This window comes from Strix aluco, chromosome 3, assembly GCF_031877795.1.
Source record: "Strix aluco isolate bStrAlu1 chromosome 3, bStrAlu1.hap1, whole genome shotgun sequence".
NCBI classification, from domain to species: domain Eukaryota; kingdom Metazoa; phylum Chordata; class Aves; order Strigiformes; family Strigidae; genus Strix; species Strix aluco.
This window is the reverse complement of record NC_133933.1, coordinates 35,535,287-36,090,348: the sequence shown is the minus strand read 5'-3', so window position 1 is coordinate 36,090,348 and position 555,062 is coordinate 35,535,287. Positions and strand designations below refer to the sequence as shown.

The window sequence follows — 555,062 nt, the reverse complement described above, 5'->3', positions numbered from 1 at the left end:
CATCAGTTTTCCTTTCCCCTCCTTCTTCATCCCATGGGGCATCTGGCACTAACTCCATGGCAAAAATGTAATTTGGGCCGTGTGCCCAGTTTCCTGCATGTGTCCCATCTTGTAGAAGAGAGCCCTGCCCTGCGTCTGGGGTTTTGACCACAGGCATGGAGCGCTGCCTCTGGCTTACGTTACAGGTCTGCTCATGGCACAGACCGCGCTTCCAGCCTCTATGTTTGAGATGCTTTTTCACATAGATCTTGCACTTTTTCATGTAAAATCAAGAGCCAAACAATCTGCGTTCCCCAGACCTGTGCAGCAGTCTGCAACTGGGGCACCTTCTTCTTGTGGCAGTGTTAAGTGCACAATCACACAGCAAGCAGAGCCAGCAATAATATTTACAGCTGTGGGTGTGATTATAGCGTGTATGGCAAAGCTCACAAAGGTTTCTCACCCCAGATACCTTTCCTGACCTCCTTAACACCCTAATGATGTTCACTGTGTCAGAGGAGGAAAGGGGCCTTGGGATATCTAGGACTGTTGTTTGGTTTAAGAAAGCATTTTTTTCCACTCAGGTGGGAGGACGATGAGTATATTACAGTGCAGCAGCTTCTTGAACAAGGGGATCCCGCTCAGCCCAACCTTCCTGTGCACAGACCACTCTGGTTTTTCGTGGAGCTCTCTTGCTCTGCTCAGCAGTTCTGCATCAGTCAGACCCCTTGCTGCTGCAAGTGCTGAGAGATCTCCAGCAAAACAGAGAAAACCATCACTGGTGGGTTTTAGCTCAATCGTACAGCACCACCTTTTGTCTGCAACGTTAGAACAGAGATGGGCTGCAGGGTCCTGCATACCCCACGCCCAACAGCTTTTACTGTAAGAGTAGCCAGGCATAAAGTCTGATCACATCTCAGCTCACTGACTTTGTACAAGCATACTGACCCAGTCTGAAACTTTTTTTTTCTGAATTCATAGTGCTTCAATTATCAGTAGACTAGTTGAAGTTGTGCATGCAGACAGCTTCAAGACAGAGCCGAACAAAATCACCAGGATCGAACATCAGACATAAGTCATCAGAAACTTGCTCTACACCCCAAACAAGCGCTTTGTGAGCTTCATGCAGCAATGCCTCATCCAAATTAACAAACCCGTACGTTTCCGTGTACTGCCTAGCCCTGAACCTCTGGAATGGCCATTCCCACTGCTGTGTGTGCTCTGTGGAAGCCACAGGTTGGGCTGACATCCCCTCCATCACCCCCCTTACATTTAAGGGTGGGGGTAAAGACAGACTTCCAAATACACACCCTTGGGACTTGGGAGGGCAGCTGCTTCTGCCATAAGCAGTCTAACAGGACGATCTTGACTGTATGCCGGGTTTTCTGCCTCTTCTTTGCTGCATTGACCAATGGATAAAAAAGCACACAGCAAAGGCTGCATCTCGGGTGTAGCTGTAAGGTCCCCCACACCATGGGCAAATGGAGCTCATCCCACCACCTGCCATTCTCTGTGTGACACCTCCACACCAGCCAGCTCTACTGGTTTGCAAGGCCAGGTTTTTCCAGACGCCCCCGGGGCTTGGTGATTTTGACCCAGCACTGTTGCATTTTCTCTCCACTTCTTTCAAAACCACAGATCAGAGCAAACAACCTCCAGATGGAGCTCATGATGCACAGACCTCACCGTACCTTAGGTCTCCTCAACTGCGAGGGAATCCTGGCTGCATCTGTGGGTATGGTCCCCTGAAGAATGCTTCCTCTTGCTTATCTAAGGAAAACTTAAGCTACGTGTAACACTCCACTTTCTGGAATGGAAAGAAGCATTCATAAGGTCCTTCAAAGCATTCAAAGGAGCGTAACACCTATTTGGTTACCTACTTGTCGAACTGGGTTTACAGCACTGTAAAAAGCTACAGGATGCAAAGAGATGTCATTAACAAGTAGACCATCCTGTAGCCAGCTCACAGGCCTTGCTCCAGCATTCAAGAAGTGATTGTTTAAAGCTGCTATTTCCTGCACAGAGCACACGATTAGCTGGTATTTTCTTTGCAACATGTGTTTACCTCATTATCATACTTACTTTCCACTGCTACAAAACTTCCAGTTCTGTATTCACCTAATAAATACTCCTAAATTTATGGGGCATCAATGCCCTAAGGCCCATGAGCACCTAATATTTGGGCAGCTGGCTGCAAGATATTTTGGTTTGCAGTTCTATGCGTAAAGCAATATATATGTTGATATCTGTATAGCAACACATTCTGCTGTTCTGGGACACAGAATTATACATACACATTCAGCATAGCTGTAGACATGATATGGAGGTTTTCTTAGGTTTATTTTTTACATTCTGAAAATTAAGTGCTGTCTTAGGAGCTCGCAGTTTCATTTTCAAAGTGAATGTGAGGTAAGATGTGAAAAACACTCTTTAAGTTAAAGGAAAGGTCTATATATCAGCCTGATTTGCTTAATTATGCTTTTAAATTGTGGAAGTGTTTTGTTGATTGTGCAGCTGTGTGGATGTATATGCAGGTGTATGCACACTTTCGACCATGAATATATTGCTTTGTTTCTCTGCTTTGACCTGTTAAAGCACTTGAAACTCAAGTTTATGCTTTTACTGGATGCAGTCTGCTGAAACTGCAGGCTTAGGGCATTTTGAGTGACTCGCCTGTTTATGCTGAGTACCTGTTTCAAATCCAGTTTCTTGTAACACCTAGAAATGAGATATGCAGGCTAAGAATAGCATATGATATGAATCCACCTGCAGGTGGTTGCTCAAGGGAAGTCTAATTGAGATTAGGCTCATGGAACAGCAGATCAAATCTCACCTGTGCTGGCCCAAGCAATGAGGGCACTTGGATGCACCGTAGAAGGCTCACCAGCTCCCCCAGACTCGAGGCAAAGGCATCGAGCCTCCTTTTTTGTAGGGATCATGTTTATACCCCTGAATATACAGATAGACATGCTGAAGTCTTGACCATATGGTCAGCATGCAATGTGTGCTGTACTTTGGTTTAAATGCAACAAATGGACTCTGACAAAAAATCGATGTTCACGTGAACTGCAAAAATCTTCCTACATAAGGAAATTTTTAAGAGCTGTTGTATGTAATACAAGCAGAGCAGAGGCTGCTCCAAAAAGGCAGTTACAAAAGGGAAAGATTTACCCAACAGCTACTTACACTTTCTTCTGTTTGGCAATCAATTATTTTCTTTTAATGCAGAAGCCAGGGACTAGCAGACACCTTTTGAAGTCATCCCTTGACAATAGCTTTTCCTGATTTAATTTGATCTTGTATCTTTTCTCCCATCAGACTTGGTTGGGTCTGTTTTGTTGCTGCTGGTGCTCCTCTGTTCTGCCATTGCTTCTCTACGTTGAGTCCAGTTCAAGCTTCATTGTTCCCAGCAGGGGAGAAACATGCTGTGCTGAGCCACTTCCTTTGTTCATCTTCACCCTCAAGCCCACCTCCACCTTACCCATGCCCTGAAACATCCTCTTCATACTTTTGTCCCACTCCTGAGTTGCACAAGTGGTTTTGCTGGGAGTTGAATTTGACCAGAAACCAACCTGAACCATGATTTTCTCCCTCTCCCAAGCAGAAACTGAATCTGTATTTCAACATTTTAAGTGGGACCTCCAGTCCCAGCGGAACCTAAACTAAATATTTTTTGCTGGGTGCCCCTTTTCTTTGGGGGTCCATCTGGTGCAGAACAAAGTGAGCAGTATCTCTGACTAAGTCCGGTGTTGCCAGGTTTAGCTCCAGCCCCAGCCTGAGTCTGTTAGGCTGTGTGTTTACCTGTGCCAGGAGTGAACCAAAGGGTTGGCTCCCAAACTGACAGCTGTCCTGGGCAGGAGGTATGTTCATCATTCGAGCAGAGCTGAGCAGGCTGCTCGGTTATGAGCTGGCAGTATGAAGCAGCACAACACAAGGCAGCCAGATAGACAAATCTCCCCCTTCTTGTCCTCCCTAATCAGAGTGGAGTCAGGGAAGGTCTGAGATTTACTCTTAGAAATTTCTTGAGGAGGGAGTATGGCAGAGCTGTCAGCTCGTGATAGGGTGGGATGACATTTCTTTACAAAAAGCCACAGGAATACTGATGTGAAATCTCATAACTTACTCATTCATCTCCTTATTTCCCAACCATAAATAACTACCCGATTCCCATTCCACTTCTTCAAGAAACAGCAATCCAGACTGCTTCATAACAGCAAGGCAGTAACATCCTAATTGCTCTTACATGCTAGGGTAATTATAATGGGGTCTGTGGTGAAAAAATGATTTATTTCCCAGTGTTGAAATCACAGCTGTAAGTACACAGACCTTCTCTGTGCTTCCTCTTGAAACAGTTCTCTTGGCTTCTCAGGTGTCTCACTGCAAAACAGATGAAACCGTTTTCTCTCCCCAAATTAGCAGATTTGCCTGAGAACTGTCATCTGCCCTTGTGAAGCAGTCAGACAAGGAGACATGCCGTGAAATGCTGATGCTCTGCAGATTCTCTTCTGCTGCTCAAAACACATAGACAAGTATTAAACACTTTAGGCTCAGACCCAAGCAGAATCAACTACTGAGATTACAATCCTGACTCACTCCCAACCTCTTTCCCGTGGCATTTACCTCTTGCTGCCCAATGTGCCCAGCAGTAAAATGTGGCTAGTTTCACAGAAATGCATAGGTACTCAACGACTGAAACCTTCATCTGCCTGAAAGACACTGGCACTAGGTCAAGGACTTTTGTGAAGAGCTTTGTTAGCTGGGATTGAAAGATGACATAAAGTATCTCCTCCCCCTGAAGCTGGGGATGGTGTTTGGGGTGGGAGAGAGAGAGGGGAGGATGAGAGGATCTCTCTTGTGTAGGAAAAGGCAGAATTCAAGTTATGCTTGAAATGACTACAGAAAAGCTTTCTAAATAGTCGGATGGGCTGCTGAGAGATAGCAAATGGGCAGGAGATAGATACAATTTTATTATGCCAAAAAAATTACCCTGGTTAGCTGTTGGGGCACCTGGGTAATTAAAATCCTGTCTCAGATTAGGCCCAGGTTGTTCCCCAAAGACAAATGTGAAGATGTGCTCTTTTTAGAGTACGGAGTAATGGTTGGAGATTACAGCTCTGACTGTATGATTGCTTTCATCTTATAAAATGAGAAAAGCATGAATGAAAAAAAAAAATCCATTACAGAGAGAATTGTCTGGGTGGTCCACAGGTACAGATAGTTTAATCTCTTTTATTCTCTATCAGAAATAGATTCCGTGCCTGTGAACACTGGCCATATATTTCTCTCTAATCATCCTTTCACAGGCTAGATCACACCAGCTACGGGCTGTTCGGGGACAGAATGACTATGAAATCTGGAGTGGCTTCCCCAGCTTTACAATCAAGCAGCTTCCTCATTTTTGCCCCTGTGCTGGGAGATAATTGGGCTTCATTCTTCTTATGGCTGTAAGCCCAAGATATATGCAGCTGTGCCCAAGGAAGTCCTGTATCCAGCAGCATTTTATGATAGCTCTTCTCCAGTCCCATAGAGCTGATCTGTGGTGGCTATGTACAGCAAGAGATGCAGAGTATCTACAAACAATACTGTCATCTTGTTTAAAGCCAGTACAAAATCTACAGCAAATCAGACTTCATTGCTATATCTGCCCCCCCTCTATCTGGAATTCGCTGAAATGTGTCATGACTGTAGGGTTAACTCAAACCAGTTAAACTGTTTTAATAATGACTTGTCTTTGTCTCTACTAGCTACAAAGACTTGCTTAATGTTCTGTTGTGTTTTTTAACAAGCATCCAGTGTCAGTGGGACTTCATTAGAAGAGGTTTTTTTAACTACAGTTCTTGCTCCAATTTGTATTTTGTAATAATCATGTTTAAAGAGGAAAGAAATGTCATGTCCCAAGCCATGAGGGGGGCATGTGTCTAAATAGTACAAAGGAACTGGAGCTGTGCAACAGCAGGAGAAGGAACAAAGTGCCAGATCCTCTCCGCAGCCGCTCAGAGTTTACTAGAATAGCTGCACTGGTCCAGACCAAGGATCTGCTTAGCTTGTTATCTCTTGGATGCACAGAGGAAGAACCATAAGAAACCGTGTGTGTGTGTATGCTTATATGCATATATATGTGTGTATGTACACATACATGTATATGTCAGACTGTCCTCATAGGTGCACAGTGGTAGGACAGAGGCAACAATCACAAACTGCAGGAAAGAAAATTCCAAATAGATATTAGGAAAAATTCTTCACGCCTTGGGAGGGCTCAGCACTCAGCTGAAGAACGGCCTGAGCAATCTGATCTAGATTGGGCTGGCTTTCTGGGGATTAAACATGATCACCTCCAGAGGTGTTTTCCAGCCTGAATTATTCTAATTTATATATACTTATGTACATACACATGCCCATACACATATAGATTTTAAAAAATATGAAGATACATATATGTATGTATGTGGTACACTCCCTCTTCATATTCTGTATGGAAAAGGGTGACTTAACCTGTTGCACTGTTGGCCAGTCTTTTTAGTGAAAAGAGAGGAGACCTTTTGGACGTGATCCTTCAGACACACTTTTTCAGAAGTATTATTCATGCAAATTTCAATTAAGAGATCATTCCTCCTTGTCATGGTGAGTAGGGTTCCTAGCATGGGCCGTTCTCATGAAAGAATTTGCAAAATCTGACCTAGAACTATAATTTAAAGTCAAACTAGAGACAACATCCTATGAAACAGATTTCCATGACCAGCTAAACTGCTGGATCTTTCTTTTGTGAGTCTGAGTAAGTGTTTGGCCAACAGATGAGGATGATTGTTACGGAACTGGAAGGTCAGATATTGGGGAAAATTATGCCCTTTTTTCTGTAAGGAATGATAGTGTGAAATGAGTACTGTGCACGAGGGAGCAAACAGGCTGTTGCCTCTTAAACTCTGGTTTTAGTTCTTGCTTTGGATCCTATTACCTTTTGCACAGAAACTTAGTTTATTTCTACATTCCCTTCAGCCTAAAGCAATTTATAGCTCTTGTTCTTCCCCTTGTGAGTGGGTGGGAAGCTCTTATTTCAGAATCCTTTAAATAACCAGACTCAATTTGGCCCTCATAAATTTGATCTCCAACACACATCTCCTTACTAAATAAGCAAATATTTTTCCTAAAACCAGTTTGGCTTATTCCTAGGCTGACCTTTTGTCAACAGAACATGAAGATATTATCGTGATTGGAAACACTTCTCTCAGGCCCATAAACCAGGCAAACAAAAAGGGGAGAGAAGAGGGGGGAAAGGCTGGGGCTTAAAAAACCTCATTTTGGAAATGTCAACTGGGCAACCAAACAGCATGAATCATAAAAAACAGTGAAAGAGGCAGAGAAACAATGTGTGAACAGTTATTGCAGTCAAAGAGCTGGTAATTCATTGTATACATAACAAATCTGTCTGTTAAGCTGGGAAGCAGTATTTCACTTAGTCCCATGGCACAGCCAGGGGTTTTCCACGCGTCAGGCTGGGTTCAGATGGCACGGCCTCCTTGGGTGAGCTGGGGTGGGGGGAAGCTGCCAGAGTGCCTTGCAGAGGTCCTCAGCTCATGCACCACCACAAACAGCTCATGCCGGCTTTGCCAGGAGGGACACCAGGGATGCACAGGGTCCCTCCTCCAACCCAACTGTGGTTCCCAGCCTGGTGGGCACTCTTCATGCACCGCAGGTGAGGGAGCAGCTTTTCCAAGGTGCCTGTCACCTTCCTTTGCCAGTGAAATTAAAGGTAAGGAGTGTTTGCTCTTCATTCCCCCGACAGTAATTATCCTGGCCAGGGATGTCAGTGCCTCCTCCAGAGGTCCTCCAGACCTCTCCTGCCTCTGCTGGTCCCCAGAAGTCCAAGCACATGGGTTTGACCCGTGCAGTGGCAGGATGCCCCAAAGCAGCCAAGTGTAGTTGGCAGGCACAAGCTGGTCTCTGTTTTTCCTCTCCCAGTCCAAGCCCAGGCAGGTGTCAAGGGAGGTGAGTGTTTAGGCACAGCCTGTTCAAACAAACCGCTTCATAAACCTAAGAAAAGACCTTTCCAGAAGCTGAGAAACACAGTTCCCATGACTTTGGCAGTTTTAGTGTCATTAAGAGGAAAGGCCTGGGGTAAACTCAGGAGAAATGGCTCAGTAAACTCTAGAGTGTCATAATTTCTGCTAGGGAAAGTTTGTTACTCATCATACAGGTCTTCAGCAGGAAGGGATGGCTTATCTCAGTGACCTCTCTTGGACATGTTCTGTCACAGATTATTCAAACCCCTCTCATCACAGCAGTACAGCTGAGCCAAGAGGCAATGTGGATTGGTAACTATGTGGTGCTGGGGAACCAGGAAAGACATTATCCACCACCAAAGACTGGGAGACAGTTGGACACTGGTAGAGCTTTTCCTCACCAACCGCCAACACACCAACCTTCTGGATCAACCAGCAGCTATTGATCCCTCCTTTTTCCTGTGATCCTGACTGAGTTGGGTAAACCAAACAAGGTTTGGTGAAGAGGAGAATCCAGTCTGGGCTGTGACTTACTGGAGCAATCTGGATGTCACGTCTGTTCAGGGAACCATCTTCTCCTGACCTTTGCTTGTGACTTGTCCTCTCCATTCAGGTGGCACATGCTTGCTCTGAAATATGCACACATGAGGCATCATCGGCCAGAGCACGGCAAGTGAAGGAGAAGGAATGTGCTGAAGTCCGTTGTGGAGTCAGGATCGGTGTTCTCCACCAGCAGAAGCTGCTCACTTGTAGCGGAGCATCACAAGGAAGAGAGAGCTGGGCAGCCATAGGGGCAGGCAGACCAGCAGCTGTTTGAGCTGACCAGTCACGTAGCTACTCCATCCTGCTTCCATCTTTTCTTCCTTGCCTTACACAAGCTGCATCCTGGGCTAGCCCCTGTGCATCACCACCAGTGCTGTCATCAACTCCAAAATGTCATAGACAATTTCATGGACAAACCAAATGGTGAGTATACAATGCTGCACTTAGAGGATCAAGATATCACAAAAAATATATCCAGGATCAGGCGCAGGGCAGATAATGCCCATTATCTGCCATGGTCAGTGGAGTGACGGGGGTCTGTCTCTGATTTGGTGTCCACATTACAGCTTGCTATGCTTTTACTGCATGTCTCCCTGCCCTCACAGAGGGTAGAGAGGAGGGGGAGATGAAAACACAGTTCTTAACAGATTTAGAGAAAGGCTGAAGCTGTAAATCAAGATCTTCAATGCATTTCATCTCCTTTCCTTTCAGTATTTAGCAAGAAAACAAATGCATAGACAGGAAATAAGGAACAGATGCACAAGCACATCTTGGGACAAATAAATTAACATGCAAGTAAGCAGACAGGCAAGAGTAGCAATAAAGGGTAATTAGACCACACAGGCACCATCAACATGGGACTGTATCTCCAAATATTGCCAACACCCAAGAGGGCCACAGCAAAGTGTACTCTTCCATTTTTAGCAGTGATGGTCACAAGCCAGGACTTTGGCTATGAGTACTGGCTGCTTTGATGACTGGATGGGTAGTGGTGCTCCCCAAGAATAAACATTCACTGAGGGATATGGAAGAGAACCAGAGAGAACCCCCCCCCGTTCCCTCCTTTTGGGGCAAATTCCTTTTCCACAGCAACTAAGCAAACCAGATGATAGAACTTAGGGCAGGGACTGAAAAGTCATCATATCCTGTAGCTGCTCTTGGGTTTGAATGTGGGCAGTCCCTTTCGTCTCCCACTCTGTATACAGAAAGGTATTTTCTTTCTACTGGATCTATTGAGTTTGAGACATTCTTCCCTTGCCCCCAGTGCTCCATAGATCCTTACCCAGCAGTGTCCCAGGGTACCAGCCTGCAATGCTGTGCAGAACACGATCCTGCAACACTCACAGAAATGCAGCACAGCCTTGATGAACTCCTCAAAGGCCAACAGCAGCCCTTAGGCACTGTAGAGTCTTAGATGGCAGGGCAGGGTTTGGCTCTGAGCGCCTCAGGACCATATGCTTACCATGCTCCCACACTGCTCTCCTAGTTTCTGCCTTGTATACATTAGACCAGCATTTCTGTATGTGTTTTATTCAAAAGTCTGCCCAGCTTTTCTGAGTAAACTGAAGGCATCACATGGCATGGTCACCACAGTGATTTGTCCTTAGGTCCAAGTAAAAATTAAGCTCAGCTTTGAGTGTCTGTTTATTCCTTTGCATTCCCCCCAGTTTTTATTGCATGCAAGGGACTGCAAATGCAGTACAGTTTGTACTGTATTTTGCAGCATTCGCTAAGCACCTTTGGATGCTTTAAGAACTGCATGGACTGCAGTACTGGCAAGTACTGTGCTGCATGACTACCCTGCCATAAGGACACCTCAGAAGGTGCTACAGCTGTCAGGAAAAAGGGAAAAGCAGTGACACAAACACAACAGTACCTGCATGGCACTTGTGTGCCCAGCTGTTGGAAGGACAGCTCCGCTTATCAAGCGCTGTGGAAAAGCTGACCCTCTCAGGGCAGCTGAGCCCACCACAGCTCCCAAAATGTCCTCACTGCTCCACCATCGGGTCATGCCCACCCCTCCACACACAGCCCTGCAGGCAGCTCTTTTCCAGCTATGCCTGAGGACTGAGATGGCATTTCTTTATCCAGGTCTATTTGCGAAGTTTCCCTAAGGTGGTGTTTGCCCGGGTCTTTCACCCAAGGCCTGGGATGTCCCTGCTTCTGCTCCCCACTGCCACCTGAGGTGCCTCTGGGGATTCAGGGAGGCCAGAAAGCAATGTCCCCTGAGCCCAGTGAATTAGAGAACTAGCAAAAAATATTAATGTCATCCCTGTGACCAGCCCACCTTCTACTGCAGAAGGGAAGGGGGGGTCTGTTCCTTCTGCCTCACTTGCTCCAGATAACTGCACTCATCTTTCCAGGTAGACCAAAGCATTTGGTTAATATCCGAGTTAATTCCTATATTCCTCAGATAGGGCAAAGATCGGACACTTGGAATAAAATATCTGCACGAGGCTTCCCTCCCAAGTTACAAATGACAGAAGCATGCTCTTTCTTTCTTTTAATCCTTCCCTCCAACCATAACACATATTGTTCCTCCTCTGCCTCCTTTATCTGTCATCTACCAACCCTGGACCTTGCTTTTCAAGTCCTGGCGGCATTGTCTTTTCTCCTTATCCTCCCTCCTCTCCTCTCTCACCATACATTGAACAGATCACTCAACCATGCACTTGACAGGAGCTGGGCTTCATTAGGTCTCTTTAGTTATCATGCTCTTTCACTAGCTGCCCAGAGACATGCTGGAAGTACATTACAGGCTGTCTTTCAGTGGTCAAGCACTTTGGTGGGGTGTTGGCATGAAGGTCTTCACGAGTCAACAGGAGCAGTCTGAAAAATAAGTAGCACCAAATGCTGGCCATCTTAAGCACAGCTCAGTGTGCAGGGAGGAGGGAGATGGTAATTTCTGTTGTCAGAAGGGCATTTTCCTCCATGTCTTCCAGCTTTTTGATGGGAAAAAATATTTATTTTTTCCTCCATGTCTCCAGATCAAAAGGACTATGCCCCTTCCTGCCAAACAGACCATCTCAATGAATATGCACGTGGTCTCACAAGTCATTTCTCCACAACAACCACCATTGAAGCTTTCTGCTGCTGTATGAAGGATTCCCTCAGCAGCCTGCTCCGGTGAATCTCACTCTTTAATCACAGGACAACATGAGTGGAAGGGACCTGCTGGGCTGTATCTAGTCCTTTGCTATCACAGGCCACTAGGTCATAAAATTCTCTGCACAGACCTATCCTTAGCTCCATGGAGCTATTACAGGGAATGTTTGGTTAACAAGAGTAATATTTATGTTAAGCATGAATGAGAATCAAACCTCAAGCACTGGTTTCAGTTCTGGTTTGGCATTTCCTGAGCCCAATCCCAACAACATATGAAATCTCTAAACCTTCAGGTTTGCATTTCACACTCTATTTTAGGTGAGTGTGTGTCTCCAACCAGGCTATCTTGGTATTCTGCAGTGTAGAAATAACAAGATTGCATTTAGCTGAAAGACCCTGCCCAGGACTCCCATGTAACACCCACTGAGTGGGTCCCAAAGTGCATGACAGGCTACAGAAAGGTTTCTAGAAACCACTTGGGGTCCTGCTGAGAAGCAGCCACCTCTGAACACATTGCAGATCTCACTGAATGCCTTCCAACAATGTGAGAGCTTCATTTGTGAGACTCCTAAGGAAATTGCATCCAGTTGTCATTGCAAAAGAGGGAATTTAAGGCATGCACAATGTAATTATTCCCACCGGGAACTGCCAGAAACAACAAGGGTGGCACCCCATTGCTGTGAAGAAAAAAAAAAGCTGTAGAATATCTACTGCTGTGTGTGGCCAGGACTTTGATGTCCCATCTCTTCCGAGCACAGCCTTTCCCCACAGCTCACCCTTCACCAGCCTCCCAGGCCCTCCAAATGCCACATGAGAGCACCAACCAGGCTGGAGGCAGAGGCAAGTCCTGCCAAGCAGCCACAAGCTCTTTAGCTACCTGGTGTGGGAGAACAGATCTGTACTCTGGCAGAAAAAGATGCCTCAGTGCTAGCCACCAGCTAAATGTTTCATGTAATCATAAAATGGTTTGTGTTGGAAGGGATCTTAAAGATCAGCTAGTTCCAACCCCCCTGCTATGGGCAGACACACCTTCCACTAGACCAGGTTGCTCAAAGCCCCGTCCAACCTGGCCTTGAACACTTCCAGGGAGGGAGCAGCCACAACCTCTCCGAGCACCCTGTTCCAGTGTGTCACCACACTAACAGTAAAGAATTTCTTCCTTGTATCTAACGTAAATCCCTCTTTCAGTTTAAAGCCATTACCGCTCATCCTATCACTACATGCCCTTGTAAAAAGTCCCTCCCCATCTTTCCTGTAGCCCCCTTTAAGTACTGTAAGGCCGCTATAATGTCTCTCCAGAGGCTTCTCTTCTCCAGGCTGAACAACCCCAACTCTCTCAGCCTGCCCTCATACGGGAGGTGCTCCAGCCCCTTGACCATCTTCGTGGCCTCCTCTGGACCTGCTCCAGCAGGTCCATGTCCTTCTTATGTTGGGGGCCCCAGAGCTGAATGCAATACTCCAGGGTGGGTCTCACAAGAGCAGAGTAGAGGGGGAGAATCACCTCCCTCGACCTGCTGGTCACACTTCTTTTGATGTAGCCCATGATATGGTTGGCTGTCGGGGCTGCAAGCGCACATTGTGGGCTCATAGTCAGTTTTCTATCCACTACTCTTCCCAAGTCCTTCTCTGCAGGGCTGCTCTCAATCCACTCATCGCCCAGTCTGTGTTTGTGTTTGGGATTGCAGGACCTTGCACTTGGCCTTGTTGAACTTCATGAGGTTCACAGGGGCCCACCTCTCAAGCCTGTTCAGGTCCCTCTGGATGGCACATCCCTTCCCTCCAGTGTGTCAACCTCACCACACATCTTGGTGTCGTCAGCAAACTTGCTGAGGGTGCACTTTGGAAGGTCAAAATTTCATTTACAACATGTTATCAGCAAATCACTTAGATCCAGATAGGCATTGAGGTACTGAGTTCTTTTGGATTTAATTGGGAGTTTGATGTCTAAATACTTTTGAGGCTCTGTCTGTAAAAGGAGGATAACAGCACCTCAATTTTTCACAGAGTGTTTGTGAGGAGACAGAAAGTCCACCTGGTGTGGTGGGCAGCACCGGCAGACACAGAAAGGTATGTCTTAGGGGCATTGCCCTTCTTCACCAGGAACTCAAAGCCAGGACCAGAGCAGGAGGCTCAGTGCCACCACGCTGCTGCTGCCCTGCTGACCCGAGGACTTCCCGTCAACGTCCATATGCCACAAGGTTTCCTACTCAGGTAGCTCGTTGCTTTTGCAGAAATCTTGCTGCAGTTAACCAAAGACAGCCATCACTGGGCTGGCGGGCTGGAAAGGCCAGTGAAATCATTCATCTATAAGCTGTTCCAGGCTTCCCCACCACCTTCTGGGCTCTGAAGAATGTCTTCTGGTGTTGCCAGAGTTTGAAAAGACCTAGGAAGCAACACCTGGATCAGATCTAGGCTTCATTAATCTGTAAAATGTCCTCTTTTTTCTCTAACTAAGCTCTTCTTCTCCCAGTGTACAAAGCAAAACATAGCAAAGAGCTCTGGGGGAGGCTGGGCCTGGAAGAGGCTCAAAAGAACCTAATCTTGTTCTGTGTATGTTTTTGCTTTGTATAGTCTTTTGTATATGCTTTTGCTCCAGATGTCGGCAGCAGAACTCAGCAGCCAAGCTGCGGGTGACAAGAGCAGCCGGGGAGGCGGTAGGGCTGTCACAAGATGCTGGCCAGGCCAGGTGGGCATCCCACACAAAGGTGGCATGGCCCTCACTCTCCCCCATGGCAGCACCTGGGCTTCGCTGGCGTTTGCAAGGCTACTCCCAGCACTGACTCTGTCAGTACAAAAGACAGCCCGGCCCCAGTTTTTAAGAGGCGATATGTCTCATCTGATCTCTCATGAGGAGGACAGCTCAAGTGAAACCACTGGGTGGGTCAGACCCATGGTTGGATGTCACGGGCATGGCACAGTCCTGCCAGCTGCCAAAACTCAGGAAGCGTCGCACTGATAGTTGTGCAATGAAATGGCCAAAGCCCACATTGATTAATCTCCAGCATCAGCTCTAGATTTCAGTAGTTGTTTTGATCTGTGTGTTAAGTAATACCAGCGCCTTACTGAAAGTACATTTGGAGAGGTTTAACAGCAATTAAACTCATATGTATCTCTCGCATGGGAGCTCAGCTTCAGTGAATATGGTTTCAATAATCAAGTGGTATTTTGTTTACATGCCGTAATTATGATATTAAAATCTATACACAAACCTCACTGGAGACAACGATCTTTTAGTATATGGTGGTCTTTGCAACTGACAGCAGGATGCAGAGGTAAAAGGTGACAAGATGGATGTGGTTTGAGCACCCATAAGATTAACCAACACTACAAACACAGCTGAGTGGGGTCACTGGTGTCTGGAAAGACATGCATGGCTTCCAGCTCTTTAGCTGAAAACTGCTAAATGGCTAGCTGAAATCCCTGAAAGATAAGCACTAGCAGGAAATCAATTTGGGATGCTCTGTCACCCGACAGCGTCACAGCATGGATGAAGTATTTATCCTCATAGCTGTGGCTGTAAGCTTCACACAGCTAGGGCTCACATTTAGCATGAAGATGACTCTCCCCTCAAGCAACAGGATGTAGGATCCTAAACCTTAGCCCTTTAAAATTGCCTAGGGCTGCCAGAAAGGGCTCAGAGTTGCACAGGGAAATTTACCTTGTGGAGCGAAGCTTTTTGTAGAACCAGAAAGAATTTCAGAGGACTGACAAAGACAGTATGATTCATCATCAACTGTCATAAAACAAACATGAGTGGCTCAGTATCAGTTCTGGTTCAAAAGCCTCCAGCACCTCACTTTTCCTCTCTGGATTTGTATCTCCCACCTCGTGGCTGTCTTCTCAACCTGCAGTGTGAACTTTTGGAGAAAGAAGCTCTGTTGATACTGAATGCTTGGCCCAGAGATTTTGCCTGGCAAGTCACAGTCAGTTCCCCAGTGAGGACTTAGCCAGCACATTTAGCCTAGGAGATAATCAGTAAGAGGTGGTGAGGAGAAGTATCTTGAGATCTTATGTCTTCCCTCAATTCTGAATGTTGACAACCCTGCCCCGTTCCAGGGCAAAGTCAGATCACAATGGAGTGAATAAACCTCTGTCTTTCCACTGGAACTGGGGGAAAGAGACCAATGCAGGCAAGTAAAAGTGAAAAAAATGCATATTTTTGTGCTTCATCTCTCTATATCACGGTCCATGCTTTTCCGTGCCACGCCTATCATCATCCCAGCCACACTGCAGAAAGGAGTGACCAGACTGCCCAGTTAGGGTGTCCTCCTCCAGCCTCAGCCTAGGGTTTTGTTGGGGAGGTCACTGTACAAAGTCTAAGTGAGGGCTGAAGCTCTGGGCAAATGCCCTGCAAAACTCAGGCATAGTGGGTGCAATGCTGTGCCTGCCCATGGGCACCATCACAGCCAGTGCCTGGGGACATCCCACCAGGGACACGTCAACCTCGCCATGCCAGTCAGCTGGACACCACTGCTCAGGCTCTCTGGGCTGCATTGCATGGCCAGCTGAGCAAGATCCAAATGACTGCTCCTCTCTTTAAAAACTGTGGCCACAATGGGGAGTTAATTTCTTTGTCATGTGCTGATTCAATGACTTTATTCCAAGTAGAGAGCTGTGGGGAGAAAAACAGTCAGGGGCTGAGATTAAACGGTACCTCCAGTAATAAAAGAAAAGCAGATTTGCCTGCAGTGAGTTTTCCTTTCTGAGAGCCATGCCTGGATAATCTCAGTTTCTACCTAAGAGATAGCAGAACTGTCAGGACATACTCCATGTGGCCACACAAGAAAACACAGACATGACTCTTTGGCTCTTAGGAACGAATGTAAGGGGGAGGGGGAAAAAGCACTAGCAGAGGAAAAGAAAACAACAAAACCCAAATTCATACAGCAAACAAATGTGAGAAGTCCTATTTTCACTCAGTAATTTACATGCCTGGCCCCCTTCCTATTCCTTCCATTTTTAATCTACAATGAATATCTCTGAACTGTGCTGAGATAATAAATTCGGGTCCCTTTGAAGACTTTGGGCGGCAGTGCAACAACAATACACTTTATAAACTCAACATTTTAGAGATTCATTTTCCCTTTGATCTGCAGCATGGTACCCCCACTGCATACGTATGTACACACCGACGCACATACACATCCTGCTGAACCCACCGTGCTGAGGTCTATTGTTCCCCTGCCGCTGGCGATGGACATCAGAGAGGTCATCACTGGACATAATACACAATATACACCCTCACAGAGACACACATGTGAGCAAAGCCTTTTTGGTAAAAGAACACCATAAAAGATGTGACCACTCCAAAACTGGTAAACAATAGAATTTAAGGTCACAGTGGAAGAATTAATTGTTCAGTGGTAGGGGCAGGAAGTGGTTGTAAGCAATTTTAGAGTTTGTTTATTTTTAAAGCACAGTGAGAGAAAAGGAAAGAAACTTTATTGCATGATATCTTTCTTGTACCCCCAGGGACCATCAGCAGGGTCACGTCCATGAGATCTACTATGCAGACTTCAGCCCCTGAACTAGCAGAGTAAGTGAGGGCAATAGCTATTTGTCATCCTTTGTGTAAGCCTGCTGTGGACACTTTGCCTGTGGGTTTCACAGACAATTGTTGACAGTGAAAAAATAACAAGGCACCGATCACTTCATCACTCTAGTAGCTGTACATCTCAGTCCACGTGCCTCCCACAGACATCGAGCTGAAGGGTTGCAAAGCATTTATGAACTGCACTTTACTCACTGGTGCATCACCCACCTACTTTCCAAATACAGCTCCAAACACAGGGCCAGCAACATGGCAGTAGATTAGCAAGCAAGCATGATCTCTAAGCACAGTAATTTGAGGCAAGAAGTAAAAAATCCAGAGCTGAAAGAAAGAAAGTGAAATCTGGTGTAAGAGGAATGCATGGTCTACTCTCATATTTCCCAGTCACAGTGGTGAGAAGTTCCTGCTTCATCAGATCTGTCTCCAGGAGTCAATATTCATAGAGCCCTGTAGCAGTAGGCTAGGATGATCGATTCTACTGAGCCAGAAAAGAGGTTGTCATGTCTGGTGATATCCTGGCCTCTCTTCTGAGGACTGTCAACCAAGAACTGACCTGGATCAAACCTCTTTGACTTACATGAACTGACAGGATCACAGTAGAAGCAAGGAGATCTGTGAGCATATCACCTAAGCTGCAAATAGATCAGGTACAGCACTTGCTGTGTGATGTGTATGTTGGAGATCAAAGCATGGTGTTAAATTCTGGGAAACAGACAGAAGGTCATTGCCTCTCATTCTTATTCATTTTCTTGATAATCCAGCCTCTTGTTATCCTGTCGTGCTGCAAGAAATGATTCAAACTCCAGAATACCAACTTCTACTGTAGGTGAAGAGTTCAGCTCTCGTGACTGTAGGAAAGCACACTCAAAGTGTGAGATGAGGTTAATTAAAGCAATTGTCCTCCTGAGTCTGTGAAGAGAGCCTGAAACAATGACTCTGAGAGGTGGAAAAGCCTTTATTCCACATTAAGTTCCTAATTCTGGGACAATTGGTTTAAGTATCACTGTTTGACTTACTAGCATTTTAGCAGAAATATCCAGCCTAGATGCCCATGACGGGTCTTAAATAATCTCCTACACTTTCCCTGATGCCATATTGCCTTTTGTTCAATTGCCTGCTCAATTGCCTTTTGCTCAGTAACAAGATCATCGGTTTCTTCTCTGCAATTTTTAATGGAGATACGGTTTGCTAGAGCATCAATCTGGTAGTGTGTCAAAACATGGATCCAGCCAAAAGGCTTGAAGGAGGCCAGGGAGGAGAGAGAGAGAGGATGCCCAAACCTCATTCCAGATCAAGATGCTTTTTGGGCTCATTCCTGCCACCTATGTCCCAAATGGTTGGGTTGTCAATCATCTGACACAAATTAATTTCCTGGAAAGACTGCAGAGAGTTAAGAGCACACATGAGTGTACACATGCAGAGCCCAAACCCTGAAACCTAACCCGGAACAAGCTGCAGCGAGCAAGCCTGACACCGGGGAATCCAGAAAGCTCTCCGTCCCCACAGGAGATCAATGCAAACAGTGCTGCACCCTCGTTGGTTCTAGTCAGCAAGTGGAGGGAAGTGCTGGTGTTTGGACAGGTGCAGGTCTGTGTCACCGGCAGAAGTACTGAACTAAATGCTGAGTCCCCCATTGCCCATTATGGGTCCCTCCATAATAATTTTCCAGGTTCCTTTTAGCCATCTCAAAAGGGTTTGCTCTCCAGCTGCTTCTCAGGTCCCACTCACACTTGCCCTGTCCTGGTGTAACACAACAGATGTCAGCGAGGACACTCCTGATGCCAGCAAGGACACCCACAGAAGAGGAGACACAGACAGCAAAGTCTTAAAGAGATACATTTCAGGCTTTTCCATCTTGCTTTCAAGGTCCAGAGAAGTGACAGTCTTCAGGGCCCAAACCCTGAATTTTGCATCCCAGGTGTACCCCAATAGTGAACTACCCCTGAGAAACTGCAGAGAAAGTCCAGACTGTGATCTAGGTCTGTTAATCATCAGTAATGTCAAAGCCAAGCTTCAAGCAACTCTCCCAACCAAAATCAGAAGATCCTTCCTAAAATGTGAGATTTTTTTTAAAGGGTTGAGTTCCCTGTTTTGCTTTCTTGCTTTGAAGGCTTTCTTGCTTCCTTTCCCCTCAGGAGCCCCATTGTCACTGCTTTTCGGACATGAGAGATGAGAGCCATGTGTAATCACAGTGCTCCAAGAGCTGGAGCTTCAAGAGAATTCGAGCAAACCCTGGGGGCTAGGAAAGGGGTGTAAGCTTGTTTCTGGTGACTCAGGTCACATACTGGGGCTGGATGTGCCTGGGAGTGGTTGGGAGTGGCCAGTACCATCCCCCAAACAATTAATTCTGCTTTCAGACAGTTGACATGGAGAGTAAGTATGGGACTAAACACTGGCTACATCCTCTGTGCAGCACAAAATTTAGGGGGATGTCACTTTTGACCCTCCCTGCCCACAGTTTGCCCCCCAGATGTCACCTCAGCACACCAAGCCATTGCACAGAGGTGACTGGATGTTGCACAGCAAGGTTATGATGCCCATGAGCACAAAGCAGAAGTCAAAGTATGGTGGGCTTCTGCCACTGAAAACACCTAAGGGCATTCCCAGGTCCTGGCTGTCATGCTCCCTGTTGAGGATCAGAGGAGCTCAGAAATTAGGGCTGAAAAAGACCTCAGGAAGTTATTTAGTCCAACACTGGTCCCAAGACAGTATCAGCTATTCCTACACTGCTCCTGCCATGTGTTTGTCCAACCTCTTCTTTAAGACACCTCCACTAATGGATTTTCATCACTCCTTTATGTGATTCATTAGCAGGGATGACCTAGGTCATGCTTAACAGCTCGGGCAGGAAACAGAGAAAGTAAACACTGGAGCGATTTTATTTTCCAGGCTGAGAGAAGTAAGTCAAACAGAAGTAAGGAGAAGGATGGGAAAGCTGAGAGAAGCAGCAAAAAGTCTGCAAAGGTTTTGATTCGTGTCTCCTTCAAACCTCCAAGAGCTACACAAAGCCCAATCCTCCTCTCATCACATCTGGAGGCCCAAGAGGCTTCCAGATGGTCTACAAATGAAGAGTCAGAGCCATGTCAGCACTCCATGAGGTCACATCACCACTGGGAGGTGATACGTGAGAGCGTGACTGTAAAACCTCAGTCTTTGTCACAACTCAGCACTGACCCCAGGAGTAAGATCGTGTTGGGGAAGATATCACTGGCGTGTGGCATTGCTCCCTCTCATTAAAACATCCCCTTCAGGTTGTCAGATGTTGGTGGTGCCAATGCCAGGGGCTCGATGCTGCAGCAGCTCTCTAGCAGTTGGCTTATTTCAGGCCAAGGTTTCCAAGCGGTTACAGCTCTGACTCCTCTCAGTACACTTCGACATTACCACTACTGTTGATCTTGGCATATTATTTATCCATCTTCCCAGCCATAAATTTCCTTCCTGGACTCCGTGACTTGCTTTATAACCGCACTCTTTGCGCTGAGACTGCAAAGCCCTGAGGACGAGACCTTTGCCTCCGCACTTTCTATTTAGGGCTATGCAGCTTTATGACACTAACAGAAAGAGTAACTTCCCAGATGACTTTGCAGCCAGCGCAGAAGTTTTTTGAAATGCTACTTTTTGGCTACTTAGAAGGTCACCAATAAGAGCAGGGATAAATCTCAAGCCCAAGCTGCTACCACATGGGGAGGAGGAGATCCTGATAGCTTGCTTGCAAATACAACTTACAAAAAACCATCAAGTCTTTCCCCTGTTCTCCCAAACAGATTGGCATGAAAGCCCACCCCAGACTCTCATTACTTGGCCTCTGTTTCCCAAGTTTAAAGCCTTGAAGGAGGTGAGTAGCCCCACTGTATTATCACCAGAGGCTCAGCTGCCTTCACAGATTTTTGCTTTGGGAGCTCAAGCAAGACCAGGGTTTGCACTGCAGGCATTAACACCTGTCTCACAGAGAGGCCCAGAGCTTGCCAGCCTTCTGGCTCGCACCGATGACCTCAGAAGACATCTGATGACAGCACAGGCCAGCATCAGTTGGCTCGTGCTCCAGTCCCCCTCCCAACGTCAATCCTTCCTACCAGCCTTCTTGCTCTGGACCTCTGCGAGCAGTCTGCTGTGGGTCTCTTTTCTTTGGGGTGAGTAAATTTGAACAATGCTTTCCATTCCTGCCTGCCTCGGCTCGGAGGGTTCCCTTGAGTGCGCCATGAAAGGAGAGGCACATCTGGGCTGGATTACAGGGTGGTGCAGTGGCTTTTATAGCTACAGATTCCTGCATATGTTTCTGAGCAGGACATATATACTCGTACATCAAAATGCACAGAGCCCCCAGGGCTGAGGGCCCTCATTTATATGAGTCGTTCTTGGTTGCCCCCTCTTTGGAGGGCTCAGCTACGGATACTTTGGAGGGCCAGGGTTGGTGAGATGAGATGCTGTGGGCTGCTGATAACCAGCCCTCCCACTGGGCACAGAGAATTGCTTTCTTTTGAGAACAGAGGCCAAACGGAGGGAATCATTTACACCGTTGAAAAGTGGGTGTAACACTGTGATTTACTGGCATATTACAGCCACATAGGCACTGACTTCCCATGGATAAGGACAACTGTGAAGAAAACAAGGGAGGAGGCAATGAGACTCAGAGTAAATCCACAGAGATCAATAACATTACATCAGATTTACGCCAATTAGTAAACCAAAGGTTGCAGTCTGGTCTCCACAGCATTGGTTTATCACAGCTCCAGATTTTACACCATGATCACTGAAACCAGGATCTGTCCCCTGAGGTTTTAGAAATAACCTCTTTCTCTCAAAAATCTCTTCTTTAGTTATCCATGGGTTGAGAAAAAGAGGCAATGATGTGTGGATTGGGAAAGCAACAAAAAAGAACTAAATTAAAATTAAAACGCAGCAAGGCTCCAAAGAATTTACAGATGTCTCTCCTCTCCTTCCCCCCCCTGCTTCTCCGTGGTCAGCTGTAAATATTTATCTGGCAGGCTGCAGTGAAAGGCATGGCCCAAAACACTTAATCACAATTTCAGCGTGGCTGCCCTCCAGAGTGCCCCAAACTTGGGGGACGGTGGGTTTTTTCCTGCAGCTTTGTTAAAGGAAGGAACCTTCGCCCTTATGCAGGCAAACGAGTACTTTCAAAAGCAATTCATAATATCTCCAACATGGGCTGCTGGATGCTTTGTTTTTCTTCTTTTTAGGATTTGTTTTCTCTCTAAAGGGTCTGATTTTCTTTTTTAACCCCAAGTGAGGGAGGAGAGTAAGTCCTGCCACCCGACCACTAGCAGCCAGGGGTTGATTGTCAGAAGTGGCAAAGGGAAAAATGTGAAGTTGGACTGGATCAGTCAGGAGCTTTGGGAAATCTTCCCCAGAGGCAAAGGAATCATTATATTTTGATAATTCACCCCAAAGTGTTTCACATGTGTTGATGAGACATGACCCCATGTCCCCTGGCAAGGGTGGCTGTCTGTATGGGGTGCTCGGCTCTGCCTGGCAGAAATTTGGGACAAATGGAAGCACTGCCAGAGGCTAGCAATTGTAGGGTCTTCGGTTTTGACGATCATTGGCCCTGGGTTCCTGTGCAACAATAGGCTGCCTGCAAAATCAGGAGCAAATCCCGTGGGACCAGGGACCTGCGCACCTCGCTCCCTGCTTTTCACTCCAGCGCTGAGCCTGGCCTTCTGAACTCTGATCTCCTCGCAAGGACCTTGGGAACATTTCCCCAACTTCAACTGCACCGTCCCTCCCTGCACATGACAAAGCATTCTTCAGAGCCCTAAAACCCTTATATTTATATTTCTCTGTACTGCTGCTTATGCTTGTTTCTGCCATGGCAATGGACCGCTGCAGAAATTTCCTTTCTGGTTGTTCTCTAGATGGAACCACTCACATCCCCACAACATCACACTGCCAGTAGCCAAAGCTGAGGATTACTATGCTTAGGGTCATGTTCAGAAACAAAGTCAAAATACTTCCAGCAAGTGCACTTAGCATGGCTCCGTTTGCCAAGAGCAGCTGCCTCCTCCTATGGTTGTGATTAATGGAATGCATTTTGTGTTTAAAGGGGAAAAAAATTAACAGCTTCCTCTGAATCTCTCATCAAACACTTGCACGCCTGGACATGGAGATGCAACCCCGGAGAAGACAGGGACTAGCTCAGCTGTAGTCCCTTAACTGAACCTCCAGGGCTGTTGGTGTTTAGAGGCACCAACACAGGATATGGATCACTGCCTTCAGCTAGCACCAACGTGACATGCAGGCTGCTCCTATTTGGTCCCGTCCAAACTATTCATCCTTTTGCTCTTTTAAATTCTTCCTGCACCTTCCTCTCCATTCAAATCCAGAGCAGTATCCAGGGCCCATAAACACCCAGCAAAATGCAACTCTTGAATTCCCTCAAAGGAGACATTGTGCTGAGCTTCCCCCGATGGCTCACTCTCCACTTTGATATGGATGAGCTGGGAGAGAAGAAAGGACAGGATCATAACACACAAAGCTGTGGACCCTGTGGGACCACCCTCAGGGTCTCCTTCTCGGTTTGCTCCAGTCCCACAGCAGATCAGAGGCTGGAGCACGTGAAGAGGCGGCCAATGTTCCCTTTGTGTCCTAGCTTCCAGCCTCCCCAGCCAATGTGTGTCACAGTCTTCCTTAGGAGAGGAACTGAGATGTCCAACCAAGAGCTCTGCTGCTACTTCACCATAATGATTATTGCCTCAGTCTCCAGCTGAAGCACGAATGAATTTTGTTTTTATAGTTCTTTGCAATTTTCTGCAGGGAGCGGCACACTTTGGCAAAGCAGACCCGTGCATGACATCATATTTTCTTATTGGCCTTCATTGCACTGCAATTGCCTCACCACTTATTGCCAAGTAGTTGGTTCACCACCTGATTATTTATCAGTCTGCCTTTATGCCTTCCTGGGCAATGAGATTCATTTCACTTTTTCCCTCTTTGCCAACACTTCCAGTGAAAATGATGCTTTGTCGGCACATCTGCAAACATGCAGCGTTCCTTGAAAAGGAAAGTCCACTTCTTGCAATGAGCTCATTTCGAGCAGGTGATCAGTAACCACACACATAAATTAGTAAGAGGTTAATCTATTATTATCTTATCAGTGGCCCTTGCAATTTTTAACAGACTCTCAGAGACTAGAGAACTGTTAAAGCCCCCTCCCTGTAAATGTAAATATATGAGAATCTCATCTTCCTTCAAAAAATAAACAGCCCTGTCACTCCCTTCTCTGTAATCATTGTGACCTTGCAATTGCAATGCAAAAGGAAGCTGAAATGTGGCCCAGCTCTATCCAAAAGTTTTGAAAACCCAAATAGAGGATAAGTAATCAGACTCCAAACTGCACAGTTTTGAATCTGTTTTTCTAAGCCAGTGCTGTGAGATTTGAGGCCTTATTCAGGATTTTGAAATCTCTGGGACTGGTATCACTGTAGTGGTTAACTGCGTGGACTGACACCGACTACAGTGTTATTACCTGGGGGCCATAGGATGCTCTGGGAGCAGCATCTCCTCTTAGGGCAGGCTTTTCCAAAAGGCTTTGTTTGCTTTGAACAAAATGGGCTCCTGGCTTTTTCTGGCACGTAGGGCACTGTACCATGAGCGATTTCCAGTGTCCCTAGTCCTGCTGCCCTCTGAGCCCATCCCAGTGACTGCCCAGCATCGCACCCCGAAATCCCTGAAAAGTGTCAGGCTCACCTTCTCCCCTTGTAATGTAATAAATGGCAACAGACAGGGGCACGTGGGGAAAGGCTCCTTTTATGGTGGGGTGCCCAGTGCCTGGGAAGAGCCAGGGTGAAGTTGAGGGAAGGCTTTGCGTTATCACCCCACCAGTGCCATGGGGACAGCCCCGACAGTGCCAGGCACCATCTTCGGGGAGGACAGAGCAGAGCTGGCGCTTTGTGTGCCCATGTGGCTGGGACCCTGCTTGCACCCCACAGGGTTAATGTGATGTTGAGTGTACCCAGCTGTAATTTCCATCATCTGGTCCATAGTCAGTCCCCATGTCCAGGCTGGCAGGCACTCAGGGGAGCTGGCTCATCCATCAGTCCCCGGTCCATCGGGGCAGCCAGTTACTGCTGCCTTAATACCACCGAGGCAGACCATGGCAGGGGTGGGGAGGGCATGGAAGGGGGGGGGCAGAAATATTTTTTATACTGTGACTGCCACCGAGCTGACAGCAGCCAGCCAGAGATGGGTTTTCCCACGGTCCCTTCACCCTCCCATCAGCACCGGGGGTGAGGTGCCAGTTTGGCCCCTGGCTGCTGGCCAGCTCTCAAGGGGTGGGGAGGCGGAAGGGGCTGCCCAGGCCCAGCTGGAGCTTCTCTGACCCAGACATCAAGCGTGATGCCATTTCAGCAACGCACTTTGTCCTCCTACTTTGCGAGCCAAGAGTTTATAAACCCACAGGGAGAAGCGCCTCCTCTTCCTCCCAGCACCGCTGGCCCTGATTTCAGCTGCGGGCGCTGCTTTGCAACAAGCCTCTGAGCTGCAGATGGATCTCTGCCGCTCACTCTTCCCTCTTGTCTTATTAAAGGGAAAAAAGGAAAGAGAAATCAAGCAGCTGTTTGCTGTTTGCTTCTTCTCTCAGGGAACTGATTACACAGTGGGAACAGCAGTTTGTCGCCCTGGCCAGTGCCATGCTCCTGCCCTCCCTTTTTTGCCCCAGACTCAGCAAAGCAGCTGCTCCAGGCAAGTCCCTGAGGAGCAGGAGGCTCATGCGGGCACCACAGGGACCTGCCTGCGGGGGTGGGGGCTCCACATGCTCTGTACACCATCTTCAAGGGACATCCTGGGTTCGAGGCCACATCAGCTCAGGCACATCCCCATCTGCCTCGTGTTGGTCTCAGGGTCTTTCTGTCTGTCACAGACCCAGGGGCAAGTCCTCTTTGGTGGCTGTGGTGGGACTCCTGGACACAGACAGCATCAAGCAGAGGGATGGGATCCATCCTTCTGTCCCCACCATAGGTACTGCCACATGTCCCTAACAGCCTGGCCCAGCCAAGCTCATGACGTGAAAGGATGACTTGAGATACACCCTATATATTTCCATCTCTGCTTTTCCTGGCCCAAGCCCAGGAAGCCCAGATTATTTACCCAGTACAGAGGGAGGCAACAGAGTGATTCAGAGATCAACACACTTTTTCAGAGGGAAGAAATACTACCCCACTCTTTTGCAGTACATAAACTGTCCAGCTATGCCAGCAGCAAAACAAAATGTGTTGTTCTCTCAGGTTATGGAGGAGTGTCGAGGCCAGGCCACCAATAGGCTCTGCATAGGAGGCACAGCCATCAGCCAGAGGCAATACTGGCATATCCAAAGCGTGATGGGGGCTTCCAACCTGTACTAATCTTAAAAGATGGGATTTCTGTGCAGCTATTGCAAAGTAAGGGTTACAGCTTTGCCGGGCAGCTGCAAGATGCCATAGGAAGGTGCGATGAGGAGTTATCCAGTCTGTGGTACCCAGCATCTTGCAATTTCAAGCAACCATGAAGCAGGTGGCCCCAGTTGAGAGGACTGAAGTCTACGGCATATGGCCAGTGCATTTCCCAGCATCCTGCAAAGAGCCCAAGAGCCTTGGTCAGCCTCACTTGCACAGAGCAGCAGCATCACTCATAGAGCAAAGGCCTGGTTGTGCAAGAAACCCTTAGCAGCAACCCCAGACCAGCACCAGGAGGTGCCTTTGGTGGGCTACCCCAGAGTCCTGGGTCCCCTTGATTATCCCAGATGGGAAGACCCAGATGGAGCAGCTCTTGCTCCCTCCTGGCCTGCGTTCCTGAGTTTGCTCTCAGTCATGAGTGGGGATGAAGAGGTACAGAGGGACTCTCGGGTCTCATCCTGTGCACCCTGGATGAGGCTGCAGTCCAGGCTCCTATAGCTCAACGCAGTGCTGGGCAAAGCTCTTCAACTGCCCCAGCTCCCTGCTCTGCAGAAGAGCAGCTATAACACACTTTAGCTCACAGACAAAGCTCCTCGAAGGAGCAGTGCAAAGTCTGTCTAAATACCTTGTTCATGGTCATGCCCTCAGACAGCACTGTCTGTGGGCAGAGGCACAGGGAGATTGGATTCCCATGACCCACAAATTATAGGACATGTTCTTCTTTTAACTGGTGCTTCAGATGATCCAAGTCACCTGGGATCAATCTGGGTGGTTAATCACTCTGCAGTACCTACCTCAAGCACCCCGGGTAGTGCAGACACTTCAGCCACCCACTTCCCTTTTGATTTTAGCCACAGCTATAAAGCCCAAGTCAGCCCTGGGTGGAAACTCAGCCTGAAGATGTCAGCCTGGAGTCTCCTGGGCTTGGCCCCCTGTGCCCCACATGCAGCCAGTACTGTGGCTCCTCAGGAAACATTTCTTTCGGGCGTCAGGAGAAACGTGATTCCCCTTCCAGCCGTTCAAGAGCCTTGTTGCTGCATGCAGTCTGCAAGCAGCCACGGGGAGCACGGGGCAGCATCCACCTCTGAAGGAAAGTGATGCTCCTGGGGTGGGCAAGTGATGCGAGTCCTGCCCAGCACCCGCTGCTAGTGGTCTGCAGGGACCTCGTGTCAAGGTGAGCACCCAAGGCGCTCTGCAGCGTGGGGAAGAGCAGTGCCACGGCATTGCCCAGGCAGGGGAGCAGCTTGGTGACAAGCAGAAGATGGCAAGGAAACGTGAGAGGGAATAGGGACTCTGGGCAAAAACCCACGCACAGAGTTAGACAGAGGTCGACTGGCACATTGCTCTGTCTGAGCTGCCGGCTGAGCTGCACCGCAGCCAAGCCTGGACAGTCAGAGCCGCCTTATCCCCAGCACCAAGGGAATCTGAGAGTTGGGAAATTTGGTAGCAAATACCTCATTTATGGACAAACAACCTTGGGAGTTAGGGAAATGCACCCTACACTTCAGAGGGACGATGTTCCTGGCAGTGAGACCATCAAGACAGACTCCAGAGATGCAGAGCAAAGCCTTTGTGCAACCAACGGTTTCTCTAAGGACCTAAATGATGTGCTTACTCTGCTCTGTGTTTCAGCTCCAAAAGGAGGATCTTTCCTCTGTGTGGTACCACTGCAGTTCAAAAATAGCAGGAAAATTCAGTATTTTTGTGTGCACAAGAAGCAAAATCTTATCTACCTTGAACATTGCGCTGTCTCCCAGAGGCAATCACAAGGCTAGTTTGTAGAGCCCCACAATAATGAAAGCCCCAGAAATACCACTGGAGATAGAAAGGTTAGGTGATTTAATATGAACCATACGTGCTGCTCAGAGTTTTCTGAGTAATACAGCTTCTCCATGTCCTTGTTGCATTACAGAAATGATGCACCATCTCCCCTTGGCTTCATTACGGGGAATGAAATTCCCCTGAGACTCTAATTGCTTCAAATGCTCTCTGCTCTATTTATGTTTGAATTTACCCAGTGGTTTCAAGCAATACTGATCCTGAATGACTGTTGATCTAGGGCTGTACCCTGGCTAACATCTGCTTTGAAGGAGCTGTGTGCGGGTCTGTTTGTATAACATTACACAGGGCAGAGAGGACTTGGCTTTTCAATTAAAGGCTCTATAATGATCCAGTCAATACAGTGTTTTTCTTCACAGAGCCATGTGACCATGATGGTTTTCATATCTGTGGATGCAATTTCAGGCTAACGTGTATCTTTCCACTATCTTTGTGTCGGGTCCTTGCCTTAGCCACTCCCTGCCTCAGTTTCCCCCTCTCAAACTGGCAGTAGCTCCCTTTGCTTGGGCCCGGGTGCAGCCGAAGCCTTGATAAACCACTGTGCCCTACCTAAAAAGGGATCTTTCCTTCCCTGCCTGGTGGAAATATCTGCAGCAGACACCACTGCTGGCAGCCCTGGCATGCAGAGGTCAGCAGAGAGGGGAGGCATCACTTGCTGTTTCTGGAAAGAGCAGGGGGGGGAACATTTGTACCCTTCTCTGAGCACATGGAGACCCGCTTCGTGGCTGGGGCGAAGCAATGCCTCCTCTCTCTGCTGTCGCAAGGACAGAGACACGGCTCGGTCTGTGTGGCGGTGGAGGGTGGGAGGCAGGAGGAACACGTAAAGCAGACAGATGGCTACACAGCCAGCCCGGTTATTACAGGAATAAATTGGGTAAATCACAGGCTAAGCAGTTGCTCTCCCTGTGGTAGAAGAGGATCTGACACCGTGATTGAAAATTAGCAGCATCTCAGAGGCAGTCATGGCTGGGAAGCTTGCTGTGCTGGGAAGCTCCGCTCAACTGGGTGTTGCACTTGGACTATGTTATTACTGCACTTTAAACCACAAGAACAAAATGTTTGGGACATGCTAATGACACCAGGAGAAACAGAAGCATTTTGATTTGGTAGTAATTGTTGTAATTATTTGCTACCAGAGCAGACACGAATATAATATAATGGGTCTGATTATTTATCAGCATTCAACACAAGAAAGAAAACAATGCTGGTAAATAGCAGAGGGTTTATTTTGGGGAACTGTTTAAAGCCAGGAAAGGACAAAACATCTCTTTTCAAAACAGGGCCTGTGGAGGCTCTGCACTGAAGATCTGACAAAGGCTTTCAGGATTCAGAAGAGCTGTATATGATCAAGGTTTTGCCCTGATGTATTTGGTTTGGTTGCACCGCCAAGACCAGGCTTGCCAAGCAGCCTTCCTTTGGGCAAGACCCTTGCCAACGTCTTGCCAAATGTCACCCGTTGGCAATGAAATCATTCAGGTTGGAACATTCTGGCTACCCTTTTTGGAAAAGTTTGGCAAAGATGCTTCAACTATTTCCAGGAGTGGCACGTAGTTTTGTCTACATTAAAACTTTCTTCTGCTGAGACTGAAAGCTGAAACAAGGTGGCCAAGGAAGGAAACGAGGACAAGAAAATTTGTGAGGGAAAAGAAACTGCATAAAGACCCCAGCACCAAAGCCTCTGGGCTGGCTCACTGCACAGCCTTAGAGGAACCTGAAACCAGGAGAGGGGGTGAAGGAAACAGGGGAGGCCTGGAAAAAGATACGGTCAGGCAGAGACATTCATGGAGGCCAACGGGAAAGAGGATTAGGCCCAGGTGGACAAAAAGGAGAGCTGTGGGCACACAAGGACAGTTCTCACACCAGTAATACAGGGCACCAAAGTCTCACCATCCCTCAGTGGGGAGCAAACACCTGTGAGACCCACAAGTGTAGCATGCCAGTGTGCTCCAAGGCCCCTGCACTGAGGACAGATGCTGGCTAGCCCACCTCGGGGTGTCTGCAGGACATGCCAGGGTGAGGAGAGCAGAGCTCCCAGGGAACCCTTTGGTAGAAAGCAATTTTTTCCCTTTGCAGATGGTGACCACCTTCCTCGTCAAAGGGGCTTTGTTGTGTCCGCTTGCCTCCCCACTTGGCACCCTGCTCTTATGCCACTTTCGGTTCCTCCACTCATCTGACCTTGGAGCTACTATGCTATGAACATGTCAGACGGGAACATGCAATCAGTGTTGGCCAACCCACTAACAGACCAGGCTATTATTACAGCAGGCACTGATGTGAGCAGCCACAAAAAGGAAAACAGATTTTTGGGCTCCTCGTGTGTCCGGAGCTATCTGCACATCCTGTCTCGGGTTAACTGAAAACATGTGGTCAAGTCCTGCCAGGCTGGCAGGCAGCTACAGCCAGAGCTAGCTCTCAAAGCATCTACATCTTCTATTTCCTCACCCCTTTTCTTGAATAAGCCCGCTAAAATCTAGCTCAGGAAATGGTGAGATACCAACATCCTTAAACGTCCTCCTCATCACTGATGTTACTTCTGCAGAGCCTTGCTGTTTCAGCTGCATCCTCTTTGGCTTGCTCACTCCCATGTGAGGGTTACCAATCACTGCAGGACACCTGTCCTTGCTTTCCTAATGTGTTCCTACACCCCAAAAGTATATTACATGTATAATATAAAGTGCTCAAACCAAACTCACTTGTACCTGTGATACATGGACACCGGCCTGCCACCTGGTACAGGCCTGACCCACTCTGGAAACCTGAGCCTGAGCGACCAGCCTCTGCACATAGCGACCACGGACACTTCAGGCTCAGCCTGGCTGTGGCGAGGGACGTGACAGATGGCAGGCAGCCCTGATGACCTGGGGTCCTCCTAGCAGGGCCCCAGCACCCACACACTGAGGGCAGAGGGGATCTGTAGGACGCCCATCTGGAGCCATGCAGATAGATCAGCGAGCCGGCCCAGGTTTCAAGCTGCTCCCTGATGCCAGCAGCTCAGTGGGTGCACCGGGTCACCCTCAACCTCACCATCAAAAACATGAGGGCTGAGCCACCATCAAGGCCTCGTATCATGGAGGAAGTCTTGAAGGCACAAAGGCAATGGGCATGCATGCCAGGAACCGCTGGCGTGGCAGGGTGGTTGCTGGCGCACGTGCCTGTTTGGAGCCACTAACCCACCTTGAACGCTGGCAGGAGCAGACTCTGCCACAGAGAAGGGTGAAGCAAGGCTGGCATAGAGCAACCTAACCCAGAAAATCCTCCAACCTCACCACCTTCCTCAACCGGAGGTGGCATTTGTGCATGTAGTTTTCCTGGGGAGTTTTTTCTTTCTTTTCAAATCTGCAGCCATGTGAATACCGAGCAGCCACAGCATCCTGTGGCTCAGGGTTCCCCAGTGCAACACCATGCTCTGTGCATTTCTGCCTCCACTTGTTTGCTTTGAACTTGCCACCTGCTACTTTTATTTGATGTCCCTAAAGTTCTTGTCTGAGAATGAGCAGTGTACAATCACTTTCTATTCTGTAATGAGGTCGCTTTGTCTTGAGTCACTGTTGTCCAGGTGCCCACTTCTTTTTAATTCAACGGTGAAAGCTCTGAAGTGCCTCAAGGAGACAGATCAGGCATTTGTAATTCTTTCTTCACTTTTCCTAAACATTACTGGCACGATGCATTGCAAAAGTCTGCCAGTTGTTACCACAAATGGCTGAGACTGCACACAGCAAAGAAATACTCACCACCATTGCCTAGGCATATGTAACCTATCTGTACAACCTGCGTGCATCACTATCTGCAGACACCTGCAAACACACGGCCTCATTCATGCCCCTCCACAGCACAAGCTCTCCTGCCCTTGCCCCAGGTGCACGTCCACCAGCATCCATTCTGCCAGGCCCATGCCTGCTTGCATGCGTGCCCATTGCCTTTGCTCCTCCCAAGGCTTCCTTAAACTTAAAATACAAATAACATGTCTTAAATATAAATGCCACAACCATATAAATGCCATTGTAAATGCACTCTGTGTCCATACACCCACACTGTATCAGCACATACCCCATCCAACCCTAACCTGATACACACCCTTGAATGCATTCTTCCACCCCACGCCTTGCCACAACACACTATGCAGCTTCACAAACAGCAAGGGAAAGCCCTAAGTTTTTTGAAGGAGACAGTCTGTCCAGCTGGAAATTCTGCCTCTTAGTTGTTTCTGTGCCAAGCCGTGTTTCAGTGGCCTCCATCTAGCCTGGGGTGAGAACCCTGGCCCTAGCAGCGCTGCTGATTTTGCTCGTTTTCCTAGTCAATCTGGTAGTTAGGCAGATAGGTCAACACTCAGCACGCAGCTGGAAACGGCTGGTAGGTGTGTTTTCCAAGCATCATCATGCTTTGTAGCACACAGATGGTGAGTGTGCCACAGGTGGGCTTTGAACCCTGTCAAACACAGACCCAGGTGAGCACAGGACACCCTGCTTGTGGGTGACTGTAGGGGTACAGAGATTTCTGCACAAATGAAACAAACAAACAGAGATGTAAATATATACATCATGCGTGTGCATGTGTGTACATACATACGTGTAAGACAATGTTTGGACAAGACAAGAAGAGCCAACCTTGTGTGCTGGCTGCAAAGGGACTCACCGAGTCTCAGGGCACCCATAGAACAACTTGCTTTGCTGCTGCTGTGAGCCTGGTTCCCCTCTGTTATTTTTATAAGGCCATAGCATTAACCTAATTAATTTAATTTAATTGGAGAACAGTATTAGCCTAAACGGTCCCACTTAAATCACAGAGAAGCCGTGGCCAAGCTCTTCAAACAGCCGCCTGTCCCCATTCACCCTCCTGCAGATGGTGAGTTCAGCACGCCCAGGCTGCACCTTGGCACAACAGTCCTCTCTTCGCAGGGTTTGTTTTCTGCTCTGAAGGGAAACACCTGCACATCTCCGAGCGAGATCAGCTCAGAGCAGAGAAAGATCTCAGCTTAGAAGTTACGGCTCCCCCACTGAGCCACAACCCAAACCTGGTGGGAGGACTAACTCTGGAGCCAGGAGCTCCAGCAAAACAGAGATCCTGAGGGACCTACACCAAGCTGCCCACTCTTGCAAAGTGCTTCGCTCTGCCCCAGCCGACGCATGTGCCCGCTCCAGCAGTGGAGGGAGCGTTTGCACAAGGTGTTTTGGAAGCCACAGAGGTGAGCTGTCCCACACTGATGTATGCCAGAGGCAGCAACAGGGCACAGTGGCTACAGCAAGGAACAACAGCCTTCAGAAGACCACAGCTCAGCTCTCGCTTCCCTGGTTTCTGCTGATAGCTTCTCCAGTGGTCTTTGGCAAACCCTTCCCCCATGCCAGGGTCTGCCATCCAAATGAGGCCAACGTCCTTTAGCCTCCTTTGTCAGCTACACTGGTAACTACAGCTGAAAGGTACCCCATTAAGATCTTCGTGAATACCACTAACCTGCTTTCTTTTAGCTTCAGAGTTGTCGCCATACCAAGGTTTATCATCATGTTTTACCACAAAAGCTGCCCTGTTTTGTCGTTAACTTGCAAGTCCAGCTTGCAGGGAGAGATGAGGGGTGGGCACGATTGAGCTTAACCCAAACACATGCCAGGGACCCAGACTACAGCCCTGGGAGCAGCAGAAGCCGCCCTACACCCCAGCAAACCCCGGCCAATTAGCTGATCACACACTGCAAGCTTTATGCCAGCCTTCTGCCGTTCTGCCTGCTGTACTCTGGCTTCAGCACAATAGGTGTCCGTACCTCCAGCCCAGCCAATATAAGGTTGGCACATCCCTCTCTGTGCATTTATATACTTATAAACAAGCTTGACCTGGCAGAAGCTTACAGATGATCAGGCTTTGTGAAGCCATAGCGGACACTGCGTTTCTGAACGGCATGTAGGGCCCCAAAGGTGGGTGCACTGAGCAATCAGGCTGGTTTGGAAGAAATATCACAGAGAAGGGCAATTCTGTACAGGAGGTAAGAGAGCAAAGGGCTTGGGGGAGCCAGCAAGTCCACCTTACAACCCTTGCAAAATGGGCCAAGGCCAATTAACAATGAGCTGCAGCTGTCAGAGGGGAGGATTTCAAGATAAGAGAGATGGCAGGAAGCCTAGAGGAGATCAGAGCTTGGAAGGAAAAGTAGAAAAGGCCTCCTGGGAATGAGTCTAAGTAGGACTGCTAAGGGAATTTAGGCTAGTATCTCTCAGGGGGCCTTGGAAAAAGGGACATAGATAATAGCTTTGTGAGATGCTGGTTAAGATAGAGAGCTAGGAGTGCAGGGGAGAGACAGGAATTAGCTCAAGGAGATAACAAGGGGTGGGGAACACACATGACAAGTACCTGAGATGGAGTTTTTAGAGCAAGATCCAGAGGAAGGGGTGAGCTACAGATATGCTACAGAGGAGCATGAGTGCTCTGGCTGTAAGCAAAAGGGCTGCTGAGAATCTCGGGATAGAGATGTAAGACTTACTGAGGCTAAAATGATAAGACAAAGACCAGCTGTGTGGTCACCCACCCTCCTGTTCTGGGGGGTTAGAGATCTCCAGCCAGGTCACATTCAACACCCCCAGCAATAGGCAGGTCACTCAAAAGCCAAAGCACCTTCTTGGTGAGAGAAGCACCACTGAGGTCCAATATACCATATCAGGGCTAGAGTCAAAGGAAGCAGCTGCCCAGGGAGCTCCTCTTATATGCAAAGAGCCCAGCATTCATTTTAGAAAAGCTCTTGCTAGTTTGTTTTCAAAACCATTCTCTTGAAGACATGGCCTGGGATTTGGGAGTGTTGTGTCACAGTTGGCTCTACTCCATCCCCTTCTATACCCCTGCCCACAACCACCCAGAAGATGGCAAACGCATGAGACCCACTAGAGGTGTGAATAGAGCAGCTGATACACTTTATTTCATTGTTGGTTTTTTTGGGGGTTTTTTTTTGTTGTTTTTTTTTTTTTTTTTAATTTTTCCTTCTGATTGAAAAATAAAAGACAGAGAAAAGTTACAAAAGTACTAAAAGGCAACAATACCGGCAGGACATCCCTGTTCCCCACTCCCACCCAGGGGAAGGCAGCCTGCCGCACCTGTGGGCTGGCAGCAACACGTCTCTGGGGCCAAGCACCTTGGCAGCTCTCACTGAGCAAAGCCTGGGGGCGTGGGGCCACGTGGGGGCTGCCGCCCCAGCCACCTGAATGGGGAACATGCCTCCTTCAGACAGGTACCAGGCTATGGCCATCCCTTCTCCTGAGCACAGGGATTTGGTCCAAAGGGGCAATGGTTCCTGTCCTGCACTGGTCAGCTTGATCTGGCAGCAGTTAAAAAGCTGAGGTGTGCCATCAAAACAAGATAAGTAGAGTCTCTACAGGGGCAGGAGGAATCGGCGGAAACACAATGCTCTGCCAGAGGTACCTCACCAGCAAACACAAGCAACCCCTTGGAGGTGACACAGGTGCAAGGGGTGGCCCCGCTGTGACGGTCTGGAGCCAAAGAGCAGGCAGAGCTGGGACAGCATCAGGACAGATGTCCCCTCACCGCCTTGCCCAGCTGCTCTGCCTGCCTGAGTGAGAGGTGGTTGGGGAGGGAGGAGGGTAGGGGTGGGGGATTGAGGTCCCCAGGCCTACACAGCCTCTGGGCCTTCCCCAAGGGTCTCAGTGAAGGGCTCAGAAAGCACCAGTGAAAGCTCATTCACTGTGTGGCCGCCTCCTGGCAGCTGGACTGACCATTGGTCTCATCCAAAGAGTGGCATCAAAAACCTCCACACTGGAGCAGATTTAAAAACAAAAATTATTTTATATTACTCACAGTTGCTCCTCTTGATCCAGACAAGAAGTAAACTACTCACTCCCCCTTGCACTTAGTCAAATACAGGCTCAAGGTGGGGAACACCTAGACAAAGAGGTTACTCTCTCCAGCAGGTGCAGCAAGGGGAAATGCCTTGTTCCTCTGCCTCACCAAGAGGTGAGAGCTTGTTCTATTAGCTGTTGCCTTGTGACACAAAACACATACATGCCTCAAGGCCAGATCCCAGTCAAACTCCAGTGGTAGCAAGGCTTAGCATGGTCCTAACTATCTTAGGACTATTTATGGAGAAATGTCCCACAGCTTTACCCAAACTCCCCTCCTGTTTCTTCCACCAACAGGTGGCCACAACACAGAGACCTCTCTCACTCCATGCTACATTTGGGAATACCTGTTCCACTGATACAAGAAGAGTCCACCTGAATTTAACAGCCAGCATAACAGGGGAGTGGAAAGTTTGCTGGAGACATTAGATTTGATGGAGTTTGGTGATACCAGTTACCTTCAGCATCACGTTAGGGCAGCAGGGTTTGGGGACAACACTATGGAGAGGTGCTGCATATCCTAGAACACAGACAGCCTCAGCAGAGAGGAGACCCAAGAGCACACAGTCACCCTCAGGTACTTCTCTGATGATGCTGAGAGAACTGAGGGTGAGCGCTGTGCTTTCTTGGATGGCTGAACACAGACATTCCATTCTAGATTTTAATTCTAACCCCCAGTCTACAAGTGGGAGGCTCATGCCTCCCATTTCAATCCCATTTTAGATGATATCACTGAGTTGCCAGCAGACCAGCTGGAACACACATCTAGATGTGCCAGTTAACCCCTCCCACCTCCCTCTCCTAGGGTCTTCCACGCAAGAGAACTTGAAGTGAATGCAATTATAACAATCTCAGAAAGGGATCTTCTTGCTTTGCAGCCAGCCCTGTATAGTTCCTGTCTCCAATCCTAAACTCAGTTCTGAGTAGGAGAAGGGTCAGGTCTATAGCAAAGCACTGTAGACCTAGGTACTCTTGGAAAACTGACTGGACTTGGTTTCACATCCTGGTCACTCATCCCTGCTGCCATGTAGGCCAAACCAGCCCCTGAACCCCTCAGGGATATCTTCAACTACCACCATACCTGTGTTTGACACTGCCTTGGTGGCTGCCCTTGCAGTTTGTGGACCTGACTGGTTTGTTCTGCCCTGAAAGACAAAAATCTCTCCCTTTGCCACTATTCAGATATGGCAATGGTATGAAAACGGGCACTGCTGCAAAGCCACATGCTTCCTGCTGCCAGAGAGGCTGTATTGCAAAGATGCGTCATTGTCCCCTTCTCCCACCCATTCCCTTGGGTATCACCACCTCCCCTTCTCCCTGCCAGGCAGGTGGTTGGTTGATAGTTCCTGAGGTTTTTGGAGAAACTCCTTCAGTAGGCACATGACGGTTCTTCTACTGGAGCTATTGGGCTCAGCGGCTTCAAGGTGCTGAGGGAACGGAAGGCAAAGGTGGATGGATCATACACAAAGTGGGGCGGTGGGCGGCCTCCATTGATGCTCTGCAGGGGAATAAGAAGAGGGACAAAGTCAGCACTCATATAAGCTGCAAACAGTGACGTTCTTGCCTCAAGTGCTTTGTCACATCCCTCTCTGGTACAATTACCTCCTTGAATGGGTGGTCATGCTTATACTTGCAGCAAATAGCACTAACATAAGCAGTGAAATGCTTTTCTCATGTCCTTGCTCCTACCCCTCAAGAAAAAAGCATGCACCACACTGTCCTGCCCCTGCCTCCAGGACTGAGGTCCCAGGGACCCACATGACCAGGACCCATGGCACCTGTAGCCACTAAGTGAAACAGGATATCCACGATGCATTTAGAGTCCCAGAGTCAGAACAGCATCACTGCCAGAAGGTATCACATGAAAAAGCTAAATTCAGATTCACTTGGCCTTGAAGGAGGACCTACTACACTTTCAAAGCAGGGAGATAAACCAAGTCATCTCTGAAGACTCATTCTTCAGTCTTATTTTTCAACAGATCTCCAGTAAGGATTTACAAATCACTCCTCCTTAATCTGTAAAGTTTCAAACACACTGAAACTCTCCAGAGTTTTGGCTCCAGTCTCCATAGTTCAGTGAGGAATAACTGAGAGATGCTCAGAGGAAAAGATCCTACCTGAAAGCCTTACAGCCTGGTTTGTACCATGGCCACCGAAGACCATTCTCTCCCCTTTTGCTCCTGGTGTTCAGAGCATAGTCAGAGTAGATCTGGAGTTAGGAGGCCAGCAATACCCATGCACTCCCTGCACTGAGTGACAGGCCAGAAATGCTGTTCCCCACTAGGCTGTGCTGGGACCTGTGGATCCCAGATGGATTATGATGCCAAAGTGATTCCACTCTATTAAATAGGAAGGGTTTTCCTTTCACTTCTTGGGAACTTTGTTGCATTTCTTTCCTTATGCAAGCAGAAGCACCAGTGGGGCAGCTGCTTCACAGACACTCTTTGGCCAGGAGTGGAGGTCTCACTGCTCTATGGGCCAGCAGAGTATTTAATCATGATCCTGAAGAGTTCATTCCCCAGGAATAGGTGTGAGCTACTAAGTGTCACAGTCTGGGAAGTTCAGCAGCTCAGAAACTCATGCAAATGTCCCCTACCCTCATCTCACTTCCACCACTGCTGGGAAGGGCTTTTCTAACCTCCATGAAAACAATGATAAAACCCCAGTGAGAGGAGATCTGGCCTGAACTCTGGTATTATATGCCACTCTGCTGTCTCTTCTAGGCCTTTCCTAGCAAGACCCATGGTTTCCATTGCTCAGCCTATACTAAGGGACTGCTCCTCAAAAAATTAGGCTTTTTAGAAACAATTACCAACTCTGCTGTCTCCTTCAAGACAGAGGTTCATTTTAGCACTTCAAAGTCAGGTCTATCAGACAACAGCATGGCAAGGTGATGTTTTGACACTACCTGCCTCTATCCTGGTTGGGTTTTAACTTGTCAAAGGACAAACACATGCAACTTTTCCCAGAAAGCTGCTCAAATGGTCAGGCTCACCCAAACAGTCATACCAAATTAGAGAGTGCTACAGCAGTGTCCAAGCCCTGCAGCAGGATCTGGAAGCCTCTGCCTCCAGGATCTTGGTCCCAGCTCAGCTCCATGGGGCAGCCTTCATATCAGAAAAGGCCTCTTTAAAAGCCAGTGTGGGCAGCGTGGTCCCTAGTTGGTACCTCCTCTGCAAATTAAGATGGGCACATGAGAATGGAAAATGCCATCATGGTGCTTGGCATCAGCTGTGCCTGGAGTTTCAGCCAGCAAATCATGCCCTGCTACATCCCCCCCGACACCTTGGCCAGCAGCATAAGAAACAAGAGAGGCAGATTTAAGGGCCTTTACTCAATAGCCACCTGCTGTGGGGTTATATATGGTGTGTGCTCTGGCAAGCCTCAGAGCTGGAGGGTAACATAGCAACCCCTATTCAAAGCTAAGGGGCAGAATAAATCAGCACATTTGTCCTTCTCCAGAGCAGAGAAGGTCCCCTGCCAGTGCCAAGAGGGAATGGGAACAAAGAACCTGGCAGTCCCCTCCATTTTGAAATGCCAGACAGGATTAGGGAAGGCATCTGAATCAGTTCATTTCTGGCGTACGGCAGATGAAGAAAAGGCTGGGGAAAGACGGGTCCAGAGGACAGACGAAAGTCATCTACAAAACTCACCAGGCTTTGGGCGGGAAGCACCCTGGGGTTTCTCTCTGAGTCTTCTTCTGGTGCCAATGTGTGGGGCAGAGTGCCTTCCCAGGGCACCGTAAGGGAGATAAGCACAGAACAAGGGCTGAGGTGAAGGACAGGGACATGAAAAGACATGAGAATGCAGAGATTCACAGGTGGTCAGGCAGCTGCAAGTAAAGCTCAAAGTACACCCAATCCTGCCTCTTCATTGTGGCACCTCTTAAGTGGCCATAAGACAACGGCTGGCTTTCAACAGCGCAGCCACCACAACAGCAGGCGAGGGCAGGGTGAGAAGGGCCCTGTGTCCAACTGTAGGCAGTAACAGGAGAAGCAATAACGCAACTGCGCTCATTCATGGCAACATCCTGACCAACCTGCAGTCATTTATAACCCTGAGCAGTGTGGGTCTGCCTTGCACCTACCCCACAACTGACAGGGCAGCACCTCTGCTGGGGACCTTGCTGGAGAGAAGAGCAAGCATTGGCACCAAATCACTCCACTCTTTTCTTGCAGAAGAGCATGTTTTCTTCAGAGCTTGTATCCTGCTCTAGAGATGACCAGGCCTGATCTGGCTTAGTCCACGACACCATTTGGGATCACAGCATGTGGTGGTCTGGCTCTGATGAGTAGCACAAGGCAAAGCTCTGTAGATGTATTCCCAGAAAAAAGACGGATAGGGCCGGCTGCCAGAGACGAGAACACGTTCCTCCCACCCCATTGCTTGGGCCAGCTGCCTCCCTTCAATCTGGGCAAGTGTCCTAGCCAGCCCGCCCTTCCTCTTGGGCGCCCAGCACCAGCCTGTGATGCCTGGGACATCACTTTGACTACAGAAGGCTGTTAGAGTTGCTGCTGCTGCAGCAGGCCTGCGGGGAGCTTCCCATAAACCTGCCTGACAGCCCCAGCTGAGCAACCCCAGGCCAGCTCCTGCAGAGGCTCCTCAGAGCACAAACACTCCACGCTTGACATTAAAGGCCAGTGCGTTCACTCTAATGGCATTCAGGCAGCTGGGTAACTCACACAAAATGGAGCCTAATATGGGCCCTGCGCTAATGGCAATCATTAACCAGAGCCCTCAATTTGTTAAGCAAGGTATTTACACAGCTGGAGAACAGTCTGAGATACAAGCACTCGGCTGCCGGCAGGAGGGCGCACACACTCAGATGCAGCTCTGACACACACACACACACACACACACACTCACTTGCACATGCTCACCTGCTCTCACACGCCTCAGGTCTTCCCCAGTACCCATGCACTTCCCTGGGCACTTGTCCACATCCCTCTGTGCACACACCAACCTCCTTCTAACTTGGAAATCACAAGGAGGTCTGTTCCCACTCAAACAAATCTTGTCCACTCACATTGTTCAAGACAAGCAGTGCCCGAACTCCACCAGCATCCAGGGGACAGTCCGAGGGAGCACAGCTCATCACTTGCTTGTACAACTGCCTGGAGCAGAAGGTAGTTTCAGTACCTGCAGACACCCATGTCGCCTCATTGCATGCCTCTTTTGAGTTAGATGGGCTCCTAAGGGAGCTAGCTTGTGTTACACAGGTTTCAAGCAACTATGCATAGACCACCTCAGTCACACGTGCTTGTCAGCATGCACCCAGACACACACTTCTTCCCTCATATATGCATACCTATGTATTCACTCTTGCAAACCTGTACTGTAGTCACCAATTGCATTATCACCATTAAATACAGGTGGTAAATAAACAGCCAGGCTTGAAACATATCTGAAGCACATAACAAAGAAGCACACCTAAAGATAGTACAGACAGTGAGTGGATGCAAGTGTCTTAAGACCAGTGAGATTGAAATTCTGCATTTCTTGTGGTGTTTAATCATATTAGCAGCCCTTAGAAAACAGAGAAATGGGCATCCATCTGTAACAACTGTATGTTTTGGCAAGGAAAAAGTACATAAGAAGATAAACAGGTAAAGGATAAATCTACTAATACAAACCCACATTCTTCCCAGAAACCTGTCTCTTACCCCTATGAAGTCTGGGAAAATATCCCAAACGCAGATTGTGAAACACCTTAATTTTAGACTCATGATTCCACAGAAGTCGGGTTCTCTTCTTCGTACAAAGCAAAAGCAAGCACAACTCCAAGCGTGCTTTCAGCTGTGGGAATGACAATCCCCACAGGAGGAGGGAAATGAAGTTACCTAAACACAACCATGTCTTAGAAGGGCGCAGTGTGCTAGGGGTGATACAAAACTAGGCCCTGCTTAATACTCTTTGGTCCTCTTTCATAACAGCTCTAGCATCCTGTCGGGATTCAAAATCGGATCAGCTTGTGCACTCTGCCAACCCGTCCCCTACTGAGGGCCAATCCAGCACAGGACTCCCTTCTTTCCTACCCTTGGGCCCTGGCGGTTGAGAAATGCCACTGAGCTCCATTTAAAGGATGCTGCCTTCCAGTGGTGGATGCCTCTCAGTGGTGGGTGAATGATCCTTTTGCAGTCTGTAGACTCACTTGTTAAAAGTCCTTTGGGATAAAAGGCACCATGTAATTGCAAGTTGTAAAGGCGCATCCGATTCCCACCACCACCCTGTGTGGAAAGGAATAAATCCCCAGAAGAGCCTTGGCAAGGACAGCTGCCTGCCTGAAATGCTGCCTGTTTGCGAGACAGCTGCCTTGCCCAGAAGTGGACAGAGCCAGAGGTAGTACTGATATTCAGGCAGGCAGAGAGAGTAAAGGCTGTCAGACTCCAGTGGAGTACCTACAGGTACACTGCTTTTAATTCCACTTTGTCCTCCTTACTCTCACCCCTGCCAGGTGGCTAGAAAAAACTGGTGACACTTCAACTTTGATGTGTGAAACCATCATCTGTGAGCAAGGGATGGGGACCCTCATGCCTGCTCCTTAGCTACATCCATAATTCCGGACACAGTCCTGATCAAGCCACTTCCCATCATCTGTGCCTCAGTTCTTCCTGTGCGTAACATGTACGCCCTAGTCAGGCAGCCAAGATGAACTAATTAACATTTAGGTGTTGCGACCTTCTGATGAGAGGCGATTTCCTTTCAATTACAGTCTTGCTTCAGGCAGTTTTCAAGAAATAGTCGCTGACAAGCAGGACCAGCTCCTCCAGTGGAGCAGCAATTCACATTTAACTGCTTCTTCATTAACTCCAGTAGGGCCTCTGACAATTTATTCCAGTCACAGACCTGGAGCAGCTCAAAGAATAACTTTTCAAAGACAAATCCCTTCCCTCCTGAAAGTCTCTCCTTCACCCCCAGGTTCATAGGCAGTTTAATTTCAGGGGATAGCTAAGAGATAGACTGTGACAGAACTTCATTTTAAAACTACTCTCTCCCCTTCTCTTCCAAGACAAGGAAAGGTCAACTCCAAACACTGTTCTGACAAGGAAAACAAGACTTTACAGTTAGCACTGTTCTCCTGTGTTCTCCGTTACCCTTCCCTAAAAGGCTGAAAGGCCTGTCTTCCCGCACCAACACAAGGCTGCCTAACACCTACTTCCTTCTAAGCAACCACATTGCAAAGAGCAGTTCAATAATTTACAAACACACCACTGTTCCTCTTAAAAAGGAAAAAAAAAATTAAAAAATCTATCAAACATTTGTAAATGTGTGCACAGAGTTGTCAGATGGCAACTACCAGACTACCAGAGAGGTGCCACCAGACAGACAACACTGAACTTTTTTGGAAGGTACTTCAAAGGGCCTAGCAGATGCTTGCTGGTCACTTGCCCAAAAGCAGAAACAGGCCAGTTCCAGCTATGGGTCCTTGCTGGCACCAGCGTGATAAGCCTTTCTTCTCCTCTCTCACACATCTTTGAGATGTGTCTTTGAGAAAACTGACTGCAAGCTTTGATTTTGCCTGCCTGACAGTCTGAAGGAAGGAGGCTGCACAACAAAAAGGGACAGATGGGTCATTCAGAGGGGCAGGCTGTCAGTGCTCTCTGGCCAGCTTGGGGAACTCGCTCCTCCAGGGTACCAGTGAAGATCGTGCTCTGAAGGCCACACAAATCTCACAGGAACAAGTGAATGAACCGACATCCCCCTACTAGTGAGCTGTGTCTTGTCCCCACTTTATCTCCTTCTGATATGAAATGGCCCATGCTTCCCTGCACACACCTGCAGCAGTTCCTGCACACACCACAGGCCTGTGTGTGTCTGAGCAGATGGAGGAGCAGACACTAGAAGAGCTCCAAGCAAGCACAGACACACAGGCAAGGCACAATCTGACCCTAAATCAGCTACATCCAAGTAGAGTGCTCGGCAGTTTTGGTCTGTACACAGGTGACACTACCTTGTCCTCTCCTTCCTCCCCACCTTCCCCTTTCCAGCGCTCCCTGTGTGGCAGGAACATCCTCCCTCCAGAGGGATCACAGCCAGCTGCCCTCGCCATCCTCCTCCCTTGGGGCCAGGAACCCCAGGTACCATGCTTCTCACAGAGCTGGCGCGTGGTACATACTTGGGCATGGGCAGCTTCCAGTTTGCATGAGCCCAGGGCAACCTGATTCCCTCTGCCCAGGCAGGCTGGCACCGAGCAGCATGCCACTTTCAACTTAAAGGGAACCCAAATTAAAACTGCAAAGTGAGTATTAATTACCCTGGCATGAGCAGGCTGTGAACACATGCTGACACAGTGTGCTTGCCTCTGGACAAACCGCCCCAGCCGTGGAAGCCAAGAGCAGGAAGCGGGTGTATTATGGGAGAGGTGTGTGGGAAAAGAGGATTACAGCTCTGGGGACTGGGATTGGGAACGGGTGCCAGGTTCCCACAGCCACGCGAACAAAGGGGAGCAGGGAGCAACTGCAGTGGGCCTGGATGTGGTGGTAAAAGATGTGTCTGATCTGCCATCTTGGACTTGACGCTCTGCCCAGAAAACAGTGGCAGAGCCGCTGTGATCCTCTGCCATCCCCTATCACTCCCTCTCTGCTCCATCACCCAGGTGTGACCCAGAAGTCACCAAATCTGTCCCCTTCTCTGGGAAACATGCCTTGTCACTTTCCAGCCCCCTGAACCACTGTGCCACTAGCCACAGCCAACACAGGACTGTCCCAGGAGCAGCCAGTCACTGGGCTGCACCTCAGTCCTAACCTCCTTTCTACCCTTCCGACCCCTGCCATTCTTAAACCAGACCCACAACCCACATCAGACCACAAAGCAAGGACAGCACTGAAAATAGGATGTCAGCCTCCTGACTCACCAGCCACTCACTACTGTCATGGTGCTGTCTGGATTACTGACTTCTTGGTTATCCCACAAGGTCTACTCTGCAAGCACTTACATGATTTAATGGGTGCAAAGGCATACATGGCAGGAATTTATGAAAAGCAGGCAGCAATAAAAATTCTTTTAAGGAAGCAGAAGAGAGACATGACAGTCCCTCTTCTGGCTGCTATGGACAGGCTGAAGGCTGCTTAGCCTTTGTCATGAAATCCAGTAAAAGCAATGCTAAATAAAACAATGACTGCAGCCAGATGTTTGGGATAGTTTTAACACAAAGGCATTCTCACCTTGGCTACACTGGATCCTTCCCCACAGTGAGGAAACTCCAGACAAAGTCTTGTCAGGAATTATTCAGACCAAGGGCTGGAATTCTCCAGGGCCAGTTATCACTACACAGAGACCTTCAGCAGGCAGTTCGGTGGCTGAATTGGGAGGAGCTGGTTTCCCCAATAAGCAAATGGATATTCATGCTCTCACTTAGCAAAGGACCTTCTCCATTTTGCTCAGCAGAGATGTGTCTGTCAACAGGAGACAAGAGCCTGCCTAGGGAACTGGAGTGCTAAAACGTCCATGAGGGGCCTCTGCCCAGCAAGTAACCCAAGGACGTGACTGGCCAGGCAGATGAGTCTCTCTTGTTGCTTCTAAAGGGCAGGTTCAGGTTTAGACACTCAGTCACATACTAAAGACAAGCAGAAGGGTTTGACAAACTGTTAGCAAGCTGCACTTTGGGATCTCTGCTGCCTGATATGTCAGAGCTGTTTAGACTGCATGATATGGTATGAGTAAGGACACAGCTCAAGGAATGTGGTTTGAAATTCAAAGCCCAGACTTCAGTTCTCCTCACACTATCTCTCTTCAGGCAAGTCACATTCTCTGCTAGTTTCTCAGTTTAACTCACTCTGATATTGCAATCATGATATTTATCTGTCTCTGAGATGCTATATTTAGCAATGCTTGCAAAGCACCTTGGGAGCCTGTGATGAAAGGGGCAACATATATGTGTGTGTATATTATGTATACACACACAAAGAGTCTTCTGATTTTTTAAGAAATCCTTACTTCACACTGTGCAGTGTGCAAACCAGAGGTTTGCACCAATACTGCTCTGTCACCTAGTATGCCTCGCATTTGTGAATAGCTCAGGCATCTGCCAAGAAGGCTCAGGCCAGCATATCTCCTGCTCAGCTCCAAGCTAAAAAGGTCCCTTGTTTTAGGAGAGGAAAACCCAGCATGTTTCTGCAGTGGCCTTTTAGGATGCAGACACAAGAGATAAGAGACAGCGAAGTCATTCCAGGGATCTGGCCCCTGTCCAAGCAGAGGGCGTTTCTCAACATTGATAAGATCAAGGCAAGAGCACAAGGGGTTTATGTTCTGATTTAAAATTCTTATTTTAATTTTACATAGCAGAAAACATCTCTCTGATCAGCCAGGTTATCAGATTGGCCTTACCCCCTCTCTGCCTGCCCCAACAAGAGCTCTTGAGATACCCAAGGGGCTTGCCAGTTGTGTCTTCTACCCACCTACTACTGCTGAGATAATCCCAGCTCCACCAATCCCACTCAGAGACTGCATGTAGGAGTTTGTGAATGAAGAACAAGAATAGGACTAGATGACAGACTTGTAACCCTCATCCCAAGAGGGCCTGGAGAACTGAAGACTTTTGGTATTAAAGACAGACTCTGGAAGATGGGTCTCTGCATTCAGAGCTGGCTAAAGCTGACCAAGCCTGGTCCAGGGCAGAGGCAGTCACATCCTGAGAGCACATGCGCATACAGTCATCCTCCTAGCACTAAGGAAGTGTCTCCATGTAACACCCAGCTGCACCACGCAAGCATGCTCTGGATGCTAAAATACCCATGCACATGTGTGTACCCCTCACCCACACCAGTCCCTTGCTTCCAGTTACAGATGTTACACTGGCTGACACTTTGGGCCTTCAGTGACCAGGTCTTCACACACACACTGCCCACCTCACTGCACAACATCCACATAGCACCCACATCTACCCTTCACCTTGCACGGACATGTTCTATGCTACACGTATCTGTTACGTACAAATCTGTACTTCATACATACACTGTCACCTCCAGTTTATACCTGCTCGCCTGCCCATAGCGGCTGATTCTCCTGTTCCATTATCCTTGGGGGGGGGGGGGGGGGGGGGAAGGGGGGACGGGGACGGGACACGACAGAAGAGATTTTTTTTTTAAATATTATTTTCCCTTCAGTGTAGGTCCTGACCTCTCACAGCTGCTATTCCTGAAAACATTTCAAACACGACCAAGCTGCTGCATATTTGGGAAGTTTATTAATCTCTCTGCCTTAATCTGTCTAGGTTCTTAGACTGGTCACATCATTGTCCCATCATCCTGCTTAAGAAGAACTGCTGAGCAAGTGGAAAGGCTGTAGCCTAACACCACCTGAGCTGGCCCATGGGAAGCTGAAGTACAGGGAACAACAAGGTGACACCTTAGCGTTAAAAGAGCACACCGAGAAGCAAAACTTAGGTCACCTGCTTGAGAAAGACTCCCAAGGACTATGAACATTTCCAAGGGTTGAAACTGTGTTTCAGTGCCAGAGGGCAAAGTCACTGCCCCTCCATCTCACCCTCCCACGGAAGACTCTTCCAGCAGAAGCAGGAGGAAGAGCATAGCTGGGATGATGCATGAGCGCAACACCTTGCATCCTGACATGCCAGCAAAGCCATGAGATGTCAAGGCAAACAAAATATCAGCCAGCAGGAGGATATTTTTAAAAGCACATGTTGTCTCACAACCACATGAGACACTGTCCTCAGCAAGAACAGGATGAAAATGCTTCACTGATGTTACTAGCAGGTCACTGTCATCATTGTCCTTGCACAGGAGGGAATAAGTGTAATCCTTTCTCCTTCAAGCTATCCAGCAGCAGGAGAACTGAGGGGAGAAAGCAGGAATCCTTGCTTCAAATCCCTGGCATAAACCATTAGGTAGCCTGCCTGCTCCTCAGATCAGTTCACTCACTGCATCTCCATCCAGTTGTATGCTGTCTGGACATCACTGCCCACCTCAGTTCAGAAAGACTGCATGCTCTTTATCTATGCTGAAACAGGGGCACGTGTGCATCAGGGTTTCTCAGGGCTACAGCGACAGAAGCAAACTGGTTCACATGGTGATGTTTCCTGTCCAGACATGCAGACAGTTGCCTGGTTCCTCCTGTAACAGCTCATCAACACATTTGCTATGAGAGATCTGTCTTCATTTCTTCCACCCTCACCACAATAGCAAAGTCCAAACACTGAACCTGTGTCACCAGACTCTCAGCAACAGACACCCAAGCCTCTCACCTTGCCTCCTGCTATCATCCTTTACAAAAGGCCTCAGAATAGCCCTCCCAAGGGAGCTAAGGTCCCTAGTGTGCTCTGACTCCATTACTAAATGCTAGGCAAGAGCCAGAGATCACAGAATGGTTGAGGTTGGCAGGCACCTCTAGAGATAGTAGAGTTCACCCTCCCCTCCTCAGTCCAGGGTCAGTAAGAACACATTGCCTAAGACCATGTCCTGGCATGCTTTGACTGTCTCCATAGACAGATACTCTGAAATTCTCCGGGCAACCTGAATTTCCTGTGTTTCAACTTGTGCCCATTACCTCTTTGTCCTGCTGCTGGGCAACATTGAGAAGGAACCCTGTGCCAAGCATGTCTCACTGACTGGATTGATATTTCCCTTTGTATGATAAGAGCACAGCATCATCCTCCAGGAGGTATGGACCTCTCTCAGCTGCTTCCAGAGCTGAGGTACCTCAGCAAGGTATTTTGCCAAGGACCTGCTGCCTCCTTTCTAAGCTGGGTACACAAAAGTGGACACTTGCAATCACTTGAAAAACAGAAGCAAAAATGCTCTTTTACCTAACAGTTCTGCCACCATAACAGACCAACAAGAGACTGTGAAGCATCATATGCTATTGTCATGGAAACCACATGAGCACCTCAGGTAGAGATGCACTGTCCCAGCTTGGCAAGGTTGGCCAAAGAAGCATGGATTCTGTGCCATCTGTTAGAACGGTGTGCTCCCAGTTTCTGCTGTTTATTTTAGTGCAAGCTGACATGGGCTCAGTATGGAGCAAGGGGACAATTCTGCCTCTCAGATTCTCCAAAGGCACAAGAGTAAGCAATAATAAGCTCAAGGTGTCAGAGGAAACCACCCCACTGAAGCATCGCTGAAACCACAGGGACTGGGAGACTGCCACCAAGCAGCACTAGAAATAGCCGCAGTCCAGGGACACCCATTAAAAACAGTAAAAGCACGTGGGGCAGGCATAAAGAAAGGTGATAAACAAGTTGTGCTAAAACACTGCAGCAGGATTAGGCTGTTGGTAGGTCTGAAGGACAGGCACAGTCTGGGGAAAGCTCACAGGGGCACAGGAGACAGCTCTACTGAAAACAACCCAGGCAGGAGCACAAGAGAATACGTAACAGATCAGGATTAACTGTGCGATCAGAAGTACTGGGTCATTGTGGAGCTGCTGGAAGACAAGACTGAAGTGCCCTGGCAGAAGGCATATGAGCAGTTGGAAAAATACCATCCAGCTCTGCACAAGGCTCTAGCCAGCCCTACCTGCTCCTCTTTCTCTCAAACACAAAATTCAGCCACAAAGCAGTGATGGGCAAGGGCACCCAACAGCATGCCCATAAACAGTGGCACTTCTGGGTACACAAAGGCATCAGTCCCATTTCCTGCTGGGCAAGGTGTAAATCCGGCAGGATCCTGGTCTGTCATTCATCCCTCTTGCAAGGCTATAATTACTGCAGTGAAAGCAGCAGTTTTATCACAAAAGATATCTGTTTTCTTCACCCTGACTTGGTTTTGCCTGTGTTATCACAAACGTGTGGAGGATCATGTGGGGCTCAGTGGACTGAGGCACTTGTTTCAGCTGCAATGTGCAAGGTCATGCACACGTCTCCCACAGCATTATACAGCACTGACCAAAAGAAAGCCAAGTACCCACAAAGGAGACAGGGGTTGGCTGAAGAGTCAGGGGATGGAGTACTAAAGACAAAGACTCTGAGGGCAGGCAGCCCAAGCTACTAGCAGGAGAGTTGAGCAAACCTAGCCCTGCTAGGTGTGTGTGCGCTCAAGAACAGGAGGTGCTCAGACACCGCAGTGTCATCCCAGCTACAAAGCCACCAAGCAATATAGTTCTCCCATCTGCCATGATCCAGTCCCACATCCCATACAGTTCTGCAGGCACCTGTGCCCCGTGCAGGCATAGTCCCTTTTCCACAGCTATCTACCAGCTAGCTCACCCCTACTGAACACCACTTGTTACCTCAGATCAGCACTTCCCTTGGTCAAGAAGGATCCAAATGACACCCTACAGGACAGCTATGCGTAACTGTTTGAGCTCACAGCAGGGAATGTGGACTTTCACTCCAAGGAAGCTTTGAACCCCTAGTCTTCAAAATGGAAAAGCCAATGTATTATTAGTCTCATCAGCACCTAACCTAAATTGCAACTACAGTCTATATTCCAGGCTAGCAACTTTTGTTAAGAAGCTGATCAAGCCACAGGAAACCTCCAGAAATAAACTTCTAGGCGTAGATGTTCAAAGAGAATCACCACATTTAGATATATGTGGAAAGATGAAGGAACTGCACCAGAAAAGGGGAACTTACACGAATTTTAATAACTCTAGTCTTCGCTCCACAATTCTTCTTGAGCAGCATCTTCTGAAAGAGAAGTAGAATCCAGGGATTAGTAGCAGTAGCACGAGGGAAGAGAAAAGACGTGGTTGTAGAGAGTCTCTTTTCATCAACATTTAATTAGCAAACAAGATGGATGGATGGTTAAGCGAGATATGAAAGATTAAGAATTACCAAAGGTGGCCATCAAGTAATCAGCCTGATCTGAGACTGTCTCACCCAACCTGCACAGAGTCCTTTGGCAGTGGCTGATACCCTGGGTTTCAAAAGAACATACAAGAAATTCCACAGAAAGAGATGGAACAACTGCCTAAAAGGAAGTTTCTTCCTAATTTCTGTCAATTAGTGGTTAGACTTTGCCCTGAAGCGGGTGAATTTATCTTCCTTTTATGAAGAAATAACAGTCTATTTAATGTAAATGTGGATGTACCCATTATTTAACAGTTATTTTCATTATGTTTATTTATTTAGAATTAAAAAACAAGGTAAAAAGTACCTGCCCACAGTCCTAAATCCCTTTGCCATATACTATAAGAGCCATTATAGTTGTCATAACATATGAACCGCACAACTTAGCAAACAGGATGTACTTAAAACAGCAATTACTCTGTGTAAATACAGAAATAAACAGGTGAGCTGCAGCTCTATCCCAGTTCTGAGGCAATGCTCTGAAAGTTGGCAAGTGAATAAAATCATTCTTTCCCCTCAAAAAATTTCCAAAAAACGACTGAAAGTAGAAAAAGAAGACTTCAAGAGAGAACAGCTTTTCCGTAAAAAATACTTCAACTATATTTTTCATAGTGAAAAACTTGGTGATGGAGGCATGTCAGGAAGAAGCTTCTCCATCAGCTTTTGAAAGAAACAGATTTTCCTAGCTTCTGACTGTTTTCTACCCTTTTCCAGTTGGAAAGCTGTGTGAAGTGTGGGAAAACACGCCACCACTACCACTTTAACAGAGCAACCAAAGTGCTTTTCAGATTAAGTTCTTAATACAGAAGACCTGTGGAAAGACATCCCACCATTTTACCAGTGTGGATGGTAAATAGTGAGACGTTTCTACTTCCTCTCTCCTTTTGTTCATTGTCTTCCTGCTTTTTCCAGTAGAAGACAAGATAAAAGCAACACAGTAAAGGGAACCTTGGAAACTCAAAAAACTTTAAAAAAAAAATACATGAACAACCCCCCCAAAAAAACCTCAGAAGAAAAAAAACCCTACAAAACTGAAGACAGTGCTCAGGTGACAGTATATATTATTTTTCCAGTAGAAAGTACTGCTGGGTGATGGGAAGAGAACTCCCAGTCCTCCACCACCTTCTGTCATTCTACACCCCATGAGCACATCTTTGCAGTTCAAATCCACACAGCTGCTCAAAACTTGGAGAGACCTGGAGACCCACCTACCATTTCTACACACATCAGCTTCTTGGATCTAAGATCCAGCCCTCAGCACACTCACGGCCCGCTTACATGCCTGGAAAAAGAGATGGGCACTGCAGCAAGTCCTGAAACTTGTACGTGGGTAGTTCAAGGCCTGAGGAAAGTGCATACTGTCCAAGCATGTATGGGGGAGAAGGGAGTGCTGCAAGAATTTTGAGCTTTTTCTCAGTCCTTTAGCAGGTGAATCCTAATACTGTCTTTGTTATTCATCAAAGGGCTCAGCAGCAGCCATGCCTGATGCCTCTGCCCTCAGGTCTGACCTTGGCAGCACAGGCTGCCCGGTCAGCACAGCACAGCACCAAGGTTTCTGACCTAAAAGGACCCAACAGGTCTTTGCACAAACCAGGTAGAAGGACACAAAGAGAACTAAACCGACCTGAGCCTGTGCTCTCTGACTAAGCAAGTAATTCTCCAGGAATTCCTATAAAACACCACAGGGCTCTATTCCCAGCCAGGCTGCAAGACAGTTATTTTAAGGTTGGTATTTACTGTGAGGTTACTGCCTTTAAGACCCCCCACAACCACAAAGTCAAAAAGGCTGAGAAGGGGAACTTGGTGGGGCTGACAAACCCTAGGGGTGCAGGGAAGGGCAAAGTGAGGAGTTGTGAGGTCTTGCAAAGTTTTGGTCTCTCCATAAGCTTTTCTTCTAAACTGCTGGGAAATGTTGGCTGGTGGGGATGAGGAAAGGTAAACCGGATTGCTTAAGCCACAAGCCCACCGGTGGGATAGAATATGCAAGACAAGGTAGGGTCAAGCAATGAAAGTGAAAAATCAGGACTCTGGATATTTAAGCCCCATCCTTTAGGTGAAGAGTGCTGTTACAGCAGGACGTACGCTGCCACATCCCATTTGACTACAAGTTGAGTGGCTTTGGGCAAGACTCTCAGCTTCGCTAGGCTGCTGTAAAGCTGAGCTTTGCAGTGGTGCTTGGTTGAACCCCCAAGGATGGACAGAGGCTGAGACACCAAATTCCACAGTGCATCAGTAGCACCACCGGATCCTCTGCTGAAAGGGGAAAAGTATCTTTAAACACAATTCTGTCAGCCAGGGAGCAAGTACACCACCTTCCAGTACAGTCCACTGGGGTCCAATGCCTAGCGAGGTAGTGCCCACAGATCCCCTGACGACTCCATTGGGGTGCAATAAAAGACATTATTTCCCAACTACAAATTAGTAGAGGCAGAAAGACCTTGAATTTACTCATCCTGGCCTTCTATTAAAATGCACAGGGAGGAACAACAGAGACAGCAATTACAAGACGACAAAGACTGACTGAAAAGTTTGAACTAGTTTGTGGGTGGATGGACAACCAGCCAGACTCTACCAAGAGGAATTCAAGTGCTCAGCTGTATCTTAAGTCCTACGCTTCTGGCAGAAAACAGAGGTGCTCTTTTAGCGACACTGTTGTGATGAGCTTTAATCATACGAGGATCTTACCACTATTTGCACTATTCTTATGGTTCAAAGAGGTTGCATTGTGCAGCAAGAGCAGGATGCCTTACATAACAGTTTTTGTTAGTTAATAACGATCTCTAGTGTGCCTCTCTCGATGAACTTCATAGTACAATGAAAACATGACATCCCCTCATCCACAGGCTGTAAAACTGGAGCATAAACCTCAGAGGAAGTTCTCTGGAACTTCTGGGTTTTCCTACTTCCACTTAGACTGGAAGTAGAGCAAGATTGCTTGTGCTGTACTCTTCCAGCTTCACTGCAAGGGTCCAAGATCATCAAGAGAGACAAAATAGAGGGAGGGAGAGAAAGAGCACAAGCCAGCCACATGATCCTGCAGCTGAGAGTGAATAAACAGAAGACCAGTTATCAAATGTTATTCTATTTAATCAAATTGCTTCCACCTCACTTGCAGCCACACTCTCTCTGCATCCAGCACAGTAAAGCCATGCTTTACACAAAGTCAGTCAAGCATCTTTGTATGGTTTTCCATCCCTCAGTTCTCCCTCTCCTTGCCAAACCTGAGCAGACTTTCGGACAGGGAAGCTAAAAAGCAGTGCTGCCTAGCAACAGCCAGGGACTTTCCATGGCAGCCTCTCCTCATCCTCCCTCTGGAGACCTCCACGTCACAAGCCAGCCATGAGATGCAGGAACTCATTAACTCCTATTTACACAGATACAAGGCAGAGCTGAAATAACATTTATTTGGCTATATGACTTGCAGTAGCCTAAAGCCAGAGGGAATGGCCTACAAGAAAGGTGACACGTTCAGTTTAGTAACACCAGGATTATTCCTAACTACTAGGCCAATCTGGAAGTGCAGTTTTATTTCCTCGCGTTATTTTTGGGGAGTTATGACAGGGAGAGGAGCAGAGATTTGCTGAAGGTCATGGAGAATGTTAGTAGGAGAGCTGAGAATAAACCATAGGGTTTGGTTTCTGAGACTCTTTCTTCCACCTGCAGAAAAGGAAATGGAAGAAAGAGGCAGCGTCTGTGCTCAGCCTCCCTATTTCAATTAAAAAGTCCCTTCTGTTGGTCTCCAACAGAACTGCTGGCATTGGAGCTAAAACCTACAGCTTGGGAGCACTTACTTGCATGAAGGAAAGTTTATTTTATGATCTGCTGTGGCTTCTACTTGAAAGGAGGAAATGACATGACTAAGGGAATGTGGAAAGTCTTTTGGAGGGCACAAGAGTTATGCCTCACTAAAAATAAGACTGAATTGGAACATTTTAGGGTTAAACTCCCAGAAAACAACAGAATCAGTTCAGTGTAAGAACCCTCCCACCAATTTTACCTCCTGTTATACAAATACTCCCTGCTCATAACCCAGGGACTCTGTCCTGGATTCAAAAGAAAGTTGCAGGGACTGGAAACGATCGCTTAGAAGTTACATATTTACTGAGCAACATGCGGTAATGAACCCCTGATCTTGCACGTGTGGCTTTGCTGCACATCACTGCCACATCAAAATACCACATTAAGAGCAGAGATGAACAACCACCCTTGCTTCTCTCGGAGCACAGCTCTGTAGTCCAGCCTTGCTTCATGAGACATTTCCAACTAAGCAGTAGTGCTTTGAGTCCTCTAACACTGACTCGAGCAGTTCTGAACTAACCCAGACGGTAAGTGGTACACGCATGTACTTGCTTACACACACAAGTTACTGTATTCAGAACTACTGTATACAAACTGCATCATCCAGATGATTGTAATATATATTATCAAACAAAATATAGGTGTTCTTAAGGCAAGGTCATTCTATGAATAGTGAAATTCTCAAGAAAGATGAATTTATGTCACACTACTGAAGTTGAAAAAATATTTAACACTCTGGCAATAAGCAGTTTGAAGGTGGGCATCAGAGCTTAACCTGTAAATATTTAAGAGTTTGAACAATGTCTTAAAACAGTGCACAATGCAAAATACCAGCTTGTATATTAATAAACATCTTTCATTTACATCTGCTTTTTATATACACATTTCTAATTTTAGAATGGTTTCATTTTCACTACCTCCATAGGACAAAGCAACAACTCTTTTGTCTACTGGTGGGGTTTTTTAAATAATTATTATTATTTATTTAATTTTATTTTCTAGTTGTAATTTTAAACCTAAGAGCCTGTCTAGAGCTGGATGCAGTTTCACTACTATCTTTTTTTCAAACCAATTTAGTCTATCTCATGCAAGACAGCACAGGAACTCTCACTTCAAGTTAACTCATCATTTAATTTACAATAAATCGGCACACTTCATCAAATGCTACATACTGATACACAATCAGCTTGCTACGACTTAAGAATTCTGCAGGGATTTTCACTTGATTAATGAAAGAGACTTCAAAATTTTAAAAAAGTCTATTCAGTAACTGTGCTGTAACTTGACTCAAAGACCAGACTTCTAGAACATCAAGCAGTCCAGAAGTCTGCCTTTTATTAGTTTTGCTGAGGACCCTCAACAGAAGGGCTGGTGCACTTTGACTGAAGGTATGGATGTGTCCGTCCTTGTTGACATCCTAAAGCTCTTCACAGGATACAAAGTTTTAAGCAAACTTAAGTTTTAAGAAAAAGTCTCCTCAGCTCTATAACTCGTTTTACTTCCATGCTGTTAACCCTACCAGTCAGTTTGCCAGTTGTTCAGAGTCTTCCAGGGACAACAAGACAGACCAAGACTGACTGTTCATCACAGAAAACAGACTGATGATGTTGCTTGATTTGTTCAGAAAAAGAACTGAAAGAAGAAATATCACAATGTGAGGAGAAGCTGCACTTCAAGTCATAGCAGAAGGCTGATATGAAGGGAGAAACCATGCCACGTGATCAATGTCCATAAAGAGAAAATGTGACAGCAAGGCATTGAAGCAGCTCCATGGCCCAGTAAGCTGAGGGCTGAAGGGGCCTCAACAAGATGCTTCTTGTGATGGGGAGGTGAAGCAGATGCCGGTGCAGAAGCCACGCTGATGTGTGAGCTCCAGCCCAACGCCACTGCCTGTGCACACACCGATGTGGCCGGGGGAATACGGCCCCATGGCCCTTCTCTCCTGGAAAGGTGTTTGAGAGCAAGGAGCCTGCCTGACCTCCCTCTCTACCAGCCCTCAGAGTCAGGTTTGGGCCAGGAGCAGCAGACTTCCTCACCAGCCGGCTGCCGAACAAAGTCTGTCCCCTGTCTCACCACTGCTCAGGCGTGGAGAGCGTGCAGAGGGTTAAGGCGCAGGGCAGGGGTGCAGCTGCAGCGCAGTGGGCAGATGAGGTCAGGGCACTGCACAAAGTGGCTATTGTGCAGCACGATGTGGCTGCAGCCTTCTGCTTGACCAAGTCCCACCTCCGTCCCACCGCGTGGCAGAGGGCGGATGGCCAGGGGACTGCAGGGGCAGGAGGCCCACAGCTGCTAGCCACCAGAGTGGGTACACACGCAAGCAGGTGAACCAGCAGCAGCCTCGCGCTACCAACAAAGCGGGGGATTTCAGCAGGGATCTTTTTACAGCACAGGCTGAATTAAAAGAAGGGGATCAGCTACCCCCAAAGGCAGTGCTCCCACAAGCCCAGCGTGAAAACCCACAGGGCCCAAGCCAGAACTCAGCAGCAAGGCTGAAGCTTTCAGTGTCTCCCTGACCTGAGCGCTCCAGGCACCTTGGGGCTAAAGCAGCAAAGCCCAGTGCCCTCTGCTTCTGCAGACCTCTCCCACCCAGGCAAGCAGTGCTCCGTGCCCATGTGGCAGGGAGCAAAGGAGCCAGGCCATGGCTCCTGTCCTTTCACCAACATGGTGATGGGTACTCTGCAAGGGCCAAAGCCAGATCTGCCCTCCCAATCGGTTTAGGAGGATAACAAGCAAAAAAACCTTTTAAAGCTACTTTGTAGGTTGATTTTGGACTGGATTTTTAAATTTCTTGGCACTGAGCCATGCTGCTAGGGTATGCTCATCACCTCTTATCTTTGCAGTACAAAAACCGTAAGAAAGAGTAGGTTACAGTCTCCTTACTGCTGTAAAGCTGAAGCAACCCCAGCTGACTTTACCCTCAGCCATGCTCAGGCATACATGACTTTAATCTGCAGAGAAACAAGGGGGCCAGGCCTTCCTAGCTGCCACCTGAGGGTACTCTGCATTTGCATCGTTGGGGGTACCTTGTGCCAGGGAAGCACCCACTGTCTGGGCCCAGGGGTGTGAAGCCACTACCAAGCATATCCATATGCTAGACACGGACATGAGCTCCCAGCCCAGCCCCTGCAGCAGCACAGCACCAGGAGGGTTGTATTTCAGCCACAGCCTTAAATCACAATTATCATCCATCACAGTCTGCAGACTGCTCCACCAGCCTCACAGCACTTTAAAATAAAGGCTAATTCAAGTGGTTTGGCCAACAGTCCCCTCCTACAAGAACAAGCCCCAGTAAGCTGTGGTGATACTGTGGAATATCCTGAAAAGACTCTGAACTCTTTAGAAAGTTATTTCTATTTCATATTCAGTTGAATTAGTCATTAATGCTTTTTTTGCCACATTTATCCTCAATCTGTCTGAAACCCCTTCAAAACATCAACATATTAACATATATAATGACTTGATGTCCAAGTAGAGAGCAGTGACAAGTGGGATTCCTCAGGGGTTGGTGCTGGGACCAGCGCTGTTTAACATCTTTGTTAGTGACATGGACAGTGGGATTGAGTGCACCCGCAGCAAGTTCACTGACTATACCAAGCTGTGTGGTGTGGTCAACAGGCTGGAGGGAAGGGATGTGCCATCCAGAGGGACCTGGACAGGCTTGAGAGGTGGGCCCGTGAAAACCTCAAAGTTCAACAAGGCCAAGTTCAAGGTCCCACACATGGGTCTGGGCAATTCCAAGCACAAACACAGGCTGGGCAATGAGTGGACTGAGAGCAGTCCTGCGGAGAAGGACTTGGGAGGAGTAGTGGATGGAAAATTGACTATGAACCAGCAGTGTGCACTCACAGCCCAGAAAGCGAACTGTATCCCGGGCTGCATCAAGAGAAGTGTGGCCAGCAGGTCAAGGGAGGTGATTCTCCACCCCCTCTACTCTGCTCGTGTGAGACCCCACCTGGAGTACTGTGTCCAGCTGTGGGGCCTCCAACATAAGAAAGACATGGACCTGCTTGAGCAAGTCCAGAGGAGGCCATGAAGATGATCAGGGGGCTGACCTGCCTTATGAGGATAGGCTGAGAGAGTTGGAGTTGTTCAGCCTAGAGAAGAGAAGAGAAGGCTCCAGGGAGACCTTATAGCAGCCTTCCAGTACTTAAAGGGGGCCTACAGTAAAGATGCGGGTGACTCTTTATCAGGGAGTATAGTAATAGAACAAGGGGTAACAACTTTAAACTGAAAGCAGGTAGATTCAGATTAGATATAAGGAAGAAATTCTTCACTGCAAGGGTGGTGACACACTGGAACAGGTTGCCCAGAGAAGCTGTGGATGCCCCCTCCTTGGAAGTGTTCAAGGCCAGGCTGGACGGGGCTTTGAGCAACCTGGTCTAGTGGAAGGTGTCCCTGCCCATGGCAGGGAGGCTGGAACTAAGATGATCATTAAGGTCACTTCCAACCCAAACCACTCTATAATTCTAGGATATTTGGTCCCTCATTACTGTCATAAAGGGCCCCCCATCTCTATCAGACAGGAGAGCCCCAGTTTTCCAGGCAGGACCTCTGCTATCAAGTGCCACAAATCCATGGCCTCCATATAGTGCAAACACTGACTGCTTAGCACCTCTGGACAGAGCAGCAGATGAAATGCTGATCATGGAGAACAAATTCAAATTATTAAAAAAAACAGAAAAGGCCTTACAAAAAAGTGTACTGCAGGGACTTGTCTCAGATCACACACTCAGCAAGTGGTGGACCATGAAAACCACAACAAAATAACTTCTGCAGTCACCAAAATCCTCCCCAACACAGTGTCATTAGTCACCTCATTGTGTACTACTGGGAGGGGCTCAGCTGCCACTGCTGAAGAGAAACAGCTGAGAGCCTACAGCAAATACAAAATGGCCCTGAACCAGAGGTGAGTCAACTGGCAGAACAGCAACTCAATCCCACAAGTGGTTGCTCTCTAAATAAGCACAAGCCAGTTGCATCTCAATCCAGAAAGATGCACAGGTGATCACCACAGAGTGGCACCAGGCTGTTGGGCCCACTCAATGCCCACTACAGGAGAGTGTGAGCTGAAGCCTGGCCAGCAAGGTCTGCCACCTGGCAGAGCATCTGAATTCCCACTGCTCCCAAGGCCCAGAGAGCAGATAAAATTATTCAAAATACAGGCTGCTTTTTGAAGTTCTCCCCAAATACATTAGAGCCACAGCTAATGCAAACACAGCTACCTACTTACACAGTTACGGTCTAAGCAAATGGACTCTGTGCCTGTCTGCAGATGAGTCTGGTTTTCTACTGCTCCTGTCACCTTTGTGGCATACGGTCTCCAAATATGCTCTGGATCTGTACAGAAACCCCGTCCCCCTAGGCACAGATAAAACAAGCCAGATTTGCCCTGGCACTTTTACCACTAGCCCTTTGATTTGAATTTGGGGATGGAGGAACTCTGTATGGAGCATCTCTGGCTCAGCAGCTGCTTCCCCTGCTGGTCTGGCAGAGTCTGAGTCTGCTGATCTGCAGGGTACATCAGATGGTCCATCTATTCACTCCTCGCCAATCCCAAATCCCTCGCTGAGTTTTCTTTGAGGCCTGGAAAAAATGCAACACTCCATTTGTGCAGGAAACAGACCTGACTGAAAACTCCAGCACCTGTGGAGTAACAAAAACATAAAGAAGGGGCAGAATTCATTAATTCTGTATCACTCATCTGCACATGCCAAAGTTACCAAAGTTCAAATGCTGAGCTTGCCCCTCCTGCTCACTAGAGCCTGGGAAGGGAGGAGGGGTGTGAAGGGACAGGGGAGTCTAGTTTCACAGCTGGCAGGCATGGTAGCAGCTCCTGAGAAAAAAGCTTACAAGGCTTTTAATTCAGGGTTGCCAACGTGACTGTTTCCTCCCTTCATTCCTGGCCTTGGCTCCAAAGCTGTCCACAGGGAACGTCCAGTCTAGTCTAACATATCATCTGATGTCTCTATAGTTTGTCTCGCTTCTGCAGTCCCAGCTTGCAACTGTGAAGCGAAGCCTTGGCTCAGACGTGACTCCAAAGCTCTCCCTCCCCACAGACTTCTGCCGTAGGCAGAGCTAGGGCATGAGGCACACTGCCTCCTGTGACTTTATCCCAATCCCCTCAGCTCTGCTGCTGCAGCACACAGGCGATGGCAGTGCTGGGGGCTTGAAACAAGCAGCCCCAGATGCTTCCACCATTTGCTGTTTAAATGCTGTCCCTGAGTGCACCAAGAAGGGGTTAAGACATTAGCACAAGTCAGGCAATAGAATAAACAGTTTCCTCTAAGCAGGGAGACACAGAGAGGGCTCTGAAAGTCACACAGCTGTATACCCTGGGAAAGAAGAAAAAAAAATTGAAATCAGTGAAAGGTACAGACTCTTGTCAGCTGTGACATTACAGGGACACAAAGAGAAAGAGAATCCACAGATGGCTGCTCCAAACCCAAAGGACACAGGCACTACCAGAGTACGTGCCAGATTACCTTTACACCATTCTCAGCTAACTGAAAGCTGAAAGTGAACAACTACAAGACACTCCAAAGGCTCTGTGCAAGCCACAGGACCTCATGCATATCAGCCAGAAAGTGAACAGCCTTAACATCCGGGACAGCAGATTTCCAGAAGAGACTGCATGCTTGCAGAGGTTCACCTGGCAGAGGAAAGGATAGCTATACACATGGAAGGCAAAAGAAAAAAGCTCAAAATTGTTTCAAGTCTAGATTTAAGCCAAATTCTTCATGTTTTTGAACCAATCTGAATGTTTTAGATGTTATCAAGTATTTATGTTTAAAAGTATAAAGTCTTGGCCCTGATTTCCTGTTTGTCAGCCCAAAAACCTGCCCTAAAGGGTACAGTTAGCACAAGGGACTTTTCAGGAGGTACAAAACCCACACTGTCTCTATCTAATCCATCACAGAAAACGTCCAATGGAGATCAATGAGTTTGTCTTGGCAGAACCTGGAATATGCACCTTCTCAGCACATTCTTAGCCAGACAGTTGGTCTTAGCGAAGTTTCTCAAAAATTTGGCAACATGGGGTATACTCATTGCACTAAATGAGGAAAGGATTTTTCAGTGGCACGGAAGACAGGCATGGACTATTTTTCACAATAGGCCTTGGGTCCAGCTGGTGCTGCTGGGCGCACTCACAAAAGCAACTTTAAGCAGAAAACACTAAGGTCACATCTTCAGATAAGAAGTTAGGATCTGTGGGCAGTGGAGAAACTTTGAAAAAGCCAAATGCAGGCTGACTGTGTAAACAGCTCTAGGAAATCAAAACAAGTCTGTCTCAAACAAACAAGCAAACAAGCAAACACCCCAAACCATGGGGCTTGCTTGGGTTCCACAGAGTCTGAATGCAGGGTACAAGAGTCCTGCTCCTTCTCCTCCCAAGACACACATGTACATGTCATGTCTGCACAGCCCCGCAGCGTACTTCAGCATCTTCTCCTTTCACATGACTATGCCTATTTGTGAGATCCCATTTGTTTACAAGAGCGCATGAAAATAATTTTACATAAAGAAGTACTATATTAGAAACTACAGGCCAAAAGATGATTAACAAACCAGAGTGACCATTTTTTGCCTTCAAATAGACATCCATGAAGTGGAAATAGTAGAACATTAATAATCACAGAGACAACTGATGTTGTAACCCACCTGTTCCCACATTCCCCACCTACTTGTCCCCCTACTCCCCTGCCCTGCTGAACCTCACATACACCTTAGTGACAAGGGAACATGCTGAAGTGGCTAGTTAGCTAATAGGATAAAGGCCTCTTACTGCAAGGAGCTAATCTGTTTATGCAGCACATAACTAACCACCGCACTTGGAGAATGTTCTCCCATGCCTGCATGCAGCAGTGCCTGCCCACAACTGCCTCACAGCACAACGCTACACAGCGCACAGGACCTGGGGTGGCGTTTGCAGGTTGGAGCTCAGTGCTTAAGATGGGTTTGACCTACCAACTTTGAAAGGGCTGGCCTAGGCCAGTACCCTGTGAACAGCTTGCAAGGATTTCAGAGGAGCCAGTATACTCCTCCTGGTGCTCTGTCCTTCCTCTTAAGTGGGTATATGGTTACCTTCAGCACTGGTGATCAGCACTTGGGGATTCCAATACCATGCTGCATACTCTTTGTTCACATCCTCATGACTGCACATGGCTCAGGGTGGCACAGAAGCTGGTCCAGAGAAGCCTCCCCAATGTAAGAAGCAATACAACCGATCTGGCAAACAGTGCTTTTCCCTGGACACTCCAATGCACTGAGCTTCAGCATCTCCGCTTGTTTATGGGTGCCACCACAGGATACACATTACTCCTGCCAACCTTTTGAACCTCCCCTATGCAAGGGCAATGATGTGCCAGCTCAGAGCCAGAAGCAGGCCACTACCCTTCTAAACAGGTGTTAGCAGAGCAAAGCAACCCTTACAGCTGTGCCTGAATCTGTGCACAAAGAACTAGCTAGAGAACTGCTGACCTCACGCATGCCACTCCATTGTCTGTATCAAGATCTACTTTCCAAATAGTTGGAAATAAACCTTCAACTCAATAGCCTGTAAGATCCATATTAGAGCCTGTATAACACGTGCCAGTGCTCATAACACATGCATCAATTTTAACCCAAAAATCATTTCAGCATTTCCTTTTTTCAGTTCAGGATTTTGGCCCATCTCATGCTTACGAAATGGCCATGTCCTAGGACCAAGAGGGCTCATTCATGCACCACACTGGAGAAGGGCAAAAGTTCAGATCATCTCATTAAAAGAAGAAAGAGCAGAGTACAAAGGCAGGCCTGAATGTCTCAAGGCCAAGTTCATTAAGATCCTCTGTGCAGAGAACAGTTGATAATAAAACAAAAAATTTATACCACATTTATATGAATAGTTTTGAGGGCAAGTGATTGCATCTGGAAAGCAAATGAACCAGTGTCTCAACTCAGTACAGAGTTTTATACAGTGGACCAAGCAACATAGGCAAGTCTCACAGTTGCAGCACTAGTTACTAGTTACTTTATACCTCTAACCCTACCAGCAGCCACACCATGAGATAGCAATCTGGTATTTTTTTCAGCTTCTTGTGGTTTACCGATTCACTCCTCTCTAGGGTCTTTCCATAGGCTGTTTAGCATAACTGCCCATAGTAGAAGAGTCTGCAAAATGCAGACGGGAAGAATTTCACACTTTCACACTTCTTATAGCAGTCAGACTTGAAAAAGAACATTAGGTGTATGATGAAAGATACAGGAATACTAAAAAGATGTCATACTAGAAGTCTCTGCTCAAAAAAAACATTTTCCAAGAGCACCACTTCCACTGCTCATAATTACACTCATTCCTCTAACAACACTTAGAAACTAAGAGAGCTGGCCATGTTATTCAGAGGATGACAGGAAATTATACTAAGTTGAAAACAAGTTAAGAGCTTGATTTGATAGCACACCAAATTCAGAACCACAATGAAAATACACGTATCATGAACTCACTGTGCTGTTTCAATCAGAGCTCTGAAGAAAGCACTACAGCTTAGGTTTCAAGACTTACATTAAGGTATGCTCAATATACACTCTTATCTAGCCAGGTACACCATGTTCTTGTGTGAGGTTTGTCTGTCTTCCCTGCACATACAGCAAACAATAGCACTAACAGACTTTCCTGAACAAACCCAGAGCATTCCCTGACCTATGGTGGTTTCCCCAGCTGCAAACCACATCGCCTTTAGTGTAACAAGTAACAGGTTTACAGCAGTGAGAACTCCAGACATTTGACTGGCTCCATTTTAAGGATATCTGTACTTATACTAGACACTGCACAGAACCACTAGCTTTACAACTCCGAAAATTTGTTAAACTGTTGCTTATTTCTTAATTATATTATGCCCACACACCATCATGCTAGAACTTATAGGAGTGTCTGATGAGCCTCTGAAGCAATATGCAAGACAGGGAGTTCCTGAAGTCTCCACAGGTAGGCAAAAGACTTGTCTATAGTGTCAAAAATGAGCATGCTTACAATAAGATTGCAAAGTAACTTGCAAAGCAATTCAGGGTTTCATACTTTGTATAACTGCTCAACCTATTTTTTTCCATAACCAGACACAAGAAGGTGAAATTATAGCTTGCAAGGATATGCCAGGATTTTAACACAAGCACATTTAGAATTAAAAATATAGTTTGCCCTAGCATAGACATGACCAGAGACTTCTCATTTACATTAAGTTCCTAACACTTTAGATGATCCTCAGTTTTGCAACTGAGGATCATCTACATTTTCTATGGAAATTGCTTTGCATAAGCAAGCCAAGTCCAAGCAGAGATTGTAAAGATTATTTCCAATAAGGAAAACCAGCAAACTTAATAGGGTTTCTCTTAAGTATCTTTATTTGTGCTTTTTTTAATTTACCTGTGGCCCCCATGATACCTATCCTGTTGAAACATTGATTTTTAGAAAAAATGTAATTATGTTTTTGGCTTGGAGAGGGAAGGTTCATCTCTGACTTGTTGGGGAAATGATGACCAGTTGCAACTCAGCAAGAAACGTGCATCTGGGAACACAGCTCTGGTGAAGGGCAGGGAGTTTTAGAAGTGAATCCGCTCTGGTTTAATTCGGTCTCCAACTACATGAGAAGTAGATGCCTCTATTGAGTGCCTCCTCCTGTGAGATGAGATGTGGACCAATGCCCAAAACTCCCATTGACATCAACAAGCTGAAAGAAAGCGAGAGCAGAGCCCAGCAGTGCGTTTCTCATGTGAGCCAACAATGGAGAGGCTATTCAGAGCTAAGGCAGAAAATCAGTGCTAAACCCCAGCCCACGCCAAGGACAGCTGTGCTGTTGACAGCCAGGCTGGCTATTCTACCACACCAAAGCTTGTCTCAAAACCAGTATTTCCTAGAGTGTTTACTCTAGTCATGGGCTTGGCCTTAAAAGCTCAGCCAGCTTTTGCCTACTGAACAGTAACGGCTGCTGCATTTTCAAACCTCAGACATGCTATGGGACAAGCTGCTTGCTTTCAGTCTGTGGTGGCAAAACTGGAGCACAAACGCCCAGCATTAACAGTTAATCTGCTCCGTCACATGACCACCCTGTTTCTGCCGTTTCCAAATCTGCACTACCACCTCCCTTCCTTCCTTCTCACTCCCCAGGCAGTGCCCTGTGGGGGGAATGCAGGGTGCAAAGCATACCTGTGCCACCAGTTGAACACCAGTGCCAAGCCGTGCTAGACAAGGAAGGTGTCCTGCTTCAGAGATACGGGGCTAAGCAGTGTCGGTGGAAAGAAAAGGGAAAAACAAGCTCTTGCTTTCCACTCCTTACTACCATCACTTCTGTGTAATGCTTTGAATAAGTCTCTTACTGTCTGATTTTTAAGCAGTAGCCCCTGTTATCTTGTGGGTGCTGACTTCTAAGACTGGTCACTTGTGTAAGTGCTTAAGCTGGGATTCAACACTTAGTGGTGGTGGTAGGGTAGAAACAAAAGAAAAAGCCCATCTCTTCTGTTCATTTCAGCTTCTTAATCTATAAAGTCAGAAAAAAAAGCAGAAAACTGCCACCATCATGAGACACTCTCTGGACCACATGAGGAATAACCAGCTTGGTTCTAAACAGCCATTTACCCTTTCCAGTCTCCTCAAGCTCACCTCACCTATCCTCCAAAAAAGTAAACTGTAAGGCTTTCTCCTTTTCAGAGGTTGCTACCATAAGCAATAGATGTAACTTACCACGCCTGAAGAGAGATCCATTCATCCGTAGACCAAATACAACATGGGCAGTGACAGCATATGGTGAAGCCGCCTGCAAACTCCTATTTCTCCCCAGGCAACGATGAGATATTTCTATCACAATGAGCCACATGCTGAGGGAGGAGTGGGAAGGGAGAGGTATCTGGCCAACTCAACAGCCACATCAGGACCCAACCCAGGCAGTCCTTCTAGTCCAGACACACCAAGGCTGGGGGAGGCGAGGACAATTCAGCCCTACTCCAGAGTAGAGACTGTAGCAAAGGTCCTGACCTTCAGTTCCAAGCAACATCTACTAACTGGTCTTGCTGGAAAGTATAAACAGGTTGCAGCAAAACTTCTTAATCTGCCAGGCCCTCAAGGCTACTTGGGCTGAATTCAGAGAGTGGGAAAGAGAACATGCCAGCATTATCCTTCTGCATTGTACTGAGTCAAAACAAGACACAAAACTCCTTTGGAAAACCTTCTTCAAAAAGGACCTGCAACAGCCAACACACAAGAGACAGAACAGGGATATCCTGCATGATGGCCACCCTTGGGTATCCAACCCAGTACCCACTCCGTGACTGCCATTCACCCCATCTCAAATCGCTTTTTAACCAGTTGTGTTGTTGCTGCAGTTCGGATCTCTAGGATTTGCCGAGTGATGTTTTTTTGTGGCTTGCTGGCAGCCCTACCATAAACGCCTGCCAGTAGATATGGGAGACTGGGCTTTTCCCTCTACTAGTTCCATATGAATTATTCTCTGTGGTGCTTTCAGAGAAAAATTAGAGGTCAAGACCCCAACTTCATCCATTCACATGCAAAGATTCTGGCAACCAGTTTCAGGTGGAGACAGTTCACCCCCCCGCCCCCGCAAATTTTCTCCCTCTGGTCCTACCTACCCCTACCTACCTACCTGGAGTTCAAGCCTCACACAGTTTCACCAGCATCACTCAGGACTTCTCCTTAAGTCACATCCCAGGGACACATGCCAGTGGTGCCCATATGCCCATTTGATCTCCTCTCTCTGCTCTGCAGCCAAAGAATCAGCTTTAGTCCAATACCTTCTTACCAGGCTTTAGAGCTTAGAGAAAAAAAAGAAAGACAGCAGGGTTGGGAAGATAGCCAGCAAGCCTGCCAATCTAAATGATAAGCCATTGGCTTTAACCCGAGGCTCATAATTTACTGCCACTGGTGCCAGGTGCTATTATTGTCCCTTTGGGAACCTTAATACAAGAAAATTACTCTCTCTCTAGCTGCCTCCACCCATTCTTACCCTCCTCTTCCCCTTCCTATCCCACAGATCTCTTGTCTTCAACACATACTCTCTCAAACTTCAGCCACATCTAATTTCCTTCCTTCATCTTCCTTTTCCTCAACCAAGCCCTCTGGTGCATTCTAAATCATCCTGACCAGCCTAATCCACACTCTTTCATGATTCAAAGCAGCACCTCAAGGAACAAGGTTTCAGATGTTTCAGCATATGTTCTAGCTACCGGCTCATGCTTGGAGACAGCCCAGATGATATTTAGGTCCCACTGCAGTCCAAACAGCTATTCACCAACATGCAAGCTCCCAGGAAAAGAAGGTAAAGTTACATGGCCAGATACCCAGGGAAAAAGATAGTTAAATATTTCCAGAAGCACTCATAGTGGCTCACTTGTCCATCTCCCCATCAAACCATTGCCCCTTTGTATGAGTTACAAAGCTAGATAAAAAATGCACTCAGGCAAAACAAGGAAGGAAGGGATTAAGGGAGAACAGCAGAAGTGTCATTAATGAGATGATGGGGTAGAGCGTACCCTCAGCACGTTTGCTGATGACACAAACCTGGGAGGAGCAGTTGATACACCAGAGCACTGTGCTGCCATCCAGAGAGACCTTGACAGACTGGAGAAATGGGCTGACAGGAACCACATGAAGTTCAACAAGGGGAAGTGCGAAGTCCTGCACCTGGGAGGAACAATCCCAAGCACAAGTATATGCTGGGGGTCACCCATCTGGAAAGCAGCTTTGCAGAAGAGGATCTGAGGGTTCTGGTGGACACCGGATTGAACATAAGTCAGCAATCCGCCCTTGCTGTGAAGAAAGTGAATAGTACTCTTGGCTGCATTAGGAAGGGTGTTGCCAGCTGGTTGAGGGAGGTGATCCTTCCCTTCTACTCTGCGCTTGTGAGGCTGCACCTGGAGTACTGTGTCCACTTCTGGGCTCCCCAGTACAAGAGCAACATGGAGGGAGTCCAAAAGAGGTCCACAAAGATGATTAAGGGACTGAAGCATCTCTCCTATGAGGAGAGGCTGAGATAGCTGGGACTGTTCAGCCTGGAGACGAGAAGGCTCAGGGGGGAATCTTACTGCATACAGGTATGTAAAAGGAGGACGGAGCCTGGTGCTTTTCAGTGGTGCCCAATGCCAGGACCAGGGGCAATGGGCAGAGACTTGAAACACATAAGGATGTTCCCTTTGAACATCAAGAAACACTTCTACTGTGAGGGTGACTGAGCACTGGCACAAATTGCCCAAGGATGTTGTGGAGTCTTCATCCTTGGAGACATTCAAAAGCTGTCTGGACACAATCCTAGGCAACTGGCTCCAGGTGACCCTGCTTGACCAGAGGGGTTGGACAAGATGACCTTCAAAAGGTCCCTTCCAACCTCAACCATTCTATAAGAATGCTCTAACCTCTGTCATACGACTGATGCTGAAAGCCTTCCTGGAAGTGTTCAAGGCCAGGCTGGATGGGGTTTAAGCAGCCTGGTCTAGTGGAAGGTCTCCCTGCCCATGGCAGGGGGCTTGGAACTAGATCATCTTTAAGGTCCCTCCCAATCCAAACCATTCTGTGATTCTATGATTATCCTACCTGCCTTGCCCTTGGCATTTACAAGCTGGCACCATGGCTGCAGGTGAACCTTACTGTCAGTGAAGACATAGTCAGCTCACTTGCCTCCTTCAGGAAAGGAGAGGAAATCACTACCCTTTCTAGAAAGCAGCTAGGCAAAGTTCTACATGAGTTACTGCTCTCTTACGCTTCAATTCATCCAGCCCCAGCAGCCCACAGGCACTTCCATTACAGCATGTTTTTGCATGGATTAGATAACCATGCAGGGAACACTTAGGGAGCACAGTGAAAGAGACAGAGGTATCTCCTGCCTGGCAGAATCACAATCGCCTTGTAGGGACAGGGTGGGGTTCCTCATGCCTTCCCTTGCTATTGACTCTCTCTACCTCCCAGACAGCACTCTACCTTCCCACCCTCTCTCTCTCCACCACTGCCAGACTACAAATGCCTTAATCAGCAAACTAGACATCAGCTGGGTGGCACTGAGCCAGAGTCTTTACAACAAACATCAAACCAGAAGAGAACATCTCCTCAGCTCCTCCAAAGGCACAAATAAGACACCTTTACCATGCCCCATCGCCCCCTCATGTGGTACACACGTCCAGTCACAGAGCCTCCTGCCACAGAACTACATCCTTGCAGGCAAGTAGACTGGACAATCTAAACAATCATTTTCAGCCCCAAACTTTTTCATGCTAGGATTGCCTTGCAGCAGCCAGGCATAGCATTTGTTTTGCTGGCTACTTCAGTGCCAAATGCTGGCAGGGATGAGATAGACAGGGGCTTCTGTGCTGGAGAAACAGCTGCTGTAGAATATTTCTGGGGGTGAAAAATAAAAGAAAAATTGCAGGAGGTTACCAGAAGCAGGATTTCTCATTCTGTGATGGCGCAATAAGTTTCTGCAACAGTTTCCTTGTTATATTGCTTCAACAAGCACTCTATGGCACCCAGGGACAAAGAACTGCTATGGCCTAACTTTTCACACCTGGAAGAGACAAGTTCTGGCACTGGGCCCCTTAGGAAATGGTGTAAGCCATTACACTCAGCACAGGCCCCTGAACTCCACTCAGTCACTCTGGAGAGCAAGGCCCAGGGCAGAGACAATGATGAAACCACCACCAGCACCAGCAGCAGGTTTTCCAGCACCCCCTCAGCACAGAGGCAAGCTCAGACAGGCAGACAGATGATAACAATTTGCAGGAACTGACAAGGTCTGGATTCAAATGGCAGGCCAAGAGGTGAAAAGGACTCACAAGCTCACACATTCTCTATCTGGAAGCTATTTGTCAAGTCTGGAGAGACAGGCAAGGGCAAAGCCCAGCTGTGCTAAGGATATCAAAATCTCACCCTGGAGCCATTAGCAGCCCAAAGCTCAGACCCCAACATACCAGGGGTCACGTATTGGTCCTTGGTCACGTGTGGTAAGTCCATCCTGCAGCCTCTGTGCAACCAGTATCGGCCCAAAGAAAGCTTTCAGTGCCAATTGCCCTACCAGGCCCAGTCCAACCAAAATGCCAGTATTCAAATATTGAAGATAAGGACTGTTGGGCTTGATATTACACAGCTAAACCCAGACCAGGGCTCACACTGTACCCAGGCCACTTTCAGTGTCAAGCCAAGACCAAGTTCCACTTACTTGTCATGCACTGAAACTACTTGCCCACCAAAGAGGTGCAGTGTCCGCAGTGAGAAATCCAAATGTTAGCACAGGATCTGTTTTTCTCTTCTGTACTGGCCTTTTTCATCCTAGCATCTCAAAGCATTTCAAACAATGTATTAAGCCTCCATAAGACAACAGTATTGATATTATCTACTCATACATGCAGGTAAACCATGACAGAATGGTTTCACAACTTGCTCAGAACTACCTAGTGACTTCAGAGCATAACTGGAAATACACCCATGTACCCAAACTCTCTGCCTTGTACTTTAAAATGATGCTTTCCTTACCAACCACCTACCCACATGTAAATGAGGACAATTTGGATTGCTTATCACACCAGCCCAAAGCCGCTCTCCTCCAAGACAGATCTCTTACAATCTCCCCCTGCAAATGCTACACTGACTTCTCAAGCTGCTGAACATAGATTTTAAAGGAGCTCCAGGCAGTCGCACTAAAGAAGCACAGGAGGATGGAACCTTTACTTCCTATCAGTTTACACAATGTGCCAAGACAAGTTAGTCTTATCCCCTGGGAATGAGCTCAACAGCTCCAAGGAGTCTTTGTGACACCCTGGACTTCCTTACACCTCAGCTGACGCTTGCGTCCCTGGTGCCTTCACCTCGAGCCAAAGGATGTCCCTGCTCGCCGCAACCTCGTGGTCTCAGCATTGCCAAAAAGAGCCAGATCTGCTGAAGTTAATAAGCTGGCAGCAAACACAGTCTTTCTAGGGCGTGCATAGCCTTCATTAAATATCAACTGGCTGGCAGCAGGGCCTGCATGTAATAACGCTGTCCAAGGACCATCACAGAATCATCTAGGTTGGAAAAGACCTTGAAGATCATCTAGTCCAACCATTAACCTCACACTGACTGTTCTCAACTACACCATATCCCTCAGCGCTATGTCGACCCGACTCTTAAACACCTCCAGGGATGGGGACTCCACCACTGCCGTGGGCAGCCCATTCCAATGCCTAACAACCTGTTCTGTAAAGAAATACTTCCTAATATCCAGTCTAAACCTTCCCTGGTGCAGCTTGAGGCCATTCCCTCTTGTCCTATCGTTTGTTACTTCATTAAAGAGACTCATCTCCACCTTCTCTGCAACCTCCTTTCAGGTAGTTGTAGAGGGCGATGAGGTCTCCCCTCAGCGTCCTCTTCTCCAGACTAAACAACCCCAGTTCCCTCAGCCGCTCCTCGTACGACATGTGCTCCAGACCCTTCACCAGCTTCGTTGCCCTTCTCTGGACACGCTCGAGTAATTCAATGTCCTTTTTGTAGTGAGGGGCCCAAAACTGAACACAGTAATCGAGGGATCAAGGGGTGGCTGGGAGAGGGCATTCACTGCAGCAACGCAGGTATTTGGATGAGCCAGGGTATTTCTGCTCAATTAGATGAAAGAAAGGAAGAAGTGTTCTGTGCTAATTTTCTAGCCCTTTGGAGGAGTGAAGAAAAGTGTGCATTGAATCGCCCTCACTCAGCCTCAATAGTGAAGAGGCTGGGTGGCCAGCTGACCAGACAGCCAGAGTGGGAAATATACTTGCCAACTGTCCAAACTCATGGCTGGGGCACAAAAGAGCAGAATCATACTGCCCCATGAAGCTGGAAAGGCACGGCCTGGCACCTAACCAGAAGGGACTTTTTAAACCTTCTCCCGTGCAGCCTTTCCTGCTAAGGGAGGCTGAACTGAAAGGCCCAGGTGATAGAGATTTCCATTTAGCCACAGGCCATGAAGGTAGAAGCACAGCAATTCCCTAACCCCTTAAAAGCACTCAGATTGCCCCCAACCCACTTGTGTCTCCAAAATTTGCTCCCCTTCTTTACCAAAAGGCATCAAATCACTGGAACACAGGAAGACATTTGGATACCACATACCACTGATCCACAGCCTTCCTACAAAAGCTGCCTTGTCTGTTCAATGCAAGGAACAGCTTAAGCATCCCAACACAGCACCACTCCACACCACAACTCTTTGGACCAATTTTTGATCACCATCTAACATGAACAGGATTTGATGCAAAGACAAAGCACTCCACATCTCTTCATCCACCACTGAGTATCCCATAACACATCATGCACCCAAAAGTGTCGTCTTGTCTCAGAACACATTTGCTTCTGGCACAAATTAATCTTGCCTGATACTCTTTGTCATCTGCCAGTTCCACAGAGCTGCAGGAATGGAAACTAAGGCTCAGGGACAAGAGTGAAAGCCACATCTGCTGCTCAAAAAACTTTCCATCTGATCAAGCTTTCAGCTGTGTTCTCACAAGCACATGATAGTAAGGCTAAGAATTGCAAAGCAAGAATAGCTTGACGTTCAGAGCCCAGATGAAGCCTTAGAGTAGCCAGTTTAATATTATCATTCCTCATTTGCATTGTTTATCTGACTAAAACACACATGATGCCAAGTGCTGCCCAGGTGGTTAATAAGAGGCATTTTTGTTGGAGAATGAAAACAGAACAAGAAACACACACCCTGGTCCCATTTTACAGGTGGGGAATGGAGGTACTGGATGAGACTTGCCCAGCTTCATACAAGGATTTTGTGGCAGAACTCAAAACAAAACTCAGATTTCAGATAAATGAGATCGCCGATTTTAGCTAAACTGATGAGAATCCAAATGTCAGCAGAAGACTGAATCTGCAACACTACTGTTATTTCTATTGTGATTTTTGCAGCAGAAACAAGTACAAGTAGCAAGCAAGAAGTCATCATAAAGCTGCAAGATGTTACTGGTCAAAAATTAACCAACTATAAAAATAATACAAATGACCAAACACTGTTACAGTATTCAGACTGCACCTCACTTTGCATGTTCCCCACCTCACCAAAAAAAGTACACTTTTAAATTAAAACCACTAGCTGAATATCCTTTATAACACAGATTCCACAACCTGGAAGTGTTAATGACATCTACAGTAAAACATTTTAAAAACACAGGCCCACCATCACTCCAGATCTCAACTTTTTGCAAAAATTTTTGCCACAATTAATCTAGAAGTGTAGAGAACAAACGGACCAGGAAGCAAATCATTCTCACAAGGTTTCCCAGAAAAACCACAACAGTTTGGAAAGCTTATTTAGATTAGCCCCTAATCTTCACCAACACACTCCCAAACACTGCTGAAAGGAACTTAAGGCAGAGCAGGTGGATGCTGTGCCTGGGATCCAAATCAGAGAAAGCACCTGGGCCAAAAGGAACATTTCTCCATTTACTCACATGCACTCCGGGAAAAAAAAGAAGGCTGGGTACAGGCCTACCAGCTTTCTCCTCTCATTAGGATGTGGGACTAATTAAAGTCTGTCAGCATCAGTAGAAGATTTGGGTGATGTGAAATGCAAGACTGGGCCTTTTGAATGTTCTGTGAGCAGAAACTTGGCTAGAAGGGCGAAGAGGAGGTGAGTAAAACTGTACTGAAACCAGAAGTCTCTGCATTATGTATTCATGGGATGTATGCTGCCAGCAGGACTGAGAACAAGGAACAATGTAATGGGGAAATGGAGGGGTCTCACTTTTATAAATCTTGGAAAATAAAATACATAGTCTTTTCTTTTAGTGGGTCCACCTTGTAGGCTTAAAGGGGGCGGTGGTAGTGAGATTAAAACTAGTACATCCAACCAACCAGAGGCAGTGAAATTCTTCCCTAATGAGAGGAAATTCAGAACTGAAAACAAATGTCTTTTAATTTAATGCAATTTACCAGGGTCAGCAGATGTCTGCAGATACTCTTTCAAACTGACACTACACCAGTGCAAGAGGAAAAACAAATAATGAAGAGAAAGCTGAAATACTAACTCTACAGCAACGCCTTCTGAAAGAGAGGCACCAGATGGGCACTGCGCAAGGCAGCCCACCCCACCAGTACCAGGCATGCCCCATTTCCCAGCCCCTGCAGAGATGAGGCAAACTCCTAGCATTTACACATCTCAATCCCCAGCACCTACAAAAGTCCTGCAAAATCAAGACTAACTGGATTTAGAGCAAACTGTAAAGACCTTAACACTTTACAAGAAGGCAGAAAGCACTGTTTCACATTGCTGGAAAACTCCAAGGAGGCATAAAGAGAGTCTTGGGCTCAAGGAGGTCAAGAAGTGTGGAGATATCTATCATCAAGTCTACAACCACTTTTATCACAATTTCTTTATACACCCCTAAGAAATTAATTTTGGAGTAAATGGTATGGGTCAGATCATGGCAGCAGGGGTAACCTAACAAAAGTGAACTCCAGTGACTTTGTTCCTGTGTCATGCAATGAACCCAACAGTACAGATGCTGCCTTCCTAATGGGGGTAGCAATAGAACAGCCCAGCTGTAGCAAGAGACACTCAAGTAGCAGCAGCTTTACCTCTCAAGAGAGGTATCTACACTTAGGCCTAGTTTACTCTAGACAGCAGAAATACCAGTTATGCCCCTGAAGACATGATCACAAAAAGCAACCCTATTAATTTACTGAACCCTGCCTCAATAACCCTCTTCTGTCTTTGCCTACAACACCTTCTCTCAAGTGATGCTGCTTTCCTCATATGAAGTTCTGCCTTACCTGCTGCATTTTTTCCAGGTCAAGGCTGGGCCTGCTGACCTTATCCCCGTATCCTTGTCGATGTCTCTTACAAGGCATGACTTGCTCAAGGCCCGCCCCAACACTTTTTAAGATTAAAGGTCTGGAGGCTGGGCTCCGCACTAGGGGCTGGAGTCTCTTGGGAGGGGAGGCACTGAACAGCACAGGGCTTGGGCTGGCGTGCAGGCCATCAGCCTGCTCTGCCACAGGCCGGAAGGACATCGCACACAAGTTCTTCACTTCTTCGTCACTGGAGGAGGTGTTGTTGCTGTCGCTGCAGCAGGCAAGCCTGCTGACCTGGGACCACTTCCGCTTCTCAGCGGCGAACTCTCGGTTGATGCGCTCCAGCTCCTCTTCTGAGCTGTGGCGGTCAAGGCTGGCATGGAAGAGGGCCCGAACCTTGCAGCATTGGTTCTCCTGGTTCTGGAGCTGGTTGGTGGCCAGAGGGGTCAAGGTACAATTCCGTCTTCTCTCTGGTGGGAGGAGGAGATACAGGAGTGGCAGAGCAGATCTGTGTCCCATGCCCTAATAAACAGGGCTGCTTTCTCCTGACCTGTTGGTGTGTTGTTTTTTTTTTTTTTTTATCTCCTCCCAGGTAAGTTTCTGTGAGCTGTTCTCCCATCTTTTCCTCCCAAGAAGAAACACCACCCAGCTGAATGCTTCCCTTTGGAAGTTTCCAGACCTTTGTTTAGACCAGACTGCTAGACATTCCCTCGCAAACTGCCACCTGGAAGTCTAGTTGCAGAGCAAGAACATGGACCTGCCACCCACCTCAACCCCTGAAAATGGAGAAGACATGATCTTACAAACGTGTGTTAGACACCTGCTTCCAGCTAAAAACATTATGTTTTAGTGACCAGTCCTCAGGGCAGAGGAGGCAAGTAAGTTGCATTATTCTATTGCAGCATGTCTGTGGCTCAAATTAATAGAGATCTGGTTTCTGGAGGTAAAAGTCCTCTTTCTATTACACGGCTTGTCATAAAAGAGAGCCTTGCCTTCAGCCATAAGCTGGGCATGCTTTACCTGTTCTGCTGAGCTACTATGTTAAGCACATGGAACAGGGATTTGAATTTTGACACGACATGACCTATGGGTCAGCAATTTAACAACTTCAGCCTTTGCATAAGAATCCACTTGAATTTGGCTAAACAACGATAAAACACAGGACATGCACAAATGGCAAAGGCAGCATAGCTCAACAGTTGCATTTACTACAGGTTTCACCTGCAACTCTAAGCTGCCTCATACCAGGTCCAAAACCAATAGCAGAGCATCTGTCTCTCCTCTAACAAAGACCCTCCTCTAGATTCAAGAATAGGGCTGCCCAATACCAACAGTACAGGAGGAAGGGAGCAAGGTAATCAATGAGTCCAGGTGAATTAGGGAAGTGAAGATTAAAACTCAAAATGGCAAGGAAGTGGAAACCTAAAACAAAGGTGACACAGGTACACAAGCATGGAATAGGAGATAAGTTTTTAGTCCCAGCTCTGCTGCTGGCCCAATTGTAGACTTTCTCTACCCCATGTATGTAGCACTGGGGCCTTATGTGGTTAACATCTGTCTCTGGTAAGAAAAGTGCAACTGCAGCATCTGATAACACCAGCTTCTCCCTGTGAGGTCTCAAAGCCTTCAAGGTGACTGATGTAATGCATCTGGTTGTAGTACATCGGGGATGAAGGAGGTACTTCCAAGAGCAAAAGTGAAAAGCAAAATGGACTTCAGCTGTAGCATCCCAGGACCCTTGTATCTCATCCCTTTACCTCTGTCGATCTGAGCAAGTTCCTGGTTCTCTCCCTCAGAGTCGTCGCTGTCCTCATCACTTGGGGGGTAGGAGATCTAGGGGACAAGGAGAAAGAAAAGGCTTCATCATGAACACTGAACATTGCCCTGCTGCTGCCCAAGCCACTTCCCCCACACTCCCCCTCTCATATCCTGCAGGCATCCACCCCACCTAACCACACACACGTGGCCATAGCACCTCCCTGCATACACATCCTCATCTCCCAACCTCAAACTCCTGTCGTATCTCTTACTTGCAGCAACACAAAATACACAGCCTACCACTATTTCCACCTTACTACACCGCCAACTCTCTCCCAAGCACAACGAACATATCCTGCCCTTAGCCTCCTAAACACACAGCTTATAACCATCATGGCCTACCACATCCACATGTGGACAACTGAATCTCCAAAACCCACCGCCAAAATAAAGACACATCCTGTAAACAGCACTATCATCTTGCAAGGCACCCACAAATGGAAGTGGCATGTTAACTTTAGCCATCCTATGTATGTACCCACACTTTCCCCTTGAAGGCACACACACACAAGCCACCAAAGTACAGACTCATCTTGCTGAAGAATGTAATAGAAAGAAACAAGATTTAGCAGAAATGCAAACAACAACATTATGCTGTCCCTGCCAGCACAAAATCTTACAGTACCACTGAACACCCTTAAATGTGCCAAGACTAACGACAATTCACATATTTTGTCTACCAGGAATTTTCAGGAACATTTGCTCTGGATCAGCCAATGGACTTCACCAAACCACTTGCTGTATACCTAAATACCCACTTACTCAAAACACGTTTTAACACTGAACAAACTTGTTAGTTGCCCCTTGAGAGGGGTTGAGATCTGTAACCAAGTTTTTGTGGGTCAGATCCCACTGCTGCTGAGTTTCCCACTTTGAGGAAACCCTACCTACCTTGTTCCTAAAGTGACTTGTTCTGCTGCACAGAGCATACCTGAAAGTTGTGAGATCAAACCTCTGAGCTACGCAGCTTAATATGTGTCTCTGGCAATGGACAAACCCAAATAAGTCAAAGGAAAATGCAATACTTTAAAAGAAACTTTTGTAAGACAGTTCTGGAATAATGCAATCACGGGCAAGATGAGCTTTATTATTCCTTAAACCTTTTTATTCAGAACAACAAACACTCCCATCATTCTTAGATGAGTCTCACAAGCTACTTGCCCACAACAGAATCCAGTGTCAATATGTTTCAAAAGGTTACATGGAGTGTTTCCATTTTAAAAGTGTCTGATGTGCTCTACTTGACTTTTATAGATGAGGCAGCATGCAACCATTACACTGATATGGACCCATTTCACCTCCACCACTGTTCCTAGGAAAATGTCCTTGGAGTGTTTCAGCCTCCCAGAGACCCAGAACAGCAACTAAACTTAACTAGGTGCCTATGAAAGACACATACAGCTGATGCAGAGAAACAGAAATAGTGGAAAAATTCTGACTGATACTGAATTTGATAGCTCTTAAGGCAACAGACCTCTTTTGTGACCATCCTCCAGGATTTTGTTTGAGGGTTTTGTTCCCCCAAAAGCCTGTTGACACCTTTTTTCTCCTCCTTTTTTAAAGCTACTTTTTGCCTTTCTATATTTACATTGCCCTTTAAGAAAACAGAAAATATTTTCATTCCTTGATAGTTTTTAAATTACTTTCCCAACTGTCAAATGATGAATGGGAAAAGTGGCACAGATTTACCCCCATTGCTGATATTCTTGAAGTAAATGCAGGGGGTTGTTTTTCCCACTGCAACTACAATTTTCTTGTACGTACTCACACACACATGCATCATTTAATAAAGGCAGCTGGCACTGAGGAACTCTGCCAAATTAACAGACTTCTAGCTGTCCCCAGAACAGGTATAATACCTTGTTTGTGCCATGGTAGTTCATAGAGGGGACAGCTGACACTGAGGTGCCATTGTGCTAGCTGCTGTACAGACAGACAGAGGTCCTGTCTTCATTACAAAAGCTAAGGCTCCAATTCTAACTCGAGAGGTACTGACCTTAGTCTGTGGCTCATTCCCACATAAAAACCTTTCATTTGGATGTGGCAGGGTTTTCAGTGAGGTTTAACAGCTCTGCGTGGGAAATCTATCAGCTCCAGTTTTTGTACTATGTAAATGTTAATACATGGCATGGCACTACTTCCAAAAAAAAGGCAATGACATCTAGCACATGCAGGTCAAAGAGATACTGTACAATGTCACTGGCTTTAGATGCTTAAGATAGAAGTTGGATTTCAGTCAATGATTGACATTTTGAAGGTCTTCATGCCTAACATTCTGGGGCTTCCAAAATATTCACTCCTCCCTATACAATTTTGCTAGGCCCTAGTCTCATATTGGTAACTCTCCTCTGCTAAGTCCTCCCCAGTCCCACAAGCAGCCCAAGACTAATCCCCTGTGAGTTGCCTCAAACACTTCTCTAGAGGCTTTGTTCAAAGCACCTGAGAGAGATATCTCTTTCAAACAAGAAAGATACCGAGTCTGTAGATTTGATCCCATACTATATACCAAAGAAATTAAAGTGGTAGGACAAGACAAAAGGCTTCATGGAAAAAAGGGGCTCCTACACTCTTGTTAATCATCCTCCTGATGCTCGCCATGGAAAAGTAAGCACCCGCTCTTTAAGCAACTATGATTTTTACAAGCAACATACCAAATGCTTTTCAGGATCAAGACAATTAGAGACACCTATTGAACCACTCTTCCTGACACCCACCTTTTCTTTTGGAAGAACACACCAGCTCAACATTCAGACTTGGTTTCTCCCATTATTCCCCCTGTTCTAGACAATACCCTCAGAAATTAGAATATTTTCATAATATACATCACAGGCTAACCATAAAAGAAGTCTTAAAATCCAGCAACTGTGCATTTTGTGCATGAACGAAGTAAACAGATAAGACCCAGAAGTCTCATTGCCTCTGATGTCCCATGACCTGCACTGTCTTTCAGAAGTCCTCTCATCTCTGATCTTGTATGGGTTACATACATGCAAACATCCTCCTGTTTGGTCTTCAGAGGCATCATTTTCCTCGTATTTGTCATTTAGCATGGTCTTCTATTTTAGCAATGTTACATTCTCTTTTTATTAGTAAATCTTCCACAAATTATATCCTTGCTGTGGGAACTGAAGTCTCCCAAGCTCCTGTGTATGAGACCCTAGCTCCCATGTTCCCTAACAGAGAATCATCATTCATAACAGACTAATCCTTAATCTTGCAGAGTTGAAATTTTACACATGAAACTCCTTGCTATAGTACACCACACAGGCAAAGATTAATGGAAGATGAAAAAAGGATTGTCTGTCTGTATGGATAACAAGAATTTCCAGAAACTATAAAGATATAGGGAATCAAAGACTAATGCTCTGACCAGTTGGGAGATAAATGCTCTCTCCCTTGACTCTTCCCAGGCTTAAACAGCAACACTTTTCTCTCTTCAAAAGCATTCCACTAAACACAGCAGTCTCAGGTGTCCAGCCTCCCTTGCACAGTCCCTGTCTTATATTAGCCACAGATTTATTTTTGTCTGAGGCAGTACAGCCTCGTTTTCCTCACAAACTCAGAATTGTGGCACTGCTATAGCAGAAAACTTGACCTCCATGTCAAAGATCCCACTAGATCATGGCTTCATCTACAGCATACAAATCACAGAACTGTTTAGATTGGAAGACACCTCTTGATATCATCTAGTCTAAGCCCGTGCTCAAGCTGTGTCAATTAGAACAGGTCACCCAGCACTGTGCTCCATACACTCGGTACCCTAATACGCAAAATTAAAGAGAAGAAAAACTCCAATTCACATAGATGTTTAGAAGCCGTGGCACAAATCAAGCCAGAAAAAGGACAGGCACCCATCCACCCTCCAGTCTTTCTTCAGGAAATGCATCAGATCTGAAGTTCAAAGACAGCAGCCTCCTGTTGATGAGGATCTCAGTCTTACACCTCAGTCCTTCAGCTCCAGCACCAGACATGCCTTCTGTCAGGCTAAGGACTCCTACCGTGCCAGATGGAAACATGGACAAAACTTCCCCATGCATTTGATTCTGCATAAATATCCAGTAAGGAAAGATGGGTTTGTGTAGAATAACCAGATGGTATTTAAGAAGAACTGAGTGTAAAGCTTACACCTTCAAGGAAGTTTTAACATGAAAGACAAACTAGCAGATATAAAAAACAGGAAAAAAAAAAAAAAAAAATCTTTCTCATCACACTACTGCTTATCAATTGCTGCAGCCAGAATTGCCCGGGTCCTAAAGGGTTCCATCACCCTTAGAGTCCAAAGTCCTGAAATACACAGACACTATACAACCCCCACCCTATTAAAGTGGAGTTCCTCTCAGTTTTGCTTACAGAAGAGAATTAGCCTGCTATCATATGATCAAAAGTAGTTACATTAAGAGTCATCTGGGAGCTTACAAAAGAAGGGAATATCACTCCTAAGGCAGAAAAAAATCTCTCCCAACAGGCTTCACTTAATGGCTGTATTGTCCTAAAAAAACTAAAACACCAACAGGGTGGTTTGGTGCAGTGGAGGGTGTGTGCGTGAGAAGCAGACAAGACAAAGATACAAGTGACCACAGGCAACCCCTTCATTCCCAGCTTGAACAGAGAATGCACACAGGCCACAGAGCATCATTCCCAATCGCCCTCTGGGAGGGAGCGAGCTTACCTCCAGGGAGGTGGCTTCCTAGCAGAGGCCAGTGCTGCCACATATAAGGCTGTTTGCAACACAGGCTCATTCACTTGAGTCCTGGCACCCAAGGGAATCTCAGCAACTAAGTAAACCCCCTTGCAAGTGCTTTGGAAAGAGACTTTGTTGAGTTGGTCTCACTCACTGGTTCCTGGCACAAAAGCAGAAAGGGATGATGAGCTCACCAATGACTACTGATATCTCTGCTATGGGGAATCAAATTTCATTTCTTCAGACTTCAGATTGGAGAAATTAAACCAGTGCTCGCTTACCTTCTCCCTGCCACACTGCCTACAGAGCTGCTGCTGAAGACATGGGCATCTTACAGCACAGGGCTCCGCTGCCAGCTCTTCTTGGTCCTAAGTGGGTGGCTTCAGTAAAAACATTTTACTAAATTTCCCCAGTGTTATTTTTCCAGGTCAACAATTGCTGCAGTTGCCATGGGACACTGCCGGATCTAGAATGAGGGAGTGCCATCCTCCCAGTTATAAGAAACTCCCAATTAGGAAGAGGGGGAAAACAAGGGAGATTATGAGACATTGAAAGGTACTTTTGAGCTATGGAACAACATGAGGAAAAAGGAAGGAATGAGTCAAACAGACCTTCAAATTAGAATCTAACTTCTTTCCCAAGTTCTCCTTTAAATTTTTTTCAGACATATTCACCATTACAGCAACAATTTATGCTAGTAAAACAGGCTGTAATGCTTGCTCTCTTCTCAAGAAAAGCAGCAGAGTTAAAGACTAAGTTCAGTTTAGTCTTCAAATATTGGAAAGTGAGATATGACTGCCCAGACTAGATCTAGGTTTTACAGTTGGGGCCCTTCAACAACTAAACTTCCAGCCAGAACAGTCCTAGTTTGGAAAAGCTTTCTAAAGTACTTTTTCTCCTGTTATTATTATCATTTTCCTTTTTAATTTTAATAACAGCTCTGCCTTCAAACTCCTTTCTCCATTTCCTTGCAAATAGCTACAGTTCAAACCCAGGGTTCATAACCCTTGAACATTGTCCTGCTTGACAGAGCAGCTGTCTGGCTGAGTCAGTGAAAGCACTGATGGGACGGTGGGACATGGCACTACTTGAAGCCCTTGCTGAAGACAGCAAAATTCGTATTTTTGTAGGAATGCCGCAGATTTAGTCAGACATGTCATCTTCTGCAGAGGCCCAGAGTCTACTTAATCGTCTGTGGTTTCATGGATTTGAGGGAAGCAGAGAGTCACTCTAGGTAGCCAAGTCTGCAATGTTTTAACAACGCAGATGTCATTTTTGTTGAACGTCTACCTTACACAAGCACAAGCAAACATGGTGACTGGCAACTGCCAGGGTGAAGTGGTGGGACTCATTAACCAGAGAACATGGAAACTGAGCTTCTGTTATGAGGAACAATGACTGAACTTGATTTCCAGAAGCATGGGGCTTAAGTTGGGTTACACAGAACAGTAAGGACCCAAGTGGTGGGTGGGCTGGGAAGAGGTGCATGTGTAGTCTTCTTACTGTTTTAAATCTTCTCCCTCATGCTTCTGTAATTCCATAGACAAATTAATACATGTGTTTTGAACATACTGTTTGCATGGCAAAATTATGTTTATCTACTGTCTACAGCTCCTGGAAAGAAGTTCAACTGTGACCAAACGTGACTAGAAATACAGAGATGACAGGGCACTGCCCTAGGCTTGAGGATCCTCTTTCAAAAGTGAAGTGAATCAGAGGACTCTAATGCAGAGAAAAGTACAGTGGGGCTGGCTTCAGCACTGGGAAGGGGCACGAAGAGGCTGATCAAAACACCATTCAGGCTCTGTACTCTCTCATCTGTCCCACATCAGTTCTCTTGCAGCAGTCTGCATCAAACCTCCTTTTCTAAATCTCCCCCTGCTCTTCCCAAGGCCAAGCGAGATGATTTTTCAGGGGAAGACTAAAGATAGAAACACTGAGGGCTTTCACAAAACAAAAAAACCAGCAAGTCCTGATGCTTCACCACTGCTCTAGGGAAGTCTGGTATACAACACCAACAAGCCTATGGTACATGAACACATGGACTCCATAGTCACCAGAAACAACAGCCATCTAGATGTTCTCCAATAGCCAGGAACTGAATGCAGCTGATGCCTACAATTGAAACTATGGGTCTGTTCTCAAAAGCTCTGGGCAAATATTGTTAGAAGAGCAAAACCAAGATCATTCTTTTAAAATCCATTCAAGATAAACCTCCAAAAGGCAGTACATGCAAAGAGACTAGAACAGACTCAGTTCTACCCAGCAGAGACCAATGGTATAGGCACCCACATATATGCATACATTCCTCCCACCAGCCAAACTTCTGTGACAACAGAAGACACAAAAGGAATGCTACCAGCTTAACAAAAAAAAAAAAAAAAAGAGAAAGAAAGAGACTTTAAAAAGCCTCCTAGGCACAAAACACCCAGACTCTGGTCCTTAGTACCCAAAATACTCCAAATCTGAGAGAACTCCATTCAGTTAATTTATCCTCAAAGCCACTATGAGAACCAGAATCTCTTTGTATAACCATAGCCACAGTCATGCTTGGGGCCACGATTTCACAGGGTATGATGTTAGAAATCACAGATAGAACAAAGTCACCACAGCCCTCACTCAGCAGGTGGCTGGGGGCTGGTAACAAAGGTGATACCACTGAAGTAGAGCCTTTAATCCTCCAATTTCCTCCTTGCCTTCTCAGACCACTATATGTTACAAAATAAGACTGCTTCTGCAGTATGGGAGCCAGAGGAATGCTGCAGCTCCATGCTGCGATATGTATAATCCTTTCTGGTAGCAAGAATTTTTACAAAATTCTCAAACTATCCCTATGTTGTTAGCTTAAGAGGCTGGTTAAGGTTTATAGCTCTTACTATAGTGACAGAAACCATACACTCCTCCAACTTCACTTCTACCTGCAAGTGAAGTTTCAGGATGTGCCACTTCCTAGTAAGTCTCCAGCAAATCTCCTACTCTTCTTCCACCACTCAGTTTCTGCCCCCTACAAATACCCAGCACAGCCTGGCCTCAGCTGGCAGTCACCTGCATGTGATGGACCCACACAACAAGTTTCTCACCAGCTCTGTTATTCTACTCATGGCTTTGCTGATGTGATAACAGGTTATGGCTAACTCATATCCAAGTTTCAAGGATTCTCTTGGAAAACTAGCATTCACCTGTTAACTTTCTCATCCTATGCAGGGAGATAGTATTTTACACACATAGTTCAGAAGGGAATTAGCAAAGAAAAAAAGTGGTTAAAGTATCAAGAAGCACCCATCAGAAAGAAGCAGCAATCTACAAAACAGTTGTGCTGCAAAGAGATCCCTTTGCAAAGAATGTCAGCTCCTCTGACAACTCACAGCATGGAGCCCTGGCATTCCCCTGGCTTGTACCCTGCAGGAGAAGTGTTATTCAGCAGTACTGACACCACAAAGCACAGCAGTCCAGAAAGACAAGAAGGAGTCTGAAGGATTAAAGACCTTCAGACCTTCATTATGGGGCCTCATCCACCCTGCATTAAGATACAGTGACTTCACTCCATCTGTAACTTAGAGCCCATTTGCTGCTGAACCTCAGCTCCAAACAAAGTCAGATTAAAAGCAGCACTGTTTATCACAGGCTGACAACCCTCTCAGACACAAGGGGAAAACAATACAAGGGACACCTAGAACTGGAGAGGCACCTATAGCATAGCTAATCTTATCTGTAATGCATATACTGGGAGAGAGGAGGATGGGAGATGGCTGCTCACACCAGCATCAACCATTCCTGCTTTGGCCACAAGGATTTAAATACACCCCTCCTCACTCACACCCCATCTCCACTGGCCTAGCTCAGTTATTACATTGCTGTGATGAGAAGAGGTCCCTTTACACTGGCCAGCTTCTCTGACAGTTTACAGCAACCCCAGCGTTGCATGGGTCCCCTCCACCAGGGAAGTACAGCTGACAGCAGCTGACATAAACAACACATCTGGTAACAGTTTTTCCATTCCCTCCTCAAAAGACCCAAAGAGAGCAACTGTCATTGCCCGGAGATACTTCATTAGCCAAGGAGAAGCTGCCTGTGTTGGGAGACCTCACTCAACACTCACCTCTGTTCAGCCATAAAGAACTACGTTAGCCAGATTTGCAAACACAGGGAACAATGCCTTACAGTCAGGCTGGAAAATGCATTTGGAGCACATGAGACATTTCAGGCTTCTCCTCCTCTAAAAATCCCACATTAACCCTTCCAAGTGCAAGCAAACACAAGCTGTTTCATCTCTGTGGATTTATACCAAACTTCTTGTGTTTTGTCACGAAGCAAGCCAGTAATATAGGATAATCCTTCAAGACCAGCTCTTTGATCCATCTGGTCAGGCATCTTTAAAGAGGACCGTGTAAAAACCTGCAATGGCTCTCACTGCACCAAATCCTTTCCTGGTAGGCATTGTGTGATTCCAAGTGGTTCCTAATTGGGAGAATCTGGCCAAAGGGGTGGCCTCTTCACCCTACACATGGAGGGATGGGCTAGAGATAAGTGGCATAAAGACAGAATTTGAATGTTTACTCTCTCCTCCAATACACAAGACAAAGTACAGAATTAAATTAGTAAGAGGCAGGTTCTAAACAAACAACAGTGACCCTTCAGCAACATGTAGCTAAGGTGTGAAACAGGATGTTCTGGATGCAAAGACCTAACAGATTTGGTGGGTGGTGGAAGTGGAGGGGTTTAGGTGAAAGAAGTCCATTAGGCTACTAATGCACACACAGCAGTTCTGTCTCAAGAAGTTCAAGACCAAAATATGTGCTGTTCTTAGTCTCCCCTAGATGCCCACCTCTGGTGCCTACAGGAGACAGGATACTGGGGAAAACAGACTGTAGGTCTAACAGAATGGGTGCTCTTAAGCCCCATTCATGGAAGCAAGCCCCACAGCACATGCATTTACTTGCAATGTCACAACACAAGGGGATGCACAGAACAAAACCCAACAGTGTTCTTGCAGATCCAACTCACCTCACTACTGAGCTACTGATAGCTACTGAGACAGCATCCAAGCCCCACATACTAAATTGGCACCCCCATGTACCATTTCAGGAGCAAGACAGGGGAAAAGTTGCATTGCACTGCAGTCTTCTGCAAAATACCACTGAGGGGTTTCCCAAGACTTGTTCTGTCCAAGCCAGAATAAAGGGCTTTCTATGAACAAAAATATATACAGGGAAGCTGATGATTTTTTAAGCCTCTAAATTATTTCACTTCATATGCTCCACACCAAATACCACTGGTCTCTTCTGTTAATTAGTCTTTGGCCAAAGAACTTTTATTTCTTCAGAATAATCAACTCCTAGGAATAAAGAAAAAATTATAAAAAAATAAACCCACACACAAAAACAGTCTGGCTGCAGACAACTGTCTGGAACAACCACTTGGCTTTCTGTGTAATAACTGGGTGACAGGATATGGAAGGATTATTTTATATTTTCCCAGCTTACATCCAGACACACTCTCAGCAAACTGGGAGATCTAGCTGCCTGTCTGGCACCTTTCCTCAAGATGGGAAACTCCCCATTCAACCAAAGGAAATTTTCTTCTCATCTTATGCCCATATAGAGCTTGGCAGATTGTGGCCTCTGATGCCAAGTAAGAACACCAGTTAAATAAAAAATAGCCTGCAACATGGAAACAATGTGACCCCATTAGGAAAGAGTAAGAGGAGAGAGATTTCTGAACAAAATGATGTGAGGGGATAGGATCTTTATGCCATCAGCAACTTGAATTCTGTGATCTCCTTGAAATCAGTGGCTCAAAACCAGGTTTGTAGACCAGTCAAATCAATTAATCAGCTACCCAAGGCCAATCAATAGTTCATTCCCTAGAAGTGTCAGAAACCAAGGCCTGCCTACTCTCACTGTGGACATTAATGAACACTGAGGTATCCGGGAGTACTTTATCCAGGCATCTCCTGTCCTTTCATAAATCTAAATTCAGATAAGGACCGTCTACCTTGCAGTCAGGCAACAAGCCTCAGGACAATCCATCTCTGAAATGGGAGACATGACTAACAAAATCCTCCTCAGGACACCTAGGCTCAGGCATTGGTTTCCTCTTTTTCTCAGAAGATGTTTCTAGCCCGAACTCTTAGGTCTTCTCATACGGGCTGATGCTGGAACAAGGGTTGGGAGGGGATCCCAGTCAAAGCTGTAAAGGGCTTCTCTCAGGTGTGTTTGCTGGGTACAACGACCAACCATCCCAGTCATGCCAGTCCCACGTGATGGCAGCTCATTTGAGGAAGACAGTCCATAGCCTCACAGTCTACCATGCCTGAAGAACACCTCCCCACCACGTCTCCTCACTGCCAACACTCATTTAGAAGGTGCATGCCAGTGAGGCACAGGCATCGATCTCTGTTCCCAGCACCACAGCTCAAGCCTTGGCAAGCTGAAAGAGCTCTGCAGCAGGACTTTGTTTCTACAGGGAGCCTGGATGGTGGGCTGACTGGCTAAGAGTGCTGGAGGAGGAGAGGGCTGGAAACAGACTCACCCACACCAGCTGCTTGCAAAGCTGATGGTCACTCACATAAACGTCTTTGGGCTTTTAGCTCCTGCCACCCCCAGATGACATTCTGCCATGCTAATCCAGGACAACTAGGAAGACCCAAATATTTGGATTACTGAACATGCAGCTATGTGGCAGGTTGGTGAAAATCTTCCAAGCAAGATACTTTCTTACATCCAGGTCCATCAGGAAGTTTTCATAAAAGTCCACAGTACTTCACCCTCCATGAAGCCATCAAGGCTGGACGAGAGAAGCAACCATGTGAGCTCTTCACATGATTTACCCACACAAGGGTACTCTGTTGCAGCATCTCCATTATGCTAGGGCTGTCTCAAAGAGAGAACAGCAGAAGTTCACCTGGTCAAGCACTTGGTGTGCTGCAGTAATTACAGAGGAGGAAGAGAGACTACTCACCATGTAAGATCCATTCCCTCTGCCTCAGCCAGCTCCTGAGATGCCTCAGCCTCAAAATGCCTGTCCTACAACTGAACAATGCAGTATGATTTATATACAGAGATACACATGGAGGCCAGGTCAATGTCCAAACAGACCAGACCACAGCAGGGAGGTGGTTATAATGGGTCTGAAAAGCAAGAAGGACATAGCAAGAGAGGGAAGAAATGCCCAGCAGCACCCTGAGCTGTCCACCCCCAAGGAGTGACCAAGCTGGTCCAGAAGAAGCTTTCTTTGAACCATGCTTCGCCTGTGTACCGTGTCCCCACAGCTTGGATAGGCCTGTGCCCAGACTGGCACAGAGACAGCTCTGCAAAGGGTACACTGGGCCATATGTCCTTTACATCCACTTTTAGGCCTGGGTCCCAGCAGAGTTCGTACTGCACAGAGAATGCCTTCTGTGCAGATAAAGGTCACAATTAATTGGCTTTTCTCTAAATCTTTGCCTGGGTGTTCACACTGAGTAGTTGTGGGTGGTGCTGCTGCAAGAACAGCTTAGCTGGCTGACTCTGCTGGTCAACGGTGGCAACAGGACAAACAGGCTCTGCCCACAGCCACGCACAACAGTTACTGCAGCAGAAAACAGCCCTGAGTGCACACATACCTGGGATGCTGGTTGCTAGGAAGAGTTGGGTCACCTAACAACCCAAATCCACTGAACCAGAGAAGAGGGGCTACAGATAAATGCATGTGGGTAGGTGGTGTTGGTGCTGCCTACACTGCAGGTGGGAGTGCATTTCCCACTGAAAAGAGAATACAGTCCTTGGTTCCCATAATAAGGCATCCCAAAACCACTTCTGTGACCCCAGGCATACCCCAGGAACAGTCAGAGAAGCTGGCCAGACTGGCACGCCACAACAGAGCAGTGCCCTGCCACACCACTCCAGAGAGATGTCCTAAGTGGATGCTTTTTACTTTAAAAAAAAAGGTGAATGCACTGTTTTGCAAGAGCCATACTTAAAATAAATTATGACCTGGGTCTCCTTTCTATTTTTACTTCAAATATAAGCTATTTTCCTGCTCAGAAAAACTTTCAGCATCCCAAACAGTGCAACATAAATTCAAGAGCTGTAAGATGGTGCATGACTGCAGGAAATGAAGTAGAACTGCACTGTCCAGCAAAGCAAAATGGATTAATCTTTTTTCACTGAAATGCAAAAGTTAAATACATAGTATTACATTTTCAAACTTCAATTTTTCATTCAAATAAAAATAAAGAATTGGGAAATACAAGGAAGAGTAATGAGATTTCTTCATGACACTAGAGGGTTGATTTTATTTATTTTTTTTTTAATCTAGCCCATATTTTCCTGTCAGTCATAAAGAAGGCCAGTTGAAAAGATGTCTTGCTGAACTATCCCACTGTCAACGAACTTCATGCTGTATTTGCAGTATCTGCAATTTGTCTGAAGTCACACTCTCTGGAATTAAGTCATTACAAGAGATTATGAGTGCTGGATGTCTGCACAGGAAACATGACAATTCTTGAAGATTCAGACCTTAGAAGCCAAGTAGAAAGAATTGCAAACCTATTATTTTACAGCGCCTCAGGCAGAAGTCTCAAAAACTTCAGGCTCCTGAGTGGCTGGGATTGCCTGTTCTATTCTTTGCCTTGCTAAGTATCTATCACAGCATTTCTAACCCACTAAGTAGGTTTACTCCAAATTATCACAAGCCTAACTTCAGGCATATTCATAGATTCTCCAATAGCCAAAATTGTGCTTACACACTTACATTTATGCAGATGCTTGTGCCCCTCCTAAGTGAGATTAAGACAAACCAGAAGCATCTATTAACAGGTGTTAATAGGAGGAAAAGCAAAGCTTCAATGTAAAAAAACCAGCTGTATTCCAGAAAGCCAACTGTACCCTGGGCTGCATCAAAAGAAGCGTGACCAGCAGGTCAAGGGACGTGATTCTTCTCCTCTACTCCCCTCTCGTGAGACCCCACCTGGAGTAAGTACTGTGTCTAGCTCTGGGGCTCCCAACATAGAAAGGACATGGACCTGTTGGAACAAGTCCAGAGGAGGCCATGAAGATGGTCAGTGGGCTGGAGCACCTCCCTTATGAGGACAGGCTGAGAGAGTGGGGTTGTTCAGCCTAGAGAAGAGAAGGCTCTAGGGAGACCTTTTAAATGGCCTTCCAGTACCTAAAGGGGGCTACAGGAAAGATGGGGAGGGACTCTTATCAGGGAGTGTAGTGATAGGACAAGGGGTAATGGCTTTAAACTGAAGGAGAGTAGATTCAGATTAGATGTAAGGAAGGAGAGTGGTAAGACACTGGAACAGGTTGCCCAGAGAAGCTGTGGATGACCCCTTGCTGGAAGTGTTCAAGGCCAGGTTGGACAAGGCTTTGAGCAATCTGATCTAGTGGAAGGTGTCCCTGCCCATGGCAGGGGGGTTGGAACTAGATCATCTTTAAGATCCCTTCCAAATCAAACCAGTCGATGACTCTATGAAAACAGAGTCCTCCAGTCCTAGAGGAATGAACCTGTTTGGTGGGATGTGCTGAAAAAAACATGGAGAGAAAACCTTCATAGACCACAGGAGACTAATGAAGATAAATTTTCACTGTGTGAAGTTGTCTTCAGCCAGCCTGGAGACCTGTGGCTGGCTGAGCACATGATAAGAAGTCAACCCAAAGAAAGAAGGAAATTAATCTCATCATTCATACAAAGCATGAGCCCTTACATAGATCTTTGAAAGCACACCCACTGTGCATCAATAATAACAATGCTACTTCACTCTTTATTGGTTTGAGGAGAAAAAAAATTTAAATAACACACTCCTGGCTCTGCACAATAACCAGCTACTGCTGGGACAGTGACTCAGAAGTCACTTCCTGCAAGCCCGAGGTTCACTTTGCACAGCCTACTGAATCCCCTTCATATAGGAAGGACCAGGATGATTCCTGGTTGCTCATCAGGGCCGGCCAGCCAGACTGGAGTCTCATAGCTGATTCCAGATGCAGATGCCAGTAGAAAATAACTGACATGACTTGCTGGTCCCCAGCGCTATGTATGCACACGTACAACCCGCAAGGGTACATGAAGAGAGCTGACATGGTGGCTTTGTTAGTGCCTAGTCCACAGTTCCCTTATAAGCAAGCATAAGGCTAAAATTACATAGCAGAGAAATGCAGTTCTCTGTCACCAGAACAGCTCACATATGACTTCATTTTGTTGATCGACATTAAGGAAACTACAAACATATCTTAATTATCTCTACCCAGGACAAAAAGGAATATGCCAAGTAAGTAATTTAACAACTTTTGTGGATCAGAACATCAATTGTATCACCTCCAAAGTTGTTTGTGTCAACAGCAAAGTAGGAATGGAATTGCCACCCTTAAAGCGCTCAGTTTTCTTCAGCTACGTGTTCCAGCCAGTTAATTTTTTAACACACCACAATCCAACTGTTTCATTCTGATAACACCTAGGGCCACTAATTAAGGACTTAGTTTGACTGGCAATGCACAGACTTGTTCCAACCAGATGCTCCCTGCCCCAAGGAGCTTGCTTGCAAGCAAAGCTTAGAAAATAGACACCTACACTTTAGCCACTACACAAATATGCAAGGGCACAGAAGTTGAAGAGGGATTTGGAAGAAATGCATTTGTGTGAGAAACCTCTACCCCAGGTTGCAGGGATGAACAAGACATTTAATTTGTAGAAAGCTCACTGCATCAGTTGGAGAGTACTTCTAAGGGCTCAGTATCAGTACTTCATCACATAAACCCACATGCAATCCCAGGATATGCATTTTAAAAGCTCCTTGAACAATTTGACTTACAGTTCAGGAACAGCTTCTCAGGGCTAGCAGTCCAAAACTATGAAAGAAAATAATAAAAAACTGTACTAGACCAATACTGGACAACCAACAAACTCAGGCCTTGAATTACAGGCCTCTCTCACTTTCCTTATCTGAAGCATTTCACTGCAGTATGGGACACTTCTCACTCTTCTCTCCTGTCCCACAAAGTCTGCTCTGGAACAGACCCAGTTGCCAGCTGTTATCAAAGATGAGCCCTAACCTGTAAAGTCAGATCTGCTTTTGGCTCTCAATTTCTAACAGCCAGCCAAAAACTGGAGGTTCCTGAATCTGACCTAATCTCTAGCAAATAACAGCAGACCATTGAAGCAAGAGGTGGAACAGGCTGAGACACAAGGCTCCAATTCACAATCCTTTCTTGGATTTAGCTGCAGCGGCTAAAGGACTCTAAGCCAATGCACTGGACTATGAACCACAACAGCTCAGGAGCAGACATGCTGCCACTTAGCTGCCCTCGCTACAGGGGCACAAGTGTCCTGTGCGGAGACAGTAAGGTCAGCAGGACCAGTCTTCCAGGGCTAAGGGTTGAAATTTGAACCCTAACCACCACACTTTGCAGCCCAGCTACCCTTACTAGAAACTGCTGGCAGCACACACTAACCCAACAGCAGGTGAAATGGCCGTCAGTCAATCCCTCCCTCCCCATTATGGTGACTTCTGGTGAAAGGGCAATAAAGGAACACCAACTTCCTCAACACCACCAGCACAGACCAGCAGGCCTCTTGAGTCAAAACCCTCTGAGCAGCCTTAACTATCAGCTGCCTGAAGACCAATTTTAGTAAGGAAAAAGAAAAGTCCATTACATCAACACCCAAAGCTTGCATATCTCCTGGTTTCACTTAACAGGAGGCAATGGCAGCCTCTCAGCTTCCCCAAGTAGGGGAAGACCTATCACAGCCACACTAAACCAATTCAGAACACATGGTACCAAAATGAGATCTTTACAGTGGGCAGAAATTTAATCCTGAAAAGATTCCCAGAGCTTGGATGACAATCCAAGGTTGGTCAAATCTCCCAAGTTTACAAAAATGAGTTGACAATTTACTCAAGGACAGTCTCCCAGGACTTCATCTAATGATAATAATGTTGCAAGCTAGAAACGTAACAGCAACTTGCTTTCCCTTGAATTTGGGAACTTCCAACAAAGGCGATAAAGTGCAAAAGCAAGTGGGTAATGAAGGAAAAGAGCAGCTAAGCACACTGTTTAAAACTCAGAAGGCTCTTCGTTTGGGCAACAGATGCAGATGGTTCTTATTCTATCCAAATTAGTTGCTCATTCTCCACTTACACTACTACAGACCTGATTTTATGCTCACACCTAACTTTTCACAAGGTTTCAGCGACAGCAGCCTGGACCTTTTAAATAATGCATGTACCATATATGCCAGAATAGGTACAGACCTGCACAGACACAGACCAACGTGAGGAAGTTGAGAAGGCAGAAGTCCGGTCCGCGCCTGGCAGCCCCACATAATCTGAGGGCAGTAGAGGGAGATGGTACAGGACACTTGGCTTCGTCACAGGGCCCATGCACAGTGAAGCCATGGGAAGCTCCCACACCGCTCACCACTTGGGACACCTATCTCCTGTCCACACCTGTGAGGAGCTCTGGCGCAACACCTAAGACAGAGCACTGCATGCTCAGTTAAGCAATTAGTATGCTGGTACAAGGCTCAACCAAGACCAGGCAGCTGCACATGGTCCCCAAAGGCCTACAAAATATATATAAACCCAGAGTTTAAAAGTCTGGCTTTCTGCCCATACACATGTATAACCAGTCATTGTACCACTCCCCACAGTAGGCTGCAGCAATACCTCTGACTGTCTATGCATTAGCCTTGCAAGAAACAGTGCAAGCTTAAGTCACTCTTCTATGTTGAGCCTGCAAAAATGCAGACCACCTGTTTGCAGCATGAAACCTTGGCACTAATATGAACAAAATGGCTGCAGATACCCACTCCTGCAGGTTTTCCTGCATGCCCCCAAGCATCCTGAAGGCTGTATACACCCCTGAGAGCTCTTTCCAAAGATTCTCACCATTTCACAACCTGAGGCTCCAAGAGACAAACAATAAAGCTAAAAGAGGCTAATCACAGCCACAAGGCCCCAAAACAGTGTTCAAAAGAAATCCCTCACTGCCTCTGCAGAGAGATTCTGCACTGAATCAGTCCACTACAACCTAAAGCACTGTCCTTATTTTATTTCCAAAAATAAAATCTAAGCCTGCCTGTCCCAAGAACCACAGAATGTGCAATCCCCGCAGGAAGAAGTACACGGACACAGCAAACTTTGAGGAAACATCAGCACTGCTTCTTAACAAAGTTGCCATTAGCCTGTCCAGAGTGACTGCGCAGAAGTGCAGCCACACGGCAATCCGCCTCTGTGTAACACATACAAAAGACTCCGCTAGAGTCTGGTATACAGATCCCCAGCCCCCAACTTGGGCAATGAGGGCTGCTACTTTTCCCAGATCCCTTCTTTGATTTTGGGCCAGGCACTATACTTCCTGCACTACTGATGCCAATCCAGAGTAACTCTGCTGATTTCAGGGGGTATCCCTTGGTTCACAACACTTTCACCAAATCAGGATCTGGTAATTTTTTGTAACTCACTCATCACGACTCCATTTTTATCCCATTGCATATGGCTCAAATATTCTTTCTTGCATTTGGTAAGAAGGGCTTAGATATTCCTTCCTTATCCGGAATTGGTGGTCCTCATTTTTCTTTTGAACACTAAGAAAGGATGTAAGCAGTGTCTGGAAAGCCATGGGTCAATACAGTGAGACAGACTGCAAACTTCAGCTCAGATTCTGGCCTTCAGGACCAGAAGGGAGAGAAATGCAAATAACAAGCTGAAAGGCATTTTAGGCAAATCATGTTTGTACAGTACCTAGCACAGTGGGGTTCTAGCCTGGCAAGGGCTGGGAGACTACAGATTGCACACATCCAAAGGTAACTACACAGACAAGCAAATGCCTATGTATTTAAATGTGAACCCCGTTAAAAGCAAATATTTCTAAGTAACAGACAGCTACATCTGCCTTTATCCACCTCTCCACACTACCTGTTGAATTGTGCAGGGTAACTCCAAGAGCAAAGGAACAGGACTTCAGTAACAAGAATACTGCCTAGGCCAGTTCCTACTGAGCACACTGGCTGAGAGGAAGCTGGCCCAGCATAATAAACACTCCAAGTTACTCGCTTCCCAAGGCCCCGTTATTAGCCACCTGAAGGGTGTAAAAAAACAAACGAAACAAAACCGGTCGTTCTTACCTTTAGCTGGAAAGGCTGAATTTCGTTCAAACTCTGGTTCCTGAGCTTTTTGGTGAGGATCTTCAGCATGGTACAAATCCGAGGAGCCAAGAAAGGGTTAAGCATACACACACGCACGCATCTACATCTGCCGAGCCGCCGCTGCTACGCTTGGAGGAGCTCCGCAGAGCTTGCATGCAGCACCCCCAGGTACGCCGCGGCGGGGGGCGGGGGGGAGGCTCCGGACAGCCCGCCTCCAGCTGTGCCCCTCTCTCCTCCGCACTCCGTGCTACAGCCCTCCGTGGAGAGAGGGAGAGGGACTCCCCTTCCAAAGCCTAAAGGGAAAAATAAATACCAAACTTCCTTTGCTTTCCGCCCCCTCCCCGGTTACGCTTCAGAAAGGAGGGAGGTACCAGCTGGCAGCGTGCTGCGAGGGACAAGAGACGTTCAGCGCAGAGTGTTTATTAAGGGACGGCAGAGCTCCCTAGCCGAGGCCCCGGGCTCCGCTCATGGCAGCGCTCCCGCTGCCCCCGTCAGCCCCAGGCGGGCATCACGCCCCGGGCCCCCGCACCGCACCGCACCACCCCACTCCGCACCGGGGCCCCGCACCCGGGCCCGCGACGGGAAACTTGTAACAAACGGCGCGGCCGCCGCGGCGCCCATTGGCCGGACGGGGCGGGACGGGGCGGGGCGGGGCGGGGCCGCCGCTTAAAGGGGCCGCGCCGGCGTGAGTGCTGCTGCTGCTCCTCCGGCCCAGAGCCTGCCCCGGGGAGCGGTAGCTGACCCCAGCCCGCCATGGTGTCGCCGGTGGCCCCTTCTTCCCCGGGTCCCCGGCCTGGGCGGGCTCTGCTGGGGACGCGGCAGGCTGAGAGCTGCCTGTGCTGTACCTCGTGCTGGCTCCCAGCCTGGCCAGGAGGGCCAGGGGATGCCGTGACCTGCCTGTGCCGTCCCCCGGTTCGGCACCCGGATCCCTGGGGCGGGCCGGCGTGCCCCATGGCGAGTCCCCTGAGCCGCCCAGGGAGCTGGCCAAGGGTTTACAGCGGCGGGGAAGCTTCCCCCCCGCCTTGCCTCACGGCAGACGGCACCGGGTCCCGCTGCGCCAGCTGCCCGCAGGCACAAGCACGGTGCTCCGGCCCCACGGCCCGGCCTCCAGCCCCTCCCCGGCCAAACGGCCCCTAAAGTTACCAGGGACCGGGCGGTTCGCTCCGAGCCCGCGGGAAGCCACCGGCACGTTTGCCAGCAGCGACAACAAAGGGCTTTCAGCCACTGCCAACTCCATGCCAGTGCTAAACTCCCTGTGTCTAGGTGAAAGGTCCCTTTTGCCCGTTACCAGTCCCCTGGGGCCAGCAGAGCCTTTTGTCCCAACCTTCCTCCTGGGGCAAGCTCGGAAGCCTTGAGGAGGTCTCCGCTTGTGTACAAATTCCAGAGGAGCAGGGGCTGGTTAACGTGCCTGTTCCCCGTTCTCAGCCAGCACTCCTGTAACGAGATAAGGAAGGCGCACTCGTAAAATGCTGACTGCGGGAAAGCGAGAGAACATCTTCGCTGCCGGGAAAAGGGCCTCAGTTCGGCCGCAGTTAGCAAAGTGTTTTTTCTTGAAGGAATATAACAGGCACAGAGTCTGAGCCAGAAAACGACGGTTCTGGGCCTCAGATAGTGCCTTCTTAGAAGATGCCTGCAGTAGGAAACTATCTCATCTATTAAACCATACATGCTCTGTGAGTTCTGTGTTCACACTTTGGACTTCACCTATTTTTCCCCTAGTTCACATCAAATTGAAATCACTATCCAGTTTTACGACTCCAAGCTACCATACATTGTTATAGGTACTTCTGGTTCCCTTACTGCATGAATACAGAAAACCAGGGAGTAATGCACGTTAGCAGATCACGTCTAGCATCCTGCCTCCAGCAGGAAAGAGTCAAATGCCAGACGAAAGCAGAAATCCTCCATATAGATATGCAATAATATATCTAATGTTAGCTAAGAATTACTCCTGATTCCTAACTGATAATCAAGGTATATCCCAAAGCCCAACAACTGAGAATCTCTTATCATTTTCTTACCATAGTGAATGTCACTTAAGAAGAGGTGGGGCTTTTTTCCATATAAAGCCAAATTCCCCAGGCCTTTATTCATTCCTCACTCCAGCACTGGCTTTCCTTGTAATGCTCTGTAAGATATGATCCATAAACCACAGTCAGCTTAAATGAATGGGTATGATCGCTTTCCCATATTTGAGCTCTCCGGGTTCAAGGGCCCAGCTGTGTGTCTCAGGACAGATGTAGCTGAAAAGGCTCCCTGAAACAGAGAAGAGCAGCACCTGCAACACCTCACAGCCTCTCCCTGGACTCGCCCCACCAAGGCACAGAACAGCAGTGGTGGCCACAGCCTGGTGGTGGGTTCCTGCCAGGCTGCCAAACCTGCGCCGGGGCCGGTGCCGCTCATGACAAGCGGCAAAAGCAAGTGCCAATGAGGCTTTGTCATGGCACTTGGGATGTGAGAGAAACTAATGCTGTAATTCTTTGTATTAACTCTGCTTCTGCAGCCTTTGCCTACATGTGTTTCAGCAGACACCTGCAGAGCAGCTGTTTATTCCTTGCTTTGTATTTCATACAACCAGAATAGCCAGGAACACCAACTTCAGGTACACCCAGGTCTTTTTGGGGTCACGTTAAACACACCTGCTCCCAGTGTTTTCTCAGACTGCGTAGCCATGAGCATCTCCATGTTCCAGCAGGCTCAGGAGAAACTCACTCTCAAGTTCCCCCCCAGCTAACCTTGCTCCTCGCACAGGTAAAGTACCATGGCCTCCCTCTCACGCACAGCCGCAATACCAGGAGCAACTGACTGACAACTCCCCAGCATCCAGCATCTCCTCTGAATGAGGCATGGTGACACACTGCTGCAACCAGCGACAAGCAATTTAGCAGGCCCCCAGAGGAAAAGAAACCCTTGCAGAAAGCAGAGCTGCAACCTACTGCTGCAGCTGTTGTCTTATGCGATCCCTGCCCTGAGGATGAGGCTTGACATGCTAGATGGGTTCCCAGTAGATGACAAGTCATGCTGCTGCATCGTATACTGGAAAGAAAGCTCCCTGAGAGGTCTGGAGGTGTTGCTCCTCCACATGCATACAGGTTGCAGAACACTACCAAGTAACTTCTATCCAAGGACAGCAAAATATTTTCCAGAGGTAAGTAATAGCATTATTCCCAAAGGAGAAAACTAAGACAGAGGAAGGTTACTTGACTTTCTGAAGGTCACTGAGGAAAGCTGGGGAAGATCCAAGAATAGAAGTGGTATCTCCTGGCCCCTAGCTGTATGCTCCCAGAATGTAATCTAGCCTGTTACTAGGTCGCACTGCTGGAGCTATGCAAAATTCAGTGGTTTCACTTCCCAAGCATCTCATGTGATCACTTTGCTTTGGTTTTGGTTCCTGTGGGTTTCTCGCCCTTGGAGTTTTGATCTGCCTACTGGGTTCAAACCAAATCTCAAACCTAGTCCAAGTTTCCTCTGGTTACATGATAAAAACATGAAAAATGCATTGCATAACATGTAGGGTAAGCCCACACATCTGCTCCAGCATTGCTCGAAGATCTCTTTAAATTCCTCCTGGCCAGAACAGGAGCAGAAGGGAGGCAAGTGGCAAATTTCCCCTGCAAGAGCACATGGCGTTGTGGTGACAGGGAGAGGGCAGGGGGGCGTTAGCTGAGCCAGAATCCTGGTTCACTTCCACAATACCCACATGTTCCTGCCTGCTGCTGCCATGGGGAAGGCATCCCTGGAGAACTGCCTTAGCTGCTGGTGTGCCACATCTTAACTTCTCTCAGAGACATTCCTCTGTGGGAATCCCGGCCAAAGAGTACAATAGGAGAGACAGGCAGGAGGGGTGAAGACAATGCAGTGAGGGTTAGTTTAATGCACAGATTACCTCTGAGCTGTGTTTCCTGTTGTGCTCTGAGGACAGTCTAATACCTTCTGCAGTTTTTCCTGCCCAGGGTGTACCACTGACACTGCGAGATGCAAGAACAGGAATGTGCGTGGGTGCAGAAGGTCCCATTAGGCAGGCCTGGCCAAGCCTTCTCAGAAGGAAAGAGATGCTATTTTCACCCTTTGAAGTCACCTGGGGATTTGCTCGGCCCACCTTGCACAATGAACTGCTCTTCAGCCTCCCTTTCCCGCACACTGTGCCATGGCAGGATCATGCTGCATCTGTGCGGATGCTGGTATGAACATCCCGATGTTGAAGGCAAAAAAAAAAAACCCAAAACAGCCAGGGAAGAGGTTCAAGTGCCATCTGTTGGGGATCTCTCCTCATTACACCAAGGGAGACGGATGAGCTGGAAAAAACCCATCCGCCCCCTCTTGCTTATGACCCTGACTGGGTGATGCCCGAGACGGACACTAGAGCTACAGCCAGTACCAGGCACAGAAGGAACATCTGTCTGCCAAGGGCAATGCTAAAAGAGACTAGCAAGGCAGAAGCAGAATGAAAGCTGAGCCTAGAACTTGCTTGGAGGGAGATGTGGGCCCAAAGCCAGGCATATTTTGAATGGTGCCACAGAGCAGGGCCATCCACCTACTGTCTCAGCCACAGGCCAGTGTATGTAGATAAAAGCAGAGGAGAAGGACAGTCCACAAAAATAATGAGAATTGGTCCCAGAACAGTATGACTGACAAAACAGGCAAAGGGCACCAAGCTCTATCCCCGAGCCAGCCACCAATCACTTATGGCAGGTACCACGGGCATTTTTCCTTCCAGTGTGTTAGTTGCTGAGCCTGTAGGCCCCTCCCAAAGGGATCATCTCTGACTTTGCCTCTGTGCGATGTCTGCCCTAACACAGGCCAACCTAAGCCAAGTCTCCACCATACAAACCATAAACAACCCATGACCCAGCTGCAGGGGTGAAGTTACAAGGCACACAGGTGCTCTCCTAGCTCTGGCCATGTGGTCTTTATAGCAGGAGTGTGGGGCAGGCAGCTGGGAAACATCCCACATGAGATCACAAAGGAGCCCTTCACTAAGGCTATAGGTGAGAACTGGCCACCATTACCTAAAGGGCTACAGAACTGAGCAGATACCAGAACTGAGCGAGCTGCTGTCATGCAAGACTTTGGACATTCAAGGAGCATGAGGAAGGACTGGTCAGAGATGGCTGAGACTGAGAGCTATCTGTTCTCTTTTAGATATGTCTCTTTTAGGCATATCTGAGTGGTGAACTACCTAGGATATATGCTTTTGCAGATGCAGTTTTTGACTGCCACAAAACCAGTAAAAGAAGCAGAAAAGAAATTGAAGAGAAAGGTGTTCAGAAACTACTGATCCCTGCTATTTGATAGAGAAACAATGACCATGCCAGCATAGGCCATGTGACAGCAGTAAAGAAAAGAGATGATCCTCTTAACAGCACTGCTGGGCAGCCCCATCTCTGTTATAACTCCCTTGCTGCCCGTTCTCTCACTGAAAATTGCTGGAAAGTCAGCATGTGGCTGATACACCGAGAACCAGGAAGAGCAGGATAACCATGGCCATTCATATAGTGCTTCTCTAGCTGGTACTGCAGACATTTGTTCCTCTGCAAATGGGCCTGGAAGGGGCCCCACAACACCCACTTGCTAATGGGCCTCTTGGACAGCACACACAGGGACAGCAGTTCAGCTGGGCCAGCCAGAAGCTCCAGGGTAGCAGGGCAGCCTGGCCCCTCAGAAACTCAAGCAAAGAGAAGTGATGATTTCTGCTTTAAAGGGCTTCTTCCCTCTAACCCCTGGAGAATAAGTATCATCTCATCTGGCTAAAGGATCTCTGACCTTCTTTCCTTCAAATACAGTGACTGCAAGTCACTCACGTCTCTTCTGTGTCAAACACTTTCATGAGAACAGTCCTCAGCTGGGGTCACACAGTGGTTGTGAGCCCTGCCATATAGCTAGCCAGGAGCAGTCAGTCCAAAGATGAAAGAAACATCCAGTCTATACATCCTACCCCCACAGAGAGGGCCAACAAACTCATCAGCTGCCTCAGACTTGAGGTCTTCAGGTCAAAGACAAGAAACCTCAAACTACAATGCTTAGAAGAACAGCATCAGAGAGAAAGGGCCCAGGTTTCTGCAAAAGTGGGAAACTTCTTAAGCAAAAGTACTAGGAAATGAGCACACTCAGTCTCTGCCGAGGAAGGGAGAAAATATTGTTGTGGTTGCTAGTTTGATGGGGGGAAATTCCTTTCTGGAACTTCCTGGCTGCCCAGACAGCCTCTGGGCTTATCCCGAGTGTATAAATAAAATACAGCTTTCAACATGAAAGAGGTTTCCCAGTTCCTCTAGCTGCGCACCCCATCTAGATCTGTATTTGTGAGCAGTTTCAGTGCTTCTAAGGAAAGTGAAAAAAGAGACAGGTTAGAATCACCAGGGAAAGAAATCCCAGGAAGAATTTCCAGGAGGTGCAAGTTTGAACTTGCTGCCTTGCAGCTCATCCCTACTGTGGGCACGGTGCATGGATGAGGAGAGCAACAGCCAGGCTGCACCCACACTGTACCCTGGTTGGGCCAGCCTGGGGGACTCCTGGCCACAGGGCCTCACTGTGAGCCTGGCCAGACCTCTCAGTTTGCCATCAGATGATCAGAAAACACCAGCCAGGCACTGGTGTTGTTTCACAGAACTACTAGAACTCCCTTCAGCCTATCTGCATCCCATCTCCAGCTGCTGCCAGGCTTCAGTTCATCAGTGGGGAGGGAAGACAGTTCTGGGTCTGCTGAAGTCAGTGTGTAAACCTGTACTACTGAGCTGCCCTTAGCACAGCAGGGAAGGCTGGGGAGAGGAGCATGAGTACTGCCTGAGGCCTCTGCAGGAGTGACAGCACAGCAGAATCTTCAGAGAAAGGCTTGGAGGTAAAATATACAGCTCTTAAAATAACTGTAGAACTGAAAAGGACTGAGGATTTGTGGCCACAAACCAGCTGGAAACGAAGCGAGGGGGTCCAAGCACCCAGTAAAGCTGCACTTTGAGGAACAGAACAAGATAACCTGTCTTCACAAGCCCCTGCCTCAAAAGCCCAGATTGCTAGACTGGCCAAGGAAGGAGCAACCTAAGATTTTGTAATGAGAATAAATCACAAGCATGTCATTTACTCCTTGCTTTCTGAACTCTGTACATTCCCTCCCAGGTCTTCTAGAGGCCAGGGCCAAATGCTGAACCTTCATCAGTTTCTCACAACTAAGGACGGTTATTTGCAAGCTATCCACCAGAAATCCCAGTTGGAACAGCTCTCTAGGCAGCATGGCTGTGTAAACAAGGATGAAAATGGCCTTGGGAGGGAGGAAATGACTTTGGCATCAGAAACCGTGAGCTCTGCATGCAGGCATGCTAGCACTAAAAATGGTCAAAAAGGGGGCAAGAGAAGATGGGATAAAGACAAAGGGCAGATAAAGGGTGGGGATGAGGTATTTTCATGGAAATCTTATCATACATCACTCCCTCATGTTTCTTTATTTCCAGGGTAAAACCTTTCAGCTAAGAGGTGCTGTCAGAACAGAAGCAGGATCTGGCAGATCCATGGAGACACGACAGCCGTGGCCTACTCCTGTCCTACAAACCTCCCCTGGGAGGTGCTGGCGAAAAGAAACTTTGTGAAAAGCCCTAAATTGTATCTGACACTTTCCATTGGCTGTATTATATACCTGCGGTCTCCAGGGGGCACAAGAGACCACCACTTTGCCTCTGCACCGGCTCTCCCTTTCCAACCGAGAGGGAGAGCGGATTGGAGAGGTTCTCGGTTTCTCCCAATTCTGCCCCTGTGTTCCTCCACGTGGGCTCAGGGCAGAGCCGGGATTACCACGTAGCAGCAACGAGCTGCTTTATGCTGACGAGCACACGCACGAGCAGGAAGTTGCGCTTTATTAGCCAAAGGTCTGGGTGTCTCACGCACGGCCAGCCGGGTTGCTGATCCCAGGCTCTGCACACTCCCTTGTCAGTGCTTAAGCCCAAGGACAGTGCAAAAGGCCACAGTGAAAGGATCAGGCCAGCCTCAGAATCCCACCCTAGGATGACCTCTCCTTGTCCGAGTGCACGAGAGGTGGGCACTAGAGCCTGATGCAAGTTACACCCCACCACCAGTCTCCTAGCCCTTAAAGGAGAACAAAAGTATGGCCCACACAACCTGACTGCATTCAGAGGAGGCAATGCAGAAACAAATTCTTTCGTTCTTAGTTTCCACACCACAGCCAGCATTCCTAGAGGTATTAATGAGTAATTTTCTGGAGCCTGTTTTCAAAAAACCACTCCCCTTTCTCAGCCAGATTTACTCAGCTGTATTCTGGCTCCCCTCTAGATGGGTAATGGGCCCAGATACGTACCATCAAATCCCCCAGATTAACCTGTTCACGCATCACAAAGAAGCACATATAGCAGGTGCATGGGATTCCACCTCTGCAAGACCTGTGAAGCTGTGTAGCAAATTGCAAGAAAAATAGGACAGACAGATTCAGTCTAAAGGATCAGATGTTAATCTCATCACTCCTCAGACCTCCCCTTTTCTCCCTTGTAAACCCAAAGGACGACTTCTGAAGATCCAGCCAAATTTGCTATAAATATGGCAGAAACTCATCATATCAGCAGATAAATGGGCTTTCAATATACCTCTGTCCAGTTCCTTGCTGCTATCACCACACTGTATCATCATCACAGTATCAGAGCTGTCCCACCACCTGTTTGCACATCACGCAGGCTGTGGTTGGGATGGTTGGATACTGAAGTCACACATTGCACAGTGGAGTGGCTGCCCCACCAGATCGACCACACTCGCACAGATGAGACACTCGTTACGTCAGTGTTCATCTCGGCTCTGGCCTACGTGTTCTGATGGTAATGTGGTGGCTGCTTTGGCAGAAATGAAGCTCCAGTCATGGTAAGAGTCAGGCTAAGAGGATAACAGCCAGAAAGAGTTAGGAGAAAGAGCTATGATTAGACCAGACAGATGGGTCAGGAAAAGTATGCGACTTGAAGCACTGTAATTAGCATCCTGACCAAAGAAGTGTTGTTCTTTCATATCAGTGCAGGTTTGCTGCTATCAGTCAGACACCTTTCTGTACCGTTCTTCAGAGGACATAGAAAAGCTCAAAGTTCAAGTACGTTCATGTAGCGGAAACTCCATAGCACCATTCCCAAGAGATATTATACTGCAAGGATCAGTATAACTGAATACACTTGCAGGAGTGTTCCCTTGCAAAACCTAATCAGTCCCTCCATAATTTCCTAGAGCAAAATTAGTGTAATATTAAAATCTCCACATTTTACCTGAAGGCAAAGGAAGCTATTTTCCACAAACTCTGATGAAAATTAGCCAGGCTTTGAAAAATTACCATTTTGTATGTTGTTTCATTTTCCTCTTATGCTTTACTTGACTTTCTTCCTGAAACTATAAAAAATGTTAATTAAACAGAGTTCACTGTTGTTATATGCCACTGTCATGAGGGCAGCAATAATAAAACTGTGTAATTACAACCCACTTTACCTTCCACCAGGTGTCTGCTATATAGGGAAAACACTAAAGAGTCATTAACACCAGAAGGCAAGCTAAGGTGATAGAAGATTTAAAGGATCAAGGCCCATGTCCACAAAAAACTCAAGGTCCCATAAAATGGATCTTGGGAGAAATCAAGTTTCTAAGTCCAGGCATGCAACCCTTAAAACCCTGCCTAATCCCTTGGGCTCCTAGACTATGTCTATACCAGTAAATTAAACGTGCCCAGGACTGTTCTCTGGCACTGAGGGCCCTGGCACAGGATGGCTTGCACCCATAACATTAAACTCTTTCATCCTTCAAGCAAGGCATTTGGATCCAAGTGGTTGTTGGTAGCGGCCCCTGGCCCACACTAACTCCCTCAGTCATGCCTGGGAATTGTTTGGAAGAATGTTAACTGGCACAGGCCAAACCATGGCAAGAATAAATTAACAGGAATCAGCTATTAATTTCGTTGACAATGGAGTTGTAGTGCCCCAGAACATTTGCTGATACAGACGTAACCCTAAAATCCTATCATGTGCACATATATTATCTATATATACATATATACTATCTATATACATACATTTATGTAGAATATTATACACTTATACCATATACTTACAAATATCAAGCTTGATCTGCATGGGAAAGATTTCTTGGCAAAAGTGTGGTAGATAGGTGTTAATGTTGCTGGTTGACTAGCCATCAGTAGTCCTTATTTTCAAGTGTCTTCATTCCTCCCTTCCAGGATAGCCTTGAATTCCTACCTTCTCAGACACTGCAATTTTATTCTGAATAATTTGAAACAGTTGGGGGTAATTTTCACATTCATTTTCACAACCAGAGTGTGTATTCATCCATGTGTGGAAGTGTTTGTCTGGCGATTGCCTTCGCTTTTGAGATTTGTTATAAATCTCTAACATTGTGTTATGTGTTACGTCTTATGGCAGATCCCAGGAACAGTGTAAAGCCCAGGACTCTCCTGTGACTAAGCACCTTGTGTTCACCTTGCCGGAAAGGAGCCTGAACCAGCAGCTCTACCTGCTCCTCATGCAGCTCTTTGGAGCTGGAAGCCATTGCTCTGTCCTGTCTGCCTGACGTCAGTCACACAACGTCATCTTGCAGAGGCAGACAGGACACACTGGGAGGAAGGGATTGGCACAGCAATTGTGGGCCCATTCCTGTGGCACATATAGGACCTTTGAGCGTGTCCCAAGTTACAAAGTACACTTTGACTTCCCCTGGTAGTAATAGCTGGTTTTCCCTAAAACTACTCCAGGAAAATCATATGGAGACATATTTATTTACAGGGTTAGCCTTCAGACGACTCCTGTTTATCCATGGATAGGATAGCATCCTCCATCCATCCAGTCATCTTGCCTCAGCGGTGGAACATGAGCAGTAGCTGGTCTTGACTTTTACAGGAAAGAGCCTGAGCTACAAAGTCAAAATCCCATGCTGTAGAAAAAGAAACCTTTCGTTCATATAAATTAGTCCATATAAATTGCATCATATACTTGTTCATACAAAACGATATACTGTGCACATCTTAGGTGTGGGGGACAGCCTCTAGAGAGTCTGGACAACATCTGGCTTTAGGTTATGTTTCACTGTACCAGAGACGTCTGAATCAGCATGAGCTAAAACTTGCTGTCTTGAGACCTGCCTCCACATGGTGTGCAATGCTGGGATGCTCACAGAAGCCTGTCGCTCAGCGCAGCGGATCTTCCATGCTAGCAGGGCAGTCTGAGCTTGGAAAGCCTGCTCGGTGGGACCCTGAAGCTGCCTTGCCTGGCCCACGAGCCATGCTGACACCTTTAAATCAGAAGGGGATTATATAACGGCCACCGAGAAGGCTGGGGAATAACACCCTGCCAGCCGCAGTTCGTGCCTGATGGGTGCTAAGGAGCCCGCAAAACAAAAGCCCAAGGCTTGTCGCCAAGCTGGCCATAGCCCGTGTGTGAGCAGGAGAGTCTGTCTTCACAGCTGAAAACCTGAGCCAAAAGCCAGAGCAATATACTCTGTGATTGATGTCGCTGAGTCAAAAGGAAATGACCCACTCCTAGATAGCGCTGCAGGAACTGCTGCAGGGATAGAGTCATACACATGCACGATCAGGCAAGGCGCCCTGTAACTGAAAGCATCTGCAAACCCGCTCCGCAGCAGGGGCTCGGCCAAGCCATGTCCCGCCCGGGCAGCACGGAGGCCTCGGAGAGCCGAGGGCTCAGCCAGCAAGGAGGGCGCAGCCTGCCCTGACAGCAGCTCTCTGCCGGCAGCCGGCGAGGGAGGCCTTGCTCCCCCCTTAACGCAGGCAGGAAGACACATCCCCCCGTCCAAAAAAAAGCCCTCCCGGGGCCTCTACCGCGCTCCCCCCCGCCCCTGCAGGCCGAGGGCCGCCGCCCCGGCCCCGCCGCGGGCCCTTCCCCTCCGCGGGGCTCCTCGGCCGCGCTCCCGAGGCGGTGCCGGCCCGCGCCCGGCAGGGGGCAGCAGCGGCGCGCGCACCAACGGCCGGCCGGGCCCGCGCAACGGCCCTAACGGCCGCCGGGGCGCGGCCTCCCGCCCGGCCTCTGCCCGCCCCGGGCCCGGGCACCGGCACCCCCTCGGGCAGCCGCCGTCCCGCTTGGCGGCGGGGCGAGGCGGCGTCGGCCTGGCGCGGCGAGGAGCGGGGCTGTGCCCTGAGGCGGCCCGGGGCAGAGGCAGCTGCCCAGCCTCAGCCGGGTGTCCGCAGGGGGCTGTGGAGCCCGCCGGCCCTCACCCCCCGCCCAGCACCGGCACCTCCAGACAGGGCCACCTGAAGGAACTCTGCGCGGCTGCAACAGCACCGGTACCCGTTTGAGGGCATGCAGCGACCAAGACCATCTCAGTGCCCTTCTCCCTTGGTGGGGAAGGAGTATCTCCAGGTTCCCTGTCACTGCAACAGTAGGGCAGTGGCACTGAGCCTAAGGGGAGCGTGGCCTCGGCCGCCTCCTCGCTTCGAGGACTCAGCCAAACACACCGATCCAGGGTTCGGGTTCATAGTTGCCTTCACACGCCCTTTTCTGAGCTTTCCTCACTTTGGTGCAATCCCTTCTTGTAATAGTTGGGACATTGAGGCCAGTTGCAAGACTGCGTGCGCAAGTCCCTGCCAAGATTTTCCCATTGTCACGGCTCACTGAGTTCCTTCCCATTCCTCCACCCACCAAATCCTGCTGGGTTACTGGAAACACTGCAGTCCTAATGTACCAGTGTCTTCAGGCCACCTATAGTAGAAAGGGATTTTTCCAGGAAAGGCACTTAGGACAATCACAGCCATTCCCGACATCTTTGCCAGTTGCAACTGCTTCTTCTTCCTTACTGAAAAGGGGGTGATAACCTATTTTGACATTATATGCTACTAGAGAGGGGAGAAAGAGAGACAAAAAGAGAGAGAAAGAGGCGGGGTAAGAGAGAGAAAGAGGAAGAAAGAGAGAGAGAACGAAAGAGAGAAACAGAAAGAGGGAAAGAGAGAAAGAAAGAGAGAAAGAAAGCAAAAGAAAGCGAGAAAGCAAGCAAGAAAGTAAAGAAAGCAAGAAAAAGCAAGAAAGAAAGAAAGAAAGAGGAAGAAAGAGAGGAAAAAGTTAGGTGAAAATGTATTCTCCAGGACACAGCCAAGCTGGCCACCCTGGGCCATATAAAACCCACTCCAGTCACTAACTCCATCACTCCATGGTGACCAGCCAGCAGGTGTGCAGATTGCCTAGAGGGTGTCTGCTCCCCCCTGCAAACCTGAGGAAATTGGGGGGGGGGGGGGGCAGACAAAACACCAACCAAAAAAAACCCCAAAACCCCTAGGGAAACAATGTTGTCTAAGACTGAGAACAAGTCCATAAGAATCAAAATTTCTGTATTACAGGGTGAGCTTTCATTTTCCAAATCCTTGGTCACATTTCTTAATCTCTCTGAGCCTTGTAATTTTCAATATAGCAGCATCCTACCCACCTGTGCAGTGGCTGGAGCATTCTGATGAAGGTCACTATGTAGGCAGGCACTTTAATTATATGTGTTTAAAGTGACAGTTGGATATTTTTATGATTGTGACCTGAAGGAAAATCAGACAGCCGATTAACCAGAGGTGGAGAACACTCCATTAACGAAGGCAATGAAGGCAGGACTATAAGGTTCTCTTAAAGCCAGATTATTCTGTAGTTCTGCAAAATCCAATTTGCTTTTAAATTCCTTGGCTCCCCAAACTACAAAATGGAGGAAAATGCCTATTACACCAGAGCAATGTGAGATTTATTTATATAAATAAAACTGGCAAGGTTCTTGGAAGTTGCCAGATAAAGCATGCCACATAAGAACAGAGAACAAAGTAAATATGGCCGATAGCTTTATCATGAAGGAAGTAGCAAATATCTTTGTTTTTATGATGCTGAGAAATACAAGGAATGAACGGCCTCTTTTTACATTGTACCTTGCATTTGCTTGCTGAACATTCCCTGCTAGATACCTAATTTGCTGCTGAGTAGAACTCAGAAAGACTCACGTGTTATTGTCTCAGCACACCAGACAGAACCTTTCAGAGAGTGAAATACAATTAGAGGAACAACCAGAAGCTTTCTTGTACCATCAGAGATGTAGGAAAAGGAGCAAGGAAAGGTGGCAAACCACAAAGTTTGCCCAACAGAGAGGCCAAAACAGGGAAGAGAAGCATCAAAAGCAGCCACAGGCATCTGAGAGGAAAGCACAAGTGAGTGGGAGGAAGACAATGCAGTAATACAGAAATAAAGCCCCTGGCCTATTTGGGCACATTCAGATTAAAGGGCAGGGTCCAGCCGGACTGACAGCTATCTTGGAGCTCTTCCCCAGGCAGCAAGGCATTGGGTGCTTTTTGTACATAATAAAAAGGCTTTAGGCACTTCTCTTCATGCCAGCTCCCTTTATTACTTGCTCCTCAGCGAACTAGCATCTTCCCCCCATGATGACTTCCCCCAGCAGCCTTACCTGAACCCTTAAGACAAGTTCTGCCTTCTTCTGCCCACAACAGCAGCAGAAGACAACATCCACCACACACACACATACACCCCCCCATTGCCTGCCCCACCGGACCTACCAAGCTGGAGCAACTTGCTAAAGACTTCCTTGTTTTGGCCATTCCAAGAACAAAAGTCACAGGGTTTTAGTCACATCTCAGGTGCTTTCTTTACCCAGCAGACCCCCACTGACCTAATGCATAAGAACCATTAAGCGATGCTGGCCAGCTGCACTGTATCTTCACAACCATAAGAGCACACAGCAAACCAGCTCAGTATAGAACTGTGGTAGTGCAAACTGGAAAGGCAGCTAGGAAATCTCCCTTCTCTCCGTAGCTCCAGTGAAGATATACACATGAGAATACCCTGACGTGATTTTTAATGGCTTCTAAAACATTCAGTTCTTGCCCCACAGTTCAGAGCCCTCTGTGTCCCAGTAACATAGCACACTGTAACACAGCCCAGCAAAACCTGGGCGCAATGTAGGTAGACTCAAAGCCCCTACTCCTATCTAAAGCTTTTCTACAAGAAGTCATCCTCACAGCCCCACTTATCACCCCTAAGTAAATTCTGCTCCAGTTTCAGCATCCTCCCTGCACTGCTGGAACCTCAGGACTCTTCCTTGTCTGAGAAGACCTCACAGTGTAAGAGCAGGGCCTGTAGTTGCGCTTTTCTCCACCATATTTGTGAGCTATGAATACCTGGACTCGTGAGAGCCCCTGGACACCACACTCTTGATGGCTGGGAGAAGTACAGCAACCCAGGAAACATGAGAAAAGCTGATAGCACTTCAGGCTTTTTGTTGCCTCCGGGTAGTTAGGGTGTGATCCAGCCCCATCCTACTTGAGGAATCTCCAGCCAAGCTGCCCGCTATTCTTTAATGAGATGCACAAGGCAGAAAGGACGCAGCCTGGTTTCCCCCAGAAGCTTGGCTCACCAGGGTGATGGCAGAATCCTTTTGGTGTAAAATGACGGGAAGAGCCTGAGTATCAGAGCTGCTGTTTCTCGTGGCTCAGAGATTCACTAGTGAAACCTGGTCCCTTTGCTTTCCTAGATCTGAAGAGCTTGGCTTGACTCCAGAGAGATTAAAGGTGCTGAACTGGGAGGGAGGGGAGGGTCCTGCCATTAATAAAGGACTGGTTGCTAGTCTGAGGAAGGAGTCTATTCCATTATTAAGATATCTCCCTTCCCTTTGGGAAGCCTTTGACCTGGAGTAAGGGTCTGAGTTCATTGTCATTCTTCAGGCAGGTAATTAAGCAGGAGGCTGGTGGAAGAAACAATCTCTTCAATCTCTCCTTCTTGCTTCTGTCTCCATAGACTTCTTGCACCATGAAACAGAAGTCCTTAACTATACACAACCCTTACCTATCGCCAAGTGTTGGGAGAGCTGTGACTTCAGGAACTATGAAAAGGTCACTGAACTGCTAAAATCTGATGGCATCTCCAGCATATCTAAACTCTGGCAGCCAGTTTGCTCTCTGCACCTCCTTCCACAGCTACAGTAAAAAGTGGGCAGCCCAGCAATTAATGCTTGCAACTCAAAGTAATTGAAATTGCACAGGGCCCAATTCCAACCCTGCTATTGTGCAAGTCTGGGAAAGGCACCAATTCTCCCTGTGCTCTCCCCCAAGCCCCCCGAGTGAAACAAAACACCCATCAAGCAGTAGGCTGGCTTGTCTGAATGAATTAATAGCTGTAAAACAACCTGACTTCCACACAGGTTCATCAAAGCCATTATCAGGAGTCTGACACTATCACCCCCTCCTTCAGAAACAAAGGGCAAAAAGAGGCCACACTGGGCAACTGCAGAATGACCAGGCCTCAGAGATTTGACATCATGCAGATACCTGACAGTAACATTTATCCATCAGGACTGACATAGGCTAGACTTGAATCAGGCAATCTGGAGTTTCGTAGCCACCCTCTCAGCTCCTAAGGCTCAGAGCCTTAAAAGATTTAAGCATCTAAATAACATAAGCTGCCTGAAACCTAAATACCTTTGAAGAGCAGGGCCCCAGGATTAGCCTGCTAACCAGAAGAGCCTAACTTCATGCCACTGGAAACACCAGCCCTGATGTCTCACCTGATACTTGCGAAGAGGCAATTGAGGATTGAGAACCCACCTAGTTAATTAAAGCAGCGTAGTATCTTGCTTCTTAATAGGGAGATATAATCAATGTTAATCTTTTGGGCGTGCTACTAAATATCCAAAGGGGATGTTTGTTTTGCAATTTCCCTCTTCCTTAATGGCAGCTTTTCCCTACCCTGCACAATCAGCCACCCTGCAGTTCACAGCTATAAATATTTTGGCTTGTTTGATAGCTGTAGCATTTCAGTGTCTTTTACCTCAAGCTTCACCTCATCCATTATCCACTGCTCCTTTATGGCAGAGTTTCTGAGCCCATCTCCTCCTGTTAAGCTACACAGGTTGTGAGCTCTGTGTAGACTTTTCCTCAAGCTCTGGATGCCAAGCTGATCCATACCAGGTACCTGCAGGAGTAGTATCAGAGGAGAGCAAGCTCCTGCCTTGGGCAACTCAGAGAAGATGCAAGCTGTTTGCCTGAACCACCAGAGACAGAAGAGATGTCCACCTCTGAAGATGATGGATTAGACTGGGAGGCAGGGTAGATTCAGAAGGGGAATAAAGAAGGAACTGGACAGGATGGGTAGTCGGGAGAAGGGCAGGGGGAAGCGTAAGGCAGGGGAAAGCTGAAGCAACAGAGGCAGTGGGGGAGAGGCAGGATGTCTTGGGGGAAACGGGGTTTGAAATAAAGGAGTGGGGTGACTGGCGGAGTGGGGATGGCCTAGAGTCAGAGATTAATTTTAGCTGAGGAGCTATGTATGTGCAAGAGCGGAGATCATGTGGAAGAAGGAAGTTGTGGGTATGGATGGAAAAATCTAGTTATGGATATACTTAGATTCCTACCTGCCAAGTCCTAGCTATGGAAGCAGTTTTGGAGTTTCTATACAGTGGCCTTAGCAAGGGCCAAAAAAAATCAGCAGCTTTTTACAATAGGGCTTGAGACATAATGTCTGGAGAGGACATGTCTAACATGTGACCAGAGAGGATGAAACTTTGTAACCTGGAGACTCTTCCTAGGCACGAAGTTTGGGAGGCTTGGCGATAGTTGGTGAGTAAACAGCAGCAGAAGGTGGCATTAGTATTTCTGGCAGAAGAAGAGCAGAAAGATTGTGCAGAGAACATGAACGGATTGAAGGAAAAGCAATGCTGGTACCGTTGTTCCTAGCCTCTTAGGCAACCATGTGCAAGTGCCCTAGATGAAGCTGGCTTTGCTGCAGGCTTTACAGCTAATGCCATTTTAATTTCTGACATGTCACTAATGGAGAAAGATTTACCATGTATTTATTCAATGTCACTAAAAATGTTCCAGTAGTTGCGGGGGAAGGAGGAAAGAGCTGATCAATGGGGGAGGGTGGCGAATGACCTGCACTTTTGTAAGGACTGAAATGTGATGCTTACAAGCAGGATTCGGAAAGGTTCTCTCCCAGTAACTGCTGAGTATCTTCTGCCATGAAAACCTGCTGTCAAATGTCATGTCAAATCAGGGAGACTATGGACAGAGGCTGAGAGAGACCCTTCTCAGTGCAGCCTGATGGATGGAAGGTAATCGCACTGCCATGGCATTGCCTCAACCTGGCAGGGTCTCCCTAGAAACAAATACTGTTTCCCTGGTAGTGAAGGAAAGGTTTAATCTGATTTCACTCCAGGTGAGTATGTTCAGTACAGCGAGTCCCTTTGCCACTGTTAACACTTGCTGTGTTAGCTGTGAGTGGTCATCTGGCAGGTTTTAATCTGTTTCACAAAGTCTGCAGAAAGTGTGGGGCAGTAGGTCAGCTGAGAGGACAGCTGGGTGCATCATTTTCTTCCCTCTTCTCCTGCATGGTGCAAAGCCAGGTCACTGGCTTCTATCGTGTGTTCTCCCTTGCCTCTGCATGGGAAGGCTTGGATCTGCAGCTGGGGGTGGCAGCGGGCCTTCTCTCTTCTTAACCCAGAGCTGGATGCAGCCTTGATGCACAGACTGTGCAGGCCGTACAGATCTGCCCCTAGTTCCACATTGTGTGGAAGGTAGACAACACACGGGCCAGGGGCCCACGGCTCCCTGCACTCCCTTGGTAAACATGCCCTGCTTCCTCTGGAATAACGGAAAGAGAATTTAATGCTTCCTGGGCCAGGAGTGGCCATCACGTCCTGACTCCTCCAACCCAACTGGGCTTTTGGTCAGTAAATCATAAAGCAATAGGAGGCTTCTCTGCTCACAGTATGCATCTCTGTCCCTGTGCTTGCTAATTAGAGATGGGCTCACATAAAATGGTAAGATTCCAGCCTCTGTGAGCACCAAGGGAACTCGGATCCAGATTAGACAGTGCTTGGATGCTTTGGTGATTGGCACCTTAGAAATTACATAGATAGACAGAGCACAGTGGAAATAGATGGGACTTTGCAGCTTTGGCTCTTCTCTGCTAGTTATAATTATTTAAGATGATGTTTCACATCACACTCAAGCCCCTGTGCAGATAGCAGCAGCAGAGAACAAGAGATCTCAGCCACCTAGGAGAGGATTATGTGCATATGAGAATGTTCAAACCCACTGGGCTCTGCCACGCTGCATTATTTAAGCCCAGTAACCAAATTTAGTAACCAGCCCCTGAGGCGCTGAGAGAAAAACACAGCTTCCAGAGCTCCTTCCCTGCAGTCCTGTCAGCTTCTTCCCTTAAAGGAACCACCGGCTTTTCTCTTCCTCTCTCTCGGCCCCACCAGCCAGGCCTGACCTCCCGCAGGAGCAGTGAAGTCCTTTGCACAGGTGTAATGCGTGACCCAGGTACAAGCCATCACACACAAGTACGGAGCTGTGGGAGTCCAGTGCAGAATTTCCCGCACGGGGAAAACAAGAGCCGTCCCAGCTCCAGGCCTTCAGGACGCAAGGCACAGAGGTTGCATCTGTGCAGTGAGGCATGCGCTAAGGTATAGACAGGCCGACCCTACAGCCAACGCACAGCCTGTCTGGGCTACTGCTGCTTCCCAGCTGTAGCTCTCTCCTAGATATCCACGTGTGCTCAGGCTGCTCATGCTGCCCGCTCTGCCTGGACCCGGCTCTCACCTTTCTAGGAGCTTTGCCACTCCAGCCGGATCAATGCATGAATGTGCCTGCAGATAAAGCGTGTGGACAGAAGCAATTCTGGACATACGGACAGGCTCAAACTTGTGCTTGGGTGAAAGTCTCTCCCTGCTTCACTTGCCCACCAAGCACTGCAGCTGGTGGGAAGAGGTGGGCCTGGCTCTATCTCTCAGCAGCTCACAGCAGGCCCTTGTCTCCCCGGTAGGACAGGAGTGCCCAAGTCCATGTGCATGGCCAAGCTCTCTGGAGCGATCTGTGGGAAGGGGAGGTTGAACAGAGTGAATATTTAACCAGCACTGTGTCAAATGCAAACACATGTCCACTGTGGTGTTTGTCATCACAGGGCACTGATCTTGTACATACATTTGAGGCAATGCAGCTTAACTCCCCACTGATTCTGGCAGAGCTGGCTTGAGAGCCCCAGAATTTACCTTGGCATGTGAAGAGGTCATTTCAGTAAAATCCAAGCTCAGCCTGAGGGAGCCATGAAATAGTGCTGAGACCTGCTGGTACTGTAGGTGACTCCTGCCACCACGGCTATTAACTGCAAGGCGTGTCCTCTCCACAGCGGCGATCAGACGCCACAGCCTCTTAAAACTGTCTGATGTCTCTTAGATCCCTCCCTGGCTTCCACCCAGAGCCCCGGAGGCAGCGAGTCGGAGACTGGTGTTTACAAACACAGCCTTTTAAACCGTGTGTGGAATGAGAAAAAGGAGCAAGCCCAGCTGAAGGGCCCTGGGAGGAGCAGATCGCATCAGAGCTCACAGGGAACATCTTCCTGAGCTGCCTCGCTTGACCTAGATGAGCTACGGCTGAGCTGCCAGGACAAGGAACACTGGCAGGACAGCAGCAAGGGGGCTCTCCAGGCAGTCAGGGCTCCTGCCAGATCTGCCTTGCATGAGCTGGGCCTCTCTGGTTGCTACCATGCCAGGGAGCATGCAGCAAGACTGATCATAAAGGCCAGCTCTGCAAGGAAAGAAAGACCTCAGGGTTGCATGGACAGTACCAGCTAGTCCCCAGGCCATGAAATCTCTGCCATCTTGTGCCATTCCCACATGTCAAACTGTGGGTATTCAGGATTGATCGGGCTTTTTAACTTCTTTGTTGTTGTTGTTGTTTTTGCAATACTCAGCCTGACCAAACTCAAAAATGGGTTATTTATCACATACCTCGAATGCCATGACACGTATGGCCTATTGCACCAGTGCCCCTACGCTACCCCTACCCCACAGACATTTTATCTGTAAACCACAGGCTCCTTCCCGGTACTCCTATTGTTCCAGTGACCACCAGAGCCGATACCAGCATTGGCCTCTGGTGGATGGTCCCGGCAAGCAGGCGACACTCAGCATAAACTGAATTCTTCTCCCCCGAGTCCCTCTGCCCAGTCAGCTCTTCCCTCCACTGCACGGACCCCCACCAAGGTGCTGCGAGTCTGTGCCAGAGAGGATGGCAGTAGTGGCTGTCATATGGACATTGGTCCTTGGAGAGCTGTCCTCATCCAGCGCACTTCCCCCGGGACACCAAAACGCCTGTCAGCTGCTGCCTGGCTCCTGCTGTGCAGTGCTGGGTGTGACACCCGAGAGCGGGGTGATTTTCTGTGAAGCCAATTTACTCAAGTCCTTTCTGAGGTCTTGTCTCAGGGGGGAAATTCTCCAGTGTTGCTGTTGTGGGAGAAGTTATTCTGCAGTAACTTTAAAAATAGCTGCCCATGGGGACACAGTATGTTGGAAAAACAGTCATTTCATTCTGGTGTGATCACTCCAGTTCGTGAGTCTAGCTCTTTCCCCTCCCTCCCATCCACTGGAAATTAGCTTGCTCGATTCAGCTGCAAGTTCTTTGCAGGCAAGGATCTGAGGCTGTGGTTTGGCCTGCGATAGGACAGCCACCCAGCTCTATGGGCTGGTGTGCTCTCCTCACTGCTTCAAAACAAACAGCAAAGTGCGCAAACGTGCAAAGCAAATGTGTAGCCCACTCTTGGGAAGGGATGTGACTCCTCAGCCTTCTCTGGGGACCCGCATGGAAACTGAGCTGTGAAAATAAAGTAACGGTCCTGGTGAAAGCACAGCAAAGACTTCCAGCAGCTGTGACTAACATTAAACCACTTGGCAAAGGGCTTCTCGCTCTCGCTCTCTCTGCCTCTCCCACTCTCCGGGAACCTCAGAAAGGGCATAACTGGAATCCCTCTCTGGGGAAGGAGAGGATGAAGAACACGTAGACGCCCAGCCTGGGATTTCCTACAGCTATTGCTCGTACCAGGCAGACAAGAGCCACGTGCAGCAGCTCCGAAAGCAACTCACAGGAAGGGAAAGGCGTGAGATTGTTTGTGTGAAATATATACACCAGAGCTGGCTGAAGGCAGCCCAGACCTCTGTTTCCTTGGATGTAGAAGCAAGGCCCAGGTTTTTGCCAGCAGCCTGCCGCCACACAGCCTGCTCTCTTATGCTAGCAGGGATGCATCTGCAGCAGCAAACATCCAGGCAGAGGAGATCTTCAGGACGGGGTGCCTGGCAGGGAGGGAAGGGGCGAGTGGGTGTGGAAGAGGATAAACCTGTAACGTCCCTCAATTGTGGTGTAGAAGCAGGCCTCAGATTTCCTCCTAGGGCTCAAACTTACCTTGGCAGAGCTCTTATCAGTACTCAGCCACATACTCACACAGGAAAAGAGCCACCACTGCCTGGTGCACTGGACCCTTCCTGGGACTGCAGGCTCCGGTCTTCTGCCCTTGACTGACACAGTTACAGCCTTCCTCAGGGCTGACCCGGTTGCAGCCGAAAGCCACAGGAGACACGTGGATGGAGCAGAATCAGACAGACATAAGCTGCACTCTGACACAGGCAGGAGGAGGCAGTTGCTTGTGCGGGAAACTACTTGTGGGCTAGAAATCTGCTGATTGCCTTTACACAGAAGCAGGCTCAGGAGAGAGACCCCTTGTAGAGTAGTTGAGCTCCAGCCTGTCTCCCCTATGCCACAAAGCACGCGCCGCTGGTGTAACACCCTTCTCATCAGATGAATACACCGGCCATGGCCCATCATTATCTGCTGAGCAGCAGCCCTCCTTCCCAACCAGGCCATCCTCTCCACAGAGTTAATCTCCCTGAGGAGGTGGGAGCACAAGAATAGCACTTTTAAAACAGTCTGCCCTGCAAACCATGGCCCCAATATTGTTTGCACTGAAGTCCAAAAGCAGGAAGAAGATCAGCGTTTTTGCTTTTTTCCAGGCAGTCAATAACTAACCTCTGGGACCCGGCTGCTTACGAGACATGGAGAGAAAATTTCTAAAAGGCAGCAATAAAGAGGACGTGGGTGCAGGGGGAGGAGGAAGGCGGGAAGGGGGAGAGGAGGGATACGTATGTCACAGCTTACCTCAGAGCCAGAATTAGAAGCTGGGTAAAAAAAATAAAATCACAGCAGGAAATAATGTGTGGCTTAAAATAGCAACATCAAATGGGAGCGAGAATGGGGAGTGGGTGGCATTTGAGGTTGCTGCTCTGTTCCTCCCTCAATGGCAGGGTGATTAATATGTCTACGCTACTTGTGTTTATGTAACAAAGGGCACTAAAGGCCAAAGCTGCATTTTCACTAACACTGCAGGGGAGTCTGTGAATCTTTTCTTCCCCCCATAGCATTAAGTGGGAGGATCTGCACTTGTACTTCCTGCCCCAGAAACAAAACCAAAAAAAAATTTTTGAAAAATCCATGCTTCAGCACTGCACACTCAGTTACATTTCCATGGCCTGGCAGGGCGGCACAGAGACCCTTAAGGCTTTGAAGGCATTCTCTGTCTTTCATGGCTCCTCACAGAAAAAGCCTGTTCCCAGAGCACACCTGTAAACACGGTTGCGTTGCCTGGCTGGAGGCTGCGCTGTAATAGCAGGCAAGGTACCACTGCATGTTACTACACATTTTTGTGCTCGTTCTCTGTATTTGCAGTGAATCATAGATCTGAGACAGGTCATGCAGTCCATTTCCTTGCCAGCGCAGGATTGTTCCCAGCCATATATTTAATCCCTCACGTTTCTCTTGGGAGACAATGATTCAGACTGATCAGTCTTTTCCCTACACACCTTGTATCCTGAGAACTGCATTAAAGACTGGCAAGCATTCATGTGTTTTGGTAAGTAAAGATTATTTCTCTTGGGTGCATCAAGCAATACTCAGCCCACCGCAACACTGTTCACTGATGACGCTGAAGTTACCTAGCAAAGCAGCCAAGGGAGGTATGGCACTTGTTTTTGACATTGCTATGATCTCCTCTGGACTAATGAGCAGAACAGGCCTGCTCTGAACTTGCGAGAGAAAGGTGGGAAAGCATCCCAAGCCAGCCCCAAGGGGTGTGGGAAGCTTGCATCTCCGTTGGTCACACTCAGTACCTCCCACTCACCTGAAAGGTGGTGCGCTGCTACAGCTCACCCCTCTCAATGTTTGGTCTCCTCAGAGAGCAAAGGAAGGAACAAAGACCTTCCTTCACCCGCACACACAGCATAAGCCTTCACCCCCTCACGGTCACTCCTCCTATCAAAATACCCGTTTGCAAATATCCATACATGCAAATAGCATAAGACCAAGACTGTAGTGTGATAAAAACCTGCTGCACAGGCCTGATTCTGATACTCTCTGACATCAGCAAATAATCTTTGACATAAGTCAGGCTGTGCTGCTGTCAGAGGAAGAAGAATCTGGCCCAAATCTGATGCAAATCTTCCCACAGGCAGGCAGAGCAGCACGATTTGTTTAAACATGGCATGCTGGTGGCTGTAGACAGAGATCACTCCCAGCAACTCCATCAACATGTATAATATCCTGCTAGTTAAATCCAGCCGAGGTAAATATCTCCACCATGTTATCCCTCTAAGCAAATATAGTACCTGCATGGAAGAAATTCCTCAGAACGTTTCCTGTCTGGAGCTGAAGCTTGCCAGGGACTGAATTTCCTGTGAGGCTACAGTTGGGAATGCAAAGCATAGAAGCTAACAAGAAAATAAGATAATACATATTTGAACCTGCTCTACACAGATCCTCCTCAGCAAGCACATTTCCCTCCCTGTTTAAATAAAAATGAAGCACTTGGATTTTCAAATATCGGCTGGGTTATTTTTCATCAGTAATTCTTATTTTTATCCCACTGCCTCCCTTTCTGCCTATTTTTTTCCAGCTGCAATTCTGTGACTTACACATCCTGAAAATGAAAGAGGTTGTTTTTGCCAATAGCAAAGTGCTATGCATCCTTTCAACCATCTGGAAATGGATTTTTTATTCTTCCTCTCTCCCAACCACACACGCACGTGCACACACACAACCGAGTCTTTGTCTCTTGGAATCATTTCCCGCACCAAAGCTGATGGCCATGAAAAGAATTCAATAAAAAAGTTCCACAGGCATTAAGAGGCTGAGACAGAATAAACAGGGCGACTTCCTGGGCACTTGTTCTCATCCAAACTGCCACCTCACGAGGAAGTGATGAATGTAATGGAGCGTATGGTTCAGTGGTTAGAGATTAAGAGAGGTAGTTAAAGCTCCTGTGTTTTTGTCCTGGCTCTCCTACAAATCTCCTTTGTCACTAAAAGCAAGTTGCCTACCTGCTTAGTGCCTCAGCCCCCCCAGCTATAAATAGGGATACAAATACTATTTAACCCTGTGTGATGATCCATGTGTTCGTGTTGGTAACGTGAGCTGATCTCCAGAGATGAAAGAAGTAATCTAAAGTGAAAATTGCCATGATAGCTCTATGCTGAGACTAATAGAGTCAAGCAGGATAGACTGGGAGCCAGAGACTAGACTTGATCATCTCTTGCCCAGAGGCAAATGTTAAGCGAGCTGTGTCACCATGCTACCCAGATGACTGCAGGTCTGCAAGAGGAGACAAAGAAGAGCCAGAGCCACACTGACTGGTACAAACACGCTTACGGTGTCCAGCTGAGAATGAGTAACAGCTGCTTGCTCATCATCCTGATTTCTGTCACTACTAGTATTTCTGAATGCTGAAGTGTCCCAATGCTGTGACTCAGGGCTGTGAGTCATGGGCTGTATGTCTCTACCGCATGGAATCACTCACTTGCTCTCTCCGATGAGATTGCAGAAATCACAGATCATCTTGGGTCTCCTGCAGTGGTAAGTCTTAAAAATATAGACAGATATTTACAAACACATCCAGAACAAAGTAATTCTGTCTCCAATGACTGTCTATTGGAGATCTGTATTAGAGATCAATTTCACATACACAGCCCCATCCAATAAATCTAGAAAAAGTAGAAGTCTTTTTTTTCCTTCTGTGGACATTTAATTCCTATATCCCCAGAGCTCTAGTAAATCAGGACTAAACAGGATGCAGCGCAGGTAGCATTCAACCTTTTGCCTCCCCCACTTTTGCCAGTCACATATTTAGACCTAAAATGCTGACAGCAGGGTGACATGATGCTTTTTGGCACTGGATGTGCCTCATCCTTGTCCAGGCTCTCCAGCCTTCCTGGTAAGGAAGCTTTGATCTAGGAGCATTCTCCTAACCTCAGTGCTAGGCTGCAATTAGTTGCACGCAGGGCTACAGCGGGATCCCTCTCTGAGCTGGCTGGCAAGACCTCTGAGAAGACACCAGATACTCCCAAGGTATCATCAAAACCTGAGTTGACCACAGCACAGCGGACAATTTTCCCATCTACAGACTGCGACAGCAACCAGCTGCGCATTCAGAAGCTCACCTCCAGTTTATATAAATTCTCTGTTGATACAGGTGCAGCTGAAATGGCCGCTGCTTCCTCTTGAGGTGAGGGAGCAGGGGCTCACCTCAGCACTGAGGTGCAAAGCCCTGAGTGATCTCACCGGCTGGGAACCTCCTGCACTGCCTGCCCATACAGCACCTAATCAGTGAAGCAGAGGCCCCATGCTGACAAGAGTGGGATTGCCGATACTCCTCTAGTGGCAGCGTGGTTTGCGTTGGCAAAAGACTGTTTCTGTTGGCATATGCCTCTTCCCTGAATTGATTAAGTCATGCCTGTTTTTGAAAATATCTCCGCAGCAAGGTGTTTTGCTGGTGTAAAGATGTGGTAAAGAATCAGTCTCCCTGCTCACAGCCAGTCTGAAACCTTCCCCCAAAAGCAGATAAAAGACTACGATGACAATGTCTCTGAGTGAGTTTTCTGTGTGCCAAGACTGGGTGAGTGCACTTATATATCCGAACTAATGCAGACAACCACTGAGACCCATACTAGGAAAGCAAACACAATGCTCTGAGCAAGGGACTCCCAAGTGATAGGAAGTGACTTCAGCACACCAATTCCTCTATTCCCGTAACTCTCTGTGGGTTTGCCAATAATCCTTATCGTCCTTGCTGAGAAAGGAGTGCCTCTGCTAACTGATTACATCCTCCTTTCCCTACTGTGGTCAGCCAGTTGCTGCATGCCAGAAACAGCTGGTATGATTGATAGATAAGCACACATCTCAATGTGTTTTCCTCTGTCTGCTGTAACCACATCCATCCCTGCAGCCACTAGAAAGGCAGTTCTAGAAAAGAGTGAAACAACACAGAGCAGTTTTGTTACCGGTAATAGTTTTATAGAAACACTAATCCAGGGAATCTCAACTTTTCCCGTATGTCTGTACAAAATACTGCAGGTCTCCATGAAGGAAGGTAGGATGGTCCCAACCACCTCCCAACAACAGCATGTCCCACGGCCCAACAACCCCTGCAGATGAGGCAATTCATCCGCTGGACCAAGAAGATGCAGGGCTCGAGATGCCAAGATATCAGGACCCCAAGACACCACCTCTCAGCTAGCATCCCTGACCTGCACTGAGGCAGGGTTGGGTCTAACTACACAGCCTGAGACTAATCCAAGAATTGTGCAAGATCAGGCTCTTTGAGGACAAGCATGAATGCATTTGGAAATTTACTTCATTTTGATTAAAGCTCTGTGCACCTTGAGTGTGGCATTTTTGGATAGCCTGAAGGCATCCTTCGAATGCAACAGCACAGTTAAGTAATAAAATGCTTCAGGATCACCTCTACTCCAAGCACATCACTCTCTTTTAAGTAGCACAACATGACAAAAGGCATTTTGGGCCAAATTTCTCTCCAATTTGAGTCACAGGAGTGACATCAGAGATGGAGTTAGCCCAGCTTGTTAAGTGACTAGAAGATGGCCAATTTTATTTTGGTGGTTTTTGGATTTTTTTTTTTCTGTACTAGTTCCTGGAATCTGGTTTGTAAAAGTGGCCCTTCCCTTGCTGTGAGCTCACACCATGAGGTGGGCAGGGATGTTCAAATAGCATCTTCTTTGACCTTTCTGGTACTGAGATGATTGTTGCTTTTTTGGAGGCTTCTGAGAAGCTCCCACAAGCCTCTGTTTCCCCATCTCCTGAACTGCATCTGCAGCATCCAACCACAGTCCCCCCGGAGGGCAGCGTGGCTCTCACAGTGACGACACCACACTCTTAATTTGTTCCAGCCTGTTTCACACTGACATTTTAGCACTGACGTCATCAGCTGCTGAAATTTCATTGCTGCTGCTAAGAATAACAGCCCTTCTCATCCCCCACCTTACACCAAATAATTATTTATTAATACAGTAGGGATCTAGGCTTATCTTTTCTGACACAAATCAGGTTCTGGTGGTTAAAAGAAGAAGTAAGAACAAAGCACTGAAGATGCTTACATGTTCTGTCAGCCTGGGACCCAAAAAAAAAAAAAATAATTCAGGAGTGTATTGTTAAGTGGTAAGAGTGCTAGAAAAATGAACAGGAAAAGTTCAGACTGATTTGTTCTAAGGCTTCTTTGCTGGACAGTCTTAGGCACTGTGAATTGCTTAAATAGCCTAGGCTACAGCCTGCCCCAGAAGTCCCTTACAAAGCCCCTTCCAAATTCTCCAAGGCTTTGTTCCTTCAATATTTGCTTACACTGGTGCAGTGTGGACCTAAAATACTGCAAAATCAAAATTCCCCATTGACTTTGGGGCCTGAACCAAGTCCCATTGATTTCTGTGGGAGGATTTCTATTAACTTGAATGGGCATTGAATCAAACCTAAATTGGCAGTGCTTTGCACCCATTTGGCATAGTGTAGTTCTCTGCATAAGGTGGAGAATCAGGTCCAAAGACACTGAGAAACGCTTTAATTAAGAGCCTTACTGAGGGGAGCAAGCTTTTCCATCATTAAGCTGATAAACTGAATTTGTTCTATACTTTTAATGACAAAGGGTCAGATTTTCAAAGATACTTGGTCTAAAGATGAAACAGTGCTTATAGGGTTTCCAAGAAATGTTTAAAGGTAAATCAGGGGCTGGGGCACATTCCAAATCAACAGGTCTGTTCACTTATTTACACGTTTTTGAAAATCCTAGGAGGTACCTATTTGCATTTTGGTAGTCTTATAAATCTAATCCTAAAATGACCATTACCTGCAGCTGACAGCCAGCGCTGCCCACTGATTCCTGATCAGTGCCTGGGCCCTCATAAGCACATTGAGCAGCAGCTGAGAGAAACTGGCACCAGGAGCAGTAACTGCACAAAGTATTGCCTATAGCCCCTAGAGTCCCCCATAGCCCCTCCACACAAAAGGAGACCAGCACCTCTGTCAGGTGCAGCAACTCATCCACAGTCCCTCCTGGTCAGGGGTGACAAAGGCCTTTAAAAACCATACACACAGAGGTCCTGGAAATGTTATTTTCCACCACTGCTGGGGAAGTCAGTGGCTAGCACAGCTTCCGCTCCAGAAGCAGACCTGAACCTAGACAGACTAGCATCCGGTCAAGGAGAAAATTCTCAAAACTCCTTTGTTACTGCTTCCCCATCAACTCTGAGGTCCGGCCCCATTTCCTATGTTGCTGCTGACCCTCTCGGATGCCTTCCTTCACTGCTTGATCTTTAGAAACCACCACATTCATTATCTCTGCATGTCCTTTTGCTGCAGAATAAGGGAAGTTTTAGGAGCTGGCCCTTCTGATGGATCCTTTGGTTACTTGGCTGGAGTACTTTGACTGGCTGTTATTTTTCATTTGGACTTGAGTGCTTGGCATAGTCTTTTTCTGGAAAGCACAGGGAGATTGATCATGAGACATGAAAGACAGACATCTCTGCTTTAATAATCCTGGAGGCCACAAGAGAGAGAAGATGAGAGCAACATTGCCACACTAAGATGCCTTCCCCTGAAGTGCCGCAGGGGAAGAGATCCAGAAAAGGTAGATGCTAGAGAGGAAAGCAAAGAGAAAGTGAAAGTGTTGTTAAAGCCGAGCCTTGAAAATGAAGAACAGGAGCTATGAATGTCTCCTGTGACCCCTGGCAGCCATTCTTGTTCAGCCTGAATCGGTCAGCAAGGTCACATGCTGCTGGGCCGACAGAAGCATATCTCTGAGCTGACGTGCTTCTCCCAGCAGACGTCAGGGCTGGCTCGGCTGGAAGCCGGAGGGATTGCTGCGGCCACCTGATTTCCTCAAACCCCCGCACTAACCTCTTCCTCCCCATGACTAATTTCCCTGCACCTCCTCCCACACACACCCCCAGTTCCTCACCCCGTGCATTTTTATGCACAAAAGAAACTTGTGAGATTATGCCACCTGCTACTGGGATAAGTACCAGGTAAAGAGATAGGAATGTACCAGGGGACACCACTCCTACAAACCAAGGAAGGGAAGGAAAATTCCTGCCTGGCATTAGCAGGCACAGGAGCAGCTCTCCGACCAGCTCCTTCTGATAAAAGCCCTGCTTCTGGGTTGGGGTTAAAAATGTGCTCTAAAAACACATTTAAGTTGCTAAAAAAAGCTGTTTGCTACAAACAATAAGGCCTCAGATACACTCAAGCCCGTGTCGGGGAGTCAGCGGGCCAGATGATACCAGAGCTGGTTCAGCTCCAACGGGGTAAGTCATGACTTGGAGCCACACACTGAAAGCAAAGCTGTGCCCAGCCGCGTTCCCGGGCGGGAGCAGGAACGGCACTGCCCCGCCATATATTTTTCAGTTTCTTTTGCTGACGTCTGCAAAACTGCTCTCAGCTTCGGGCTGTGGCCCCGGTTCTGTTCCGTACCAGTTTTACCCTGGTGCTGCTCCACTGTGGATCAGTTTTGAGCCTCAGCTTCCCCACGGTGAGCAAGAGGGGGAATGGGCCTATGGTTTTATTTGTTGCTTACACCAAAAAGAATCATCTAATTAAAAATCACTGGAAACCACATGCATTTGCAGAAATGGCTCCACTTCAGAGGAATCTCTCGAGGCAAATAAGTGAGTAATTTTTCAAGGGTTTAGACATTTATGAAAATAGCCTCTATAGTTACACTCGCTAGGATAAAATTACAAGTGTTTTCAATCCTCATACTTCGGGGCATAAGTTGATCCTCAGCTGGGGGCCAGGGAGGAATTTCCTCCCAGAGGATATTATTGTTCTGCAAGGTATCTCATGGGAGATTCACGTCTTCCTCCAGAGTATCTGGCATCAGCCACCGCAGAAAAAAAAAAAAGATACTTCAAGAAAAGACACCGCTCAAAATGAGCCAGTGCTCTGCCCTTCTCTGCGGAGCCCTGCACCTCATCTTTATATGCTCTTAACTAATGGGGCAGCCGTACTCACGCCCGCAGAAGGAACCGGGCAGCCCCACTGCTGGGCAGGGAATACGTGGACCCGCGCCCCGGCCGCCACCTCCCGTGGGAAGCGGTCTCGAGTGGGAGAAAGGCCCACGGGTGTCAGGCGCTGACGGCTGCGCAACGCCCCGGCCCGCACCGCCCGCTGCTCCGCCAGCCCCGGGCCGGCCACGGCGGCACAGGGGCGAGCCCGTCACCGCGGGTGCGGGCCGGGGGCGCCCCCCGTTGCACAAGCTGCCCCGCCGGGTGCTGCGAGGGACCCCGTCGCTCCGGGAAGGGCGGCGGGCGGCGGCGCTGCTGGCGCGGCCCCGCTCCTGCTGGGAAGCGCCGTGACTCATCCTCCACCCCGCGCCGGGGCCGCCGCCAGGGGTAGCCGCAGGGCCGCGGCCCCGCCCCCGGTGCCCGCCCCGCCGCGGGAACAGCCAATCACCGGCTGCTTATTTGCATACGGCGCCCGGGGCTTTCTGGGCCGACGGCGGCGGCCGGGTCTGCCCGCGCCGCTCCCCCCCCTCGCAGCATTCCCGGCCCGCTGCGGGCGGGAACACCTCGGGGACCAGGGAGGGCGCGTCCCCCCAGGCACAGCGCCCCTCGCCCGGATCTGGGGGCGGAACAGCTCACCACCTTTATATAGGGGGGCGGCCGCTACTTGCTAGTTGCCCGGATGACCCTCAGTGGTCTGGGGTGCAGGCTTCAAACCTGTAGCTGTCTAGCGACAGAGTGGTTCAATTCCACCTTTCGGGCGGGGGGACAGGGCGGCAGGCGCCTGCACCCTTTTCGTTCCGGCGGCAAACGGCAGCGCCCGCCGGAGCGCCGTCCCGAGGTGCCACGGAGAAACACCTTAGCCCACCCCACTACCTGGGGACACCGCAGCGGGACTTCATCCACCGGCAGGCCCCCAGCCGGCTGGCACACCAGCTGCTTTTCATTGTTTTTGACCACCCACCCCTCAGAGCACAGCACTGGACCGATGAGATGGCAGCACAGCCAAAGCAAGGAAAATCTCCCAAGGGTGCCTGGGTGACAATTCAGATTTTAATTGGATTCTGCTAAGCAGATCTTTGTTAAACAGTGTCACACATCTTACAAGAACAGAAAAGAAGTAAATAACAGAAGCCATTCTCTAGATCTGCTCCATATTGACGATAACCCATCTCCCACCCACGCTACAACAAAGATGCTTCACTTCAGCAGCAAGCACGGGTGCTAATAATGTCACCCAGCCCCACAAAAAATAAAGGTTAACATGAAGCTAAAAAACATATTCTTCAAGCAGAAGGCATTTATTTTGTGATATCCTATTGCAATGACTCCAGCAGATGATTTGTGGAGGCTCTAGTTAGGACAAGACCCCAACCACCCCCACCACAGGGGAGACCGAGGATTTGGAGGACGTTGCCTCATCGCCCCCTGATCCCACAGGCAGGATGGGCAGTTCTGCCTGGTGAATCCCTCAGAGGGAGAGAAGAAATAAGGAGTGAACTATCAGGTCTCCGGTGTTCCTGGATGCTTTATGGGGAGTGCAGTGCTATCCGGAGTTAAGTAGGTAAGCACCCCTGAGGATCCAAGTCGGAATGACTGTGCTTCCTTTACACCAAATGACTCACTCCAGCTGAAGGCCGGGGAGGAGAAGGGAAGGGCACTGAGGGCCCTAACACCCTAACACCGCTCCTGCTGCCTGCTGCAGCACCAGAGTCAGTCAGAGAGGAGCGGTCGTGGTGCCAGCAAGACCCGCCACTCCGGGAATATGCTGGCTCGTTATGGGAAATCTGGGGGGAAAAAAACCGCTCTGCGGCTCACACGGCACATGCCAACTTTTTTATGGCCTTGCAGGAGATGTGCGTGCGCTCTCCCCAGCGCAGCTGGGAGCGCTCTGAGTCCCAGATGGCTATCTATCTGCTCCATGCTGCTCCATCTACCAGCCTGCCTCCTCTGCCCATAATGAACTTTCTATGTGGAATTTTGCTGCGGCCTCAGAAATTGGTATCTGCACCGCAGTTTGGCTGGGGGCTTTTGTTTGCATCGGGGTGGGGGGAGCACTGGAAAGGCCTTTGCCCAGTAGTGGGCAGCTGAGAACGTTAACGTTCGATGTCAGTTACCAAGTAGAACATAATACGGCTCTTTCATGTGGTGTTTATAACTGAACATGCTGTTTTGTGTCGGCCTGTTTTTTTTTTTCTTCCAAGAAGTAGTTTTGGATTAAATTATGACAATTACATTCTTATATTCACCCCCCTGCCAACCCCCACCCTTGCCCTGCGTGCACACAAACACAAATGGGAATTATGTGCTCTGAGCGCGATTTGAACTATACAGCCTGGGATCTGTGCCTGGCATTGAGTTCACTTTTTTCCTCCAGAACAAAAAAGGCCACATCCACTCCTCACTCTTTCATGGCCTTAGGATAAAGTAGGATGGTCAGATTGCTGGTGTGGGTGATTTGTCCCCTGGGGAGCTCTGGGGAAAACAGACTTTCAAGCACATGAGTGAGGAGACCAGGGCGCCCCAGCTGGGGAGGTTGTGGTAAGCAGCATGGAGGTTTTGTTGTGTGAAATCCTGTGTGAATCCTACCCCCAGCTGTGTACACCCCGCCTTGGCTGGCTCACCTACCTGGGCAGTGCATTGCCTGGTCGGTAGTGCAGGCACACAGCAGGAAGCGATCCCATCTTTTGGGGCTGTGCCCTCCAGGGCTGCACCTCTAGCCCATGGCTGAACCTAGGGAAACACGGGGTTTCATTAGGAGAGGAGATACAACAAGGCTGCTCTTGCAGCCTTTATCTGACACAGTAGGTGGGACAAGGCCTTAGGAAACAGGGCACCCTGTATTTTGGTGCTATTTTTAAAAAATTGGTTGGAGGAGAACACCGGTATGGAAGCCCATCTAGATGATCTGGCTGTAGGAGGGAGATTTTGCACAATGCTATCTATGCCTTGCTTGAGTCGGCTTTGGAGTCACTCATTAGTCAGGCAAAGCTTTCAGCGTTTGAACCCGAATGTCACTTTCTTCTCTGACAAAGGGCCACACTAAGAGGAGCCAAAGGCTTCACCACTGGTTAGAAGGCAATCCAGGGGTTACTCAGAGACAAGACACACGAGAGCCTGGCTCCTCAGCCAAACATAATTTGCCTCCTGTTGTTTTCCCCATGGAGTCACAGCACGGTGAGGAGGATGTGCTGGTGACAGATGGCTGACGCGACTTGCTAAGCGTACGGGTGACTGGGCTGTGACTCAGCAAGTATTTGGTTACAAGAGATCGGGACCATGTGCTTTTGCACTGGTAGCAGTGGCCCTAGCTGGGCCTCCTGGAGAACTAGGCACAGGCTGCCACCTGAAGCCTATGACCACTGTCCTCCATGGGAGGAAAGCACGTACACATGGTCTGTTAGAGCAGAAAGTCAAGCTCCTAATTACTGTTTACACTGGTAATGGATAATGCCTAAGTGTGTATAAATATATGACCTGCCAGTGGTGCTTAGATGTCCTACTGGCCTTCAGAGGGGAAACCACTGAACATCCTGGCCTAAAACAATGACCATCTTGCTTGGAGGGAGTAGGACTTGGAAAACTGCTTCTGCAGTCGAGTCACTAGAGGGGGACAAAGACCTAGTCTGGGTATGCATCCATCTACCAGCTCCCCCACTGCAGCTGTGGGAGACACTCTGGAGAGGCAGAAGCAAAGATGGCCCTTGTCTTCCTCAGATTTGAAGGTGTCCAAGTGCTGGAACAGCTTTCTGGAGGCTGACCACGCACCTGGGGATCAGCAATGCATTGGGGAAACGAAGCCACTCCTTTTCCCCCAGAAGCAGGATGGCGCATGCATGTGCATGTGTAGTTTAGCAGACTTTATGTTGGCTCTTTCAGCATTTCTCCCTACCTAGGGCCAGCCTGTCCAATAGCTGGTGGGGCTTTCAAAGGCTAAATTCCAGCCATTGCCCTGCACAAGACAGCATCACTTGAACAGAGGACAGGTATGTTTACAGGCATATGCCATTTTTCTCCTTTCTCTTCTTTTATGAATGGGAGAGAGCTGAATTCTCAGATCTGGATAGGTGCAAGGTGTTATTCTTGTCTCTGTGCGTTAAAGACGTCATGGAAATATCGGAGTACTTGAACTTGAACAGAGCGTACCTGTGTGCATCCCACACGCGCTCAGACAGCCAAAAGTGGCTGTGGCAAGCAGCAAGGCAATATTTGCAACTAGTGTATTGACCTGACATGCTTAAAAGCCACTCCACACACTCCCCTGGTGAAACGTCGACCGGAATGACTCATACAAATGGATCGTGATATGCGGCCCTCAGCCCAGCCAGGCTGTGCGTGGAACCAAGACACTCCCATTTTCTCCCCTCCAGCATACTTCCCTGACCAAATCCAGGACTGAGCCATTTGGCTCTGACTGGAGCTGGTCAGAGCATGTTTTTCTTTTCTTCTCTTTTCCCCTCCTTCACCCTTTGGAAAATGTTGACATTTCAGCAAAGGGCTGAAAACCCAAACCCTGAATATTTTCCATTGGAAAACGCTGGGGGAAGGGGAGGGGAATAATCCCCAAACTGCCAACAGTCAAATCTCTTTTGCTTTTAAGGCTTTTGGGTTTATGAGAGAGGGGCATACTTGGAGGACAGCAAACACTTTCTATGAAAATATCTTTTCTCTCAAAACCCATTTTTTCACTAGAAAAGTGTTCCAACTGGCATCCTTTTCACTGGTGATGGTTTGGACATTCTCTATACCTAATTTTGGAATTGACCTGAAGAAAACTTAATTCATTGTATTGAAATATAAGGCATAAATGACACTCCCACAGCACAACCAATACTCGCTTGGTATTCTCAGTATCATGAGAATATATCCCGATATTCTCTCTTTGTCAACAGTGCTGTTTACACAAACATCTCAAGCAAGCTTGGAACTTAGTCTCTGGAGATGCCACTCTCCCAGAGCTCCAGCTGACTTGCCTCAGACCGCAGAGCACATTCCTGAAGGGGATCTACCTTTCACAAGATCACATCAAAGGCTGTAAAGGAAGCAATACGTACTGAAAGGCATATTACCTGTAACTATCCCTTGAGTAACTGATAGCACAAAACTACTTACAAAGCATTTCATTCTGATGTCTTCAGCTGATTTAAATTTCTGTCTGAATTGTAATGTAGACCTGAAACATCTGTTTCATCTTGTCTTTGCATATTATTCCGCTTTCCTGTAAGTTAAAAATAAAAAAGGGACAATGTTAGCATAACAGAACACATATATTTGTAGGAGATGAATTATGCCCTAAAACTTTTACTAAATGTAGCTAATAGCAGGTTAGAGTTTAAAAAAGGAAAGATCTTAAAACGGGCATACACTGGTCATAAATAAATTCAGGCTGCAAACTAGCAGAAGGTTTCAAAACAACAGCAGTGAAGTTCAGAATAACCTCCTCAGAGGAACAATGGGAATAAAAAACTTAACTGAAGACAGATCTTTATCAGTTGTGGGATATCATTACAGCAGAGGAGTAGATTCAATGATCCAGAAGTCCCTTCTAATTTGTTGTCCCCTTTTCCCCATTTTTTCCCACACTGAAGCTGCCTAGTTACTCTTTACATTCTCTCTGGTATGATTGAGCAATTGCACTGCTCCACTTCGTCTGATTTAGTACAGGTCTCTATCCCTTGTCACCTCCAGGTTTTTCTGAACTAGCCACCTGTGTTTGAGTTAAGTCAGTGCCAAAGAAGGGGCATATTTGACTCCATCAAATCCCTATTTTTTATTTTCTTTTCAGTTTAGAAACATCTCCCTGTCATTGTTAAAGCTTATAAAGCAGTGGATTTAAAAGATAATGGTGCAGAATCTCAATTTTAGTTTTAGAACTCACCTTTGTCAGTTGGGGACAACTAAATTGCATGTTGATAAAAGGAAGAGGCACTGAATGTCTCTGATAACTTAGTGGCAAGAAACACAGAGCTCCTAAGGACCTGCATTGGTACTATGTGTCCTTTGTCATAATTTTTCAAGATAAGTAAGCGATTTTTCATTTGCAAAACTCTTTTAATTAAGTTAATAAAGTTAATAATAATAACAATAAAGTCAAAAGATCAAGAGCTTTAGTCCCTCACCTTGGAAACACAACTACATGCAAGAAGCCACAGCAGAAACCTGAGAAATAACCATCCAGAGATGCAGAGCTGTAACTAGCCATTGGAAACCTGTACACACATAGCTGAGATGTAGCTGTATGGTCTGCCAAAGCCTGAGCTGTCCTTGCTCCCATCAGTACTAAAGGGGCAGATGCAGAAACAAGATGTGGAATGTAATGAATGGGAGACCATACAGCTTAAGCCAGGGTTTGTGACTTGTTAAAATTCACGGAAAACATGTTCCACAAATCCAGCTTTCTGAGAAAAATCAGATTCTAGATTCCTTCTGGTAATTTAAAGAGGCAACAATCTGTTCATATGACCTTCAGCTCAGGCTGCCACAGGGACTGAATCTTAGAATAAAAACTCAAGAACGGCCCTTCTGGGCCAGAGCAGTGGTCCTCCCCACTCAGCACTCTGCTCCCAACCGGGGCAAGGTGAGAGACTATCCAGGGACAGCGCACAGGCCTGGACGTTTCCCTCTCCCTTGTGTTTCCTCGGCATTCACCTTTGTTGGATCGGGATGTTAGATTGTACATCTTGCCTATTCCCTTTAGTGTCCGTTTACAGACCTGTTGTCTGCAAATTTGTTTAATCCCATTTTGAGCCTGCTGATGTTGTCTGCCTCTGCAGCCTGCTGGGCTAGCAACTTTCAGAAGTTCTCTACCTAATGTGATGTAATTTCTTTAATGTGTTTTAAACACATCATCTACTAGTTTCACTGAGTGCTCCCTGTTCTACTGTTGAGGGATTTGGCTGCCAATGGCTCTGCATTCACCTCAGCCACCCTGATTTTGTGAAGTCGGTCCTTAATCATCAGAAAAATAGCTAAGAGTTGCAATACAGAGTTGCTCAGCTCACTTCCGTCCCTTGCTGACCTGCCCAGCGTGGTTTTATGCCTGGAGCACTCTGGGTGTTACCAAACTCAGAGGGGAGAAAAACGACAACAAAGCAAATGGAGTGCAACTTCCTTCCAGTGCCCTACTCCCCGCGCAGCTGTTCGCCGGTGATGCAACGGGTCCATTTTGTGGTTAAGAGCTGGATGCTGATGGCCTTGTCCTTCTCTTGGGGCTCTGCAGGTCCCTGCCCAGCAGAGGGCTGCAAAGCAGCAAGCAGCATTTCGGGGAGGGTAGGCTGGCAGCCCCGGCGGGGGTGTCAGGGGCATCTTCCAAAGTGGCTTTAATTAATGAGCACATGTGCAGCGAGGAGAGTTACAGCATCCCACTCAAATTGTTGACTTGGAGCCGCTTCTGGAGACAGCCGTATTCTGCTCATTAGGAAAGAGTTTTTTTGCAGTGCCCTTGGATTGGACGGCTCTTGGATTGCACCACGAGATCAAGTCCACGTACGGGCTGCCTGCCTTTCGGCTGCCAGCTCCAAGAGGGTTGTTTTTCTTGTCTTCTCATTCTCAAGGAGTGCTCAGCCAGATGGCCTGTTTTCGAATGCACTGTGCGTTGGTTGGATGTGTGTTTGGAGAGTCTGCCAGCTTCACGAGAAGGAAGAAAGAGCAAAAGAAAGGGAAAAAAGCGCCATTTGGTATCTATCTCTGGGACCCAGCCAGAGTTGAGGCTCTGTTTGAAGAAGGGGGGAGTCTTAAGAAAGAAACTCTAGACAAAATTGAAAGCTGGAAAAACTTTCAAGCTTGACAGACTGGGAGACTGAAGTTCTGTACAACATCCATCCACTACCTGGCTCCCTTGCAAACGCGTAGCAGACTCCCTCAAGAACAATAGTAAGAGCAAGCACAAGCACCAAGTGTCTGTCTCGCTGCCCTCCCAGCGTACCTCACCTATGGGCTGAGGCGTGGAGAGGTGACCAGCCAGCCTGCCCACCAAGGCTGGGTAATGCTGCCTATGGCTTCTGGGATTTTACTCTCAGTTCACCAAAAATGGAAATTACAGCATGCAGCCTGGACACATCAGCCCAGGAAGAGGAGCTGCAATGGAGTAGTATGAAATAACCACTACTACGGCCCAACTGTCGAAGAAGCTAGCCTTAATTTTACTACAGGCCAATGTAATTTTCTCGCACCCCCTGATGTTCCCTTCCCAGAAATACCTTCTGTTGATTTGGGGCAGCAAATAAATACAGGCCAAACCAGAGCAATGGCTTTTTCCAGCACTGACTGGCAAATAATTTGAACCTGACGAGAAAAATCTGTTGTTGAAGGGAAGGGGGAAGTTTTGAAGTTTGGGTGGATTGTGCTTGGCTTTCTTTTCTTAACTAGATGTCGTGTTGTGGTAACAACACATTGTTCCAAGCAGCAGGAGGAGGTCTTGTTAAGCAGAGCCGGAGAAAGCCACGTTTGTAACCATCCCTGCTGGCTGACACGCCACTGTGTCTTACAAGCAGACTCATCTGCTCGCTTACTGAAACCATGGCACAAAGAAGATGGTTGCAGGAGCACGTGTATCTGCGCGGGTGGGTGTGGTAACCGCAAACCCCACATCTCCGCTGATTGCATCAAATTACTTTCACTGAACTGATCAGAATTCGCAGGCTCGGGGTGGACAGTGTGCCCATGGCAACACCAGCTGGGCTGTGGGTTGCAGACATTCTGCAGGCAGCCAGGGCAAAGGGGGCTCTTCTCACCCCTGCTGTGGGCCACACATCTCGGACAAAATCTGCTGGTATCTACAGCAAGTCATAAGCACCTGTGGCTTCCCAGGACTTCCTGACTGTCACTACACCAGGTCCAAGAGGTACAGAACATTCACTGCACAGCACAGCAGTAGCAAGGCCAACATTTGCAGTCTCCAGCTTGTAAAGAGCAGGATTCTTCCCTGAACGCAGGGAAACATCGTCAGCTGTTGGCAAAACAGTGTCTCTGACACTGAGACCTAGCAGTGCAGACGCCATCCTGGAAGGGAAGGGGGATTAGCCAGTTCAAGACAGTGACTACATGACACAAATACATTCTTGCATGGGTAGGAAGGCTGCACAATGAGATCGCCTCCCTTCTCCCTCTGACAGGACCCAATTTTGCTAAATAACCCTAGCATAAAAAAACAGGCTGCAGTACCTACATTCACAGCTAAGATCCTTCCAAGGCATTTGATTTTCTGTATGCTAGAAAACAAGGTGGGAAAATCCAACAGTAAGTTCAACCATTCTCTCCAGGGCTTTAGAGAGTTCATTAAACCATTCAGGCAAATGCCTGATTGTCACCGAGTGCTATGTCATGGAACTGGTAAAGGAAGGATTTCTGTCTTTAATTGCACAGAAAATTCAGGGGTCCAGGAGTCACAAGACTGGGCTTTGCCACAGCCCGATGAACTGCCTTAGGCTAGTTAATGCACACCTTGGCAAATGGAAATAATAATTACCACAACATTCACATGAGTACTGTTGGGAGGAGGCAGCTGCACATTTACAAAGGTCCTTGGTGCACTCTGGGTGGGAGATCAGCTAGAAACAACATCCAGCCACCCATTCACCCAAGCTGCACTGGCTGTGTCAGACACCAATACCAACCTCAGCATTTTTTGCATATGGTAATTTCCACATGCTTTATTTCATTGCTGCAGTGCTGCCTGACTCCTGGACAAGTTCATCTCCAGCACACTGCCCAACATGGGGCTTCAGGCACGAGTTGACAGGTCGGTCTGAAAAAAACAATATTTCCTCTAAGTTATCTGGCCGGGTGTCATTGCATACTTAATGTTGTCCAAGGAGGAGAAGCTAGAAGAATTGCTCAAACATGGGAATCTGGAAATTTGTGTACTGTAAAGAGGGGGGAGGCCTGCCTTCTAGCATCAGTCCTGGCTGCTCTGCCACCAGCCTTTGCGTATAACTTTTTTAGCCAGGCTGTACCTGGATGGAAGATCTCCAACACATGAGGGACCAGAGGTTGAGAAAGTCTCCGCTCTCCAGCTAGGTGGAGGTCAGTACATACCTCATCACAGCATGGATGGTATTGTGTTGTCCATTATGAACAACAGTCTCGAGTGTGGCTGTACCCGAGTTCAGTAGCATCCACTGTAGTACTGCAGAGGATGGCTCCAATTTTGCAGCAGAGCAGCTCACTTAGGCACCACCTTCCTTCAATGGCTCAAAGCCCTGAGAGTGAGTGAGCTCCCCAACCCAGTTAAAAAATGTCCACACAGCTCCCTTTCCTCCATGCGGGGCATCACTCTGCACCCAGAACCTCTCAGAGCATATTCTTAACTTCATTAGAAAAATAATGTTGCTAGCAAGAAGAGATGATGAGGAGCACACAGAGCTTCTATTTCCCAATTCCCGGGAAAAACTCTCTGCGCTATGTCTCCAAACAACAGGAGATGACCAGCACAGGACAGAGCTGAACATCAGTAGCAAGAATGTGACAGCTGAAGCTGGAGATCTGGTTTCAGTTTAAAGCCTAGATATACTCAGGGTAGATGGTGCCCAAGATCCATACTGCTTATGTTGACAAGCCTACACAGGCCAGGCATGGAGCCAATTCTGTTCTCCTAGAGTGTCTCACTCACATCAATTCTCTCAGTCCATGAGCTTCCCATGATTTTATTGGTGGTCCATATCTCCTGTAGACCATATGTTTGACATTACTGGGGAAAGCAGAAGTTAAAAAGATTAGAACTCCTTTTCAAGTTCGGGGAAGGAAAAGCTTTAGAGAATGACTTATAGCTAGAAGTAGCTCCATCATTCAAATTCAGAGACCCATTTGACTCATGACTGGAGTTGGATGTAAGGACAAAGATGTTTGCTTTAGAAAATCCTGGTCAGAGGTAAAATGGAAGAGCATAAAGTGGAAAACAGCAGAGCACATGTTCAAGAAATTGAATTCTAACACACAAATTCACTACCATGCTGACTGGCTTTTAGACTATGACTGCACAGTAGTTCACAAGTCTGTTTTCAAAAAGTGCATGCACATACACACACATACAGGTACATATAATATATGTAGCTATTATTCATATGTGATTTCTTGGCAGGCATTTTACCATGACACTAGCAAGGCTTGACACTGTCTACCATAATATTCTTGTATTCAGGTTAGGATGGGTGGACTAGCAGAAGGTAAAAACCTGGTTTAGAAGGTCAGGCTCAGAGAGGAGTAGATACATGTCTTACTCTACCCAGAGGCTGGTAACAAGTGGAGTACTGGAGGGGTCTGTCCTGGGGCCTGTCGTGATTAAACATCTTTAGCAGTTGTCTGGATGAGGCAATGGAGTGCTTGCTCATCAAATTTGGAGACGATATCAAAGTAGCAGGGGGCAGTTGATATGCTGGAGTGCAGGGCTGCCATTCAGAAGGCCCTGGACAGGCTGGAGGAATGGGGGAACCTAATGAAATTCTGCAAGGACAAATGCAAACTCCTGCACTTGGGAAGGAAGACCCCCTGCAGCAGTACAGGCTGGAGCTGATGGACTGGGGAGTAGCTCTGCAGAAAAGGTTCTGGGGATCCAAGCAGAGAATAAGCTGGGCATGAGCCAGCAGTGTGCCTTGGCAGCAAAGGCAGCCAAAGGCATTCTGGGCTGCATTAACTGGGTCACAGCCAGGAGGCTGATGGATGTGTTCATCCCCCTTCCTTAGGTACTCAGATGGCATTGGAGTACTGGACCCAGTTTTGGACCCTCAATGCAAGAAAAACGTTCACACATTGGAGCAAGTTTAGCAGACATGAGCAAGATGGTTGGGGACTAGAGCCCTGTGAGGAGAGGCTGAGGGACCTGGGCTTGTTTAGCCTGGAGAAGAGATGGCTTTGTAGGGGACAAACAACAGCCTAACAGTCCCTACAAGGAGGTTATCAAGACGATGGAGCCAGGCTCCACCATAGTGCACAGTGGGAGGACAAGAGACAATGGACATAAATTAAAATGAAAGAGGTTCAGGATAGCTATAAGGAAAAGCATCTTCACAATGAGGATAGTCAAGTATTGCCCAAAGAAGTTGTGAAGTCACCATCCTTGAAGGTTTTCAGGACCCAACTGTCGAAAGCCCTGAGCAACCTGTTCTCATCTTATAGCTGACTTCCTCCTTTTTTGAACAGGAGGTTAAACTAGAGACCTCCTGAAGTCCCTTCCAACCTAAGCAATTCTATGATAGTATGGTTTTGAAAGGTACTTCGGAGCCTGAGCGTTATCCAGTTAAGGACCAGACACAATACCACGTGAGTTGATTTGCCAGTCACTCTGCACAAGTAGAAACTACTCAAACAAAAGTCACCATGAATCATTTGCAAAAGGATTTGTTTGCATAAAACAATTAACTGAAAATTTTAGACTAACAAATAGTTGAGCCAAAGTCTGTCTGTCTGTTCTTCACAGCCTGAGAAGAAATGCAATTTCAGTGAATTTATTACCCAGTTACACACCAGTTTTCCTCAATGCCCAGCCACCAGTTAGTAGATTGAAAACTGTTCTCTCTCATTGAGGGCTGTCATCTATACACGAAAAAGGATGAGAATGCCAAATGCCAAAGCAGATAGAAATATTTCTTTGATTATTACTATGGCATCTTCCAACTGAAAACTCAGACTGCTTCACTGCTGTTAATTAATTAAACCTAAAAACACTTATGCCAGGAAGTTCGATATCATCACCCCTTTTTACAGATGGGGGAAAACAAGAACTAACTCACTCAGGGCCACTCAATGAGTGAGGGGCAGAACCAGAAATAAAACCTGGGAATCCTGGCTCGGAGTCTCCTCATATAATCTCTAGACAAAGCTTCTTTCCTGTAAAATTCCATCTAAGCTCTTCATAGAATAATTAGAGCCAATTTATTTCCTCACTCGTTAACAATGAAATCTGACAGGCTTTGTACTCAGGATGCTGAAGCTCAGTTAGGGGACCAAGGCTCTTCTCCATGAGGGGAGGCCTGGAATGTCAGTCTTTAGGTGGCTTAGTAGGGGCACAGTTCCAGCTGCCAGGTACTTGAACTCCTGCCCAAATCCCTGTGGCAAAGCTTTAGGGAAGAACTGGAACGTAAATGACCAAAGTGATATACCACAAATGTTAGGGAAGAATTTAGACAAATAGCAGCTGGTTTTGTAATGATAATGCTTTGCCCTCAGTGGCACTTCAGAAGTATGAAAGAACATTTACCTGCCTCGGTATTAGATTGGCTTCTCGCTTCCTTCAATTTCATTTGCCTATGAGCCACCCGGGCAGTTTTCAAGTGGGCAAGCTGAAAAAGCTCTGAGACACAGGGAGGTCTGTGGCAGTACTTCAGAGTGCCCCTCAATTCTGCCATCTTCAGTTCCATCAGATCCGGAGCACACAAAGTTCCTAAGGGCTTACAGCTCACTAGCAGTGACCTGCGCTACCTTGGGATGTGTAGGAAGGTAATGAGTCATGGACTTCTCTATCTTCCCTACCCAAGGGCTCACCATCCTCTCCGTCATCACTTCCAAGGTTTCCTCAAAGGCCAAGAAACTGAGACATGAAGAGCTTCAGAAGCATGGACCATACTGATGACTGAAGGTTGCTCAGCACCTCTTAACCACAGGCCATCACGTTTGAAGCTGGAGCATCCCCAAATAGGGGATGCATTTAAATATGTGCTCTACTTGCTCAGCATCACATGAAGCAGACTCTGACAGAGGAGGGGCAGACTCAAGATTTCCACATTAAAAAGCCTTTACTTTTCTGCTCTGATGTATTTTCCTTCTGCAAAGCAATACAATTGCCACAGAGCTTCTGGGGAAATTCTGCATGCCCTCTGCCTTGCTCTCTTCAGCTTTTGGCTATATGAAAGCTTTCTGCAGAGTAGCGTTGAGGACACTGATCATAAAGTCCAGAGACCAGAAGAGGTGAGGGAGGGACCATCTTTTACAAGAAATCCTTGGGGACTGTGGAAGCTCATCTTCCCTGGTTCTTCAGTGCCATCTGCCCCATCTCTACCAAGTCTCCATGCTCAGGTCCAGTAGGTGGCATATTTTAATTGACTTTGAACATCTGGAAATAGTTTGCTATTTGCGGTCCCCTCCCTCAAAGCTCCATTTGTAGCTACACGTGGTTAGAAAATCGCTTCTTCTCTGGCCCCAGATGTCTGCTATGGCCCTTCCCTTTCCCTCTCGGGCATTTTTAGCCACCAGGACAGAGTGTGCATCGCCTCCTGCAGTGAGACAGACTGACAGAAAACAATGACAGGAAAGCCCATTGTCTTAACATTTGGGGCCAAATCACCTAGGCTCTGCCTGCAGACTTCCCTTGGTCCAGCATTGTCTTGGTGACCTATGAAGCAGAAGTTCATACACACCTTCTCCCACAGGGATGATAAGGTTGCAGACTCCCAGCCAAGGTCTGGGGAGTGGAGGGGGGTGTGAAAAGGGGGAATAGAGAGAAGAGGGAAAGCACAGAGAAGAGCACTCATGTCTGTCAAAGTAAAACTAAAAGGTGTGGGGAACAAAGGAGGTTGGCTTTGGCTTTGGCTCAAGATCAAAGCCTAGAGGTGGCTGTGGCTTTCTGAACTTCTAGCTGAAAGTAGCAGAAAGAGGCTCTTTTTTTTTTTTACAATACTGATGGCACTGAGAACTGCTTGCAAGGGTCCAAAACTGCAGAAAGAGAGTGAGACCCAAGGATGCAAGCTTTCCCATTATCCTGATTTTCACTTGGAGGCAGAGAGGGTGGTGGGATTCAAGTGTCATATAACAGGGAAGAGAGTTTAGTCTGTACTACCTCAATGGCTTCAGAGAGATTGAGAACAAACACAACCACAACTGCCTATCTGGTTGAAGTAGGGTCAGGGGAGGCTGCAGGATAGGGAAGGGGCTATTTCTTCACCAAGCCCTGTGTTCAATGGAAGCATGCACTGGCAGGAAAGGAAAGTTCAGCTGAAGCCTAGAACATGAAACTGAACAAGCGGCTTTCTAACGAAAAGCTAAAGGGGAAGTTCCGCAGCCTGTTTCACTGCAGCAAATGACAGCAAAACATTGCCACCAAGGAGAAGGGAGTCAGGTTAATTTGTAATCAAGAAGGGACTTGGTACTCTGCTGGGCTAAAATTTGTGTAGTTGTTGTACAGACACACTTTTCTTCTGGGCCTCTAGCTCCTTCAAATGCAGGTGAGAATGACTGAGGACATTTTCAAGAGAGGATAGTCTTCTATGGTGCTGGGTCTCTGCCCAAAAGTCACACCAGCCTTCTGTTCATTCACAAATACCCCAGTATGTCAATCACTTATCATGGGGCCTGGTAATTAGGATAAGTCACTGGAATTGATAGGTTAGAGAGTACTAGATACAGTAACCAGCATCAGTTAAAGCAGCCACTTCAGAAGCTTCTTGGGGTGGTAAACATGCCCTTCTTTCAGGAGTTCCCCAGTTCAGGTGTACAGTTGAAGTATAATAATATCTCTCTCTCAGAATTTCTTGCATACCAAAGGATTCTGGCAATCTACAGGAAACAAGGAGAAGGGCTGAGCTAACCCAAGAGTGACTGGGTTTTATGTCCCTTTCCATCCTAAGACACAGGAACATTTTTACACATTAGCATGCTGGTTTCTCACTGTGGCTCAGCTGGGATCGATGGCAGATGGCACAGTGACTTGTCCACAAGAAGGACTAAGAACACATGAAAATGTCTTCTGTGGCCAGTGGAGCTGCAGGAGAAGAGACCTCTACAGCTCTTCATCTTAACAACTAACAACTAATATAACCAACCAATAGGAAGGTTACTGTAAATTCATCAGGCAAATATTATTCAACCATCTGAAGAACGGCTTGACTAATGAAAAGGTTATTTGTGAATAATTCCAGAAGGATGATAACACATTGGAAAAGTACAGGGAAGAGATACTGGGCTGATTAAAGGACTAGAAAGCATGCCTTACAGTGAAAGACTCCAGGAGCTCAATCTGCTTGAACAAAGATCAGGTGAAGGGTTGGCTTGATCACAATCTCTCAGCACCGATATAAAACCAGAAGTTTGATAATGGAGGGCTGTTCACACTCACAGACAAATAAATAAAACAAAGATAGAGAACTGAAATTGGACAAATCCTGACTACAAAAAACTCATGATTTTTTAGAGGTGAGAGTAATTAACCAGTTTATGTAAGGCTTCTGGTGGATTTCTCCATTTGCTAGTGATATGTAAAAAAAAAAAAAAATCCCTGAAAGTTACTCTGTATTTCCAAGAAAAAGCAATTCAGTGTGATCCTGCAGTCTATGGTATGCAGGAGCTCAGACTAATGATGCCACTGGCTCCTTCTCACTTTGTAATCTCTGAACCAATGAGCAAGTTACTCAGAACTGATAGCAGAAGGTAAGATGCTGAACATACCGATACACCATTATTCAGCAAGCTCTAATTAGGACGTTTGTAATGACTGAGGTGATCAATGGAAAGACTCCTAGTGACGAGATCACCTTGAGTAATCACTGTCTACAAGGCACACCTTCAGTCCCTTTGTTCTTCAAGAAGCAAAATCCTATTTGCAGATGCCTTTTGCCCCTTGCTGTGCCTATATCTCTTTGCCTTCCACCAGGGAAAGGAACTTAGCACTAACTCAGGAAGGATTTGTGAGGTTTAACTTACTAATGACTGCACAGTGCTTTAGGAGCCTCATCTGGGAGATTCAGTCTATGCCTGTGTGATCCCACTCACTTAGACAAATGGGGGGAGGCACTTGCCTCCTCGTATCTGGCAGCTACTGCAATAACAACTTTAAAAATAGATTCTGGCAGAGAATTTAAAAAATTAAGTGTCCCAACTTTAAAGGCTAGATTAGACAAGGCTGCTTGATCTGGTAATTCACAGGCAAATGAAAAGTTCCTTCAGTCATGACTGTGTATAATTTGTTGAATAAAGAGAGTCACTGCCTGAAACGTTCCTAGTTTCATGCAGCTAAGAAAAAAAATATGCCGCTCTTCTTGTGGCCAAATGCAAAGCCACTCTTTGGATCATGGGATAATGTCATAAGGGTTTGGTCTGATTCATTTTAAGAGAGGAGGTTTTCATATCAGTGAACAAGGCAGTTCAGAATATCAGTTCAGCCTCCACCCCATCAGCAGATTTCACATCTAAAATCATAACAAAAGCTGCTAGAAGGGAAATAGGCCCGCTGCCCAGCTGCCTTTCTTTGCGTATCTACTTGAAACCAATCTTGCAGAAAGCTCTTAGCCTCTAGACTGAATGTTAGTTGGAGCTGAAATAAATATGAATGAACAATGGTTAGGACGCTCAAGAACTGACAGTTGGTAATGTGGTAATGTGGTTGTACTGGAAAAGAAGAGAGGGACTGGTGAAGACAGAAATCCATGTGTGTGGATTCCTTTGACAGTGGGTTTGTTTTGCTGAAGTATAATAATTTTGTGTATTTCTAAAAGCTTTCTTTTCAAAGACCTCCAACTTTTTTACACATGGGGAGATAAAACTGTCCTTATCTTAGAGCTGCCAAGAGGTACAAACAGGGAAATGTAACTGTCCTTATCTCAGAGCTGCCAAGAGGTGCAGAGAAAATGAACTGCTGGAGACCACACAGGAGGACTGCCTAATGTAAGGCACTTAACTAAAAGATCTAAACTGTAGTTCTCGTGCCAACCTACAGCTAATGGAAAGAGATATGATTTCATCTGCTCTTTGAAGCGGCGCGTTCCCCTAGCTGACTACAGCAGTTGATGAGGCTTTAAGTAACTAAGGTTGGATGTGATGAGGTTAAGACCTCAGCCCAACCTCTTTATGCTTTGTTTTAGCTGAAACTCCCTCCGCAAAACTCACTGAAATCAGTGGGAAACCTCTCGAGGATGCCAATGAGCTTAGAAGAAAGCCATGCAGCCTTGGTGATTACCACTTTGTTTTGGGAATTTTAGTCTAGATTTTGAAAATGGTTCAGCTGCTGCTACCAGCCCATTGCCAGGACTGTTTCATTCAGCCTGAATGGGTGTCATTTCCTGTGGGAGAGTCAGAGGCTGGAGAGATGCAGTATTACCCCAGTGGCAACTCTGAGCCATGCGTATGGGTCAATTGCTCATGTTTCCAAAGTGGCTGGGGTCCTGGATGCAAATGCACTGGAAGATGGTCTCTGTGTGTGTGCTATCCCACTACCCAGGATTTCTGGATAGCCAGTCATACCAGAAAATTCATTATTTTGCTCAAGAATCTCAGCCACTCCTACATAATATCTGTTGATCAGCCAGTGAGTTACGGGGTCCTTCTGGAACAGAGACAACCTTGCAGGAAGCAATGGCAAACAACACGCACAGCAGGCAGATACTCCATCCTCAGGCTAACACCTGAGATCTCCACAGAGTTATGGAAGATTTACACAACCCACCCATCCTGGACGGCATCGCCAATTGCAAGTTGTTCCCTTTCTCAAGAGAAAACTCAGAATCAATAAAACGGCCTTTGCTCTTTGTTGTATTTCACACTATTTGACCTTTCTGCTCAGCAGTTCTAAGAATGAGAAAATGAAGCCAAGATTGGCAACTGGTAGATCTGCTTAAAAAGGTTAAATGATAAATTGCATCTGACTGAAGGAAGCCAGAAGGCCTACAGCATTTCATTCTCTCTAAATCTTGGGATTTTACTGAAAGGGGTATAGTTGCATGTGATATGAACATAAGCAGCGGGGCGACACGAATGCCCTATTTCTAAGCTTACTCTCATATTACTAAAGCCCTTGGCATATGGGCATACTGTCCATGCAGCCTGGCACTTGGGAAGGACCACTGACCAACCTGCTGTGGCTCTCACCTCCCCTCACAGCTGAGTGTGTTTCACCAAGGAATCACACAGCTCCTTGTAAACTGAACTCATCACTGCTGTATCTGACCATCTCCATGCAGGGCCAAAACCAGGACCTCTGAGGACTTGCTGGCAGTAGGGCAGAATTTGGTCACAGCAGCATTTGAGGTGTGTGCATCCCGGAGGGTCATCTAGGCTCTTACAGAGAGTCTGACAGCTCCACCAGGAGATTTAATGGGAATAAGGAAGCAAACTGCAGAGAGACATAAGCAGGCAGTGATTTTTTAACTCTATCAGTGAAGGAGACCTTTCAGCTATTTCTCTGAAAGTCTGTTCTCATATCATTCCTGGGAGGGACCATGCAGAGCCCAGTCCTGGGGAAGAGCCACCCAAGCATTTATAGCAGCTGGAGATGTAAGATACCATTGTGGCTGAAGAATGGGCTGGGATTCTTGTCAAGGTACCAGTTAGTCATTGGTCTCAGCGTGCTGCTCTCTGAAGACAATGCAGTGCTGGGTCCTGACTTCACATAAAAAGAAGGAAAAAGAAACCACCAAAAAAACCCCAACGGGGGATATTTTCCATAGGCAGAACTAAAAAAAAAATATGGAAATTGTCCTTTTTTGGATGAAAATCTGAAACCCATAGACTTTTCTATGTAAATTACTTGATTTAAAAAAAAAAAAAAAAAAAGACAGTGAAAAATGTTTACTCTTTCTTTTACTCATCTTTCCTTTCTCCCCTTCTCCCCTTCCACTTTCTCCTGTTCCATCACTGAAAAGGGTGTAAGAGGAAAACTGATAATAAAGCCTGGGTCCCCCAGGCTTCTGAAGAGACTAAAATCATAGGAAAATTTTTAAACAATGGGCTATAAGCAGCTCCACATCTTGACATTTGACACATCGAACTCCCCCCTGCTCCCCATAGTTTCTGTGTTCTTCAAGGAAATCCATTTGCCCCTGGGGTTAAGTGCTTCCATTATTAATCCAGGTATATAATCAGGGCTGAATACAGGCACTATGTGAAGCATGACTGCTCTCTCATCATATGATTGGGAATATTCACAAAAAGTGTAGAGAAGGTGTGACCTCTTTGTGTTCCTGTGTAACTCTGCTCCTAATTAAATTTCCTAAAGGTAAGTTGATCAGCATGAGACCTCCTGTGGGACAGGTAAGTTGGTACAGAGGGTTTTTATTCTCCCTGCTTTCCAATTATTATTTCATGAAAAATACATCAGTTATAAAATGTCTGGAATGGATCCTGAGCTACATATGGAAGTGGATTGTTTGCCAGTGCCGGATGCTACCGTAACATGTACGTCACCATGCCTTTCTCAGTTGGTGACTAGTAGTTTGCAAAGTCTGGGTGAGCATGGAGTGATTTTACCAGACATGAGTGAGATGCTATGTAAAAGCAGTCGTATGGTGTTTGAGGTTTGTCTTTGTAACTGGCTCCAGCATTCAAATACACCTCCTCCCAAGCTGTTGTTTCCTACTCTGTACATAAATCTTCCATCCACTTAGCCTGAATTTTGGTTTTTGCTATGAAAGACCTTATAGATATGAGATGTGATTGCCTAGAGAGGGCAGGCAGATAATCTCAGTTGTAGAGTTATATTTTTCAGTGTTAGCTTTCTGGGTTTGCCCTTTAAAGATATGACAGTTGTATGTAAGTGGAAGTAATTTAGCCCTGGAGGGGTGAAATTCTTTTTTAAGCTCTTCATGTAATCTTAGTTTGTTATTGCAAAAAGATCTCTAACCAGGAGCAACTGGGTCCAATCTGATGCTGAATTATAAATAACTAGAAATCCTGGGGCAGTCCTCTGCAGTGCCGGGGCGGTTGCCAGATGCAGTTGGCATCAGATGTATGTTGAACTCGAATGCATTTGCCTGCACCCACAGGTATCGCAGACTGGAGGGCAGCTGGGGAGGTGTCCTGCTGCCTGTCCTGCAAGTGGAGGCTCACCAATACCATCATATTGGTGCAGAGGATAGATGGGGTGGCACCCTACAAAACTAGCAGCTGTACGAATACAGAGTAGAAGACAGTCCTTGCCTAGAAGAGGTAAAAGGCTGCAACTGGCAACAGAGAAGTGCAATGATTGCCTCTGGTTGTTCAGCAGCTCAGAAAACCGTTGGAATTGATTTGACTCTGCAGACACTTTAAAAACAAATTTAATTCCTTTCCAGTAAATCCTTCTGTTTTACTGCTAGCGTGAAACGGCCTGACGACCATTTTGCATACAAGCATGAGGTCACTACAGACAGTATTGGATTATGTGCACTCTTCAATGGGAGCATCATGATTTCAAAATGATGCAAGAGTATTTTTGTACTGAGGAAGCGGTGAGATCTTCAGTTACCCAGAACTAGGTCATCAGAAGCTAGTGCAGGGCAGGGCTGGGAATATCAACCTACCAGTCTTCTCCCACTCCATCTGGAGTATGGACTGGGTCATGTGAGCAGGCATTATGTTTGGACAGGAATCTAACTAAGGTCAGGTGCTATGGACCAGGTCTTCATCATATTTACATCTATGATTCTTAAGCAGCTATGCCCCTTGGACACTTACTGAGGTTAGACTAGATAGCAAGGCACCCTTAAAACTGGACTAGAGTTACAGGATCAGTTCCCTTAAGGGAGCAACACCTTGTCTCTGACTGATCTTCACAGTTGGGGAGGGCAGTTTTTCCTGTAATGCTGAGGTTAGAACCTGTGTTGTAAGAGTTGGGGAAAAAAGGAAGGTGAATGTTTTTTCTGGTTCCTTTGGGTAGGATAACTTTTGGCAAAAACATGTGATTCAGTCTAGCTTTGTTTTGTGGGCAGTTCAAGAATATCTTGGTCTATCTAATGATGTGGGGAAATAGCCTGTTCCTTGTCAGACAGGGAATATTTCCAGCCAGCTAGCTTGAGCTACGTTTAAGTTATTTGATCTAGTAGTTTGACAGCACTGAAGAGTTTAACACGGGCTAAAAGGTGACTGGACTGTACATACACCTTCAGTGATCACAGATCCCTTACAACAGGCCACCTGTTAATACTGCTATAGTCCTTATCTTGTTAACCTAATGGGCTGCCTCCCCTCTACAGGAGGAAGACTCTTTCTTCATATCCAGGGATGTGACAGGGCAAAGCCAGATGGACGGTGCTTATGAAATAGAAAGAGGAAAGACAATCTTTTTGCAGAGACTATGCAAAGGTCACAGCATACACATTGTGCGTCATCAGGACTTTCAAATTACTTGTATGTTTTTAAGTAAAACGGGTCTAGGGAGATTACAGCAGATGAAAAAAAGTTTAGGGAACTAGCCAGAAACACTTATGCAAGAGTCTAAGACTTCAGATTTCTACATATGCTCTTGCTGAACCTCATTTCTAGTACTTGTTCCTTTATGATTCCTATTTTTTAGAAGTTTTCACCCCAGGTCTAGCTTGAACCTGAGCTAAGCAGACAGAAATGAACGGAACACTGCCCTGCTTAACTCTGTTTTTCTGCTATCCCGTCAGGTGTAAATGACTGACTGGCTTCAGAAGCACAAATGCATAGAAAAAGGAGCGATGATGCATTCACTGCTTGCAGCGATGAAGCCCTGGGGCCTTCTCAGCCTGGGGTACTCAGATCAAGCAGCCATCAAACCACATGACACCACAAATCTATGTCCCTCTCCTCCTTCCCAGCTCTCCGCCCTTCATAAAATCCATCAATATTCCTACTCCAAATTCCCCAGAGTCACACGATTACCAGACACAGACAGACAGACAACCATCAGTTAGTGAGGTACAGCTCATAAGTAGCTCACTAAAGAGCCTGCTGGGATAAGGGAGGGAACTGCTGTGGGTGTATTGTTCCAGTCCCATCATTTCCCAAAACACTGAATAAAAAAATAACTTGTTTATAATGATGCATGACATCAAGGCAATACTTCATAGCAGCACTTGAGCAACAGCTTTGAACCCTATGAACTTCCTTCAAATGAGAAAGTCTTTAGGGAGGCCATGGGATGCAGAAAGCCCTATCCTTCTGGTTCTCTAGAATATTTTTTCTTTTCCAGAATTAAAAAATGGGCAGGACCACATCCACTTGCCACACTTGAACCTCCTTGTTTCCTTTTCCCTTAGAGCTGATCACTCTGGCTTAAAGCTAAAGAAACCTTCCTTGCCAAGAAGTGATGGGATTGATACGCCAATTCATTCCACAGTAGATTTTTGACACAAAACGAACCATGTCCAGGCACTTGAGCCATTCTTCTCCAATAAGCTATAGGAGGAAATAATTCCATTCTCTATGTGTGTCACACCATGCTCACATTACAGAATTATCCTCTGCCTTTGCCTTCACCTACCCTGCCTAAAAGTAACTGGCCTTGCAGGTTCACAGCTTTCTTTTTGATACACTCTTTGCCACAATACCACAGCTAAATCCCTCTGTGCTACACAGCCACCAATCCCACCTTCCTTTGATGGTGCACTAGGTACACTGCCTGGTTGCACTCCATGTTTCTAAGCAATAGAGAGCATTTGTGGACCAGTTAACCTCTTGTACTTCCCTGTTTTACAGTGTAGTAAAAATGAAAGCAATTCAAAGTTTAGATTTAGGGGAAAAAAAAGCCAAAACAAATGAGAACTGATCGTGTTCTCCTGAGAGAAGATCTGCTTTAGAGATGTTATCTAATGCACCTTCTATCCCATTCTCCCCGTAGGCAGCTTCTTCTTCCAAAGAAAGGAAGAATGTCTTCAGCATCAGTGTGGGTGACTTATGTCTGGGTGACTACAAAGTCTCAGGACTGAGCCCTGCTGATGACTTAAGCTGCTCTGTGTACAAAACCCCATGCATGGAAGGCAAAATCCTTGTTTTGTTGCCCCAAAAAGGGAAGACAGTTTAGAGGCTTGCTAAAAACAACCTTCGATCAGCTGTGCACATCTAGACAATGTTGTCTTTAGTGTCCCAGATGGTCCCAGCTGTTGGCATAAGCAATGACAATGACATTCATTTCTTTGCATAAGTCTCACCACATACATCCCATGCGAGTCCAATTTTTCAGCTGCCCGCTGATGGGAGGTGAAATTCACCCAGAGAAAAGCTGTCCTTGAGGCCCACAGGATCCCAAATCCTGTGGAAAAAGTCTCAGTGGGGAGGATTAATCGTACGATCACTTCCGGCTACTATCTAATTTTATCTGTGTATCACTGATACAGAACGCAATTCTTTTTATCATGAGAACCCCCTTGACAAACAAGACTAAAAATAAAAAGCAAGAGCACGGAGTTGGCACAAGCTGTGCTACATGGACTCCAATTTGTATAGCAGGAACTATAATCACTCTGAGACGTGCCCAAGCCCTCAGGCATCCCACGGGATTTCAGTCACTTGTTTACAAGGTGTTCTGATTTGCAGCTGTTTGACTACCGTGGCATTTCAAGAGGGGGCGGTTTGAAAGGATGTTGTTACTTTGGACGTTGGGATTGGGAAATGGGTATTGAAAAATCTCACAAGAAAACAGGCGAGTGCTGTCTTTGTTCTTCCCCCCTTACATATGAATGACGTCAGTGCTGGGGAAAGGAGCTCCAGGAACAGATCCAGAGACCAATGCTCTGTAGGGAATGCGCAGGGAACAGGTAAAACCCTGAAAATGGAGCTGTGCCCTAACCTACCACACCAGAGTGCCCCGTATCTGATCTGGGGGGACTAAGCTCTGGAGGTAAGAAGGGAACCGTCCAAGCCCATCACTTTTCTGCCTTTTCTGTCAAGGTTGCCAGCAAATAAATTGATACTGTGCCATGGACACCCCTAAGAACTGGGCTAAAGGCCGTCACCAGCTCACTTCAAACAGGCCAGCAGCTGAAATGGATTTGGTCACTGGCTCAAAGTGATTTAGCAATTGAAATGGCTCTTTCCATCGTTCCCGCTCTCCTGACCTGGACAGTTCCTCTTTCAGAGCTGCATTAAGCTAATGCCCACTTTCTTCTGGGCCCTCTTGGGATAATGGATGCAGATATGCAGAAAGAATGTAAAAATCCATCTGTTATCTGGGATGAGTGATTTGCACAATAGTGCCCGTGAGTGTTTGTTTAACACTGCGGACAGCAAGGACCCTGCTAAGTTGTAACACACGGAGAAAGGGAAAGCAAGAAGAGAGAATAGCCTGGCAGTTTTAAAACTATGTCCACCGAGCTGTGTGCATTTTTTGGCTTAGTTTGCTGTTTGCTGGTATTTTTTTTGTGGGAAACCAGGAAGGACATGTGGAGCTTTTCCCAGGCTTCAGAGTGTTATTCTCTTGTTTCCAGCACTGGGTTTTTGTATGCGTTAATTGACAATAACTCATGTAGAAAATATAGTGCCAAGAGGATATTTACCTTGCAGACATTTCACCTGCTGCCCCTCTCTCCTTTCCTGTGACTTTTTCAAGTGATGACTGACTTGAAGTGCCCTGTGTGCTTGAAGAAGCGTCACCCCTGCCAACCTTGGACACAAGCCCCTTGCCTGCCCAGCGTGTGCCAGCAACCTGACCACACTTTCTTGGCAAGGAGCAGCCATCTCCTTTCTTCCTGGAGGTAAAAGAGGGCTTAGCCCAGAATATAAAGCATAAAAATGGAAAGAATCAGTCTGATTATAACGTGACAAATTGTTGTTTTTCTAGCTGAATTAAAACCCACCCTGTGTTTGATTCTGAGTGACACTGATCAGTTTGGCACCAGCAGCTTCTCCGCTGGAGACACGAGTGACTTCTCTTTAAGCAAGCATCAGAATTATCTAGGCTGGCATTACAGTTCATCACACTCCCTGCTTTCTCTAGGCAAAGTTGAAGGAAAAATCTGCATTTGCATTGCACATGCCATCGAAGATCTCAAAGTACATGACTTATCCTAGCCCACACAGCAAATCTGTATCGGTGTCGGGGTCAGAAATCCTGCCTCTCTCTCCCTTCCTCCAGCCAGGATGCCTTTTCCCAAGGTTAGCTATGACTACTGCCATCAGGGACGTACTATACTGTCACCACCTTGCCATACATACCAGTTTTAGACTCCCTGTTTTTCACCCATAGCAATGGAAAACTGTCTGCAGAAGAGGCTGCTAGAAAGGAAGTCGAAGACTGCTGAAGTCTATTCTAATCCACGGTGTCTATATTTATGCAGCCCTGTCACAGCAGAGCAGAGAAAATGTCACTGGAACAGTTTTCTTTTTGCCAGCAGGCAAGAGGTTTAAAAAGAGGCAGTATAACCTCTATTTGATGATGTGTTTGTACAAATGTTTAACTTGCTATTTCATTTAAAAATCATCTTTAATGTTGATTTATATTCCTGGCAGTGAAGTCAGGAGGTTGGCAATCCCATTCCATTTCAGTCTGTGCTCTGACTGAGGCAGTAACGCAGATCAAAGAGAAGAAGTCTTACAGCACTCACATTTTATCATCCTGAATGTTTTCAAGTTCTCACTCTGATATTCATGGGCAGATTATGTAACTACTAGATTTATACTTCTGAAGGCCAAATAGTAAAGATTGAAATGTTGTATCATTAAGAGGATATATTTGGAAATAATTGAATTGAAACAAGGAACAACATATCAAGTGAACACTTGACACGAGCAGCACTGCTTTCCTTGAGATGTCATCTTGCTTCAGTCTTTTACAGGGTCAGCCATTTGTTTTCATGCCGTAGAATATCAAATTAACTGCATGTTATTACACATTCGAAGTCTTGCTTTCCATCTAAATATGTCAAGCTGACATTTTGATTGCCTTAGTAATTGCTAAATATTCAAGGACTTGAATTCCATCATTAACAGTTTACCTAATTGGTGGGAGAGGGAGGAGAAGCAAGCCAGAGGCTTCTGTGAATTCTGTAGATGGTAAGAATTTACAGCTCATTATCCAACTGGTCAGAAAAACATGAAAACTTGCCCTGGTGCTCCCCTCGAGCCCCCCTGCCCACTGCTTTTGCCCATCATCTCATAACTGCTGACAGGTTTTGTTGCTGCATGCCCCGGGGACCCTTGACACATAGCAGTACCCCCTTTTTCCTACAGAAGGGAACACAGGCAGGCAGACGCTAGCCGGTGCGCCGAAGGATGAGGCTGCTGTGGCGCAGGACCCAGACCCGCTACCGGTCAGGGGGCGCGGGCCCCTCCTCACGCCCACGGGGGCTGTCGGAGCCGGCCGCGGGCGGGCCTCGGCCCCCGTGGAGAGCACCGGCACCAGGCCCCCGGCACTCGGGAGAACACAGGCAGCTCTTCCCGCCAGCTGGCCTCAGCCACCGGGCTCCCACCCTGAGCCCTCCCCGGTGCCACTACCCCGCCCCCGGCAGCCGTTAACGGTCGCCGCGCCCCGCCCACACACCAGCCACGCCCCGCGCGCGCAGGGGGCGGGGCCGGAGCCCGAGCGCACCCCACCAGGCGGGAAGGCAACGGCCACGCCCCCTGCGCCCCGGAAGCGCTTCTGGCGGGCAACTCGGAAGTGGCGGCGGCGGCGGCGGCGGCGGGGGAGGGGGCTCCCCGGGGCGGTTCTGCCGGCACCGGCGTTATGTTTCTCACGGTGGCGGCGTGTGAGTGGTGCAGGGAGGAGCGGAGCGGAGCGGAGCGGGGCGGGGCGGGGGGCGGTGGCAGGCGCGGGCCCGGCCTTGGAGGCGGGCGGGGGCCTGGGCAGTGGCGTGACCTGCCCTTCACCTCCTGTGGCCGCGGGGCCTGCGCCTCCCGGCAGGCAGCGCGTCGCCCCGGGACGGCCCTTCCCGGCGTACCCCGCGCCGCCTCGTGCCCGTGTGGGCGTGGGGAGGGAGCGGCCGTTGGAGGGCGCGAGGCCGGGGCGGGAGGCGGCCGGTCCCCTGCCCTCGGGTCGGCGGGGCTGCCCGTCCGTCCGTCCGCCCGCCTGCCACCGCCCCCGTTCCCCTGAGGAGATGGAGCCGACTGGGGCTCCGTAACCCCGGGGAGGGACGGGGCTGTCGCCCAGGGAGGGCGGCTTCTGTGGGGCAGAAGAGCAGGGCCCGTGGGAGAGGCCAAGGGGGTGTTTGTGAGCAGTGCCGCTGGCAGAGCGCTTGGCCCCTGGGATAGGGGCTGAGGTGGGGAACCTGAGGGAAGCGAAACTTGTGAGCCCTCAGAAGTGAGGTGAAGGAGCTTCAGCTCTTGAGTGGAAAAATGGGAAGTCTCTGGAGGGAGTCAGATGGTGGTGGGGAAAGTATGAGGTGAGAAATGCGCTGTTTGCGGTATCTGGATAAGCTTGGGGTGTGGTGAAGTAACGATGCAAGAGGAGGTTGGTCAGAAGCTCACGATGGCCTAAACAAGAATTGCATGGACAGGTTATAGATGAACAATTTTAAAAATTTTGGTGGTTTTTTTTTCATTTATGCTGTAGATTTATGATTATTTCAAATTCACTGAGCTGAGAGAAGAAAATAGTTCTGCCCATTTCATGCTATATGGTAGGTTAGATCAGGGGACCTAAAACCAGCCTTGTAAGATGGTTAGTCTCATCTGAGAACAGCTCCCTGGCCTCGTTTATCCTATGGCCCTGCAAACCTTTGTGTTGGCACTATGGGAGGAATCGGAGTGGGGGTGGGCGTAAGCAAGTAGGGGAGAGCGAGGCTGCTGTTTTCGCCCGCAGCGTTAGTTCATACCTGCCTTAACTGTGTATTCATCTGGTGAATTCATATTCAGCACCGAAGCTTTATATTGAAAACATCTGGAGGCTGCAGCAAGTGCAATCTGTGCACTAGGTGCTGTGTTTGCACAGACACTTATAAAGGCGGCATGATGGAAAAACGAGCAGGCAACTGGGAGCATGTAGATGGAAGGACGAGGGGCATTGTGACAATAAATCTCTTTGCACAATGTATCTGGGGCTATTGCAGAGGCAGGCAGTGGAAAACTTGATATCTTGCACATAAAGGAAACAAGATAAAATTATAACTGTTTCTTCTTTTTTTTCCTCCTCTTCATGCTTCAAAAAACAGTGGCCAAGAGCAAATCGAAGTAAGTGATGTTTTCCTCACTAGTTTCTGATTTCTGCTGCTACTCTGTATCTTTAAGTGACTTTACAAAATGTTAAGCTTCTCTAGAATTTTTTAATATAACAGAAGATTGCAGTCCTTGAGTTCTAGCTGCAGCCTCTCTGTCCTTCTGCATGTGTGTCTCTTCACAGGTAAGTACAAATGGTGTGAAAAATCCCTGAGGTTCTAAAATTGTAGCAAAGGCAGGTGTTGCCCTATGGGCTGTCGCGTTGAGCTCAGCTGTAATATCCAAAGGTCTCAGCGCAGGGGAAGCATGCCTCTGTGCTTTGTGATTAAAGAGAGGCTATAAATTATCCACATAATCTTCCTCTTGTTTACCTTTCATACTTTTTTAGCTGAGGAGGGCAAGCCGAGGTACAGCATGGGCCTTTGTTGTGTGTGGGCTGGCCTTTAGGCAGGTGCCGTGAACCTTTCTCATAGGCAGGGTGTAGAGTGCTTCCCAGTTGTAGCATGTTTGTGTTGATACGTGAGGAGCGGATGGGGCACAGTCAGTGCTCTGGGCATCTTGATTTGCTCTGTAGTTCAGCTCAGGAGATACGTTATGGGCTCTGGAAGAAACTTAGTCACAGTCCTTTGACCTGTAAATAAAGCTGATGTGTTTTAAGGGTTGGAAAGGAAGCAATATATACTTTTAGCACACCAGTAGTCTTACAGTGTGGATGCAAGGAGACAAGATCATCTGGAGAGAATGACTTAAATCCAGAATGCGATTTGTAAGAAAATTAGCTAGATGAATGCAAGGGGCTAAACCAATAGATGTATTTATGTGAATACATTCCTGTCTTCTGATTCTCAGCAATTGTATTCAGTGCAAGTGTATTACATTTGGCACTGCACAACCTTGGGAACTAAGGCCTTTGGTACACTTTCTGATTTTTTTTTCTTTTTTTTTTTTTCTTTCTTAAAATCAGCCCCCAGCAGAGCCAGTACCAATCACCTTCTGGGTTTGAAGGCATTCTTCTGTTACAGGATTTCTGTACAATTGTCAGGGTTTGAAATTAAGATTAAGTGGTTCCCAAGTATGTGCCTGGCAGGGAAGAGCAGTCTGACATCTCAGCATTCTACTGTTATCTGTTTGCAGAAACAAACAGCAAAGCAGGATGTTTTCACGAGGTGAAAAAGTAGCTTTTAAAAATGGTGTTGCTAATGTTAATATAGTGATTTATTATTTCCGCCCCCCCTCTCCTTTTCATTATTTCCTGATGTTCCTTTCTCTGTTCTCTGTATAGTCCCAAATATACTTCAGGAATATCATAGAATCACAGAATCATTCAGGTTGGAAAAGACCCTTGGGATCATCGAGTCCAACCATCAGCCCTACTCTACAAAGTTCTCCCCTACACCATATCCCCCAGCATCTCATCTAAACGACCCTTAAACACATCCAGGGATGGTGACTCCATCACCTCCCTGGGCAGCCTGTTCCACTGTCTGACCACTCTTTCTGTGAAAAATTTTTCCTAATGTCCAGTCTAAACCTCCCCTGTTGCAGTTTAAAGCCATTCCCTCTTGTTCTGTCACTAATCACCTGTGAGAAGAGACCAGCACTAACCTCTCTACAATGTCCTTTTGGTAGTTGTAGAGAGTGATGAGGTCTCCCCTTTGCCTTCTCTTCCTCAAACTGAACAGTCCCAGCTCCTTCAATCACTCCTCATAAGATTTATTCTCCAGGTCTTTCACCAGCTTCGTTGTCCTCCTCTGCACTCGCTCCAGCACCTCGATCTCTCTCTCATATGTATCTCCTTATATGTGTATATGTACACGGGGAATATGTTATCTCCTTATATTATTTATCCTTCTGTGCTCCCCTTGGGTTTTCTCCCCATGTCCCAGTAGCTTTCCCCTGTTCTTTTCTGCCTCTGCTCCTAGTCACATTTCTTCACCAGGCAGCAAGTTTGGTGAACAAGGTGTACTGTTCAGAAGGGGCTTGGCCTCAAATACGTGGTGCACAAGAATTTCAAGGCCTGGTCATACTGATACCACTGATTCCCCCAGAAAGGGGAAACTGCCCAGAAGCTTTGAGGAAGTGGGTGAGGTCTAGGGGAAGGAGTCTGTGCGGTTACTGGTGCTACACATCCCACCTGCAGTAGTGTACAGGAGAGGACAATAATTGGGGATAATCGCTAGACTGTGCTTGGTCAGTTGGTCTGCAGGAATCCAGTGTTTTTCTGTTTATTTTGAACTCGACAGTAAATGAGATTGCAAAGCTGAAAAGGAAAGCTCAGGGAAGTGCACTGGTCAGAGCTGTGCCAATGGGGAAGAATGGATGTCTCTTCAAGACAGACCATTTTTGTATTAGAAGCAGGAAAATCCAGTAAAATGAATTGAATGCCCACGTGCAGAGATGCATCCATCTCTTTATTGTAATGGAAGAGAAAGACATAATTTATGGACTGGTTAAAGGGTTTGACCTTTCTTTTGAAACTTCAGGAGATGCCCTGTGTCTGGGAAGTTGCGCGCATCTCGGCGTGCTTCCAGGCTGGGGGCCACGGGGGCGGCTTCCTCCCTCTCCTGGCTTTCCCTGCTCCCAGGGGCACCGCAGCTGCTGCCAGCCCGTCACACAAACCGAGGGCCTCCAGTGGGGAGGGGGTTCCCGTGGCCGGGTTAACATTGAGCCCTGTGTCTCTGGGGGGATGGATGGTGCCAAGGGGCCCTGCTTCTCCTTTTGCGTGCCTCTTGTTCCATCCTATCTGCTCGGGTTCCTCTCTGCATGTGGAAGTGATAGTCTGTGATACTGGCTTATCTACAGCCCGAACATCATCCTTCCTCTCTTGCCATTATCTTTTAAGCCATAGTGACTCAACTGTATGCTGATTTTTTTTTTTTCCTCTTTCTTTCATTCTTTCCTGTTTTTCTTCCTTCCCCCTCACTGTTTTGTGGAGGAGCTACTTCTCTCTGGCCTTGTATTCTGTTCAGGAGTTACTTAAGCTCAGTGCTGGAGCTTATGGTTTATAGTGGGCTCCTTGTTGTAAGTTTAGCGTATAGTATTGACACTCCCATCCAGAACATCCATCAAGTTGCGATGAAGTATCTCATGTGATTGTGCCAAATTGTTTATGCTAAAAGCCTGTCCGTTTGACTGTGCCCTGGCAGACATGTGGTGGGCCATTGCCATGCGCCTCTGCACTGACACAGAGACGTTTCTTGTGACTTTAGATACATTCTGGTGAGGATGAAAAGTGCGGCTGAGACAGGCTATGGCTTCAACGTCAGGAGACTCCGATTGCAGGAAAAACTGGTCCTGCTGAGATACGATCCCATTGGTAAGAGCTGGGGGAAGAAGTCAGCCTGCTTTGTATAAGCTTCTCTTGACGGTGTGGGGTAAAAGATTTGAATATAACAGGATTTTTCCCATCTAAGCAGAGTATGTCATAACACGTTTCATACTCAGATGACTGTACAGTTGCTGTTCTTCATGACATTCCAGTGGGAAGTAAACGTTGCCCTCATTTTACAGATTGTGGCAGTGAAACAAAGTAATGACTTACCCGACACATCGGTATTTGATGACAGCCATGCCACACGTCAGTGGCAAAGCAAAGTGACACAGGAGTTCTTTCATTCCGTTTCTTTGTGTGGTTTGCTAGACTGTGCTACCTCCAACAAGCAGCCATGAAGTTGCATCAATAGAAATGTTCTGTTAAGCTGCCATGGGTGCTCTAGACAATGAATTTTAACCATTGCTTACAAAATGGACTTTCTCTTTTAAAGAAGTAAACACGAGTTTGTCCTCCTTCACAAATGATACCGCTCTCCAGATGACAGTTTGTGGGTTCTTCTATGTTCCTCTGGTCCTCACAAATTTTCTCAGTTTAAGAATCTGATTTGTTGGGGGGTTATAGCACTTGCCAAGCTCCCTTTTGCTCACCAAGCTTTTTGAAAGGTGACTAAGAGCTCAAGTTTCCGGGCGAGGAACCAGTCTGCAGTTAACCTTAAAATGTTTAATTTAACGTTAAAAAGCTTAATTTGGGTAAACTTGGAATTTAAATCAGACCATGCTAGAAATGGCATGGCAGAGTTAACGTAGAAGAGGCTTATTTAAATCTATAAAGAAATGTATTAAGCAGCTCTAAGTAGGTAACATAATACGTGGCCAGTAGTTACGTGGTTCAGGCTTATTTTTTCTTATAATTCTGTTTTTGTTAGAGGACTAACCTTTTCATACTCAGATCTAACAGTACAGGAGCTTTATGGCAGGTGAGAGAAACCACCAGAGAAGCAGTGTGCTCTCAACAAAGCACAACCAGAGGTTGTGGCTCTCCTGAATTCCATACAGAAGGGGAATTGGAGATCACTGGGATTATTTTCTTGAGTAAGAAAAGTTTCAACTACTGCATCGAAACATTGTGCAGAGTGATCCTCCAGAAGCTTCGCAACTTGTAGGAAATGTGAAGAGATTGGAGAGCTCAGGCTAAGTAGCACTTCTGTTGCAGAACATGTAGTAGGTTGTTGAAGTACGAAATTGGAAGTAATTAAGAAAAAAAGCTCTGATCTTTGTAGCCTGTAGTAGAACACAAGTGAGAAATTGATGTGAGAAAGTGCTGCATGTGTGAAGGGAAGTAAATTTGAGTCTAGATACCAACTCACATCAGGAATATGTTAGGAAGCATTTTCACTTGGCATGCATTTTCACCTTATGTTTTGTACTTCTCAAAAACCTGGGACCTCCACAGAATGAAGCTTTTTAGCGAAGTAGTGGCAGTAGTGCCCAAGTTTCACTACCTCCTAACTGCAGCAACAGAATGTGTTACTAAGTTGCAGTATTTCTTAAAGCGAAACTTTCTTGTGGAAGCAGAGATTCTGTTATTGTGTGGATTGCTCTTGCGCAGCTTTCAAAGGAATTCATGTAATGAAGTTCAATCAGAACAGCGGTGCTTTTCAAATGGCATTGTAAAGCTTTATTTTTAAGTTGGTTTGGTTTGTTTTTTGTTTGTTTTTTTTTTTAGTAATGTATTGGCTATGCTTAACCTGTAGCTGAACTGACTTTGCTAACATCTGCAGAGCGTTGGAGGCAGGGTCAGTTTGTGCCTCCTCGAGAGAGCCGTCAGTTCAGTCAGTCTGTGAGAGCGACTGGATCCAGCTCATCATCTGTAGTTGTTTGGGCTCTGAAGTTGAGTAGTAGAAAGCAGTAAGAATCTATTTTTGTCCCTACATCGAGCAGCTGTGACTCAGAATAGTCACACAGAGCAGCTGTTGAACGTTTTCAGCCACTCAGATCCTGATACTTATTTTCACAGAGGTAAAATGGACCTCTTAGGAACTAAAAATTACGTGTGGTAAAGTGAAAGCACTTCTAAACTCCTTCAGAGCTGGTTAACAGCAGCGCTGTGCCAGTCAGTTGCTCCACACTCATTTAAGCAGCAAAGGCAGCCAGGAGAGAGGGATGTAGGCTTGTTGAATTGCATCTTAACACTTCAGGCTTCTTAACAGATTCTTTTTTTCCCTATAGCAAAACAACGTGTCCTCTTCACGGAGAAGAAAAAAATCCGCTCTATGTGAACAATGACTGGACTTGATTTATGCATGAGAGAGGACTGTTTGGGGGGAGGACGGGGTGAACACTGATTCAGAAATCGAGCAACATGGGCTGAAAAGAGAGGAAATGAACTGGGATCACCGTCTCCTGTGATTTGAAGGCCATTGTGAATAAAACAATGTAGAGAGAGAAAATTCTTAATGTCTGGGCATAGATCATCACAGTAACATTTATTTATCTTTTGAGTTATTTTTACAGTACTCAATTAAAAAAAAATTAAATAGCAAATCCCATTGTCTGTGTTTTCCATTGTGAAAGAGGCTGTAATCTTCAAAGGAACTATTGTTTTATAAGGCAATAAAAATTAACATTTTCCACAGCAGGAATTCAATGGCAGGATTGCAAGTTTTTCTAACCTACCAGCCACAGATTCAACAGTAGTGACCACGCATTGGTGTCATTCCTTGGAGGGGTAGTGTTGCACCAGCTCCTTCCTAGGAAAGGAAGAAGCAAGGGGAACCTGGTGAAGTAAGACGAGCTTTTGGATGAGCTATGACCACGGCTAAGAGGGCTGTATTCTATAAGAGGGCAGGTAAATAGGATGGATTTTTCACTCCTGGATTTTTGTCAAGCATGGGGAAAGTAGCTAGCTAATGTAGTTCCCTGATGTTTTTGAAAGTTTTTCTTCTTCAAGCAGCTCACCAACGTTTAGAGCAATATGGCTAGAAACATTTTTCAAAGTTTACCTTGGTACCACTCTCGTCCTCTTTCCCATTCGAGCACCTTCCACAGTCTGGCAGAGGGCAGCGCCGCACCCCGCATCTGTGGCAGGAGGGAGCAGAGGGCTCGGCCGGGGCTCGAGGTGTGCTGCTTTGTTACAAGCCAAATGCCAGCCTTGGTCTTTGCAGCTGAGGACTGAAGTTGCAGTCTCTAAGCTAACGCTCTGCTCCAGGTGCTGGCAGTGCACATCGGAAGTTCTGATAAAATCAAGTAAAAATCCTACCAGGAGGCCACTACCCTCCAGACGTTCCGCTGTAAACTCGGTGTATTTCAGTCGAGTGCATTGTGGGGGACGGCCACGAGCCCAGGGGTGGTGTGTGGGGCCAGAGAGACCTGCTGTGCTGTGTCTGAAAGAGCCGCCACCCTCACCATCTAACTTGTAGAACAGGAACTAATAGGATTTCTCAAATAAGGAGCAAAGAGACTTTCCTCGTGTTTCAGTCAGTAAAGGAGAACCTCGGTGCAGTCAGGAGAATAATGCTGTCTGGGATAAGATAAAATCAGTACACTGAGCTAGACAATGTCAATTAGAAAAGGTCCTGAGGCAAGTCCTTCCTGAAAGGATATGAAGATTGTGTCCCTGATGCCTGGACGCTCACTGATGCAACACAGTTAGACTTCCTGATCATTTCCTCCATGGGTAGCTTGGGATAGCAAGCCAGGTAGAAGGCCAGCGCTCCCACAAAACTGTCTCCAGCTCCCTAGAATAAAATAACAAACAAGTTTAAGTGTATTTGCACAGGGAAACAATTCAGATGCATTTACTGGAAAGACAAAAGTTGCAGCGCTGATTGCAGGAGTCAGGAAATTGTTCAGGAGTTGAGTTCAATTCACTTTTCTATGCCTAGAAATTCTGCCATGTTAAACCAAAGCCACAATACTATCTTTGTGCCGAGCTGTTGAATCAAGGCACACACTATAATATGGTTTAAACTTAAAGAAAAAGAAAAGCAAGTATGCTGCAGGTCAGCAACATGCTGTTATAAACACTGCTTTGAAACTTCCTGTTGTTGGAGTGTCTGACTTTGATTTCTCAACCTGAATGTTTCATTAAAGCTACTTTTCTCTCATTTAACTTCTGTTTTTCATAAAGGGCAGTGGTAGAAGGGACAGAGAAAAGGAGAAAAAACAATAAGCCATGTGGCCTGTGCTGTCTGTAAATTCCTAGTTGCAGAATGATATGTTTTGATGCCTCCAGAACTTAGCTGTTGCTCATTGAAAAGGTCCCACTGCAAAGCTCCATGTGTCTATCACATAAACCACTTATTCCTGGGGCAGGCTTTGCCACCTATGCTCAGTTTGATCATGGTGGTGGAGGACAGTGACATTTGCCTGGAGCTCTGGCAGCTGTGGCCCTCTTCAGCTACCTGTCCCCGGGCCGTGTCTCCCACGAGAGCTGCCCGACGCTCTGCCCGCCCCGCAGAAGCCCTCGGCAAGCAGGGAGCACACCTTGCCCAGAGTACGCCTGCCTTCCCCCTGCGGGTGCCGGCCGTGCCCCGGCTCGCTCGGACCCTCTCGCCCAGATACTACTAGTTCTGCTCTGATCCACAGGGACTGACAACTGTTTGATTCCCGAATGCTTTTTAACAATAACTTGTTTTGTAGTGTTCAGTGCTCTGTAGTGTCTCCAGCAACTGGCAAAATGAATCATTTTAAACTGGATTTGATAATTTCATTCCACAGTGTCCCTTCCCTCATCCTCCTGTAAAACTGGCTTTATTTCTAAGGCTAGACTGATAGCAATTCTTGTTGGTATCGTAAAAATGGTTGTAAGGTCCCCTTTTTAAAATCATACTTTTATACCACTAAAAGACACACTGGTAATATCTTACTTAATTCAAGAACCAGCATATGGACTATCTCCCCTGAGGGGTTTTGCCTCTGTAGTTGTAATAAATAGGCCCCAAGAGTCATGGGACAAGAGCAAAGGGCCTGGAAAAAGTTAGTTAAGATAGTTGAGCAAAGTTTCTAACTGGAAGTTAAAGCTAGGAAGTAATTTTCCAATTTTGAGTTTTAGTGGTTCTCAGTGTTAAGCTCCTGCTTACCCTAAAATCAGCTGCATGTAATATCATTCCGGCAAAAAAATACCACTTCCACAGAAATCTGTTCGTAATGTTACAAGCAGCTGACAGGGCAGAGCAGCGTGGGGACTGCAGGGGAACCCTAAAGGGGGTGAATGCAGGTCAGGGGCGCCCACGCTGTGCCCTTCTCCTTGCCCAGCCCTTCCACAGCAGCTGTTTGCAGTGGCGTGCCCAGTCAGGAAACTCCCTGCTTAACTCTTGCTTAGCCTGGACGCTGTCTTCCATCACCTTCACCGCGGGGTACGAGAGAGAGTATTGCCTGGCAAATTACAAGTTAATAAGCGACGCTGGACCCCAGCATGCAGCTGTAGCAGCACCTGTTTCAACAGTTCTGTATTCCTGAACATGAGGGGCAGGTGAAGTTTTTTATCAATTATTTCTGTTGGGCCTTTGTTTCTCTTCTGGTTTCCAGAGCGCTCCCACAATGGCAGGTGGAGCAGGAGCAGGTGACTGCTAGTTAAGCATTGCCAGTGTCCTTTGTCTGAGGCATAATACAAAAATCTCCAGCCCATCTCAGAGTTTATAATCTAATCGGTGGATGATTCATTATTAAAGCTATTTTGGTGCTGCTGTTACAGACAGAAGTAGAATTTCAGCATACAGATCTCTTATGCTGTAGCTCTAGCAGGAAGAACTTGTCATTTTTACATCAAGTATTTCTCATACAGTGATCACTGGGTAGTGGAAGTGGCCAAATACTATTTTAATGAGGAATACTCAGACTATCTGGTGTCAAACAGCATAAATTATTACCCGGCAGCAGCATGGAGCAGAATACCATCATTTTGATCATTTTTTTAAATGGAGGTAACTAAATACTGCTTCAAATAATTGCTGCACTGTTTGCTATTAGAGCAAAAAAAGACTAACTGCACATGACCCCCGTCTTAGTTGGGATGACGGTGAGATGGAAAGTAAGTTCTCCCTTCAACTTTACTGTGCCTCTCCCTTGTGAGTGATGGTCTGAGGTTGTGGACGGCTGCAGATCTCCCTTTTGGTGAGGCTGAACTATGTTAAATGACTACAAAGGTGGAAAAGGGGGTGAACAGCAGACTTCCATGCAGAATGGAAAAAGGTTCCCTAGTATTTTTTTGCAAGAGAAAAGATTATGGGATGACTGGAGAATATACAGAAGGATTTGATGCCAGTAAACTTTTGCTGAAATCCTTACTTCCTATACATTGACCGAAGCAGCCAGTATCTCTCCTACAGACCCCCAGGGTATCATAAATGCAGTTGTTGGTAAGTAAATGTCTTGGGGGGGGGGGGGGGTGGGGGTGGTTTTCAATATAGGAGCTACTACACTGATAACAGTGGCACGTATCAGACTGATTATGTAGATAACCTGTTCAACCTTGCTTCTGGTCTGTGCGGACATAACTGGTCAAACATGACTTAAAGAGTGATAGCAGAACTGATTCAGCTGCAAGGTTAGCTGCAGTAAGAACTATTCTGAGCCTACAGAAACAGACCTTCCCCCTTCAGTACTGTGGATTAGACTGCATTGGGTTTGGTGGATTCAGAAAAGGTCAGTACAGAGCAGAAGAAGGAAGAGGCTTAGAGCAAAATCAAGATTATCCAAACTCTGGATTAGCAAATACTAGCTTTACATTTAGCTGTTTCAAAACCTGCTATAAGTAAAAAACCCCAAAACCTACTTTGCAAAAATAATGAATTTTGAAAATGACCAGCGAGGTGCATTTATTCTGCCCACTGACAAAATATAAACATACAATATGTAATGTTACATTCTTCAGCATTTGCCTTCCAGGAATCCTAATACATTGCAGACTCTGAGATAATCCTCATATCCTTGAGTGCCTGGAGACAAATCATTCCATAATTATAAAAACATAACTTGTTCAACCTTTCTCTAAAGCAGGAGATGCTAGTTTGTATGAAATAAAATAAAGAATTGGATCAAAAAATTTGTCTGATATGGTGTGGCTAGTTCTAAAATGCTTATGTTATGGTTTTGGCTAAGTTTTATGGTTGTGAAGCAGTTTTGAAAACCTATTTATATTCTGTGCCACTAGTCTGGAAGGTCCTTGTTTTCCTGTGTGTCTGGAAAAGGGCATTTTTGTTTGTTACAATCCAGCATTGATTGAGATTCTGTGCCTCTAGAGAAGAGAAAACCCACGAAAACACTTCTATTTATACCTTAGCTTTTGTTAGTCCTGATTTGTCAGAAGCTGGTTCACAACTTTAGTATAACTATTTTTATACGATGCTGCCCTGAGAAGCTTTTTAAGGAAAGTGCTTTGTAAGTGGAAACTATATTGTTCAATGGTCTTTCCAGCAAGTAAAGCATTTTTCAATCAATCATGCGTAGAATAATAGGATGCGTTTCACTTATACAATAAGATGACTTGCTCACCAAAAAAATTTGGAGGTCAAGAGGCCAAACGCAGCAGTTGCACTGCCTTGTTGCAGGGCAAACCTCTTGCTCAGCCTTCGCCCTCCCAGCCTGTCCTTTTGGGCAAGAGTAATGGCATCCATGTAAGAACAGGATGGGGCTCTGGCTCCTGAAGCCTGACGTTGTTACTGAACCTCAGAAAACTCTCCTTGGGTGATCTTTCAAGAAGCCACAGTCCATGTACGCTCTGTGTATTACATGGATTCATTGCATTAAATACACTGTAAGAGCATGTTACCAAGTCCTAAAAGGAATTATGTGTTGTATAGCAGTACAAGAGGAACATTAGGCATGCCTGTAATGATCAATCCTTCGTTTAGTGAATAAATCAAAACATCACTCCAAAAGCTGTCAAAAACCGCATTATAATGTAGAATCAACGATATTGCTTGCAATGATGCTTATAGTCTCCTAGGAGCATTCACAGCAGTGCACAACGGAACAAAGCCTGAGGATTACACTGATTTAGTGCAGGCTAAATGCATGGCAATGCAGAGATGCCCAACTCTGTTGGAAGGAACTGGGCCCTGGAGAATTCCTGTTGTATTTATAGCACTCTATAACCGTGTGATACTGGATTATGCTAAGGATGTTATCGCTCTGTGTCACATCTGCTCAGCACTCCTTGCTGTACCCCTGCCTACGCTGTACCCGAACTACAAATTAGCCCCACGTAACACAAAAATATCTATCAGTGAAGACACTCACTATCCATTCCTCATAAGTGGGGAAAGCCTATGGCTCCCTACAAGAATCCCTGGGTTGTGCTTTGATGAAAGGTGCTTTTATGAAAGGTTACTAGTGGAACTGGGGAAACATTTCCAGCCTTCAGGATATATTCAGACACTCTTGTGCCAAGAGGGTCTATATCTCAGCTAAGAGATAATTTCAGCCGAAATGCTCAGGGAGTAAAATATCCCTTGGTAACAGTGGTTGAATCAGTTATACAGCCTTTTTTTTGTGTGTGTGTCTTTTTTTTTACGATTTCCTTCTCCCTTAAACAGCCCGTGTTTATCCTCTATGTGATGGAGAATGGTTTATTTCTGGAAATGTTACTGGTTGTTTCTTTGACTTATGCATTTATTTGCCTGTGCAATACTTTTATTTTGGGGGGGGTTTAATATTCTTCCCCCCATTTTTCTTCATATGTTTCCCTGGAGTGATGTTTTAGCAGTTTGAATTAAGACAGTCTTTAAATTAAACTAACCCCACTCTCTTGCAGCTCTCCTCAAATTAAACTAGTTTGATTATCTTCAAACTACTTCCTAAGCTCAAGGCCTAACAAGGGTGACAATTCCCATGGTGTCTGGGCTTGCTGGTCCTGTGTGGAAGGATTGCCGTCTTTGTAGGGCACCCCACAGATACTGGTGGGGCTCTGCATGGCTGTGCTTACAGGAGAAGACCTGTGGTCACAAACCCCTAAAACCTGAAATATTTGAAAATTACAAAGCGCAGTTATTCCTATATCTATGCATGAAGTTTTGAGCCAGAACAAAATGATAAAAAGTCCTTAGCATGGAACTACCAAATTTTGCAATAAAAACCAAATGAACTTGAAACAAATAGCAGGGCTCACCTTTTTAGGTCTAAGTTAGGCTTTAGGTGCAGACTAGATGGCACTGCAAAGCTACCTGGCTCGAAGATAACACTGTGCCCCAGACCTTTAGGGTCTGGATCCACAACTGCATTACTGTGCTTAATCTGTGCTCTGGTAACTGAGTGGTTCTGTAGTCTTGTCATGAAGACAAGCTAGAACATGTTATCCTAAGCCAAAAGAAAATATTTAGAGAGAATCCATGGTAGTGGTGCTTGTCTGTTCCTTTCTTCTTCCCCTCTGCCTTCCCAAACACACACCGACGCTGTCTGATGTGGTCTGCACGCTCCAGACCAAGTCACACGCTGCTGCCCCACCATAGGCTCCTTCCTCCCAGCCACGTGCAGAATAGCTATATTCAGGCGCTGTTTAACAACGGCGGGAGGTGTAAGCTAACACATTTTAATTTGCATTCCCTGTAGGTTGACAGTGCACTCTTAATTCCAGTGATTCAGACTGCAGTTTCATAATAGGCTTAAGCCAATCCATGGGTATGTTATTGCTGAAAGGCTCAGTCCCCACTCATGTTTTTATCCTTGTCTCACATTCCCACGCCCTCCCCTACATCAGATCTAGCACTCGTGTGGCCAAGCAGCGAGGCAGATCAGTTCTTTGATCCGTCTGAAGACTAAGCCAGCCAACACTGACCAAGAAACATTAGTTTCCACCCAGATCAGCAAGCTGCTGTATTACCACATGACAGCGAGTCCAATGCAAAGGAGAAAGAGGTTAGAAACACTCCTTTCAGCAGCAGCATGATCTTGGATCAGCTTAAGCCAACTGTGAAACCTCACCCTCAGTCAACACCAAGCAATTCATTAACTCAGTTGTGTATCCAAGTCCTAATACTCCGACTCCTCGTTCACACAGGGAAAACCGCCTGTTCCACTTTTCCCCCTGTACCCTGTGGGCTCGGACCACAGGAATGAGGGAACGATCACGCTTACTTTCTGTATCTTTTCCAGACTCTGTTCTAGGAAGCCGTGGGAAGGAGCAATCCCTGAGTTTCTTGCATTTATGTTCCATCGTACTTACATAGCCATGCACGGGGAAAATTTCTTGCTCACTTACTCAAGCTGAACAAGGGCAGCATGTCATCTGGTCTTTCACACGTCTTGAGAACTTAGAGGTAACTAAACTACACCCACTGTAGACTATGAGTTGGGAAACATCAAAACCAAAGCACACCACACAATGCCTCACATCAGCTGTCAGGAATTTTTACCCACTTCCTGACAGATTTCCTGATGGTTCATTAACAGTGATTAATCAGCCTGACCGTTAACCCCCTGCATTCCTGAGAGATTAATCTCGATACAAGGCCTCCTGCATGCATTTTCTTTCCTTTCTGAAACATCCTACTACATTAAGTTATTCACTGTTTCTAAAAAGATCAGTGACAAGCATTACAGATGCATGAATTCCCCTGAAAAGTTATCTGGTTTGTGGTGAATGTTGGAAATAAAACATACAACATTCACAACTCTGCGATTTTTAATTTGTATGTCATCTAAAAAGCACAGCTGAAAGTATCTAGAGATGTGGCAATATCACACAGTCCTGTTTTACATTTCAAAGCCCCTATACAGCATCTGTTTTGAAGGCAGGTAATAGTGCTCTCATTTCACATGACACATGGAAAATAAACCAAATTTAAGATGAAGGATGTTAAGAGCACCCACTATGAGACATCTGTGGGCTGACTCCAGAGCTCTTGAACTTGCACAGACTTTAACAGGAGTCACATGAATATATCCTTCGAAAATGAGGCACAGCTTGGGAACCCCAAAACTGAGGTATCCAAAATTAGTTAAGTGGACCTCCACGAGTTGCCCACAGCTCTGCTAGACTCAGTCTGGATCAGAACAGAGGAGCTGCCACCTCGCTGTTCACAAGAAAAATACTGCAAGGTGTCTGTGAGGTGATGGCTTTCTCTTAGTGCACACTGACGAAATCTGGGAGAAGCATGGGAGAGCTTTGTTCTGCCAGGTAATAATATTCCAGTATGCCATTCAGCACCGGGGAAGAAAGTTATTCTGTGTTATACACTAACCTCAGAAAGCCAACAAAGCATTCACCCACAGGGAGCACTCTGTTTTCTGAATCATCGAAACAATTCCGTGTGATGATGCTCATATAAACTCCTTTCAACTCCAGATAGCATTAATGAGAGGTGATGAATTTATTTCTTTCTTACACAATGGAGTAAGAGCACTGAACCAGGAACTCCACACACTGTTCTGAAAACAACAGATCCATGATGCTGAACCTGTGAGATTCCTGTCAACCAAACAATTCACCACTACTCTGATTCCTATGCTACCAGAGTTATAGATATTTTAGCAAGGAATATTTCAATTTAGGATACACTCCTGTGTAAATTTTTAGTTTAAGTTTCAGTTAGCTTTTGCCTTGGTACCTGCTTCTTCCCTGGTTTCACACTTGAGCTATGATCTGTGACCTCCTTTCATTTGATCTGGAAGTTCATACCTCACAGAGAAACTCAAAACCATCAGAGGAAACCCTCCACACTTGTATTTTTGCTGGAGTGCATATAGAAAACTTATGACATACAAAGCACAGTACTAGAAAACTCTCATTACACTTCAGCTCAATAAAAAACTCTCCAGTGGCACTCTTGCAAAGAACAGCATATATACCAAGATGTGTCAACAACAGGGAAGCATGCAGACATTGCCACTAACAGAAATAAGATAGACTTTCAGTTGAACATGCTACAGGAGCTGTATCTACCTTCTCCAAAGTTTGAACTTGCATGGAATCAGTCGTGATTGAAGCTCAGCCCTAAATATAGCAGCTCCTCAGGTTGAGTCGTACTTCTCAAACTGGTTTATCAAGCCTCAACAACACGCAGCTACTCTCTTACTCTAATGAAAAGCCTCACTTATCTCACTTCCTTGAGAAGTACTTCACTCCCTTCATTATTCATGTCACACTCATGCCAACTTGTAATTTCTTCCTAACAAAGCTCACACTTATGTGTTAATTCACAAATTTCATTTAATGAACAAATGAAACAAGAGCCGAAGCCCTGCCCAGAATACATCACGTTATTCTGATAGTAGACTGCAAATACTGGCAGTGGGTTTCCCTTCCAAACAGTGAGCTCCCCAACCAGGAGAAAACTAGCCAAATTGTCACTGAGTGTGTTACCCGGTATCACGTCAGGGGCTGACATGGCTTCAGGACCCCATAATCCAACAGCCAAGTCAGAAGGGGGAAATCTTCTTGCTGGGCAATTTCACTAGCCACATGTGTTTTTTTCTCTCAGACTGAAAATGCCAAAAGACTCTCAGTGAACCCATGTAATCTGACGAGATGCACTCAGAATGACACAACTGCCATCTCGCCTGGAATTGATCAAAAAAACATTCTTTTTTTGCACGAAAGCTCCATATGCTCAAGTGCCTCTTTCAAAACCACAGCATCTAGCCTTTGTTGGCTGGCCACTGCTCCCGCCTACCTCTGAACTACATATCCTGGAGGGAAAAAAACCCAACAAACTTCAGGAGGTTTTTTTGTCTGAGCTCACTCTAGCATTGTCCTCTTGCCAGCTCCCTGCATTCTTTTTCCCACTGAGTTTGTCTAATCTTTTTGATGAGTACTCGAGCTGTATCTCTGCTCTCTAAGTTCAGCTAGATGTGACCTACAAGCCAGAACTGCTGCTCTGCTCTAGAGTATTGTTCTCTGCTACCCACCCACTCTGTTGTCCGTAATCTGTGGGGCAGGCATGCAGAAAACAGGGCTCCCACACCTCGCTCATGGTGTTGTGCAGTAGGTGAGCGCTGCTTCTGACAGAAAGGCATCCTCTGTGAATTCCCTGTAAAACGGATCTTTCCAACGAACACACTGGCTGCTTAATGATTTCAGTAACAAAATCACAGACACCAGCAAAGAGGCATGAGCTTCCAGAGACTCTCCTTACCTTTTCCCTGTATTGCTGTGTCTATTTGTGCTTTGAAATGAATAAAACCAATACTCCTTATAGCCATCTGGGCAGTTGACAAACATTGCTGCCAGAATTTGGGAATCTGGTTTTCTACAGCTGAGTTGTTCTAGAATAGCTGGTTTTATATCTGCATGTCTATCTCTACACACAGAGACACAAAACAAAACCCTGAGAGAAGTGACAAAATCACTACACTCTACTGCAAACTGGCTATTAAAGACATTCCTGTAGGTTACTGCCATCAGTCACCAAAACTTATGGTTTTAGTTTCCTTCCATTTGTCTAGTTGAAGCTTTAAAATATATTCTGTCCATGGGACGGGCTGCTAAAGATTAACTCCTTTATTCTTGATAAGAAACAAAACTTCCTGCATATTCTGTGGTTAGAATTTGCAAAAGTAAGAAGCCTGATTTCCCCACTATTCTCATTTCTCTGTTCTTGTTCTTTTGAAAACCTAGTTATGCAATATCACTGACCCAACGCAAACCTTTCTGGTTTCTGTAGTGACCAAAATTACTTGGCAATGAAAACTCTGTTGGGGGAAATCAGGCCTTAGTTCAATATCAACATTACTGCAAGTGGCACTTCTGGGTAACTAAGTAGGCAAGGGGCTCCAGAGCCAGGTTTGCCCTCTCTCTCACCATAGCCAGAACTGATGTGAACAAAATGAGAAGAGTAGGTTACATTCCACAATAGACAGGATGATACCTGGTTCTGCAGAGTCTAGCTTTAAAGAAGAAAAGGAGGCATATGACATTTGTAGGCTAACCATAAATGCAAGAGGTAAAAAATGATGAGGAGTTTGGCCAAGAATATGCTGCACTATTACACAGCGGATCACATTTTCAACTTCCTACAGCTCAGGCCAGAAAAAGATACTTGGGAAGGTGACGCTCTGGATGTGCCAGAAGCGCCAGCTTCCACTAGCTATTTTTAACTGCAGGAATTTAATTAGAAAGGATAGCTGCACACAGTTGGTCTTCCTTCCTCTCCATCCTTTGTGCAACTCAGACCAGAGTGCTATGCACCATTACGGCTGACACTGTCTTGTGTGCATGCATTGGCGACCCAATATCCACTCCAAACACAGGGTGAGCTACATACCAGGACTGAACATCCTCTTGGAGGAGACCCTGTGCTGGCTTCATCATAAAGACAAGAAGAGTAAGACAAATCAAGAAAAGGGATGCGGCATGTTCTGCTGCAATGATTTTGACTTGCGCTGCAAGCCATAGTTAACCCAAGAGAAGCAATAAAAGGCTCATTTCCTACTCTGCTCTCAACCTGTATGAATTATACCATTGTTTCCTTTACTAAAGCATCCCAGAAGTGAGATAGCACAAAGATAGATCCAAGATATTTCTGAACTCAGCTTCCCTAGACCTCAATAGAACGTAATCTCAGGCCCAGATGTTGGATGCTGTATGCTTCATGTGTTCTGGACCCCAAACAAAACATTTGAGTTGGTGCATAAATGCTGCCAGCGCCCTACCTTTTTCTGTCCAGAACAATCAAGTGGGTTAACTTCCAACCTGGAATATTTCTCAGTATGACAGTAGTGAACCCAAAGCACCTGTTTTAGCAGCACATCTCCACAAACCCCTTATGGCCTCTTCAAGAATCATCCAATGCAAAGCAACTCTGCACTGCTATGTACCTTCTCATTTACATGGACATCTACAGTGATGTCCAGTTCTAAAAATGAGACAGCTGATACCCTGACAAAATTTTTCCTCCAGTCCTAATTGTCTTTGAAGAGAAGCACAGAGAATAAGTTATGGTTTTATGAAGGGAAGCAGGTTCACTTGCCAGTGACAAGCCAGTCCCTGAGGGCTTTTGTTCCCCACCTACAAAACAGCAGTAAGAATACTACCTTACCTCGTGTTGTGAGTATAGAAGTAGTATATAATGTAAGGTGCTTAGGAACTTTATGTATATGTATACACATATATGGAGCAAAGCTGTAGGACACAATGGGACAAAATGTCATGACCTGATACTGATGGTGTGTAGCGAAACCAAACAATTTTTTGTATCACTGAAGTAACTGAGACAGAAATTCAGCTTAACTTTAAGGTTTTTGTTGCCTGGCACCCTGCAATCTTAGAAGGGGCTTAGAAAACTAAATATTGGCTTTAATCTTCTTGTTATTCTACATCTTCATTAAGTATCCCCTTGTAATTTAATGCAATTTGTGGCAAATGCTAATAGTGCTTTGGGCCCACTTCTCCCTGTCAGCTGTATCTTTGTTAAATTATGCATTTCCATCTGGAAAGAAACTGTACAGGACTGTAGGCTCTCTTCCACTTAGAGTCAGGAATGGAGAGGGATTTAATTAGATGCTCCATGGTTGAGAAAAGGACTAGAGCAAAGCCTGGGTGGTCTGTGGAATCTTCCACTGGAAAACAAGGCTGCAAATTGTTCTGTACAAGCCTGCTTCTGTTTGCTCGTTTTGTTTACATTGTTTGTTCCTACAGATTAAAATAGACAGTTACTAGGCAGATAAACAGTGTTTCCTTCCATGACAATGTTGTCTAGAAGTTAAGAGACTAGTATGGGACAATATATGCCTGTGCTTCATTTTTGGCTACATCACACCAACTCCCTATGTATCTTGGAGCAGGACATTTTTAGCTAGCGCTTCAGAGCACCTAATCGCTAACATTTTTGTTCCATTTTTCTTATCTGTAAATGGGGATAATACAGCTTTCTGCTCTCAAAGGGGAAAGAGGGCACATCCAGCTTGCTCCACCTTTTCTCAGTTGACTGCCAGTGCAGAGGGACGCAACTCTTGCAATTCCTCTCCTCACTGGATACCTGGATACCCTTAGGCCACTGACCAAGCCTTCAAAAACTGAAGTGTCTTTAGAAGACCTGAATCAGAAGCAGAAACTTGTGATGAGCCAAGCAATTCTCATCTACACTTAACTGTGAGTCAACTCAAATGCAGTGATTTCAGTCATGTGCCCTTTCACAGTTGAGCTGAACTTCAGAACATAATAGATGCAGCTTTAAATAGATTTACAGTGCAGATTGCTGATTGGAGTGTCTGGCAGATTAACTTATTCCTCATGGTTTTTCTGTTCCAAAATTCAATGGATTCCATATTTGTAAAAGAGGGAATGCAGAGGGCTAAGTCAGAAAGTGGGCTATGACTGGAACTGAACTTATTTATTAACCTATTTTGGTTGCATGTTAAAGAAAGGAAGCTATTATGCTGTCAGTTTGCGGGATGTTAATGGGAGCTCTGGGCATAATTACTCTGTGTTGGTGTGTGAATAAACCCCACTGATAGATAAGCTGTTTGCCCGACAGTAACTTTTTATCTTTCCTTGAAAAAGAAAGAAAAAGAAAAAGAAAAAGAAAAAGAAAAAGAAAAAGAAAAAGAAAAAGAAAAAGAAAAAGAAAAAGAAAAAGAAAAAGAAAAAGAAAAAGAAAAAGAAAAAGAAAAAGAAAAAGAAAAAGAAAAAGAAAAAGAAAAAGAAAAAGAAAAAGAAAAAGAAGAAAAGGAAGGAAAAAAAGACGACTTTGCCCTTTGTGGTCACTTTACTCCTTCTTGCTACATCCTTGGGTAGGAAAAGGTTAAACACTCGACAACATTTTTCTCTTCTTAGCAAGTTAGAGAACTGTACATCAGACACATTGTCTGCCAAATGCTTCATTTACTACCAGCTGCATTTTTACTTTGTTGAGAGATAGCTGAAATAAAATCACTGTTCTTTGTGCAAACGGCATGCTAAATAATGTACGGCTACAAGATTATTAAATAGCAAAGGCATTTGATAATATTAGAGTCAACCACAAGTCCCACTTCTGCTGATGCACAGAATTTTGAGTAATTAGTCATTGCACAGAGTGTTGTATTTATATCCCCTTGAGCCTCAGACGTTAGGCCACAAAGTCAGGAGACAAAGAATTGCTGTTATTAGGAGGACTGTTTTGGATTTATTTATATTCTACGGCTTTATTTCAGTGTCCACTTCACTCCTCTGGCTCAGGCTTCCTCCAAACCAGAGATACAGCTAAGTCAGAGAATTTTAGTGTAAACCATATTTTTACAGACAAGACCTCTCAACTTCAAGCAGAAGAACTTCAATGAGTTTGCAAAGCCCCCAAAGAAGCACAACTGGCCTGAGGTTACATGACAAGCCTGGGAAAAAGGCCTCCCAGGTTCCATTCTGATCTCTAACAGACTTCTCATGGTTTATATGCAATACATTAATTGCAGCTCGAATTTATGGACAGATAAACTGGGATACAAAGAAGACAAGTAACTCTCCCAAGGATTTACAGCAAGTCTTTTGCAGAGCCCTGGAATTCTTACTCAGTCCTTTGTTCAAACGGCTAAACCACACTGCCTTCTTTAGACCACAATTACTGCACAGGCCTGAATACTGTGACATATCTAAAATTATATAGCTATACACTTGTATGAGGCTTTATTAAAATAAAGATTGTGTAACATCTTCAGCGTTCAATACAAAGCTGCTCAGTGAGCACTCCACTGCTTAGACAGCCTTTTTAATTCTCTCCTATTGTAAAGGAGCCAGATCTAATATATTATAATAAGAAATCAGAGAGAAACTTAATAGGATTTGAATACAAACATCTGATGACAAATTCATATTGTAGCAATGAGCCTTCATTTTGCAGAACTGACATGAAAAAATAATGGTAACATTTATGATTATGACAAATAGTATTTATCATCTGTCTCTGTGAATGTCATACAGAGAAGGACTATATGGAATAAATCATACACTCATGTCAAATTTCAGGCATAACCGAGTAGATTAAATTTTGAATTTTATCATGTCTCATAAATTAGTTTCCTGTTTATAAGCATGGCACCTCAACCTGTGATCTCCTTAGCTTCCCTCAGCAGGTTGTGCACTCTGTATCTGAAAAGCACAGCCACACAGGGAAAATGTGGGTAATGTAAGAAAAGATATGGAAAATTTAATGATTGTGCTTAGAAATATTGTGAAGCTAAACATTCTGGGTTCTCCATGAGACTTAAAATGGAAACCATGGACTTGCTGTGATTACTAGGGGCACCATTGTGAAAAGTGATTCCAAATTTTCATTTAAATATTGTGTGCTCAAGTGTCTCCATTTGCCTTTACAGAGAATACATCCATGCCTAAGCCAGATATGCAGATGCCTGATCTGATTGTGAGTGTGCTAATGCAGGGCTTCTGTGCACACAACATTGGCATGTGTAAACCTAGAGATCAAGTAGAAGCTGATGATATTAAGCAGAGCAACGGTACTATGTATTTAAAAGACCAGATGGGATGGAAATTAGAAGTTCACTCTAACTGATGCAAGCATGTGTGGACGTTATTCAGTATCTTGATCCAAACTGGGGTCTGGAGTAAACCAGAGGTTACAAAAACAAACTCTAAAGTACTTCCCTCTCCAAAGTGACCTCTGTGCTGCAAACTGGAAATGGGGGGGTGCCAGTGAGGCAGCTCTGGCTTGCTTAGTCAGAGAGCACCCCATTTTCTATTAATGCCCCCGTGTAGGAGAGATTCTGCCTGTGCCAACCCTTCAATTCGAAAAATGGATCCTAGACAGGACACCCCACCTTCAACTGGAAGGCGCAACCACAGTAAAAGGCAAAGGTCCGAGCCCCAGGGAGCAGCCCCACAGCCAGCAGACATGTTCCAGCCTGCCGCAGCCACTGACCACCAGACTGCCCTACCTCCAGAGGAGGCCTGGCACAGACAACCCTCTAAAGTCCAGACCCCAAGTAACGTGGAGTTCCACACAGCCCGACTGCCTCTGCAAAGCCCACCTGCACATACCAAGCCCTAGGCAGGCCTCTGGCAGTACCTCAGGCACTCGACTTGGTCCCCAGCTGCCACTTGAAGTGCTCGGCTCTGCAAGATCCCATAGTGCTTTTTTGCAAAATGGAAGGGAACTAATCTCACCGCTGGCCAAATTCCAGCTTTGAGTAATTACATTCTTCTGACAAATTTTCCTTGGCAGTTTCAATGGAATATAATTAGTAAATGTAAATAGATGTAAATAGTGCTGTAAATTACACTTTGCATGATTGTCAGAAGCAGAAGGGGAGAGCGAGGGTGAAGGGGCAAAAAAAGCAGAGCTTCATTCTCCAATATGGACGATGTTGTGGCCTTCTCTGCCATCAGACTGCACGTCTCTGCCAGGACAGCGCGTTCAGGGCTACTGCAGCAGCAGATGCCACGATCCAGATTCATCGTGTGGTTCATCACACAGATTATCCACTTCACCTCGTGTACAATTCTGACCTGACGGTGTTCGGTCATGTCCCACAGCTGTGTTCGCAAGCAGCTGCTGTGTTCCACCTCAGCTGTGCTTCTGCTTCAGCAGCAGGCAAACTGCTTCACACACAGACACATGCAACTGCAAAATGTGTGTATATGATATTATTGTTTTCTATGAAATGCTTATCAAATTTGTGAGTGGTTTATGAAACCTTCTGCTACCAACTGAGTAAGTGTCATATAAATGGAATTATGTAATTACCCTTCATAGTTATTTTAATGTAGTGTCATGTATTAGTTTCACCTAAAGTGGAAACAGCTTCTTGCAAAAAATAAAGTAAATGCATATATGTAACTTCATGTAGTCAAGTAGATTTAAAAGCAACTATTTCAAGTAATGAAAATAATTATAATGTGTATTTTTCTTATATTATCTACATGTTAGTACTTTTTTATGTGTCAAATGTCTCTTACATACATCATCTGCTTCAAATACAAATTGATATGCCTAGTGGGCTTAATCAGATATTTCTTTCTTTCATAAAGAAAATCTGAGGATGATTTTTCAATAATTCACCTATTTTTATTTTTATTCAAAATTTGCATATAGAAAAATAGCTAGCAGAAACTAGTAAAATGAAGGGAAAGTTTATTTTCTTACAAAAGCTTGTTGCACTATTTAGCTATAACAGGAGAAACAGATGTTTCAGCTTTACAATACCATGTCTTGCAAAACTTCCTTCTAAACGACTATTCGTGCTCTACATGTTTTGGACTGTGTATGAAGAGCTCTGCTAACAGTCATGGGAAGCACTGCATACATTAGTAAAGCCCACATTAAGATAATTAGTGCTAAAAAAAAAATCAACAAGCCTATTTTCTCCCTTTATAGTATTGATTTAGTGTGGGTAAAAAATGCCAAATTTTCAATCTTGAAGATTCATGTTCCACCACAGAGCAGGAGATGGAGCCAGCTTTTCCCAGTGTTTTGCTAATAAACTCTTAGATTAACCATCTCAAGGGCTAGGATGAAGAGCCAGGCTCTACAGTCTATCAACTCTTAGTCTGTCTGAAGAACCTGTGAACATGAAGAATGTGGACAAGAGACAAAGAAGTCAAATTCTTAATCTTTGTGGCTCTACCTACCCAAGTATTCTCTCATCAAAAATTTTCAAAATTGCTGTGGACAATACAAATGACCAGGAGGCAGTATCGAAACTGCACTGCTGCAGTGAGGACATTTTGCAATGGTAGCAGCTATGGGAAAATTTCTACAGGGAAAGAGGCCTTTGAAGCTCATTTTGTATCATCTTATATGTATATCTTCTAAATGGCAAATTCTGGTTTAATACATACGGTTCTCATAAGGACTCTGTAACCTTTTGCAAATCCTATGATGGGTTATACACATCATTTAACTCTTTGTCTGTCAGAAACTTTACCTTCTGCAGATCCAAACAATGTCAGCATGGATACAGGCACATAACCCAGTATGATTGGATTATGGCAGCTTAAAAAATTACTGCCTGGTCCCTCAAGATGCTGAAGTCAGGGCAGTTTAAGGTAGCAACTTCTGTTTAGTATTAAATGGCATGCTAAGAGCATGGATGTGAACAGCTCTGAATACTTTGGGGATAGGTGGCTATTGCTAAGACACCTTACAGCTTGAGCTTATTCACCTCGGGAAGGATCCACTGCAGACATGCATCCGAAGAGAATAACATGTCCTGCTAGAACGATTAGTATTTATTTTAGCAATACAGATATCCAGGTTAGTTGAGGATGACATTATTTTGCTTAGTGTTTGGAAGGGTTGCTTTAAAACCACTTGCTTTCAGGCAAAGTGATAATCAGTCTAAGCACTGTAAGACTTTTATAATGGAAGGCCAACACATCTTTTTTCATTCAGTCTGCAAGAGTAAACCGAACACAGCTGTTTTACTGAAAACAACCCACTGGTATTTAAGTAGATTAACAAAATTAACTGTGAAAATCCTCTACTATGTGAAAGCCAATAACCTGTTGGCCACAAGGAGGCAGGGCAAGGATTCAGTAAACTGAAAGAATTGCTTTTATTAAAAAAAAAAAAAAAAAAACCAACACAAACCCACAACAAAAAAAGAGGAGCATTAAATTAGTTCAGTCATGAAACTCTGAACTGCTAGGCAAGATAAAAAGCACTTTTCAGCCACAGTGCGTGGTTTCAGTATTGCTGTTTTATTCCAAGAGCAGCAAATATCTTAAGATATTAAACAATAGCTGATCTGGCAGCAATTTTCTGCTTCTTTTGAAGAAGCAGATCACACATGTTTCTTCTTCATCACTTCTGTGTGATGTAGAGAAAAACTCTAACAATAAGCTTTGATAGCAATAGTGGATTTACCAACTCAAAGCAAGAAGCTGTACCACCAGGTTCACAAGGTGTTGCCCCCAAGCTAATAAATCCTGCTTCTGGGCAGCTTTGGGAGCTCTGCCTTTCACTCCCCTGGCATTTCTGATTCTGGGCTAAAAGCTGGAAGAGGCAGTTAGGTGTCTGTAGTCCCCTACCAAGTACCTTATGCGCAGTACAGTACAGTGATGCCTCCCTTAACCAGAACTTTAGGACATTCCAAAATTAGCACTAACTCAAGTTCAAACTTCTAAATGACAAAGGGGTAAAAGAGGAAAATAAAGCCAAAATATCTTTGTTTCAGAGTTCAGTTGAAAAGAATTACATTTAACGGTGAAACAAGGCCTTCTACAGTATCAGCCATCACAGTCCTAGCCTATGAGTGATCTTCTGTTCTAGACAAAGTGACTTTACTCCTAGCTCTGCCACTGCATGTTACTGAGCTAGGTAATTTCAGTCCCCCATGCCTCTGTTTCCTCATCTTTTTTAGCAGTTGCTTTCCTTCTTTGTGAAGCAGTATGAGGTCCATGGTTAAAAAACATGCTACAAGAACTAGTTATTATTAATGCAATTCAGATATGGAATGCACCAGATGGTAAAATCTCCAGGATTTTAATGAACTATTGTAACAGAACATATGTAATATGACGTTATTATAACAGGCATTTAAATGTATAGTTAGTACATACAACGTGACCTGCTCTGCTCTCAGTAACTCCACTGGAATTATTTTGGATTTATGTCAGATAATACTAGGAACACAAAATAGCCCCATATGTGCAATGTGGTAAGGTTTTCATAGCAATGCTGTCTTAACTATTGCCTGTCCTATTTTTATTTTTTTGCTGGGGTTATTGTATTAAGTGGTCTGTTAGATTACGTTTTCTGCATTTAATTCTGAGCAGGAAGTAAAAAATACCCTCATGTCAAAGACTAAAATGCCTCTGACCAAGTATCCCTTACCTATTATCATAAATAGTCATCATGAAGCAGCAAGAACTTTTGGGTTTTTTTCTCTATATTCTGTAAAAATTATGCCTTTGATGCATCTTATGCTAGACTTGATAAGCAATTCATGCTTGTGTCAGAAGAGCCAAACATTCAGTTTCAGACTGTGAGGGTAGTAGTATCTCCTTTCTCCCACAGCATTCGAGTTCTAGACAAGATGAACTGTACGACTGGGCAAAGGTGAAAAAAACAGGCCTGCAGCTCAAGCCACTGGCATCGCACATTACAGTCAGAGACAGGTACCGACTTCAGTAAAAGAGAAACATGAAGATACTATCAGTATGTATAATTCTAGCACATCTACAATACAGACTATAAAACTCAAGTGAACTGACATTTAATATATGAGAGGCTGGAAGCAAGATATCAATTTCACATCATAAATTAGCCTTTGTGCCAGTGCCCAAAGATTTGGCTGATTACTCATTGCTTTCCCTTAGTGCTTAAGCAGTCTTTTCCAAAGTAAGACAGTTAAACCACAAAAACGTACCGTAGTGTCCACAGCCCTGACCTTCCCAGCAGGAACGTGCTTTGGAATAGGTTCTTCTACTGATATCATCATGCAGCCTTCTGCTCCAAGAGTAACTATTACGAGCTTACACCCTCTTTCTAACAGCATGTGTCCCACCTTTTCAGCATCTTCAAGGTTGCCAACTGGGATGCCCGTTAAAATTTCTGCCTGGAAAATAACCCACGCAAATGAAAATCATAATGTGACAGCATTCATTTTTGGACAACAGTTGCATTTGAAAACACTATTTAATATCTTTTTAAAATGTGTATTATAGGATGATCATGAAACCACTTCCTACGCTGATATTCAGCTATATCTTGCTCCTCATTTGAAATCAGCATGTACTTCAGGCACAGCAGACTAATGGAGAGCAGCCTAGGCAGAGACGCAGGAGGCATGGGTTCTGTTCCAGCTTCTACAACTTGCCTGGCATGCAACCCTTAGTAAAATCACATTTCTCCCACGTGCCTCAGTTTCTTCATCTGTGAAATGGACACAATGACACAGTCTTGGCAAAAGTCATTTTGTAGTCTAATGTGAAAAATGTGACATGGCAGCTTGGTCACTATTGTTGAGGGATATTTATCACTAAGTGAGAAACTTTTAAAATTGTTTTTTAAATCCTCAGTGTTGAGCTAGAGGGAAAACACAAGGCAAAATATCTTCAAGGAAAAAAAATAATTGCTCAGCTCCGACAACTCTGTTTACATCAATATATATTTTCAGATAAGAATACCTAAAAGTTATCTGAAGCCCTCTTTAGGCAAAGGCCCATTGCAAGATTATTATATATTTGTGTTAAGGCCATGTCCATAGGCCTCTGTCAGGACTGAGACTTCTCTGTGTTGGCTCTGTACAAACACAGATAAACTCTTCTCCTAACAGATGGTGACCTTAAGTCAACTTCTCCCAGTTGGCTCTTAAAGTTAATCTCTTCTAGTTCCGCCCAACTAAGAGCAAAATTTCCCAAAAATCTGCAATGAAGACTTCAGAATCAAGCACCCTTTTCGCCACTTCATACATTTTCTTGATGGCATAGCATTGTCCAATGTCATGTACTTTTTCTTTTGGCAGGGAAGAGAACAAGAATGAAATAGGAAGAAAGGGAAGAGAAAATACAGTGTGTTTTATCTGCAACAGTCTAGCAGGCAGTGCTCCTGCATAGTACAGTATGCCTTCAATTGTAAGTAAACAGACATATTATATTTTGCTGTCTTTACTAAATCTTGTCCTGCTTGCCTGAGAAGAGGGAAGTCCTACTTTATCTTGCACTACAAGGTTGCTTCTGGATCCTGAAAAACGCAGTCTAAAGTATTTTCAGACAACCGCATAGCTTCACATAACTGGGCATAGCTTCCACAGTCTTAGGGCTTATTTTCAGTGGAAAACTTACTGTGGAACCTACTGACCAGCCACACTTCCTGACCTCTGCTGCATGGGCAGCTCAGCTTCTTGGGAAACAGCTGCTGAAATATTTCAAACTACCTTCCTCTGCAGTACTGAAACTTGAATTCAGCATACATACTTCTTGATATAACGGACTGTAAACTACAGTGATTAAACAACTGCTTCATAAAGAACAGGCCATGCCTGTAGTAAAGAGAGGGAGGGCAGACAGCTGGGGACAGGAACTACTACAGCCATCCCAAAGTAAACCGCCCCCAGCTGTGAGTCAGAGCCCACTGCTCGCCACTGTCATTTCCTGTGTTTCAGCCTGACCCAGGAGAGAGAAGCCACCCTTAGGCTCTGAAGGGCCAGATTATGCCAACACACTCCCTAGAGTTTATAGTATCATTAGCAGAGTACTTACTGGTTTTAATTTTCAAACTCACAGGACCAAGTTCTGCAGTCTCTACTTAGACAAATGCCCAAATGATTTCAAGCACTGTTGATCTGATCGCTACAAGGCAGAATGTGGTGTGGCAGGCCTTGGTGGGTAAATTTGTGCACTACAGGGGCAAGGTGTGGTTAACACGTACACATAATTTAAAACTACTTTTTTTAAACGCACTGATCCCAGAAAAGAACATAGTAAGCTTTAAATTAGAAGGAGGCAACAAACCTATCCAATTTTCTCTTTGGCATGTCACCATGCTGCTCAAACTTCTCCTCTTGCCGTACAAACTATTTAAGCAAATTAAACTTATTTCAGTTTTTAAAAGGTTATAGAAGAATTTTCAAATAAGAAAATTTCAAAAAGTATCTCACAAAACCTTTTGAATGTATCTTCTTGCAAGGTTTGGAAGCAGTCAATACAACAATAATGGCTTTGGAGTAACTAAGGATAGATAATAAATAGTATAGAATATACACTATTTATAATATATAGTATATTCTTTAACAAACAGAATATAATATATTCTAATATTCAAGCGTCTAAAGAGTCTATGTCTCTTCATGAATTTTAAGATCTCTGGAGCACGAACTATGCATTCCTGTATTCAGAACACCTAGCACATCATGTTACAAGAATAAAAATGGATTGACACAAATGCTTGAATGAAACAGGCTAACTGAATTTCCAATGTACTTTATGAGGGGCAGTAACTCCAACATTCTACTTATGTTGCAAAGTCTCCAGGACGAAAGTGGATTTGGTTTTGGTAGAGAAATGGTAAATCTAATTTGGGTTTATTTACCTGGTATTTACACTTCTGTAAGCTCAGGAGGAAGGTAAATGAAGTATTTAAATATAATGTTCTTCCTAATGAAACGCACATGCTGTAAGCTTAGTGCTGTACCCCTCTTTGTGCTTGCTGTGTCTCAAGTCAACAGGATTTTTTACTTGGGTAGTGAAAGAATTGTTCTGGGACTGATATGTGAAAGGTTTTGCAGAAATCTTTCTTTTCATCTATACCAATAAACATAATTATTTTGAACAGACAGTCTGTATAAAAGTAGATCTTCAACTGCTTGAAACCACTATCATCTAACTCATCTACAGCAGGATGGTAAAACTAAAAAACACTGGAACAAGCTGGAAGAACCATAAAAGCAGCAGAAGCCAGACAGATTCTGTGCCAATAATTAGAGATTGCGGTAAATGTCAACTGATGTTAAATACTGTGGTGAGTTTTTAAGTTCCTCCCTTCAGTAGAATCTTATTTAAAAAACAAACTGTGGTACAATTGAAGGAAGTAACTAATGGTTATGTAAAGAAAAAATTAAATAACAATACTGAAAGCCCGATGTGGACATTTGCCATAGTACTGTACAAAACAGCAGAAAATTAAAAATTTTATTTTTCTGCAGCTAGCCTCATAAAACTCCTCTGTTAAATGAACCTATTAAAGCAAGAGGACATTCCACAAAACTGCTGTCAGAATAAACCTATGACGGATATTATATAAATAACCTACACAGAATTTTCTTAATTTTGTTCACAAAAGTAGAAGAGAAATTTAACTGAAGCTTTTAATTTAACTGATATGGAGGTTCTTGGCCATAATCCTCACTAAGTTAACTCTCCGTGTCTCTTTAGACTGTGGAGTCTAGTCACAGTAAATTGACACAAACCAGCACTGCTACAGAAAAAAAATGGCCCAGCTTTTCCCTTCTACTCCTGTCCACATGGCCCATTCTCTTGTGCCAGCACAGCCATTTGTATGGCCAGGAAACAAATTAGATTGCAAGGCAGATCTGTGTTAAAATTAACACCACCCCCAATCCCACACCACCCTCAAAAGCCAACCCAAAACAATTAGCTTCTTTCAACAGCAGTACTAGTTTACACTGGCTAAAAGTGAGAATAAAACTATGATATGAACCTTTGCCAAGTGTTCCTAGCTGTGGTGCATCTGGGGCAGCCTATGGCTTACAAAGCCACTTTCAGGGAGACATTCTGGATCTTCTGCTTGGCATTTGCAAGACCAAATCTGCATCACGGTGTCTAGTTTTGGGATCTCTGGCACAAGTAAGATACTGACATACTACAGCATACTAGACTGGAAGGCCATCAAGACAATCAGGGGGCCAAAGACCAGGACATACAAGAGGCTGGGAGAAGTAGCCTTAAGAACACAAGGCTAAGGGGAGATCTAATTGCGGTCTACAGCAATATAATGGATGGGTATAGACAAGATGGAGCCAGACTTTTCTTGAAGGTGCACAGGGATAGGGCTAGAGACAACAGGCACAAGCTGGAACACGGTAAATTCCAGTATTAGGACAAGGTTTTTTTCACCACGAGGGTGATGAAGCAGTGGAACAGGTGCCCAGAGGTCATGCAGTCTCCATCCTCAGAAATTCAAAACTTGACTGGATAAAGCCCTGACCAATCTGACATAAACTGGCCATGCTTCACCAGGGTGTTGGACTAGAGACCTCCGGAGGTCTGCTCCCAACTTCTACGATCTTATGATCCTCAGCAAATATAAACTGGTGAAATAACAAGCCATGTTAATTCTTTGGGGAGCAGTCCATCATTTGGACTGCATTTTGTGCACCTAGCACAATAACAACTTTGCAAATGTTGCCAGGTACTGCTGGAACAGAAATAGTAATAGGGAAACTGTGCCAGTTTTAAGGCTAACCCATCTAAACCTATATATGATAATTTAAAATATTTTTAATTTTAAATATTTAAACACAGTAAGCCAGTTGGCTACAAACTTGGCTTGTACCTTAGGAGATTTCTTTGAGAATGACAGAACAAGATCATTAATTCTAACACATGTGAACAGTCCCAAAGAAGTAGTGAGACAGATTTGGTGTACAAGCAATTGCAAGATCAGGCCACAAGCCAAGCTAGTTCCAGTTGTTTCAAATTATAAAATTTTTACATATATACAGGCAGAAATACTTATCGTGCTAGAATAATTAAAACCTGATTAAAATGAATTGGCTTGAAGCTATTCCCTCCCCTCCCAAAAGTAACATCTTTCATTTTAGACTAAATATGGGAAATTTCATCGTTTCCAGCAACTGATAAAATGGGGTTTAGAACAAAGTTGGAACTAAAATATACTGTGAATTGCTGGCAACTTCTACATAATGGAGCAATAGCAGTTTTCCATTACTTAAAACAGAAAAGGCAAATTCAAGAGAAGTTCTGAAATATTTTAATTCTGAACGACCTATTTTTGTTTTGATTGCTAGAGATATCAATTATTTTTTCTTAAGCAAGACTATCCCTAGTATTAATCTCTCTATATCTAGTAAGCAGTATTTTAAATGTCCTAATTGAAGACTCCAGATATAGTTTTATAAGCTTGATATTCTCCAAATCTTGTAAAAGTCAATACTGTCTCTTGATTTTGGACATGCTAACAAGAATTTCCATTATTAATATTTCTTCCAAAAATGATCTAGCCTCTAGTAATAGACAGTAACACTTAGGAGGAAACAATAGGATAGTATCTATTTTTCCATATTATTTTTATACATCTTGCAGCTTTATTTAACAAAATTGGCAATTAACTTATATTTAGTTGTACTGCTTTTTACCATTGAAGCCCCAAAGTATTCTGTTAGCATTTAATTAAATTTTTCTTAGGCCCTTCTTATTTAGATCAAGAAGTCTGATACCCATTTTACATTAGGGAGAAAGCAGTTCCCAGTTTTGCATTAAAAATAGCTTGACAAAGTAAATCATGTGCTGTAACCATTTAAGAGTTTTCCTCCTCCTGAAGGGCTCCAGTATTCTTTGAACGGAGAAGCAGCTGTTCTTCAAAACGTTTAGGACCAAATTGAAATCGCTGATGTGCAATATATTTTGGTTGCTAACCTGCAGGGCTATGTAATTGCATGCTCTCACTAAATAAGAAAAACAACACATGAACTGTATTGACATTGTGGTTGTGCCTAGAGCCATACTGCAGCAAAGAATCACACAAATACGTGGGAAAAAAATGGTAAGTATTCCAAAGAGCTCATCTTGTACAGGGTCTTTTCAACATTTTTCATCTTTTTCAACATTTATAGATGACTGAAAAGAACAACCATTGGTTTTCGCTAAGATGACATTGGATACATTTATTTTTCATTAGAAGAATTAAGGGACTGGAGAACTAGCACATTCCTGCACAAACCTCAGGGATTAGGCTGTGCTACATCTGGGAATTAACAAACTAGTCTCAACAAGTTTGATCTTTCTGGGAAAAGATAAAACTGAACTACAGGCTAAGCAAAGAAAGAACTGATAACCTTGCAAGATTTGTTCTGCGTTTTTTTTGTTCATGAACCACATAAAAAGAAAGTAATGTCAGACATAAAAAAAATTTATTATTGCAACAAGCAAGAGTGAAAAGAACAGCTTGTGAAGAGCCTTCTAGACAAACTAATGGTAGATAATTCACTGATAGTATAATTTCGTTTGCTTCTCTCTAGCACATAAATCCATAAGAACAAGCTGTGCTGTTATACTAGAGACTGCATGTGATTTCATTAAATCCTAATGCATTTAATGAAGGATGGAGTATAAAGTGTGATGTTGTATTTGATACTCGCATGTTTGGGACCCAACATCCCATGGCTGTCTGAAACTATAGCTGACATTTTAAAACTTTTATTCTGTGAAAAAGGCATTGCAGATCAAAACTCCTGACTTTCATGGCAGTAAATAACAGAAACTTCTGTCTAAGTAATAATTCAGCTAATCACAAGAACTACCCCCTTTTCTCATCTGTAACAAAACAAACACTCCACATAGTGTATGAGATGTCCTAAGCTAAATGGCTAGTGTTCAGTTCTACAGCTAACATAATCTTCTGTTACAAACATATCATTCACATAATATCCACAAACCACAGGATTTTATCATTTAAAGGTATTTCTTGGTGAGCAAGAGAGATAAGGACATTTTGGTAAAACTGTGTGATAAATACTTGCAAGTTTAAACGACTAAGAAAGCCAAACCAAGCAATAAAAAAAAAAAAAAATCAGTGTAAATTTAATCTTGTCTTAGCATATATGACTGTGTTAAAAACAATGTTTTAGAAGCAGTTGAAGTGGATAGCTCTAAAGAGTTCATCTTTAAACCCAAGACAATTTATTGACTATCTAAAAGACTTAGTAAAGTAGAATACACTATTTTTTTTCTAGTAGTACCTAAAAATCCCAAATAAAAAGGGGTAAGGCTGGAAAACAAATAGGATTTTGGCTTAAAGGAAGTTATTTGAGACTTAGAAAAACCAAGTAGGAGGGACAACAGAGCTGGAACGGAACATCTCAGGAAGGCAGTTATAAGCAGCACATCCAATAAATTTGGCCACAGAGAATAATAATTTAAAAAATCCATAAAATAAGAATGGTCATAGTGGATCAGAGCAAAGATCCATCTTATTCAATTGCTCTTTTCTGACTGTGACTGCTAGTAGATACTAAGAGAAATAAATAAAAAAATTTATAAAAAGATCTTTTCCCAGTATATATTCTGGATCATCAAAGTCTTAGGTACTTCCTGATTTAAGAAGATGAAGGAAATGCAGATGTAGTTGGTTGAATGGATTAAGTTTAAAAAATTAGGATTATCTTTAAGATTTGTAGAATTAACTTATTTAAGTGCCATACAGAGATGTGACTGGTAACCTTTATTTGGGTATGTAAACATTTATCTCTCTATCAAACTTCTCAAGTGCATACATTACAGTGATCTGAAATTAAAGAAAGTCATGAAAGAAAACAGAAAACAGATGGCATATGAATATATAACAATTACTAAAAAAACAACTTTCAAACTTGTGACATAAGAAAAACAAATGCTTCATTTTTCCTCTTTTCTCAGCAAAAACAAAGGAACAATGGCAATAGTTCATCCCTGAAAATCAATTCAATTACAAATCAGACATACAGAGAGGATGAAATCAAACACAATTGATTATTACAGTTGTGCTATGTAATTGATTTCATTGCAAAGTATGAAAAGGTTATTGTTAAAAGCAAAGGTATTTATGTGCCATTCTTGTTCTCAGAATACGCTGTAGGAGTTCCACACTTGGATCTGTGGTCCCATGATATGGCTGGCAGGAACTTCCATAGGTCTACCATTTCCATAAATTCAGAAGAGATAAACCTCCTCAACAGTAGAGAGCGTATTTCTGTGCCTGACTGTGCATACAGTGATCCCAGCTATCTTCAAATGGTAATTACTTTTTAAAAGAAAATAGCAGAAAAGAATGCAAACTGTAACCCCGGCTCTGCAGGAAAGGTAGATGAGTGAGCAGGGATCTATTATAATTATACACCTGTATTTCTTGTTCTCCAAATAGAAGTAATTTTCTTTTCTCCATGTGGTGGTAATAATAATTCACCCTGGCTCCAGCAAGCTAAACTTCTCAAAGAATGTCTCTTTCAAGACTGTCCTCTAGCAATGAAGTATAACAAAGGCAAAACTTTAACATGTGTGTTGCAAAGAGCAATGAGAGAAAAGTCAGGAATAGACAAGTAATGAAAAACAAAGTTTTGTTTCTAACATATGGGGGATAAGTTTTTGCAGGGGAAAAAAAAAGTAACTAGTGACATTATGAAAACAGCAAACAACAAATGACATTTACTAAATTGGTGGGAAAGTATGGGTGTTCTCAGCCCAAAATGTGTGCCGTTGCACTGTTTAGCCAATCCAGGGGCATAGTCCAGGCATAAGTGCTTTCTGAAAGCATGAAGAAAACACCATATGGGTGTCCTGCAAGTCCCCTGAACAAGAATAAATACTTTGCCTTAGCATTCTCTTCATCACATATAATTGAGTTCTGGTAGCTGTTAGACAGTGTCTGAGCCACAAATGATATCACTGCCAAGACACTGGAACCTTTGCCTTCCAGAGACCTGAGGAGCCGTGGCATCTTCTGAATGCTCTAGAGTATCTGAACTTGGCAGATACATACCGAAACATCCCAGAATAAAATTCAGATATCCATTTGGGTTACTTAGACTGACCCTTAAATGCTAGAAGACTCATGAACTGAGAACTTCTGATATGGTTTGTGATGAGTTTTAATGGAAATTTCAAAAGAGGATAATTGAGTCTTAAAGGTAATTGAATCTTGAAGATCTTACTCTGACAGACATTGTCACCAGACAAAAAATCCTCTAAGTAAGTAGGGCCATGCTTTTCTCTTAGCTCTTCCCCCTCCTCTCCCCCCAAAGGTATCATGTTCATTGCAGAAATCATGTTTGTTGGAGGTAACTTTAACTATGACCAAGGCATGGCTTCTGTCCACTAGGTTGCTTCTCCCACATTCTTGTTTATATAAAGAGAGGGTGAGGGGAAGGAACACAGCATGCATAATGCTAATAAATAGGAAATTTAAACGAAGGCCTTATGAGATGAGCTTAATTTGTCTCTTGTGACAAAAATAATTTCCTTTGGGAGAAATAATACACTTGAATTAGACAAGAGAGGGAAAGGAGGGGAAAAAAAGGGGGGAAAACATACAGTTGAAGGGTTAGAGAAACAGATTCACTGAAAACAGATCTGACAGGAAGAGGCACATGAAGCTACTATTTACCATCAAGTGCAGCATGCGTGCATCACCTCCTGGCAAGCGAGTTTAAAACTGTCAGAACACTATGGCTAGCGCATTCCTGCTAATCATATCAAGGGACCACAGAACAAGGACAAGGATCTATTTTAATATTTACCACTCAGTGATAACATTTCAAAAGTGTCCTTTTATGGATTTGTTTTACTCATCTACTTGTAAGGAAGGCTGGACACGACTTTCCTGCTGCAAACAATTAATTTCATTTTGAGTGCAGTCTAAAGGTACTCTAGAGTACTCCTCTTTTTAGGTCAGGGATCAAACTTGCCACCTCCAAAAGTCCTGTGTAAGAGGAGCATGCCTCAGTTTTCCTGCTCCCTATGCTGCATTTCTGAGAACAGAACCCTTCTGAAATTTTACTGCTTAAGACTCCTTCTTTAACATGATATTTCACCATTACCTCAGTTTCATTGCAGCAGAAGATATCAGAATGGGTATAAAATTGTGGATCTAGGTCAGGAAGGGCTGGAGCTGGATTAAATAAAGTCTTAACTGAAAAAAAGAAAAAAAAAAAGAAAAGTCTAAATCTCTAATGTTTTAGATTCATAAACCATCATGTGAAGCACCATTGTGGTGAATTCACAGCCCCAAATATTTATTATTAACACACAAATGGCTCCCAGTTTCTGTGTTCTCATTTTATAGAACTGCTAAATGTTTTATTTATTATAGTAAAGTTCCCTTCTAATTCATGTGCAGGCACCTGTCATGATGAGAACATGACAGAAAAGTAACAGAAAAAATAACCAAGAAATTATAAGTAAAAAAAAAAGGGGGGGAAAGCCTTAGACACTAATTTGTTTAACTGATGATGCTTCTTCCAGGATTTTAATAAGTTTTACAAGAACTGGTTTAGTTCTAGAATTTTTTCAGTGTTGTTATCTGCGTTCTGTACATGAAGAAACAGGGGTATGGACTAATGAAGGGCATGTCCAGACAAGGAGTTAAACATGCTTCTGAATGTGTTACCTAACTTGTTCAAACTGCCACATTATAAAACTGTAGTGTAGACAAGGCACTGTATATTTTTAATACGCTATCTGGCAGAGCTAGACTTAAACTTAACACGTGGTAGAATATGTTAGTTAACCTAACTTTAAACTGTAGCCTAAGGCCCCATGTAACAGCAGAAAAGGTTTGTCATGAGGACAGTATAAGTGACTTACTCACTGTTAACACAGGAAGTCTGCAGACTTGGTTTCTCACTTTGCCAATTTTATGATTAATACTTTTGTGTCTTAACCACAAGGCCATCATTTTTATATAAAGCACACTCTCTTACTTCAGAAATATTCCCTATAGTAAGTGATCAAATCTTCCAACTCAGATGCCTAAATTTTCAGTCCTAAACACATATTTAGACCCTAAACTACAGTGCATAATATTCAGACACCCTGAACGCTTCTGAGTCCCAGTTAATGCCCTAAAAGAGAAAGATGCACAGACTTCTGAAATCTGAGTACCAAGAAGCTTAGAAGATGACCTTTTTGATTAACACTCTGAAAGTTTCAGCCTTTGACTGTACAACTTTATCATGCCTCTCTACCTGCCTCATTAAAAAGAGTATTAAAGTGACAAAGACATTTACTCAGAAGTTAGAAAATGCCAGGATTAGGATTTCCAATGAAATCTTAATTTGGCTCCCTTATATTATTACAATACAGTATGTATTATAATAAACTCTTTAATTATACGATCAAATACCACTGAAAAACAGCATGTGATCACATAATTAAAGACTGCAACATAATACATATGCAGAAAGGAGACAAATTAAGGTTTCACAGGCAACCTTAACTCTTACATTTCCTATTTTCTGAATTGCAACTGTAATAATTTTTTTTTTTTAAACACAAATCTTCAAGGTATACTTTTCTAGGCAACAAACAAACAAACAAACAGCACATATTAGAAAACAAACTGTCATGTGGTATCGTACCGACATATACATGGGTCAGAAGCAGCACTGGAAGTGCTCCAACTTGGGTTTTAAATAATACAGACTCATCATGAACAGGGTGTAATACATTACTATTAGTTTGCTCCCATATTTAATATCTGGGGGGGAAATAGAGGAACCCTAAAATTCTCTTTCAGGCTGTGAAGAGCACGGCTGTGAACAGGGTAATCTGTTCGGTCTCTCTGAGGAACACCAAATTATTTTCTGCCCAAATTCTTTCTCTCCCTTTGCCAAGATCCATTCTCCTCACCTAGTTTCCATTCTTCATGCCTCCCTGCATAGGCACTATGCAATAGTAACCTTTTCCACTCAAATTTCATCACATTGTATCTCTTTTCGCTCCCTCTCCTATGCTTTCTTTTTCCCACTTCCAGTACCCACAGCCTACTCCCTGACTCTACCTCCATATTCCAATCTCTATTCAACAGATGCTATTCTCTGTTCCAATTTTGCTCCCCTTTTTGTTTCTCTCTTCATTCTTCCTCTGCCACCCCCAAAATCAAGCAAATCCCTCCTACGCTTCTCTTGTCTGAAATGTACTCTCCCTCCCCAGCACTCCCGTCCAGCTTTGTCTCTTCTGTATTCAAATCAAGCAAGCTCCAGCTCTGCACTTCCTGGGCCCACAAGAGATCTTTAACAGTATAAAAGAAGTTGCCTAAAACCAGACTCAGGAATTACACTGGAAGTCATGCTGCCCACATGGACAACTGCCTACGTGGACAGACTCTCAGGGGAAGCTAGCTGTGAAGCTCTAACAATTTTCCCAAGTCTATGTGAAAGGTAGTTATTTTCTAAAGGCAGATAATACAGTAAAAATCAGGCAGATTTCCATACTGTTGCAAAGGCTTATCTTTAAAAGGAAGCTCCCTTCCTATCAAGTCTTAAGTAAATTTTAAGGTAGCCAGTATTCCTAATTTAAAAGGGGGTAGGGTGGGAGGCATTTTCCATTGCCTGGTTTCTGCAGCCACTATGCTTTGGCAGAAATTACAGAGTTTAACCACAGACAAACAGCTGATTTGAAAAACTGCAGCCCAAGATTAAAAAGTCAAAGCACCTGAAAAATAGATCCTTTACTTGCAAGTGACATGGAACCTTAATAACTGACGCTTTCTTCACTACAGTATTAACAGGCTGGACATTATCAGTCATCTTTTATGGAGTCTGTCATTACAGAAGCCCAAAAACTGCTTTACAGCCTTTGACATACAATAACATTTTGCCCACCAATGAAGTGGTCCCCCTCTTGGAAGCAGCAGCAGCTTCCCAGCATGTGGCCATTAAAAACCTAGAATTTCCCAGTCAGATTTCCACTACAATTTATACTCACTTCATAAAACTATTCACAACCCTCCCTCCTTTCCTACGCTGCCTTCCTTCCTTCTCCCCAAGATTGTCACAAGATCTTTAACAATCAGTGCCACAAGCAGAGGATGTCAGAACATGAGATGTCCCTCTCTAGCCTACAGATCCAGGTGATGTTCACTGAACAGAAGCAAAGGGTTCTTGTCTGTGTGTCCACATTCTTTCTCCATCTTATTGTTTCTTTATTTCAGTAAGGATGAAGAAAAACAAGCAAAAAACCCCTTGAAACAGAGGTTTGAGGCATCTGGGTATGCATCTGGTTTAAACAAAAATAGTCTAGTGCACATCCTAACATGCAGTACTGCATTATACATGAGGGTATTGCAGGCTAAAAGAAGGGAAATTGCATTAACAATTTACAGTTGGCTAAGGATAGATTTTTACAGTGCTACAAACTCAGCTGTTTACTTAGATCTGACTGCACATGACATTTGAACATGTGTAGCCTATTGCTTTAAAGCAGAAGCAACCAAAGCCTTCCTGATAGGAGCTGCACAATGATTCCAGACTGACAGCGCAGAACTATAGCAGGCCCACAGTTAACTACTATCTCTTCTTGATATATTGTGCTGTCTACAGTTGCTAAATGCTGGCATGCCTGTTCCATGTATCAGGTTTGGATTTTCTTAAACTGCCTTTAAAAAAATACTATCTTTTCTTCTATCACAGCCTGGCATCTTGCCATATAAGGGTGACAAAAGTGTGAAGCATCTTACCAAAACTATGCAGAGTTAGAAGTAGGCAAAATAAATCATGGATATTGATTCATGACTCAACTATAGTCCATTAACCACTAGATTAAGAATGCTTTTATCCATTTTCATAAAGCATAATGAAAATACATAGCAGGCTCTGTTCCCCCCTCATATATTTAAGCATTCCAGGTGCTACTCAGTTTTCTGAGGTTTTTAATTTTATTTAGATTTGCATGAACCCAGTTTTGACATTTCAAACAGAAGTGAAAATAATTTTTCCCCATGCACAGTTCTGTTTACAGTTTATAACTATTACCACCATAGTTTCAGAGCCACTCTCTCCCAGCCCTGCATCTAACATAGCTGCTTAAATCAGCACAAAATACACGATCATGATGTATAAATTAGTTCAGCCACATCTGACATCTTCACTAGTGCGTGAACGCTAGTGATCACAACAGGTGCACGACAGAACTCAGTGCAGAAGGAGGACTGAAGAATCAACAATCCTGACATGCTGTGATCTACTGGAGCAAGCCTAGGCCCAGCTGCAAGGAACCAGTTAGTTCTGATCCTAGTTTCATCCCTGACCTGCTGTGTGTTTGACCATATTATGAGCTGTCCCTTCCCAGTCTTATCTTCTGGATAGACAAGAACATATTTTTAATCTCATATAGATGCCTCACTTGCATAATTATTTATTTAGTGTTCAAATACAGCGGTAATTGTGCTTGAGTAACTGAAAGCATTACAGGCACTTGAACAACAAATCCTCATGTTGGTAGCGAAACCCCACCCTGTTCAAGCAAAATGTCACCTTTTATCTACGTATATGCTACACTGGCCTACATTTAAAAGTACAGCACAGTAACAATTTACTAATAATTTCACAGACCATGACTCTCTATTCAATGGCAGCATGCCAAGTCACACTCTAAGAATTTTGGTTAAGAAGAAAAAAGCTTTTTTTTTTTTTCTTTAAGGATGTTAACTTCTGTACAAAAAACCACAGCCATACCTACTGCTACGCTGGGAGAACAAGGGCATAAATCTGTTTTTGAGGTCATTTCATTCACTCTACTCTGTGTGGAACTCTACTGACTTGCAATCATTATGCTTGTTCTGCTCTGGAATAATACCAGAGTTAGGCCCATAGTTCCTGACCTAACAACATTATACTGCATGTAGTCACAGCATGAAAATAGGAGGAAAGGCAGCACCAGACATATACGGGGCAATTATAAGGGTATGGGTTGACTTGCCATTCAAGGTAAACACTGCAATATTTTAAAACTGAATTCAGTTTTCATTAGCATAGGATGAATTTGTTGGCTATTGTTTCATTTCTAAATAAAACTAGTATGACAGAAACCAGAATAGACCACAGAATCTTTATTTAGAAAGCACGATAAAGAATATTTTTCATGCAACACAAATGAGGGAGACGGAACGGCTTATGTTAAATTACCTCCACTGGCACGTGCCATTTTCAGAGCTTCAAGAGAAACAGCAGGGGTTATTTCTAGCTGGCAAACAACCACTTTGGCTTTACAGATGACATCAGAAGCCCTCTTCAGATCTTCAAAATTTAAAAGCAGGTTGGCTCCTGGGACTATGACAATAACGTTCTGTCCTAAAGAGAAGATATTGTGGTTTTTACATTAACCTTTGCAATAAAGTATGTAAAACAATTCCTTGCTTTTCTACAATAAATTTCAGATGAGTATTTCAATTTGCTTTCCAAAAACTCCCCACTAAAAATGTATGCATTGCATTGTTGACATTTTCAAATATCCAAAGATTTCAGAAGATAATCAAAAAGTTTGACGGACACTGCACAACAAATGCAGTATATACTTCTTTGGGAAAAGTCATGTATGGGCTTTCCTCAGTCTTATTTTGGTCTTTTCTATGAAGCACTGTACTAGTAACAATGAAGATGGGTGCCATACACTAAGGTTGATATTTGCATTTTCCTAAAAAATTCCAGCAGCCCTTTGAAGAGAAAAGCATCAATGTGATTACTGAGTTCATATGCCAAAAATGCCATAAAAATGTTAATTTTCCCATCAGCTGGGAAGAGAGAATATTTCACACAGTTATGAAAATTATGCATGTTCTTTCAATTTCAGAGAAGCAGGCTTGCTCCATTTACCTGCGACACTTCAAGTTAGAGCCCATAACCATCATGAAAACCAGAACCAGCTTGCCACCAAAACCAGAAGGGTAATGTCTGTGTCTAAGAAAAGCTTTATCAGAAGTGAGTAAAGAAGGTGGGTGACAGATTCTTCTGCACTTAAAGCTGGCCAGCAGAATGGTCTACGCAAAGCTATACATGCGGAAGCACAGTAGTATCTCAAAGCATGTCTAAGATCTTTCTCATTCTCGTAGTTTGTTTTACAGTTAGGTGAGGAGGTTCATTTACGTAGGTTCCAAATATTCTTTTGTTTTTCTTCAGACATGCAAGTTGCCTTCTTTTATTGCAGTTTCTTTCTTTCATTCTTTCTTTTTTTAATCTCTGTTACAACACCTAGAGACCTTCAGGCATGGGTGCCTTCAAATTAAAATTTATTATTAATCACTCAGGTATTAAATTCAATAAGTCTGTTGTTCCTTGATTTACAGGCTCAGCCCGCCCCCGCTGAAGATTCCTTTAAGGACTGCCAATCATTAAAGGCTACCAATTCTGCAATGAACTGAATTACTCTGCAAATAAATATTTATGTTTTTAAATACATTATTTTTGTTGAATGCGACTTCAAAGTCCTTTGAATAAGAACCGTGCAAAGCTTGCCTCCCTAAATATGTTCTGAAAAGAAAGCAGGACAATGGAAAGAATAATATAGTGATCTCAGAGGGAGGGGCCCAAGCTTTCCAAAGCAATTCTGCTGTCAATGGTTTGGTACAGAACAGCTGCATATGAAAAGCAAAACCTCAGCATTTAAAGCCAACGCCCTGCTTTTCAACAGACAATGATGGGCATCTCGGATAAAAAAAAAAAAAAAAAAAAAAAAAAGAAACAACCTTCTGCAACAAGTAAATGCTATCAAAGATATCTGGATCCTGTTGAGGAAACATTCAAAGGCAAATTGCACCTATTTTGCCAAGCATATATTTTGAAAGCTTATAGGGTGCAGCAGCACAAACACTAAAAGGCAGGGAATCAGTAGTACAAAAATGTATTTCGTTTCTGCCTGGACTCTGTGCTACCTAGAATCTCAGACTCTATCCACATGTCTTGCTGCATTATCTTGCTGAACTATTTAGCTGTACTGACATGTATATTATTATTAGACGTTAGAGCTAATGGCCCAAGGCGATAAGGAAGGCTGTTTGTTTAAACCCATATGTGCAAATTCAAGGTAGCCCATGCTGCACTGGATCACAGTCAGAAGCTTTTCTTTGTAACTACAAAAGGTCAGAGACTTAAAGTCTGCTTTCAATCCTGCCAGGGAAATGCAGTACCTACTGCAGTGTAACAGTCCGGACAGGCTTAATGCAAGCTTTAGAGAAAAAGCCACATTCTGTTCTTAGCTACATATACCACATTAACTGTGAATGAGAGCAGTCACCATGAACTTACACCAGTGTGCATGAAAGCAGAATCTGGACCCATGCACTCACAATTAATACCAGAATTTTGTATTACTAGCAACCATTTTGTTGAAAGCAATTATTTCTTGCCAGGGAAATCAGATGGGAAATCAGCACCAGGGACAACAGAGTTAAAGACAGATGGCAAAGAGGGGTGGGATTCATCTTGTCCAACATTAACTAATTGTTAAAGTTTTCAAAAAAAATTCCACATTCTAGAAAATTCTAAGAAAACTGATTTCTAAAAATTAGTTTTCTAGGTTCCTTCAACAAGGAGGAGAGACAAGTATTTTCAGAGGTTTTTTAATCTTAGGTATCTTAGGTATCTGAGAAAGAGATAAACTGTTGTCTGGAAATGCCTATGAATCTCTGTTAACTCTAGGTGAAGCCTCTTTGAAACAGCTCAAGTGAGGTAAAACGTTGCCTACACTAAGAATCAGAAAAATGCACTTACTGCATTACAGTTAATTCTAACATATCATTACTTAGACTAAAAATTCTCTGTTTTGATGGGAGCATCTATATAATTTTAAGTTTTGCAGACATCAGCTAAAATATTAGGGGCCACATTCACAGTTGCTATAAGCTAGAACTGCTAAATGAAGCTGATAAACTTGTGCAAGCTTATACCAGATGGGGATTGGGTCCAATCAATACTTAAAACAGTGTGAATGCTGCATATGTAAATACTGTCCTCAGTTGGGCTTCTAAACCTGCTGCTGTCACTTCTTAGAAAGATGGGTAACTCAAGCTAGATTTTTTTACAAGTGTCATTTTATAGATGCCACCAGATGAGAAGTGGCAGTGTAAAAATCAAAGGCAAACCAGTAAACACCACGGTGCAATAACTCTCAATTTTTAAAATGGGATGACGAGCCTAAAAGCCATCAGTGATGCTTAGAACTCACCAAAATCTCAAACAATGCAATTATAACAATAGCTGCAGAGCTTCTGCATAATAATTCATAGGGAAAAAAAATTATATTTGTGACCAGAAAAGAATGTTACAAGAAAAACATTTGCTGCCAAATCACACAGTTCATGAATATGAGGGCAAGTTTTGGGTGTGTCATGGTATCATAATTTCTATGAAGTTACTTGGTAGGAGCATTGAATAGTCTTGTACACAAAACATTCAAGTTCATGATGAATGTCAACACATAGAAATTCTGTAAAAATTCAGGTGACATTTCTTCATAATGCTGAAGATTCAAAACAAAGATTTTCTCTTCGGAAAGTATAATTCAAACAAGCTGGCATGTGTATTCTAAGTTTGCCTTGTTTATTTAGCCTTATCTAAATATATATTTTGAATGTTTTTTTACTAGTAGTGCTTTGGTATTGAAGGTACACTCACTTGCAAAATAATGCCTATTCACTGTTCATGAATGATTAATAACTTTATCGTAAAGTCAGCACAATGCCTATCTCAAGTGAGGGTTATCTCCCAGTGTTCTGTGTTAGGTGAGCTTTAAGTCCTAACTTGCAATAATCAAGAGCACTTTAATCATGACCTGCCAACCTCTGTTGTCCCTCCACTGAATTTTTGCTACGAACACGGAAGTTGTCAGACTGGTTCAAACTACTGGTCCACTCAGGCCAGCTTAATGGTGCCATCAACAGTCAGTATCAGATATGGACCAACGCAATAAATTTCACAAGTAATCATGTAAAAAATTGTCCATAAACAGGTTTTTTCCCTCCCTATGTGTGTACGCAAAAGTACAACACACATCACTTTATGGGGTTCTTACCATTCAATAGCACACTGTTGGCAGAAGGTGTGCTAAGTGACAGAGCTAGTGGAAAGAAGGCAGGCTGAAAGGGGAAACAAAAGCTGGGGCTCACAGTGGTGCGATGCACCTCAAAGAAAATAAGTTAAGAAAAGCAGCTGCATGTACCAGCTTCTCTCCTTAAGAGAGAAAATATGGATTCGAAGTATACAGGGTCCTGGTAAACTTAAGCTTGTGTTAGTCAAAACCTATCTGAAGACGGAATTGCATAAAAGAGAACAACTGAAAGGAGCACAAGGTTCCAGAAAAAGATCTCTGCACAGATTTCTGAGACCAGCCCAGAGGGAACCTTTGCACATCTCTGCGTTGCACATTTTCCAGTGCAGCACTATAAACATCTCTGCAGCACTTTACATTAAAGCAGGGAGGAGTTTCTTTTATTGAAACTACACTGTATTGTCCCAGAATATAATGCAACTTGGAGAATATCAAATGTGCCTGATAATTTTCAAATTTTTAGTACTTTACCAATTACGATAATGGATGAGTTATAGCTGTGCAATTCAGTAACCAGCAAAAATCTTCCCAGAAATTCAGCATCACCAGCTAGACAGACACAGGTAACCTCAGGGAAAGTTTACTTCAGAGCCTCCTCTGACTGCTCTCTACAGCTTTCTTTTCCTCTGCCTTCACTCATCCATCACAGTCTGCTCCTTCTACTTGAGTATCTCTCCTACTTCTGCCTGGGATTTTACTCAGTTGATTGGAGTTGGTATTTTCCCCAAGTATCGGTACTTGTAAACAACTGTAAGATGACATGCAGGTTAGGTGTGTGAAAACACAGCAATTAAAACTTGTCGATTTATGAGATGATACTTATGGTTTTTTATTTGTCCCTCATTGTCTTAACACAAAAAAACCATCACCACCCCCAACTTCAAATGCTTCCCTTTTAGGTGTAATTTGAACTAGCAGAAACTACATCAGTGCATTGAATGCTGTGGTGTTTCAGCTATGCCAGCACAACTACTGTGGTAAAACATGCATGTGTAGACAAGCCCTTTGAAAAGTGTTGTAAAACCTGTTTAGGTCAAATCAGCCAGGTTTCTACAGGAAAAAAAATATTGTCTCTTGTAACAGCAAAGCACATAAGTACTGCTATTTTATTGCAATTTACTCAATTCAGGCGCCAGATGGTTTTAGATAGAAGTAACAACCAGAACCATTATCAATTCTGTGCATCTGTTTGCTTTATAGCATAGTTCTGACCAGGTTTGCTCTTCTACTAGATTTTAAATGAAATCTGAGGCCAGTGGTAACTTAATTTAGGATTTTTCAGTTTCTGAAAGAAACAAACTACCTGACATTATGCATTATTCATCTCAATACATGAATCACAAGACTATCAGAGACCCTTCACGTTGACACTAACATGTAAAATATCCCACTGTGAACCTCATGGCACTGAACAGTTTCCCTTTCCCAGTGCTTATAAAGGTTTCAGATCCACAAGATGGTTTTATTCCTTATCCTTCAGAAAAATTTATGGTGTTGTAATTTTAACAGGTCATCCCCTGTTCATTTGAATTTAGACCATGTTTATCTTAGTTGGCCATGCATATGAATTGGGAAGTAATAAGACTGTTTCTTATTCAACTATTCTGGACAGCAAACCTAGTGCAAAACACAGTTACATGTACAAAACTGTGATGCCTGGGAGCGCGCTGCTGGATTCTCACTGTCTCTCCTATATACAATGGCCAGAGTAGTTACTGTATGTGGCATAAGAAAGAAGTTCTTAAGAGTTACTGTGATAATTTACCTGCTGATCCAAACCAAGGCAAGGAGGTGGAAGTAAGAGGCACGTATCTAGTTTACTCAATGTATTACAGCTACCTTCTGAATTAGAGTTGTCATGCAAGGCTTTGATTAATCTTACTTAGGGAAAATTAAACTCACATCTCCAACTAATTTGCCTAGTTTTCCTGAATGTTCCTGTGTAGACTTGCCTTTAGTCACAGTTCCTTCCCAGGTTTGCTCCTGGAGTGAATAGTCACGTTTCCTTTACCATTTTGAGCTGTAGCCCAATGTACTACCATCAGGTTACACAGGAACTTGTGAAGTTGATGTGTCAGCTAAGCTGTGGTAACTCTTCAAATGAAGGCTCTGAGCTGTACCAAAAGTGAACTAATCCAGCCACACTTAATTTGTTATGTTTGCATAAACATTATCAGTCCTGAGCTCTAAATTTTGATCCAGACACATGTACTTCTCCTAAGACCTCTCAATAACACAACTTGCTTGAGGAAAAGATAAACAGAAAGTTTTCAGAGGATAATTTAGCAGTCCTGAACAAGACTATGAAAATAAGCCAAGTCTCCTGCAATATGAGAGTAAAGGCACAGGCTAAGGAAAATTAACACAGAAAAAACAAATATGCCATTTCACTGTGTATTCATCACTGCAGATGCAACCTGGGATCAAGAATTGTGGTAATATTACAAGATCAACATAAATATACTAAGGACAATTCCTTTTCCTGATTCAGGGCATAATGACTCTGTGCTCAGGAGGCAAACCCTCTCCTCACAGTAAAAGTGCTTGATAAGTTGTGGTGGAAAAAGGAGAGCTTTAACCTTCTGCTGCACCGTGTGTTCTGGCCAGTGTAAATCTAGATAGATCAGCTGGCTGACAGAATTATGGCTATCACACTGCTAATCTAAGCCTCTGATACTGCTGCTTTTAGGTACCTCATCCTACAACATCGCCTGTTATAAAAGGAAGTGCAACAAAGTGTGAGTAAGATAATGGAAAAAATGGAAGATGTAGAAAAAATAATTCCACAATTAACAGTGACAAGGCAAAGGCTTCTTTTATGGCTGTAGAGGCAGAACAAAGAGGACAATTCAGAGTAGAAATGTGTACCTTCACTGTTGACAATTATTGAAGCAGTTCCAGTAGCAGCATCTGCAGTCTGACCTACAAATGCTAAGAAAGGGAAAAGTTACAGCATGCATTCGTTCAATACTTTACTTTCAACCAATAGCATGTGATGCAGTTTAATTGAATTAAATCTAAAATGAACCCATAACCTCCAGCAATTTAAAAATGCTAATTACTCTTTCATGTGCAACAATGCCAGAGAAGCTAACAACAACAAAAAGTGTTAATTTACACCCACAAAACAGAAATGCGAATCCAACATTCTTTAATTTGGCTACATCGCTGCTTTAGAGAAAGCATGCTATTTATACAGACTTCTCAGGCACTCTACTCCTACATGGAAGTATTTCTTTTATCCAATGAAACAATAGAGTCAAGGCTGGAGAAAACGAAAATATTAAAACAACACAGCATTTAATTCCATGTAGATTTGCATTTCAGCAGTAATATTAACATGTGCTATGAAGGCAGTGGTGAGGCTGTATGTTTCCTCTTTGGATTATTATTCAGATAAATTAACTAGCAGTGAGGCTGGCAGCACTGTCTATTATAAAGATTGTTCCATACTTACTACTATAAGAACCTGTTTTCAGCTGTCAGCAAATTTGTCAAATATTAACCAGTGGTCCGAAACTTTCTATGACAGGTGGGGTTTTTTTAGGTAGAACTGTAGTAGAAAACTGTCAAAAAAGTTATTTTTCCGAAGAAATGTATTTGAGAAAAATCTACTGTTTTGTTTAAGACAAATTCTGGTGACCATTTGTTTGAGAGGCTCTGGTGTTCTAACATTTTAGAACATGGACTTGATGCTGGGCAAAAGTTGGCTTCTCTCTTGTGGCCAATTTAAAAATCTGCTCAAATTTGACAAAGCTGAAAAAACACATAACATCATGCTCATTCAGTTTTGCTAAAGTATTGCAGGTACTTGCCCTGGAGGTACTCTTATCTAACTCAGAGTTACAAGGGTCAGAGCAGAACTTTCCTTGCAATTATAGCTTCTTTTCACCATGAGCTAGGTCGGCACACTGGAATTGAAAGCAGAGAACTTGTGTCTTCTGTGCTCTCAATGCTCTTCCTGCAGAAAATAAGCAGCATGAGCAGCAAGCTGCTCGGTTCAAATGTGAGAGAGAGATTAACACATCAGTAAAGGTTTAAATGGTCTGAGCAGCACTGGTAGCTGATAAATTGTGGAGCACAGGAAGACTGGGAAAAGGGAAAATTACAAAACAGATTGAAATTGGAAAGAAAAAGGGTAAGGTGGTATGTTAGGAAATAGAAGAGCAATGTAAACAATGCAGACATATGACAAGGATCCAGGATATGCAAGTTGGCAGAACTGCATTACGGCAAGGATTTTCATCCAGTACCCAGCATCCTCATGTACAACAACAGGGATAGGCTTGACAATGATTAAACTGAGATGAAAAGCCAGGGACTGAAATAAGACAGTCCTAAGCAAAAAGGTCTGTGCACACTGTATCACCTTTGGAATCATCTTGGAATGCAAGGTGGGATCCTGGCCAGCCTCACCAGCAGTACATCCTATCTTCCTCCAGGGCTGATCAACGTAGGGGATGGCAATCTAGCACCATTCTGAGATATTTTTAACTCAATCAGCAGAAATTGGTACCTTGGACCTAAACGTTCCAACCTTTCAACTGATCTACCTAGGTATCAACAAAGTGCAATATGATGGAATTTCTGAAATTTTTTTCCTACACTTTTCTTTTGCTGATATAAAGATGATTTAAAAATTTATGTTAAGATTGCAAGATCAATCATTTAAATCCTTGTGGAACATACATTTTCATGCTATGCATTATAATAGCATTATTTACATAATCAAAGACTTTATTCACGAGGTAGGCATGCTTTGGAGAGATTTAGAACTGTAGACTAACAGACACTTTTTATGGTATCCTTGCCTGGTTTCTTGCGTAAGTTGGAAGATATGCAATGAATAAACCTGTATATACATTAGTGAAATATTTAGATGCTATACTGATAAGCATAATAAAAGCGCCCACAAAATACTGATAGTTTTGTCTTTAAAGCAGGATTTGAATAATGCAGTAAATGATGCTTGTGGCTACACATTAAACAGAAGAGATAAACAGAATATGGAATTGCCACTTAGTGACTGCATCTGTCCATCCTTGTCCATGCTAAAGGAGAAAAGAGTCATGTAGACAAAAATGTGATCATGTAGTTAAGCAGCACACAGTAATACATTTACACCAGAGAGAGAATTAGGGTTACAAAGGTTCAAAGATACTAGAATACTGTGAATGCTTAATTTTCCTTTTCCCAAAAGCCTTTTAACATTGATTACTGTGTGTATGTGTGATAACAAACATCAGCTGCAGCCTCTAAAATGACTGCATGTGTCATTTCACAAAATAGAGGTGAAATGTACTGAGTTGACAAATGCATTTCCACTCTATACCTCCACTCCCAACATGAAATTGAGAATGAATAATCAGACTGGATTTTTCAATTTCTCACCAGGCATTACCATCATTAATGCCAGCCTAAACAACTGCGTAACAGCAAGTTATCTTCAGGTGACTTGCACTGATGTAATCATCTGAGATTTGGAGGTAATAACATTACATTTTATCTTTAGTGGTACAGCTGATTTCAGAAGTCCCCATCTTCTCACCCATAGCCATTCATTCCCCAGCTGCGTCTAAACAATTATTCACAGTTCTTAATGGTAAAGCATATCCATTAAGGGAATAAAATAAACCCTCCACTACCAATTTTTAAAGCTTAAAAATAATACCAAAGGTTTCTTCAAAGTAAAATTTTACCTGTAGAAATACCATTCTTCTTCAAATTTTCAACATAATCATTGCCAAAGGAATCCTTCCCAACCTATACAAAAGATAAAAGTATAAGTTTTCTCTACAGAAAGGTGAGAGGATAGATAGATCATCTTTAGACAACAGAATGCTCTAATGTAATTTGAATATAACACTTTCTGGTTTGCAGCACTTTGTCTTATTAATAAACTAATAAATAATAGTAAAGATGCATTAATAGTATTAATAAACAATAGGATTAGTGTTCTGCAGTTTTTTCCCCTATTACAAAACTCCCCCCTACACCCATGTCACTATATTCAAGTTTCATTTTCTTACAACCACTGCATTCCCTTGACAGTGAAACTTTCTGGAGATTGTAAAATCTGAAAGTGTACTGAATTATTCAGCTTTGAATTGAAAGCATTTATAGCAACTCTGGTGTCCTTCTTAATTGCAGTTCGTATTCTGAATTTTCTACTTCAAGTATCCCTGGTGGAAAAATATGAAACCGTTGTTATCTGTTAGAAAGTGACGATAAACATGGCATTGCTGATTTCTATGGTTCTCAGAACTAAATGTACTGTTTACAAATTCAACATTTTTTGCTTGCTTTATCCAGCAACACCAGATCAAGTTGAGTTAGGGAGTCAAGCTATGTTCTATTGTTTTTCTAACAGCAAGTTAAAGAGCTTGTAATTTCAGCTCCACTAATCCTTTTAGCCAAACAGAATTCTGCTTGCTGTTTGTTCAGACTAATAAACATTTCTTTTTGTTGCATTACACAAGCTGAACAAAGGAGATGAGGTATATTGAGAAAAAAATGGCATAACCTGCTTAATGTCAAAATAGAATTTAAAATATATTTATAAAGCCAACATAGCTTTTAATTCACCACTTTCAGCCTATGTCTTCAGGATGCATAGTGAGTGCTCCCACTTCCAAGAGTAAGTTGTGTATCTGAGCAGTATCAAAGACTGACCAATGCTACAGGAAGAGAGAAAAGACCATCTTTCAGATTAGAAGCCAAATCAAGATCCTAGTTATGGTCTAGACAACAAAGGTATTACACAAGGAGCCCCAACTAATGAGCCATCTTCTCATAAAATAGGACTAAATAGCTAACGGTGTATTTGAGTTATTAGAAGCACAAAACAGCCACCTCTATTGCCTGCAAGCTCAGAGAAGGCCCGAGTACTAGCTAGTGATCACAACAATCAAACCCCACGATTCAGAATTCTAAATTTTAAAGTGTCACAGATGGATGATCCTTCCCCCCACATACTCTATTGCACAACCATGTTTGGAAACACACTTTCATTTCCTACAGCTCTATAAGGGATTTTTCTAAGGCATTATTAGGGATGGTCCCAGTCTTTTACCAAAGGAGGACAGCAATTTAGGTCACAACAGTCTAACCAGACAGAACATTCCTTCAGTACATGGGAAAAAAACCCAACAAAACCAACAACATTTACTTTGGTCACTGTGTTATTCATTGTTTGCATATTAGAATATTTCTGTATCTCTGACTACTCCCACTTTGCCAGACAGGGCGGGTTGTCAGAAGCTGCATCTTTCGACTGACTGCTTTAGGCTGGATGACTGCAGCCATATGCAATTTAAACCTGAGTCGTGCTCACCTCTGCAGCCTAACAGTTGTACTACTGGAATGCATTCTCCTTGATTGTATCACCTTCTTCCTCCCTCCCTGCTACAAAACTTCTACAACAAATCTCAGGATTTGCTCAGTTATTTCAACAACAAAATATTTCATAACCATTTTCCAAAAGCTTAACTGAAACTTCCTTCCTTCAGCTGTGGGTCCTACATAACTGACAGACAGGCATCCTTTATTGTTCAACTGTCATAACAACTGAGATCAGCCATGGTACTTTTGCTCACAGCGAGACATCTCAGTGCTGGAGGGAAGCCCTTGGAGAGGTCTCCATGGAGGTCCTTTTCCTCTGGAAACTTTTTTCCATGTTAGTTCATCAGCATCCAACCCAGTTAATCCTAGTGCATTTGAAAGGCTTATCTTTCCATTCAGGCTTTACCCCCAAGGAAGACAGAGTATTGGGCATCAGACTCATTTTAGATTAAAGGCATATTTACTGACCATGTCAAATTATATAACATTGTTTTAAATATTTTCTGCTTTTGCACAGACCCTGCTAGATGGATTATTGGGTAAACAGAAAAATAAATGTCTTAGTCTGCTGACCACAGAACATTGTATGTGCTGAAATAGCATTTCTTCTTTCTTGAGTTCTTAACAACAATAGCCATTTGTACAAGCATTATGGTCACATAGTTTGCATATTAGAATTACATTGGTATTTTTCAATCTGGGTTTTCCCTGCTTACTATCATGTTTTCCATGTAGAGCTAGAAGAGCTGGCTGGCCTCATAGCAGCTAAAATTCTAACAGCTTAGAGAATCAAACTCATCTGTATCTGAAAATGAATTACAACAAAAACATGTACCTCTTCACAATTGTTTGTTTAATCTATTCTATATGCTCTTTTTTTAGAGAGTGTTTACTCTTTTTCTTCATTAGGGAATTAAACGCGTACTAAAGACAACTATAAGACAGTAAAACAAAAGAAAAAAACCAACTGAAGATATCCATCATATTCTGGGCTGCATTTGAGATATAGCTGGGTTCTTACAATGAACTGAGGATTCAGGCTTACAGCACTTAAATTCGGCTTACAGATCATCTAAAGAGAGAAGACTACATAGCATGGTAATACAGCACTTCCTATGTCTGAGTAGGAATCAAATGCAGCTGGGGCTTAAGTGAGGATCATTCCAAATTGTTTGTCAGAAGCAAACCAGGACTTTTTTCAGCACATACAATGTCTTTCACACCAACATCCTCCACCATCTTCATCTAGGACGTTTAACAGATTTTTTTGGTAATGGCCCTACCAAAAAAAAAAAAAAAAGGAAAAGAAAAAAAAAGAATAGTTTTGGGAGTTTGGAATCTCTCAAGACCACTGTGCATTTTTCAGTACTGCAACTGAATTCTTGTTTGAACATGAGCAATTAATTTATTTGCTTAGATCCTTTAGTTCCCTGACAGTAGTCATTTACATTTCTCTGAACCATTGCCTTTCTTGTCTTTTTGAAGTGGCAATTATTCCATCAATATTGGCAACTCTTACATCAACACTGGGCAGATTGAGGAGGGGAGTTTAAGACTGATACTGGGATACATACCCAGAGTAACAGTGGCCACTTGCAGAGACATCCAGGCAGAAAGTAGAACACAGTTTGCATTTCCACTGCTCAAACTCAGTACTTGGATTTTACATTAAAATCCACAGCATTCTGTGGCATCTCTAGTCATAACTGTAAGTCATTTTAAAACGCCCTCTCTCAAACCCTCACCAAATAGTCAGTGGCCTTCTTTTGTGTTTTAAAGCTCTGAGGTATGAAGAATGCCTTGTCACTTGATCTGAGATGTCTACCTCTACTCTTGTTGATGTCCTCTGTTTAAATTACAGTCCTTGTAAGAGGATGCCACACTCCAGCAGAATGTCCCTCTAGTATTAATACTGATTCCATTCCTTGAACTTCAGGTTGAAGAAGCAATTATTGCACCTGTACTGGATAAAAAATGTTGGGAATTATGGCCAAAATAAAAGCATGTTACTGAGCACAGAGTGTGTGTGTGAGGGCGAATTTGGCTTTAAGAACCACTGAATACTTGAGATGACTTGTTAAAGTAAAAAGAATTGAATTGTGATGGTTCATTATTGCTTGACTTTTCTTAGTTTATTCAGCAAGAAACTATACTACATCCCATTGACCTACGCAGATATAAGACTGTACTGTTATGAGATGAGAATATTTTGTGAGGCTATAAAGTGCATTTTTAATTTAAAAGTAAATATTAAGTTTTAAAATTAAAAAAATACAAAATGCTAACATTTATAGATATTAGAGTCATTCTCTGCTGTTTCTTTTCTCCAATAAATACACATCAGAAAGAAAGAAAGAAAGAAGACTAGGTTTTACTGAAATATCATAAATATGATTTTGGAAGGTAATTAGAAATTATAGTAACTGCTAAATTTTATTAGGAATGCAAATGTTTCCAGAAACATGTATGCACTGAGCAAAGGCTAGACCATTAAAAAATAAAACAAAATTCACACTTCAGTGGAAAAAAACCCTTTAACATTTAGCAGGAAATGTTAGCAGGGAATTCATTGCCAGTTCATCTTGTACTTGAATCTGATCGTTCTTGAATGCAAAGATGATCAAATATACACAATATTACAGAAGCACAAACATTGCCAATATAAAAAAAACCCTACACTGTAAAACAACTAGCGATAATGACCCACAGAAATGCTTGCAGGTGTAATTTAGAGTTATAGCTACCATTCTTTAGCCTAAATATTGGATTGGAAAACCAGTGAGAAAGGCTTTCTTGAGATGTTTCCAGTACTTCTCAAAAAATCCCTGACAGACAACGATCCAACAAATCTAGCATCCGCCCCAGCTATGGCAATAACAAAGTATGTCCAGTCAAGTTGAAGTTTCATCTACAGTTAGCACAGGATAGACAATAAGGCTACAGAGAGAGAAAACTGGATCTTAACCTTAGTAATGGTCACTCAAAACTTACAATGTTTAATGACAAAAATTAAAGAAAAGCATTGTAAGAATATAGCATCTGTCAAGCTGAATCAGCCCAACGGTCTGTGAGCCAGTTTTTGGAACTGCTGTATATCAGATGTTTCAGAAATGTGGGCAAAAAATCCCATAGCACACAAAGGTGCTAGAACTTGGACATGAACATCTCATCCTAATCTCAAGTAATGAGATAATGATTTAACCCTTGAAGCACAAAGTTTTATATTCCTTCTCAAATCTGTTACTGGCTTGTCGGTGTCTGATTTTTAATCACCTACAAAGTAAACTTCAGATTGACTATAGTGCCTTAGCACCTGAATATCACCAGTGAAGCCCCGATCTTTTCAACAGTGGGAACATAAAGAGGAGGGGCTAACCAAGATTACTTAAATTTTTAACATCTCAAATTCTCTCCAGTTCTCTTTTGCATGGTACATCAATCTCAGTTTTGCAATCCTTCTTTATATGCAATTTCTGCCAGATCTCTAGCCAACTAGTCTTTGGTTCTGGCAGTGCTTTTAAAACAGCCTCCTCCATGCTTAAATTTATAGCTCAAATAACTAAAAGAAAAGGGAATTAGAGAGGGATTAAAAAAAAATAACACAACTTTTCTGTAAGTCACCTAAAGGTTTACTGGAATTTGCATGAACATTTAGTTCAGCTGCAATCCAAGAGCAAGTCATTGCTTACCTTGCAGATCAGCGAGGTCTTGGCACCAAGTCGAGCAGACTGGACACATTGGTTGGCTCCTTTCCCACCAAAACCGATGAAAAACTTATGTCCAAGGGTAGTTTCTCCAGCTCTTGGCAATCGTGTAGTAAGGCTATTCCAATTTAAAGCAATATTTACAAACATTAGTGACTGAAAATAACAAACATCTTCAAAATAAGAGTGACATTCTTATAATCCTGAATGGTCCAACAGCCAGCCAGCAAGACTGAAAAAGACTTGAAAGACCTTTTAGGGTCCCTGCTTCACATCCCACCAGTTTAAGTTTATTCCTTATATGCCACCCAGTCAAGCTTCTCATTTATTACTCAAGAGAGGGATTGCATTTCTTTTGTTCATGTTTCATGTTTCTACAGGAAAAGAAGCACTTGATCGCTGACTGGGATTCCCCAGTGCTAACTCAATACAGATAAATAATAAATCTATAGGTCTCACTACTCATGTTGTTTTACTCTAGCATTCATCTCAAGTTTATGTATTGTTCATTTAATTTCATTAGATCTAATTATACCTTCTTGAACCACCCTAAGTAATTTTTCACTTTGTTGGTGTTCACACTCCTCAAAATTGTAGATTGTTATCAAAACCTTCCTCCCCTCTGCTGTCACTCAGGCGCACTGTACATATTAACTTCTTACTTTTTTAAGTTTTTCTCTTACAAATCAAGCTTTACAACTTTTCAGCATTTTGTTGTTTCTTGAACACAGTCCAATTACACTTACATCCTTCTGGTGATGGGTGCCCAGAACCAGATGCACTAATACAAGCGGAGACCCACCAGGAGTGTACTGGTTTCATTTCCATTTTTGGAAAAAACAAAACAAAACTGTAATTTTGTTAACCCTGCCAGATGTTAACCTATCTCCAGCAAAAGTTGAAAGGAAGAAAAGTCACCACCAAGACTATGTGGAAGAATTTGTCTTAATGCAAAAGGCTAGTTTACTTTTGTTACTTCTATTAAAATACATAACTCAAAGCTGGGTTTGCAACACTGAGATTACCAAAATCTCTGCCTCCTCAAGCCATACATTCCAGGCACATGGTTTAAAAATGTAATTCCTTCTCTCTTCAGCTACAAACAAGTTCACAACGTGTGTGGAGGGAAGGCCTCCTACGATGTACTAGCAACCTGTTCAGTCAACGACAGTTAGTTCAGACAGGTTTCCAGAAGTCTGCAGGAAAGAAACAGTGAGTGGGGAAGGGGAGTCTGAAAGAATGCAGAGAAATCTGCACTAATGAGGAAGAGATTAGCATCAGCTCTGTTTGTAAATTTATAACATTATTTTACCAATAAATCTTACAACAACTTCAAAATTGCCAGCCCTTCAATTCAGGAAAAAGGTGACATGCTTCTGTACTAGCAAATGACTACAGAATGATTTTTGAAAAGGATATGAAGAATACGTGTGTATTACTTTCTGAGTTTATGCTGCAACTTCTGGGGCATGTTGGTGTTTGCAAAATCTTATGGAATTAATGACAGAGCACAGCCTGATTTATTGAAAATTCTCAGGAAAAAGCAAATTTTTTTTTCCTACTAATTTTCAATTCCAGCCTCCATCAGTCCAAAGGTTTAGGATCATTAGGAAATCAGGAAAACCTAAAATCAAACTAGTGAAGCCAAACAAGTAATGAACTCCCAGAAATTAAGATTTTTGCTTAGAAAGAGTTATTATGGGTCTGTGTTTCATCTGTAGTTACAGTTTCCGGAAAGATCTAGGTAGGGATGCAGACTCTAAGTAGGGATGCTCACTAATAGAGCACCCCAGATTTCAGTGTGAGGGTACAGTACCCAGCCAGCAGGTTTATTTTGTGTGGGTGACCACAGAGAAACCCCAGAAGGCTCACACATGCAGCTAATGGCACTCATTTTGTTTCCAGAGAGGCAGGGCCTGGAACATTCTGTTGGGAAATGTTTAAACTATTTTAAATAAAAATACAACAGCTTTTTACAAGTATACTTATAGGTACCTTATATATATATATATATATATATGGAAAGGGTTGCTAAATTAAAACTGTTTGCCCACAGCAGCATCTGGCAGGTTGTTTACAACGAGTAACTGTAGGGTTTCAGGCAATAAGGTGTAATGAGTGTAGATAAATAATGTTTATTAATGGTAACATCTATAATTTATCACTATTTTCACCACTGGAAGCCAAAGTAGTGATGGTTGTGGACCAGACAATGAAGGCCACAAAACTCAGCTGAGGAACTCCTATTCAGCCAGTGCCAGGGTACTTCTAAAATTATGTGCCATTCAGTAAACAATAGTTGTTTCACTCAGCCTTGGTAAGAAATAGCAACAGCAGCTCTTGTATAATTCCCTTCATCCACAGATCTCACTATGCTTTAAAAAGCAGAACAACATTCCTGTTTTGTGGGTGTGAAACTTAGGCAAGTCATTTTGCCTTTTTGTGTCTCAGGTCAGTCAAAAGCCAGTGGCAAAACCAAAAATAGAGATCAGCTCAATCCACTATCTCACACTGTCTTATTTAAATTCTGCAGTATGAAAATGGTATCAAGTCTCAAATAATTTTCCATCCTTAGGGTGGTTTTCAGAGATTATAGCTTATTCTAAATAAATTTGTTTCCACAAAAAGCTAATACATTTTCAGACAAAGATTAACAATTGCAACATCCCAGCAGACATCTGCTAATAGTGCTGCTCTGAGTTCATACGCACTTTCAAGAAGCACGTTCAACCATACATATTCTTGTTTTAACAGTGACCAGACCATGCCTCGATCTTCTCTCAGTTATGTTGGCATCAACATGCAACTCCAATGGAAGCATCATAATTGCACTGGTGCAAAAACAGGCTTGGCGAGATGAGAATCTGGGCCTCGATGTTTCAAGCAGCATGGCACAACAACTGCCTGTGGGAATCAAACAGCTTGCTAAAGACAGGGAGATGACCTTTTTTACTGTTTTGATGGAAAGGTGCAAGGCAAGGGGCAAAGGATCAAGCTGGAACAGACTTATAATTAGCCAATTTTAAAAATAGGCTGGGCAAGAACATGCAGCAAGTTCCTGCAGCTCACTGTAAACAAAAACCCCACCTTACTACATTTCAGGCATGATCACCAATCCCTTTGGACCAATTCTCCACTCCAGAAGCCTATTTTTATTATCCATATTAAACAAATTCAGAGTACTGATCTATATATAAGCCAGGAGGTTTCACTTTCACTGAAACAGGTATTCAAGAAATTATTTTTTGCTAATATACTACTATTCTCTTGTCATTTAATTCTGCAACTATACTAACTTTTGATTCACATCAGACAATTTTAATGAGCATTTCAGGCTTCTGTTATGAGCAGGCAATGATGAGTAATCTGTATGATTAAGGAACCCTATAAATTCTTGGCTTATTGATGGTGCCACAAAGAATACTCAAAATAGCCTAAAAGTGATGAAACAGCTAATGCTACTTCAAAACTAGGCTAAATAAGTTAATTAGAAAAACCGTCACACTGGCTTTCAGAATTGTTACATAAAATGTTTTGTAAAGACATTTACAACTTCGACGTAATTTGAAAACGCTGACCTGAAAAACCTAAGTTGCTATCCAACACACTACTCTTTCCTTACGTGACAAATTCTGCTCAGCTTTGAGAGGATAAATGGTGCAAAGGATATCGAGCTCTCACATCTTATAGACAACCAGAAACTAAACTTGAAAACCCCCAACACTTATTAGATGTGAAATAAAATTACGATATAGTATGTTTTGTAAATTGTGCACCATATTACTGAATCATATTTATAGAGGAAAGTTCATGCTGAAACACTTTGGACATTACAAATAAAGGAATACAATCACTCAGAATTTAAACTGAGTTTTTACAAAATAGTATTTAAATGTAAAGCGCACAAGAATGCTGCCCACATTTGTTCATGGGAAATGAAGAATCTTACATCCACTTGCGTTTCAGAGGTTTGGGATGAATAAAAGTACACATGTAAGAATCTCACCATTGCAGTAACTTCAATCCTCTCTTCCAGTAAGTGTGTGCCACGAGTTACCTTAAAGGCTTGAGCTGATTAGCATTTGTATTTTTAGGCAGACATCCCTTTGGAAGGATGGCATTAGAAACAGAAGAGAACCCTTTACTACTGTCTTGAAGCACTGAATCAGAGGTGATAATGCAACTTAGTGAGCCATTAATGCCCCTTTCCCTGGTATTCTGGGTTTTCTTGAAAAGTTCCCATCTAAGCAGTGACTAGCTGGTATTCAGAGATACAAAGTCTAAAGAAGGAAGGAGGGGAAAGGGAGAGATGTATATTAGCGGCATTTGCATAAATTAATCCTGAAATTAATCACGGTTTGCTTCCGATTCTTGACACCTCACCAGTGTCTGTTCATTGTTTTCAACACACGAAAGTACTATAAATATGTATTATTACTGCTAGCTTAAGCTGATGTAGAACCACGCCCTCCCCTCAGCAGCATTTTCCCAGTGTTTCTCTTGCATTCCTTTTATTGCTCATGGAGCTTCCTAATTCAAAACATTTTTGTTCCAAGGGTCACTTTAATTTGGATCAGCAAATTGGTCCAACTTACTGTACAGCAGCCAGGGCGGGCCAGAACTTGCAGGACTGTGGAGAAGGTGAGTGAGGGGAGGAGCAGGAGTGCCTTTACTGGCAGCAGTACAGCCAGACTCCCCTAAGCCAGTGTTGAAACTTTGACTTGATACTACTTTGTATGTTGAAAACAATGAACGCTATGTAACTAAGGTTTAATTAAGTAGTACAGTATATTTAGTTCATTAGACATATTGAAGGAAAGCATAAAGTATCAGTATGTTTCTGAGAAATGACGTGCATGAGAAGAAAACAGAAAAGTACATAAGCATTTTCCTCTAAAAAAAGAAAATATTCTCATCAGGCAACTCAGAGGGGAAGGGAATTTATATGTTAGATTAGATAGCACATTATCTAAGATGACTGTCATTTATCAGAAGCAACATTCAGACTTTTTTTATTCCTGAAGAAAGGTGAAGATAATCAGAGGTATCAAAATAGTAGCAGAAAAACACCATTTAGAAGTGTCTTAATAAAAAGGAATATAAAGTAAAGGTCTACAACTTAGCTTTGATTCTGTTCTCTTTGAATCACTGAACAAAACTGGCCCTTTGTCTCCTCCTGGGAATTCCCTAGAATGGGGAAAATCCCTGTGAGATTACAGTAGGTGTAACTAGCCACTGTCTAGTACATACAATTTACTGGGCTTTCATGATTCTCAGAACTCAACAAAGGAGAGAACAGTTCTTGCCTCTAACTAGAAATATTAGTACAACATTGTGGTGAAAAAGTCTCAGACCTCTTTTAGATCTGGCTTAACATTTTGGTTTAGCCTTGGTCTGTTCTGTCTAGCTTTAAAGATTTGAACATGTGCTATGGGAAAGTATCCATAACACAGAGACAAAAAGACCACAATTCTTTTCAAAATCTGATGGTTTTGACTGGTTTATGCTTTCATCCCTTTTAATAATCCACTAAAACATCTTATGGGAAGGTAGAAAACTTCCAAGATTTATAGAGACTACCTCAGGAATTTAGTTAACTACAGCTTGGTTTAAGTATGGGGCCACCTGGTTCTAGGTTCTTAGTCTCACTTCAGATCTTCAATGACTGAAAAAATTGTTAAGAGACAATTAGAAACCATAGAAAATCTCTATTTTTTCTTCCCCCTATCTCCCTGAACATGACAAGTTTTTCTTTAAAAAAATTTAACTTTTCAGACAATTCATATAATTGGTTATTGCTTGGATATTTGATTGTCTGGGTTCTCTCTCTAGCTCACAGTAATGAATAGTGTAGAAACATTACCCAAACTGGTACCAGGCAAAATAATCGATGCTTAAAGAGCCATCCCTTTGTAGGACAATGCTGAAGCACAGTAGCGGAGTGAGATGCAAAAGCTTTACCCCAGCGTCCATCCAGAGATCTTTTTTAAACCTGTTTGATTTTACACGACATACAGTTTGTCACCACAACACAAACAAGTAAATGAATTGGTAGAGACCAGCAAGAATCTTTTCAATCAGTTTTGCTATCAGAGAAAATATATCTTTTATCGAACAAAAATATATATATACATTTTTAAAAGACAAACTGTTTTGTAGATCTCATTACTGAATGCGTAAACAGCTGAACTGAAACAAATGGTGAAAATCTCTAGCAGAGGAGAAAATTAAATGAATGGCTGAGACTACAGGTAGGAGGGCCACAAGACTGATATCCTCTTCTATGTGCAATCACAACCTCAATTTAAAAAGACCAAAATTCATAACTCATTGAATGAGAACAGATGTCCACAGTTTTTCAAGAAGAACTTCAACAAACATTTCTGCTGACCCTCTTGCACAGAAGCAAATTTTACTCTCCTAGATATTAAGAGATGAAACAAACAAGAAAGCATCCAGATGAATGTCCCGAAGCATTTACAGTAGCACACTGTACTACACTTCAGTGAAATGATGATATCACCAAGAGATCAAAATTCCTAAATTATGTTAGGAGTATGAAACCTTCAACACAAAGAAATTATTTATTGGACTAACTGACAAAAGTAAAAAGCTTTCTCATGAAACAACAAACCTGTAACTTTTCCTCACAATTTAAATTGTTAAATTTTGGGAAAAAGTGGGCACAACAATGAAGAATTCATAATCTGTGGAATGTTTAATTCCAAATTTGAAGCTCTAAAGAGATTAAAAAAAAACCCAAATATGAATCTATCTTCAGATATTTAAGTCTCAGCAAACATTCCATCATTCTTACCAAACATCTGTTTTGTATTTAAGAAAGATTGTGGAAATTTTCAAAATTACTACTCTCTAACTTTATTTGCCTCCCACGTTGTTCTTCATTGATGTCTCTTGATTATATTATTTTTGGAAGTGCAGTTACATAATTATTTTCAAGGCAATCTGATGGCAATGTTAGAATAGACTGTCTCTGAAACATGCTGTGCTCACCCAGCACTGAAGACGGCTGCCTACGGTTCCTATGCTGAACAGAACATTATATCATGATGAAATACCAGGGTTAAAGAAAAAAAAAAAAAAATCACAAAACAACGTTTGCAACCCAAAGAGTGATCTTTGCATGCCCAAGGACAGATTAAGATAAACAAGACACATGTGAACATTAATCTTTTCTCTACCACTTAAAGAAAGGATTTATCAGACAAAAAGGAACAAGTTGGAAATAATATGGTTGAGTAGATAAGCCACTGAGTCCTTGTTCTTGTCATCACAATTTTTTTATATACTGGTAAATCAACAAAGTAATCTATGCTTCTGCTTTACTATCATACAGAAAATAGAGCACCTACTGACCCCCCTACAAATCTTGTCATGTCTTTTCTAGTCTTTTTATTTAAAAAATAAAAAAGGAACCCCACATACACTATTAAGTACTGGCATTTTGCACACAAGCATATTGTGCTTTATAAACTACAATATTAAGAGCAACATCATAGACATGTTCTTGCTACATAGTCATCATGATGAAGTACAGTGCAGTCCAAATATTAATAATTTTCTTCAATAAGATGTTGCTCTAAAAGCTCACACCCAGGACAATAATTTTGGCAAGTACATTTTTCATCAAGTTTGTAAGTACAGTGCTTCCTACATAATCCATATGGGTCACAAATGGAAAGTATAACCAAAACAATACTTATTTATGTATTCATGTATCATAGATAATAAAGGTAATCAGTATATTTAAACATAATATTAGAATAGCATAGCATAGCATAGCATAGCATAGCATAGCATAGCATAGCATAGCATAGCATAGCATAGCATAGCATAGCATAGAATAGAATAGAATAGAATAGAATAGAATAGAATAGAATAGAATAGAATAGAATAGAATAGAATAGAATAGTTCAGTTGGAAGGGACCTACAACCATCATCCAGTACTACTACCCAATCACTTCAGGGCTAAATTCACAGTGCCTTCACTAGAGAAGTTTTTACTTTGAAACTATCTTACCCTTGATTCATTGATTAAAAAAAGCTTTATCTGAAGTTCAATCTAATTATAAAGGCATCTACTAAAATCTTGGCTTACAATAACATTAAGGCTTGCATGGCAAAGATGAGAATGTGCAGGGTGGAGGGGGGGTGCCTGGGCTTTGCTGGCCAAGGTTAACTCTCCCGTGACATGTAGGAATCTCCTCTAGGTAAGTACCTTTAACTTTTTCACCATTTAAGCTCTCTTGGGAAAGGCAGATCTCTACAAATCAGAAAAGTGTAATTCTGTATAACCCTGGCTTGTGATGGACAACTCCCACGTCTCTACTAATGCCCAGAATTTAATGAGTAACAGTAAATGAGAACTGAAGAAAAATCTGCTCATTTTTGCTGCCTCTATATGGAGTACTATGAGCTCCAGCAAAACCACCAACTGCTTTTTCCCAACAGGTCATTTTTCACTTTGTTCTTTCTGGGGAAAAAAAAAAAAAAAAAGGAAAATAATTTTTAAAAAAATGAGCAATACTAAAGCAATACTAACAGGATATTCCCAATGAATAATACTAACAGGATCAGACAATTAGAAGAAGGAAGGCATATTCACTCTCATTACAGCTGAGAACATGGAAAATGCCTGTCTTTCCACATGAAAACTGAACTTGCTCTGTCTTACCTATTCCTTCCCATCCTTTATTTTCAGCTCTGACCAACAGGCTTTTTTCTTTCTGCTCTTTATACTATCAAGGTTTATGCCTTTTGTAAAAACAGGGATCTGAGAGAGGATAGGAAGTATAGCAAGGGATGGATGGAATAAACTAACAAAAGGGAATTATAATTCTTTGGAAGCAAAAGTTATTTTTTAAAAGATGAGAGGCAGGAAAAGAGCAATACAGAAAAGAAGTACACTGTAAGAACATGATGTAGAAAGACAACAAGAAGAGGTGGATGCAAATAAGGGGAAATCATAGATGGTTCAGGGATGACATGCTATTGATCTAGTACAGGGAAAATGGAGAAAAAATGGACTGAAGTCAGAAATGGAAAGAAATAATAAAACCCAGAAGAAAGCACACACCTAATATATTCGGGAACATTACCAACTTCCATATTTTATAATTAGTTGTCACAAAGATCAACGTGTTCTCTAAAGCTGCACCTACTTAGGCAACATACAAGTGAAAAATCATTTTGTATTTTCTTCAGGCTCAAAGTATATGATATTAGGCTTGGAAGAAACCAGGGATGTCAGCATCAAGTAACTTACTGCAGCTTGATATAGGGGCTAACAACTGGAGCCACATAAAACAAGCAAACAAAACCTTACCGGTAAACTCCTATGGAAAGAACAGCTCAGACAGCTCCTAGAGGCAACATCATATATATGCCTGCCCAGAGTGTTTTTACACAAATTTGTTACCACTGACTCTGTACGATTTTTATTGCAGCTTTTGATTTGTGCCAGCAGCTCTTTACTGTCAGGAGTACTAAAATTCACCCAAAGATATTTATGTCTAGAAATGCATCTAGGAAAATGGTTATTTCCATTAACAGTACAGCCAGCAAGTAATTCATTAACAAGACAGAACTATTAATCATATCATTCTGCAGCTCATAAAGGGGGAGAAAATACAATATTCTCAGTGTTGGGTGTTAAAATACAGTGCCTAACAACTGTTCATTGTGACAAATATTTTCAAAGGAGTTCCTTTAGACAATTTCTCCTTTTGACTGTGGTGAATCCTGTATGGCAAACACCTCCAGACTGAAAAGGCAAGAGATGTTTTATTTTAAATAGTCAAAAGGAATTTCCAATCATGGCAGGGACAATAACCAAAACAAGAAAAAAAAACATGGGAGTTATATGGTAAAAGAGTATTCATTGGAGCAAGAAATTATAGGTACATTCATAACACAACATAATATCCAATCTGTATCACTGGGACACGGCAGAAGCCCAAGGAATACCCTGAAGTACTGACAGTGCCAGTCCAGGGCATCACTGCTTTGCATGCTATTTACTTGAAACTGCACAGATGTCTAAGAACCGTATAGAAAGCAAAAGGCAACAGTTGTGCTATCTGTAAAGTGGGATGTTATAATGTGAAGCCATGGCCATATGCTATTGTGCATTGCTGAAATAAAATGACATCTTTCTGTAGCAGAAATAAACACAAACCCCTCACTCCTGATGCTGATATTGGACAATTGGTAAACAAGCTTTTATCCCAACAACCTCTTCCCTGACCATGTTATTATTTCCTGACTCTTCATTTTCTCCAAACAGAGGTGTCCCTCTGGGTTTTCCAGAGAGGCTCAGCAGGAATGCTGCACACTCAGAACGCTGCTGTAACATCACCTGACTCTACGTTTAGTAAATATGGGCCAGGTCTGTTATGGCATTAGTAATCTTAGTCTCCAAAAACTACATATAATAATTCTGCCTGTCTATCTTCTCTTCCATTCCAGCTTGGTTCTGTTTCCATGATCGTCAACAGAAAAAGGAATTCCTTTCTACTGTAGTTACTAACATGATGATAATTTCAGGGAGAACCTTTTCACATCCTAGACTTTCTGTGAAAGTGGACACATGCAAGTCTTGTATGTAATCAGGGCACACTATTTTGAGATTTTTTTCTAATGGTCTGACCCAGATTATATAAACTGATATTTTATGGAAGTTCATTTCTGTTATGTGGGAAAACAGGCTGAAATGTGCACAAGTGTAGTGTATTTCTGCAATTAAACTAGCAAAAAATGGCTACAAATTGTGTCTTGTGTTGCAATACCTAGACTAATAATGTTCTTTATAAACTTTTATCTAATGTCTTTTCCCTTTCTTTTCACTCTTGTTTAGAAAAGTCTACTTCCTTGGCTTAAAAATTCTTAAGTATTTGAAAGGATGAAATAAATTATGTCGTGTACCCACCGTTTTCATCTTGCAGCATTAGCAACTGTTTTAACACTGGACACTGAATTTTAAATGAATGAATTTTCTTTTGCCATTGCAGCGCTGAAACTCTGCTGTCACCAACCCATAAGAAAGCATGTACATACCTAGGAAGGTTCAACAAAGAGATTCAGGTACTGATAGCTGGCAAATAAGACACCCATTAAAAAGATTAAAAGACTGATAACCACGATGTTTTGCTTTTGTGGGTAGTGTATAATAGCTTACTGACCTGCAAAGGGGAAAAATGCCAGTCTAAAGAGACTAGAAAACTGTGATACTTTAAGTCAAGCATTTAAGTAGCTCTGAATAACAAAACAGTGAGTACCATGATGTTTCAGACAACTGTTCTTTGCCAGGCACGAGAACACAAGATGGAGTAGCTGATTTTCTTCTCCCATTAGGAAAATATACCCCCAAAAACTTATCACCTGCTAAGATCAAATGTTTCTGGATTCATTTACTCCATTACCCAAGTGAACTCTCTAGAGAATTAAGCAATAGTTTCCCTGCCTCATATGAACTAAACCTAAAAGCTTGGTAAACACTAGTTTTATCTCACAAGCCATAATTTTTAATAGCTAACACACATAGGAAAGGCATAATCCTCCACTGATGATATCATAGTCTACTGCCATGGAAATGACTGCAGTATCATAAACACAGGTTTAAGATGACCTCACTTTCATAGGAAAGAGGGAAATTTCACCGGAATGTGAACGACATTGGGAATAAACACACAGAGATACTATACAGTGAAAAAACTTTCTTACTGGTCAGTTAAAATATGGAAGATGAAGATGACACCTAGACGTGCAGCTGAACAGAAAAGGGGTTCTCCTGTCCAAACACCGTATTACTGCCTATGAGTCTTTGAACAGAGAGAGCCCTCTGAACTCCTGTCAGGGTTCCACTCTGTACGTTCACTACACCATACAGGAGTGAAATCCCTGCCCTGACAGGCTTACAGTTTAACCACAAGAACATGAACAAAGTATGGCTAGAAGAATATAGTGTAGGATCACAGAACAACATTGTAGCTGGAATGCTTCCTAGAATGAGTAAGTACTTCAGAAGTGGGAGGAAGAGAACTATACAGTCTCTTGAAGCACACAAAATAACATGAAGTCAGACGCAAATGCAGAAGTACGATCTCAGTGTGGCAAGTGCTAAGTATTTTGGCATAGGCTCAGGAAAATACATATATTTAACCTTCAGCTCTGAAGTACTCTGAGAGGCGTCAAACAACTCAAGGATTGGAAGTTGAAATTTGTGTGTAAGCTTTGTGTTGCTGTGAGTCGGGAATGTTGAGTACTGTGCAGGACCCCAAGTTGAGATGAGACAAGAAGCTTGAGCTGAGAACAGGGAGTGGAGAAATGTGGAAGGCGATAATGATCTCACTTAAGTAGAACCTTTCATCTTGAAGGATCTCAAAGCAATTTACAAACTTAAACAGACCAGACACTGCAGCTGGTAGGAACAGAAGCAGACAGCTGGGAACTCACTCATGAGACGGAGGAGGTAACAGAGGACTTACTGGGTGCCATATCTTCCAAAATGCTGGTGCTGGGAGAAGATATAAGGGCTAAAACAGAGCTTTTCCCTGGACCTTGCCATGCAGCCATGTGAGAACACTGCAAAAAGCAAGCAGGCAGCCAGAACTGGCAGAAAGAGAGCAGAAAAACAGGGGGCTTTTGGATAGCTGGGGAGCTGTCGCTGTTAGGATTGTCGTTTCCCTGGGGCCTTTTATCTCAACCTCAACTCCGTAGACTCTTCACACATTCTGCACATAAGTAAAACCTTATGTATTTCCTAATATTTTTGCCCTTTTTAAGACCTTCCTACAATTTCTCTTTACATTTTTCCTATCTTTTTAAAAAGCGAACTGCCCCTCTTCCCCACTTCTAACTCCAAAATTTTTCCAAATGCATAGTAGGACAAGTAGTGCTAACTCTTGGTTACTGGGAAGCCAAAGAAATTACTTCAGCTATAGCATTCATGTAGTACAGGCCTGACTGCAGTACCACAAGAGCTATTCTTTAGCTCAAAAGCACTACTGATTACATGCTTTTAAAACTGAACTAGATAAACAAGTCTAAAAAGCAAGAGTCATATTAGTTATTGCTGAAATGGAATTGCTTCTGGAAGGAAAGACAGCGCCTAATTATAGTACACAGTAGCTTAGAACACAAAATGAAGGCACCAAATGAAAGGGCAGGGAGGTTTCAATTAAATAGAATCCAGAAAGCAACACTTTTGTTGTGCTTAAGTTAAAAGACATGGTGTGACCAGTTTCACATTCATATTTCCCAAGACTTTTAGAAAGGGGAAAAAAAAGTTTTCATGGTTAAGAGTCAAAGACAAGTGTTGAGCAGGTGTTCTAGCACCACCAGTCCTTCTCAGAGAGGACCCACAGCATCCTCTGTTGTACAAACAACAGTTTCTTTCAGAAAGTGCCAGCTGGGATCAATGGTGCACTGTCTCTTGCTTGGGGTTCATAACCTTGGTTGCAAATGCAGCTCTTGTAATGGGTTAAAAAAATTCATTGGTGGCCTTGCCCTAGTTATTTTGTGTTAATTTAAGAAACGCCCAACCAGACATTTTCCCTCCTTTTTCCCCCTTCGATATTTTGTCATTTTTCGTTAGAGGAACTTTGTTGGAAGCTTTTCAGGTCTGGAATATAACACCAAATACTTTTAACACACTAAAACATTAAACTGTGTCTTACCCTAAAATAAACTGATCACTCAGACTTTGCGGGGGGGACGACAATTTAATGACAGTTTACAGCAGTGAAAAGCTTCTTTTGACATGAATGAGCTTGGATCAGGCCCCACATCAGATGAGCAGTGTCTGGGCCACTACAGATATTCAAAAGCTCTATATGAACAGAACACAATTTTCTTACTCAATTCCATTACTGAGGATTTCATCAACTTGATTTTTATCCTGTTTTTCTTTTTGGGGCCCCAAGATACAGCTTTCTTCCTACCAGGCAAGAGAAGGCAAAGGGGAGTTTCTCTAAAATCCGGGCAAAACAACAAAACACCGAGCCTGCAGATCCTGCACTTACTATACACCCAAACTTTGCTAGGTCAGAGAAGATGACAAGGGAATAGTACAGGCTCTGAAATCAAGCCCAGATTTTTCACTATTACATAAACTAAACAATTCACAGATGACACATTCTCTCATGCCTTGATGCCTTTCTCTGGATCCAAAAGATTAATTTCCTCAACTGGACTAAGCTTGTATTCCTTCACAGTTGTGCTTTCCCATGCTGCTGGCAATGGAAGATTGACTAGAATGAGGAGTGGCTGCTGCAGGGGAAGCATTACAGATAAAAACAAAAACACAACTGAAATGGATTTGAAGGATTCTAGAACACTTTGCTGCTACAAGAAGCTGAAGAGCAGAAAAAAACATTAAAGCAAGAAAAAAAAAAACATTAAAACTTAGTGATTGTGCATGCATGAGAAATGGTGGAAATAAGAACACATGTGAAAGACCTGGAAACAAAGCAAAGAAGAAAATGAAGTCACATGTGAGACTTTCTCTGCTCACTCAAAAGAAACATAAGAAAATACCTTTCCATATTCCCACAAAAAGGCCTGGTATTATTGTCCCAAATATTGCACTTTAAAAAATAAAGTACAGACATAGCTTTGGATCATAGACATCTCCAACGAGCCAATAAGCCGTTTACTTCAGCACTTCAGCTGACAATAATCACACGAAGGACTTAAGAGGAAGAAGTAGAATCTCACTCCTGGAGATAACACTGCCATTTTGCACAAGCAGAGATTGTGCTCGGTTAACAAAGATGATTTGATGCATCCACCAGGCTACTCTGAGATCTTAATTCCAGATGTGCATTTGTCACCACTGTCCACTCCAGCCTGGCAACATGCTACTTCGTAGCTCAGTGCTTTCTCTGCCATGTCTTTCTTCTCTCGCTGAATGCTTTCAATCAGTTTACTACTTGTCATAATTATTAATGATGGTTGTGACAACAGGAGACTGGAAGCAGAACTTTTAGTTCTACTCCCTACAGGGAATGAAGCAACTTCAGGGAAGGAAACGGGTCCACAGAAAACTAAGACTTCAAATTCTGAACATCCTACCAAACACAGTTTTCCAGTATTTGGACTGTGGTCTCATTCTCTTGAGTTAAAGTGAAAAACTATGGCTGTTTTGACTATCCAAAGACTGTTTTTCCATCTTACATTTTGTTCTTTGCTTCTGCTGTTTTCAATTGCCATGCCAAAGTTTCTCCTGTTTATTCTAATTGTTTTAGTGTGTCTGACTCTCATTGGTTTATATGTTTAGTCTTGTCCTGATTTAATATGAATTAAAATGCCAATGCCACGGCCAGTCTGCAAATATGAGTCAGAACAGAAACTATTTAAATAATACTATGGATGATACCCGTCTGGTTTGATATCTAGATCATAGAGAATAATGCTGTTTTTGTTTTCTACTACTATTGCCTGCTATTGCCAATGAAGTGTTGATTGTGATTGTGACCACAAATATGTTTTGTTCCTGGTCCTATTAAGCCAAAGAGTGTGGTTTACTGCATGTATGTACGTGAGGTTGTTTTGATTATACTAAATTCACTTTAGAAAACCCACATTCTGCCACTGCAGCGCTACAGGACAATGAGAAAAGAATTTCCAATGAGAACAGTGTTTTAAAAGCAAACCACTGGGCCCCTTCCCTTTAAAAGAACTTTAAGGCACACTACCCTTTCTTCTGAATTTGATTATTTCCCCAAATTACATTTGAATACTGTCTTCAACAGAAGGTCCCTGTCCTTTTCCTTCTCGGCCATTACGTAAGACATAGCAAATTTCAAATTGTACATTTCCATTTCACACAGAGGTTGCACTTCTTTAAATCATTAGTTTACTGTACTGAGTAAAAACATTATGTGCTAACTTTTTTTTAGTGGTGAGTCTAGCTACCATATGTCCAATGGTAGCTTGAAGCTTATCTTTCTGATTTTCGGTACCTTGCCTCTACAGCCCTGGGAATGTTTACCATTTAATGTCTGCCACTCTGAGCTTCTAGCTGTCCAGACAGGGGCCAAGATTGTATTCTAAAGGGTCAACATGGTATTTCATCAGTTTGAGTTATAACATAGCATCATCTAGCTCTCGCAGAGTCTCAGTCAATACGATCATCTTCTAGGAAAGATAGGCTTTACTGTTGAGTGGTGAATATGCCTATCAAACACAATGTCAGACACCAAGAGGTGTCTGACCTCCTTTGCGTGACTCTCACTCCTAATTCAGTTTATTCAGCCTCCTCCAAATGGGTGATAGGCAGGCATTTAACATGATCACTGCTGCCCATGTCTTTTACAAACTGAAACATCAGCAAAAATGACAGCCAAACTTGCAAAAACCTGATGATCTTTCATCCTGGCTTAAATGAACCCTAGCTTTAAAGCTAGAATATACAACCCCATCTAAATCCCAGATATAAAGACAGTCAACAGATACCCTCCTGGCATCAATCCTAATCCCAACCTGGCAGTTTTTATCACATTTAATAAAGTTTGCTTATTGTTCCCTATTTCATAGCTTTGCTCTCCACCTAGGTGCATCCCAGTGTACAGTTTAGTACTTCCCAGTAATTTTACCAGGATTTTTGAAACACAGGATACATGTAAACTATGTCTACATGGGTACTACATGGAGATTTCAGTCAGATTAAACTCTTGCCAGCTAAATTTAGACCCCCTCTTTTTCTTAAATGCCTGAAGTCCTGTGCTAGTAACAGAAAGACTGAGGCTGTCCCTTCTTTTTCAGTTGAAGCAAATTAGCTTATCACTAATAAAAAGCCCTTCACTGCTGCTTAGAGGCTAATAATTGTTAGTCAGATATATTCTTGTGATAGCATTTGTACAATTTAAGAAACCCTTTCAGCTGACTGAAAAGTGAAATGGCTTTTCTTCAACCACTTAATCTCACTGTAACAGCATCCATGGCTACAACCCACGGTTTAATCTCTGGTTACAATATGGCCAGTTAATACGGCTTCAAATAAATGACTGTATTTCTATCATATCAAACTTGCAGCCAAAAAACCAGAAATTTTTTGTTTGTTTTTTTGTTGAAGTGTCAAGAAAAAGTCCAAAGCTGTGGCTGTCAGCAGTGTTTAAACTGGTAGACAATTTTTTGATGATTTTTCTTCCCACATTTTAGAGACAGGAAAAGGAACGTCTTGAGGTTACAGCACCATGTTTTATATTTCAATATAACGTCACAAGCATCTGATAGCACGTTCACACATAACGTCAAGATCAGTTCTACGAGATCTTACTCTGACTTATAAGACAACTATTCTTCTTGGAAAGCTGCCAGTGTGTTCTGCAGATTACATAAAGCATTAAATCTTTCTGACACAGGTTCTATGATTATTTAAGGGTTTTCATCATTTCTGCAACACATGTCTGTACCTAAACTGTACTTAGTCCTCAGCATATTCTTCTAATCATGTATTCTACACTTTCTTGACCCACAGGCTTTTGATATAATTGTCTGCTGATTGAGGAATTGGGGTTTTTACTGCAGAATTCCCAGCAGGACAAGCTGATGCAGTCCAGATACATACGGTTTTAAATCCTATTTAAATCCTATATAGTTTTAAAAACAGATCTATTTAAAATAGTGCAAATCAAAGACTGATCTGCAAGTTTACTGGGGCTGACAAGGTCAGCCAGTTTAGGTTAGTATTTGCATCGTTGCCAAGTCTTGCAATTTTGCTTGAATTCTTCAGATATTTAGTATTTGCTATAAAACCCAGGCTGCTGGAACCAAGAGCTTTCATGAACTTCTGTATTTTAATTTTTGAAAGAAGTTTCCAAACCTTACCTATGTATTAAAAAAAAAAAAAAAGAGAGAATGAGATCCAAGTAACTAATTCTAAAAGCAAAATGCCCAGAAAATTAATAAAAAGGAATGAAGACATTCCTTTAAAAAAAGATTTCATAATTTAAAAAACAGCTTTGGGATGCAGAGGTGCTAAATTTTTGAGGGCTTCCTATTTCCACTTCTCAATCAGTTTGGATATGAATAGCTTGGGAGGCCTTCTCTCTTTCTCTCTTTTCTTTCAAAGTGTCACAGAAAATGTTGTTTGCAAGTAATCAACTTACAACCTACTTTTTCATGGAGCTAACCGGTTTATTTGCAGTATTAAGCTTTCTTTCTCGCTTTTCTAGTGGAGACAAGTGCTTTGAACTGAAAACATGTTACAGTTGACCAGCTTTATTTACCTTCATAAAATCGTTTCAAACTCCTCTGCTGATAAAGAGTATCAAAGTTCACGATTTCCCAGGCGGGTTACTATGAAATGCTGATTTCCTGGCAAGGCTAACGCCGAGCCACCTAGCACAGCTGAAAACACAAACCCAAGTCTCTCTTCTCCCTAAAGTTACAGACAGCTGATCAAAGCTCCAGCAGACAACACGTTCAAACTTCTCCCCGTTCCCACAGTCTTCTTTCAAAGTATTATTTGCAGGGCTGACATCACCCGGGCCCAGCCGCCCCCACCGGCGGCTCTGCTCCTTCCCCCTGCCCCCGCCGCAGCCAACTCCCCGCCTCGGCTCCCTCTGCCCAGGGCCGAGAGCTCCGCGCCGCCCCACCTGGCGCCGACCCCACTTCTCCTGTCGCGGCCTGGAGGGAGACGTGACACCCGCTTTCCCGAGCCCAGGGCAAGAGGGCTGGGGTGCAGCCCGGCCCAGCCTGCCCTCGGGAGGCGCCGGGAGCCGCTGCTCTGCCCCGGGCATCGGGACGCCCAGCGCTCCCTTGACCTCAGGGCCCCTCCGTCCTGTGAGGGCAGAAAACCGGCGCCGCGCCGGGGCCTGCCGGCCTGCGGGAGCCCCACCGGGTACTAACCTGACCAGGTCGGTCATACAGGATCCCACAACCACCACCTCAGCGGCCATGGCACCAGGGGACGGGGCGGCCCCAGGCCCCGCAGCCCGGCCAAGGTGCCGCCTGGACCCTGGACCCGGCCTTCGCGCCAGGCCCCGCCGCCGCCGCCGCACCGGCTTCGCCCGTTGCCACGGGCGACGGGCGGGGGAGGTGGCGGCGGCCGGCCCGAAGGGGCCTTCGGCCGGGAGGGGTGCCCCCGGCGAACGCCTGCTGGCAAGGCCGCCCCCTCCCCTCCTCGCCCTCGCCTTCTCCCCCGCCTCGCCCCGCTCCGGCCGCCCCGCAACCGCAGCCCCACGCCTGCACGGCGAGACAGTCCGCCCAGGCACTGCGGCAGCCGCCAATATCGAGGCCGGGAAGACCCCTCCGGCCCGGGGAGCTGCGGCGGCGGCCGCGGGGGGCGGAGGCGCGCACGCCGCGCGGCGGGGCGGGCGCGGGGGCGCGCACGCTGGGCGCGGGTGGACGGGACGGGCGCGTGTCCGCGGCCGTTGCTAAGCGGCTGTGTTCCGGCCGCCGTAGGTATGGCGGGGCCCGGGGAGGGGCGGGCGGGAGCAGCGCCCCTGCCGGCCCCGGGGGAGCGGCGCGGCGGGCGGGCTGGCTGGCTGGCTGGCTTCTGCCTCGGCCCCCCGCCTCCCGCTCCGCTAGCTCCGGGGCGCTTGGGGCGAGGGGGGGGGCCGGTGCCGGTGGCTGCAAGCCCGGCTCGGGAGGAGCCGGGCAGGAGGCGGCGCGGGGGCCGGTGCGGCCCAGGGCGACGACTGGCCTAAGCACCGCCCGGCGGTCGCCTGGCTCGCTCCCGGGCGCCGCCGCCGTGGCGGGGCGGGGCGGCTGGCAGCGCCTCGGGTGGCGGGCCCGCCGCCTTCGCACAGGGCGGCCCCGGCTCGTCCCGCCGGCACGTGGCCCAGGGCGCCTCGCCGAGGCGGGGGGCGGCGAGTTGGCGGGCGGGGCCCGGCTGGGGAGGGAGCGGGACTCGGCGGGGCTCAGCCCGGCATCCGGCTTCCCGTGCTAAGGCTGGGGGAGCCCGCGGGTTTGCCCGGGGGTTTACCCGGGGCTCCGCAGATCCTCGTTGCCGAGCGCGGCCCGGGCGGACGGGCGGGGATGTGTCTGGGCACGGCGGCAGGAGGTGCATGGAGGTGGTCGTGGGTCCCCGCTCTTCCCCACACCCCGGCAGCTGTTGCTGCCACCCTCAAAGTGAAAACCACGAAGCCGGGTTGCCGACGGCCAAGCCGTGAGGGTTGGACGGGAAAGGTTGCCTCGCACTTCAGGGCCTCCATCACGATATTTGCCTTTGCCTTCGTACAGCTTCACTTAACCCCCGTAACGTTATTACTGGTGGTGGAGGAACAGAGTTATCTGGCCTCCAGACACTCTCTGGTGCCCGAAGCAGAGCCTGGGGTTTTACGTTTAACTGTGAATATGTTACATTTGCCTGAAGTCGTAATGACAGACTGCTGGACCTAAAAGGATTCAGCTATTAGTCTGTTTACTTCTTTAAAATGTTTTGTTTTGGGAGGGAAACAGTCTAGTGAATTTTGTTTCTGCTAATTCTCTTGAGTTTGTGTTGTGTTTCCCAACTGTGGGAAAATTAAGGGGGGGGGGGAATATGTATATCGCAACTGAAACTTGTTAAAAGTGGTACTAATTGTGTTTGTGAAGACCTTTGTTTACAAAATAAATCGGTGAGTTTAATTGATAGTGACCCTTTAAGTATTGTGTATCTGGCTTGTTACGTAGAAGGTATTGTGGATCTTAAAGAAATGATGCAATAAAACCAGGAAAAATGCCTAGCAAGTCATTTACATCTTGTTTTGACAATATCTGCATATTTTATTAACAGAAACATAAGGAATCTCATCCTGCAGTTCATTTTGGAAGGTGCATATATTCAGCTCTGATAACAACGTGTATTTCTTATGTCTCACGCTTATACCCTCATAACACTTAGTCCCCTTAGAATGTGTCGTCATCAGAACGAATTCTGAGATCTTTGTGTATACCTTTAAGACTGCTAGAAGGATAGCTTGTTTTTCAGAGTGTGTTTCATGGCTTAAGAAGTTCTTGCCTTCACCAGTCCAGCTGCCCCTCTGCTTGAAATTACTCTTCCCTACAGCAGAGCTGGCAGACTGACATGTGTGCCTTGTTTTAGCTGCTCTTGTGCAAAGTATCATTTTGTTTAAACTCATTTTTATTAGCGGTCCAATCCAAGCCATTGGACTTTGAGTTGAAATAGGTCAAGTATAAACTTGTGTTCTCTCAGTTCCTCTGGGGAAGAATAAAGGTGAGTAGGCAGTAATTTTTGGTGGAAAAGTAACAAACAGGAGGTGGCATCTTAAATTGCTCTAGGTGTTTGCTAAGCAAACTTAAGTTGTTGCCCATTGTCAATTACAACCAGTCGTATGTGTGAAGAGAACACCTTATATGTTAGGACATGGTTTTCAGCTTTTTTACTGCCATAAAATATAAGAACCAGTGTATTAAAGATAATTACTATTTTTAGGAAGTCTTACTTTATTAGTCTTTGTTTGCCTTAAAGTGCCTGGCCTTTGCTTTACTCAGATACGTTCCAAATAGGAAGCATTTCTTTACAGAACGGGTTGTTAGGCGTTGGAATGGGCTGCGCAGGGAGGTGGTGGAGTCCCCATCCCTGGAGGTGTTTAAGCGTAGAGTTGACATAGTTGGGAACTGTTAACGTTGGGTTGATGGCTGGACTGGATGATCTTCAAGGTCTTTTCCAACCTAGACAATTCTGTGATTCTGTGAAATAGCTAGCATAAATACTCTTTCTTGAACACTGCTTCATGCTACTTCAGTGTGAATGACTTTGATGAGAACAAAATATGTAACTTCAATGTTGTTATCAGTTACAGGGAATTACCTAGTTTGTAGAATAGTCATTAGTTACCAACTAATGCTTGTAAACTGAGTGTTAGAAACAACAGAAAATTGCAACTATTGCCATGAGTTGTTCACGCTCTCTTTATAGAACACTTATTAATACAGCAGTCCATATGTAGCATTTTGTAAGGAGGTAAATACAGTATGTATTGGTGTACTTCAGTTAAATGGGTGTTTTTAAAAGTATCTTCTCGTGGTCAGAGTTTTAAGTATGAGTTCTTCTGCCCCACTTGTCAGTAGCATGTTTATGTTACCTTGAGTCATTTACAGCTTTGTTTTCTAAAACTGTCAAATTCAGTTAATTTTCAGATGAAACTCGGTGCCTAAGAATACAATCGAGTATGTTAGCATTTTAAAAGGCTACTTATCCTTCTTTTCTCCCATTTCTCCTACCACAATCTGTTGTTGTCCACATACTCTAGCCTTTTTGTGGTGCAATGAGTTAAAATATGTGCATGCTCCGTTTCTGCATTTCAGCTAAAAAGCAGCAGGTTCTTAAAGTGTGCTGACTTAATGGCCTAACTGATATTTAGCATAAGGTCACGCAATTACAAGCACTTCTGAAAAAGCTGTGCTTAATATGTGTGTACATCAGCTTCCTGATGTGTTTTGTGAATGAAGATGCCTTTCAAAGGGTATGGTGATACTGCTGAAAGAAGAGCAGTGTTAGCCTTTAAAAGGCATCGTGAAATGCTGTAAATAGCTACCTAATGAAGTAATGTAAAAGTAATACTGATTATGGTTATACTAGTGGTATTAGAAATTACAAATGAGAATACAGAGACATAATCAAACCCTTGGTCCCACTGCAATCAGTCATATAAGTCCCATTGATTTCAGTGGAAGCAGAACAAATGTGGCTTGTCAATTATAGACTCCTAATGGAAATACTCACAAGAACGGCTAGGCTGTGAAGTGTCAGAATGGCCCTCAATTTTATTTCTTTCTCGTAGGGATAGGATCTTAATTAAAAGAACCTAAGACATAAGTCTGGTTTTATGTTGACATCGAATAAATGGGCTTCACTGAATGTTGCAGGAGTAGGAGAAAAGAATTACCTGTGGTTATTTTTTTCTTTATAAACCTGTGCACACTTCAGTTACTCTACATTCCTGATCCTTTGCATGCTTAGCTTTTTTCTTTTGGTGTTTGCAGAGTGCATGTGAATGTACATCAAATAAGTAGGATGGTTTTTGATTTTACTTCCCCCCTTACCGTCCCTGTACAGCTCAAGACTAGAGGAAAGAGGAACATACTAAAATGTCACCTGAAGTTGCCTTGAACAGAATTTCTCCAGCACTTTCGCCCTTCATTTCCAGTGTGGTCAGAAATGGAAAAGTAGGACTGGATGCTACTAATTGTTTACGGATTACAGACTTGAAATCTGGGTAAGTGAGTTCCTCATGCAAAAAAGAATACCCAGCCCCTCACAGTTAAGATGTCTATTCAGGACTGAATTTTAGTAGGTTCATGCGTATTTAAGCATTTTCAGTGTGTCTGGAGCTGACATACTAGCTACATTATTTTTTGTCTTTACTACTGTTTTGTAGTTTGGGGGACTTAATTTGTCATATTGTTGGCAATAATAACCTTGTTAAAACACTTTCATTGCTGCCACTTGATAGTGCTCATTTTCAGCAGTGAGATAGTTATAAAGACTTTTTCCTGTTGTTTATCATTTGCTTACTTGAACTTTTCTGTAAATTAAAAACTTGAAGATAAATTTGCGTGACTACCTGAATATGCTAAATAAGAAAAAAATTAAGTTTTCCTTTATCTGACCTCCATCAAGATCAGTACATCAAGTGGCGGTAGGGCCAAGTGTTTGAAATAGGCCAAGCTACTCCTTTTATTTTTAATTCCAGAAGTTTTTTAGATAGTAATAAAGTAAAAAAAAAAATAAATTACAGGGTTCATGATGGTTTTCAGATAGTAATAAAGTTTGGGACCCACACATATAAAGGGGATTTGGTGTGTAACATCTGTGCATAATACATGGAGGAAGTGAAATGCTTAAAGTAAACTCTACTTTAGGCATTGTGCAGAGAGGGGAGACTCCCAGGGTGACTGACTTAAGATGAAACATGTCAGAGTTGGGCATCAACAATGCATAACAGCATCCCCAATTCAGTTATTTATTCGATACTGGAGTTCAGAGACTGAAATTACTTTAGCTTAAGGTGTCTAAATCACTGCTTTTGTACAGACTACTGCTTTGTGTATTGCTTTGAATGATAGCATAACCCAACAGATCTTGAACTACCACAAATTGCTGTTGTTTAAGATTTAGTTCTACTGACAACTTTAACATGCTTCTGTAGGCTGCTTCATTATGGTTTCATGGAGACTTTGAAAGGTACTTGTCTGGTGGTTATGATGCCTTTTCAGGAAGGAGGTGTGAATTCTAGGGTTAGTTTAAAAGGAACATTCCCTGTGCCATGACAGAGTACAGATTTACTTGGAGGTCTAAGAAGCTATAGCTTTGTTATTAGTGTTGTCTGGCTTGGCATTTAGTCTTGCAAATTATGCAAGACAGGCTGAGCAGTTATGCATCTGCTGCTGTCATTTCATGCTAGACCTTGCTTTTCCTTGAACTAGCCTTCTAGGAAGGCTGAGATGTGAGCTATCTTACATTTCTCCTATTGAATCTGAGAGAAGGGAATACAAAAAAGGGTAGAGAGAAAACACATCTGTAGTCTGGTGATGAAGGTATCAGCTTGTCAGGAAATAGGTAAGGGTTTTGCTGTCTGCCCGCTGAATGCTTACACTGTTGGCATTTAAAATAATTAAAATAATATAAAGTGGCTTTTTTTACCTGACTCTTTTCAGAGGTAATTTTAGTAATTGTCTAAAGTTTTCAGCCAGTGATCTTGTTTACTGTGAAAAATCTGAATGTTTTCCAAGAGTTTATTCTTTAAAAAACTGTCACCTAAACCCAGAGATTCAAATCATATAGTAAGTGTGTTGAACATGGAGTCTACAAGTACAGCACCTGACAGAGGTTGTCCCATATCTTGTTTAAAGGCGTAAGCTCAGCTATATGCAAGTGCCAGCAATATTTATTTTTTTCTTGTTCTGGAACATAGAAATGAACCTCATTCTTTATGTTGAGGCTTTTTTCTGGCTTGAGGTTATCAGGAGCCGGAGTTAGGATAATCAAGATTCTACATTTAGTTGAGAATTATTTTTTAAGATAGGTTTTTTGGTACCAGTAAGTTTCTTACATGTATTATTCTAAACAGGTTTTATTAGCAATTGCTTGCAATTTAATTGAAATGTAAATTTCATGTATGTGGGTTTTTAGGAGAGATTTTTGTTGTTTGTCACAAATAAATGGTTAGTTTATTTATAATGGAAAATTTTGAACTTAAACATCAGTGTGGAAATATGAAGTTCCTTGAGATTTTTAGGGCTTCATGATGTCACTGAATGAGTCAACAGTGTAAATTTACTTAAGATGGATGCCTCTCAGAATTATAGAGGAGTCCCTTCCATAACTCAAGATCTAGTTCAGTGGTCTTTAACCTTTGATACAGGAGCCTTTGGGACTCCACAGACTGTTTTTGAGAGGCCCATGTCAGTTGATTAATAAAAAGATCCGCAAACCACCATATTGTCAGTAGATTTCAATTTGTTTCTGGATACTGAGTCTAAAGGAAAACTTTGTAGGGCTCTGAGAGTCCAAAAATGGATTGAAAACCATTGGTGTAATCTGCTCCCCTATCTTCACATCACAAGATTACTCAAACCCCTGTATACTTTCACTTTCGTTATGCTTTTTTGAAGAGTGAAATGACAATACACAGGAAATAGCAGGCAGAGGCAAATGTAGGTGATATCTGCGCTAAGAAACGGAAGTATAAGGACATAGAGGTTGGACATAAACAGGAGCAAGATGAGGAGAACAGTTGTTAGAGAAATGGGGATGAGGTTTAGGACATTAACTGCCAAGCTCCCTTCGGTTTCAGTGGGGCTGAATCAGGCTTTAAACTTAAAAAGTAGAACAAGAAGCTGAGGAAGAGGTACTAGACTAAATGTTTGAAGTTAAATAAAAAGCTGTTCTTGATCTCAAATGAGTATGACCACTTAAGTACTATCAGTTCAGAAACTTTGCTTTTGCATAGTGATTGTACGTTTACTGACACATGAAAGAGGCTGTAAGCACATCTCTTCCATAGCCTAGTTTGAATTTCTTACAGAATGTGCGAATATTTTGTGCTTTAACTGGTGTGTTATATATAAATACAATTTTACTATAACCTTTAAGATGTTAAAATGCTTAATGTAATCATCTCAATAGCTATTAACTTTGAAAACAGAACCATCTGGAGGCTTCTGGGTCAAGGGGAGGAGCTGCATGGCTGCTCTCCTGTCATGTACCACACTGTTACTCTGATAAAAAATTAGGGGTTACTGTAGTTATACCACTTTCTGATGAACCAGTGCTTTACAACGTATGACGAAACAAAATCTACAAACTGAAGATCCATCCATTCTCATTTCTTAGGTTTTAGAAAATGGAGCTGTGGTTAACAGGGAATAATGGTAACATACAGAATACAGTAATATCTCCAAGGCCTTGCCTATTCAGAGCCTTGGTTTTGACATTCTCAACTCAAAAGTGGAAGGAATTTCCCTTTTATTTCACCAGTGCAAGATCAAGTTCCAGGTTTATCCAGCCTATCATGTCACTTGATTTTGATTTCTAAATGACAAACATATTAAGCCTTTAATTATTTGAAAAGTCAATCCATATGTCAGATGGTTTTAGTAAGGAACTGATTTTGCGCTTATTCTAACTTACTCCTAAGGACTTAGTTTTGTTGTGTTTTATAACCTGTATTAAAGAGGTGATGTTAGATTAAAGGCACGGAGTACAGAGATATGTTAATTTGCTTTGCTTGTAAGTGTGGGAGGGAAATAAGTCATACTAAGGAAATCCTATTGTTTTGCAGTCTTTGAGTATGTAAATGTTTTATAATAATATGTTACAGTTTCATAATGTCTGTGTTTTACAAACTTATTAGACAGTACCAGTCTCATCAGACAGATACATTTACATCTGTGAGTAGGATCTTCAGGATCAAGTCCTATTTATAGGAATTATATGGCCGCTGCTGCTGCTGAGTGAGTAAAGAAATGCGAGTACCCCCAAACTGAGCTCAGCAATATGGCATGACAGGAAAGAAGGAAACTTCAGTAGAAACAGTAATAAAAAGTTAGGTGGCCAAGTCTGCAGAGCTGTTACCTTCTTTCTTGTAAAAAGGGCTCCACAGTGAACAAAAATAGAACCTGAATGTTAGGTCACATCTGAAATATAGCACCTTTAGCAGCATTGATTCTGGTGATAAGAAAACCCTGGCAGGCATCTCTGTTGCATTAATAAAAGACATTCTTTGAGATGACAGAGTGGATCAAAGCATTTTAACTCTTGCATAGGATATTACCTTGTTCTAGACCCAAAGAAAATAACCGCTGCCAATTGAGTCAGTGCCATATATTGTATCATTCAGTTAATCTCCAGTGGTGTCTCTTTGAAATAATGGACCATCTTAATTAGATATTAAAATCTACTCATAACCAACTGAACTGTGGCTAAGGCATTTTTCTTAGCATTTATACATATAATCACGGGAAAGATGTTGAATAAGGAAAAGTGATTATTAGGTAGATTTAGAAATAGAAGACATTTTCCTGTGTGAAGGGTATTTAATTATTGTATAATGTAGAATCCAACTATTTAAGAGGCTGCTGCTTTTCCTATGGTGTGTTACAGTAGTGAAAAACATATTTATGGTGGTCATTGCTTTGAGAACTTTTTTTTTCCCCACAGCTGTTCATCAGGGCTCATGCTTGAGCCTCAAATTATGCTGCATGTCTATTCTTACTCAACAAACTTTATTTTGTTTTTTTAAATTACTTTGATGTGTTGCACCAGGAAGAATTTCAAAATGAATACAGTGATTTAAAGCTGCATACATTAAGATTCTATTTTTTTTTTTAGATATCCACTCATAACAAAATTTTAAATTTCATACTTGTTTGGTTATACTTATTCCATATTTATGAGAAGATTAATTGTGGAATTTTTATGTAACTGGTTTGTCGTAAACCATGTTGGTATTTTGTTCTTTGCACCTGTCTGATTGGCTATTGATTTCTGCCTCTGCTTGATACTGAGCTATGTTTACAATTAGTTATGTTCCTGAAAAAAACCTATATGAAGATTGGTCAAAAGAATGTAGTACTATGTGGAGTAGATTTTAACATACAAATTTACTATCAAGCTGTAATAAGATATTTGTAACTTTATTGCCCTGCTTCCTAGTGAGCAGTGATGATTTACTTTTTTGTGTTACCAAGTAGACTGCAATATGCTTTGGTATTTCCCTTTCTTTTGGGCATTTCCCTTTTTAAAGTAAAGATGCATTTTATGTGAGTATTTCGTGAAATAATGTTGGTTTTTAACTGTGAAATGCTGTTACAATACCATAGTGGTTATTTAAAGCTTTTGCATGATCTTTTGCTTTTGATTAATTTAAATTGAAAGATTCTACTTCAGTTACTTGAAAGATCACATTCCATCATTCACATAGATATCTATAGGTAGGTTTTTTAACATGCATTTTGTTTATGTATGAATTTTAACAAGTCTGACTCTTCTGAACAGAGTTACTAAGAAAAGCTGTTTTAAAAAATAATTGTATTCTGAGTAAAATGTATACTTGCAAGGATGTGGCAATTTCTAGGAGATGTTTGGTCTTACGAATACTGCTATACTGGATAAGTCATAAACTATTACTTTTGCACAGAGTAGGTAATGTCTTTCGATTTTCAGATAAAAAGTATATTTCTTCCCTACCAAGAATCTTATTACTAGTAGCTGCTTGTCACTCAAGCAAAAGTTAACAGGCTGAAGCTCTGATGGGACAACACAAGAGAGTTCACTTCAAAGAGCAGTTTTTCTGTGCTGGTCCAAAAAGGCTGATTGTCTCCAAGACTGCTCTCTCCTACATTTGTTTCTGAATATTGAAAAATCAAAGGTAAAAGTCTGTCTGATAAAGATCTAAGTGTAGTGCATACGTTTGGTAATGGTTTTGTTAATATTCTCCACAAAATCTGGCATTCTTTTTACACCAGTTTTAAACAAGGTGCTTGAAGTTGTTCAGAAAAAAAAGTGTGTGTTTGTCAGTTTCAATTACTGTGAGTAAAAAAAGGATTTTAAAAGGTAAAAGTAGTATTAGGCAATTGTGGTAACCTGTGCTCTAGTTTGAAAGATTACAGACGTTTTCCTAAGATTTGTTCATTTAAATACTGCACAGTATGTCTTTGCTGGTATTTTTAGACTGGGACAGTGAGTTACTTCCTCTTGTCTGACCTTGAAAAAACTGAATGTTATGTCCACCATTTTTATGCTTTAATAAAGTTGAGAGGAAACTATTTGATACAGGTGCCAACTGTTTCTTTTCTAACTTGTTTAAAGAGAGCTTCACATGATGTAGTACTAATATATGTGCCAAATACATTTGGAAAGATGTACCTTAGCAAGGTATTTAAATGTATGTTTTGGCTGTCTGTACCTTGGTAACTTATTGAACACTTCTTGAAAGCCAGGGCTTACATTAACGTATTGTAGGTCTCTGTCCAGGACTTTCTGCTATTGTCACAGATGTCTGTCTCATTTCTTTGCATTGTGCATCGCTGCAGGAGATAAACTTCCTAAGACTTTATTTTTTGTTGTTAAGATAGCTAAAAACCTAATAATTTGGTACCTGGTCCACTTTTTCCCCCCTTTCCCAAACCCTTGCATCACACAGATGCAGCGTTAGTTTAATGTAAGCTGGACAGATCTCTAGTATACCATGGATCTTGGATGCATATTACATTTCACCAGAAGCTGAGAACAACTGGCTTTTAAGTTTTTGTTCTTCTGCTGAGTAGAGAAAAACATATTCCTGGACAGCTGGTCAGTAAATTCTTCCAGTCTAGTATATACAATTACACTTTATGCATGCCCGACTCTCATACACATATAAACATACATGGCATAACATTAAATAGCTAATGTACACTTGTAATGAATCTGAGGCAAAAGATTATGATTTTTTAGTTTAGCCTGTTTGTTGCAGTCATTGTCTGATGAGTTTAGGGGCTTTAAAAGCATAGGAGATGAACAGAGGCTTGATCTTGACAGACGGATATGCAACAGCGTTGAAGGTCTGATTCTGCCCTGTTCATTTTACAGCCAACAGGAATCAATGGGAATACTTCTGTAAACTACTTCTGTGAGTCAGTGATAATAAAGGAAGCAAACTATTAGTTTTTGAAAACAGAATCTGTACACTATTTTCTAACTACACAGTCATTCTCTAACAGTGTGGAAAATATAAAACTGTACAGGCCTTTTCTTATAATGTATTGATCACTATGTAAGTCTGCGTAAAATTCAAAGGGAAGTTTCATTGTCATTAAGAGTCTCTTTTGTTAGTGCTTAGGCTGACATCTCTATTGCTGCCCTTTTAAATTCACCCTTATAAATGCTTTGGGATCCCTTGAACCATTGGTCATGGCGCTCACTCTTATGACTGGTGAATTTGACTGTTCAGGTAACTGTCCAGGACGGAATTTGCAATGTAGGTTTAATATATCAAGTTCAACTGGAAATGGAATAACCACACCAATGCAATGCTATGCCAGAGCTATTTTAATCTGTTTCTTGAGTTACTTAGTTTAGGCATTTACTTGACACTGCACTGCACAGCATGGACGTACCTTGAAGCAACTATTATCTAACTGGAAGTGAGCATCGGAAAAAAATACTTAGAGCTGTATGTATAAGTGAACAGTTTCATTTGCTCTTGAAATTGATGTTTTTATTGAGAATACTGAATTCAGTCCCAAGTAATCCGTAGAAAAGTTGATAAAAGGGAACATAGTCTTTTCTGAGAGAAGGGAATTAACATGTCTGAGGCAAACCACTGTGCAGTGTAGGTCACAGGTTCGTTTCTTTGTAATCTGTGGTATATGGCTGAAAGAACAAAATTAGACCACTAGGACTGAGTATTTTTATTATTGTAAGATAAAAGAATCCCAATGAAATTGAGTTAATTAAAGGAAATTGCAGAATTCCATTATGGAGAAGAGGCAAAAAAAAAGCCAAATATAAAAACCTCTAAAATTGTATTTTCCTTGAAATAACCCCCAGATTCCTATACCTCACTGAAATAATATTTCTAAACCAAAAATGTGACAGAGTACCTGTTGCTCTGTTTTGGATGGTCAGTTCTTACATTTTTTTTTTCCTGATACCAATTCATTGCATTTTCCAATAAACTAAATACTTCTGTGGTGTGAAATAAATTACTTAGAAAATAAGTTGGGAGGCTTTATGGCTACTACAGGCAGCAATGCTAAATGACTTATTAAAACTTCTGTTTGTAATAGCTTGGCTTTTGTGACTTTCTGTATGAATATGCTCTTTCTGTGAACACTGAAAGGATCTGAAACTCCAGGTGGTAGACTGTAATTTCATACTTGGCAAAGAATGGTTCTCTTTTAGAGTAATCTAAAAGGAAAAATGTTCCTTGTCTGATTTTTTTTTTTCTTTCTTCAGAAATTGAATTCACATTAGCGAACATTAGAACATGAGAGATTATTAGGTTCTTACAAAGTAATACATAATCAAATGACAGTTGTGAAAATATGAAACAGGATTTTGAATCTGAAAGGAGGGAAGGGAGATGAAGTAAATCCAAATGATGCATCTGCCACTCCCTCATACTCTTCTCTAAAATTTTGGTTATGAGTTCCAAGGATTTGAGGTACAGCTGGTCTTATGGTATAATGAAGTAGTGCCTTTTCCTTGCCTGAACGTGTGACAGAAAGGTAGTTTATGATACTGTGAATTCAATAGTTTATTTACCAAAACATAGTCTACTGGCGTGTGCATTACAAGTGTTATTCCACTTCTTCCTGTTCATTTTTCAATCACTCCTTCATTAAAACTTCCGTTTTCTGTTTCTGTTTTATTCTTTTGGGGAATATTTGTACCATGTGTAGTTTTTAAAGGGAGTTTTTAAAGGGAGTTACAGGCAGTTAAATGTATGTATAAAAGATCTTGCTTAGAGGTAATCAGTTTGATTATTAAAGATGTTTCTAAAGCATCTAAAGCATGTTTGTAAAGCATGTTCTGTTGAAAACTTTCCTTTGTCCGTTGTTAATTATTTTTCCTAATTTATATATTAATTAGCTCCTTGAAACTCAATGAGCCCCTACCCTAAACTGTAGGGATTTTGCAAATGGAAACTTTTGAGATAGTCTGTTCTTCAGAGCTGTTTTTTCAAGTACACTTGCAAGTATATTAGATGTGGTGCTGGTTATCAGCTCTGTCTTCATACTACTTTTTGCGGTGGCCCTTTCCAACCTATCCTACTATTGTGACTGGAAAAGAACAGTTCTAAAATCAGCCTTCCTGTGCTAAATGAACAGGGAGTTTGTGATGCTGAAAAAAAATCACAATCAGGTGGGGCTTGTATGTGCTTTCATTTAATGTAGAAGTTCTCTGAGATGATTTCAAAATATGTATGTATGCTTCCTCTGTTTCCCTCATAGAAGCTGGGCTGAATGTCAGCAGAGGCAGCCATACTTTGGGAGATTGCAGGACACCTGCCCAAGAGGGGGGCACATGTGAGGGAGATTTGAAGTTCTAGAAGCAGGCCCAGAGCTATCCCTACCGGCAACATCTGCTTTGGCAAACTCTCACTCATATTAAGTAAATATACATTTTCTGTTAACATACAGCTGCTATATTTGTTTTACTAATGACTGTAGTCCTTAGATGCTTTTGTATAGTCTTTCTAGCGAAAGCAGGTTGCTGGCAGCTGAATTAATTTTAAATAGTTATTTGAACTTTTTAAAAAATGCAAATCTGCCTATGGGTGCAGAATGATAGTGAGGGGTTGTTTTCCTAGGTTATGTTCTGCCTAGCATCCCACTCCTTTCTAAAAGTTCCAATTAGTATGATGAACTTCATACAAGAAAACATAAATATGTACGTAAAACAAAATCAGCACTGACAGTAGATGAAAGTTTTGTTGGGAATATAATTGACATATCTGGAGACATCCTGGAATTACCCAGTTGATAATTATGGATTGAAATGCTGTTGCAATTATAGAATATCATCCATACTAACAGAATTGAAAAACATTGTCATCTGTATTGCAGTACCAAAAGTAGTCTTAAACTTTGGTTTGCAAAACCAAAAGTAGTTTAATCTTATGCTAGGTGTGAAGAAACCAGCTAGGCTACAGCTGAGTTTTATGAAAACAGTGGATTGATTTATTGGAAAGTTCTTTGGAATAATTATCAGTTGGCTTTCAGATTTTAATATTTTAATTAAAATATGTATATAAGTACATGTAATTGGATTTTTATTTCCCAAAAGCAGTGGTGTGTGTCTTTTAAGTGCAAGTCCCTCTCTCTCACATATGTAATACATGTGTCTGTATAAAGAAGGGGAGCTGAAGATGAAAATTGGTTGACTAGACTCTCTCTCCCATTTCAAATTTTGCCCGATTGATAGAATTTTGGTTGGATCTGTTGGTTTGCAGCAGCAGCTGCTCAGTACGCTTTTTGTGTATTTGCAGGCCTCTGGGAGCCTGTAAAGCTTTGTGCACTGTTGCAGGGAGATGCAGTATGATACAGGCTTTCACCCTCAGTGTCAGCTCTCTAAAATGTGATTTTTTTTTTTCACCATTTTTCTGTTTCCTGATCCTTGCAAAAAACCTGTCACCTGCTGGCCTTCCTTCCACTTTCCTCCCCCCTCTATGTACTTTAATTATTCTTAATTCCTCTGTAGATGACTTACCCATCTGTTATGAATTCTGCAATTAATTCTTAATTAAATGGGATGAAATATTGTGTCTTCAAGGAACACTGGAGCAGATTTCCATCTACAGAAATGGGAGGAAAAGAAGAATCTAAAGGCATTGACAAATGCTGTTCTACTTGAGTTTAACATTAAGGTGTTTTTCTTAGCTGTCATGGTTTGAGCCTAGAGGGAAACTGTGCACCATGCAGCTGTTTACTCACCCCTTCCCCCACAGCACTGGGAAGAAGAAAAATTAATCAAAAGGCCCAGGAATGGAGATTCCTGGACAGGGAGGGTGTTGCTCACCCATTTATGGTCACAGGCAAAAGACAGGCTTGTTAAGGGAAGAAAAATTATGTCACTTTAATTCAAACCACTAATGATAACAACACTTAACAGACAGAATGGGACAGTGAGAAGCGTTACCATAGCTTAAAAACACCTCCCCCCACCCCTCCCTTCTTCTCAGGCTCAGTTTTGTTGCCGATGTCTCTATCTCCTTTCCCAGTGGTGCAGGGGATGGAGGGTGCAGTCAGTCCTGTCACTTCTTCGTCCAAGGTCGGGGGGAAGCACTCTTCTGCATTCTTCCCCCTGCTTCACGTGGTGTTCCTCTCAAGGGACACAGTCCTCCACAAACTCTCTCTGCTGTGAGTTCTCCCCATGGGATGCATTCTCTTAAGATGCTCTGGTGTGGGTCACCTCCATGTGTTGCAGTCCTCCCTGCGCCAAGTCAACAGCAGGGATTTCTTCTTTCCACAGAGTGCTGGGGGTCCTCCACAGGCTGCAGGCGAATCTCTGCTCCTCTGGTGACCCCCATGGGTGGCAGGGGGGTGGCCCTGCTGTCTGACCACCAGATACAGGGGAGCTCTCTGCTCTGGCACACCTCCCCCTTCCTCCCTCTTCCTTCCACTGACCTTGGTGTTCACACAGGTATCCTCCTCAAAGTCCCCACCCCCTCCCAGGTTCCCCTCCTTAAATATGTTATCACAGAGGCATGGCCACTATCACTAATTGGCTTGGCCTTGGCCAGAGGCAGGTCCAACTTGGAGCTGGGGGAGCTTTTGAGAAGTTTCTCACAGGGGCCACTGCTGTAGCCCCCTCTTCCACTACCAAAAACCCTGCCACACAAACACAGCACAAAAGCTGTTCTACTTGAATTTAAGGTGTTTTTCTTAGCAAATACCACAGTATGAGTTTTGGGTGGAGTTTTGAGTTTGCTGCCTCTCATTAGTAACAAGGGACTTACTTGTCTTTGCCTCTAAATTATATTTGACTCTTGCTGACAAAACCTTCAGCCTCTAAACCCCTGACTGAATTGTGTCTTGTCATTACTAAAATAATACTCATTTTCTTCTTTAGCCTCTTGTATTGTGAAAGGAACTTGACCTCCTTTTTCCCTAACACTGTCTTTATATGACATATATAGGTGCAATTAGAAACATATACTAGGTATATTAGAGCTGGGAAGGGTTGGGAATGCAGCCAGTGGTCAGAACTTACTTTTTATTTGTGTGTGTGTTGTTTTTTAGCAGTGTTCTCCATCAGAGTAACTCTAATGTGGTGTGAAGCTTTCTCGGCTTTTACATCAACAGCCTGGTAAACAAAAAAAGTTGTCTGTTATCCAAAAAGTATTGATTCTCAAGAACAGCAAGTGTAGCAGCCTGGGCACCATGAGATTAAAGAAGCTTTTGCATCTCTGTCTGTTCAGGTTAGGCAGCCTCAATATTAAATTCCTGAAATTATAGAGGCTAAAATTCTTAGTCTAATTTTTCTTTTCTAATCAGTAAAATTCACTGATGATTTGTCTTCAGATAGTAAAGGTGGTAAAGCTTTTGTATGATCTAAGAAGGAAGAATGAATGAACACATTGCATACTTTTTTAATCAGGAAATTTGATCAAATAAATCTGACATGAATGTTGGGGCATACACCTTGGTACGACAAATTAAAAAATAAGAAATAAAAAGAAGATTGTCTATTTTTCAGTAGAGCTATTGCACTTCCATTGGCATTTCTGGATGTTTTATATGGTTCTAAGCAGTAGATTTTTAGGAGTGGTATAAAGAATGAGCCTCAGACTAAAATTTTGGGATAGAAAGAGGTAGGTTTGGGGGGGTGTTGGTGTGTGGGGTTTTTTTTGTTTGTTTGTTTGTTTTTTTTTTAATTCTCTGGATAGAATAACCACTCATGTCCAGACTTTAACGATTAAGGTAGTGAACACTTGAGCTCTTCTTTCATTGTGACCCCTTCAGTGGGCACAGTACTTATTTTTGGATAAGATCTTACCAGAGCCCAAGTAATTTAAAACTGCTTGTCTTGGGAATACTTTCAAGTGATGGTTGTAGAAGACTAGTTGATAGGAAGACCATGTGGAAACCTAGGGCTATCACAGTCTTCCTTATAATCATGGCTTCAATCCTGTAAAATATTGAAGTGGCTCAGAAGGAAAGGGAATAATTTTTTTTAACTTAAAACAGAAGAAGAGTCAATTCAACAGAATAGTAAATTACAAATACATTGGTATAAGAGAAAACCTTGATGTTAAGCTCAACTAGAGCTGCCTTCTAGAGGCTTTTAGAATACTCTGGGAAGACGGATTAATTCTGCAGAAAAATACCTTCTACTACACCTGTCATTATAGTCTGATGCATTATGCCAAGCAACAAAACCGAGTAACTTTCCAGATTTATTTTTTTCTCTCTTTTTTTCTCTTGAATAATCTTTCCTGTTTCCTTTTGTGGCTGGTAAAGGATTCTGAACAGTTTTCACTAAGCATCTGGTGCTGACAGTGACTTTTTCTTTGAATAAGAACTGGTTTAGTTTATGTGTGTTTTATTTATTGTGAAAGAAACCTTTTCCCAACAGGTCACAGACAATCCCAGCTGTAAGATGCATTGGACACTCAACAAAGGAATGTTCTTTCAGATAGGTAGCAACGACATTACCAGGAGAAGGCCTAAAGCAATGAAGAGAGATTTCAGGTCCTTGGGGAAACTGATCAATGGATCGGGGGCACAAATTGTGTTCTCCTCCATCCCTTCAGTTGTGGAGATGGATGAAGAAGAATACCGGAGAATTCAACAGATGAACTTGTGGCTCCAAGACTGGTGTTACCGTCAGGGCTTCGGGTTTTTCAGTCATGGGTTGGTATACAGGACGCCAGACCTTTTGACATTAGATGGGATCCACCTGTCCCAGAGGGGGAAAAGGATCTTGGGGCAGGAGTTAGCTGGGCTCATTGACAGAGCTTTAAACTAGATTTGAAGGGGGAAGGGGGCAAAACATCAGTCCATCTGAAGTGCATGTATACCAATGCACACAGCGTGGGTAACAAACAGGAGGAGCTTGAAGCCGTGATGAAACAGGAAAATTATGATGTAGTGGCTATTACAGAAACGTGGTGGGATGTCTCCCATGGCTGGAGTGCGCCAGTTGATGGCTACAAGCTCTTTAGGAGGATAGACAAGGAAGGAGAGGTGATGGGGTGGCGCTGTATATTAAGGACTGTTATGATTGCTTTGAGCACAAGTATAGCGAAGACAGGGTGGAGTGTCTTTGCGTTAGAATCAGGGGGAAGGCCAACAGGGCAGATGTTGTAGTAGGAGTCTACTATAGGCCACCCAACCAGGACAGAGAGGTGGATGAAATACTCTATAGGCATTTAGGAGAAATCTCACGATCACTTGCCCTTGTTCTTGTGGGAGACTTTAACTTCCCAGACATCTGCTGGAAGTACAACACAGCAGAGAGGGATCAGTCCCAGAGATTCCTGGAATGTGTGGCAGATAACTTCTTGACACAGCTGGTGAGTGAACCGACCAGAGAAGGTGCCCTGCTGGATCTCCTCTTTGTGAACAGAGAAAGACTGGCGGATGATGTGGCGGTTGGAGGCCGACTAGGGGACAGTGATCATGAAATAATAGAGTTCTCTATTCTTAGAGAGGCCAGGAGAGGGGGCAGCAGAACTGACATCCTGGACTTCCAAAGGGCTATCTTTGTCTTGTTTGGGCATCTGCTTGGCAGGATCCCTTGGGAGACGGTCCTGAAGGGTATAGGGGTCCAGGAAGGCTGGGCACTCTTCAAGAAGGAACTCTTAATGGCTCAGGAGCAGGCGGTCCCCAGGTGCTGTAAGAGAAGCCGGCGACAGGGAAGACCACCCTGGCTAAACAGAGAGCTTTGGCTGGAACTCAGGGAGAAAAGGAGAATATACCGCTTTTGGAAGAAGGGGCTAGCCACTCACAATGATTACAAAGATGCTGTGAGGCTATGCAGGGTGGAAATCAGGAGGTCTAAAGCCCAGCTAGAAATTAATCTGGCTTCAGCAATCAAGGATAACAAGAAATGTTTCTATAAATATGTCAACAGCAAAAGAAAGACCAGGGAGAGCCTCCATCCCCTGATAGGTGCAGGAGGAAACATGCAACGAGTGATGAGGAGAAGGCTGAGGTGCTTAATGCCTTCTTTGCCTCAGTCTTTAATAACATGACTACTTGTATTGAGGGAATCCAGCCTCCTCAGCCAGAAGACAGAGACTGGGAGAACGACCCCCCCGTATTCCAGGAGGAGATAATCAGTGACCTACTGCATCACATAGACATACACAAGTTTATGGGACCAGATGGGATACACCCGAGGATGCTGAAGGAGCTGGCTGGGGTGCTTGCCAACCCGCTTTCCATCATTTACCAGCAGTCCTGGCTGACTGGGGAGGCCCCGACAGATTGGAAATTGACCAATGTGACACCCATCTATAAGAAGGGTCGGAAGGATGATCCGGGAACTTACAGGCCTGTCAGCTTGACTTCGGTGCCCGGGAAGCTGATGGAGCAGCTCATCCTGAGTATCATCATACAACACGTGCGGGACAACCAGATGATCAGGCCCAGTCAGCATGGGTTTATGAAAGGCAGGTCCTGCTTGACAAACCTGATCTCCTTCTACGACAGGGCGACCTGCTTATTGGATGAGGGAAAGGCTGTGGATGTTGTTTACCTTGACTTTAGTAAGGCCTTTGACACCGTTTCCCACAGTATTCTCCTGGCAAAACTGGCTGCTTGAGGCTTGGATGATCGCACGCTTTGCTGGGTAAAAAACTGGCTGGATGGCCGGGCCCAAAGAGTTGTGGTGACTGGAGTTAAATCCAACTGGCAGCTGGTCATGAGTGGTGTCCCCCAGGCTCGGTTTTGGGGTTGCTTAGTCTGCAGAAGAGGAGGCTGAGGGGAGACCTCATCGCCCTCAACTACCTGAAAAGAGGTTGCAGAGAACTGGGGATGAGTCTCTTTAACCAAGTAACAAGCGGTAGAACAAGAGGTAATGGTCTCAAGTTGTGCCAGGGAGGGTTTAGACTGGATATTAGGAAGCATTTCTTTACAGAACGGGTTGTTAGGCGTTGGAATGGGCTGCCCAGGGAGGTGGTGGAGTCCCCATCCCTGGAGGTGTTTAAGAGTAGGGTCAACAAAGCACTGAGGGATATGGTGTAGTTGGGAACTGTTAATGTTGTGTTGATGGTTGGACTGGATGATCTTCAAGGTCTTTTCCAACCTAGAGAATTCTGTGATTCTGTGTGATTCTGTTCTACTTGTCTCCTGCTTGGAATACGTATTTCATAAGGATGTAATGTATCTCAACTCAAGTTTAATCTGCTATATTTGCTCAAGGAACTTAGCTAAAATCTGCTAAGAAAGAGAAGAGTTTGTATTCAGCTATGGTTTCTTGCATACTCATTCCATCTCTCAGATTCCAACTGTAGGTCTCAGCACAGCTCCTTTGAATAGGGCAGCATAATTTAAGTGATGCATTCAAGGGTGTTCCTTTGTCCCAGAAACTTGTCAAGTTGATGATTCTTTGATATTTTAGTAGGGAAACCATGTGGGAGATCTTGTGGTATAGCATTAATCATCTTATAAAGACTAATTCATATCACTGCTCTTGAGTATCAGAGCATTAATTCTTGCTTCTATGGCTTTCATATGTAAACTATTGACTATTTAGATGAAGATATTTAAACCAGTGTAATATTTTTCTGTGAATAAAGAGGCAGATAGCACATCCATTTGTTATGAGATGGGAGTCGACTTCTGAAATTAGTTTTCAACACCAGGTATTACTGTTCTATCTGTCAGTTCCCTGTGAAGATAGGACAACGAATAATCTTTAAAAGACCTTGTTAGAAGTCATTCCTTTTCAGTGTGACGTTTGTGTGGACCATGTTAAGTAAATGGATCAGCGAATGTAAAATCTTACATTTTGAAGAAGCTAGAGGTCAAGATTCTGGGTGGCGCGTGTTTGTAATTGAGAGGTTCTGTGTGTTAAGAAAGTTCAAACGGGAGAAGATGTCCACAGCCAGACCATTATCTGTGACACTCTGTTGAATAAGGTCACACATAGACTGCTAGATGTACCAAAGTTTTGATTTGCCATAGGAGTTTTGTTCAACTGTTTATACTAAAAAGTAACTACCTCCTTTCAAATGGATGTATGTAAGATTTTTGCTTGGTTGCTCAGCCTATTGCAGTTATTGAAGTTTCTTGCACAGCCTAGCCAGGGTAATTTGGGAAAAAAAAATAAAAAGACTGTGAATACTGTCACTTTCCATCACTTCTAGACCAGTAAAATTAAAAACATCTCTAGTGGAGTATAATAATCTAGGAAAAGTACTTAGAATTGCTTTTAGGGACCTTTACCATTAAATCAGGCTTTTATTTTAATGTTAAAGAATATTCTGCTTTCTCTAAGTATTTCCAAATGGCCCATTGTGCTAAAAGAAAAGATTGTAGGGTATTTGCAGGATCAGAAATTTTTGTGTCTGTTGAAAAGCTAACAACAATGTTATTTTGATGGTATTTGAGAAATGTGCCTCAGACTGTGACCTGTGATACTTTGAAAGAAACTTCCATTAAATATTGACTGATTTTGCAGAGATATTTTGGAACTTGAAAAGTTGTGGGGGGGTTTTTTGTGTGTTGCTTTTTTTTTTTTGTATGCTTCCTAGAATTGGCCTTGTATGTGATGTAAGCCTTGTAAATGACTTGGAAGTAGATAATAATACTTCCATATCTATAGCTGTTAAATTCATCCACAGCCATTGAAACACCCTAACAATGGGCACTCCTGTTTTGCTGTTCTCACCTACTAAAAGAATCGTGTCTTTGAAAAAATTATATTCTCTTGTTTCTGTTGCGCTGGAGCTCCAATCTTTCATATTGTCAAACTGATTTTACTCCCAGCGAGGGTGGTGATGCTTACTGGTCTTGCTAAGCCCTATCTAGATGTAATTCAAAAAGAAGTAGTACAGACCATTAAATCAAAACATTTTTCAGCTCTGGTCCTGTTGTCCAGCATGCTGCATTCCCTTTCATGTTGGAATCATCAGCAGGTTTAATAAACATCATCTCTTTTCCATCGTCAGTCTTTCAGTGAAATATGAAGTAGTATTCTACCAGAAGAAAAGCCAGTCAGTGCTTTCTTCCTGGATGAAGCAAGATGCGAACTAATCTTTTTTGAAACTTGCTTTCCAGTCAGCTCTGCACACATCTGATAGTAGTTGTATCTAAATTATGTTTCTGTAGATTGTTTTGCATGGTGCTCTCACAAAACATTTCAAAAACCTTTCTAAAATTAAGATAGGACATCTGTTGCTTCCCTTTTATTTGCAAGGACAGTTATCGAATTTCTGTAATGATACTGAAAAAATGTAGTGTATTCTTGTTGAATCAATGTAGGCTCTTAATTGCATCTGTGTTAGATTCTAGGTGCACACAAGCGGTTTGCTTATGTTTTCTAGTATTTTTGTGGAAACTTTATTTAAGTTAATTGATCTGTAGTTCTGTGGTTGCTTCTTTTGATGAAGCTATGTGTGGGCACAAATTCGATTAAATAGTAAATGTAGCTCACTGAATAAAAACAATCTGAAATTAATACACATGGTTTCCTTAACTTGCAAATGTAAAGAGAAAGGAGACTGTAGAGCCAGTATCTGAAATGGTTCTCTGAAGCATTTTGAGTGTGTCAGTGAGAATTAACATTGCCCCATTTGCCCTGATGCCTCTTCTGTGGTAAGACAGCTGCAGGAGTTACCATGCTGTTTCTGATAAGGTAGGATCAGAATTTTTGTATTTTGTGGCCTATTTTTGCTTTTGGCTGTGTGTATGGCCCAGTAAATACATCTTTTGTTTCATTATACTGTCAGCAGTTTGTATTGGAGCTCTACCAGTGATCTGTAAGTTTAGGCAAGTTATTTTACTGTTGCCTACCTTCTTTTCACTGTTTGTTTTGTCCAGAGTTGCCCAGTCTAGGTTTGAGCTTTAAGTGGCTTGCAACAAGCATAGCTCTTGTGCTGGGGCTATAAACAGTTTTCGATTATATAAGGCTGGCAAGAAGACTTCTGGGTTATCAGGATCCCTAGATATGGAAGGCAGTGAACTGCTAAGGGCTTCCAGTATTTTTGCTACTGGGACTTGTCATATGCCCACCAGCCCACAGTAATGAGAGCTCCAGGGACCGTTCCTGCCAGTGAAACAATTTGTGTCATTGTTTCTCCTTTAGCAGCGGAGATTTTGGGGTTTTTGTTATGCCAAAATTTTGGTACATGACTTAAAAGGTGGGAAAAAGTTGGTTGTCTCTGACCTAGACCCTAAAGAGTTTTTCAGTGACTTTTGTGTTCATAAAATGCTCGGTCATCACCATGAGGCCCAACTGCTGTTGTGGTGTTCCAGATAAACAGGAGATATGGAATAGTCATAGATCATGAACATACATGTTCAGTTGTCATAGCCTCAAATACCTGATCTGAAACTCGCTCACCTGGAGGCTTACTGTGAGACTTGGAATAATTAAAGGTTAAAATACGTAAAAATGACTGAATATCGGTGTAGTAAAACTAAGATTCATCCCAGGTGTCTAGATGGCAGGGATAGGGAGCATGCAACTATGTTACTGTGACATAAGTAGAGAGTTGTGACCTGCAAAATTGTATACAAAATAAAGAATTTAATGGCTTTGACTGACTAATTGATATTATTCTAATAACACTTTCAAACCAGGGCATTTTATGTGTATATTTTCTGTGTTAAAATGAGAAAGAAGGTAGCCAGCACAGATCTTAAAATTTCTTACGCTGTTATGAGAACTGCTGATCAAAAGAGAATGGGCCTCCTGCATCCTTCTCACCTTTTATTCTTTCCCAGAATTGTAAGGATGAGTATTTCTAGTATTCACAACATCTTTACTATGTCAGTCGTTTGTACCCTGTAGAATAATGTTAGTGTCTGCTACCATCTGTAACTGTTTAGAACATTCTTCTCTATCTTCATTTTTAGCTGTACATCCTTGACCCCTGGACCTAGCTGTGATCGGTTTAAGCTGCATATCCCTTATGCTGGAGAAACACTCAAATGTAAGTTAAAAACTATTGCTATTGCATCTTGGCCTTTCTTTCAGTGTTCTGTGTCACATTAAGTTTTCCAGCATGTCTGTCTAATTTTATGAGTTTTGAGATAACCTGTGTTTGTTGTTTTTTCTTAAAGTTTCAGCTCTAAGAACATGAATTTTTAAGATAAGTTTACAGCCTTCCTTGATGCTACAAATTTGAAAACATGAGTCCTAAAAGACAAAAGTCTCAACCCCCCACCCCCAGTATTTCTAATAAAATGTTATGACTAAGACAATCTCATGACCATTTTTAGACTCACAATTTGTATATGCTTTGTGTTGTTTCTTTCTTTCTCTTTTAGGAAGAGTTCTTTATTAAGCTCCAATAAAAGAAATCATTCTGTTATATTATTAGGTATCTCTAAACAATAACTGGTATAATCAACCAGACTAGAGAAATGTGACTTGGGTTTTTTCTGATTTAGTGGTGTGGTTAAATCCTCCTTACTCTTTCAGGATCTGTAGACAGCTGGCTCATTTGCCCACTCTTCAATTAGTCTGTGTTCTGTTTCAAAGGATTAGAATAAAATTTGCTTTTGTATGTTTTTAGAAGTTAAAAACCAGTTTTCTAAGCACTTGAGTTGCTAAAAAAATGGTAAAGTTGTGGGGTTATTTTATCTCTAACATCTGAAATATGAGAGAGGATGAAGAATTTCAGATAAAGTAGAATTTAAAGCTTACCAATTTTAGATTTAGGGCAGCACTGGTGAAACCACATCTGGAGTACTGTGTCCAGTTCTGGTCTACCTAGTACCAGAAAGGCATGGACATATTGGAATAAGTCCAGCAAAAGTCCACAAAGATGATTGAAGGACTGGAGCATCTTGTACAGGGAGAGGCCAAGAGAGCTGGGGCTTATCAAGAAGACTCAGGGCAAATCTTATCAATGTGTATAAATACCTGATGGGGAGGAATGAAGAAGATGGAGCCAGGCGCTTCTCAGTGGAGCTCACTGAAGGGAAATGGTTGCAAACTGAAATACAGAAAATTCCATTTAAATGTAATAAAACCCCTTTTTTGCAAGGTTGGTCAAACAGTGGAACAGATTGTGCTCAGAGCTTGTGTAGCTTGTAGATATCCATCCTTGGAGATACTCAGAACCCAACTGAACATGACCCATAGCAATCTGCTCTTGTTGACCCTGCTCTGACCTGAGAGATTGGACTAGGCAATCTCCAGAGGTGCTGTCCAACCACAGCTATCCTGTGACTCTGTGAAAATATGCTATCTGGAGGAGCAAGTACTTATTGTGAACAGAAATGTTAAGCATTTAAAACACTGCTTTGATAGTATCCATTTAGAATGCATCATACACATGCTATATCTCTCCAAAACATTTTAAATATTAAGAATGTAGTATTCCTTCTCTAGTGGTTTTTCTTGTCACTATGTAGCGCACTGGACGAACAGAAATCAACACAATTAAACTTCTTATCATTAGAAGTACTTTAAAACTTCCATTTGGCACCTATAAGGAAAGTTGTCATTCCCAGAAGTTGGTCTGGAAGTTTGCTCATGTGTTTGAGAGAGGAGCTCATGTATCAGTCTACTATGACTATCTATTCTAAAAGTATGAAATCATGGCTCAAGAGCCTTTACTAATTTCTCTCTTACAAAAGATAAAAATGGAATATTAAGTTATCTAGCAATTATTTTAAGAAAAAAAAAAAGAAAAAAGATGTGGCTATGCATTTATTCAGAATTTTCGGTAAGTAATGGCCATATTATATGAAGCCACCTACCATACCAGGTAGATTTTTTTGCCCTTATTTAAACTTTTTTTTTTTAAATTGTGAGCTGTTGAATCTTGATGTGTCCTGCAATGTGTAGTAGATTCTATTTGAGACTTTTTTGATGGCTACGATCAAGATGCAGTGAAAAGAAGCTTCATTGGATGACATTGCTCTAGAGAATGGTATCATATTTTCCATGGGGCTTTAGTAACTCTCTCATTTATCACCGTACAGGGCCCTATTATTACATTCTGAGAGCTTTACGTGTGTACTTGTTTTTAAGTAGAGGCTAGAATTCTTCCTGATTTATAAAGCAAAATTAGTGCATTAAAATGACCATATGCAAGGACATAGGCATACGGACTACACTAATACACTAAATGACTGTAGTCCAGTTAAAGTACCTAGAAATGTGATTATGGACTATGCATTAAACTTCAATATCGAGAAATCAGCTTTTTCTCTCCGCCCTTATATTTTGAATATCACATAAGCAATTAAACAAAACAGCTATAATACTAGTGCTCTTCACCTTCACAAAACCCAAACCATGCTATATATTTTAACAACTGAAAGTCATATAAACTTGCATATCTTTTCCAGAGGAACATAATAATAGTGAATTCAAGTAATAGTAATTCTCCACATTTCAGCATTACATATTCAAAAATGCTGTGCATTGTTCAGTCTCACAGCATGTGGAATAAATAGTGATGTGAGCAGATTCAAGAAAGCTTAATAATTTTGTGTTTAGATCTATAATGATGGCAGGGGAAGACAGCCATGGTGTGCAACCAGAGATTTGTAGATACTTTGTTGTAGGCTGTTGCTAGATACGTTATCTTTCAAGGGCAGAATATTTCTGCAAAGGAAAATTGCGAAATCTGCCAGAATAAAAAAGATTGGCTGAAAATGTTCAGATCTCCAATGTATGCTCTTCATTATGTGGTGCCCAATACAAGCTGAAGTGTGTAGTTCCTTTGTGGTTTGTGTTACATCCTCTTTGCAACAGATCAGGTCTTTGCATATCATCAATCATAACCGCTGCCACTGCACAAATACCCTAGTATGAGTCCTAGAGGTGTTGAAAACTGTTGGTATGCTACTTTAGAGAAGTATAACTGCATAGTCACAGTCCTGTTTTCCAAAAGACCAGGAAGTTCACTGTTTTTTGAAAAAGGGGAAAGTGTACTTGCAGGCAATGCAGTGGCTGACTACCTGTAGTGTAAAATAATTGTTTCAATAGCTTCGGTAAGATCAAACATCCTGTGAGTTAAGAATGGCATGTTGGGAGTTTTAATACATTTTCTTGAGATCCATCTAGCTATTTAATAGTTTTTTTCAGATGTCATGTTCACCTTACTCTTGCATGTATTTTGAGCTGTTGGAATGTTATACTGAACAGTTACTCAACTGCAGCCAGGAGCCTTGGAGATACACACAATTTTATACTAGAGAAAATATTATGTCAGTGTTGGAGATAAATTAGTTTGTCATACTAATTCTTCCATCACACTTCAGAAATTTTGAAATGGTGCTTTCAGAAAGACACTTTTACTTTATTTTCTTCTGTAAGGGAAACCACAGATTTTGTGTTTTCATGGCCAGAATGGTTGGAAAACTTGAGCCTACTTCTTACTAGACTGTCAATTAAAATCTAAGACAGCTGTATTTCTTTTATTAGTTCATCCAGCACTCAATGTTGCTACATTAAACTCAGTGCTTTTCTTTATGTTTGAATTTTTCAAAGCTCTTAGTAGGAGTTTTAACTCCAAGAAGACTGTCTGTAATATCCTCTAAGAGGTTGAATCTGTGTTGCAAGAACAAAACTTAATTCTAAGTGGTATGCACAGTTGTCCTTTATTGCTAACTGGACAGCTATATCTACTGAGTAAAGTTAGTTATCCTTTCTGGGAGAAGTATTTGTGTATTTTGAGATGAAGTGTTTTGCAACTCTTGCAGTAATATTGGTCTTCCTTGCTAAAACATCAAGACAGATGTCATAGTAGAAATTGTCAGGGTAAGCAGAGTTATAAACTGTAATAATCTTTACTGAATAATATTAATAATTAAAATACATCATTAAGAATCAATTCCCTGGTCCTTGCAATTTTGTTTGAGCAAACCCTGGAATCTCTTTGGTTTGTTTTCCATTTTCACTCAAGTTTCTTGCTATGAAGAGAGCCTGACTCTTTTATTTTTATTTTTTTTTTGCCTGTGCTCTTCACATTTTCTTTTTCAGGCACTGATGCCTCCCTCCCTCTCTGTCCTTGAGTGCTGTCATCTGGAATTTCACGGTGATTAAACAATGTGTTGCCCTTGTGATGCTACTGTTCTCTGTGGCCTCTTGAACTCTAGTATTTCATCTTCTGTCTGATTTTCACTGTTTCTGTGTTGAGTGGATTACAGCTCTGGGTTCTACTGCCACCACTTTGGTTTCCTTGATCCCAAAGAATGTTTCTTTTGTCTCATTTGAAGCTTAGTTTTTCTGGTTTTGCTTATGATTTCTGTTTAGTTTCTTACTCAGTTATAGGCCTTAGAGGGGGAAATCACAGTTTTGCTGCCTAACTAGTCTTAAGAATTTTGCCCATAATATACTGTACAGAATTTCATCTGCTTTTTTTATTCCTGTGATGGAACACACAGAAATAAGTTCAGTAAGTTCATCTCCTTCTCCTGTGGCTTTCTACTTCAAGGAAGAAATTGGAAACAAAATTATAAATACAGAGAAGAGACTGACCTTCTTGTTACCCTTTTAAGAGCTGCTTTGCAAAATTGTTTGCTAAACACTTGTTTATTGTGCCAATAAACAATTGTAAAAATTATTTTACAAGTTATTGTAAGATTTAAGATTCTCATAACTAGGTTACTGCAATGCATGTGTCAGTCTTCTGTGCACCAGTAGGTTATTTTGCACAGGTTGTGGTTTAGTTGAGGCTCTTATGGGAAGGACTTTTTGGTTGCTGTAATTCAGCTTATACTTAGGTGTTATCATTACCTGTATGATGTCTTTTTGCTGGGTCATGCAAAGTGGAAAAGATTTTTCTGGGCAATATGTTTTCTGAAGTTTTGCCAAGTTTCGCTTTATGTGGCAGGAGTAATAAATCTTCTTCCTTCAGAAACCTGTTTGTTATCTGATGAATGTGCCTAATGGGGACCATTAAGAGAGAGTCTAATCTTTTTATTATATTTATTTATTCTTAGAATACAAAGTTTACAACATTATTTTCCCCTTTTAAATAATCACTTTCACTTGAGTTGTTTGGGATTTTTTTGACACTTTTCCTTATGTTCTGGACTTCCCTTGAGCAAGTACATGACAGAAATTTTTGAAGGTGTAAGTCTTAAATAGTATATTTCAGCATCAGGAGAAGTGACCTTACAAGTATCTAGGTACAAGTGTGGACTTAGAGGTTTAAAAAAGTTTAGGTTACACCTGCACATTGGTATTACCATAGTACCTTCCTACTTTGCTCTTTCCTGCTTTCTTCTCCTGGTTGGGCTGCAGTTACTGGTGATAGTCTACAGTCCATTTGCTTGAATATATTTGTCCTTCACTTTCGCCTTTCCTCTTCTCACCTTCCCAGTGTCTCTGTTTGTTCTAACTTCTCCAGTGTTGCCTGTCTAATTTCTACTATTATCTGTTGTTCTCATCTTTGTCGTCTTCAATTTTAGTACTAAAATTTATGAGAAAGATTAAGATTGTCCCGCTGCCGCCTTGTTAAGCTCAGGATCCAGCTCATTTGCTTTTACTCCATTTTTGCAGATTTGCCCACTTTACAAAAGATCATAATTTCCCTGTCTGTACACAGTCTTACACCTCTTTTTTTTTTTTTTTTTTTTTCCCCTCCTACAGTAGCATTTGTCAGTTGAAGTTAAAGGAAAAAAAAACCCCACACCTGCAACCCTGCAAGACCAGGAACTAAATAACCATCCTCCAAATCCTTCCTATATCTTTTTTCTTTTATTGGAAAAGTGGGACTTGATTCATTTGCCTAACTATAGGTGTCTGACTCGGTTTGAGGTTCCCTAGGGTGTCTTATTTGACCTTTTCAGCTGCTAACCCAAAGAATCTCTCTGAAAAACCTTGTGTCATAGCTGCCATAAATGTGCCCAGAGGCATCTCAAATGACACTAAACTTGGTTAAACAACTGAACCAAGTTTATGGCAACTGGGTCCTTTGCAACTTTGCATGTAGTAGAATAGCTAGGATTTACTCTGTAGTGTGACAGAGGTACAGAGAAGTGTTGTTTTTTTTTAACGCAAATCAGATACCTTTTTTCCAAATTGTCTTTCTATTAAGGGATGTCTTTGAGTTTTTAATACTGACTTTTCTGAGATTCACATGTGAAGTCAGCAGTGAAGCTCAAAAGCATCTTGGATTCTTGCTACTAGATGCTGTCTCTAAGCTTCAGGAATATTTCCGACTTCCACTAAACAGCCTGTAAAAAGTTGAAGCTACACTTGATTTACTGTAATAGGATTTTTGTTTATGGTCAGGTGAGCAAAGATACCACAGTACTCCCAGACACCATTTGAGAGTAGCTGTTCTTCTGTGTGGGCAGAAGTCCTGCTTCAACAGATTAAGAGGAGCTTCTGAGGTTTAGTTATCCATCTCTACTTGAAAGAAGAATAGACTGGCAGCAGCAACACCACAGCAAAAATAGAATTAGTCCTGTATCTTCTTCCAGTAGTAGTTTTGTGTTTGCCAAAGTTGTATTGTCATTTCAGGAACTGTGTCTTTCTTGCCAACCAATTAATAAGGGGCTCTATAGGAAGCATATTACTATGTTTAACTTAAAGCCTGTAAAGCAAAAATCTTTAGGGTGGAATCCAGTGACAAGTCAGCAGGCCTGCATTTAGTTCATTTAAATCATTTTGTACTGCTGATTATGCTGACTTAGTATCTTGATTGCAGATCATAGCGAATAACTGATTTTTTTTGTACCTGTAAAGACAATTAACAACGGCTGGTTTAGGTAAGAATTTGTTTATAGAGGGGACTGATCAATGGTTTTTGTCCACAGTTTGTGTGGCTACTAGGAGATAGGTTAGCCTTCTGAATAGATGATTAATATACTTCTACTTACTATCTTTTTAATATTCAACAAGAGCAGTTTCTTTGTTTTCCCAGAATTGATTCTGCACATAGGATTGGTCACTTCCATCAACACTGTTCCCTATTATCTATGAATGCATTTCATGATCGAGTTGCATTTAGATTTTTTTTTTGTGTTTCTTAAAAGCCAAATGGGTTGATCTCCTTCATATGATAAATTCCATTCAGATTGGTCTTATTCCAGGCTGCAGTGGACACACATTTGTTCTACATACTTAGTGCTGACTTAGAAATTTTTGGAGTCAGAAAAAGCCGAACAGGAAAGGCTGATAGATATCTTTTCAGAAGTAGAGTTTAGGAAGTTAGCTGGTATGTTGCTTCCTAATTTGGCCACCTTTAGTTAATCAGGGATGTTAAATGCTGTGACACTCTCAGTACAACATCTTTTCAGTACTACCAAAAGTATGGTTAAAAAAAGAAAGAAAAATACCCCAAAATGAAGTTATCAGGAGAAGAAAAACTGTATATAGGATAGGCCAATGGAAAGCAACTGTAAGGATTTAAGAAATTTCTCAGTTTCAGTTATATCTATCTTGCTTGTAGTCAATCCTTACCTCTTCGTTAGACTTTCTTATGCATTATGATAGATGAGAAAAGAACAGTGTGTGTGTCTATGTTAAAAGAAATGATAGATTTAAGTATTAATATTTCTATCTTTTTGTCTATTGGGAGCATATTAACTTTTCCTTTGAAATCCTGTAAAGTAAAATATTTCAAAGTTTAATGCTGTTTGCCTGAGGAGAGAAAAGGGAGAGAAAGTAATATTTTTGGATAATGAAAAGCAAAAGATGTATAATACATCCTTGTTCTTCTAAATTTATCTTTGACTCCATGGCTTTAACTTTATTAAAGTAATTTCAAATTCTGTAGTAGTATTTAATTGGAAATGTAATTCCACTGAAGTGTAATTATTGGCTAGTGTATCTACAGAAATGAGATAAATATGGTCTGAGTGTGGTTTTGCTTGCATTGTTCTTACACTGGAATGGTCATGGTCAATAGTGCTGTGGAATGCCACATGGTTTGCCTTCTGTCAAGGGAACAAGGGCAAACATAGTTGAAACATGAGGAACTACATACTCAAGTGCTGGAGATGCAAGGAAGAGGGTATTTGTTTCATTTAGGTGAGAAGGGAAGAGAATGCAGGGCTATATTGGTTTTTTGGTGGTTTTGCTTTCAAAATTAAAATAGTAACCATTCTCAACCTCTAAGCACAATAATTCTGCAAATGGCTTTATTGGTTGAAAACGTTATGTTTTTACCCCAGCACAGTTACATTTGAAGGGGGTAAGCCACAGGTAATATCATGTAAGTATTAAATAAAGTAGTTATTAAAACTGGTGTTTCTACTAGGTCAGGACAAACTGGTAGCTGGTGATTCAAAATATTTAACACCTTATATTTTGTAAGCTCACTGCAGAGACTAGTGTTAGTATTTGTGTGAAGTAAAACCAGATTGGCTATTGCCTTGGCCATTGTGATTTTTTAAATACCTTTTATTTGAGTGTAAAGAAGCGTTTTTTATTTATGTGTTGTAGCCCTGAAGCAAACTGTTAGTTGCAGTTTTAATTTTTCTGGTTTGTGGTATTTAACAAGACTAAAACTCAGATTTAGGATTGCTTCCCTTAATCTTTAGTATGACTTGTAATGATGTATTTTTGTTGAGAACATATAACTTATGATGATAGCTCACGCTCACGGTTGTGAATAGGGCAAACTGATTCCTTGGTACCTAAGCTTTGTAGAGTCAAAGGTGTTACTTTTTCTGTCCTAGTGTGATAAATTAAGCAAGTCATTAGAGAAACTGTGTGGAAGAGGAGAGGATGGAGCAGAAAAGTTAAAAAGTTACAGAGAAAAATAATCTTGTGATACACATTGGTTTTAATGCTGATATACAGGGTCTCAAAATGACTTTTACTAAAGGGACTTGGGAGTTTGGATTTGAGGCATGTTTACCTTGGGCAAGTAGAAGCAATTATAGCAATTAATAGTAACAGAAAAATCAAATATCACAATGTTAATTTTGATTCTGGATTCTGTCTCTTGTACTGAATAGTTCTTTGATATCAGCAGGTCATGAAAACTTTTAAAACCAAAACATCTGCATAATTGGTCACTGTGGATAAGGAGTGATATGCCTCTAATATTTAGTGGAAGAAGGGGTGTGACAGAAGGTAGTGAAAAAGAACTGTGAGCATGTGAGAGAGGTAATAGATTGGTTTGGCCAGCTGCAACCATGACGTGCCTGACCTCAGTGTGGCCACACATCACACCTAAGTTGTTAAAGAGGGTTCCATCCCCAGCTGTTGGTCCTGGCCCCACAGCAGAAATCACTGCATGGGATATGCAGCTGACCCGAACCCCGAATTGTAAATGTTTACCACCTGGCGTGTTAAACTAATAATGCCAGTTTTAGTTTACTGTCATACTTAAGCATTGCATATGATGATGTTTTGGGAGCTGCTGTGAGTTTTCTTCACTTCATATTGCTGTAGAACTGAACACACTAGGGGAAAAAAAGAGTTTGGACCTGCTTGAACCTTCATGTTGCACCTACTTTCACCGCTTTCCTGAGGTTCACCAGTTACTGTGGAGCTTGCAGAGGTGAATACAGTTTATTGCCAATCTCACTACCCTAAGCAGAGTCTTGGAGCTACCTCATGATGTAAGGTTCTGTAATAGTTTTTCACTAATCAAATATGGAGGTATAACATAAATATTCTGCATTTATCTTGATCCTTCTTTTATTCTAAGCAGCCTTTTGTAGTATCTATATAGTTGGAGTGCAGCTTCTACTGAGCTGAGCTGTAGCTATGTGTACTCTGTTTAGTCAACTCTGTTAAAGCAGGAATGCAGAGAATGAAAAGCATGCAACTAGCAACTCCAATATGAAGAGTATGTGTTAAATGAGTTACTTAGCATCACATAAGAACATGGCAAAAACACAGATACAGTTCTTTCCTTCAGAGTAGCATTGGGCTACGTAAGTCACAGGCCAAGCTTCTTCATTGTGCTGTGTTTTGAGTTACTCATAATATACCTCTTTATCTATGAAGCAAAGCTCAGTCAAAGAATGTGTTAAGGTGCTATCTCCTTCAACACATGACCTCAAGAGTGACCTGCTCTGTACATAGAAATTGCTGAGGTTGTTGTAAGGAGCCATACATGACTTTTTAATTGTAGTAAATATGAAGAAAAGGGTTGAGTTATGGTGGCATAGGAACACTCCAGTCTAGTAAACATCAACTTTTCTGAATTCTTCATTGCTGTATTGCCATTTAGGCAGTCTAGTAATTATTTTCTCTTACGTAATGTAGGTGCATTTCCTGTTGCAATTTTCTTCAGTTTCCTCTAGAATTGGTGCCTGCTTTGTTTTTCTTTTAAATTAAATAAAAGATTGATTTTATGTTGACTGTGTTGAATATTTTAACTGGCAGACCTCTACTCTTTCCTGCACTCCATGCTTACACCTATTCCTGACATTTGACAAAGGAAGGTAGGAGTGCAGACAGGAGAAACCAACACTGTGCTCTACTGAGTCACATGATCAGTGAGTTCTTGATTTGGAGCGATACTGTAGCACATACCTACCCCAGACTGGCCATTGGCTTCTTGGTCATGAGCCTTCATCCTCTGCAAATTAATCTTTATAGCTTCCTTGCTTACAGCTAGAGCCAAGATAAGTTTATAGAATGTTAGCAATTAAAACTGTCACGTTGAATGTCTTGAGATGGTGACATCGCTGAGCCAGCAATGTGGCTTTGTAAGATTTGTGCAGCTAATGCTTTTCTCCAGTTCTGCGTTCATAATTTTTGAAAAAACAAAAAGTGGTTCAGCTTTTTCTGAACAGAATTGTTTATAAGGCTTACCACACTGGTTTTACTTTTCTGTGTAGATTTTAAACAAGTGGTAACACATAGCAGGTACTGATTTCTTTCTTCTGATGCCTGCTACCTCACAAATCTGCTTTATGCAAAACTCGGAGTTATTCTTTCATATCTTCATAAAGAGGAAAGACTGATTGAGAGGTAGATAAGTAATGCTAGATAAATTTTTCCCTAGAATTTTGGGTGTTTTTTTAAGAGCTCACATGCAGATGACCACTTCTTGACCTATATGAACTCTGAAGTATGTATATACTAGTGAAATAATACAACCCAAGTTTCTTTGAACTGTCACATCAGTAGTTAATTGTACATCTTGTGACACTGGCAAGATGAAGACTCAGTGCCAAGTTGTGATTAAGTCTTATATTTTTAGTTAATTTTAGTCTCCCCATTTAAATGTGTAATACTGTATTTCTCTTGACCAGAATTTGAATAATTGGAGTGATTCCTATTAAGCTGCCTATTCTTCCTTCTAGGAGTTGCAGGTGGTGAGGAGAAGAAGGAGTAAGTGCTACTAAGTATTAAAAGCTCCAGTATTTTGAAAATCCTGATCTTGGTCGTTTGCATTTGACTTTGACTTAATATGCAAATCACAGCAATCTAAATGTGGTACTTTTTTGAAACGAGATCACTTTTCTAACTTCGTGTTTTGAGGCAACCCTCAATAGTGTTTGAATTGCCATTTGAGATACGAAGCAATAATGTATTTCATGTTTCATTGCTTGCAGAGGAGGAAGAAGCTGTGCCTCAGGAATTTGACTTCATCCCCCAAAACATCTGATGCTTATCTTGCATGTGAATTTTTGTAAAAATTATATGGATATATACATGAAGTATATTTAATGTAGCTATCAAATTTGATATAAAAAATGTGTATCATGTGTACGGTATTTATTTATTTATAAGCACATACGTAGAAGTGCAAACTGTGTTTTCATTTATTACTTTCCAGGGGATATAATTTTCAATGCTCACTATCCTGACCTACCACCAGATTTTATCTTTGGAGAGGATGCTGAATTTTTGCCAGATCCTTCTGCCTTGCATGTAAGTAATTCACTGAGAACCTTGTACCATGCAAAGAGACTTGGCTTTTTTAGAATAGATTCAGCAATAAGAATTTGCTAACAATGCAGAATAAAGAAAAAAGCCACTTTTATCTCACTGTTACGTGAGTATAAACACTTTGTCTTCTAAAGTTATTTAAAGTTGAATCCATAAATATATAGGGGTGTTTTTTAAATATTTTAGTAGAGACAAGATGACCTTTACAATAACTATTCAGAGTATCTTTAAAAAGACATCTTTTTAATATCTGACCATCTTAAAAGATCTGTTTGAGTAAAAAATATTGCTCAATCGTGTCTTTGAAAAGCATTTAGTTCCAGAAAAATTAGCATAATGTTGTTTAGTGATGTCGATATTTGTTTTTCCATGAGGAAGGATAAAAACAGGTTGTATGTTGAAACCACTGTGTCAAAGAAGTAGATCTGCTCATATGTGGTAGTGTTACCATAAAGACAAAGAAATGCCCTTTTAAAAGGTGTGATGGTCAAAAATTGTCTTAATGAGAAAATATTTTTACACAGTCTAATTACTGTAGAAGAAGAAGCACCACAACCTGAAACCAAGCATTTTGTTCATTATTCAGAATTAGCCCTCAAGCAGTAAAGCCTTGTTTGAAGAATCTAACAATGGCTATGCTTTTAAAATACTTCGTATCAGAAGTTACTAGTAGTTGACTAAGGCCGTATTAAGGTCTTTTGAAACCCAGAGTGATTTTCTCTTTTACTTTCCCCCTCTCTTTGGGCTCTGTTCTCCTTGCTTCTGGGTCAGCAGTATTGTTTGTCAGTAGGGTTTGGGCATGTTTTTTCCGATAAGTGTCCAGTATCTGTGGTTATGGTGCAGAGTTTGGTGGCTGTGTCAGAAAAGTATGCCTTTGCCAGAGAGCTCTACTGTAATTCTTGTTTGGTTACCCATGCTGTAGGTCATGATCTCATTTATTTTTGTCTCAAAATTTTCAGCTTTTATTAGAAAGTTGACCCAAAAAGCAACTGACACTTTAAATATATTTTATTTTATAGGCTACCTGTAAAGGTATATAGGAATCACTGGCACAAACAGGCACCTGGGAAATGTCTTTTAATAGAACTTCTCCTGGCATAGGCTGTTGCTAGAGGAGAGGCTCTTTGCATAGTCCTCTCCTGCAGCCTGTCCTGTGCTTTACAGCATGTCTCCAGTGCAGCTGGGTGATTTCATCAGGTCTGGGAGCTCCCTAAAGTGAGTCAGAGGCTGTCATGCTGTACTGTTCAGTTTTGGGGTACAGGTATCGTGGGGGAAGAACATGAGGCAATAGCCACAGAATTGAACATGTCCTTCACATGTGTTGGGTTTTTGTTTTTAGCGTCATTCACTTAATATTAAGTTATACTGAAAAATTTCACAATCTTAAAAGAATTGGTTTTAATAATTGTTTTTAGCATACCTAACAGAATTTTTAAAAGGTGAATATCATATTTCTTTGCTTCCCCCCAATCACTTTCCTGTTAAGCTCACAAACTCCTTTGCGAAGAAAGAATGGTGCTGCTGAATAGCTATTTTGTTAGGCTTGTTTATGGAAAAGGTTTTACTATATATGACAATTCTAGAATTGTTTTCACACTCTTTTATTTACCAGTTTTTCTGTTTTCCCCTTTTTCTATTTTGTTGTTTCACAATCTTACAACCTCCTGAGAAGTATTCACACTAGCAACCACTTTCTGCAGTTGATGTTAAAGAACGAGCACTTTTTAATGTGCCGGAAAGCTGAAATCAATGACAAATAGCAAATGAGATATTTAGTAAAGATAATTTGGGGTATCTTGCAGAAATGCTGTTCAGATGGAGTGTGATATGGTGCCATATTTCTCATGTAAAAAGAAGTCACTAGCACTAGTGTTCCACAGGGAAACCTGCAAGGATAAAAACATCCTTTGTTTTTTTTCTTTCTGTCTTACATTGTTCATTAATGATACTTCTTTCGGGAGCATTGCTTTTCTTCTGCCTAAGCGCAGAACAAACTTCCCATCCTCTCTTTTGGAAAGCAGCTTGAAGAGCCATTTACTCCCTGATGCATAATGAGATATTAACCAGCCTGTTTTAAAATTGATTAAAAATGAACCAAAATAGAAATTTGCAAGCCAACAGCTTTCCTTTGATCATTATGTCTTGCTATAGTATTCAGTATGTAAATGTAACCTTTTTTGATAAGACCCTTGTGCATTCTCCTGCAGTCCATCCTGATGTTGTCAGAGCCTGTCATCTCCACCTTGCAGCTATGGTCTATATGGTGTATTTTTTGCTTTTGCATTCACCTTTTAATGTTCAACATGGTTCGCAGAGTTTTTCTTCAGAATGTTGCATTAACAATAACTTGATTATTATGCTAAATATTTGAATAACTCCCTTTTTTTCACAGATCTCGGAGCTGTTTAATGAAGATAATTTTAATTGAATTCTAAGATATTAGCAGAATTTTTTTAATGTGTTAACATATATTTCTACTGACTATAAGTAAAAATAGATTAGCACATTGCGTGCAATTTAATGCTTTTAATCTTGAGCAATCTTCAAACACTTTTGATGCAACAGTTCCTGGCAATCAAAACAGAATCTACCATTCAAAAAAGCATGTAGATGGTATTAAATGAGGAGCACAGTCTCTAAGTAATAAATATGTGCCACCAGATCTGTGGGAATTCTGACATTGAGCCTTCTTGCACTGCTCTCATCTGCCTGAGTGTCTTGTTTTCCAAGCAGAAGTCGTCTCATGCTGTTACATGGCTTGAGTCAGGCATTACGCTTAGCTTGAAATGAGAACCAGGCACTCCAGCTTCCTCAAGCTCGTCTGTCTGTAATAGAGTCTGTCATAGACCTCCCTGAAGACATTTGAATGGCTGTGCTGCAGATCGCTTCAGTCACTCCTTCAGTTTCCATGGCCGTGGGCAGACCTTCAAGTTAGGTTTTCATCTAAGCTTGGTAACAGGTGTTCAGTTAAGCAGCTGTTAGCCAGACAGCTAAAACAAGATTCCAGTAATACTGCATTTTAAGAAGTAGAGGCTGTAGGTGATGACTTTGTACTATCTTTTTTTTCTAAAGAATTTCTAAATGGTTGGGCCTGTATTGCAGCAGCGGGATATGTTCAGCGCTCTTGTTACAAGCAGAGCTAACCAACTGCTTTGTTAAATTGGTATTGCAGTTGCAGAATCAGGTTGAAACCGCTTGTTGAAACTCAGCTTTGCTTCTGTCTTGCACAAATATTGAAGTCACTTCGGTTTGAAACTCAGGTTGAGTCTCAAGTTCAGCACTGCAAAATGTGTGCTTCATTACATGCCTTACCAGAAGTAGTTACTCTGCTGGTTGGAGGGTCTGATTGTGCGTATTCTGATCTTCTAGAATGATGTAGAGATTGAGGAGCAACTCAACAGAGGAGCAACTGTTCCTTTTATTTTGGTTTGTCATACAGTTTTAATTACAGTCAGAGGACTAAATTCTTTAGGTTGGTGATGCTATTCATGCTCAAAGCATTATCAGAAATAAACGTGGGTTTTTTTTCCAAAAAGTCCTCACCTATTGTATGCATTTGATACTTGTGTGTATAGTATGTATAAATAAAATCAGCTTCCCAAAATGTAAATAGAAAAGTTCTTCCCTGCTCTAGTGTTTATTCATTTTGGATGACAAGTATTAGAAATGTATTTTAAAAACAACCTATGATTCACTCCGTTCTGATTAAAAATTCAGTTGGCACAAAACAAGATTAGTGATTGTGTACGGATGAGATTAATTTGGAGCTCATTACAATGACGCCAGTTTGAGTAACAAGAATTGTTTGTTATGTTAGCCTAGTTGATGGTTAATGTGAGCCAGGTAATAATTGAAGTGCTTATGCAAAATGTTAACCCCATTTTCCCAATGATTTTGAAGTATCTTCTGTTTGGCAAAGAGGAGACAAAAGCGGTATATGCAAGCTAACCGTCGGCTTAAGGATTTGGGTTTTTTAGCATCCTACTTCAATTCTCCAGCTAGTCTCCTCAGAATTATTCTGCCCACCCATTGCTATCAAAAAGGCTCCATTAGCCTTAGTGGGGATGGAGGCAAGAGGACATTAGCATGTCCTGAAATCCAGTAAGTGCTGAATGTGTTCTTGTGGGCCAGTATATATGGGAATACTTGGAGCTGCATTCACGTGCAAGGAGGGCTTTGCCATTGCAGAACTTCAGAGCATGAGCCACTGCGGTTCTCATGCCAGTAAGTAGCATTGGGAAGATTGTTTCCCCTTGTCTGATTGTTAATACTGAGTACAGATTTCAGTCACTGCAGAGTTGATTCGGCTGATTGCGCTACTGAAGTATATTGGCTGTCATGCTCTATATCTTGTGTAGAGCAGTGTTTAAGTTCTTGTATTTGTAGCTATTGGACTCCATATTTATCATTTGGTGATATGATGACTCTCGTGAAGGCTGTATTATTTTCTATGCCTGTGTTCAAAATCTTAATCATTATTACTGTCGACTTGCTGAGTTAGCTTTTAATAGATAGTGAAGAGATCCTTTAAATATCTCCCTCTTCCATAATTGTTCATCATTTACTGTCAGGTGCATGAGACAGATGCTTAACAGCATCAATTGTTCCTATGTTCACAGTAGCTACAAAAAAGCTCAAACACCCCTTATATTAGCTAGTGCCATTTGAACTATTTGTTCTTAAAAGTCTGGCTGTTGTATTGTTGGCAAAGATGCAGGTGTTATATGTTCCAGTATGAACACCCCTACATAAGGGCAGTAAGCATGATGGCTTTCAGAATGTAACTTTCAACTTTAAGGTCATGGCGATGGGTTCTATTTGTCTGGGAAGTGTGTGGATAAATTCAAACTATTTTAGCATTACTATCTCTTCTGCTTGCTCTATTTGGGATGGCAGCAGCAGATTTCATTCTTGGACCCCTAACCTACCACTCTTGTACTGAAAGCCTTAAATAACTTTGCTTTTGGTTGAACTTGGGGAATTTAAGTGAAACAGAATGCAGGATTGGATCCTGCACCTTACTAGAAGGGTTTTTTTCTTATTTTGAACTTCTTTATATTCACATTTTTGTGTTTTCAGTCATGTCTTGACTTTATATGTCAAAACGTGTTTTGATTATTCATAATCCAGTGCTATTTGCTGTTTAATTTTCTAAACCAAACATGAATTCTGAAAGCTGTTTATTCCTGTCCTATATTGATCCTACCCATTTGTATATATGGAGGATGTATGTATGTGTGCATATATATACACACATATATATATGCATATGGTCACTGAGGCCTTGCTGAGGTTTAATCCATTTAATGGATTTCCATTCATAGTGTTGTATTAGGGAAAAAAAATAATTCATTTGTCACATGCATTCAACCATCTTTTTCATGGTCATACAGTTAGGTGGGCCAGAAGGTTGGACCAGAATAACAGAATGCTTAAATCTTAATGTAAAGATGAAAATGATGTTTAGGCTTATGTTTCTTTCAAGCTATGTCTGTTTATCTTATACCTGAGCCCATAGCAGTGGCCCGAATTTCTGGATCTTCTCTTGAATTCATGTTGAGTTAATCTTGATTTCTCAATTAATTCACTCATTTCTTAGGTAAGCAGCAGTTGCTACCAGGCTTGAGAAAATCTGCTGTCTCTCTATTAGAACCGAACTGCATGTCTGAATGAGTATTCTTTCTTTTGCTCTTCTAGTGTAAAATCAGTAGCATATCCTGAAGTTCTGGTAAGTGGAGAAGGAGCACTTACATAGCAAGATATTAGTCTTAGCTGAGAGCTGTAGTATGAGCACTAGCAGAATCATCAGTTGTCTCTTAATTACCAGAGTTCTTGCGTGGCAGGAGGAATTGCATGCTCACCTTTGCAGCCTTGCTTCTCTCAGTCCCTGGAGACTGGAAATGCTAGAGGTGGGACAAGCTTGCATCCAGTCCTGGGTGTGAGAAATAGCTGAGGAGGCTGTCAGTGAGCCGGTACACAAACCAAAGCTTAGGCTGTGCCTAAACCTATACGCTGTATATAGTCAAAGCTGTTAGGTAGCTTTGCCAATATACTTTTTTTTTAATGCTGTTCAGCAAGGGACCCTTGCATGACTGAAATCTGAATCCATTTCAAACTTAGCTGTCTTGTTTCTTAACCCCCTTTATTTAATTTTGTGTTTTATTTAATATATTGGTCTAGTTGGATACTCTCTGTTTCCATCTTCCTGGTGTTCCTTCCAATTCTCGAGGATGTTTGACTGAGTTTATGTGCGAACTCCTTAACTTTAATAGTGCCAGGCAATTAATCTCATTATGACAGTTACCCTAAATGTTTCAAGATTTCCTCTGGAAGCCCCTTTCAACATCTGATGGTCCTCCAGTCCACTTATTCTGTAGGCCGTGAGAATATCCCATCAGAGATACAGTCAGTCTGTATTAGTACCCTGTACTAATATATTTTGTCTTAAGGATAAGTGAAGTCTACCAACATGAATAAGAGAAAAATGGAAGTTGTGAAGTGTGTGGTTATGTTAGACAACAGATTGGGAGGGGCGGGGGGGGAGAGGAGGGGGAACCTTTGCATATTCCTTAAGGGATAGTTGGCGTCACTGAATCTGCAGTTATTCTTGTAGGCAATGACTCTGTGGGGTCTGTGACTTGCTCCCTCCCAACATCGGTTGTTCACGTTGCTGGATATTTTCACAAAGGCAACTCACAGTCCATGAAGACAAAATAAAAGATGTTCCTTTGCCTTGTCTTTTCTATCAGTTTTCATAGACTTTGACAACTTTCAGAGACTTTTCACCACTTCTCACTTAAGAAGCTGGACCTGGCAATTCTTCCACTACCTGTTTCAAAGACATCTGCATCTAGTGCTATCCCCTCCATAATCAGTGTGTATTACTGTTATTACTTTTCTGTAGGAACTCTTAAAGGGATTTCTAGACTGTGAGAGGGATGGTTTTAGAAAGCACTTGGAGGAAACGGTGGAACTTCCTCAGATTTTGTCAGTATATTGCACTGCTATGAACACTGTGAATGCCTCTCTCTGTCAGCAATGCTTCTTTGTGGCCAGTCAGGTTGATCTAGCAATGCCCTAGTCTCCTTCACTCTCTCTTCCTGGTATATTCAATAGGCATCAGTTTTTCCTCCAAGAAACACAGCTTTCTCTGTTATCACTGATGGTTGCCTGAGGAAGCAACAGGAGGAGCAAACCGAAAGACTCTACGGGTGCATGGTGTTGTGTTGGAGGGAAAATGCGTGCTGCAGCGTAACTTCAGGTTGCCAGTTACCAGACACTGATGCCTAAATGTGTTCATGTATTTATATATAATATACCTGCTTTTCAGGAAATAAAGACCTTGCTAGTGGTAAGGGTGGTATAATGAATTCCAGCATCTCATTGACTTTGAAGTCATTGTTAGTTTAAATCAAAAATATAAAGTTGGATATCCCAAGATGAACGTATGAAAGCAGAAATGTCTTTTATTTGGAAGTCTGGGAGTGCAATAATAATGTTGGTACTGACAATTCTTTAATATGAACCAGTGAACTGGTAATGTAGTTATGACTATTTTTTTGCTTCAGTTAATTAAAATATAATCATACTTGAGTAATGTTTTATTAAAATTTTGGAAAAAAAATATTGGTGAAACTGGCAGAAAATTAAAGGATTCTGGCCCTTATGTGTAATGGTACTGGCACAATACACTCCACTTCCTCACAAGAACTCTAGAACAGTAAGAAATGGCTTGGCTTGAAGGCAACAGCTTGTTAGCTTTCTAGAAACACATTTACAAGGTTTCTTTTTTTTTTTTTTTGTTATTTAAAAAAAGAGAAGAGATCAAATCTAGCACAGTCTTCCTGAATTGAGAATACATTTAAATTCCATGTGGTATGCCCACTGAATTCAAGTTGTTGAGCCATGATAATTCTTTTTTCTGTAGAGAAAGTCGGTCATTGCTTATGAATATGGAAGCAGAACAGACTTTTAAATTAACTGATTACAGAAGGTCAGTTAGAAGTAATCATTCTGTCTGCTAATGCAGTTTCATATTTGATTAAATTCATTAAATGCTAGACTGTGAATTCTGTTATAATTGTACTTTTATCCAACGGGATTAGTTTAAATTTGGGACCCTGCAGGTTCTTTCCTTCAGAGGATGTTGAGGCAAAGAAATGTCTGCACTCAGGGTAATTTTCAAAGGATCTATTCATTTCCCCAAATGGATGAGGGCGCAAGCTATATTTTCTTTTTACTGGTCTAAGTTTCTACCTGAGTTTGTTTCAAAACCTCTCTTTGTTTTACTAATTCTTTACATGCTTTTATTGTCTGCATTTACTTGCTATCTTCCATCTCAGATCCTCAGGCATATCTGCTCTTTTTTAAAGATAATTACAGAAATATAGTTCAAATTCAGTCAATGTCTTGTGTCTTTTGTTTGCAGTATTAGTGTTCATATGGTTTTGCATGAATTTTGCCATATACCTGTCTTCCCAGGTATACTTGCATAAAGGAACCAAATGAGTGTTCTTTTCTTATAATGCTTTTTTGAGAAGAAATAACTAACTTGCATTAATTTGTTTGGTATAGTAGAGAAATAATTTTGATTTCCAATGTCTTATAATTTACACAATGGTATTTTATAAATGTTTTCTTTAGGGACTGTATTTTCAAGGCCCTATAAACTCTCTTGTAGTACAAACATGAAAATAAAAATGGAAATACTGCTTGACCAGTGAGATCCACCATGTGATATATTGATTTTAATTTATGGGACTTTGGGAGAGGGAAAAAATGGTTAGGAGAAAACAGTTCTGTGTGTGCCACCCAACAATAAATGCTTAAGGGATTTTAGTGGACACTGTCCAAAGCATTAGCTGTGAAGGTTCTGCCTCTTTGCTGTAGCTAAAATTACTTGTTTTGACAGGAAAGGAAAAACCCCAAGAACTGATAAGAGTGAAAGTCTTGCTATTTAAAAAGGGACTCTTGAGGTAAAGCATTAACATTGAGACAGTGGTCTGTTCTCTGGTCCACTGAGGGTCTGAGGAGTTGAGTCCAGTTCACACTACCATCAGTGCATGATGAGTAAGTGTTCAGGTAAAATATGCATGTGCATATATATGTCTTGTGTGGAAATTAATCTTGTCTTCATGCTTTGTTCCTTTTACTTGCTGTGTCTAGTTAAATATGCATGCCTCTGGTAACAGACTCCCAAGGGGAAAAGTGCTGTGTATTCACGTGGATTAACTAATGATTAGTGCACTGGATTCCCTATCCTGGGATTTATACGTGCTGGTGGAATTAAGAAATTCCTTCTCAGAACAGGTAAAGGTACTATCTGCTTTCTGAGAGAGGAGTACTGGGAGGTCTGGAAAGGAATAAAACTTGCTCTAATCCCTTAGTAAAGTAGGACAAGAAATCGTTATGCATGCCAAATCTTTAGGAGATTAATTAGATAGTATTGTACTCTCTCTCTTTTGATAGTAGGCAGTTGTAGCTTTTAAGGGTCTGATTATCTTGTAACAGAGCTCTGTGGGAGAAACGGGCAGACTTTTTCAGGAAGCGTGCATAACTTAAAAATTGTATTCCAGGCTCAGCTTCACAATTTCTGCATCTCCAGAGCACCCTTAACATGCAAAGATCAGCTATCTCTTAACTGCTCCTACAGCAGGGCACAGGAGTAATTTGTAGTAGCCTTTGGAAGTTGAGTTCATTCCTTTTTCAGGGGAATGGTACTTGAGAGGCAGTGGTGGTGCATTTATTCTAGGTGAATGCAGAAGAGTGCTCTCCAAGTGTCAGATCTGCTGGGGTTCATTTTGGAATCACTTTGGGTATGGGATCATTAATCAAGAATCTCACTGTGTGGCCAGTGGAAGAAAAGAGGGAAAACAATTTTATAAAAATTGTAAGGTGATTTTCTCAAAGCAGAATTAATTTCTTAGTATGTTGTTTTCCTGCTCTGTATTTTCATGCTAATCCAAGGCCTTCAGGTATTTGAGATTTCAGCTAAGTGTTTAGAAGCTATCGTAATTTCTGCGTTCAGTTTTCACAGCCTCTCACTAAAAATAAAAAATAAAATAAACACTGACTATCCCAAGCTTTGTGTTATGCAAACTTTTTAGCTGTTATACACAATAGCTGGTAGAGCACACAAGGTCTGTAAGTTCTTTGGTTGTATTTGCCATGACAAAAGTGCTCCTGAGTTGAACTGTTTTTATGAAATGTTAAGTTTTGATGTTTGCTTGTGCCCAGAAGTGATCATTTCAAGCAGATCACTCCAGAAAGTTGTTCCAGTGGTGCTTTGGGGGAGGGGAATATGAAGAACCTGTGAAAATAAGATGACAAGTAGATGGCATGTAGGTTTACAGTGATTGACTTGAAACTGCAGCCTGTAGGATGTTTAAGTGCTGGCTGCTAAGAAACTGAAGCCTTTGAAGTTGTTATAACACTCCAGCCCTGCAAATACTGTGAAAAATATCTGTTGATAGAAAGATGTGAGCATATGGCAGATAATTATCCTGTGCCTTTTTCTGTGAGCAATTTCCCCGTGGTGGCCCATGAAGACTATGGCAAAGCAGGGACTGAAAACAGATATCCCAGTTTCTAGACAAATACTGCAACCACTGGACCCATATCTGCTCTGTATTTATATGGAGCATAAGTGCTGATATCACAGTGTGATCTTTCTCATTTCAGGTAAAAACTTACATTGGTACTGATTTTAAGCCAATGTAGGATGCAAGTTTTGTGCATGTGGTGTGCAGAGATATAAACAAAATGCAAATCTGTACTTAGATTATTCTTTATGATAATTCTGGATGAAAGATGCTATAGAAATGCATTACCACTGTTACGGGCTTGGGAGGTTTTGTTTACTGACATTTTCTCGTGAAAGTTAATTTCTTGCTTAGAAATATAAAAGTACACTAACTTAAAATAAGATCTTGCTGTTGTTTCCTGTAGTATAGCCAGGAAAAACAGTTACAATCTGTCTTCTTTAAAATCACTTTCCTGGAAGATATTCTGGCAACCTGGATATTTAAACACATTTCAAAGAAAAACAACTTCAGATCAATTAGAAATTGTTATCGTATTTTCTTTCTGATAGCATAGAATTATAGTTTGCTGCAGACATTGCAGTTATGAACTGCACACATCGAGTTATGAAATAAACAATAACCTGTGAAGGAGGCTCTGAATTAGCTGCTTATGGAACTCAAGGTGCATTATGTTCTGAAAAAGAGGGAATAGGTAATCACGGACAAAGAGTAGTTTGCATAGGTTCTTGATTAGCTTTCTGGAAGGATAAAGGAAAGGCTGCAAAGCACAAAATGTTCCAGAACAAAACTTAAATGTGGTTTCTTTGCCAGAAGTTGAATAGTATGGCTACTTTGGAAAGCTGAATTCTGCATGTCTTTGCTAGTAGGGCTGAGAAGCTGCTTTGTGGGGGTTTTTCACTTGCCTCACCTCTTAAGACGATCTCATTAAAACTGAGACTGTCTGGCTGCAAATTTTCTTTGTCTCTTTTTCAAATCCAGTTGGTGTCATTGCTATTCATTTAAATGAGTTACTGTTGAAATGGCTTAAATTGCACTCTGTGGGTGGCCTTATAATATCTTTACTCTGCCTCTTTATACACACTTTAAGTGAATTCATTTTCTCAACTCTTCGGTCATGGCTGATGGTCCAAAAAACTTTCCTTATCAAACTGCTGACTTGCTATGCAGTCAGCTGCGGTCAGGAGACAGGATCAAGAGACAGGGAATTCAAAGATTGACTTTGCACCCCAACAAAATCTGTGGGGTTATACTTCTTAGTGAACATTATGCTCTTCAGTGAGCTTGTTTAAATTAATATCTGGCAGATTTGCAGAACAGATCTCCTGAATCACTTTGGATTTCTCCAGTGTAGACACAGTTTAATGGATGCCTGTGGTCTACTAGTCTCTGTATAATAACTTAATATTATTTTTCTATTTATATTGCCACAAGCATGAGGTGGAGGGCAAAGTTAGTGGATGTACATGCTATTGCTCTAAGGTCTAGATAACTATTTTCCCGAAGACCTTCTCCTGAAACTTAGTCCAATAATAAAAATGTTAGCAATTGCCAGGGAAGCTTCTGCCACAAAAGAATATTCAGCTTCCTTACGTTGAATTGCTTACTCGCAGATAAGTAAGTAGTTACTGGACATCTTCTGTATGACAGTAGCTACAACTGTGTGGGCGATAATGCTTCTGGAGTCTGGTCTTTATCATATGGAAGTTCTTGTTCCATTACTTCTCCTGTAGACCATTTTGAATTCATTCCCTAATTGGAAAAATGGGGATTAGCCAGTCATCACAGATGACATTCCCAGGCTTTTGTGTCCACAAGAAAATATGTAGTCATCTTGTGATGCTACCAAACCTGCTACTAAAATAAACTCCTTAAGATGAGGTAACAATTTACCTTTTTGGAAAATTAAAGTTATACAAGTTGAGGTATGGCCAAGCCAAAAGCCAATTAAAAGGTTGAAATTAAGATCTGAAGTGTGTTCTTGCTCCTAGTTTTAGTGGAGATTATGGGGAGACATGCGAGCAGTGTCTAGACAAAAGAGAATTGTTTAATTGGGCCTCCATCTGTGTGCTCAGAAATGACAGGTAAGTTCTTTCATGATATATGCTGAAAAAATGGTAACATTAAAAATGGTCATAACCAATCTGATATGCATATAAGCCTTCATACAAGGTGAGTATGAATGCAGAACCAGTTGCAGATGCACAGTTTGAGTTGATTCATACTTGTATATTGTTGTACAGTGGGCCACTTTCAGTCTAGCTGGCTAACTTTGCAGTAACTTAGAGAGTTTGCACTACAGAATTCACTTAAAGATATCTATTGGCAAATAAGACAAGGAATTGCGTCCAAGTCTGGATTTCTTTATTTTAAATGCATTAGCGATTGTTCTGTAAAATTTGATTAACTCTCTGGAAAGTCTGCAGAAAGTCTCATTTCAAATTAAAAAAGATTTATTGAGTGAAAGATGTAACTTGGTCTGTCAGTACAGCAGTCAGTATGCTCATTTTTTATATAAAATTCATTTTAATTGCAATTTTATAGCAATTTCAGATAAAAAAACTCTTCAGCATGCATGTGATTTGGTACAATGATGTGGATGTGTACATTTTGTAAGGGACAAAATTGAAGGTGATGGTGAGCAGAGCAGAAGGAGATTTTGGTAGAAGCAACAAGTCTTTTGCTGTATACATATTTACTGGTTATTTCTTTAATTGGATTTTTCATACCTGCCAGGCTTCAACAGTCTGGCTGTAGAAAATGAGGTTGTGTGTGTTTACATATTTCCAGGGTTTTTCTAAAGCTGTAACAAATAAAACAAATAATTTTGAAGTTGCATTCAGAGTGTAATTGTTCTGGAAGATCTGAGTTTTGTGGCAAAACTTGGAGCCATGGAACACAGAAACACTGGAAGCTTGCTCTGTTCTTCTAATGTTTAAAATATTTTAAAATACTGTTTCTTAAAAATCTGTATTGGCTAAGAGTGGAATACAGCCTTCAGGCAAACAGTCAGAAAATGAAGCGCACAGGCTACTACTACTCCTTTTTGCTCCAAAGCCTTTAGTTTAAGATTTTGTTGATTAAAGCAATCTCCAAAGTCTAATAGTTAATACAGTACTGCATTGCTAAATAAAATTTTATTGAGATGATCCTTTATCTCTAAAGAAGGAGGTCAATTTTCTGTTGCAGGGACACTACTCTCATTGACTAAAGTGACAAATCCTTGCATGTTCTCAGAAGAATCATAATGCTGAAACTGTAGCAATTAAGACATTCTGCAAGGGATCAACTTGATAAACATCACATTCAGCTTTAGTTAAGTTTCAACAATGTATCTTACAGGTAGTTGCTTGCTTTGTTTTAAAAAATGGAAGATTAAAGACGGTATGGTTTGAAACTGAGAGAACAATGTAGCATGTATTTTGACATACTGTTGAAATTGGATCACAATAAAATGGTTTTAAAGTATTTTCAGATGAATGAACCTAGTGCTTAAGGCAAATAAACAGCACTTAAGACATGTAAAAAGAAATTTCATACATATGTCATTGTATTCAGAAGTGTTTGTGTTAACATTTATTAATTTAGATCTTCTGAAAAGAACAGCACTTCTGCAAAGTTAGCAAAATAGCTAGAAATGTAATGGCCAATTGCCAAGTAACAAGCACTACAATAGTATAATTCTAAAGTTAAAAATCAATGTTATTTAAATCAGAACTTCTGTTACAGAAAATTTGTGTAACCACTGTATATTTACTCTTTTCATCAGTGAGAATCTGTTGTAATTGATGTATGTACTGGGTGCGTAGTTGAATTTTTCTGCAGGTGATTTATTTTTATAACCAGTTCATACTTTGTTTGAATCTTTAGTTACTGAATGAAAGGTACTTAGTAAGGATCCTGCAGTCGTATAATACATTTTAATTCCTGCAGCTTTAAGGCGATGCAGCATAAGCACTGTTTTAATGCAGTGTTCTTGAATTCTTTGAAGAGAGCAATACTCTAGCTCCATGCTGGACAAATGACAATGGATTTCCTCTTGTTCTTTTTTTGTTCTGTAGCGTAATGTTATTTAAAAAACAAAAGGTTCGGTTGCATTTAGGTCAGTTATTAAAATATTGTTGGTCATTTCCTTTGACAGAACATTTCTATTGTGTTATACCAATGTCATTAGGAGGAAAGGTTATTCCCACTTGTCTGGCTGATATCAATACATACTGGCATATTACATCCTCTGGCTTTCTGGAAATGCTTTATTTGAGCAGCAGCTTGGGAACAGGAAATTTAAGGTTATACACAGTCTGGTTTCAGACTGCATGATACAAAATGTGTTTCCTAGAAGACACTGTCGACCTGATAGATTTTTCTCTAGTATTTTGTAGAATTGGATAAGCTTAAATGGGTTCAAGTTGGTAATAAAGTTTTGCCAGCTGTATGGCAGACAAGGTGGAACAAGGCACTTTGTAGTATGTATTTGAGGAACTAGTATGAACCGTGTTATATCTCACCCATTTCTCAATTACTCTGGAATGTAGTTTACCTTCAAAGATGTGGCAATGGTAATATCCCCATTTTATTGTTATCTTATTGTCTAGGAGGACAAAAACCAGATTACTTCAAGCCATGGTCAAGTGTGAAGTCTGTGACGCTGCGGTAGCTTCTAAAGGCAGAGGTTCAAGGATAGCATCTTAGCCATGCTGAGCAGCCCTTTCTACTAGAATCATAGTGAGCAGGAGAACAGGAGTACAGTTTAATCCTGTAACTGTTCATTGAACTGTTTGTTCATCCATGTAAAACAACGCAAATCATGATCAGCAGTTATGTCCTCTTGTGTTTCTTAAGCTGAGCCTGTCAGTCTTGGGTGAATGTGTAAATTATATAAACATCAGGTCTTTTTCAAACCTGTACTCTAGTGGTAAGTGTTCTCCTAAGTGCTCCATCCACACTCATAAGATTATAAGTTTTTCTGGTTTTATCAAAGCAAGAACAAGTCTGTGTTTCTGAAGAATGAGATCACCACCTTCCAAAATTCTGTTTTCCCCAACCATTTTCATGTGACAGGAATATATGTTTTTCATCCTAATCATAGGAATGAATGATGTGTAGAGAGTTAATGCAGCACTGCCAGCCATAGTCATTCAAAAATCATGAATCATGTTGCTGAGAGTCATGACAGTGGTCTAAAAACCATGTTTATGAGATATAAAATGGATTGATTTTCTAAATTGTATTTCTTTTGGTTTTGTCTGTTGTTTTTTTTCTCTGAATGTAGGTAGTGCGTACACAGATTTCTTTGCCTCTCTCGTAGCAATTAACTTAAATGAGATGGGGTGGAGGGGATGGGTAGAATGTAGCTGAGAGTCTCTTAAAATTGATCCCCTCCAGGACTGGGGACTTCGGGAAAAACAACATGTGGTAAGATTTGAGATAAAATTGCCTTAGTAAACATTACTGATTTTTTTTTTTTCTTCAAAAAAGCAAGATTTTCAAGGAAGCAATGCATAATTCATGTCACTTTCACTGACAAATTAGACTTGTATGTTTTAAGTGATGACACTGAAAATGAGAAATTCCTTTTGATAACATCTTAATATATATGGCTTCAGAGGGAAACAAATATAAAGTTATGGAAAGAGAAATGCTTGAAGTATTAAGCCGTCATACACATATACTGAAGTCTGTATAAAACCATTCCAAAGAGATACATCATGAACTACAGCCATCAGAGATAAAAATTATAAGCCTTTTTTACGGAAATAGCCACATGTTTAGAGATTAGGCTACAAGCAGATTTCATTGTAGAGCTGAAGGTATGGTAGCTGGTGAAGAACTTGTTAAGCTTTCTGTCTGCCTTTCCAGAGTATCAGAAGTTAAAATTTCTATACAACTTGTTAGTTTCTTTTCCGATCAGAACTACAGAGTCTCACCTTTGATAAGATCCTCTGTTTCAGTTTGAGGTTTTTGTAAACCTCTTCATAGAATCAAAAAATAGCAGATGTTGGAAAGAGCCTTCAGAGATCATCTAGTCCAGCCTCCCTGCCTGAGCAGTGTCAGAGGGCAGGCTGTCCAGGACCTTGTCCAGTCGGGTTTTTGAGTACCTCCAAGGACAGAGACTCGACAACCTCTCTGTGCAACCTGTTCACTTGTATTTATTAGTTTCAGTTTATACAAAATACGAATAGCTTGTATATTTTAGGGGACGTGGGTTTTATCCAGCTTCATTCATTTACTTAACCAAGGTTATTTTTTTTTTTAAGTAAAATTTTTTATGTGTTTGAACACAAAGCAGTCTTAAGATAGCTACTTCAAAGTACAGAAACATTTTCTGTCCTTTTATCATAGCAAATGCCACATACCAAAGCAGTTTTTCCACTGAAGAGGTAAAAAAGGGCTAGTGCTTTTTTTTTTTGTCCTTGCTGAAGAATGTAAATTATGCATATAATTTGTTTATGAATGTCTACAACTTCCAGGACAAAAGTAACCATGCCATCTATAACTACTTTGAGTTCAGATACTGATAAGTAATTTTATTTGAAGCTACTATATTATATCTTCACTGAGTTGTAAAATGCGGACATTTTTGCCAGCTCTAAGGATCTTAATGTTAACTGTACAGTCCATGCAGTTTAAAATCCTGTTGCAGCCAGTTTGTTGTCATATGTCTATGTGTTATACAGAAATACAGTTTTAAGTTTGCTCATATTCAAAACTGACCAAAAGCTGTATGACTATGTTAACATGCCCGAGCTTGTATCAAGAAGACCTGTTGAGGACCTAAATACAGAGCATATGAGGACCTAAGTAGTTTTGCATCAGAACTGTCTCATGTCCTGTCAGCATGGAGTACAGGGTGAGTCCTCATCTGCCCTTAACATAGATCCATTTTAGGTCAACCAGATGTAGACATATAACATCGATCATGTTAGGTATGGTTTGTAACACAGAAAACCTTCCAGAATAAAATTTGCTGTGCATGGAAGACTGGTCTAAGCCAATATTAGAGTAGTTAAACTGAGAGGTAACATTGCTACCGTGCTACTGACACACTTACCTTCATTGTATTTTTATTTCCATTGACTGTGTTTCTTGATATACAGTCAACTTCTAATAAAAACTTCTGCCAGGCACATTGAAGAGACTTTTATATGGATGGCATCTGTGTTAAGGAGGTGAGTCAAGGTAACTCTAGTGAAGAGACAGTCAAGGTGAAGTAAAGCACAAGGTTGAGGCAACAGAAGAGAACCCATTTGCTCCGTCACTGTTAATACTATAACTGCTGTTTGAATATTGGAGCAGAATAGTTCCCGTAGTTGGTGTTAATTTGGCATATTCACTTGGCTGACTGCTTTTTGAGTCAGATACTATGCGGGGTTGTACTTAACCTGATCCCCATATGTTTCATATCAGTTTTAACTTTTTTAATTCAAACTTCTCAAGTTCTCAGATGCAACACTGTAATTTTAGGGAAGAATAGAATGGTAATTTGGGCCTATCTGTGCCTGGTAGTAGCCCTGTTATCAGTTTTGTGGTAGGTCCCTATATGGACTCTTTTTTGACATTAAGGCTTGCTTTTGCTGTTTGACCTGTTTTTCCTCCAAAGCATGATACAACCTTTGCGTTTAATATTATGGTTTAGCTTTGTCACAAGGTTTCCACATGTGTATGTGCCTCTGGTATCAGTATGGAAGGGGAAGTGCTTCTCTATTTCTGTAAACAATTTTGGTCTCTGTGCTTTTCTAATTCAACAGAATTTAGCTTCTTGGAATCCTTCAAACCCTGAATGCCTCCTGCTTGTTGTGAAAGAGCTTGTGCAGCAGTATCACCAATTTCAGTGCAGCCGATTACGTGAGAGCTCTCGTCTCATGTTTGAATATCAGACTTTACTTGAAGAGCCCCAGTATGGAGAAAACATGGAAATCTATGCTGGCAAAAAAAACAACTGGGTAAGCTGTTAAGAATATTTCTGCTAAAATGCTTTTAATGATCCTTTCATTTTAATAAATACAGCTCTTGCCTTGGAAAACTTGAGTTGTTTCTGTGGATCTCCATGCTTTATTTCCAATGGAGAGGATTTCTGTTTGACTCCAGCTCACTTTCTATGCTCCCTGTTCTGTACATTGCCCTCATTCCACTACCGTGGTTGAACCAGATTTCCAGGTGAGTAACTGTTTTTCAACCTGATGTTAGTTCATCTGATTTATAGACAAAAACTTTTAAAACTGTTGAAGAGCCTATGCAGTATTTACAGGGTACAGTACAATTTAATGTAGAAGTTTGAGTTAGCTCTGAAGATTTGAGAAGCAGAATAACAGTGTTGGTATGACACCCTGCTCAGGCAAATCAGCCTGCTTAGAGGTAGGATGTATTAGGGTATGGTTCCACATTACAGTTGAGTTGATTTAATTGGTAGCTGCAGCTGCTTGTATCTCTCTGACACTTCCCTAAGCTGAGATGAGTTGTTTCAGGAACCTAAACTACAACTAAAACCAACTAATTTTCTGCAGAAGGACAGGAGAAGATGAGATGGGCTAGAGCAGTGACTTTGCAGGACCGTGTCTTCATATGTCAGTCAGACATTAAACTGGCTTATCTGTTTCCTGAATTTGTATCCCTTGCCTGGGAAATGTGCCATGCTGTGTAGAAATGTATACAATCTTAGCCTTCTAAAATGAGGGTATTGGCAATGTAGACATTTTGGTTAGTGTGTGATTAGATTTTATAAATTTTTTTAAACTGATCTCTGCCACAGAGTAAGCTTTGCAAAAATCAATTTTTTTCCACTGGTAATATCTTTATCATGGGAAGTTTGGAGTAAGATATATCAGTAAATATCTAATTGTGTTTATGCAGAATGTGTTCCCCTCTTGCTTTCAGCAATAGCATACTCTTAAGATATACTGGCCTTCAGAAGCAGTATCTTCTGAAATAGATGCAGTCTGAACATCAATAAAAATTCAGCATTCCTGTTATCAGGGCCTAGAATTCAGCTTTATGTTACTTAAAAAAACTTATGTTACTAGAATTCAGCTTTATGTTACTTATGTTACTTAAAGTATGTCCTTAAGTTACTGGTGACACAAGGATGTTTACTTTACAACTTACAGTACTTATATTCATCTGCTTTTATTTTCTTAGACAAGTCATCTAGGCTTTTTTATTTTAAGCCAACTAAAATTTCCTTTATCAGAGAATTTCAGATCTCTTTTTTTATGTTTATAGATCAGAATATTTCACTGAAATTAATTCGTTCTTAAATGTTATTCTCTATAGCTCACATAACTAACTTGCCACATCTGCAAATACACTGGTTTATTGAAAGGATATCATACTGAGATTTTCTCATAATTTTTGGCAGCTGCCAAAATTCTACTCAAGATTGTAGAAAACTAGAGCTTTTTTCCTTTTTTTTTGTAGGAAAGCCATATCTACTCAAGCCTTTTGAATCTTTCCTTAGTCTTTGGTGACTGAATAAAGAACTTTTTTTTTGCATTTGAAATGCTGTCTTAGTTAAAAATATTCCAATAAACTAAACCTTAAATACATTTTGAGACAAATTCTTTTAATCATTGCAGAGCTGTTTGAGGTTTCTGTAGCATGTGCTTTGTCTTCAAAGTTTACATTGTCTATCAAGAAGACCCTGAGAGTCTTGTTTGGAGATTCTGTGAGCCTGATACCTACATGATAGGGTCTTGTTTGTGAGTGTCCTAAAACTCAAAGCTATGAAACTAACTTGTGTCATTCTCCTTCCTGTCCTTTACAACTGTCTTGTTGGTCTTGATGATCAGCGCAATAGGAGTATTTATCTGAAAAGCAAGAGGTAAACTGCATGTTGCCTCCTCTGCCTAGAAGACATTGAAATTCATGTTGTTGCTGTCTCTCAGGAATCGATAGTAGCTCAGCAGACTTCTGAAATAATCATCTATGAATGAACCTTGCACAGTGTTATGAAAGCAATCATCTTAAGTGCTTGAGTTAAAAAAATTTGAAGAGGAGGCCTGAATTCAGTGCTGTGTCCCAAAATTTGCTTTTATACCTCTGTTCCAATATCTCCAATTTCCTGAAGTGATCTTCAAGATCTGTGACAAATAGACAAACCCTTATCTAGCTTAGTAGCTGCATGTTGGCAGAGTACCAGCTGATACAGATGCCCACTAACTATGTAATCTCTCTGCTGTGGCCAGAAATTCATCTGCTCAACCTGCTGCCTGTGACCAGCAGGTTGGGGTTGGGTAGGCGAGCACCATGGACAGGGCCTACTCCCTGCCCATCCAGAACACTTTTAGAAGTAATACTTTGTAAAATAATCGAGATTGAATGACATAAAAGATCTAGACTGCAAGTCCTTATTTACTTCCACATCGAGGAGCAGCTGATGTTTTGATCAGAGTCCATTCATCTGTTCAGTGGCCATCCCAGTTCATTAGGCTTGGTATTTTACCAGAAATAATTTTCTGGATTTTGTGGCAAATGTTGTATGGCATCTTTTTGGAAGTTAAGTCCAGACAAGAAGCACTGTCTATAATATCCATTTCAGTCTGAATAAAAAGCAAGTGCTCTGACTGTCATGGCATGTTACATACACACAAAAAGTCAGTGATTTTTCTGCATACGTAAGTAATACAGCATCAGAAAGGTGGCATCTGCGAGTAGTGTCATCAGGAAGGGTTTCAGAGCCTGGATTTAATGTAATATATGCTCACTTCTTGTTGCATAGTGTTTCTGTGTGCAATTGCTTTGCCTCTATTGTGTGACTACCAGGGACAAATTTTAAGGGCAATTCTGATCTAGCTGGCAGCAGGGTGGATTACAACCTAACATCACACAAACTTTTTGGCAAATGATATAACTGGCAAGGTACAGTTGGAGAGATTTTGGTTGTATTCAAGATCTTGTTTTGTCTTGTTTAGTGACTGGAAGGTAGAATGAGTTATCTCTAGTTCATGCCTGATACATAGATCAAGAAACAAATTGGCACTGATATTAGCATTGCTTAATGTACATCTGCCTAATACAGCATCTTTGTCTATGTGTGCTTAGTTGCTGGGGATGAAATCTTTGCTTACTTTAGGCATAAAATTAATTGAAGGAATCTAGTTCTGTAGAACTTTTTTCCTTCGCAATTTTATTTCATGTCAGTACGACAGAAAAACATGCTTAGCAAACAGTCATTTATATTCCTCAGCTACCCTGCTTAGCAGCTTACCATTCATTTTGGAAAGCCAGTTTCCATTGACTTAGATCTCCAGTACATTCTCAGGGAGGCTTGTGCATCTACAAGCTCGCTTCTGTCAGTATTTTTGTCAGCCAGTTCCTTTCTGAATCAATATGCACAGCAATCAGTGTGGTCCATCACTACGGAGGTTTGTGGTCCAGTGGTATATGGCCAGTGACAACCTCCATGTTTTCTCTTATACTGAGCTCAAAGCAAATTGTGGATTAGCACAGCTAATTGAGAGGGGAGGCAAACATACTGACTGTTTTGCAAAGGCATGTGGCAAATTTTCAGTATCAGTACAAGTGTTAAAAGACTTTGAATGCATTTCTCTTGAAGAGTTGTTGTAGCCTTTGACAAGCTGTCCCCATTGCTATGTAGAGTTCTTGTGATAACATCTACTAAACATAGTAAACAGTGTCCCAAAAGGCATCCCTCTGACATTTGTGGGGGTTATAATCCCTTGAGTATTGAGGGTGACTGAGCACTGGCACAGATTGCCCAGAGAGATTGTGGGATCTCTGTCCTTGGAGATATTCAGAAGCTGACTGGGCATGGTCCCAGGGAACCTGTTTGTTGTCAAGATCCTCTACGTCTCTTCCACAGGTCACTGCTGCGTTTTACAGAAAGGATGCTTCCATTATTTCAGATGTATTACAGGCTTTTACTTAGCATAAGGTATAGCTGTATACACAATAAAGATGATCCTGTTTAATTAAATCTAGTGTAGTATTTACATTGACCCTTTTAATGAGAATTGCAATATACACATTCACCATAGATGGATGTGCACTTTGTTAAAATTTGTATATCATACGTTTCTTGTTTAAAAGTATTTTTCTTCTCACTTTGTCTGGCTGTGCAAAACATTTAAAATAGTAAAATGAAAATAAGGTGCAGATAACTGTGTTCAGGGAATAGTGAAGTAGCACATATGTGTTACTGTGGGAGAGTGAATACTGCATATTCACACAGCTTTGATTTGTCCCCTTGCCTGTTAAAATGACATACTGTTTTTTAAAAATTGTACGTCATCACATAACTAAATAGTGTATGTATGCAAATAAAGGGCAGTGTTAAAACAAATTTTGCTACCTTGTCTCAAGATGTCCTGATTTTTTGTACTCAACTGATAAAATTAATGTTTGATGCTTTTTGTACTGCTAATTCAACATTACAAATATATGCTGTATAGCTACTTTATTGAATTAAAATAGGGATGACAAAATATTAATATGGAGGAAATCAGGCAAGCATTTGTTTTTCGAAAAGAGACAACTTCATTGCTTCATAACCAGGTGGACAAAGTCTGGTTTTGAGGAAGTGTATGAAACAGAAAGGAAATCCTTTCCATTTCCTTTGCATACACTTTATGCATAAAAGAGCAATGTGGAGGGGACGCTTGGCAAATTTTCAGTAAACTGTTGTCTAGGTGTTAAGAGTCACATAATTCAGAAAATGAATTCTATAAAACCTACTTCAGTTCTTTCCTCTATGTTTATTCAGAGGACACTTTTGATATATTCTCAACTTACTCAATGCATATTCTCTTATTTGTACCTGCAGTGTTTGTGAAGATGCCTCTATTTTATCTATATGCTCTTATAAATTCATCAGGTTTTTAGCTTTACTTTCAGACCATTTCTGCGTCTCGCCAGACCTTTGACCGGAAATCAGTACAGCCAAGATACATCTATATTTAGGGCCTAACAAAGTATAGACTGATGTTTGTCATGCACGTTGTTGGAATCTGACTACTTTCTGCTGTTGACTTACTGGCAGTGATGTTTTATGGTTTTTAAGGTGTTTTCTCCTATAATATCTGTGAATTCTGTAAATTATTTTTTTCCTCTTCAGTAATTCCATTGAGAAATGTTGTTTTAAATCTCAACCCTTCTGTTTGGTATGAGCTCTTACACATTTTTCTGGTTAATATTTCATCCTCAGCACGTTCAATTTCTGGTTCTGTTTTAGATACCAGGTCTCATTAGTGTTACCTTTTTTCCACAGACTGGAGAATTCTCAGCTCGCTTCCTCTTGAAGTTGCCTGTAGATTTCAGCAACATTCCTACATACCTTCTCAAGGTAAAATGAATGTCTAAGTTGACATTATTTGTGAGAGAGTATGAATTATTGAAATGTTCTTAGTAACTATTTTGACTTTCCTGCCCTTCTTCTTTCCAAAAGTTTGAAAGTCCACGATTTCTAGACCTGATTGGATTATGTTCTGGAAGGTGATATGCTGTTGTTTTGCATGCTGTTTTACCAGGTAGTAAATATACACCTATCACTCTAAAGGACCTTGCAGGATATGGGTTGTTGTAGAAAATGGCATGCAATGCAGATGTTCTGTCTATTTGGGACAATCTGATAAGTAGCAAACTGTTGACCATATCCAAGGTATTATCTTGGGGAATAAAATTAAATATTTCCAGATAAACTCTTCTATATTAGCCTATGGGCCTTCATGCTATGTAAGTATTGGGTTTTTTAATGAACAGTCCAATTGTACCAGTAATCTTGACAGTAGAAGCAGAAAAGCAAACTAAATATACCATTTATTAACAGGAAGTGAAAGTAAATATTGATGACACAAACTGAAAGTTTCTATTATTTCTTTGATTCGTTGTTTACAATCAACATTAATTTGACCGGATTCTTTAGAAAGGAGGACTATAGAGTATTGATGTGAATTGGAAAAAAGTATTTCTTTCTTTGCTAAGAGGAAAAAAACAAAAAAAAAACCTTGTGAGAAACTACCAACATGGAATAATTTGAAATGAGTGTTTTTCACAGCAGGACATTCTTTCAAGCAGTTGCTGTGGAAGCCCATCATAAGGTTAATGTTACTATATCCAGAGAATGCAGTGAGAGATCTGGGTTCCCTCTGTCGATCATTACTGTCAGAATGAAGTGCTAGAACTTCTACTGCAGACAAGGTTTGCATCAGCTGGTGTTGCCAACACCCATCTTTCCTTTAGACTGCATATCTGCCTCCTTACTCAGCTTTTTACTTTTAAATATTTGGAAAGATGAATAGCTACTTAATGTTTAGCAACTAATGTGTTGAGATGAAAATACCAGTGTAGATCCCATTACCTCCTCTTCATCTTATTGTTAGAACTGTCTTCAGCTATTGTTAGATCAAAATTGCAAGTGTGACTCTTCAGTGTTTCTCCAAATAAGATGTCTTGAGTTAAGAACCATGAAAATAAAGGCAGGCACAACTACAATCTGACTGAAATTTTTGGTTGTAGTCTGAGATAGGTATCCTGTGATCTCTTTAGCTTCTGTAGACTGCTGTTTGAGTAATGAGCTACTCCTATCTTTCTCAAAAGCATCCAGATACTTGCAGTTTGTTCCTGTGTTCACGGTAGCAGCCCTTCTCCCAACTGCTGCCTTTCATCAGGGCCTTCTCTTGTCACTTGATGGGAACGTTTCCAATCAGATGTAAGAGGGTTGGCCAAGGCCTTTTTAGGAAGGGTGGCATTGAGAAGAGGATGCATCAGTAGGTCACCTGGACTGCAGGATAACTGTGATTTGCTTCTGAAGGACTCTATGGAAAAAAGGAGACTGAGAACGTCTTAACATGAACTATACTGTCTGCTCCTGCCAGAACTCCCAAGTGCCGTATTTTCCAGGAACAATTTGAAATTGGTTAAGAGTTTCAGGACAAGTGCATAACCGGTATGTTCAACAGCTTCAGTCACAAGGCTGTCTTATACCTCTGTTTAGCCTCTGGGGAAACTGCATGACTTGGAGGTTGGAAGCTGGTGTATGACTTATGTAAGTAACTGTCATCATGTGGGAACCCTGTGATAGAAACAGATTCTACTTTTGTTTCTAAAGAGTAACATTTTAATGCATGAGACCATACTTCTTACTGCAATTCCCTATCACACTCTCTAAACATCTTCCACCTGCTCTAAACAAGGTTGGTATACTGTGGATAAATCATCGGTGCTCCACAACTGCTTCCTGGAGTGTTGTTCACCCCGAGTGATTCATTAGTCTGAAGGAAAACCTGTATTTATTTTGCATGCATGTATAGATTGTGTGCTGTGAAGACACACGCACAGAAGGTAGCAGAATCAGAGTTTCCCAGTCTTCCTTTATTTTGACGTTTCTAAAAACTTACTGTCCTATTGGGGTTTTAAAATTAATGTATTTTTGTATGTAATAGCCTGGATTTTTACAACAGCAGATCCTTCTTGATGGGCAATGTACTGATGAAATCCTTAGCTTTCTTAGGCAGACTTCTGCTATGCAAATTGACAGGTTAACTTAACTGTGGTAGGAAGGTGATACGTAGTCTGGATGAGTAGCCACAGGAGAAGAAATACTCTTTTATTCCAGTAGTGTTTGTTGACAGAAGTAGTATGGTTTGACTCAGGCTCCAGCATGGACTATGACAGAGTAGCAGGCATGGATCTTTTACCTCTGCTGCCTTTATCTCCTTATATTCTGACATTATCAGCTACATGAATGTTGTATCATATGACAACAATATAAAGGCAGGTAGAATTGGAACTAGTTTGTTGTGGTTGAAGTAATTATGCTCTGACTACTCCAAATTCGTAACGCTATTAAAAAAAAATCAGATTTTTTTTAAGCTGTCTGTGTCTGTCTTATTTCTTTCCTTTATTTTGGATGAGACTTCTGACATAAATAGATCTTTGATTTGTTGCAATAAAATAGGTGTTTATTTTCCATTGTGTCTGCCAGTTACGTTGGCTTCAATGCTACCTGCTGGATTGTGGTACATGATAGAGCATCTATTGATGCTCTGGAAATAATTGTTGATATATTACCCTGAAAGGTGGAAGAGCAGTCAGTAATTGAAGGATATTAGTATATTAACAGCTTAATGTTTAACTGCAGAATTTAATGTGTTTGAATTATGTTCTAGTCTGTAGCCCGTCTTACAGTGTGCAGTACCTTCTCTGTAATGATTTGTAAAGTTCAAATCTGTGTTATATTTTCTCTGCAATCTTCTTTTTTGATGTTTAATTAATACTACTTGCATTAAAATCTGGTGAAATATTTAAAACCATTATTTTTGCCTCATCAATCACTCCTAGTATCCCAATGATATGTAATGCTGTCTTGAAATTTTTATTGATGTCAGTAGGTAATCACAATACAAGTGTGACTGTAAAGCTTTGTATAGTAAGCCAATATTCAGGTTTGAAGCAGTCTGTAGTGTTACAGAGTCTTTGGAGGTGTTGAGAATACAGTCCGGAATCACAAGATCTAATCTGTCAACCTTGTACTGATGATGGTGAGAGTATCCTCCTTTCCCTATACAGAATACAAATTTGAAGGTGTAGTGTAAGTTGGGTTGTTATGAACTGGAGAGTTGGATTTAGCAGGTTATTTTAAAGGTATTTGCTGCACGAAACTTAAAATTCAGTTCAAGTGTGTGTGCGTTTTAAGGAAAGTAGCTTAGTATATGAAGAAGAGTGAGAATGATTAAAAGAGCAATGCAGAGTACCCTCTCTTCCTTTAAATTCTGAAATTCTAGTAAAAGTTTTTCAGTTATTATTTATTTGGAAGCATAACACCCCTTGTAATGGCTGCAGCAGATAATGTTTTTTATAAGTTTTCTTGATGAAGTTATACTTTTAATACAAAGGTTTTGAATTGAAAGTGGACCTTCGTATCCACTTTTACATTGTTTTCTTATGCAAACCCATTTGACATAAATGAAAATTTTAAGTGTTGAAACAACTGCAGAATCAAGCTGGTGGCTCAAACTACTGCAAGGTTCATGATTGGTAAGTCTTTCATTAAGGTTCTCTTATTTGACAGGAACATGGCTTTGGCTCAGGAAGATGCTTACATCTGTATCTGTACTGTTATACTTTCCCTTACCCTTTTTTGCAGTTGGATTTTTAACCAGCATGTTCATTTTGGGTGGAATTCTTTTCTGTTGGTTGCAACATTTTTAATTTTCGCTACAGTACTTTATCAAAGGAAGTATTCACTGTACATACTAGTTTTGAGGGTCAGTCTCTAGTTCATATTTCACAGAATCACAAAATCATCTAGATTGGAAAAGACCTTGAAGATCATCTAGTCCAACCCTTAACCTCGCACTGACCATTCTCAACTCCACCATATCCCTCAGCGCTATGTCGACCCTACTCTTAAACATCTCCAGGGATGGGGACTCCACCACTGCCCTGGGCAGCTCATTCCAACGCCTAACAACCCGTTCTGTAAAGAAACACTTCCTAATATCCAGTCTAAACCTTCCCTGGTGCAACTTGAGGCCATTCCCTCTTGTCCTATCTCTCATTACTTGGTTAAAGAGACTCATCCCCAGCTCTCTGCAACCTCCTTTCAGGTAGTTGTAGAGGGCGATGAGGTCTCCCCTCAGCCTCCTCTTCTCCAGACTAAACAACCCCAGTTCCCTCAGCCACTCCTCATAAGACCTGTGCTCCAGACCCTTCACCAGCTTTGTTGCCCTTCTCTGGACACACTCAAGTAATTCAATGTCCTTTTTGTAGTGAGGGGCCCAAAACTGAACACAGGAATCGAGGTGCGGCCTCACCAGTGCCGAGTACAGGGGTAAGATCACTTCCCTGTCCCTGCTGGCCACGCTATTTCTGATGCAAGCCAGGATACCATTGGCCTTCTTGGCCACTCTGCTGGCTCATGTTCAGCCGGCTGTCAATCAACACCCCCAGGTCCTTCTCTGACTGGCAGTCATATTTGTGCCTCTTTACAAATACTGCGTATGCCACAGTAATACCAAAGGTGATAGACTTAGCATCTAAAATACCTCATCCAAATTTTGTTTCATTCTTTGTAGTTTTGGTCACCTACAGGGACATGTATTATCATAATGACAATTCAGTAAATATCTCCAGCTCAGTAATTTACAAATTGTACTGGATTACGTGACTGTAGTATGATTGCACAGTATGAGTGAACTTGGAGTATGTTGCCAGTGATGCTGTTGAAAACAAGACATTTAAGTATTTTATTTCCTTTTTTTTTTGAGGTTTTGGCTAAGGTGTGCTCTGACTGCCACCACCTTCTTGTATGTAATTTTTAAAGCATTCATTTCCTATTCTTATGTACCTGCTTGTTGTGCCCTGGTGACTAGTTAATAGCTGGACCAATTTAGCTATGACACTGTGACCAGCAGCCTTCCGATAATTTCTTACTATTCAAGTGTAAAGGAAATATGCAAAGCAGACCTAATTTCTTTTTGTATAAGATTTTTAAAATCTTTAAACCTGTTTTTTCTAAAGAGATTTTTTGTGATGACCATTGTATTTAGCGCATATCTTTCAGAACTGAAACAAATAACAGACATTGTCTAGACACATTGCCAGGGGCCAAACAGTTGTGTGTAAGACTGTCAATGGAAAAGGTTTATCCTGAAGTTCAGGTTGAAAGATAAGAACATATTTGTGTTTTTCCTTACTGTGATTTCATCATTTGGAAGTCTTCAGTGCAACTCTTGTTTACGACGTAGACCAAATTCCAAGTGCTGTGAAAAGACTGCAATACTTGTGTATGTTTAAGTAATCAACTATAGTAGACAACAAAAGTTAAGTATAATATGCAAGGTCAAATGAGATTTTTTCTAGGCTATTTTCTTTACTATTGTGATTTGGCAGTTTGATTTATTTGACAGCATTTAAGGTTTGTGTTAAATTGCTGGAAATACCTAAACACAAATAAGTTTGTATAAAAAGTAGTACCTCTGCTGTTTAACTCAAAAATTTGAGCTAAGTATTCTGAAAAAGTATAATACTTTCTTTTGCTTTTAAACTTCATTTGATTTTGTTGGTAGCTGGCTAACTAAAACCTGATTTGTAGTGTCTTAAGGTGACAAAGTCAATGGCAAGAAGGAGTTAGAGTCCAGATCTGACTTGATCTTCTTAACTGGACTATTTTACACTATGATGGGCAGCCACCTCTCAAAAGAGTGTAGAGCATTATGCAGTATATCCTATTTGACTATCTTCCCGTCGTGTATATGTCTTCTGTATTGGGTGGAATGATGGACCTGTACATCATATGAAGCTTGTCATGTCTATGGTGCCAGCAGTCATTTTACCTCTTTTACAAACAGGAAAACTGGCAATTTATAAGACATGTAGGTAATCCTGAAGTAATATATAGTTCTCGTAATTCACAATATTTTGACCATGCTTTCCACAGAGATCTTCTAAACTAATACATAATTGCTATTAATCTTATACTACTTAAGACTTTGTGAGAGAGGCATAAATTTAACTTCCTGAATTGTATTCCATAATGTGTTCCTTATCTTGAGATATATGTAAGCATTTGGAGCAAACAGTTTAAATTTTAAAAGTAGATGTCAGTATGATATTCACTAGATTGCTCACTGTACCAGCATTGAATTACTTAAACAGAATATGAAATCGTCAAAGATTGTCTAGGTCTCTTCTGTTAATAAAGGCAAACTTTATAACATGCAATTATAATGAACGATTGAGATTTTAGATTAGAAGTGGGTCTGTGCAAGTTAGTACCGGCAACGTTCGAAACAGGATAGTTTGTAGTAGCTGAAGCCAGTAAATCGTATGATCTAGAGGCCGGGAAAATAAATGTAACCTGTGTGTGCAGAAGACATTTATCAAGAAGAGATGTCATCTTTTGTTTTACCAGCGTCCAGAAATCTGTGGTTTACTTTTGCTGTCCACTTTTTTCATCAAAAAGTGCTAAATGAAGTACTATTGAGGAACTGTTCCTTTTACTCAATATGCTGGCCAGTGTCAGCGTAGCAGCCTGTTGCCAGAAGCATGCAAACACCAAGCAGGGGAGCTTTCATAATGAGGCCAAAAATAAAAAAGAAAATAAAAAGGTGTTCGTGTTGTGAGTTGTTTTTGGCAGTTTAGGAAGTTGTGGAGTCAGAAAAATAGTGACTTCTCTGGTGGTAAAATATTTTGAAGTGTCTATTTTTTCATAATATATTAAAAAATATAGGATCTCTCAGCTGTAAAGGTTTGGGGGTTTTGTTTTGGCATTTTTTATTTAGCAGGATGTTTCAGTTGTCACTGTAGGTAAAATTGTAAGATCTTACTTATTCCACTGTATAGAAGCATTGTGCTTCTTAGCTAGTCTTATTGCTGCAGTCTCAATTATTAACCTTACAGAGTTTTGCAGAATAGGGCAGCCCTCTTGCTTTGCCACAGAATCTATTGATTCTGGCAATGGAGAGTTAAGAGTAAAGTGTTACTGCTATAATTCAGTGAAGCTCCAGGAGTACTTACAGAAACTACGATTTAATTAGTCATCCTTTCATGATTTTATTCTAGTATCTTCTGCCCACAAACCAAGGGAAGTAAAGCCCTATGAAAGTATACTTTATAATCAGAACATGTTGTATTTGGATTTTGTAAACTGATCAATTCCCTTCATTCTCACTAAATTTTATTAGTACAACTTTTCCTCAACAACATGATTCGTTTGTATTAACTAGTCACTAAAACCACGTAAAACATGTTAGTGTCAGGAGCACCTTAAGTTCCATATGCTGAAAGCCAAAAGCAATTTTTTTAAATCGGCTTTTTCTGTAATTTATTGGAATATTTTGTTAATAAAATCTGTCAACTGGAACAGCTCATTCTGCACAGCTGATGATTTTTATAGGTTATGATCTTAATATGAATCATAATCTCCAATCAACTGTATTTCTGATGACAATTATCTTATATTTAAACATTTTATTTTTATAATGCAATAGAAAAGGAAAGGACCGCCACATCTACTGATAAATTAAATCTCATGATATTCATCTCAATTTCTCTAATTTTTCTCTAATTTAATAGAACTACTAAATTGCTATTTTGAGAAGAGTAGAAATAGGGTTTAATTTTCCAAAAAAATTGAAGAAAAAGGAGTTTAAAAGAACAGCTTCTGAAACTTAAAAGCCTTTTTTGCATCTGTTGGGAAAGTTTATAGACACATTATGTTTCATGACTTGGTTCAGATTTACTGCCTTGTTAGGGCTTGTAATTTGTACTATTGCTTTACATTTGCATTCTATGTATTGCATAGGAAGAATGGAATTCAATAGCCATAAAAATAATTGCAGGTTATTACATAATGATGGTGCTTGTTTTATCTGTCATGGTCCACCCCTACCTAGTATGTAGAACAAGCGACGTACAGTGGTCTTAAACAGGAAAGAGGACCTTGGATATATTTTTTTTTCAAAACTTTTTTCTTTAGTTCCCCATTGCTCTTTCTTCTTGAAAGGAGAAATATTTGAGAAGTTGTTGAATATAGAGTATAAGCGTAGCAATAATCCATAAATTTCATTAACCAGTAAATCTGCATTTGCAAATACAGAAGTACATAAAGCATGATGGTAGGATGTTAAGAAGGATATTTCATTGCTGAGCCCACAGCCTCTTTCTACTATTAAGTTTCTTCCTTAGGCTTCAGATCAGGGCTTAAGTCCTACAGGAGCTCATATTTTGAGGTTTTAAAGTCAATTTTGCGTACTAAATTGCCAGTTATTTACTGTCACAATGATTGGTTTGGTTTAGTGTTATGGGGTTTTTTAGTTCTGGGTTTCAGATTACTAGATTATGCCTGTCTTCTTAAGAAAGAATAGCACTAACACAAATGTACATCTGTATGATGATTTCATGGGATTCTCAGTCTTTATTGTTTTGCATTCTGTGATTTGCAGTGGTAACTTTACTGTTAAACACACAAAATCCTTTGATGGCTGTCAGTCTAAAAGGGGGGTGGTGTTTTTTTTAAACACGTATCTGAAAAATAACTGTGTAGCTGAGTGTATTATACTGCTCACTTTTATTTGGTTTCATAGGTTTAAGGGTTTAAGCCAAAAATACAAAAAAAAAAAAACCAAACAATTAAAGCTTTACTGTTGAATCAGTTACTCAGCAATAAACATTCTGAGGTTGGATGATCCATCACATTTATTTTTGTCTAATTGATACTGACAGTGTCATTGATCATAATATCATGAAACATAAAGTTAAAAAACCCCCCAAATATCTAGGATGTTCTGCTGTTTTGCTTCCATGTTACCAAAGGAATGCACAGCATTTTCTTCATGCATTGCTAATGAATAATGTGGCATGTGTGTATCAAGCTTTGCATTTCTGTAGTAACTTCAGTTTAGGAAAGTAATTGCTTGTTTACATAAGGTATATTTCAGTATTTTCTGTTTTAGGAGACTTTAGATGGAGAAGGCTAAAGGAAGGACTGCCTTGTCCAGCAGCATCTCAGTGAGACAGTGAAAGAAAGATAAATAAAACTTATACCTGTTGACTCTCTATTTTTAATGATTTAAGTGTTCATGCTAGAACTTGTATGTCTTTTATGTGCTGGAACCTGTAATCGTTGCAAACAGCACGTCCATGGGAGAGATGGGGCAGTGGGGAGGAGCATTAATTTGGCTTCATTGGATGCAATTAGGTGCACTCCTTAGGTCTTAGCAGGTTACCAGTACATCAAAATTTGGGCAAAAAGATGTCCGTGAATTAAATATTGGTTTTTAATTACATAATGAACTGTCTGGAGTACACATACAATATTTGAGTATACCCACATAATATAGACAGGAAGTATTTCTCCTGAAGGAAAAGAGTGAAATAGAGTTAAACTAATAATGCTGCTTCAACTCTTGCTGTTCTTTGTCGTTTTAATTATTTGCTTATTGGAGTTAGCTTTAGTAATAAACTGCTGAAATATGTACCTCTTTTAATATATCTAAATGTTTATATATTTGGAGATATCAGATATTCTGTTTTACTGTAACATCTTTTCTGGTCTAGACAAACGTTACACAAATGTGACTGGCTAAAACTGAAGACTGACTGATGATATGTAAATAATCAGCTACTCATTTCCAAGAACCCTAAGGACAATGTGTTGGTTAACAAAGAATAAACACGCTCGTTTCAAATGATGATGTTCATTGTTTAGCATTTATAGTGTGTGTCCTAGATAAAATCATTAATTCTATTTCATTTCACCTAGACTCATGACTTTTTGTAAGTAATAAATCTTATTTAATTTTCATCTTACTATTGTTAAGTGATTAGATTAGCTCTTGAAATGTAGGTCAAATTATACACAGGTTACCATTTTGACATACATATATGTATTGTCTCTTTTTATCTGCATAGGCTAGATGAAAATAGTAACTGAGCATCTCACAAGTTCTTATTTAATACATTGTTCACAGTAGTTGCGATATATGGAAAAAACCCTCTATTTTTTAAACAGGACTTGAAGCATGGACAAACTAGGTGTATACAAATTTACAGTGGAATCCTGAGCCATGAGTAGTGAGCTTGTACAGGGCTTCCACCACAACGGTGTTTTTCCTCTCCCCTCTTTCTATAACCTTTGCAATTCACCACAATTACAATGAGCAGTCATTCAGGTCCAGTGCATTTTGGCACATTTTTCTTGAAGGAAACACAGGCTACTTCTGGCAGCAGGGAGAGCTGACTTCAGAGTTGGAGATTTTTCTCATAGGCCATTTTTGCACTGATACAGATTTTTATGTTATCATTCCTTAAAATCCTTTACACTTCTTGAGTGTCTTAAGTACCTGTTGATTTTAGTTATCATGGACACCTCTTAGCATTCGGACAGTAACTTACAAGATGTTGTATTGACTCATATAAGTAACCTTTTCCATTGGAAAATTGCTGCTTTTTTCCCCCTACCAAACTATATAGTTAAACAACAACAAAACTTGCCCTAGCATTAAAAAGACAAGGGCTCAGAGTTCCAGCTGTTGGTCCAAGCAATAAAAAGCCTTTGGTTTCCATTTTTTAAAGGAATAAGATGCTCCCTGCATTCTACTGACTTCAGTAGCAATAAGCTCATTACAAGTACATAATATTTCTCAGGATCAGGCTCTTGTTAATATGTTATAGAGCTTGATGAAATGGAGTGTGTCATCTCTGACAATGCTTAGAATTTTGATGATCTCTTCCTTCCAAAGTTCACAGAGCCCAGCTGTGTTCTGCATGAAAGAAAAGCACTGTAACTGTTTCACTGATTAAAAAAAAAAAAAACCACAAAAAAAACCAAAAAAAGCCCCCCCCAATATTGAAAAGCAAATAAATGACAGAGCAAGGAGTAGAGTACGTGAAATCTGGCTTGCTGACTGTCTCATAGTCCTCTCTGGGTGAGAAATTTCTAAACTAAGATACAATTTTAATTTGATATTCTTTACACTGTGCTTCATCTTTGTTTACAAATAAAACACTTTCTAGAGCTAGAATGTAGCTCTTTGTATCCATTTTTTTTATGCATATCATGCATTTTGACAGTGTATGTAAAATGCTATTAAAATGGCAGTAATTTCTAGGCTTTGTTCTGTGTAATTAACCTTGACTGCACAAGAACTACTGAAGAGAATAGCTGTTTATCTTGCGTTAAATACTCATTTTAACATGGAAACTCAAGCTGCTTTTGCAAGTTTTAATTTTATTTTTTAAAATTTAAAACCAGAAACCGTTGTTGAGACTTTTTTTCAAGACGTGGAAATTAATAGGTGGATACTGGGTAATAAAAAAAGACTTATTTAGAGCAGGCAGTATATTTGGAATAAAGACTAGTGACCAGGATTTATGCAACTTGTTTAGTAGAAAAAAAGGACTGCGGCACTAATAATATGATGCTTTAGGACTGCATGCTTTATGAGCTCTCCTAAAACAAAAGAAATGTTGGAACGAAATTACCAGAGGGATTCTTCTGGTTGTAATAACAAATGTTTCATGAGAAGCTATGCAACTGAATTTGTAATAAACAAGACTGGCATTTTATGATCGTGTTCTTGCAGCATCAGTTTTACTGTATGGCAGCAACTTAATAACTAAAATATTCTCTTTTTTTTTTTTTTTTTGTTTACCACATGTTGCCAGTTCCTTCTTGAAAAGATGTGTGATCAAACTGCAGCCCAGTTTACAGGCCTTCAGGCAATGATAGTATCAGATTTAGGAGACTATACCTGTTAAAGCAACTTGGAGGCATATATTATCTCTGACTCATGTGAGGCAGCATTGCAGTATGCAGAATTATTTTTCCTTGGCTTCTTTATTTATATGTTTTGTGAATATAACTGGATAAATTTACCCTTCACAGGGTAAATTTGTGTAGAAAGCTTTATGCCAATGATACCAAAATGTTACCACAGTTATCAAAAGGTAAGTAACTGTGTATGAATAAACAGTATATTAATATAATGTTTCAATAACAGATAAAAAAGAAGGAATAGCACTAAAAAGGTAATTTAATAGAAGAGAACTGAGAGTCACTGGAAGCCTAGTAAGAAGAGAAGGTACATGTAAGATGGAAAAAAATGCAGTCTTATTAGGTTTGGAGGGATGCATTCCCAGGAAACTTGGAAAATTGTAATAGTGATCTGTATAAATAGGATGTAAAAAAAAAAAATAATTCGTTCTGCCGTGCAGTTCAGCAAGACAACAGGTGAGTGTGTGCTTAGTAGGACTTCTGTTACGGAGCAAGGTGATATGTGTGCAGTTTTCTGGCACAAACAGCTGTATGTTTTAAGATTTTAAGTAAAACAACAGATTTGTGAGCAGTAGAAATAGCGAAACTTCATTTTGTACAGGTTTAATCCCTTGTCTCCTTGAATCTCTACACTATGCCATTATGGTTCTTCCATGTCTCCCCATGTAGCAATTTATCAAGTGAGAAGATGGGAAGTGTTTTCACTGTTTGGCCCCTCAGCTGCTACCATTCATAGCAAGCTGAATTTACCTGTCGCAATATTTGGTGGGGTAATCAGTTATCTGTCTCCTCTACCCGACTGCTGATCTTCATATAGCTTCTATGAACTTAATTATCTTTGAGACTAAAAACAGGTCGGAGAAAGGCAAGAAGACAGCAGGGAGGCATCTGAAAGTGTTCTCACATATGCACTGAATCTGAAACCAAATTAAAAGGGGGGAAAATCATTACAGTGTGTGCACATTAGAATGAAAAACTTGCTGACATTGAAAAGTTTTTCATTATCCAAAAAATTTTAGAACAGTTTTGCTCATGTGGGATGAATGCTCTAGTAAAATATTTACACTTGGTTAGCACTGAGACATGTGGTTGAATTTGTTTATAAACTCTTTCCTGCAACCTAATTCTCTGTCAGTGTTGTTTAAATCAATTTGGGATTCCTATCTAAGGGATTATACATCTTAAAAATAAATTTTTAGTCAAGTGATCAGTGCCAGAACATTTGTGGTAGGTCAAGGTGCAGTTGGTTTTCTCCTTCCTCCACTGAGTTGCTCATCACTGTTACTGTGAAGGAAATTTCTCCCTTCATGTGAGCTAAGAGAATCAATAGTAGGTTTTCAATATGAAGACAGCTTAATGGCTCGTTTAATATGCAAAAGCTACTTTGGGGTCAGACAGAAAAAGCAAGAGTCTGAATTTGTAGAGAAATGAATAATCTCTGCATTACCATATTAAGGCAATTTTGGAAGGTACTATCGATTAAGATATTTACAGCTACACAAAACACATTAGAGTGTGCTTTTTGCATTGCAAAGAAAGAATGGAAACAAGTCTTATCTGTTCATCTTTGTTCTAATTTTGGATTCTTTGAAAAATACAATGAAAGATTCTTATTGAGATTAATTTTTGGAAGCTTACTGCTTGTAAACTTGAAAACACTAGTTTGAAACTTTCACAGTATTGTGTCCCGATATTTACTTCTTTCTCCTGTGCATGAGTGCATTCAGATCCCTGCAAAACTATTACATGGAGAACAAAGTATTTGAAAATTACTATTTTTAAGTAAACATTTAGTTCGGGACTATTTACTTTTTTATACAGCTGTTAATTGCAAACCAGCTTCCAACAGGCTGAAAGCTAGACAGATATACAGCAAAGCATTTATCAATGCTGACTGAGAAGGGAATATTCAAAAATTTACAAAGATACCGTGACAGTGTCCTGTTAAGTAACCATCTGCAAATACATTAATTCCATTATTTTAATGGACTCCTTTCTTGATTAATCAATGACCTTATTCTCTTAAGCATATCTGTCAGAACATGTCTTCCTAACAAATCTATTCAGCCTGGAGCATGTAAGGCATCATCCTCATCTTCAAACTGTGTTAGGTCAAGAACATGTTGTGGTAATGTGGGCATCGCTTGTCCAAGAACATTAAGAGCCTTGGTCAGGATCTTTTTAACCATAAAAGGATGTGTGTTATGCTTTCTTGTTTGGTATAAGTTGGAAGTGAGTGAAAAAAAACTCAGAAGGAATTTTTATTACAGAGAAGTATTTCCCTCCAAATAGTACATGAAGGAATACCGTGTCTGAAAAAATATTTTGTTGGCAGGGGAAGAAGTAGTCTGAACTACATATTGTTGCTGATAAATGTTTTAGCTGTAGATGAATAATGTATTTAAAATTCAAATTTGTCTAACAGCAGAAATAAAAAACTAATTTTTAGACACTTATTTTTTATCTAGTTGTGTAAATCTTTCAGTACTAGGCCTGAATTTTTTATTTATTTCCGCCCCACCACCCCCAAGACCGTTACCAATTGCAGGTGTTTAGAAGCTTACCTGTAAAATGAAGGAAAAGCAAATGAACCTGGCATTATGTGTTTCCAGGAATTTGCATATGAGGAGAAGAGTTTTTCAGAGCAGTTCCATCCTGGTGGCATACAAACATAATTGTTAGCAAAATTCTTATTTGTTGCTCTTCACTTTTTTGTATTTCTTTTGAGAGTGATGAGAAATTCTGGGCATTCGTATTATTTATGGTGGGAAAATTATACATTTTATTTTAAGATCGTGAAATCATAAAAGGAATACAAAAGTGAATAGCCACTTTTACGCTCTTCAATGTGCATTCCATTTTTTAGAGTGTATTTCCTTTTTAAGTTTATCAGTGTTAACAAAAAAAGCTCATCTTTAGTGACCAAAACTGTTGAGCATAATAAGAGGCAAGTATGCTCCCTTTTGTTTCCATGGGTGATGCACAGATGGGTATATTATGCATAAGTATGCAACACATGTAATTAACTGTAAAGAGTTAGAATGTTTCTGAGATTCTGTAAAAAAACCCAAAGTGTACTAGTATCTTCAAAGCCTCAGCTGCAGAGTGAGTGTCAGTGTCTTCTCTTTCCATATCTTATGGTGATGAAACTACATCGCAACATGGAGGACTGAGAAGCATAAATTTTATATTCTGTTTTGATTTCCACAGAGGTTCTTGAAGAGATTCAATGTGATGCTGAGAGGACAAGTCATATAATCTCTTGCGTTTTCATACACAAAATGGGGAAAAGAAATTGTAAAACATCTTAGTGACACACAATTTCCCATTGATATAATGTTTTCTGTCTTTATTGCAGTCTTAAAATTCTTTCAATAACAAATTACTGGTTGTACAGCTATTCCAGTGGTTTGGAAGCATTTACATGCTGAAAAGGCAGGTAAACAGCTTTTCAGTAAATGTGCATGTGCCTCATATGTGCTTGTAATTTCAGAGCAGTAAAAGGATTCCTAAGAGAGCTTGTTTTTTTTTTTTTTTCTTTAAAGGAATGGGGGAATGAGAGTAAAGTTTACTTATTTCTGCTGTATTTTTCCTACAGTGTGTTTTGTAGAAAGTTAGATGTGTTGCAAATATGAGACTTAAAATGTAGATTTCAATCAATAAAATAACACCTACAAAGCAATATATTTATAGAGAAGTACACAGTATGGAATGTATATTGCCATATAACTTTTTTGAATGATGATACGGCGTCACTGAATCTTCCTTCTCAGTTTTTCTTACACAAATACTGAATATAATAGTACAGTTAATCAGAGTAACTGATTATTCAGTAATGAGAAGCAAGTCGCTTGCATTTGGAAACAAGGAATCCCTGATATACTCAACTGTCATAAAAAGTAGATGATTTCTAGCTTTAAACCAATGTTTTGTCTGGAGTGAAGAGCAAGTATGTACATCATGGTTGGTGGGTTTTCATCTGTTTTGCAAAGAAATATTAATTGCACTTCATGTTGTGGGAAAGGACTAGCTAGTAGATTCATTTCCTTGTGTTTGTGTTAGAAAAAAGGTTTATGATCCTGGAAAGTGATCAAGGCAAGAAGTATTATGATTCCTGTTATAAAACCAGTAGCATGCAATTTTTTAAAAACAAATATTTCAGGTGCCTCTATAGAAAGGCTGGTCTAATGGCCCAGTTGGTGGAGTTTAGGCCAGTCAAGAGATGACTGAGTTTTTTATTCCATGAGGTGTATTCTGCCCTCATTGAAGTCAACAGGAACATGATCAGAGAACTATATTCATAAACATAGATTTTCAAACCATCTGAAATACGAAGAGTAATTATATGGCATTATATATAAAGGCTTCTTTGTGTTATATGCTTGTTCTGTGTTTCAGAGGGATAAATATATACAAGAATTGTGGGTGTGTCAAAGCAGCAAAACTGGTTCAGACAGGTAAAAGCATTTGAAGTGGTGTCTTTTACACCATTAATAGTTTTGAGTTTGTCTCAATATTTCTGCATCAATATTATGAATCCTGTTTTCAGGGATTTATTACTCCTATAAAAGCATCAGGCTGAATTTTGGCTCATCAGGCGAATTACTCTTCCATTCTTTTTCTATTAAAATAATTTTATGCTGTCAATGATAGCTGTCTGATATTGGAAATGTTTCTGCAACTTGAAATTTTTTCTTGTTGTTCATGAAGATGTTGGTGGTAGTTAAAGGAATTAAGATTAATAGGCTTTCTTTCTGCTACATTGATGGAGAACTTTACAGTCGGGATCTAAAAGTTCAGAAATACTGACTTTAAGCCCTGTAACATCACTGATAAGATGTGTTAATCTCCATGTTTTAAAATTGTGAAACTGCTTTATGAAGTTTTGCTAAGAGTCATGCAGTGACAGAACAGAAATAGATTCTGGTAGTTGTGATTTTTAAGCCATGGACTATCAAATACAATAATTATCTGCTAATTTAACTGTGGCTGTCAACCTAAACTTAGTATGATATTTATTAATAGGTGAATACAAGCTGTTCCATGTGTTAATCTTTGTCCATTTGAGTATTTGTTTATCGTGGTTGAACGTTACGCAATTCAAGGAACTGTCATTCAGTAGATGTTTTTAAATCTTCAAGTGATATCCTTTGATACAGCAGTGTTGGAGGGAGAGAGGAAATGAGACATTAATTTCAACCAAAGTGAAAAGGCTTGAAATAATTGTTTTCAACATTAAGTTTAGCATTAGTCAGAGGGTATCTTTTAAATACTGCTTTAATCCATTTTAAGTGTAGTTTGAATTGCTACCAGCAGCTTAAAATGTGTGTATGTACGAATTTAGGATTGCAAGTGTTTTGCATGGTAAGTACTTTTTACAAATGCTTTTGTGCTGCTTTATTAAAAAAATTATTTCATGTCAGTTCAATATGTCGAAGCAGGAGACAGTGGAAATGGTATTGTAATCTGTCCACGTGACCAATGGTGTGCATGAAATTAACATTAAAATTAAGTAGACTTTCAGTGGTGAGACTTAAGTGTCATTCTCTTTCCTTCACTGGCAAGTAAACATTCAGGCCTTTAGATGTAAACGGCAAGTCAGGCTGTTGTGGTGTTAGGTTGATCAAACCACACCTAAATTTAGGAATGGCCTCAGTTCCTTCTGTCTTCCTCTAGCTACCCTATGCATGATCCAGCACTCTATGAAAGAAACTTATTTATGAAATTTTATTATGATACCAACTATCCATTACACAAGCATTGGTATTCCCTGTGCTGAGGTGCCTGTTACCACTGTCTAGATTGCGGATAGCTTCAGTATCAGCTCTGGCAAGATTGCAAAATCTGTCATGATTTCTTGTGCATTAGCCAAGTTCTCTAAACACAGAGCTCAACCCTTAGCACCAGAAGTCTGATTGATTAGTGCCACAGTATTTCTTGCTCTTCTGAAGACAGTGGCTTTCATCTTCTTCCTTACCTACTCTGAACTGTGCTAGAACCTACTAAGCCCCCAATCTATCAATGGGAGCAAGAGCTTCCTTATATGAAGTTCATTTACTTAATCTGAGCAGAAAGTGTAATAAATAAGGCGTTTTGGCTTTCAGAAGTAGTATTGGAGGGTACCTTGATCATACCTACAGTATTCTTTGCAATGTCCTTGGAATTTCTGTATGCCTGGAGAAGCTACATGTTGTCCAAGACATGCTTCTGATAGTAAACTCAGTACTAAATGAAGCACTGTCTTTCAGACAGAACAACACTGTAGCTCCCAAAGCAGATCAGTTTTGCTCACGCCTACCTTATCATTGGTAATGGTGTCAGAAGTTCTTGTTGAGTGGGGTTTTTTTAATTATTTAATGAGGGTAACTGAGTTTTCTCAGCTGGGTACTCCCAGATCACATACTATTAGGTTTCCAGATGCTGAAATATGGAAGATACTTAAGTTTTCTGTTTTTTTTCTTTAAAAAAAAAAAAAAAAAGTCTTGATAAAATATTATGGCAGACAGAAGTTTTTCACTGATTAAAAATACATGAAGTGACATCATTTATAACATAAGTGAAATTGAAGATCAGTATTTACTTAAATGGCGATATTCACTAACAAGGGATTTTGTCAAAGTTAGCAAATATCTGCTAAACTACTTTGGTAGAATAGTATTGCATCTCAGTTCTGGTGAGGATTGTAACATCCTAAGTTTGTTTGTTTAAATCCAACTTTGTTAAGTGGGATTCAGTGCAAAGATATACAAGCCTTAGGCAGTTTGTGAATATAAAAAGACATGAGTCCAGTCTAGTGAGAGACATCAGGTAACTACAACATTGCTTAAGGTTGCTGTGGTTACTGCAACTATGTTTGTGCCAGCACCTGTTTAAAGCTCAAGTTTTCAATTCCATTATTTAAGTTCCCTAGAGAATTACAGCCAAGAAAAAGGATCTCCTACTGGACTTTGCATTAACAATAATTTTACTATGCTAGATAAAAGAATGGTGTTTAGGTCACTGGGAATGTACATATTCTTCTAAGAATAAACCTTTTTGTGGCTGAAAGAGTTGATCGTGAGCATCACAGAATACACAAAAAAATGCTAGTGCATTATGTCACTTACCTACCATGTCATGACAGTAAGTTGTGGTCCCGTTCATTGTCTTGGATAATGCATTTTACCTACAACTTATTTAATGAAAATATGATAGAACAAGAATGATATCATTTCATATTTCATAGGAAATTAATGGAAAATTCATGGACTATACCTAGAAATTAACTTCTGTAGCATGAAGACTCAACAGAATATTTCCTCTTATGTGCCTATTTCAAAATCTAATCTGATATAGTTATCTGTGATCTTCAAAGAAAACATGTTTCTATGTTCTTGCCAATTATTCCACCACTGGGTTTTGTATAGTCGAACTTAGCGGGTTGTGATATATGGGCATTTAGAGAAAGGTCTCTTCGTGTAAGCATAGTGAAACTGAAGTGTTTCTCGGAATTGAAGAAATGATTATATTGTTCATGTTAATGGACAGGGCACTGAAATATTTTATTTGAACTGAAGTGGAGACAGTTTTTTATGAAAGATTATTTAAAGTGTAGCACCTTTGCTACAGTCTGGTGGTGAATGTTCTAAGTGGGCAGGTCTTCACCAGCATAAGTAGTTATGAAATAAAGTTTTCGATACCATCATCTTAGTTTTCTTCAGCAAGCAGTAAGAGAAGATCTCACCTGCTTTGTTCAAGGAATACATTATAGCCTGATGAAAGTTAGAAATGTCTGTGCCCACTCTGTCTTTCTTGTTTCTCCTTCCCCTAATAGCTGTCCAGTTTTTCTGTTTCCAAAAGTAATTTCAGTCAAGGAATAATAATCTAAATTCTGATCTGCCCCACATGAGGAGTGCAGTTTTTACAGACTTTCCTATAAATCAAGGCAACATTTTGCCTTAAACTGTTATCTCAGAAAGTGAATGGATGACACTTTCTGAGGAGCTATACAAACAACAGTCATTTCACCATCAGTCTTGAGCCTCCACTTTCTGGGCTTACTGAACCTTAAGTACAGCTTATCATGGACTTGCTGCAAGTACCTGTCGTTGTCAGCCATCTATCTGCCTGTACAACAACACAGACATCCATTTCTTCTTCTCAACAATGGCTTTTCAATTGGAAATAACAGCCTCTAGAAGGAATGGAGTACTGCTGACATCTTCTGAACACCTTTCCAAGAAGGAATTCTTCATACATTTTTACATTCAGGCGTTTACCTACCATATTCAGAATTTCAGATAAACCACATTGTTCACTTAGTTGTAATTTTAGCTTGGTTTCCTAAGGAAATGAGGCATCAGTGATTATATTTCTGATTGTGTCTGTTCTCTTCTCCCCTTTTCTCAGATAACTGCACCTTGCATATCAGTGTGTTCCAGAGTGAAACTGGCTATGGGAAAGAATGCCCTTCAGTTAGTTCCTTTTCTTGTTCTAAGATAATTTGTTGTGAAAGTTATAAAAAAATGAGTTAATTACAATACAAAACAAACAAACATCAGGAAAAAAATTGGGATGTTTAGTTTTGTCTCTGGACTTTCCTGGTATCTTTATACATCTGCCTTCTAGATAGTAAAGACTTATAAAAGGGACTGCTTCTCTTTTAACAATAGAGCATCAAACATGTGCTTGCCACAAAACCAGTTATTACAGTGCAACTAATAATTATAGTAATCTTGTGAAGATTAAAGTTTTAATGTAAAGCATCTTGGAAACCAATTTCATAGATACAAAAATACCTGCAGAGAATATTTCTTAACATGAGAACACTCTATCCTTGATTAATGCAGTGGGGTTTAAACTTCTCTCAGAATGAATGAAATAAAAGTTTTGGGGGAAGAAAATACATACAAATCTGTAGGTGTTGACTAGTCCTACTGAAAAAGGATATCTGTTCTGTATTTATTAAAAACAAACAACCACCCACTTACCATAAGCGCATCTGTTTGGACACAGGGTATCATTAAGCCAAACTAGTGTCAAGTAAGGGCAATTTTTCTGAGTACAAACCAAGACAGATGTGTTTAAGCAACCAGCTTGTGTTTCAGGCTGAAGGGACTCAAGCAATTGAAGCTTCTGTTCCTGGAAAGATGACATATGACATGGAATTAAAATAAAAAATATATTAAAAAAAAAACCCAAACTCACAAAACCAAATAAAAAAGCTTTATGAAGTCCTTCAGTTAGTTTAGGATAGTGAGGAACTGAATGTGGAAGAAGACAAAAGGAAATTACATAATTTCTTTAGAAAGAAGGAAAATATTGAAAGTTTCTTTTTATGTAGGTATAAATATTGCCATTGATAAAATTGGGAGCTCAGTTGAAAAACAGTTTCAGAAGTAGACCTGTTGGAAAACTGTAAGACCCCAGAAGTTTTCATATTGATTGGCTTAGAGTATAGGGGCTAAAAATCATCTACACACAGGGAGCCAGGACAGTGGTTATTTCCAAAGAATATTTAACAATTTTTATTTAATATTACCCAGAGAGTCTGGGGACCTATGTAAAGAACTGAAGGCTTGATCTGGACCAATCTATCTGGATATTGCTGTGGTGCCAAGTATAACTAGAGGGAGGAGTAGCTTCTCTTGTGGACCAAGCAGTTAACAATGCTGGAAAAGTCTTGAGTTGGATAGTTAATGGGAAGTTCTTGTTCACAAGTAACTGTCTGGGCTGAAAGGTCAGAGTTGGTAAGACTGTAGTATGCATCCCAGATGAAGCCGCAAAAAAAAAAAAGGAGACAATAGAAAGATTTTCACTTGTTCCATTTAAACTAATTACTGCAGTGACCATCTGGTAACTAGACCGTAACTATTTAAAGAACCTGTGTATATATGTATGTGTATGGGCACCTGCATATGGGTATATCTAAGGAGCTTATCATTGTGATGATAATATTGTGCAAAGGAAGGTGAAGATTAATAAATTAGTATTTCAAGAGAAGATACGCCATCTTTTAACATCCTCAGCTGTGGGGCACTTTACCACGAGTTACAGTTAGGTGCTATTTCTTGAATTGTTTGAAACTAATCTTGACAAAATGCTATAAATTTTATTGTAGCAAGCAGCTACACCTTTGAAAGAAGTAATCAGCAGAACTAAAGCTGGGGGTCCATTCCCAGTGTGTGTGACTCTGCATAGCTGTATTTTGATTGTAGAATGAAACTAGCCTGAGTTGATGTTGTATTTTTAGACAAACGGATTTATTTTCCTGGATTTACTGTTTTCAGTGATGCTAGGATTCTGTTGACATACATGGTATTTAAAGCCTAGGTAATATTGAGTGTAACCATAAATTTATAACAGTTTTTGAAATAAATCATCAAATTGACCATTTGTCCTTGCTTTTACAAATATCAATGAAAATGCAGATAGATTTATTTGAAGCAGTCAGGTCTATTATAGTTTTCACTTAAACATGAGTTGTTATATTGCTAATGAACTGCAAACAACAGAAACATATGGCTATCACTTTGCTAGAAGAATTTTTAGTTTAATCCCATGGCCATATAGTCTGCAGAACTGTGAAGTTAATACAAAGGAAGGTCTGTTCTCTGCATAGCTGTAAAATAAAAGTAAGATGGTGCTGAATTGCAGTATCAATGCCTAGCAGCTCCTTTTATTGTGATGACAAAAAAAAAATATTCACATGCTACATGGATAGCTCCTAATTTTTTATTTTTTTATTGAAATACACAGCCTATTTCTTTTACTACGTTCACAGTTTTACTTAAGTTTTCATATTCCCTAATACTTTACAAGACCTTACATTACAACTGTTTCTGGGATTCCCTATGTGATGTTTCATTGTATTCTATTTCAGTTATGACTCTGTGAAGAGTCAGAGTCTCCTATTAGATCTCAAAAAAACCACATTGCCACTAGTTAGTGGTTTTGCTTAATGCATTCAGTCTTAATTAGTGGGCTTCTTGACAGCTTTATCTCATGGCTAAAACTTGAACTATGTTTATGGTGAAAGCAGTGTTTTTCAACCTTTTTACTTGAAGCTAGATGTGATATCTAGCTTAAAATATTTTCATAAACCCTTCTCATTCCATAGTAATTTCTTCTGTTTCCAAAGAAGTAGAAATTGATGTATTGAGTGGTTGTGGGGGTTGGGGGAGAATGTGCATGTAGATGGTTTTCTTTTGTGACTGCTGTGAAGGTAAAGCATGCCAAGTGAAAACAGTGGGCCAAAATTTCAGCTATACTTAATGTTTGGAAAATAACAAGATAGAATGTGCTTCTAACATTATGTTTGGACCCCAGAAGTAAAAGATAAGACAAATTTTATTTCTAGATAAACATCATAAAGTAAAAAAAAGAGGAATTCTGCACATGAGATATCAAGAGGGTAGAAGCAATTTTACATAGGCTTGCAAAAAGCAAGTTGCTGATGGTGGAAAGATTAATTAGAAAAATTGACCTGAATTTGGCAATTTTAGAGAATTCCCAGAATGCATGTGACTCGTATCTTCCCTCTCCCTTGATCCTTAAAATGCTATTGACTACAGTTTTGTCACTGATAAACACAACTGTTTCCTAAGTGGCTTCTGAGTAGAAAAAACTCGATGGTTTCAGACTTACAGCTTGCTGGTGTATATAGGAGTTTAAATATTGCTATTTAACATCACTGGTTTTAATCTGTTTTTTTTTACGATGACGTCTCAAGGATTGGTATCTCGGGTTTTTTAGCTGGCAGTTACTTTGGTTTTCTTATGCCATTTTATTTTTCAAGGGATTTCCAAATCTGCAATTTTATTAAGCTCTTTTAAAAATTCTTAATATTTTGTCCCCAAAGAAGTGTCATAGTGGGTCCCACTGTAGGTGTACATATATGACACAAACAAAGGACTACATTCTTTTGAAGCTGATGCCTGTAGGGGAACTGAGGTAGTTCCCCTCAGTAGGAAGTAGAGTTACCACTGTCAGTCCACTGTAACTGTACATAACAACAGGGTGAAACCCAGTGAATAACCGTCCAGCAAATCCCATCAGTTGTAAAGTCTGAACATCAAACTTGCATTATTTCAGGAAACTTCTGGAAAGAATGTAGTCTTCAATGCCTTAAATTCACTGTTTCAAAGAAAAAGGGAAAAAAAGGAAGAAAAAAAAAAAAGGAAAATAAAACTCTTGAATTCTCTCTCCTATAGGACAGGGTAAGAAGCTTCCAGTTCAAACTTTGTTGTCGTGATCCAAGTCTTGCTTGTGTGTGATGACATCATCCTCCTTGCCAAAGAACACACTGCTGTTTTATGGACAGAACACTGAATATCTGACCAAGAACAGAGGATATTCTGCTCTTGTTTTATGCATGCTGGGATGATGTGCTGAAGCTATTGAGCATATGCAAGTGATTTTGGGCCTTGTGAGAGCATTAAAAGTTGGATTAGATTTACAGAAAGTTATTCCTTCAACCTTTGAACAGACAATGTGAGAGAGAAAGTGTCAGGAAAGACTTTGAAAATTTGAGGGCAGTATCAATATTAGTGGCCTTTGAACCCAAACACAGCTCCAGTTGCTGTAAAACAGTTTAACAATACTTCTCCAAATTCTTTATCCCAAGTTGGTGATGGATGCGCTAATGGAACAGATAGGGAAGAAGATCTGGTGATCTTTTCTGAGTCAGTAATCAGGGAAATCTGAGTGATGGAATCAGTCTTTCATCTGGAAATATGTGATGTATTATTCTAGCAACTGCCACTTTAATTCATTGGGACCACATCTGAACTGGACACCCTGTGTTTCAGGCACTGTCTTGGGCAACGTAAACAACAACGGATGAGTCAACCTTAACCTGAGCAGTATGCTAAAGTACAAGAGTTACTGTCTCACACCATAAGTTCCAGAGACCTCTCTTGACACAGAATGTCACAGAATGTGACTTTTATTATATATAGAATGGAGACTATCCCTGTGAATTTTTCCTCACGTTATGCACCTGATTTACGTACAACTACAGATGTGAACTCTGAAAGACCAATATCACAATCATTTTTGACTAATAAAGCTTTTATCCCTCATTCTGGCATCCTGCTTACGACCTGCAGCAGGATCCATCTTCACACAAATGCAAGAAAAAAGCTGTTTCATTTCTTACTGGAAGAATTTTTTTTACAGTACGGGTTCTTACTCTTTGTGACATCCGTACACATGTACACTTGTGTGCATGGTTGCACCAAGCAAATTGTTGGAATTATGAATGTAAATAGGGCTCAAGGGGCAGGATGTTCTGACTTGCGTATTCTTTGTGCAAAGCAAAAAGTGCCCCACACAGACACACATTTTTTTTAAGATCCTGTAGACATAAATGTAATAATGGGACAAAGGAATAATAGAATTCTCTGGAAGAGAAATATAAATATTATACCCTTGAAATAGGAATGCATAATGAACAGTTTGTGAATCAAAAGTTCTGTAGACTTTAATAAGAAACATTCCTGTTATTCTCAGGAAACAACAATTGACAGAACTACTCATAGCAGTTAATACTTCTAATATTTGCACCTTGTTTTAAAAGAAAATATTTCATACTTTTAAATCAGGTCAGCAATACTAAGCTGCAGTGGTGAAAGAGCACTGAGCAAGTGTAACTTTGCTTGTTTTTACCTTACACTTTGATTATTCACTTTTTCATCTGTGAAATCTTGTTGGTACCTCCTGGTTCACTGAAGATCTGCCTCAGAATATGGCTTTACTCTGGCATTCTTGTTGTGACCCATGTAATCTATAGTATTTCTGATTCTGCAGAGATATTCACTGAACCAGGAAGATATAAGAATACTTGGAGAGTGAGGAAAAAAGCTTTTATTAAAAAGTTGGATTGATTTTAAAAAAATAAATGCTTATGCTGACTTCCAACCACAGCATGGTTACAGAAATACTTACTGTAAATATCTCACACTGTATTTTAACATTTACTCTTTTTTTCTTGTGAGATTTATTAATTGTATCATTGAGCCATTTCATTATCTTTGAAAAAATACTTTTGTTAGTTTCATGCTGTCCTTCTAAGACTTAAATCTGTATTTAGGATCCTTACCTGCACAAATTACAGTCTTCCCAAACATAATTGTTAACTTCTGAATCTTCTTTTAATCATGAGCCCTGTATACTAATTTATTATGTTTGTTTTGTAAATTTACATGTACAAAATATAAATATCCATGTATAGAAAACCTGTATTTGGTTATTAGAAAGTTGGCTTGACAGGAAAATTATTTGATTTCTAACTGTATTAATGATCTGTTTGTACTCTAGTTAAGTACTTGGGCATTTATTAGCAGCTCTTGTTTTCCACTGGACATGAGATGACTGCTCTTTGGCCTCTGCAATGACATTACTATTTTTGAAGAGATGGGAAGTCAATAAAATGGGGGAGAAGAATGCAAGTATTGCTTTCTGAATAAATTATAGTTTAGTCATCTAAAGAGGTGGATGGAGAGATTTGAGTCTCAGTGAAATCCTTACCAAGTTGCGTGTGTCCCCAAATCTTTGTCTGGGAAAGCAAGCTTAAAAACGTAGGGCTTACGTCAAAAAATGGATCGTAGCTACACACTGAGGAATTGGCTTGATAGCTTTGGGAGATTTATAGAGAAAGAAACAACATGGAGGTGACCTGTCATAAGCCATCTAAATGGAAGGTATTTCATGTTTTCTTTTTATTTGCTGCTTCTTTCTGAGAGCATTGAAAGCTTTCTGAGAGCATTTGGAAATATTGTAAATCCACTTGATATTGTTTCAAGTAATTCAGACTATATATATATATATATATATATATATATATATATATATAAAAGTTGTCTTGTTTCATGGTCTTTGAATATGAGGGTCCTTTAAAGGATGGGTATTGATCTACATTTTTAGTTCCTAGTACAGTTCTTCTCAGTATACAAAGTGTAAAAACTAGATAGCGATGCAGACATAAGTGTGAAAAAAAAAGTCTTTTTAGTGACTGTTGCTAGCAAGGAAGTATCTTGACACATGGCAAGGTAAGTCAGAGAGTGCCTGAACCCTGACAGTCTGAGAACTAATTGTATCACTACATAAATCATGAGTCTCCGTTATTGATCATTTCAAATGAAAATTCTAAATAGAGAATATCTAAAACAGTGTTGAAAATGAGACCTCCATGCACTGAAGACACATACACAACGTAAATACATACAACTGAATGTAGTGTTTGCCCAGAATCAACAAGTCTGTCACTAATATGCAAAGCCCAGATGAACTAAGTAAAGCTGCCTCCTCCTTCACTCTCTCTGCCTTGCTGTCCCCAAATGATTCCTGACTGAGGGTGCTGGTGTTATTAGTTCAAGTATTAATTTTAGTATTACTTGTCCTTTGCTTGCTGTTTACCCAGGACTTTCTAACACAACTTTTTAACAGAGTCAGAGTGTGTTTACCATGCATACAACTTTTTGTAAAAAGGTTGATAATTGTTTACAACCAAGCTTTAAACAGTTGTTTATCTAGGATATGTGCTTATAAGGAAACATTTAGATATTCAATCTTATGATTTCAGCTGTATTCTCACACTGTTGCTCAGGTTGTGCTGTCCTTTATTTCACCAGCAGCACCACTGATGTCAGAGAAAGTACCTTATTGCAGTATTTGTTGGTAGTAGAAATATGATCTGGATTTTTGAAAACTGTTTTTTGTGGTGCTCTTGATTTAAAGATGAAAGTTGTTTGTCAAGACATGGCAGCATTGGCTTGGTCTGAGTGAATGCAACTGCTGCTCACAGGCAGGTGACCTATAAAAACTAAGCTTTGAAGTCTCTGAACATTTTGTGCATCCCATTATCAACTGGTCATGGTGGAGACAGGTTTTCTGGAGGTTTTTGGAAAGATATGGTGGTGTTGGAATCTCTTTCCTGCCTACAAAACCATCAGAGTAATAGGGGCATCTTTCAGGTTAATGTACTTTTTTAATGGAAACACTATAGTGTTTTTTTAAAATTTATCCAGTCTGCTTAGAAATTAGGTTAGAAGTAAACAAAACAAAAATTAAGCAACACTCTGTAGCATTGGATAAATTGGGGTCCTAGGAAAGAAAAGTACTTTTTTGTGAACATATGAAAAAATCAGGTCTGTTACTAGCTCCCAGCAATCTAGATTCCTAATATTGTTTCTCCCTATTTTGTGTTATTTTTTTCTAATTTGTTGCAGAGACATCCAAAACTATATAGATTTTGATTTTTAATCTTATTTTAATCTGAATGTGATACCTGATATTAGAGCAGGTAGAGCTAAGGTGCTTTTACTTAGGTTTCATTGAAATTGAAATTGAAATTTAAGATCATGAGCATCTTACATATCAGTCTCTTTTAAAAGTAGAAAATATCCCCTACTGTAGTGTCATTAAAACATAGCTAATAAATACAGTTACTTGGTAAGGATGTAGAAAGATTCAGTCAATATGATAGAATGATCCTCTCTTGCAAGTGTACTTTGTACCTCTTTTTTCTAGATACTCATTTTTATATATGTTTAGCTCACTTGGAACCTGTTCAGAATTAGTAATTTTAGACTGCACCCAATATTAATTTTAGACTGTGCCACACCTGGATCATTTATTTCACATTTGTGTCCCAAACTTACCAAAACATGTTTTTGATTTTTAAAGAAATCTGCTTTATTTTCTGAGATTGTGTTTTTCAGACCTAAGCAAACAATATTGTTGAGGTGAAAGTGTCACCAGAACTTCTTCTGCTGTCAAAATAAATTAACTTTTATACACTTAAATGACATTAATCTTAAATTGTGAATCTAGCATGTATTTTCATGGACAATAATGTTATTCTTTCTTTTTACTATTTGTTTTTTCTTACATTTTTCCTGACAACATTCTATACCTAACTCTGACAGTCACTCATATTGTGAAAGTAGTGGTAAATTGCCATGACCATAATAAAAGAAAATGGCATAGGCAAAACAGATCTCAAGTTTTTGTCTTAGAGAAGCACAATTTATTTATATGTGAAACTCTGAAAATGAAACAAAACCCTGGTGTGTTGCTCATACTTAAAATACTGTTTGTTTTCATGTTCGATCATTGATGCCCAAAGACTTGGAGGTCTTGCTGTTACTTTTTTAATGTTTCATAGATAATTATTTGTATTCATTAAGAAAACACAGTATCTTGCCCTATAAGTAATCTTTCTGGATTCTCCAAAGTTGTTCCCAGACTACGATTTTCACATAACTTTTAAAATAGGAATTACACTGGACTCAAACGCACTCTTTGCCCAGACTGAGGCGAGTGTTTTGCTGCGTTACCTTGGGAGAGGGGCTGTGTTTGGAATGCTGCAATGCCGTGGGCAGTGCACACAGGGTAACTGCCTTTGTTGTCATTAAAGATCCTATTTAAAGAATCAGCACTCCTTGATCAGACCTGGTGGGTTTCCTGGAAGATAGGAGAAAGAATTTCCTGGAATAATTACATTTTCTCCCTGAAGTGAAGCAGATCTCTCAGTCTCATTTGCCACTTCACATTTCTTAGCCTGCTATACACTAGTTTTGTTGTTTTTAAAAAAAAATCACGTTAGGTGTAGAAAAAGGTTGGGAGAGCATGTAACTTCTTGTATCAAAGCTGGCTAGTGAAACTGCTACGCAGTAAGGGTGTGAGTTGCTTGTGCTTTATTTGACAGTTTTTCACGTTATTGCATGCTGTCATTTGGAGGGAAAAGGCCAAACTTTGCTAACCATTGTGATGCAAGTGGCCCATTAGTACTAATGAAGCAAATAGGGTTGTGTATTCTCTGCTGCAATTCATATTTAGGCTTTAAAAAACAAATTCTGTTGTTCACTTCTCTGATCAGTTGTTAGTAAGTATGGTTCCATTGCAGGTATGTATCGTGCAAAAGTACATGAGTTAAGCTTGACTCTAAGATAAATTACCTTTCTGAATGTATGTTATTCTCCATGCATTTTGCCTCTGAAAACCTTTTTTCTCCAGAAAGGATCCTGAAATATAAATTTCACACTCAACTTCTGTGAAGCTGACTGACTTGGTAGGGCTGAGAGGTACCACAGTCAAGTAAGTGTCTGTTAAAAGACTCCCACTTGTCATAAGCTGGTTGCTGATGATAAGATCAATGCCACCTCAGTCTGCTGTGTTCTCATCCATGTTCTACCTTTCTATTCCACCTTCCCCCCAACCTCTATCACATCACCTAAGTTGTAAATTGAGTTTATCTATTGCTTATATTTAAATGATCCCTTCCCCTCCCCATTTGCTGGGGGTTTCCATCCCTTCAATTAGAGTCATACCACAAAGACAATTATTGAGCAGTTGTGAGAGCCGAGAGGTCAGAAACCTCTGGGAAGAGGTGGGAATGATCAGCTGGGGCTGGGAACCTCCTGAAGCAGATTTGGTTTGAGCATACCGTTGGGAGGCATCTGCAGCATCAGTCATCTGCATGTCATCTCCTTACCCAAAGGAATATCCAGTAGGTTGAACAGTTTGTGTGCTCTTCCTTACCTCACTTTTATCCCTAAAGCAATTGCTGTTTGTACTTACGGTACAAACTGAACAGCCCTACCAGAAGCCCTGCTCCCCTGTCTCATTTCCTACCATCCCCCAGGCCACAAGCTGCTTGTCCTCCCCAGAGCATGCCAGTACTCTTCCCGTACATCCTTTCCACCAAATTCTAAATTTATTTTCTTCTCATTCTTGCTTTACAGTTAATGTCACTAAAGTGTATTCCTAGTCCCAGGTCCTTGATTTATACATCAGCCCGTTGCAGGATCTTTTCCCTCAGTCTCACGCCCCTACCGCTCAGGTCTTCCATGGAAAGGCAGGTCGTGCCACTGCCTGGGATAAGCCTGCAGTGGCTTACAGCTTTATGCATTGCTCTTTGGTGCAGGGAATCACACTATTGGCATGCCAAGTAGAGAAATTCCTCCTCTTGAAAGGATACTCTAATCAGAGGTTGCAAGGCGATTCTTAGTTGATAACTAAGAAAAGGTAATAACTGATTTTCCAGAGTCTGCATCTTTAAGGAGAAGGAACTGTAATGTACAACTTGGTTGGACTCCAGGCACAAGAGGAAATGGGTTATAGCAGTTGTGACTGTGCGGAGCAGATGTTTTGGTTGGACTGGCTATCAACCATCTGACTCATAATAAATTGTCAGTTCCAGTAAATTCCCAGTTTTCAATTACAGTAGGTAGGATACGAGAAAACAATGCCATTTGGATGGTGTATTTAAAGTGGTTTTGATGATAATTTTTATAAACAACTCATACTAACTTTGTTAAAAAAGATTAAGTATCTTGCAAAGGGAGCAGCTGTAAACATTGAAGCATGCATTTGAATGTAAATTTAGATTGATACGATTGAAAACTAGCAAATGTTTATTTACACAATGCTGATACAATTAGAAGTAGGATTTTAAGTTTCACTTTGGAGTCTTGTGATACCTGAAGTCTTTTCCTGAAGTTTTTTGGGGAAAAGAAATTTCTAAATACCTTCAAACTTCCACTTTCATCTGTTCTGCACTGCATATGTATTTTCACGTGGCCTCTTGTTCTTGAGTTTCAAAAACACATTCTTAATGAACCTTTCATCTGCACTGGCTAAGTAGACAAAGGGTAATTTAGAATGAAATACTATTCACTTTCTCTTTATGCTTTTCTTTGTGAAAAGTTTTATTTATTCTTGTAAGTTGTTGCTAGAAGGTCTCTGCAATAGAAAAAAGCCTAGGGGTTGACAATCTTTAGATTTTTGTTGTTGTTTCTTTCTCACCACATTGCTTTACTATGTATATTTTGCATTTCCACAGCACTTTAGAGTTTTAGTCAAGAATCAGTCCACACTGCGCAAGGTATCCTGTAAACATAGGAAACCCCTTGCAGTTCTTGAGAAAGAAGACTTTATTTTCAGTGTTCAATGGTGTATCCATTTTTTTTCCTGTTTGATTTGAACGGGCATTTTCTGAAATGAGGAAAAGATTATTTTTAAAAAAAGAAATATGTGATAGCAAGATGACAGAAAGACACCATGAAAATTTATGTCAGATCTTTTACACTGGAGTGCACTAAAGGGGTTTTTTTTTGCTATCAAGCATGAGACTGTTGTGGAAAAACTAATAGGTGTGCATTATCACATGCTTAACTAATGATTTCAAACATTTTTACAAACATTCAATTTTTAAACCTCAAAATTCCTGTGGCCCAGGATGTGTTCTCCGTTCAGTGGAAATTCATTTTAATAATACCTTCTGTAGAGTCTTGTGTGGAGAAAGTTCTGTGAGTATAAAATGGTACTTTAATGTGGCCGTTCTAACCTTGGATGCTAATGTTTATAGAAAATTGCCATTCTTAATTTTTACAAAATCGTTTTTTCTTGAATAGAAAATCAATTTTTTTAATAAAATCATCTAGCATTGTGTTACAAGTTAAATACAAATTATGAAAAGGAACATCACCGCTTAAATACTAAAAAATGTGTTGTGACTTTAGTTCAACAGCCTTTTTTCCTAAAAGGGAATAATATTGCCAAAGCAATTGGATGTCACTCTCTCTTTTGAAGCCAACTGAAAAATAAAAATAGAGGTGATTTTTGCTTTGCTGCTCTGTTTGAATCTGACCTGTTCTTTGAGAGAAATACGCATGCAGAAATGGGAAAGGGGAAGACACTGCCTGGGCAGAATTTGATAGGAAGCATTAAAACAACTTCTGCCTTTGGACGCTGCTGCGTAATGGAGGGATCTCAGCCCTGATTCTGGGGAAATGTCATTGCCTAGTAATATAAGGATCCATCATCTCACCTAGTCACTAACAGGTTTGTAGAGATGACCAGGAGAGAGATCACAGAAGGAGTTAAGTTGTGACTGGCACAGACAACATCAAAAAAGGTCTATTAGTTGAAAAGCTTTCCACAGTTTATCTGTAAGACATGTGGTTTTGGTTTAGTTTTATAAACGACATTTGTAACAGACATACTAGGATTGAATGTAGTTCTACCAAGCGGATTCTTGCATAAATAAAAGTAACAAAGTCTGAAAGGAGTAAACAGTATGGTGTCAGATAGAAGGGACTTCATCAGAAATCTGTGTAAATCTGCAGCCACCTGAGCAGTAAGGTTGAGCAACTTCATGGTGTTACTGCACTGCATCTTTTAAAACCTACGGGAATGCTGGGTTTTTTGGGTCTTTTTTAAGTTACAATTTTCATTTCTCAAGGCTGAAAATATGCATCCATTTGAAAAGTGGTAGTTACAGAAGAATGCCAATTTCTTTACCTAAATTTGCATTGGATAGTAGCTGTATGAACATAATGCAGGGCTGTGCTGCCAACTGTAGTTGAAGTAGTGTTTGTTGTGTGTTATTTTTCTAAATGAAGAAAAAATCATGTCTCAGTTTATTGATCTTACTACACACATCAGCTTATTACAGTTTAACATGCAGATACCATGATGATTTATGATGTGTGTTTTTTGCCTCTGGCATAAGTCTTCATATTAAAGAAGCCACTAGTGAGTGTAGAAAATGCAGTGTAGTATTACTGTATGGATTAATGGATGCTGTACTGGTGTTCACCTGATCTGCTTCGGGGTTGATTTTTTTTTCCCCATGTTTTATTTTGTTTGATTCGTAAGCATGTTCTAAAAACTGGTCTTATGTGTGGTGTCAATCTGTGTGTGCACATCAATTTAAGCACTAATAATAAATGCAAGATTAAATACATTTGGTTTTTTCCATGTAGCTTGTAAAATGCATGTAGGTTCTATTCTGTAAAAACAAATTATTTGAAAAGAATTACAAACAAAAGAAGATGGTCTCAGAAGAGCTGTATACATACACAAGTGAATGTATTATATGTACTTGTCATCTCTTGAAGAGTGCCCATTAAAATAAAATCTTTTTAATCATTAGCATTACTACTTAATCTGACTTAATAGTTCTTTTCATTTGATTCACAATTAGCAAATTAATGGGAAAAAGCCAGTTAATGGCATACTCAGCTTCAGGAGTGAATGCTGTTCCTCATTTAAAGTTTTTCCTTAATGATGGAAGTATATGAAATACTGGGGAAAAGGTTGGGGGGAATTGCACTCTTGCGTATTTTTTTGTTGTTGTTTGTCTTGTTGAAAAAGGTTTTGTAATCTGTGCTGGTGGTTCTACTGTAGATGACAGTACCCCTTGGAAACTTAACACTGAAAGGAACATTGTGGGTCACAAGATCCTGTCCGTTGCCATTACAGGCAACCATGTCACATAATCCCATCCATAAACTGATCATACCCCAACAGGACAGCAACTAGTTTTTGTCCTCACCACCCATATGGAGTGTTGTCCTGCAACTTCAGGTTAAAACCGTGTTCTGATTTCCAGCCATAGTATTCTCATGACCGTTTTAGTGGCATTTCTAAGAGTATGCTTTTCTTTCAGCTGTCAGAAGTGAGCTGCACACCAGGGCAGAATTTAAGAAAACACTGTCAGCTCTGTCTCGTTTTTCATCTAAGACAATTAGGCTTTTTTTTAAGACCCATTCTTCCCTGCAGCTTATCACTAAGTTTCTTGGCGTGTTGTGTACTGCACATAATAACTGGTATGCAACTAGTGTCTCTGGATGTTAACAGTTTCAGTCCTGCCAAAGCTTCAAATGGAATGAGATTGTTTTCCTGAAACCACTCAGCAGCCCCTTTTTTCTTTTTTTTCTCCCCAGTTAGGGCAGGATCTCCTAACAATGTTTAAGTGGTTGCATGTTCCTTCCTCACAGCTGCTTGTGGGACAGCATACCAGGGCACACTGCACCATGTTGATCCTGCTTTGAGCACATATCTGCTGGGTTATCTATTTCCTCTTGTATTTTTCCAAAACGGATAAAAACAAATGCATCTTGGCAAGTTGCTATGTACATATGCACAAACACATTAAAGGACTTCTTTGTGAGCAGCAAGTGACACCGTATTACTTGCTGTTGATGAAGGTGACTACACTGCTAACTCATTACTTTCTAACTAGAGGTCAAGAGCTTAAATGAAGTTGTGTGTAGCAGAAATATGCTTGTTTGTACTGTATGTGATTTATGAGTTGGAGAGATGTCAGGTCCTAACCAGAAACAATTTGTTCTAGCTGAACCCAAAACTGTAACTGATTGTTCTGATACAAAGGAGGCCTCATCTGTGAATGCATTAAGATTGACTGTCATGATATTTAGCATGGATTTTTTTTTTTTCTTACAGTAGTTTTTATACAGTATGCAATCTTTGCCGAAAGTAATGCATAGGTTTGATTTGCAGGAAACTTGGGGACAATGACTTCTAGATACAAATTTCTGATCACAAAAAACATTTTTCATCCACAAGAGAAGTAGGAGTTGAGTACAGCAGATATTTTGGACCGTATACTACTCTGAAAAATAACAAATATAAAATCTGTGGTCATAAATCAGTGATATTATAGCATTTTAAAAAATTCTTTGGCATTTGCATCTGATGTTAGTGCTAAACCAGGAATTCTTAAAATTGAAATTTGCATCTTTACTGAAATACGTAGTTCAGTTAATTGAAGAACACTACACTCCTGTACACTTGCTAACGCACTAGTTTTATTTTGATACTTTAAAGGAAATTAAGCATGGCAGAACATTTTAAGTACTAACATAGTAAGAAAGAATACATTTGCAATGTATTTTTCAGTGGTTACACTTTAGATTCCTTATTTAGTCTCTCCGAAAGGAATTGGTATATGACTTATTAGTTGTTATCTGTAAGCTTATAAGTACTCTGTCATTTGCCATTTTGTATTTATTATTTTCTATGTGCAGGATGTGAATGAAGATCCTGGAGAAGATGTTGCACTTCTCTCCGTTAGTTTTGAGGATGCAGAAGCTACTCAGGTTTTTCCTAAGCTGTACCTCTCCCCACGTATTGAACAGTGAGTGAGACTGTTTTTTTTCTGGAGTGTTCATTCTACTTCATCTCTGAACTTTCAGGTTTTTGCTGATATATGTGAGGATTGTTTGCTAGGTGGTAACATGTGATTGCTTTGAATTGCTTAAGTCATAGTGATCACTGTGAGCGTGTGTGTGGTGGAGAAATGACAGATCTTCTTTCAGGTAGTTCTGTATCTATGGCTGGACCACAGATGGATGAAGAAAAGTCATCACTGGCTACATGTAATATTCCTGTAGCATCATAATCTGAAAACTATGCTGTGTTTTCCTGTAGGAGTATATTTTGGGTGCCTCCTATGGTACAGCATACTGATAGCTTTTTTTGTGGGGGAATCTTTAATTTCTTTTTCTTTTGAGAAGGTAAGCACTCTGTATAAATATAATACATTTGAATAAAGTATTGTCATAGATGCTAAAGGGCTTTATTAACTATTTTTCAGGAATTTTCAACTTTAATAAGTTACTTTTTTCCAAGAGAATATCTGACTATTTTATTTGAAGATTGTTGAACCTTACGGATCTGTTTACCAGTTGGCAAACAGATTTGCTGAGAAATGAGTTTCTACTGTTAAAATGGAAGGGGGAGGATTAGAAATCAGTCTGCTTTCATTAAATTTTTCTTCTTCCATTTCTGGAGTTAAGAATGTCTCAATGCTTCTCCTTCCCTTCAGTATCTCAGTCTTGTAACGTCTGCTTCGAAAAAGTAACTACATTAGACTGTTCAGATATACAGCAGTCAAACTGGTCCAGCATTGTTTCAGTGACGCTTTGTTTTTGTGGTTAATACTGCAGCGACTTTCCTCTAAACTGGTGATGACACTTCTGGGTAGAGAAGAAAAGATGGGAAACACTAACTACCACAGTTTTAATGATAAAGTTTGTGTGAGTGAAGGAACATGGTATCTTGCATTTTGCTCAACAGGGCATTGGTCTGTATAAACTGTTGGATGCGGTTTAAAAAACAAAACCCAAGATTGGATTGAGATAAAGGCCTAAGACTTCCTTGATATTTTATTTAAGAAAATGTAGGTTATGCATGCACATACAAACACACACACAATATGTTTAGCAGCTTTTACATTTTCCTATTTTTTAGCAATTCACTACTTTGTCAGCATTATTTGAGGGAATAATTGTAGTCAAACATGTAATTATCCTTCCGTGTTCCAAAAGATTCTTCTGTTCAGCTGCTGTTAAAAGCAAATGGGCTGTCACTAGTTTCCATTGTATTTTCAGCTCCATCACATGTTGAGTGTATTTCAGGCCACTATGTCTGTCTAAATGACCCTTGTGCTAATGAATACATTGCCTATTTTCCCACTTTCAACAGTATCTTTAGAAAGATCTTAACCTCTCGATTCCAAGAAGAATAACAATACAAAGGAACAATTTGGCTTCCGAAAAGTATTGCACTTTCTGTCAGTGCCCTAAAAAATATCTGATTTTAGATGTGTGATGTAGAGCAATATAGCAGAAAGATATTCAAGTGCTGTTAGCATATATCTGACACATCTGATGTATTTATGGCTTTGTCATTTATAGCTTATGTAGTCATGTTAAAATCATGCCAGTAAACCCTGGAGTTCCATGCCACACCTTGTCACGTTATCTGTATATCAGAGTTGAGACACTTCAGTCATCTAACTCAATCCATCCTCGTGCATTTGTAGGGCATTCATCACAGTATCTAGGTACTGGTAACCCATAACACCAGAGTTGCTCGTGAGCTCTTGCACCTTGCTTTATTCTACTGGCTGCTTCCTGTGTGCCATGAAAAAAAGTTTGGGTATGTTTTCAATGTTTGTTCGATTGCACTTTAGTAACAAAGGTATATTTGTCTCTTGTTCTTTCCCTCTGCTCTGTTTCGCAGGGGCTGACAGTCTAGATATTTAACTTTCCAATGTTTGGGAACTGAAGCAACAATGCATACTTCTTTATACTTTTTGCCAAAAGTACAAAAAGCCTCAAGAAGCCCGGAGGATTAGTTTAATGACTTGAGGCCATGGCATGTTACATTTGAATTGTGTTCTGCTTATGAAAGTTCTTTCCTGCTGCTAACAGTAATTGCATCTACAAAAGCGATGTAAGCAAATTACCAGTGTATTTTTTTTATGCAGCAGATTTTGAGGTGGAGTAAGTAGTAGTTGACAGTTCCCAACATAACATTCCCAAGTACTCAACAAAACAGGAAAAATACTCAATTCCCACAATTATTTTGCAAATACTAAACTCTGTTCACCTTAGGAGGAACAAGCAAACAGGAATAGCATTTTCCTGACATATGAAAAAACATTTTCAGATAGAAATGTTTCAGTTTTGTAGAGAAATAAGAGCGAAGGGCCTGTTTGTGTAACGTGAGTTATCTCCTTCTTTCCCAAGAGGTTTAATTGCTTTTGTGCTCTACCATATAAACATGCATTCCCACACTGCATTTTCTAAAAATGATACATACCCACAGATCTTGTCAGCAAATTTGAGCCCTAGCAATATGAATATAGTGTTTTTCCTTTAAAGGATTATTGTAAAGCACACTTGCTCTATTTTAAGATGGATGGTAAACATAATACTAGTAAGACTTTGACTGCCCTTTGTCATAGACTCTGAAAGAGACATTTGCAAAATGAGAGACATGTCCACTTCTTATGGTTTGGGGCTAAGATATTAGTACATTGGTTGGCTCGAAAAAGCTCATATATTAACGCAGGGGGTAGAAATGCAGTAGAGAAGTATTGTGGCTCATTCGAGTCAGTATCGGTGTTCCATTGACTTGTGTGGTGTTGTCTGGCTGCAAGAGTGTAAAGTCCAGTTCTTACAGTAAAATAACAACCCCACACTTAGGGATGGGAAGCATTTGTGTTAGTTTATAAAAATCTCAGCAATAATTATTCATAACTATACCTGGTTTCATTCTTTTATTAAAACCTGCTAATTTAAAACCATTCCTTTAAATACTAATTGTTCAAAACATATTAACAGCAATTTCTACTTAATGTTTCTTTAATTTGAACTCAATCACTTGAAACAACTTTCATTTTATAATTTTAAGAATTCTTATTCTTTATTGCACTGCATCAATAAGCAGATAGATGCCAATAACAGTCACTTTTAATGATTTCAAAAATTAGATTAAGTTAAAATGAAACATGGGATATTTATGATATGCATTTTCTTTAAAAACTACCATCATAACTGTAGTATCATAAAAACAAGTTTCTGCAGACTTCTGGAGGAAGTGGTAAGCTAGGAAACCTCACAGACTGACCACCCAACTTGAGAGGATGGTGCTTGTCAGCATCTGTGAGTGTGTCCCCTACGGCTTGTCCTGCTCCTCCTCCCACCTCGGGGCATGGGGCTGGCCACAGGATTCTCTTCATCCCCTGCTGATGGCTGCTGTGCTCTGGGGAGAGAGTCAGAGAGCTAAGCAGTGTCAGTACCTGAGACCCCTCACTTGCTCATCCACCTGACCTTCTCCTGCTGCTAGGCAGGCACAGACGTATTCTGAGGCTGCTTCTGCACTTCTCTGCATGACAAGGAGCTCCTGGGATATTTACCCTTTATGTCTCTGTCACATTTCCATGTGTTATTCATAATGTCTCTGAACCTGTTGATAGAAAGCATCTTGCTTGCTCAAAATTATCTTTCTAGTGAAAGTATAGTAGATATTCATATGGAAAGAAAATTTGTAATAAAAATACCCAGCATACCTTTGGTTTCCATTTATTAAAAGTCGCTAGACTCTGAGTCCAAGGAGTCAGTGTGAGATTGAACAGCTAATTTTTATATTAATGCTTAAAATGTGTGTCAGCATACTACACGTGAATGTGGATCAGAAGATTTTTTTTAAAAAAAAAGAAATTTAATGTATGGTTTGTTTTCTTTCCTTCTTGAGTTGTCTGTGTTAAAGAAAATAAAAATGGGTTTGTCTTGGTTCACATTTTAAAGGAAAAAGATATAAGGGTAGAAACACTGTTGCTCAGTGAATGCTGTGTTCCCTGGATTCACAGAAATAATCCTGCAATAAACACTGTTGTCCTGGAGGGCTTTTCTCTGATAAATACTCGGACGTGAATATGCTAAGAAAACCAGCTGTCAGTAGAACTTGTTTTGCTTAAATGGATCAGGCTCCATGCTTTGGGGACTGAAATGGCCGTGTTTTACTGGTCTGGGAGCTGTGCCAGAGGGTTCTTCGTGACTGAGGGTGGTATGCAGAGTTCGGTGACTGCGTTTAATCTTCTCATACGGGCAGGGGAGAATAACAAGAACCTGGTCTGAACTCTTAGTCTTTGAATGTTTCTGTATGTTTTTCACTGATGGGAAAAAAAAAAACCAAAAAAAACCCAACCCAACAAAAACCAACACACAGAAGAGAAATTTAAACGTGTATTTGCTTTATAGTGTTTCCTATCTTTTACCTGTCCTTACTGTTGGGAGCTGGAGGGGAAAAACCACAGAATATTACCCATTTACTGCCAGGTACTGCCTCTCGCTACGTTTGAGATGCAGGGGTGCTGTGAAGGGCTTCACCTTAAAAGCTGGCGTGCCATACTGCTGAGTGCACGTCACTGGTTCAAGCCCGCTGTTTCAGAATGATTATGAATAACACAGTCTTTAAATGAGTGGTCATGTTTAGGGTTTTTTATATGTCTGTCTTCTACAAAGACGGAAGTAAGAAGGTCTTCTATTTGGCAAATTAAAATGTGCCTATTCATCCGACTTGATGATTTCAGTAGAATTGTTAGTAGACAGCCAAGACAGTCTCTGACTTCTTCAAATCCCAGAGCATCTTTGCAGACATGGGAAGCAGGAATGACTGTTGCTTTGCAGAGCTTTCTCTTCCATTAAGCCCAATTTGGTCATGCCTCTACACAGTGCCTCGCCAATGAGTCAGTGAGATCTCCAGCCTGCTGTATGTGCCATGTCTCCATCATCCAAATCTTCTGAAACTGTAGCCAGTACCATAACCTGATTTCCAGTCTAGCTCTGCTTTACAGCTCTTCATGTGTCCTAAAAATTATCTGCTTTGCTGCAGCCACCTTTTGCTGGGCTGTTGACAGCTTCAGAAGAGATCAGGGTAGACTGGGATTGATAGTCAAAACAGATTGACTTGTATTTCTATCCCAGGCATTCAACTGTACCGGCTGTTCCTTTTTTTTTCTGAAGCTGATACAGAACAATTAGTGAAAATAGTTGTAGAACTAAGATTATGTGTCCATCATCTAAATGGTGCTTTAATGCTGGCGATGTTAAAGCTGTCCTTAAATGGTTCACTTAGTGAGGTTTTTAAGATGGTTTTCTTTCTGTTAAGAGACTAAGCAATTAGACCTAATCATTGAGGTATGAAATAATTGAGGCAGTTCAGTGGGACTGATTTCGTTGCTAGGTAATGAGGTACCAGTTTCTCTGTATAGGAGATAAGGGGCAGTTTTTGGTCTGAAATATGCTTGGTGGCAATCCAGAGCTCAGCGTTGCCTCGAGTCTCAGAGCAAAACTTAGAGTTGAACATTGGGAAGGGTTTGTGTCTTTGTGGAGGTTTTGTCAGGTTTCTCTCAGAGTGTCAGCCTGTATGCATAAAGTTCTGTAACCTGATGGTGGAGGGAGTATTTTTACATGATATATCAAGTACTTTACCCCTTAAAGAATTTTCTTGTATAGTAGAAAAGTACATCTAGAAAACAAATGAAAAGAAATTACAAAAGAAAATGGAAACGTGATACAGGACTCTCTCCAGCTCCCTTCCTCTACATACTTCTGAGTGGAATGGTCTGCAGAAATTTCAGTAGTTTTAAACACATTTGTTTCCTTTAGATACAAATCTTTCCGTTAAGGTGTTGCATTTTTTCACTTGTGTACATATAGTTTATTTCAGGCTACTGTAATTAAGTGTACAGTTCTGTTTCATGTTATGTTGTCATATGGTATAAGTATACCATGTTTCATTGTAATAAGCCCTGTTTCAACACAGGCATTTCTAAGTACCGTTGTAAAGATTCACTTTTCTAAAACATCCTTCTCAGCATTTTTACTGTGGTATCACTGCTTCTAGGCGTGTTTACCCTCCTACAAAGGGTGATAATGAAGGAAAAAGGGAACAAAGTAATTTTTCCTTAGGACGTCAGACAGTATAATGGTTCTTTACCATTGCCCATATGTTTAGACTTGTATGTTTGTACAGTGAGATTGTCAGAAGCACTTTTAATTAGTCGAAACTAACTCTGGAAATGACATTGAAAATTACTGTCATCTCAGTTACTAGTTAGGCCAGTACTTAGTACTTTTGAAATCTTCCCATGTATTTGTAACAGGAATTAAAAAAAAAAAAAAAAATCTTAGGTTGTGTTTACTTTGCTACAGAAATTCGTGTTAGTTTTACAAAAAATCTTACTTTTCTTCTGATACATCAAATGTTTTTGGCTTTTCTGTTGCCTATGTTGTTCTTACAGTTTGGGGGGTTGAAGGGTATTTTTATTGCCATTCTGACATCCCTGGTGCAGTACTGAAGTGCCTTTCTCAGATATTTCCCCAAGACGTTAGAGCACACACAGCAGATTTCGTCTTCCTTTCTTGACATGTTTTTGAAGGAGAAAGGAAGACTGCTGAACAGAATCAATCCATGTTAGTACTGAACCGTGTCTGTCACAGGTAACAGGATTTTTTTCATACCTAAGAATTAATAGGAATCTTTTGGGTTTTTTATGTGGAACCATTTGTTCTAAAGAACATTGTGGGCCAGCTGTAGGACCTCCTTGAAATATTTTCCATAAAATTAGTTAGGCTGACCAGAGAAATTTGAAACAAGTGTCATCTTTTTTTATTCTATGGCTTGTGCCACAGAACAAGGGTCGGGTAACTGGGGTTAAATGTTAACCTAAAAAATTCCTAACTAGGTCTTAACCTGATTTGCAAAATTTGTATGTAGAGAAACTTAACAGGGAGTTTGTCTAGGGCTAAGTTAATTGTGGTTTGATGGATAATGTGCTGTTGTTAAATACTACTTTAAAAAGCAACAACAATTAAATACAAAGTTGCTGGGAAATCACAATTGAAGTAGTAGTTTCTCTGTTGTTAAACATGCTTAATTCCACAGACTGTCTCTTTGGAATGAAGTAGCTCTTGCAGAAGAAAAGCGCTTCAAAGTTACTGACTGCATCAAATTTAGAAATTATCTGACAAGTCTGAGACTTCTGCCAATTTATCCTTAGATGTAATCACATGAGCGGGACATGGAGGGTTTTTCTTTAAGCTCAAAGTTGAGCTTCAGCTGTTCAACTGTATCCATTCTAACTGAGTATTAATTACCAAACCTGACAAACAGTAGTTACAATGAGTTAATTAAAATTTGTCTTGGCAGCAAGTGCAGTGAGTATAGAAAGGCACATTTACTCAACAGTTATGAAAACTGAAATTTCCTAGAGTACACTTTGAACCCGCTTTTGTTGCCACATGGGTATTTTTCCCAGTTCTTGATGTAAATCCAAGCCCACCACTACAGAATGTGATACCAACTTTTAACAGAGCTTCACTGAAGCTGATTTTTGTATATTTGGGATATGTGGCTTTCTTTCTGAATATGGTGACTAAATAATTTGTTTTCAGAGAACTTCACTCTAATTGTGATCTGCACATTATAGTGTTCTGTCTTCAGACTTTTCCTGTTTTATTATTGAAAACAGTTAACAAAAAGTCAGCCACTGTTTAATGCTTGCTTCCAGATGGTCACATTCAACAGGTACAAATCTGACCACTTAGAAGTGAAGAGTTAAGGATTTTCAGATAAAACCTCTAAAAAATGTGAAACGCAGACTTCAGTTGGATGTGAAAGACCTCAGTTTTGATTGCTTCTGTTGTCTTCTTCCCACCAAGTGGGGAGAGCTGGCAGTATCCACTAGGAACCACATCCCTGTAGCTGGCATTTCGGCAGGGAATGCAGTGACACGGGGAGTGTGGCTTTAGGATGGCAGAGGAACAGCCCTGCAGGGAATCCAGTGGGCAGGAGGGAGACTGTAAGTGGAGGGATCTTGGCCCCATTGTCTGTGTGGTCAAAGGATTAAAGTGCATCCTTCAAGATTACCACAAGGGCTTGTTCCCCTGCTGACCTGCCTTTTTCCCATAAGCTTCCTGACCCCACAGTAGTACTAGCTACCACCCCTCAGTTTTCTTCACTTTCTGCCTGCCAACAGTCAGTGGCACTTTAAACTTAATGTCTTCTTGAAAGGAGCTTTAATATCTCCTTAATTATCCCTTGTATGAAGATGCCATTTCCCCAAAATAAATTACGGCTGATTTTTGCAACGTGACTACTAAGTTTCTGGGGGTTTCCTTTTCCCTAATTATTGTCAAGAATGTGATTCATTGTATTGCTGATTTCATTTAAGGCGTATGAGGCAGTCACAGTCTGTCCTGCTACTTAACTGCATGAGCTACTCAGCTCATGTGAATGTTAGCTGAAACCCTGTTTCCTCTCAGCACTTGCACATTAGACCTACCTGGAGCATATGTATAAAAGACATATTCACAAATGTGAGACTTTTTGTTGAATAATGTTTTCCTTGATAACAGATTCCCCTTTAGAAATACTGAGAACTTCTTTCTTGGGAGAATCCACTTAACAAATCACAAAGATTTGTTGAATTGTAAACCAAACATGGGCATCCTGAAACTATACTAAACTTCAGCTTTCTTTAAATGAAAGTGTATCCTGTAGGCAATTTAGAAAAGCCATTCTTTAAATGGAATGAAGTTGCTGTATTTTATAGGTTTGCTTTTTGAAAAACATGTAGGCTGATCTTTGTAGAAAGCGGAAACAGCCAAAACCATAACTGTGCAGAGCAGGACTTCATGTGAGTCCTGTACATTTTGCATCTTTCATTCCTCTACAGCCAGCACTTCTTGAGGAATAGCAGGAGCTGATTAAGCTGCAACCTGGAAGAAACACAAAGAGGTAGCTGGAGTTGGCCTATGGGTGCCCTGACATCCAAGGAGTTGCATACTCCTGTTATGTTTGTAGAATCTTGCTTTTTTTTTTCCCCAGCAAGAAAGAAATACTCTTGTACCTGTAGTCCTCTTCCGTACCTTGAATGAGTACTGCTGCTCCCTGCTCTCTTTCATTGCAAATCAGTGAATTCTTCTGCTGTCTTTGAGTTGTCACAGGCTACAGCTAAACTGTGGGACCCGCCTCTGAGTTTTGCACCCTGATCAAATTCAAAACTGGTGTCATGAGAAGACCTGGATGTTCAACATCCCACTTCCCACCCTGATTTTCATTAGAAGAAACCCCTAGCACTTGGATAGGGAAGAAGTTGTGTGCTTCAACAGTTCTTTGATCTGGATGATTAAGAGCCAAAATTCTGTTGTATGCTGTGAGGCACATTTGCCTTGCATCATTCTGGGTTTTTGGGTTTGTGGGATTTTTTTGTTGCAGTCATTAATGTATCTAGCTAAGAAAATTTGGAAATGCATATTTAAGATGTTTATCAAACATGACATGGGGTAGCAGTGTTTTGAAATCCTTTCATTTCAGTGGGTTTATAAACCACTCCTGTCTTTCATGACACCAAGCTCAGGAGCAATGCATCCCAACAAAGAGAAAATCAAGTGAAAATGCCAGGAGGCCTGCATGGATGAACAAGGAGCTCCTGGACAAGCTCAAACATAAAAAGAAAGCCTACAGAGGGTAGAAGCAAGGACAGCGAGCCTGGGAGGGATACAGCCAGGGATCAGGTTAGGAAGGTCATAGCCCTATTAGAATTAAATCTGGCCAGGGACGTCAAGGGCAACAAGAAAAGGTTCTATTGGTATGTTGGTGATAGAAGGAAAACTACAGAAAATATGGGCCCTCTCTGAAACGAAACAGGAGACCTGGTTACCCAGGATATGGAGAAAGAAGGCTGAGGTACTCAATGATTTTTTTGCCTCAGTCTTCAGTGACAAGTGCTGCAGTCACACCGCCCAGGTAGCAGAAGGCAAAGTCAGGGCCTGGGAGAATGAGGAACTACCCGCTGTAGGAGATCAGGTTCAAGACCATCTAAGGAACTTGAAGGTGTACAAGTCCATGGGACCTAATGAGATGCATCCATGGGAACTGTCAGATGAAGTGGTTAAGCCACTGTCCATCATATCTGAGAAGTCATGGCAGTCCAGTGAAGTTCCTGCTGACTAGAAAAGGGGAAACACAACCTCCATTTTTAAAAAGGGAAAAAAGGAAGACCCGGGAAACTACAGGCCAGTCAGTCTCACCTCTGTGCCTACCAAGATCATGGAGCAAATCCTCCTGGAAACTGTGCTAGGGCACGCAGGAAATAAGGAGGTGATTGGTGACAGCCAACGTGGCTTCACTAAAGGAAAATCATGCCTGTCAAATTTGATGACCTTCTACAATGGGGTTGGTGGACAAGGGAAGAGCAACTGATGTCATCTACCTGGACTTGTGCAAAGCCTTTGACGCTGTCCCTCATGATATCCTTGTCTCTGAATTGGAGAAACACGGATTTGGTGGATGGACCACTCAGTGGATAAGGAATTGGCTGGATGGTCGCACTCAAAGAGTTGTAGTTAACGGCTCCATGTCCAAGTGGCGAGCAGTGATGAGTGGTGTTCCTCAAGGATTGGTACTGGAACTGGCACTGTTTAACATCTTTGTTGGCAAGACAGACAGTGGGATTGAGTGCACCCTCAGCAGGTTTGCCAGTGACACTGAGCTGTGTGGTGCAGTTGACACACTGGAGGGAAGGGATGGCATCCAGAGGGACCTGGACAGGCTTGAGAGGTGGGCCCATGCAAACCTCATGAAGTTCAACAAGGCCAAGTACAAGGTCCTGCACATAGGTTGGGGAAATCCCAAGCACATATACAGGCTGGGTGGTGAGTGGATTGAGAGCAGCCCTGTGAAGAAGGTCTTGGGGGTATTAGTGGATGGAAAACTGAGTATGAGCTAGCAATGTGCGCTTGCAATCCAGAAAGCCAACCGTATCCTGGGCTGCATTAAGAGAAGTGTGGCAGCAGGTCAAGGGAGGTGATTCTCCCTCTCTACTCTTCTCTCATGAGACCCCCCCTGGAGTACGTGTCCAGCTCTGGGGCCCCCAGCATAAGTAGGACATAGAACTGTTGGAGCAAGTCCGGAGGAGGGCCATGAAGATTATCAGGGGGCTGGAGCACCTCCCTTATGAGGGCAGGCTGAGAAAGTTGGGGTTATTCAGCCTGGAGAAGAGATGCCTCTGAAGAGACCTTATAGCAGCCTTCCAGTACTTAAAGGGAGCCTACAGGAAAGGTGGGGAAGGACTCTTTATCAGGGAGTGTAGTGATAGGATAGGGGTAACAGTTTTAAACTGAAAGAGGGCAGATTTAGATGAGATATAAGGAAGAAATTCTTCACTGTGAGGGTGGTGAGACACTGGAACAGGTTGTCCAGAGAAGTTGTGGATGGCTCCTCCCTGGAAGTGTTCAAGGCCAGGTTGGACGGGGCTTTGAGCAACCTGATCTAGTGGAAGGTGTCCCTGCCCTTGGCAGGGGAGTGGAATTAGATGATCTTTAAGGTCCCTTCCAATCCAAACCATTCTATGGTTGTATGATTTCTACAAATCACATAGTCAGTGTGTTAATGGAAAAAAATCAGGACTCTTTTTATGTATAGTTTGGAAAACATACGTGTGTGTCAGCAAAGAATATTACAGAATTTAAATCACAGAGCTCACATGTGATATTTAATATGTGCGTGCAGTATGTGTCAAACATCCCACAGAGGAAGACAGGTTAAATTTGGCAAGAACTGAAATTTTAGAATACGAAAATATAGATTCTTTTTCATTGGATTTTAAAACTAAATTCTTCGAGCTGGTTTCTGGTCAGGGGCCACTGAAAATACATGAGGAGGAAGCTTCAGCTGTGTAACAATTTCAGTGGACAAAACTATTGGTACCAAAGTTGCAGACGCCACAGTGCAGTGGAAAAACCTGTACAAATAGAGCGAAACAATTCTGCTTGCAGATATTTGCTGTTGAAGCCAATAAAAGGGCTGTGCTCTTCTGTGTGGTTTAGTGATGTCAAGCACTACTTGCTGGAGGCAGCTGTGCTACTGCAATGCTTTCCTGACCTTAAATAGCCTATATGCTGGGTAATGCAAGCATTCAAATATAAATATAGGGCACATAAGGACAGAAGGAGGCCAGAAAAGCCATCTAGGCCCCTTCCCTCCCCTGAATTAGTCAGTGTCTTCCTCAGTATTCTTCTCTTCTGGTATTTGTCCAAGATATTTACAAAACCGTTTAGACTAATTGTTCCCTTGTGTTGCCTCAGTACTGTTTATTCCATATGTTAAGTACTGCGTGCAAAGCAATTCTGCTCTTCAGCGTGACTGCTGCTTGCTTTCCTTTCCTTTCCTTTTCCTTTCTTTGTGATTGCCTTTGATAGCAACTCAAACAGCTGTGCAACTTCTGCCTGTCCTGGGAGGTTGCGTGTACCTCAGCAGCAGCAGCCCCCTCTGCTCTTCCCTAGCCCTCCTCTCTAGGGCAAGTAGGACTTTCTGCGACATTTTGTGGAGGTAATTCCTTCAGGTCATGTTTTTGGTCGACTTCCCAGATATTTTTGGGTTTTTTCTCCTTTTACTCTGTAATGGTAAGATGGTTGGATGGCACATACATGTAATTCCATAGCAATCCTCTTAATTTGTTCCATTGCTCAAAGATTGTCTGTGTTTCTTTTGTAGCTGTAATGAGGACTACGTAACTCGCTTCCTACCACCTCAAATCCTGGTGTTTTCAGTTGGTACTCTTGTTTTTGTTCATTTATGTACCACTTAAGTTTTTCTTACCGCCACTTTTTTTTCCTTTAAGTTCCGTCTCTATTTTCTAGTTTCTGTTTTGGCTGTTTGTTTTTAGCTCTGCACACATCTCTGAAAATGTGTTTCATTTTCAAGAAGTGAGCCTCTGGTATTTTGCATGTCAGGTAGCAGTTTTTCCTGCAGTTGACATAGAAACTGCAAGGACAGTTGAATGATGAACATACATCATGACAAAGGAAGTCTTGTTGAAAGTTTAGGCACTGTTTGGTCAATGAAAATCTAATGGCCCTTTTAATTGTCTGATACACAAAATCAGTGCGCATCCAAGAACAGTCATTGAGCATTGTCTACAATTTCAGTGCCTTTTTCTCTTTATTTTAAAACATTTCAACATTAATGTTTTTTTCTAACACTTAATGCTTATTTTACATTTCTTTTAATGTTATTTTTCTCTACAGTTAATTGCTTCCGTTTATAAAAGGAGAGAAAACTTCAGCATTTTTATGCAACAGTGAAAGCAAAAAAATTCCATTATATTGTGTTTATCAAAATCTGGACTACATGTAATTGAACAACCTTTTTTCCCCTCCATGACAGTGTTCTGTTTAGGATACATGTCGCAGTAATAACAGGGATCGAATTTCTCAGTACTATGAATTTCTTTACTGATTCTGTTTTTCTAGTGTTAGATTAAAATTTTGGAGGTCACATCAGTTTATAAAACATATCAAAGTTCCTTAAACTATGATAGCTACAGTGGTTTTGTAGAAAATTCATTTGCAGAAATAAGTGGCCTATTTCACATCAGAGTTGTAGAACTCTTTGTTGGAAAGGAACTCTGAGTCATCCAGCCCACCTTCCTGCTTGGCACGGGACTACCGCCAGCCCTGGCTCAGGTTTTGTGTAGCGGGACCTTTGTTTGGCCATGTCTTGAATGCTTCCCACAGTGGAGATCCTACAGCCTCCCTGAGGAACTGGTCTGCTCCTCTGCTACCCTCCTCAGGGGAGGAGTTCCTCCAAAAGTTCAGTCTGAGGATCTCAAGGCCTCAGTTGGCCCGGTCCTTGAGATCATAAAGGCCCCTCTGGATTGAAGCTGTGCAGTTTGTTGTAGCAGTATTATACGATGTCGTTAATGGTATGCCATCTATCATGGTGGTATGGAAGCAAGGTACTCTTCAACCTTGAGCTACCATTCTTACATTTCAACTTCTAATCAGTAATAGAAGCTATGTTAACACCACTTGCTCTCCCCATAAATTAGGCTTTTTTCGTTAGTCTCAACGTGCTTCTCTAGCAACACAGAAGGGTGAGGTCTTAAGGATATATTGCTAGGTAGGGGTTGGTCTGGCTGGAGGTCATGATGAGCTAGTAGAAAGTTAAATTAAGTTCCCATCTCACTGCTGACAGCAAAGGGATGGCATGAGGATTGAGAATATGAGTTTGCTATATTCTGACAAGTATCACCAGTGCACGGTCCTTTAGGACCAGCTGGTACATGACATAATTTAGAGCAGTGTAGGGCAGTATGGGGGCAAAAATCAAAGAATTTGCGTCAGTATTATGGATGGCGGTATGCCTTGCCACACCAAGGCGCGTAATACAGGGAACTCTCTTTTACTTTATCTTTTTAACTCTGTGTACTGAAGGCTCCTAGTCTCTTTTCAGTACACAAGTACTAATTTGTATTTTTCTTTCTTAAATTTCATATACTACAGCAAAATTTAAAAAAAAAATACCCTGAAATAGAACCACTAGTCACTAGCAGTGAATGATCTTGGCAATGCAAATGGCATTGCTGAGTACTTTCTATGTACAACCGAGCACACTGAAAATGCTAGAAAAAAGGATAATTTACCCTGGTTTTGTTTGTTATACTAATGCTATGAAAGTCTAGCATTCTATTTTTGTTCATCTACCAATCTGTTCAGCATATTTTGTTTAATAGTTTAATGGTAGAGTCTATATGCAACCACCCATGTTACATCAGACTCTGTGCAGCTGGAATGTTGTTTACTTTTCACCAAGGCAACTCCCTGTTTTTTTGTTAATTAATATCTAACAAGGTCCTACAGCTGACTCCCTTTAAAGTCAAGAATGTAGGGGTGTTCAGGATTTATAGGCACACTGTGCTGAGGCCTTGTAGCAGCAGTGTGTTGTGTGCAACTGGCCTATTAAAGGAGACAGTTTGGGGTGGGGTTTTTTCACTTCTATTTGTATGTATTTTCCTTTATTCTTCCTCAGTTATCTTGGGCAGGTTATATTTGTACTGCATGTGCACAGTCCTTTAATATCTGGTGCCATTAAGTTATTTTCTTCAGCAGCAGAATGAAATGGAGAAGGTTTGTGGGAAAGCCTTCTACAGCAGTAACCTCTCACTGTTCTTTTCAGGACTAAAGGAGAACTCACATTTCTGAGATGGTTAAATTGGCAACTGTGGCTCATGTTTAAAATACAAACATTTTCTTATTTTTCACAACAGGACATCCCTCAAATGTCTCAATTACAACCATACTAGCAGGGATATTTTTGTTAAATTTTTACACGTTTTGTCCAGGCTTGATTTGAAATGATGCAAGGAATACAGTATACACAATTTTCTTCATGCTGTTCCACTGATAAAACATTTTACTGTCTTCTAATCTGAATATCTGTAAGTTTTTCACGAACTTTAATGTGTTTATCTTCTTGGTACCTGTCTGGGGTAAGTTAGTACCAAATATTGTCAGGATGTGTGAATGTATCCCTGTGTGTCAGATTTCATCATTAGGAAACTAGAACCAAATAGAGTCTCCCTTTGATAATCTCACTCTGTACCAGATAAATGTTGCTAGGCTTAGAAATGTGATCTCTTTCTTTTAGAGTCAAATTTTGTACCTAAAATGCCTTCCCACTTAGTGATGGTCCTTAATCGCTGCCCTGCCTTAGCTATATAGGCTGTTTTGAGGCTATACTCATTTAGGTGCACTGACATATGATACAGGTTCCTCTAATATCTCCACTGTTGTCATTTGAGCAGTATGCTCAAAAGAAAATGAAGGAAAAAATTCAGTACGTGCAGATGTACATTTCTTTCCACCATGAGAAAGGTATTTTTAATAGTTCAGTATATTTTTGATCCTTGACCCCTGATAGAATATCTCAGTAACATAGAGATAAATAGATACTGCAATTGGCAAGCTGATTATAATTGTATGTTAAGGCAAGCAGAAAAGGTCTTTTCATTTTGTTCAGTCCTAAAAACCCGTAAAAATACTCGATTCTATTTTAAGAACGAATAGTAGGTAAATAGTGTTCCATCCAAAATCTGCCAATTACCAATTGTGTTTGTGTTCTCTTGATTTTTTTTTTTTTTTAAGTTCCTTTGTTGTAGGAGGACATCTTGGCAGAGCTTCACATATGTGGTTAACTGCTTGCTGAGCCACAAGCAAATAATACTGTACAGTTAAGCATTTCTTCCTGCATCACCAATTTCTATTCTCTTGGGCAACAGGAGTTCAAATCTGGGCAAAGATGACAGGCATAAACCTGTCTGATTGGATTAATAACATAGAAACTGTTGCTAGCCTCCATAGTAATCTTTTAAAGTTGGTCTTGTGGTAAGTTTCTCAACCCAGATTTTGAGTTTATTATACCAGCAAATAGATAGGTGAATAACTCTTGAATCCTAAAGGACAAAAGGAGAATCTGTTTCTTGTTTTCAGGCTTGTCAGATAGGAATTCTGCTAAAGGAGGGCGCAAAGGGTATCTGGAAATCTGATGGGCAATGATGATTCAGAGATGATTTCCAGTATATTGACTGTGGGGGATTTCTTTTTTAAACACTGTATCATTTTGCTTGTGTGGCATTTTCAGTCTCCCAAACTGCATTTTCTAGGAAATCAGAAGCAATTAGTTTGAGGAAGCTTAAGTTTTCCAGTCAGTGTGTTCATTTACACCTGGAATGGAGCTGTGAAGTAGAATTGGTTTGCTTATCAGTCAGATATTAAAAAGAAAAGTTTTTCTGATAATTTATTTAAACATAAAATCGGTGCTGCACAGGGAAAGTCATGTTTGTTGTTGTGTGTTGCTAGGGGGAATGACCTCAAATTGTCCCTTCGTCTAAACCTTCCAAAAAGCTCAAGTAGCATATTTTAGGTAGTAGGATCTATATTTTGGGTTGTACCATTATATTGAACACACAGGAAAAATCTATTTGTACTTAAATTTACTTTTCTGTTTCTTTGTAGTTGTGTTGGAATGACAATAATAACTAACACTTGGGAGGGTGAAATTGCATTAAAGGAACTCATAGGGAGCTTTTGGGAAAGAGCAATTCTGTAATTAAGATGGTGATGTTCAAGGACTTGGTTTATTGTAATTTCTTATACCTACAACATAGCATGAATTTCAGTTTAGTTCTCTTGAGAATGTTGCAGTAGGCCTTTATAAGCTCAGCTTATAATTCTGTACATACAATGTGAGACCTAAATCCTTAGGAAGGAAAAAGACAAACAGCTTTTGGAAATTAATTTGGTCCTTTGGAATTACTCCAGTGTCTGGGCAGTCTTGATATGGTAGTGCAGAAGACACTTTCACCTTGATTAGGGTACCAGTGCCCCAAGTTGATTTTTGAAACATCACATCTGTGGCTGTTTTAAATTCTGTTTTATGTTGAAAGTATCCAAAAGATTTGTTAATGTGTAGTACTTATTTGAATTAACTGTTGGAGAAGAAATATCTGTTTCAGTTGGGTTGCTCTTAGTACTATATGAAAGAGGGGGGGGAAGTATGTGAACTAACACAAAGGGGAGTGTTAGGGTTTTTTTCAGAACTGTAAGTAAAGTTACAAATTTAAAATATAAAAACAAACTAACCATAAACTATATCTTATCAGTATACTTTTAATATTCAAGTGCTACCCTGATTTCTCCAGCAACCTTTCCCTTCCCTCCGTTCCCCTCCTTCCTTTTCCACTATTTCACCCCCCAAATTATCAAAGCTGCTACTCTGGGGACATTCCTGAATCTCTGTCTTCTCTGTCACTTTGTTCAAGTGCATATGCCTCTTGTCTTGCCAGGCCTTGCCCAGAAGTCTCTTCCTTGTCCTTTTAAGTAATATAAATACATTTTTTAAACATAGTTATTTTTTTTCCCAGCTAGGAGCTTTTTCTCTTTAATTGTCCCTCTCCTCCTTCCTTTGGAGTTGTCTGTGTTTCATCTCCTCTTTAGTGTAGATTTACATTGAAGTAAATATGAAAATGCCTTGTCCTGAAGATTGTTCAGTAGAATTGAGCAATTCTGGGGATTTCATACTAGACAGATGGTAGAGTGCTGGATTTTCAAGGCTAAGTATAAAATTTTAAATTAAAAGAATTTTTGTATCTTAGGGCTCTTGAAATGTCTACCCTGAGTTTTGGACTTGATAAATAATAATTTGTAGTCAGCCATTCTCCCAACTTCACTTGCTTTTACATGTACTGCATTTTTATTTCCCCTTGCAAAGTTAGAAAAATCAGACTATGTATTGAACATTCCAACCTTTCCCAGCATTTGGCTAGATGAGCTACAATTAGTTATTTTTAGTCCTGACCAAGTTCTCATAAATGTTCTTCAGGTTGACACTAATTAGACACTGAATAAATACATGGTTCCTTGAAGGATAGATAGCTTTTCCAACTGCTGACCACGGCTTTAGATAGGTCACTTTCCAAAGTAGGTCTCTAAAAAGAAAGGAATTTGGAGCAGGTGTTACACAGACCATAGGAGCGTAAATTTGACATATAAAGACCTATGTGTCTTCTTTTTTCCACAAATACATCGAATTTGAGGTCACTAACTAGGCAATAAATGCATTTCAGATATTATTTTTCATGTATTGTCAAGTTGAAGGATGAAAATTAGACATTCTCTGAACCAATTTTGTCTTTCATGCTCTGAAAATATTTAGGACACCAATCATATTAGAAATTTATGGATACGCTAAATCAGTTGGTATGCCACTGGTTTGGCAGACTTGGAGAATAGGAAGTGATGAGTTAGTTTCAAGGAATACTCTAGATATTAGTATGCAGTACTTGAAAAGTTTGTGATGTATATAACCATGACCTCCAGTCTCTTCAGTAATACTATTACAATCACTAATTTCTATCAAAAAGCTTCTCTGTTAGGTCAGTCTGAACAGAGAAGCAAATCATTTATATTTCTTTACTGTTTGAGAAGTGTGGCTTTGGCTGTGTAGCTCAGGTGCTGCAAACAGGCAACACAATTTTTCAGGAAACTTGCCTCTCATAAAAGAATGACATAGTTCCATTCTTCTCGACCGCTTCTGCTTTGTTCCTTGAACCTTGCAGCATGGGATTTCATGGTAAGTGCAAATCTGAAGTGTGTTGGATGGTGAACCCTCTTGTCTCTGACTTACACGATTCTAGAATAATATCAGCCTTCAGATGTTTTCTTTATTGTAAGCTTCAAGTGCTTTTTTTTTTTTTCCCCCTTTGGTATTCGTTCTTTCTGAAGTTATTTATGCTTAAATATACAACCTGTATTTCACAGTAGGAAATTTCTGATAACTTACTACTGGGGTTTTTGCTGTGTCTTACGAGATAGCATCAGTTTCCCAGTCTTTTACAGTGTCAGGAATGGCAGAAGTTAGTAAGAAAGGGAAGGCTGGGAAATCTATCAGTGATTGATTTTTATCTGATTTTAATGCAGCAAAGAAACTGAATGGCAACTGGGAAGCGAGTTGGTTGTCTTTTAATTCCTCATAGACACATCTTCGGTCTGATAGTCTCTTCCATGCTATAATTCTGACAGTTTGAACTCCCAGTGAAATAGCCAAGTAGTGACTTTAACCGTAGCTACTGAATTTACCTCCCATGCTTACAGGGGATTCCTCTGGGCTTTTATCCCGAGTTTGGAGGGCTTATATGGAGATGCTTTGGTTGTTGCTGCCCTATGGAAAACTGTTTCATGATCTGTAGATTTCAATATTGAGGTGTGCTACTTTGCAGAATTCAATTCAAATAAATCGGTCTATCTACTTGTACTTGCTAGTATTTTTACTTCAAATTCTTATTAATGAAAATACCTTGAGTTTGCATTATAACTCTCCCACAGAGCAAACAAAGAATGTTGCATCAAGTTAAATGTTTGTAGTTGTCTTCCCTACCTCTCCCCCACCTCCCAAAAAATGCTAAACAGAACTAGCTATATCTGTCATCACCCACATCTTTACTATATACTGCAGTGGCTTGAAACAAAGAGCATACAAATAGACTCAGGCAGCAGCACTGGCTAATTACAAAATTTGTTCATGTAAGAGGCCTTGGCAGCGATGTTTGTGATGGCTGTAAGACTTTTTAATCACAACTCCAGCATTGCTTGTAAGTGGACCTTCACTAGTGAGTAAGTGCATCCCTAAATCGCCACCATGTTTGGGGGATGTGATTTGCTTACCCTCCTCTCAGAATCTTGCAGGCAGCCATACCTGTACTCAGAAATATCACTGTGCACAGGAATTTGCTGGTGGTGTCTTCAGGCCAGTTGTGTCCTTATTTGACTCCACCTGCTCTGAGGACTTTGACATACTCTGTTTCCCAAAGTAAATAGTGTTTGGGGTTTGGTTGTTTTGTTCATACTGTTTCATCCCCACAGAGGAATGAATAGAGCCATTTTGTAACCTTGATTCTCAGTTTACTTCCTTCACTCTCCTCTTAAACCTCATGACAGTAACTGTTAGTGCTTCAAATTCTCTTTCAAATAAGTACATGCCATCCAAATCATGGTGGTATGTGAAATGTAGTGTTAGGCAACTGTTGATATTGTCAGAGGGATTGTACGTTAAGCTGGGGTGGGGAAGCTAGCACAGTACGTTTTGCAGAGCTGTGCATTTTTAAAAACATCATCATGATCCCTGACATATCACTGGTACTTGCAGAAGAGGGCAGGGTCCTACACCTTCAGATGGGGTGCTTTTCCAGATGTTCCACCCAGCCTGAGTTCATGTCAAACAAGTTAGGTCGTTGTTGCAGAGCTGTTGAGGTGTTCAGAGGAAGATCTTTATTTATTTCAGTGATTCGTTCTTTTTATCAAATCTAAAGCTCTTTGAAGGTATACCACCTTTCATTTTGCTCATCACAAAATTAGTTACTTTAAAACCTTCTCTGGGGGAAAATTAAATATAACCAATGTAAAATTCTGCCTTTTCCCACCCCATTAGTTCAGGTTACACTTACAACTACTTTCATTGCAATTTTAAGCAAACCCCATCATTTAAACAATTAGTATCTATTTTAGTTCTATAATACTGTGACAGTCCTTTTAATTTTTTTATGTTGAGAGATATGTGTTTGTGAATAAAATTTATCCCTGTAAACTGCCTTGCAATAGTATCTAAATATGTTGCACAACTAGAAAATCACATGCATGTGCAAAATGATAGCAAAATTTATAGAAGCAGGGCTAGCACATTTGATATTTTGCCCTAATAGTTCTCCAGTCCTAAGCCATTGGTGGCTCAGGGACTTTGATGCATGTGTATTCAGTAATCCTGAATTAATTTCTCTTCCATGGACTTGTCCAGCCTACCCTTTGAAGATATTGGAACAGGGAATTCCACAGCTCCACTACATCTTGCATGAAGATCTACCTCCTTTTGGTTTTGAACCTAGCTCCTGTTAGCTTGGTGTAATGCTGACCACTACGCTTGTATTGGAAGAGACAGCAACTACTCAATGCTTATTCACATTTTCCACATCACCTATCATGTTATGGTTCTCAGTCATACTCCTGCCCTCATTTTCTGCTTTCCAGACTTGAGTCGTCCTGCAGATGACTTTCTACTTCTTTCCTCATAATCCCATAGTTCCTTTTCGTTTGGCTTTTTGTTTGGCTTTTTATTTGGTGCTGAGCTGACGTTTTAACTGAACTGTCAGTCATAACCCCGAGGTCAGCTGAATGTTCAGCTTGGTGTCCATGATTTTGTATTTTCGGTTAGGATTGTTTCTTCTTCGTGCATCACTTCATATTCGTCTGTGTTAAATCTCCTATTTCTTGCTATCATCCAGTTCTTCTGCTTAAAAACCCATTTATTACTCTTCATGATTGAAACTTGTCTTGGCTACCCTCAGTAACAGATTGTCACTGGACTGCCCCCTGGCAGCTTGCCTCTTTGGTAGGTCATTTATGAATATTTTGAACAATGCAAGTCACTACTGAGCCCCACTGCTGACTTAACTCTGCTGTTAGAACTAATTATTTACTCATACTTCTTAGTGACTTGTTCAAATTGCTGCAGTAGGTGTGTGAGACAGGACTACCCCTAGCTGGGAAGAAATCAGTATAGGTTTTATGTAGTGCATATGCATGCATACATGCTGGGAGGGAGGTTCTGAAATGAGGACATTACCCATTTGCCTAAAATTTAGGGAAGTCCTATCAGGAACAAAACCCAGCTTTCATCATGCATTTGTCATTTCCATGGCCACCTCCTTAAACTTGGTTTTCTCTAAGTGGAAAACCTTACCTTTGCTGTGCTTAAAAGCTCTGGTGGCAATTCTCTGGATACAGGTGGCTCTTGTTTGTTAATGTTAAATTTCCAGTGAGTTTTCCCTTGTGGTGCCCATCATCAGTGCAACAGAGAGCACAGTGCTTGAGATGACCTGCATTGACTCCAACAAGTGGTGACTGGTCTTTGAGCATCCTTATGAAAAACTAAAGGAAAGTTTTAAAAAAAGTAAGTAGCAGAACTACATTCAGGAGTATCCTGTTCACTCATGGAAATAAAAACAGTTTAAACCTCGATTCCTGTGTTCAGTTTTGGGCCCCTCACTACAAAAAGGACATTGAATTACTCGAGCGTGTCCAGAGAAGGGCAACGAAGCTGGTGAAGGGTCTGGAGCACAGGTCTTATGAGGAGCGGCTGAGGGAACTGGGGTTGTTTAGTCTGGAGAAGAGGAGGCTGAGGGGAGACCTCATCACCCTCTACAACTACCTGAAAGGAGGTTGCAGAGAGGTGGGGATGAGTCTCTTTAATGAAGTAACAAGCAATAGGACGAGAGGGAATGGCCTCAAGCTGCACCAGGGAAGGTTTAGACTGGATATTAGGAAGTATTTCTTTACAGAACAGGTTGTTAGGCGTTGGAATGGTTTGCCCAGGGCAGTGGTGGAGTCCCCATCCCTGGAGGTGTTTAAGAGTCAGGCTGACATAGCGCTGAGGGATATGGTGTAGTTGGGAGCTGTCAGTGTTAGGTTGATGGTTGGACTAGATGATCTTCAAGGTCTTTTCCAACCTAGATGATTCTGTGATTCTGTAAAGTCTAGAGGATTGTTTTAATAGTTCAAATACATATGAACAGCAGCATTTCTGCTTTATGCTGGAGGGGTTTTGTCCTGCAAGAACTAACTATCGTTACGTAACAGGCAATCGTTTTACAGTAAATCAGTAGCAAATCAAACAGTGAGTAGCTTTTACTGGAAAATCTTGCTAGACAAAACTCTCTGAGAGCAGGTTCCTGTTTCTTTTCCCTTTTCTTTTATTGTATAAGAACAGAAAAATCTGCTCAGAGTTTTCTGAAAAGTCGACTGGTGGAAGAAACATGAACAGCAAGGACGTGTACCAGTAGCCCTTTGTTTGTACGATGTTTTTTAGATAGCATTGGGCTTAGATAATACATGAGGAGAACTGGTTTCTGGAAAAACAGGATCTTCCCTGACACATGCATTTTGTATTATTTTTTTAAATTCAAACTGTAGGAGATGGGCAGAGTATAAAAACCTTTCCTAACTTAAGAAATGGTGATAAAACTTCCATATTTTCTGCTGTACCTGGTTAACATAGGCAGGTTTTCATTGCCTTCTGGTATGTTGACCATTCTTTTCCCTGTGTTGATTCATTCACCTTCTTTTCCCACCCACAGAGCAAGATTAGTAAACTTACTGTGAAACTAACAGAAAACCCCAGAGCTTTTTCTTGACTACAAACTCCCTGCTCAAAAAAAAAAAAAAAAAAAAGTAAAACTGGCTGATGGACACTTTTAAATTTTATACTGTGGGTACTGCCCAAGAAGAGATTCATAAATACATTACATGTCCAAAACTGAACTATAAAGACTAATAGATTCCTGCTGTGGAGCTTTGGGGAAAAAAAAGGTCATATCTCTAAACTTAGACTAAAAGGAGTTTGTCAGATATTTTCAGTGGTATTAAGCAACTCCTGCTTTCCAGTAAAGCTGGAAGCTGGGAGAGCTAAGGATCTTTGAAATTTGCTGCAGTTGGAAATTGCCTCATCTTTTCCATTATAAATATTTTTCTTTTGTTTCTTTTATTTAGAAATTTTTTAGTTGTGGACTGAGGTTTTCCATATGAGATAACTACTTCAAATGAGTACTGTTTTGCAGCTTCCTTAGGACTAGCAGATTTGTCTTACCAGTTCAGTTTTCTCTCCCTCAGAGGCATCAGTATTTTTTTCTGTGATAGCGTTGAGTTATACCCTCCTCTGGCACCTCAGGTTTACAGAACTTTATATGAACTTATTGAGTATGCACCTGTATGCCCTAATGGTAAAGAAACTAGATTATTAGTATTACATTAGCAGTCCTGGGGTTGTGGTTAAGAAGGCATTTGTAGAAGCTCTTGCAACAGTGGTTTTGACAAATGATTTACTTAATGGAATGAAGTTTCCTATGCTTGTTCTTATTCAGGAAGCATCTAAAGAAAAACTGTTCATCTCTCTGAATTGCATGTGCAATGTGAATTTTATCAGTTGTTTTTCACTTTTTTTTATTTAAGCTTTCAGGTTAATCAACAGGGGATGGTTTTGTGGGTGTTTTTTCGGTTGCTGCAGTTTTCTGCATAGGCTGAGGATGACATCTTGGCTCTGTTCCCACTGGTAAGCTCTGCCAAGGACTTCAGTGGAATTGTAATTCTTCCTTAGATACTTCATGTGGTAGGAAACCCTGGTTATTTTTTAACCTGGCTTCCTAAGAAAATTGATTTTCTTTCCTATAAAATTAGTATGATCACGTTGTCTGTGCATACAGGTATCTGTCATTTCTGCCCTACAAACTTTTTTTGAGCCTGCTTGCCAATTTCAGAAAAATTTGGCAGCAGGGTAGAAGTCTTGAAAATACAAAGTTCCTGTAGTTTCATGAATATAACCACTCAGAAGAGGCTGATTCTGTTACTGCCACCTGAAGGAAAGGATGAAGCCCCTGCGTATTCTGTGAATAGAGTCAATATGGAAGAAATAAATTACGAATATTCTAATCCTAGGAAGTGATTCAGACAGAATTTGTGCCTTATTAAACATCAGAAAAAAACCTCTCTCTTCAGTCAAGATTTGTATCCTGAATGTATTCTCTGATGTCTTACAAGGCATGAACACCGTTTGAAGCTTTTCTTTGGCAAAGGCATTTAGGACATCTTTCCTGTGTGGTTTCTCTGATGTTTAATAAGGAGTGAACTCATACTGTGCTGTGGCTTTAACACAACTCAGTTAAAAAGTCAGTGTGATGCAGTGTAGAAGTCCATTGGAAGCCAAACTTTGTTACTATGCTACCCGTGAACTTCCATGTTATTTATGCTGTGAATAGTCCCGATATAAGCAAATACAGTTAGGTAAACATTGACTGGTGGGTATCCAGGAATAAATGACACACAGAGATTACATCCCTAGAATGTTGTAGCTGATGTTTACACACATAAAACTCACGCAATATAAAGAAGTAACTAATCAAGCTTTAGTAGGTCATGTCCATATATTGGTCTGACATTAACATTGGTAACATTGTGTTGTTACAGCACATGTGCAGAGGAGGACCAAATTTCTATTGATGTGGGAACTAAAACTTTGAAATCGTGACTCTTTTGGGGTTTTTGGAAAAAGAAAACTGTTATTTGACTTACTATTATGCATTTTGTATACAAACGTGTATGAGGTTCATACAGATGCAGGTGGTTATATGGGTTAAAGTCAATACCTCATTTTATCACCAAATTCAAATAGGCGTTCAGATAAGGATTTACCTGTTCAAGGTTATAATAATGAAATCTGTTTATAGTACATTGTATCCAGTATATACAAATGCCAAGTTCGATCCAGTCTATTTAAAGAAAAAGACAAAATGAGAGCAATTCTTGGATTTGCTGTCCATCCTGAAGTCAGAATTAGATTTTTTTTTTTTAAGACCCCATCCTGCTATTGCTTTCTTTTTCAGCATGAAAACCATATTATTAGGTACATAGATCCAAATCCTATGGTTCTAAGCACATTTTTATTTTAAACCAAGGTGGTTAAGAATTTACCTAACTAAAAGAGGATCAAATATATCATTCCCTCGTTTGCATTACAAAACAGCTGCTTTTTTTAAACCCTATGGCTTATTCTTAATCTGAAGTTAAATTGGGCATGTATAACTGCATTGTCACTGTGAGTTCTTAGTGAAAGATGGAAAATCTGAAAGAGGGACGTGAGTAAGATTTCTCTGGTGTCAGTGTAACCCCTGCAATTTTTAAGAAAAATTAAAATTGACCAATAGCTAAAGAAGCACTAACTATAGTAGTATTTATTAAAGGTTAAGACCTCCAGGCATTTGGAAGACAGAAGCCAAAATGAACAGGGGCTATATACAGGAATTAAGTTCAGAACTGTATTTGTTTGTTCTTGTAGGGTCAGTTTGTTTTTTTCTTTTTTACTCCAACTTTGTAGCAGACCTAAAATCTTCATAAGCTAATGCATTCATTATAATTCACTTAAAAACATCCAATGATGGCCTGTATGTTGAAGACAGGAAACAGAAGAAAAAGCAAAGAGCGTATGATTTCTGAGAACTCCAGTCTTCACAACAAAATAATAACCTAAGCATGTAGAAGCCCTGAATGAGCTATTCCTGCCCCAGGGTTTGCAGGTAAACTAGAATTCTAAAATACTGTTTATAGATTTAAATAATACTGAAGGTTTCATTTTTTACATTCTTTAGTCAATTCAAAAATAACTTTTGTGAGTGACAAAGCTTCACAATAAAAAAAAGCTTGCAAAGTTGTCTAGGTCCAAAATCATGCGCTTCTGCAATTACAGATAGATAGTGTAGACAGTGTGCAATGTTGTCTTTAAATTTAGTAAAGTGAGAAAATGAGAAACCTGCCTTAGCAGCTAGTATCCAAGGGAGTTTGTTGACACTGTGACGTTATTAGCTGATGAAAAGAATAATTTCACATGAACTGAAAAGACTCAATAGTAAACTTCACTTTGAAAGATACTGAGGACCTCCTTTAGAAATTCTGGTCATACTCAACTTCTGAAGTAGTCGTGAGTTCTACTTTGCTTTTATTAGCATATAATAGTATTCATTCCCTGACATAAATTGTATTATGGATTGTGTATGATTTGAAGTAGTATCTGCACTATACATAAATTGTATTATGTATTGTTAAAACACTTTACATCCTTAGGGTGAAAGGTATTTTAACAAAGCATGTAGTACTACTTCAATGCTTTTATTTTTTATATAATCTTCTGATGCTCCACGTCTTCCCTGTCACTCTTAGCCATGTCTCTTTTCTGGCTTAAAGAAGAATGTCAGATTTGCACTGGATTATCCCAAGGAAATAGCAAACATTACTTATAAGTTATATCATGAAGAGGTGTAGCCTTCTGAGTTAAAGTATGGGGTGTTCCCATTTGTAAGGCGTTTTTCATTTTGCAAGTGCTTTGCAGAGGTCAGGTGTTGTTTGGGGGTTTTTTTAGCACAAACTCTGAAAGTGTAAGTCCTCTATGTATTTCCCTAGTCTGCAAAGACTGGGAAAGAATGGCTATGGCTGTTTCCTCTTAATTTACCCCAGAAACTGTTGTCAGAATTGGGTTAAAACACAGAATTTGTGGCTTCCAGTGCAGTGTAGTGACTTGACATTAAAGTGGAAGATCATAAACTATAAGCATGAACGTGTGAAGAAAAGATCTTGAAGAGGAAACAATCAATTTTAGTTTGTACAATATAAATATATTATTGTAGCTTGTTTTGTAGTTATAGTGATTTATCAAATGGCATTAACACAGCTTTGGAAAAGTTCATCATGCAAGTTGGAGGTTGCCAGTTGTGTCATTCAGTGACAGGGATGGAGGTGGTGAGGAAAATCAAACTGTTTGGTAGCATAGCCTCTTTCTTAAAGACTTTCAAGAAATCAAATTTTAAAGAACATGAAAGAAATAAAAGTACAGGATATGCAAGCATAGGCATGGATAACACAGAAGATTCCAAGAGAGTACTAATATTTATTGCTGATAGAAACAGTTAAATGCAATTAGAATAAAAACATTCTCAGCCAAAAATTAGAATATTTTCACCTTGGGCATAAATTCTTTTTCTGCAACCTGTTGGTACGTTAAATTATATTAAGTATTAAAACCACATTCTGTTATTTAGACGTACAAGATAATTATAACAGTTTCCTAATCATGGGCACACATAGGACAGTGTTAGCAGCCACTCCACTTACGATTCAATAAATAAAAAATTTTGTCCCATATATTGTATGAGTGAAAAGTTGCTAAACTGTTGAAGTGAATTGAATGAAGGAAGAGTTCTGTTAGAGTTCATTTAAATGTCAAGTCAATTAAAAGCTGATATTTTTGGGAGATCATTGCATACAATACAGAAGTTTTTTAAAAAAAGGAGAAAACCGTATTCCTCTATGGAAGAGCTTTATAAAAAAACACATACAAATACTGGCAAGACATCATAGTCTTCATCAGATTGAGTGATTATCAACCTATAATCTAGAAGTCTCAACATAACTAATAATAATAATAACAGATGTCAGAAAGTTGGAGCAAACAAAGCATGAACACAGTTTATCTTGGTAAATACGTCTCTGTTGACCAGTGGTAGATCTTTGGCTTGCAAATAAGCCACCATTGACAGAAAGGTTTCTTTGAAGTAGTTCTCATCTCTTGTGAATTTTAATTTTAGTTCATTGAATGTCCCTCATTCAATTACTTATTTTAACCTTTTTTAGTTATCCTTTTAGAGTGTATTCATAGCAGTATTGGTTTTACACTGTCATAGGTGCTGCATTTAGTACCAGATACAAAACTTAGTTGGTGCTTTTGATTTTTGAAGAGATAGAGAGAGGAACTAGTTGAGAAAGAAAGCAAAGAGAGAAATTGCTTACTAATATTTTAAGAGCAAGGGAGCAGGAAAGAATTCATGCTATTTCATATTTTAATCCATTCTTTAATTATTCTTATTGAAAATTCTGATTAGTGCTTGAGGCAGTGTATTTTCTTTTTTTTCCTTTTTTTTTTTTTTTTTTTAACACTCTATAGGACTCAAGAGCCTTAATATAATTTCCAGAAAGAAAAGACTTAATTCAGGAAGCTATTCTAGATGTAAAATCCTAGTATCTTCAGTCTTATTAAAAGACAGAATGTAAATGATTTAAAAGCTGACAAGCTTTCTGAAAATGTCATTCTTCAGCTAAGAAGACTAGTTTGTCAAAGCATTTAATATTTATTTGTAAATACATCTATTTGCAGATACCATTTTGGCCACTCCATTATCTAAGCACTCAACTTGCAGATGCACTCAAGCCCTTAAACATTAAGTAATATTAATGAAAGCCTTGAAAAGTGATAAGGTATACTAACGTAAAGTTGGAATTTTCGCCTTTCAGTGACCATGTAAGTATTTGCAGTTCCTAAGGGAAAGAGGGCCTGCATTGAAGGAGGTTTATGGGATGCAAGTGTGTACATTTGATTCAGGCCTGACTGATGTCTCTATGTGCAGTATATGCATTCATAATCTCTTCTGGGAAAAGGGGAATCAGAGAACCATAGAATCTTTGTGAAAAGGATTTTTGCTCCAGTCTTTGTCTTGCAGCACATGCTGTAATGAAACTGCTCCGTGAACAAAATCCAAGCATCAGTGAAAACAAAATCCTGGGAATGCTTGTATTCACTTTTTGACCAACTAAGCACTGCTCTGAGTTGCAAATTATGAAATTTCCAGTTCCTTGTGCATCTATGGGGTCTCTGCTTTGATTTTAGTACAATGAAGACCTGTGGTTTTATTTTCTGCCTTTCATTTTTTGTTTTAGAAGTAGACCTGTGTCTGCCTTGTTACAGAAGGAACTTTTGTTATCTCTGATGCAAATAAGGGTTTGAAAGTGCCAATGTTTTCTTCTGAGAATTATTCCCAGTCTTCTCACTTAGCAAGGGCTGCCTTTGTGCGATATGATGCATAGCTCTGCTTCTCTCTGTTTTGAAGAGAATATATTACAATGAATATTGAATTATTTATGTTCGTAGGAACAAAACACACTTACCCAAATGCCTGTGGTAAAGATTCTAAAAGGGGCTGTAAAAAACCATCTGAGCAGATTCGTATCATCTTGTTAAATGAGTAAAGGTTTAATATGGTTCTTATTAGCTTGTCAAACCACAGTGGCTGTGTTTACACGGAAAGCTTATGTTCTTCTTGCCTTGCGTCCACATGTGAACGTATTTGGCTTACATAAAACCTGAGCTCACTAGGCCTCTTGGAGCATTTAGTGGGAGCACCAGACCAGACTTGTAGCATTCCACATCGTTTGTGAACATAAGATAAAGCCAATTTCAAGATCTGAGCAAGAATGCCCCTTAATCATGCTGTGTACACATGGAAATCAGTGTCAGAAGCCAGATGTATGAAAGAAAAACATTTTTCTCCTCTAACTTTCTGCCTCCCTCGGGCATTCTTATCAATGACCCAAATGCTCAACTTCATATCCAGAGGTTTTCCAGCATGTTGCTCTCATTTCATTTCTGAAATTTTTTTGCAAGTTTTCTATCCCTTCAGTACTCTGCATTTCTCATTCTTCATGTAAGCTAATCAAATGTGATGCTGATGATGCAGGGGACAGGATGTCTCTTACATAAAATGTTTCTCCAGATAGAAGAGATCCACAAATGAGGATTACTGTCTGGCCTAAGGAGAAGGGAAAAAATTTGATTATGTGGGAGAAGTCTGCACCACAGCACTATTTTAGCACAGAGGCAAAAAATAGCATGCTTACAAAATGACTATGTCACTGGAAGTGTTAGGCATTAAGCAATATCAGGAAAAGATTAACAATAAAAGATAATTACTGTAATTTGACTAGTAGATTAGGGAACATAAATAAAATAAGGAACAATGTAAGCAAGTGCAATCATAAAACATAAAAGGCTGCAAGTTATAGAAAATGACTGTTGTTCTTCAGAAAAAGGTGAAAACAGCAGGCAGGAAAGTGATGGAGTCGTACAGTTTTTTGAGACTCATTTTTCTGCTTCATGATAAAGTCATTGCTGCTTAGCTGGGCTTAGTACAAGTACTAGAAAATTACCTGCCATGTGAACAGTCATAATATAGTAAACTGGATGTTATTGAATGAATGTCAGAAGATTGATAAGAAATTATAGGTATATAGGACATACATTTGTAAATATAACTGATACCATCTTGGAACAGTTATTTATGTTACCCACTTTATGGACAGATGATAAGAGAAGATTCACATGGATTTGTGATAAATATTCTGTACGATGAGATTGTTTGGGATCTCCATCACTAAAGCAGAGTGGATTATAAAAGAGCAGATCAGTATCTTAAATGGTGACAAGCACTGTGTACCATACCACACAGGCTTCAGTGCAGAGGAATTTCCAGCAATCTTCACCATAAATAAATCCTCGATTCTTTCACTAATTTATTGAGTCCTACTGTTTCAGAGGATATTACTGCTCACAGTGTACCAGCACTCTAGTCGTCTTTTTCTTGTTTATGCACAAGTTTGTAATTTCCAGCTCCTATCTTCATGCTACATGTAACACATTTTTAGTTTCTTTGAGACAGCACTTCAAATCAATATATTTTTCACTTGCAGTAGAAGAGCCAATGCCCAGTATTACTTTACTTGCTACTTAGAAGACCCTCAATATATTCATAGTTAGGGTGGTTATAAATATATAAGCAAAACAAGTAATGCCATTAAAAGCATGTTTCTGAAGAACAGGAAGTTGAAAAGTAAATTTTCAGATCGCAGACTCAACTTTCCATCCTTCACAGTTCATGTGGAGGAGAAATGGGGAAATGGGGATAATGTATCATTTTAAACAAGTTCCCAGTTTTATGTTGGCATCTCAGATCAGTGCAGGATGAAAAAGTGTTGCAATTAGGTTACAGTTCACTCTCTTTTTCAGTCAAAATCTTGTTCTGCCTTAGTTGTGACAAGTATCCAGCCTCTTTCACACTTGCACTTCTTCCTGAGATCTATACAGAAGACAATGTCAGTAGGTTAGGCTACGTGGTCTTTCTCCTGGCATCTTAAACCATTTCTTTAATCTTGACTTACTGCTTTTTTAACTTCTTTGCAAGTAAAAACAAAATAAGATTTCACAGTGTTCTCATTCTTTCCTTGTCTGCCCATGTTGCTTATCTACCTTTTTTGTTCAGTGATGTTTGCTGCTGCTCCATTTGTCTAGGTTTCTTTCCTACAACTTTTTCTGGTCATTTGGGGTTATTTTGGCTTGTTCTTTCCTCATTGCATTTAAATCTCTGTGAAACTATTTTTTGACTTTCCTTCACTTCTCACTCAGATTTCTCTTAATTTGCTGCCAAGATTCCTTTAAGAAATAAGCAAAATGCTTTGGAAATACATATTTCTTCATTGTAAGTGTCCTTGCTGCAACCCATTCTCTTCCTCCCCTGTCGTTCAGTCCCTGCTTTTCAGTTCCTCACTGTGTTGTATAGTGTGAAATACTGGACTGCAAAAGTTCTTTGGGACAGGAGCCATGGCCTCCTGTTTAAACTGTGAGGCATCTAGCAACTTCTTCAGGTCTTCTTATAACTGTTTTCCTTAAATAATACTGCGCTGATGGATAATTAATATTAGTAACTAATACATACGGGGGGGGGACACGACCCAAACTACATTTTTGAGATTATAAAAAGTGTCTCTAAATTCAGTTCTTATGTGTTTTGTTATGGATTCACATTATTATTTGCCCAAATGACTGAGCATATTACATTTGCCATACATGTTGCTATTGGAGTTTTTTGCAGAAGAACTGAGGAGGACTTAAAGGTAGTAAGTTGCAACTCAAAAGCAACATCTGTCAGAATTGTTGAGCCTTAGAGAATCATACTCTTTATAGCATGTGGAACTTTTTGTATTCTCTTTTTGAACCTGTTCGTACTGTATTATGAAAAATAGTTCTGTATTTTAAGCATAAGGGGTTTTTTAATACTTTGAATCAGTTTGAAATATATTGCTTTTATACTTTTTACTTTGGTTTTATATTGTCAGAATGAGTAAGTGACCAAAACTTCTGTACTGTGCAATGTTTTATAGTGATATTGTTGACACCAGTTAAGCTAACCTGTATTTTAAACCGCTGCACACATGGCAGCCTTGCTGATAATTTCTGTTGCACTTGCTTGGACTTTTCCTGAAGTTTGTACCTTGAGGTATGATGGAGGTCCCAGGTTCTGCTGGGCTGCCTGCCTGCCTAGGCTGTCTGTTGTAAGCTACAGATCAGTTTTTAAAAGTGGGTCCCCTTATCCAGACAAGAAAGCATTGTGATGACTGTTGTAGGCAGAGTGCTTGCGTACCGCATGCTACCGCTGTGTAACATGAAGTGCTGGGTAATGAATGTTACGCTCACATGGTTTTGTTTCTTCAGAGAATGCAAGGTCTGAGTACAGTGGAGAGCTTCCTTTTCTATCACTGGCAGCCCAGGTTGGAAATCTCTCAGTCTCTTTTATGCAGAACCTTTCTGCATATAAAGACCCATTAAGCAAAGAAAATACCCCTTCAGTCCTGATTTATCCAATACAGAGGAAATACTAGCATTTTCAGACTTTTATACTGTCAAGTAGCAGTAAGAAAAGCTTTATACTGCAAGAGTATCTGTTCTTTCTCCTTCTAGCTCTGAGTCTGGCCAGGGAAGGGAAGAAAAGAAATGTATTATAATTTAATTATAGGGTTGGCTATCTATTCATCTTGTGCTTCTTGGATTTTTCTTCCTTGAGGAGGACTAGAATCCTGGGGACAGAGCTCCTGTCCCCATAAATCTTTCAATACTGGATCACCCAAGCTATAGTTTGTGTATAAGTCTGTTAGGTCAAAGTCTGCTAGAACCCAGAATCTCTTCAGTTAATGTAAATCTTTCCTTGGTATAGCTACTTTGTCTAAAATTGGAAATACATTATAGAAAACTGCTTTTTTTTTGATAATTTTACCTGCAGCAGAATACAGAAATTGGAATAACCCAAACAAAGCAGTATTCATTAGCGCTGACAGTTGACTTCATCCCCCAGCTTTTATACTATTCTATGAATGTTATTAAACTTCAGTGTACTTCAGTATAAGCATCTGGATGTTATAGGTGGGCAAGCAGAGAAGCAGACTGGTTGCAATAATTTGCTAGAACATATGAAGTCAGCAGAAGAGCTGCAAATAAAGCTCAGCAAGTCTGACTTGCAGTTTTCTGCGCAGTCTGTGAAACTAAAATACATTTGGGGTTTAGTGTTTGCTTTTTACAGTGATTATTTCATATTTTTTTCCAGTCACTAGTCAGGAGGAGCTCAGAGGTATTTACTCTGAATCTCTAGTAGGTCAAGGAAAAAAAGATGGTATTATCCTTTCAGCTCTAGTGGCCAGATTTTTAGTCTGAGTTTGACCAGAATTGTTCCTCCAAATAAGTAGATTTGGCATAGTTTTCCTTCTAGGTCTATTTGTGACTGTATTTTTTTTTTCTGTACACTCAACAATGTAGATACCTCAGATTATATATATTAGCTGAAAACATACATTTCCATTTTACCAATGTTGAAGCAGAAATAATTACAAGTAAAAAACTGGAAACTTTTTTTGGACACACTTTACCTTGTAGTAGATTTGAGTGGACAAGCAATATGTTAATTATGTTTGCTTTAAATGGAATATTACTAGAAAGGGGAGAAAACACTATCACAAACCTAGACTGACCAATTTTTCTGTAACAAGAGTAATGTTCTGTTATTTTACTGTTAAGCTCCGTATTGCTGATCGAAGCAATATCCCAAGGCTTCTGCCAAGCACCGTTTTGTTTGTGTGATAGGGAGGATTTGGTTATGGTTGAGCCAGTCTGAAAAATGGTAAACTGACAGCAAATCTGGGATCATGGTTTGTAAGGCAGCTTTTGTGGTCACGTGCTTTTATTTGATGTGGTTCCTTGTGTCTCCTGTGCCAAATGGTGTAATGTACTAAAGTGATGAAACTGCAAAAGAAAAAAAAAAAAAGTCAACCATTTACTTCAGCAACAAAGGAGAAGGAGAACAGGGAAGAAGATCAAAGCCCATAACATGAGTCTCAAAAGAGGAAAAAAGAGCAAAAAGAAGGGAATTTCTTTCCACATGCTTCAGGCTACTCTTGCTTATAGCCATCATGAGTAATAAACCCTTTAAATGCTTGTGTAGATCTGCAACATGCTTCAGTTTCAAAATAAGGCAGGTGAAAACTTAGAGAGTTAAGAAGGGTGTATCCTGGTAAAAGCAAGGGCTATAGTCTATAAAGTCTAAAGTCTACTTTCCATCACTAGTACATAGATTCGAACATGTTTTAACATTGGCCACGCTGAGAGAAAAGCTCTTAGTTATTTTAAACTGGTATAAAGTCTTTCCTTGGAGAGGAAAGATTCTTTATTTACATTTTCAAAGCTAGACAAACCTTCAACTGTATTGTTCACAATCATAGAAATTGTCATTTCCCTATTTTATGTGGGTTTTGCAGAAAGAATACATTGGATTAGGAACACTGTTGAGTGCAATTGGTATTATGAACTACTTTCTTTGGTATGAAGCTCTTTAATGCTATGTTCACACTGTGTTCAGGGATAAGAATGATTCTTCTTCCAGTGCTGGACCTCCTTCCCAAATACGCTTTTTTCACTCCTTCCTCCCTTGGAGCAAAAATAACTGCCATTGTGCAAAGTACCTCCTTTTAAGAGCCTGAAACTTTTCCTTAGATGTTCATTTCTTTGTGATACTTCTTTCAGAAGAAAGCTTATGCAGTTTTGGAGGTGGGGAATGGTACCACATAAAGGCAAAATAGAGTGAGAGAGAGCAAAATATAAAGGCAGTATTACATGTGTACAGGTGCTTAACTGTAGTACCATAACCTGTGTTAGCACATAACTTTATGAACGGCGATATTTTTATTCTTGTGGGACTCTGCAAGATTTAGGGAGTAGTCTGAAATAATCCTCATTTTTCAGACTTAGCTCAAAAGTTTCCCAGCAATCTAGAGAAACCTTTTTTCTGCTTGGAGAAAGGGGGGAGCAAAATGGGTTGCAGGGAGGAGGTGGGGAGAATGCAAGGAGTTCAGGGGACCTAGGCAGGCCCAAGAGAACATGAGGAGAGTTGTATGGAAGTAAGTAGGGTAGGGATGGGAGTAGGAGCATTTTCTTTGTGCCTGTAAGTGTGCCTTGCCAAACCACCCAGGCTTCTGAGCTTGGGACTTGGGAGCACCCTTCTTGTCTAGTGAAGTGTTGTTTTTAAGGAAGGGGAAATAAGTGATTTTTTACACATAAATAAGAACAAAAACAGTCACTTCTGTAAACCTGTGAATTAATGCTATGGCTTTTTTTTTTTTTTTTAAAGGATCATTTCTTGAGAAAGACATTTTAATGTAATTATAAGCTATTAAGAAATGGGAAGGAATTTTGCATTTTGTATGCAGGCCTGAATAAATAGATCCATTGAAAGACAGACAGAGCAAGTCACTTGGAATGCACCAGTCAACAGCAGAAATGTAAACACACTCCAGCTACGCTCTCTGCACTTGTATTTCAGTGTGTCACAGAACAAAACTGCTATTAATACAGGCTGACTGCTGCTCTTGTTGAATTCAGTATTGAATCCTTCACAAAATCCAGTTTTAATTCACAGATCGTGGATCAGAACTGCATTGTGTCCTGGAAACCCAGGAAGGCAGGAACTTGCTGCAAAGGAGTCTCTGGTCCATCTTAAAATGAGGCATATGAAATTGGTTTGCAGAGCTGAGTAGATTTAGAGTAACAGCAAGTGAATAAAATGCCGAGTCCAACAGATCTTTGTCTCTGTGTTCCAACGTGTTCATGCAATCTTACCTCATAGATAGGTAGATCTACCATGTATTTATTTTCATCCGGTACCAGTCTTAATGAAATAACATTCACTAAGATTGTTGCTTTGTGAATTATTCTGATAGTGGCTTTCTATAATTCATCATAGAATTTTAACCTTTAAAAAGTAGCAGGTTACTGGAAAAAAATTGTGTAAAAATCAAACACAATTCAGTTGGTTGTGCTGAAACTGGACTTACTGTGGAAATGTAGGGTAGCAATATTAAATAATTTGTCTGTGTTTAAAAACAAAATAGCTTCCCCATCATCTTTCTTGATGGGTGTTTGTTTGTTCGTTTGTTTTTGTCGTCTTGATACAATGAATGTCACCAGACTTGATAGTGTGATGTTACAGTTGTTCTTATTCCTGGGTATAAAAATGTGTTTTATTTATGAGGAGTGTATAACAGTGATACCAAGAAGGAAAGCTTAATCACAGAAGTAAGATCTGTTCTTCAAGAGCTTGGCTATCTGGAAAGCAGGTCTGACATGCAGGAATCTTCAGCTTGCACTGATGGAATCTCTTGACAAATAGAATTTCTTTGACTATAGAAGATTTGTTCTGGCATTTTTCTTTTTCTATATCTTTTCTTTTGGACTGGGCTTTGAGGGACATCAAAAAGCAACATTAGATACTGAGCTGCATGCTGAAATTCCCTTGTCTAGTTTTCTCCATTTTACATATTTCCTTGCACCTTTTACAGGTGCTTCTTATATTACGTTGAGTAAGTCACTCTTTCTTCAGCTGCGGGTTTATTATAGGGTCAAAGGAATTATAGCCTCTTGCCCTGTCTCATGGTTGTGAGGTACTGCAAGTATGTTCCTTTGGCATGACAGAGGCATAGTACAGCACAGTCAAATCACTGAGCAATAGCTTCCTTGCATGTTTAAAAATAAAAGATAAATATCAGTTTCATAAGGCAGATGAACTTTAATTGCTGAATGTTTATAGAAAGTTTTGAGATGGTCAGAGGCAAGGTCCTGTGCAAATGCAGTATTTTATTAAAATATTTAATAAGCAGATTCTCTGACCCAGTAGAGGGAACAAAGATGCCTGTCCACTCTTAATTTTCCCTGCCCATAATTATTTCTACAGAACATAAATTACATATTGTACAGCTTTATTCTGTTTTCAGAGGATAATTATACTAGAAATTCCAGCCTTCTTTCTGTGGAGGGACCTCTTTCTCAGAAACCACACCTTGTAGCAGTCTGTTTTTCATTTGAGAAGGGTTGAACTCCCATTTATGTCAACAAGTTCTTATGGATTGACTACTTTCAAAAGATGGATACAGGTAAAATGGGAAGCCCTTATTCACAAATCATAATAATTCAGTCTGGAAGATGTATTGTAAGCTGATGATATAGGAGTGGAAGCTTTTTTGCATGTGAAATCTGTTAGACGTTGCTCCTAATTTAATGCCTACTCTTGTAACTGAGAGAGGAGCCTGTAATTCCTGTTGTAGTCATCTGAGCGTCTCCAGTGGTATCTTGATGCTTGGACTTGGTTGCAAATGAGGCAAGGCAGGATGCAAAACGGACAGTACCATTTGCTCTGTGTATGAGATTGGAGGCTTTTAGGGATATATTTACATAAGCCTTTAAGGAGTTTAATAAACTGAAAGCCAGGGTCTTAAAGTAAGGTTCACAACCCACTTGTAACATACCAGGAGGGACAAATCTTTTATTCTCTAACATTAAAGACTGATGGACCCAGTATACTTTCAGTTTCCTAAGAGCAAACTACTGTTTCAGAAATGTTCCAACTTAGTAATATTCTAATAGTCACGCTTCACTGTTTTTAGCATCCGCAAGTAGCAAAATTACATTCCCATTTGCGTAATTTTAGTAAGGGGGTGGCAGCAAGGAAAGAGAGTTCTGTTTAAAAAAAAAAAAAAATACTGTTCAAGTCTTACTTCTGCTGGAAAAGTTTGTTTGTTTTTTTATGTAGCTGTAGTGTACTCAAGGCTTTTTTTTTTTTTTCATCATTGCATATGCAAAATCCAGACCTGCAGAACTGTTCCATGTGGTGAACAGTCTGCTGAACCCAGACTGTTTTGCCTGAGTAGCAGATTTCCATATACCTCATTATGAATTTGGGTTTTTTTGATTTATGTAGGCTCTGTTCCTTCAAAGGGATGTACAACCATAGACCTTTATACCTACCAAAGTGATATCTTATCAAGTACTGAGGAAAATAGAAGGGCACGTCCCTTTAGAGAGTAAGAGCCTTATTTGTCAGAGAAGAACCTTCTTTCTAGCCATTCTAATCTTTCGTGGAAACGGCATATAAACAGGAGGCCACAAAGTAACTTAGCTTTTGAAACTTTTTAATTGTACCCAACAAGGTTCTGGATGTTTAGTGAAAAGCGTGTAATGCAAATTTATATCCCTTTTGATTGGTAAAAGACCAAGAAAGATTTAGGTCAGTACTGCTAAAAGAAAGTAGCGTGGACTTCAGCTGGTTGTTGCCTTAAACAACCTGGTTTAAATAAAAAGTGCTAGATCCTTCCACACCAACAAAGCCATTATCCTCGACAATAGCGGGCATGTTTGTCTTCCATCCTGTGATAAAGGCAGTTGATTAAGGTGCCTAAATATATCTCTGAAGCTATTATATTTCTGTGGATTCTTACCATTCAGATTTCCAGTCTGTGCATGGACAAAGTTAATATCTTTGTTTGTATGATTTCCTTCTGGGAATTAACAAAACCATAGAATCGGGGAATATAATCACAAAACAATGTAGACTAGAGAGAATCTCTGGAGGTTATCTGGCCAAACCCCTCCTCAGAGCAGCGCCAGCTTAGATCAGCGTGCTCATGGCAGTTGTTCTGCTGGGCTTTGAGCACCTCCAAGGATGGAGATTCCCCAGCCCCTCTGGGCCTGTCTTCCAGTATTTTATTGCTTTCATTGTGAAAACGTTTTTCCTAATAGCTAACCAGAACTTCCTTTGTTGCAACATGTCTATATTGCCTTTCATCCCGTCACTGTGCACTTCCGAGAAGGCTCTGTCTCCATCTTCTCTATATTTTTCCATTAGATAATTGAAGGCATCAATATACCTTCCATAACAATATGCCTTCAACTCCCCTCTTCAATATCCCCCACCCCCCCGGTGTTCTCTGAAGACTGAACAAACCCATTTCTTTCAGCATCCCCCCCTTACATTGTGTACATAATAATCTTATGGCCCACTGCCACCTTGATCTAGTAGATTAACATCTGTGTTGTACTGAGAGGCCCAAAACTGGAGTAGATGGCATGGCTGACATGCATCTGGCCATCTCTTACTCCTCAGTCCAAATTATTTTGCTTGGTCTTAGCTGGTTTGACTGAAGGTGAGTTTTTGAATAATTCAAGACTCAGAGTCCTCTCTTCCCACAATAACAAGGTATCTTAACTACAGTTCTCTGCATCTTACTGATGAGGGCTAAGAAACAGAACTGTTTACAATGAAAAAGCTATTTCCTGAGAGAATGTTTTGAGTTAGTGATACCCTTGATTAAAGTAGTTTATTTATATTGGGTCATGGTATAACCTGTTTTTACAAATGGTACCATTCAATATTTTTTATATCACCACAGCATAAAAAACACTTCCTCATCATGGCCCTTTGACTTTAAGCACAGGTAAAGAGGACAGTGTAGAAAGCACTTTCAAATCCCAGGGACTGTACGTGTAATGTACTGTTAAATTAACATCTATTTCTAGTGCGCTTGGAGGATCATCTGCCCTTCACATCCCAGCCTTTCCTGGTGGAGGTTGTCTTATCGACTATGTACCCCAAGTATGCCAGCTGCTAACAAACAAGGTAAGTTAGTAAAGAGCACTCAATTTTCCTTTCCCTTATGTGCTGTACTGTATTGCAGTAATATGCTATAGCATTTCTATAGACATAGCTTTTCTTCTGCCAGGTAGTTGAAGCAGGGCATACTTGTGAACTACACAAATACCTTCTTGGTAAGAGTTGAGCACCTAAGCAGGGCATTGAATATAATGACTCTTTTAGGCAAACAAGAGTGTTTGGGATCAGAGCCTGGAGTGGATTTTTCTTAGTGTGTGTGACATGTTAGGATTTAGGATAAAATTTATTGTATCATACAACTCTACATTGCAGCAAACTATTTTACTAGTAAATACAATTGTGTAGTTTGCATGTTATTTTTCTAGCTGGAAGTTTTCATACTGTAGTCATCGTTGTAGGTTTTCAGTATTTTCAGTGATTTTCTTCTCACATGTTTCATCCAAATGAACTGAATCAGCAGTCTATTTGGATGTTTATACAGTAATAGCTACTTAAGGTTGATGAAAAGGTTGTGTTCTGGTTAGCTTACTGTTTAAACAAAAAAGAGTGAGTGCAGTATTTTGAAAGCTTCTCCATTTAAGTGTAATTTTCAAAAGAAAGCTTAGGGGCCGACATCTAGGAATCTGCCTGTTACAGATCTCCTCTTTGTATTTGTATGTTATTTTTACCTTCAGTTGTCCAAATGAGGAAAATAATTTTATCTTTTAGAAAAAGTTTTTCAAAATGTGTTTCCATAATTATATTGGAATCTATCTTTAGAGTTGGTTTTGTTGTGGTTCTCTGTTAAAATTACTTTCTGTTTTTAAAATCTACAAGTACACAGGACTGTTTTTATCCTTTCTTAAACAAAGTCACTTAAGCAAACTTATCATATGTTTTTCCAAAATAACACTTCAGATCCTACACAAAGCCTTCAAAATAATCATAGTTTTTTATGAAGTAAACTTATAAATAGAATTTATCTTTGAGGGGTACAAGATATCTCTCAGCAATGATTATATCAAGGCTTTTTCAAAAAATTTAGGAAAGCATTTGCCAGCCAAGGAATTCTAGTATTACCATAGCCAAGAAAAATACTCTTCCTGTTCTTTTCATGTTCAGTGGGGAAAAAATGGTTTTTAAAATGTTAGTTTTCATTCTGGAAGGCAAAGGGATTCACATATGGAACCATACTGTAAGTCTTGAAGTAACCAGTTGTAAACCAGATGCTCTTGCAGCCTGACAACACGTGCGCTGTTTCTGTTATGGGTCAAACCCTGTTCACACTGTTCTGCTAAGTAATCCCATTCAAATCAATAAGAAAACATACATGGTGCAAGGAGGATTTTGCCTTAAGTCTTCCAAGTTTAGCATTGTTGGATTTTCTCTGTGCCAGGATGGAAGCCTTTCAAAACCCAGAATGCCTCAGAAATTGATGCTCGCAGTTGAGTAGGTGTCTCCCTGAGTCAGCATGAAACCACTGAGAGAGATTACTGTTAAGAAGATTTTGTTGGAGGTGCAGTCTTCAGAAAACATCCAAGATCAGTTGTGAAATTTTTTTTTTCTTTCCTTTTATAACCAGAATATTATTTTGACACTTAACCAACTGTCAGTTCAGGTAATTATGATTTGCCTATCGCAGCTTCCTGCTCAAATTTCATCAAGGCAAGGTCGTGCATTTCTTTTCTTCACTCTATCTTGTGCAGTTAAACAGCATTTCAATGTATTGTGAAAGTTTCACTCAGAAGTGAGTGAAGAGATTTCTTTTCAAGATTTTCGGTGTGCAAGATCCACTGTTTTAGAGGCATTTTAGGATTCTTTAGGGAAATCATGAAAGCTAAATGTAGGATTCAGAACAATTACCATGTCAAACATCAGTCTTCCTTAATGAGGAATATATGACAAATAGGGAGCACTGGCTTTTTTATGTTTTTATAGCTCTGGATTTGTTTCTGTCTTTCTTTTTTAAGGTACAATATGTTATTCAGGGATACCATAAGAGAAGAGAGTATATTGCAGCTTTCCTGAGTCACTTTGGAACGTAAGTTTTCTTTTGATGCATTATTTTCTGTAGCATGGGGAAAAGTGTGTTTTCTGCATATAGTCTTTGGTTGTGTGACTGCTGTCCACTGGATAAGATGAAATCTGGTCATTTTTCACAGAATCGCATGTATAGATTGTCTCTCTGTAGCGATACTGGAATGAAGTTCAGTGTTACTTCACTTCTATGCCAGTTGCTGATCTGATTTTGGTAGAAAATAGCTGATTATGGGAAAAGGACAGTAGGGATTTTCTCCTCATGTGAAAGAAATGTGCTTATCTCTGAATAAATGACTGGAGGGGTCTTACAGTAATAGGCAATGACTGAGGTGGGAGGATAGGAAGGTGGGTATGGTTCCAAGCCTTGCAGGAGCCAGAAACCACTGCTTGGCATAAAGGCAGGACTGGGAGACAAGCTGCTCCCACCACCAAGTAGTATCTTGTCTCTCAAGAGAAGGGGCTCTTGGGTTGTGTTGAATTCCAAAGGTCCATGGCCTGGCATGATGACACATCAGCTTCACAAATCAACTAATCAGGTGTGCCTTGGCACTGTGAAGGGTAGCCACTTTGGTTTCCCACCTAAATCCTGACTTGAGCAGGAGTCCAGGAGCCAATGCGACAGCAATTGCCTGACCAGTAGTGCTTTACCTCACTGTGAGGAGGGGGTTTCTGCTTCCAAGTGGTGATGCCAAATGGCATGGATATTCGGGAGCCCTTCAAATCTCAGGTCTCTCAAGTGACAATAGGAAGACAGGTGGCTTCTAGCATGCACCCAAATTTTATACAACTACAGATAAGGAATAATGACTTGAACTGAACATATAAATAGATAAGAGAGTCCATGCAAGCTCAATCCTTATCAAAACAAGATATTTATTTTTCTTCTGAGAAAACCACAGTCTAGAAATGGCCCAGGTGTGCCCATGATTTTATTTCACTTGCGAAGTGGTTCCTGAGTCCTGATACTGCTTGAGACTTTTAGAGAATGTTGACTCCTGAGAGTCAAAACTTTCAATCTGTTTACCGAACAACTCTTATATATTTAACTTTTTGTATGGTCTCATTCTTTGCTTTTTTGTATATATACTGTTTTGAATTTTCAAAGTTAAATTCTTCTCAGACTGCGCCTTTTCAATTTTACCCTGTCACTTACTACAGAGTTAATAAATATCTTAATCAGAGTAACATACAGGGAATTTGTATGTATACAGTTTTTATCAATTTAGTACTGCAGATTCATTAGCAGGTCTCCTTTCATTCTAAAGTGTATTTATGTAAACTGAATGTGGTCTTTCTTCAGGTAAGAAACTCCCAATACGAAAGCATAAATAAAAAGATCATTAAGATTAAAAGTTTAATCTAATTTTCATTTATCTAGAAAATTGTAACTGTTAATAAATAAAGCAAATATTGGAAGTTTCTGAACAAACAAGCAAAAAAAATAATCACTGTAATACAGAATTTACATATTTATCATTCAGTATTAGAATGAATGGTAGGTAAAAATTGTATTTTTTTTGTTGATAGTGGTGTGGTGGAATATGATGCAGAAGGCTTCACAAAGCTTACTCTGTTGCTGATGTGGAAAGATTTTTGCTTCCTTGTTCACAGTGAGTAACACTCTGCCTCGGGCATAAATGTCTATCCTCTTGAAGATACAAGTTCAGAAGGGAAAAATACAATTACAGGAAACAATTTAAAAGTTTTAGCTATTTTTATCCGGTGCTTAATATATGTATTTTTGATGTGACCATGACACTCTGAAAACATAAAATCCTGATTGTATTTGGAGAAGGGGAGAGGATCCACATCAATAGCGTACTGCCTGCTTCACAGAACACCAAAAGCATTCTGGGAAGTTTTTCTGGTAATTTAAATCAAGATTGAGTTCATAGTTCAAAGTCATCCTTTCAAAAGTGTCAATAATAAGGACCAATGCTATATATAACCTGGGAATACCTAAAATCTTCTGTAACTGTCAGGAATTAATGCATTGATAGTGATAGTAAAGACACTTCAGTGTAGGAAAAACCTATTGAATGAGAAATAATACTACACTGTCGTTAGGAGCCAGAAGTTATTCCTAGACTGAAAGTGTGTAGGCAAAACTGTCTAACAGTTTGCTACAGTACGTAGCTAGATTTGCTGTCATTTGAAATTTTTAAACCAGGATTGTATTACCTTCAAAAAGACATTCTTAATTAAATAAATATATAGAAGTTACTTCATGTAGAAATTAGTAAGTGTGGTTTTGTTACTGCCTTATACGTGTTAACTTATGTAGCAATTATTTTTCCATATGGTAAGGTAAAATTCAGAGGTATCAAAGGTATTTTGGTCTGGGGAAGTTCAGTCTTATTATCTGTTATTTTTGATTGTTACCCTACTCGTTTTTGTTTAAAATAATTACAGTGCAATCTGGGCAGCTGCAACATCGGTGTTTGTTAACACTCTAGCACTGGAATATTTCAGATTACATCATTTTTGATTGTGGGCTAGCTTTTCATGTGGGAAACTAATGATGTCTTAATGACATCATAGAAATTTGTCCCAGAGTTTTTAAAGCAAGAAGTGGGGATTGCCATTGTTCAGAGAGTCCTTCGCCCTCCATGGTATTGGGATCATCTCACTGATCCCTTTCTTTTTATCACCTAAGACTTCCAGACAGTAATGACCATAAGCGGTCTAGAAAACTCAAACTTGAAATTAAAAAACTTCCATCATATTAGTATGATTTACATTGTGGAAGAAAAGAAATAAAGCTGATATTTTTTGAAAAATTGTCCTTACTACATCTTTACTTACTCTTCAGCTACAATTGAGAATTGGTCACTGGGCGATTGTCTTCTATGAGATGTTGCTTCTTCATGTACAAACTTCTTGAAGATTTCCTACCTTTCTTACTCCCCAATATGTTTTGCTTAATTTAATCGGTGTTAAAATTCCTGTGGATTTGATTTTTGCTGTGGGACAATATAACTTCATAGGTGTTGAAGCACTGAGATTTCAGGGGAATCAAAATTTGAATTTCTGTTAAATAACAGAGTATGTTTTAACTAGGTAATAGTCACAGTGCTTAATTTAACTGGCATGAAAGCTGCAATTATAACTGAATAGTTTATCACTATGTATTAACCCTGTGGCCTTAGAAATCATATAGTGGCTTAGCTGTGTAAGCCATTGCATAACCCGCTTGTTGAACAATCCACTGCAAAAACATTTATGTTCCATGCACTGAAGGATATTGCAATGAAAGGACCGAAACCTGCACTTCATTTCCTGAGTGAAGTAATGTAGGCTTTCATCTCTTAACCACTGACATAACTATGTATATTATGGTTGAATATTTAGCAAGCATCTAATAAAATGTCTGGGAGAGATAACCGTAAGTTGAAAAATGTTCTACTTTATATATTTACTATAGTATGTAGATAAAGATTTCAGAGGAGAATAAATAGGTCAGTATACAGCAAGTACCATGGCAAATCAAATTAAAGGAACCGTAGTAAATTTTACTGACATCTTCTTTTTGGTAAAGATTTTAGCTTTAATTGAGATTGTGAGTGGTATAAACCCTAACGTGAGTTGTATTTCCTTTAAAAGATGCATTCAGAGATTTCAAAAATAATTCGGGGGCTTTTTTGCAACTCTTTGCTTTCAAAGTTACAAATTTGTTTGGAAACTAGGAAGCAAAACACATTAGAAGTACAGTGAAATTACTCAGAATTGTTTTATTGAGTAAACTGAAATAAAGATATGAGGAGAGAAGTGGGAATGTAGTTCTGGATTGCCAAAGCCCAATAAGCTCAGAACAATTTCCCTGGCTAAAAAAAAAATTACTTGTGCAGTAGTTATAGAATAAAGAGCAATGTCTACCCACTCTACCTTAAAACACTGAAGAGCTACCTAATTGCAAACCTAATCATTGGATTAATGTAACTGCTGAAGTTATTATATTAGATCAAAGAGCAGTCAAAGGAACTGTTGCTTTAGTGGTTTAGTTCTAAAAATTGATCAAGTGCTTTCAAATATATGACAGAAGAAATAAACATTCAGAGAAGTTCATGCATCCACATGGAAGAGGAAATCGTTAATCAGGCTTAGTGCTTTTGATATTGATACTGTTTATGAGTAAGTCTCAGTATGAAGCTTTGTAAGTAAACTTCAAAATACTGCTGATTTCTTTCTCTTTTATAAACCAGCTATGATTAGCTTTTGGAGATAGATATTTCTTCATATTCTTGTTCCTGCACACGTTCTGTGTATTTACACCGTATATAAATATAAACACAAGTTACATTCTCTGTGCACAGTTAAGAATTAAGTAGCCTTATTGGTGTGGACACTAGAATAGGACTCCAAAGCTGCCTGTATATAGGCTTTTCAAAGATTAATTTTTGTCCTACGAGATTTTTAGGTTATCTGCACAAAGGAGATTGACAGAAGTTGGACCGGTTGCAATACCAAATGAAACACTGCTTGTGTTAGCAGTTAGTTGTTTAAGACATCTTGAAAAGGTCATATATTAAACTAAAAAGGTTTTGTTTCATTGAACAATGTTTCAGGGGATGGAGAATGTTGGAAGCTGTATATTAAGTTTGTATGGGATCTCAGACTTAGGTGAAGTTGGTGGGAACACTTGCTGCCACTGAGCGTGGCTAACTAAAGGAGTTCAGTTTCTGCATTGGGTAACAGTGACCCAGGAGGTCCAAAGTGCTGGTCATGTAAAAGCTAAAGTTTTATTCACAAGTGCTATGAGAGTGCCAACTGAAACAGCATTCTGTCCACCCTCTTACCTATCTGTGCAGTTATGTGGTTACCTCTGTCAGAGAATAGATCAGAAATAGGCAACATCTTGTCAAGAAGGAGATTTTTACACAGGAGAGAGAAGCAAGCAAGGGGCCTAGAGCATTAGCTGGGTTATAGGAGGTTATACCTATGAGTGTCAGGCTTTGGGCGGACACCTGCTTCTGGATTCAGGGTTTTTTGGTGGAAGTCATCAATGCCGGCTTCTGATGCATTCCAGTTTGGATATTGCTTTCTTGGAAAGTTTGTCAGCAGAGCAATTTGTGTCAGTGCAGTCAACCTACGTGTCTTGAATTGATGGCCTGAGCTAAACAATTGGGGTTCGCTCACATAAGCCTCTTTTGGATCTGGATTAGCACATGTGTCCACAGCCTCAGAAAAGCAGCTTGGAAAATAAAGATACAAAGAATTTTTGGCAGCCATGTTTGTCAGGTGAGGCTTAGGAGGAGGGGAAAAAAAATAGGACATTTGGGGAAAAAGCAGTAGTAGCTGGGAAGACAAGTTTACACTACTGTGCAAAGAAAGTACACTTTATTCCAGTAGTGTTCAGAGAAAGAGGAATGTATGCCTGCTCACTGTAAATAAACAGAATTGCGTTGAAGAAGTGATTTGTTCTATCAGTTCCCTTCCCAAGCAGAAATAACTCATTAGGCTTCAGATATTGTTTTAGTCATTCAGTAGAGCAACAATAATCCTTAGAATTTAGGTAAATGTTAACTTTTCAGGCACCTGGTATAGTTTAAGATGTTACCTGCCCTTTAAGGGAGATTACCCTACCTCTGAAAAGTCAACAGAACAGAGCTAATGAGCATTCGTCAGTCCCTTCATCTATTCCTCCTGCAGCTGTTTAAATAAACAAGTTAGACTTTGTGGTAGTAAATGGCTAGCAAGGAGGTTTGGTAAAGTCTTAAACGGAAGATTTTTCCTAGACGAACATGTGTCTGATTGCTTAGTGTTTGCTATTTAGGTTTAGGAAAGCTTATGTGAGAAGGCAAAAGTATTTTCTTTCATCTGAGATTGTACTTATTGTTCTTTTTGAAATTGCTTCTGCAGATTCCTATTTGAAAAACCACATGCCTACAATAATAACTTCCCAGTCACTGAGATAATAAAAATGTTTAAGAACTATTTGTTAATCCGAGCAATTTGGAACCCAGAACATGAGACTGCTTTCTGTAACATACCTTTATCTGCCTGTAGTTTTGGCCATAGAGCCCTCTCTGTTATATAGGACCTATAGATCTTGTTAAATGTAAATGTTAGAAGTAGCTAGTGTTTGTTGTTTTGATATAGTATTTAATGCGGTTGGAAAATGCTCAATGACTCCTGTGTGCTACCAGAGTATGAATAACCATTTGAGTGGGGTTGGTAGTTTTAGAGATACATTTTTTTCGGTTTTCTGTCATGTAAGATATGCTCACATATCTTTTGGAAGCTGAAAGGAAGATAGCCTTCAAGAGTTGCACTTCTTCATCAATATCAGTGCCTGGCAGTCATCACAATTAACACTTAAAATTCCGGGAAAAAAAATCTTTGGAGGAAATTCAGATTGCATTGGCTCTACTTCTTCAGGGAAGTTAGTCTGACTGTGAAAGAAAAGCCTCTTCAAGAAAAGGTATGGAAAAATAAACTGTTGTCTGCCTCAGTCGTTTACTGAAAAAGGGCCAAGTGTTGAGTGGAATATTTACATTAAATCACTTCTGTGAGCTTTTATCTAATGAGGTGTTTTGGCTTGCTTACATAGTGCTTTTATTTTATTCTTCTCATTGTTCCTTATATGAAAATGGAAATTTATGACTCCGTGAAAAATAAGGGAGAGGAAAAAAGAGAGAACACGACAATGTGAATAACAAGTTATAGGAGAATGGAGTGATGTCTGGTAGTGTCAGGAAAGCAGGATAGTTCAGCAGAAATGTCAAGCATAACAAAATACATGTTTTAGAAGTCCAGTATGAGAAGTTCAATACTGATGAAAAAAAGTCTGCAAAGATTGTATAGGGATGTCATTTTGTTCTTAAATGAGAAACTGAAGATTAACAAAGGCCCAGTGATGTAAAACTGGCTGGCAGAAGTCAAAAGCCATTTGGATCTAGTGCTTGAGAGTAATTTTTTGACTGTTCAGCAAGCAGATAAATGTCTTCACGAGGCGTTCTTTTCCTCTGACTCTCAGTGCTTATAGTCGGTACCATGTATTTCTTTGAATCTGGTCTTGAGCACGTCGTTCTGCCTACAGCAAAATATACCCGGAGCAGAGGGGGTCTCTTCAAAACTTTGAATATTGTTTTAATCACCACAAAACAAAGCATTTTCTGACAATTCCTGTGTAGTAAGGTGCATACCACTTAAGTCAGTGAAAGCTGCGGATACACTGCGGTGCTGTGGATCAGGCAGCATGATGGAAAAGCAGCCCGAGTCACTGGCACACAGTTCTACACTTAACTAGGCATAGGCAGGGGCTAATCCCAGGACTGAATTGCAGCATTTGGAAAATAAATTGGCCTTTTGCTGATCATTTTCTCTGTTGCGTGTTTTTCTCCTATATTTCTAAGGGACACTGCCAACTAGATTTAGTTTGAAATTTGTATTGAAAGCCAATAATTTAATTTTTGTCATTAACAGTACATTAAACATTATGTTCCTTTGATTCCATCCTGGGTATTTACTTGTACGTGAGCTGAATGAGATTTTCCATATTTAGGTATTCATATTGGATGCAAGTGAACCTGAAAACAGAGGTTTTCTTTTCCTCTTTTTCTGTTTCTCTGTGTTCATTTTGTAGTCATGTCACTCACTATAAAATAGTTTTAGGTTCATATTTTAAATTCTGCTAAAAATGGGAGAATGGACACAAGGTGATTTATAAAACTTGATATGAACAGCAACAAACAGTAAACAACTGTTGTGGTAAGAATTCGGTTTTACAAGTATTTTATGATGGCCTTATGTGCGTGGACTAGCAAAGTATTTTTAAGTGTCACTTTCCTGTGGATATTGCCTTTTTAATTTCTGAGAAACCCATATATTTGCCATACCTTTCAAACTGTAGTATATTGCTGTAGACATTAATTGATGTTCTTCCAGGAACTATGAGCACTTTAACAAATGGACTGAAAGGTTTTGTAATAACTTCTTATAAAATTGCACTTTTCAGAAAAGTGAACTATTGCTTTTTCTTATCTAATAGATATATCTGGAGTGCTACTACTATGTGCCCAAGTACATGGCAGATAACTAACAAATTCTCAGAAAAGATCCCTGAGATAGGGAAGTGATATAATCCTATTTTATCCACTCAATTTTTGAAAAAAAGTAATTGGGTCACAAAGAGTCATTGACAGAGCTGGGATTTTAGTACAGATCATGGTACTTTTTCTTCTTACTCTATGTCTGTGCTGGTGTCTACACATTTTGACATCTCACATGGCATTCACAGATAGTTTTTCTCTAAGGTGAGAACTACATTAAAGGTGTGAGATATAGCAAGTTGAAAATGCTCATAGTAGCAAGTAGAAAGCAAATATTTTGTTTTCAGTCTGGAAAGGAGATGATGAGCATGATTTCACAGGAATCAGTCTTGGGTTCAATACCAGACAATGCTTTCAGAAAAAAAACAGGGTGATACGAATACCACAAGATTATTAGAGATACGACATTTCTAGAAATAAGAGCTGCATCAAGGAAAGAATTTCTTAATCTTTCTTCCCTATCTTCTTCTTCTTTCTCCCCAGTGACAATTACTTTGTCATCAAAGTAAACTTTTTCTAAGAATCCCTATGTAACACAGCAGTAGCACACAAAGGCAACTGCTGCATGCCTTTTATGAAATAGATAAATACAATTTACTTTTGAATAATAGTAAGTACACCTTGGTTTAAGATGGAAGTGATCACAAAGATGCTTAAATGTCTAAATGAGGGACTGAGTGCTTAAATTGCTTTTCTGCCTCCTTTGTCACCAGTTCCCCTGCCCCGTTCAACAGCAGGTCCCACACTTTCCCTAATCTTCCTTTTGCTGTTGCTGTTCCTGTAGCAGCCCATCGTGTTGTACTTCACTCCCCTTGCCACATTGAACTCCAGGTGAGCTTTGACATTCCCAACTGGGTCTCTGCATGCTCAGAGTGTCCACATCTCATGTGCTTCCTTTATATGTTTGAGTTTTGTCAGGAGCTCCTTATTCATCCATGTAGGCCTCCGGCTACTACTGCTTGACTTTCTGCTCATTAGGGTGGTCCATTCTTGAGCTTGGAGGAAGGATCATGGGCCCCTCTTCTCTCCAGCACCATTGTCCCATAGGATTCTTCCATGGGAGAAGCAAGATCCCTGAATGGCCCAAAGTCTGCGCCATGAAGCTTAGGGTTGTGATCGTGCTACTTGTCTTGCTTCATCCTCAACTGGAGCATTCACAAGAGAGCACCAAAAATGGCTGGTAGTCTGGAAAGCATGGCTTCAGAGAATATGTTCCACAAAGTAGTTCTTTAGGTCATGAAAAGACAGTAGAAGGATAAGCCTTTAGAACTGTGAAAGGTGGCTTCAAGGGCAAAAGGGATAAATTATAACATTCAGGAGTGGGAGGAAGCAGTGGGCCTATATTGCAGTAGAGTAGATTTGAGATAAACTTTAAAAATATCTGGAGTGGCTTAATTGGCTAGCTGGGTGAGGCGAGATTACACTGTGTTGTGATTTGAAAGCTGTAATCGCGCATGGAGTGGAGTAGAAAGAACAGGATAGCATGCGTGTCAGCAAAGGGTCCTTTTGTGTCAACAAAGGGTCCTCTTGACCTGCAGGATAATGTCACGCTGATCACAGATGAGAATGAAATAAATCAGTTTCCTTTCAAATCCCAGGCAGCATGTAAAACAGGAAAAAGAACTTACTTGCAAGCCTCGTAAGCTTAATAAAGTGTCAGTGAGAGAAGCCAATGTTTTTGCACAGCTGCTTTTCAGGTAAAAACATGCTTTAGGAGTCTTCCCGTCCTGCTGGAAGGTAATATAAAGCTTCTCAGCATTTAACAGTGCGTCTCTACTGGGAAAGCAGAGAAAAAGTTTTTGCCTTTTCTCCAACAATTACATGCAATGGTCACCAGCCTGTGCCAAGAAAGGACACAGCTTGCTTTTTACGCCCATAACAACTGCAACTGTATGTAAAGTATAAGCTTCAAGCAATTCAGATGGAGAAGCAGCAGCTTTTAGTAGCATCAATCTCATCAGCACTTAGAGAAGTTACTATAGAAACTGTTACAGCAGAAACAATAAAAGGAAATAAAAACGGAAGGGGGAGGGAATGAAGATCTTTGAGAATTTGAGGTAAAAATAAAGTGAAATAGATGTCAGTAGCTGAAGCTAGTGAGGTAAAAATAAAAAGCCTTTCTCGTAATTAAAATAATCAAGGTTACAGAAATTAGAGAAGGAAAAGACCTGTGAGGCCATTATGCCATTTCTTTGGGCTCAATATAGGATTATGAAATATTCCATGGGATATATTTAGGAGGTAGTCCAGTCTTGCTGTAGAAGTCCAAAAGAATATGACGTAGTTGAGGTGGGTGATAACACTCCAAAGCAAGAAGACATTATAAAGCAGTTTTTGGGTTAAGTTACATCACTCTTTCATGGTCTTTGACCTCATAGCTGGAAACTGCTTGAAGAATATCTTGATTTGATCTGATACTTAGTTCCTCTGTAAGACTAAACAAAGAATTAGATACTCTGTCTTCAGCACATGACTGTAACTTAAGGTATTTAAACTATTTTTGTCACATTTCTTTAAAATGCTGGTTTTGTATGAAGGATGGTGTACGTAAGATAGAGGTTATGATAAAGACATGGGATATTTTTACAACCATATTATCTGCCTATGTTGAAAGAAAATCAAAACAATAGTAATCATATATCTAGTTGCCATTGGTGCCTAGACTATATTGTAGTTCCTGTTATCAGTGGAATGAGAAACACAAGACAAGACAGCAGTCTTGCAACTCATGCAGTCCTCTTCAATTAAAAACAGGTTACATACTTTATATTTAAAAAAAAAACCCAACAAACCAAGGAAAACTAAGTGATAAATTTATTCTAGTCTCATTGAAATCCACAAGTAAACAAATCTACTCTCTGTAATATGCTGGAATAGTTTAATCCATCACAATTCATTGTTTCCATTCTTCAGAAATATATAAGGGCTGTCTAAGAACACTGGAATTAAAAGTAACCACTTCTGTATCTCAGAATTTGAAGCTGGCCATTCCCATGGATGTGATGTGGTCATAAGACACATTAGGGAAAGGGATATACTGTTGGTGCAAAAATTTTGAAAAAAGAAGAACCAATTCTTATTTCGAATGTAGCCTGGACTGACAATAAATGAAAGTCATTCCTGTCTAATTAAAAAAAGAAGGAAAAAATATGGAAAATCAGATTCCTTTAAGTATTCCTTAATGTCACGATGAACATTACTGAAGTTAGTGCAAACTGGGCATTTGCCAGCACTCCTAATAACTGCTGTCAGCCAGCTCGTGTTCTGCAGGTAGTGTGATAAACCTGTGCTAAAGAAAAGGTTCCTCAGCCATTTTCCTCTTTCTCATCCCAACTGAATTCTTACTAATGACCTTCTAATAATCATCTTTTAAACATTTACGTGGGCTCCCTTCCCATTCTTGAATATTATACTTGCTGACAACAGTCGCAAAGATCTTGTGTTGTTGAGGATCAATCATTATACAAATGCAGTTCCAGGACCGTGTCCTTAGTGAGATGTTCTGTTGCCAGACGCATTTCCCAGTACAAACCAAGGAGCCATGAATTCTATATATTCATGTAAATTGTTATAATCCCAGATATTGCCATTTTTCCATTATTACAATCACATTTCAGTGTTTATCTTCCATTGTTTAGTATTGTACATTCAGTTGATACATAACTGATGCAGTTAAGAAAAAAAGTAGTTCTTTCTTTTTTGATAGTATTGTATTTTTGTAGTATTTATTTGGAAGTATTTTGTCATCTTATTCATTTACTATACAACTGTTCACTTTGCCGACGGGGTGGGTATTTCCCCTAGCAAGGGCAGGGTTAATTATTTCAAAATCAGCTGTGATTATCAACACACCCAAAGTGCTGTAAGTGTCTCAGCTAAAATACCATAAACAGCTTTTCATTTCACATTGGAAATTTTGAAATGTTGATTTCAAAATAGCATCTTCCTGCAAATAACCTGTTTTTCTCCAGAAGGGATGTTAGCCCTAATAATATTTAACAAAGTCAAATTGCTATGACTGTGCTCTGTAAACCTAAAGTCCCACACTAATGCCATTGATATGTTATTTGTCATCCTTGCTCTCTCATTCTTGCAAGACAACATCATCACACACTAAAGCAGGATAGCTGTCACATTTTGTAATTCTCTGTGTGTTTTGAGCCAAATTTACCCTTTCATTTTTTGCCAGTAGAATGTAGGCTAAAGGCCCTCAGCACAGAATTGTCGAGGAAAGATTCACTATGCAAAACAGCCTAAAATCCTGCCCTGCAGAGATTTGTGCTAGCCACTACCATCCCCAAAATGCCTGTGACTGAATCTGTTCAGGTTTCTCAGTAGGTACAGTGATCAATATGACTTCTGAAGACCTTCTGTACTGGAGTTTCTGTGTAAAAGGTGAAGATTGCTGTTTTCCCTTGAACTTAGGTGAAGATATTTCACCCATTGTACAGGCTGTCTGGAATAGCTTTCTCATAGGAGAAGTCATGTCAGAAAACCTACAAAAAAAATTCTTTTTAAAATACAGCTTGATGGGTCTTTGAGGAGCATTATATAATACGGTATCTGTGTTACCACCGAGTTGCATTGTAAATTCACATGGGTCTTACCCACATTAACACATCATGAAAACTGGAGAGCTCTGAGTTCAAGGAACTTTTCAGTCTGAGGCAGTACATTCAAATCCACAAGTTGTTTTTCCCAGCAGTGTGAGCTCAGTTGCAAGTAAAGGCAGAGAGAATGTGAAATTCAGTGAACCAAAAAAAGAACAAGCAAAAAGATGATGAATATATACTAATAAGAGACAGTTCTGGAGCCTGGAATATGTGTTTCCTGTTTCCATGACTGACTTCATCAGAAGTACTTGAATGCAGAGGCAGTCTCTGGCCAAAGTTGGATGATAAGTAAGGAGTGAGTCAGGGGATTTCGGGAAGAGAACAGATAGTATCAGGCTAAGATTGTTCAGTGTTCTCTGGAAATTTGGGTTTCACACATCTTTCCTGTACCCTTCTTGTTTTCCTGGTGAAATAATTTAAACAAAACTTTTCACGTGTCGAGTAATCATTGATTCTGAATTACCTACTACAGCAATCAACATTGGAAGGAGTTGTGTTTGGCTATATGAAATATTACCTACTATTACATCTCAGAAGAATTGGGTCCCACAGGCTGGCACTTTACATCAGCAGACAAGCTGACTATCCTTTCCTTGTTCCTTTATTCCCAGTCTGGAATCCCTAAATAGCCTCTAAACTCGTGAATTAAGGTTGTGCAGGCAATGAAATCTTGTAGAAGTGGAAATCCCGGCAGTAAAATATCCAGATCAGCCAGTGTTTCTGAGTGCAAAACAAGTTACAGGTGCAATAAACTGCAGCAGATTCAAGCATCCAGAAGTTTAGTAAAATAACCAGCATAGTATCATCCAAGCATTCAAATCGTGCGTACCATTCAGTGAGTAAATGTTGACTTCTGTGAAAATAAACATCTAGATTTATCCAGTGCCATACAAAGGATGAATAAACCTTTCTCTAGAACAGGGGAACAGCATATTGAAAATCTTCTAAATATTACCATCTAAGTACTCTGAAATATTTGTATGGTCAGCATGCATTTCAAGCATGGTTTTGTTTTCCCTTCTCTCCAGTACTTAAAAGTGAAGAGGGGAGCACTGTGATAAACCTGCATTTTTCTTCTGAATATTTTTCTTTCAGAAACCCTATAACAGCACCAGTATATACTTTTGCTGAGACATCCCTTCCACATTTCATATCCTGTTTGAAAACCTATAAAATGCTAATGATATTATTTTAAAGTTAGTAAGACTGTCAAAACCAACTCTAGTTGTTGACATAAGCTTAACAAACTACATAACCTGTTTCCAATCTCAGATGGTTGTTCTTTAAGAAAATGAACAATTAAACCTTACTGATTCATTGGACAGCTTTTTAGTTATTAATGAATTGGGATTTTGGCTTTAAGATAACTATGTTTTGAATATATGTATGCGTTAAATGCTAACTAAGTCAAGAAAAGCAAATTTGTGTGTTAGTTCTCGATAGTTTCTTATGTTTCAAAAAGAGAGCAACTTCAACTATTTATAAACTGTAATTAAGTTTCTTTACAACATGACTCATTCTCAACAAGCAAGTGCTTTTTCTTTTACTTTCCTATGAACTGTGTGGGAAAATTAGGGTTCAATCACTGAAGAATTTACTCAATGTTTAATTACCCAAAACAGCCCTCCAAATTCTGCTCATGTAGAGCTTTCATAAAGACGTGATTTTCCCCACACTATGGCTTTCTAAAAGTTGACTTTTAAAAAATGATCTGTAAATTGTAACATAGAAGAAAGCAGTGTTTTACTATGGTATTGGCTTCTTTCTCCAGTCTGCTTCTTTGAGGTCCTCTTATATTAACAGTGTGATGCTTAGGAAAGCCAAAGTAAGAAATCATCAGGATTAAATTACTTTCAGCATGGAACTGAATTAGAAAGCTTTACTTTCCTGAATGAGCTAATTGTTTAAATTTTCCAAAGGAAATGTTTCTATTTCTGTGAGAGAAGGGGCAAATAGGACTTCCTCTGACATAATTTTCATTTTAAATCTGAGTTTGACAGCAAGATTTTTACCTTCATAACCAAATATTACTGCTTAACTGCATGACTTGTGTAAGCTTGCTAGTTGAAGTGACTCACTTACGTAGATGAAGTTATTTTTAGGGAGATAATTTGCACTGTTTAGAAGAGGAAAAAAAGGGAGAGAGAGTCCTACTAAGAGCTAGATCCCTCATTATAGTTTACAGAGCTCGTGAACCCAGCATCCAAGCAAAAGATGACTAAGCAAGGGGTCTATTGGTACTTTCAGGAATTTACAGACATGACTCATCTGCTTATTTTCTGCCGACATATCACCAGGGTACTTTGTGAGTCAGCTGTTATTTGGAAATAGTACTTGTATTCAACATGAATACATTTTTGTAGTTCTTAGGTAACTAGCATGCCAAACCAAAGCGGGCTTTTATAGTTTGCCTAGTTCAGATGTTGATTTACAAAAGCAGTGTGTTTTTTTTAACTGTGATGCATTTTTCATGACAAAGTGTAAATGTGGTCTGGGATGTAATTATGATAACACCTTTGCCACCTTACGTATCGCATGAAGACAGATCTGATTTTGTATTAATGCACAGATTGAGTCAGATTGCCTATATGACCAGGTTAAAAAAAAAGGATTATCAACCTATGTGACTATGAGCAGAATTTGACCTTTTATCTTCAAAGCACCTTGCTAGTGTTGATTACCAGTGATATTTGCTTATTTTTCATGTACAATAAAACACTTCACCTCAAATTCAAGTATTCTGTGCACTCACAGTGTCAATGGACGGGGATCCACTGTGACGGAAGTGAGTTCTTGCCTTCCCTTCCTACTGCTGAAATAATAGCTGGCTACCTTGAGATATGTATAACAGTTTACAACTCAAGGCTATTTCCTGTTTACTGGTCTTTTAGGTGTGGTTGTGTTCCACAGTTAGGGACAGGTTTTTTTTACTTGGTCTAGACTCATCTCATACCTTGTATTAAGGAAATACTTGGCTTAGGAAAATGGGAGTTTGGCAATTTTAGGTGAAGGGTAGTGTTAGAAAACAAAGACAGATCAAATTTTTCAAAACTCTACTTGCAGTTCAGGATAATACTGCTCTTGGCCAGATGTGGGATGCACAATTTTAAATCTAATTTGCTTATCTGATTTAACAGTTTATAATGTAAGTAATTCCTGAAAATTCGTATATAGGTTTTGGTTAATAGAACAAAAAAAGGTTTTCTGTTATATTTTGGTGGTACCTTTGCTGGAAGAATGTTTTTGTAAAAGAAAGGCTTCTTGTAATAAATGGAAGTGTCTCTGTAGTGAAAGTGATGTCTTGATTATCTGTTTAAACACCATTTCTGGTGCTAGATACTTTCTCTTAAGTGCAAGCCTTTAGTTTTAAGTAAGAGGAAGAAAACTGCTGCTGCTTGCCCCGATTATGTAGACAGAGGTTTTCAAAGGAAGGTTAATGAAAGTTAGAAATTCTCAAGTAAAAAGTATAAGGACTAAACTATTACTTGAGTGTTTTGCTGAAGTTTATTATTCCTTTCACACGGTGATAAAATCCACAAGCATGCAGAGTATTTTCCCTTCAAGGAGTTGGTACTTAAGAAGGAAAAAGATGCACTAGAGGAACAGAGTTTAAGCACTCAGAGCTGGAGAAGTATATTTATAATGTTAAAACGGAGAGCCTGTCTCCTTGCTTCATACTCTTTTCCACAGTGAAGTCCTTCAGAGGTTGCAGCACACATGTACAATCTGCAAGGTGAGGAGACAGCTTGCTTGTTGATAAATGGCCTCGATACACCAATGTTTTCCAGGGTTGTTATTTAATGATGTTATAAAGAGGAATTTGACAGAGCAATCTTCAAATCTAACCTTTGTTACAGCAGTGATCTGCCCTCAAATTAGAAGAACTCTGCCCATGTCATTACCGCTTAAATATCTGCTGGAAACTGCTGTGTGAGCTGAGTCACCAGGACTCTGGGAGTTATCACGTGTAGCTCAGACACTGGGTCATGAACTGAGCAAATGCTGTCGTCCACAGTGATTTGTTGTATTTTGAGACCATGGCTAGAATATCACATTTGGTTTTGTGTACTTCACAGCTACAAGTGGTTTTACTCAATGAGTTTTGAGGTTAATTTGGGGAAAAGGGAGCTATGGTTTGGCTGATGCACATCCAGGTATTCAGACATGTTTAGAAAAACTGAAAAATGAAGGGACTAGCAGGGTGATCGCATGGGATTTGGAAAAATAAAACCTGTCTTGCCACTGATATCTCAGTCTGTGAGCAGAGATTTCAAAGGAAGTGCTGGAATCTCTGCTCCATGAGTATTTAAAAGTAGAAAATACAGTGCATTATCAAGCATACTAGAGGGGAGATCCTGTTCCGCGTGAGGATGGGTTTAGTCCTGTAATGTTCCTTTCGCTTTCTTCAAATTCTGTTTGTACTGATTTTGCCACCTGCTTTGATTATTACTTCAGCTATTACAGCCTATTTATTAATTTAGGAGTCTTTCCTTCTCTTGAAGAAGGACTGTGAAATGACAAAGAGAGAATACTGAGAACCCAGACTTATAAAAATGAATTATAATCTTATTAATTTATTTCACTCATTGGTATTTAAGATTTACAGAGAGTTACTGTTCCATTGCACTGTTCTTTCATTGTGCAGAATTAAAGAGTTGTGATTTGGAGGATAACAAAAAGTACAATCATAGGTGCTTTGTAAATGAAGTCTACACCTGAAGAAATGCACATTCTTTTGTTAATTTTGGTGTTAGATTAGACATTTAATGTAAATAATTCATGTCTGTTATCATAACTCAATTTACAGATTTCTGAAGCCTCCTGAAATTAAAAGTAGACCAAGAAAATCTAAACTATAAATCTAGCAGTGAAAAAGTTAAGTTACAAACCAGTTTTTGACCATATTATTAACTGTTGTAGACTATTTTATTGTTCTGCCAGACCTAGCTGATCATGAGACAGTGATAAGCAAAGGGAACTAAGAGGTTCTGATTTTTATTTTTAGTGAGATATTTTGGGTATTAATGACTTTGCAGTGTGTTTTTGGTTTTGCGGTGGATTTTTGTCTGGCAGATGACAGCAAGTTGAGATCTTTCCCAACTCATGTGACTGAGTCCTTTATGTGACATCCTTTATCAAATCATTTAACCACTATAGGTCTCAGACAACTGTAAAATGAGAATGATAATGTTTTTGATGTCCGTAGGGACACTAAAATGAATTGGCTAAAGCAGATAAAGAGAAAATTGTTTCTTGAATGGAAAGTATAAACAAATGTATTTTGTGAATTTTTGAAAGAGAGGATTTAGCTATGAAGGAAAATAATTGTTGTTTTTTCTATAACAAAATAATCATGGTGTAAACATTATGATTAGCATAGAAATACAATACACGAGCTAAACAGTTTTTTTAATTATGTACTTTACAAAAATATTTTGATAAAGCAAAGCGTCCCATACAGCAATATGTTGGAATCATTACTTACAAGAAATACAGTAGTACATTTTAGGAGTAATCATCAATTTCTCCTTTTCTGTCACCCTTAAATCATTAGAAAGGAATAACATATTCCCAGTTTAAAAGAAGGAAAAAATGCAATAGCATAGTTTTACGACCTTTTTTTTTTTTAATTTCAGTTGACCTACCCCTGTACTTTCCTCGAGACCAACCAACTCTAACATTTCAGTCCGTCTACCACTTCACTAACAGTGGCCAGCTGTACTCCCAGGCCCAGAAGAATTACCCTTACAGCCCCCGCTGGGATGGCAATGAAATGGCCAAGAGAGCAAAGTAAGTCAGATTGCTTGTTTCCTGCTAAATAGTCCATCTGTTACACCATCATCTGTCGGTAGAAATTTCGTTTGGATTTAATTGTACATTTCCAGCATTACAAAAGCTGAACCTGGTTTTGTTTTCATACAGCGTTCCCGTATATGAGTATAGACAGATACTTCATTAGTCATGCTTATTACATTAGTGCCAGAGGACTGATTAAAAGAAGACTCTTTCTGCTGGGCATTATACGGGCACAGAGCGGTGACAATCTCTGTTCCAAAGAGCTTCCAATCTAAGTAGACAAGATAGCCCCCAGCAGGAGTAAATCTGCATGGTAGCAGTCAGTCAAGGTAACTCCATGGTTTTGTGTGGGTGTTGAGGGGACCCTGAAGGGAAGCATGTGAGATGGAGAGAGCAAGGAAGAAAAACCTGAAAGATAGGGAATTAGGCTGTAGTAAAAAGACATGGAAGAACAGAAGGAGGTAGAGAAAACCACCAATCTGGCATAGGAGGCAGCCCTATCAGAACTTGAGAAAGTTACCTGAAAGTCTGAATATCTCTTTCTTTACTGCTTTTTCTGTTGGCTAGAAACAGAATCTCTGACTCTTTCCTCTGCAGTTTCTCTGCAAGCCCTTGTTTCAGGCTGGGGAAACACCACTTAAGTCTGAGTATCCCCTTTGGTTAAAGATGACAGGACAGCCTCCCCAGAGTGGATTTGTTGCAAGGACAATCTGCCATGGGCAGTGGTGCCCCTTTTGTATACTAGATATTATACCTCTCTTCTAATGAAGCTAAACGTATTTTACCTGACTGGAGCAATATAGGCAATGGCCTTGTTGCGGTATTTCAGTTTTGCAAAGTGTAAAAATGTTAGAACAGCAAGAGATTTAAGCAGGCTGGTTATCAGTTGTTCTGCAAATAAAGGCATCAAACTCCATAAATAACAAGGCATATTGGGGTGAACGTTTTGAATGGCAATCAGAAGATTAAATTAAATTAGCAAAGATGCATAAATACAAGTTGAATGAAAGTAGTTCAAGCTGAGTAAATCAAATGAATGGCATGGTCAGAGACTGATTGTAATTTGGAAATGATGGGAGCAAACAACAATTGACTGAAGCTTTTGCAGATTTTATACTAATTTAAATTTTATGGACAACATCAAGTAACATTTGATTTTGGATTTTGATGCATTGCAATAGAAATTGTTTTACTAGTATTTGGTTGTACTACTGTACTGTCTAGGAGAGCCATTTCTTGATCAAATATGATTTTCTTTTTGTGGACTTGTTTTTTTTTTTCTCTGGCAGAATATTATGAGTAGTTTATTTAAAAAAAACACCAACCAAAAAACAACAACAATAACTGGAAGCATTACTGTGGCTTTTTTAATGACTGTACTACAAAATGCATTTCTTTTGCAGCTGGAAGCTTACAAGTACCTATGTGCTGTCTGCTAAGTGCATTCATTTATGAGTGGGTGTATACAAATGGACTTCTCTGCCCTGCACTTGAAATTTAGAAGTATGATAACGGTTCTTTTAAAAACCACTAAATGTGTACGCTTACTATCACATGTACGTTTTGTGAGGTTATTCACTCTTATGTTTGAGGCTTTGCATTTAAGTTTTACACTGGATACATAATATGAGAAAGATGATGAGAAGCGGGGGAAGAAAGTATGCTGCAATGTCTGAAATAACTATCATTGAGCTGTAAAGAGACAGAGAAGCTGCTCTAGTTAAAAGCGCTTTGCTTGCAGGAACAGCTAGTGATTCCTGAGTAGGTACCATAAATAAATCTGTATCAAGAAAAGTATGATGTTATGATACATGTTAGCGTATTTTAAGAAAGATTTTTAACACAATTGAGCACCTTATGTAAACACTATTTAAAATATTTGCTAGGGCTTCTTAGAATAGGTTAGTGCGTTTCAACAGAACCAAATAATTTTTCATTCTACTTTATTTTTGTCATAGTCACATTATGGACCAAGTATATGGGAATATATGTACATATATAGGAAAGTATTCTAATTAAATATATTCGTTCAAGCACCACATCAAAACATCCCGAGTAAAACCAGAAAAGAAGGATACATGATTTAGCCTCTAGAAGCAATGTAATTCTGCTCAGCTGAAGTAAATTTAGCCCTGGATAAATCAGAGACAACTTGTTTGTGTTTCTAAATACTGTCTATTAGGTTTTGCTTATATGTAGTCTTTTTCCCTCTTAACCAAATGGTCTCCCAAGTGCTTGGCATCCTTTGAGACAAAACAGCTCTGTTTATGTTTCTGGCCCTACTGTTCTAGGGCCACAGGATCTCCCACTTGACGTTCTGGTATCTGACCAAATCCTCCGCCCTTATTCTAAGACACTTGAGGGATCCGTTTACACCATCTTCCTCACTGTAGCTTAAGACACCATCAAGGACAGCTTTTGCTTGCTCTTGCACCAACTGGGTTCATTAGCTGTCCAGTTATGTATTGGATGAAGCATGTATGCCACATTGCTTTATAGGATGTAGAAGCAGCACCAAGTTTGAAATACCATCATTAAAAGATTTCCTCATCCTCGATTTTGGCAAGCCCTGCCTCTGTTTCCAGCAACTCAACACAGCCTGCTTATTCATGGGCAGAGCTGTCATAAGTTCATGCCAAAGGGACTTTGATTCTGTGCCCAGCCTTCTCCCAGGGTTGTTTTTTTGTTGTTTTGTTGTGGTTTTTTTTTTTCAAACAGGTGGGCCCATCCAATTCCTTCAACTCAGGGGCCAAACTTGAAAGCCTTGGTATCCTTGCTTATCTTTGTGGCCCCCAGCAGAAGTAGGGATCTCTTTTGAAGTTAGGACTTAACCCTTTGCTGTAGCCTTGAGACAATCAGTAGTAATTCTAAGTAGGAGCAAAATTACTCCCCTAAAATACATACGTATAGAAGTAGATCGTATGCATTCACACTTAAACACATATCACCTAAATCTAAAAGGCAAATTCTAGCAGGATCTTTTTCATTGAGAGAGTAAAACTGCTCATGTTCTTGCTGAAGTAATTGGACAAATTTATGCCTGTCTGATAAAGTCCACGAAATCGTGTTTCTTTTTCTCTGTGTCCTCTTAAGCAGTTTTTAAAATCACCTGGCTCCTTTGAGGCCTGCTGACTGAGATTCCTCGCTGAGAGATAGCATCTAGTAACTGAAGCTTGCTATTGTTTTAGCTCAGGGATTGCTCCCTGGCTTGATTTAATTCTAAGGGACAATTCAGGTCCTGATTAAAGAATACATTCCATATGCCTCCAGATTGCTTCTTTCTCAACTAAACACAAAATTTTAACCTGTTCCTCCAGCTAGAAAAAGGAAAACCAAAAATATTAAAATTTTCTTACAAGCTGCCAAGATGCCATTTCCTGTCAGTTCACATCTCAGGCTTTGCCTTTCTTAGGTCATTTATTTATATGTCTGTGGCCTCCTGCGTAAGCAGCTTCTCTAAAAGATTTGGTCCTAAAATACAATAGCAAGCCTAAGAAAATACAGTAAATTATGGAAAGTTAGCAGCCTTGTTTGTGGTGTACGTGTGAAGTAAAACATCTCTGTGCGGTTTCCATGGGAAAGCTCTCTTGTTTTTTGCTTAAATAGGCATTCAAGTGTACATAAATGGAGTCTTTAAAGAACATGCAGACTCTAAGCCTGGGATTTTAAGAAGGAATACTGTAAATAAAGCTTGTTTGTTTATACAAATTAAGTTCAGTTCTTAGATGCACTCTGGCCCAATTTCTGTCCGACCCAGTGCTGCTCTGTAGACTTAGGTTATACTTCAGGGAGAGCAAGTCAGGACTCTGTTTACTCTTTTATCCTACATAAATCCACCTACTCGTCATTAAAAATAGCAGGAGGATGGAAGACTGGTATCACAATTAAAAGTTGTTCCGAGGGTTCATATTCTTTTTTTCAAGGTGGCTGATAAAACTGTTTTCTGAATAACATTCTTGTCCCTGACCATTCACCGGTGTTTGCCAAACGCGGTGTTAATTTTACATATCCCTCAGGGCTCTCTAAGGGTGAAAGTCTAAAAGGGCTTAAGTGCTCTCAACTGTATATTGGCTGTTGCTCTGCCATAAGGTCAAGTGCAGCTTAAGATTATATGTAGACGCATCTTGTGCGAGCTCAGTATGTATCACCAGCGCGGCTGCAGCTACAGTTTGTGCTCAGCGCAAGCATGCTATGATTAGAAAGTGTCAGGCTGGCGCACTGGGCCGAAGCATTTGCAGCCTTATCAATACCTTTTTCTTGAGTATCATCAAATTAGAAGATGTGTATTGTGTGAAGATGCTACTTGCTATTTGGCTGAAATGATTGCTTTAAGCTTTTATGTTCCCTGGTAAGGAGAGGAAATGCATTTTTTGGTCTAATAAAAGGATATTTCAAAAAGGGGGACAATTGTTGTGTTGCTGTTTAGACAAACTCAGTTGTAATATGTCAAAGACTGCTATTGTATTCAGTATATTTTGGCTGCCCTAATGATTATTTTTTTTATATTGACATTAACCAGTTTTTCAACTCATCCATTTTATTATCAAATCAGAATTATTTCACATTTTAGGGAGAATGGCTATTACTGCATTTTGCATTCTTTTAAAGTAACAGATTTCTCTGTTTCCTTGAAACTTCTGTTTTCTAGCTATGCTACCTTGAATCTCACTATAAAGTTTACATGTTAACATTGCACCTTTTTAATAGTCTTCTCTCCTTGATAGGTGTCATTAAGGTAATAAATAATTTGATATTATTTGATTTATATTTTGGTATTTTTCCTGCTTATTTGTAAAAACAGCGAATTGTATTTTCACGTATTACATGATTTTCCTGCATGTTAGGCATCTTTAAAGAGTAGATTTCCGAAAATTGTAACTTGTTTGCATTCACGTATACTCTCCTGAGAAAGCTTTTTTCTTGGCTGTCTGGCTCTGGCTCTGTTGTATGTTGCTTTAAACTTAAAAAGAAATTTAGAAAAACGAGCATAGGGATCAGAAGCACAAAACGGGGACATCATCCTTCCCTGTCTTTGTCTCTGAACGTTTGCAAGGCTCAGAGGATTCTTTTCAGAGAAGAGCAGCGGGGTAGGTACAAAGTAAGGGGTGAGGTGCTGAGCTGGGTCGCTTGTTTAATTCTTTGGTTTTCAATCATCTCACATCAGAAACTGAACAAAAGTGATTTCCTTGCCTGAAATCGAGTAAGGCTGACATTTTGTTGCCGCTGGTGGGCTCTTTTTCAGAACACAAAAGGGCCAATACGCTCTGACAGCCATAGTAAGAAGAGATGTGGTGACCCAGCTGTGTGAAGCTTACAGAGAAGTTAATTTGATTTTATAGACCATTAAATAAAAACACTGATTTTCTGTGGAAGTGTCAGCTGATCAGAATTACATGTGAAAAGTAGAAAGGCAAATAGAAAAAATTATGTTTTGTTAAAATAATGATTGCATTTGTGCTTGTAACCTGTTCTACAGTTGATTTACCAGCAAACCTTAATAACAAAATTATTTTGATTGTAAGATATAATAGACTGAATAGATACAGCTTTTAATTAGAATTTTCCCAGGATATTGGGGTTTTTATTTTTTTACATTGCTCTTCTGCATACACTACAGAGTACAGTGCATACACGTGATAGTCGCACTTCTTGAGTCATATTTTTCATGTACTTTTCTTTAAATGTCTCCTTGGATAATTAAGTCTGACTCTTAAGTTATGGTATGTTAGTTTCTGACAGGTGCCTGCCAGGGATCTTCAGTGCTGTCATGCATTATGTGGATTTCAGCCAAGACAGAAGGGCCTGGGTATTTGTTTCTGGTCACTTCTCATTAAAGCTTTGACTGTGGGAAAAGAAAAACAACTATTTAAAGATGAGGCGTATAGGTGCTATAGGAAGTACATAGAAATAAAATCTGTTAGGCAACTAGTTTTTCTGTGCTTTTATATCGACATCGTGTATATGTGTGAACTGTACATATGTGCATTTTGGTATATAGTAAATATTCTTTCTGCAAAAAAGGATTCTCTCATATTGACAAGAGAAATGTGCTGAAGAGATTGGAGAAGTTGGCTTGGTGGAAATGAAATTTAATAGCACTTTGCTGGAAGACAACTGCTTTGTAGGAATTAAAGGCTAGAATTTAATGTAGGTGGTTCTTAGATAACCAGGGTTAGGTGTTCTACAAATACTGTGATCAACTGTATGATTTGACTTCATTAGAGAACTCCATTATACATTTATCAAAGCTTGACATGGAATTATAGTTAGGAACTGACACAAAAAAATGTCCTCCCTTGCTTGAGAGAAAAGAGTAGAGAGACATACATGGTCTGGGAAGGAGCTGAGGTTTAATTGCCCAGATAAATACTGTTGCTTGATCAATTACAAAATAAATGGCTAAGTAAAAATAGTAGGTGAGCTCCATGGTCTTGTTTTTTGGGTAATATTTGTAGTTGCTCTGTTAAACACAAAGAACGGTCAAACTCAACATTCATTTAGCCCAGTATTATGTCTCAATCAATCGGCAGTAGCCAATGCCTGTGGAAGAGCAGGGCAGAGCATGTAGTCATATTTTCGTGGCATGTTCTACCATCTGCAAGGATTTCTATATCCAGAATTGGTACATTTCTCTTCAGTAGCCCTACCTAGCTTTCCTTCTGTTTGCTTTTTGAACCCACATCATAACATCACAAAATTCTGTGGCAAGGGGTTGCACAGATAACGTGTGGTATGAAGAACAAGCTCTGTTGGCTTTTTGCATTCCTACCTCCTGCTAGCTCGAGCTGTTATCCCCTAGCTCTTGCATGAAGAGGCAACAAATAATTAATCCACTGATCCCCTCCATAACCTTTATGATTTTATGAACCTCTTCACATCTCTTCTGTCAGCTTTTCTCCTGCTCTGCTCACTCCTTCCTTCTACAGAACCTTTCCATGTTTCTGATCACCCTTGTCCTGGTTCTTTATGCCTTTGCTATTTCTGTCGTATTCTTTCTGAGACAAGGAACTGCATGTTACTCATGATACATTCACCATACGTTTATACGGTGAAGTAGTGATATTGTCTCGTTTATTCTTTATTCCATTTCTAATAACGTCTCATTTGGTTTTATGTGTACAACTGAAGGTTACACTGACCTTTTAGCACCTAGATCTCCTTACTATCTTTTTCAGAGCCAGTGTTTTTTGTGTATGTAAAATTAATTCTTTTTCCTCACATATCTCATGTATCATTGACACATGTTTGTCAATGTTGACTTTTCACCTGGTGTTCTATCTCCAAGTCTCCCAGGGCCATAAGAACCATCTGCAGTTCCTAATAACTGTGCCTCATTTATCCTTCCCTGACTAAGTGGTTAGCATTAGCAAACTTTGTCATCTTCTTCTGCTCACTTTCACAGATCATATAGGAATATGTTGAACGACACAGGTCAAAATACCCATTTCTGTGCAGTTCTTAGCTGACTTCACCCTAATAGTACTCATCATTCATTCCTATCTTTTTTTTCCTTATCTTGACCTGCTATTTATCCACTCATGGATCTTTTCTCCTGCTGCAGTGATTCACTTTTTTAAAAGCCTTTGAAAATCCTTCCCAAATGCCTGTAGGAAAGTGTGTCATTTGAATCTTTCTTGTCCACGTGGTTTTGGTAAATTTGGTAAATTTTAAGAAAATAAGAGATTTGTGAAGCAGAAGTTTGACTTCTGCCCAATATATCTATTTACACAAGTCCACTAATTCTGGGCTTTTTATAAATTGATGGTTTCTTATAACAGTCTCTACCAATTTGTAAGGTACAGACATGAGATTTACTGGTCCACAGTTCCCGCTGTCCTCCCAGACCTTTTTCTAATTGACATCACACTTCTCTGGAACCAGGCTGTTTTAAGCAGGAGGCTACAAGCTATTTAAGAGTTTAACTTTCTCACACTTGAGTTTCTCTAGAACTCGGGTGTGAATATCATCTGGGCCTGCTGATTGTGTGTGTTTTGTTGATTTGTTCGCTACCTTTTTGGCTGACATTTCTGCGAGAGTCAAATCTTTCAGTACGTACCTTGTAAACCAGGGTATTGGTATGGCAGCCTCTTTAAGCACCTCCATGGTGAACTTGGTTGCAAAAATGGTTTCATTTATTCTTTGTGACTTGATTTCTTCTGAGCATTCTTTTTACTTTTTGACCATCTTTTGTACTATTTGACAAGTTTTTATTTGGAGGGCCACAACTAAGTTGATCCTCAAATTTATTTTTGATGTGCATTATTCTGCTTTTACCTGTAAGTGTTAAGGTTTGTTTCTGTCTGTTTTCCCCATTTGGAGAGGTCTCTGATCTTTTAAGAATTTCCTCTTACTTCTAAAAGCAAATGTAGATCTTTTAAATAGCAAAGAGAAATAACTTCTTTAATATGTTTTATATAATCACAGATGTGTGGCATCTCATCCCTTTCCTTCTGACTGGTTTGTCCTAATGAATATCCAAGGAGGTTTCTTTTATGTTTTGGTATGTTGCCTTCGGCCTCTGTTGATAAGCAATCTGGCAAAGCAAAGCGGATGGCATGATGAAATCAGTACTTTCACCTGCAAGCAAACTTTGTTTTCAGGGATGCTGGTTGTCAGACTCGTTATGGATGCATCTGTGGTGTAACCCTTCATTTCTACCTCTGAAGTACAATTAAGGGACTCAATAATCTCTTAAAGGTCATTCAAATTCTATTATTAGTTCTGTGATCTCCTCTCTTCTTGAATCTCTACACTTGTCTTTCCTTATAGGCTTCACTCCTGAATGTGTTTTTGCCCAGTCTTTTCTGCTTTCTTCCACTTCTTATACCATCCCTACTTTCCTGCTTCCTTATTTCATCGCATTCTTCACCCTGCCTTTTATACTTAGAAGAGGTTCCTAGTTGCATCTTGTCTTGCATTGCCTCTCTCCTTCAAATCTTCTAAATAATTTGCTAAATAATTGCTCTCCAACAATAGAGTAGCCTAGATATGAGGAAACAATAAGTGTCTTGAATAAGCAGTATCTCTTTAAGAAGCTAACCTTTACCTGGAGTGGAAAAATAATGGCTATGGCACTTCAGCAAATAGGAAAAATAGAGCAGGCTTGTCATACTGTAGCTCACAGGACTGGAAATTTCCTGTGACTTAGCACTGTACTTAAAAAGACTGTATGAAGATTGAATTTTTCCATGATGGCCTTGGAATATCATTCTCATGATCCACTGGTAAGGAAGCAGAGTGACCATGCTGTGACAGAGATATTCCAGTGCCCCCTTCGCAGACACCCACTACCCCAGCCCTGAGTAATCCCCGAGGGGAAAATGGAAGTTAAGAAAGCAGAAGCAAGATTTGCTATGATCTAAGACCACAAGCCTTCATCTGACTGAAGCGAGTCTATTTATGTACATTGTGGAGAAGGTGAAGGAAGTGAAGTGTTTATCTCTTGAACTGGCAAGCAGAAGGCATTGATAAAATGGTTTCAAAATGAGGAGTTTGTTTTGCTATGTATGCTTTGGGACACAGAGCCGCTGTGTCTGTGCAAACACCTTTGTAAATTCCCAAATACCTATATCAGAAACCTGTGAAAGAATAAATCCCAGAATTTTGATTTCCAGATGATTCAAAAATGTTGCTTGCATAGTTACTGGCTGTGGTCTGTATGCACTGATTATGTCCCGTAGCTGTAATTTTTATCTGTAATTGTCAGTAAAGGTCCATGCATTTGGGAGCACGTATATTCTTGGAACCAAAGTTACCATCTTTTGCAAAGCAATGACCCTACTTATGCTGCTGCTTTAAAATAAACATTAATTGCCAGCCTCCATAATGATCTACAGTCCTGGCTCTGCAGCAGTTCCCTAGAACTCCCTTCCTTTATATTTTGCCTTTAGTCAGGTGGTTATATTTATGGTTGTTTTGTGATTTGAACAGATTGTCAAGATTCATTTTGCTTTATGGTAAGTTGGGCAGCAAAGTCATCTTGATTTTTACAACAGTGCTATGTTGAATTCTTGACTTTATTTATAAAATCAGTTGATATCATATTTTTTTGGAACAAACACCCAAATGTAAAACCAAATGAAAATCTAACTTTTGTTTGCTTCATATGGAGTAAAGCCACCTGTTATTTCTGCAATCAGCAAACCATTAAAAAACATGTCTAAATACAACCATTTCTTATACCTTTCTGTGTGACTTGAATCAGAAATAGTAACAGCTCCAACAAGAACTTTTGGAGGAAATAGATATTGTTAGTAAAATACAGAAAAGAGCTTTTGGACATGAGTGAATATTAATGTTTAAACGTCAGTAGTGTACTTAGTTTCACTAGTTCTACTACTTCTATTTCCCATTATGGTTTTGGTAGCACATGTTTTGTTTTGTTTGTAATTTTGGAGATGATTTTCTGTTGTGTAATATATGAACTGAGCTGCAGGCAACGGTATTTCTTAAAAACTTGCATTTTGATTGCTGCCCAATGCAGACCTCCAGCTCTCCTGATGCTTGATTGTCCTGTCCATCAGCCTGGCTACATAGTCAGTGCCTTGTGTAGACTGGTGGGTAGAAGTGGGCATCGGAAGTTTACCAAACTACTTGTATGTAAATCACAGCAAAAGGAGGTAGAGAGATAGAAATATTAGAAGAGGAAGAGAGATTATGTGATGAACTTGTTTGGCACCCAGAAAAAAAAAAATTGCTAGCAGCATAATGGCATTGTGCACTGACTCTTTTGTACATTTGAGTGTTTAGCCAGTTACAGTAGCAGTAATTTAAGAACTATTGTCTTGCTGTTGTATAAACACTTCAGACGTTTGCTTGGCATCGCCAGTTTTGGAGATGTATAAAATGGAGAACTGTGTAGACATTGTGTTTCACATAAAAGCAAAATATTTGCTATAGATAAAGCTGCCTAGTAAGGAAATTATAAACCGCATCCCAAAGAGCATACCATCAAGAAGCTTAGTTTAGAAACATGAATACCTGCCAAGTATCGTCATGTATATTTGAAGCAATAAAGAAATCCTGGAAGGTACCTTTATCATTCTGCTGCCATCCTCGGATAAGTTTTAGTGATGTTCGGATTCAAACAGTGGTTTAGAAATGCTGCTGCTTCCTGAATGCCTAGCACATGCCATAATAGTCCTGATTTTCATCAGCTCCTGAGCCTTTGTCACTTGTTGTGGGCCTCCCTCCCTCAGCCTGATTCCAGCTATGCAACCAAAAGTCAGAGTGCTGAGAACTATTTGTCACTTAAATCATTGTAATATCTTAGATCTGGAGAGAATGTTAATTTATTTTAACAACGATTTTCTCCCAATAGAGGTGTCATAAAATGTCTAGTCTAGAATTAATCTCCTGTTACCCCATAGTTATCCCAAAGCAGGAGACTGGGTTATTCTGCTTGCCGTGAGTGCTCATGTATCTTTAGCCTGGTGAGGAATGCTGTGGAAGTGCCTATGAATAAATAGACAACATGGTTCACCCAATGGAAATATGTTTTTAATGCATTATATATAGTAAAAATATCAAAGAGGTTTAAATGTCTCGCATCTGAGTTTACAAGGAAAAAACTATGCCTTGAACGTTGGCATGAGGCCTATTAAAAGAATGGGCTTTCAGTAGGTTTCCACACTTTTGCGTTCAGCCCTTGTTAAATGCAAGGTGTAGAGATGCAGGAGGGAGGGTATAACCACCTGTTAAGGACCTAATGAGCTCTCATATGCAATATGACCTAAATACATACCCACTATTGGAATTAATGTAACAATTTATTAATTTAAGTTCCTTTTGTTAATTAATACTAATTGTGTTGAATTAGATAGCTCCTGACAAATGGAATTTAAAAAGAAATCAATTATATAAAAAAAAAAAAAAAAAAAGAAAGGTTGACATCTTTGATTTTGTTCTGTTATAAACAAACAGCAAACCCTAGAGAGTTTGGAGAGTTGCGGTAAATATCTTCTACGCAGGAGATGAATTATTAGGGTTCCGTGAAGCAAACCAGCTGGCTGTGCTCATGTAGTCACGGGAGGACAAATCCCCTTGTCTGGCACCCAGAAGGGATTGTTGTAGGTGTTCAGTATTTTCAAAACAAGTTTTCATTGTGTCAAAACAAGTTACAACAGGAACATAAAAACACAAAGACATGCTGCATATGTATGTATGCTCCGTGCAAAAATACTTTGTACTTCAAAAAGTGAATAATCAGGTGACGTTGATAAAGCCTGGAAAAGCTCTTTTATAATTCTAATACGGCTATGCTGTTGAAATAATTTATATAACAAGATTTTATTGCAAAGTGTCAGCATAATACTAGTCTGAGAGGTCAAAGACCTCAAGAAGCCTCAGGCTGTCCTTTACTCTGACCTACGCCCTTCTTAGTTCCTGTTTTCACCTATTTTAATTGGAAGAGGGGAGAACATTGCTATTCTGGCTAATTTATGAAGATCAGTCATCTCTGGACTAGATTTTTTTTCTGTCAGAATTCTGTGGATTTGAAGAAACTTGTAGATGTCTTGCAGCAGTTTCTTCAGGGTACAGAAGGAAAGAACTACAGGGTACAAAATAATGCAAATTCTAGAGTTGCAGCTCCCCTAGAAGAAATGGACAGCAGCTGGGGCAAACGCCTGGGATTCTCAGCTGTATCTAATACAGGTGAAAGGGCTACAGTTCAGTTCTCAGCACAGTCCCCGGGGTAAGTAATAGCATTTGCAGAATATACAAAGAAACTCACTGTTAACCTGCTGGACAATTCAGAGAACAGAGGACTGCCGAGGAGAAGGGTGTCCTAGCTACAGACCCTACTCCAGAAGACTTGGAAGAGTTACATAAAACTATTCAGGGTTCCTCACAACTACGGGAGTGCCTGCCCAAGTCAGAGCTATTAGCTTGAAAAGGTTGAGGAAAAGAACCCCATGTTTTCCTGTGTGCCTTGCCTAGAGTAAGAGAAAAGGGATGTATTTATCAAATACACTAGCTACTATGATTTTAAATACGCTAAGGTTGTTCTATAATTAGAGCCTAATATTTTCAAGAGTATAACCATAGTCACACTAGATACTAAAACATTTTACATGAACTAATTAGAATATTGAAATAATGAGTAGTATTTAAGAGTAATATTTACTCTCAAAGCCAATAGTAGGAAAAAATCCAAGTACGATAACCTGAGTCTGTCTTCTGATGAGAAGGAACACAATACATGTGCCTGATATGGTGAGAGAGTAATGAAAGTCCATGTGTCTTTCTGAAAAGATGAAGATTTTGGCTCTAAGGCTTTCGTTTGCCAGTAAAGAACGTGCAGGGACGAAATACACTGTGCTGGTAGTAGACGCATTGCTATACAGCTAAGTCTGTACTTGATGTGGACCATCAGGATTACTTCATCCCCTTCCTTTTCCTCAAATCATCTCTTGATGGAAATGAAACACATGAAACATACAAGTGCAAATAGGGCTAGCGTAGATGAATTTGGTATCAGCGTGCTGAAAAACTTGGCAGTCTTAAACCGAGGAGTTTAAGGGGAATCTATTTTGTGAATGACTTGGGAAGATGATTCATCACCCCATGATGAATGTCCTTGTCCCAGACACAAAAAGCAGAAATCTCATTGGTATGGCATTTTGTATGCTTATTTCCTCTTGAAGTTTGAATCTCTATATTGTGCTCCAAATTTCCTACATGAAGATTTTAAGAGAAATAAAAACACCTAGACAACTCTTCTAACTTTATTACACAATGAGCGATAACTAGAACACCACTATATAGTTGGCTATAGCACCAGTCAAGCAAAAGCAGTAGCAGAATGCAAGTGCATTACAGCGTTAGAATGTTTTCAACATAAATATATGTAAAGTGTTGTTTGATGAGAGATCACAGCTACGTGATTTAAAATCTTTACAAATTTTCAGCATAGGAATCTGAAAGCAAAAGATATTAACAAATGGTCAATGCAGATTTTCTACCAACTACATTTTAAAAACCCAGCACTCAGTTATACTGGAAAAACATTACAATTAGAATGAAATTTCACAAAAGCATGTGAATTCTGAGTCAAGTATGTTTTAAGCACTGCAAACCAACACGCTAGGATTTAGACATGTATGGGCTTCTGGAGACCTTGTACCACAGTCAGTGTTTTATATCACTAGAAAACATGTAAACAACAAGTGATCCAATTCTACCTTCTTTTAGATACTTACCATTTGCAATAGCAAGACTTTCCACTGGATAATAAGGTGAAGGAAAGATAAGTGCTTTACTTTCAGCAGATGTCCTTGAACATAGCACCTGAAATTCAATGTACTGTATCAAGTGTATATAGTGGTTAACTACAGCAAAATATGTTTTCTGGAGTGCTGAAGAAAAATTTCCATAGAAACCCCATAACTTACTACCTTGAACTTGGAAAATGACCATTTGAGGGAACAAAAGCAAATAGACAAAAAACAATAGATTCTTGCAGTAAGGCAAAGAGTTGGACATGTGCCTGTATGAGTATGAAGATTGGCACTCACTCTAAGCTGAAAAGAAAGCAACTCTTTAAACACTGTTTAAGCTAAGATCTAAACCATTGCAAGAGGGATGCAGAGCCATTGTACTTGACACTCACGTAAAAAATATCTGTGGACTTTGTACAAACCAGTTTCTCTGTACTTGAAGGAGCATTTTATGCAGTTCTTCTGAGCTTGGTGTAAGGTCAGTGTGACACAGACCCACAGAGAACATGGTAGATAGAGTAAAGCAGGAGAAAGAAGGAACTCCATGTTTCTCAGAAAGGAGAAAAAACATTAATCAAAAATGGATTTCTGCCGTGTGACACAGCCTAGAGAAACCATAAATCAAATTACCTTTCTGCATCTTCAGTGTAATCCAACAGGTACCCAAATTACTGAATTTTTTTTTAATAACAGTCTCTAGAGCTAGAAGGCATATCTAGTGGATGTAAAAATAATAATTTCAAAACACGTCTGAGATACTTGAAAGTATCATGTGGCAAAGTGTCTGAAACAAAAAAATGAGAGATTTTTATGTGAATTCCTGTGGTATAGCACAGATCAAAGTTATTGAGGGTGTAAATTTGTATGAATAAGTTTATGTGAATAGGTATGAGAAGTGAATCTTTTTCCAAAGTTCATATTTACGTTCACAGTTTCTCTGTGCCTGTATGTGCAGGATGCTGGAGTATAAGTGTTTCTATCAATTTAAAACCTTTCTAAAAGGAATAGTATTCGACATGAAAGAGGCCCTTACCATCCAGTCTGTAGCAGAGTATTGTTCTTCAGAAAATTTTGTGTTTCTTATAAAGTTGTTTTGTGTAATACATTGTGACATAATATGTCCATGTCATGGTCGTATTTGTGTGGAAACATGTATGCTTTGACCTCAATGCCAGTTGGTTGATAGATGAAACTTACTCGGCCAGTAATTGGCGCTTGTTCTTTTCCTCCTTACTGATAAACTCTGCAGGGGAGGGAAAAATGTCAGAATTTCCATTTCACAGGAAATTCAAATATTTTAACATATGGCTTTGTCCCAAACCTCAGATGAAAAGAAAAAGTTCTGAAAAAAATTTTGCTTGGAACATGTGAAACAAAATGCAGTTAATGTGACACTAGAATGCATCTGCTAGCAGTAGCACAATGCCTCCTGGAAGCAGAAATTTTAATTATTTATCCCATCATCCTTCATGGACTGGGTCCTTTGAAGAGACTATTTCTGCTGTTATGTTTATACGTATGACTCCTGTGATGCACCAGGGCCTTGTCTGTGTGACTAGGTACATCATCTCTGAGACTCTGGAGTGGATATGAGGGTTAATATCAAACTGATTGTTTAGGCTCAGTTCTACAAACCAGAACATCTCTTCCTAGATCAAGCCAAACTGAAGTACCTAATTCTTTTCCTTCTTTTCCTGATGAAAACTCAGTAGCGTTTCTACAGAAATGCACACAACTGGGTAAAAATATAGTTTTCCATTGAAAAAGTCATGTGATTTAAAAGAAAATAAATTCAGCAAGCTCTAATAATGAGTAATGTCTTTGCTGCATGTTCTACTCCTTCATATATACTCAAAATAAGTCTTGTTACTTTTATATACTAGCACTTGCCATTCCCTCCCTATATGCAGTGTTCATTAATATCGAAGCAGTTTAACCTCCCTTCTCCTACTTCCCCATCTTTCCTCTTCCGTCTATTAAATGTGCTGTAGCTGATAACTGTCCTATCAAGTATATTGTGCTTTTGGATCTCTTTGCAGGGTCTTTTTTGGTTTTGTGGAAGGTGAGGAGGGAATGCGTGTAATTTATTTTTTGTGTGTGTGATGAACCGTAATTATCCAAATGTTTTTTCCAAAATTTCTTTAATCTCAGATCCCGAGGGTGTGTGGGAGAGGGGCAGAAATGGAGGAACGTATCCTGGGTAAACATGTGGTACTACATTTGCTTCAGTCTGAACAGAACCACAAATGATAAGGGCAAACTTAAGTATTTACTTTAAAGTATGAAAAGAAAAAAGTAGACATTTACAAATTATGAAGTACTAATGGAATTTTTGCACTTTTATGAAGTACTAATGGAACATCGCCAAAAGGTTCATATGAACTACCAGTGAAATAACATCCTCTTTGAAATAGTACATCTGATCAGAATGTAAGGAGGTGTTAGATTTAGTTTTTCAGCAAACGATACAAGCTCTACTGCAGGAATCAGTGAAAAGAAAGGATGCAAGTGTAGATAAAGATGGCGTGGGAGGGTGTATGTGGTATCAGAAGCATTCGTTCTGGAATTTACCTAACCGAAAATTCATTGAAATATAATGCAGTAAGTGTGGTTTTAATACAAAGCACAGAAATGCTGTAAAGGAGGTGTTTCAGAAAAGAAAGTGTAGAAATATACTTCTGCTTATATCCCATTTAATAATTAAGAATTTTTACAATTTAGGAAGAGGGAAGTTTTAAGTAACATTTATCAAGACAGTGAGAAGAGCATGTGCGTGGAAGAAAGTCTGCAGAGAAGCTATCAAAGGGGAAGGAAGAAGCTACTTAAAATAAGCAAGCAGAGGAAATGCAATTAAATGTTAGGACAGATAATGCAAGGAGAAATAAAAGGATGATAGATCCTGGCATTGACAATGTGCAAGTGATATTCCTTGAGCTAGCAAAATGATGTAGAGCTGACCAGGACATAGAGAGGGTACAATTTCAAAGGTATGCTATAAAAGCACTAATACAGAAGTGGCATTCAACTGTTAGGATCAGATGACAGGCATACCTTCTCAGCTGGTTTATGTATGTGTATGTGCCAGGTTGAACAATCACATTTTATGGGCATGATTATGAAGGATGCTTTCTGAACTTTGATTCAATAAATCAAAGTGTATTCTGTAAATACACGGCACAATCTGTGTATGCTATAAAATGCGTGTGCTGGTTGTCCTTTTCTTTTCCATTTCTGGGCTCAGCTCCTCAGTCCAGAAATTCTTGTACTTTCTATTGCTCTTTTAACCTTTGGACAGCATCTCACATGTGTTTACAGCTTCTGTACAAAAGCTGAATGCAGCTATCTATTAATTAATTTGCCAGGCACAACTTCACAGAGAGAGGGGAGTGTTCTCTTCTGTGATCTTGCAATGTTTTTAGATGTGAGGAAGTGTGATTGGTGTTCAGTGATTGCCAGAGCTTTTACCCAGATTATGAAACACATATTATGATTATGAAGATGATCAGCGTATGTTTGCTTCAGGAGGTATACCAGCAGAGAGATCAATAACGAATGTAATTGCAGCTATTCTCACTTCAGATTTTATTTTTGTTTGTTAGGGAGAACAGGAGGAGGTTCTCCTTGCATATAAATTTATAAAGACCAGTGATATGAGCAGAAAACAAAATGTTTGTAAAATAAAAAGTAGAGAAAGTGAAAGTTTGGTGCAGAAAGTAGTAGGCAGAAACCAAAGGCAGAATGATGAGTCAGCTTGTAATATATCTTGCAAATAAAGGGTTTATACTTACGACTTGGGACACATTAAATACGTTTAGTACACGGTTGAATATTTCCGTGCAATAAACTCAGAGGTACAGTTCAAACTCAATTTTGGATACTTAGGATTAACTCATTTTACGGATTTATGAGTCACTCGGTTCTTTATAAAGAAGATAGACTAAGATCCAAAATATACAAAACACATCTTAATTTATGGAATAATGTTCTGACTTTCAAAGTCCAATAAAAGGAACTACAGTTCTTCCAAAGTGTTAGCATTTATTCACTGTGTCTTATGTAAACTATTGCCATCGACAGTGACTCTGCACTGCATCAAGATTTCTGCAAGGAGACAGATAAAGGGCTTATCTCCTGCATGTATTCTGACTTCACAGTTTTCCTGCTCCATTGACTTGCCTGTCTTTGGCCCTTTGGTACCATATGTGAAGCTTTCTTCAAGATGGGGGGAAAAAAACCCCACCTTTTTATCCCAGAAACATGGTGAACATCAACTGCATCAAAAATTCCCAGTTATAAAATGCTGCGGTTGGTGGCACAGCCACACTTGTGGCTCATCTAAGTGCTTCTCACTTCTACAGCTATTCAAAGGTTTATTTTCCAGTGCGTGATACAGTTTATCTCTGGAGCTTTGCATTGAATAAAATACGGATAGTCCATCGGGCTCTCCTGACAGTGTTACTGATGTTGACCACATTAAGAGGTTAGTGGTGAGGACACTGAAGAAAGAAGCACTGCTGGGTCTAGAAGGCTGAAGTGTACGGATCTGCTGCATGCTAGTAAGAAAAACACTACCCATTTATGAGATCTAATAACGGATTGAGCATGGTAATATTATGCTTCTCTGTTAAAACCTTGGCTACATACATGCACACAGCATGTTCTAAATTTACTCCTTCCTAACCATGCATTTTCTTTTTTTTCTCTAGGGCATATTTCAAAACGTTTGTCCCTCAGTTCCAGGAGGCAGCATTTGCTAATGGGAAGCTTTAGGCAGCCTCAGACACAGAGACGATACTGGACAGATCCTTCAGTCTGCACATGTCAGCCCATAAGAAGAATGCCTGGAAATGGGTTGGATTCTCTTGATAGGTGCTTTCTTGCCTCTGAAATCGTTTTGGTAGGCTTCAGGTTTTGTCAGATTTCTAAAACAAAGACCTCACTAGCATGCTTAAACTGAATATTTGATATTTGTTCTGTCCCTTTGCCTCTGCCACCACCATTACTTTGTATATCTACTGGATTAAATTTAAAAGGGCGTGTTTTGATGTGATAACATTTTCTTGTGCCAACAATGTCCTTTATGTTATGCCTTGTTTCCTTGCCTTCAGATGGTGTCAATTGGATTTTTTTTTCCCACAGAAATATGATGTAATTTGTATATTTAGTTAACATTTCCAGCTTATCCTAAGAAAATACAAAACTGCCGTATGTACCAGGAATGCCTAATGGACTGTACAGTGCCATATTCTGCCTTGGAGGTTTGCGTCTCACTGTGGTTGTTATTCTCACAGGTATGGATATGGGTTGCACAGTTCAATTCTCAGTGCCTTTCAAGTGGGTCTGATATTAATATGGCAGGGTGTTGGCAATTTTTTTTTTTTTATATTTTAGTTGAAAGCTCATCTTATATGAAATGCTATGCTTTTATGCTTTGTTTTTATTTCCAGTTGTACAATTTTGGTGTTTTTCTAAAGAACTCCCCTTGCCATTATGATGAAATTCTACTTCTTTAGTACCAATGCACAAGAAACTAATTGTATACATCAGTATAACAAAATAAAGCTCTTTCATAGACCTGTAATTTTTCCAAGTAAGATAAATACTTCTAAGAAGCAAACTTTCAACAAAGAAATTAATGATGTCTTGGAAAATACCTGATGAAATAGTGTATGGCTATAGGTATTTACCTTAATGGTTAAGTTCAACATGTCTTCTCAGAAATAATTTTAAGTGTATATAACTGGAAACATTACCTCCCCTAATTCTGAAATGCCAAATGCAAAATCCAACCTATTCATCCTTTCTTTCACGCTTGTGTCAGGTGCACCAGTTGGGGCTAACTGTCACAATGTCACTTCCCAAATTAATTTGTAAATAGACCAGGGTACTTTCCAGTAAGGAATAAAATTAACAGTGTATGTTCCTTGTAATGGCATATGGAAAATGTGCCCTACTTCTGCTAAATATAAGGAACTAAATGAATAGTATGCAGATGATACAGTGGCACTGGAAAACAGTTAATTTTAAATTATTAACTATAGCACCAATATCTGCTTATGCAATGAAATCTCATCAAATTACTTGATTGGCAGTATTCTCCTATCCTTTCTAAAACTTGTTATTTTACATTAAAAATAGTGCTTTCCAGGGGAGTGTCCACCTAGAAAGTGTAGATGGGTTTTAAGCAGTGAAGCTTAATAATTAAGAATTATGCAAATAATTTGCCTCTAGAAACTACAGGTATTTTTAGCTAGTTTATAGGCAAAATTTTAGTTTATGTTTAATATTGAAGTTCTTGGCTGGAAATTAAGCTGCAAACAAAATCAGAAGCTTTACTGCAAATCTACGGAGGAGGGGGCATATTCTGTCCTGTGACCTACCCCCTTGTGACTCTGCATTATCTGAGGGCTGTAAAAGGCTCCAAAGGTCTGAGCCTGAATTCCCTCTGTGGAGGCATTGCATTAGGCTTTTGCGTGCAAATCAAGACTTACAGCAGATGTGGAGGGTAATGGTTTTATGTGAATACCAAAACCATAACTGAACAACATTAAATGACTCAAAACACACATTGTTCAGTATACCAGGATGATCTCACATCTGCATTTCTTTGGATAAGCTAACTCTTGTGAATGGGGTGGGAGAAGGAGGAGGGCTAACGAAAGACATTTGTTCAATTGATCAAATCTGATAGAAACCATCTCTAACATCTTCAAAAGGTAAAAACCAAACTCTCATTTGCATCAGCAGATTCCTGGAATCTTATATTTTATACCCCTGTGTTTGCTTCAGTGTTGTAGTGATTGCCTCGTGAACATGGTGTTTGCTTTGTATACCTGATTGTCCAAGTGGCACCAGTATTTTTTTTTATCTTTTCAGAGGTTACCATGATTCAAAGGCTAGCAATTGCAAAACGTCTCAAAAAGATGTCCACTCTTCAGAATTAATATGGATTTTCAACCAAAAATGCATCCTTCACATCAGTCCTCTTGTAATTTTGGACAAAGGACTGCTTTATTATTAAAGGACTAAGAGTTTTAGAAGCCATGTAAGCAAAGACTTTGAGGATCTAACCTTATGTTGAATTCAGTAGTTTCATCAGCTTTTCACTTGCATATATGGAAATGAAACAATGGTTTCAGTCTAATTTTACATCATGGTACAACCGGTAGTATTTGGGGAGAAAAAAATGTTGAAAAGTTTAGAAACTGAACTGTTTGTGGTTAAGATAAAGTCTGGCAAGCCTATCAATTTTTAGATTAGAAGAAAAGGATTTTTTCTTACACTTGCTGAACATTTTCTTTATTTCAAAGCCACCCTGCACTCATTGACCTGCACAGCATTTTATGGAGCCCTTCCTGATAGTTCTCAGAAGAATGTACTGGGGGTGTTAGCACTACAAATGGAGTTTTGGGAGGGAAAACATGGAAATGAATAAACTCTTCTCTCCAGAAGGATTACCGTATAATACTACATCAGAAAAGAGAGTTAGATTGAACAATTTTATATCGAATCAAGTATTTGTTGAAGGCGTTTAGGTTAGGCACAGAAGTTGTAATCTAATAAGTTGAAGTTATTTCTGTTATCTCCTGTTTCATGATAGTATCCATTGTGGCCAGCTTAATGGCAATTAGGCTTTCTTTCCTATTATGTGATATATGCAATTGAAAGGAGCAATCAGACCTAGACTAGTTTCTTTGGTTTACGAGAACCACAAAACATAAGAGAAAAATAACAATGTTACAAACATATCGAAAAGCCTAAATTCTACTCTGTTATAATTTTGAATGAAAGAATGCAGTAAGTCTCAAGTTATTAAGTCCCATTAAGACCTTTTCCAAAGGTCCTTAAAGTGCAAACTTACATCAAGCCTTTATTCATCTGCATATGTAATCCACTGTGCTAGAAGTAATAAAAAATCTTTCAGAATCAAAGTTCGACTTTTTGTGAACTTGTTGGAAAGACTGGACAAACAGCTGAAAGAATAAATAAAAGTTAACTATATCGTACATAGTTTGGCCTTCATTGATCTTTCTGTTGTGCTGGTCATCACTTCATTGATCAGCACATTTCATTTGCTGAATTAGCAGCGTTTTCAGTATCATCTGTGTCCTTGAACATACTCCCATTCATATATGAAGTAGACTTGATTCAGTTTTTGAGAAGAAAATCATTGCCAGAATTAGCACAGATCTCCTACGCATCGTTAGATCCTCACTAGGTGTGTTTCTCTGTGTGTTTCCTTTCTCTCATCCTGTCTGGCACTTGCAGCAATAAGCATCTTTGGTGAATCAGTTGGGAGTCGAGATTTAGCAATGAAGTGCAGTACCTTAAGTCTAACTTCAGGTGGTTTTACACAGAGACTTCTTACCTAGGAAAGAGGGGAGTAAGTCTGGGTAGTCTCCATCAGGCAGTGCCCCCTAATACAAGGCTGGGGGTTTAGCAGAGGTGAAAAACCCTTTAAGTAGTGAGTAGGGACTGCTGCTTAGACATCATTCTGTGTCAGTACCCTTAATGACCAGAGAAGCAGCAGGCGGTAGAAACCCGTAGTAGCACATGAGGGTCACCCCTGCAGGTCTGAAAGACATTCCTAATACCATGTCTGTGCAGCAGCAATACATGAAGGCGTAAGTCCTTTGTCAGTGGAGAAGGGGAGTTCCTCACCTTTCCAGCCTTGTGAGAAGGGCATACTGCGAGGAGGTAACAATCTTTGGACACAGCTTCTGACCACGACTGTTAATTACAGGGTGCTGTCCCTGCCCTGTGAAGCAAATGAAGTCTGTGACCAAACTGACTGCCAGTGAACACTCTTCCCTTAAATTATTTATGTCTCTATAATTGATGTATTGTAACGCTCATTAAACCTAAAGGTTACACTTACTTCTTAAATGTTACTGAAAATCCCTTAAGTCATCTCCTTTTCAGTTTTTGTTTTCAGGTGTCTGTGATGTTCTGGGACAATTTTGTTTTATCCTTACTAGTTACTGCTATTTTTAGCAAGTTTGAGGTTTATGTTTTAACAAAGCAACAAGGTATGTGTTGGCATCTTATGGGCCTACGTTAAACATAGAATTATTTGCTGTAAAAATAATCAGTAGAATCTGGTTTTTATTTATTAAGCCAAGTATTGTATTCTCCACCACAGAATAATTCTGAGGAGAGACTGTTGTTACCCGGAACAGAGAGGAAAATCATGCAGATGGCATTGGATACCTTTTTTGCACCAAATCTTGGTTTAATTTGCATCTTAGCATCAGTCAGGGGTAAAGTGTGTTCTCCTTTTCTGAAGGAAGCCTGCATCTAAATAAACCATTGATCAGGCTATATCTTTTCCTGTTTGTACCATGAAACAATAGGGTTTGTCCCTATGGGCAAAGCCAGTAAAAGTCTGAACAATATACATCAACAGTACAGCTTTTTTTAATATTTTTATTTACCAATTTCTGTAGATTCAGAGAATAATTTCAAACTTTGTGCTGGGGAAAGGTAAACAACACAAGTATGTGAAACATGCAAGTAATTTTAGCTACATATGAAATAAAAGACTAGCAGTCTAAATATTATTCTGCCAAGAACTCAAGGGTTCTACCATATATTCCTAAGCATGGGGCTTGAAAAGCCATGGCATGTAGGTGATTTTAGTGCCTCTTTTCCTATTCTATTCCTTGTCTTACATTTTAAAGCTCAATTCTTGGTTCCAAGGCACTGCACAAACACCATTTTGTTAAAATGGTAGTTACCAAGCAAAAAGGCAGGGGGGAGACTGGGATCAGCTGCTGAAAATAGGTCTTAAATCATCAAGAAATCAACAAAGGAAGCAAGGTTTGGCGGCTGCCCTGCCACTTGCTGAGTCTACAATATGGGCCTTCAAACGCGTCCCCAGTGCAAATTGAAAAAAATACAGGAGGTTTTTCTTGCAGTGCTAAAGAATAAATACAGTTTTAAACAACAGGAAGTAAAGCAAGCATTTAATTGCAGGCATGAAAAGCAAAATACACAGTAGAAGTCTAACGTTATTTGTGCCTACGGTTCCCCACGTTTTTCCTGTCACCAGAGAGGGTGAAGAATTAATGCCTCGTGCTGCAGCTGCCCATGGTGAAAATTGATCCTTGGGGTGCTCTGTGTTTTCATCAAACTCTATTTAAACCCTAATGATGCTTTTTCTATCCCTGAGGATAGCAATGCAGTACCAGGGAAAAGCAAATCTTATGCTATCAGGGGTTTCTCTTCCACTGCTGCTCCGTTTCAAACCCTTGATTTGGGTGGGGCGAGTACTTTGTAAGCCATCAAGCCTGCCAGCAAACAGGGTACATTTTATTTCCTCGGTGTTTATTTGAAATGATTCAAGCTGATTATAATTTGACATCTTGTTTCCTTTATTCCACTGTCCCTTTCAGCAAAAGTTTTTCAGTACTTTTTTAAAAATCAGAGCCATCGAGGCTATTTGTGTCTTTCGAAGGGGATGTAGCACTGCTGTGAGAGTAGCAGCTCGAGATTGGAGCAGTGCGTTTCTTCTCTGAACTGCACAGTCAGCAGCAGCCCAAGCATCACACACCCCCTCCAGCGAACCTCACTTGAACTTGGCCTGACAGGATGACAACCAGGAGTGACAAAAACTCTGACCTTTTTTTTGCTTTTCCTCAGAGGGCTAGTGAAACGGCCTCTGCTGGGTCAGTTGCTGTACGTAGCCTCCTCCACTGCCTAGGTCCCCCTCGCTCCCTCTCCGTGAGACCATGGCTGTAAGAGGTAACAGGCTTAGGTTGCTTATCAGCTAGGGCTGGGTTCATTTTTGTATCCAACAGAGGAGCTGGGCCAGAGGGGAATGCCACCCTGCTGCTGCTGAAACCGGGCATTTCCTCTTAACGCCGTAAATAGGAAAAGGCAAGCTGCAAAATCCAGCTGCAACTCAAGTACAGCCCTGCCAGCTATGGGTGATTTCTTGTGTGTTTTGGCCAACAGAACCTGCTCTCTATTCAGCTGCCTCTGTTCTACCGGAGAGTGGACACTGCAGAAAACTTTCTCCTTGCATCTCCAGCCCTAGGGACACGTAAAAGGTTGAAGGGCCGTCAGCAATCAGCTTCTCATCTGAACTTTTCTATCCTCGTTATGAGAAGGGGAAGCAAAATGTCCAAAATAAAATCTGTATTATAGAAATAGCTTGTTTCTTGCATTCCTTCAGTTCCGTGGCTTGTTTCAGTGGTTGTTTCATCATCGCTCTCTGGTGAAAAAATATACGGTAGCATGCTGCGTTTCCTAGACTGTCTGCACTCATCTCCCTGTCCCTCATATTCAGTAGGTGCTGTGTCTTAGAATCTCTGTTTGCCTCTGGACCATAGGGGTGCTCTCAGGCAGCCAACAGGTGAACCAGGAAAGAGGACGGCATCTTCTGGTTTCAGCAAGAAGGAGGTGAGTTTGGGTGAATGAGTTTGTGCTGTGAGAATTGGGCTCATTTTCTTCAGAGCACCTACAGCACTGGTAGCCAAGAAGAAATAACAGCTTCTGTCTAATGGGGTCAGATAGCTAAGTGGAGCAGTTTCCGCACAGTGGAGGCTGGTATAATTATACGCTGGGCCGTGGCGTGTCTGGTCCTAATAGCACCCGGGACTCTTGTGAGTGACTCAGCCACTGCTTGAGGCTAATTATGGGCAGGTTGCATGAAAAACCCCCACAACTTGATCCTGCCTTCCTCTCTTCCAGTGGATGGGTGTTCAGTACTGACATGGATTGCTCATGCAAAGCTGGTTAAATGCCTGCTCATGAGGAAAAGGCTTTTCAAAGCAAGGCTGCAAACAACAGTCAGAGGTGTCTGGTTCGAAGAGGAGGTGGTGTCTTTCAGGACACCGCTCGGTCGAATCCGCCTCCCTGCGTCTGGCATTACCCGGTGCTGGGGTACTTTATAAGAGAGATTCCAAAATAATCTAATCACTTGATTTGTCATGCTTGTATGGATGACGGGAGTATTTCTTCTGCATTTGCAATGGCCATTTTGTTGAATTTAGCATTACTTTTATTATGGTGTTTTAAAAATGGGTCATGGGATTATTTGGCCCTTTTTAAAATTGAACCGTGTAAGCACCATGGTATACTCTGGAAAAAGGCTCCCCACATTAGCTATGCATTGTGAAGTGTTATTTATCTTTTCTGCTCGAGATACCTTGAAGCAGGCTCAAGATGCAGGTCGTATGCTTGAAGTCAGCTCAGAGAAAATTCTCAAAAGGTGCTGGAGGTTACCAGCATCAGTTAACACGTTAATTGTACAGACCCCATCTTTGCTAAGAATAACTTCTACTGATTTTAAAGCATATATGGGAAAGAAACATCAAAAGTATATACCTATGTCTAGCGTTACATACACAGGATTTGGGGAGCTGCAAGAAGCTGTTGAAATAAATTTGCAGGGTGTTTCATGACTCCTTTGTTCAGGCTCTGTCAGATTATGTTTATGGGGAAGACCTTTATCAAAAAGTCTTCCTCCAGAAGCAATACCATCAAAAGCACAAATCTCCAGGATACCAAGCCCAGGGCAGAGAGCATTTCCACCAAGAGGACCCAGTCCAGCAGTGGAAGAGGCGCTCCTGGAGATTGGGGCATCTTCCTGGGGATTTATGAGACACAAGTAGGCAAAGCCATGGCAGTCCTCATCTAGGAACTGGTGACAGGCCTGCTTCAAGTGAAAGGTTGGACTAAATGACCTACAGACATACCTCTCAGGCAACTTGGACGTGGTTTTATTAACTTTTTTAAAACCTGTGATGCAGATCTAAGCACAACCAAGCACAACCTGATATTATCTACCTCTAAAGATTGTTCAGAGGCGATAGCACGTAGAAACAAAATGAAGAGCAGAAATGGTGAGATTTCAAAAGCTCACTGTTTCTAACCATTTTTAGATCTTAGAAGTGCAAAGACATAAATTCAGTACCTTTTCAAGTCACTCACTTATGTTAGTAGGAACAGCTGCAAAAATGTGGCTGATACCTATACAACATGATGCTTTTAAGTAACTGCCTAAGCTAATCCTGAGCAGAGCAGCTTGAGTACTTGAAGCACTATAGACATATTGCATCATCCCTTCATTTTTATGAAAGGTACCTTGATGTTGCCTTGAAGAAAAACCATGTTTGGATTTGAAAGTAGGCTGGGCATCTGGGGCCAATGCTCCCTGTATACAAACAAGATGCTTCTTCAGGGAGGAGCTAGGGCTGGAAACTGGTCCAACGTGCATTGAATTCTAGTTGTTTGGAGTTGTTTAGACTATTTAAAGAGCAGCCCACAAACAGGAAAGAGTTAAAAGCGAGTGAAATGAGATGCTTCATGGGCCACCATATCAGGGCAGTCTGGAAATTGTAGCGAGAAGCCCCCTGCATGCCAACCTGAGGGGCCCGTTTTCAGGGAAGTTAGCTTTTACATTCTGACATCTTGCTATAGAAAAATAAGAATTGTTTTGAGGTTTGTCTTTGCGCCTAGTCCTGCCACTCAAGATTAAATCTCGCAGACAAAACAAGCTGTTTGGGAGGCGGACCAAGAATGCCTTTACAGTGAAGAAAAATATAAACACTCAGCCAACTGTGATTAACTATTGAATGCAAAACACTCCCTGGGTTTTGTTTATTTGTAGATTGTAGAGAAAGCTCCCAAGCTGCCATGCTTTCAGTGTGAAAACACTTCAGCCTCTGCAACCCACTGTTGCTGGGGGAAGGAAAGGATTTTGTCCAAGCTGGTTTTTGGGGGCCTTTTTTTTTCCAAATGTGTTGTTTATTTGGTTTTGCAAAGGCGATGTACCCAGTTTCCTCTCATTGTGCGTATTCCTGCCTCCAGCTGCTCACACCTGAGCTGGACTTTGGCTCCTTCCCCTCTTACTCCACCAGGCAGGACGGGCCAAGAGACCCTGGCTCAGTTGCAGCGCTGCCAGCCGCACTGCCATGTACAGGGTCCTGCTGTCCTCTGAACACTGTCCAGATGAGCACAGGGAGAAGCTGTCATTAAAACAAAAAAAACAAAAAAGTGCTTGTGAGCAATTGCTTACTGCTCACAGGCAACTCTGGGCATCCCCAAGCTTTGAGGCGGCTGCTGGAATGACGGTGTACAAAGAGCCCAAGCCCTTTGCAAGGTGCTTCATGTGTATATTTACCTATCTGTGTTAGCAAAATTAAAATGTCCAAGTTTACAGCCAGTTTTAGATTTCAAGGAAGGGAGAGAAAGTGGGTGCTGGCAGACAGAGAGGGAAGGAACAGAGGCTCATCACCACTGTGCTTCGTTCGGTCTGGAACGACACTGCTGAGTGCAGTGAAATTATCCTGGGAGGACTGACTGCAAAGTACTTCTTGTAAATGTGGAGTAAATGTTTATATGGAGTTTTATTCTAGTTTTATAACCCAATTTAAACCAAGTGTGACGCCGCTTGAGCCATGCACAGTCTGGGTGCTGCGTTGGTGCTGTAAAGGCTGAAGGTGGAGGCAAGTACGTGGAATTGTGCAGGATTGCTTTTCAAGGATAAGGAAATGCACAAAGTAAACAATGTTAATTGGGAAAGAAAAGCAGGATTATTAAGACTCCTTCGGCTCCAGTTTTCTAAATTACAGGAGTCAACGCATTTGTATTTTGTTATTAACTTATTAGTGCATCTTTAGATGCAGCGCTGGACAGGCCTGTTGGGAATTTTAACATTTAAAGCTGCACTTTCATCCCTCTGCTGTGCACGTACATCAGCGAGCCCTCTAAGGGAAGGGCCATACAGCATGGCTTCCTCCTGTTTTAACATTAGTTATCAAATGCGTATAAATTAAAGCACGGGCTCTGCAGTCATGTCTGTTGGCGTGACAACACTGTGCATTCCACGGTGAAGGCAGAATCAGGGCTCCTCAGTCCCAACTCCCCAGATTGAGTTTTTACCACTTAAGTAGTAAAACTGCAAAGGACAGTCTTAACAGCAGATTAGACAAAAACAGTCAAGGAGATTTGGCCCAAACAGGCTCTTATTTAGGAGCCAGTTGACTCTATGAAATGTAAGCCATACGCAATCATTTAAACACAGGATTAAGTGCTCATGTAGTACAGCCTTTTCCCCAAGCTCGAACTAGAAGGCCTTCCCATACAGTTACTGCAGGTGTGATCGGGACACACCAGTATGCACAGATATGTCAGCTTTTCGGTTTGGTTTGTTTTTTGTAGTCATGTTGTTTTTTTCTTGAAGGACTGCTTAGCTTATTTCATTGACAGTAAAGTCACTTCTGGCTGCTCCCTGAAGTTACAAGGAACAGACCCCTGAATTAACTCTTCCATCATTTTACTATATTACTCCTCTTTAAAAACAAAACAGGATCCAAACCATACTGCAGCAGTTTCTGTACGTGTAAACAGCAAAACTGATAACATCTAATCAGCCTCTTTGCCAAGGCAAGACAGCAAGAAGTTCTTGCTTTATAACATTAAAAATGCTTTGTAGTTATATAGGACTTTTCATGCGAGGACATCAAAGTGCATTACAGGTATTAATTAATTAGGTTTCACAACACCCTTCTGAAGTATTTGTGTCTATTTTACAAACAAGGGACTGAGGCAAAAAGCAGGGATGTAATTCGTCCAGGGCAGCATGGCCGCTCAGTGGCGGGACAAGGGCCGGGCTCGGCCGTGCTGCAGACAGTGCCGCTGCTCCCACCCTTGCCCGGGTGCGGGGAGGCCATGCCCGGTCTCGGTGTGAGGCTGGGAGACAGCTCGGTCCTCAGCTCGACCTGGGTCCCTCCTGCCGCACCCCACCTGCATTGCCCGGGAGCAGACATGCCGGGAAGGGCGGTGCGCGGGCTCCCCGGCTGCCCTGGCTCGGCCGCGGCAGCCGCTGGGCCTGTGCCTGAGCTGGCGCCCAGTGGCAGGACAGACCCGGTGGGGTGCCGTAGGGGCGGCGCGGGGCCAAAGGCTGTGCTCCTCCCCATGTAGGCTCAGGGCTCTTCACTCTGCTCCATCGCACAGCGTAGCCATGCCCTGAGTCACCGGGTGCAAGATTCCAGTCCTTTAGACCATTGCCTAAAGTTGGAAGTCTTTTGATGTTGGTTGGGAATAGGCAGCTGTCAGCTGTGCCGGCATTGCCCGCCTGGGCTCACACCAGGGCTCAGGGCCAGCCTGCTCCTCCGCCAGCTCTGCTCGTCGGAGGCCCCGGCTGATGCCGGGCGTGCTCAGCGCCTGTCTCCTCGTCGCCTGTGGGAACGAGCCGTACGTAAGGCAGTGGTCCCTGCCAGTCTTGTTGACATCAAAGAGGCGAAGAAGCTGCCACCACCACCGTCTTGTTCAGCAGCTGCATGGCTGAGAGGAGCCACTGTGCAGGCAGGGCTCCCGAGGATTTCCCCTCAGCGCTGAGCAAGGCCCCCAAACCCAGTGGGAAAAGAGATGGCGCCCAATGGCTCTGCCTCCCACAGTAGCGAAACCTCCCGGTGGGGCAACACGAGCGTGGTCAGGAGAGACGGGTTTGGGCGAGGAAAGTGCGCGGGTCTGGGGCTGAGCACGAGCAGCCGGCTGAGGAGGTGGCTGGGCTGGAAGCCTCCTTCCCAACAGGAGGAAGGTGGGGGAGCATTTGCATGCCACTGCTCTGTCTTCCTGCTCCAGCGGCAAGGTATGCCTGCCTCTCAGGAAACTGCCCCAGAGCTCTTTGATCAGCAGAAAGAATAATGGAAAAAATTTATTTAATAGAGGTCATATTAACATAGATTCCATTGGCTGAATGGGGAAAATCTTAAAATAGATGATGTTCCTTAAGAAGAAAAAAAAAAATCAGATTAAGACCAGATGAGCCTTGTCCAACTAAGAAGCATAAAATGTTCTTCCCAGCATGTTGTGGTTATTTTGTAATAACCATGCATTACACTGATATGCCTATGTAATTGCATACAGGGAGAACAGGAGTAGCGTGTAGTATGAAATTGCCAGACACCATCAGCTACCGTAAAGTAAAGCCTATTCGTAGTGGTCCACATTTCTCCCTTATCTTATATGTCAGTCGTTCCCTTCCTTGTGTCATTTTGCCTGAGTAAGATTTTTTTTTTTCTTCAAGATTTGACCCCATAACTTTAGGAAGAGGAAAGTGTCCTAGAAGACCATCTCATTGTTTCATTCACTCTCCTTGAATCCTTAATGTTTAACCTACTACAAACAGTTTGTAAATGAAAGATGCCAGAAGACAACATAATATCTGATTTCAGTTCTCCTTGATCCCACCCAGGTTTCTGATGTCCTGACTGAACCAAAATGTGGAAGTTCCTCTAAAAGCTGCATAACTATTGAAAAAAAAAAGACAACAAATCCAGTTGGCCAAGGTACAGTCTTCAGGCCCTGGTTCAAACATGACATTTAAGCACTTGCTTAACTTACTAATTGAAGTCAATGGGATTTCAAGCACTTTGCTGAAATGGGAGATTTTGTGGACAACGTTTGTGCCAGTACATTTGTAATACAGAAATCAAGTCGTGCCAGGTTTATTTTGGCTCCGGGTTTCTTTGTGGTGGTGATTGACAAATCCACAGAATTGGACTAATACCAGAGAGGTGATGACTATAAGAGAAGCGATGACAAGAAATAATAAATTTTGAACTGGCAAACGCTTTAACTTGGGCAGACTGAAAACTTCTACGTAAGGGAACAAAGAGGTCCATTTATGCTGATAAATGCACTCTTTTCAGGAAGACCTTCAGTTAATCAGCAACTAATGTGCTGGGACAGCTAAAAATTTTGAAGCAAATCCTTTTGTAAGTGGTGTAACTACACCAAAGCTTTTGGAAATGGGCAGGTTTACATCACTCGATAGCCTAGTCATATAATCTTATAATCACTTTGAAAAAGATTCATTTCCTGGAGAAAAAATTTTGTGCCTTTGCATTGCAGGCAATAGGACGGAGCTCAGCATGGTAATGGATTTCGTGTCTGTTGCTGGAGGTTGTCCAAACCCACCCGACTAACCAATAAATCACTACCTAATTGAAAAGATTCACAGAAACAGATTACAACATCGAGAACGGAACCAGTATGGTAGGAATTAGACTGACAGTGTCCATACGTAGGGTGTGGTGTCAAAAAATGATCTTACAGCCTGCCCCCACTTGCCCTTCTTCCTCCTCTTCCTCCTCCTGCTGCTCCTTGCTGCCTGATCGTTCCCTTCGTCCTCTGTGCTGGCTCCAGTACATACCTGGTCGCATGGAGAGCAAGTTCAACTCACTAACCCAGCGAAAAACAAAAGATTTTTTTTGGTTGGCTTCATTTTTTCCTGTTTTAATGAGTTGACTCATTACAGCACCATCAGCCAATGCAAGCAGGGAGAGCATGGCCAGGGGGAACCTCAGTCCTACTGTGGACACCAGCAGTTATTCCAGCTTTGGCCACCTCATGATACCACACCTTGACTGTGCCGTGGCAATTTCCACTTCACTGACACAGGGCAACATGGACAAGTTATTGCCGGTACATCAAAGAGCTGGAAAAAATTAATCAACAGCACCTCCGAGCTATTAGGCATAGACTGTAGTTAGATAAAATCATAAATAATGAAATCCCGTAAGGATGTTGCACAACAAGTATTGAAGCAAAGCTCATAAAACTCTTCTTTGCTGCATTTGAGCATTTTCCTTCCACCAAAGACATCATTTTCTAAAAGCAATTTTTTTTTTTTTTGCACAGTAAACTCACGCTGGGCAGAGGCGGGAAGGGCCCCAGCCCATGTGATGTCAGGATAAATATGTGGGAAGCCAATGCAGCAGAAAATCCAGCCAGAGGAATGTCTGGTGCAGAGCGAGTGGCGCAGGAGCAGGCTGGCTGCTTCTCCCACTGTCCACGGCGCCCGCGAGGTGCGAGCGAGTGCTCAGGCTCTGGCCGTGGCCAAGGTCTGGGTGGGACGGCAGTGTGGCTGCACAGCCTTAGCCTGAGGTTTGTCTCCAGCTCGCCCACCTTCTGAGGGGATGCCGTCCCAAAACGCATGTTCCCCTCCCAAGGGTGTGCTGAGCAGAGTGAAATGGATGGGCCTGTCTATCTGATGCAGAAGCAATTAGCCTGGGCTTCAATGAAGGATTTTAGCATCTGAGTGTAGGAAAACTTAACAAAAGACCTTTGCATTAGGCTCTGCAGAGTTTGTTGTAAGCAACAAGTAACAAGAGCAGATTTAGAGATAAAGATAATAAAAAACACTGCATTCCCTTGCCCAAAAGCCTATAAATCAAGACTTTGGCTCTTCACTGCAGAAATGCTCTCGGATGTAATTGGAAACAGGCAGCACCAATCTGAAACACTTCATCGAGCTCAGTTTGCGATGACTTGGGTAAGGAGGTTTCCAGCACTCCTTGAGAAGAGGCTCCCCCTTCCTAATTAACAGGTCAGTAACTTGAAACCCTGTACCACTGCCCTACCTGTACATTTTATCTGAAGCTGCCCAGGAATTCAACAGCGATGAAACATGCACTTGAGTCGCATGGGTGAGGAGGTCCCTGTGGGCCCACCACCATCTGCACACTGGATGCGCAGGGTGAGGCACAGGGCAGAGACACCCGCGTTAGCGAAGCCACAGGGCAGATGGCCCTCTGCGTGGGGAGGAAGAGGAAGGACTCAGCCTACTGATCCTTCCCACCACGTTCCTGGAGTAGGTGACATGTAGTGCCACCACCATACAAACGGCATTTCCTCCCCACGCGTGGCATACCCATGTTGCCTCCCCTTCTGGGAGACCACCCTTGGCTTTGCTCCACTGGAGGAAAAGTTCCCACCACCTCCAGTCCAGTCACAATGCTGGAGGATCGTCTGTGACAAAGAAGAGGTTTCTTCACTCTGGGTAGTGTTCATCCCTCAGAGCCCCACCTGTGGTGGGTCAGGTGTCAAGCAGGTTTGAACTCAGAGACCAAATAGCTGTCTAAAAGATACTTGCACAGGGAAGTTGTGCTAGCATAAGACAAATCATCAGCTTAACCCCATAACACTCCTCATATGGATATTCTTCAGTTTAGCTGTTATTGCTTTGGAAAGTGCTTAATTCAAACCTAAAAGGCTGCTTGTATCCGGAACCATGCAGAAGATGACCATAATGCTATAGTTATATATCAGTAATAAACAGTGAAGCTTGCCACGGAGAGAGGAATGAGCACAGCAAGTAGTTCTGCAGAGTGCCGGTGCCAAGCCAGATCAAGGCAATAGAATTTATAGCCGCTATTATCTGCGTGAGGTATATTTATGACTCCCCTTCACATTGCTCTGATATCTTCAAATCTCACAATATTTGTGTATTCATTCCCACAGCATTCCTGTAGGTAAGGAATTTGCAAACAAGAAGCCTAATATTGGAGCCTCTCCATGCAACACGGAGCAGGGTTTGGAAGGTGGGGAAACTTCAGAGACCTTCAGCAGTTATAGGTACATCCACAAAAATTAACCAAATAATGTGATGTAAGTACTTGGGCTATCTACAAGGTAAATAGCTAAATTCCTCTGGGTTGGGCTGTGCAAGAGTTCAGACTAGATGATGCCAGTGAGTCTCTATCACTTTAAAATATACCTGAGCTGGCAACCTAAGCAACCCTGATCTGAGACTCCTTGATACAGGATGGTTGGACACATAGGAAAATGAAAGTGCTCCAAGCCCTGACGTTCTTAGTAGTAAGGGGAAATAATAAGCAAGTTTGTATAAATGGAGGTTTGATCATTTTGGGTTTAAAATAGTTCTTAAAATCTGTCTCTAATTACTCAACACCTGATTTACTATCCATTAGTTTCAGAAACTACTGATCTCACATAAAACAGTAGGAGGGACTAACACAAGACACAGGATAAATGCAACAGCATTGCTTTTCTGTTATTCAGAAAGCTTTCATGCTGATACAGGTAACATATTTTCACATCATTTTTTGCTAAATTTTTTACAGTGACATTGATTGCATTGTATTCCAAAATGAAAATAACTTATTTTTTCCTGCCCTTCAAACATATGATCTTCTAGGGGAGGACACCCTTGAGCAGAGCATGGCAGACTCGGCCGGTTTGCAGGCTGAGGCTGTTCTCTGCAGGAGGGTTTGCATTCTGGCAACTGCAGTTGGGAATTGTTCCTCTTCCGTGCCGGTCCCCAACAGATGCTTTTGGGCAAGTTTGGCCTCAGTTCTCCACGCTGTTCAATGACGAAAATTATTCGTACTTACCTTGGTGAGCTTAATTAGTACTTGTAAAGCGCTTTGAGATCTTTGGATGAAAGACTCTGTTGACAGGCAAAATATTTTTACGGTGACTGTCAAATTAAGGTCCTCTGAGCTTCCTCAGCAATTGAAGGGTTAATTAGCTCATGCCAGGAGCCTGCCAGCCCCAGCAGAGACAGAGTGCTGGGTATGAAGGTGCCCATCCCTGGCCTCTCCTAACTGGAGCAGCTTTGTTGAAGGGAATTCCCTCCCTCTTCACACCTCGGCACTAGGAGGTAATGTCCTTGCAATGCACACACGCAGCTTCCACTGGTTGTGTCGTACTTGTTTCCCTCTCCCCAGCGTGCATCCCGCATCCCGGCTGGCGGGGAGGCAGGCGTCAAGCTCCCGCTGCGGGAGCTGTGGCGGGTCGCTTTCCCTCCGTGCACAAGGGTTGTGAGCGCTGCTCATCCCCTTGGCAAGCGCTTTTCATCCGCAGTGAGAACTTTTCTGAGGAGCTCGAGAGGCTGGTGCTGGAGCAACAGGCAGGTGAATGAGCTCTTCAGAGAACGAGGTGCTGCCCAGCTCGCCAGCAGGAAACCAGCTGCGTTTCCTGGGCAGGTCACAGCATAGTACTGCAGACTGGAGGAAGGCACCCGTGAGTAAATCCTGCATCCATTAGGTGTAGCATAAAATAAAAATAAGGGAAGCCTGTGCCTCCCTTGTGGACCCCATCCCCAGGCACCACACAGGAAGTCAGAAATGATGATTTTAGCAAAGGGGAGCTTGGTCATAGTTTTGGTCAGGCACCGCAGTTGTACTGTCAAAACTGAGGCGAGCAAAAGGCCATGGCACAGTTTGCCTTTGCACCCTTTGCCCTTCCCCCTGTCGTCACGGCTTCGTTGGGCAGCTCTCAGGAGCAGTGCCTGCAGACCCCACTCACTGTGGCTCACGCAAGGCTGAAACAGCTCACAAAAAGCACATCAGCTGCTGTCCGGGCAAAACTTCACGCTTCGAGGATTCACAGCGTTGTGCTTGCATTAGTTCAGTTCAACACAGGTCTGCAGAGGGGTAGAGTTGTTAAAACCTGTGGGTGGCTTGTGAGAAAAGAAGGGGTGTCCTTGCCAGCAAAACCAGGGAGATGACCAAATCTGGGGTGGATGGTGGCAGCTTGGCTCCCCTGAGTCGTATCTCCATGTCGACACCGGCACCCTTTGCTGAGGTGCCAGCAGCCTGGCTGGGCAGCCCTGTGCCATTCCACACTGCCTCTGTGAAGGAGATGAGAATGGCTGCGTTTCCACTGGTGGTGGTACTTATTTCTCTTCTGCGTGGTTTGGGGTTTTTTCAACCGGGACAGGGAGACCCGGTTTGCCGGTTTCCTTTCTCAGCTCACTCTCTCAGTGTGCACTAGCACAGCCCTGCGCAGCCTGTGTCTGGCATGACCAAGCCCGCCCCTCTGCCATTTCACAGCTTCCCTGTTGCAGAGAGGATGCCCAGCATTTGCTGGGCTGGTGTTTGCCTCGGCAGAGCACGGGCTCTGCTGGGTGAGCCCACCCCTGGTGCCCTCCCTCCCTGCACGGACCATGGCCATCCTCGGCAATGGCTCCTCAGGGACTGTCTTCCAGCCGAGCATCACAGCTCCAGCACTGAAAGAGGCATGCTGGATATTTCACCTCTTCTGCTCTCCACAAGTATTTAAGGACAGAAAGCACAAATCTGTCACTCAAAGCCCTGCTTTCTGGCTAGTCTTTGCCTGGGAAAAATCCCCACAAAAAATCAATTGCTCCTTTCCCTGGGTAGGAAATACTGCAGTTTGACTCATGGGATTTTAGACCACACTCCGTATGCGTGTGTTTACCAAAAGGCAGCATCTTGTGCCCCAGCTAATTGCCCTTTGAAGCAGCCTGGGGAAGGGAGCCTGAAGGTTTCTTAGAACATTAAAAGTGGTAGTGAAAGTCACAGGGCCTTTTTCCTTTATACAATCGAAGCCGAATTTGAGCCATAACCCTTCTGATGTCTCTGGGGGGAGGAGATGTGACGTCTTGAGGTAAACCACACATCCCGTAACTACCACTGTGCCATTCGTGAGCGCTGCCTCGCTACAGAAGTGGCAGAACTGCTTTTCAGCAAAAGTCACCACGTTTTTTGGAGGGGAACGATTCCAGTCAGAGAAAGACCGGGCAGCGGGGAGGAAGAAAACCCAACCGCAATAAAGCAGCCATTGAACCTGAAAGGAAAAAGACGTCAGCATCTCCGGCAGGGGCTCTCCTTTTTTCCTGGTATATCCGCGAACCATAATTATGTGGAAAGAAGTCGTGGGTGGGACCGGCTTACTTACTGACAAGCTGAACTTTATAACCTAACACCGTGACGTTGTGAGGGAAGAGGGTTTGGCTCGCCTGCCTCATGGGACTGCAAACTCAAGGAGGTGGTGCAGGGGCGGGTGCCCACCTGCACGTCTTCGTTAGCCTTCACCCATGTGAGGCAGTGCTGGGTGCAAGGGTGCTGCATCCCCATCAGGAGGGCATCCCTGCTCCAGCGGAGGCTCCCCCGACCAAGAGGCAGTCAGGGAATGGTGGAAATTCAGGATGAGATGGTCAGGGAGAGCAGAGGAAGGGTCTAGGTGCTGTGGGAGCTGAGCTTCTTTCCATCTACTTTTCTAGAAGAGACCTAAATGGGGTTGGAAAGCCCAGAGAAAGGATAATTTGGAGCTCCTGAGCAGCTCGGTGATTCAAAGGTGTGCAGGGACTCAGGGAGGAGAGCCCAAGGGAAAGCTGGTACCAAGAGCTACAGGTGAAGACCAGGGGATTCTTGCTGTAGAGTTTGTGCCCGGTAGAGTTTGAGGTGAACAGTGCAGCTTGTCAAAACCCTAAATCCCTCTGAGGTGGCCCCGATGGGACACAGGGGAACAAACTGGTTCCAGCCAAAGGGACTTGAAGGACCTTGAGCACCTTGGGGTGGAGCCTGGAGGCAGATGTGGTGCCACCCCAGATTTCCCAGGTTAAAACATTGCAGTGAGGCAGCTGATGTTAGAGCCCAGCTGAGGGACGGACGTTAGGAGAGCTTCTCAGCCCCTTGCTACGTCATGCTCCACCCCTCATCCATTTAAATAAACATTAGCAGAACAGTGAGGTGGCCAAGGAATGACTATAGGCAAGGTCTGAGGTGTACACCTGGTCTCTCTCCAAGGCTGTGACTGAAATAGAAGTCTAAGTATATCTGTTGCCGAGGACTGAGGTGTGCTATCCAAGTTAAATAAGGATATACAGCCCTGGAATGGCATGGAGAGCTATGGGTTGGGTCTGTGCTGAGAAAGCACCTACTGAGGATTGAGGATTGAGGCTACTGATCTGAGGATTGCCTGCACTAGAGGTTGCTTTTGGGCTCTTTAAGGGCAGCATTTTGCTAATCATCTCTTCCGATCTACAAGTTTTGGTCCCTTGCTGTCCCTTCCATTACTGTTCTTCAAACAAGCTGGGAGAGGAAGAATGTGACCGTTCATCTTGTTGATACAAATCAAATTCTTATCAGTATGTCTCTGGTGGGGCAGGGCAGAGATCACCACTTACCTGGCTCTGAAATCTAGGACAACTGTATTTCTAACTATCACAGCACCGAATGGTGTTTCCTGACATTTGCACCTCTCTCTCACCCACAATTACTGAGCCCTGCAAGGACACGGGATCCCGGGACAGCACAATCCGGTGCCCATGCCAGGGGGGACATGCCATCAGCACTGCCAGGCGTTCTGCTCCTTCTTCTCCCACGGCCGCCCAGCCGCCTGGCAGTGGGGTTGCCTGCGCTGCTGGCAAAGGCATCGATGGCATCTGATATGTTAATGCCCGCCTTTACAGGCTCCCCCGAGCACAGGGATGTTTAGGTGGCTGAACCTCCTCCTGTTGTTTTAAGGGTTCTGGCAAAGAGTCAAGAACAAAAGCTAAGACAGCCAGTTCCCGTTTGCGGGCACGTCCCTACATTTCAATGTGGCAAACCTTGTGATTTAGCAAGTGAGAGCTTTCTGCCCCAGGGCTGTTAAAAACTACTTTTTTTTTTAAAGAAAGGAAAAAAAAAAAAAAAGAAAAGATGAAAACAAACCTGTCAAGACTTCCAAGAAAATGAGAAAAACACCAGCATGGATGGGCTATGGGATGGGGACCAGGCTTCTGACTATGCTTCCACACAGGGGAAAGCCTGGCCCTCTGAAAGCTGCTGGGGGCTTTTCGTTTGGTCATTTGACAAGCTTGTACTTAAGAACAAAGGAAGAAAATGCCATCAGCTTTTGTTGTATCATGAATAATGTTTTGCTCTGATACCATTTTATGCTTTTCTCCCCAAAAGTGGGTACCCCCCTGGCTGAAGCAGAACACATTGTCTCATAGGACAGTGTTCATTGGTGGAAAAGGACAAATTTAGTCAGTCTAGTCTAATATTTTCCCCTAGTGCAGGCTGTGGCCGTGGCTAGTGGGAGCCTGAGCCTGACGGGCTGTGCGCCCTCCCTAGGGCCAGCCCCTGGCATGGAGGGAGCAGGTTCTCACACGCCAGGTCCCCATGGGCTCGCCGGTATGCATGTGTGCAGCCATGTGTGCAGCCTTGTGTGCACACGTGTGTGCATGCACGCATGTGTCCTCCACAGAAGTGCTAGAGGGTGTTTGTGCTAAGGCAGATCCGCTCTTGGGCTGGCTCCAGGGTCCCAGGGCTGCACCAGGGTGGCAAGGGGCAGCCGTGGGGACCCCGACAGTTCCTACACAGTGGTCCCAAGCTGCCTCAGGGTCACGTGGCCATCAGCCGGTGGGCTCTAGGATAGGGCCAAACCTCTGTGGTTGCTGCAGTTGCCAGCATAGAGTCACAAGCCCAAAGGCAATGTGCGCAAGTTGCCTCATGTCATGAGTGGTGGCATCCTTGCATGGAAGGAGAGCAACCTGCCACTTCTTAGGGCTACCAAATGCAGCAGAAATGTGGCTGGTGGCAGTCTTGAGCCCCTGGCCCACGCAGTGTTGTGGTTAGCTGTCCTTGGAGAGAGCCTGGTGGCACTCTCACCCACCTGGATGGTCTGCCTGTCCTCTTCCTGCAGCTGCTGGGTCCTCCTGCTCCCTTCTTCCAGCTCCAGCCTCGGGCATCGTAGTTTGTCACAGCCTGCGCCAGCACTGCTATCAGCAGCAGAAGGGCAGCAGTGAGCCAGTGTAGGGGAACAGGCTACTTACGTATGGCTTCTTGGCTATTTATTTATGTGCAGCCAGCAGTGGGGCCCGCTCTGCCAGTGAAGTAAAGACTCTGCCCCTGAGTACCTGGCTGTGTGTGTCAAACCAGGCACCTTAAATGAGAAGCCATTAAAACAAAATGCAGATAGTGTCCGAAAATCCACACACAACGGTGTCAGTGGGAGAGATCTGTGGTACGGGCACCCAGCTGCAGAGCTGATATCCAGAAAGCCAGGGAGCAATCTTCCTCTTTGTTTTACAAATAGGTATTGCCTTTGGAAGCAGGATCGGTTGTAACATATTTATTGCGAGAGTGAAAGACAAAAAAGCAGAAGTCTCTGCCAAGAGCAAGTGAAATGGGCATGCTTTTTAAAGAACTACCACAGGACCGATTACCTTTCCAAGTAATTAAACATTGTGAAAGGTTATTAACGTGCTGATAATAGACAGCTTTGCAAACTGCCAGCACAGCATGATCTGACAGCGGACGGCACAATGGCAGAGCAGGACTCCTCTGCCTTCAAGGCTTTGCAGCCCCAAGGGCTGGATGCACCCACAGGGACCAGCCGGCACCTGGCCAGCCCAGGAGTTCAAGGGTCCCAAAACTTCCACCTGTGCCTGAATGGCTGCAGGGTTCACTCTCACTGGCAGAGGGGCTGCGAGATTGCAGCTGCCCACAGCGGATCAGGCCCTCCTGCAGCACGCCCCGGCTGGGGGCAAGGCAGCAGGTGTCCGCCGGCAGCCCAGGGCCTGTCCCCACTTGCAGCCCGATGCAGGTTAATGCGTGTTATTATTTCTCTCTAAACTGACTTGCGTCCACAAATGGCAGCTCTTATTCTGGACTCACTGGTATTTTAATGCGTGTCATTAAACCCGCTGTAGAAGTGGGCTTACCAAGGGGTGGGATGTGGTTGCCTGCAGCCACGTGGGTACAGATGAGGCCAAAACTGAGCCTGTTGAGCACTCCCGCCGCTGTCCCACACCCCTTTGCCAGCTCCCGAGGGTGCCTCTGGTGCATTTACCCGGGCTTTGCCCTCTCGCTTTGGGAGCTCTCTTCCTACACATCACATCCTCATCTAAACAGTTGCCTGCAGCCAGGGGCAGCCCTTGCTGATCCCAGCTCCTGGGGAGATCCTGCATTTGCATCATGACCCCAACAATCAAACCCTAGGATCACATCCTAGCCAGAGGGGTGGTAGGTGGGCACTTGTCCAGAGCAACCAGCCACATTCTGGTCATTCCCTGAGACCCCAGGCAGAAAAGCTCTGCTTTTTCCTTGTCTTTCCATACACAGCAGCAAGAGGAAGAAGGCGGAGGAAAGAGAAGTGCAGGCCATGGTGGAAAGATTCGGTAACATCCTGGGTGAGAGCATCCTTGTAACCCTCCAAAAGCTTGCCCAGCATTACAAATGCTTGGTACGTTTTCCTGGTGTTTGTGTTGGCATAATACCATGCAATGCTTTAAAAGAACTTAAAGTGCCTTTGCATACAGACTGTGTAACCTGAGCTTCTAGGTCACCCTGCTGCTTTCAAAAACCCCATTCTATATTCCTGAGCAAGCCAGGAGTTTATTATGGGAGGTGTTTAGACTGGGGCATTTAAGAAATACTACATAATAACAGTCTCCACCTCACATGCCAGAGAATTTGGCTAGTGTTGCTGGTACTTAAGTGTCATCAGGATAAGTAGAGAACTAAACCAAATTGGGGTATTTCGCATTTTCTTGCTGTGACTCTTGTGGGCTTTCCGTGGGCTTGAGCAAAGAGCACGGTACTGCCTTATGCATGGATCGGGCTCTCCGTAAGCGCGAAAGGCTAGGAGCAAAATTTTCAAAATGTGCTCCCATGAAGTGAATGGCCTCAGTAAGAGACTCCAGGCAGCCACTCTGCAGTGTGAGCAACGTTTCAGCTTCGTGGTGCCACCAACAAGATGTCTGGGGCAGCGAGAAGCTGAGTCCCAGCCACTCCATGATACATAGGGACTTATAACACTGCAGCCAGCAGGGAATTGCCAGGCTCACAGAGACCAGGCTCCATGGGTCCGCAGGGGACAGGGACCTCAGCCTGGCGGGAATGCCACCACGCTGCTTCCCAGATTGAGGCCACACAGAGGCCACACAGGTCTGGGTTTGGTTTCATGCACTGGTGCAGTCCTGTGCCACCCTTTACGGCTAGATTGCTGGGGCAGAGCCTGTCCTGGATGGCAAAAGAGGAAGAAACCTCTCCCAGATGCTCAGATGGATCCTTGGTCCATTTTCAGTCCTAAATGCCCAAATTCTCAGAAAGCATCAGTGATCCTAACAGATGTTTCCCTGCCAGGGAAGCCAAAGGACAAAGCGGCTCAGGAAGATGGGAAGAGGCGCTCAATCACAAGGACACCCACCAGGATGGAGACGAGCCAGGCCATGCAGGGACAGCAGCCAGCTCCCAGTGCTGCTGCCTAGCCTGCAAAGCCTCTCCCTCCCTCCAAGGCTTTCAGCTGTGCACAGGTCGCTATGGTAGGAGAGGTAGGAGACAGAAAGGACACTTTACAGGTTCAGTCAACAAATTATTTTACCTTTGCACCTCAGCTGTCTCTTCTGCTTGCTCCCTGAGTGAGCTGTGCTGAAATCCCACCACTGCCTCGAGCCGTGTCTGCAGGCGCTGCACTAATCAATATTACTTGCTGTAGAAAGTAAGTCTCACTTATTGGCCACACATTCCCCTGAGTGCTTGTGTCAAACCCTTTCATGTCAGCTGAAAGGAGGCTTACCAGCAGAAAGGTCAAACTGCCTCAACTAGATCTGAGCTCAGCCATTAACTCGGGTGTGTTTATCTGCCTCCTGCTATCAGGAGGACTATCTGTGTGCACCTCACGCCTCCCTCCTCCTCCTCACTGCTGTGCTGCCGGGGGAGTACTTTGGAGGGGCTGAATCACTCAGGCAGTAACAATGAGCTGTCTGATAAGCTCAGCTGGGTGATCCACTTGGCCCTCACCAAGTGCTTCAGAGAATAACGTCCGTACGCAACTCTGAGGTACAAGGATACGGGCTGGTCCCCCTCCTGCCAGCCCGGGCTGCAATGGCATGGCACTCAGTGCCTCTCAGCAGTGTGGCCATGGGCCTGATCCCGACTGCACTGAGCATGGGCACCTCAGGCAAGATGCTGTCCTCAGCATCTGTTCAGCTGAGCTATGGGGGGTGCTGGCAGGGTGGCATTTACTGTTCCTGAGGTAGGCTTTCTGTCCTTTCCACTGCTCTTACACAAGAAAGTGTGTCTGTTGAGGCCTTACTCATGAAATACAGAAAGAAAATATTCAAGTCCCTTACCGGACTGGGCACTGGGGAATGAGCCGGGTCCAAGCGCCGCAGGGCAGGGCTCCCATCCCTCAGAACGTCTCCTGCCGCAGCGTCTGCCGGGGCTGCCCTGGCAGTGCTGCCTGGGATCTCACAGGGAAGCCCCTGGGTTGCGGCGAGGATGAGCCTCGGTGGGCCCTTGGGCTGCTGGGACCGGAGGAGGTGTCTCTGCAAAAGGCAGGAGCGGGGCAAGGCAGGCTCTTGTGTTGCTGAGACAGGTTTGGAGCTGGGCAAACAAACACAGGTATCAAGATAAGACTGTTCATCTTGTGCCAAGAGGTGTCTAGGGCTCGACTCGTGGGATCTCTGTTCCCATCTCACATCCCGCATACTTTGGGGCTAGGAGGGAGCTTGCTCGTCCCTAGGCCAGTATCTCCTGAAGCTGTTTTCTGCTTCCCTACACCAGCAAAATGCCGTAAACTGTGCGTCGTGGTCACTCTTAATAAGCCCTTGGTCCCAATCCACTTCTCGCACCTGCTGCTCAGTGGGTTGGGAGGATCTTTGTTTTGGAGCATTTTAAGAGGACTGAAGCTGTTTCTGCTTTGAAGTAGCATTTGGCTTTGTTGGCGTCTGGGATCTCTGCAGACCTGACCCTGCATGGAGCCAGCAGGACCGCTGGCTTCGGCACCGCACCACAGCTGCTCCGTGAGCCTGACGCAGCAGTGCCAGAGGTGTTTGGTGCCCATGCTGCTGCGGGACTGCCCTGCTGCTGCCCTGCCTGCATCCCAGGCCCTCGGCATCACCCAACCCTGTTCAAAAGAGGGAAGAGTATCACAGCGTCAGACTTTATCCTGGGCTTTTTTTGGCACCAGGATTGGGAAAGAGTTGAACGATGTTGCCTCATCACCCGGCAGCAGTAAGAGTGGCAGGATTAGTGTCATTACCCTGAACTGGACGTATAGCAGCGCTCATCCCGCTGGGGACCTGGGGCCGAGCCAGCTGTGTGCTCGGACACAGGGACAGTCTCACTGCAGTCACCTGAGATCAACTGAGGGAAGTGACTCCCTGCCCTAAAGATATGGTACGCTGCTGGAGGGAGGCCCTATGGCCACCGTGCATCCTTCTGAAAACAAGGGAGTTATCGGCACGAGAGGGGGCTCCATGGTTGGACGGCACATGGGTAGGAAAAGCACTCTGCTTGGTGAAAGGTGTTTGCCGAACCACGTCCAGAAGCCCTTTGAAGGAGAAAACCTCCCTTCTCCCTTGGATACGCTGGAGTACTTAATAAATAACTGTAATTAAGTGTGAGGTGGTAGCTTAAGAGCTCGTTCCCAGAAGTTAACATCAAAACACTTGCTCTTAGCACTTAGAGAGACAATATGAAAGCAAACTTCTTGCACAGATGAAAGTAGAGTTGTCAGGAAGGGCTGGAGAGCCCTGGAAACGTGCACACTGCTTCTTCAGAGAGCTTGAGGAAAAGGTCTCGGGAAGTAACAGAGTCACTTCTGTAATAAAAGTCCTTTTTAATGAACGGTGACTGAGATAGCACCAATCTGGGGGGAGGCAGGAGTGAGTTTTAAAACGGATGAGGAATTGCATGGGGGGAAGAGGCACGTGCCCTTTCCTGGGCTGTTCCGCAGCTCCCCACACCCCGCTGGTGCTGTCCCGCAGCTTCCCACACCCCACTGGTGAAGAGCAGCCACAGTCCCGCCACCCCCAGAGCCACCCCCCGGCCTTGGGACAGCCCTGCCCCGCAGCAGGGACAGCCACAGCACGTCTCGGCTCTCCTTCGCTAGTGGCAGTGCACATTTAAGGCAAAGGGATTACTGCACGCTTCTTCACAGGAGATGTCTGAAAGGTTGTAAAAAAAGAGCGAGGAGAAAGAGGATCATGCATGCAATTTTTTTGTGATTGAAAATCAATGATTTAAATGTCCTTAGGCAGGTGGCACAGTGTGGCTGATGCAGCCTGGCACTGCTGGGGAGGGTGGAGAAGGAGGTCCTAACTTCAGGCTCTGCCACGCGCTTGCCAAGGGCCAAATCTGAGCCACTGACGAGTGCCCTTATCCTCTGCTCCTGTAAAAACATCGTGAAAGCATTCCCAGGTCTGGCTTTCAGTCTCCTAATTGCTGCCGAAATTGAGAAGCACGAAAGAGCCAGGGTCTCATTTGCCTTACAATGATCCTCTCCTGCCCTGGAACCTGGGCTGGTCTTAATTTGTCTATGGTTCAGGCAAGAATGGACTAGGCAGACGTACATGTTATCTCTTGTTTTTTTGGAAGCAGGGAGCCTATTGCACAATGAAGCTTGGTCTGGATGCGGATTAAAAATGCATGTGTCTGGGGCACTTCGAGCCAGGCTAGTCTGAGTTACTTTGATCCAAAAAAAAAAAAAAAAAGTATTACAAAGGGCTGATATGGGAATGACGAGGCTTCGTGGGGCTGATTATTTTTTCCCCATGGGACATACCGATCACTTCTGTACGTGTGAGCCTATCTTAGCCAGAGGGCGTTTGCGCTCCCAGGCCAGAAAGAACTCTAGCGAAGTCAACATAAATCCACAGTAAAACTTCAGCGTCACATCTGGAGGCTGTGGGTCAGGCGCTCGCGGAGGACAGGGTGGTGCGGGTCCAGCGGTGGAAGGGAGGTTCATCACCCAGCAGGAGCTGAGGGTTTGGCCTCAGGTGCGCTTTCAGGTTCCTACACTTCTTACAGGGCTTTTAACTTGAGGATTTACAAGTGTCAACTAATTGCATTCACATTAACTGCAGCTGAATATTAAAACAGCACTTGAATGTCATTTCAAATGAGCTGTTCCCAGACTAGGTCTCATGCAGATTCGGCAGGACCAGGTAGATGTGCCAAAATAACATTGGAATAATGTTTGAAAACAATACTCAAAATGTTTGTACTTGAGCAGAAACATGAGGAGAGCAGGTAGTTTAGGTTTAATGATCTGCTGAAGAAAAACGATAGAAACAGTTCTCCTCTTGCGAAACGCCTCAGCGCTAAGGCTCCAGCACCCCCCTCTCTGCCCCCCTGTTTCTGGCCGTCTCTCTCTCTCTCTGGACCAAATACTTCTGCATTCCTCGCTGCACAGTAGCGTGGTTTCTACAAGCCCACCAGCCTGATTTAAAACACGACCGAAGCTGGGGCTGGTGACCCCAGATGACAGTAGTGGTTCCCGACGCCTGGCAAAGCCCGGGGTCAGCAGCAGCCTCCACCTGAGGAGAGCTGGAGGCAGAGCCAAGGGAGGTGACCAGCCAAAACCCAACTCCTTTTGTTAAAGCTTCATTACAAATGCGTGTTTTATCCCACCTCTCTTCATCTTTTAACAACTGCAGCCCCCGATTCCTCTCACATCTTGAACTAATTCTCTTTCCAGCAGAAAGAAGCACGTGCAGATCATCTGCCTGACGTGCAACCCAAGGGGAAAACCACGTCACAGCCTCGCAGCGCCTGCTAAACTACCTCTCCCCTGCCCAGCCCCTCGCTCTTAATGCAATGCGAGTTGGAAGCACGGGGTTATTTTTACAGCCCTGTCCCCACCTCCCCCAAAGTCAGATGCTGCGGCTAATTCGGATGGAGAATTTCAATTGCCTGGAAAATGAAGGTGCTGAAAACCAAGCAGTGTCGGCAGGAGTTTTAGTCCCAAATGCCTGTCTCGGTGCTAAAAAAAAAAAAAAAAATCAGGTGCTGAAGGCTGATCACCGATGGGCTGCTTCTTTCCAGAGCTCCCGGGAGGCTCTGAGATTGGGATGGGTGCTGCCTCTCCCTTCCCAAGGAGGGCAGCGCCAGTGGAGGAAAGCCCATTACTCTCAGCTGAGCTCCTGTGGGAAAATACTTTGTCCATGAGACAGCTTAAATGGGATTTTATAGCTTGAACTTAGATGACTTCTCCTTCCCTACCAGCAAAAAGGACACACTCAGGGCTGGGTGAATCCTCCAGGGAGGGTGAAAATGAGACATTCTGAGTCTAGCATCATGGCTATATTCACTGCAGGTCACCCAAAAGTGCAGGTTCTTTGAGCAGACGGCTCTGCTCTGTCTGCTTCTGCCACCTTCCAGCCCGTCCCAGCCAGTGACCTGCCAACGCCGCGGCCACCTGCAGCCGGCTGTTACCGTCCCTGCCCGGCGAGGTTCTGCTGCAGGGAAGCCCCGGGCTGTCACCTGCCCTCCCGGGGACATACTCTGCTTTGGAGGCCTGGAGTGGCTCTGTAGCCAGATCTTAGGAGGACGGAGGAGTCCATTTAAAAGAAGTAAGTATAAAAGTAAAATTTTAAAAATAAAAATAAGAAGAAAAGAAAAATAAATATAAAAGTTAAAAATAAGATTTTAAAATAAAGGTAAATAATAAAAAAGATAAATAATAAACATTTTTTTAAAATTAAAATAGAAATAAATAAAAAGAAAGAAATAAAAATAGAAATAAAAATAATAAAGATAATAAAAAGAATAATAAAATAATACTAAACATAGAAAAAGTAAAATAAAAAAGTGAAATAGATGAAGTAAAATAAAAATAGATGAAGTAAAATAAAAATAAGTAAAATAAAATAAATAAAAATAAAATATAAATAAAAGAAGGCCAATAAAAATAAAAATAAGTTAACACTGCTATAAAAAGTAGCCGAGTCTAACACTCGCTTTACTGATGCCGTGACGAAACGGACCAGCGCTGGGGTGCTGCTGGCACCCACCTGCAGAGAGGGGGGGCGGGTGGCGGACAGCCCCCGTGTATCAAATCCCCCGCCGACCTTCGCGCTTCGTTCCCTAAAAACCACCGCCCCCCCCTCCCCGCTCCTCTCCCAGCGGTGTGCCTGCGCCTTTAAATCCCAGCGGCGGAGCCAGGGAATCCCTCTCGCAGCGCGTCATCCGCGGCAAGGAAACCCGCGCTCGCGTCGTGCGACGCAAATGACCATTTTTGGCAACGTGCGACAACGGACGGGACCAAGTGGGGCGGGGGGAGGCGGGGCCTGACGGGAACCCGCCGCCGCACCGCCCCCGCCGCTCCGCCCGCCCCGCCCGGACCCGCGCTCCGCGCGGGTCCGGGAGGGGCGGGCGGAGCGGCGGGGGCGGCGCGGCGGAGGCGGGCGCCATCCCCGTCTCCCCGTCCCGCCTCCCGCCCCCCCCCCGCCCCCCCCCCGCGGCGGCGGCAGGTGGGAGGCTCCGCTCTGGCAAAGGTGGGGCCGGTGCGCCGCGGGTTTGACGTGTGCGAGTGCACATGGTGCGGCGGCGGGCGGATAATAAGCGCGTGGGTCCGGGGCGATGCCATTGCTCTGAGTCACCGCGGGTGCGCGCGGAGCTGCCGGTCGCGCTACCGGGGGAACCGCGGGGCGTAAGACCCGGTTGAGTCACCCCCGCGCCGGGAAAAGGGGCGGTTGGTGGTGGTGGGTGGAGGAGGAGGAGGAGGAAGGAGGAGGGGGGGGGGGGGGAGAAGGCGGAGGAGAACCGCTCCGCCTGCAGCCCCCGGGGCCGCGGCCGCTCCGCCGGCGGGGCGAGTCTCGCCGGGCAGCGCGGAGAGAGGACATCGGCGCCACCGCTGCCCGCAACTGCCTGCGCCTGCCTGCGCGCACGGCTCCGCTCCCGAACAGCCCTCCCGGCCCGTCCCGTCGGTGCTTCGCTGCCGCCTCAGCCTCTTTTATTATTATTATTTTTTCATTTTCTCCCCCTCTTTTTTCCCCGTTTTTCTCCTCCAAAGCCTTTTTTTTTTTCTTTTTTTTTTCTTTTTTTTCCCCCCTCCCCTCCGCTTTCCGCGGCGAGCGTTGTGAGGCGAAAGGCAGGAGCCGAAGAGGTCGGGAGGGAGAAGGGGGCGGGGAGACGGCGAGGGAGCGGCGGGTGTCGGTGCAGGAAGGCGGGGACGCGGCTCCCCCGGCCCGACCTCGGACCATGTACCAGGACTACCCCGGGAACTTCGACACCTCCTCCAGAGGCAGCAGCGGCTCCCCGGGACACCCCGAGACCTACTCCAGCGGCGCAGCCCAGCAGGTAGGGCCGGGCGCTGCCCCTCTCCCCCGGTCCCTCCGGGGGCCGCTGCCAGCGCTCCCGGCGCGGGAGTTCACCGCCACGCCCGGGGAGCGGCGCCGGCCGCGGGGGCGCAGGCGGTGCCGGGGCGCGGGCTGCCCGCAGCCGCCGTCCCGTCCCGTCCCATCGCCCCCGGCCGGGCGCCGCCGCTTCCCTCCCTTCCCTTCCCTCCCGGAGCCGGTGCCGCGACCCTTCCGGGCGGGACGCTGAGCGGAGCTCCCCGCCGGTCGGGGCCCGAGGTGCCCACCCGTGGCCGGGGGCGTCGCGGGAGGCAGCGGCCAGGCCCCGAGCGGGGACGGGCGGTGAGGCAGCTCCCGGTGGGGCCGCTCACCTCCGCCGCCCCGGCCGCGGGTAGAGCGGGGCCCGCGGGGGTCGGTGGGGGGACCCCGCCTGGTGCCGGAGCGAGCTCGCAAACCGGAGGGCTCCCCCGGGCAACTCCTCTGCCAGGCCGGTAACGCAAATCCACGGGCGCATCTGACTCTTCCTCCTTCCTGCTTTTGTTCGGGCCGGGAGCTCCTCGGCCCCTCCGCTCGCCGCCCCTTCCCGGGCGCTGCCCCGGGCTCGCTCGCAACAGTTGGGGCGTCTTCCCCGGGACTTTGGGAGGTGCCGCCTGAGTGACTTTCCAGGCGCGATTACAGCCACCTTAAACCACGCAGGGGGTGGCTTGAAGTGGGCTCTAGCTCTTCCAGCAGTCTCGGGTGGTCTCTCCGCTTCTCCCCCCCCCCCCCCCCCCCAAAGTTTAGCTCCGCGGCGGTGACGCTCTTTCTGCCTTTCCCACCGGTGGGACCCTAAGGCCGGCGGCGTGCGGCTCTGCCCTGCCCTGCCCACTCGCTGCCCGGCTGCTCCTTCGCTTCACCGGGAGCCGCTCTCCGGTGGTGATGGCTTTTTCCCGAGCGGGAGTTTCCCGGGGAGACGGCGGAGCGCTCCCCGCGCCGGCCGGCCCCACTCCCTCCCGCAGGCTCCAGCTGCCGGCCGGCGCTCGAAGAATGGGAGAGATTTCCTGTGGGAGCGGCGTGAATGCACGGACCTGAAAGCTTAGTCGGGTTTTTTTTTCCTTTTCGTTTTCCTAAGAAAACATCTCGGAATGGCTTATGTGCCTACATCGACTAAATCCACCACTTCTGGGGAAGGCATTACACAATCGGGCCAGTTATACAAACCTGGGTTATTTCATAACTTGTTTACATCAGCTGGCCCAACCTCACTCTTTTTTTGCTTTTTCAGAGTTGGGCTCCCCCCCCCCCCCTCCCCCCAATATTATTATTTCTTGTGTGGCTTGTATGAGCAAACTGGCAGCGTGAGCACATTGCTGTCTTCGCATCAAGAAGTCATAGGATCATTTAAAAAAAAAAAAAAAGAAAAAGAAAAAAAGTCCAGTCTTAAACTTTGCCAACCGTACCAGCCCGTGACATTCCTCACATTAAAGAAGTTTTACCAGAAATGACTCGCCGCCGCTCCCCGCCTGCTCCAAATGCATCTCGCTGGTGCCCTCTGCGGGCTGTGGACTGAGATTTCCAGGGATTGTAGGTCGGCTCCAGCTTATTCCCTGTGTAAATGCCAGGACAAGGTGGGGGAGCGGGAAGGGGGGCGCTGAGAAGCTGGAAACGCCCGGCAGGCTGCAAATCTTTCGCTCTCTCTTTCCTCCTCGGATTCAGCAGCTGCGCTGGATTCAAGCACTTGGTGCAGGAGGTTGTGAAACTCTGGTGCCACTTAATATTTGAGCTATCAAGGTCTGACCCGTAACTGGGTTTTCCCCTTTTCATTTTCTGGGGCTGCATGTCTTCCCCTGACAGCTGCCGTGCGTGGTGTTTGATACGGGGGCCAGAGCCCAGTTTCTAGGGTTACTATCTGGAACGGGGCTTTGCACAGGACGTCGGCTTAGCGAGAACATAAATGTTTTCTTTAAAAATCCGGGAGATTTCTCAAGGCCTTGCGCGTCGTCTTTCCCTTGATCCTTACAGATGTTGTAGATTAGGATCAAATGTAAGTGTTGCCTTTACCCTAGCAGTCGAGCTGTTCTGCTGATTCTGGTCTACAGAGATCTGCAGAGTTTTATCGCTACAGAAAATATGCATTGTAGAAATTTTTTCTTTAGTGTGTTTTTTTTTCCCAAAGCAAGAAAAGATGCATCGGTCACATGTTTAAGTGGAAACTGTGTATCTGAGCCAAAACTTTGATGCTTTTTAATTATTTTTCCCATACAACGCAGCAGTGGAACATTTTTCTTTTAAGTTGCGTGTCATGCTATTTTCCTAATCACTGACTTGCCATGTGGTAAACATAGACTTTAATGGGAAGAGTTTGTGTACTCTTTCAGATCGGTTGACTTTCCCCTCGGATATCCCAGCACTGCGTCCAGTTTTCCTTTGAGATGTTTGACACGGGAGAGCTGTCGGGGCTCTGTATTTATTATAGGATATATCCTATACACCCTATATTTGATAACTAAGTAGTTGTTAAAGATCCTCTGGGTGTTTTTTTGGTGGTTTTGCTGTTGGGTTTGTTTTTCTCACGGCCTGTTTCTAGACGCTCAGTGCTTGCAGTTACAGATGTAAGTGAAGGTCCAGAGGGGAGCAGAGATGCAATGGGGTGCAGTATAGAAACTCCTTGTTAAGATGGAGAAGGGAACCACAGAGCCAAAGCCTGAAATTTTCCCATGCTGCCTGTGCTCCAAAGTTGTGACCTGCTAACACAGCCTGTCCCTGCCCGTGGCAGGACTCGCTGGAGACTCCCTTGACTATGGATTGGGGGACGCTGCTCTCCAACCCTGCGTTTTTAAGGCAGAGCAGAGACTGACCTCAGTTCTTGGCACTCTTAATAACAGGACTCTTTCTGTTTGCTGTTTAGCTGTTGCTCTTTTTTTAATGATACCTTCATCTGAGTTGCTTGGGTCAGGAGGAGAGCGGTGGCTTCGTGGTTGAGCGCGTGCTGTGTGTGTAGCCCTGCAATCTGGCTATCGCCACATCTTTTCTGTAGCACTGTGAATTCCTCGTAGATAAGGAGAACCGAGAGCTGGCGGACAGTTGCCCCCAGGAGCCTCTCCTGGGTCAGGAGAGGAGAGCTGTGGGTGTCCTGGGTGAGGAAATGGCAGGAGGGGGTCTGGAAAGAGGAGAATCAGGGAGGCGGGTGAGGTCAGGCGGCTCTGCCAGGCTGGCGGGGGGGATCAAAGCTCTCTGAGGGGAGGAGGAATGAGGAGAGCAAACCTGGGGCTGCAGTCCGGGGAGAGGTCTGGAGCTCCAAAGCGAGGAGGCCGGTGCTCAAAGGGACTGTGCAGCGGAGGTGTCAGGGAGTTTGGGGCCTGCCACTGAAACCAGCAGCGTCCCAGGGGCCAGAGCTGATGGCCACTGGGCAGACCATGGTGGGCCAGCAGTGTATTGTCACGGCCTGGCTGATCCAGTGCAGTGTCCTAGCAGGGAAAGCGAGGTATGCGGGGAAAGCCTGGCCAGGCAGGAAGCGATGCTTGTGAAAGCCAGAGGTAGCCCGAGCACCCCGTATCTGAAGACTCAGCCTGTCACAGCAGTGTGTCCATTAATTAGTTACCTGGGTAGAAGACTGCCTTTGGAAAATACAGAATACAAATTGGGGGGAATTTTTTTAAGATTTTTTGAGGGATTAGAAAGGAAGCTGGTGACAGAGATGGAGCATGACATGGAGTCTGGTCTCTTCCTGGGTCTGCAGGCAAGCACCACAGAGCTGCCAAAAGATGCGGCTGAACTGAGCAGCTCCCCTTTGCGGTCCAGCAGACCTTCACTAGTGTTAGAAAAGGGGTCCTAGGTTAAATACAGTTGCAAGTACAGCAAGTTAAATACATTTGCAAGGCTGCAAGTGGAGGAGTCACTTTATCAATAACTTGGAGCCTGGTCTTTGTGTCAGATGCTTGTATTTTATGTGGCTGTTTTGGTGGTGGATCTGGCTCTCCCGACCTCTGATGGAAATTTTTAGCAGGTCACTGGGTGTTGGAGGCTGCAGCTGCAGTAACCGGGCACTGGCACCACTGCAGAACTGTTTGCTCTGGAATGCAAATGGTCTCTTTGCATAGTAAAGCACCAAAAGATTGTTTTGCAGCCATAGCTTTCTAATGTCCCTGCAAAGCAGGACTCTTTCTTCCCCCCCCCCCTGCTTTTTGGGTACAGGAGGGATGATGGGTAAAGGTCATGGTAGAAGACACTTGTGGAGCTGGAAGCAGAACTTGCATCCCTTGACTTGAGCACTTGTGGTTCAACTAGTCTTGCACTTCCTCCCTTCTGTGAGGTTAAGGTCCCTTTGAGTTATGGTTTTGGAGGCACCAAGGCATCCTCTCCTGTGCCGTGTGGTCACAGCCTATGCCGGGCAGAGCAAAGAGGGATTTGTGCCCATAAATTCCTCTGTAGTGTTGACAGTTTGCAGCTCTGGGCCTCTTTAGTTAATTAGGAGAGGTCACAAAGATGGCGTGCACTCTGAAATGTGGGGTGTGCTGAGGTTGTGTTGGACTCGAGCTCTAGGTGAATCTCGGAGGTTCTGGCAGGGCTTTTGCCAAGGTCTTGGTGCCAGTGTCATCCTGTCTGTGTAATTAATTCCCCCATCTGCTTAACTGGATTCTCTCCTTCCTTCTCTCGTCCTTTCTTGCTAGATGTTGAGCTGTCCAAAGCTGTAAGTCAGCATTTGTCGGTATTCAAACTGGATCTCCTGATCTCCAGGCATTGGCAGCTGGACTTCTTGTGGCTAATAATGGCCTAAAATGCTGTAGCTATCAGAATGTGAAATACTATTTGCAGTAGCCTTGGTTTAACAAAGCACTTAAGGTGCTTGACTAGGCACACCCTGAAAAGGAAATCTATGTTGAAGTGCTGTCCCTTATCTGAGACGCTTACCTGAGCTGAGGTCAGGCTGATGCAAGGGCTCTCACTTCTCTGGGAAGCTAGTTTGTGGACCCAAGAATGCGCATTTTTCGTGGGAGCATTTCAACGCTTACAAATCAGTGGTAGTGACGGCTGCTGGCCCTACAAGCCCTGTCCCTTGCTCAGGGATTGCTGGAGCAAGCACCTCTGTAAAACTGAGTCTAACCATTGAAAGCCTCCTGAAGGAGCTCAGCATAGACAAAAGCATTCTTTCTCCCCTGCTTCCCCCTCCGGGGACAAGCGATTGTTTTCCTTGCAGTTTAGTGCCAGCATATTATCCAGATGGATTTACCTCTGTCTGAAACAAGGTGTACATGTATTTTGGAGGAGATCATTACCTGCTGCCTTGGTTTTACTGCTGCCTTGTTTTGTCTAGACAGTGCAGAGAGCTGCAGGGAACTTGTCCGATCTGAATCCTAAGACCTATTTTATAGGCTGCTATTAAAATACATATCCTCGCACGTAACCATCCCGGGGCTGGGTTTCTCGCCTTGTGTGTGCGGTGAGCGCAGAACCACTGAACAAGAAGCAAGCTGCTGTTCTTGCTGTACCAAACCCTACATGGACGGAGCCCAAATTTCAGGGGAATCCTTTGGTAGAAGAAGGCTTTGCTCTGTTTGGTAATGGCATTTCAGAGCTGAAGTTTCTCTTCCTTCTCTTTGGACTGGCAGAGAAGTGTTTTTTCTAGAAACTCCTTAATTCCCCTTTTGCTCCACGCCGGAAGGAGCAGTGGGTGCAGGCAGGAGGTGGTGGTGGGGACGCTGCCCGGGAGGGGAGGCTGGCCTAGGGGATGCTGGGGAGGTGTGGGGGGGATGAGGAAGGGGGCAGGGCTGCTCTGGAGGGGAAGCTCTTGAGCCCGGTGCCTTCCCTGGGAGTGCTGCAGCTGTCGGGGGCAGCCTGGGATGCTGCAGAAGCACCGGCAGCCGGTGCTTTTGCTTCGGGTGCTGCTTTGATCCTTACTGGTGCCACTCCTGAGGGCCTAGATGGTTTCTGAGAAACCACTTATGTTCTGCTTTCATTGACGGTTTCTTCTCTTCTCTTTCTCTCTCTTTTCTCTCCTGCCTAGAAATTTCGGGTAGATATGCCAGGATCAGGCAGTGCTTTTATCCCTACGATCAACGCCATCACAACCAGCCAAGACCTGCAGTGGATGGTCCAGCCCACTGTCATCACCTCCATGTCAAGCCCTTACTCTCGTTCACACCCCTACAGCCACCCGCTGCCCCCGCTGTCTTCAGTGGCCGGACACACGGCCCTTCAGCGACCTGGTGTGATCAAAACCATCGGGACCACAGTGGGCCGGAGACGAAGAGACGAGCAGGTAACCACGGCAGGGAGAGCAGCTGGGGGTGCCTTGAAAACAAGTGTACAGAGATTTCCACTCCTACCCCGCCCTCTCTTGGGCTCTCCTGGCCCCCTCGGGGAGTGCTGAGCTCTGTCCCTTGTGCTGTACAGGTGCTGGGGTTTCTCAGGGTGACATAGGGTGTAAGCCAGAGGATTATTTTATTGCTGCTTCCTCATCATACAGCAAGACTTACCCAGCCTCCATCAACCACTTTGCACCACCGGGCTGCAGTGCAGCCCTGTTTCAAAAAGCAGGTGAAACCCTGAAGTTGAGTCCTGGGTTTCAGTTTGAGTGTCTCTGCCACTCCAGGCAGAAAGAAACCTCTGAGCAAGCAGAGGAGCTTTTATGTAGGTCCTCTAGAAATCTGACACCCAAGTTACATCAGCTGGTGTTTTATATCTGCTCTGTGGCAGCTCGCACTGCTCCAGTCTCACTTTTGGGTGATACCACGAGTACAAGCCAGCATCGTGCAGGGAGGACCAGCTTCCCTAGAGCACCTCGACTCTAAGTAGCAAGAGCCTTCTTGGATGTCTGGGGTCTAAATCCACCTTCCCACTGCAAACATGCAATCACTTGATCTCTTTACAAAGGTGAGGTGGGGATCCTATAAGCAGAGACTTTTCTGGTCCCAACCCAGTGGCATTTTCACAGCTGGGATGGGGTGGCTGCCCCGTGCTCAGCCTCCTGATGGGATTATCGAGCTGGGACCCTGGATCCTGTGCTGGGGCAGGGCACTGGACTAGATGTAGGCATCTTGTCTTCTGCAAATCCTTTCAGCCCTGTCAATCTCTTCTTAGTAAGAAACAGCCTTCTCCAGGGTTATCTGGTGAACATCTATCCACAGTGCTAGGTTGATTTCTTTTTTAAAAAAAATTCTTTTAAAAAAAAAAAAAATTAAAAAAATCTGAATCATCTACATCTCTCTGAATTGTTCCCAAGCAGCAGTTGTGTGGGTCGCTGCAGAGCAGTGTAATGAGATGCACTGCGCACCCTCAGTACATGAGCACACACTATTGCATGAGGTCTGTTTCCAATAAGACTCACCAGCCCTACTTTTACTTCCACGTCATCTGTTTTCACAATCTGATTATTTTATGTGAACTTGCTGTCTGGTTTAGACCTAAGAGCCAGGGAAGGGGTTAAAGTCACTTGTCCAGAGTGAGGCACACCTTTGTTGGGGAAGCTGGTATGGGTGCACTGAGACCCGTTTTTGGGGGGAAGGATGGGGCAGCCGTGGCGTTTCGGGTAAGTGCCACTCCTTTCCACCAGTCGGAGCTACCTCCCGATTCCCTGGGTGCAGGGCTGGTGTCCAAAGCCAGGGAAGCTCTGGAGAACTGGGGGAATAATTAGCAACAACTAATTTGTTTGACAAATGCTGCCTCTGTGTTCACAAATTGGCCGTGAAGAGATCACCATATTCTCCGCTTTATTTGTTGTTCAGAGTTATTTGCTGAAGGATGCCTGCCAAGCAATTCCTGGCCTGTGGCTTGTTTGCAAGCCGTTCACTGTGGGTCATTCAAAGCCAAGTCTTTTTTTATTAGACACGTGCTAAGGCAGTACGCGGGTGCTTTACCGTGGCTCTTTGGCTCAGGTTTCAGCTGTTGGTGCTCTGAACACCGCATCGCAGTGCCCTTTTGGAAAACATTGTGTAACGCTTTATGAAAAGAGCCTGTTTTGATGAATGTTTCTGCCAGTGAATGCACGTATTGGGCTTGGACAAGCTGCAGATAACGCGTACAGCAGGGGCATGAAGAGTGCCAAATCCAACCGCTTTCAAACAAATCCAGCAACCGCTGACAGAATATTCCTTTTTAGACCCAGTATAATGTTAAGCACATCCAGATTAGGGGCTTCAGCCCCGTCTATGAGATTTTTTGCAAAGCATAGACTCTGAGACAGTAATTTAAAAATGAGAGGGCCCTGGGAGGAGAAATTTTGGTCCCAACATTGATGTCTCTACTTCTAAAGCGTGAAAGGGCTCTTGAAAACTGTATGCAGAGGCCCCAAGTCAGTGCAGAATCTGTGTGCGGGCTTAACGCTTTGCTGTACTGCGGATACTTGTGTGCAAATACATTTTTACCCCACACACATGTGGGCTGGGAAGTGAGCAGGCAGAGCTGTAGCAAGGAGAGTGGTGCCAGCAGGGGCTCCTTACTGGGGGGCATGTGCCAAAGCCCCACCAGCTGCTGCCCAGAAGGGTGGAGGTACCTCCCGCCCTGAGATGGAGCCCTGTAATCTGCTGATGGAAGAGCTTTCAGACCCAAAACCTGTGTCCTGAAGTCCTTGTGTTGCTTGGTGTGTATCCTGGGGCTCAAGCTGTGTGCAGGTGAAATTGCAGGCACAGGCTGGGTCCTGGAAAAAAAAAAAAAAGGCAGAACTGAGTGAGGGGAATGCCCAGAGGCTGAAGTAAACTCCCCAAAACTGCAAAGATTGAAATTAAGGAAATAAAGCAAACCCAAACAAACCAGAATGAGGTTAGAGTAAAGCTACACTAAAAAGAAAATAGAGTAAAAAGGTGAATGTTTTGCTTGTGATTTGACAGATCCTGAAGATATTAAAACTGAAAGCTTTTATGAAAAGGTTTTTCTTTCCTTTCTCCACTAGCACTACGTGAGATCTGACATGTGCTTTGCAAGGGTGCTCGTTTCACTTTTGTTTGCAGTCACTGGGGCAGAGCTCCCCACAGCACACACCAGCCCAGTGAGGCTGAAGTGCAGGGCACAAGGTCGGTCCGTGGCGGAGGAGGATGCATGGCCAAGCGCCTGCTGTGGATCCCCACGGTGGTCTCTTTGCACCAGCTCCTGCATGCCGTGTGCCGCAGCGGTGAGCCAGGCCACGCTGGCACTCTTCATGCGCTGCTGTACCGGCTCCCCAGCCCTGGCAGTGGCACAAGCCTATCTGCCACTGCTGGGATTTGTAAAACCTTGTCTCAAACCCCAAAAGCTAGGCCTGACCTGACCAGATCTTGTGGGCTTCTGCTCGCTTCCTCTGGTTTCGCAAGTGTGTTGCTCGATGGGTTTCTATGGAATTGCTCCTGATTTACATCAGTGAGGATGTCAGCTGGCCTCAGGAAGCCCTTGATACCACTGGAGCTTTGCCTGCTGATGCAAGAAGCACAGTGTGTTATCTCGCTGAGTGCTTGAAAATCTGAGGTCAGATTTTTGGGTGGTATAAATCATTGTTGCTTCACGGACTTCATGGGAGCTCTGCTGATTCCCTGTCTCCCCCTCCACCCCATCCCCGACCTTCAAGCTAACAACTATTTTTGTGTGGGAAGCAGCAGATATTTTCTTTCAAGAAAGAGGCACTTACAACATCGTGCTCTGGTTTTGCTTAATGTACCACCCAAGTTGTGAAACAATCAGAGCATCTTTTATCTGTTTGGCCTTGGTGCAGATTCACTGTCCTCTTACACAATCTTCCCCCTGCTCCATCTTCTCCTCACCCTTTTGCTAAGACCCAGTGCAGGCAGAGATACTGTGTGCTTTCATCTTATGCTGACATCAGTGAAGAGGGGGAGTGCTCAGCACTCTGCTGGATCAGGCCTTTTTCCTTTGCATTGCGGTTAAATCCTCACAAACTTCAAGGAATGCCTTGCTCAGATCTGATTGTGGGTTTTCTTGGCGCTTGCCCACAGCTGTCGCCCGAGGAAGAAGAGAAGCGAAGGATCCGGAGAGAGAGGAACAAGCTGGCAGCTGCTAAGTGTCGTAACAGGCGTCGAGAGCTAACAGAGAAACTCCAGGCGGTACGTGCTCTGCATACATTTCTCCTTCCTTGTCGCCTGCCCCTCAGACCAGTTTGAAGGGCACTGCTCTCCCTCTGTTAGCATATTTGAGGAAGATGCTACAAAACACACACTGCCTTCCCCTTCCAAGGCTGCCCAGTAGCGTTGATCTTACGTCAACCGTGGTGAGGGCTCAGGCCTGGAGCTCAGAAGCCAAAATTTCCCTTCCTGACTGTTCAAAATGTCCTAGGAGCTGTCTTCCCTTCTAGCCTCCCAACTAGCATGAGTCTTCCTACCTCTGGTCTCCCTCCATGAGTGGAAATAAAGATGCTGTGTGCCTCAAAGGCAGGGTTTAAGGACAAAAGCACTGAAGATGGTAGGATCATCTGAAAGTGGTAGAAAATGATGTTATGTGTGCCTATCAAAGCTGCATCCTTTAGGCTAACTTTTCGTTGGTGGAGGTAACAGATTTCCTGCACAAAGGAAACACCACAGAAACATGTGGTCTGGTGCCACAGGGGAAATAACTAGTTAAGCTGGAGAAGGTAGGGGCGAGCACAGGAACCATGGGGTGGGTAAGGGACTGGCTGAAGAGGAGGCAAGAATGGGTTGTGTTGAAGGAGGCTGGAGGGAAGGCTCCAGTGCTCCTGCTCAAGAACCGGCCCGGGGCTGGTTTTATTCAATGATCTTAACAAGCGCAGCAGTAGCAGTGAAAGCACACCAGTGAAACATGCTGCTGACTCAAATTTGGGAGGTATTCTCAGTGTAGGGGAGGCAGGACATCCTATAGGAAGAATTTAAGGATTGTCATGACTAAAGTAACAGAAGTGAGAGGAGCACAAAGTGGAAGGTCATATCCTGAAGGACTGAGGGTGAGGTTTTTTGTGAAATGTTGAGCTCCTCACACAGGAAGGTACTAATTGATCACAGATTGACTATGAGCCATCAGTGTGGTGTGACCATGGGAAAGGTAAATGTATTAATCCTAGGATGCATCAAGACATGATCCAGTGGAGACGAAAGTGTAAGCCCTTTGTGCAAGAGTCAGGCAACTGTCAGACCTAATCTGGAACATGCACTACAGAAAGAAAATGGAAACACTTTAGAGACTGCTGTACACTACCTCTGTCTAAGTGAAAAGAAATATGACTTACCTAACACAAAAAACAATGGGAGATCTGGGTTCTCTCTGCTAAGGTGTCTGTCAGGCAGACAGCAAGAGAGGAGAGTGAAGTTGCAGTTCCAAGACAGAGTGGTAGAAGCTGTCCATGAGAAAATTAAGGCAAGTTCATGAGAAGACTATTTATAACCCTTAGATCAGTGAAGTTTGGGAATAGCCTACTGGTAGGCACATGAAACACAAGATGCTCAGGTGGCAATGACCTGGTGCCTGCTTGACGCGTGAAGAGTCTGGGGTGTATCTGCCCATGCCACGTTCCAGATGAGGAGCAGTTCCAGAGCCTCTGATATTTACTTATTTCCCTTTTGTCTGCAGGAAACTGAAGTGCTGGAGGAGGAAAAGTCAGTGCTGCAAAAGGAGATCGCTGAGCTCCAGAAGGAGAAGGAGAAGCTGGAATTTATGCTGGTGGCTCACAGCCCTGTGTGCAAAATCAGCCCTGAGGAACGTCGGAGCCCACCATCCAGCAGCCTCCAGAGCGTTCGGACTGGAGCAAGCGGAGCGGTGGTGGTGAAGCAGGAGCCTGTGGAGGAAGAGATCCCATCTTCTTCTTTGGTCCTTGACAAAGCCCAAAGGTCTGTCATCAAGCCCATCAGCATTGCTGGAGGTTTTTATGGGGAGGAGGCACTCAACACTCCCATCGTGGTGACCTCAACACCAGCCATCACTCCTGGCTCCTCCAACTTAGTGTTCACCTACCCCAACGTGTTGGATCAGGAGTCTCCTCTCTCCCCGTCCGAGTCCTGCTCCAAAGCTCACCGGAGGAGCAGCAGCAGTGGTGACCAATCTTCGGATTCCTTGAACTCTCCCACCTTGCTGGCATTGTAATCCCCCTGCGGCCCCCCATTTTGCCAGTGTGTTACATCCCCCCAGCACCATGGGGGGAGCCCCCCTCCATGGGATTAGAGACAGGCACAGGATCGTTCAAGCACAAGGGCAGCAAGAACAAGGATGGGAAAGTGCTGCAGCTCCAGGAAGGAGAGTGAGGACCAATGCCAGCTCCCTGGAGGCAGGAAACGGCAAGGGTGGGACTGACACACCAGGACTGTTTGGAGAGGGTGATGTCTCCTCTTTAGGGACTGCCTATGGAAACCTCTTCATGGCCATAGTGGACTTGGGGAGCACTCCTGGCCAGGACTGAAGGAGAGCTGCAGACAGTTGCTAGTCGTCCCTTTCCTTTGTGAATTGATCTGATCGGTTGTGCTCTGTGCTTAGATCATTCTGGTTAGTTGATCTTACAACTTCTCTTTTTCCCTCTCTCTCTCCCTCTGTGCTTATCATTTCCAATGTTGTCAATCCCATGACATTTCATCCAGTTGCTCTGAAGTCTAAAGGCTTGTTAGGATCTTTCCTCTTGGGACAGATTGCGGGAAACACATAGGGTTGCCCAGGCAGGAGGAGGTCTGGGAGAGAGGGGACCAAAAGGAGCCCAAGGGCTCAGCAGCAAGGGCAGAGCTCTTAACTCTGGCCTGGGGCACAGAGACAGCAGGAGGCTCATGCAGAAACCTTTCTTTTTTAAAATGTAGATATATTTATTCCCTTGGGCTCCTCAAAAAACAAGTTAGCATCTCAGGGCCAAAGTAACATCATAAAACCTGCTGGGCTGGAACTTACCAGTGTCTTTGGCAGGGTTTTACCCCAGTTTGGTGGATATCAAATCTGCTGCTTGTTGTTTACTTTTCCTGGGCTGCCCGCTGTCTAGGGAGTATTGCATCTTCCTCCCCATCAGGACTCCTGACTCAGAGGCTGATCTCTTCCTGTTAGTAAATCTTCCCCTTGGCCATATTTTCAGAACACGCTACCAAAAAAGAGGTGGCACCACGTGCCTATAAATCGAGGCTGGAGACTGGCAGCGGATAAGAGGGTGAAACTAGCTGGCTGTACCCTTGCTGACTTTTTAATTGTTGGGAAACAAAGCAGCATGCATCCACCCGTTGATACTAGCGGGTACTGTTTGTTCAGATTCCCAATTTCCAAGCTTGGGGGGAAAGCAGTGGTCCAGCCTCCAACCTAGCACAGGCTACAAGGTGCTCCTGTCCAGGCAGGAGTGGCACGGTTGAAGTGATGACCTGTTTGAACTAGAACAGAGCTTCTGATAACCTCTGGTTATGAATGACAAATTGACAGTGGAGGAAAATGGATTACCATTATTTGCACCTTGGTCTTTGGCTTCTGTTTTTTTGGTTTTTTTTTTTTTTTTTTTTTTTTGCATTGTAATTGATCTGGTTTTGTTGGGGTTGATCGGCCTGAAGATAAAAAACAAATCAAAGGGCTCTTCCCCTAGCCCTGGGTCCTTGTCTTCTCCACCCTGTGGGCTTGGCTGCTACTACTAAGTGCTCACAGAGGGCACAAGCTTTCCAGTGCTGATGTTCGCTACTGAAAACAGTAAGGTGTGTAACTTATCCCCGCTTGGAGCCGAGTTCAATTCCTGTTGATGTCAAGGCACTGACAAACCATGACCATGTGCGCAGTAGGATTGCCCAGCTTGCCAGCTAAGCTGCTTAGGGGATAGCTCTTTGGTCCTGTCTGTTGAAGCTGTGGTGGCAGCTGTTTATTTTGGTGTGAGATTTTCTTGTTCTTTTATTATTAATTTTTTTTTAAATCAACTGAAACCAGGGTATTTCTTGGTCAGGCTGGACCTGGAGAAATGCAATATGCGATTATAGGGTCAGTCCTGTGAGATGCTAAACTGTTGCATTCCTCACCAACTCCACTGGGAATTAATAGGGTTCAGTCTTATGGGACCAGAACTTTACTCAGCAGGGCTGGCTTCCCTCAAACCCTGGCCACTGCCCATTCCTTGAATCATTTCAAAGGGACACTACTTTGGCTCTAAAGGTAGGCTTTGCTTTTTTACTATTACTGTTATTTTTAAACCCAGGTATTTACCAAACCTGCCAGAAATAGAACGATAGGAGTGATCTTTTTGCTTCATAAAGCTGATTGTGGTTCAGGCTTTTTCTTTATTGCTAAACACTTCCATCATTATACTAGTGCTAGAGGTTTCAAATTGAGCTTACACAATAAGTAAAATTAATAAAGGAGTTCTCTTGTCCTTACATGAACATCAAAACTTCCTTTTTAATAAAGTAGACCTTAAATTTCCCATAGTTAGCACAGAGCATCCTGTTTTCCTAGGGTTTTATGTAGATGATATCACTTTAGGTGAAACTGCTGCTTCTCTAACAGTCTCCATTTTGCCAGATGCTTGTTTGGGCTAGTCTGGATTGAGAATCTAAAACTGTTCAATAAAATGTCTCTGCATGTCACTTCCATATCCATTTTTGCAGAATACAACATTGACAAATGATGAATCCTAAAGTGATGCACCTACTTTTGAGGCCAGCTGACCAGGATCACTGTCTCCCAGAGGATCAGGAGCATTCCTGCTAGGGCTTTCAGGAAGTCAGGTGCCTCCTCAAACCTGAGTAAGCTTAACTCCTAGTGGAACAACAAAAACATACCTTTGCTTTTGCTCACTGAATCGTTGCCAAAAGGAGCTGCAGCTGGCCCTTGCCTGCTGCCTTGTCATTGACCTTCTCAGAGACAGAACAGGACAGTCCCCTTTGTCTGTCCTGTGATACTGACAGGAGCCATGTGAAACTGCCCAGAAAAGAGGATTATTTTCTACTATCTGGAAAAAAGCCCCAAATACCTTGTGCCTGCCCATTTTGTCCCTCAGATCTCTCAGAGAATGTCCAGTGTTGGGATCGCTGGTCTCCTGCCTTTTGTATTTTGTGAATCAGCCTGCCTTTTGGTTAGTCTCTAGCAGACAGGTACAACTTGAGCTCTGCTGCTGTTTTGGTCTGGCCCTGCGTTATTCTTTTCAGATTTACTGGTGTGCTTTTTAGGAATTGACTGTCCTCCCTATCCCCAAAATGGTATTTTCTATGAGTACCTTCCCTGCCAATTTCTAAATGTAGCGTCTCTGTGTTCTGCATGTAATGGGGATGCAAGAGCTGTTATAACTAGTGTCTGACCAAGAGTTGTTGAAGTCAATAGAAAAAGGCCCAGGGAATTTCAGCGGGTATTGGGTCAACCCCATAGTGACTGGCCCAACAAAGACTCTAATTACATCTTAAATTAATCAGTGCCAAACTGGGAGGAGCAGTAGCAGCTGCATTGAAGGAAACATTCAGCTTCCAGATGATGTTTGCCATTCCAGTTTTGCTCTCATTCCTCCTTCTCCCTTCCCAGTTGTGGCATTGCCTTCATCCATTCCTTTCTTGTAGGTGTGGAGACTGGGTAAGTCTCAAACTGCTTGTGGTGTGATGGGATTTGGGACCAACATGCTGGGGACAGTAGCTCTCTGTTGTGTTTTTATAATTATTATTTAAATGATCTATTTAGTTCATCTGAACCTTTAATTTTGCTGCTTACTGTATGTAGGATCCACCTGGCCTTCATCCTAAATGGAAAAAAAAAAAAAAAACCAACCAAAATTAAAACAAACCTAAGACACCCCCCTCCTCCCTGGTACCTTATTATTTATTGGAAGGCAGCCATCTTGTGCCTGCTCCAGCAGATCTGCCCGCCATTAATTTAACATCCTCCCAACTCACATTCCTGGTGTTTGGTTATTGCTTCTTTTTTTTTTTTCTTTTTGTTGTTGGGGTTTTGTTTGGTTTTTTTCATTCTAAAACAGACTTCTGAAATGTAAGAAATCTTATGACACTTACAAGTTCATTTTCATAAGGAAGGCCAAGTCAAGCATTTTAAGAGGTGGGGGGAACAATCTACATTTTATTTCTTATTTATTTATCATGTTTACATCTTTTTTTCTGTTCAAGACTTGGATATAATAAAGAAAGCATTAAAAATACTCCTATTTTCTTCTTTTTTTAGGCTAATAATTTCTTTTTGATTCTTTAAATAAAAGATTCTGGGTTTTGTTGTTGTCTGTATAAAATGTAAAAAGAGATATGTTTCTAAAGATGCATTATCATTCCTCTGTGAACAGTAGGTGGAGTTGAGGACAAATCTCAGAATACAAGATAATAATAAAATCCCATCCTGTTTTACCTAATTGTTCCCTTCCTATCCTGTATGATTAAAGGGTTATTCCACTTTCTTGTTTGTGGTTACTTGATATTAAAACCATATTAAAATGTGTAGAAAATAGGTATCCAATTGTTTTTGCTCAGTGAGAGGATAAACTGTTGTATATATCTTGATATACTGTGTAGTTCAAAGTAACATCAATAAGGGATAGTGCATCTTTATTAGAGCGATAAGTTACTCGTGTCACTAAAGTCTACTTTAAGATCCTCAGATACAGAAAGGGCCTGATTCTGATTCCACTCTCCTGGAGGCAATTTGAAAGCATCAGTAGCTTTTTGCTGCTGCAAAGTGGGTGTCAGAGGTGGAATCAAGCCCCAGAGATTAATAGGCGATTATGAGGATTATCGAAGGTTTGGGGGCACCATTATCTTTTTTTTTTTCCTCAAGAGTTTTAGATCATGGTTTTTCTTTTTTTTTTTTTTTTTTTTCTTTGTCTGTGGTGAAATAGTTTCTGCCAAGGAGGTTCTTAAAGGTGACTGCTGAATTGGGACCCTTCTTTGCTCATCGTGATCTTGATATTGTTCTTGCAGTCCTGGAGAATCTCAGCTCTGAGGCATTCTCTCTGGTGTTGTCTCTCTTATGTTCTCGTTATTTTACTGAATTACAGGCCTACAGTATTTGCACTAAAACAAAAAGCTTGTTAGAGAAAGCTTGCTGCTATGAAAGAAAGAACATATTAAAATGGTTTTGCTTTTACAATTTTAACTGAGTAGCATTTTGTAGAATAAAATCAATTTAGACTGAAAAGAAAAAATGACTTTTCTTTTTTCCTCTGCACCTTCCCTCCCCTACTCCTTTCTTCTCCTCCCATTCCTCCGTGGTGTGATGTTCCCCTCTTCTCCTTTGGTGCTCAGTTGTAATGATTGGCTGTATTGTTGACTATGCTGCTGAGTTATGACACTTGTAAATCTTGTTTTAATGACATTGTGGACACTCTTTTGTATAGCAAGAGCTAACTGGAGTTCTCTCTCTGTTAATTGAAGTAATTAAAAAGCTCCCTTTGCCATGAACAATTAAAAGCTTGCATGTTCCTTCAATATGAACAAATGGGTACAGCATTGCCAGGTGGCCGGTGGTAGCACATCTCAGGGCTTCTTTCATTACAGCACCTGTAATCCAGACAGCTGTTATCTGCAACAATGGTAAATGGGGCAGAGGGTAGCAGAGCAGACCACCTGTGCTAAATGGCAAATAATGCATTAATCCTTTCATTTTGGCTTCAAAAAGAAAGGGATAGAGTTAGAAAATATGTGCTGAGGTGACTTTACTTTCCTCAGCCAGAAGGACTCAAAGCTCCTGCTCTGAAAACGTGGGTTGGAGAACATGGTTTCTTCACTGGCAGTAAGGAGGAGGTTAAGATGGGATTCCCTTGCTCACCTGGGAAAAGCTGCAGCCTCTGGAGTGGAAGGAACCCAGATATACCATCTTAGGAGTGGAGGATGTCCTTTTCAAGTTAAAAGAGAAACAGTGGTGGGGAGGAGATGTTAGGTGAGTCATGGCTAGCCAAGCTGGCACCAGGCCAAGCTGCTCCTTACTCATGGGTTTCCTCAGGAGTAATGTCTGCTTTGGCTTCCTGCTGGTCTCCATCCCTCTTTTTTTTTTTTTTTTTTTAACCCCTGTGTTCTCACAGTGCCATGGGGAAGGATATGAGAGATGTCAGAGTGAGTTATGTGGCTGGTGTATGAAAATATTTGTGAAGTCATGGGGAATGCTGAAGATATCAGTCACCAGAACAGGGAATACATGCACATGCCTGTGTGAAGTGAGTTCAGCAGTCAGGAATCCATATTGTAGGAAAGTTGACACAAAGTCAGCATAGGAGGGTTTGGGCTGTAGAACTGGGGCCAGCTTTAGGGTGTCTCACAGAGTCAAGGATGACACAGGGGGTGATGGAGAGCCTTTGGGAAGCTTTCTCTAAATGCACTCATCCTGGTGGGGCTAAAGGAGAAAGCAGTTATTCTGAGGGGCATGGCAATTATAAGCGAATATGTTGAAGGACCCAAGAGCAGCATCACTTAATATCTATCTCTACAGGGCCTCAGGCATGGGGGAGTCCCCATTTGATCTCCTACTGCACACAAGCTTTGTCTAAGGGGAGTGCCTCCAGGATTTCCTGCCTCACGAAGGGCTTTCCCATTACGCCGGTGCACAGAGGCATCCAGCCTTGATTTTTGTCAAACCGGCTCCTTTGGCAGCGTATCCCCCCTCCGCCCCCTCCCAAAAAAAAAGGATAACAGGAGGATACGTTCTTGCTTGCCTCCTGCCAACCTGAAGTCCTCCCTAAGCTTCGGGTTGCTGACAGCACCCTTTGAGCAGCCTTAATGTTGCTTGTCTGCAAACGCTGGTTGTGAGGCTAAGTCTCCCACCTGATTTCCTCCCCGCGCTGCCTGGTTGTGGCTGCCTTTTATCATCTTTAGCTCACAGACACTGGAATGTCCACAGCAGTTACTATAATTTGGTTTTGAAGGATGAAATTACACAGCAGAGCAAACTCTTTTCCACCAGTCTTCTAGCGGTGGGAGGCCATATTCTACCACACTGACATGGAAACTGTGTTTTTCCTGACATCCTCATCTTGTTTTAGATCTCCACTTCACATGGGGAATTTCCCCTTCTGCTGAAACAGGCTCATCCCCCCTCCACCCTGCAATGCCCAGACCTTGTCATGTAAGTGAGGCATCTGCGTGTTAACATGGGGTGGGCAGTGTCATGCTGGAACAGAGATCACCCGTTCCTTTTGCAAAGAAAGGATGCGAGAGGCATCTGCACCAAAAACTCTTCCATCAGGATCAGTAGACATCCTAATGATGTCTTTAGTCTGTACAAGAATTGAGAGGCTCCCAATTCTCTTTTGCCTGTCCCCTTCCCATGATGCAAGACTCATCTCTAGACTTTCCTCACAGTCACATTTCTTAGTGAAGTACCAAGAAGAGGTTCATCTCTCTAGGCAGCATGTGCGGGTAGCCTGGTCTTCTTACATATTCAGTGGAGGGAAGACCCTACCTGGGGCAGAGCTTTTGTGGCAAGAAAAAGCCCAGAGGGGTGACCCAAATATATCTTGCCAGAGATGGCAAGTTGCCAGATGGTGGCTTTTGGTGAAATTTTTTTTTTTTTTTTTTTTTTACTTTTTTAACTTGATCTAGAATCTTTAGGAGCAGCTACAGGAACACTGTAGAAATTCTGCAGCCAATGGAAAGAATAAGCATGTGCTAAACCTGAAGAAAGCTTAATGGCAAGCAGAGCTGGAGTGGGAGTGTGGGGGAAAGGAGAGCATCCAGAATGCTGGTTTGAAGTGATGTTTCCACTGTCATGTGGGAAGGATGTGACAGAGGAAAACTGTGACACGGTTATTGCATCAGATACCCCAAAGTGGAACAAATGATACATTTTTTTTAAAAAAACACACCACCTTATGGTCCTACTCCTACTGATGTCTATGACCTGATCCCCCTGAAGTTTCATGTTGTCATAACAAGTTCTTGATTCAGTTGAAGGGGTCCAGTGTTTTCAGCTCTGTCTCATGTGGCACAAGTAAGGACCCCATTTAGCAGTTCTTGGCCACTGTCAGTACAAGGAGCAGTACAGATGGACTACCAACCAGGGTGGAAGTTGCTAGCGCCCTCTCATAAGGCTGAGATTTGAAAAGTTTTTCATGCGTGTTCCAGCATAGTCAGATCCAAGACACCTCAGGAAGATTCTCCTTGATGAAGACAGGGCAAGGCTGGGAGGCCGAGAGCGCTGGGATTGTTTGGCTTTGACAAAAGAAAGCTTGGGGAGGATCTTACCAAAGTGTTTAAATACCTGAGGGTAGGGAGCAAAGGAGAAGCAATCAGGCTCTTCCTAGCAGTACTAATTGACAGGATGAGAGGCAATGGTCACAAATTGCAATAGAGGACATGAAAAAAACTTTTTCACTGTAAAGGTGGTCAAACATTGACAGAGGTTGCCCAGGGAAGTTTGTAGAGTCTCCATCCTTGGAGACATTCAAAACCTGGCTGGACATGTGTCTGAGCAATCTGCTTGAACTGACCCTGCTTGAACAGAGAGGAGGACTAGACACTCTTCAGTGGTGCCTACCAGCCTCAACCATTCTGCCTTTCTGTTTTTGATTCCATAGTCCAGAAGGAGTATATTGTGAGCATATTTCTTTCTCCTTGTAGCGCTATCTAATTTGAACTCCAAAATTCCTCTGTACTAAATATCAGCTTTTTTGATGCTGGCTAGGCTAGGTCAAACAGATAAGGACTAAGCTGGGAGGAGGATATCATGGCAGACAAGAATGTAAACTGTTCAGCTCGCCTCAGTGTGAGTCTCAGATTTCCCTGTTCATTTTGCATGCTCCATTCCACAGACTAGCGTGGGGGAAGAGAGGGAGACAGGCCTTACATGGCCGTAATCTAGAGCCTGCATCCCACAAATGACTGTACAGCTCTGCAAGATCACAGGCAGTGCCAGGAACTGTTGCCTACTTGCCTTTTGCAGACTCTCCTACCATTTTTCATCTCTCAGGCAGAAGTTGTTTTTCAAGTTCCCTGGAAAGGTAAATATGGATCTGCAGCTGGTGATCCTAGGTGAGCTCATGGGTCAGGCACAATCCATCAACTGAGCACAGACTCTCCCCCTGGCCCCCCACCTCCTTTCTGTAACCCTAATTGGACTCCCAGACTTGGGCAAATTGATTAGTAGCTCCCAGTGGTGACACACACTCATGCTGGTGATTACTGATGTGAGCAGCCACAGGAGGAGATGATGCTGGTTTTGGGCAAAGGGAATAAATAGGTCAGTTCTTTTCCTTTGGGTAGCTCGAGTTATTCAAGCACTGGATGCTCTAATTCACCTAATTCCTATTTCAATTGCTTACATCATAGTAGTACTCTGAAATGCACTTAACTTAGTTTTGAAACTGTTTATCTCATGTTAATGAGGGTAGAGCAGCAGACGCCAGCCTGTGGGCTTAAAAGAAAAGTTACATGCCAGAGGCCCCTGAATGTCTCCAGTAATCTAGGGGGAAAGGTGAGCTCATGATCACTCCACAGCTCAGATCACCCTGTGGTCTAGCCAGGCACAGCCCTGCTTCGACCCCTCAAAGCCAGGGCTTAGGGCAGGGCATCAGCACCAGCACTGACCAGCACCAGAGCCTCACACAGCAGGAGTCAGTCACTGTAGCCTTCATTCTAGGCCGATGCTGACTTAAAGGGCTGCAACCCTCTGCTCCTCCCTGGCTGCTACATACAGGTCACGGGGGGTGATGGGAGACATTAGTTGCCTTTTGTAGCCTCCAATTGAACATTATGTTTATGAGCCACAAGGACTGTGATTAAATCTCTAATCTGAGCAATGTTCTGAGGCCATACTGGTATCTTAACCTTCTCCACTTCTGGCAGCTGAAGAAATGAAGATCTGCCCTGTGACACTGTCTGTGGTGAAAGGGAGGGAATAGGAAATGAGAGTGACGCCTTTGGTACATCAGCTTCAGGTGCTTCCCTTGACCTTGTGCATGCTCTTCTGTCGGCACCTGTGGCTGGGATGGGTGCTCATCCTGGAGTGATGCTCTTCCTTCCCGCTGCTTTTGTTGTCCTGGTGGAGGTGGGGAGTTTGCTGAAGCCACAGTCACACCTGGCCAGGCCTTCCCCAGACAGCTGCAAGGAGCAAGGTTGTGCTGTGGTGGCACAGAGCAGAAGGAGCTGTACAGTGAAGGTCTTGGCAACTCGAGGTCCTCCAAGATGCACCTTGACTGTAGGAGGTCCCTGATTGCATGAATTTGCCTGGCCTAAGGGGCTGGAGGAAGGACGGTCCCAGGGTTCACTGCCTTGGCAGAGTAGGTCTATCCTCCACCCGTGGTGACTGTCTGATCCCTATTTTGATTTTGTTTTCTCACTTGACTCCAACTCTTAATTTCTCTGTGCAGCTGCTGCCATTGCTCCATTCTCCAGGAGCAGCAGCTACTTCACAGGCGTGTTTCTGGTGGCGGGGAGGGAGGAAGACTGTTTCCACCATGGGGCTGTGTGAAGGGCTGAATCCTGTGACCCTGTGTTACAGGGAAGAAAGCCATTACTAATCCCTACCCGTACAGCGGCTCCACCTGCCCAGCAGGATCAATGGCGCCATCTCAGCCCCATTATGTTGACTCTGAATCAGTGAGGAACGCCAAGGAGCTGGGAGGAGAGGGCTCCTCCCTGTGTGGGGTACTACTGCCTGCCTGGGACAGTCAGGTCCTCCTTTCCTCCCCCCTGATTTTGAAGGAGGTGGCAAACTGCTCAGTGGTGCTTATGTCCACAGGCTAGCCCAGACCCTAGAGGAGGACAGGCAGGGCAGAGACCCTGCCAGAATGCGTGCCAGGCTCGCCAGCCCCAGGAGCGTGGGGCAAGCACGGTTGCTGTGCGTCCTCTCTGCTGAGGCCAACCAGTTCTGCTGGCAGGTAGAGGCAGGGGTGGATCTTGGAGCCGTTTCCAGGGAGCGGGCTGGCATTGGGGAAAGCAGGGAGGCTACAGCTGTGTCCTTGCCCCCATGGTCACACAAAGTTGGGGGTCCAGTATTTTAAAAAGGATCTCGGTGAGAACTCGCCCACCCATCCCTGTGCTGCTTGCAAAGACGAAGGGAGACAGCTTTTCAGACTATACCATTTAAGGAGTTCCTCAGCTTAGTGAACCTCGGCTGACCTCAGGGTATACTGAGTTTCCAGCTCAGCAGAGCAGCATTTCAGTTGAAAGCACGCCACCCAAAACTTCCCTCCTTGCATCTGGGAGAAGGGGGGGCTGCAGGACAGTGGGCAGCAAACCACAGCGCATAGAAGCCAAGGTGACATCAGGTTAGTGGCTCTTGGACGTAGCCAGGTCCCTTCCTAGGAAGGATGTTGCAGACCAACAGGACCAACTTGAATGTGAAGCAGCTTCGGCAGCTTTTGGCAGGCGCTGGGGCAAGGGGGATGGGAGGGCGCCAGGCCCGCAGCACCACTGGGTGCTGCAAGTCGGGACGCAGGAGCGTCGCCCCAGCAATGCAGTGTTTACAAAGGTGAAAAACATTAATAACACGCACTATGCTCCTGTTGTTTCAACAAGATCAAGGTGTGTACAGGAGAGCGTGTGTGTATATACATGTGCACACACACGCACTCACTGTGGCTGGCGCGGGATACCGCTCAGCGCAGGATTATTCCAGCCGGGCTGCAGTCAATACTGACAAATACAGTATACGTCCCATCTTGCCCACAGCAGCAAGGAAGCTGTGGCAGGCTCAAAGCTTTCCTCCCTCTTGTGAAAGACTTTGGGTGTTTTCAGCAGTGTGGGGAGCTCGGGTCCCAATCACCTCGGGTCCCAGTGGCGCACGGTCTTGCTGCTGCACCACACGAGTCAGGGGGGGAGCGACTCCCAGCCAGGCACCTTCCTTGCCACAAATTCACCCCTCTGTGCTCTGCCCACTCAGCATGCTGCACGAGACAGGGGTTCAGTGTAAGAAGAAAAAAAAAGCAAAAAAAAAAAAAAGCATGTGAGATCATATAATTAAAGATGGTATCAGAATGTCTAATTAGGATGACTGAGAGAACTTGGCTGGGAGACGCAGCCAAGAGCTGAGTTAGTGTGTTTGCCAGTCCAAAGCTCCTTAACAGTAATTAATCCTTAAATGTCCAATTGTTCAGAGTTCAAGGAAACACCTCCTACTACTGTACTTTGTGTTCCTGTTAAGCAAGGAGACACAGCAGGGCGTGTGCCCTTATTCTGTAAGAGCGACACGCCTAGGGGTGTTGTTAGGAACTAGACCGAAGGTTGAGTATAATTATTAACTACCTAAGAGTTCCCAGCATTGCACAATTACCCAGGCCGCCTTGCAGCTGTGTGCTCGCCCAGTTGTTGGTTTTTTTTTTTTTTTTGAAAGAGAAATGCCGAGCTTTAGTGGTGCATGCGTAAAATTATACCAAAGTGTCATCCTCTCCCCTTCCAGTGTCATTCATGACACTGAGCTGGGATGTATTAGCGGAGGGGGCCGAGAGGAGCGTGTGTACGTATATACATTCTGTTTGAAAGTCAGTGCTCTTCACTGAAACTCAGTAGGCTTATTTACATCAGTTGCAAATTTGACCCAGAGATTTTTCCTTTGTTTTGATGCTGTCAGCAACTCTTGCATTAACATAAAAGCCTTGGCTATTTACTCTTGTGGGGTTTTTCATTCTGTTTGCATTTTTGAGGTGGGTTGTGTTGGGTTTTTCTCTTTGTTGATATTAACAGGGGGGAAAACCTGAAGGAAAGAAACATCGGTTTGACATAGTAGGTGAATTGAACTGCTTGTCCTGCTACAGGTCTTCTGCCATCATTAGACCCTCATCTGGGCCATCACTGGGATGGTGGGAAGGGGTGCTCGGGTGTGGGCGCTGCCCACTGCAGGCAGGTGGGTTTGAGGAGCAGAGCCATCACTGTTTGGTGCCTTCAGGAAAGCGCAGCTCAGCATCAACATCGCATATCACTCGCAGACAGGAGGGAGTTATGTGTCATTTCCTCAGATGCAACATCATCTTTTAAGTCGCGTTTCTACGTTTTTATCCTCTCCCGTCTTTTTTTAATTGACCCTTTCTGCCGGGTGTGGTGAGGGCCCGGCTGGGAGCCGGCTGGCCAAAGTCGCTTCTGCAGGGGATCATTAACTCGGGCGTCAGCCAAGGCCGTTTAGTGTTTATAAAACTCAGACAATTAAACACGGTCGCAGCCCTGAAATGCTATAATTGGAAAGCAGACTGAGACGATGTCCACCGAGAGGGACCAGCTCCCTGGCACCGAGGCGGGCTGGGCAGGCAGGGTCGTGCCGTCCCGCCAGCCCGGACGGGCCTGACCAGGGCCGCACCGTGCAAACGCCCAGCCGGGAGAGTCCCTGCCCAGCCCAGCCTACATGCTATGGACATGAAAACAAAGGCTGGGGAGGGAAATGGAGGAGAAAAAGGACTTGCCCAGGTCCATCTGGCAGCCAGGAGCTGGCGCAGGCACGTGGGCTGGGTCCCCCGGGGATGGGCCTCACTGTGCTCCAGTGAGTCCATGGCAGGCCCCCATGCCAGGCTGAAGCTGGCTCCAATATTGCTCCCACAGGCATTTATCAGGGCACGAAGACCCTCCCCCTGCCAAGCCGCCATTTTGAGAGGGTGAAGGGACTGGCCTTGTCCCATGGCTGCCACCTGAGGATTTGGAAATAGCCATTATCCGGGCCCTGGGGCCCAGGCAGGCTTTGGGCTCGCAGCCAGTGGAGAGCGAGGTGGTTGGGGCTCTTCCTGGTTTATGCAGTACTCCTGCAACCTGGCCTCCACTCTTAGCCACTGTTGGGTACTGCGGTACCAAATGCCATTGATGCTTGTTCCCCACCAGTGATTGAAGGGCCATTGGGAGCTGCGTCAGGCAGCTGTTGAACTCACTCTCCAAGCAGATCCACGTCTTCCATAAAGTCTGGCAAGTGGGAAAGATGCCGAGTACCGGACTGGGATCACCACAGCCCTGCTCCAAGCTCTGCAACTGACTCACTGTTTCACCATGAGCACATCACTTCACCTTTTTGTGACTCAGAATTTTCATCTATCAATTAGGGATTTATGAGGTTTAATTAAGGTCTGTGAAGCCCTTTGAGATCCTTGCTTGAAAGATGCTGTGAAGGCATAAAGTGGTGTACGCAATGAAGAAAACAAGAGAAATTAAACGCTCCAGACGAGAGAGAAGAGAGGGCAGGTTTCCCACTGCTTGGTCTCCCAATTACATGCTCCTTGTTTGGATGGCAACCTCACTTTAACCTGTGGACAAACGAACTTGTTCACCCCTTCTTGCAGCAGACAGGTGATGACGTGCAGCAGCGTCTTACTCATTAGTTAGCCTTCAGTCATCTTTCCAGAAGTATGAGCAAACAGGGAAGGGGGAAGGGAGCGAGGGCGGGTGAGGAGTATGAATTCCAGAGAAAAGGGAAGTATCAGAAAGCAAGCTAGGATGTGCAAGGGCCCTTATCGCTGCTGCTGAAATCTAGCTCTGCATAGTAACAAACAGGAATAGATCTCATCTGTCCCTAGAGGTACATGCCCTGGAGCAGGGAAGAGCTGATGAGTTACAGCAGAGAGGAAGCAAGAGAGTCTTCTTATGCAAGGCATCTATTTCACTGTCAGAGAGGTGGTAGACTCAACTTGAAGGAGTCTGAGGAAAGTGTGTGAACCTAGCTGAAGTGAAAAGTTGTTTTATCTATGATTTTTAAGGTTAAGGCCTTGCTTGCAGAAGTCATTGAACACAGACTTCATTTGAAGCTCATGCTTAAATTTAAGCACGTACTTAAGGCCTTCGCTGAATGGGGACATGCCCAAATTTGTTTGGGTGCTTGGTGGAAATCAGGTCTAAGGGACAGGAATCTAACAGCAGCTGTGAGACTAGTTGGACTACAAAGGACCCCATGAGCCACAGAAAGCAGTAATACATGAACAGCCTTGCTGTACTGTTCATAAGGTCAGGTTAACCTGGGGGAGGAATGGGCAAAAAGGAAGCTCCATCTCAGTCTTTATTTTCTCCTTTGCTTGCTGTACAAACAACCCTCTGGAAGCTGGCTCCAGTAGGTGTGGTCTGTGTATGCACTCCTGGGTGTGCCACTTTGTTGTGTTAAAAGGACCATTCCTCACCTGAAAGCAAGTTTCCAGGTTGTCACTGACAGTCACATCAAAACTCATGACCCCTCCCATCCCCCACCTGCATGCCTTCTCCCTTACGTAAGAAAAACAGAGATGCCTGTTGAGATGAAACCCAAACTAGCTCTGGGTTTGGTGTCTGTCTTTGTTCCACACTGATCTGGGACCTCTCTACGTATCTTTCTTCGGAGCTACCAGAGGAAATAGATGCATAATAATTGCTGCTGGCTAGAAGAGCCCCCTGCATTCAGGATGGTCATCCTCACTCTCCTCTCTCCTGGAAAATGCTCCCCCAGTCCATCCAGCTTTCCTCAGAGTTTCTTAAGCTTCCTGTTTGGCTGGCTGGTCTACTCTAAACTCCATCTTTCTGAAGACGCTGGTGCCCCAAATTTGACACAACTTTTAGCATCAATGACCACTCTTTTGGGATAAAGCATAATAATGACCTTCTGTGACATACTTATGACACTCCATTAATATATCCAAAAAGAAATGTTTGTTTTTGTTGCAACAGCAGCATACCGTTGACTCATTATATGATCCACTCTAATTCCTCCAGATCCTTTTGTGTGGTACTGATGCTTAACCAATTATTCCAAGTCATTCATTTATGCACTTAATTTCTCCTTCCCAATCATAGTACTTTGTTGTGTTTTTATTGAATTTTATCCAGTTGATTCTGAGCAGCTTTTGCAATTTATTGAGATCACTTGAAATAATAATGTGCAGATTAATTGTTCAGAAAATCCTATGCACAGGCCCATGCCTGCACCCATAGCTGGTTCCAGAGCCCAGCCTTTCAGTCTTAAAAACAAAGGCCTCCAGCACTTCATGGCATTCTTGTAATATTCAGCTGAAATGTCAGGATGAAGCCTGGCAAAGCTGTGAATTTTGGAAGGCTCTTTCAATGAAAATATGGGATAAGAGCATCTGTTCAGCTGGCAGTGGCTTTTGGTCTCTGATCATCTAGTGTTGGTTTGAATCACTGATATTTTCTGTATTATTACTGGTCTTCAAAGCATGCAGTTGCTGAAAATATGCAAGCTTGAAATTGGCTTCTGACTGTAAGGGAGGAGATGGAACTGTTGTTGTGTGGTGGTACACCTGGACAACCAAAGGTCTCATCAAGAATTCCCTGGCCTGGGATTCCCCTCCCAAGGACTGGAGCTACAGCTCCACTGTCATTACAGATTTTTCCTACTCCCGGATGAAGGGTTTGGATACACGTTGTGTTCGAGAGTGAAAATGTAGGAATTTGGTGTCCTCTGGTGGCAACTGTGAGAGTTACAGTTGGCAAAGGCAAGCGTGACCTTCCAAATGCAAATTGTCATTTAGGCCCCTGGCCATGTGCTCCAGGCAGAGCAGTGATATTCCTTTCCACCCTACACTGCAAATATTTCTAGTTCAGTCTGGCTTCTATAGTTTCTGTATGCTCACCCCTCCTATTTATTTTATGCCCGGTTAGCCGCTCCCCTTTCTGGAGTGCTGAGGCGTGTGTGACTTTGGGTTTAGGATTGATTTGATGGTGTTTGCTTGTTGTTGCCTTGTGATTTCATTGTCTTGTGATTTCTTTGCCTCACAAAAGGAAATTTAGCTTCTGTAAGCACCTCTTCACAGTTAGTGAAGGCTTTAGCTGCTTGCCCTTGCATGGTCCTTTAGCAAAATCTGTGTCCAAAGGCCTTTTAACCCACTTCTCTAAGCACTGAAACTATTACCCTCAGGTTTGCCCCACTGCGGTTGTGCTCACTGGATGAAAGAACTGGTGAGCAAGAAGACACAGAGCATCTGGATGACCCATGTTTGGCTCTTTTAGCCACAAAACAGGTGAGAGCAGCTCAAAGCATTGCATAGATGGTGAACACTACAGTGGGAGGACGTTTGCCACAATTTGCGGTGTGTAAGGTATGTAAAGGGAGCATGCTGCACCGTAAGTTCATGGCTCCAGGTGCTTCGTCTGGATATGGATGAAAACTGATCGACCTCAAGGACCTTGGAGTGTAAAGTTCTGTAAGTGCTTGGTATAACTGCAGCCAGAAGAGTCAAACGGCCTCATCGCTGATGAGGAAAAGCAGCCTTACCCCTTCTCCCCATCTCATCCACTATGCTACCACTTGGTAGTCTTCTCTTTTTCAAGGGCAGCACAGTATTAATGATGCAAGAGGAATATAGCACAGCTGGGGCTGGCTCATTGAGGTCAAAGGGATATGTTTTCTGACATGTAGAGGCAGGCTGAGAAACAAACTTCTTCAGGGAAGTCAGGTAAACAAAGGGTTTTTGGGGTGTGGGTAGATGGACTAGCAAGTCTGGGACACCGCGGCACCTAGACAGGCTGACCCCATGGAGTCTGTGTGTTGTACCTTCATGTGGGAAGAGCTTCAGAGAGCAGAGTCAGGAGCTTCCCACACCGTTGCTGCAATTACAGCACTGGCTGAAAACAGAGCCCCTTTGTGGCATGAATACAAACAGCAAAAAGCTGGCACTGCTTTGGGAATTTTATAACTTAATGGAAAAGAATGGAAGAAAGGGAATACTAGTGTTTCCATTTTACAGAGAACCACACACTTTACAGAGAACCACAGTGCATTGACACTTGGGCTTCAATTCACAGAGTTATTTATTTAGGTGCCTGATTTCCGTGCAAATCTTTGAGAGTTAAGTACTTTGGATGTGCGCATCAGTGAACTCACCCAGAGACTCGCAGGAAGAGAGCATACATTTTCGGGTCCCTACTCTAAAACACCATCACTGTCTATCAGAGGCCGACAGACTGCTTCCCTTTGCTATCTGCCTTCCTGCCAGTGCCACTTTGTCAAGACTGTAGTAGCACTGGCAGGCTCTCCCAAGTCTGTGGCAGTAAACAGAGCTCTCCAGAAATGAGCATTATCTCCTGATCTGATAACTGAGGGACCAGCTGAAGATGAGGCCATGGGAAGTATCTGGTCCCCAGCTTCTTGCTGCTTACAGAGTCAAACAAATCCTCATACTACAGAAAAGTCAGTAAAGAGTCTTTAGCAGAGGATCTTTAAATCTTGACTTCTCCTGTTCTCTGGGTGTTCAGACACCTTAGCCATCTTCAGGCTTCAGCTGGCCTACAGAAGGGCAACAACTAGCAGGGGGACCCCCGCTTCCTTCCTTCCCACAGCCCCTGGGCTCCTGCCCCTGTGGGGCAGGGGGGATTTCAGCCTGTGGTGTGATCTGCAGCTCACCTATATCAAAAGCTTGAAAGCTGTTAGAAAAGGCAGTGAGGAACAGTTCCAGCTTTTGCTGTGAGGGTACACCATGTTTTTGTGACAGGCGAGGGGGCATGAGGGACCTGTGCCAGCTGTACAAGCTGCCAAGGCAGGCTGGGGCAACACCAGCCTCCAACAGTGCCGAGCACAGCCTGTGGAGACAGACTTCATGCTTTACTTTGGTGCCAGCCTCAGGTCAGTGGCTAAAGGGCTTGCGCACTTGCCAAGTAGTCAAACAATCTGTGTGGGAGGTTGCGCCCTCCTGCAGGCACAAGGAAGAAATTTTGAGTTGCATTCACTTATTAATGTTGGATCTGAGGTTTCATTGTAATATTGCTGCCTTCAGCTACTGCTGGGTGTTTGCAGGAGGCTGCTGCTTCATAGCTCATCCAAAACATGGGTATAACTTCAGTGGTGACCTTGCTTATTTACTTATTTATCACCACAGCTCAGGTCTCTGTAGTAGCTCTGCCAATCCCAAATATCCAAGAGTCCAGTGCTCCAGTCATGTGCTGAGCTTAGAAAAATTTACTTTAAAGAAGTGTATTTGAGGCTTTGTGTTTTCGTTTGTTTTTACAGATATTTGGTTTTGAAAGCTATTTAAGAAACAATTTAGATCCTCCTCGTCTGCAACTCCAGAAGCTTGGGTTTATTTTAAGGAGGGCACAAAGTATTACAAGGCCTTTTGCCCACTTTCAGTAACCTGACCATACACTGAGCAGTGCTTTCCAACTCCTGCCCAAAACGGCTAAATTAACGTTTGGTTTCTTCTTTTCCTTTGAATATTTGCATTCTCTCCAGCAGGTGGTAGCAGCCGCCTTTAAGCTGTGCAGCTCTCCTGCCTGCTGCCGCAGGATTGCTGCCCTGTGATTCATGTCCCCGGCTGCCCTTGGCCTCGCTTCATCTCCTCACCTTCCGCTGCATGCCTGAACTCTCCTGTGGAGGAAGATCTGCTGTTTCGGTCCAGAGTGTGCACTCAATTTACCAGCAACGTAAAGCGCAGCAACAGGAGGCAATGGCACAACATCATGAGAAAACGTGAAATGTCTCACTGTTGTGTATGACTTACTCCTTGTGGTTTCACGGCACGATCATGTTCTACCCATTATGGATGGGGGTCTCATAGGTAGAACGATTCAGGGTTATGCTTTTTAAATAAAAAATTGAAGATCTAAAGCCTTGTCTAGGTAGCAGGATTAGCTGAGGTACTGACAAGTCACAGACAGGCTGTGTCTTCAAATGAAATGCAGAATCAATCTGCTTTTTATTTCCACAGCAAGTCCTCTGCTATGCCAGTGTAATATGATAGCTTTGTGGATGCAATTACATTATCCTCTGATATATGGCCTCTGCTTGTTAGCAGCTGACTGAGCTACTTCCCTCACTTACTCAGTAAAAGGTTGTTCTTATGTTGACAAACATCTTGAGTTTAATGATGAGTGGTTGAGTGCTATGAGGTTTTGTGTCTGTTTTGTGGGTTTTTTTCTTTTAATGTGCAGCTATAGATTCATTATTTGTATTTTAAACCACTGATCCTATAGGTGAGGACCTAGATAGGTTGTCATAGTTTCTGGTTTTCAATATTCTGTATAAGTAAAAGGAATGCAGGAAAGAGCTCTGTTTAAGTGAGTAGATAAGGAAAAACTTTTTTGACAAAGTATAAAAAACCCTTGGCTTTCCCAGCCATATCTCCATACCAGCTATAAGAGGTGAAACTCTAGGTATATTATAAACCACCTAAAAGTGTAGCAATGGGCCAAGAAGCTTGCCTAGTATGTTTTAGTGCATATGCTTAAGTATCTGTTTGGGTATTGCTTACTTTAAAGCTGCAACTAGGACCTGACTTTTGTTTTTGTAGTGTTTTGCACTGTTGGGCCTAGGCATGTGAAACAGGTCCTTTGCCTGAGAAAGTACCAAGGCACAAAACTTCTGCTCTTCACCACCAACTCCCACACAAAGCTTTTCTGTGCCGGTTGTTATGAGCCTTCTCCATCCAGGGCAAGCGACAAGAAGATTCATACAATTCAGGCAGGGTTAGCTACAAGCTCCAGCTAGCTCCTCGTGCCACCTGAGCAGCAGCAGGCACTTCACGGAAGACACAAGATGTTCTGTGTGGATAATTAGGTAATAAAGCACATGGCTGCAGTTCCCTAGGGTATTCCTAAATACCATCAGCTGAGGGTTGGCTCATGGTCTGGAGCTTTTCATGCCTTCTGTGGCTGCATCTAGCTTTGTCCTTGCAGTAATGCAAAAGCTATAATTTGTCTCTCACACCTTCTACATTGAAGAGAAAATTCTCTCTTTACTCTTTTGCAAACTTCTTTGATCTTTGCTGCCACTTGCTATTTGCTATTTAATCTAGGAGCTATTTTGATGCTTGGGTGGTGGGAAGGAGTGTTTACAGAAGATTTACAAGCCTTGCAGTTAACACTGTTTTCCTTCTGGAGCATGTCATGGTGTCTAAAGGCTAAACTCTTACTTTTGAAGCTGTGGTTTATGGCAAATGTATGAATTAATGCTATCTTCCTTTCCATGTTTTGCTTGGTGTACAATGAGGAAGAGACTTCCTGGGATTTCAAATAATTCCAGCTCATTAAGAAGTCTGCTTTCCAGACTTGTTGATAATGAGAACTTCCTGTTGAGGAGTGAAGCAGCCACAAACCCTTGTATGTAATGACAAAACCCACCAAAAGTAACACCCATCCGTGCTGAGACTATGCAATGCCACCTTGACTAACAGGTGATAAGAGTCCTGACCAGCCTCACCTGGGACCTCCCTCATCCTGCCCATGTGCCTGGGTGCTCTATTTCAGCTCATCCCAGGCAGGGGAGCTGCTGGCTGGTGTGGTGCTCTGACAGTGAGCAAGCTTCTAATTTTTCATTATCTTACTGGTCAAAAGAGCCTGGGTGTTGAACCATATTTCAGGTTGTGAGACCCCCAAGTGGAATGAGCTTGTTTCTGTTGGACTTGAACACACTGCTGTGTCTGAGGTGAGCAGCTCCTCGCACTGGTGAGGTCTATGGCACATTTGTGCTGGAATGAGGTTGGAGACTCAGGGGGTGGAGGAAGGCTTTCCTCTGTCTGTGTGGATTCCTCCTTGTGTGTCACTCTGAACAACAGCTGTTTATGTTCAGAGTTAATATTACATTCCTGTTTTTTGAAAAGTGAAGTGGGCATAAGATCTACATCCAACATGTTCCTTCAAAGAATGTCAAATTTTGGTCATGAAAAAACAGAAAGCCAAAATAAACAGCCCTTTGAAGGATGGGTTAGACTGCCTGAGCTGGGTGTGTCAGTGGCTTGTTTAAGTATTTAAAGTTATTTAGTTAAGCAGTTTCCCATTATTCATGTAGGAGCTCTAACTGGGTGTCAATGGGCTCGGGAGAGACCAGAGGGCACTCTGGTGTTTTGTGTGAGGACAGCAGGCTGCTCTTCAGGGGTTTGATCCTGACACTGCAATTGAGGCATAGAAGAGCCTCACTGGGGAGTGTGGTATCACAGTCTAACTGGTGTTTCTGCATGCTCTTTGAACCTGCAGGAGTGACCGGACTCTTGTGGTAGTGTTGTAGCAAGGGTTTTGGAGACGTGGACAGAATGAGGGCAGAGTTACTGATCCTGCTTGTCCACCAGTGCTCTGTCTTGGCAAATACCAGTGAGGCATACCCCAGTGAAGGAACATTTCCCAGAAGGAGAACTGCCGACATCCCATGGGCTAAAGCTGTAGAGGTGGTCCTTAACATCCCTGTTGTCAGGACTGGTGATGGTCAAGGGTTTGTGTCGTTTTCCTCGGTGCCTCTCTGCTGCTTCTCTCACTATCAAGGAACTTTATGGTCTTGGGTGACAGGAGAGGTGACACATCCCTTACACTGTCTCACTTTAGGACAGGGTTTCCCAGCACAAGGCAGAGCTGTGCTGCCTTACACCATGGCTCACTGCTGCTCTGGGTAGAGGCTTGCTCTCCTGCTCAGATCATGACCCTCCCGTGCTCTTTTATGCTGTGTCTGATGTTCTTCACACCCCTCTGGCAGCCTGTCAGACTTAGGTTTTTGGACTTGCAGTGAGTCAAATCAGCTTGAGGAAGGAGCTGATGGTTCTGGAGCTAGTGGTAGAGGCACAGCATGAGGCTGGTTGAAGGCAAGGAAGGAGCAGTGGCTGGGAAGGAGATAAGAGGAAGAGTACAAGCTTCTCTTTGGGTGGATGTGGGCTGTTACATAGGGCTTGGTTACTCTTGTTGCCTCAGGAACAGAGGCTCCTTCCCTCCCTGGTAGAGGCAGGCTAATGCCAAATGAATGTGTTATGTATTGCCTGGAAGAGCCTTGACCCTGCTGGAAGCTGACTCATGTGATCTAGGTTCTCATATTTGCCAAGAGTCCCCCTGAAAAGTGGCCAGCTGTCTCTGAACAAGTGAGAGAAGCCATGCCACTTGTACTTCTTTGACCCTTGGATGGGGCAATATATAAACTGGGGTTGCAAGTGTCTTTGAAATAAGATACCATTGTCGCTTTGCTTTCCAAAGGTAAAGAGGCTAATAAATTTTATGGCTGCTGAGTTATCAACTTGTTAAAATATAAAGGAGAAAAAAGAAGAGAATTTATTTCTTCACAGCCTTAATGTCTAACAGACAGCACTCCAGGATTATCAATTCATAGAGGTACTTATCATGAAGCTATTGTTAGGCCTGCTGTTCCTTCAGTTGCTCTCCTCAGAAGGTAAGTTTTGAAAGGCCTTTTGAAAATTTGAGTTACACAGTATTTAGGAACCTATATTTTTAGTTGTTGCAAGGTGGGTGTATAGCAGGAGTCTTAGAAGCAGGATGAAGAAAATCTGTGAGTAGAACTGTGATCTTGCATGTAATTTTGGGTATGTTTGATCATTTTCAATAAAGATACATGCATTGGTTTGCACTGTTCGGGGAGTGGACTGCATCTTAAGCAGGCACTAAGGCTTTCTGAGAAAAACGTCATCAAATAATTAGACTGTCAGTGAGATCTGTCCCAAAATGGTGCAGAAATTCAAGCAAGGGTTTTCTCTGAATTCGTATCTATGATCATCTTCTTTTCAGTGATTGTGATTTTGTGAATGGGTCAGGCAGTATCCTGGCACTCAGGCCATCATTGTTCAGTTTTCTGCAAATTTCAGGGTAGGGGGGAGCCTTTGTTCCCTATACTGGGTCTGTGAAGTCCACATTTGATGCCAGATGCCATTTTTGTAGGTGCTCTAGGACTAAAATGCTAGGTATGTTTTGGCCCTATTGGCTCTGTGCTTCAGCTCTCTCTGCCTGTAAGAAAGTAATGAGAAATAGTAATAGCGCTTTACCTTACCAGTAGGTTGTGAGGGTAAATATCTTCAGAGGATTATAAACTGCTCTGATAAATAACTAACTGTTAGGAGATTTTGGTTCCTAAAATAAACAGAAGAAATCATCACATCTGAGCTTTTTATTTTGGGGGAAAAGATGCATGGTGACTGCAGTTCCTGTGAAAATTTGATTCAGGAAAAAAATGTTGGTTGATAGCAGCCTGTAAGAGTTATTAGCTGAAACAGGTTAACTATAAAAGCAAGAGAGGAAGGAATAGAATCTTTCTCCCAGATGTTGGGAAAATTGTCAGAAAAGTACTTTACTTTTTTTTTTTTGTGACGTTGAGAAAATGAAAACCACAGACTAGAACTATTAAATGATAGAGTAAGGGAGTAACTATAATACTGTGAGTACTAGGAGTTAAAAAAAATCATCCTATGGAAAGCATAAATCCAAAGCAAACTCTAGAAAACTAAAGAGGTTAAAATTTAATCAGCCAAGCCAAAAATGAGTCTGAGGGGAAACAATGAGTCATTGTTGAAGGAATAAAAACTAATAAATCCTTTTTCAAATACATCTGAAAGAGACAATCTGTAGGGCTGACTGATGTATAAAAGAAAGCTGAAGACCAGCAGAAAAACTAAATTAATTTCTGTTTTCTTTGGTGTCCTCTGCACAAGAGCTAAAAAATGGCCTTGCACTCAGAGCCTTTCAGCACAGGGGACAAATGTGGGAACAGTCAAATCCTTGAACAAATTAAGTACAAACAGTAAAAGAACTGCCAGTATTAGATGTTATTATCCACCCATGGGAGTGAGCCAAGTAGAAATATGAACATGTCCATTGTATTAACTGTGGTGTCCATTGTATTAACTGTGGCAGAGACTTTCTTGAATCAGCCTTGGTGTCAGGAATGGAAGATGGCAAATGGGAGAAGTTTTTATAATGGGCTCCATTTTAGAACGATCTGGGGAACTGCAGTGGTAATAGTTGTACAAAAGCAGTAAGGTTGTCTTCTGCACTAGGCAAATTGGTGATAGCAACATAAAGAACAGAGTGAACTGACTCGGCATAAATATAACAGGGGAGCTTCTCTGGAATTGATCAAGAAAATCTGTAACAGTGGGCACATGCCCATGGATTGATTATTCAGATGGGATGTATTTGGATTTCCACAAATCTTTTGAGTAAGAGCTCCTAAGGAAGCTAACTGTCACGGTATAAGGGTGAGGACATCTTTGTGGGCCCCTGGGTAAAAGTCAGGGACTGAAGAATCAGATTGCAAATTTTCAAACTCTGAGAAGAGGGGAGAGTGAACCTGCAGAGGCATGTATTGACCTGTGTTGGGACATGGGCTCTCCGCATATTCAGAAGCTTGCTGATGCAAAACTATTAACGATGCTTAGAATGAAAACTTAAAAGTAATACATATGGGGAAAACTTACTCTAGCTATATGTACGCTATGGTGAACTCTAAATTAGACACTGCTTGGTCACAGAACATAGCTCTCTGAAGACATCAGGACATCAGCTCAGTGTTGACGAAAGGCAGACAACAATTTCAGGAGTCAGGGAAAGCACAGCACAGAAAACGTTTTGCTGCTGCTGTGTATAGGTCCATAGTTCACCCAAACCTTGACAGTTGTCAAGACTTTTCATCTCAAAAAAGATGTGGAAAAACCTAGGAGGAGGATAAAGGGGAAGAGTGCTCAGACTTACGAAACAACTTCCACATGAGATCAAATAGACTGACCCTTCAGCCTGTGAGAAGGATGGATAGGTATATGATAAAGACATACAAACATACGCAAAATGTTGTAGAAACAGGGGAATGACTACTCTTTACAAGAACAACAAGGAAATAGATCAAGTTATTAATGAATAGGAAAGTACTTTTTTTCCAACATGTAATTATGTGATAAAGCACCTTTGCCGCAGGACTTGGGGGAAGCTGAAAGTGAGAGAGTTAGAAAAATAAATAGGCAAATTCATGAATAAAATGTCTCTGGGAGTTCTTCAACATTAGATAATTGCTTGTTTAGGGAGGCGAACAGCACAGATAGTTGGGAGGATAGAACATGGAAGTATAACTGTATTTTCCTTATTCTTTCCCTAAGCATCTGCATTTGGATGTTGTCAGAGGCAGAATCCCAGATTAGATGGACCTCCAGTCTGACACAGTACAGCCGTTCTTAAATCTTTGAAATATCGAGAGATCGTTCCTAGCCCCTCTGACATCCCCAATCCTGGAAACTAGGACTGAACCCTCTTTCTCCCTCAGTGTAACCTGTGAATCTATTCTCAAATATAGTTGAAATTTAGTGTTAAAATTCTCAGACATACTGAGTTTCTGCAACAGATTTGTGTGATGCAGACAAGTCCCTCATTGTACGTGCCTCCAGTATCTCAAAGAGTAGAGCTGGGGTTCTGGTTATTGTCCTGAGTAAAGCATCATCTACAAACATGGATTGAACAAGCACAAATTTTAAATAAAATGTCACACAACAGCCAGAGAGCAACTGTCTCAATTTTCTACTAAGTACAGTAAAAATAATATAAATTTGCAAATAGCTCATGGCTGAAACCCAAGGTGGGGGGAAGAACTCCAAATGTATGGAAGTTGCTGACAGTTATTGAAGGTCATGTAGTGTGTCTCATGAGACAGGCTGAGGGGGTCATGGGGAGCAGTAGTGGCTTTCTGCCACCATGCTGACCTCTGTGTGCACTGGTACCCATGTCCACAGGGGCTGCCCGGAGCCCCCTGCTCCTGCCGGGCACATCACCTCCCTGCAGTGTGAGGACTGCTGGCTACCCTGCGTACCAAGCATATCTCACCTGCTGGGCCGTGCTTGCTCTGCATTTACTCTGTCTTTGACATGGAAAGAATGGTGTACAAGCAGATGTATGCAGCAGGACTAAATATCCCACAAGTAGCTCCTGGATGTTAAAGGACAATTATTCTAAGCACAGCAAGATTCATTATGAGACTTTCTGGATACTGAAGGCTTCAGTGTGGCAAGCAGAGAGAGCTGTGAGAACGCTTTGAAGTTCAGCTGAGGATCCAGACCCAGACTTTGTGGCTATGTTTGTGGAGATTTTAGGATAAATCAAAATCTATGTGTATAAATCCAAGTGTATACTCAAGGAAAGAGAATAATGTTTACTGAACTAGCTACAGGCCTGACTGCTGGCTCCACAGGCTATTTCATCTGTCAACACTCTCTACTAAGAGAATAAATTGCAGCTGTTTCGTATCACTATGGCAAACTCACAACAGTGTGATGTTACGCTCTAACTGTGGGAGATGTAGATTAATGTGAATTGCTCCTTTTCAAGGAGTTCCACCTTCTACATGTTCAAATTACTCTAAATTTTGACAGAATAAGACTACAGTGGTATATGAAACATTCTGAAGAGGAAAACAGGTAGAAAAGGCCTGTGAAGGATGAGGTTGGTTGAGGAGATCCACAAGCAGCCCATCACCTGTGTGTATGACTTCATTGTAATCCACTAATTTCAACATCTCACCTGCTTATAATAACTAGAAGTTTATTCTAGTGTAACAAAAACTAAGAAAATACATTTGGTTGTTGGGATGAGCCTCATCTTTGGAAAAATAGGGCAGAGGAGAAAGGTTGCTCCTCTCAGAATTCTGTTTTTAGGTACATTAAGTCTTCTGAAGTGTTTTTCGAATGTAAAAAAATAGCATAATTCATTCTTTTAATGTTTTTAAGGTAATGCAGATAATTTGGAAGAACAGGAGAAACTAAAGGTAAAGTATGAGTACAGCTTTATCTTTTTTCCTTTTCTCAATACCTATTATCACCTTTCTGGCTGTTGCTTCCTCTGAGGCAGGCAGAAGAAGGAAAAATACAGCTTGGTGCTTTAAACTGTTCATTTCTGCAAAGAATAAATGCAAAGCAAATGACTCAGCAATGTGATATTGCAGCTGCAAGATTACAGTACCTAATCAGGAAATAAAGGTTTCTGCGAGCAACGTTTGTTATTATCCTGTACGTAGATCGGTTGTGGTTAGCACATGTTCCTAGATGTTCTGTTGCTCTTTTAGAAACACAAGATTAAACTCTCCCTTGCTCTATAATGGTGCAAAGCATGTGCGCCATTAAAGTCCTCCAACTGGGGACTAAGGGGTGCGTGGGGACTGTGTCACAATACAGATTGGGGAGCCCTTGTCGCAATACAGATTTCACCTTCACATAGTAGTGATGGTCAGCTAACCAAACATGATCATAGTGATGAGGGAAGGCCTGACCAAGTCACCCTGGGGGGGTTGTCTTTCATCTCTCTTTAAAGTACTAGATGTTGGGCCGTAGCTGCAGTCAAGACGTAGGAGGGCATTAGATAATGTTCCTAGTGGTACTGAGCTGTCTCTCATGCTGAGTGAATAACATTACTCACATCCTTGCCCCAAATGTATCTCCTTTTTTCCCCCTCTTTAGTGCTTTCCGTGATAACCTGGGAATTTTGCCAGATGCCAAGGACCCAGAATTGGTTCATTCTGCCTTTCCTGTTGCACATTGGAGATGTAGCTTTTTGTTGTGTCCATTGGGTGCCCCTTGGCATGTGAAGATGCATATGCAGTAGCTGTCCTTATGACCTCTTCCAGATTAAGCACTCACTGTTTGCAGCAATAGATGTAACAGGTTGTGTTCAGCACATTTCATTGTTTGCTTAGGCCCAGTTCTGTGGCAATCAGTAAGAAAACTGAGCAAAAAATTGTCAAGTTTTGGAAGAGTGGATTTGACAGTGCAGCTGTCCAGACCTGTGTTCCCATATATTTCTACTAGAGGTGTAATTGTTCTTTAAAACTGTGTTACATGAGTAAGAGCTTGGTACTGTGTGAGAACAGAGCCCATAGGACCCCTCCTTCCACAAATTTCCTTGTTAGAGCTAAGCAGTCAACCATATTTATTTGTTTATGTCAAAGGCTCTAAGAAGCTTCCAGTTTTCATGTGAGCAGGCGATGTTACCTGAGACCCCTTCATCTTCAGGTTTGTGTTTGATATTACCCTTGCAGAGGCTTTGCCTCCCAAAATTGTTTGAGAATAGGCTGGAGGAGAAATCAGCTGTTTGAGGGGATGCATATGTGTGGGATGTGACTGAAGTGGAGGTAGGCTCTACAAATGCCCTAGTTTTTTGTTCTATTCATAATTACTTTTCTACCTTTGTTTCTTCAGTTGCTAGTTGAGGATGCTGCTATTACTTAAATCATTCACAGCAGTGTTTTGTGATCTCTTCTTGCCTGATGGTTGAGCATTTCAGTGCATTGAAGTACCCAAAGCATCTACTGAACACCTGAGTAAAGTTTCTCATCCTCTCTGATTTAAAACTGCCAGTCAAAAAGAGCAGTATAGTCTTCTTATATTTTAATCAATTTTGTTATGTGTTAGTATACTGGTATATTGATGTATACTGGTAATTTTCTTTCAAGGTCACTGCTCTTTTTTAACCTGACATGTTTTGCTTTTCTGCAGTTCATGCTTTGAGGCCAGCTGACATTAAAACAGTCACTGCAATAGGAAGTTTGCAAAGAGTAAGTACAAGCGGGAAGTGTGCTGAATGTGACCCATTTCCTCCGTTGTGATGATGAAGTGAGCTGAGGTAGTTCGGGGTCCCAGTTAGGGCATTCAGAACTTGATTCTTTCCGCAAGCATCAAAGGCTTCTGGTGAAAAATGACTGGAAATACCTGCTGTTCAGTGTTCCAGTATGCCCTGAGTCTAAAAATAGCCGGCTGACTTCGTGCAGGAGGAAATGTGATCACAGTGCTCTTGCAGAGAACCATGATATTTGATTAGAGTGCTCGGATTTTCCTAGCAATGAGCATAACAAGTCAAATAACTGGAAGAAGAAGCTGGGAAAATTCAAACTGGAAAAAAGTACAATTTTGGTGATCGCCACAAATTATTGAGAAATGCAGTAGATTTTCCATCCTGTTGAAGTGTTTTCTGTAGAGACTGGTTTCCTATCTAGAAGGCAGAGGCTGTAGGACAATCACAAAGATATACTTCTGATGTATAAATCACTGGGTAAAGTTCTCCTGCCTGTTCTAATACTATCAGATTTGGATTATCTTTGCTTATCTTAATAGTTGGAAGTGAATATCTGAAATAGATTTGAGGCCCAATTAAAAGCATTTAACCACAGTTCTCAGGCTTTGAGGAAGTGTAGAAATGTATATTGGGCAAAAATTGCTAGCCATTGCAGGGGCTACAATGCGAAGAAATGGAGGAGATTCTCCCTTATCACAAGACAACTTTCAAATTTGAGGTAGTATTCATCAAGACAGCATACTTTTTCTTGGGATGAAAGCTTTCCACTAGAAAATCAGCACTCCCGGACTCCTTGTGAGTACCTCCCTCTATGGAAGAAAATAATTGTCCTGAATGCAAAGGCGTTTCACCCGTATCAGATGCATGGCCCTTTAGCACAAATCTTTTTTGTGCTAATGTCTTTGTTGCTTGTGGATGATGCCACAGAAAAACATATAAACTATTTTCTTTCAAGGAATGTCTACTTTCCTAGAGCAAGCATCTGTTACTGTCTCCTCCTCAGGCTCTCTGAAATCAATGAAGTTCTTCTGTTTAATGTTGAAGGTTTTTTTAACAGACACCATGCTGGCTGAGTGCCATCCATGTAAATTATCTACATGACTTCAGGTCATGTCCCTTATTGAAAATGAGTAGATACAGAACAGTGTGGTTTAGAACAGCTTTTCATTTGACTGAATTTGAGTTCAAGTACTCAAATTTTATTTTAAGCCATATGTAATAAATTCATTAATGAAAGCAGTAACTAAGAAAGGATTACCAGACTATGAAAATATGCTGTAATAAGGAAGCCCTGGAAAAGAATTTAAATCTGTGAATAACTACAATGTAATGGTGAAGAGTATGTAGAAAACAATGCCATCTATAACAGGAGTGGAATACTGGAGGGGAACAGCACATGTAGAGCTAGTTTACCCTTTGCTTAATGCTAATCTTATTGCTTGCTTGTTCACAGACACCAGGATCTGGTGTACATCATGAGGATTTACTCCAAAGGTAACAAGGAATTGTTAGCATTGATAAGTGCCATAATACTAATTTATACAGTATCACAGTGCAGGAATTGGGCCCTAGTAAGTCTTATTATTGTTTTGTAGAGAGGAGGAGAAAGGCTATGCAAAATATAAAGGAATTTGAGACACTGGATCCTTCCCAGTCCTTAGTTAACAGAAATTCTTTGTACTTACGCAAAATATAGAACTACCTTAGAGTTGCAATAACCTTGATTAAGAATCATTGCTGCGTGATAAATCCTAGGTAGTAAATATCATCATCCACTAGTTAGAGACCAGAAGGCAGGAATTTATCAAAGCAAAGGAAGAACCCAGGAGTCCTGATCCCAGGAATCCTCTGGTTGGATGATTTCCAGTGCTTCATAGACAAGCCTTACCCCATTTTCTTCTTTCATGCCCCCTTAGCAGATCTAAATCATCGAGTGAATGTATGGCTAAACCTTGTAGATGCACATCTGCATAGCTCTTTTGGCTCTGCACAGACAAACTTTAAAAGACTAATTTTTTTAAATGTTTGCACAAACATCTGTGTCCACTTGTATGTGGGTGCACACAGAGAGGTCCCTGCATTACTTGTATGTATGCATAAGCACAATTACTGCAACATGCAGAGTGTACAGAGACACAAAAAATTGATATCTAAGACTGTGTTCTTACGCTGCAGTAGCTGATGACATGATGATTTTGGGGAAAGAAAGGCCTCATTCTTAATTTCAGCAGCTGCCACGAATACACATTCTGAGCTGTAGCATAGCTACTAAGAAATAGGGGCTGTGCTGTAATATAATTTTTCTTTGAGAAACGTAGTAACAGCAACTTCCTGTTTTCTCTTCCCTTTCTATAGCACAGGAAAGAGCCTTCTTGAAGTAAGCGTGGAAACTTTAGCAGGTGTGTCTTGCTGTCACACTGAAACTCAAGCAAATTGAACAGCGTGCTGGCAGGAGCTCCAGGACCTTGCTGGGCTGCAGAGCAGGTGCAGCACAAGCACAGTGCAGGGATGTAAGGGAAGCCCCTGTACTTGGGGGACATGAGTACAGACAAGCTGGGTTATCTGTGCTGGCTTTAAAGACTGTCCGAGTAGACAAATAGTGGTGAAGAAGGGGTGCTGACAGACTGCTGCAAGAGTCTTACACAGGGATTTTAGGGCTGCTACTACTACCCACGCCACAATCCCTGCTGGTGTGTGCTTGCTGCCCATGCTAGCCCAGTGAAATCTTGTGTGGATTTGCCTGTCCAGTACTCTTTCCACTACCACGTGTTCAGGATTTACACTGGGGCTGCCACAGATGCACCACATATGTTAATTCATCACCTATCAGCTGGTTCCAGCTGGCTCTGAAGGCAACCTTGACTTGCTTGAAAGGTGTTGCAAGTAAAACCTTCAGGTCCACTGAAATGCTGAGTTGAGTAGTGGATAGCTCCAGGGTCCTTCCCTCCAAATCTTCTTCCTAGTGTCTTAATGTCATCTCCATTTCCCTGTGAAAGGGGTTTAAAACCTGGCAGCTTCAGCAGGCTGTCTCTGGGTAGCCCTTCCCTGTAGCTTCATTTTGATATCTGCCTGTATTTAAATCCACCTACACTACTTGTGCCTGTCATGAGAGATGGGGATGAAGGTTTCTGACCCGGGTCTGGAGAAAAACTCAGACATCAAACCTCCACTTAAGAAAGTGAGTAGCAAAACCAGCAAGAACAGCTGCAGAGGGGCTTGGGCATACATCTCATGCCTGCCAAGAGATACTCAGACTTCACATTTTCTGGCTGTTTTAGTTCTGTTGTGTTTATAGTGAAATGGCAGAGTAGCAGTCCCTTGTATGCAGAAATCGCCTAACCTGTGTATGTCATTCAGTTCTCATTAGCAGTTTTAATCCCTCGGTCCTACACCAGTCTCCTCTCCCTGGCACAAAGGGAGCGACACCAGACAGTCGTCAAGCCATGTAAGTCTGAGGGGTTTTTGGCTGGGCAGTTGATTTCCAGCTGGCAAGGTGCAGGATGGAAGCCTTTGGTGCTGGAGCACTTCACTGGACACAGAATATGTTCACTACTGGCAGAGGCTGCACAGACACTCCAGGGACAGACCCTGCCACTCTGGTTCAATTGTCTCCTCTTAGCAGCAGGAGAAACAAAGCCCACTGTGTGCTTTGGGGTCTGGAGCACCTGACTTAACATCAGGTCTCCCTCTTCATAGCTGCAAAACAAATTTTCTGGCTCAAATAGAATTAGAGGTGTGACTACCAAGCTGTGTCTGCTGTTTTCATCTAAGTGCACATGTCTGAAAGTGAGATGCTTGAATATGAGCTAATCACCCGAGGCTCTCTGTGTAGCACAGACAAGTGTCTAATCTTAACACATTTAGGAGAGAAAAGATTAATCCCACCTGAAGTCTCAAATGTTGTTTGAGTTAAAGGTAAAAATCAGCCAAGGCTTTACCCTTACTGATGCCTTCATAGTTTCTCTTTTCTTTTCTGCTTTTCAGAGACCTCCTGCATCAAGCTGAAGAAATAGTGAAGCTCATGAAAGAGAATCAGGTTTGTTTAAAACACAGGACAATTCAGAGAGCTTGGTGTTGAAGAAGAAAAAGGGAGAAATGTGATTAAAAACTTTAAACAGCGCTCAAAACTCTCTTCAAAATAAAAAAATGCCATGTATTTAGGTTAACAGACTTTGGTCTTTCTGTTGTAAATAAGAATCAATTCTGTACCTTTCGAGTACAGAGTTTTGTTCTTGAAAGTATTCCACCTGGTTTACATTTGTCAGAGTGGCTGAAGAGCTTGGTAGGGAAGCCAGTATGTTTGTTTTCTATTGGTTAAGGATGTGAGACCTCTGCTAGCTACACTCCATAACCGTGCCAGTGTTTCTGAGAAGAACACAAAAATAATAACTCTCAGTATTTGCCTCTTCAGTTTCCTCTTGGTCCTTTAGGTTCATATCTTCAAAAAGGACAGTAAAGACCTAGATATGCTTTGGCTGATGTCAGTGGTCGATGCTGGTGAGAGCTTGAATTTTCACTCATGGCCAAGTGATTTGTAAATCCCATCCTGGAGTTTTATGCATTCATTTTTCTTAATGCTGAGGTGTGTTATTTTGTAAAATGGTCTTGACATAATGGGAAAATGTGATTGCCAAGGTGGTTCTGCTATTGACCCTTCGATCTACATCCGTTGGACTGTTTGTACATGGATTTAGCATACATTTTTGTGGAACTGAGTGGTTCTAACCAATGCTCTTTGGGATTGGTGAGAACTGCCTAAAAAACATAGCACAGTTGAGCAGGGCTTAGCTCTCAGATTTTTGTTCCAGTCTTTATGCCACTAGTGTGACCCAATCTCAGCTGTTCAGGAACATTAACCCTGTCAGCAAGCTGCAACAGTGATGGAAAGAAGCAGCATCAAGCTCTGTGCTAAGTTGCGTGTGCCCATCTTCTCCGACAGTAGCATCAATCTCTGGCTCTATCCTGAGCTTTTTATAGGTGCATGTTCAGCTTTAATTGCAGCATTTGCTGCCTAACCATCCATTTGCTGTCTCTTCTAGAGAAAAGCTGGATGGCTTGTCAAATGGAAGTGGTCAGGATGGCCAGGATTGGGCCATGGACTACTGCTTGGTCTTGCTGATTTAAAGCCATAGCAAATCTTGTGTGAGAAAGGAAAATAGCAAATAGGTCTCTTATCATCCTGTTCCTTCAATTTTATTTTTTTTTTCTCCCAGATGATGGACTTCCAAAATGACTGGAAACTGATCACAGTGTTTTTCAGTGCTGAAACCCCATGTTCTTCCTGTGCCTCCACACGACTGGTAAGCTTTTCATGGGGTGGATTAGCAGTCAAGGCAGGTGGTTAAGAAGCTTTCCCAACCTCTGCTCTCTGCCATAGTGAACTAAAGGAGTAGCTAGTTCCAGGATGTTGGAATGACTCTATCCAGTGATGTAAGCTCCTGGCACATGATGTGTTTTGTACTTATAAACATCTGTACTTAATTTGCGATCCCAGGTCTGAGATGCTTTAGCAGAATACCTTTTCCACCTGCAAGTCTAAAGATACTTTTCTTCCCCATCCCTGTCTCAGACAACTTAATATATTAAAAAAAAAAATACAAGCAGTTAAATTACAAGATGTTCCATGGGTTTTTTTCTTGGTGCTGGCTAAGGCTGAATCGAGAATATAGTGGTTGTTAGTAACCCTTCAGTACACAGCTCAGCACACAGGGTTTGTGACTTTTGGCAAATTGGTAACTTTGTTTTTTCTACTAGTTTTGATGGCATTTCTCATTTCATTTACAGAAGAACTGCATATTGCACAACCTGGAACAACTTAAAACTGTCTTGGATTTTTTGTATACAAAGGTAAGATTTATTCATCAGCCTTGAATACCTGAATCCGTTGCTGATTTTTCCAGTCTCCCTCACTGGACTAGGGCTTGTACCACTGTTCAGGTGACTTAGAACACCAGTCTCATTGGCTCAATTCCTTGTCACTAAGTGTTTTATTCCTGCTTTTAAAAAGCTGATGCATGCAAACAGAAAGGACAGATGGGTAACTGCTTTGTTTTGCAACACAAGCTGATGTACCACTCAGTCTTTGTTTTCTTAAGTGATTTCTAATTCCTGGATGTGTGGAGCTACCTAAGCAGCATACAGGCTTCTAACTACCTGCTGATGACTTTTACAGACCAGAAAAAAACTCCATTAAAAATATGTATAATGAATCTTTTTTTCCTATTATGGGTTCATTTTAAGATCTCAGCATTTCTAAAGGTTTTCTAGCTGGCTGAGCTAAGAATTATCCACTTACCTAGGATGGTTTCTGGATGAGGATATATCACTGCTAAAACAGACTATTAACTGTTTATCTGAAGTATTTCAATAGCATCTTCCAAGAATTTTGTTTTGCTGGATTGAAGAGCTAAAGAATATTCTAAACCTGCTAATATTTGATTGCATCAGGCCATAACCACTTGTTTTTCTCAAACTGACTTCAACAAATGTTGTGCATGGGTGAAGTTCCACCCACACATTCTCTTCAGAGTCTCTCCACTATTATTTACAGAATCTGTTTATGTGCACTTGTAAAAGTGAAATATCATTATGTAAATGGAAATCTGCTTTCTGCTTGGGGGAGAGGTGAGGCGGGATGCAGGAGTGCATGTGCTATTATACAGGACATTTCATCCCCAGCTTTGTATTGGTACGTTGCCACAAAAACGGCAGTTCCTAGTTCATTTGAGTTCAATTTAGTTGGCTGATGGCCACTTCAGTTATGTAAAATGAATTGCTGGGTTTCAGTCAAGAAGTCATGGTCACAAGTACTTCATGAATGATGATCAACATTATTCTAGATGGCAGGCATAGGAGTAGGGTTCAGGGCAGAACTGGCAAAGACTTAGATTATTGATTTTACGCAGACAGAATCCCAGGCCAGAGGAAACACATGTGAAGTTGTAGACATAACTTACTGTTATCACTACTTGCTGATCTTTAATTGCAAATATAACATGATTAATTTTTACTTTGTTACTGTAGGTTCCTAAGGCCTTTGTAAATCTGGTGGATTCCACTGAACTCACAACTTTCTCTCCTGCATGCCAAGATTACAATAATGTCAGGTAACAGAGGTTTCTTTCAATTCTTGACACTGTCTCCTGCTAGTGTTCAGACACATAGTTATGTATACATATTGACTTTATAACTGAGATAGAGCCTTCTGAACAGTTTTTTCTGCCCTTAATACAAAAGTATGTCAAATATTTTAGGTCTCCATTTTGTTTCTGATAAACTCTCTCTGCAAGGCATTTTTTTACCAAGAAGAGTAAGTGCTTTTAATGCTGCCAAGTTGGATAGCATATGTTTAAATATTGGGCCAGAGTGGGGGGAAAAAGAGAAAGCCTTGATGCTGTACAAGCACTGTTCAGCAACAGCCAAAGCATTGGTGTGTTATCAACAGTTTTAGCCACAATTCCCAAACACAGCACCATATGGGCTGCTATGAAGAAAGTTAACTCCATCCCAGCCAGACCCGGTACTGTGATTATAGTCACAAAACTGCACAATCTACCCACCCTCAGCTCTTTAGTCAGTGGTACTTCTGCCCTGTAACTCTTGAGTCAAAAACTGTGAAGGCTCTTTAAATGTTTAAGTTTCTAGGTATCAATGGTCACAAAAGGAATAACTGGACTTAAAGCACATTAATAGGCTATGTGAAAGCTACTACGTGGTCTTAGGGGATGGTAGGATGGAGAACATCCAACTTGTCAGTTCCTTATGGTAACTGCATGCTTAGATGCTTTCATCCATCTCCCTTTCTCAGTACCTTCTAACAAAAGTGTGAGTAGCTTATGTCCCAATTTAGTATGGAGTAGGAGTGTGCACATGGACAGTTATGATGGAGTAGTTTACAGCTGATGAGATTCCACTCCATTTTACTCCACAGTAATTTTTTTTCCTGTGTCATAAGACACTATATGTACTAATATAGTTATCCTGAAGTGTTTCACAAGCTTTGCATGTATACAACCCAGGAGATGTTCCATTAGTCAAGGAAGGGGTCTGGCTGCTGTGTAACCACGTGCTTAACAACCAGTATAAGCAGAGGAGAAGCTTTCCTTGTCAAAAGCAACTGCACGGAGCATTGTAGCTTATTTCTCCTGCACAGGCACTAAGGGGGAAAATGTGAGACAGGTGAATAAGATGTGGAAAAGATGGATTTAGGAATATGGGCCTTTCCATATATTGAAGACCTTTAAAAAATAAAATTAAATAGATCTATTTTCTTTTCCTCTGAGGAATTTTTATATTTCCTTTTCAACTTAAGGCAATTTGCTTTCTCGTCAGCATGTTCTTGTCGCTGTGTTTATCTGGCTGAACAGTTCCACCAGCTTGCAAGACTTGTACTTTACTATTTCATAAACTCCTGGGTTCATCTCAGCCTCAGGCCCAGATCATGTCCCAGATAAGGGCCTCAGCATTTGGCTACCAAGTCTTCATTTTGAACTGCTCTTTGAAAGAAAAACATAAGCCCATACTAAAACATGAAATCTCGAGTGTCTAAAAGAATAGTGGCTGACACTCCCAGTCCCATGTCAGTACCTAACTTTAGGCATTGATGTTTGATACATAATATGGATTTAAAGTTTCTTCCTTTATTAGTTTCTTACTAACTAGAAGTGTTGTCTGCACTAAAAGTAGTGTGTCAACCCAATTTTTAGGTATGTAACTCTCTTCATCTATTTTATGAGGTTCTTCTGTTAGGCTTGGGTAAGATTCTGGTCCTGAGTTCATATTTCTTTCACTGATCTGTGGTGATGAAAGCACTTTAACAGACAACTCCCATTTTTATAGGTTTAGCTAGAGTTCTGTGAAAAGGCGAGAGAGTCTAATCCTGACAGGTACTTACTGCTTACATCTGCAAATCCCACAAAAAGATTTCTCAGATTGCTGTCCACTCAGGCATTTTCCACTGAATATATCTTTGCTGGAACCAGACTAATCTTAAATGTATCTTTTATTGTTCCTGTCTATAGCCTTGGGAGGTCTGAGTTCTCCAACTAGCTGCAGAAATATGCAGTATGCACATCTCACCTTGCAGGTCAGAAATTTGGCTGAGATTGGTTAGCTGCCTGACAATGTCTGGCCATCCTTTAGGATATATAAGCTTTTGCAGCATTAAGCTTCCTTCCACACTTCTAGATGCAGGTCTTGTTGCCAAATACTAAAGCAAAAGTTTCTGTGAAAGTATTCTGAGTGTATTCAATTCTCCTATATGGCTATAGAGGGGAAAACGTTTGAAAACTAGTGCAGCTGCTATTTTAAGCCTGAGCATGCTGCTAGCTTGTGAGACCCCATGCTAATCCAAGTCTGGCATATTTGTCATCTGAATCCAAATCAAGAAACAATCCAAAGCTCTGGATGTGGACATTTATATCATTCTATGTTTATATCAAAAATTAGGATGTTCCCTGTAGCTTTCTCAATATATGAAACAACTTAGTCTTCAAGATATGTCAGTGCCTTAAAAGAGTTCATTCATGCTATTTGTCTTGTTTATCAAAAGTTCATAATGTCTTTCATGTTTTTCATTCTTTTCTGCAGCAATCCAAGCAGGAATCAGTGCAATTGTGTTGGTGAACACTCCATATTAGATGATAACATATTGAGGTGGTCCTATCAGGTATGGCATCTTCTGTGTTGTTTGGCACTCATTCCTAGATACATCTATTCATTTTCTGGATTAGACTAAAGTGAGGAGTTAAGGGAGGGATAGCAGTGAGGAAGTTGAGTAAGAGTCTTTTTACCACATGTCCACAGCAATCCTGACCCCATTTCTTAGATTGGGAACATTGGAGATAAATTCTCTCTATACCTGAGTGATCTTAGTATCTCTTGAAGTTTCTGATGACTATATAGCTTTTGGCAACCTAGGGTTTATCATATCCCATCAGAGAAATGATCCATCTTGTCCAGTAACCTGACACATGATTTAGAAGAGGGAAACTTTCTGTTAAGCAAAGACAGTTGTGCTGGAGTTCCTTTTAAAAATGACAGGGAGGCAATAAGCATTGACTTTTCATTGCTGCCTTAAGTTTGCTGGTCTTTCAAAGAGTAAATTAGAGTAAATCAGTGTAGCTTTCTTATAACTACAACGAGCTTACAATTATTATGTAAGAAGATAACATTAAATTACTGTCCTTGTTCTGGATTACAGAATTTTATTATTGTGGTTTATTAGGGATGGGGATAATCTTAATTCACTTTAAACCCTGACGAATTGCACATATGTTATTACACTCTTTACCTGATAATAATCATCTGATTAAATGGCTGTCTATTCAGGATGCTTGGGAAAAACTGATGGAGTCTGAGAGGTTTAATCAAAAGGATGACTTCACTGTCGTTCTTCAGCCTTCTCTACAAGGAAGAAATCTGCTGCTCAGACGAGTGAGTAAACTCAAGTTGCTCCATTCTTTCTGGATGGTATCTGCTGAGATTGAGTGCAACATTCAGCTGGCTCTTGCCTGTCTAGGCTGTGTGTAATGCTAGAAAACAGGGGTAGTCAGGCACATGCAGAACACACCTCAGGAACGAACACTGAGGTCCTGAGAGTGGAGCATGGGCTTCACACAGCATCAGTCGGAGACCCTCTGTTATTTGAATGGAATGTTCCTGGAGAAATCAAGTCACAGCACCTCTGTCACAAGTGTCTGGCAATTGTCAGTGCTGCTAATTTTTCCATATCTTTGTAGTCATCAGCATATTCATCCCTGAGTATGCTCATGTGTGTTAAGCAACAAAAGTAAAAAGTGGGTAACAAGAAGCATTTAAAAATGGGTAGGAGGGGAAAAAAATAAAGGTCTTGTAAACTGTTGGAAAGTAGAGTTAGCTCCTTGAAATGAGATTAATGCAGTCTGGGAACCTGTGAATGAATTTTGTCCAGATTTTGTACTGGTATAGTCAGTGGGGAATGTATGTAGATAGGGTTGCCTGGGATGTCAGACATGATTTTGTTGTAAGTGATCTTTAAAGGGAAGTTCAAAGGTCAAGGTTGTCTGAGACCTGGCAATGAAGAGGGAAAATATTACTTCTTAGATAATGGTTCACTCAGAGCAAGGTATCAAAATCCAACACATAACATTAGGTGGTTATTTGTAAAACAGGTGGTGGTGAGTCATGGTCTGGTTCCTGGGCATCATAATAGCTCCTTGAATTTCTGGTAATTCCATTGCTCCCCTCAGCTCAGTATCAGAACAAAGTGAACTGGGAGAAGAAATTTGTCTTCCAGGAAGGTTGGGGTCTGCTATGTTGCAAAATCTTCCTTTGCTGCTGGGTCATCTTATGCCAGGCTTTTTTTGTTGATGGCTGGTCCATATGCAAATGGCAGACTTTTAACTTTCATGGCATTAGTTTTTTTTCTTAGTAAATTGGTCTGTTATTGCCTTAAATGCCATCTTATGTCATAGGTGGATTCTTTATTTCTTCTGATTTGTGGTACAGCTGCAGGCCACCGTGTATAATCTTCCAAACTCTTCGAACAGTTACTTCCATTTAAAAATAAGCATGATCTCTTAAGACAAATACTGCATGCTTCCACTTTTTAAATGCATGTGTTAGCTAGAAGAAGTGTTGTTTATTCCAAATCACTCATGTGATCACATCTCTGAGTCTCCTTGATCTCTGATATGTCATTATTGTGATCACGCTTTGCTGTTGCTCTGGTCTTGTCTGGTTGATGTGCAGTTCCTTACAGTGGTAGATACAACAATCACTTACAAGAACAGCATCTGTTCTGTCTTGACACACCAGCAGTAACTGAGATCAGCAACAAGTGGCTTAATGAGAGTACCAGAGATTGATATTCTTTTGTATATGAATATTATTTTACAGATCAAGACCTTTTGTGGCTGAATATTTCATCTTTCCATACTCTCTAAGTGTTTTCTCAGGATTGAAATGCTTTCTCTTTCAGGGCAGGGATGGCTTCATTACCACATCAAAGACACAAGTGGAAACTCTGGAAGAAGAATATATTTTCATGGCTGTGGGTCTCTGGAACAACATGGTGAGTACCACAGACAATTTTGCTTACTGGACTAAGTACAGATGCCTGGTAACAACTCCACACTAACTAGGCTTTGAGTAGTGAGGAGGTGGGGGAAGGAAGAATATAGGAAAGAAACATCCCATGACTGCTATCCTCCACCGTGCAGAGAGACTGAACTCAAATAATGCTAAATGCCCTACATTCCAAAGACAAATCTCTTGCTGTTCTGTGGCTCCTACTTACTATCAAGAGTTTTTTAGAAAGGTTTCCAAAGTAGCCATTTGGGGAAGTCTGAGGGAGTAAATGAGCTGTGACAGACCCTTCTTTTGCTAGTCTTACCTCTGTGACAGTGTTGCACAGTGACAACTGAGGCTTGTTCTAACCTGAGATTATAGCGATTATATTCTTCTGTCTACTCTGTTCTGTATTCATACCCCCTCTTTACTAATGAGCCTCATAATGTTATCTCCTCCTTAACCATCATTCTTCTGCTGCTGTTGCTCATAGTAAAAAGGTGATAGATAGCCTTGAGGAGCTCCTGTTACTCCCTCAAGAGCTCGATGTCCTACCCAGCTGAGGAAAGACAACAAATTGTGCCTTCTAATGGGTGGAAGAGGGTGTCTGAAAGACCCGCTTGACCTTGAACACGATGACCAATTCTGTAGGAGGCTGTTTCCTTCTTCAGATTTGAGCTGCTGACACAGCATTTGTGAGTGTGACTGAGTGGATGTATGTACAGCTGGAGGGGTTTGCATTTTTAAATTGGTGATGGGGGCAAGTGAAGAAATGGGAGCTGCTTTTCAATATGAATGAGACAAAAAAGCAGGCAAGTGGTTTTGGACTCACCAGAGCAAAGTAGGATGTTACTGCTTAGTGCATATTATATTTGGATATGCCCTGATATCAGTGTTTTTGGATAAGATGTTGATTTTACTATTCGTTCTGACTTAGCAACTTTCAAAATTTTCTGCTTTTTTTTACTAATAACCTTCTTATACACCTACTTTTTTTTTAATTAAAAAGAATCTGCAATGGCCAATTAAGTTAGATTAAAGATAAAAGACTTTTTTGCTTGTTTTGCAGTCCACATGTTAGATTTTCATTTGAGAGCACCTACTATTCCTGTGTCTGTCCAAATTATCCTAAGCATGAAGGAAAAAATGTCTATAATGCAACTGCCTTTAACCACATTTAAAAATAAATCCAAGCAGATTGGCATGTTCTTGTTTCCTTTTATGCTAATTTTGGCAGTAGTAATGCTGTTGTAGCTCTGATAATTTAAAGAAGCAGGATTTGCAGGAAGAGGCTTTTACCCAACCAGATGATATAGCTAGAAAAATCATATAGTCACTTTATTAAAAGATGTTATCTTTTAGTTAAAGTTAGTAGGACTTAAGTAGGAGCCAAAGAGTTAAAAATTGATCAGCTGCTGAAGCTCTAACCTTGGAACAACCAAGTTGCATCCAGTTATCTCCTTTGTTGTTATCTGTGACATTCCTTATCATGATGTCAAAGTTCCTACCTCAGTTCTTCAATCATAAAATAGATGCCATAATAAGATACACGTTGGCTGCTTTATCATTGTTTTGCCTTAGTCCCACTAAGCAATTAGTGTCATTAGTCAAATGAGCAAAGCAAACACTGAAAGTCAGGTTCCTGAAGTATGAATTGAACAGTCTCTCTGTTTCTAGCAGTTTTCTGTAAAGAAGCTGAGCAAGTTACTTTAACAGCCCATGTCTCAGTGTCCCCATCAGCGTTGGAGATCTTTACCTAGATCACACAATCACCATCACCTAAACATGATCTGTAAGACACTAGAAAGCAGTGGCATATCCTCCTCAGATACTAATCATTATAAATATTGAAGCTAGTTGGGAGCAAACCACGCAAAGTATGAACATCCAATTTGCTCTGAAAAGTGGCCCTTTACATCTGCTCAGCATGGATTTTTCCATCAGCAAATTTTTGAAATGTAATGCTGAATATGTTTTCAGGTAGTGCAGAAAAGTCATGATTCTGACTGGAGAAGGACCACAGTGCCACCAGTTTGCCAGCCCATTTTATGCCTCTCCAGAAGGAAATGTTTGGGGACAACTGAAACTAAAGCTGTTGGATTCTGAGATCCACCTAACTGTGGCAATAGATCAGCCTGAATGAATATGTTTTCTAGGGCTTATCAGTGGGAAACTGACCTGCAGCTTTGAGTAATATCCTTTTCTTTTATCAGACTTGGCAATTAGAAGAGTTCATGTGCTTCTAATGGGCTTCACTTTCTTTTTTTTTCCCCAAGTCTAGACTGTAGCTCTTTTTTTTTTTTTTTTTTTTTTTTTTGGGTTTTTGGGGGGGGGGGTTTGGGTTTTTTTTGTTTTCTATGGCCTCTTACTGTCCGGCTCCTTAGATTTCAATTTATGCAGAATCCAATACTAGGCATCTTGAATATTCCTTGCAAGTAGTTGTGATGGTATCATTCCCAGTGTGAAACAGGTATATTGCCTTCTCCAAATGCAGGTTGTGTAGAAGGGGAGAGGACCAGGGTTTATCTCCTGAAGTTTAATAAATCATGCAGACACACTCAGTCAACTCAGCACTGATTTCTCTTTCCTGTCCTCTCAAATTCTTACACTTACCTTGCAACAAATTCCTTTTGTCCCTTTAGATTTTTTTTTTTATTTGCAGCTTCTGCCAACAGAAGACCCTTCTTCTTTCCCTCTGCTTCATTTTTCTGTCTCTAACCTTTTTCTGCACAGACTTGATTTGTTCTCCTGGGCTCTCTTCTTGAGCATCCCATTCTTTGGTGTATTACTCTATTCTTGTCACTTTAACTGCTCAGAGCATTTTGTGGAAACAGCAGAAGTGAAAAACTAAAAGCAAAATGAAGTGGTACTTTTAAGGATGGCTGCATTAGGGCCAGTTACCCAGACTCAGGCAGTGAGCATGCTGGGGAGCCACCAGAACTGGAGAATTGTCATAAAGGAGGCAAATACCAACTTTGCTTTATTTCAGAGTTTTTCCTCAGTGTGAGGGAACAGCCTAAGTGATCTGGTGGCAGAGAAAAATGTGGCAAAACCCTATCTTGCTACTGGTTTGAAGGGATACTACAGGAATGGTAGTATTCCCTTCATAATTCCTTTCTTCCTGTTTTCCTGCCTCCTCTTTGATTTAGTGGAACTTTCTTAGTACAGATGCAATCATCAGAAAGGCACCTCTCTGGGTAGGTTCCTTGTTGGCTTGTGATGGTATTCTGCCATGATGTAAAAACAGATGGTAATAAAGATGCTTTCAGCATAAAAAGCACTGGCAGGTGTCCTCACCTGGTAAAGGTCACTCTAGTTCTACTGGGAAGTCCAGTTAATAGTTTAACTGCTTCAAAAAAGAAACAAACCAACTCACGATGCAGTATTGGGAACTGATAGGAAATCAAGATCATGACTTGTTGAGCAGCAAACACAGCAGAATGAGGTGGTGCCACAGAACAGCATTCAGAGTGTTTCCCTCCTACTGTTGTCTGCTAGGCTGCCCTTACCCTGTTTTGAGGCTTGGTACCAGCCTCTTTCTTGGAATGATTACCTGCTTATTGGCCAAAGGGCAAAACCTTGAAAATCTAGTGGCAACTGGCAGTAGAGCTGCACTTCAGACTGGCTGAGAAGAAGCTGAGCTAGCAGGTGCTACGACTTTTCCTAGGTATGGCTGGATATTTTACCAAAACATTTCTAGCTATCTAGGAGCAATGTGGCTCATATGCTGAGCACATCAGACAACAGTCAGCTAAATTACATTGGGTATCTAGGAAAAGCTGAGAGAGGTTGATTGTTTACTTGGACAGCTTTGATGTTTACCACAGAGAGACTGATTGATTAATTTTGGCAAATGCCTACAATTTTACCCCTGAAAATATATCTGGGGGCAAAGCTCCTTTCGTGTGTGTAAAGAACTTAGACAAGAAGCTCTTGCTCTTGTGTTTGGCATTCTCTTGTGTAACAGAAAAGACCACAAAAAAACCTACCCTGCAACTATGAGAGAAACTGAAACCAGGCAAGAACCTGAATGGGAACAGCACTGCAGGAGGCTGCCTGTGCCTCTCTTCTGTGTGCAGGGGTTTACACTGACTGCTGCAGTATCAGAGCAGACCAGCACGCTAACCAGCCTGCATGACAGATATGCTGGAATTCAGGGGAGGTTTTGACTGACCACAGTGCTGACTTGGTGCCCAATTTCGTGCCCAGGACCTTGCAGTTCTGCTGCATGGGAGTTGTCAGTGTTTGCTGGGAGAACAGCGTCCCTCAACTGTCTGGAATGAATTGCCTTCTGGAGAAATTCGTTCTCATCACCCAACTCCCAACAACATAAGTGTCTAATACTTGTTTGAAATTCATTCCTAGCCAAGATATACCACTGTTGTCCCATGTTCTGTGGGATGATTCTGTGCTGGAAGAAGAATATTTTCTTTTAAGAATGTCATTAAATAGATACTTTGTTTTGTCCTAGGAGGATAGGAGAGTACCAGTTTCCAATGTATCTTTCCTCTGAGTTTCATTATTTTTGCACGTTTCAGGGCGTTCCTTTTATTCCTCTCAAAAAAAGCACTGACTCTGTTTCTTCAAATGCTTCTTTCAAAAAATATCAACTCTGTAAGCCTCTTCTTTATTCTCTGAATTTTCCCATTATTTTCATTGATGGAACAACCAAAATAGAGTATAACATTCCTGCCTAGAATGTATCAGTGACGTCAAGCCTGTTATTGTTGTGTTTTCCAGTCCCTTCAATCCTGTTTCTTTTGTAGTCTGCTGCTTCTGGCAGCTGCTGCTGCTGGTGCAAGCTGAGCAGACACTCACTGAGGAATCTAAATCTGTGGCCAACTCTTTTGGCTGTGACTGCAATTTAATTAGCACCCAGCAAGGTGCCTGAACAGGTGAAGTGATTCTTTGTGGTATTTACCACTTTGTGCTGTCAGTATTGAGTTTTGAATCATTTCATGATTTTTCATTAACAACAATGCATTCTCTATCTTGTTAGAAGATGGCCAACAAATATAAATATTATCAAGCAATTATAAATATTGTATGCGGAGTTGGAGGGCACCTTTTTGATGTTGTCTAACACTTATGAAAATGTAGATAAAGAAACAGTTCTGGAAGGTGGGATAAATTAGCAAGCGTTTAGTAGCACAGGCTACAGCCACCAGAGGATTGGTGTGTGACCTTAATGTGTTATATTCCATGTTTATGACTTTGCTGAAAAAAGAATTTGCAGTAGAGGGAGTACATAAAGTTAGAGTTCATAAGACAGAAGAAAAGGAGTTAATGCAGCTGAATGTATTACCAAAACGAAGATTTTTAGTTTTCCATTTATATTAGGGATTTTGTATTTTTACAGATTTTTATTATTATTATTGCTTCTGAGGTAAAGCGATGTGGATTTACCCAAGCCTCCAGTGTACAATCTGAGTCAAAACTGCATTTTCCAAGGAGTTTCAGTAACACCTTTTTTACTTCAGAGTTTCAATCCACTCAAAGTTGCTTTTCCTCCCACACAAAAGCTTGTATGTTTCTTTATACTTCTATATGAAAACTGTAAACCATAAACTTCCAAGTGTGACTTGCTCAAGAGTTTCACAGCCTGGGAGAAGACAAAAAATGTGGTGGATGAGGCCTGAGAGGATGGACAGGCTGCGCAAGGAGTTGTTACCTGGCAGCTGAGCTGTGGCAACCCACCCTTTGCTTTCTTATACCCAGACCATCTGGGAAGTAAAACTGGCTTGCAAATTGCAGTTAAGTTTAAACTTCATAACCATAAAGGGAGGAAAACTAATCATGAGGATGGTTTAAGCTATGCTCTTCTAGAGCATGTCTACAGTTACTGTGGTTGAGCTGATAAATAGCAACTTGATTGCAAGCAGTAGAATACTGTGGTATAAGATCAGTGCCTTGTGGGAAAAACACTTACAGGATCGACATTTCCAAGAGCAGAGTTAATGTGTGGATGGTTGTTTTAATGATGATGGGATGACAGTCTGATCATGTGAGAGGCCCTGTTCCTTGCTTTTGTAGGTATACATGTGGTATGTCATACATAAATAAATATTTATCATAAGCAAAACAAGTTTTTAAATATATATATGGACTTGATGGAAAACTACAGGCACTAGAGCTTTTGAGTTTCTGCTGCTCTCCCTTCCCCACACAGCATGTGTACAATTTCTCTGTTCTCTCCCTTTCCAGATGGAGCCAGTTGGACAGAAGCAGCCTTACGGTGTCACAAAAATGCTTCAGGTCCAGTGTCCATCTCAGGTAAAAGGGTTTCCTTATTGCTATGAGATTTTATTTACCCTTTGCAGAATTTCCAAGTTTTCAAATACTGTTGTTGTTGTTTTCTGAAGTTCTTGGGAATGTGAACTTGCCCAATATATTGCACTGTTAAAAATTTATAGTGTTCTTAAAGTTCATTGACACAGACTCTTTATTTTATAAAGATGAAACTCTGAAAACAAGAACTTTTGACACAATTTAGTTAAATCATCTTGCTGTATCAGATTTTTTTTTTATTCAAAATATAACTAGCTAATCTGAATTTATTAATTGTGGTTATCAGGGGTTCATTATCGGTATTAAAATCTGTGTCAGCAATAAAAATTAATCTATGTATTTTATATAATTTAGTCTTTCTGTGATTTGACTCTGTCTGCTGTCAGGTTTAACTATTTTAGTCCCTGGAGCTGTCAATACCCCAGTAGTATCTTCAGGGTCTGAGCATCTCGTGTTCAAAAGAACAGGTTCTTGAATGTTTTTGCATTTAAGCTCTGACTTCAATAATTTGATAGTGATAAAATATTACTGGCATCCAAAAGCTTCACTGAACAGCAATTAAAACATCAAAGAAATTGAATTTGTGTTTTGTTTGATGTTAGGTTTAAGGCAAGAGGTGGTGCTGTGTCTAGAGCATACCAGGGCTTAATTTTCAGGTCTAACCCAGTTTACTTCACTAGTGCAATGTTCATCCAAAAATTAATACTGTAAAGATTTTCTTCTCTTGGAAAATCTAGCCAGAAGACTTTAACATCGGCTGACTGTGTTTCCTCTAGTATTGTTAAACATACTCTCTTCACTCTGCAGGAAAATCCATATTTGTTCACATATAGAAATAGTAACTACTCATCTGCCCTGGAGACATCAAACACCAAAGAAACACCTCAGGTATAGTAGGAATGTTTGCATCATATAGACAGGGTGTATTTCAGGGAGTGGGGCAGGTGGGTGAGAGTGTGTTGCAGACTAATTAAACAGTGCTACCCGGGAAAACTAAATACAAAGTTGTCCATGCTTGACTAAATAGTCAGATGCTTAATAGCACATTTTCTCCTTGGTGGATTTTGTAGAGTGTGATTTAAGGTAGATGTGTTCAGACAGCCTAAAGTAAGTCTTGCCTTCACTGTTAAGAACCTTTGTAAAACATCTGGATAACAATGTTAATTTCCCTGGGATAAGAGGATAGTGAAAATGGGACCCTTTAGTCCTACCATGGAGGAAACTAGATCAGATCAGTATGACACCACTGTGTGGGTCTAATTTAATCTCATTTACGCCATAGTAAAACTGAAGAACAATGGATTTTTTAATTTTTCTTTTTTGTGAGACAGTTGCAGATTAGATGTGCAGAGATAAACAGCCATGGGGGGTTTTTTGTTGGTTTTTTTTTTTTTTAAGTCATGGTACTCTGATTGTGAACAGAACTTGGTGTTCCCACACAGCTACAGAGGGAGGTGATAATGCTCATTTTCATGCCCCAGAACACAGTGTCTAGACCACATCTGCACTCAAAATGGCCTGTACGTCATTAGAATAATAATATACTTTCTCCTCTCATTTTAATATAATGCCATCTGTTTTGTTAGTTACTCAGGGTGTATAGACTTCTGAATGGGGCAATGGTACCTACCACTCTGATTTTTGGTAGTAGCTGTGGTGTAGGAGGCAAGAAGCAACACTGTGTAATATGTTGGGTTTGGTTTTTTTTTTTTAAATAAAAAACCAAAATGGAGCAATGGGACAAGACACACAAGTATCTTTTCCTTAGGCAAGTTAAGCTACTTAAGGAGTTCTGTAATGAGATTTGGGGCAAACACATGTCCTTGGGTCTTGTGCGATGGTGTGCTCTGGTATACAGATGGTCAGCCTTCACTAACAGCAGACCTTGGGGATATTTCTGTCGGTAGGCTGCAACCCCGAAGAGCCAGGAGGGCAAATCTCTGGCTGCACGTAGAGGGCTGCATGCGGAGAAGTCAAGCTCATGGCCTGATGACGAAGATATGATTTCATACTGGGATATTCCAGGGATGTTCAGTTTCTCACAAAAAGATGTGAACTCACCTAGCTCAGAGTATGGCTGCACAAAATGTTGCATAGCTGAATGCAGCACGGCACACAGTCTGAAATAACTGGCCCCACTGGTAGGCAAGAGCTGTGCTGCACTAATCTGGCCACGTGACTTCTGAGCAGTCTGAGCTTGTGCCTGCCTTCAAAGGGCAGTTGTAGGCATGGCCTGAAGACAGGAAATTCATTAATCCAATGCTCTGAGACAGAAATGGTTTATTACAACCAGAGTATAGTTAGTCTGATGTGAAGTCTTGCCCTGTCTGTCTTTGCAGGAGAGGAGTTATGGAACAAATATTCCTTGTTTTGACCGGGGTCCCTCTGATACAGTTCCGGTTTCAGGTACAGTCCTATGCAATTTTATTGTAGAGCTACTTCATTTGATGATAGAAGGAGAACAGGAACTGGGTTTAGTTAGGAAGGTACGCTTTTATTTGAAGCAGTGCACTCTATTGACTCTGGCTTTTAAGTTTCTTTTTGGAACAACATAAGTAGTTGTATAACAAGATGCAAGTTTTCCCTCAAGGATGGTGAAAGCTTATGCAACTGCACCTTCCATGTACAAAGAAGTGACAGTGGAAAAGACAGGAGGTAGTTGGGTACTTTAGTTGCTGGGATGGGAAAACTGTATGTGTATGGAGTAGGGGCTCTTGTCAGTGCAATCTGGGGTGCAAAAAGCCACATGGAATTCTGTCCCCAGGTGGGTTTTGTCTTCCCTCAGAAGCTGTGATGGTCCCCAAATTTCTACCCTGTGCTGGCACTGGAGCTGTGCCTGCTTTTCAGTTGCTTCCACTTGTTAAAAGGAATTTGAGTAAGCACAGATGCAAGACTGAAATCTTAGTGCCTCCCTTGTTGCTGTAGCTAATACCCAGCTATGGCACCAAGAATAATTTCTGATTTGATAACTGTCTGTGTCTGTCATTCTGAGATGATGCTGTCATGAATATTAAAATACTGTCTTTGCAATGCTTTATGCTTAGTCTAAGGAAAATTTTGGATAATCATCACAATTTTAAGTTTTCTTTCCTCTCTCCCTTACACTACCTTTATTTTTTATTTATTAGTTCATAATTTAAAACCAGCAGATATTCGGGTGATTGGTGCCCTGGGAGATTCACTCACAGTAAGTAAAGATCACTGGATAGCCAGTTACTTGTTAAAGCATAGCCATACTTGTTAAACCAAGCAATGAAAAAGCACTTCTGAATTTTTAACCCTAGAAATAGAATATATAAAGTTACACCCTATTGAGCCAAACACATTTTTCACATATTCTTTTCCATACTCCACCTTGACTGACTGGCAATCAGATCATGAGTCTAATCTGAGTGTACAGTTCCCATTTAACATTCACAAGAGTGCTACACAGAGAAGAGATGCACGATTTGATCGGGCAATGACAAAACCAGTCTGCTAGAGTGGTCTTGCAATGATTGCTTTTCTTTACTGATTCTAGGCAACTCCTGAGGTATTGGCCTTCAAAGCTATTAGTAAGCAGCGTAAACAGAAAAAATTCTGCAGCTAATTGTGTATAGATGTATATGATAATACCAAGGCCTATAAAGCCATGTCCACTTATACTAACTAAATATTTGAGTACAATTGCAATAGATCATCAGGTATGTCAAGTGTAACTTTTCTTGAGAATTTTTTTAACGCTATTCCTGGAACTATGTAAACTCGTTACACCTAGACTGGCTGTGATTCTGCAATCAGTGACAACTGCTTCACTGCTTATATCCTAATTCATGTTTCTTATGTGTTCTGTGCTAATTACAACACTAAATCCTTGTAGTCTCCTTTCTTGGGGAAACTGGGGGAGGGAAGATGTAAAATCACCATGCCACTTTTTAATGTGAGGAACACTATAAATTATTCATTCAGGACCATTGCTATCTTATTTATTCCTTATGTAAATGTAGAATTATATGAATATTTGAACATTCTCAACCAATTTTTTCCTCACTTGATCTAATCAAGAAGTTAATAGAAGAAGGTAATGCACTGGAGCAGAGTTAAAATACTCTCAGCCCTCGATCCTCCTGAGAACAAGGATCTGTGATATTTGGGGAAGACAACGTAGCTTGCTTCATTAATATACTCTTTAATTATTTTCTCTAAGATCAGTCAGAGAACTAATTACTGTAGAAATCCTTATTTTCTGAAGGTGAACTCCTCTCCTCTTCTACTTCCAGGCAGGTAATGGGGCAGCATCCAAACCCCATGATGTTCTGGATGTCCTGACTCAATACCGAGGTGTTTCTTGGAGGTGAGTCCCAGGAATTTTCTCCACAGTGGGAGGGAATCCATTTTCTTGGGTTTTGATATGTATAGTTGTTCTTGTAGCAAATGGAGGCTTGTGGAGAGTGAATTTTATTTTGTTTTGCTTGGAGGCACATGGTTGTGCTATTACTCATGATAAATAAAATATTCAAACTAGTGGCTATCTAGAGTAAAACATAGCATAGCTGGAATAGGCCTGGATACGCGGATGAAACGGGGTCCTTGTTAAGATGGTCTCTTCTCCTCTCACTGTTGTAGCTATTGCTAAGGGGACTTCTAGATCCCAGAGCCATTGCACCACTTGCGCGTTCTGCATTTCTGTCCCTGCTCTTTCCATATCCTGCCTGCTCTTCCCCTCTGTTGCCCATGTCACCCATTTATCTCATTTAAAATCAGCGGTCTACAAAAAGTCAAAATGGGATCTTTTTTGCTGCTGCTGTTTCATACACAGTATGAAGGATTGCCTTCACCCTTTCCCACTATTGCTTACATCATGCAGAACAGTTTATGAATTATGAGTTAGTACAGACTTTTACATATGCAGCGTTTTATTAGACAGGTCAAAAAGTCACTCTGAAAAAAGGCAATCATGTTCACTTGTTATTCTACAACTGTATGATTTAACACCAAACCTGTCAGGCTGATTTTCTGTTCATCATTTCCTACCCACCTGAGCCACTGCAGCTCAAGTGGGTAAGAATTAAATGGATACTACAGAGGTGTTCTAAATCCAACTTTTTATATTTTGATCTTTAGTAATAATCTACTGACGTTTTTGGGGAAAAAATATACTAGCATTTTCTACAGCATGAAGGAGAGCAAAGAGCACACAGACATATGGTGAATTTTACCAGCCTAGTAGTATTCTTCCAGTTGAGTGAAATGGAGGGCGAAAGGTATTGAATATACTTATCGCTCTGAAATATATGCTTTTAGAACTTGTTGTTATGGATACAAAGGATTTGTTAACTGAAAATGGAAGTAATAAATATTTTAATAGGGACAATAGCAAAGATGGCAGCTTTACAAAATTCTCATTTCTTTCAGTTAGGTTTGAACGTATGCCAAAACACGTGAGAGAACTGAAAGGGCATCTAGTGTACAGGGCTTTTAATATGATTATTATGATTATGACAGAGTCTCTGATTTTGTGACCCCATTGGTATGCACACGAAGAGCTTGCTTTGACTTAGTACAACCACCAGAGAATGTGCTGTGTGCATGGGTAGAAACCCCATAAGGGGGAGCTCTCTTACTTAGTCCACTGCCTTACCAAGTCCATCGTATCTTGGAACATTTTTTTTTTTTCTTATTCTTTCTTTTTAACAGTGTTGGAGGAAATGAAAACATAAGCACAGTCACGACACTAGCAAGTAAGTGCCTTTTTCCGTAAACTTGATAAATATCTGGAGCTGTTTATTGGAACAGCTGTTATTATAAAAGAAGACATGAAGAAAGATTTACAATTTGTAACATGACAGAACCAATCCCTTTTATTCAGTGTCCAGTGCTGAGTAAAAGTTGCATAACAACCAGACTGTAATGTGCTGTGCATGACTTAACTGTATTTTGTAATTCCTAGGGGCTTGGTTGTTTCAGTATTCTTCTGTTGGTTATAGTTCTGTCCAAAATGTGTTGGGGATAGATGAAGCAAAGATCTTACATCATAGCCTAAAGAAACTATTTTGACTGTATGGGAAAGTTGTTTTAGGCAGGAGCAGAATCATGTTACAAGATCAGATTTTACATGCTTTTTAGAGGTCAGGGCATTTTAGATCTGGGTGTTTGTAAGGCTGCTTTGTAACCTAAGATCTAGAAGGGAATCTTGGGTCTTTGGGTTAATACATCTGGGGAGATCAGGCTAAAGGATTTGATTCCAACTCATCTGCAGTTAGAGTATGACGGCATGAGAGTCTCCTGACTGAGCATAGGGTTACTCAGCCTCGCTTACCAGGCAAAATGGTGTTGCGAGCCAAGATTGTGTTAGGTCATGAGATATCTGAATTCATGAAATTCAGATATCTTGAAGGCAAGGAAATAATTATATGGTGATGAATCTCCACATTTATTATACTTAAAGATTAATTTTTTTGATAGGTATCTCTTAAAGCTTTTTAACAGTCTTTTACTAAGGTCCAGTCTTTATAACCTCATTTGCTACCTGCTGCAGTAAGCAACATTTCAGGGTGCTGTCTTTTTCTGCAGACATACTCCGTGAGTTCAACCCATCCCTGATAGGGTATTCCATTGGCACTGGAAAAGAAACTACAGATAATGCTGCGCTCAACCAAGCTGTTGCAGGGGATCTTGCAGAGTAAGAGGAAAACTCTTTTAACTTTAATAGAAAGTTGATTTTTCTTTAAAACTCAGTTCTAACTAAAAAAGGCCCAAACCCTGGACTTCGTCAGGAGTGCAATAAGGCTGATAGGCAAACAGAAATATATTTCTTTAGCCCATCTCTAGGATGAAGGTCAAGAAATGTGATGGGAACTTTGCAGTGTTTCTAATCTACATCAAATAAATTTAGAAGCAAAAGCAGTGCTTTCTCTAGTATTTTCAACCAAGAAGCCCAAAGCACTTTACAAGCACTTCTCGGAAAGCTTCACATCCCTATTGTGAGGCAGAGAAAAAATATCCCCATTTTATAGGAGGTATATCCAAACCCTCTTGTCAGCAAGTCCAAGAGTTCGTGTAGAGAAACTAAGAGAAAATTGTGGATTGCTTATGGTTGGTCTGTGGCAGAGCTGGGAATTCACTAGAGACCACTATGCCCAGTCTTCAGTGAAATTCGTATCATATCTTTTTCTCTTGGTAACACTTCTTATAAGACATGCCTCAGTGGCTTGAGGTCATGTAATAACATTGATACACGCACAGATGCTTCAGTGATATGTGTATCAATAGCATCTGTCTGATGTTGGGAAGGAGCAAAGTGCATTTATTTTGTGGTAGCACACTGTATTTTCTCTATAGCACATAAAAGTGTAACTATGCAGCACTTGAAAGTGTCAAATGCCTGTTGGATGCTAATTGTTTTCTCATTTTTGCCATCACTGTCTCAAAATATAGCCTTTTTTGGATATCATACCTTTCGTTCACTGAAAATTGGACTTTCCTAGGTTTTTTTTGCCATTATGTGAGGAATGTCCGTTCATCAGCTTTCCTCTTTGCCTTGCTGTCTGTGCAGGATTCCTTTTTTATATATATTATTTTACTTTTATGATTTTATTTTTCTTTTATTTTTAGGGATGTTCCTGCACAGGTTAGAAGACTAGTGGACCGCATGAAGAATGATACCGTGAGTTTAACATGTCATTAATATCTTAAGAATGGAGTTACTTGGCATCATTAGTTTCTAACAGACCAAGAGCAGATGCCAACAGTGGGTGTCAAACACTAAAGCTATGGGTACAGCAGTGCACAGCGTAATATTCCCCGGTGCAGAGTGTGAGTCAGTACAAAATAATCTATAGCTTTGTCCTAAATTAATTTGTACCAGCATGTGATAGTTACCGTGAAACCCAGATAATTTTTATCTTCTTATCATTTTTACCACAAGTGGCTGGTAGATTCAGTGCCATTGCTTGCCTTCCCAACCTGTAAGATAACAGAACTTTTTCTCTGCTAGGATTTTGCTGTGGTACTGTTAACTGTCTTGTAAGCACATTGTTTTTGCAGCAGTAATGATACATGCTAGGATGAAAAGCTTGCTCACAACAAGTGGCAAATCATGTGGAGTGAACATGTGAAGTAAGGAAAGTCCTTGTTTTCTTTAAAAACAATTTATTCCCTTCTTTCATTTAGTCATCAGCTGATATTTGCCTTACACACTTGTTGTTAAGAATTATTTGACTAATAGTCTGTAAAACACATTAGGCTGAGGATTGCTTGCATATCTTTAACCTCAACTAGTGCTTTGAATGTTTGCTATTTGTAATTTGACAAATGTGCTATGCAATCAGTGGCCTAAGTTACATGATATTATTTTGGCTTTCCAATTGTGCATTTGGAAAGTGGCCAAACAACCTTCAAGATAACTGTGTGTGCATGTCTAGTATAAATACTCTGGTGAATACATATTGGCAAAAATATTTGCAGTACCTTCCTTTTTGGTTCACTTTCTCGTAAACAAGATTTCACTCTGATGGCTGTATATGAAATGAGATTAAAAGGGATAGCAACTAACAATGAAGCGGTTGGATGGTTTTCATTCAAACCATTCGAGGCTCCTAAGTACTACTCTGTCGTATTTATTGGCTTGGAAATGTAACACAACAGAAATGAATGCAAAAACTTTTTATCCAATTAATAAACTTTCTAACTAGAAAGAATGTTCATATTAGAGGTCATATATCTTTGATTTAAGAACTCCTTTTTTTTCTCTTGTTTTAAAACACCTGTTTAGTGCAGGAAGAAAATTTTGCCCTCTTTTAAGTACATTTTGAGACCAAACTACTGAACAGTGTGTTTACTAGCTGGGATATGTTGCCTTCTGCCTTTGAAGATATGTGTTTTTAAATCACTGGATGCTGATGTACTATTGCTGCTTTTATTAGTAGTATTTTGCACTGAAATTGAAGCATTAAGATAGAGTACAACATCCGCTACATGGTACTAAGCATATCTGAACCTTTCCTCAAAGCTAAGAAGGTGTATGTTTACAGTAGCATTAGCATTAGCTATACCTTGCATTAGCTATACCTTTGCAAAATCCTTCCATACCAAGAAGTGCCATAATTTTTTACCAGTATTGTTAGATAGAGTTAATATTGCTCCTCTATTCTTTGCAGTTTGTCTCACAGCAAGACTAAAATACATTGCCCACCAGGGTTTTCCAGCAGGATAGCTGCATTATTTATGACACAGTAAAATATATACCATCATTTTTGCAATGAAGATATATTCCTAGAACTGCAGGAGGAGTCACTCAGTGTGTACACAAGATATTACTAAGAAAAGCATACAGATGGATTTTGAGAAATAGTTTTCTGAAGGAAATAATTTTGCATGGTGCTACTGATATTGTAAACCTTACTTAGATCGTAGTAGTTTCTACATCTTCAGTCATGACTACAAATTCATTTTTGTTGTGGATGCTTGGAGAACTATACCCAGGTAACATGAGAAATGTTAAATTTGTGTTTAGTGTGTTGCCTGCTGCCCCCTCACCTTTCTTTTTTTTCTTTTTAAATTTAAATTACTAACTTTCATTCCATCTCCTTGTGTGTGCAGAGAATAAATTTGCAGACTGACTGGAAGCTCATAACACTTTTCATAGGAGGAAATGACCTATGCAAATTCTGCAACAATCCAGTAAGTCCCCTGATGCCTGCAGCATGAGCTGGGCCAGCCTGGGCATAGGGTCTCTCTGCACTGCAGTGAATGAGAGGGCAGAACTCAGTGGGTGAGACCAAAATAAGGTAGGGCTTATTTGTGCAGCTCTGGAATGTAACTGTACTGAGACCTTCAGGTTGTTCAACCTGATGTTATGATAAATGAAGTGATAACTTTAGAACACGTGTAAATTACATAATGGTGTCTACATTGTTTTGCAGATAACTAAGATGACTTTCTGTTATCTAGTCACTTTATCACCTGTTGATAAAAGGTCAAGGGTTTTTGCTCTTCTTTGCCTTGTGCACAGTCACACTGCTAAGTCTTACTGCTATGGAAATGGTTCTACCCACAGCTCATGCTGATGCAATATATATAATATAGTATATTTTTTATATGTATATAATTATATATATATATACATACTGTATATAGCCTTTGGTATGTGTGAGTATAGAGGAGATGAAAGGCTGGGGCAGATCCTTCACTTAGTGATGAGTCTTACAAGCAGCAGAGCACATACTTTTCATTCTGCGTGGTTAATTTCAGCTTGGGAAAACCAGCAAAGCAACACAGTAAGATGGTTATAAAACAAGGAGCAAATTAACCATTCCTACCTTCTGCTTCTGACCCAGACACAAAATGGCAGTCACAGGAGTGTGAGTGGTAAGAAGATAATGCATCTGCATCCAAAGATCACAGTGATACTTCCTTTATGTTGCACAGCTACAAATAGTGCCAACCACAATGCTCTTGGTAGGCTGTGATTTAGGAAATAAATAAGGTAGCTGTCTATCTTTGTAGAGTAGGCCAGTGGGGCCTACAACTTTTGCTTGAAACTAAATCAAAGAGAATTAAGGCTGAAAATGAGAGGTGTTTCTCATAGGGAAGCTTATTTGACTGTTGAATAGTTCCACAAGTGAAGAAGTAAAAGTTGGATTACTTGAGACAATTAAAGGGTTTAAACCACTCAAATGGAACAGGGAAATTTCACTGCTGAGAGGCAAGTATATAAAGTGATTTCATTCCCAAATAAATGCCTAAGCTTTGCCAGTTATTATTTGTGGCAGGTATGTTGCTAATATTCCATACAGCAGAAACAAACTTACTTTTACACAAACTGATCTCTCCCAAGCAAGCCTGGGGATGGAGGATATTGTAATGTCTCATGAGGCCCCCTGAATTTGCTCCCTCACTGGTATCTGGTGGCTGCTGGATCTTTTCTTGTGAGACAGTCACTGTTGTACCTGCTTGAGTAAACTGATTATAAAATTCAATCCTCTTGCTTCAACAGGTACAATATTCTCCTGAAAACTACACCTACAATCTGCAAATAGCTTTGGACATACTTCACAGAGAGGTAAAACATTTTTTTCTAGTATGTGGGAGTGGGGATCGTGTTCTGTTTGTAAAGAAGTCGCTGATTATTGATTGAGAATTTAGTTCCTCGCTTCCATCTGCGGAGCACTGCTGTATGATGCTTGTTTGCAGGAAAATATTTGTGACAGACAGAAAGGGCTGGAGAAGTATTTTATCGAAGGAATAAGGATGTGCTCAGTTCTAGCTGATGTGCTGTGGACAAATGACATCAAAAAGTATTGTAACAGGTTTGAACAAACATGTGGTATTCAATGGCTAGGAAATTCGTTGCTTGCTCATTATACTGCAAGTAAGTACATTTTTTGTGGTCTTTGAGAGAGATTCTGATATTCCAAATGCGGGTGAGGACGATGAGAGTATTTGAAGAGTTAACAGGTGTCTGAGCCATGCTGAGACCTGTAACAACTTGTTTGGACATTTTTGAAGTAATCATTTTCAAGTGACCAGCCATCAGCATTTAAAATAGAACTAAGCAGCTCCGTCAGGGGCTGTAATTTAGTATTGCATGTGTGGGGGATGAATTATTGAGAAAGTACTTTGAACACCTCTGTTATAAATAATGCAAGCTGCGTGAATCAGCAGGCTGCTACCTGAGGTCTGCTGTGGCTGTGTAGGGGCAAAGATGGCACTCTGCTCGGTCGTTGGCTATGGGTTTTCTTATTCTCTTGGCAGGTTCCACGGGCGTTTGTGAACCTGGTGACAGTGCTTTCCATAGCAAGCCTCCGGGAGCTGCATGCATCAGAAAACAATACCTGCCCAAAGCTGCTTATGAGGTTTGAAGATGATTTATGTTACAGCTCTCACTGTTGCTCACAGAAGGCTGCAAGGTCTTTTTGGGAAACTTTTTTTCTTAAAGGGAAAATGTTCTAGTATTTGAGACCACCAAACACCTTTGTGTGTGCAGATGTACCTACATGTTGATTTCAACACAGCATTTAGAAATACCTGTCTATCTGTCACTGTCTCTGTATGTAAGCCCTACTGTTACCACTTTTTGTGGAGGTGCCATTTTAATGATTCATCACTTATGCTTGCAAGGGAGTTCAAGCCAGAGCAGACAGAGCTCAGCTGTGCACTCTGGGCAAAGACAGAGAAGAGATTATGACACAGGATTTTCTTAGTTGATCACTATAAACTAGTTTTATTTACAGATTTGCTTTTCTACAGTCTTAAAACTCTCCCTCTTTCTTCTGTAGCTTCCGATCTCTGGAATCTCATTGCTGATTATTAGTTTTATTGTTAATTAGTCTCTGAAGTAGATGTCTGGGATGCTTAATTGCACTACCGGTTGCCCTGTGGCTCAACAATCCTTCCAGGTCAGCGTGAATCTGCCACTGAGGTGGCAGATCTGTGCCTCAGTGAGCTTCTGGTGACTCAGGTAGGGTCCAGCATGTCCCCCAAGACTTGCTCCTGGCAGGACTTGCTTGGTTTCAGAAAAGCAAATCTCTGCTTTTCTGGACAGACAGGCAGAATAACCTTGTCCTGTGAGTGTCAACAGCTATCAAAGGTGGTTTTACAGGAGGAACATAGATGCAACGCTCTTGCTCTGATTTAAGGGCTCTCTGGTGGCTGTCAATGGAAAATTACCTTTTAAACTCAGAGTGCTGGTGCTTCCAATAACTGGTTGTGTTTTTTCTTTTTAACAAAGGTTACTGGCTAGAGCACACGTGTATCTCAAGACCCTAATCATTGGACAAGGATAGTTAGTGGAACCCTTAAGATTAGATTATCTCAAGATACTTGTAACCTTTCCCCATCATTTCAGGTGCCATGCTGAATTTCACATTTGCCTGTCTGGCAGAAAGCCAAGTTTACAGGGTACTAAGCAGACCTTGTGTGCGATAATAAATACCATGCTACTGAATGAAGAAGGACCTGAAGGAGTCTTTTGATTTTGAAAGCTTATCTGTAACAAGTAACCTAAGAAGAGAATGTCTCCACTAACTTTGCCTGCTTATGTTACTGAAACACTTTTAAAAACACAAATTAGGTTTCTATTGCTTTTCATAGAGATGTACTGTAGAAATAAAATCTTGGTTTTTTAGTTGCTCTCCATTAAGACAAGTTTGGAGGTGGTAGGAATCTGTGTTTACTTTATACATATCAACTGCATCTCTATAGGAGGTATTTCTCTAAAGACATCTCTCGGGGATGCTTTACTGTGATCATATGACAGGATTTTTAAAAGGAGATGTTTTTCTTATTTGGATTTGTCAAGTAATAGTGAGGCATGCCCAGGAAGAGGCAGCATCAGAAGAAAAAATTCTTGTGCTAGAAGGATCAAAACTTCAGGGAGGGATAAAGGTGGCCAACATAAGTTCACAGAAACTTAAAATGGCTCAGGTTGGAATGGCTCTCTAAGGGTGGAGATTCCATCATCAGTCTTGGTGTCTGTTTTGGTGCTCTGTCAACCTCCACGTGAAACATCCTGCAATTTTTGTCTCAGTTGATTAGAACGAATTTGTGGGAACTCTGTCTTGAAGAATGCTTGCATAGTTCTGCTGAAGCAAACCACGTTGTGCAGGTGTACTTATGAATGGGTTTTGGTGGGTTGGCCCCAGGTGGCAGCCAAGCACCCACACAGCCACTTGTTCACTCCATCCCAGCAGCATGGGGGAGAAAACAAGAGGAACGTGAACAAGAAAATGCATGGGTCAAAATAAAGACAGGGAAATCACTTACCAAGTACCATTGCAGGCAAAGCAGACTTGACTTGGGGAACTTAACTGAATTTATTGTCCATTAGCATAAATATTTAATTAATGATTCAGGTATTGGGAAACTAACAAACAAAAAAGTTAAACAGTTAAAACACCTATCCTCCCTCATTCCCAGGCTCAAATTCACTCCAAGCATCTCTCCCTCCCTCCTTGTTACTACAGGGTACCTTCAGTCGCTTCAGTGAGTCACAGGTGGTGCAGGGGGTTGGGGTCTCAGTGCAGTGGTATCTCTCTGCCACTCCTTCATTCTCACTCTTGTCCTGTGCTCTGGCATGGTCCTTCAGACATGTGTCTGCTCTGGCATGGGCTCATCCACAGGCTGCGGTCCCTTCAGGGGAGTGCCTGCTCTGCCATGGAACACCTTCTCCTTTATTCGCACTGTTCTCTCCTCTTGTCCCTTTCTGGTGTTTTCTGCCCTTTCTTAAACAGGTTTTCACAGAGGCACTGCCATCTTGGCTGACAGGCTCAGCTGTGCCCTGTGGTTGGTCTGTTGAAGCTGGCTAGAACCATCTGTGTCCAGCACAGGCAGTCCTGGACTCTCCTCTCAGAGGTCACGCCTGATGCCAAAACCTTGCTGTGGGCAGCCAGTATGGTTTTTGCTTGCATGGAGCCTTTTCCTCACTTTATGTTCATGAATTTATCCCTAATACATGTGTTTCTGCTCAAGAATCAGGACTGTGCAGAAACTCAGAGGTGAGAGCTAATGCTCCTACTGAGCAGCCTTTCAAATAAATCCCCCTTGGAGAAGCTTTTAACCCTGCAGCTTGTCAGCTTGGGAGCAGGGGGGAAAAAAGAGGAGCAGATCTCAGTGCCATGTTGTCCTCCCACAGGATCCTGTGCCCTTGTGTCATAAAACCTGAGGACAATTCCAGTGAGTTTAAGAAGTTGGTCTACTTTAACAGAAGGTACCAGGTGAGGCATGTGGCATTTGTTACAGGTTTAATGTCATCTTCCTGTTGATCAAGGGACCACAGAGAGGTTACTATTTGGAGGTGGGGGACAGTTTTCACTCATTTTAATGACATATTTGTAGTTGTGATTTAAAAAAAAAAGGTGAGGGGGAGATGGGAGTAGGCTCAAGATCTTTACAACTCTGATTCACTAAAACAACAAAACAGATGAGAAGAAAAGTTCTTAAAGAGCCATAGAAAGTAGAGTATGTAAGAGAGCCAGCAGTTTTTTGATCACTTATCTTGCTGGAGATCAGATTAAGTCAAAGAACATGATAACTCAGGAACAAACTTCTGGCATGGGATGTCAGCCAAACCAAAAATGCTTCGGTGGTTCTGGAAGAACATCTTTTTGACAGAAAATCTAATTACTGAGCAGGTTGCCTGCCCATGTCAGTCAGGCAGCCATCCCCAGGCTGCCTCTCTGCAAAGAAGCCTGGGATGCATGTCTCAAAGACAGCTGTGTTGGCTGCCTGGTGTGAGATGGAAACCATGGCCACGCCTGGGTTTCTGCACTAGAGAGTGGGAACCCCTGGGTGAGATGTAAATGGACAGAGGGTCTGGAGCTGAATGTAAAAGAAGGAACAACTTTTCTTTGACTTTTTAGGAGAGAACTCGCCAGTTAGTGGAGAGTGGAAGGTATGATACTACGGATGATTTCACAGTCGTTATGCAGCCATTTCTGATGAATGTGAACATGCCAAAAACACAGGTAAAAACAACCAAAAAACCAGTCCCTACATTAAATCCTAGTGCAATTCCACAAAATTATCTTGGCTATAAATGTGACCAGAAGTTTTTTGGCCTAGTAATTATTATATTCAGTTGAGATAACATCCAAAATTGCAGAAAATGCTTATGGAATAACTTGGAGATAATGGGCAACAGGAATACAGACCCTGAAGACACAATTTGGGGCCCTGAGTCCACTCCACTGCAATCAGAAAACCATGCAGTAGATATTTAGTTCAAAGTCTTTGCCAGAGAGCACGTGCCCTCTTATCCCCCATACATCACAAAGTCCCTTCCAGTACTTTGTTAAATGACTTTTAGTGAAAACTCATGTGCTTCAAAAGACTGTAGTGAATTTCAGGGGAAATAAAGAATGCAGTTAGTATCTGTGCCCAGGTATTCTGTACCCATAGTGGTCTGTATTCCCTATTACTTTGTAAATGCTATATTAAAAAGCTTTAAAAGGTGTCTTAGTTTTGAGTTACTAGCATCTTCTGGCCTAGTTTAATTCTTTTGGCCTCAGAGGCCTTTGCAGGTACTTCAGTTTGAAGTCAGCCGGGATATTTTGCTGGGAGAGAATAATGCACAGCTTGTTGCATATTTACTGCCTCTGACAGTACCTGTCTTGTTCTCTAGGAGGGGTTGCCAGATAGTTCATATTTTGCCCCAGACTGTTTCCACTTCAGCCAGAAGGCTCATTCCCAGGCTGCACGTGCTTTGTGGAACAACATGGTAAGATTTTTAAAGGTTGTATTGGTCAGTCCTTGTCCTCTCCGTCCTGCCCTTGGCAGCAAAAATATCCCCCAGGGAGCTACTAGGTAGCTAGCCCTATTTCTTCTGAACCCTTAACTGTGTTTACAAAGGAAAAGAGTGATTGTGTGAACAAAGGTCACCTGAACTGCTGAAGCAGTCATATCAAACCAGTAAATCTTGGGGTATATTAAGGCTGGGGATGTTGGGACTTCTCTCAGGGAGAGGATGCCTGCCTGTCGCATTGGTCATCAGGCCACGTTCATAATGTATGGGAATTAAGCTCTTCAGCATGCAAAGAAGCAGTGCGTGGAGGTAGCCGCCAGCACGGGTGCAGGGCACTGCAGTTGTCTTGCTGTGCTGCAGAGGTGGCTTTGAGTGGCTGGTACCACAGTGTTACCCATTGCTCTCTGATGCTCATTCACATTTCTTCTGTGCATCCCCCTTTTTCCCACAGCTGGAACCCTTAGGGGAGAAGACAGATGATCAGCAAATAGAAGATGAGATTGTTCTCAAATGTCCAAGTGAGGTAAGTTATAAGGGTGTCTGTGTTCATGTGGAGGTGCTAGGGGTGGCTGGGAGTCTACGTGAGCCTTTACCAACTGGCTGGAGTGCTGTCTCCATGAGGGGGATCTGACTCTTCCCCACATAGTTTGTGCCACTGCCACCAGTAGCGGTAGCGGTATGAACACTCCCCCATGAGATGGAGGGCAAGCTTGTCCTAGAAGTAAGCTTCTCAAGTCACACATCACACATGATTGGTCAAAACATGAGGGAAGTGTGTTTGGACTACCTAGTCAAGATCACCAAGCATCTACACTGAATGATAGAGCGTCACTGGGGGAAACAGAGCAATGATGGCGCCAGTCAGCACAGCTCTGCAGAGGTCACTGGGACTACCTTGAAGTGGGACCACAAGCTTCTTGTTAATTACACACAGCAGGGTCCTGAGTGTATTCTGTAAATTCTGGCTGTGTAAAAATATTGCCCCAGGTTTACACTGTTATTGTATGGATTTTAAAAATGCCATTTCTTTTTTTTTTTTTTTTAATTCCGGGGATTCATTTGCATCAAGCTGCTAATCATCTACAGACATCTGAGAATTGAAGATTGGGGAATGGAAATCTCCATGTATTCTGATGCTTTGCATTGACTTGGATTGTCTTGTTTTGTAGGCTGAGCCATTCCTGAGGACATATAAGAACAGTAATTACACGTACCCTAACCAAACTCCAGTAAGTGTCAACATCACCACATCACCATCCTGCTGTTACTCTGCTGCATCTGTTCCTATATAGTAATCAGATGAGTCATGCTGTGGACCACAGGTGAAATCAGTCTTTTGCCAAAGGGGTTTGGGAGGCTGAATGCATGGCCTCAGCCATGGAAAAGCAGGAAAGCACTCCCTGAATTAGGCAAAATGCATCCAGAAACACCTGTAAGAACACATGCTTAGACAGCACAGTTATCAGTACAGGATGCTACTCTAATCTAGGCAATACTGAATATGGCTAATGAATTGAGCAACCGAGATCTGTCTGGTTAATTACATGCTAAACAGGCTCTGGTTTATCCACATGGCCTCTACTAGAAAGATTCTAGTTACTACTGACTGTATTTGCTAGCCAAATGCTATTCAGCTTTCTTGTTCTCTCTAGAATTATGGAAGCCAGCTGCTATGTGAGGACAGGTCTCCATCCTCCCCTCCTGCAACTTCAGGTAGTCTTGCCTGTTTTATGTTAAGAGGCTGTATTACCTTCAACTGTACTTCAAGATGAGTATTTATTTTTGCTGAAATGTCTGCTGGACTTTGAAAAGTACTGCTCAGAAAAGATGTCATGTTTTTCAGCAGCTGCTTAATAGATACAATGCCATACTGACACGCGAGGTAACATTCCAAGTAGCTGCACTTAACTCACTACCAGTGGAGAACTTCAAAGTATCTTGTGATAAAATTCAAATTTGTGTGCTGATGTAGCCTATAAGTGATACCACCTAAATCTTAGGGAAGGAAGCTGGAAATCCAGCTTCATGCATATTAGTCTAGGACACAGCAGTATTCAGTTTTTCAAATAAATTCATATTTGTCTTCTTAGTCCTTCTCTGCCTTCTTCAGCTTTAATATGTTGTTCCTGCTTTGTCTAATACTGCATTGTTGTACCTTCACCTCGGTGCTGGATACTGTTTGCAACTTACTGTTATTTGCTCTTTGCTATTCTGTCTTTTCAGTAGCAGTGTTAACCACTGAGATGCTGAATAATGTGCATATGCTACTGCTACAACCACATGAGATGAGCAGGGGAGAGCTCCTGTTTTATCACCTGGGTATTGCAAAAACACTATGTCTGAGCATCAGAATGCACAATGGCATGTTTCATGTATACAGTGGTGAAAAAGAATAGCTATTTCCTAAACTGCATTTCTTTTCTTTGCAGTGCATTCCCTAAAGCCAGCTGATGTGAAAATTATAGCAGCCCTTGGGGATTCTTTGACGGTAAGGAGATGGTGTTTTTACTGTTCTCTTGGTAAAACTACAAACATGTGCCTGCTCCTGTGGAGGGGAAATAGCTGTTGTACCTAGAAGCAAAGATCCATTCATTCACGGATGATAATAGGTCTAGCAACTAGAACAAGAAAGAAGGTGTCAGTTCTCCAACACTCTGTTCCCCCCACACACATATTCACATGATTTTGAACTCAGGCAAAAACACAGGCAAATCCTTTAAAGAGGTACGGAAATAGTTTGCTGAATTGGAGACAGAAGAGATCAGATGCTGTTGAAACTAATGGGACATAGCACAAGCCCTAGGTTACTGTGGTTTTTCAAAGTTTTTCTGAATAGGAGCAGACTGGTGAACCTGTTCTTTTTCCTCAGTTCTTTCAGGAACAGAGTGTGACTAAGGGATGTTGGATAATAGTATTTTATTCATTTTAGCATTAATGAGATAAGGATGTACGGGGGTGAGAGCCCTCTGACTTTATCCGCTTCAAAAGATATTCAGTCTTTTTACTGTGCCCATTTTAACTGATAGCTAATTTCTTTATCAAGAAGTAGTTCTTGCTGGCGATGATTATCTTTGGTAGCCTAGAAGGAATATGTCTCAAGATCCAGACATCCTATATTCTTATTACGTCTTTTGCCTTGTGTTTTCATACTGGTCAGACTGAAACTCTACAGCCAGCTCAAAGGAAACACTGGGCAGAAAGACATAACTGGAACATAGGTTTCTCTGAATCTGAGTCTTAACAACAAAACAAAGACATTGTGTGTACAAACCATGAAGCCTTTACAACTCTCTGGCAGGCATGTTGCTAAAACTCCTACGCACAGGAGGCTACTGAAATAGAAGCATTTGAATGCAAACTTGCAATATTGACAAATGAAAGATATTCTGTATATGGCTGTGGTTGCCATATTATAATATCTAGGAGCCTGCAGGTGTTTCTGCTTCTAAATATAGTCTATAGGAACTGAGAATAAAATCTGCTTTCATAGAAAGTGCAGTGGTGCATTGCTGTCTCAGAGCTGCATTTGGCCTGTGCATAGTTATTCTGAATACCAGTTTTCCATTAATTCAGTAAAGTTTTTATACATAGAAGAAAACGCAGTGTTATGGTTTAATCTGAGGTAGCAGCAAATAATCTGCCTGGTCTTGTGCTGTACTGAGGTACTACCCTGTACCCAAATTTAGCATGAAACTATAATATCACAGCTGGCAGGCACTCTGCTTCTGAATTCTGGTGGTGGTTTAGGAGGGATGTAGTTGCTAGCTTGCCTCTTTCTTCAGGGAGTGTAGAGAATGCTTTCCTCCTTGTTGTAGTACTACTCTAAGTCTCTCGATTTAGCACAATATTTTTCAAATCAGTGTAAAGGTATTATGGTGCTTCTTTCTGAGGTATGTTTGTTTTCTCTGTTGAGTTCATATAGTATTTATTATCATTAGCCAGAAAGCTTTATGTGTTTGTTCAAGATGTTCTCATCATTCCTGAGTAACGCAACTGTAAATGAGTTATGCAGCTCATCTAGACCCATGAGAAGAAAGCCTTTGTTCCACGACTCCATCATATATTTTGTGCGTCATATATAATACGATGCTTGTAAATAATTACGAAAGATATTGATGCATTCTTCAGGAGGAAGGTTGGGGAAGAGCCAGATGCCTTCTAAAGCTTTTGAAGAGATGCATTCAAAAGTAAATAAAATGACTATGCATGAATGACTATTGTATTAGTAATTGTGCTTTAATTTCATTTGGTTAATGAAAAATAATGTCCAGGCTGGTACAGGAATTGCCTCAGATAATCTCCTGGATTTGGACACTGAATACCGGGGACTGTCTTGGAGGTAAGTCTTCAGCCAAGGTGATGAGGAGGTGTGTATTCTCTCCTGTAAAGGATATTTTTCTCTTCCATATGTTTTGGGGCTTTCAGCTGTCAGAAAGTTGGAAAAAAAAGTTGTTTCTTGCTAGCACTTCTTTTGAAGATGTATCAAGATCCAGGATTTGTCATAAGGGTGACTTCATTGCTGAAAACATTTTCTGTGGATTTTAAGCTAGCCTTTTGACTTTTCATATGCTTTCATCTTTGGCTGCTTGTGACGATTTGTGTTTTTATAGTGGGATGGCAAGTCAGAAATCTACAAAACCAGAGAAAAATCACTGGAACAAACAAGTCAGAACTGGTTGGTTTGGGAGTTCCTCTCAAAGTTTGCTATTTCTGAACTTCTTGTAGCGCCATGGAAAACTGTTTAACCGGACAGCTTTTACCACATGCAGCACACAGTCACAAAAGTCTTTTTTTTTTTTTTTTTGGTGTGATGATGTAGCTCAGTTGACATTGACTGAAGCAGTGTTGTGCTGTCCTAATGTCCCTCCATAAACTGGAGTGTGGCCTCAGTGTGTCCCACCAACTGAAAAGCTGAAGAGAGCATACCCCTGTGCAGGAAGCAGGAGAAGAGAATGAGGAGCTGCTGCTATAGCTCCCTTGTCACCGAGGGGCTGACTGTGTGGTGCTGCCTTAGAGTGGCTTAACAAGGCTGGAACTGGCCTCAAAGTCAACCTTCTAATCTGCAGTACTTTAGGGCTCGATCATTTGAGTATGTAGCTGTCTCAAGCATTTTTCTGCCATTTCATAATGATTGATTATATCCCTGTATAGCTGCAAAATCATTAAATCTTTCTGAAAAGCATCTTTACCACTGAAACCTCAGCCATTCTCCCCAATAGCATTTCCAATTCTGTCCTCTCGATATAATCTGATAGATTGATAGTTACCAAATTAATCACCCTTTGCTTTTTCTCATGATGTGTGCTAGGTTTTCACTGTGCTTAGCGTCCGGCTAAGAGATGAGTGACTGGGATTTCTCTTTCTCATTTTAGTGTTGGAGGAGATGCGTCATTAGAGAATGTGACAACTCTACCTAGTAAGTAAATTCTTTGCTAGATCTAACTGGCAAGAATTAAGAGAGGGGATGGGCAGATTCCTGATATGTTTACAGAGAGCTCTTAAGTATCTCAAAGCTGGTTTAGAGTAATTAACAAGAACTGCCTTTCAAAGAAACAATATCCTAGGAGTAAAGAATAGAAAGTTGGCTTCATCAGTGAAGCTGAGAAGCAGTTAGAAATTCCCTTCTGTTCTCTTCCCTCTCCCTTCTCAACTGCTTGTTGAGTGTTATTTGAATTTCTAAATAAGCTTGCTATGTCCATGCTTGTGGTGCAATTAACATTCGCTTTTAATAAATATTCCACTACAGCTTTTTGCAAGAAGAGATGTTTGCATAGACTAGGCCTCTCTGGTAAATAAAGCTGACTACTCGTACATGTAACCTGAGGGGAATCATTTTAACTTTCTCTTCACTGAAACATGCAACTTGTCATAGCTCAGCCTATTGTTAATGCAAAGCCACTAGAGTTTCAGTTTGCATCAGCTGTAAAATTAAACTTCTATTTGAAGAGGGCTAGTAAAGTGTCCTTCTGTGTGTTGCCCATTATTATAAGCAAAGTGTAACAAGAATGTAATTAGAATAAGCAATTAATTGATTCACTGGATGCTTATTACATTTGACAAAGCCTTCATTAAAATGTGGTTAAATTCAGTCTTTGAGATTAAGGTAGCTTTTATAGTTTACAATGCGGCCATTTTCACTCTCAGCTGCAAGCTACTCTGTCAACTTCCTTTTGGAAACTACTATGGAGGTTATTGAGAATGTGGTGGGATTTCGTTAGAATCATGCATGTGAGGCTTTCTTCATATTTGTCAGTAGCATGAGATTTTGCACAGCCCTGAAGCTGACCCAGATCCTCTACTGAAAGTGAGCTTCTGCTGGGCTGAAGCCCCCCTTCCAGTTCACTTTGCCAAGTCAACATCATATGACTGAAGATTTTATTTTAGGCTTTAACCACTACAACACGAGAGATAACTGCACACAGTAGTCCTCAATTCTGCTCATCTTATCTGCAAGTGGTAGTGCAGGGCACAGCAAGCACACTGCTGTCTTGAGCTGCTGCCAGCTGGTGATCCCTCTCGCCACTGCATGTTGGATGTACCTAGTTGACTGGAGGCTGCAGCAGCTGTGCTGCGCTCTGAGAGCAAAACTGTGGCAGTACTGGTGTGTGCTAGTCCCTGTAGGTAGGGAGCAGATGTAGGCATTTTCCCTTCATTGCCATCTTTCTTTTTCAGACATCTTTCGCGAGTTCAATGTTACGGTTGTGGGCTATTCGATTGGCACCGGGAGTGAGAATGATTCGAATGCATTCCTTAACCAGGCAGTTACTGGAGCACAGGCTGAGTATGTAGCCTTTTGTTTTTCATTTGCAGGTGACGGATGCTTCATCTAATTCCCTCTCAACTGTCTCATGTGCTGTCACAACTTGCTCTGAACAGCAAACAAAACCAGCCTAGTTAGAGTTGAAAATTGTCTCAAAACATGTTAAATGTATAGGCTTATTTCATAGCTGAACTTTCAAATGAACCCAATAGTCCTGGTTATGAAATTCACAAGCAAGAAACTGGCAGAAACTCTGTGATGGTTGTGGTTTCTACCCTTCCTCTTCAACATCTATTCATTTATCTATTTATCTGTCAATAAATCCCTGAGAGCATGGATGTTTTCAGAAAATGAGCATGTAGTGAACTGGTAAAGAGATAATAGGAGAAAAACTAGATTAAATCTTCCATAATTCTGGCCTCAGGCTTCTGGATAAACAAGTAAAAGTGGTCAAGAGAAAGGAAAAAACTAGCCACAGTCTGGAATCTGAAGAAAGGAGAATTGCTGATGGTCATATATGAGGTTTTGTGCATTGCAGACCTGATGCAGTTACAGCCAGTTCTGCCAATATAATAATAATTGTAATGTCTTGCAGGCATCTGAATTTGGCTCTTTGCTTTTAGTCACACCTGGGAGGCTGCATGAGTTGGGCTTTGCTATACTGCTTATCCTAGAAATCCCTGGCTTCTTATTAAAAGAGTCAGTGCTGTTTAATTAACAAAACAGATGGCTGCTGGAATTCAGTCATAGTTTGGGCACAGGTTCTGACAGACCATGCCTGGATTTGACATTGTTAGTTGATATTACCCAGACCGTAATTTGATTGTTTATTTGTTTAAAGAAAAACTCCTCTTACTTCCCAAAGAGGTCTTACTTATAAGTGAAGTTCAGAAGTTAAGGTGTTTGAGTTTGCTGTATCTAAGCAAAGATCATTAGGATTCAGCAGGTATTTTTACTGCCTTTCTGTAGGCCTTGAGTAACTTCTGACTCATACTAACAACCTCAGTAAATGCTTGGATTTCCTCAGAGAAATAGCCTGCTAGGTGCCCTGACATATCCTACAGCTCCCCCCATACCTGAGAGAAGGGATTTTGTTTCCTAGTGATGACTGAACATACCTGTGTATGTCAGTGAAACACATGAAAAGACTATGGCTCTGATTCAGCCATACATAAGAATTTATTAACATACTTCTATATGTGGCATATATCCAGATCAGCTTCAGCTTTTGCTTGTTATAGAAAATAATGAGATAGGTCTTGTATTTTGTATCATTTAAAACCTAAACAGGCTTTTTGGAGTGGTGAAGGACTTGAAACAGGATACACAACCTCTTAAGTCACCAATATGTCTTAAAGCAGTTTGCATCAGCAGCAACTGAGGCATTACTATTAGTTATTTGTTAGCTGTATGAAATGAGTTGATGGATGTTAGTCTAATGAAAAATTGTCTATTTCGTCTATATCAATTAGTCTTCTCTCTTACCATGCAAACAGCTGGACTGCGTAAACATGATGAAGTGGAGCTATCGATGTTCTGCAACCATATTTTGTAAACTTTCAGCAACGAGATGCAGACAACAATTGTCCCAGATTGCTGCTAGTCTTCTGTTGTTTCCCTGTTTTGTAACTCTCTGTAGAAAGCTGTGCAAAAGTAAAGTACTGTAAACTACTACACTAATATCCCTGAACTTTGAAATGATTCTTTTGGAGTTCTGTCACGTTGTGGGTCTTGATGCATCTGAGAAGGTTAATGCATCCTACTTGAATATAGAAATGTATTGCAACATAAGGAAATGTTTCTCCTGCCTTAGGTGTTTGGTCCTGGAATGATGATGCAATCCAGCATTTGTTCTTCATCAGCCAAAAATACCCATTTTCCTGTGATTCAGAGAGCAAAAATAGTCCACCAGCTAATGCTGGTATTTCAGAATTTTTACCTGGCCTGACTCACTTTTGGGTGCTAATCTGGAAACTGCTTTCCAGAAGTGCTGGGGCCTTTCTGAAATCGGGTAGTTCTGCACCCTTACCAGATTTTGGAAACCAGATGTTAAGGGTTTCTTAAAATGAAATTGGTGGCTGCTTTGAAGAGCTCTTTAGTGAACTTGATGGCAATGTAGCAATGCGGGTCCTATTCGGCAAACATTCCTAAACCTATGGACATTCATTGCCAAAGTGCTTATGTACATACTGGAGTTAAGGATAGATCTGAAGCATGTCACTGGAGCAGAGCCTGGTTAAGATCTCTGATTTCATGTGGAAAAAAAGTGGTTAAGAATTTAAGATTGAGAGCAGAGAACAGGTGATAGGAACTGGGAATATATGTATTTCCCATTAGCAAACTGTTTCTGTTGATCAAGATCTAAATTTGCTGGAGACTGCAGCTCAAAAATGGGTGATTGCTGGCACTGCTTCATTCAAGATGTTGTTAGATCTTACTGACTGTGTAGGCTCAGGATGCATCAGCACTTCAGTGACTGCGTGAGAAATCGAAGGTGTGGTGGACTGTCAGCTCAATAAGTGGTGTTTTCCTCTGGATCAATATTGAAGTCAGTGGTCTACCCTAGGGGTTTCCACAGTAAGAACAGAAGGACATTGTGACCACTTGTGGCTTGTGATAGCTTTGACATATAAGTAGGTTATGACATTGAACAAGGGTAACAGTGAACAGAACTATCAGATGCAAGCAGTGTCTATGTCACAAGTAGATGTATGACAATGCTCATTCCCCAGTAAATACTCTTAGGTTAGTGTTAGATCAGTATTCAGTTGGAGGAGGGTGGTGAGATACACAGCATTGCAAAGGAGAACTAAGCTCTGGTTGCCATACAAAACAAGTGTCATGCTTATTAATGTCAGCTGATGTGCTTCCAGAAATGATAGACAGTCAGTGAAGTGTTTCTAACAAGAGCCTGAAGGGAGATGCAGCTCATGCCGTACTACAGAGTTGCCTGGAAGGCCAAAGCTTTCCAACCACATTCTCTTTTCTATGCATATTTGAGGATCAACGTGTCAGGGCAGTCAAACAAGGTTGAAGTGTTCAGCCTAAGTAACTCAAAATTCATGGCAGTTTATATACGTACACACACACATATATATCTGTGTATGTATATATAAGCAAAACAGAAAGAGTGCTCGCTTTGGCCATTGGAAAACAGCAAGGCTGTCATCTTAACTTGTCTGAGTAACTTTGAAAGTTACTTGGATTTTACCTCTGGAAAGGTAGTGTGTGCAGACCTGTTTTACACAATTGAAAATTAATTATTGACTCTGGGTCCAGGCTACAAAAATGAGGGAGATGTGCACAGTGACCTCTAAAACACTTCGGCTTTGCAAGGGGGGTGAGTTGTAGTGTATGCGCAAACATCACTCAAGGGGTTGGTTAAATATTGGGACTTGAGATTCCCTTGTTGTTTTAGTCCATGAAGAATAGATTGATAGCAGGCCATCTGCTTACAAACATGTAGCTGTGTCTGGCTTTTCAGCTGTTTTAGGTGCTAAGCGTCCTGTAATAGAAGCTAAACTTACAGTTCCAGATTAATTACTGAACTTTAGTAAAATCAGTATTCAAGTTCAACTTGATGTTGACTTTCCACAAAGATATGAACCTGTAATTTGATCATGGAAACATGAGGATTGTACTGTCTCCTCACTCAACCCTTCTGATATCTGACAACTTGATTTAAGGTAGCTGAAAAGTGTTAATGTTGGTCTCTCCGTAAGGGTGTTTCTTTCACTCACTAGTTGTCCTTCTTCACAGGCACTTACCAGCCCAAGCAAGAAATCTCCTGAGACTAATGAAAACTGACCCTGTAAGTTGTCTGGGACTCCTTTAATCTTACAGCATGAAAAGAAACAGGTGTTGCATCACATGATAGATCCTCCTGCAGCAATACTATGTGCATATCACAGTGTCAAAGAAATTCAGGCTCATTATTTTCTTCTTTATTGCACAGAGAATTGACCTCAGTGCTGACTGGAAGCTCATAACAGTGAATATTGGAAGCAACGATCTGTGCAACTATTGCAAAGACCCTGTGAGTAGTAGAACTGCTTAACTGAAACTGTAGTGGGACTGTGATGTCAGTGTAGGAACACGTCAAGGGAAATCCATGGATCCTTCACAGAGATATGTGCTGCTGTATGTTTTGATGGTGGTTGCTGCTGACAGTGCCCTGATATAAAAAGTTACCAGCAACAGAGTAGAATGGTTGTGTTCTCTCTGGCTTACTCCAGAGTAAGAACCACTGTCTTTGCTACTGTCTTTTGACCATGAGCAAGAAGTGGAAGGGAAGAAAAGCTTCACTCCTCTGATGTGGTAACTGCTCTACTGCTAGCACAGCCTCTTTAGACATCCAAGAAAGAATTATACTGCTTTGAACTACCACTAGTCCAATCCTACAATTGTGATCACTCACAGTGTAGGGAGATGCTAGGAACAGGTGAGGTATGTATGAGGGAAGTTGATGCAGTGCTCAGTATCATTTGAATTTTATGCTTCTCTGGATTATGGAGAAGCCTTTAGGGCTGCCATAAGGAGATCATGGGAGTTGAGTGGGCAGGTGGCAGGGATAGGCCACCTTTCTCTGTCAGCTCTTACTCTCTTGCCTTTAATATGCTGAATTCTTGTGAGCATTTCAATTCTCCTGTAACCCCTTGTGCTTGAGAAACTTGCTGCTTCTGCAGGAGCCTCGCTAGGGATCTTTGCTGCTGCTGCCAAGTTTTATAGCTTTATTTATAGCTATGACCTTGGCTAGCAAAGATTTCACCTAATTTTACAAGAGCTTATCAGCTGGCTGTGAGCATGCCTATGGCTGCTTTGTTTATGCTCTTCAGCATGCATTCAGTTGAGGTTCCTTCCTGCATCTTTACATGAAGTATCTGGTGGATTTGGGTTAAATATACTGCTACTCAACAAGGTTTATTTCACATCCAAAATTTCACCAAGTCTTTCTACATTTTAGATCAATTAATATGATTAATATCCCTGGTCTCTAGAAAGAAGCAAAAACATTCTACAGACCACAGTGTTGTGTGGCAGAAAAGGAAGTGAATTAATGTGATTCTCCAGCCTCCCAACCAAAATGTCTTGTGTCTGCATTTAACAGTAATCTCTTCTCTTCTGTTTCTATCAGGATCACTACTCAGCTGTGAATTTCATCAGAAGGATTCAAGAAACTCTTGATATTCTGCACAAGCAGGCGAGTGCTGTGAAATTGTCCTTGCATTCTAGCTCATGCTGGTACATGACTGACTGGTGCTAGCTCTTCTGTTTGTTTGATTTTGGTGGGGGTTTTTTTCCATTCTGGAAAAAACATATTCCATTGACTTCTACAAAAGCATTTCCTTTTGTCTTGTCTATCTGAGAATAGTGAGATGCAGTGTGAAATGACAGTAACACTGGAACATGGTGTTGGAAAAAAAATCAAAAGCTGAGTTGGGGAAGTTTGGTGGGGGCTTTTGTTGCCTTTTTTTTTCTTTTTTTTTTTTCTTCCAACAATGGAGGAAGGGAAGGCATGTTAAATGGCTGGACTCCGGGATAAAATAAATGCACTGTGGGCTGTGTAGCCCATTCCTTCTAAGCTAAAACCCGACTTACCTTTCAGGTTCCAAAGGCTCTGGTGAGCCTGGTTGAAGTGATAGACGTCCTTTCTCTGAGACAGTTGTTTGTGGATACTCAAGTTCAGTGCCCCACTTACATGGCAGAGTAAGGCTTTTTTGACTTCCTTTTGTACCTGAATTTACTGTCCATGATGATAAAGCATGTTCTATTCCATGCTTCTCTCATCATTTGAACTGATGTTCAAAGGTAGCACTACAGTCCTATGGACATCACATGCAGTGCTGACATCACTCTGCCTCATAATGCTGCCTTCTCTTGGCTTTGACCTAAGTGTTTCATCAAAGGACCTGTGTGTTTAGTCCATGTTTAGAACTGTAAGGTTTCCTGTGATACATAATGTGCACCTCACTGAGCTTGGGTTAAAGTTATTGATACAGGGGTCCTGAAGGTGGGGTTGAAGTCCATAAACATTTGGATTTTCAAGTGTTTTAAGGGAATGTGAAGTATTTGCAGAGTAGACAGGTTTCTCCTGTTTCAGAGGCTTTATTGCAATGGGCAATTTGCATTCTTTTCTGACCCTCCAGACAGGGACAAATTCTGTGTCTTGGGAATGCAAATGGAATTGTTGGTTGGAAAGGTATCAGCTCAGAGGTAATGCAGCCAGTAGATTTCAAAGATCTGTTTTCTAGTTCCAGAGGGACTGGCATGCACCTCTGTCAGGCTGCAGGGCCTTTGGATGCCAGTGTGTAGTGGATGGGACAAACTATCATAGTACAGTGTACATCACTGATACCTGGGGGTGAAACCAAAATGATTTAGATTAAATGATTCCTGTGAGGCAGAAAATAAGACTAATGGTTGAAATGATGAACGATGGCAAGGACGATGAGACATTTTCATAGAAACACAACTGTACAGGTTTCCTTGTTACTCCCATGTCATGAGGGCATCGGGTGGCAAATAGTGACTTCTGCATTCTCAGACCCCTAACGCGCTCTCTCTTCCTGTTTTCACCTCTAACTTCTCCCACAGTTATCTGTGTAGCTGTGTTCTCACAGGAGAAGAAAATTCAACAAATTTAACAATGGTGAGGGAAGCCACCAGAGCTTACCAGGTATGTTTATCAAGAGTGGTGCAGTTACTTTATTTTCAATTGAGGTGAGCTCTTGATTACCAAGCAACATATCATAGCAGTATTTTACCCAAATGGGCCTATGAGCGAAGCATGAGGTAATTTGATGCTACCCAAAACACCATATGACCAAAACCAGCAGCAAAGCTCTTCAGAAAAATTTTGTTTTCTAGTACAGATGGATAGGTGGGAGTTCAGTCACCAAAATCCAGTCCCCCACAGACAGTTTGAGTATTGTGTTCCAGCCTTCTTGGCCACTTTGCAAGGCTCACCTTTTGCCAATATCTGGGGCTATTTCAGTTAAGAAGTAAAAGCTTCCTTCTGATTCTTGGGCTCTGAAAAAAACCCAAACCAAAACCAACTAGTTATGATGCACAGATGTTGATGGATTATTGGTGGTCATTTTTTTGTTTCTTGCAGCTTGGCATTCAGAGATTAGTGGAATCTGGCAGATATGATACTCATGAAAATTTCACAGTGGTCATCCAGCCTTTCCTCCAAAATCTCAAGATTCCTTTTGGTCAGGTATGGTCTAAAAAGACTTCTGCATGCAAAGGATTACATGTATGTATCTAACCTATAGAGGCTATCTGCTTTTTCTTATTAGAACTTGTTGGTTTTTGGTATAGGTCATCAGATTTCTTCATATAGTTAGCAGTTCTTTCTTTTACATGTTGTGCTACCCATATGAATTACTGTTTTAATCAAAACCTGAATTAAGAGGTTGGTTTGTGTATTTTCTCAAGGGTGCATAAGTATTTTTCTTTCTGAAAATATAAGATGATTCATAAAAGACAGATATTAAGTTACAGTTCTTAAAACAACATCTTTATATTGCTCACTGGAGACTACAGCATCACCTCCTCTTCATGTCCCATAACTCATTCTTCTGTGTCTGACAGAAAGAGAAGTTTACATATGATCTGGTAGAAGTAGTAGTTTTATGTAGTGAGCCCTTTTTACTGTTATTGGCAATTATTTCAGTAACTTGAATAGTAAGTCTCAATAAACAATAAATCTAGGAAATGACCCAAACCTTCTCTGAAATGAAAACTTTATTTTCACATGCATCTGCGCTTCCTCATTTCACCTGGAACTAAGAGCAAATGGGGCAAAATATTGAGCAGGGATTACTCTGGTATAATTGAACTAGAGTGATCCTGAAAATGCTGGCAATAGCTAGTGATAAGTTTGAAAAGTTAAGATGCTGCTACAGACAAATTTGGAAAACTGGCTGAAAGTTTCCCAGGAAAATCAGGCTTTGATTTGGGGGGTGGGGGTTTGTTTGGTTAGTTTTGGGTTTTGTTTCTGAAGTTGGTTCCTATGAAAAGTTATCACTAGGGGTTTTGGTACTGAGGTAGGCAACACAGAAATAAAAACAAAAGCAGCAAAATATTTCTAAACTCTTTTATAGTCTCACATGCATTAGTTCAGATTTTAAGAAAGCTCAGGATGCTGTTTTTATTTCTTATCTCACACAACATTCAGATGTTCCTGAACTGAAAATTCTGCCATTAAACTTGACAAAAGATCACATATAGATGCAAAGTTCTCTAATAAGCTGGCCCAAACAACACTGAAACAAAACCTGCTCAAGTTTTGAGGAAGGACTGCTCTGACCAAGAAAATGTTTCAGTCATCTGCGACCTAAACTCTTACTCATCTCAATACTCACATGAAAGCCAAGATATTTAAATTTCCTCACTCCATTTCCTTCAGATGCTCCAGTACCTGTATTAAAGTACAGCTTTGCTCAGAAAGGAGACTGTACTGGTGTACAACCTGGTCTACTGGAAGGTGTCCCTCCCCATGACAGGGGTGTTGGAACTAGATGATCTTTAAGGTCTCTTCCAACACAAATCATTCTATGATCTACCCTTGGATGCATGTAAGCATCTCTAGTTAAGTATTTCTGGTAGCTCATGGATCTGCTGAAGTACACTTTGTATCACCAGGTAATCATGAGAGTTACCACATTGGAGCAGCAAGAACAAGTAGCATGAACCTCCTGTTACTGTCTCTGATTTGGCCTCAGTAACCCCAAGTTGGAGCTGTGTGGATTCTTCTGCACTCAGATGTCTTCTACACTTTTGTTTGTAGGATGGGCATCCAGATGTCTCCTACTTTTCACCTGACTGCTTCCATCCAAGCCAGAAAGGCCATTCTCAGCTTGCCAAGGCTCTCTGGAATGCTATGGTAAGGTGACAGGCTCTGCATATAATATGGTCTTTACCTACACCTGACTACTAATAAAATAATCTCTGTAATAACCATTTCAGTGGAGGTCTGGATAATGCAAGACCTTGTGTTTGTTTCTTTTTTGCTAGGCAGATACCCTCAAATTTCTGGCGCCACTCTCAGCCTAGAATCTCTTGCTTTTTAAACTGTGTGGGGAGGAGAGGGGTGCTGTAAGTGCATGATCAGTTATTTGTGATTTCAGCTGACCAACTTCAAGTCTACTTCACCCATTGTCACAAAAGGCAGGACAGTATTCAGTAAGGATGATGCTTCTATGAGCTGATGTGGGAAACCACCAAATAAAGGATTGTAACTGCATACATCAATTTAAATGGATTACTTAGAAGTTTGTTCTAAATCCATGTGTTGCGAATGTCTCGTTAGGAATTAAAGTGGCTTTAATTCAGTTTAGTTTTACTACCTTTGGAAATGAGTAAAGCTCAATAAAAATGTGTCATTAAAGGCTGCTTAAGCACAATCATTTTACTTAGCATTGCAGTGCAGTAGGAGTATGCATGCAGTCAGAGGCGGTATCTCAGATCCTGGATAGTAACTTCTACATACTTTGGGGTAATGTCTTAACAGCTGACGTGATTGCTTGCAGTCATAAAGCAGTACCTCTAATTAAATTTGGTTTAATCTTTTATGCATAAACAGCCTTTTGTTGGAGATGCCATCATGCAGCTTAGCTATAAAAATTGAGGGACTCTTGGTGTCTTGTCTTTTATGCAAGAGAAGAGAGTTTATGACCTTGCCTTCTGGCAAAATTCCAAGGTACTTCATGTGCCTGCCAAAATCCTCCAGGAGTTTAAACTGATCCAGTGTAGCTTTCCACTTCCCATTTTAAGCTTCTTTCTAGAGTTGCTGTTTTGTTATGCAGTTGCCATGTTTCTTCTGAGAAGTAGATGCATTTCAGCCTTGGGTAAATCAAGGTCTGTAAATACAGGCAGCTATATATAAATTTGAAAGGTATATTTCAATTCTTTGGATTAGAATTGTTATACAAATATAAGATGAGCCAACATGGTTACAAAATAGGGGATTTTGTCTATCTTTCTAGTTACAGCCTGTAGACCAGAAAGCTGACTCATTTGATTTCATGGCTGACATTGTCCTCGACTGTCCAACACAGGTAAGTATTACCCATGTTGTGGAAGCTGGGTATCAGCTGGCTGTATGTGCTTGTGCTTGCTGCAGAGAGCAGGGGTTCAGTATGTCTGAAAAAAGTTTACTGAAAATTTTTGTTCTCTGCTTACCTCTGAATGACCAGGTGCTCTCATACACCTGCTCTGGTGTCCCTTGGCCTTTTACTGTGCCATGAATACTGACTGACAACATGGTGATTTGTGTGTTTTCAGTTGTAGCAGATGTGTTTTGTTATGTTTGTGAAGTACAAAGGCAGCTTAAGCAACAAAGAGAATATGCTGCATTAAGTTTCCCATCAGAATCAATGGGGTTTGGGCACCACAGTGTCTCTGAAAACCCCCAGTATCTGTTATCTCTTAAATTAGTGGCAAGTTGGTTTTCCTGGCCTGATCCATAACAGGGATACTTCAGATTCTTTGGAAGCTGCTTCTACAGTTATAAAACAAACTGCTGAACTTGCAGTACAGTTGCTAGGTATCAGCACGTGGACATGACCACTGCAGTCAGCAGCAACTGACTCCCTTTCTTCAGCAGTTTCAACAAGGATGCCAAATAACTGAAGAGACCCGGTAGCTGAGTTGTACTCTCAGTTCTGGAGACAGTCCTTCAAATCATACGGGAGGATTTTGTCCATATTGTGTGTCCATCCTGTCAGAAAAAGATGATCTGAGTTATTAACATATTTCAAAAGTCCTCAGATTCACTGAAATTGATCCTTCTTCATTTTACCCAGTATTCTTTCCAGGAAGCTTAAATTCACTTAGAAACTTCTTCAGTGCCAAACAATGTGGATTTTGAACTTCCTTCCCTTCATCCAATCCTATTCAAAGATGTTGCTTTTGAGAAGTAGGCTTAGAAAAGTTCTATGTCCCTTGCAAGCATATCTGGTCATTGTTTTCAGAAATGGTAAGCCCACAGTGCTCTGAAAAAGTCATTGGTAGAAGTGCCAGTAGCTTTCCCTGCTCAGAAAGCTCTGAGGTAAAGACTATGAAACAGTTCTACAAAAGAATAAATAGACTGGTTCCAGGGGATTTCACTTCTGTGTTACTAAAGGAAGTAGTAACTTATTTCAGATTGACACCCACAAATTCTATTTATTCCCAGTTTCTCACTACAGTTTTAAAATCCTACTTCAGGTAGTCATTTCTATGAAAATATCAGGTGTGCCAGACTGTAAGGGCCCAACAAGCAAAGGAAAATTACTTATATTGAGGCAACTTGAAGTAGGATAAAACCCTGCAAATAAAAGAACAGTGGGTCTTCTAATCAATTAAATATGTCTTCTGATTTTAGTGCTTTGTAAGACCTCCTCATACAGATACTGGAATTGCTCTTAATTGAGATAAGTGGTCATCCCGGTGAAATTTTTTTAGCCTATACAATGTGCTTGTTTTCCCAAATGCATGTTGCATTAGTAGGGAACAAAAATAACCATTCAATTTATACAGACTCTCTTGGAGGGAAGAGTGATCCTTTCAGTAATCGATTTTTCATCTCCTCTCTGCTGAGGAAGATCTGCCCAGGTTTCTCTAGACTTTACATCAGTGTCTTTTGAAAAGGACTAAACATCTAATAAAATCTAAATAATTTGTGGAAAGTTAGGAGAGGGAAATGTTAAACTGCAATCAGGATCTGGCATATGTCACTCTTGCCATGCGGTGCTAAACACAAATATTACTTCTGAATTTTAAGGAAGGAGCATGGTTTCAAAATCCAGATCCCCATTTTGCAGCTTAGGCAATTAATTTCTTGGTGATACGATGTCTTGATATCACTTGCTATGGTCTGTGCCATGTGTTTATTGCCTGTTTTCTCTTACTTTTGTATTCCTCTTTCTCCAGAACAAACCATTCCTGGGAACATACAAGAACAGCAACTACACACACCCACCTGTTGAGCCCACTAACGAGCCAATAGAGGTAATTGTTGCATTTTTGCTGCATTTTAGGCAAACTCTGCAAAGCTGTATCTGGTGACTGTTCACACATCATCCTGAATTTATAGGTGAGATAGACTTCCCTTTCTGAAAACTGGTAATAGTCTATCTTGCATTGCATCTTTTCCTGCATAAACAAATGTTAAACTCTTCCTTCCCTAAAAGCCAAACAAAATGAACTGTATTAATTGGTGCAATTGTATCAAAACTGCTCAACAGTAAGTCACCAGGGATGCATCATTAATGCAGATTGCAAGTTCCTCACAATAGGGAGAAGATAACTTAGAACCTTGAGCCCCCAAATGATCTGAGGAAGGTTTATGTGTTCTCCTCTTGAGACACTGTACTTCCATGTACTCAAGTAAGGTTAGCCTGTAGAGGGCAGTCACATTTACATATTGGATATGCGGCCAGCTACAGAGATGATAGGAATCAGTTTGCAAAAGGATTCACTTTCTACCATGACTGAGCAACTACCACAAGGTTGATTAAACAAACTGCAGAAACAAACTTTGTGTAGGACTTGAAGAAAGAGGCAGTTATTTGCTCTTGACAAGTGGCTGCAGGCGTGCAGACTAAGTGTGGTTGGAGAGGGCAGTCAAAATGGGCTGGGCTACTTCGGCATACTGGGGGTCCTCATGCCTAGCCAAATTATGAAACTCTCTGTGTGCCTTCAGGGTTACAAAAAGCAGCAGCTGTTATTGTTTCAGCAAGCTGTAGTTTGCAATATTGTAAAGGGATTTTTGTCTGCGGAGCTAGTGTTATACTTTTAATGGGCAATTCCTGCACTTCCACTGAATCTCAACAGCAATAGCTTTTGAGGTGTTGGGGTAAAGGAAAGAAACAGTAGAGAGAGTAAAGGAACAGTTTCCTCTCTGATCTAAAAATAAGCCCAGCTGTCCTTTCTAGCCTCTGCAACCAGCCTTTAACTAGATGGCTGACAGAGCCTATTGCACCATTTTTTACAAGAACAGATTAATTTGTCTTCATGGTTTTCAACACTAACCATGCTTTCTGAAGACCACTGGTCCATGTAGTTTTCCTCTGAATGGTAGAACTGTGCAATCATAGGATAGTTAGCGTTTGAAGGGACTTCAACATCCCTAGTCCAACCTCCCACTCCAAGCAGGGCCGTCTTTTAGATCAGCATAAGCAAATGTCATTGCTCTTGCAGGGACTGCCTATTACAACAATTACAATTTGTCCCTCGCTGCCTTCTTAGCTAATATTGTTACGCCCTACCAAAAAGTGTGGGTGGCACATTCATCAGCTGGTTTTGCTGGTGAACTAAGAAGTTCTGTGATGTGTGGTTGACTCAATTTCTTCAACTGGTGGAATAAACATAATAGCTATTATATCACCTACAAATGTACAGTAAAGTCCAATTATTAAGAGGCTGACAGCTCTCTTTTTGAAGCTTCAAAAGTTTCAATAAATTTTTCAAATTTCATATTCAGTGAAAGTAAGCCCTTTTTGAAAATTTCTGGGAAAGTAATAGGTTTCTAGCAAGGTACATGGGAAATAATAATATAACATAATACATTAATATAATATTATAACTTTGCAGAGGATTCTATTGTTGATTTTTGTTTTGTTTGTTTTTACATCTGTCTTTTGAGACAGAGCATGACTTCAAACCTGGAGACACCATCTTCTAGGTCATGGACAAAATCTCCAGGCTGTAGAGGAGGGGGAAAAAAAATAAACCTTCATATGTAACTTTGTCGTAAACAATATTTCTAGATGAAATGTTTTGCCTTTGGAAAGGTTTTATGCTTTGGCTAGAAAATTTCACCAAAAGTAATTAATGTTTGGACAGTATTCCATAAAGAAGAGGAAAGAACTGTTGAGCTTTATAAGCCCCAAATTGGGATCTATGTCTTAACTTGGTTTTGCCCTTCACTGTATAATTAAACCATATATGAATTTCATATTATCTTCTAACCAGAAGGTGAAATAATTTTGTGACTTGCCATTTCAGAATTGGGGCAGTAACCTGTCATGTGCTGAGCAGGCTCCCTCCAGTCGCGTCCCAACATCAGGTGAGAAAGAACTTGTAAGCTAAAATCACAAATAGGAAAGATTTTTCACCTTTTGTTTTTAAAAACAATAAGATCTTGGTATTGAACATCCTAGATGGAAAGCAAATAATAAAAGCTGATATATTTAGCAACAAAGGAAAAAAGTCTGTCTTGCCATACACAGTAAGTTCTGCATCATAGCAGGTGTGCTCTCTGTGGATAAATGTGATCACATTTGTCATATACAGCAACATGGCAGATTAGATTGCCTAGGTGGGTTAGTGGCTCAGCAAGTTTGACCTACCTGGTGAGGCTACTCTGTTAAGCAGTGCAGTAGGAGTGCTGTGTGAAGTTGGAAGGCTTTACGGGGAGATTCCTGATAGGAAGTATTGATCTATGACCCAAGTCCGAAAACCAGTTAAAAGAGATTGAATGTATGCATCCCTAAACATATCTGTTTTCATTTTTTCCCTAAGCTGTTTTAAGTTCTATTTATTTCCATGCTGGTTGGGTACATACTTGCAAGCAAAGGCAAGAAGTTTAATCCTTTTGCCTAGTTGACACACAGTACTTGAGGCTCGTTCTCCCTAAAAGTCTATAAAATGCCATCAGATTGGAACCAAAGACTTGCATCTTTATTCTGTTAAACAGTATTTTGTGTTAGTCATCAATAATCCTCCTTTTTTTTTTTTTTAGTACATGAGCTACAACCTGCTGACATCAAAGTCATAGGAGCACTGGGAGATTCCCTAACTGTGAGTACTGCTGTATTCCCACGTTTAAAATGAGAAGAGCAATTGTCAATTTCTATCTAGATGTGGTCATGTCCAGTCACCATCAGATAGAAAGAAAATTGCTTTGGCTTGGCAAAGCAAAACTCATCTACCTCTGTCCCTTTGCAAAGAAATAGCCTGAAGGGATATGAGTGACACCGGCAACTGTGTAATCCAGTAATGAATAATTCAGGCCAGAACAGAAATGCGATCACATTCTCTATTGTACTCAGTTTATTCAAGAGTTTTTGGAAAATGAAATGTCTGCCTTATAGGAATAGTTTTTTCTGACATAAAAACCAAGAGCAAGCAATTGGCTTTTTTCGTGCCATGAGGGATCTTGATGAAAATTCCTATGGAAATAATTGATTGCAGAACAAAGTGCTTCTGACTTGAGAAAACTCTGATACTTTTGTGTTTCTGAATTTTGCTTTCAGATGTTGCTTCCTGGTTTAGGCATATTCCAGTTAAAACCCTGATGTGTTTCATGTACCAAGAAAAGCAAACTGAGAAGAGTAGACACATAAAAGAAAGGGCCCAGAAAAGAATAGCAGGGAATACTACAGATCTGCACCGAAGTTTTCTGAGAAAAAGTTCCAGAATTACACAGCACTACAGAATTGTTCTGGCACGGGATGAAAGCAAACATTCGTGTCAACAGTTCCCATGAATTTTAACTCCTGATCTAAACCGGTGCTCATTCTAGCAGCTTCAGCTCCTGTTGAGTTCAGAGGGAGTTGAAGGGACTGAAGCCCTTAAATGATCAGGCTTATCTACAGGCAGGTGTGCCTGTCTTCACCTCCTCATTAGCTCTGAAACAGATTTTGCTTGACCTGATGTAATCCTGGCTTTCTCCCCTGCCGCTGAGCTTTGAGCTTTTCTTAGAAGACCTCAGTAATGACGCTGCAAATCTCCCTCCTATCCATTGCCATGACTCTTAAAATTAATTGCTTGGTTTCCTTCCCCACATCTAGTGTTAGACATGTGCTCTAGCACACATCTCTTCTCTTTTACATTTTAATAGTTTTAGTACATGAAATGTCTGAGAGCCCTACTCATAAGGGCCAGCCTCTGATGCTTGAGGACCCTGTCTCAAGAGCTGAGCAAGGCAGTTTTTCATACTGTCATTATTCATGCAGTTCCTATTAGTTGCCATTGCCACAACAAAGTGTGATTGGGGTTTTTATTAAGGGATTTGTTGCTGGAGTGGGGAAGAAAAAATGACAGAGTGTTTTCCACACGTGTGTACACATACACACACTCCTGCACACAAAGTGCAGTACAGCCAGCAGCAGTGCACGCTTTGTACTGCCTAACCATCCCTGGCACAGAAGTACTGCAGCAGCAAAGATCTGTCTTGGTCCACTAAAGCATTGATTTTCCTCCTGGTATTTCCCACAAGAGCCCTGAATGCAGTTAGTGTTTATGGCTGAATTGATACCATGAGTTTTTGAAGAATACAAAAATTAAGTGAAACCACTAAGAAACTATAAAGCTGCAGAAGAACCCATTTTCACAATTGCTGTCCTGAATGCAAGTCAGGGTGCTCACCTTGCTAGAGATCTGTCCCAGTCCTGTGAGCTATTCTAATTCATCAGAATTCTTTGTTCTGATGGCTTTATTTATTTATTTAAAATACATTAAAGTTCACACTGCAGGAAGGCTGTCCTCAGTCTAGATGCAGTTGTAGATTAATAAAACATTGAACATTTTAGTCATGTCATTGGCTAGAATGCATCTGTCTGACTTCTTAGCACCAATGCATAATGAAAGCAATAGATATGCCAACATGCTTATCTGTATTGGCAAAAAATTCCTGCCTACACCTCATCAAGTCTGTGTGTTAGACTAGCAGACTGGGTCCAGCAAATGAAAAGTGGATTTTACACCAAAAATTTGTTTTCTTGGCAGATTAAAAACCAGCTCCTTTGCTGATTTATTTACATCTAAAACTGGCTGGGAATTTTTCATCAGTGTCTTTTGGGGTTTTTTCCTGGATTAAGTCTCTCAAAATAATTTTTCTTCAGGAAATGCCAGGACGAAGTATTTTTTATCAGAAAAATCCACATGCAAAGCTGTTGATGTTAATCTGGGTCCCACTGGGTTGCTATAACAATATCAGAGTAGTAGTTCTAAAGCCTTATGTCCTTGACCTTACAGTCTGATGCCTTCTGTCTGGACTATATCTCCTCTGATGCTCCACAGTCTACTATCTAGATGAGCTGCTTTTGTATATGAGGAGAAGCCTGTGAATTTGAAGCACGGGAGATGCAGGACTGCCCAGAGGCCAGTGTGTGGTGGTGAATAAGGTCATACTGGGATATTGCAAAAGCTTGGCTGGATGTAAAGTTACCAAAATGCTTCAGCACTTTCAAACCACAATGTCCCTTACCTAAACTTGTAGCACTTTTCCAGTATTTTATAAATTATTCTTTCCATCCTTTCCAGACTGCAGTAGGAGCCAAAACAACTGACCTACAAACAGACTGGAGGGGACTTTCCTGGAGGTGAAAATGCTCAATTTTCTCTTTCTCTATTTTTGTCCACGGACACAGCTAAAAGTGTGGGTCACCTGGTTGTGTAGTTACATACTTAAGTATGTAAATGCAGGGGTAGGATGCTGAGAGCAAGTACTGCTTCGTGGGGATGGGAGGAGTCAGGACTGGAAGAGAAAGGGAGTGATTCTTATAGGGGTTTTTTGTATTTGTTTTCATGGGGGGTTTGTTGCCTTTTTTTTTTTTTAGCCAGACCTGATTGCTACAAGCATGGTCCTGTGTGTCTGACAATACTGGAGTATTAATATGAGTGAATTCTTTTAGCCTCTTGCTAGTCTCTCTGGAGTTTATTCAAAATATTGCTGTCGCTGTGATTATCTAACACAGTGTCTAATGCTAGAGAGTCTGAGTGAGTGTGGATTGACATGAACGTGGTGAGAACACAGCGTGCATATTCAATGAAGATGTCCCAAACATCTTTGCTATTGCAAAGTGGACGAAGACAATACATGTCAGTGTGGGTGTGAATCTTGGTATCCATGCTAGAGTGGAAGGAAACTGCCTGCTTCGTATGGACAGAAGTATGGTTGATAAGCCTGAGTGCATGTATACGTTCTTTTCTTCATCCTTTCTTCCACCCTTATATGTGTGTGCAGGCACAGATACCTTAAGGAGGGCCTGCCAGAAGTGGTATAGGAACGTATTGGCTATGCACAGGCAAGCTTTGAATGGTAGAGACAGAGGCTCTTTTCATAATCAACACTGCAGAATCACAGATAGGTGGCTAATGAACACTTAATGCAGTCTTTCTTCTAGGCATAACTGCACACAAATGTAGTTTCAGGAAGGTCACATGGAGCAATTTCAGTGAGGAAATATGCCTTTCTATGATGGACAACCCAGCATGTCTGTATGAAACATCAGTTCTCCCAGTACGCTCTATTCCCAGTCTAGAGGCATAGCTTCTATCTTAGCTGATGTGCTGCTTGATTTAATGTGAAATCTCCTTTCAGTACTTTCCTTGAATTCTTGTGGTTTATCTCCTTAGTCCTGTTTGAGGTTTTGGGGGGGGGGGGGGGGGGGTTCGTTTTTTTTTTTGTGGGGTTTTTTTTTTTTCCTCCTTCCTGGGCTGCTACAGCAACATATGGTGACAATAAGACAGATGGCTGCAGGATTAACCCTACTTGGTGATTTTGTTCTTTCCCTTTGTAGTATGGGAGGTGATGGGACCCTGGAGACCCAGGCTACTTTACCCAGTGAGTATCCTGGAAAATCAATGTGAGAAAAATGAAAGGCTAGTATTACTCTGAAAGTAGTCTAAGTGGATGCTAGGAAACATCTGGAAATGGTTGTGCTTTCCTTGCGAACAGTGGGGATGCCCATATACTGTGGGTATGAGCAGTTCATGTGAGTCACAGCTGAAACCCAGACTGACCTGACTAGCTGTAAAGTTGATTCAGCCCCTCCATATCACAGGACCTGCATGTGATGGTATTGTCCTTTCAACAGAAATGATTAGGAGTAAATGTGCTGAAGGTGACAGAAGTTCATGGCAGACCTGCTCCTCCCTTATTTAATTTTGTGCTTTCAGTGACTGACTCTAACGGCTGTGAGCAAATGAAGGTTTATAAAACAATGAGTGGTCCATCTAGAACAGGTTGTTGACAAAGTTATGGTTCGTCCTGATGATTTCAAGTTGCTACATTGCACTGAAAAAAAAATCTAAAAATACTATAAATTTCTTGTCTTAGTGTTCTGTGTAATCGGTCCCTGAAGTTTCCATAGAAACCATTAAGTGGTCAGTGTGACCATAAATTGGAGGGGATTTGATTCACAATGGTTCATCTATTTGTATGTGATCCACACCATGGCACAGTTTGACAATACCTGACATCATTGGTAATAAAATCTGATATGCTTTGTCTTGTACCACACACATTGCTGTGTTTAAAGAAAAATAGAAGGTGCATTTCACTTATGCATTATAAATGAGACTCTATAAAGAAGTTTCAGACAGCACTACAGACACAGGAACAATAACAGTTTTCAGATGTTACACTTCCCTGCTGAGGGTTTTGATGAAAACTAGAAATGTAAATAAAATTCACTTCTCTGCAATAAATATTATCTTGATGGGTAGCTGGAGGAGTGGAAGGTAGAGGGACATATTCAGAACATCTGCTCCTGGTACATGGAGGAAAGTAACTATGATTACTCTGGCACTCAGACTCAAGACTGGTGAGTCGCCTGGGCCCTGTGCATCTCCTGGGCTGCCAGACTTTGGCTTTTTGAGGCCACAGAGAGCAATAGTTGCAGTGCTGAAGTTTGGACAGTAGCTGGAGTCTCTAAGGCAGGTGTGTGTCTATAGCTTCTGTAAGGTCACAGTGAATGACGGGAAAACCCAGGTCTGTATTCTCACCACTCAGTTGGCTTGTACTTCTGCGGGAAGCCACGCTGCCAGTTGTACTGTGGATGATTAAACACCGTGTTTTCTCTTTTTTAAGATATCTTGAAAAAATTCAATCCAAACCTCTTTGGCTTCTCCACTGGCAGCTCTAAGGAAACAGCTGGGTTCAATGTTGCAGAGAGAGGTGCCACAGCACGGTAAGCAGAATTGCAACTGAGAAAGGGCAAAGGGGTGAGAACTGATGGACTGGCAGATTATCTTTGAACCGCATGTAAGGTTGAGTTAATACTGGTGACCTACTTGTACCGAGCACGTTTCTGTGATCTGATGTTCTTTATATAAATTTAGTATTTGGGGGATTTATTTGTATCTTTTTCTAAATTAGAGACAAAGAGAAACTTTCTTGCTCTATTTAACCTCTACCCAGAATTTCTGAACCAATGTCTTTCTTATACTTCTAATTTTACTAGTACCTTTTCCTGCTCAGCCTTCAGTATGGAGGTCCCTGATTCACTATTAGGCCAGGTCTGTTATGAGAAAAAATTAATGACCATCTCTCCTTTGTTCCTTGATTTCTGGGGAGTGTGCCTCAAACTAACAAATAGAAGCCCACTACTACCCTAATGGCATTAAAAACTATCCATGTTTGCAGTGCAAAGAAAAAGAACAGAATGAGCAGGTGGGATTTAATTCCTTTCTCCTCCTGAAGAAAAGCTCTACTAGTCTGTTAAGAACCAAAATGTGTAAGAGTTTGTATTGCATAGGCTGTGTGTGCTCTATGGATACTTGTGGAATTTGTTTCCAAGACTTTGTGGCACTCTTAACAGTCGTTAAATTTACTGCAAGAGAGTTTCAGGCAAAGCCTGTGTAGCTACTAAATATTTGTGGGTGCCCTGACCAACAATGCAGGGTGATTGGTATGGTTCTGGGAGTAAAACTAATGTAGCCAGACTTGTGTAGCTGCTGGAGGGAGGCAGGGCTTATTAGTTTAAGCACAGTCTCATGCTAGAATATCAGGAGCTCAAGTTTCCAGCTGGTGTCTCAGCATGGTTTGTGCTTTGCTCTGCGGATGTTGCATCCTGCCCAGAGCTGAACTCTCCAAGCTGGCAGTTCCACAGTATAAGCAATATCTTGCAGCAATAAGACAAGCCATAGGAATTTAAAGCCAGATCAGGAAGGTTGGTTAGGTGCCCAGCTTCTGTGTAAGCACCAAACTCCCCCACTAGATTTTGAAGGGAGTTATGCAACTAAATGTCTCTGTGCATCTGGATATTAGTGGGTTTCTCCAAAAAAACCCACACTTAAGCCAACTGTGAGATGAGAAGAATTCATCCCAGTTGCCTGCCACTTGGCAACCACCCTACCTGAAGCCCTTTCAGATCAGATTATTCACTTATGCAATTGCTGCTGATCGTGGTCCTCCTATGCTCGTGCTTTTGAGGTATCACTTTCTGTGTACTCATTTCTGCTGATTGTAAGATTCCCACAAATGAGGAGTCGGAGAGCAAGAACATGATGTGCTTTCAGAGCACGCATCTAAAATGTTTCTGTCCTCTCTCTACAGTAATATGTCAGCCCAAGCACATGAATTGGTGGAGCTAATGAGAAGCAGCTCGGTAAGTGAAACTTGGTCTGCCCCTCAATGCTCCTGTGGTCTCTGGGAGATGACTTCAGTTGACTGGATGCTTGAGTAGGGAAGAGTACTTTACTGATGGAAGAAAAGTCAGTGTCCTTGTCTCTTGGTGTGCTTTCCAAGATGAATGTGTGTGCCAGGGATTAGCCTTTAGGAGATGATAATTAACGTGTACAAATCCAGGCAGGTAAGGTGCAAACACACAAAGCAGAGACTAATGTAGGGTACAGTGTGGCCAGGAGCTGTAAGGATGCTAATGAGGAAGAGGAGACATTTAAAGCCTCTGGGGAGATCACAGGACTGCTTAGTTGAGCAGCAGCATTCAAAGCAGAGGTCATAAAGGCTGAGTGTAAAATCACTGGAGCAGGCACCTGGTGACCAACCTGAATCACATCATTCACTCTTGAGTTTGGAAAATGGCAATACTAGGAAGGGAGGACAACTGAAGTCTTCCCAGGAGATTAAGCCCTCTGAAACTCTGGTTCTGAACAGGCAAGTGATTAATCAGTGGCCAGAAACCTTAGGGTTGGGAGAATCCCTGTCATGCCATGAGCTTTTAGGGAAATGGTAGCGTTGTGGACCAGCCTGCTGTGCTAGCTCCACTGAGAGCTACCAAGGGCATCAAAAGTGTGATTTGCTTTTAACTCAGTGGTTGTTGCTGCAGTTTGGGGTGGGGGGAGGAAATCTGGAAGAAAACTAAGACTGCCCTGCTCCAAGTGTTGGCTGAATTTGAGCAGATGACTGTCTGGGTGTGAGCTGTTGGTTCAGGGAGAGCACCCTGTAAGGGAATGGGAGTGCCTGGTGCTCCTTGGCTCAGGCTGAATGAGAGAGGAAGGTACTGAATAAGCAGGATTTGTCAAAGCATGTGTCTCTTCGTGCCAGCACTCTTGATGGATGCTGCAGTGCTTGCCCCACTGTCAGTTACTCTGCATTACTGATTGTTTGGCAGAGCGAAGGGAGCTGGCATGGCTCTTCAATAAAATAGTACATGACTCTAGAGCTTTGTTTTATTTGCTGCTTTTTATGCATCTTTAAAAAAGGGGAAGGGGGAAGTCCCTGCCACACTTTGCCCCTTCATAAAAGGCTTTCCAACAAAGTGCTGGTTAAGGAGGAGAATTCAGACCTGTGGGTGATTCCCAGGCCCTTCCTCTATTTGTGGGATCCTTTCGCAGATGTTTATTATGTAAATGCACCACACTAAAAATAGTTGCCTTTGATTCCTTTCTTTGTACTGAACGTTACAAAATGTTTTGATGAGATCCAGCTCTCAGCAGCGCCTATTGTTAGCTTGTGGTGACGTGGATGTTGCAGCTGCCCTTATATGAGCTCAGTGAAGTCACCAGCCTCCTGGACTCTTCTATTTTAATCCAGCTGTCTGTTCCCTGGGGCACCCCTCGCCCCTCCTGGCCATGGGGTAATACTTGCCCAGCTGGCAGGGATCCCCAGCAGCTCCAGTTCCACAGCTCCATGAGTCACTCCAGCATCCACTCCCACACTGCTTCATCCCCATGCTGCCTGCGGTGTTCAGCTGCGGCTGGCAAATCTCCTGTCCATCGCTGTCCTGAAGCTAACATTCATTTAGGGACACTTGCTGCCACAGACGCATTTTCATGCTCAGCTACCCTGACAGATCTTGTCTGCTGAAGGGAATTTCGTTACAAATGCCAAGGTGAATTGCAGCTAGACTAGCAAACAGTTCACGTTTTCCCCCTGGACGGATGCTTTTCTTTTGCCAACTTAACTCAGCATGCCTCCTTTCTCTGTTCTGCCATGCTGTCTGTACCCCCTTTAGCCCCATTTGTGAATGTTACCTCTGCATGCCTAAGCAATGGATACTGCAATCTGTTTATGTGCCACTAGAAAATTAACTTCAAGGAAGATTGGAAGCTGATCACTGTCCTTGTTGGAGGCAACGACCTATGCCAGTACTGCTTGGACAAGGTTTGTATCTCTGATGAGGCATGCTCACCCAGGCACTTGGCAAGTGACCAGCCCTGGAAATGTAACCTTTTCTCCCTCTCAGTGAGCCAAAGTTCCTCTTTGTTTAAAAAGCACTTAGAGGTTCTGTTCCTTTCATCTGTATTGTATCAGAAACAAGCGCACAGCTTTTACTATTGGGGCACTGTAGCTCTGGAGTAATGCATTACTTAAGCACCAGCAACCTGCCCCACATTGAACAAAACACCCAGGATAAAGTGAAGAGCTCTCCCAGCTTAACTGGACAAAGCAATCAAGACAGCATGGTATCTTAGGCATGTTGTTATGGGGACACAAGTGAAGTTTTATTCTGGAAAGCATCTCCATGCAATGATTACTGAGGATGCCTAATTCTTGCTTCAGAATGATACTGAAAGAAATAACATCAGTTTATAGTGAAAAAAAGGTGTCTTTTATCTAGCTATGAGTGGTCTACCCCTCTGGAAAAGTTACTGTGGCACAGACTGTGGGTCTGGACCCCAGCTCATTGAAATGACCGGGGGCTGTTCTCTCAGTTTTGTTCATTTCCCTTTAAAGGTTGCTGCCTGGAGCCTTTGTGCCCACAGCTACACCTCTATAACTACAGTCACAAAGTCATTTTTGCGTATAGGGTTTGTGGGGCCTCACTGCCTCCATATCAATTTCTTCAGATTGGCACTTTTTTTAAAAAAAAAAAAAAAAAAAAGTATCTCTTTGTTCGTAAGACAAACTAGTCTGGTCTGGGTCCTGTAAAAGACAACGTGAAATCCAAAGATGTGATTTATGTAGTCATTTATCAGGCAAAGACTCTGCCAAGAACTATTATATACCTCAGGATTTTCTACAGAGATTAAGGGAATATATTAGTGGCATAGAAACACAAGTACTATATAACATGTGTGTATGTAGCAATAAGCCTCTTGATCTGAAAATATATCTGCCAATAAAGGCAAAAAGGAGCATTGATTTGGTATATCTTTTCATGGACTGCCTTGCAACTAGAGAGTCTGTGGATTCCTTTGTTCAGGTGAAACAGTTAAACTTCTTGGTTCCTGAAAGAAAGCTGATCCAAGTTTTATTTTTTTTCTAATTACACAGGAAACCTATTCAGTGCAAAAGTATGTAAAGCACCTTCAGAACACTCTGGATATTTTCTATAAGGAGGTAAGCTTTTAAGATACCCTAGAAAGCATGATCCCGGCAAGCACACTAATGTTTTTCTCACCTCTGATAGACTGTCAGTGATTCTGTTTCGTACAAGGTCATCTTCCAAACAGCTGGAGTCAGACTGCTCCTCAGCACTGCGTTTCAACAACTGTATTAGATAATACTCTGAGAAAGTGAGCTGCAGTTTCAGGAAAACTGTGTGTTTCACAGTATTTTTGCTGTGGACCAAACATAGCACAACCTTCCTGCCAGTTTTGATGGCTAAACCAACTGGACAAGGTTTCATTTACCCTAGAGAAGGTGGAAATGCCCCAGGGAGTGAAGCAGCGTTTCAGCTAGTTTGTACTAGCTGCTGGGAATTTTTTGGCTGACATCCACTGTATGTCTCCCTCTCCCTGCCTTTATACATCATCCTTGCACATGCCAGTTTGCACTGACTCCCTGACCTACGGATGGCACTTCTTTCTCACTTTGTAGTGGTATCATGTTCTGTGATTTGGTATGTCTGGTTATCATAATCTCTGCAGCTCCCAAGAGTCTTTGTCAACATGGTGGAGATACTAGAGATTTCTGGACTGCGTCAGATTGCAGCAAGCTCTTCGGAGTGTGCTTTGACATCAAAGTAAGTGAGCAAAACAGGTCTTTGCCTTTAAAAAGCTATTTTTTTGGATCAATCTATATTGCTTCTACAGCAGGACATCCACACCAAGCTTTCCAAGCTACCTTCATCGCAGCCTTTACCTGAGATGCTAGTTCCCATCAACTTTCTATTATTTCTTCCAATACTTCAGCTAGAAGGTATACACCTGTAGAAAGCAGAGTCGTCGCCTGTCTTCTCAGCTCTAAGGCAGCATGTCACAGCACAGGTCACCATATAATTGCCATCCTACTGAACTTCAAAGCCTTTTTCACCCAGCCATTCACTGCTCAGCAGCACAGGCTGACATCCCTGATGCCTCTCCTTGTATTCAGTGCTGCATTACCTGTGGTGCAGTCTGGGCTGCATACAGCAGATTGCACAACCAGGAACTGCTTTTCACACCTAATGGAGGAGACCAAAATCCTAATTCAAAGAAGATTGAGGGACTTGTTTTAGAAAGCAGCAGTGCCTTTACAGGAGTCAGCATGGACATGAAAATGCTTTTTAGTCTAGCAGAGAAAGGTATAACAAAGACCAGTGGTTGGAAGCTGATGCCTAATGAATTCAAATGAAGTTAGGCACAGATTTTTAATAATAGAAGTGATTAACTATTGGAACACACTAGAAGGGAAAATAATGAATTGACTGTCTTGCTTGATGTCTTCATATTCATTCCAAGCACGTTCTTAGAGGATGCATTTCAGTGAAGCACAAGTTATTACCTCTTGATATAGGGGTAACAGACTAAAACAGCGGTCTAAGGCAGCAGACTACATAAACAATTTGTCTTTTCTATCTTTAAACCCCCAGATTTCTGAAAATCTGCTGTAAGCCTATGTGTAGGGTGTTGGGGTTTTTTATTCAGACATGTGTGATTTCCTGCTAATGTGTGGCATACTAAACATTTGGGTCTAACTCAAGAGTTGTGGATCCTGCAGCTCTTACCAGCTGTGACAGGTGTTCACTTTGAAAACTACATCAGTAGGGATTTTTTTTCTGAAGTATCTGTCCATTTGTAAGCTAACGAGGTGACTCTCCTTCAACATGTGAGCTTTGAGCACCTATCCTGAGCTCCTTGAAACAGACACATGTTGCTGAAGAATTGCATAGGCTACTTCAGGTTGGCTTTTAATGCTAGTATTTCTGTCATTGAAGGAATGTTTGCCCATGTTTCTTAAACCCTGAGGAAAATTCTGATGAACTACAAGAAATTAAGAGAGTCAACAGAGATTTTCAGGTAATACCTTGATTCTGTAACTGGTCATCTTCACTTGTGTCCTTTTATACTGCTTCCCTTACTGCCCTTCCTCTCATGCATATCCTCAGCAGGACAGAGAGGGATGACTAGGAAACAGCTCGGCTACAGTCTAACTAAAACCCTAGCCAGCTAATCAGTTAGCAGCAAGTCTTTCTACACTGCTTTATGATTTGACGTCAGTTCTGAACTGGAGGCAGATTGAGACCAGTTCTGCTTCCAGTTGCTGTTTTGACAACTGAAAAGGAATTCCTGATGATGGCTGTTCTGTTGATACGTGTTTGTCCGTTATGAATCCAACTAATAGCTCACATGAATTAACATCACTGCAAGGATGACAAATCACCTTGCATCAGCTGTTTTGTGGAAACTCTTACCAGAGAAAATTAACTAAACCAACCTGATATTCCTTTCTTTTGCCATGGGCTGAAAGTGTGCACACAGATAGCTTACCATGGGTCAACTTGCTATCTGAGAGTAACTTTTCATAGCCTCAGGCATAAGATTCACTCAAATTTAACAAAGGTTATAAATAGCTATTGGATCAGAAGGTTCTTTCATCATTCCATCCTTTGAATACAGGAATCACTGTATCAGTTCACATTATGTTCTCCAGCCCTCCCTCCTGGCTCTAGCAGTGGTTGTTGTTCAATGAGTCTGACAAAGCTCAAAAAATCCATCTTGGAAAATAGTTGTATAAACCGACCCAGGGGGATGTTTTCCTTAACTAAGGAAGTGAGGTTAGGAAGGTTTTGAGATGTGACCAGGAGCATTAGAATTTATGCCCATAAGCTGGGAAGTAACAAGGAGATGTTTTTATCTGTGTGAATGTCTATTGCCATAGTTCTCAAGTAGCAGGTGATTTTTCAACGCTTAAGTTTTATTTTACTTCAAGCATACCTTTCTGAAAAATCAAGTCACTTCAGCTCAAGTTGGCCTTCTGAACTCGTCAATTCTAAGAATTTTGGCCTTATTACTTTTTTTTTAATTCTCTGTGAATTTGAATTTCGCTGTGATTGTGCAGCACTGATTTTGTAAGTAAGGTATGAAGATTTTTTTAAATTAAACAACTTCACATTTCAAATTATCCTAGCTTCTGTGCATTTTCCTCATGAAAATCTCGTCATGAACCAAATTATTTTCTTAGCCGTTCTCTGGACTGCTTTATACTATTCAGCTGTATTTATACTAATCATTTATGACTTCCTAAATTGAAAGAAGTGTAATATGCATGTTTTTGATAGCTGCCAAATGTTAGATGAACCTTGTAAGTAACTTTTCTGTTTCCAACCATGAAACTCCATACAGGCTGAAGCCTTACAGCTGATCAACAGCGGTCGGTACGAAGAGCGTGAGGACTTTGCAGTTGTCATGCAGCCGTTTTTCCGAAACACTTTGTTACCCCTGGATAGCGTAAGTTCTGGTTTTCTTTCCTATTATGTAGGGACCAGTATCTTGATTTCTCTAAGTCAGTAAGATCCATGCCATGAGAATTGTGTTTTCTTCTCTTTGGACAGTCTTAGCAGCACAGGATAGAACCTGCAAAAAGAGTGACAGAGGAAAAGACAGGAAAGACTATGCTGCCTCTGAATCAAAATGGTTTTAGGAATAATTTGTAGTGTGCACACATTAATCCTAAGCACCCTCTGTCTTCATCTAAACTGCATGTTGGTTCCCCTCTTACTTCCCCTGTTGGGGGCTTGGCTGGCATTCACCACAATTTTCTTCTGGTCTAGGTTATGGAGTTCGTTCAGGTTTCCTTCACACAGAGACTGGCACTTGCATGCCTGGCTCATCCCAGCCTGGAAACAGGAAGCAGCTTTTGAAGCCAAACACTGATTATCCCTCTCTTCTCCAGCCTTAGCATTATATATGCTGTATATTTAGGGATACAAATATTCAGCATGAATCCTGGTCAAAACCACCCAGTTTTGCATAATACTGATTCTTTTGTCTTAGCACCCCCATTTCATTCTGGCAGCTTCAAGTCCGAAGAATGGTTACCATATTGATATCGATGAGGCAAATTTTCCCTAAGACAGACATTTCTCACAACTGGGTAACCCCACAGTTTTTAATGCTGCCTGAAATTCAGCAAAATTTCAACACCTGAAAGGATGTAATTCTGAGTTGTGGAAGTTTAACAGACAAGAATAAGCAACCAGTTTTCTGTCAGTTCTGTGCAAGGTGGAGTGTGGGTTAATGGCAGAGTCCACATAAGAGTTATGACTGTTGGCTTAATGACAAATTTAAGTTTGTTATGAAAATCGCTGTTTAAAGTTGAGCAAGCTGCATTACACAGAAGGTCTCAAGATGCAGTAACCAGCCCACAGTTAGGAGTACCTTAGTTTCATTTGCAGTGTCAAAATAGAAGCATATTGCCTTTAGGAAGGTACCAAATTTGTGAAGTGGGTATGCCAAGTACAGTGCATTATTAGATAGAATATGTCAGATCTCAAAGGCTGAAATGGGCTGAGAAATACATTTTTGCTTTTATCACAGAACGACAAGCCAGATCTGAGTTTCTTTGCGGCAGACTGCTTTCATTTCAGTGTAAGAGGCTACGCTGAGATGGCCATGGCTCTCTGGAATAATATGGTAAGAGGTTGTGACCTAGATCCCTATGTGTTTGTGGTAGCAGTCCCTACAAAAGATCATGGGAAAGGTGTCTGAAACAAAACAGTAAGCAAGAAATAAAATTGATATTCTAACAAGTGGGGGGCTGCTCAACTCTGAGACCCTTCTCAGCCTGCATTTCTTAGGAACACGATCCAAAGCATTCATGTTGCATAAAACAGTGTAAGTCTCTTGCTCTTTCAAAATGAAAAATCATGAGAGTCTTAGTGTAATGAAAGATTCCCTTCTCATTTGGTAAATAACTTGCATTAAAGCAAAAAATCAGCCTAGTTAAACAGTCCTGTAGGTTTCCTAAAAATGTCTGTTGAATGAGCTTGCCCTTCTTCAGTGAATTCTGCTAGATTTATCAGGAAAACATACATGTGATTGAATTTTTGCTGCCATTAATAGTGTGGACATGTTGTACCACCCACTCTAGTATCTGAAGCAATTCTAGTAGATTCACTGAAACTAATGGGGGGCTGAAATCACACCTATGATGCCTCTGCTTGCAGTCACATTCCTTCTGTCATTTTTGGGGAAATGATAGCTTTTGAATAGTGCTGGAAGAGGCATATGCTGGACTTGATAACTCCAAGGTCACAGTTGCTTTCAGAACTGTGATGTTTCCCATGGTGGAAGGAAGACTATGGCATTTTCATGCCACAGTGACATTTCCTCCTCTTGTCTCAAACAGCAGTACCCAAACACTTTGTGGTAGCAGAAATCCTGTATCCTGATTTGTACAAGAAACAAGCATATATGGAGGGGAATTTCTTTTCAGTTTAAAAAAGTTTGAGCAAGATAAGAAACTTACACAATACTCCAGAATGAACTGGAACTGGGAAATGCAGGGCAGAAATCTGTGCAGCTGCCCAGTATAGCATATGAGCTGTAGGTCCAGGGTTACAGAAAGCAGTAGCTGTACAGTGCATGCACATGCTCTGAGTAATTGATTTGTGCATGCACAGCAAATGTGCCTGTTTTCTGTCAGGCTTCCCTGACCACGACTCCAGCTGACAGCAGTCTGTTAGGCTTCCATGTGCAGTAGCTCTAACAGGGCTAATGGTGGCCCAGAAACCCCAGGCAAATGTAGAAAACATTCAAATTGAGCGTGGCTTCAGGTTTTGAGAAGAAAAAGAGACAGTACCTGGACATATGGTAGCCTTAAATTGGGTTTCTGTTGCCACGTGGTGTTCCTGCTGGCCATTACTCATTTCTGAATCACCATCAGTCCTTTTTCTATGTCATCAGAGTTTTATTCTGTCCAGACTGTCACTCATTTCCTACGCATGTAAGGATACTGACACAAAGATTTCTACTGGGGTGACGGGGATCAGGTTCTTGCTGATGTGAAGTGCAACTATTCCCTTCCATAGAAATCTGTCGGTCTATGCCAACTGCAGATTTCACTGCTTACTATTTAAATCTAGTTCTTGTAACACATCCATGCTTTTCACTCACAGCCCATGTACGGCGAGGCTGTGCAAGCTTACTGTAAGGCTGTATTGTTTCCCTGTTCCCTGAAAAGCTCAGCAGGCTGTAGGCTTATGGCCAAATGACATGGATTCTTGTCAGTACACATAAAAGGCCAGCCTGTGCCTGGCCACTGCGTGGGCATGCAGGGATGGGGATGGCTTAAGGAGCCTCTCCCTCATCATGATGTTCTTTGCCCTTTTTGCTTCATACAAAGCAAAGCATGCTCCTGCTCTCTGAAGTCAGAGGACTTTGAAGTCTTAAGGGGCCCCCACTGGTGCCAAATCCACCTCATTGGTCCCCTGGCCCAGGAGAAGAGCACATGGATGGTGTGTTTAGCTTGTGTCCTGCTTCCATGTTTGCCACATGCTCTAGAATAGCTGTATGTTTCTTCCAGAAGTTGCCCTGTACACTCATAGACATGGGGATAGGGTCATCTTCAAAGCTCAGAAGCTAATGCTCCTGAGGAATAGATCACATAGAGATGAAGCAAGCATGGCTGGCTACAAAATTTTGTACCTTATCATCCTTTGTCTGGGCTCTGTGCCAGACTCCTTACCAAGTGGCCTGGCACAGGGAATATTATAATTATCTACAAATAACCAGTCGTACTCCAGACAGAATGCTACAGGATATGAGCCACACATCTTACAAATAACCACATCATAATTTGAGCTGTTCCCTTTAAGATGAAATAAAACTACCAAATTCAGTCCAATGTTAGCTGGCAGGCAGGCCAAGTGATTTAGGACTCATATACGAGTCCACCAGGACTCCACAACAATCAGTACAACTTGGCATTCTCTTTTGCTTCTCATCTTCTCTCCACTTGTTAGCTTTCTTTCCTTCTCTAGTCACATTTTGCCATGGTTCATATCTCTCTTTTCATTTTTCAGGCTCTACTTCTTTTTTTTTCTTTTTCTACTTTTTTCTTTTTTATAAACTGAACTAGAAAGTATTCCCAGTGCTTCCATATGGGAATCTCATGAATAGAATTTTTCTCTGCATTGTGTTGGGCTTGTTGTGGTATTGTTTCTCTTCAATGTAATCACTTAAACTCTCTTAATCGCTTGAGGACAGTAAATGCACATATGGACAATAGCAGAAGCAACAGCATTCCTCTATACTGTATTCCCAGAAGTGCTGGATGACAACTCCGCAGTTCTCCGTGGGCCAGTCCTGAAATCATTGCTTCGAGCATGTCCATACACAGTTGTAAATGCTTCAGTTAACATGACTGAGCAAGCCTCTACTTGTTAGCTCAACTATGGTAACCGATGGTATGTGCACGCCTAGCCAACTACAAACGCTATGCCATTAGCCTAGACATATTTTGAGTTTGAAATGGACTTGGGGCGAGCCTATGGTCAGCTATTGCAACTTAGCTGACAACTGATAGTATAAAAAGCTCTATTTAACTCGCTTCTTGCAATCTTGTGAACTTAGCCTCAGCTAAAACTCCCAGGGAGTTTCGTGTCTGAGTGAAGACTGCAAAGGTTGACACTGTCTTGTCCCATCTCTATAACTCTACATCATTTCTGAAGTCAATTCCATCACCGTGACACCTAAGCATCTTTCTTTCAGTACTAAGTACATGACTAACATCTGTCATATGTTGGGGTTTTTTTCGTTGTAGTTTATACTGTCATTTGAGATGTGTACGTGGGAGAACTGGGTGTATAGTGAACCACTTTGTTTTAGCAGAATATTTAAAGTATGTGGTATTCAGAGTTATTTTCTCCACTCAGTGCAAAAGGAGGAAAGACTTCTCGTGTTCCTTGCTTCCTGAGGGAGTTTTTGTGCAGTCACTACATCAGAATCTCAATGTCTTCAGTTCATGAGTGTTAAAATGTTTGGAAACTGTGATGCACCTTCTACCACATTTCTTCATAGCTGCAACCATCAAAAGATTGGATAAAAAGTTGTAACCACCCAAGTCAGGAGAGTCTGAGGAGGAAAAAAAATCTTTGTTTACTATTGCTTTTCTCTTCTTCAGTTGGAGCCAGTTGGTGAAAAGCAGACTTACAACAGCTTTACCCATGACAGATCAAAACTCAAGTGTCCAAACCCAGTAAGTAAAGGCCGAGATGTCCATACTCTCCATTAACCACTTCTATTTTTCTCTTCTTATTGGTAAAATTCTTTAAAATAGTATCTTTGTGAAGGCTTTAAATAGCTAAAATATACTTCTGTTTTGTTACACACAGGGAAATCTACTTAAAATTTAATGCAAAAAAAATTATCTTCACTGCAGTGGAAAGCCTCTCATTTAAGCCAGTTTTAATGAGTCTACATATTTCCATTTAGTTGTCTGCAACAAACAAATTTGGAAATGATGCCAGCACACTCTGAGATGGCTCCTTTTCTTGTTCTAGGAACTTTCAGGCAATAGGGCAGGAAAGAGTCTGAGCTAAAATAGACAGAAGGCAGAAACAGCTGATAGTCTAAGATTGACAGTTCCTCTCTGGGAAGGGGTGATGGCATATTGTCTGAATGCTGCCTGTTGAGTGGTCTGTGGTCACTAAAACCTTTGCTCTCCCTTTGTAGGAGAAACCCTTTTTTTCTACACTGAGAAACAGTGGATTCAGAAATTCAGATCTCAACTTGGAGAAAACTGAACTTTCAGTCCCCTACTGGGCTGTCATTGTGGCTGCAGTAGCTGGAGTCCTGGCAGGTTCTTTACTCATCTGGCTTGTGTCAGGAAGAAGAGCCAAGAGGCACCAACTTGAGACTGACACAGAAAAGAACATTAAAACGACATCTCTGTAAAGCAAGTGGAACAAACATCTGTCTCTGCTGAGGCTGCTCTCTGGTGAGATGCAGAGAGTAGCAGAATAAAAAAACTTTGGGATATAAATGAAGCTTCCTGGTTAGCCAGAGATTTTTGGGCGCAATAATCTTGATCAGAAATGTACTGTAGAGTTAGCTTCTGCAGATCAGTCAAGTGGAGGATGATGTCTGAAGTGTTAAAGCTTTTTCATTCTGGGATTCAATTCTCTATTTCATGAATATTACTCAGGATGTCAATTGCTTGCATGAAGTGATAAACTTGTTCATGCATCTGGCACCTTAATTGTGCATCTATATGCCTTTTTTCTTATAAAACTGTATATAAAATGTTAGATACAAGTCCATAATCATGACCTGGTACTCCCCAATAACAAGGTGAAATAAAAAAAGAAAAGTTGCAATTTCATATGTTCGATTCCAGCAAGACCATTGAGTTGAAGTTGCTAAGGTTGTTCTACACAGGAAAGTACAATGCTGTGGAAACAACTTTAAGTCAACCTCTGAGCAACTTGGACCATCCATCTATGTGGTGGCATCCCTGGTGCAGTGCTGTGCAGCACAGCTAGAATAACTGCACCTTCTCCACTGCCTTGAACTCCAGCCTCCATTTGTCTGGGACTGGACCTGGAACTGGGTCATGTGCATCACTTCTCCTCCAGAGCTAAATAGCCCAGGGCAGTCCTGTATCCTCCTGCCCACTGCTATACAGCAGCTGGTTCCAGAATGACTCTTTCTGTGGGGAAGGAATTTCTTCACTAGCATGCAGTAAGGGGTCAAACAAAAATGAGATACCTGGTTGGCAACCTAGCCTGGCTGAACCTTTCCCATAGGACCTGTGGTGTGTTCAGGTCTCAGACTGGAGTCTCCATGGCTGTTTTCCAAGGAAGAATTTGCTAAGTTTTTTCAAAATTCTTATCAGGAGTTCAGAAGAGGTCATTCCTGGAAATTAGACATTCCTTTTTTTATAGTTGTAGGTCAATTCATATGATCTACTAGTACAGAAGATACTTCACAGGTTTCCTGTGATCTTGTTTTCCAATATCTTTGTTATTTCCTACATCAAATACTTCAAATTTTGATTTTTACTTGAAGGCAAAGCATGGTTTGCAGTGGTGTGATTTTTCTTTTTTTTTTTTTTTTTGTGAGGTGCACTGCATTTCCACTCCAGAAATACAAATGAACAGAAAATTAAAATGTTTCAGGGAATAAAGTGTTCTGGGGTTCCTAAACCTACTCATTATGCACACAGAAGGTATTCAGACTCCTCCCTTTTTCTATTTCATTCCTGTCATTGTCCTTGCTAAGATCAAAAGAAGTGGGTAAAATACAAGTTGTAGAGTCAGGTTTCAGGGTTTGTAGCTCTACTCACCTCTCCTTTGACCTCACTTAAAGCTTGGGCTATTACTAGTAGGACTTCTGTTTGCCTAAATCTTATCCATAGATCTGTGTCTGGGAACTCTACATGCAGC

General features: G+C 42.3%; 6 protein-coding genes and 1 non-coding gene across 14 annotated transcripts; 5 read left to right on the top strand and 2 right to left on the bottom strand.

Moving 5' to 3' along the window:
• Positions 1-35,265: 35,265 nt before the first annotated feature.
• On the bottom strand, positions 35,266-96,710 carry LOC141920772 (uncharacterized). Of its 4 annotated transcripts, none has more exons than XM_074818102.1 (5): positions 96,149-96,710; positions 77,304-77,379; positions 75,526-76,016; positions 50,757-50,810; positions 35,266-37,724 (listed from the first exon to the last, which is right to left on the bottom strand). In XM_074818102.1, exons 1-5 carry the CDS (start codon positions 96,251-96,253, stop codon positions 37,596-37,598), a joined length of 855 nt encoding a protein of 284 aa, XP_074674203.1. In that variant the 5' UTR covers positions 96,254-96,710; the 3' UTR covers positions 35,266-37,595. The 4 variants fall into 4 exon arrangements, with proteins under 4 accessions (XP_074674203.1, XP_074674204.1, XP_074674206.1 ...); XM_074818103.1 differs by having other exon boundaries at positions 50,757-50,807; XM_074818105.1 differs by lacking the exon at positions 96,149-96,710 and adding an exon at positions 89,006-89,074.
• Positions 96,711-127,964: 31,254 nt separating this feature from the next.
• On the top strand, positions 127,965-128,051 carry TRNASTOP-UCA (transfer RNA opal suppressor (anticodon UCA)). Its single transcript has one exon. It is a non-coding gene; the product is annotated as a tRNA-Sec (tRNA).
• Positions 128,052-154,470: 26,419 nt separating this feature from the next.
• Positions 154,471-161,827, top strand: MRPL33 (mitochondrial ribosomal protein L33). 3 transcript variants are annotated; one of them, XM_074818098.1, is made up of 4 exons: positions 154,471-154,605; positions 156,007-156,025; positions 159,220-159,326; positions 161,513-161,827. In XM_074818098.1, exons 1-4 carry the CDS (start codon positions 154,584-154,586, stop codon positions 161,560-161,562), a joined length of 198 nt encoding a protein of 65 aa, XP_074674199.1. In that variant the 5' UTR covers positions 154,471-154,583; the 3' UTR covers positions 161,563-161,827. The 3 variants fall into 3 exon arrangements, with proteins under 3 accessions (XP_074674199.1, XP_074674200.1, XP_074674202.1); XM_074818101.1 differs by lacking the exon at positions 154,471-154,605 and adding an exon at positions 155,401-155,475; XM_074818099.1 differs by lacking the exon at positions 156,007-156,025 and having other exon boundaries at positions 154,507-154,605; positions 159,201-159,326.
• On the bottom strand, positions 161,751-231,638 carry RBKS (ribokinase). Its single transcript, XM_074818097.1, has 8 exons — positions 231,345-231,638; positions 212,456-212,588; positions 207,125-207,188; positions 204,294-204,356; positions 197,510-197,674; positions 192,425-192,516; positions 182,522-182,710; positions 161,751-163,020 (listed from the first exon to the last, which is right to left on the bottom strand). The coding sequence occupies exons 1-8, from the start codon at positions 231,392-231,394 to the stop codon at positions 162,847-162,849; spliced, it is 930 nt and encodes a 309-aa protein (XP_074674198.1). The 5' UTR covers positions 231,395-231,638; the 3' UTR covers positions 161,751-162,846.
• Positions 231,639-231,810: 172 nt separating this feature from the next.
• BABAM2 (BRISC and BRCA1 A complex member 2) lies at positions 231,811-410,514 on the top strand. Of its 3 annotated transcripts, XM_074818095.1 has the most exons (13): positions 231,850-231,899; positions 233,215-233,252; positions 235,501-235,660; positions 255,462-255,538; positions 267,266-267,360; positions 285,668-285,862; positions 291,142-291,216; positions 326,967-327,076; positions 367,717-367,816; positions 369,760-369,830; positions 371,357-371,439; positions 388,130-388,283; positions 407,215-410,514. In XM_074818095.1, exons 3-13 carry the CDS (start codon positions 235,533-235,535, stop codon positions 407,276-407,278), a joined length of 1,152 nt encoding a protein of 383 aa, XP_074674196.1. In that variant the 5' UTR covers positions 231,850-231,899; positions 233,215-233,252; positions 235,501-235,532; the 3' UTR covers positions 407,279-410,514. The 3 variants fall into 3 exon arrangements, with proteins under 3 accessions (XP_074674195.1, XP_074674197.1, XP_074674196.1); XM_074818094.1 differs by lacking the exon at positions 233,215-233,252 and having other exon boundaries at positions 231,811-231,899; XM_074818096.1 differs by lacking the exons at positions 233,215-233,252; positions 285,668-285,862; positions 291,142-291,216 and having other exon boundaries at positions 231,811-231,899.
• Positions 410,515-437,344: 26,830 nt separating this feature from the next.
• Positions 437,345-455,326, top strand: FOSL2 (FOS like 2, AP-1 transcription factor subunit). The gene is made up of 4 exons (XM_074818093.1): positions 437,345-438,087; positions 444,067-444,321; positions 447,983-448,090; positions 449,565-455,326. The coding sequence occupies exons 1-4, from the start codon at positions 437,989-437,991 to the stop codon at positions 450,072-450,074; spliced, it is 972 nt and encodes a 323-aa protein (XP_074674194.1). The 5' UTR covers positions 437,345-437,988; the 3' UTR covers positions 450,075-455,326.
• Positions 455,327-472,822: 17,496 nt separating this feature from the next.
• Positions 472,823-553,997, top strand: PLB1 (phospholipase B1). The gene is made up of 58 exons (XM_074820648.1): positions 472,823-472,874; positions 477,199-477,236; positions 478,413-478,476; positions 478,960-479,018; positions 480,489-480,529; positions 481,391-481,434; positions 482,393-482,480; positions 483,020-483,071; positions 484,249-484,335; positions 484,820-484,882; positions 486,059-486,141; positions 488,624-488,702; positions 489,365-489,469; positions 490,995-491,087; positions 497,288-497,356; positions 498,179-498,259; positions 499,711-499,777; positions 500,500-500,558; positions 501,631-501,704; positions 503,048-503,091; positions 503,924-504,032; positions 504,965-505,016; positions 506,951-507,031; positions 508,347-508,412; positions 509,105-509,205; positions 511,983-512,064; positions 512,710-512,814; positions 513,471-513,566; positions 514,042-514,113; positions 514,760-514,819; positions 515,243-515,303; positions 516,020-516,078; positions 517,862-517,929; positions 518,963-519,006; positions 520,263-520,371; positions 524,110-524,161; positions 524,306-524,386; positions 525,485-525,550; positions 525,956-526,056; positions 526,945-527,026; positions 527,465-527,569; positions 529,145-529,240; positions 530,343-530,414; positions 532,270-532,347; positions 534,346-534,406; positions 535,082-535,140; positions 537,607-537,665; positions 538,866-538,909; positions 540,158-540,257; positions 541,625-541,676; positions 543,554-543,634; positions 544,748-544,813; positions 545,344-545,438; positions 546,612-546,693; positions 548,020-548,124; positions 549,214-549,309; positions 552,800-552,874; positions 553,351-553,997. The coding sequence occupies exons 1-58, from the start codon at positions 472,826-472,828 to the stop codon at positions 553,570-553,572; spliced, it is 4,434 nt and encodes a 1,477-aa protein (XP_074676749.1). The 5' UTR covers positions 472,823-472,825; the 3' UTR covers positions 553,573-553,997.
• The last annotated feature ends 1,065 nt before the right edge of the window (positions 553,998-555,062 follow it).

Bases quoted from the DNA above. Each gene is read 5' to 3' on its own strand.
- LOC141920772 (XM_074818102.1), bottom strand. From the start codon at position 96,253: ATGCTTAACCCTTTCTTGGCTCCTCGGATTTGTACCATGCTGAAGATC. The intron at 50,811-75,525 runs GTAAGGCAGAAC...CTTCTCTTTCAG, and splicing joins ACCTGGAAAAAATGCAGCAG to AAGATGCTGCTCAAGAAGAA. The intron at 37,725-50,756 runs GTAAGTTCCCCT...ATTCCCCTGCAG, and splicing joins CTAGAGTTATTAAAATTCGT to AGCATCAATGGAGGCCGCCC.
- MRPL33 (XM_074818098.1), top strand. From the start codon at position 154,584: ATGTTTCTCACGGTGGCGGCGT. The intron at 159,327-161,512 runs GTAAGAGCTGGG...TTTTCCCTATAG, and splicing joins GCTGAGATACGATCCCATTG to CAAAACAACGTGTCCTCTTC.
- RBKS (XM_074818097.1), bottom strand. From the start codon at position 231,394: ATGGCCGCTGAGGTGGTGGTTGTGGGATCCTGTATGACCGACCTGGTC. The intron at 204,357-207,124 runs GTAAAATTTTAC...TCCCTTTCTTAG, and splicing joins GAAGAATGGTATTTCTACAG to CATTTGTAGGTCAGACTGCA. The intron at 192,517-197,509 runs GTAATTTAACAT...TCTTTTTTTCAG, and splicing joins AATGGCACGTGCCAGTGGAG to TTAAGACTTTATTTAATCCA.
- BABAM2 (XM_074818094.1), top strand. From the start codon at position 235,533: ATGTCACCTGAAGTTGCCTTGAACAGAATTTCTCCAGCACTTTCGCCC. The intron at 255,539-267,265 runs GTAAGTTAAAAA...ATTACTTTCCAG, and splicing joins TGCTGGAGAAACACTCAAAT to GGGATATAATTTTCAATGCT. The intron at 285,863-291,141 runs GTAAGCTGTTAA...TTTTTTCCACAG, and splicing joins CTGGCAAAAAAAACAACTGG to ACTGGAGAATTCTCAGCTCG.
- FOSL2 (XM_074818093.1), top strand. From the start codon at position 437,989: ATGTACCAGGACTACCCCGGGAACTTCGACACCTCCTCCAGAGGCAGC. The intron at 438,088-444,066 runs GTAGGGCCGGGC...TCTCCTGCCTAG, and splicing joins CCAGCGGCGCAGCCCAGCAG to AAATTTCGGGTAGATATGCC. The intron at 448,091-449,564 runs GTACGTGCTCTG...TTTTGTCTGCAG, and splicing joins TAACAGAGAAACTCCAGGCG to GAAACTGAAGTGCTGGAGGA.
- PLB1 (XM_074820648.1), top strand. From the start codon at position 472,826: ATGAAGCTATTGTTAGGCCTGCTGTTCCTTCAGTTGCTCTCCTCAGAA. The intron at 500,559-501,630 runs GTAAGTAAAGAT...TTCTACTTCCAG, and splicing joins CCCTGGGAGATTCACTCACA to GCAGGTAATGGGGCAGCATC. The intron at 519,007-520,262 runs GTAAGTAAATTC...TTTCTTTTTCAG, and splicing joins GAATGTGACAACTCTACCTA to ACATCTTTCGCGAGTTCAAT.